The sequence below is a fragment of the Typopeltis vanoorti genome, chromosome 19 (assembly GCF_054136105.1).
Source record: "Typopeltis vanoorti isolate ZY-2024b chromosome 19, IOZ_Tvanoo_1.0, whole genome shotgun sequence".
In the NCBI taxonomy this organism is placed as follows: Eukaryota; Metazoa; Arthropoda; class Arachnida; order Uropygi; family Thelyphonidae; genus Typopeltis; species Typopeltis vanoorti.
Window position 1 is genome coordinate 93268675 of NC_143567.1, and position 538276 is coordinate 93806950.

At 36.1% G+C, this 538276-nt stretch overlaps 2 protein-coding genes and 1 pseudogene across 3 annotated transcripts; 2 read left to right on the top strand and 1 right to left on the bottom strand.

Annotated features, from left to right (window-relative positions):
- The first annotated feature begins 9525 nt into the window (after window positions 1-9525).
- Window positions 9526-38660, top strand: LOC150096356 (cytochrome P450 3A24 pseudogene; annotated as a pseudogene). Its single transcript, XR_016549988.1, has 3 exons — window positions 9526-9631; window positions 25874-26232; window positions 36970-38660. The product of XR_016549988.1 is annotated as a cytochrome P450 3A24 pseudogene (transcript).
- Window positions 38661-59627: 20967 nt separating this feature from the next.
- On the top strand, window positions 59628-61160 carry LOC150096357 (cytochrome P450 3A24-like). Its single transcript, XM_090409039.1, has one exon. It carries the CDS (start codon window positions 59628-59630, stop codon window positions 61158-61160), a length of 1533 nt encoding a protein of 510 aa, XP_090265165.1.
- Window positions 61161-75048: 13888 nt separating this feature from the next.
- Sec24CD (COPII coat complex component secretory 24CD) lies at window positions 75049-475849 on the bottom strand. The gene is made up of 22 exons (XM_090409481.1): window positions 475540-475849; window positions 441204-441338; window positions 417956-418161; window positions 389363-390121; window positions 379827-379935; window positions 366607-366734; window positions 346458-346596; window positions 303706-303821; window positions 278384-278508; window positions 259512-259587; window positions 230239-230351; window positions 223853-223946; window positions 199963-200079; window positions 191798-191968; window positions 181016-181112; window positions 164746-165030; window positions 158974-159168; window positions 145363-145466; window positions 134391-134478; window positions 117102-117205; window positions 97445-97534; window positions 75049-75819 (listed from the first exon to the last, which is right to left on the bottom strand). The coding sequence occupies exons 2-22, from the start codon at window positions 441328-441330 to the stop codon at window positions 75679-75681; spliced, it is 3384 nt and encodes a 1127-aa protein (XP_090265607.1). The 5' UTR covers window positions 441331-441338; window positions 475540-475849; the 3' UTR covers window positions 75049-75678.
- Window positions 475850-538276: the final 62427 nt, after the last annotated feature.

The following is a 538276-nucleotide window of genomic DNA, read 5'->3' on the forward strand; positions in this document are numbered from 1 at the left end:
TGCTACCTGTTGACATTTTTTTTTTTTTTGAGTTATCTGTAAACATTTCGTTCGCATACTCGAAAATCCTACCTGTTAGAATTTGGTGATTTTACAGAGAGAAAGCAGATAATTTTACCCAAAACATAACTTAAACTCTTAAAGTTTAGTATAGAAAAAAAGGTTTGTACTCTCCAGATAACACAAATACAAATTTTACCTTTCCCCACACAAAGTAAGATAAAAATTTGGTTATTTTACAGAGTGCAGATATTTTAATTCATCACGTTACCAAACTCTTAAAAAAGCTTGATGTAAAAAAGAAAAGAAGGTACATTTTTCTTTTCTTTTAAGATATTTGTACATGATAAAAGTTTAAAAACATATCACTGCCAGTCGAAACTTTTTTTTCTTTTTCTTTTTTTTTCAAAACTTGACAACACATATTTGTAGTTTGGTGAATAAAGTACAAATGAACTGAAAAGTGACAATTTTGTTACTACATCTGTAGATACCTTCACCAGACTAGAAAAACAATCGTACCAAATTCAAACAATACGACTGTTAGAATTTGGTTATTTACAGAGAGACAACTGATATTTTAGTCTATCACGTTACTTAAACTCTAAAAAGGTTTATTGTAGAAAATAAAAAAAGGTATCGTAGCATGCAGATAACAAGGAATCAGCATGAATGTATCAAAAAAAAAAAAAAAATTACAGCCATTGGAAGAGAAAAATCAATAACATTAACAAACGTTATACCCAGAAACGTTCTTCATTTAAATGATATCAAATGATGAAAACACTATGGGTAGGAATTTAAAAACTTTGAAAAGGTGATGAATTTCTTGTTTGCTGTGATTCCAAAATAGTTATTTGAAGGTAAACATTTTTTTTTTCTTTACAATTTTCTTTCTTTCTTTCTGAGCTAATATTCATTTGAAATAAGAATACATAATTATTTATTTGTGTTGGAAAGAATATCTAATATAATAATTGTGTTAAAATATATAAATATCCCTACTGTGAAAAAAAAAAAAAAAGAGTCGGGCTGAGAGGACAACAGTCAAAATACAAATTTAAGTAAGACCACAACATTTTTTTTTCTCCTTGTAAAATTTAATGCCACAAACTAACTAGATTTTTGTTATTTTATTTTATTTATTTTTTTTTTTTGACTCAGTGAGTTAAAAGTCTTATTTGATCATGCAAGCCCTCAAATATATCAAGAAACTGTCAACTCTTGGAAGCAAAAAAAAAAAAAAATCGAGTATTAAATTAATAACCAGAATTTTAGTGCAGAAGATTTCACCTGAAATTACAATACTGCTAGAATTTGGTTATTTTACAGAGCCATTAGATATTTTAAACCAACACGTTACTACACACACACACTATTTTTCACCTAGGTACAACAAGTTGGCGACCGGATAAGAGATACCTTAAAGGTAAGACTTAATGAGAAATATACAGTGTTGGAAAATAAATTCTCATATACTTTATATATTTATTAATTCTGCTGAATTATTCTGTTAGAATATTACCTGTAAAAGTAAATTACAGAAAATAGCCATTCAATTTGAAAAAAATAAATAAATAATTTCACTTGTCAGAATTCCATACCTTAACAGCACTCGGAATTCGAAACAGGAAATTACACTTACCCTAAACAAAAAGGCGCATAGACTTTCCCACCAAGCTTAGGAAACATAGCATGAGCAACTGTGGGAAGGAATTAAACAGAGAACGAACCAATCGGATAGTACTCTAAATTAAAATTAAATGTATAAGCATTAATTAACAACACCAATGAATTCCGACGGTAACGAAGAATTAATAATTTTAGGATATGTGTTATTCAAACATCTTGATACTAAGTCCTTAGTCATATGTAATTATTTGAGAAATATCCAAATTTGAGGAAATGCTACCTTTTGAACAATACCCCAATTTACGGATATGACTCATGTCATCCCTTTGAAGAAAACCGCTCGCTCGGGGGATATTGCAAATGACGAAACCCCAGCATCTACGGTCTGTAATCTAAACGACGAAGAAACTAGTTCAGGTTACAGTATTTACAGAAATTTCATTCTTTGTGGTTTTTGTGTTTGTGTTGTGTTGTGGATATAAAATTGAACTATTTTGAAATATTCGTATTTAGAAGAGTCATCTGGAAAGTTGTAAGTATTTCTTTAACTTAAACATAACTGATCGCATGTTGTTTGGTAAGCGTAATTCTAATACTGAATAGTTTTTTTTTCCATAAGAATAATCATAGGGTATATATTAGAGTATCAACATGGACACATTAGCGATTTTTTATGTCTAATGTGTATGTGTGTGTGTGTGTGTTTAAGGACAGGTACTTTAAGTATATAATTAATTATTCAGAAAAGCTCGAAACACGAGAGCCGTCACGAGTTTCTCTAAGAATTCCCACACTTTAATTCCCAACAGGAAAGAAATACCCAAAATGTATTGGAAAATTAGTACAACCATCTATAGAAGAAAAAAAACTGTATGTTTGTGTGACATAGAATATAGTTAAATTAAATTATCATTCCAAACTCAATAACAACAAACATTCACGTCACGAATCCTAATGTAATCTTGATCTTGTCAGAAGTGTCCCACCAATCACGACACGATTACTTAACCACTAAAATCATCCTTCCCATTCAAAACAATAACGTCACTTATTTACAACTAACAACAAACATTCGCGTCACGATTCCTTATCTTATCTTGATCTTGATCTTGTCAGAAGTGAGCACCAATCACGACACGATTTCTTATCCACTAATATCATCCTTTCCATTCAAAACAACAACGTCACTTATTTACAAATAACAAATGACGACATTTATTTACAAATAAAAAATGACGTCACTTATCTACATCTGAAAACAACACACACCCACGTCACCATTCCTTATCTTATCTTGATCTTGATCTTGATCTTGTCAGAAGTGCCCCACCAATCACAACACGAATCCTTATCTCAACCATCACCCATAATGCCATACGCGAACCAAAACACAAGAACTGAAGCCATTAACATATATGCCCACAGGGAAATTCCTAACATTCCAAACTCATGACGTCACTCACAATGACGTCAGGAAGCCACGCCCACCGGAAGCATTTGGTCAGAACCTCCACCCCTACTAGGAGCTGAAGCCATTGACACATATACCCTCAGGGAAAAGCCACGCCCACCGGAAGCATTTGGTCAGAAGAGGCTCCCCTACTACTTATAGCAAAAAAAAAAGGCGTACTGGTCTCACTCGATGTATAAGGAGCCTTCGATGCTGCGTGGTGGCCAGCCATAAAAAATCAATTAAGAGATTTAAAATGTCCAAAAAACATACTCGATCTTACAAAAAATTATTTTACAGACAGAAGAGCAACCATGACATTAAAAACCACAACTGTAACCAAAGAAGTCAAACGAGGCTGCCCACAAGATCCTGCTATTGAGCAGACTTCTGAAACATCCAGTACCATTCGCTATTAAGACTTCCTTTCACTAATGAAACAAAAGTCATAGCTTTTGCCAATGATAAGATGATAATGTTTCGGGGAAGCGACGGCTTACAACTTACTGGCTACCTTGTAACGGCTTACAACAGTTACAAGGTAGCAAGTAACGGCCAAGGAAGAACTCTTTAAAATTGCAGAGTTGGCCCGCGAGAAGAAAGTTACATTCAATAGCACCAAGTCTAAAGTGCTCCACATCTCACGTAAAAAATCAAAACAACCTGTAACGGTCTTCCTAAACGGAGAAGTTCTCGAGGTAGCCAGTGCCAAAATACCTAGGAGTAATAATAGATAAAAGATTTACCTTCAACAAGCACATCTCATATGTTGCCGGAAAAAAAAAAAAAGCTTACAAATTGTAATCTTTCTAGCAAAGTCGGCAAGGATTAAGTGGAGATTAGGCCAACGAGCGCTGAAAGCAATATATAAAATAGCTATACTGCCATTAATATCTTATGCTGCACCTGCCTGGAAACATTCACTAAAATCAGAGAAGAATCGACAAAAGCTAAACAGAGTTCAACGCCTTATAGCCATATGTATAATTAAAAGATACAGGACAATATCTTTCGAAGCAGCTTGCGTTATTGTAGCTCTAACACCGATCTGTCTGAAAATGCAGGGATTCTCGCTTATATATGAAGTCACTTCCAGAAGATATAACAAAACTCTAACATTGAACAAAATTGCTACGAACTTTCACTTCACTACAGTAGGTGGCCTCACCCAGCAAAGAAAACAAATATTAAGAGAAGGAAAGCTCTGAAGGTGACAAATTCCATATATACACTGACGGAAGCAAAACTGGAGGGAATGTCGGATGGTTTTTCGTCGCATATAACAGGCAGTTCAATATACAAGAACGCTGCTCTAGACTGCGTCCTCTCTGTTCCAACAACCAAGCAGAAGAACTTGCTATAGTTCATTCAATTATATATCTCTAGGAATTAGAAGTCAACACCTCTCATCAAAAGACAGCAACAAATTACGGTGACAGTAGAAGCACTATAGGCGGCATAAGAAACCAGAACAACCATACAGCGTTAATTAGAACAGATAGTAAATCTGGTTTAGAACCTCGCTCTATGCATTAATGCATTTAGCAGGAGAACTGTAGAAATATTGTTAGTTTTTAATTGTCTTAAAAATGGCTCCTAAAAATCTCAACACCAATGTAGTGTCTAAAGCACAAGTTAACGTAGTACTTCCTGTAAGGATAACCTTTGTCCGCTGAGCAGAAAGAAACGTTGTTACAGCATACATATATAGAGTGATACCATTTTATTATTTGAATATGAAAAATGTATGATTTGTGCATTAATTCAAGCTTATTAGCGTCTTTCTGGGGATGACTTTAACTCATTAGACCTCAACAGGGTAAAAGCAAACTTTGCTTACATTTCAGTGAGGAGAAAACAATAATATAATTTTTTGTCAATATGCTTTATAACCAATTGCAAAAAAATCTACAACTTTCTCTGATCTAGAGTATTTTAATAACATGGTGATACACTATTTTACTACTTGTATATGGAAAATATATGAATTCTGCATTAATTGAACTTTACTATCTGGTCTCATCTTGAACTGCTCGAGAAAGTATCTTGGGTAGATGATTCGATTAAAGAACTTATAGTGATCGACTCCCAACTGTCAACGGTACAAAACTAACGACACTCTAGACGAATGTGTTGGCCCATTTCCAATAATCGACTCAAAGGAAATAATCGGTGAGTCAGTTTTGAGCTTGGAGGATAATTTCATTAACAGGATAAGTGCATTAACAGCTGCCCGCAGATATGCCACTCGCAAACTCCGACCGACTTTCAGATGAAATTAAAAACCTCCAACAGAGCCAAGAGCCATACTACAAAATGGTCCCAGAACACCAAAACACGCTAAATAGGGCAAAGTTCGATATGCGCTTAAAAATTATCGAAATCGACAACGGAATAAAAAAACTCCATTCCTACTTGCAGTCCTGTCACTACTTTCCCTTAAACACAGAGGACCAAACACTCTGGAAAACAACTAAAGTTCTCTGGGGGGGGGGGGGGGACCGCAATGCAGATAAAGTTGGAGTTTTTGCCGACAGCCTAGAGAAGCAGTGTAGCCCAAAATACACTCACGCAGATATAGATTTCATTCAGTAAAGCACACATCCTGGAACGTTGTACGCACATCCCCTTTTAATTGTACGATAAAATGCACAGACTACAAAAATCCTGTCCAACCTGCTAAGGTACACGAAATCTTCACCAAACATAAGAATAGGAAAGCACTAGGCTCGGATTGGAATGTCTAAAAAATCATCACACGCTTGCCCCATAAAGCCGTAATGCACATTGCTGCTATTATTGATGCAATATTAAGATATCACTTAATGGAAAGTAGCAGACGTAATCTTAATCCCAAAATCAGAAAAAGAATCACAATTCTCCCAAACTATCGCCCATTTAGCCTACTCTCCTGCCTAGGAAAATAACCCAGAGGGTAATACACAAGATTCTGAAAGTCAGTAATTAAATCTCATCCCTGAGCACAAGGACAATCTTCCTGGACGTTGCCAAAGCCCACAAAATATAGCACAATGGGTTTCTTTTCAAACTCCTGGAAGTCATTTTAATGCTAATTTATTAAATGTAACCTACCATTCTTTAATTATAAGGAATTTGAATTCTGAACGACACAGCTGGAGATCGATTAACCAAGATTGAGTACATTGCAAAAAATAAATAAATAAAATAAATAAATAAAATAAAATAACGACACACATAAAAAAACTATACTACTGCATCATATTCTTAATATTTTATGCTAGCTTATTTCTGATCCTATATGCAAATTATTTCTATGATTTATTTTTATTAATGATTATCTGCTGACGCGCATCGGCAACATGCCTGCCTGCACAACATTAAAAGAGAATATATATATATATATATATATATATATATATATATATATATATATATATATATATATATATATATATATATATATATATATATATATGTGTGTGTGTGTGTGTGTGTGTGTGTAGAAAGTTTTTTTACCTTGGAGATATATTATGTTAAAGAAAACAAGCAATTTTATAAGCTAGGTTTTTTAATCCTTTCTCCCAAGTAAGCAAACAGACAAGTCAGTCAAGTTTGCGGCTGCAAGTGTTGCAACACTAGGCAACTCGTTGCAAAGGTGGAGTAAGCTCTGATCACTTTCCTTAGAATTTTCCCCTAATGCAAAGCACATTTCCTTGCGGAAATATATGATGCTATGCATTAAGGTAATGGTCACTACCCATACCGGTTTCGACCTTTATTGAGGTCTCGTCAGTGGGAGCCAGACCTAAAAAATGCTAAGGGTGAAGTAATACAGAACTTATGAATATTTTACCTAAAATATTTAAAGGATTAAAAAACCTAGCTTATAAAATTGTTTGGTATCTTTAACATAATATATCTCCAAGGTAAAAAACTTTCTACATATTACTTTCATCCTGAGAATTTTATTTAATGAGACCTCAATAAAGGTCGAAACCGGTATGGGTAGACCTTAATGCATAGCATCATACATTTCCGCAAGGAAATGTGCTTTGCATGCGGTGGTCTCCAAACTTTTCGCCGTGAGGGTCACATTGGTTACTTCAGCACTGTTCAGCGGGCCGTAGTAAAAAAAAAAAAAAACTCTCGAACTAGATATATGAGTTTTATTGAAAGCAGATAAAAACTGATTACAGAGTATGTGAGATTAATGACGTATATTAATGACAATGAACACTATCAGCAAATTCTCATATTTTTATCACAAATTATAATAAAATCATTAATGTGAATGATGTAACTGTGTTTGTGTTTTTAAAATCTTATTAAACTCAGGTTCAAATTTTGAAGTGCTAATTACAAGTAGCGATTTCAAATGTTCATCAGATAAATTTGCCCTGTATTTGATATATTTCATTCTGGAAAACGTTTGTTCGCAAAGATAAGTTGTCCCAAACATAGAGATAAATTTACAAGCAAATTTCTTCAAATTTGGGAACTGCACAGAGTTCAAAAATTTATAAAAATCGATCAAGTTTCCTTCCTTGTATTTATCTTTAATATGTTTATTTGCCTGAAGTTCAATAATTTCCATTTGAAGTTGACTTGGGACATCAGTAACAACACAGTCAAACGGATTTTGAAACAATCTTATTTCCCTAGCATTGGCGTCTTCTGAAATTGTTGTTTAAGATATGAAATAACTAATTCATTTTTTTTCATTCGGAAACAATTGGTTTAAATATGTGCTAGTCGTTAGTTTTTCAACCGAATATACACTGACAATTTATATGTAATTTTTTTTTAATTTCGTATAACTTCGAGTTTTTTGTCAATGAATATAGATCGGGAAATTTTGTTTTCATTTCGTTTTTTGCTCGTTAGTTCATTTTAATCTGTTTTTTTTACCGCTTTTTTAAGTGGTCTTATTTCGTGCGACATAATTTTTTTTTGTTGATAAAAAAGTTTATTCGGATGTAACTTTTTTGTTTCGTTTTGAATTCTTTTAATTTTTTTTTTCTTCGTTAGTCCATTTTAACCGACCTTTTACAGTCAGAAAGACCGGAACTTGGATTACGGCTACTTTTTGCTATTCGGGAATATATTTTGAACACAATTTTAATTAATACATTTGAAATCTATCAACACCCCGTGTTTTTTTTTTTTTTGTATTTTTTTGAGGATTCTTATTGAAAAATTAGTCCAATTGGCGGGCCGGATAAAACCATATCGCGGGCCGTAGTTTGGAGACCCCTGCATTAGGGGAAAATTCTAAGGAAAGTGATCAAAATCTTACTCCACCTTTGCAACGAGTTGCCTAGTGTTGCACTACATGCAGCCACAAACTTGACTTACTTGTTTGTTTGCTTACTTGTATATATATATATATATATATATATATATATATATAAAGAGAACAACATGTCACGACTAATAATAAAGCTTTCCTTTATTTCAATGAAATAAAATAAAGGCGCCAAGAAACCCACATTCTTATTTGTGCAGGCTGCATACAATCGCATGGTTAGGGTGAGCTTGCATAATTCTCCAGGTGAAGCTTCATAAAATGTTCATTTATCCATTCCGAACAGAAAGAAGTTTCCAGTTTTCTTATATAATTTATTCACATGGAAAACAAAACTGCTGAACTACTCGTAGTTTTCGTCGTAGACTAAAGAAAATAGATTCGAATGCCAGAGCGGTTAATCTGCTTCACTTCCCAAGCTCTGAGAAACAAGCATGATTTATTTCAGAGAGCTGTTTTCATAGCAATGTTCTGACCAGTGTATATTTCATTTCCTGTTTTATATACAACGAAATTACTATAGTAATTCACATCCCTTCTAACTAAATCAGGGGGTTGAAAACATGTAACGTTTGGAATAATGTTACGTTTTTTTTTTTTGCCACGGAAAAATAATAATAAAAAAAATAACGTACAAAAGGCTGTTCAAACGTTTATTATAAAATCTCAACTAGAGAGTGTCATATGATATACTTATATGAAACAGACCCAATCCCATCTTTACTATATAATAAAAAAATGCTTTTTTTTTATGTTGTTTAAATTAATCGAAATAACTGCAGCTCTCACACACATTTTCTCTGTTATGGTTCTTGATGCAGTAGACATACGTGACGCCTCGTCTAGAATATTTAATAAGAAAAAAGCTCGATTTATTTGGTTGAATGCTACAGGTTTTCAAGTTTTAACTAGTATTGATAAAAATAAATTAAAAAAAATCAGCAGCAGCTATCAGTTAAGGCAGCATAACTGAAATAATCGCTCTCTTTCTGGCCTAACAAAATTCACATCCTTATTATTCTCATACTGTTCAAATACACTCTCCAGCTGTTGTATCATGTGACTCATATTAACATTTTCACGAAGCATATACGTCTGCACCGGAAAGGCGTCATTATCATCCGGGATCCTTCATGGAGTACAAAGGGTGAGTAATAAGACTACCCAAGAGAAGAAACAGTATGACAAAATAGTTCTCATTTCTTTTAAAAATACAGCAAAGTCTTCAATAACAAAAACTGGCATCGAGAATTCCAGTGAAAGTAAGTAATATTCCAAATTTTTGCTCGGCTCAGAGAAGTTTTAAAATCACAAAAGTCTTCAGTGTCGCATCAAAAAATGTAAGTTTCTTAGTCATTAAGCACGTTTAGACAAAATGTCTCACCATCAGATAATGATTTGTTTGCTTTTGCTATTTCTGCGCTTACAACAAACAATGCCAAGGGTGAGCTTTTTTGTATTGATGTTGGTTTAGTAAAAATAGATTTCTGAGCACTAACCTTTCTCTTCAAATTACGTACAATTTTAGTACGGACTTGTCCAATATATTCTTGGTATTTAGCGGTATGGTGCTGTATGTAGGGGCGTTTGAGGTTATATTCCTTGTGCACAGACCGTACTTGCAAACACACAAGGCACTGTGGTTTGTTGTCGTTATTGTTTATAAACAGAAATTCATTTTCCCATTTCTCCTGAAATAACCTGTTTTCTTCACAGATCTTACGTTTTTTTACTCATAGTACGCCTTTGTGTACTATGAGTAAGAAACTAACTGACCAGGGGACACAAACTGCAACAATAACACTGTTAACTGTGAAACTGATCACTGTAACCAGAGCAGAGCAACAGCAGTCCCGCGGACCGCGGGACTGCTGTTGGCCACCTATGCTATAGATCATACAGTTCATAGATCTATGATCATAGATCGGGCTGCATGATCATAGATTACGGGCCCATAATCTATGATCATAGATCATGCAGCCCGTAACGTGATTTTGTGCGGCCCGCGGCAGGATAAAAACTATATTAAATTATATGTATTATCAATTTAGCTATTAGTTTCGACCGCAGATTTTCTGATTGGCATACTAGTTATATTCATTATTTCTGATGACGGAAACAACTTATAGTCTCAACACGGAATCCAAAATTGCTTTTAAAATATTACTCAATTTATAAAATCTACTGCTTCTCTGTGCGAGTTGCAGATTCCTATGTTCTCCAGAGTAACGCATCATTGAAAGTCACCTGCTCTGCTCTGGTTACAGTGACCAGTTTCAGAGACTCAGTTTCAAGTATTTTATATTGTTCTCCCAGTAGTAAAATTATTTAACAAATATAGTAATTCAATACATATAACTATGCCTTGAAAAAATGCAGAGTTTATTTTTATTTAAGTTCTGTCTAAAAGTGTGCGCCTGTGACGCTACCAATCATCATATATTGGCCCTCGTATAGAATGAAGTTGGCCACGCCTGCTATAGATGATCAACATTTTGTATGAGTGGGTTTATCATTAAAAAACACATGAACAGGTCACGTTATATGATAAGATGAGATAGCTTAAACTGCACAGTTTTGTGAAGTATCAAAAAGTACTTCGGAATATATAAAACTGGATGCCTACTTGGCACAGACATATTTCGCGTATTCTCATGTTAATAAAATTTTAAATCAATGCACCTCCGCTAAATAAAAAAAAAACAAAGCACTGTTAAAGTACCATAATTTTAAATTCGAATCCAGTTCTGCTTACTACTGCTTTCAGAAGCAACATCGCTTTTCTGGAATGTATTAGGATGATAATTATACTGCAGTGCATAAACATCATGTTATACATATATACTATAATTATTATCATGTAATACATAATATAAACTGTACATATGAACATCATATAATGAATTGATTTGCATATTCTGAAGTTAAAGGATGCAATTAAAGAATTAAGGATAGTAGTAGGGGTGACGGTAGTGACAAAATGCTTCCGGTGGGCGTGGCTTTTCCCTGAGGATATATGTGTCAATGGCTGCAGCTTCTAGTAGGGGTGACGGTAGTGACAAAATGCTTCCGGTGGGCGTGGCTTCATGAGTCATGAAATTCAGTGAGGGTATATGTGTGAATGGCTTCAGTTCTTGTGTTTTGGTTAGCGTATGGGATTATGGGTGATTTTTTTTGTTCGTGAATGGAATTGTGGGTGATTTTTTTTGTTCGCGTATGGAATTATGGGTGATGGTAGAGATAAGGATTCGTGTTGTGATTGGTGGGACAGTTTAAACCAAATGCTTCCGGTGTGCGTGGCTTCCTGAGTCAGGAATTTATCTGGGAGCATATGTGGTCAATGGTTTCAGTTCTTGTGTTTTGGTTTGTTTGTAAATAAATGTCGTAATTTGTAAATAAGTGACGTTGTTGTTTTGAATGGAAAGGATGATATTAGTGGATAAGAAATCGTGTCGTGATTGGTGGTCACTTCTGACCAGATCAAGATCAAGATAAGATAAGGAATCGTGACGCGAATGTTTGTTGTTATTGAGATTGGAATTTCGCTGGGGCCCTTGTCTGTCAGAAATATCACGTGGTGTGATGGGTGATATTTAGAGATAAGAATCGTGACGTTATGTCTTTGTGTGTTTTGGTTTGGCTATGGAATTGTGGGCTATGTTTTGAGATAAGATATCTTTGAATTTTCCCAGGGTGACACACATCCGTCATTGTCGTCTGTAGGAATTCTTAGAGTAAGTCGTGATGGCGGCAGTCTTTCGAGCTTTTCTGAATAATTAATTATATACTGATGTCACTCAAACACACATACTTTTTTTTTAATACCTCATCTGTATTTTCTTCTATATTCATATTCCAATCAATTTCATATTTTATTCATAATTCATCCGGATACTTTGATTTGTCTAAAAGTAAGATCTTAAAATTCAATAAATAAATAAATAAATAAACAAATCGTGTGTGTATTCACGGTTATTTCAAAAGTGTTCTTACTTAAACATACATAACACATCAATGACACTGTTTGTTCTTTTAAGTTTATATATTTATTTCACAGATATTATTTACATTGCAATATGCAAGAAATAGGAATTGAATTTACATATATCAACAATGCAAATGGTGTTTTTCTTGGCGTAACATTTCTTTGATAAGGCAAGTTTGGTTGCCTGATTTTGATACCACTTCCCAAATGATTATGGAAATTTCTCCGGTCATTAATATTAGCAGTACTGCTATAAAAGCAAGTAACTGCCACTTTTGCGATGTTTCTTGATTTTCACCTGCAAAGAAAAAAAAATCATTGATAGTAATGGAAAAGTTAGCAGATTACTATAATACTAATACAGTAGTTAGTTTTGGAAGTATCGAAGCTTTACAGAAACATACAAATTTGCCACATGAAACCGTGAAAAGTTGGTTAGCAACACAACCTACTTATGTGAGACATAAACCCATTAGAAGAAAGTTTAAACGCAATCAAATCAAAGTCCCGACACTTTTACACACTTTTCAATGTGATTTGGCAGATATGTCATCCAATGCAAAAGAGAATGGGGATGTGTGTTTCCTTCTTGTATGCATTGATTGTTTTTCCCGATTTGCGTGGGTTCGAACACTGAAGAAGAAATCAGCAGACGATGTTGTTAATGCTTTCGAGTCTATTTTTAAAGAGGAAGTGCCATGTTATATAAACACTGATCAAGGAAAAGAGTTTTGCAACAAGAAAGTTCGTGCATTGTTTAAAAACCATAATATTCATTTCTACACGACCAGGAGCGAAATGAAAGCACCCATTGCAGAAAGATTTATCAGAACATTGAAAACAAAGATCTACAAGTGGATGACGTATACTCAAAGTAAAAGTTATACAAATGTATTGCCTACCCTTGTACATAGTTATAACCTCACACCACACCGCACTATCGGTATGGCTCCTTCCTAAGTTAACCTTCACAACGAGGATCGTGTTTGGAAATATTTGTATGGAACCCAAGAGGAGACTACCAAACCAAAATTTCAAGTAGGTGATAGTGTGGTTTTAAGTGATGACACCCACTAATTTAGAAAAGGGTATTGGGGTAACTGGAGACGAGAATTGTTCACTATTGCTCAGGTTATTAATAGAAACCCTGTAGTATATAGAGTTCGCAGTCGGGACGGAGAGATAGTGGAGGGAACTTTCTATGAACCTCAACTGCAAAAGGCTAATATACCCAATGAACTTCCGGAAGACGTGTATCTAATCGAACAAGTACTTAAGCAGCGCAAACAGAAAGGAAAGCTTCAGTATTTTGTTAAGTGGCTCGGTTATCCCTCATCGTATAATTCTTGGGTTCGTAGCGAAGATGTTTTACTTTTTACTTAACCCTCCCCAGTAATGCCAGTATGAAAATGTTTCCTACAAACACGCAAACGAAATTTCAAGTGGAATTACTACACGAGATCAGACTTAAAGGTAAATGGGAAGTTGCTCTTGCCGAAATTCATCTTCCGGGAGAATTTAATAACATAGATTCCGGTTACGATGAGTTTCATATGATACATGCAATTGGTGGAGGAGTGAACAATACCGACAACATCACAGGAAATAAAGTTTTCGAAAAGTCTAAAGAAGGATTTTACAAAGTGTACAAGATTCCCCATGGCAGTTACAATTCACCCTCTCAACTTCTTCAAGCAATGTTTGATGTGAGTTCTGTGATTACTGGAAAAAAGAACCCAAACAACACTATTTCTCTGACAGTGCCGAAAGATTACAATCTTTTGTTTCCCAAGGAGGCCTCGGGTTTGGGGCTTCTACTGGGTTTTAATCAGATTGGTGTTAAACTGAAAGGTACAATCACAGGGAAATATCCAGTTGATATAAAGAGGGGTGTAGCCGCATATTTTGTTTATTCTGATTTAATACAAGAATAGATAGTTGGTGATACATGTGCACCATTGTTACGAGTTGTTCAGTGCAGCACTAAGTGCTCCTTCGTTTTTGCTCAACCTGATTATTATCCGTTACGAAAACAAACATTTCAGTCAATTAGCATTGAAATTCGTTCTGACAGCGGCGAATTGTACCACTTTCGTGGTGGCAAGACAATAGTTAAATTACAGTTCCGACAAGTGAAGGATGACTGATTATCTCAGATATTACACATTGCAGGCAGGTGGGGCACAAATGTTTACGGGCCCCCCAATACAACGTGGGTACGGATTAGGTGGCATTTTCAGAAGTGCCTTCTCCTTTCTAAGTCCACTTTTAAAACCTGCAGCTCAATTTGTCGGTCGTCAAGCCTTAAAAGCCGGTCAGCATATGATAGGAGATGTCTTGGAAGGGGTACCTGTACGTCGAGCCTTTATAAACAGAGCATCAGAAGCTGGGAAAACCATTACTGAAAAGGCTCAGAGTTGATTACTTCAGAGAGGTCAAGGAAGCAAGAAGAAAAAAACGAATACTAAAAAACGCAAGCGAGATGACATCTTTTGCTGAGGATATGATGTCAGAGTTAGATCTTTTTTCCCACCCTCGTGTCAACATGTGTGTGGAAAGAAGTTCTTATGTTACCTACCAACCAATATCCAGTACTGACAGTGGAGGTCCTGTGGAATTTTGCATACCAGGTACATCTGAAGAATACTTGGATTTGGGAAACTCATACCTACGTGTTCGTGTGCGCATCACCGACAATGATAATAAACCTATCGAAGATTCTTCAGTTGGTGTTGTGAATAATTTTTTCCATTCCCTGTTCAGTCAAATTGACGTTTTTCTCCAAGATAAACTAGTGAATGTGGCATCAGACACGTATCCTTATAGGGCTTATATTGAAAACCTACTAAATTAGGACAGAGATGCTAAAAACAGTCAACTCACAAATGAACTATTTGTTAAAGATGATGTGGCTAATGTTAGTGATATGTTTACCAAAAGTGAATGTGGGATGCGTAGACGACAAGCTCGAATTAACCAATCAAAAAGTGTCGAGATGCTTGGGCGAATACACGCTGACATCATGCATCAAGACAGGTACTTGATCAATAATGTTACTGTTCGTGTTCGTATGGTTCGCAGTTCTCCCGAATTTTGTTTACTGACTGCAAATGCTGATTCTAAGGCTAAAGTGCAAATTGAAGAGGCTACACTTTTTGTCCGCAAAGTCAAAATAAATTCAAAGATTCAACTGGCTCACCTGTCTGTGTTAGACAAGTCAAACATGATATACCCCATCAATCGTGTGCAAGTGTCTTATTTTTCAATTCCCAAGGGTATGTCAGATGCCACACGAGACAATCTGTATCTAGGTGAAATATCATCTAGATTAATTATTGGGCTGGTCGCTAGTGATGGATTTAATGGCACTTTCAACAGAAATCCATTTAATTTTCATCATTTCAATCTGAATTTTCTTGTAGTGACCGCTGACGGTATTCAGTATCCCTCACAACCTTTGACTCCGAACTTCAAAGAAAGGCATTACAGCAGATGTTACATGTCACTGTTCACATCACTAGGTAAATGGAACAGAGACTGTGGTAATGACATTTCTTATGAAGAATACGTAAAGGGAAACGTTCTCTATGGATTTGACTTATCGCCAGATCAAAATGCCGTTGCCCCCCATGTCACCCTGTTAAGAAGAGGAAGTGTGCGACTCGAAGTTAAATTTGCTCAACCTCTTCCTGAAAACATCACAGTGGTTCTTATGCAGAATTTGAGTGTACGTTATCCGTAACAAAGGATCGTTCTGTGTTACTGGACTATGAACACTGAACAATTAGTAAGCATACTAGAGTTAGAACCCACGACGAGAAAAGTGGGTTTAGGAGTTTGTGCTCTTGATGAATTGCCACAATATCCGATCAGAAAACAACAGTCGATGTTCGTCGTGAACACAGATCCGACCTGGTTGCCAGGACAACATTGGCAAGCTATCTATATTAAAGACAAACACGGGGATTTTTTCGATAGCTTCGGTCGTCCACCCGAAAACGATATTGTTAACTTTCTGAATATTAATACTAATAAATGGTATTATAATTCTGTAGCTGTACAAGCTAAGGAATCTGTCGCGTGTGGTTTGCATTGTGTGTATTTTTTAATATTGAGATGTCGTGGTCTTTCTATGCAAAATATTAGCAAATGTTATTCTAAGGATTTGTGGTTAAATGATATTGTAGTAACTAATGCTGTTACAGATCATTTACAGAAAATAAAAAAATAATTTAAAAAAAAAAAATTGTTTTTTTTCACTTACCATTTTTTCCAAACCAGTTTCTTATTCCCACGCAGCTTTCGGGGAGATAGAGAGATGAATTTGGTACTCCTTCTTCGAACTCTCTTGCGGGGAGGGATTGGAGTGGAAGCATTTTCTTCAGTGGGACTGGCTGACGTTGATGGTTGATGGGAATGGTTCTGGGTATTTGATTTGTTCAGTAAAGGTTCTGGACGTGGTATTCTATGTTCCTGTTGCTCTCCTTCTGTGAGAGCCAATTGGTTTTTCAACCCTAAATACTTTTGCAGAACATTTAAATATGCTTTTACTTTTTCATCTGCATGTTTATTTCTTATTTTTAAAATAGCATTCATTTCGTCATCAAGTGTATACAATTCACGCTCCTCTGGTGATTGCAGAAGCGTAAATTTTTTAAACATATTCATTTTCTAATAAATGAAGTCAATAAAGGAACGATGATACTGCCTAATAATGGGAACAGTGCTCCTCCGTGCTGTAAAACCAATTTTCTTCTGGTTATGAAGGGAAGCGATTTGTTACTTAGTGCTCTTATAATTTTTTTTTTCCTTCGTAGGCGTGACTTCTGATTATGTTTTAGTGGAATATTTCCACATAAAACATTTTTGCAGATTTAACAGAGTGTGGTGATTTGGCTGGAGGTGCAATGTTTTAAAGCATCATTTGCTTGTTTGGGAGAGGAATGAGATAAGTACTTGATGAGATATTCATAGCGTTTGAGTCTATCAGCCATTCAGGGATAAATACTGTATTGGGTTCTTCTCCTGGCAAAATCCGTGACCTCAAGCGTAAAATATCAGGTGTTTCCTGTCTAAAGTCTAAAACTAAATATGAGTGGGGTTCGCGTGTTGCATCTTTATAAATCTGAACTAACACATTCGTTTGTCCTGGAAATACTTGGGCAGCTAAATGAGAAAACTGCAAAGAGTCTCGGGGATTTTTAAAAGCAATAACATAATGACTATTGAGAGAAATTGTACGAAAATGTGTACCTTTACAGAATAAATTTTGTGTCAGTAGAATGACACTAAGGTTACGGTGATGTGAACCTTTTATGAATACATCAGCTATTTTCGTGCTGTCCTTAGCCTGGTGAACCAAATCATCGATTATGAGTAAATTTCTCACATTAGAATCAAATTCAGGTAACTTCAAACCATTCACGAATTCTATATTGGTAAATTTTTTAAGTTTATCTTGATTTTCACTGTAACAGTAAACGATTCGTTCCGGTGGTGGTTTGATTAGTTGATTACAATGTTCTATGAGAGACAACACGAATGTTGTTTTTCCTGACTGAGTAGCTCCCGAAATTATACATGTAAATGGATGTATGAACATATTGAAAATGATATAATAAGACTGCGATTGTTTTTATACAATCAGAGATCATGTAAAAACAATAGATACTTGTTTTAATATAAAAAAAAATCTCTTTGTCAACTTTTTTTTTTTTTTTTTTATCACAGTCACCATGTAATCATGCCAAGACGAATTTTCTTTTTTAATTCTAAGAAAAAAAAAAAAAAAAAAAAGCTATTGTGGAATAATAGTAACAATAACATTGATGTAAAAAATGTACAGAGAAGGGCGACACTGCAAATCATCGTGTTGGGAAACAACCATGGATTTTTACCTACCAGGTAGAATGTTGTTTAGTTTTCTGTCCCATAGATGGCAACTTTTGCTTATGGGGTATGTGAGTGTAAGGAATTATCCTTTAAAATACCCATAGGGAAAAGTGCATGTGTCTGTTGACACTATGCGCTTCGCAAAAGTGTATCCAAATCTTTTTGTTACGGAGGTTGTTTTGAGTTGACAGCTCCATTTGTCTCTGTGGACAGAAAATGGTACAGGAATTTGGATGTTTTGTGGCTCACCCCTTACTGCTGCAATCATAGATTCCAGATTAATCTCAGTGGCCGCGCGAGAATTTAAAGTAATGCCTTTGCATTTGGTCACAATCTTACCCCCCCGCGTTCTGTAGGAATAAGATTTGGGGCCTGTGGTAACAAACTCAACAATAAAGTCACCGTCGAGTTCGTCACCTAGCTCCCCATGGTAGTGACCAATGGACGGTGAGTAATCGCCCGGTTTTTCAATGAAAATGACAGAATCAGTATCTCTGTATAAAAGCCGTCTTTGTAAAGGTTCCATGACCTCGTATAACTTTATCCTACCGTAGGCAGCTACAAATGAGGAGATGACAGCATTCCCTTTCCTATTTTCAGGCTCAGTGCCTTCAATAGGTGAGTAGGCAACCATCATCTGCTCTTCTGAAACTAACCTTGCATCTTGGATAACTTTACTGTTATCTAAAAAAAGTTCTACGAGGTCTTCATAAGAGGAAATCACCTGGGTCTGAGTTCTTAACATTCTCATGCCAAGCCTTCCAAATAGAGAATTCAAACAAAGCTTAGCAAGTGAACGTTTACCAGGGTTTTTACTAATGTGCTCACTATTTAACATAACACCTTCCCTTAGCAAAAACTCGTCCAGATAAGCCTGTCGGTTTTGACTTTCAGGCCATCCAGATGCTTCCTGTTTCAGCTTCAGAAAGGTATCAATATAGTGAGCAAAGAAGTTTTCTTCCCTTTCAAATTTTTGAGAAAAATGCCACACCTCATAAAATTCAATAACTTTATAACCGCGAGAACGTGCTAAATCTAATTCTGGACTGCACCAATAACCTGTAAATGATCGATCCGTATGAGATCATAATGGGGCCATTTCGGAAGCACACTGTCCACACAGGGGGAAGATTAATTTTTCGTTAACTGTGATGGGCAAAACCGGTAAAAAGAGATCAGTAGGTGCTTCCACTTTTGCATGGCAAATACCAAAGTATACCCCAGGAGAATAGTCGAAATTATCGATAATAACTTTGGGATGTCCCATAGGAAATACCTGGTATTTCATTACCCATGGATAAAGGCTATTGAAGTCCAAATAGCGAATAACTTCCCCTTCTGACTGAATTTTGTGATACATTTTCTAGCAGTCGGTTCTGCCACCATGCAGAGCACTACGAGGTAATATGGGATCTGGAATATTAAGAGCAGCAATAAAGGTTTTCAAGGCTGTGTTTTCAGAAATTTCAGCATTAAACTGACATTCCCAAATTGAGATAACCTCGAATCCTTGGCTACGAAAGTAGTTTTCGCGATCCTTCGTTTGCTCAAAAAGGGAAATCATGGCAGTGTTTCTGTATGGTTGGAATGTATTTGGCTTGTAACAAAACTGACAACCGTGGAAGAAGCAACCGTAGAAATCATATAAAATGCTTCCACATTTCCCATCGACAAAATAAGGTCCGATGCGGACTCCCCCCCCCACAGAACGTGCATGTTGTATGGTGATGTTGTTCTTGCCATTTGAGCCAAGCCAAAGCCTTTCGACTTTGTACGTTTGCCCCTATGTAACCCCGAGCAGGAAGTATGGCCAATGTATTAGGTTTCAAAAAGTTTTGGAGAAATACTCTCAAACATACTCCTGCAATTGTAATGTCATGGAGAAAGGGATCAATCTGGGTGAGCTGTATGAAGAGAGTGCGAAAAGTATTGCAACTATCATGCAAAACACGCACGTCATCTTTCGTATAAGCTAAAAGTTCCGCTTTCAGACAGTATTCAGTGTCCAGCCGATTTTCGTACCAAGTCTCGAACTCTGTACGAGTTTCTTTATTCATAAATTCCGGCTGGAAATATGATTTTTCGGGGATGACTCCACGATAATCCAGAGAATTGGATGTGTGAAACTTATGAGGAAAGAAACCCTTACGAACTTCTGGGAGATCGAACATGGCTGGGAGTTTCCTAAGAGCAACACTAATGTAGGAAAAACTGTCAAGAAATATGATGTTTAAAGGGTCATAATAGACAGCAAGTATCTTCGATCCGTCAAACACTACACGGGGTTGGAAATTTTTTGAAAAAAGATATTCCAAAATAAAATACCCGTCAAAACCATGAAAATTGTGTGCAATTACACGAATATTTTCGTATTTTGGTTTGACAGTCCGAAGGATTTTACCATCTCGATCTCTTTTCATAATATTCTTCACAGAAAACAGCTCGTCTAGGAATTGACCCACACAGTTTTCACCCCAGAACTCGCGTTTAGTGACTACCGAAATCAGCTTTACATAATACTGGTACATGACAATGATTTTTAGCTATAGTTTCTGTGTCAAAAAAAACCATAGAAACTTGTTTATTTGAGACCTCCGATTTCTTCACAAAGCATTTCTGTTTTGGGTGAACTAATTTGCAGTGTGTGCAGAAATTTTCAGGTGGACAGACGTGGGTTTTATCTGTAGAGAAAGTAGCCAAACACTGTCCGCAACAATGGAGTTTTGAACAAATATTATTTTTTATGTGCAAATTCAGACATTCGTTGCCGTAGAAAAATCTATTGCACAACTTGCACAAAAGTAGGTCCCGCACACTATGACTGGCGTTTGTGCGGCAGCGGATGCATATATTTTTGCATCTATGCATTTGCAATTTGATAGAAGTGCTGTATGTCCGAAAGCAACTGGGGCAATAATATTTATTCCCAAACAGAGCAGGCACACTACGTACTAAATCATAATGAGAGTTGCGGTATAAAAGACAGATCTGTTTATTTGCATTTGGTCCCCGAAACACCACCGAAAAATCAGCATCTGCCGAAAAAATTACGATTTGGTATTCCGGAGTCAAATGCTTTTGAAAGAGATCTGCTTCTGGAATACCGCAAGAAATGAGCGGAATCCCAGCAATTTTGTGCAGAGTTAAAGCCCTCTTTGTAACTTTTTACAATCTAAACACACTTGTCTGTATGTTGCAACATCATCAGTGTGTGAAGAAACACCCAGAACAAGTGCTCGGGCCATGCAAAGATTGTCTTTGTTGTTAATTTCCACAATAGCTCTTTTGATTTTCACAAATTCATCCAGGCTAAGCAGCGTCCTTCTTTTAACATTGATTTTACTACCACCACCACTCCCATTGTTACTTATATTGATAAGAATGACGTCGATAATCAGATCATTTGCCAAAAGAAACTCACGTTTCCTTTGGGAGACAGCATAAAAAGCATCAACTATCCTATGGATAGTTAGTTCAGAAAGCAACATAAACGGTAAGTTTATGTTGCTTTCTAAACTGGATGCAGTAACACCCAACCGAACGTGAGAAAAAGTTCCAGAACCCGATAAACGCTGAATGATCTCATTAAGCATATCTCGAAAAATATCAAAAAAACACTCTGGTGAAAAGAGTTCCAGATCACGAAATCGAACTTGATACTCTAATTGTCGAGTTTGATACTTGATAGATTTACGTGATCGGAGCAGCGAAACAGTATAAAAGTCCCTGTAGAGTGAGGGTTCGATAGTTGTAGACGTAAAGAGTTTAGTTTCACATCCAGTAACTGAATGTGAATCATATAAATTTTGGGGAGGGTCGCGACTTCCTCCAGCCACACCAGCGATTGTTATATTAGAATTAATACCACGTCCTGTGATTTCCCCATTTTCTCCAGTCAAATCTACCTCTACAATGGTGGGTTGATGATTGGATATATTCCCATTACCATCAACAAACCGAATAACAGATGATCGCTATTAAAAATAAATAAAAATAAAAATTACTTTCTAGATTTCAGAAATATCGTTTAGAAATAAAAACTCAAGGTGATTTTAGCAATTTCAATACTACATAAGAGTTTCACTAACACACTTTTTACTAAACATCAACCCTCAAAAATTTTCCCCAAAAAATCCTAATAACCAAAAATAAATTAAATGTTACTCATCATAATTTATTAGCAATTTCGACACTATGCGATGGTTTCACTAACACAATATTACTAAATAACCACACTCAATATCTTTTCCCAATCAAAAAAAAAAAAAAAAAAATATATATATATATATATATATATATATATATATATATATATATATGACTTATGGGATTTTCACTTAACACAAAACAGATTGAATATCATGAACATGATTATTCGTTTTCCATTGCAAAAACCACCTTATAACTTTATAGACAAAATCGCTAATGTAGTCACTAAAATTCATATGACATTGCAATAAAATGACAAAATTAACTTACCTTTTCTCCAGGAAAACTCATTTTGAAACTATAATAATCTTCTGAATGCATACAACTGTTACAAATACTACTAGAAAGTAACTACTAGAAACTCAAATTGGAGCCAAAGAGCGACCCTTTAGTCTATTTATAAAAAAATTAGAACCAATGGAAAACCAAAAATTACATCATGTGACAATGAATAACTAGTTCTCATCGATCACACAAGGTCAAATTACGAACCTTTGCTACCCATCAGAAAGTTGACTAATACACATCCCTGAGAAAAATTTCACCTTTGAAGTAACCATTATCTATACGGGTAAGAAAAGAATGATGACCGACTGATCGGAAATGAGTCACTCAGTTATCTACAAACAAGGTTAATGAAAATAAACAGTGTGGGAAAATAATTCACAAATAAATTCTACTTACAGAAATAGGTTAAGAGCACAAGGAATCGAAGGTAAAATTAATAGTTATATTGGTAATTTCCCAATGGAAACCAAGAGTTCGAAACAAAACACACGATTTCTCACCTACGTATAACAAAAGGCGACCGGATAAGATAAGAGTTAATGAGAAATATACAGTGTTGGAAAATAAGTTCTCATATACTTTATATATTTATTAATTCTGCTCAGTTATTCTGTTAGAATATGACCTGTAAAAGTAAAATACAGAAAATAACCAATCAATTTGAAAAAAAAAAAATAAAATAAAAATTTCACTTGTCTGAATTCCATACTCTAACAGCAATCGGAATTCGAAAGCGGAAATAACACTTACCCTAAACAAAACAGCACATAGACCTTCCAACCAAGGATGGGCACCCGTGGGAAAGATTAATACAGAGAACCAACGGATGCTAAAGTAAATTAAGTAGTCCACTAGCTTTTCTGGTTATTTACAGAAATATCTATCAACTCCTATGTTTTGTGTGTTTTGTGGTGTGAATATATATTAGGCACAGCAACCTATAATGAAAACTCTTTTCAGATTGGTGTTTGTGTTCTGGGAATATATGTTAATCAACAATTTGGAATATTCAGTAAACCTAGATAGTACCACGATGCTCCCATTCTGGAAAGAAATGTAAGTTTTTTTTTTTTTCAAAGAAATGTTACGCCAAGAAAAACACCATTTGCATTGGTGATATATGTAAATTCAATTCCTATTTCTTGCATATTGCAATGTAAATAATATCTGTGAAATAAATATGTAAACTTAAAAGAACAAACAGTGTCATTGATGTGTTATGTATGTTTAAGTAAGAACACTTTTGAAATAACCGTGAATACACACACGATTTGTTTGTTTATTTATTTATTTATTTATTGAATTTTAAGATCTTACTTTTAGACAAATCAAAGTATCCGGATGAATTATGAATAAAATATGAAATTGATTAGAATATGAATATAGAAGAAAATACAGATGAGGTATGGAAAAAAAGTATGTGTGTTTGAGTGACATCAGTATATAATTAATTATTCAGAAAAGCTCGAAAGACTGCCGCCATCACGACTTACTCTAAGAATTCCAACAGACGACAATGACGGATGTGTGTCACCCTGGGAAAATTCAAAGATATCTTATCTCAAAACATAGCCCACAATTCCATAGCCAAACCAAAACACACAAAGACATAATGTCACGATTCTTATCTCTAAATATCACCCATCACACCACGTGATATTTCTGACAGACAAGGGCCCCAGCGAAATTCCAATCTCAATAACAACAAACATTTGCGTCACGATTCCTTATCTTATCTTGATCTTGATCTGGTCAGAAGTGACCACCAATCACGACACGATTTCTTATCCACTAATATCATCCTTTCCATTCAAAACAACAATGTCACTTATTTACAAATGACGACATTTATTTACAAACAAACCAAAACACAAGAACTGAAACCATTGACCACATATGCTCCCAGGGAAATTCCTGACTCAGGAAGCCACGCACACCGGAAGCATTTGGTTTAAACTGTCCCACCAATCACAACACAAATCCTTATCTCTACCATCACCCATAATTCCATACGCGAACAAAAAAAATCACCCACAATTCCATTCACGAACAAAAAAAATCACCCATAATCCCATATGCTAACCAAAACACAAGAACTGAAGCCATTCACACACATATACCCTCACTGAATTTCATGACTCATGAAGCCACGCCCACCAGAAGCATTTTGTCACTACCGTCACCCCTACTAGGAGCTGAAGCCATTGACACATATACCCTCAGGGAAAAGCCACGCCCACCGGATGCATTTTGTCACTACCGTCACCCCTACTAGGAGCTGAAGCCATTGACACATATACCCTCAGGGAAAAGCCACGCCCACCAGAAGCATTTTGTCACTACCGTAACCCCTACTACTAAGGATTATTGTTAAACATGTAATTATTACAGATTTTTGTGGTGTAAAAAACCAGAATGGTTGGTAGGGACTTAATATAGAAACGTAAGTGGACAAAATTGCAGGAAATTAAAGATGAAAACTTTTCGTTAGATACAGTATTTTTATTAAAATTTCTATCCCTGTATCAAAGGCATCTTCAAGAAGATGCCTTTGATACAGGGGTGAGAAAATGTTATAAAAATATCTTTATCTAATGCAAGGCTATCCATTCTTTAATATTCTACAAATATTGATAAGATTCGTGTGCTTTATTAAAAAGCCTTGGCGTTGTATACTTTCAACGAACGCAAGTTTAAACCTGAATTTAATAAGACGTGGTGCAATACAGAACCTTTTGGATCTCCTAGTTAGTTGATTGCCCATGGTGTTATATTAGTTTGTCTTAGCCGAGGATTTCAGCTTATTTTATTTCCAAAGCCGGAATTGGCAGGAAGTAAAGGATACGTAAGCATATAAAAAGCATTAAATTCTGAAATAATCATGAAATTATTAGATAATTTTTAATCAGGTAAAATATCACGATTTACGACGTACTGATATTATATTTCCAAAAGAAAAAAAAAGCCAGTCTGCAAATGATTTTATATAGCATGAATATTGCTATATCAGGCTATGACATAACTATTGCTATCTCAGAAAGACCAAAGGTTCGAGGCCTATTAAAAAGCATATCTAACCCTAAGCAAATTCTTGTAAAAATTGTTGCAATATACTTTTCTTTATTTTCAGATATCCCAGCAATGTTATCAGAGCAGTTTAGAAAGGCTGATAAGTTTGAAGTTGAGAGGGATCAACTGATTTCTCCTATCTCTATTACACGAATATCACTACAGCTATCATGAGTACTACATGTTTGGTGAATTTTAGTCATTTATACTCTTGTTAATCTCGTGATTTTTTCACCATGTTAAGAAGATAAGCCTGCGCCCTTTGCAGAGTTTGAAGGAATTTACTTGAAAACCGTGTTCCTTTCTTTATAACAGAAAGTCAACTTTTAGTATGTCAAAAGAAGTGCTGGTGATGGACAAGACAAAAAAAAAAAGTAGCACAGCGTTTCCGTGTAAAAATCATACAGATTGCTGCTTCAGGTTAGTTCTTATTTCAGTTTCAGTATTAGAAGAAAAATATTATTAATAATAATGAATGCATATTATTATTATTAATTTTTTTTATTTATTTATTTTTGAGCATTCCAATTTGAATTCTTCAAATTTCTTTCATGGACAAAAAAATAATGGAGAATATAAAAGACGATTACTTAAAAACTAGTTTTATTCAAGAATTCTGAGATAAACAAAACAGACAAATCACAATAAAGTAAAAACATACGAAAACTTTGTTAAATACAATAATATTACAATGACAGAAGTCTTACAAATTATGAGCGCCATTAATAGTGTTAATATACTGACTACACACACACACACACACACACTCGAATGTAAGAGACTTCTGAACTGCGCCAAGAAGTTAATTCCTTAAAACTTTAGTATGAACTTGACATCAGCAACAATATTAAAATTTTATCACAGGAGTTTTTGCTGAAACTTCACCTACGTAAATGAAAAAGACACAATTTAAATGCAATGCTAAATGGAAGCGTATGCAGTAAACTGACATTTACACTGTGAATCGGCTATTTCAAAAAACAAAAAAAAAGGACAACACTTGCCAAGGGTAAATATTGTTCCAAACGGGCCATAAGTTTGTCTTGCAAGCAGGGCCACAAGAGATAATCTCATTAAGCCTGCAAACTGAAAAAGTCAAACGCCAAGAGCCTGAATGTATCCCAAGATTCTTTATTTAGCAATACTTTTCCCTCTTCACTGTTGTAAATCACAAGAGAAAAGAACAGGGAGAGAGAGAGAGAGAGAGAGAGAGAGAGAGAGAGAGAGAGAGAGAGAGAGAGAGAGAGAGAGAGAAAGAAGCAACATGGATCTGTCTTTTTCCTTCCCTCTTGCAGCTATCCTAGTATCTTATTTTATGGACTGAGGACTTCATGAGGTTTAAAGACTCTTTGACGTTTATTCGATGGAGAATTTGATAAATATTTGATGGTTTGAAAATCTGAACATTTATTTTAAGAGAATGATATAATTTATTTATGATTAGCAGTGTTGCAGTCGTAAATTTTTTAATAGAGAATTTAAAGCCAATGAGAACTGCTTTAGAAAAGAATTTTCCTAGTTATAAATTATCGGTAAGATGTGCATAAATGAATCTGAATGAATAAAGTAGGAAAATGAAAAAGTTTACTTTAATTAATTAAGAGACTGATTTACTTTCTTCTGTCATTGAAGGAGCTATTCTTTAAATTACGCCATACTGCTTTTATTATTATTATTTCTATTTCGCCTTTCTATTGTAACTAATTGTCATATATGCTAGTCCAGGCCTAATGTCATGAAAGGCTCATTCTCCTGCTTTTTTATGTGGAAGAAAATGTGGTAGTTTCCCTGACCGTGCCATCCATTTTATATTCCTTCTCAGAAGGAACATAAAACGAATGGCAAAATTACTTGGTTTATTAACTTCATGGACTATGAAGTATATTATGATAATATTACATGATCAGGTCTTCATTATTACGTTATTAACAATACAAGGAAACGCTAGCAAAAACGTGTTTGACGGCAGTTAAAGAAAACTAAAGGACGACCCACGTCTACGTGAATTAATACATTTAGTGATGTTTTATAAAACTGAAATATTAGATATGACGATATTGAGGACCTGACAAATAACAGATTAATTTTGAAGAAAATTTTTGATGGAATAATTTGAGACTTAGACGACCAAAATGTTTTCTCTAGCGGCTTAAACAAGACACACACACATGATGGAATTGCATGCTAGTTGTGACATTGTTCGGTTAAGTAAGGTACACACCCCCACTGTTTTCGTGAGAGAAAGAGGATGGATATTGAAAATTAGTTTCTAGAACACATTCGTTGTCAGAAGAATTGAAGATATGCACCATCAACATAAGAAATATCAACGAAAAAGAAGTCAAACTGGCAGAAAAACTAGAATGTTAAGCATCACGTATGCCCACTATCACTTAGGCATACATGATTGGTGTTATTGAGACGAAGAAGACTAAACAGGTGAGATCCTGCTAAATAATAAATATAGGAGGTTATATCTGCGCGGTTAGCCCAGTGACTGTGCGCTTCGCAACCATGTGCCTGGGAAGGAGTGTCTTAGGTTTGATTCCCGTCGGTGACGTGAGGGGGCTGAAAGATCTTCCTCAGCCATAGCCAAGTTAGCCGGTCTTGGGCGTGGACAGTAAGATTTTCCCCCCAGTTTATCTTGGGTTTTTACATCCCGCAAAGCAGGCAAACCTGTCTTGAGAACTCAACACTACGGACATAGGATACCCTGGGGCTGACTACCTTATCCTGTGAACGGTTTGAGGTCCGATGATTAACCTCCCAACCGGCCGGTGTGGATGAAATATTCAACACTCCCTAGCTTATTTCATGGATCAAAACTTCGTCGGCATTCTACCTTTTATCATGCCATTACCTTCCTCCGCCGTTAATCTCGTTACGGCTATTCCATAGCTTAACATGGATTAACTGTTGCTGAGTGACCTTTGTGTCCCCCTGTCTTTACGTCTATTGTGTTGCTTAGAATTTCATTTACTGTCCTAAGTTATTTGACCTTTCTTGCCTCTAAAATGTATTTTAGATTTATTGTATCTCTTCCCAAAAATTGAAACGAATTTCACATATGTGAAAAAAATCAATCCTGAAATGACCACTGATCAGCTTTTGCAATGAATCTATTTAGTGATAGTAAATTTGGTGTATTTTATTCTACAAATCAGTGCACCGGAAGAGTTGCACTGATTATTCTTTCACTTTACGTATAATAATTGAATAATTTTTTTTCGAATTTTCGAATTTTCAAATGTTTGCTTTGAAAATATTATGTCAAATATTTATATTTTTAAATAATATTTATTGAAATAAATACGTCCTTTTTCTTTCGTTTCTAGCCAAATAGCATTATATGGATCATCACATTTCAGATTTAGATACGATTTTTTGTTATTCCTAAAGACAAAATAAAAAAAAATGTTAAAATGCTAAATTGCATTACTTGGTTTCCGATTCTGTCTTTTTGGTATCAAAAATTTATATCCAATGATATTTTAGCAGTGATTGTTCGCCTTCGTGATTTATTTATTTATTTGTATTATGCATATTACGATAATATCTAGTGCATAGCCTCGTAGATATGTTGAAAATATAATGTGAAAAATATCATATACGGAATGATTCAACATTTTTGCTCATTTTGAAGATTATCTAATGCTCCCCCCCCCTCCTTATTCTCTCCTGGAACTCAATTGCATAACTACCCTAAATTTCTATACAGGTTTGAAAGCTTTTCTAGACAGCATTCAAAATCAATTACTTCATTTTACCATTTTGACAATAGATATACGACAATCAGATTGTATCGTGAAGCTTCTAATTCTGTTCTATTTATTTGCAATCTAAATTGCAAATAAATAAAAGCTGTTCTACTGTCCGCTGAAATTATGTGAAATTTTAGAAATAATATGGTATATTTTCACCATGCAAAATTGTTTATATGCATACCACACAAAAGAAAGTTCAGTAGTATTATTTGTGTTTGTTTTTCTTTAAAAAAATCTAAATATTACTTCTTCTGCTGCTGGAAGCTATTTCTGAAATAATCTACGTCTTGTAAATACTTGGTAATATCCTCTTAGCTGGAGGAAAAGTTGAAGGCTTATTACTCTCAGTGCTATTGAGAAGAAAGGGGAGAACACTAAAGTGCCTCAGGCTGTAGTGCAGAATATGTCAAGAAGGTCTTGTTTCCTTTTCGATTGTTGATTACCCATATCCTAACAGAAATACTGATATTTCGTTTACATGCGTATACATTATTTATGCCAAAATAATTGCTTAATTTATAATGATCAGTTTCACTTTTATTATCAAAAATTAGAAATTAAATCATACAATTATCTTGATAAAGAGGATTTGAATTATTTTCAAAGAAAAGGTGCATATGCGTTTCATAATCTTCTTTTTTGGGGGGTATAGACCTAATCAATCTGCAGATATTTCAGATAATTTATTTCATAAATCGTTCGCAAGACAGCTGTTACAAACGTAAAACACTTGGGGAACATACACATTCATTTTAGTGTAAAATAGTAGCAAAGGTTCAGTTACTTTAGACATGTAATCTAGAAGAAAATATTATGTCTGCTGAGATTAGAATCTTACGTGAATAATTTTTCTGACATGATTTCTCTATTCGTTATAATGTAACCAATTTCCAGATTTTTTCCCTCCTGCAGATTCCATGTTATATGCAGTGATTTCTTCTTTGTACTACAAGAAAAAAAATCAGATAACAGGAGAAAAATATGTAGTATTTTCTTTTCAACTGGCTGAATTTACAATGCTCTTTCTTTGTGTTTTGAAGAGAAAGTGCAAATGACTTTTTTCTTACTATTTTTGCCATTATAACATCTCATATAATTATAAGAGTGACATTTTACCGTTTTTCTCCCACACGAGAAACAGAAATAAGGTAGTAATAACATTGTTGATTCTGCCAAACTTCATTGTAGCAGAAATTTTTATTACAAAACTTTGTAATATATATATATCTCCGAAACAAGAAATTTGGAACCCATATCACATCAATGTTGAGTGTTGGCAAGGTGAAAATGTTCCCGTTATTATTTATATATTTCATTTATTAACTAGGGGAGGCTATGCCCAACCCCCTCCCCCCGTGTTCCGGTATGGTAGGCCAGTTCTCCTTCAATTGTGATAACTCGAAAGGGGGTTCCGCCCTTGAATTCTGATGACTCGAATTTTGAAGACTCGACACTCAGGGTAGCCCCTGAGTTTCAAAACGTTTCGATAAACATGACATAAAAAGGCTTATGATTATATATATATATATATATATAGGGTAGATTTTTTCATTATTTTTTTATTGTTTTGCTGAAATACTTTACCTGGAATCCTCCTTCCAGTTTCTCTGTGTCATAAAAAGAACTTAAAAATTAGCCTTCAAGATGAAAAAGAAACAGTGCATTCGGGTATCCCTCTATCAACATTTGTAGTCCTGGAAAGGACTGTTTTGATGGTCTTGAAAACAAACATTTTTTATTTCATACTGTTCAGAATTTAAAATTCTTGAACAGCGTGGAACACCTTGAAGCAAGGATAAACTCACAAAGCAGTTTTACACTCAGGGCACCAGATTTTTGTTTCCTTCTGATATTTTTTTATTACATACATAATATTTGCGTGCAAGTTTTTTTTTTTTTTATTAGCCGTTGGTGGTAGATTTTCGGGATAATGGTTGGATTTAGCAGCGTTCAACCTCAGATGTCTGGCAGGATTTCCTGTTTTTCTGCTTGCTGAAGAAGGTGCATGTGCATGCAGCAATGCTTTCGCAATTTCTATTCTGTATTCTAGATATGTTATGGTAGACAAACATTTTTTCTTGTACAGGAGGAAACTGTTCCAAATAACAAAATCCAATACATGTCCAAACACTTTTTTGTAATATTTTTTATGCTGTTTCCTCATTACAGAGTAGAATAATAGCTGCTGATCGCACCTGTCGATACACCTGTGTGCATACAACGACCCATAGTGTCGTTGTATGCACACACAGCAATGGGTTTTTCTTTCTTCAAACCATGTTTCTCCACGGATTCCGTTGATGGATTGTGCAGGGAGGACAGCAGAAAAACATCTTTTTTGTCTTTCCAACGTAGTGCAAAGACTTTCCCTCGCTAATAAGTTCGGATTTCCCCCTTCGATAGCTTTCCTAAAGCCAGATCTGGAGGCATATCTCGCCTTTTTGCATTTACAGTACCATAACTAACTGTACGATGCTGTAAAAGCAAATCAGCGAGTTCAGGACACATATATAATAATTATCCATTATAATGCAGTAACCTTTCCCCAGTAAAGGGTCTAGTAACTGCATTACTGCACGCATCGACAAGGGGAGATCCGAATATTTATCATGCTCGATTACAGTTTGCTTTCCCGTATAAGGTTTGAAATCCCAAAGATATTCATTTTCCGATTCGCAAAGCATAAAAAATTTTACTCCATACTTCGCTTTCTTTTTGGGAATATACTACTTACATTTCAGTCTACCTTTGAATGGCATATGGGTTTCATCGATACTCAAGTCTCTCTCAGGAATGTAGAGTGATCTACATTTCTGATGGATTTTCATCAGAAAATCATAAATTTTGTTGAGGACTGGGCGTTGATCGTATTCCTCATTATTCTGAAAATGCAAATACTTCATGATGAGACTGAATTGTTTTTCAGTCATAACATCACGAAACATTGGCGTGTTCAGAATCCAGTCTGTAGACCAATACATTTCGAGAGCGGGCTTTAGAAATGTATTTCGAAACTTCGGGTTTTCCACTTTCTTTATTCTGATATTGCATTTGAAGAATGACAGTGATTTTAAATATTAATTTCACCTATATCCGAATATCACATAATTTCCTGATTTATAATAATCAGGAAATATGTATATTGTCTGATTTATAATTTGCTCATTTATAATAATCACCACATAGTTTCAGTATCGAAAAATTAAAGTTATGTGGAAAAATTACTAGAGAAAAATAACGAATTAAATAAAAACTGTACCTATGTTTCCTAACAGTTTTCGGGTGTGTGATAGTAATGCAACGGGGGGGGGGGGGGGTTAAACTATCAGAGGCGAAATAAAGTTCAATTCTATTGTAAAAATATGGAAATGAAATTTCACATTTGATATACATATTTTGAATGATAAAAATAAGCAAATGTATCGCTTACTTTAAAAATTGGAGAATAAAATATCTGAATTATGCAGAAAATATAAATTTAAATCATAACTGTTAATTTCATTTTGTAATGACCAATTATACAAGGAAACCAAGAAAGTGAAGGTACAGATTACTATACAACATGAAGAAAAAATTTAGTAATATGATTAAAGAATTTCATGTTATTCTCTATAAAGCAAAGTTGCTCAAGCGTGTCCTAAAGGAAATGTGGGAAGTATTATTCGATTACGATGGTTTTGTACAAAATTAAAAATAATATAATCTGAAACTTCGGCGGCCGGTTTTCTTTTCTTTTTTTAAAAGAATATTTCAAATAATTATCGTGAATTAATTTCTTCGAGAACAAAGAAAAATCTTTTGTCTAGTAAGCGATTAGAAAAAATTAGCGCAAAAAATAAATCATTAAATTGGTTCTCCAAGGTAAGGCAATATTTAAGTGAAGAAATTATGCAAGACCTTTATTTTGTCCAGAAATTAAAATTGTATTGTACAATAAAAAGAGAAAACAAAAATATAAATAATTTCTCTATTTTTAGTCTATCATATATAACTAAAATCCAGTTAACCAACATGGAACAAGAAAGTCCGTTTCTTGTTAGAGGCAACTAAGAGGCAGCTACGAACGGGAGATAATCCGATTAAGCGTTCTCTTCAGCGTGAGGGTTTATCACACCTTCTAATGGACATGACAGTCAAATTGCACTTCTTATCCAGGTTCTTTAAACAGGTGGGCTGAAACATATCCAGATTTACTCGGACGTCTATAGACGTCCTAGCCGGTAGGGAGGTTTCCTAATCTTGATGCAGGACCTTCTGTGGGACCATGACTATAGGCACAAATAACTTTCATTTTTCAATTCTCCATTTAAAAATATGCCTACATTGGTTTACTTTAAATTGCCTATCATTCAAGAAGTTTATGTTCGTGTTTGGTGTCAGATGCTATAGCCACTCCTTTTCCTTAATCACTCTTTCGTTTCCTTGATCGCTATAATATCTCATCTCATCTTCCGGTTTCCCTCTTTTACCTTGCGGTGTGGAGGATTTATTAAAGCGATCAAGGAAACGAAGGAGTGATTAAAGAAAAGGAGTGGCTATAGCATCTGACACCAAACACGAACATAAACTTCTTGAATGATAGGCAATTTAAAGTAAACCAATGTAGGCATATTTTTAAATGGAGAATTGAAAAATGAAAGTTATTTGTGCCTATAGTCATGGTCCCACAGAAGGTCCTGCATCAAGATTAGGAAAGGAATTAGTGAATAAAAGTGATGTAGAAATCCTTCAGCATGACTTGAATAAACTGATTTTTTGGGAAAAGGAAATGGATACTACTTCCGTGAAGACTTACATGCACTTTGTTAAAACGACTGCAGGCTGTGCATTGTATTGGTGAGATTGTGCTCCTATAAATTGATATCGCCAAGGATTTGGAATGTGACAGTGGGCAGGGAGTTGAGGTTCAAAGAACATTAAAAAAGTTATAATAGATGTTGAAAAGGATGCTGCAAAACACTGCTAGTAGAGGCATGGAAGTTATTATATATATATATATATATATATATATATATATATATATATATATATATATATATATATATATATATATATATATATATATATATATATATTTATTTATTTATTTATTTATTTATTTATTTATATATATATATATATTTATTTATTTATTTATTTATTGTGTGTGTGTGTATGTGTGTGTGCGTGCGCGCGAGCAGAGATTTGGTCGTCTGGGTTTCAGGGATGAAAAAGTGGAAAAGAGGACTCATAGACCAGTGATCGAGATGGCATCATTCCTATGGAATGATTCATATGAGGATATATTGAAAGTTTATGAGTTAAAGTGAATAGGTGAATTAGAGGGAATAAATTACTTATGGAGTTCTATAGAATAGATGGAAGGGAAGGGAAAATTTTCAAGACATTGTACGAGAGAAAAAAAAAAGTAGGTCACCCTTTGAAATCGAGTAAAAGTATGGTACGAAGGGATGTGAGGAAAGCCTTTTTGTTTGTGGAATAGATTACCGGAGGTGGTTGCAAGGGTATTATTAATTAATGAGTTTAAAGAATGGTTATGATAAGCATTGTGTGAATTAATGTAGACTGCCTACAGTAACTCGTAATTCAATGGAGACACGTGGTTAGACTACTAATAACAACACTACTACTATTAATAATAATTTGGTGTTTTACATGAATGGAACATCAATCATCAAGTTTAAAAATAACGTGCTTCGCATACAAGTTACTGAACAGGTTGTTGAACAATTGCGCGAATATCCGCACACTTTGCGTTTCCTAAAACGATTGTTTGGAGCATTCTCCAAACATTTCAAGCACTTCGAAGAGGCAGATTACGAACTGTGTTCGTAATCTGCCTCTGGTTAACCCTCAATTTATCTGGTCAGCTAAACTGAGGGTTAGACCTGGCAGATCTCACAACCATTGAGTTTCCAAGTGAATGAAGTTGCTACTGCCGTTGTGGAGTAGGCCATTAATAACAACGTTGTTCCTGCAGTGCACGTGCTGTATCGAGACACATCGATGTGCCTTATACAACTGTCTGGAAAATCCTAGGGAGGATTCTGCATTTCTACCCATTCCAAGATAACTCTGACACAGGAGTTGCCCCCCAGGACTACTTTGAAAGCCGACTGACATTCGCTTTATCATTCGTTGCCCTGAGTTGAGTTGGATATTGCGTGGCCGTGGATGATTTTGTGGTGAGATGAGGCTCACTTTCACCAGAAAGGAGCAAGGAATACCCGCAATTGCCGGGTTTGGGCTTATCAAAACCTGCACGCAGTCCAACAAATTCCTTTGCATTTACCCAAAGTTACTGTCTGGTGAGAGTTTCCAGCTTCGTTTATCATTGGACCATTCTTCTTTGATGACAGTCGCCAGTCGGCTCCTGTGGCCCGCTCAGTTACTGCCGAGAGGAATCCCGATATGATGAACAATTTTGTTGTGCTAGCTACAGCAGCGCCTGTGCATGGATTAAGTCATTTTCATGCAGGATGAGACCCCACCGCACTTCGGTCGATCCGTACAGGAAGTTCTTCGAGAACATTTCGCGGAAGCTAGAGTTGTCGTGAGTTTCCTATTGCATGGCCACCTCGTTCATCTGATCTGACTCCCTGTTCTCAAAGACAGGGTTTATCGGGATCATCCTAATAATTTGCGAGTGATGAAAGGCGGCATAATGCAGCGTATGCACAACGCTCTGCCGTTGAACACACTGTGCAAAGGATGAGTTTCTGGAATACTGGGAAGGGCAGTACATTGAACAGTACATCCCGCCATAATGGAAATAAATAAAAATGTGTTATGTCGCTTTTCTCCTTACACACACACACACATAAAAAATTACTACATCGCCATTCGGTGGTGAATTTTGGAAATACTTTTTTTTTCTCAGATTTCACATGACGCACAATGTATTTCGGTAAAGTTTCGTAGTGGAATCACTGGGTGGCGCTCCACAATTCCTTAAACAGGTATACTTTAATTTTCATCACTCTGTATATATAAAAAGTTGGTTAACATGAGAACTCACCGTATTATTTATACCTTCCGGTTTTGGCATTCGTTTTGTGAAAAATGAATGGGAGGAGATTAGAAGTTTAATATTCATATCAAATTATATAAATGATGATATACAGTATGCACATCATGGCGTGCCTTACGGAATTGAGTGGTTTAAATTAATTTAGTTAAAATTATTGTTTTATTTTAATTTAATTATTACTATTAAATTAATAGTAATAATACAGACTTAATCATGTGGTACTATCATAATATAAAGTAATTTATTTAAACGTTGCTGCTTTATTTTAATGGCCAATGTTGATTACAATGTATTTACTAAAAACAAAATTTTATGACCCTTCTGATACTTTTCTTTAATTTAATTTAATTTTATTTTATTTAGGACTGAGTGGGACAAATGACAGCTCTGATATATACTTCCCCGCCTTTCTGGATTCAACACTGGATATGGTGAAAGTTAATTATAGTTAGTAGAAACATAATAAAGGAAACATTTTACTGTTCATAGATTTCGCGTGACAAAATGTCATTTAATCAATTTGCTATTGTTGAAGATGTGACTGGATCTCTATCAGTTCTCTTCGTATCTCTGCTAGTTGCATACGCAGTACTTTGGATATACAGAAGATATCACTCTATGCAGATCTTTCAACGTTACGGAATTCCAGGTCCGAAGCCAAATATTTTTTCCGGTAACTTGTATCATTTACGTACCACTGCAGCTGAGACCCCCAACGATGTAATTAGTGAGTGGAAGAAGAAATATGGAAATGTGTTTGGTTATTTCATTGGGAATTCTCCACATTTATATATAAACGATTTAGATATTTTAAAGGCTGTTATGATCAAAGAATCGCAGTACTTCACCAATCGACCAGAAATGTTTATAGATATATCGCCCCTCAATCGTACCCTTGTATTTCTTCGTGATCAGAGATGGAAAGAAGTTCGAAAAATTTTAACTCCGTCCTTTAGTACCGCCAAGATTAAATATATGATGCAAATTATCGATAGAAAGGTAGATATCTTTGTTCGAGTAATTTCTGAAAATGCTTTAGAAAGTAAAGTATTTGATATAGTAGAAGAATTTCAAGCTTTAACATTAGATGTAATCAGTGAATGTGCCTTAGCCATGAAGATCAACTGTCAAGGAAATAAAAATGATAGCTTGCTAATTGCAGTGAAACAGTTTTTTAAATACGCGCACAATCCTATCGTGGAAGTTGCCATTATATTTCCTGTGTTGAAGAACATTATGGCATTCTTGGGAAAGTTCGTGACAGCCGGACAAATGACTTCAAGAATTGTGTCCAATTTGCAACAGGTTATTGAATTTCGAAGGCAAAATCCTGCCCAACGTGGCGTTGATTTTCTTCAACTAATGATTGATTCTGCCCAAGACAATGAAGCGTCTGACAAAAAAGAGAAAGCGATGCTTACCGATGAAGAAATCATCGCCAATGCTCACGTGTTCCTGTTAGCCGGATACGAGACAACGTCCACGGCTCTAGCCTTCACATCCTATCTTCTAGTAAAACATCCCAATATACAAGAAAAACTTTATGAAGAGGTGGCCAGTATTCCAGACCAACCCACACATGATGATATACAGAACCTTCATTATCTAGATCAAGTCTTTAATGAATCTCTCCGTTTATATCCTCCTGTAACGGGTTTCATTGAACGTTTTTGTACAAAAGATGTATATATCAATGGCTGGACAATTCCAAAAGGAGTAAATGTAATGGCACCAGTCTGGGATATTCATCATGATCCTGATTTGTGGCCTAATCCATGGACATTCAATCCGCAAAGATTTTCTTTAGAAAACAAGAGCAAAATCAATCCAATGTCATTCATGCCCTTTGGACTTGGCCCACGCAACTGTATAGGAATGAGATTTGCACAATTAGAAGCCAAATTAACTATTGCAAAATTGATAAAATATTTTAAACTTGTACCATGCGAAAAAACTGATGATCCTCTTCATTTGAGTTGCCCTACTGTTATAATTAATCCTGCCAAAGGAGTATGTATACAGGCTGTTACAAGAAAGTAGCTTTTTTATATACTTATTTTGGCACAGTATATTTTTTAAAGAATAATTTCTTCGTAAAACATTTTGGTCCCCCCCCCTCCTCTCTCTCTCTCTCTCTCTCTCTCTCTCTCTCTTTCTCTCTCTCTCTCTCTCTCTCTCTCTCTTCTCCCTCAGAAACACAGAAATCATCATTAATTGTCAAAGTTGCATATTAAATAATTTGATAAATTAATATGTAAATTATCACCCAAAAAGGTACTCGATGCAGAAGAATACTCTCTCAAAAAGGCGGAATTGGATCGAATAGGCCACTTGGCCTATAAGCCTGGAAAGGAAGAAGAAGAAGAATATGTGTAAATTATAATTTTGCTACTCGTATATTCTAGTGTTAGTATTTTATGTGTGAAACTTTGTTACAACTAAAACTTGCCTCGATAAAAAAATTTGCCATATTTTCATACTTCAAGATTTAGCTTGAAAATATGACAAAACCTTATCGATTTAGCAAACATTTGATAAACTAAATTTGTTTTACAAAACTCTGCTTATGAGAAACACTTCATAGGCTTCAAGCAAACCATGAACATGAAAGAGAGAGAGAGAGAGAGAGTGTGTGCGTGTGATCTGCAAGCGATGTACAGTATTGCTACTTCTCATTCCTTCAGCAAAATTTGTCATCAAGGTATTGGCGACAAATTTTGCAAATTGGTGACAAATTGGTGATGGTATAAGTATGCAGGAATCCATACTTCGAGAGCAATAGTGCAACATATAATCAAACATAAAATCGAAACCACAGCAGTATTCATCCTGTTTCCCCTGTCGAAACCATATGATTTTTAGCGGAAACGACAGATAAGAATTTCTTTTAGAGGTCTTTTCCGGTGTTCGGATGTTACAAGATATAGACTGATTTACTTTAGTAATTCAGAAACACTTTTCTACAGATGAAATTTGCTGTTATTACTCAGAAAAAAAAATATCCATATGGTCGTTGGTTATGTGAAGGAATGTGACCTGCAAGTAGGTAAAAATAAAATAAAACTAAAATCCTATTTACGATTATGTCTGCTATGATCCTGGTATTAAAATATTTCTCCTGTGTTTGAGAAAACTAAGAGAAATTTTTTCATTTCAGTGAACAAGAGGTCAAAAATCATATGGTTTCATAACAAGGGAAACAGGGTGAATATGCTGTGGTTTCGATTTTATCTGATTATATGTTGCACTATAGCTCTCGAAGTATGGATTCCTGCATACTCATACCAACCAATACCTTAGTGACAAATTTTGCTGAAGGAATGAGAAGTAACAATATTGTACATCGCTTGCAGATTACACTCTCTCTCTCTCTCTCTCTCTCTCTCTCTCTCTCTCTCTCTCTCTCTCATGTTCATGGTTTGCTTGAAACCTGTGAAGTGTTTCTCATAAGCCGAGTTTTGTAAAACAAATTCTAGCTACCGAACAGAGCAACTGTGCAACAGTTAATCACAAAGATTGATGTGTAGTTTATGCATACCAATACTGCTGATATTTACCCACGATAATGCACACTGATTATCGGCACTAGTGATATGCAATATTACCACACCTTTTCTTCAACCATCTTAATTTAATAATTAGCTACAATTTTTGTGAAATGCTACATTCTGTAAATGTCTTTTTCAAACGTCGATTAACTTGCAGAAACATATATGAAATCAACACCGGCATTTGATAAATACGAAACCTCACAAAATCGTTCCTATCACCGGCATTCTCTATTCAAGACTTCCAGATCTCAGATAAAATACAGTCGTGATTATAAAAATCTGGGTTTGAAATTAGATCTACGCTTGTGCTTCAATCCTTAAAACTCATTACAAAACTTGCGTTCTGGTTTAATGAATTATTATTATTATTATTACGTGGCGCCTCCAAGGACTTATCGCACGAGAGGACATTTCACTCCACCAAGTACACAAATGCCATCTACTGCTCATCACAATAGTACTTTTTGTGTAGTGTGTAGCTTTCGTGTGTTCTCCTAGCCGATTTGTATGTATGCAGAATAAAACACCCGAGTTTCCGGGAAAACAAAAAACGCCACTACCTCCATATGACATCGGATAATACACCTTCAATTGAAAAGCCATATAAAGATTCCTCTCGTCACGACGAGAATCGAACTGAGATCTTTTTTATAGAACGGAGCAATGTACCACTGCGTTAATGAGGCGCTAAAGCAGCTTAGACAATGAGTTATGTAGTATATATAGTAGCGAACAAATTAATCCTAACACTCACATTTTAAAGAAAGATTTTAATTTTGCAAGAAAATAAGTTCAAAAATTAAACTCCAACTTTAACCTCATAATTTATATGTACTCCTCTGTTCCTAATAAGTTCATTAATTCACTTACGGATGGACCCTACCAACGTAGAACACATTTCTTATTTCGGCATCTTGAAACCGTACTTTTATAATGGACTGCATTAAGTTATCCTTTGTATCACAATTTAATTTTCCAAGTCTCTCTTTCACCATAGCTCGCACATTTTCTATTGGATTAATATCATGACAGCTACCTGGCAACTGAAACAACTGGGTGTTGTGATTTTTGAGGAACTCTTTCACTTTTTTTGAAGTGTGGCATGGAGCGAGATCCAGTTGGAAGATGATTTCTTTCTTTCTGAATCTGTGGGACCCTCTTTTCTCCAATATGTTTATATTCGTCAGTTTTCATCACGCCGTCAACAAGTGTACACGTGATTCTGGACTGTCTTGTATAAAACAACCCCAATATATATTTTAGCTGAAGGTTCAGAAGTTTTTTGAAGGTGGGCGGAAAAGTCTTCTTAGCTGACTGGGGAACGTAGGGTACTCGCTCTCATTGAACAAATAAATGGCTCTCATCTCAGAATATGACCTTCTTTCACTACTCAGTAGTCCAATCTTCGTATACTTTTGCCCACTGGAGCCACTTTTTCTGCATAGCCTTCGTCAGTTGTTTCTTTCTTGGTCTGTGGGCAGTATTTCCTGCTTCGAACAATCTTCGATGGACTGTCAAGTGAGAAACATTATGCCCACTAGCTGCCAAGTCTCTATTTAAATCTACAGCAGACAATCTTGGATTCATTTTGCTTTTTCCTAACCAGTAAACGATCTGAACTGCACTACCAGACTGCTGAGCCGCGTCTGGCTCCCACTGATGACACCTCAAGTCAAAACCGGTCTGAGTTTTGACCTTTCCAATAATGCATATCATTATACATGTCGGTAAGGATATGTGCTTTGCATTATGGAATTCTAAGGCAAGTGATGTGAAGTCATTAGCTTCTATATACGAGTTACCCCAGTCCTGAAAATAGTTCAGGGGCAAACTTTGTTTGCTTACATTTACCATTAGAAATACAAGTATCTCTAATCTGGAATAGCCACATAAATCATCTATAAAACAAACTCCGGACAATAACTATCAAACTATACAGGTTAAAAGACATAGTTCCCACACGCATAAAAACACCAATATACACTATGCCAAAATATACTAAGATACATTGTAAAAACGTATGCGTTTTTTGCGCACTACAAAATCAATAGATTAATATAATTACAGTACAAAATGATAAATCTGATTTCTTGGGAACAAAGAGACGGTACCGGCTTTATACACACTGCAATGTCAGAACACAAAAGACTAACAGCAAAAACACTTATGTAACTATACAGCTTTGCTAAAATACTGTATTACTTTGATGCCAACTACAGGACAGCCAGAAATACATACAGTATAACAAGACCTCATACAACTAATGATATCACATATAAATATAATAATCACTATGGAAAGGCCACTCGAAGCTTCTATATCCCAGATATGCTAAATAAATTACCTTTTGAATAGAGGAACTTTACAAACTACAGGAGCCTGGAAAGTACATACTATGAACAAGAAATACTCATCCTACACACCTATCCACCCCCCCCCCCCACACACACACACACAATGAAACTCAGTCATATATTAGTTCAGGCTTTTCAGCTCATTGATGTGTCCTGGCAATCCAAATTATCATGTGTGGGTGGGTGGATGGGTGTGCGGGAATTTTTTATCCTACAACTGTAATAAATATAAGCAAGCATCAGTCTACTTCCAACACAGCAATCAAACCAATTAACAATAACAAACCGGTGTCATTCTCATATAAGCTTAATAAAATACTTCGAAGATTCAAACTGAGGCATCAAACCTCAACTGGGATCAACACAAGGGGGGAGGGAATCCATTCCTTAGAACTACAGCACTTAAATGCATGAAAGTAAACTCAATAAATATATATAATTTATTGTTATTATATATATACTGTAAAATGTAATCTTATTCAACTGCGACTTACCAATTACAGTTACTATCATTAATTTATCTATATATAAGTATGTAAACTTTGCTAGTTCATGAATATTTCATGAAAGTTTATAAGGCAGAGCACTGGAAGAAGTTGATAACATTTATTTACTTAGTAACACGATGTTTCATCCCAAATGTGACATTAGGAAGATATTATTATTATTATTATTATTATTATTATTATTATTATTATTATTATTATGTGACACCTCCAGGAGACTCATCGAGATAGGACACCTGCTCTACAGCTCTCAATCTCCACCACTCAAATTCACCAACTACAACGAACCGCAACTACACCAACGTCATTTACCGCCCACCACTAGTATTTTCACAGACAATCACAAACATCCAGCCCCCCCCCCCTCTCTCTTTCTCTCTCTCTCTCTATATATATATTAGTTATTCATTATTCAAAAATCTGTGTAATTCTCCATTGTTAATATTAGAACAATACGTGCTGTAAATGCATAATATACAGTATAAGCAAAAAAATATTACATTTTTTATTGAAATATTAAATTAAAAAATGAACCATATATGCAGCACCTAGTGCTTAGTGCTGAACTTTGTGAAATAACCTGTTGGAATGTCACTCAAGATTAGTGTTGTATACATGTAAATATTTTAGAGATCAATAAATTATTATTATTATTATTATTATTATTATTATTATTATTATTATTATTATTAAAGAAAACAAAACAGAAAATGTCGAAAATACCTGCATTCATCAAATCTCATGTGAATCCGAACTAATCAGTCTCCCAGTGTAGTTGCTTAACCCCCCCCCCCTCCCCCCATCGTATACTACATACTAATATAAGAAGTGTAAAGAAATACTGGCTAACACTGTCATCCCGCTCAATAACATCCTGAGAAATATTGATATTCTAATCTTGACCGAAGTTTCTATAAGTGACAAAGAAGCGTCTGTGTATAACATTAAGAATTTCCAGTATTACACATTGTGTAAACCATGAAAAAAGGGAGGCAGAATGTTCGCGTTCGGAAATTAAAAGCACAGTTTAACCGAAACCATAATCCATTTCGAACATGCAGAAACATTACTCTTGGAAATTACGAGTAACGATAGACACAACTACAAGTACATGATAAACACAATATATCCTCCAGATAGAAACCCACTCAACCCCCTTCAAAAATTAGAAACATGGCTAAACGACATCAAAAATCGCATAACAAATATACTTATCCTAATAGATGACATTAACATAAACACCCTTGACCGTAGCTCTCCGGCCACTAACACATATCTTCACATATTAAGCCAGCACAACATAAGCCCGACCATAAACTCTGCAACAAGAGAAGAAATACTTAACGATTCACTGACGCGATCGTACTTTGATCACATCAACATACACGTACGGGCTCCTCTTAAACAACACAATCATGTCATCAACAAGCATACAAAAATCGCTGACTACTTTATCGTAACTTCATTCCGCAATACTACCCTGCACCCCACATACTCTACTATTATAATAAAAAAAACATTGCTGATAATCTTATTTATACACAAACTGGAACTACTTAATACATTAACACTGCTCTCCCCAAAGCACATGATCTAAACAAAATAATTATCTATTTTTAGCACAATTCAATTACAATAAACAATACTAAAACTCAAATGTTAATAATAAAGAATGCAAAAAGACAGCTTAAGGATGATTCAAAAATCATCACCCCCACATCTCCAACAGAAATAATCAATATTATATCCCATCTGAAGAACAAAAAGGCTCCTGGCCCCGACGGAATTACCAATTGAATAATAAATCTACTCCCAAGGAAAGTCATAATTCATCTAGTTAATATCACCAATTCCATTTTAAGATTCCAGTACTTTGCCACAGATTGGAAAATCGCTGGCATTATACTTCTGAAAAAGCCTGGTAATAACCCATAACTTCCCCAAAGCTACAGGCCCATCAGTCTTCTTTCCTGCCTCAGCAAAGTAACAGAAAAGGTCAGGTCATCCTATCAAGACTACAATCAGCAGTGGACAAACAGAAAATAATTCCAAATGAGCAATTTGGGTTTGGCAAAGCTCACAACACAGTGCAACAAATTCACAGACTAACATAACATATCACCCATGGTTTTAACTAGCACCTTCACACTGCTGCTGTATTTTTAGATGTTGACAAGGCCTTTATAAAGTCTGGCATCAAGGCCTTATCTTCAAACTAATTGAAAACAATATCCCAATTAAACTAGTGAAACTTATATGCTCATACATTAGCGAAAGATACATGCAAGCAAAATTCAACGGAATTGTGTCATCAAGGCGCAAAATCCTGGCTGGAGTACCTCGGGGTTCTCTCCTGGCCCCAATACTTTTTCACAACTTACGTATCAGACATCCCTCTTAACTCAAGAATAACCATTACGGCCCTTTATGCCGACGACACCGCTATTCTAGCAAGGTCGCTCAGCCCTCGCCTAGCAATCAATAGACTCCAAGGAAGTATCAACGCGCTAGAAAACTGGTTCACTAACTGGAGAATTCAGGTAAACCCCCTCAAAAGCTCAGCTATGATGTTCTCAAGAAGAAAGGTCTGCATTAAAGAAGGCATCTTGCTCTCTGGTCAAAAGATTCCATGGCAATCAGAGACCAAATACCTTGGGGTATTGTTGGACAAGAAACTCCTTTTTAGCAAACACGTCAATCTCATTGGCTCCAAGATTTCCAAAGTCATTGCACAGCTCTACCCAATGATCAACCGCAAGAGCAAATTAAACTTACAAAATAAATTACTACTTTACCGTATGGTCATACGTCCAGTAATTACCTACGCCTCACCAGCATGGAGTCACACTTCACGATCAAACATTTCAAAACTACAAAGAATCTAAAATAAATGCCTGAGGATGATCCTGGACGCCCCATGGTTTATCAGAAATTCACAGATTCATCGAGAAACCGGCATGTCCTCCCTTCTCCGCGATCTCGCAGAAAAATTCTTCGTCAAGTCAAGTTTACATTCAAACCCGCTGATCGTACAAACTGTCAATTACAATGAAACAGATTACTACAAATATAAAAGACCGAAGGCTATTCTACTCCCAACTGATCATACCTAATACAACTGCCCCCAGAGGGCGAGCTTAATTGCTCACAAAACTCCCTTTCTCAAATAACTCTCATCAGAGACAAAGGGGAATATGTAAAGCACTCCTTCTTCACCCATCCTGACAATAGCGTTAATGGTTAAAAGAATCCAAGAATCATGCAGCATAACACCATTGACGATATTCAGTCAAATATCATTGCAACAACCACGCAGATGCCAAAATCACACACTTAACACACGTTAAATGTCACGGTCGGCACATAGACAGCCACCTTAAATGGACTAAACATATAGAATACGTTCACACCAAACTATGCACTGTTGCTGCAAAACCCTTCTAAACAAAATACGATGTCAACCTACGCAAAAAAAAAAACTCATACATCACGGAATTTGTGAAACAATACTAAAATACGGTATAAATATCAATGTAAACAACAAACAGTCACTTATCAAAATTAGAAAACTTTCACCGAATAAATGTCTCAACTCATACCAAATATCAACAAATATCTCATACCCACACTACTCAACAACCTGGCATACAATCTAAAACATGAAAACACAAACTGTGAAAATTGTACCACAAAGGTTTGCATTCATGTACACAAAACATTATAACCACAGCAATAGTCACGAACATAGAGAAAACGATAACAAAAAGTTGTTTCTCGTTAATTCTACTGCCTTCAGAAAAGTTAGCTCTAGCTTCTAAGTCAATGGGATAATCTTTTTGGATTATCTCATAAATCTACTGCGGTCGCTAGTAGATTTATCCAAATAATGAATGACTTCTGCACTGCATTATATGTTTTTACTAATCAGAAAATATAGCATGTTAACTGTATATATGTAAATACAACGATGCACATGCATGATAATATCTTTTCAACCATTGATTTTTTTTTTTTAAAAATTACTTTTAATAAATTAGTGAATGAAAAAATATTCACGTGTCTAGAGACATTTGAAATAATATCCAACACTCAATATGGATTTCGTAAAAATAATGGATCCAGTTTCTTATTGGAAGATATTTCTGATATTATCAACTCATCTCTCGACAAAAACCACGAAATGGTTTTTGTCCAGACACTTGCTTTTAACTTCTCTAAAGCTTGTGAAAATTTTTTTAATTTTTTTTTTTTAAATTTAAAAATCGAAGCAGCAGACATAAGAGGAAAACTCTACAAAACAGAACCAACATTACAAAAATAAATCGTACCCACAACAGAACTAATTGTGACATTCTGCAAAGGGAAATCCTATCGCTATGCATTTCCAATATTTTTGTAAACGATCTATCCACCCTACAACTATACCAGTCACATCTACAAGTATGCAGGTGACACTTTACTCATAGCCATACACAAAGACCCATCAATAGGGCTCACAATATTCACAAACAGACTTCAACTAATCACTGATTGGCTTATGCGTAATTCTATCGTAATAAATAGCAACAAATCTCAACTCATACTATTTATAATCTTGTGTCTACAGATCTCTCACACATATTGAAATTTCACACCATTGTCGAAAGAAAACAAAACCTGTCCTTGCAGTATAATCCAGGAAGTTATGAACCTCGCATACTTAGGCCTGCATCTTGACTACAATATGTGATGGAACACACATACGAGATGTGACAATTTAATTCCCGGAACGGACGGATAGTGTCGCCCGTTTCGGGAATTAAATTGTCATAGTATCGCCCATGATTTGTTGAAGTCACATGAGTAATCGTCTTTGGACACGTTTTAACTAATACTTGCATAAGCCTCAAGCCGACGGAGCCATTTGCAGTTAGCTATTGCAAAAACAATAGAGATCTAAAATTCGGCGTAAAACTGCGTGTATAGTAGAAATCTCTATATAGTTACAGCCGGAAACTCTAAAACAGACTTCTAGCCTTTGCTTGCACTGTGCAAAGGCTCATGGGTGAATTTTTCTGTATTAAATCTTCCATCCACATAAACAACAATTTCTCCATTTCTTGGATAGGGCTTTGTCGTTGTTTGGTTAAAATTGTAGATTTCATAGGTGCAGAACCTTTCATAGCTTCCCGAATTCTTTCTTTGTATTTAAGTATCGTCGATACCGTGGAATGTGATAACTTCAAGTTACGTGTTATCGTATTCACTTTCTTTCCGCCTTCACACTTCTGGATAACTTTCATTTTACACTCTAAATCAATAGTTTTCGTTGACTTCTTAGCTGGCGTATCTGTAGAGGAAGGCATTTTCCTTTTACTAGACATTTTATGGGTAGTATTTCAGTAGAATTTTAATTAATGCACCCCACGCAACAGATGCTTGAAAGCGACTGAGTGTATGTGAGAGATAGTTATCGTACGCGGGTTATCGTACGATAACTATCGTATTCCATAGTTATCATACGCGCAGCTGCCTGATTTATTATTCATTAATTAATTTATTTATTTTTTTTTTGTGGTCGTAAGTGCGGACGGTCGTAAGTCACATAGGTTGTAAATCGACGACCAGGTGTATTATGCAAAAGTACAAGAAACTAACTAAATCAAAATAGCAGTGCTGCCAAAAGACCATTTTCAGAAATTCGAGTACAGCCTTAGTAGAATTCAGTACTGTCCGATCGTTCTCCTGACTACACATGTTGTAGTCGGAAAACCTATAGCATACACGTGTAAGCTGCTGCAGAGCTAACTATACTCCCTGAATTTAAAAAAAAAAATCCTATTTTTTCAGGTGTTGATTTAACTTTTAACAATTTTCAGAAGTAGATGTGCAGGTGAACTCAATAAAGAGATAAAGTAACGTTTAATACTGAGTGATAAAATATCATAAAAGATTATTCAAATTAAGTGGATATTGAATCCAACATTATTTCAAAGACGAATAGAGAAACTACAAGAGATTCAGAGAAGCTGCAAGAGTTTCATGCCGAATATAGATAGAAACTATAAAAGTTCCAAGCGTAAGCAAATCTTTCATGACAGGGGCAACTCGTAGTAAAGGTGGGGTGAGCTCTGATCACTATCCTTAGTATTTCCCATAATGTAAAACAAATCTCCTAGGAGATGTATGATGCTATACATTATGGGGGGAGGTCACTATCCAGACCGGTTTCGACCTTTGTTGAGGTCTCATCAGTGAGTAGGCAGACCTAAATTGTAAATACTCAGGTTGTAGTGATGCAGAGGTTATACTTTACCATTCGAATTGCCAAGAGGTGTCACATCAAAAAAGGCACCAAGAATTACTGAAATAGAGAGCCAAAAAGCTTCGGCGCCTTTACTGCGAGTTGCCCCTGTGACGAAAGGTTTGCTTATGCTTGGATCCGCCGAAACTTTTATAGTTTCTTTCTACAGTATATTCGGCATGAAACTCTTGCAGTTTCTCTGAAACTCTTGTAGTTTCTCTATTCGGCACTGAAATAATTTTAGATTCAATATCCACTTAATTTAAATAATTTTGCATCGCCGAAGTGAAACCTTTTGGCTCTCTATTTCAGTAATAAAAGATTATATTAATAGTATGATAATATTGAAATAGTATGCTGATATTTAACCTGTTGTCAATCAGTTCAGCTACGTAGCTGCATATTATACTGTTCTCTTCCAGGCATATATATTTTGTCATTTACAGTGATGCTTCTTATAAATTATAGCAAATGCTCAGAATGTATTACCGGTAATATTTTGAATTTTTCAATAAAATAATAATCATCAAAGTAGCATATAATAATTGGTGTTAGCAACAATCTATCTGAAAATTTAATATTTGGAGAGAAAAGAAGTTTATCGATAACAATATTTATACCGGTAGTAACATCAGATTTTTACCAAAAGCAAATAAATAGAAAAATACTGCTATAATGTCGATCTACTTTTCACGAACAAACATCAATAAAAATTACCAGATTAAAGTAACATTGTATAAATTTAGTGAAGGATTACAAACAAATAAATTTAGTTTGCACTGCATGTAATTGCATACCTGCATATATTCTGCAAATGAATACAGTTATAAATTCTACCAAGCAAGTTTTATAGTGGACGTGCGATAACATTGAGAACAGCGATGTGATATACAGTATATATATATATATAAAATAATAACAACACATTGACACCAAATAGCCATAATTTTGAAGAAGGAAAGCTCAACTATCGTCTGCATGTTTACTCGAGCGTTCAGTTATTTAGTTAAGTCCTCTCGATGTCGCTAGATGCACAGTGCTTTATAGCACTTATTTACTGAAAATAATTAATTTTCGGAAATGAAACGAGAAAAAAAAATAACTTAAAATGTTAACAAAGCATTCTTTTTTTGCAAAGTAATGCTTTGTAAAGATTCTAAAATATCGTAAAACAGTATTATTGTGTATCTTTATACATAAACATAAATTTTACAATTCTTAAAATATGCATTTACGAAGTTTGATTATTTATTAGTTATTCATAAATATTAATTAATATGAATTTGTGTATTAAATAAAAATAAAAGAGCATTAAATACACTCTCTAAATAGAACAGGAGCGAAGGATTATGAAATAACTAATTTTCTCCAGTCAATTTCCGAAAATTTTAATTATAAAATACGAGGTTTTGCAGAATATTCTAATTAGAAAAACACAATTTTATTCAAAAAATAAAATAAAATAAAAGGCACTGAATCTTCTTTTCTTTGGCCTAAGGCGTTGAGAAGCTTAACGCCGACCCTGCTTCTACTTTTATCGTTTACAGCCATCGGTCCTGATAACAGAACCGGTTTTGAGCTTTACTTCAACCTGTAAGGAGTTTTAAACATCACTGTAAACTGTCCACCTTGGAACACAGACGTGGAAATGAATGGCTTACTTATTCCAAGAATTTTTTGAAAAGCAGGTAAATTTTAATAATGATATGTTGAAAATAATTGATACATTTAATGCATTTGTTTGAGAATTTAAAATTATGTTAACGACAATTATAGATGGTGAATTGTAAATCTTTTCAAAAATCTGTTATTTAAATCTTTCTTGCAAAAAAAAGTTGCGTATCTTATATAAAATTAATTTTGATTATAAAATTAGTTATGGTCGCATTTCATCATAAAATCATTAATTTGATCAGAAAAATAAATTAATCTTAATCACAGAATTAGTCTTGATCGTAATTGCTCTGAGAACGATTTGAGAATTCTCATTTAAAAAAAAAAAAATGGTGCTAAAAAGCTAATAATCATTGAGTTCCTCGATAAATCTGCTTCTGCAATCAGCGCTGAATTATTTAATCGCATGAAAGTTTTCTCGAATCTTTTCTCATAAACTGATATTTGAATATTACAGAACACGAATCTGTTATTCTTTACTACTGAAGTATTAATCGCTAACAGTGAGCCAATTTAAGCATACCATAAGAAGTATTTAACCAAATCATGAAAAGTGACAAATATTTGTTTCATTTAAACTGGATAAATTCGAAGACTTGAATATGATCATTTTAAATTATGATAATATATAATTATGCTAAAAGATAAAGCTTACTTAATGTTATATAACGTATAAATGACGTAGAACTATTATACGTGTAAATTTATAAAATAAATCCGCTGAAAACCTGCCTATTAATGTCTAATTTTTAAATTGGGCAAACCTGCCTATTAATGTCAAATTTTTAAATTGGGCTTGGACGACTGTATTGTTGACAATAGTTTGTTCTTCTGCACATCCTGAAATGTAGGACTCAGTTTTATTCTAGATCAAGATCTCTAAAGTCCCAATTTACTTTCAAATAGGGCTTGAAAACCTTGGGCCTGGGTCACTAAAAATTCTGAATCACACCACAAAATAAACATCTATGATGTTAAGTATACAGAATTATTATTACAATAAAAATAAAAGTTGGGACCATGGACATGGTGTTTCTTCCAAATCATGCTGTCTCCCTCTGTTTCAGGCTCTGTTTCCGGATAATTCAACTATTCTTTGAGTGCTTCTACCAACAGATATTTTTGTGGACCATAGTTTCATTGAATTGGCTTTTATTTCTTTCTATTTCTGACTTTTTCCTTTTTTGGTTTGTTGTTGCATACCCATCACCAGGAAAACCTCATGTACGCTTCCCTTGAAACCTCTTGTATGCCTCTGCAAGTGTTGCAGAATAGATAGATAGATATAGAGAAAGAGAGCCTCAGGATCATATGGGTTCCTTGGATTCAGTCCCAGTTTGAATTCTATCATAAAGAATTAATTTCCTGAATAATAACAATAATAACTAAAATGTAGTAACTAAAAACCCATTGATAAAATGGTACGGTTATTCGTGAAATACTAAAATGGTCCACGCTTGTTAATAAATGATTTTCTTAATTTGTGAACAGTAATCGCTTTGGTTAGCACTTTTTGTAACTTTGACAAATTTAAGCCTTATAGTTTTTTTTTTTTCATACTGATTCAAAATAGCATATTTTCTACTGGTTTTAACTAAAGAGATGAACGCAGAGGAAGATGAATATAAACATTTCAGAAACGCCCGAGATTTTGCAAAGAACAATGATTGGCTCAATCATTGTTCTTTGCATTTTCTTTTTTTTCTTTTCATTGTTCTTTGCATTTTCTTTTTTTTCTTTTCATTGTTCTTTGCATTGTCATTTGCATTTGAGCCAATCCAATGATTGGCTCAAATTATTTAATCTGAATTATTAATCTGAATTACTCCAAAATTTTTTTGAGCCAATCCAATGATTGGCTCAAAAAAATTTTTGAGCCATTCATTGGATTGGCTCAAAAATTTTGGAAAGTCTATAAATATATAACATAAAAATATATATTACATTTATATAACAATATAATATTAAATAATATTTATGTACTACACTTTTTTGGAAATCCCAAAGGTGGATTTCGAAAAAGGTTTCCAACAGTGAAAGAAATGATGCCCGGAACTGGGAACCGGAAGTGTATTATTTTGAATGAGACGACTCTCGGAATCATCCACTTATCATTTGTGTGCAAAAAATCAGATGTATTTAAATACTTTTTGAATCACCTTGTACATTAATGATCTTAGAATTTTCGAAGTAATTTACAAACTGTAACTTGAAAACATAGGTGTATTCTATATACGACTATCTTGTGTAGAATGTTGACATATTTGGTCTTATAGTTTTATCATACTAGTTACAAAATAGTCTGTTTTGTATTGGTTTCGACTAAAGAGATGAACGCGAAGGAAGATGAATATAAGCATAAGCAAGTGTGCGTGCGTGCGTGCGTATGTGTGTTCATAACATAAAATTCAATGATTTATTTGCATTTCATTTCGTTATAAGGTTTAACGAAATTGAGAAACTACCTGTATAACTTGGAATAAACAAATCTTACTGTATTCTGATATCCATTTATAATCTTCTATGTCGAAGTTAATAGCCAACATTATAACAGAAGTACTACAACAACTACGTATCAGAAGTCTTCTAAAGGGATCCAAATCTCCCTTTAGGTACAATTCTATTAAAAATAGAATTCACTATAACATGCCATCCACTATAAAAATTATTCCTACTATCCATTGGCGTTTCTTATAGTGAAAGATGACTGCATTATGATGTTGGCATTGCATTTAATATCTCTAATACCTTTTTTTCTTTCTTCGGTATAATGATGTTCAACGCTAACGCACTCCAGAAAGAAGTCTGACGTATTCTGAATATGAACTCATTAATGGCAGCATTCTGTAAGCTAACAACTAATAGGTCAGTCTTTGTCATTAGGCTAACTTTAGGAATTTTCTGGATAATATAAATATTAATTACTGCGCGAAAGACTCAGCAGAAGTAAGTTCATGAAATCTTTTACCTGATGGATTACAAACAAAAGGTGAATGAATGTTAAGTGGGCAGAACACTCACAGAAAAATTTTAAAAATAAATTATAAGTGAAGCACACATTTAATGATCAACAATTCCTTTCATAACAAGGGTACGTGGACATAATATAAAAAAATTCAAGTCCACGCATCAGTGATTGCTGGGATACATATACTACGCTCAGGAAGTTCACGACGTTGTTAGACAGTACAGTGGGTCAAAATGCACTGAATTCAACTACATAGTTACTGTCATAAAGTTGTTTGTGAAAAAAAAATAAAAGAAGAAGCAAACACCGCCATCTCTCACGGAGAACTTAACAGACCTGGATGACGCAGTTACTCACACCACCATACTGGTAGGTCAAAGCATCGATGTCAAACCCCTGCTCATCAAGTTTCTGTTGGCAAAAAAAATGTGGTAGCTTCTAATCAGTCAGCGAATGGAATTGCTGCGTTCAAATTGAAATGTGTCTAGTCTTGTCATGAATTCCGATTACATAAGAAGCTCGGAATCTCATGAAAACCGTTAAGTTAACTACATTATTTATTTAGCTAACGGTTATGTAATTATCCGGATGTAGTATATGATTAGTGATAGTCCTGGGTCAGCTATCTGTAATTGGCCTCCATGGAGATTAAACTTCTCCCTCAGTCTCCAAAAAGTTACATAGGACTAAAGCGACCTCACCTACTCCATGTAAAGGAATCAAATGGTTAACGGTTCCCCCACGCCAGAAACATCTTCTAGTGATTGATCGAACATGGCACTTTTTTCAAGCCGGTTCAGTAAGTGGAACGGTGGTCTCACTCTAGTCAATGAAATTCATTTATTATTATTATTATTACTACGGGCAACTCCAAGGAGTCCATAGACTCATCGAGGGAGGCCCTAACATCATGTCAAGCACAACTATTCGACAGCAGCTCATTCCACTCATTCACCACTCTACAAGGAAAAAACCTAGTTCTAACACCCTTACCCAGCTTCCATGAATGGCCCCCTAGTCCTCCCACCACCAGTACTGTTCTAAAAAATATCCTCTGAATTAACCTTATAGAAACCCTTCAGTAATTTGAATGTCTCAATCATATTACACCTTTTCCACCTATCAACCAATTTCTGCAACCCACAAATCTTCAACATGTCCTCATAAGGTTCATTCCATAGACCTGATATCATCTTGGTTACTAGCCTCTGGATCCTATCCACCTCCTCCCCATCAAGAAGAAACTCATGAGCCCAGATCTGGGCACAGTAGTCTAGATGGGGTCTTATCAAGGCTTGATACAGAGGAACAATAACCTGTTTGTGTCTGCTTGTTAAAGTATTTTTCAGCAACCAAGTGATTTGATGAGCTGATTTAGCCACTTTTGCGCTGGGCCCCCTAAACTCCCTAATCACGAGCACTCCTAAATACCTGGTCTTGTCAATCTCCTGGAGAACACTTCCACCATATGATATACTGCTGCTAATCTTTTCACCCCAAAATGTATAACCTTACATTTTGCCACATTAAATTGACATCCAATCTCCTTAGCCCAGTCCTCCAAACTATCCAAATCAAACTATCCTGTGCGTTCACTATTGCTCTACCCAACTTTGCATCATCAGCAAATAAATGAACAGTTCCTCTCAGATCCTTTCCTATATTGTTAATGAACAAATTGAACAGTAGTGGTCCAAGAACAGAACCCTGTGGCACACCACTAGTCACAGGCTGTCCTTTGGGCTCTACTCCTGGAATAAACCACTCTCTGATATCTCTCCATCAACCATTCTCCTATCCATCTCACCAACCCTATATCCATCTCCATATGCTGCAGTTTACTAATTAGAATTCCATGTTGTATCCTGTCAAAGGCCTTAGCAAGGTCCAGTAGAATCACTGATAACCCATTACCCTTATTCAGTTCAGCAGTCACATAAAACGTGAGCAAGTTACTGAGGCATGATCTACCTTCACAAAACCATGCTGACCCCCATACAGTATCCCATTTTCATCTATTCAATCCTGTATTTTTCTCTTGACTATTTTCTCCAAGAACTTGACAACGATTCCTGATATGCTGATCGGTCGGTAATTTACAACAGCAGCAGTCCTGGAGCCTCCTATATCCAGTGGAACTATTTTCCCCTCTTTCCACCCGCTCGGGACTAATCCAGACCCGAGACTCAAATTAAACAAAATGATCAAAGGCAGTGACAATTCTTTAGTCGCATCACGTACGACACGAGCTGGTATACCATCCAATCCCACAGATGTAATGACATTGAGGTTTTGTAATAGACCATTCACCTCCACTTCATTCACCACCATTCCCGTGTAAGCTGTTGGTACTTTCATTCCTGCAATCTCACCTCTTGCAAAGTTCTTGCTCAGTAATTCCACTATATCAACTGATTCAGTTAGCTGCCTACCATCGGAATTCTTTAAAATCATTCGGCCGTATACATTTTTCTTTTACTTGCAACATATCGAAAAAAAAAATGTTTGGGATTCTCTTTAGCCTGCATGGCTAATGTTCTTTTGCTTTTCTTACCACACTCGTTACCTTTCTGGCCTGCGCTTGATACCTTTGATGAGCCTGCCGGTCACTTTTCTGCTTAAATTCCCTCCACAGTTGTTTCTTTTTTTTGCAACTCAAGCTTAATAGTGTTATTCATCCATTTAACCCCTACTTGATTTATTATTCGAACTCTAGGTATACAGTCAGCCATTGCCTCCTGCAAACACTTCTTAACCATCTCCCATGCACTACCAACATCCAGCCCTTCAGTTTTACATGCCATGGCACTGAACTAATCAAACTCCTAAGCTTGTCATACTTACCAGCCCGATAATTCCACATGTACCCTGTCTTAATTGTAAATTCCACACCTTTAGCCACCACCCAAGTCAAGGCTCTATGATTACTCTCACGAATTGGTGGCAATGTGGTCATATTCGTTACAGCCAAATCCTCAGATGCAATTACTAGATCAAGCACTTTCTCACCGCTAGTATTTTCCATTACATGCTGTTGCAGATAGTTATCCCTTAATAACTGCAAAAAAACAATTCCTTTCCCCATGTGTCCTCTCCTCCTTCCAATCAATGTTACCATAGTTGAAATCTCCCATAATATTTACCCTCCTTCCACTCATTTCTTCTATTTGCTTATGCATACTATCTCCACCATCTATTCCATCACCTGGTCTATAGCAACACCCAATTGTATATTTTGTTCTGCTAGCCTCAACCTCAACCTCACACCAAATAGCCTCAAATGTGCTCTTTTCTCTATCCTGCAGTTCAACTTCTATTCTCCTTGGCTGCAACTCATCAGCTATAATGAATAACACTCCCCCATTTTATTCTCCCTGTCACTCCTGAACACTATACCCGTCACATTCAATCCCATTTCCTATAGCATCTTCTGTCAGCCATGTTTTACTAATGCCAATAACATGTGGCAAAATAACAGGTGTAATTAACTCTATATTTAAACCAAACCTCGTTTAAAAACAAACCAGACTAAAAGTATACAATACATTAGCCCTACCAGTCTTAATGTATGGAAGCGAAAGTTAAAACAAAGATTAACAACAGCAGAAATGAAGTTTATGAGAAAAACTGCAAAGTATACCCTATCTGGTCACAAAAGAAATGAAGAAATTATGAAAGAATTAAACCAAGAACCAGTAATAAAAAAAATTAAAAATATAAACACAAATGGATGGATCACGTTCAAAGAATGAAAACAGAAAGATTACCAAAACAAGCCTTAAAGTACAAGCCATTAGGAAAAAGAAAACCAGGAATCCCTCTTGATAACTCGTTTCCCTGATTCTGCACATCCACTCCCACTTCATTCAACAACACCTTTTCAAGTCTCCGTACACCAAATCCATTCAAATGCAAATCATCCATCTTATATAAATCCTTTCGCCTATCACAATCACTCCACATGTCCACAAATTCCACACCACTCCTCCTGCATAATCTGCGCATAAAGTCATTAGCAACTCACCATCCTAACTCTCTCAGTACCATCCTAACTCTCTCAGTACCATCATAACTCTCTCACTCTTCTCTTTTGCTACCTCAAGTAATTCCTTCAAGTCCTCTCTCATAGCCATTTTGTCTCCTTTCAAATCATTTGTTCCTGCTACTGCTATCAATTCTTTCACCCTCTGCTTTTGCATTCTAATAGACTCGCTTACATCCTTAATGTTCGTACCAGGTTGGTACGATTTTGTCAAACTCTCATCTATCACATCTCTTACTAAAGAATCTCCGTACAATACTCGCTCTTTCATTTTGTTTACACTCACGACCATACTGTTATTGCCCACCTAAAGATCCATTACTACAGCTTGATTTGAACTTGCAGTCTGTTATTTGGAGATCAAATATGGTAAGCACTCGGCCAATCTTGCCAACACAGTAATAAAAAAAATTAATGTAGTTTTACCCTCTGGATTAAATAAAAAAATCAGCTAACTTATTTTATCCACTGATATGGAGTAGGAGATGCCGTTTTAGTTCTAACTTTTAGAGAATGAGTAGGCAGTTCAGTCCTTTATTATTTTTTACACGATTTCAAGTTTAAAATCAATTTTATTCAGTTGTGAGATTAAAATCCCGAACTTCTGAGAGGAAAAAAAAACTGTGTTTCTTAGTGCTCAATTAACTTAGGAGCCAGTCAAAGAGAAGCAGAAAAGTCAGTGACTAGAGTCAACCTTATAATTGTGTGTCTTTGGGTAACCTAGTGTTATAAATGCAAATACCATTTCCACAGTGCAAAGCCTTTTTAAAATTCTTTAACGCCTTATGATCTTTAAAGGGAGTACGCGAAGCGATGTAGTCTTGACTTTTGCAACCAATTTCTATCTGTAGCCCATCACAAATAGCTGGCCAATGGCTATCGACAATTTAATAAGCATCTGAGGAGAAAAGAATGGAAGACAATTCGTTTCGTTAACCCAATACGATATATTATTATCTGAAACAAGTTCTATATTCGATTTTCTTGAGTTGCGGATTTATATGCAGATAAAAATCGAGTCATACCCATATATGTGTGAAGTAGTGTGAATTATATACTGTATATTTTTCTCCACAGAAGAATATTTCTGTAAGTCTCCTTATCTCTTCTTTAGGTCTCAAACAATAACCAGTTGTTTTTATGTTTTTATAAAAAAAATACATAAATAAATAAAAAACTTAGTTGTTTTTCTGATGACTTCAAGAAATTCTCTATTTATGGTATTCAAATAAAAGTAAAAATATCAAAATGTTCATCAAAGAATTGGCTAACTCGAGAACCAGCTGACAAAAGGGTCATCTAGAAAAAGATGTTCATTGACTAGTTTTGAACCTATAAATTTTTGCTACAGGCCAATCCAATTGGCTAGCTACACACAGAAACTTTAAATTACCATATTATTTCGGTTGTATATTGAAATGATTCATTGACAATTTCCATTGTTAGTATGATCAAACTTTTAAACCTTTGCATTATATTACTAATATAATAATTTATATTTATATTTAATAGAGAAAATAAATAAATAATTCGATAATTGATTGCAATTTTAAAATTCAGAAGAGAAAATGCTTTTCGTTAGCAATATTAATTTTATTTCATAATTTTCACTCTACAGGTCACAGCTGAAAATTCGTGCCAGAATGACTCCAGAAATATATACTGCTGGATGGTTATTATTTCTAACTCTCTTTATATTCTCTACTGTATTATGGCTCTACAGACGACATTGCAATCTTCAACTTTTCAAGAGATACGGAATACCCGGACCTGAACCAAATTTTTTTAGTGGTCACATGTACCATCTGAAATCAGCGGCAACTCCAAATGAAGTGATAACGAAATGGTTGAAAATATATGGCCCAATATTTGGATATTTCAAGGGCGATAAGCCTTATCTAGTAGTCAAGGATCTAAATATTCTTAAAGCATCAATGATTAAAGAAAGTTATTATTTCACTAATCGGCCAAAGCTTGTTCTAGAAATGCAACCATTTGTGCATAACATCATGTGCCTTCGCAATGAACGTTGGAAAAGTGTGCGCAAACTATTAACATCCACATTTAGTTCAGGAAAAATCAAACTAATGACAGGTATCATGAATACCAAAGTAGATACATTTCTTCATGTTATTGAAGAAAAAGCCAAGGAGAAGCAAATGTTTGATATATGGGAGATATTTCAAGCTCTCACTTTAGACGTTATAGGTGAATGTGCTCTGGCCATGAAAGTGAAATGCCAAGAGAATAAAAACGATCCCTTTTTCATTGCTGTAAAAGAGTTTTTTCGCAATTCAGATAACTATGCAGTAGAGATAGTTACTATGTTTCCCATATTTGCTAAAATCCTCACTTTTATCAGTAACTACATGACTTTAGGAAGAATGACTTCGATGATTGTTAATAATTTAAAGCAGGTTGTTGATATTCGAAAGAAAAGTGCTTCAAAAAGAAGTATAGATTTTCTCCAGTTACTTCTGGATGCTGCAGAAAATTGCGAATCTTCAGAAAATAGCGGAATAACCGAAAAAAGAAAAATTTGTCTTACTGATGATGAAATTATTGCGAATGCTCATGTTTTCATGCTCGCTGGATACGAAACAACTGCAACAGCCTTGGCATTTACTGCTTATTTGTTAGTGAAACATCCTGATATTCAAGAAAGAGTATACGAAGAAGCAAATTTGATTCTTAAAAATCAAAGCATACCATGCTATGACGATATTCAGAAACTTCAATACTTAGACCAAGTTTTTAATGAAGCATTGAGAATGTATCCTCCAGTTACTGGATTTGTTTCGCGTGAATGCAAAGAAAATATTCTTATCCATGGCCAGATCATTCCAAAAGGAGTTTCATTACTTGCACCAGTTTGGGATATTCATCACGACCCAGAACTGTGGACTGATCCTTGGAAATTTGATCCAGATAGATTTTCGCCTGACTGTAAAAGCTATATAAATCCAATAGCTTTTTTGCCTTTTGGAATAGGTCCACGAAGTTGCATTGGCATAAGATTTGCTCAAATAGAAGCAAAAATAGCCTTGGTTCGACTAATCCAAAAATTTCGTTTAATTCCTTGCACGAAAACTGATGATTTTCTTCAGTTAATTTGCCCAACTGTTATAATAAATCCAGCAAATGGTGTTTATGTTCAGGCAATTCTTAGAAAATAAATTTGCATATAATATAATAGGAAATTTTTATACATAAAAAAACATTGAGTGATTCTATATTTTTACTTGATGTCTTGTGGTCAAATGAACTGAAATAAACAGCAATTCAGTTTGTTTTTAATTAGAAATCTAATTGGAAATAAGGCAGCAGGTTAGGGGCACATTACATAAATTATCCTTTACAATATCACAGTTTGATAACCAGTTCACTCATATAAAAACGCCATGAAAAGATGCCTCAGTATACTAGAATGCAACTTCAATTATAATACTGTTATGTCATTATGGTAAAGGATACCTTGACATAAAGACAGATCCCAGCTCTGTGGTATCCACAGAGAGCAAATTTCGTTTATCTATTCCCCCTCCCCATTTTTTTCCCGAATGAACATTTCCCAAAAGCTTTTCAGTACATTTACAACTGCTGGTGTATTATAATTATTGCTGACTAAAGCAGTATGAACTGAAAAAAGATACAGCAACTTTTTTTCGCTTGGTTTAAAACTAAACTAAATCATACTTCACAAGAAATTATGTTATGGTTTTTATTTTTTATTTGCTGAGGCTTGGTGTAATATTCTAAAGTGCAATTTGACTTATATTTATAGAAATAATGAAAATTTCTAGTATAACCTCATAATTTTCGTCAGGATATATATATATATATATATATATATATATTTCAAAAAATAGATTTAATGACTCCAAGACCGAGATAACATATAAAGATTTTAATGATAAATACGACTAGTTTCGGCATATAGCAGCCTTCTTCAGGTATTTATAAAGCAAAGGAATACTAATAAACATTGAATTATTTAAACAAACTGGAAATTACAGGTAAAAATTGCCTCACATAATCGATACATAAAAACGTTGTATTTTTCAAGTTGTTCCAACTGGCGTGCCATTATTTGTTGCAATTGTGCGTGCAAGTTCACGTGAACGCCAATATTGAATAACTGCAGCATGGCTATCTGGGATGTTATAACTTAAATTATTATTTAAGTGGACCGGGTTCAGTAGGATTCCCTTGATTCTACGATTTTCCTTTCAAACGCATCTTCACAGCTAAAAATATTTTCTGATCTATTCCAGCATACAGAGTGGCTTTGTTGGTCATCATTAGGATTATTTGAAAAAAGAACATGACTGGATAACGCAGTTACATGAGATCTTTTGTATGAGATGTCTCTCTTATGCTCTTCTATGCGTTATTCAATAGATTTGTTAGTTTGCCCAAAGTATGGGATATTGCAATCACACCACAATTTATATACTCCAGGGTACTTAAGGTTGTGATGAGTAGATTTTGGATGGCTGATTAGAGAGCGGATTTTTGGAAGTGTGGTGAAGAAGGTCCTGATATTATATTTTTTAAGGACTTTAGCTATTTTCTTAGAGACTGTGCTAATGTATGGAATGGAGATGTTACCTTTAAAATTAATAGTCTCTGTTGTGCACTGCTTAGGAGGGTTCAGAAGAAGTTTCTTAATTGTTTTTTCAGAGTATCCATTTTGTTTAAAAATAACAGTAAGGTGATTCATTTCTTTTCGTAGTTCATCTTGTTCATTTAAGAGAGAACGTGCTCTGTGTCCTAAGGTAGATATAATTCCAAGTTTTTGTGGTGGAAAATGATGAGAAAGATTATGCAGATATCTATTGGTATGCGTAGGTTTTCTGTACATAGAGATTTTTAATCTTTCAGAGCATCGTGTAAGCATGCCATCCAGGAAAGGTAAGGAGTTATTATTTTCTAGATCAGCAGTAAATTTTATATTAGGATGTTGGATGTTTAGATGACGAAGAAAATCTGTGAGAGCTGTGTGCCCGTGATTCCAAATAATGAATATATCATCAACATATCTTTTCCAAACTTTTGGTTTAAATGAGAAGGAAGATATGGCTTTCTTTTCAAAGTCTTCAAGGAAGATGTTAGCTAGCACTGGGGACAAAGGGTTGCCCATTGCCAGGCCTTGTTTTTGTTGGTAAATGGAGTCCTTATATCTGAAGTAACCAGAATGAATGCAATGCTTTAATAAAGTGAACATTTTTTTGGATAATTTATCCTGTAGTAATGTAAGTACCTTGTTCAGCACTAAAAGATCTTTAACTCAAACACTTGAAGAAATTATGGATAATGTTAACTTACATGATTTTATCATTAACAGTGAAGCACAAGCCACACGAATACAAAACAAGAATAAATACACTCTTATCAAGAAATTTGATAATCTAATAAGGATACAAAACAGATCTGGTCATAGTGATGCCCGTATTAATCCTGAAAAGGTTGTAGTGAACAAATCTTCTCATATGTTAACGGATGCAGAAACGAATATTCTTAGCAAAGGTCTCAATTTTATTCCCTCACCAAAATTTATCCCTAAAGAATCTCTTCTTACAAAAATAGAAAAAGCAAGTTCACTCATTCCTAATCATTTGGCGAAACTTCTTCGTATTGAATCGATTTTTATTATAAATAATGCCAAACCTCCAACAGATAATATTTCAGTGGCTGAAAGAAAAGCCCTAAAAAATCTAAAACAGAACAGTAACATTATTATTTTACCTGCAGATAAAGGCAACTCTACGGTCATCCTCAACTCTGATGATTACCACAACAAAATGCTTCAATTACTTGAAGATTACCACAACAAAATGCTTCAATTACAAACAACTTGTTAAAGACTGCGAGTGAACTTCCTCATAATATTCGCCTCTCATTACGCTCTCTACATCCTCTTATCCCACGCATCTATGGAGTTCCAAAAATTCATAAAGAAAACATCCCTCTTCGCCCAATTGTGGAAGGAATTGATTCACCTACATACAGGGTGTTCGGGATAAATTTGACAGTTTCGTAAGGAAAAAGAAAATCTTACGCAAAAACTGTTTTAATTTTATCCATTAACTGCGCTTTTGTATTACTGGAAGTGCGATTGGTGTCTTTTTCAACTGCGCCCCATACAAAATAATCCATGGGGTTAAGGTCTGGGGAGTTTGGAGGCCAAACATTTGGACTGGTGAAGTCGTAGAAATTTTCAGACAACCATTTTTGACTTTTCCCAGAGGTGTGGCAAGGGGCCGAATCCTGCTGCCATACATACGGCCTACCATTGGCTACCCTTGTTATCCAGGGCTTGACTACAGTTAGCAACTCCACGAACAAAGCCCGAATTCCAATGCCAGGGTTCTTCAACACCTGTTCCTGCAGATTTGCGAGGAATTCTGCTGTACGAACGCAATCAGATCGTCTGCTAGGGATCTTTCTTCTTGCTACATCCTCGTAGTCACCATTGCAAGTCTCTAGTTCATGCCTGATTGTTTTTACTGTATTCAGGGAGCATTGGGCAGCAGTCGTAATATCCTTATTTTGATGGCGGGCACGAATCTTCATGATACAAGTTATTCTCTTCCATGATTCAGGTGGGTTCCAGCTATCCATCCTTTCTGACATCTTGTATATGAATGAAGAAGGGTCCAAACTTTTAAATGAAGAGAAGTGTATGTTAATACATGTAACCTACGGAAAAATATAATTAATTATAAATATGTCAAATTTATCCCGAACACCCTGTATATATATATATATATCAAGGGTGTATATTCCAGATATGGTAGGTGTGCGGTGCACACCCACGGAATATCGCCGATATTATATTTTTGTATTTATTCCTGTTAAAGACTGTTTCCTGATTAGCCTCATCCTCCTCTTCCAAATTGACTGAGCAAGCACAAAGATGCAAAAACTGAGTACATGAGGCACTTCTCTATTTCACAATACGTGTTTAACACATTGTCCCCCACTCTAAGCTTATTAATAAGGTGGTTACAATCAATTAATAAATTAAAGTATTCAAAGTTATCCTACAATTGATTGCATTGGACCAATTAAGATGCACTCTGATGCGCTATGCATTCTTAAAACTTTCAGACATCGATAAAAAATAAATCATGCTTTCAAATTGATGTGAATTTTAAAGCGCCGGTTGCATAAACCACACCACCAACCGAAATCGGCATACGACGCCACTGATATGATATATAGTGGTATCTCGCTAATCCGAACCTCTTTAGTCCGAATCATTCAGTAATCCGAACTGCGGTTTGAAAGGAAAAAAAAGTTTTATTTATTACGTAATATTATTTTGTGTACTATTATTTTTATTTAATAATGATTATTTTAACTATTATTATTTATTTTATTATTATTACAGTAGAGTATTTTTTCATACTGTCGATTGTACGGTTATACTGTAGGTCTATTTTGATTTATTGTGTATTCATGTTTGCCTGGGAAGCCGTCGAACCTAAAGCAATTCGAGCGTCATGGGAAAAAACTGTGGCCTTCTAGAATTTACCAAGATAACTAGGATGATACACAAAAAGAGGAGATTCAAAACGTGCATAACTTGGTTAAAAATATAACTCCAGATGTTGAAATTGTAATCCACTGTAATCCATTCCGTAACAGAAACAGATGTTACGGAATGGATTACAAGTAGAACCAAAAGTGAATTTTAAACCTAATCAGATGCTGAAATTATATGACACTACAGAATGAATTAGAAGACGATGATGATAAAGAACTCGAATTAAAAAAGTAAAACATGAAGAGGCAGTTGAGTTTTAATATGCGTGTAGAATGGGCTAAGCAGAATGACACGCTCTTCCACAAAATTTTATTGCTAATGCAGCTCCCAGAAGAAGCATTCGAAAAACGTTTAGCTTCCAAGAAGCAAAAGAAAATCAGAAAATGACTTTTAAAAAGAAATAAAAAAATGTGTGTTATTTTGTTCTTTTGTGTGTTGTGTACAAGAAAGTGATATTTTTAACGCAAATTAAGTTTTGTTCTGAACTATGAAGTTTTATTAACTCAGAATCCTCAACATACAAACTAAATTTTGCACTGAAATAAACTTGTATACTGTATTTTTAAGTTTTACATTACACTATTAGTAGCTTTTTTCTATCAGATACTTCATATATTTATATTTACAGAATTAAATTAATGTACCATTAGAATCTGATTATTTTTGTCTTAAACGCTAGTTATTGTAGTCTCTTGGGCGAAAATTCGCTAATCCGAATGAGCACGGTTTTTATTAGTTCGGATTAGCGAGATACCACTGTGTGTGTGTGTGTGTGTGTGTATATATATATATCAGATTATAAAATTATATAAAAAAAGTGGCGTTGACCCCACAACAGTTCAGGACCTAATTATATACCTACGGAAAGAATGGTCCAAAATTGCTATTGAAATACGCTTGCGGAAAGTATTCCACGTAGGACTGCTACGTGGAATACTTTCAATCACTGCAGCGAAAGGAGGTCCTACATCTTATTAAGGTGGGCGCCATGGCTGTTTATTCCTCACACTACGGTGTCCGTTAATTGCTTTTCCAGCAGAGTGTGTGTGTGCGCATATATATATATATATATATATATATATATATATTGATAGGCAGTTCGGAAGAGCGTTGTCCATAAAAAAAAAAAAAGGCAGAAATGCAAGTTTAAAAGATAGTGAGTAGCGTGAATGACTGTGTGAAAGAGAAAGAAAGGGAGTCATCAATTAATTGGACTGCCCTTTTCTGGATAGCATCAAGATTCTTAGGCAAATCATTTGAACATGTGAGCAGTTAAACAAGCAAAAAGTAGTGTCTCGAACAGAGGAGCACCTACAATTTTTGGAGACCAAAGTTATATTTGAGATGTATTTGTTACAATTTCTGGTAGAAGTATGTCAGCACAAGAAGGAAAATCTGATCACAGAAAAGTAATTCAAAGTAAATGGGAGCTTTCTCGAGCGAAAAAAAGACAGCACTGTGTTTAGAAATGAACTTCACAATGTTATACTTGTCTCACTAAAAATTGAGAAGGTATCATAGCCTAAGGCACTGGTTATGGAAGATATTAAACATTCAAACAAATGTGCACTCCATCGTTTTTCAAAGAGAATGGCGTGCGCTGGCATTAATAAAGCTAGAGATAAGACAGGAGGTCGCTGATTATCACCAGCTAATTACGATCCGGAGAATTCCGGGTAGTAATTAGCTGGTGAGCATGCAAGTGGTAATGAAGTTGGCTGTTGATAACGTCCTCCATCATTTTTGAACAAATTGAAAAGCAATTAGATGACAATTTGTTTTTGTATTATTGGAATGGACTGAATAAAAGCTTCTGTCTAAACCCTCTTTTCTGTTACTGAGATCTCTGAAAATTCTCAAAAATGAAAACTGTTAGATAGATATACCTTCTTGGTAGACATTCCACAACAACCTATAGGTTTCATAGAACTCCTTCCTCTCTTGATTGTTCCCTATTGGTATGAGGTGCATAAACTACCATGATTGATACATTGGTAGGATGAGCCTAATACAATTCTAAATACAAATTATCTCATCATTAATGAGATTATAATAAAGAAGAGCTCTTGCCTGAACTTTCCTCAGTACCACATCTATTCCTTGATGCTTTGAGTCTCCTCCTGAATCAACACCTAACTTACCATGCTGTCTTTTAAATCACCTCCATTCCATCTAGTCTCTAATTTCCAGGATGTCAATTTTAAACCTTTCCATCTCTTTAGACAATATCTAGAGTACACATCTGTAGATCCTTTACATTCCACCTGCATATGTAAAGTTCAACTCTACAGTTAATCCCATTCCTTCTGTATTCCTTGTTCACAGTAACACTGACTTGTGTTTGAGACTAATATACATCTCAAGCAGGACTCTCTACATAAGCAATGAACACAGCTCTGATTATTCTGTATGACAACTGCTGCAGCATGAAATGTATTATGAAGCACAACCACATTAGGATTTTGGAGTGAAGTCAGAAGAAAGTGAAAGGGTTGCAGGGCTATTTCCATATATCTGGGGAATGTTGGTCCCAGTTCATCCCACTGTTAGCAAGGTAGGGACCTCAGCCTACTAGGTGAGCAAATATCTGGGAGACATTTCACCTTATGCAGACTCCCATTGCATAAGGCGAAAAGAAACAATAAAACAGGAAGGATTCACATGTAGCACTTGAATACTATCATTGGGGGGTAGGGTAAGGAACAGAAGAAAAGAAAGAAGGGTAGGGACCAGTCTACAGATTGTGCATCCTGTTTCCCCTATGTAGGGTAGATTACATGTATATTGGATGGACCCTACATGGGGGAAACAGGATGCATAATCCTAATCAGAAAAGACGAACACAAATGACACATTAAATACCTCAATTATAGTAAAACAGGCCTATCAGACCACGCACTGCAAACACTCCACAGAATTGACTGAAAAGGCACCAAGATCCTACACTGCACTAAAACCAGGTTTTAGAGAAAATTCAAAGTCTGTGAGGTGCTAAAACCTGAACAAAAATGGATTAATCATTCCAAGAATGTGGAGGACCCATCTGCAACCCTTATAGCAACCAGAACAAGCCCAGGAGAAAATCTCAATACGAGAGAACTTTAGAAATGTTTAATGTAGTTCTGTTTTTAATCTATTTTTTTTAATATTTTTTTTTATTTAATTTAATTGTAATTTTCAATTTGTTTTTTATACTTATGTTTTTTAAAATATATATTTTTTTAAAATTTAATATTATTAATTTAGTTTTTTCACAAGAGGTCAGGCTAGGTACAAGATTAATAAGCAGTTAGAATCATTTTACCTTTGTAAAGTGCAACAGCATGTAGCTTGGATCTTATATTTTCCTGATGATGACCTCAATACAGAGGTCAAAATGTCCAATATTACTTGACTAATATTAAGTAAAGTAATCACAGTATTTTAACATGTGTTGTCTCTCCAGAAATTCTCAACTATGAATGCTGACTACTGTGTAACCTTAAAAGAAGGAACTAATGCATACAAAATCTTATACTCGTGCTTCCCACAGGAATATATGAAGAACATTAAAAAGAAATTTAGCACTTATAGAGGTCTTTAAGATCATTATGTAAGGGACTGAAAAAATTTTCTGCTAACAAAAGACTATCTGAAATCCTAGTAAAAAAAAATTTCAAGTACAGAAGCAAAACAATAACTGCCTACAGAGTAATATATAACCTCAAATTTTTTCTATTAATTCCCTGGATAATTTTTGATGTCATGACACACGCTCACCTTTCTGGTGGTCCAGCAAACTCTAGCACTATCACTATAAAAGAAGGGGAAGTATCACTACAACATTGAAGATTTGAGTTATCAATTTTGCCATAGTGTGAAGTATCAATGATTATCATACACAATGATTGATCATCATATCAATGATTATATAAGTAAACATCAACCCCGGTAGAATGGCAAATAGTGTATATATATATATATATACCCAAAATATAATAAAAAGGATCCAATTATGGCAAACAAAATCACTGTACATTTGTAATAACATTATTTTATCTATTCACTATTGCCTTCAATGATTTAAATATTTTTGTTCAGTCTTATTTTTGAGTAAATCACTTTTCTCTTTTTTGTGCACATTAATCAATTTTAAAATCATGAAATATAATTTGCTTTGGACCTGATATAACAGTGAGTGAGAAATGTAGTATTATCATGAAGATAAAAATTTACATTTTATTAACCAGCAAGATTACCTGGCACCATTACTGTAAAAAATTCTATTTGGGAGCCACTACTGATCAACTTATAATGCAAAGTTATTATGGGCTACTCCAAAGAGTACTCAGACTCATCAAGGGGGGCCCTAAACATCATGTCAAGAACTATTTAACATTTGTTACATTAATTCCTTGTTTATCCATCATAGTTTACTTTGAACTCATTCACAGTCATGGCACCCACAAAAGACCCTGGCAACCTATTCCACAAATGCACTATTCTCCAAACAAAAAACCTAGTTCTAATTCTCTTGCTAATTACCTTCTTACTCACTTTCCATGGATGGCACCTAGTTCTCCCACCAACACATCTGTTCTGAAAAATTTATTCGGAATCAATCTTGTAAAAATCCCTCAGTAATTTGTATGTCTCAATCATATCACCCCTTTTCCACCCATCAACCAGTTTCTCTACGCCAGAAATCTTCAACCTGTTCTCGTAAGGTTGATTCCATAAACCTGCTACCATCTTCACTCATCTCTGGATACTCTCCATCTCCTACTCATCACCAAGAAACCCTGTCACCCAGATTAGCATGCAGCAGTTGAACAGTCGAGATGAGGTCTTGTCAAGGCTCGATAAAGAGGAACAATAACCTGCTTGTCAAAGTATTCTTCAGTAACCAAGTGATCTGATGAGCTGCTTTAGCCACTTTTGTATTTGCCCTAAACTTCAACTCCCTATCCACCAACAGTCCCAAGTCTCTGGCTTCATCAATTTCCTAGAGTACGGTTCCACCAATGTGGTATATAGTGTAAGTTATATACACCAAAGTGTATATAACTTACACTTTGCTACATTAAACTGACATCCATTCTCCTTTGCCCAGTCTGCCAATCCATCCAAAACTTTGCATCGTTGGCAAATAACTGAACAGTTCCTCTCAGATCCTTTCCTATATCGTTAATGTACAAAATAAACAGCAGCAGTCCTAGAACAGAACCCTGCAGCACACTACCTCACAGGCCTACTATTGGATTACTCCTGAATAAACTACTCTCTGATCTCTCTCCTTCAACTACCCTCCTATCCATCTCACCAACCCTATCCCCATGTACTGCAGTTTACTGAATAGAATTCCATTGGTGTCTGTTGACTGTTGCAAAGTCCAACAGTATCACTGTAAACCCATTACTTTTATCCAACTCAGCTGTCACTGTATTATAGAATGTGAGCAAGTTACTGAGGCATGACCTACCCTTCACAAAACCATGCTGGTCCCCATACAGTATCCCACTTCCATTTATCCATTCCTGTATTTTGCTCTTGACCAAGTTCTCCAATACTTTGACAACAACTCCTGATATGTGGATCAGTCTGTAATTTGCTACATCAGCCTTGGAGCCTCCTTTATGCAATGGAACTATTTTCGCCTGTACTAACCCAGAGCAGAGACTTAGATTAAACAATATGGTCAAGGGCACTGACAATTCCCTTGCCACTTCATGGAGAACTTGAGCTGGGATACCATCCAATCCCACAGCTGTATTCACATTAAGGTTCTGTAATATGCTATGCAACTCCATTTCAATTAGCTCTGTTTCCATATAAGCCTTTGGCTCTCTCGTTCCTGCAATATCACCACCTGGATAATATACTGTTGTTCACTTGGTAATTTTAGCATTTCAAATGATTCAGTTACCTCTCTACCATCAGTATTCATTAAAATCAATTTGCCATATACATTCTTTTATTTCCAGCATATTAAAAGAATTGTTTGAGATTATCTTTAACCTGCATTGCTAACTTCCTTTCATACTCTGCTTTTGTCTTTCTTACCAAACTGATAACCCTTTTGGCCTGTGTCTTGTACTGTTCATGTGCCTGCTAGTCACCTTTCTCCTTAAATTCTCTCCACGATTGTTTCTTTTTTTTGCAGCTCTAGCTTAATGATGTGTTTAACTGCCACTTGATTTACTATGACTCTAGGTATACAGTCTGCCATTACCTCCCTCAAACACTCCTTTACCACTTCCCATGCACTATCAACACTCAAGCCATCAGAGTTTCACATGCTATGGCACTAATCAAAGCAATCTCCTAAGCAGCTTGTCATACTTATCAGCACTGTAATTCAACTGCAGAATTAGTTAGGAAAAGTTATGAGGAATGATGCTGTAGTGATGTCCTTCAGGAAGAGATAAATCAATTTTTATAAACAGATTGAGTGGGAGCTAATTTTTTAATATTAATAAGATTTTGTATTTCAGAGTGCAGAAATGCAAGGTGGCATAGTGTATTTGCAGAGCTGTGCTTCAAGCAGTGGAAGAGATTGAGAATCAAGGATAATGATCAACAGAGCCCTGAAGTTTGGAGGACACATTGCAAAAGTTGTGAAGAATACACAGCATACCACTGCTGATGTCCATTGACTCCATGTAGGTTTGTTAATAACTAATTGAATTAAAAAGGATAAAATATTTCACTGCATTCCTTCAAAATCAGTTCATGCTTAAATCAATTACATTTTCTGCTCATGATGTGCTTTTTTTTGTTTCCTTTGCCAGTTGTGAAAATGATCTTTGTTTGTGATATATATTGTAAATGTTACATTTTATTTTCATTTAGTATCAATATAGTACAGTCAGAAGAATGGCAAAATGCACATTTCATGGAAGAGCTGTCTGAATTTCATCATAAAATTAGGAACCTTTACAAAAGCATTTTGCAAATTAACATGAGTTAGCTGGTCTCATATAGCACTATTTTAACACCTAGAAATTCAGGTTTCACTACTAGCAAAATCTTATTCCCATGCCATTCGATTACGCATCTGCATTTGTGCAAACCATCAAAACACAGAGTATGAAAAATAAAAGTAATATCTATTTAAGATATGAATATCAATATTTAATTTTTAGTAAAAAATGCTGAGCTTTCAACTGCCTTTCTGCATACAATTAATAAACAGATTATATATTACAAGGAACAATAATCCCATTACTTCAGATTTGTACATGGTAAAAATTACTGGGATTAGACTGAAGTAATGTTTGTTGAGGATAATTATATAAATAGATTTTTATGGAAAGGAGGGATTCAAAGTAAAAAGTTACCTCATAAACAATAAATGGAATGTAAATTTTACTTTAGCTGCTAAAAAATCGAAAATTTTTGAGTTATGTTATTTTCAAGTGAACAGAATTTGGCAGATCATATACATTTATCTCTTACTACAGCCAACCATAACAAACTTGCTCACTATAACAAACTACCAAACAATTGTCTACTGTCTAGTATAATGGTTCCTAAGAGTTTATTATAGTTAGATTCAACTGTATACTCTTTCTTTTATTTATTTATTTTTTTTTTGCAGTGCAAGCAACCCAGAGACTGCTTATTTGGAAACACTAGTGTAAACAATATTTGGTATGATCAGACATATGCCTGAGGAATTATATATTCTTTAACATTCAATCGTTAAAGCTTGCATAAATATCTGTTGAGTGTTTTTCATATAAGAAATGCTACAAAGTAGTATCAAATGGAACTGGCACTAGAAAGATTTTTTGAATTTATTTTGTTACTTTAAAGATAGTGTTCAAAGTGCTCGCTTTGAGCATTAAAGTGAGCCCACTTTAAAGCAACTAAGGTACCCTGTAAGTACCCAAGTTAAGAACCCAGGCTTATACAGAAAAGTTGAAAGGGAAGGGGGGGGGGGGTGAACATTTGATTACATAAAATTTAAACAATATAAAGTCTAAAATGACCAACTGGTTCAGTGCTGAAGGGATGAGAAACTCATACCACAGCTGAATACCCAATAAACCTTTACATGGTCAACTCTTACTAGAACAAATATCATTATAAACAAACATACTTACTATGACAAACTACTGCAAAGACCTATAGCATAAATGCTATCTAAATGAAATTCAGTTCAAACAAGCATCTTGCTCAAATAACAAGCCATTCCACTAGCCTCAGTTTGTTTAGTGAAAATTGAGAGTATATAAAAACCAATTAGTGTTAAACCCAGATTCTCGAAATAAATTATGACACAAAATTGTTTAACCTTTATATCAATGATATTGTCAGTGGATTGCAAGGGGATATTCAGTTGTTTGCAGATGATGCGAAGCTGGAAAGGATTATTAGTAATAGTGCAGATTCAGCAGCCCTGCAAGAGGATTTGAATAAGTTAGATAAATGGGCAAATGAATGGGGGTCTCAGTTTAATGCAGCAAAATGTAAGGTCTTGATGGGAAACATCGATGGGACACTGAATACTCTATGGGAGGAGTTATACTGGGGGAAGTAGGGGAGACAAGAGATCTGGGGTTGATGATTGATAGAAACCTGAAATTTAGGGGACATATTGCAAAGGTGGTGAAGGTAACACAGAGGATTGCTGCAATGATGAGGACACTGACCTGCAGAGATAAACTAGTTATCATTCTGTTGTATAAGACACTGTTGATTTACTAAACACATGAAACCACAGATATAAAAATTTCTTCTTATATTAACAGCCATAATTTTCAAGTTAGTAAATTCCAGATTTCTTTATGTAAATGACATAAAAAGTCCACATATGAGGCACTACCTTCTCCTTGGACTATTGTTCTCAGATTTGGTCCCCAGAATTTGAAGGGGATAAATTAATTGTGGAAAGGGCACAAAGGCAGATAACAAAGATGGTTTCAGGACTGTACAATGATAGTTATGAGGATCGGCTGAGGGAATGTGGACTGCAGAGTTTGGTGGATAGAAGGAGAGGTGATATGATCGAGACTTTTAAACTATTGAGAGGTGGTTACAGGGTTGACACTGGGGAGTTCTTTCACTTGGTTGAACAGCAGGAAGGAGTGATGACAAGAGGACATCCCTGGAAGTTATGAAAGGAAACTGTGAACAAGAGGGTGAGGAGTGGTTTCTTTGCATGGAGGGTGGTTGAACCATGGAATGCATTGCATGATAGAGTGGTGAGAGCGAGACGGTCAATGAGTTCAAGGAGTGGTATGATAGACTTTGTGTTTCTTTGGGGGGGGATCTCCCCTCGATGAGTCTTGATAGACTTTGTGTTTCTTAGGAAGGCCCTCCCACGATGAGTCTTTTGACTCCATTGAGGCCTGAATAATAATAAAAAAAATTTTTTTTTAAATTATGTACAAATGTGTGTGTTAATAACTATACATAGAAGAGATTATAGTTTATTTATCTTTCAGTATAAGTCCTATTTTAGGTGTCAGTGTATGCTTATAATACATTCAGTGTATAACATACAATGTATGTTATAAAACTAGATATCTAGTTAATTGTATTTATTTCTTTTATACCTTTTGCATACAAAAATCATCAGTAATAGCCAGACGGATAAAATTATAATCTTTCAAGAACAAGAATCACCTCAAGTCAGCTCTCATTTTTACAAACTTGATAAAAAATATCTATTGCACAATCACTACCATTTCCTTTCTGATATTACATAATTCACCATGCTATATTTTCTCAAGTGCTCACACCAGATATAAACGTGAAACTTAATATTAGTGCACATAAGGATGTATCTTTTCAGATGTTTAAAATATTAATTAATATGCAAGTGTTTTATTAACTTTTTTTTATAAATCATATGATACATAATAAAGTTGGAAATTACATGATAAACAAATTTATGTTTACTGTACCAGAACCAAAATTTAACATCAGAAAACTTTGATCAATTCATTATTTCCTTATGCAGAACTTTGATTACAAGTAGCCTACTGAATAAAATTTCAGCAGAGAAAAATACACTTCAAGATGTTCTGAAGGTCATTGCTGGTTCCCAAAAGTTTCAATTTAAGTTCTCATTGTCCTGGCACAGCACTGTTGATTTACTAAACACATGAAACCACAGATATAAAAATTTCTTCTTATATTAACAGCCATAATTTTCAAGTTAGTAAATTGCGGATTTCTTTATGTAAATGACATAAAAAGTCCACGTATGAGGCACTACCTTCTCCTGTACGATCTTCAACCAAGAAATGTCGGAAAAAGAGGTCTGTTTTATCTCCTTGCCTAATAATCGTAAGCTAGGAATAAAATAAATAAATAATATAACTTCACATAAAAGAGAAAAAAAGAAGTGAGAATTCACACACTTTTACACGCACACACATAAAATCTCAAAAATTTTACTTACAATTTTTGGAAACTTAATGCTGACTGAGGAAATAAAATTTTATTAAATTCAGAGCTGTATAACTGAGAGGAGACCTCCACATAGCCTTTAAAGGAATGCAGAGAACCGACCAGGGCTTCTGACCTAATGTCCAATCCTCACCTTCTCGTGGTGCACCCTGTTGGATATCTACTTGGATACTGAACGAATGAGGATGGGCTGCCAATTTGGGATTTAGCCGAAAAAATTGTATTCTTATTGGCTTAAATCAAAATACAAAATGATGGTACAACATGACAAAATTTCATGCCGGCTGGGGCGTCACCCAGTTAAACAAGGTTCCCATTGTTTTCGGCAGAGAACTGGGACGACAGCTAAAAGTCAGCTACTGGAACAAATCTGAAAACACACCCCAACTCAACATCACCAGAGTTAAAGATCGGTACCATCAACATAAGAAGCCTGAATGACAAAGAAATGGAGCTAGCTGAGGAATTAGATAAGTACCAGATCGACATAATAGGGGTAACTGGAACAAAAAAGTCAAAAACTGGTGAGATCTTTCTGAGCAATAAATACAAAATGTTATATTTAGGAAATGACAATCAAGGACAAGAAGGAGTAGCCATAGTATTCAACACAAAATACGAGGCTCATCTTCTTGAATGGCAGGCAGTCTCAAGTAGAGTAATGTGGGCAAATATGAGAATGAGGAACTGGACAATGAGACTTATTTGTGCCTATGGTCCCACAGAAGGTTCTACTTAGATAGAAGTGGAGGAATTTTTTCAGGCTTTAGAAAAAGCAACTGACACAATGAAAAAGGAAAAGTTGGTCCTTGTTGGGGATCTAAATAGCAGAGTAGGAAATCATTGTGAGACATACAAAAATATTTTGGGAAAATTTGGATAAAAGATCAAAGTTAATAATAATGGCAAATATCTGTTGGATTTCTGCTCAGGAGATGGACTGGTTATTACTAACACCATGTTCCAACATAAAAATGTGCACAAATTCACATGGAAAGAAGGGGCAAGGAATAAGAAAAGTCTCATTGACTAAGTTATTGTTGATAGTGATGTTTTCTCTCTGGTGCAGGACACCAGAGTGTACAGAGGATTTGAAATTGGAAGTGATCACTATTTAGTCTTAAGTAGGATAAAACTGAATTTCATATTGCAAAGAATAACACGTAAGAAAGTTTTAAAGCGAATAAAAGTTGAGCAGCTCTCAGATGTGAACTGTAGACTAAAATACACAAAGATTATTGAAGAAAAAATGAAAGAGTTTGAGAACAGGAATCAAACCTTGAAGAAAGCCCTGAATGATTCAGCTAGAGAGGCATGTAGTGAAGTTGTCTGCAAGGATAGAAAAATTAGAACTCTATGGACAGGAAGTTAAAGAGACAGTGATGGAAAAGAAGAAAGCATATCAAAAGTTCCTGGCAAATAAGTCATCTTGTGCTCTTAGAGAATACAGAGACAAATGCAAGAATGCTAAACATTGTGTAAAACTATTTTAAACCTGGTTTTACTCCATTTCCCAAGTAAGCAAACAGACAAACAAGTCAAGTTTACGCCTGCAAGTGTTGCAAGTCTAGCTGACCCTGCACGTAGTGCAAAACCAAGGCAACTCATGGTTAAAGTAGAATAAGCTCTGATCACTAATCTTAATATTTACCCATAATGCAAAGCACATCTCCTGGAAGAGATGTATAATGCCTTGTATTAAAGGCAAGGGGCCACTACCTAGACCAGTTTCGACCTTTTTTCGACCTGCTCATCTGCTGCAACCCTCTTTTTAGAAGGTTGCAGCAGATGAGCAGTTCTTCTCCATTTCTCTCGGTCTGTTGCCTTTGTCATTCTTAAACCAGTCCATTCCACAATGTTATTAAACCACTCTTTGGTTGGCCTTCCATGTCTTCTCTTCCCTTCAACTTTTCCTTGTAATATAGTTCTTGTCAGATATCCTGAGGAACCTCTCAGAAGATGTCCTGCAAATCTGGTCTTTCTTTGCATAATAACTGGTAATTAGTTTATGGAATTAACAACGCATATAAAGTATATTAATTAAAGGTAACTTTAATAAATAACTTCTATATTTTGGCAACGTCACGTTACCATCTTCAGGAACATAAAGATATGGTATGTGCACGCAGTCACTAACAAAAGCAAATGAGGGAGAAAGCAAGAAACTAATATGGTTCCTAAAGTCCTAATGGTGCCCTTTGGTGGGCTAATTTGGTTGACTCGGCAGTTGGGCTGAAGTTCTCAAAATGTAAGTCTCCCAAATTTGGTGTAGTTTCATGCACACAAATTTGTTGTGGTTAGGAACGTTTTTTAGAGCTGCTGAAGATTCATTGAATAATCTTTCATATTTAAACTTGCTGCGGTGTATTATTTTTGTTTTCTTCCAACAAATTCTATGGTGGGTATCTAAGGCATGGTCTGCCAGCACAGAGCGGCTGTACTGGTGAAACCGGATGTAGTCTTTGTGTTCTGAAATCCTGATATTTGTTGTTCTGCCGGTTTGGCCAAAGTAGGACAATTTGCAGCTGCAAGGGACCTGGTATACACCAGATCCCTGGCAAGAAAAGAGTTCGATGACAAAGAATTCTACTTCCTTACCACAGCTGCCACTCAACACAATAGTCAACCGCTCGTCTGTAGTTTTAAAGCCTGAGGCACTCACCGCACTTGCACATGGTCACAATTTCACCCTAGCTCCTAAAAGAATACCTGCCGAAGAAATCATGATCCAAATAGAACGTGGGATTCGCAACCTGCCTAACCATATCACCAACAACGTCAGACTGGATGTAGTCGGTGTTCTCACTAAAGCCAAACCTCCAAAGACCAACTTATCCAAGGACGAATATGCAGCCCTACAAGAAATGAAGAATAACAAAAAAATAGTAATCACCAAAGCGGATAAGGGAAACGCCACTGTGGTGCTAAATCAAAAGGACTACAAAGGTAAGCTTAATGCTTTAGTACTAGACCGTACTACTTACCTCCCTATTGAATATAATCCTACCAGCTCTCAGATTAGAACTCTCCACAGGCTCCTTAAGAAAGTCACTTCTTGGCCTGTGGAAGTCACTAACAAACTAAAACCTTATAGCTCTAGACCCCCCCCCCCGATTATATGGACTCCCAAAAATACATAAACAAAATGTGCCATTATGTCCCATAGTGGATGGCATTGATTCCCCACATATAAATTAGCCAAACATTTAGCCAAAACGCTCACACACTATACTGGCAACACACCATCACATATAAAAAACTCAGCCCACTTTAAAGCCAGTGTAGAAACCCTCTCACTCCAACACACTGACATAATGGTCAGTTTTGATGTCTCCTCCCTATTCACTAATGTCCCACTCAAAGAAACCCTAGAGTTCATCCAAGCGAAGTTTCCTCCCGATATCTCAGCCCTATTTCAGTTCACAATGAACTCTGGCTATTTCGTTTGGCAAGGAAAGTTCTACAAACAGATAGAGGGGACAGCCATGGGTTCACCACTTCCACCACCCTTTGCCAATTTCTTTATGGAGACCTTTGAAGAGAAAGCCTTAAACGCCGCCCCACAAAAACCCACTATTTGGCTTTGTTACGTGGATGATGTGTTCGCTATTTGGCCACATGGCTCAGACTCACTCCACTCCTTCCTAACACACTTAAATAACCAACACCCCAGAGTACAGTTCACCTTAGAAAAAGAGGAAAACAACACCCTCCCCTTCCTAGACACTTTAATCACCCGCCAGCTTGATGGATCTTTGGTTTTCTCTGTTTACAGAAAACCCACCCATACTGGCATATGCATTCACCAGCAATCCCCCCCCCCACAACAATATGGGGTTATAAAAACACTATATAACAGGGCAAAATTAATCTGCTCAGATGACAAGGCCCTAACTACTGAACTAAATCACATCCACAACACTTTCTTAGCCAATGGCTATAACCCCAAAAAAATCCAAAAAATACTCAAACCAGTAAACCACAACCCCCCTCCCCCCTCCACAATAAAGATTACACCAAATCTATCACCATCCCCTATCCTCAGAAAATATGACCTGCTTCTTGTTACAGACCATATAAAAAGTTGGCATCCCTTATCAGCTCTACAAAAGACCAACCACTTCCCCTAGACCTACCTGGTGTATACCAGGTCCCTTGCAGCTGCAAATTGTCCTACTATGGCCAAACCGACAGAACAACAAATATCAGGATTTCAGAACACAAAGACTACATCCGGTTTTACCAGTACAGCCACTCTGGGCTGGCAGACCATGCCTTAGATACCCACCATAGAATTCGTTGGAAGAAAACAAAAATAATACACCGCAGCAAGTTTAAATACGAAAGATTATTCAAGGAATCTTCAGTAGCTCTAAAAAACGTTCCTAACCTCAGCAAATTAATGGTGCATGAAACTACCCCAAATTTGGGAGACTTACATTTTGAGAACTTCAGCCCAACTGCCAAGTCAACCAAATTAGCCCACCAGAGGGCACCATTAGGACTTTAGGAACAATATTAGTTTCTTGCTTTCTCCCTCATTTGCTTTTGTTAGTGCCTGAGTGCACATACCATATCTTTATGTTCCTGAAGATGGTAACGTGACGTTGCCGAAATATAGAAGTTATTAAAGTTATCTTTAATTAATATACTTTATATGCATTGTTAATTCCGTAAACTAATTACCAGTTATGTATGACCAACGTATAAGCCTTGCTACTAGAATTCTTTGCATAATGTTCTTAAGTGTTCTTTCCATCCCAACTCTTCTTAAAACTTCTTGATTTGATGTTCTCTCTGTAATCTTTTCCATCTTTCTATAACATCACATTTCCAATGAATTAATTCTTTCCATATCTCTCTTTCTGAGTGTCCATGACTCACTTCCATAACTTGCAATAATCCAGACTGTTGCTTCAATTATTGCAATTCTCACCTATTTTAATGTTCTTATTTATTAAAATTTTCTTCATTTCCATAAATGCCAATTTAGCTTTACCTATTCTATCATCATATATCTTCAGAAAAGGGCCTTGACAGAGAGAGAAACTGGCTATGAACATTTTATCATTGTGAAAACAAAGTGTTTAGTCTAGTCTTAAGTCATCATCATCATCAAATTCCTGCCATGTACCCTCAAGGGGTGTACAGGATATGACAGTACTACATGAAAAAATTACATCATTACTAACTTCCTATCTACAATTTTCCTCCAAATCAGTCTGTTACTTGTCAAGACTCCAACATTATCAGATCTTATATTTCTATCGTCTAAGGCACTTTGTACCGTATCAATCCACCTATATCTTGGTCTTCCTCTGGGTCGTTTTCCTGCCAACCTGGCAGAGAACACTTGTTTTGCTAATTTTTCCTCTCCCATTCTATTTAAGTGACCATACCATCTGAGATTAGCTCTGCTAACGCATTCCTGGATGCTGACAATGTCAAGTTCTTTCCTAATATCCTCATTTTTAATATGATATTGCCATTGATGCCATCTGTTCACGCCTCTAATCTTTCTCAGGACTCTCATATCTGCAGTCTCTAGTCTTTGGTCAAGTGTTTTACTTCTGACCCAGCTCTCAGATCCATAAGTTAAAATTGGTTTGAACACAGTTTTGTATACAGCTAATTTAGTGTTCCGACTAATTTCTTTCTTATTCCATATGAATTTATTCAATTGACTTCCCACGATACCAGCTTTGCTGATTCTGTTGTCTATTTCTATATTTAGTTTACCATCTTCAGTAAAAATTGTGCCCAAGTAGCTAAAATGTTTTACTTGTTCCACAGGTTCTCCATTCACAACACAGTTGACATTTTCAATGATTCTGCCTATTTTCATTGTCTTTGTCTTTTTATTGCTAACCTTCATACCATATCTATTACAACAGCTATTCAATTTAGTCAGAGAATCTTGCAGACTTGTAGCGGATTTATTTAGAAGTATAACATCATCCGCATAAAGCAAAGAGCTGACATTAACATCTCCAATTTTGATATCAGGTTTAATACCACATTCCTTCATAATGTGATCCATATAGATAATGAATAACAGAGGGGATAATGTACATCCTTGTCTCACACCAGATTTAACATTAAACCATCTTCCTGTACTTCCTTCAATTCTAACTGCTGACTCACAACTCAAATACAGACTAAGTATTGCTTGATATAATGCCCCATTGACACCATATAACTGCAGCGTATTGAATAGCTTCTCTCTTGGCACCTTGTCATATGCCTTTTCCAAATCAACAAAACTTAAATACAGATCTTTGTTATATTCCCATGCTTTCTCGACTATTTGTCGTAAAGTGAAGATCTGATCCTGACAGCCTCTATTTGGCCTGAATCCAGCTTGTTCTTCACCAAGCTTTTCTTCCACAATTCTTCTCAACCGTTTCTCAAGTATACTTGCATAGATCTTGCCAGGAACACTCAGTAGGGAAATACCTCTGTAATTCTCACATTCAGTTTTATTTCCCTTTTTATATATGGGTACTATGAGAGCTCTACTCCAATCATCAGGAATTCGTCCCTCTGTCCAGGCTTTCTGAACTATGCAGTGCAGCCACTGTAAGACTCTTATACCACCATACTTCAGCATTTCTGGTCGAATATCATCTACTCCTGCTGCCTTTCCACATTTCAAGCCTTTGATGGCTTTTTCTACTTCAAGTATGGATATGTATTCCTGACTGCATGCCTGGTCAGTGTTTTTTATCACTGTGCTGTCATCACTGCTTGTTTCATTTAGCAGTTTTTCAAAGTAATTACTCCATACTTCAAGGATATCTTTTTCTCCTGTTTTCATTTCACCTTTATCATCTCTAATTCCTTTTACAGCACTCTTTCCTCCATTCCTAAGCTTCTTCAACAACCTCCAGAATATTTTGCCACCTTCTTGATATTTATTTTCTATATTCTTGCCAAAGTCCTCCCATGACTTTTGTTTAGCTAGTTTTACACACTGTTTAGCTTTCTTACATTTGTCTCTGTATTCTGTAAGAGTAAAAGCTGACTTATTTGCCAGGAACTTTTGATATGCTTTCTTCTTTTCCTTCACTGCCTCTTTAACTTCCTGTGTCCACCAGGGAGTTCTGATTTTTTTATCTTTGCACACAACCTCACCACATGCCTCTCTGGCAGAATCAATCAATGTTTCCTTCAGAGTTTGCCACTGAATCTCCAAGGTTTGATTCCTGTTCTCAAACTCTTTCATTTTCTTTTCAATAATATTTCTGTATTTTAGTCTACAGTTTACATCTGAGAGCTGCTCAACTTTTATTCGCTTTAAAACTTTCTTACATGTTATTCTTTTCAATATGAAATTCAATTTTATCCTGCTCAAGACTAAATAGTGATCACTTCCAATTTCAAATCCTCTGTACACTCTGGTGTCCTGCACCAGGGAGAAAACATCACTATCAACAATAACATAGTCAATGAGACGTTTCTTATTCCTAGCCTCTTCTCTCCATGTGAATTTGTGCACATTTTTATGTTGGAACATGGTGTTAGTAATAACCAGTCCATGTCCTGAGCAGAAATCCAACAGATATTTGCCATTATTATTAGCTTTGCTCTTTTCTCCAAATTTTCCCAAAATATTTTTGTATGTCTCACAATCATTTCCTACTCTACTATTTAGATCCCCAACAAGGATCAACTTTTCCTTTTTCATTGTGTCAGTTGCTTTTTCTAAAGCCTCAAAAAATTCCTCCACTTCTACCTTAGTAGAGCCTTCTGTGGGACCATAGGCACAAATAAGTCTCATTGTCCAGTTCCCCATTCGGATATTTGCCCACATTACTCTACTTGACACTGACTGCCATTCAAGAATATTAGCCCCGTATTTTGTGTTGAATACTATGGCTACTCCTTCTTTTCCTTGATTGTTATTGCCTGAATATAACATTTTGTATTTATTGCTCAGAAAGATCTCACCAGTTTTGGTCTTTTTTGTTTCAGTCACCCCTATTATGTCGATCTGGTACTTATCTAATTCCTCAGCTAACTCCATTTCTTTGCCATTCAGGCTTCTTACGTTGATAGTACCGATCTTTAACTCTGGTGATGTTGAGTTGGGGTTTGTTTTCAGATTTGTTCCAGTAGCTGACTTTTCGCTGTTCGCCCTGGTTCCCTGGCAAAAACAACGGGGGCCTTGTTTAACCGGGCGACGCCCCAGCCGGCATGAAATTTTGTCATGTTGTACCATCATTTTTTATTTTGGTTTAACCAATAAGAATACAATTTGGTCGGCTAAATCCCAAATTGCCAGCCCATCCTCGTTCGTTCAGTATCAAAGTAGATACCCAACAGGGTGCACCACGAGAAGGTGAGGATTGGACATTAGGTCAGAAGCCCTGGTCGGTTCTCCGCATTCCTTTAAAGGCTATGTGGAGGTCTCCTCTGAGTTATACAGCTTTGACCCTTAAGCACCCCCTAGTCTTAAGTGTAAGTTTATTTTCAAAAGGCCTTGGATCCAATTAATTTGTAGTTAGTTATGTAATATTTGTTTGAAGTGTATACATATTGTTTTTGTTATATTAAATGTATTTATCTTGTATTCTGGTCTTGAGTCAGTGATTTATTTGGATTCTGAAAGCAATAGTAAAAAAGAGGTCATTGCCAATCGGAGTGAACTGAACCCTTGTGCATATATAGGTACACTCAGAAATAAAAAAAAATATTTGAAATTGTTAAAATTCTTGACCACAGAGATTAATAAATAACTAACTCTTATTTAGAAGTTTTGGTCAATTGTTAATAAACTATTTAATAACCAACTAGTTTCGCCGGCTATTGCTGTCAGCATCTTCAGGTTATAAATAAGGTAGGCAAAGTAAATTACAAGCTAGATGTTAACTGACAATTCTAATTTAATAACAAAATAGTACTGAGTGTGAAACAATACACGTGTTGCAGATACATGATTTACTTGTTGAGAAAAATTTTGTAGTTGGCGCTGAGATTCATTTGATGTGTGTTTAGTGATCTGATTAAGGGCTTCCATATATCAGGTAAGATTAAACCTTGATTCCTGTTGAGTTTTTTTCTGGAACAGGCAACTGTAGCTGCTTCTTTGAAGATTCTGGAACGGTAGTTTTCTTCTATATAAGGCATATAACTTTTATTCCATTAAATAATGTGGTGGTTGGTTGTAGAGCAGTGGGAAGAAAATCCAGATATATCTTGTCTGTTATTTCTTACATAACTGATGTGTCCCCTTTGTATCATTTTGAAGCTTCTAGATGTCTGACTTCTAGTCCCCTTCTCACCCTCTCGTGCTGACCTATTTATGGAAGATCTTGAAACTAAAATCTTATCTCAGATTAACCCAAAACCTACAGCATGGTTTAGATATGTAGATGACAACTTTATCATATGGGACCACAAAGAGGAAGAGCTATTGGATTACCTAAACAAAATCAATTCGTTCCACCATACTATCAAATTCACACTAGAATTTGAAAAGGACAAACAAATCATAAAAAAGACCTGGACATCATAATAAAGAAACAAGAAAATAACAGTGCCAACTTTTCTGTTTTCTATAAACAGATCTGATTAAAGATAATGTCCTACAAATACTGGACGTTATCTACACTTCAGCTCATCACACCACATCTCCCAAAAACTTAGCATTGTTCATATGCTAAAGAAAAGAGCTATAAGTTTACTGTATAGCTCTTTTCTTTAGTTTACTATGGACCAAAATGATCTACAAGAAGAATTGACTACAATATCCAACGACCTATCCTTAAATGGCTACCCTAGAAGTCTCGTCAACAAGATTCTCTTCTCTGACATACCACAAAGACAACGTGATGTATCCCAATATAACACCACTATAACTATTCCATAGGTTGGTACCATTTCCAAAAAAGTGGCTCCTAAAACCACACAATATTAGAGTGACCTTCAAGCCAGTTGAAACTATTCAGAAATTTCTAAGCTCACCAAAAGACTTCCATCCTTTCTACAAGTATGCTGGAGTTTACAACATCCCTTGTTCCTGTGGTCTTTGTTACATTGGTCAGACATCTAGAAGCTTCGAAATGAGACAAAGGGAACACATCGGTTATGTAAGAAATATCAGACAAGATACATCTGACCTTTCTTCCCACTTCACTACAACTAGTGGTGAGCTATAAGGGGTGTGCGAGCCCCTTGTTGTTCTTGTTTAATAATCTTGTAGAACTAGAAAATATCACCTCGGAATGTATACATGCTACTATAATTGCTACTTTAAATTCATATGGATTTTCTGATAACTATTTAAAAATTAATGTTAGGAAACAAATCAGGTGTTGCAATCAGACTTCTACAAAAATTTCCCAACATTGTGATTTGGCATTGCGTAGCTCATCGTTTACAATTAACATTAAACGATTCGATAAAAAAACATTAAAGAAATAAATCATTCTGATATATTTATGGATAAATTATATGGTTTTTATCATCAATCACCAAAAAATCAAGAATTAAAATTTGCAAAAGACCTTGCTATCGAAATTTTAAAGATCAGCCGTGTGTTTGGACCACGACGGGCAGCTTGCAGTTTACGAATGGCTCTTGCTTGGTGGATAAATTACCCAGCTTTATGCAAGCATTTTGCACTGAACGATAAATATAAGGGCTTTTTAAACCGACTTCTCAATTTGGAGTTTTTAAAAGATCTAGCATTAATGATTGATATCCTACAGGAATTATCATATATGTCAGAAGCTCTACAAAGTCGCAATATAAGTATTATAAGGGATAAGTTACCCCCCCTTTTTTTTTGGCTTGACTATGCGAGCCCTTTGTTAAAATTTCCATAGCTCAACACTGTCTACAACCAACCACATTATTCATTATTGAATGGAATAAAAGTTATATGCCTTATATAGAAGAAAACTACTGTTCCAGGATCTTCAAAGAAGCAGCTACAGTTGCCCGTTCCACAAAAAACCTCAACAGGAATCAAGGTTTAATCCTACCTGTAATCAGATCACTAAACACACATGAAATGAACTTCAGTGCCAACTACAAAATGTTTCTCAACAAGTAAATCATGTATCCATGACATGTATTGTTTCATGCTCAGTACTATTTTGTTATTGAATTAGAACTGTCAGTTAATCTAGCTTGTAATTTACTTTGCCTACCTTATTTATAACCTGAAGATGCCGACAGCAATAGCCGGCGAAACTAGTTGGTTATTAAATAGTTTATTAACACTTGATCAATACTTCTAAATAAGAGTTAATCATTCATTAAAAATAATAATTGTTGAACAGAGATCATCACTATATAAACATATCTCATAATATTAACAGTGGCCCTTCTCATAATGCATAGTATTATACACACCCAAACATGTGTACTTTGCATTATGGAACATTAAGACAATTAATATGAAGTCGTTAGCCTCTATATACAAGCTGCCAATCATGAATATACTTCACGTGCAAACTTTGTTTGCTTACACCTGGATAAAGGATTAAACAAGAACATAACTCCTTGGTATCTTTAATTTAACCCTGTATCTAAGCAATGTAGCATACATGGTAAGCTTTTAGTCAGGAAAGCTGAATGCATTAAAAAAAGTAATAATTTTCCATTGTCAACTTACTGAAGATGTCTCAGTTATGGCAGCAAAAATTCTATATTTAATTTATTTCATGTAAGTTTTAGTAAAAAATAAAAATAATAAGCTAATGCCTTTTAATCCTATCTAGCCAATCAGAGATAGCTGGCTCTCTGATTGGCTAGATAGGATTGACTATCACTAATTATATTCAGCAACTGATAAAGAGACTGGCAAACAAGTGCTGCCATCTCTTGGTACCCAACCCTAAAAGGATATGTTACTGTCTGAAATAATGTTGGTTCTACAGTCAATTTTCTTGAGTTCACAAGATAAAAAACCCACTTGCCCATCCCAGAGATCGACTAACTTAAGACCTGCTCAAAGAAATGCTTAGAAAAAGCTCCTCCAATCAATGACTAGACTTGACCTAAAAGTCTATCTTCAGTGGGCCTAGCACTGAGGATGCAAGCTTCCACTGAGCTACACAGGCCTTAGTTTCTGTCTTTAATGTCTTCAAACATAACAGCTCACATACCTATTTTGAAACAAGATTTTTTTTTATTTGCTACTTCAGAGGTCAGACCAGTATGGGTGGCTGTGCAGATTGTGATGTATGTTTTTTTTGTTGTGTGTGTGTAAACACACACACTCCAAATGAGATGATCTTAATGTATAGGCCAAAACATTGGATAATTATTTTAGTTCATATTGAAGTTATTACTCCAGTATGGTAACAGTCTTTTATTAATGTTATTAAATAACATAGTAAATTGTTATTTATTTCTTAAGTAGTGCTGTTGCTAATTCTACAAAAATCATAAAAATGTGAAACAAAGAAAATCTTCTTTGGATCTTTTTAACTATGTGGCTATAAAGTAATGATAACATACATTTAAACTGAATGTTTCCTTTACAACAGTTACCTAGAGAAGCATAACAACAGGATTATCGTACTGCCACTGTAATGCAGTACAAAGAAACTAAACAAACTTTGAAGACATTTGCAAAAGATTAGTAAAATTATTATTTTGAAAATGCCTTCAAAGTCTGCTTAGTTTCTTTTTGGATGTATTCTATGTTACAACTTTTTTTTTCAAGATATCTGGAAAAAGTCAGAGGTCAATTTCATGTCAACTCCATATGGTGAGTGATCAAGTTGGATGATACGGGTGGCTGTGCAGATTGTGATGTATGTTTTTTTTGTTGTGTGTGTGTAAACACACACACTCCAAATGAGATGATCTTAATGTATAGGCCAAAACATTGGATAATTATTTTAGTTCATATTGAAGTTATTACTCCAGTATGGTAACAGTCTTTTATTAATGTTATTAAATAACATAGTAAATTGTTATTTATTTCTTAAGTAGTGCTGTTGCTAATTCTACAAAAATCATAAAAATGTGAAACAAAGAAAATCTTCTTTGGATCTTTTTAACTATGTGGCTATAAAGTAATGATAACATACATTTAAACTGAATGTTTCCTTTACAACAGTTACCTAGAGAAGCATAACAACAGGATTATTGTACTGCCACTGTAATGCAGTACAAAGAAACTAAACAAACTTTGAAGACATTTGCAAAAGATTAGTAAAATTATTATTTTGAAAATGCCTTCAAAGTCTGCTTAGTTTCTTTTTGGATGTTACAACTTTTTTTTTCAAGATATCTGGAAAAAGTCAGAGGTCAATTTCATGTCAACTCCATATGGTGAGTGATCAAGTTGGATGATAATTTTCCTATGCCAAAAACTGTTTCAAATTCAAATTTTCTATCAAAATGAGCCATTCCTTTTTATCTAAACTTAAGCATTTAGTTTTAAACTTAATATCTGAATGAATGAAATTTCTTATTATGTTAGAGGTTTAATGGATTTTTTTACAACACTCAGAAAGAATTAAATTAGAATTTAATACTCCTATATTTCGTCCTAGTCACTAGGACATCTACGGGGATTACACAAACAATTAATGTAACATGCACACAAAAACTTGCAATACTAAGCCCAACCACGTGGGTGACACTAATGTCCTATCTAGGTGGAGCGCCCTCTAAGGGCAGTAGTAGGTGGCCTGGAATGTAAGGTGGGACCTCTGGTGATGAGTGTTTCCCAAATCTTTGGAAGCTTAATGCAACCGTATTTGTTAAGATTTGGTTGGTTTCTGAGAGCTGCTGCTGCTTCTAAGAAAAGTCTCTCTTTCTTGAATTTGCTGTGGTGGAGCATGGTGGTTTTCTTCCATGATACTCTGTGGGTGGTGTCCAAAACATGGTCAGCCAAGCCTGAATGGCCATAGTTGTGTTTAACGATGTACGACTTGTGTTCCTCCAGGCGGATGGATGCTGATCTGCCTGTCTGTCCAAAGTACGCAAGCTTACAGGAACAGGGTACTTTGTAAACTCCAGGCAGAGAGAGAGAGGGGGGGGAAGCTGATCTTTCGTAGAACGGATAAGGGTAGCAAGTTTGCGGAAGGGCTTATATGCTGTGTGTAGGTTATACTTTTTTAGTATCTTGGCTATTTTTTCCGAAGTGCCTCGGATGTAGGGTATGGTGATGGCATTTTTAAATTCTTGTTGACGAGAGGGACGGGTAATGGGGGAGGAATTGATTATTTTTTTGATACTGTGTTCACTGTAGCCATTGGAGAGGAAAGTTCTGTGTATGTGGTTAAGCTCAGTACTGAGGGCGGTTCCACTGGAACAAAGATTGTGGGCTCTCTTGGTAAGGGTTTTAATGATGCCATATTGTTGTGAGGGGTGGTGGTGGGAGAGTTTGTGAATATCTGCCTGTGTGTGTGGGTTTTCTGTATACAGTGAAGGCAAGTGTATCATTGGGCAGGCGCGTGACTAAGGTGTCTAGGAAGGGTAAACAATTGTTCTTTTTCCTTTTCCATAGTAAACTGGATTCTTGGATGTAGGCTATTGAGATGACCGAGGAAAGAATCTAATGTGTCTGGGCCATGAGGCCAAATGGAGAACACATCATCTACATATCTTAGCCAGACAGAAGGTTTGAGTGGGGCTGAGTCTATGGCTCGTTTTTCGAAATCTTCCATATAGAAATTGGCAAGGGGGGGGGGGTGAGAGGGGGGAACCCATGGCGGTTCCTTCTATCTGCTTGTAGATTTTGTTATTCCAAGAGAAATACCCAGAGTTGATGGCAAAGGAAAAGAGATCTAAGATGTCAGAGGGGAAAACGTTTTCTAAGAGAGATAAAGTGTCAGTTAACGGAATATTGGTAAACAAAGAGGAGATATCAAAGCTTACCAATATGTCTGTATTGTTCAAGGTTAAATTTTCTGTGAGGGCTTTAAAGTGGGTCGAGTTTTTTATATAGGAAGCTGAATTTCCGGTGAGGGGGGGACAGAGAGTTGGCCAGCTGTTTAGGCAGTCTGTAACAAGGTGCATTGGTGGCATCTACTATAGGTCTGAGTGGGGAATTGGGTTTGTGGATTTTTGGTAAACCGTATATTCAGGAGGGGACGGGAGCGGAAAGGTTTAAGTTTTTTCGTGACGTCAAGGGGCCAGGAGGTTACTTTTTTAAGTAAGATTTTTAATTTCTTAACTTATGTTTTTGTGGGGTCGTGTTCTAGCGGGATGTAGGTAGCGCGATCGCGGAGGATAGTGTTCATTTTATGATTGTATTCGCTGGTATTAAGAACAACTGTGGCATTACCCTTATCCGCTCTGGTGATGACGATACTTTTTTCTTTGCGTAGTTTCTGGAGAGCCATGCGTTGGGCATAAGATAAGTTACTTTTTGGAGGCGAAGAGTGAGCGAGGATGTTGGCTACGTCGAGTCTGATGTTGTTGGCTACCTCCGACGGTAAGCGACCGATCCTCCATTTGACGTTAACCATTACATCGAGCACCGGCACTTCTTTCGGAGCGACGGCAAAATTACGGCCGAGGCCAAGGGCGCTGACGGCATCCTCGTTGAGCCTTTTGGAAGAGAGGTTAATTACTGTCTGGAGCAGTTGAATTTGTGGTTGTGGTTTGTCTTTAACCAGGTTGCTGTATTTCTTGACGTGTTTGTTTTTTATTTTTTGAAATTCTCTCTGTGCGGAAGTTTCCGAAATGTCAGAGAGAATTGATCAAAGTTCAGGGTTAAGAACAGTGGAGAGCTCTGTATGTAGGGAGCCAATGGCGGCATTCGTCTCTGCGAGGGCGGCACGAGTAGAGTCGATTTGCTCGCGTAGTAATGCTTCTAATATAAATAAAAAAATCTACAAGCAGATAGAAGGAACCGCAAAGGGTTCCCCCCTCTCACCCCCCCTTGCCAATTTCTATATGGAAGATTTCGAAAAATGAGCCATAGACTCGGCCCCACTCAAACCTTCTGTCTGGCTAAGATATGTAGATGATGTGTTCTTCATTTGGCCTCATGGCCCAGGCACGTTAGACTCCTTCCTCGGTCATCTCAATAGCCTACATCCAAGAATCCAGTTTACTATGGAAAGGAAAAGAACAATTGTTTACCCTTCCTAGACACCTTAGTCACGCGCCTGCCCAATGATACACTTGCCTTCACTGTATACAGAAAACCCACACACACAGGCAGATACATTCACAAACTCTCCCACCACCACCCCTCACAACAATATGGCATCATTAAAACCCTTACCAAGAGAGCCCACAAGCTTTGTTCCAGTGGAACCGCCCTCAGTACTGAGCTTAACCACATACACAGAACTTTCCTCTCCAATGGCTACAGTGAACACAGTATCAAAAAAATAATCAATTCCTCCCCCATTACCCGTCCCTCTCGTCAACAAGAATTTAAAAATGCCATCACCATACCCTACATCTGAGGCACTTCGGAAAAAATAGCCAAGATACTAAAAAAGTATAACCTACACACAGCATATAAGCCCTACCGCAAACTTGCTACCCTTATCTGTTCTACGAAAGATCAGCTCCCTCCCCCATCTCTCTCTGCCTGGAGTTTACAAAGTACCCTGTTCCTGTAAGCTTGCGTACTTTGGACAGACAGGCAGATCAGCATCCATCCACCTGGAGGAACACAAGTCGTACATCATTAAACACAACTATGGCCATTCAGGCTTGGCTGACCATGTTTTGGACACCACCCACAGAGTATCATGGAAGAAAACCACCATGCTCCATCACAGCAAATTCAAGAAAGAGAGACTTTTCTTAGAAGCAGCAGCAGCTCTCAGAAACCAACCAAATCTTAACAAATACGGTTGCATTAAGCTTCCGAAGATTTGGGAAACACTCATCACCAGAGATCCCACTTTACATTCCAGGCCACCTACTACCGCCCTTAGAGGGCGCTCCACCTAGATAGGACATTAGTGTCACCCACGTGGTTGGGCTTAGTATTGTAAGTTTTTGTGTGCATGTTACATTAATTGTTTTTGTAATCCCCGTAGATGTCCTAGTAACTAGGACGAAATATAGGAGTATTAAATTCTAATTTAATTCTTTCTGAGTGTTGTAAAAAATCCATTAAACCTCCAACATAATGTCCTCACAGCACTTAAGCCTCTACACAAGAAATTTCTTATCTTTTCAACATATACAGTTGTTCTGTGAATTTTTGGAGAAGTGTTTTGTGAATCATCATCATTGACAACTTTCTGGCCTTATACTTTTTATACAAATCACAAAAGCTCTCTTGCTAAACCAAGAGTCCTGCTTGATTCATGAACTATTGCTCATGACATCACAATCATCAGTCCTGTTTTTTAACATTGGAATACGTCTCAAAATCAGTTACATTTTAATATTATTTCATTTAAAAAAAATAGTATGAACCCATCATATGATAAGTAATAAAGAATGAAGAAAAACTAGTGTACATGTATAATTAATGAATGTATAATATGATTCTGACATCGTCCTTGTACATTACTCCTACAGTCATCTCATTTTCAATCATTTCAAAATACCATATTCAGTTTGTTCCTTTTCAACCTTACTAATATTTTACATTTACTGGACTTCTGCTCAAACACAGACTATTCATTACTAACACCATGTTTCAACATAAAGATGTGCACAAGGAGAGAAAACACAAGAAATAAGAAACCTCATTGACCATGTCATTGTTAATACTGATATTGGTTCAGGTTGGTTCAGGTTACAAGAGTGCAGAGGATTTGAAATTGGAAATGACCATTACTTAGTATTAAGCAGGGTAAAAACAGATATCACATTGAGAAGAGCAGTATGTAAGAAAATTTTAAAAAGAATTAAAGTTGAACAGCTTTTACTGGTAAATTGTAGACTCGACTATACAAACATTATAGAAGAAAAAATTAAACCGAAAACAAGAACCAAACTTTGGAGTCTCTGTGGCAAACTCTGAAGAAGACATTGATTCAGCTAGGGAGAGATATGTGGTGAAGTTGTCTGCAAGGATATAAATAAAAATAAGAACAACACCATGGTGGACACAAGTTAAAGAAGCAGTCCTTGAAAGGAAGAAAGCATACCAAAAATTCCTAGCAAATAAGTCGGCAGATGCCTTAAAAGAACACAGAGAAAAATGTAAGAGAGCTAAGCTATGTGTAAAGGTGGCTAAACAAGAGTCATGGAAAGACTGGTAAGAATATGGAAAATAAATATCACGAAGGTGGCAAAATGTTCTGGAGGCTACTGAAAAAGCCTAGAAATAAAGGAAAGAGTACTATAAAAGGAATCAAAGATGATAAAGGTGACATGAAAACTGAAGATAAGAATATCCTAGATGTCTGGAGCAATTACTTTGAAAGACTTAAATGAACCAAGCAGTCACAGAACCATACTAGAAAATTTTCACAAGGAATGCAAAGAGGAGTACATATCAATACTTGAAGATTAAAAAGCTGCCTTTTCACATTTCAAAAACTCGAAATGTGGAAAGCAGCTGGAATAGATGATACTTGACCAGAAATGCTTAAGTATGGAGGTATAAAAGTTTTGCAATGGCTACACTGCATAATTCAGAGGGATTAGTCAGAAGGTAAAGTTCCTGATGATTGGAGCAGAGCTTTCATAGTACCCATCTACATAAAAAAAAAATAAAAAAAAAGAGGAATAAAGCTGAATGCAAGAATTACAGAGGAATTTCTCTACTAAGTGATCCAGGTAAGATTTATGCAAGCATACTTGAAGAGAGGCTAAGAAAGATTGTGGAAGAGAAACTTGGAGAAGACCAAGCTAGGTTCAGGCTAAAAAGAGGTTGCCAAGATCAGATTTTCATTTTATGACAAATAGTTGAGAAATCATGGGAATATGACAAAGATCTGTACTTAAGTTTGGTAGATCCAGAAAACACATAAGACAAGGTGCCCAGAGAAAAAAGGTTTTCAAAATATTTAAATTTTATCAGGGGAAGGGAACATTATACAGAGCAATACAGTCTATATTTAGAATGTCAGTCAGCAGTTAAAATTGAAGGAAATACAGGAAGATAGTTGATGTAAAAACTGGGGTAAGACAAGGATGCATATTATTTCCTCTCTTATTCATCTTCTATATGTGACATTAGGCATAATATAAGAATTGGAGATGTCAAACTTAGCTCTTTGCTTTATGCATATGCTAATGTACTCCTAAACACATCTAGTGCAAAGTCTCCAGGATTCTCTAACTAAATTGAATAACAGCTGTAACAAATATGGCATGAAAATCAGCAATAATAATGCCAAAACTATGAAAATAGGCAGGAGCAAAGAAAACTTCAGCTGCATTCTGAATGGAGATCGTATAGAACAAGTAAAATATTTCAGCTATTTAGGCACAGTTTTTATCTGGAAATAGACAACAGATAAGCAAAGCTGGTATGGTGGGTAGCCAGCTGAATAAATTTATATGAAATAGAGAGAAATTAGCCAAAACACCAAATTAGCAGTATACAAGACAGTGTTAAAACTAGTTTTAAGTTATGGATCTGAGAGTTGGGTTAAAAATAAAGTATTTGATCAAAGACTTGAGACCACAAATATGAGAGTTTTGAGAAGAATTAGGGGAGTGAACCGATGGTATCAATGTCAGAATCATTAAAATTAAAAATATTAGAAAGGAACTTGACATTATTAGCATTCAAGAACATGTCAGCATGGGTGAGGAAAGATTAGCAAAACAGGTGTTTGATGACCAGATGGCAGGAAAGAGACCCAGATGAAGACCAAGGTATAAGTGGATTGATTCAGTTAGAAGTGCCTTAGAAGCACAAAATGTTAGATATGACAATATTGGCGTTCTCATAAGTAATAGACTGGTTTGGAGGAAAACTGTTTTTAGGTGATTAATAATAATATAAAATGAATCATGTAGTGCTATTGGGTACATATCAGGAGACTGATGGTGGTGGTAGCTTGTATAAGTCAAATATCCCCCCTCCACATAATCGCATGATTAGGAGGTGTCAAGTAATAATAATATTGGCAATGCATCCAATATTAGAAATACAATAGCAGAAGAATTACAAAACAACTATTATAACTTTTAATGTGAAAAATGAAGGAGATATGAAGTTCTTGTGAAGAAAATATGCTAAGTTCAGATAGCTATGTTCTTTAAGACCGGATTTTTTCCTTTATAACAGCATGTGAATTTTCTCTCTCTTGATTTCAAAGTTAAGAAATCACAGTAATGCTGCTTGCATTGTTAAATTATATTGAAATGCCTTTTGTCATCCTTGTTCTTCTTTAAATTGGAAAGAGCTCTTTTTTCCCTGAGGAATTGATGTTTTTTGGAGGGTGAGAAGAATCACAGTCTTCAGTCTGATGTCATTTGCAGCAGGTAGTGGAAGAAAGTAAAGAGCCTTTTTTATGTTGCAATTAAAATCTATTTTAGGAAATAGATTTTAATTTAACACAATATCGAAAACAACATATTGTGTTCAGGTGGGATAGCAAAGCTGAAACCTTTCTTTAAAATGCTAGCTTCTGCTGTTGTGAAGTTATGATTTGAAATGTTTACTAACACTTTTTCATTGGCTAGAATAACTTTCGAAACAATTTTTTTTTTTTTAGAAAGTGTTACATTTTTTTAATTGTCTGTTATTGGAGGATAAAAAAGTGCTGTTGTAGAAGGAGCTGATGATCTTTACTTATAATTTGATTTTACTGGTCGCGAATTTACATATTCATCATGAACAGACTTGATGGGGAAAGTTACTCTAGCCAATGACAAAGTGTTAGTAAACATCTCAAATTATATCTTGACAACAGCAGAAGTTAACATTTTAAAGAAAGGGTTCAGCTTTGCTGTCATGTGTGAAAATATTCCTAAAGTGGATTTTATTTGCAATGTTGAAAAGGGTGATCTCTATTATAAGAACTAAAGACAAACTGAAGGAAGAATTACATTCTTTACTCCAACTATTTGGCAATCGATATTCTAAGAAAATGGTACAAAGAATGTTATTCTCTACTCTCCTGTTCCACGACAAAATCCTACTTTCTCTACAGAATGTTTGTTTTCCATCCCTTATATTGATAGACTTTCTCACAAGATTACCAATGTCCTCAAATCTCATGACATAAAAGTGGCTTTCAAGTCCATTTTTTGACCATACGAGGTTTATCACATTCACCTAAAGACCACAATCCCTTCAACAAACATCCTAGGGTTTATAATATTCCATGTTCTTGTGGCCTTTCTTAGATAGAGGAGACATCTGGAAGTAGGGAAATCAGACAAAAACAGCATATTGGAGATGTCAATAGCAACAGAGAAGACAGCCTAGCTTATCATTTCTCCCACATACATCATAACACTGAATGGGATAAGAAGTTCATGCCTTACATAGAGAACGACATCAACATCTATTATGCCATTCTATTATCAGAATGGCAAATTTCCTTACTGATGTGATCAAATAAAAAATGATAAATTATTGTATACCTTTTCAGTAAATAATGTGAAATACAGAAAAATTATTATGCACACAAATAGCCAGTAATTACTTACTCCCATATATCTCTGTCTTTCTTTTCGCACTTCATTTATAAGACTTCTTACTCGTTTTGATAATGGTGTATTCAATTCTAATAATGTACACTGAAATATAAATTAGAAAAAAAAAATCATTTTTTATCAGACATTAAAATCAAATAACATCAATAATGCTTTTTGCACTGCATGCAGCGTGGAAACATTTTACAAACTTACCCATAAGAGTGACTTATGATGCCATACAACTCTATTCTTTGAAATCTAAACATTCTCAGCATACATAGTTATTACATATAATTTAAGTGGTGAGCTAAACAGACATGATATAACTCTACATGTCAAGAAATGGAAAACGTAGCAGTTACGATTAGATGCAGTACTGCAATCAATGACAAATTTTTCAATACTAGGATTTCAAGATTGAAATGTTCTGGTGTTCCTAATTCCATTTTATGATAATGCATTAAAAAAAAAAAAAATCTATAGCATTCATGAGTCAACTAAAGTCATCAGCTACATCATGACAATTATGGAAACAACTACCGTGTTAGAGTAAAATTTTAGTTAGATATAAACCAAAATAAACACTCAACATTTTGACCTTCATATTAAGGTCATTATCTAGAGCAGGGGTGGCCAACCTATGGCACATGCACCAAAAGTGGCATTGCATGATTAGAAGTGGCGCACTGAACCCCAGAGAAAAATTTTAAAAAATGTTGTATACGATTTATATATATATAAAAACACACAATTAACCTACCACTGAATTCTAGAGTGCACACTTATACTTGTTTGATCTTGAAGCAACAGGCACCGGCAAATGCTGACATATGTCACCAGTTACTCAATCAGTTTACAGCTGACTCTCGTCATAACGTTTGATGAACTTCTGAGTCGATGTGAGTGAACAATTCTGTGTTTTCGAACTGTTTTTATTAACAGTTCTTTATGTTTAAGATACGATTTCTGTTTTCATGAAGGCTTAATATAGTTCTGTAAATTTAAAAATATTTTTTTTCATTTTGAACACTTATGTCAAGTTCTTGCCCGCTCCCTTAATTTGAGGACTGAAACCTGCAATTATTCAGTGTATTTGTATGTGTGTGTTTTTATGTTTTTTTTTTTTTAATACAATATCTTTCCTTTTTATTTACGTATAGTAGATTTATTCCTAAAATTTAACTGATCATCAGCAAAGCTTTCGTAATGAGGATGTTTGGGTTGTGTGTGTGATTGCCAGCTGATCGACTGTTTTATGGCAGGAAGCGATCTTGTATTTCATTGGACATAATATATTACAAGAGAGAGATGAAAACACTATGAAAAAATATATATATAATATTTTTAAACTTATAGAACTGCATTAGGCCTTCATGAAAACTGGAATCTTATCTTAAACTTGTAGAACTGTTTTTGAATGTTCATAATGTTTAAAACCATAAAAATAATTTAAATAAATTATTTAATAATAAGCTTGACTTTTTGAAATAATTTTTTTTACAGTCATTTACCCATTACTTTGCAAAAGAAAATGAGCAGAAGAAAAGCAGAAGGTGATAGCAAATGCCGGTTTAATGAACTGTGAGAAAATTAGTTCTTATTTAAGTACTCTCTCAGATAATAGAAGATATGATCTTAACAAGACACTATAGAAAACATCAAGCTGAATTAGAAAACTGAAGTTAGTTCCTAGGTCTGAGTTGCGGAAAGAATAGGTGGTTAAGAAAAAGGAAGAAATAAAAAAGAGACAAAATATATTTGTGAAATGAAGTTGTGAAAGTGTGGCAATGCTGGAGGCGTCTTATGAAATTGCCTTTGTGTTGGCTAAAAAACACAAGCCTTTCTCTGATGGAGAGGAAGTTGTTAAGCCCTGTCTTGAAAAATTTGCAAAACATCTTGGTGATAAGAATGTTGTAAGAAAAGTAAACCAAATTGCTCTGTCCAAGCAAACAATTACAAGACGCAACTAAGAACTTTCCCATGATGTTACTGAGCAATTAAAAGACCATGTTCATGCTTGTGCTTTCTTTTCTTTAGCCTTGGACAAATCCACTGACAATGTGATGTAGCCCAATTAAACATTTTTATAAGAGGAATTGATGGTAATTTTAACATCTTTGAAGAACTTATCGGTCTTGAGTCACTTAATGGAAAAACCAGAGGGTCAGACATATTTGACAAAGTAAAGTCATGTCTAGAAAATCAACAACTAGATTCTAGTAAGCTCATCAGTGTGTGCATTGATAGAGCACCATCAATGATAGGTAGAGTTTCTGGGACTGTAACTTTACTTGAAAGGTTTTTAGGTTGTTCTCTACTAAAGTATCACTGTATTATACATGAAGAATCTCTGTGTGGAAAAACTCTAAATTTGAGGCATGTTATGATACCAGTTGTAAAGTGTGTGAATAAAATTAGAGCAAGAGGGTTAAACAGATGAGAATTCAGAGAATATTGTGAACTGCTAGATATGGAATATGGTGATCTCATCCTTCATTGTGAGGTGCACTGGCTTCCTAAAGGACAAGTTCTCAGTAGATTTTGGAAGCTGAAAGAAAGTGTTTGTAATTTTCTGGAAGAGAAGGATGAGCTGCATGAGGAAAAAGCCCTGTTGTGTGATGAGAAATGGCTATTTGATTTAGCATTTTTAGTTGATGTTACCAGCCACCTCAATTATCTAAATTTGAAACTGCAGGGCAAGAACAGATTGCTTCTAGCTTAGTAAATGACATCAGTGCATTCAAAATGAAATTAAAACTGTTCATCTCCCAGTTAGAAAATGGAGATTTAAGTCAATTTCCACATTTAAAAGACCATAGTGAATCTGCTGAAAATAATGGCAACTTTACAGAATATACTGAGAAACCCAAGATTATTACAAGAGTCCTTTAACATTCATTTTAGCAACTTTGACAAAGAGGGAGACTGCATACTTGCATTTATAAATCCCTTTTTGATCTTATTGATCTCAGAACTTATTTTCAGAACTTTGGAACTTATTGATCTCAGAACCAATTCTTTATTGAAAATGAAATTTAATGAACTTCCATTATCACTCCCAGATGCTTCTGATATAATTAATTTCTGGCGATCGTTGCCCTGTGAACATTTTCAGGAACTGAGAAAATTTACTCAGAGTTATATCTGTCATTTTAGAACTACATACAGATACGAACAAGCATTTTCATAAATGAAAATGATTAAGAACAAACTACAGTCATGACTGACTGATTCAAATTTGAAAAACTATTTGATGCTTTCTGTAACTGATTTAACTCCAAACATTACAAGCTTAGCAAAAGCAAAGCAATTTCAAAAGTCCAAATAATTAATGTTTATCTTGTCTTTATATGAAATCCTTTAATTTAAAACTGCTAGAAGTGTCTATATTACCATATATATAATAAATCATTTTGTGCATAACTGTTAAATATATCCATATTACCTTATTTTAAAAGTGCTGAAAAGTGGTATAAGTTTGTATGGCGCATCTTAACTAAAAAATGAAAAAATTGATGCATGAACTATAAAAGGTTGGCCACCCCTGATCTAGAGTATACACATATATACAAAGAAACAATCTGCACTACAAGCTAGAGTCTTATTATTAGGTTACAAAATTAAATTAAGCCACAGAACAACATGATCATGGGCACTTCACATTATGGATGCTCATTTACCATTTAGTTATGTCTACCATACTTTAACAGTTTGGATTTTTGCTGAGAGTTCTGGATACATATTCTAAACCCCATCTCAGATTTTTATCTGAGGCTAATGTATACAGAGGCTAATGACTTGGCATCAACTGCCTTAGTATCTCATAATGCAAGGCACATATCCTTACAGACATGTACAATGCTATGCATTATGGGAAGGACCACTACCCAGACCAATTTTGACTTTTATTAAGATAATGTATATTTAATGCAGGAATACCTATCCAAAAACTCATGCAATACCTCAGATAACCCAACGAGTGACCCAAAGGATCATTTAACTCAGCAATAGTTCCACTCAGTGACAGGCTCATCCCACCACCAAAAAGAACTCTCAGCAGTGGCTCTGCTCAATGGAAGGCTTACCCCACCACTGAGCAGAGCTGCTCATATCAGGGAAAGCAACCACACACCCAGATATTATACCAAGGTTGAAGTAATGAAGTGATATTTCCATATACAAATGGTCAAAAGGTGTCACACCTTATACCTGGATTACATATAAATGTTGACAGTTTTTTTTTTTTTTATTACTTGGTTATACTATAAATTAAAGATACCAAGAGATACAAAGGCAATTGATATGAAGTCATTAGCCTCTATATACAAGTAGCCCAGTCGTGAAGAGACGTCATGGGCAAACTTCATTTGCTTACACTTCGATAAAGGATGAAATCAAGAATATATTCGCATCTTTAATTTATCTTAATCTGTACAGCTGTTTCTGAGCAAGTTACTGAAACTAATTCTGAAATGAATGTTTCAAGCTGATTTAACAACAGGTATACTAAGGCTCTCAAAAAAATTCTCATGATGCAAGTAGCTTAACACAAACTCCAGCCTCATTCTGAGCCTCCACCAGTAGCAGCATGTGAAGGCTTAAGTGGGGGTGCTGCCTATAAAAATAATTTTAAAAGTATTTTTTTCCTAATTATACCTCAAGGGCTCACTTTAGTGAGTACGGGCATGGCAAACCCAAGGTACCAGATGCTGGACCGTGTCTTACTTCATGTAATATACATCTGTTATATTATTCTGTAGACTGGTCCCTCCCCTTCTTTCTTTGCTTCTTTCTCCTCTCCTTGCTCACTCCCCCGATGCCATTAGAGTATTCAAGGGATAGGGGCGAATCTTTCCTATCTTGCTAAGTCATTTCGTCTTATGCAGCCACCGAAGGAGGCAAGCTAGTCTCAACAGGTGCCGGTTCCAAGCCCACATAAATGGCGAGGATTGATGTCAGGAAGGGCATCCGGTCGTAAAACTTCACTGCCAGCTCTAGCTATGACATGAGTCAAAGAGAAAATGATATAAGGGCTAGGGCATACCCCTTAAGCGATGCGCAGCCACATCGCCCTACAGCTGCAAGAAGTGGATGAGGGCTACCGCATCAAGGGCGGGTGCGGTTAAAGAAGCGAGTCCAGTAGGTGGAGAGGATGTTGCGAGTGGGAACACTGAATGTTGGAAGCATGACTGGAAGAGGAAGAGAGATGGCAGACATGATGAGGAAGAGGAAGTTGGACATTTTGTGTGTGCAGGAGACAAAGTGGAAGGGGGGAAAGGCAAAGGAACTAGCAGATGGATATAAATTGTTCTACTCTGAAGCGAATAACGAGGGAAGAAATGGTGTAGGAATTGTGGTGTGTGGCAGAATGGAGGGCGAAGTACTGGAAGTGGGTAGAAGGAATGGCAGTATCATGCGAATGACAGTGGGTCTTGGAGAAGAGCAGGTGGTCATATTATGTGTATATGCCCTGCAAGTTGGCTGTACAGCAGAGGAGAAAGATGAGTTCTGGAACGTGTTAGATGAAGAAATGAGGGAACTGGAAGAAAACGAGATGGTGATTGTCAGAGGAGACTTGAACAGACACATAGGGAGACAGAATAGAGACTGTGAAAGGGTGCATGGTGGCCATGGAGTGGGAATGATGAACCAGGAGGGAGAGAGGAGTGTGGACTTTGCAGTAGCGTTTGATCTGGCAATTGTGAACTCGTTTTTCTACAAGAGGGAAGAACATTTGATAACATTTAGGAGTGGTAACAACAGTTCACAAATTGACTACATTTTGACTAGAAGAAAACATCTTAAGGTTGTGACAAATTGTAAAGTAATTCCAACAGATCAAGTGGCACAGCAACACTGACTGCTGTGCTCAGACTCTTTAAAATAAGATCGAAGATAAGAACCTCTGGAAGCCATGGGATGAAGACAATTAAGTGGTTTCACTTAAAAGAAGAGAGTGTGAGGAATCATTTTAGGGAGAGGGTGTTAGAGAGGATTTCGGATGGACTGGAAAGTGTACAAGATTGGTGGAAACATAATTCAAAAGTAATCCTGAGCTGTGCAATCGAGGTGCTTGGTGAGACATCTGGAAAGATTAGAGAGCAGAAGGAATGTTGGTGGTGGAATAATAATGTACAAGTGGCAGTGGCAGCTAAGAGGAAGGCAAAGCAGAAGTGGGATGAGTCAAGAGTGGAAGAGGACAGAGAGGTGTACAGAGAGAGAAAGCAAGAAGCCAAGAGAGTTGTGGCACAGGCAAAGGCATATCAAGATCTGTATGATCAATTAGAAACAAAGGAAGGACAGAGAAAATTTACCAACTAGCAAAATGTAGAAATAAAGCAGCAAAGGACATCTTACATGTGAGGCACATCAAAGACGCTGAAGGAAGAGTATTATGGGGGGATGTGGACATAAGAAACAGATGGAGAATATACTTTGAGAGACTTTTGAATGAGGAAAATGCAAGGACTCACAGAGAAGATGGGCAGCCTTCTGAGGGGATGGTGCAGAACATCAGTAGAGTGGAGTGACGGAGGCCATGAAGAGGATGAGGAATGGAAAATCAGTGGGCCCTGACAGGATTCCAGTGGAGGCATGGAAGGCGCTGGGGGAAGAGGGAATTGACCTGCTGTGGGACCTATTCATGAAAGTTTGCCAACAGGAAAATATACCCAAGGAATGGAGGGAGCGTACTCTTGTCCCCATCTGCAAGGGTAAAGGGGATGCACAAGACTAAGTATTACAGAGGAATAAAGTTGATGTCCCACACAATGAAAATCCTAGAAAGGGTTCTTGATGGAAGATTGAGGAAGGAGGTGGAGACTGCAAAGGAACAATTTGGCTTCATGCCTGGTAGATCAACAACAGATGCTATCTTTGGGTTACGGCAGATGATGGAAAAGTTTGAGAGAAACAACGGGAGCTACATCTGGCTTTTATTGATCTGGGGAATGGAATGGAGCTGGAAGGAAGTCTGAAGGTGTCTGAGGGAGAAGAAGGTTCTGGAGAAAAATGTCAGGTTGGTGCGGGAGATGTACAGAAATGTGAAGACAAGTGTTCGGACCTGTCTGGGACAGACAGAAAGTTTTCAAGTAACAGTTGGCTTGCATCAAGGGTGCATTAAGTCCGTTTCTGTTTAACACTGTGACGGAGGTGGTGACCGAGGAGGTGAGAGAAGATGCGCCTTGGACAATGTTGTATGCAGATGACATCTTGCTGTGTGCAGAAGCAGGAACTAAACTGGAAAGATGGAGAAAAGTAATGGAAGAGAGAGGCATGAGACTGAGCAGAAGTAAGATAGAGTATGTGTGTTGCACAGTGGGCCAGGAGACAGATCTGGAGCTGGAAGGAAATGTCATCAGGAAGGTGAGGGACTTTAGATACTTAGGTTCAACAGTGGAAGAAGATGGAGGAGCTGAGATGGAAGTGGGATGCAGGATACAAGCAGGTTGGAGGAACTGGAGGGAGATGGCTGGAGTGTTATGTGATAAGAGGGTGCCTATCAATCTGAAAGGCAAAATCTATAGGACAGTAGTGAAGCCAGCTATGACGTATGCTATAGAAACTGTGGCCCTGAGGAAAAATAACATCAGCATGATGGAAGTAGCAGAGATGAGAATGCTTAGGTGGATGCGTGTGATGTGACCACAAAGGATCGTCTGAGAAATGACTATGTGAGGGGAACAGTGAAAGTTACGAACTTAGGAGCGAAGATACAGGAGGCAAGGTTGAGATGGTTTGGTCATGTGATGAGGAGGGAGGACGAATATGTGGGAAGAAGGGTCATGCAAATGGATGTGCAAGGAAGGAGGAAGCGTGGGTGGCCAAAGAAGAGATGGAGGAAGCTGGTAGAAGAGGACTTGAGGATGAAGAACTTGGATGTGGTGACAGCCCAAGACAGGAGGATGTGGAGGAGACTCATCATCAACAGTGACCCCACTTAAGTGGGAGAAGGTGCAGAAGAAGATTTTTTTCCTAATTAGTAACCAATTTATTAATAAATAAATCTGTAGATTTATTTATTAATAAATTGTTTATTGTTTATTTTTAAATTATTTTGTATAGGCAGCACCCCCACTTAAATAAATCTGTAGATTTATTATTAATAAATTGGTTACTAATTAGGAAAAAATAATTTTTTTAAAAATTATTTTGTATAGGTAGCACCCCCACTTAAGACTTCATTGGGCCACCACTGGCCTCCACTGAAGTATGCAACAAATGCAAAATAGTTATTATGCATTATGGGAAGGGCCACTACCCAGACTAGTTTCAACCTTTATTGAGGTTCATTAGTGGGAGCCAGACTTAGAAGAAATACCAAAGTTGTAGTAATGCAGAATTCATATATTTCCCCTATACAAGTAATCAAAAGGTGTCACTTTATTGCTAAAATACTCTGGATTAGAGCTAGTTTTTGCAAGTTTTTTTCACTTGGATGTACTATAAGTTAAAGGTTACAAGAAATTATATACTTGGTTTCATTCTTTATCCAAGTGTAAGCAAACAGAGTTTGCCTATAAATTAACTTCCCGATTGGGCAACTTCTATATAGAGGGGAATGACTTTGCATCAAATGCCATAGTACTTGTACATCGGAAATATATCCATTGGTTGAGCAGATATCCTAACAAGGATTAGGACATCTGCTCAACATATTGTGCAATTTTATCCCTTAGTTCATCAAGGTTTGAAGGTGGATCATGATGGAATATCCATTCCTTCGGCACACTTCAACAATATTCTTCCCCAGTTGGTGACAGTGATCATACAGTACTCACATGGCAAGTTGCTCAGTTTATGAATGTTCCATTCAGAAAAGGTTACATGCTGAACTACCAAGTAGGAATTCATGACCAACTGAGGAGTACAATGAGTTGAGGGGATGGTATTGGTTGCTGGATGGGAAGAATATCAGCAGTCCATGGGAATCGCTTAAAAAATACTTAAATGATGCAATATCAAAATGTGTCCCGAGAGTTTGAAAAATAAATAGCATAGAAGTCAAATGGATGTGTAATCTTATCAAGCAAGAGATTCATAAAAAAAGGGTCATGTGGAAAGAATACCGTGTGCATAAGGATGATGTCCATTATGAAAATTATAAGCAGCAGGCCAGAAGAATCACAATTGTTGTAAGGAAAACTAAATCTGAGTATGAAAAGAAACTGGTTCTCCAAGTTAAAGATAACCCCAAAGAATACTATCAATATGCTGAAAATAACAGAAGTTGAAAGTTTATTTTTCACTTTGGTCAGACTATAATAAATTTAGTTTAATCCTTTATCCAAGTGTGTGCAAACAAAGTTTGCGCCTGAAAGTATCTTCAGGAATGGGGTAAAGTGGTACAACACCGGGCAACTCCTTGCAAAGGTGGAGAAAGCTGCCAACACTCCCTCAGTATCTCCCATAATGCAAAACACATCTCCTTGCAGATATGTATAATGTTATGCATTAAGGGAAAGGCCACTACCCAGACTAGTTTCGACCTTTATTGTGGTTTCTTCAGTGGGAGCCAGGACCAAGTGGAGATACCAAGGAGAAAGCATTAGAAAGGTCATCTCCTCCTATAGAATGATATAGAATGATGGTACAACATGACAAAATTTCATGCCGGGTGGGGCGTTGCCCGGTTAAACAAGCCCCCGTTGTTTTCGCCAGGGAACCAGGGCGAACAGCGAAAAGTCAGCTACTGGAACAAATCTGAAAATAAACCCCAACTCAACATCACCAGAGTTAAAGATCGGTACTATCAACGTAAGAAGCCTGAATGGCAAAGAAATGGAGCTAGCTGAGGAATTAGATAAGTACCAGATCGACATAATAGGGTTGACTGAAACAAAAAAGACCAAACTGGTGAGATCTTTCTGAGCAATAAATACAAAATGTTATATTCAGGCAATGACAATAAAGGAAAAGAAGGAGTAGCCATATTATTCAACACAAAATACGAGGCTAATCTTCTTGAATGGCAGTCAGTCTCAATTAGAGTAATGTGGGCAAGTATGAGAATGGGGAACTGGACAAAGACTTATTTGTGCCTATGGTCCCACAGAAGGTTCTACTAAGGTAGAATTGGAGGAATTTTTTGAGGTTTTAGAAAAAGCAACTGACACAATGAAAAATGAAAAGTTGGTCCTTGTTGGGGATCTAAATAGCAGAGTAGGAAATGATTGTGAGACATACAAAAATATTTTGGGAAAATTTGGAGAAAAGAGCAAAGCTAATAATAATGGCAAATATCTGTTGGATTTCTGCTCAGGACATGGACTGGTTATTACTAACACCATGTTCCAACATAAAAATGTGCACAAATTCACATGGAGAGAAGAGGCAAGGAATAAGAAAAGTCTTATTGACTGTTATTGTTGAGAGTCTTGTTTTCTCCCTGGTGCAGGACACCAGAGTGTACAGAGGATTTGAATTTGATCACTATTTAGTCTTGAGCAGGATAAAATTGAACTTCATATTGAAAAGAATAACATGTAAGAAAGTTTTAAAGCGAACTTGAGCAACTCTCAGATGTGAACTGTAGACTAAAATACATAAAAATTATCAAAATAACTTAACAGTGACTGAGATGTTTTAAAATGGGGAGAAAGTGTAAATTATGTGTGTGTGGGGGGAGAGGGAAAGAATATATTTTGAATACGTTTAAAACGAGGCTGAAAATTCACTTGTCTCTGATAACTTATTTATGCTTATGGCTACATGAAACTGGTAAGTCAAAAGTACAATCATTGTTGGTGCTTCAGACAAAAGAAGCCCCAGAGATGAATCACAGGCAACATGAAGCTAATGTCTCAAACAAGGCATCCAAAGGTTTCCAAGCCTCCTGGACTGCTTACAATTATGATGAATACAAAACTTGCTTATGACCAGTGGGCAATTGAATTTCTGAAGCCCCAGTTATTAATTTGAATTTTATATATTAGGAAGAATATGAAGTTTGAGCATACCTGAGTTTTTGGAAGTAAAGCAGATCAACCTTCATTGCTCAGTCAGTTTCAATGAAGCTTTTTGGTTGCAAATACCTGTTTCAACCCTGCCTATGATATGAAGAACCTTTATCAGGGTTTCAATTAAATGTTGAGTTAGCCATTCTCATATGGAGGTAGAGTTTTCTCCTCTTCCTGGAAACAGTTTTTTTTTTTTTTTTTTTCATATCTCAAAACAAGTAAATAAACTGGCTACATGCACACACACATCCACAGGCATAAGATGCATATCTTTTAGCCCTCTAAAGGAGCAGCAGCAGAGGAATGGTAATCTTGCTGCATTTAATTGCCTAAAAGCTTTAATTAGGGGGACTCAGCCTAAGAATGGGCAGAATTGAATGGATGGAATGATGATGTTCCATTTGGTATTGATTTTGATAACAGTTCTGAAAACAGTATTAGATTTGAAATAATATGAAGATATGTAATCAATAATTACATATCTTCATATTATTTCAAATCTAATACTGTTTTCAGAACTGTTATCAAAATCAATACCAAATGGAACATCATCATTCCATCCATTCAATTCTGCCCATTCTTAACTTGGGGAACTGGACAATGAGACTTATTGGTGCCTATGGTCCCACAGAAGGTTCTACTAAGGTAGAAGTGGAGGAATTTTTTGAGGCTTTAGAAAAAGCAACTGACACAATGAAAAAGGAAAAGTTGGTCCTTGTTGGGGATCTAAATAGTAGAGTAGGAAATGATTGTGAGACATACAAAAATATTTTGGGAAAATTTGGAGAAAAGAGCAAAGCTAATAATAATGGCAAATATCTGTTGGATTTCTGCTCAGGACATGGACTGGTTATTACTAACACCATGTTCCAACATAAAAATGTGCACAAATTCACATGGAGAGAAGAGGCTAGGAATAAGAAAAGTCTCATTGACTATGTTATTGTTGATAGTGATGTTTTCTCCCTGGTGCAGAACACCAGAGTGTACAGAGGATTTGAATTTGATCACTATTTAGTCTTGAGCAGGATAAAATTGAATTTCATATTGAAAAGAAGAACACGTAAGAAATTTTTAAAGCGAATAAAAGTTGAGCAGTTCTCAGATGTGAGCTGTAGCCTAAAATACACAAAGATTATTGAAAAGAAAATGAAAGAGTTTGAGAACAGTAATCAAACCTTGGAGATTCAGTGGCAAACTCTGAAGAAAACATTGATTGATTCTGCCAGAGAGGAATGTGGTGAGGTTATCTGTAAGGATAAAAAAATCACAACTCCCTGGTGGACACAGGAAGTTAAAGAGGCAGTGAAGGAAAAGAAGAAAGCATACCAAAAGTTCCTGTCAAATAAGTCAGTTTGTGCTCTTAGAGAATATAGAGACAAATGCAGGAATGCTAAATACTGGGTAAAAATAGCTAAACAAAAGTCATGGGAGTACTTTGGCAAGAATATAGAAAATAAATATCAAGAAGGTGGCAAAATATTCTGGAGGTTGTTGAAGAAGCTTAAGAATGGAGGAAAGAGTGCTGCAAAAGGAATTAGAGATGATAAAGGTGACATGAAAACGGGAGAAAAAGATATCCTTGAAGTATGGAGTAATTACTTTGAAAAACTGCTAAATGAAACAAGCAGTGATGACAGCACAGTGATAAAAAACACTGACCAGGCATGCAGTCAGGAATACATATCCATACTTGAAGTAGAAAAAGCCATCAAAGGCTTGAAATGTGGAAAGGCAGCAGGAGTAGATGATATTCGACCAGAAATGCTGAAGTATGGTGGTATAAAAGTCTTACAGTGGCTGCACTGCATAGTTCAGAAAGCCTAGACAGAGGGACGAATTCCCGATGACTGGAGTAAAGCTCTCTTAGTACCTATATATAAAAAGGGAAATAAAACTGCATGTGAGAATTACAGAGGTATTTCCCTACTGAGTGTTCCTGGCAAGATCTATGCAAGTATACTTGAAAAACGGTTGAGAAGAATTGTGGAAGAAAAGCTTGGTGAAGAACAAGCTGGATTCAGGCCAAATAGAGGCTGTCAGGATCAGATCTTCACTTTATGACAAATAGTCGAGAAAGCATGGGAATATAACAAAGATCTGTATTTAAGTTTTGTCGATCTGGAAAAGGCATATGAGAAGGTGCCAAGAGAGAAGCTATTCAATACGCTGCAGTTATATGGTGTCAATGGGGCATTATATCAAGCAATACTTAGTCTTTATTTGAGTTGTGAGTCAGCAGTTAGAATTGAAGGAAGTACAGGAAGATGGTTTAATGTTAAATCTGGTGTGAGACAAGGATGTACATTATCCCCTCTGTTATTCATTATCTATATGGATCACATTATGAAGGAAAGTGGTATTAAACATGATATCAAAATTGGAGATGTTAATGTCAGCTCTTTGCTTTATGCAGATGATGTTATACTTCTAAATAAATCTGCTACAAGTCTGCAAGATTCTCTGACTAAATTGAATAGTGTTGTAATAGATATGGTATGAAGGTCAGCAATAAAAAGACAAAGACAATGAAAATAGGCAGAATCATTGAAAATGTCAACTGTGTTGTGAATGGAGAACATGTGGAACAAGTAAAACGTTTCAGCTATTTAGGCACGATTTTTACTGAAGATGGTAAATTAAATATAGAAATAGACAACAGAATAAGCAAAGCTGGTATGGTGGGAAGTCAATTGAATAAATTCATATGGAATAAGAAAGAAATTAGTCGGAACACTAAATTAGCTGTATACAAGACAGTGCTCAAACCAGTTTTAACTTGTGGATCTGAGAGCTGGGTCAGAAGTAAAACACTTGACCAAAGACTAGAGACCGCAGATATAAGAGTCCTGAGAAAGATTATAGCCATGAACAGATGGTATCAATGGCAATATCATATTAAAAACAAGAATATTAGGAAAGAACTTGACATTGTCAGCATCCAGGAATGTGTTAGCAGAGCTAATCTCAGGTGGTATGGTCACTTAAACAGAATGGGCGAGGAAAGATTAGCAAAACAAGTGTTCTCTGCCAGGTTGGCAGCAAAAACGACCTAGAGGAAGACCAAGATATAGATGGATTGATACTGTACAAAGTGCTTTAGACGATAGAAATATAAGATCTGATAATATTGGAGTCTTGACAAGTAACGGACTGATTTGGAGGAAAATTGTAGATAGGAAATTAATAATGATGTAATTTTTTCATGTAGTACTATCATATCCTGTACACCCCTTGAGGGTACATAACAGGAATTTGATGATGATGATGATCTCCTCCTATAGAAGCTGCCAAACGGTGTGCAACCTTTTTATTAAATTACTCTGGATTTAGAGATAGATGTTGAAAGTTTATTTTTCACTTGGTCAGACTACTATAAATTTAGTTTAATCCTTTATCCAAGTGTGTGCAAACAAAGTTTGCACCTGAAAGTATCTTCAGGACTGAGGTAAAGTGGTACAACACCAGGCAACTCCTTGCAAAGGTGGAGCAAGCTATCAACAATCCTATCTCAGTATCTCCCATAATGCAAAACACATCTCCTTGCAGATATATATATATAATGTTATGCATTAAGGGAAGGGCCACTACCCAGACTAGTTTCGACCTTTATTGAGGTCTCTTCATTGTTTTGCATTTTGGGAGATACTGAGACAGGAGCGTTGGTAGCTTGCTCCACCTTTGCAAGGAGTTGCCCAGTGTTGTACCACTTTACCCCAGTCCTGAAGATACTTTCAGGCACAAACTTTGTTTGCACACACTTGGATAAAGGATTAAACTAAATTTATTATAGTCTGACCAAGTGAAAAATAAACTTTCAACATCTTTCTCTAAATCCAGAGTAATTTAATAAAAAGGTGGCACACAGTTTGTCAGCTCCTATAGGAGGAGATGACCTTGCTAATGCTTCTGCCTTGGCATCTAAACTTGGGCCTGGTTCCCACTGAAGAGACTTCAATAAAGGTTGAAACTAGTCTGGGTAGTGGCTCTTCCCTTAATGCATAACATTATACATATCTGCAAGGAGATGTGTTTTGCATTATGGGAGATACTGAGATAGGAGTGTTGGTAACTTGCTCCACCTTTGCAAGGAGTCACCCAGTGTTGTACCACTTTATCCCATTCCTGAAGATACTTTCAGGTGCAAACTTTGTTTGCACACACTTGGATAAAGGATTAAACTAAATTTATGAAAGTAAAAGAGAGAATTAATATTAAAGAATAACTCTACTGAATGCATATGGTGTGACGGTGACAGATGCAGAAGAGGTTGTTCAACTAATGAGTGTCCATTTTGCTAAAAGCTATCAATCTGGTGTATGCAACACTGAGCTGACTGTTACTTCACTGGATGAAGACTCAGTGTATGAGGAAGAGGCATTAGAGCTGTTGCACAAACTGAATAAGAATTCAGCAATAGGGACTGGTGGGGACAGCACAGGTGCTGAAAGAATGTTCAGATGAACTGGCTATTCCTTTGACCAGGCTGTATAATTTCAGCCTCAGAACAGGCAAGATTCTGCAGGAATGGAAAAAATGTATGGTAATCCAATCGCATAAGGGTGGTGCAAAGACCAATGTACCCAACTATCAACCAATCAGTATCTCAGGAATGGTGGTGAAGATTTTGATGATCTGTGTGAGGGATTGTATTCAGAAATGGGTTGACAGAAAATCTCTACTTTGCAATGAAAAGCATGGGTTTATAAGGGAAGGTTATGTTTTAGCAACTAAGATAGGTAGGGTAATCATGAATGCTGCTGATATGCAGTACTTGCAGAATGATCTGAATAGGCTGATATTGTGAGTATGGGAAAACGGATGTCAGTTCAATAAATATAATGTTATGCATTCTGGCATGATCAGATATCCAATGTCGTATTATGTTAGTGGGATTACACTAGAAGAAACTAATCAGGCTAGAGATATTGGAGTGTTAATACCAAGTTGAAGTTCAGGGGAACATGTAGCAAAGATTGCAAATACAACTCAAAAGATAATTGCAATGCTGAAATGAACTTTGACGTATAAAGATAAGGCGGTCATTTTGCCTCTTTAAAAGGCCTTGATAAGACATTATTATTATTATCCTAAGACTCCCCCCCCATGGAATCAAAGACTCATTCTCGGGGGATCCTTTTGTTATATATACAGATCATCATACCATGCCTTAAACACACTCAAATTCTCACAGACACCATCCTCTCAGACATTGCAGTCATTCATAACTCTGCATGCAAAAAAACCTGCTTTCCATCCCTTGCTCACACTCCTCCTTATACAACTTCCAGGGATATCCTCTGCTTCTCCTACCGTTTTCTTTAAAAACTCTTCAACGTTGATCCTATAACAACCTCTTATAAACTTGTAGGTCTCTATCATATCACCCCTCTTCCTCCTATCCACTAGACTTGTAAATTGCATCTTCTCAACCTTACCTCATATTCGACATTCCAGAGGTCAGAAATTACCTTAGTCAGTCACCTCGGGACCCTTTCCAACATATCTTCATCCTTTTGAAAACCAGGTGGCCAAATCTGTGCACAGTAGTCCGTGTGTGGCTCAATCAGAGCATTATACAATGGAACAAGAATCTCCTTACTTCTACAAGTCAATGTCCTCTGCATCATTCCCAGAATTCTTTGCGCTGTCCACAATTTTGGCAACGTGTCCCCCAAATTTCAAATCTTTATCCACTATCACCCCAAGATCTCTTATTTCCTCCACCTCCAACAATATATCCCCCACCAAGCGTAAGTTCTACATCCCATCTTTGTTTCCCAAATTTTAAAACTTTACATTTTGCAATTGAACTTGCATCCCCATTCCTCTGGCCATTCACTCAATCTTCAATCAAATCTTCTTGTAAGGCCACAACATCTCTACTCTTCATAATCATCACAACTTTGCATCATCAGCAAACAACTGAATATCTCCATCCAAATCTTTGCCAATAACATACAGGTTAAACAGCAATGGCCCTAAAACAGATCCTTGAACACACCACTAGTGACTGTCCTCTTCTGGGATATTGCTCTCCCATACACAACTTGTTAATATCTATCAGATAACCAGTCTCCAATCCACTAATCTAATATCCAACCCCATCCACTCTAGTTTGACTATGAACTATGTGGTAATCTATCAAAAGCCTTTGCAAAATCTAAGTATACTACTGTGTGTCCCTCCCCTCAAGTCCAATGAAATTATTATTATATTACTATTATATTATTATTATATAAGTATATTACTAAAATATGATCTCCCTTTAGCAAATCCATGCTGTCCATTAAAGATAATATCATTGTTGTCACCCCAATTCTGGATCCTAGTTCTCACCAGCTTCTCCAAGAAGCTTAACCACAACACCTGACACAGAGAGAGGCCTATAATTTGATGCTTGAGTTCTGTCACCCCCCCCCTTATGAAGCAGCACAATCTTGTCTTCCTTCCACTCCTTTGAACTCGACCCAGTGAAAAAGACTCATTAAATAAATATGACAAGGCAGATGCCAACTCCCTGGCACATTCCTTCAGAATATGTTGTGATATATCATCAAGTCTCACAGCCTTATTAACATCACATCTGCTCAATTCCCCATATACCTCTTGCTCAATTAGTCAGTCTCTCTCCTTCCCATTATGTCACATTCACAAGAATGAAAGACCTTTACGAACTGCTCATTAAGTATCTCCACTATATCTTCTGCAGCAGCAGTTCTTATACCATTTTCTCCAATCAATGTCATCCTTCCATAATCTTTTTTTTTTTTTTTTGCTGGCTTCATATTATCAAAAGAACTCCCTAGGATTCTTTTTGGCTTCATCAGCTAACTGCTGCTCATACTTTACTTTTGATACCCTTATCAATCAACTCATCTTCCTTGCCTGTTCTTTGTAATCCTCATGGAATAAATTATTATTACTACTACTACTCTTATGCTGCCTCCATAATGCCTTTTTCCTCTGTATCACATGCTTAATCTCTTCATTCATCCATTCCACACCTACCTTATTTAACCTTCTGATCCTTGGAATATATTTAGACATTAATAAATTTAGTTTAATCCTTTATCCAAGTGTAAGCAAACAAAGTTTGCGCCTGAAAATATCTTCAGGACTGAAGTAAGGTGGTGCAACACCAGGCAACTCCAAGCAAAGGTGGACCAAGCTCTCATCACTCCTTGTCTCAGTATCTCCTATAATGCAAAGCACATCTCCTTGCAGACATGTATACTGCTATGCATTAAGGGAAGGGCCACTACCCAGACCGGTTTCGACCTTTATTGAGGTTTCAAGATTATTATAATCACATATTCAGTAGTCTGGATTTTTAGGAGGAGATGGAGATGAGGGGGAGCAGGGGCATATACAGGGTGTTCGGGATAAATTTGACAGTTTCGTAAGGAAAAAGAAAATCTTCTTTGTATCCATTAAATTTAATGAATTGACAAAAAAACATTACAGGCAGAGTTAATTACAATACTATCAACAAGATTTACTCAAAATAACCACCATTAGCATCGATCACAGCTTCAATTCTGCTTCGGAACCTCGAACAAGCTGATGCTACAGTCTCCCTGGGAAAGGCCGCAAAAACTGTTTTAATTTTATCCATTAACTGGGCTTTTGTATTACTGGAAGTGCGATTGGTGTCTTTTTCAACTGCGCCCCATACAAAATAATCCATGGGGTTAAGGTCTGGGGAGTTTGGAGGCCAAACATTTGGACTGGTGAAGTCGTAGAAATTTTCAGACAACCATTTTTGACTTTTCCCAGAGGTGTGGCAAGGGGCCGAATCCTGCTGCCATACATACGGCCTACCATTGGCTACCCTTGTTATCCAGGGCTTGACTACAGTTAGCAACTCCACGAACAAAGCCCGAATTCCAATGCCAGGGTTCTTCAACACCTGTTCCTGCAGATTTGCGAGGAATTCTGCTGTACGAACGCAATCAGATCGTCTGCTAGGGATCTTTCTTCTTGCTACATCCTCGTAGTCACCATTGCAAGTCTCTAGTTCATGCCTGATTGTTTTTACTGTATTCAGGGAGCATTGGGCAGCAGTCGTAATATCCTTATTTTGATGGCGGGCACGAATCATCATGATACAAGTTATTCTCTTCCATGATTCAGGTGGGTTCCAGCTATCCATCCTTTCTGACATCTTGTATATGAATGAAGAAGGGTCCAAACTTTTAAATGAAGAGAAGTGTGTGTTAATACATGTAACTTACGGAAAAATATAATTAATTATAAATATGTCAAATTTATCCCGAACACCCTGTAAATGGTGAATTTGTGGAATTCTCCTTCTGAGAACAGAATGATAGTTTGTGGATTGCAAAGTTTGACTGATAAGCAGAAAAGACAGGGTATGATAGAAAACATAAGTTACTCAAGGGATTTTTATATAAAACTGACACACAGGAAACTGTATAATAGTGTGGTTAGCAATGGTATTGGTTGATTTTTTGCTTGTTTAATGGTGACTGAATAGTCTTGAAATATTATTTGAGACTATTTAAAATTACATACTTGAGATATATTCTGCATATTCCAGCATATGTGATCAGATACGCAAGGGTGCATGACATATGCACTGCAGATTACTGGAAAAATTATATTCAAAAAGAAATAATTGCAGATATATTTAAAACAACGTCATATCATATATGATGCAATCTTAAATAAACCTGCAATATGTATACCTTATCTACATCAATCCGAACAGCTGACTGTACACCGAATACATCTTGTATCCACTCAGGACTTGCAGACATTCCAATCCAAATACACATGAATAAGCCATTCTCTAATATAAGGGGGAAAAAAATACATTAATTAAATATTTAGAAGAAATTGAACTTATATAACAAGAACAAAGAAATATATTCTGAATAATATTTTATTAAAAAAATAAAACAAATGCCTCACCTGGAACTTTATGGACAGAACTATGCATTTCTGATTTTTTTTAAAAAAAAAAAAAATTGTAATTATATATGAGGGAGCAGATGAAGATCTTTGACACTGTTATTGCAGATATACAAAAAATAATAATAATAAACCATAAACCTTCCCATGGCTCTAAAAAAACAGTTTCTAATTTCAGTACCCTTTTTCATCTTTTCCCACCCTACAAAAAAAGCACTCTGCCCACCCTTAAATATAATATATGTATATATTATATATAAAAAACCCAGTTTTTTCAAAATTTTTCAAATTAATTCTCCCACATTGCCCCTCCCCACTCCCCCTTTCAACACCATAACAGTATGAGTATGCACACTGCAGAAAGAAGACAGGCAACAACATCCAAGAAAAGGTATGTGCGAATTTACTTCTATTATGCTACATATATTTGTCTCTAAAAATACATGTGCAATGCCCTAAGAATTCTTGAGAAAAAAGCCAATGACATTAAAAAAGGGGCACTCCTAAACAGAAGCAGACAAAATAGCCGCAAAAATAAGTTTTTAAGAGGGGTAACATGGGAGTTTTCCCAGAAAAAATACCTTTATAAAAAATATTAATAAATTGAAATTTAAAAAATATATACTTGATAAAAAATATAAATATAAAAAAAATATACCAAGAAATTCTTGTTTAATCCTTCAAAGTTGTGAAGTATCTTCATAGGCTACTTGTATATAGAGGCTGATGACTTTACACCAACTGCCTTAATATCCCATAATTCAAAATACACTTTCTTTCAGATAATATAAGGCATTGAGGAGAGGTTTGTTATCTAGACCCTCGTACCTTCCTGGGTACGACTCCCACTGATGAGACTTCAATAAAGGTCAAAACCAAAACAGTCTGGGCGGTGACCCTCCATAATGACAGTATTATATACTTCTGAAAGGAAGTGGGCTTTGCATTATGGGATGCTAAGGCAACAGATGTGAAGTCATCAGTCTCTATATACAAGTAGCCTAGCCATGAAGATTCTTCATGGGCATACTTTGTTTGACCACGAAGTATCTTTGCACACTTGGAAAAAGGATTAAACAAAGATACAAATTCTTGACAAGGATATTATTATTATTATTAGCTACTCCATGGAGTCCTTAGACTCATCAAAGGAGGCCTGGACATCATGTCAAACACTATTCAATATTCATGCAGCATCTATCATACCTTGCTTTGAACCCATTCACAGTCATGGCACCCACAACGACTTTGGCAATTATTCCACTTATTCACCACTCTCTAAGCAAAAATCTAGTCCTGACACCCCTGCTAACTACACTCTTGTTCGGTTTCCAAGGTTGATCCTAAGTTCTCCCACTGCCAGACCTGTTCTGAAAAATTTCTCCTGTGTTAATATGTAAAAACCCTTCAATAATTTGGATGTATCAATCATATCATCCCTTATTTTGCCTGTCAACCCATTTCTGTTAGCCACAAATCTTCAATCTGCCATCATAAGGTTCATTCCATAAACCTGCTACCATCTTGATCACTTCCCTTGGGATCCTCTCCACCTCATCACCCATAAACCCTGGTGACAGATCTGCATATAGTAGTCAAGATGGGGTCTTACCAAAGCTCTATAAAGAGGTATAATAACCTGCTTGTCTCTGCTTGTCAAGGTAGTCTTCAATAACCAAGTAATCTGATGAGCTGATTTAGCACTTTTGCAATATGCTCTGTAAACTTTAACTCCTTATCTGCTAACACCCCCAAATCCCTGGCTTCAGCAATTTCCTAAAGTACAGTTCCATCAATGTGGTACACAGCTATCTTTTCACCCCAAAATGCATAACCTTACACTCTGCCACATTAAACTGACATCCATTTGTCTTTGCCCAGACTACCAGTCTATCCAAATCATCCTGCAAAATTTTAACCTATGTATTAACTATTGCTCTACCCAATTTTGCATCACTGGCAAACAACTAAATAGTTCCTATCAGATCCTTTCCTATATTGGTAATGAACAAATTAAATAGCAGTGGCTCAAGAACAGAACCTTGTGGCACACTATCAGTATAGGCCTTCTACTGGACTCTACTCCCAAATAAACTACTCTCTGATCTCTCTCTCCCCCATCAACCATCCTTTTATCCACTTCAACTTTATATCCATTCCCATGTACTGCAATTTACTGATTAGAATTTCATGCAGTATCACTGCACTGTAAACATTTATCTGACTCAGCTGTCACTATTATACGAGGGACGTCCAGAAAGTAAGTTCTGTTTTTAAATATTTTCACTGCAGCACTGTGATTGCAATGGTGTGCATGTGTGCTGAGTTTGTTGATTCCTTAGCAAGGCTCTGGTGCCATTTTCAGACATTCTCACAGTAAGTATGCTTCTTAGTGTGTGTTTATAATGTCTAAAAAAATCAAATCGCCCGTCGCATGTGATATTAGGTCAGTTATCCGTGTCTTGAATGCGAGGAATGTTAAAGCAGCTGAAATTCATCAAATTATTGAGGTTTATGGAGAACATGCAACGAATGATTCAATGGTACAAAGATGGGTAAGACTTTTTAATGAAGGAAGGACAGGTGTGCACAATGATGAAGGAGCTGTGGACCATCTTTAGTGACTGACGATTTGGTGCATTCAGTTGAAGAGAAGATTCGGCAGAATAGGGGATTCCCTAAGACATCACTCTTGCTGCAATTTTCAGAAGTTTCATGTTCGTGTCTTCATGAAATTGTGTCGGAGAAACTGAATTATCAGAAATTGTGTGCACGTTGATGCCGAAGTTGCATACAGAACAACACAAAATGAATCAGCTAGGCAGCGCGTTGGAATTCTTGACATGCTACCATGAGGATGGCGGTAGTTTCCTGAGCAGACTTGTCACTGGAGACGAGACTTGGGTGTCACACGCAACCCCTGAATCCAAACAACAATCCATGGAGTGGAGACGGCACACCTCATCACCAGTCAAGACGAAATTGAAGACAACGGTTTCCACTCAGAAAATCATGTGCACTGTTTTGGGACAATGCACAGGAATTTTGCTGGTAGACTTCTTGGGCCAAGGCTCCACAATCAACGTAAGCATGTACTGCCAAACCTTTAAGAAACTGTGTCATGCAATCCAGAATAAACAATGTGTAATGCTTACCAGGGGCATTGTTTTGATTCATGATATGTTCACCCACACACACAGCTGGCATAACACAACAACTTCTTGCCATCTTCAGCTGGGAACAATTCCATCAACCCCATATAGTCCTGACCTCGTGCCAAGCGACTTTTATCTGTTCAAACATCTGAAATCTTTCCTTGGCGGCTGGCAGTTTCAAGATGATGATGACAAGGTCAAAGTAGCAGTCAATATGTGGTTTGCATCACAGGCGGCAATCTTCTACAAAGAAGGGACAACTCTTGGTGCCCCATTATGATAAGTGCCTGAACAATGGTAGAAATTATGTAGAAAAGTAGTGAAATATGTCTACTTTAATTTCCAATAAAATTTTTTTGTAAGTATATTTTTGTTTCTCTGACAGCACATCAGAACTTACTTTCTGGATGTCCCTCATAAAACATGAGCAAGTTACTGATGCAAGACCTACCCTTCAAAAAACCATGTTGTCCCCTCCCATAAAGTATCCCATTTCTGTCTATCCATTCCTCTATTTTGCTCTTGACCAATTTCTCCAGTATCTTGACTATGACCTGATATGCTGATCGGTCGGTAATTTGCCTACATCAATCTTAATCACTTAACACCAACAGTAATAACTTGAATGAATTAAAAGTACAAATATTTTGTACTGAAAGTAACAGTACATCATCATCAGTGTAGAACAAACAGTTAAAGGAATGGAATACAAAGTACAGAACAGTCGGTGGATCACCAATTAAATTGTTGCCGCATGCCAGAAGATTAATTAAATAATACTTTAAAGATAATTATTTCATTGATGGTTGCATAAGATAAGTATCTCCCAAAGTTTTGGGAGAGAGAGACAGTCATTTCGATTCAAATTCAGTCGATGCAAAAGGGCTTTGCAACTTTCTTTAAAAAGGCGTTCATATTTAAACCTGCATCTGTGGAGCAGACAAGCTTTATCCTACTGGATATTATGATTAGTGTCAATGCTAAACAATCGTTAGCCCATTCCTATGAAAAACATTTGTGCAAACTTATGCAAAAATATGAATCGTTATACCATAAACAAAAGAAAAACGTTACCTCTGATAGCACTCCTACAAATAAATGGATTGTTAATATTTCTGGACACCCTTTATGCTGAAACTAGTGCATTAGCTAAAGGCCTTGATTTTGTCGTAATACCTAAACTCATTCCTTATCTTGATTTTTTGCATAATATCGAACATAATCTGTCAGGACTTTCTAGCGAAGATGCTAATAAACTACGATTTGAAGTTGCTGCTTCACTTTTCAAAAGCAAGTTACCACCATGTAATTTATCGAGTGCTGAAATCTATGCGCTAACTTCATTAAGAAAAAATAATAAAATATCTATTTCAAAATCTGATAAAGGAAAAGCTGTAGTGATCATGGATAAGACTGACTATGAGAGAAAAATAACCAGCCTTTTACAAGATACCTCCACCTATCAAGAAATCGATCATAATCCTAAAATTCGCAAATTAAAAAAATAAATAAGTTGCTTGATGAAATTATCTGTTGGGATCAAAATTCCGTGGATAAACTGCGGACTCATTTTGGAAGAACTCCTTGCTTATATGGCCTGGCCTCCCAGAAATCCATAAAGAAGGTTATCCAGTAAGACCCATCATGAATTGTATTAACTCTCACGCTTATCGAATTTCTAAATTTTTGTCACGTTCATTAACTACCCTTACTGGACATTCTAGATCATTCATCAAAAATTTGACACATTTTCTTGAAAAATTCAAAGATGTTCAAATCAAAGAGTGACTTGTTAGTTAGTTTTGATATTGTTTCCCTTTTTACCAATATTCCATTAGCTGACACTGTCAATTTATTATATGATGATTACTCTCCGGATATTGCAAAGATTTTTGAATTTGTCATACATTCAAGATATTTCAGCTGGAGAAACAAGATCTATAAACAAGTTGAAGGTACTGTCATGGGTATCCTTCTGTCTCCACCTTTGGCAAACTATTTTTTGAAACATCTGGAAGACAAATTGTTTTCATCCATTCATCCGTAACCCTCTCTTTGGTTTTGTTATGTCGATGATGTCTTTGCTATTTGGCCACATGCTGAAGAGGATCTTACCACATTTCTACAACAGTTAAATAGCCTTCTTCACCCACACATTCAGTTTACCATGGAAAAAGAAAATTCTGGTAGCTTACCATTCTTGGACATCCTGTTTACACGCACATCCTCTGGTACTTTGTCTATAAGTGTCTATCGAAAACCTACCTTTACTAGCAGATACATTCATCAAAAGTCTGCTCATCACACCTCTCAAAAAATCATCAGCATTATCAAATTATTATTATGGGCAACTCCAAGGAGTCCCTAGACTCATCGAGGGAGGCCCTAAACATCATGTCAAGGACAACTATTCAACATCCACAGAGTATCTATCATACTTTGCCTTGAACTCATTCGCAGTCATGGCACCCACAACAGACTCCGGCAGCTCATTCCACTCATTCACTACTCTCCAAGTAAAAAATCTAGTTCTAACACCCTTGCTAACCACACTCTTGCCCAGCTTCCATGGATGGCCCTCTAGTCCTCCCATCAGCAGGACTGGTGATGGGAGGACAATTCTCAAAAATATCCTCTGAATTATTTTTATAGAAACTTCAGTAATTTGAATGTCTCAATCATATCACCCCTTTTCCACCTATCAACCAATTTCTGCAACCCACAAATCTTCAACCTGTTCTCGTAAGGTTCATTCCATAGACCTGCTATCATCTTGGTCACTCGCCTCTGGATCCTATTCACCTCCTCCCCATCTAGAAGAAACCCAGGCGACCAAATCTGGGCACAGTAGTCAAGATGGAGTCTTATCATGGCTCGATAAAGAGGAACAATAACTTGCTTGTCTCTGCTTGTCAAAGTATTCTTCAGAAACCAAGTGATTTGATGAGCTGATTTATCTACTTTTGCAATGTGCCCCCCCTAAACTTCATCTCCCTATCCACCAACACTCCCAAATCCCTGGTCTCGTCAATCTCCTGGAGTACAGTTCCACCAATGTGGTATACTGCTGTTAATCTCCTTGGCCGAGTCCTCCAATCAATCCAAGTCATCCTGCAAAATTTTGACATCATGTGCATTCACTATCACTCTACCCAACTTTGCATCATCAGCAAACAAATGAACAGTTCCTCTCAGATCCTTTCCTATATCGTTAATGAACAAATTAAATAGTAGTGATCCAAGAACAGAACTCGTGCAGCACACCACTAGACACAGGCTGTTTTTTGGATTCTACTCCTAAATAAACTAATCTCTTATATCTCTCCAACCACCCTCCTATTCATCTCACCAGCCCTATATCCATCCCCATATGCCGCAGTTTACTGATTAGAATTCCATGTGGTATTTTATCTAAAGCCTTAGCAAGGTCCAGCAATATCACTGTAAAGCCATTACCCTTATCCAGTTCAGCCATCACTGTGTTATAAAATGTGAGCAAGTTACTGAGGCATGATTTACCGTCACAAAACCATGCTGTCCCCCCATACAGTATCCCATTTTCATCTATATATTCCTGTATTTTTCTCTTGACTACTTTCTCCAAAACCTTGACAATGACTCCTGATATGCTGATTGGACAGTAATTTGCAACAGCAGTCTTTGAACCTCCTTTATGCAGTGGAACTGTTTTCCCCTCTTTCCACCCCCTCGGGACTAACCCAGACCCAAGACCCAAATTAAACAAAATGGTCAAAGGCACTTGAGAATTCTTTAACCGCTTCAAGTAAGACCTGAGCTGGTATACCATCCAATTCGACAGATGTATTCACATTAAGATTTTGTAATATACTATTCACCTCCATTTTGTTCACCTCAATTCCCATATAAGCTATTGGTTCCTTCATTCCTACAATATCACCACCTGGATGATATGCTCTTGCACTTGCAAAGTGCACGCTCAGTAATTCCACTATATCAACTGATTTAGTTCCTCCTAGCCATCAGCATTCCTTAAAATCATTCTGCTGTATACATTTTTCTTTTACTTGCAGCATATTGAAAAAACGTTTGAGATTCTCTTTAGCTTGCATGGAAATTTCCTTTCATAATCCGCTTTTGCTTTTCTTACCACACTCGTTACCCTTCTGGCCTGTGCTTTATACTGTTCGTGTGCTTGCAGGTCACCTTTCTCCTTAAATTCCCTCCCCAATTGTTTTTTTTTTGCAGCTCAAGCTTAATGGTGTTATTCATCCATTTAATCCCTACTTAATTTACTGTCCAGGTTCTAGGTATACAGTCAGCCATTACCTCCTTCAAATGCTCCTTTACCCTTCCTATGCACTATCAACCTCCAGCCCTTGCAGTTTTACATGCCATGGCACTGAACCAAGCAATTTCCTAAGCTTGCCATACTTACCAGCTCGGTAATTCCACGTGTACCCTGTCTTAATTGAAAATTCCACGCATTTAGCCACCTCCCAGGTCAAGACCTTATGATCACTCTCACCAATCTGTGGCAACGTAGTCATATTCAATACAGTCAAACTCTCAGATGCAATTACAAGGTCAAGCACTGTTGAACCCTGAAGTATATTGGAATATGAAGTATATTCCATTACATGCTGTCTCAGGTAGTTATCCCTTAATGACTGCATAAAATCCAATTCCGTCCTGCCATGTGTCCTCTCCTCCTTCCAATCAATGTTACCATAGTTGAAATCCAACATAATAATTACCCTCCTTCCACTCATTGCGTCTATTTGCTTATGCATACTATCTCCACCATCTATTCCATGAAAGGTAGTGTCTCAAAGACATCGTCTAGATCAGGGGTCACCAAACTTCTTTGACCGTCAACCCCTTCAAGAGTTTCTTGACTTTTTATTGACCCCCTCTATTTTACTATTACGTAATTATAATAGGACAAGCAAAAAATACGTTTATATGAGTTTTTAGATTGTTTATTTTATAGTTATTACAGTGTTTATTGTATGTATAATATAGTATATATTATTATATTACTTTTACTACTACTATTACTATCACTAGTGATATCACTGGTAATACCACTGATATTACTAGTGATATCACTGGTATTACTGGTGATATTAATAAACTACTGGTATTGATATCACTGGTATTACTAGCAGTCGTGCTGAACTCTTCAACATAGAAAAGTTTAGTTCATGAGGGATAACGATTGGATTATAATATGTATGTTGATGAATTTTAGAACATTAACACTTACTTGTATGTCAATGCGCAAAAATGAGACTGGGATCAACACGTGAACGGTTCTTATTTACTCATACTTACACGTATTCAATCTAATTCCCGGTGCACCGGCCAGGTGGGAACCAGCAACCTCCGTTTATTGGTAAATACGTCATTCTAGCCCGCTTGATTGGCCTCCATAACTATTTTCATGACCTCGCTCCATCTTACAGGTCCTATTCATGTCACTGTTCCCACGATTCACTTTTAAATGCATTGTCATTCAGGATGGAGGCAATCAAAGTTAACCGAATTAAATATTACCCATACAATGATGTCTTATATTTTTTTTTTTATCGACCCCTGGGGGTCGATATCGACCACTTTGGCAACCACTGATCTAGATCATAGGTTCTCAAACTTTTTCGGGCCACCGCCCACTTTGCAAGACATACATTTTGTAATGCCCCCCCATTATAACAGTTTTCCATGTTAAAACCATTTGATATTTTTGATGTAAATAGCAACTAATGATACATTACTGCTTATGCCGTTAAATTTTTAAAAAGAAGTGGCCAATATGTGCTTCATCTTGAACACAGTTATTGCTATACCGATTCTGGTGAAACGTAGCCCACATGTAAAGATTGTAAAATGTATGCTCGAATAACATTATGTACAGTTTCATACAATGGTTTAAATATGAAAATGTGGAATACAATTAAGAGATTGCATTGCATTAATAAGAATCTTATTGTAATAATTAAAACACAATTAAATATATTACAAAATTGTTTATTTCTAACTTATAAAGTAAAAATATAAAGAAAAAATAAATTAATGTGAAGGATGAGCCTGGTGCATTTTTAAAAGTTTGTTAATATCGGGTTCAACTTTCGTTAAAAATAGTCGTAAATCGCCACGCTCAGTTATATGCAATCGGTTCCTTTTCTTAGATGGTAAATTCACTACAGCACTAAACCCACGCTCAGCCAAATAAGATGATGGAAATGCAATTAAAAATTTTTGCATTTCCAATAATCCAGGGTACAGTGTCGGTATTGATTTTTGATGCCAGAACTCTTGGTATCCAGTTTTGAATTTAATTTTAATTCTTCATTTGTTGTGAGTTCTATGAGTTCCACTTCTAAATTTGATGAGCCTGCTGTGCTTAGACGTAAGAAAGGATCTAGAACCCAATTTGGTATATTCATGTTTAAAATATCCTTGAATCGCTCATTGAAATCAGCATGGAGAACCTCCAAGTGTTGGCAGTATGTAAGTAAATCTTCCTTTTTGAGAGACACTGCTGATAAATTTGAAAAGTGGCTATATTCCACTCAGCCCATATTCTGCTTGAACAGAAGAAGTTTCCCTACAAAAGCAGCAATAACGTTTTTTGTTTTAATTCAATTCATCACCTTGTAGTTGTAGATTGACTTCATTAAATATTTTATAGAGGTCTGTCAAATAAGTGATGTCATTTTTGGATGTAATCAAGTTGGCCTGCAATCCGTTGTTTCTGTTTTCTACGAACTCTAGTACTGAATCAAACAAATTGTAAAATCGATTCAGACAAATACCTTTTGAAAGCCAGCGAACTTCTGTGTGAAGCAGCAAACGATTTGTTTAGCCAACTAAACAAATCTTCATTTATTTAGTTGGCTAAACAATCTGTCACTCAATGAATTGCTTCTAATCTTGTTGACTACTCTAATAACGTAATGGAGCGACGTGGACAGGCGTTCACTTAAATTTTTCGCAACCAAATGTTGACGATGAAAAACACAATGTACAGCGAGTACATTTGGTACTGCTTATTTCAAATGCGCTATGAAACCCTGGTGGCGCCCTGTCATTGCTGGAGCACCATCAGTAACAGCAGACAAAATATTGCGAATAGGAATGTCTTTCTCTTGAAAAAACTTATTCATGATATTAAACATACATTCTCCCTTTGTATCCGCTTCCAAGTTTTTAGCAAATAATAATTCTTGACAAACTTTTTCTTCTTTTATGAATCGTACATATGATAAGAGTAGTGGTTCATTATTTGGGTGAGTTGATTCATCGAGTTGAATGGAAAATTGGCATGTCTTCAAATAATCGCACAATGATTTTTCAACATCTTCAGCCATTTCATCAATTCTTCTTTGCACTGAATTATTGCTCAAAGGAATTTTCCTGATGATATCTGACACTGGCTTATGAAGCACAGTGTTTATTACTTCTTTTACTGCTGGCAAGATTAATTCCTCACCAATTGTGTGTGGTTTTCCCACTTTTGCGATTAATAATGAAATATTATAAGAAGATTGTAATCCGTCATTATCTTGTTTAGTGGACGATGTAAAAAGTTTTGATATAGTTCATCATCATCATCATAAAATTCCTGCCATGTACCCTCAAGGGGTGTACAGGATATGACAGTACTACATGAAAAAATTACATCATTATTAACTTCCTATCTACAATTTTCCTCCAAATAAGTCTGTTACTTGTCAAGACTCCAACATTATCAGATCTTATATTTCTATCGTCTAAGGCACTTTGTACCGTATCAATCCACCTACATCTTGGTCTTCCTCTGGGTCGTTTTCCTGCCAACCTGGCAGAGAACACTTGTTTTGCTAATCTTTCCTCTCCCATTCTATTTAAGTGACCATACCACCTGAGATTAGCTCTGTTAATGCATTCCTGGATGCTGACAATGTCAAGTTCTTTCCTAATATCCTCATTTTTAATATGATATTGTCATTGATGCCATCTGTTCATGCCTCTAATCTTTCTCAGGACTCTCATATCTGCGGTCTCTAGTCTTTGGTCAAGTGTTTTACTTCTGACCCAGCTCTCAGGTCCATAAGTTAAAACTGGTTTGAACACTGTCTTGTATACAGCTAATTTAGTGTTCCGACTAATTTCTCTCTTATTCCATATGAATTTATTCAATTGACTTCCCACCATACCAGCTTTGCTGATTCTGTTGTCTATTTCTATATTTAATTTACCATCTTCACTAAAAATTGTGCCTAAGTAGCTGAAATGTTTTACTTATTCCACAGGTTCTCCATTCGCAACACAGTTGACATTTTCAATGATTCTGCCTATTTTCATTGTCTTTGTCTTTTTATTGCTGACCTTCATACCATATCTATTACAACAGCTATTCAATTTAGTCAGAGAATCTTGCAGACTTGTAGCAGATTTATTTAGAAGTATAACATCATCCGCATAAAGCAAAGAGCTGACATTAACATCTCCAATTTTGATATCAGGTTTAATACCACTTTCCTTCATAACGTGATCCATAGAGATATAGTTAGACGTTTAAAATATTTTTCTTCTAGTACTTGAAAATAGGACAAATCTTTATCCTTTTTGTCAGCATGCATTTTAGTCTAATGCTCTTGTAGCCTAGAAGGATTCATTGCTTCATTTGAAAACACTTTTTGGCAAATCAAGCATATGGGTAATAATTTGTTTCATAGGAGACTGAATGAAACCATATTTCAAATACTCAATACTGTACTGTCGACATTTCTTCTTATATTCAGACATAATGAAGTAATAAAATTTGCAAAAATATTCACAAAATAAAAGATTTAATTTGCACTTTGTATGACTCCACTTACTTATCTATCACACTTTCGACTGATGATTGTTGGCAAAGCACACAAAAAATAATGAAAAACTTATTCCTAAACCACTGGTATTTATAGATTTGAAATCTAGTCTGAATTGGCTTGCATGCATTGACTTGTTTGCGATACCATCATACTCGTGTGTTGAACAAGTCACTGCAAGCACCCATATTCCTGTCAAAACATGTTGAATTGAGTGAATTACCTATGTAATAGTTGACTGACATACTACTAGTTAAGACTCGTCTGCTGCGTGGATAGACGAAAGCCTGTATGGCACGATCAATTTGTACAATAGCAAAAAATGAATACATTTTTTAAGTATATAAAAAATAGAAATTAAAATATCCTGTATGACACGTTCAATTTTTTATTTTGCACGCAAGCGCATTTTGTACGTCCGACCACAACATTGTCCAAATAATTATATATAATAATTAATAAATAAAATAATTACACAAGATATAAACAACAAACCTACAAAACATAACCACAGAAAACAGTATAATAAGTTTCGAATAATATTTGCTTTGTTTTTCCCTCTAGTTAGCAATATAAGTTATACTAGCTAGGCTAACTAAAATTTAAGATTTTATTTCTTTCTTGCCATTATTATTTTTACTCATAATATTAAATTATATAAAATTGGATTTATTTTTGTACAAATCAATTAGAAAAGTGGTTTTATATATTTTATATATATTTTGAAATGAAATATAACGAATATATTTGCTACTGTAAACATAACCTATTATACACACGCATATATACATGCTCTATTTTCTCATTGACATAGAAAATCTGACATGGTAAATTTTCAAATGATTAAATAATTGAAATAGAAAATTGATAAAAAAATTGATTGTGTAAGATGGGCATAAGATAAATTAAAATGCAATATTTAAATTTTAAATGATTATCTAATCGCAAAATCACGAAAATAATTAATTTTTTAATATAAATATATATTATTAATTTCTTCTATAAAGAGTCACCGACCCCTAGATCACCTGAACGCCACCAAATGCTTCTGATCCCACTATAGCCACCCCCCCACCCCCCCTAGAAGGCTTCAGCACCCACTGGGGGGTGGTACTGCCCACTTTGGGAACCTATGGTCTAGATGATTTCACCCAGGGAAGAATTATTGGAAAGCTTGAAAAAAGATACAGAATTACTGCTATTGCCAGAGAGTTTGGAATCTCACAAGCATTGTATCCAGGCTCTGGGCAGTGTTTCAAACAAATGAAATGTGTTCCAGACATGTGCTAAAAGGACAACCTTGCTCTTCAATGGAGCATGAAGACATATTTTTGGTTATAACAGCAAAATGTAATCGATGCACCGTGGCAGGACAGCTTGCAAGTCAGTTCCATTCAAGCACTGGTATGCAGATATCTTGACAAACTGTGGCAACATGTCTGCAACAAGTAGGTCTATATGCCCAAAGGTCTGTAGCACACATTTTTTTTATCCTGTTGAGTGCTACCACTTGACCCCCTATGATATAATTCAAAAATTTGAATGTGTACCCACTTTCTACACAAAATCATCAGTTATACAAATTGCCACTAGCTGGTTCATCTGAATTTGTGATTGTAATCTTCAGAAATAGTGTTTGTCCTTAGGTTTTGGACACCAGTGTAGTACTCAGCATATCATCTCTTCTTCCCAAACCTTACACTTAGCCACATTAAACTGGCAACCATTTACCTTTACTGCTAGTTTAAGTCTTACGAAGTTGTGCCCAAGGCCATTGGGCACAACTTCTGCACACTCTGGTTTCCACCACTCTCACATCTTGATGGTACTGTAGTCACCTCATCAAAAGACAAGGCCAACTTACTGGGATCATTCTTCTCTTCCTATTCTTGCATTGATGAACTGAACAAAGTTCCCTCCACTCCACAAAGAACGGCTCCCTTCATGTCTTCCTACAAAAAGAAGTCCAAAGAATTCTTAATAACCTGAACACAAACAAGGCATCTAGTCCTGATGGTATTCCACCTATCCTGTATCGCCTCTTCAATCTATCCTATTCAACTGGCACCTACCCTACAATATGGGAGCAGGTCCAAATCCAGCCCATCCCAAAGAAATGTGATAAAAGTCAACAAAAAAATTTTTGAGAGAGCAATTAAACGGTAGTTTAATTGCTCTCTCAAAAATTATGGTGAAGATCATCAACAACCAACTCCTGAACCACCTAGACACATATCAACTAATCAGTGACCAGCATGGATTCTGCCACTAATATCAACATATCAACTAATCTAATCAGTGACCAGCATGGATTCTGCCACTCACAATCTACAGTTGATCTTGCTTTCACCACTCACCTATGGACTCAGGCCATGGAGAAATTTGGAGAAACTCATGTGGTTGCCCTCAACATTTTAAAGGCATTTGATCAGATTTGGTACAGGGGACCCACTCACCAAACTGCCTTCCTCACTCTCCAACTGGATCAACTTTTTCACTGGCTGCTCACTGTGTCATGGTGGATGGTTCTCTCTCCTCTAACTTCCCCACCCATGCAGGAATACTCTAGGGTTCTGTTCTTTAACTCACTCTCTTCCTCTTGTATATAAATGACCTGGTCTCACAGACTTCCAATCCTATCTATAGCTTTGCTGACAACAGTACACTCCATTCCTCCTTTTCATTCAACAAATCTTGTAGTGCTGAAGTATTAGAATCCTCAAGATTTACCATGACCAGGGACCTGAACTCTAATTTCCTAACTATATCCCAGTGGGGAAATGACAACCTTGAAAACTTCAATGCCACTAAAACTCAGTTCTATCTGATCGCTCACATCCTTCCCCTTTACCATCAGTAATACTGAGATATCCAAACACAATCAGATTTCTCTTCTTGGACTGACCTGCACCTCTGATCTTTCCTGGGACAACCATATTTCAACTATAGCTTCTGCAGGCTGCCAAAACACTTTGTGTACTTCACAGCTGCTAACTCTATACAAAGTCCAAATCCACCAGCCAGGAAATATTCCTCTGGTAAGGGGTTATGCACTAAAATTCTCTCTAACATTGCTCGATTCTATCCAGAAGAGGGCAATCTGGCTAATTAATGATCCCCCTCTATCACAGATACTCAATTTCTGCTTTGTGCCTCTTCTACAGATACTTTCATGAACAGTGCTCTGCTGAATTGGCCATTATTATTCTTTCCACTCTCCTCCAAAATCATTAAAACAAGGACCATTAAGTCTATCTTGAAACTCATCAAACTAACTTCACTGACTCCTCTTTCATTCCATCTACTTCTGTCCTTTGAAACAATCTTCTCCACTCTGCCTTCCCCAAAGATTCAGCTGTTCAAGAAAATGTGAACAGACTCCTCTTTTCTATTTCTTTTGCCTACACACTGCACTAATTTGCTATAGGCCTTGTGTGTATGTGTATGTGTGTACTTGATACTTAATAGGCATTATCAAATTTCACTTTAAAATGAGGGAAGAAGGAAATAAAGTCACATGCCTCAAAATCACTATTAATTGGATTTGACAAGGATGTATTTTTGCATTCTGATAGAAAAATCACGGTAATATTGAAGTCTTGGTAAGAAGGTAACCACTGACATAGTTGTTAAATAAATTCAAGTTTTATTTAACCATATATATCTCTAAGCGAAACATTAAATAGAAGCAAAAAATGAAATTTTCTGACAAACGATTTACTGTTTACTTTTAAGGAAAGAAAAAAGTTATATTCAAGAATATCACAGTACTTGTTTACATGAAACTATACATTCTATATGAAACTGTAATATCAGCTAGAATTAAAGTTAAGGTTTTGTTTTGCCACTAGTCTCTTCCAATCATGGGAATAGATACAAATAAAAGTAAAACAGTTGAAAAACTGAAAATTTTTAAAGGAACAAAATTCTTAAGGGCAACAAGAAAATACAGATACTCTGCAGAGTGTAACAGAGCATGAAAAAGATTTTTGTTTTTAGGAGACAAAAGGCTTTTTTTAATGAGTTTTATACTAAAAAGTAAAAATGCTGTAAATACAAATCTAAATTAATTCTAACAAAAATTAGAAGAATTAAGCATTTAAACTGCAAAGTGAGGAAGACATTTTGTTTGTTGAACACTTTTGGTGTATTGTTGATGAAAACATATGAAAAAACATTCATGTTGTATAAACTTAGCTTTCTTAGCATCTTCTAGATGAAGATGTCTTTTTTTTTTCTTCTTAACATATTTTTAAGTCTTGCTATAAACAAAAACAATGTTGTAAGAGTTATATGAGTAAAAAGAAATAAATCAGATCAGTTATGTCATATGGATTTTCTCTACTGAATCACTAGGGCAGAAAGGGTTAATATCCAAGAAATACCAATAACTGATAATTTTCAAGAGCAGAAAATAAAAAAAGGAAGCCTTGCATTTAATATATGCATTTCTCTTCAGTAGAAGGGTAAAAGAAAGGAAATAGTTTTTGTTTTTCAGTTAATCCTGTGACATTTTCTTTCTTTCTCTTGAGACCTATACTTATTTATATTTGTATATGGAAGAGAAAAAGAAATGACTGCATCCTGTTAACTTCTTAAAGGGAAGAAGGAGCTAGACTATTTTGCAATTACAAATAATTCTTTAAATAAATCAACTTGTTTAGCTTTGGAAACTTTGTTTATCGTTTTGACTTGTAGAAGATGTTATTGTTGAAGATTAGATATTCCGTTCATTTAATTTCATTTAAAACATTGATGAGGAAAAAAAAAAGTAAGAGTGAGAAGAAGCATTAAAATTCTCTTACTCATGTATAAGGTGAAGAAAGTCAGTTTTTTTTTTTTAACCAATTTCTTTTTATACATCTAATAATCACATGGTACATTACAGACACTGCACACTATACTGGCCAATAAAGTATCAAAAGTGTAATAAAAGTAAATATACTAAACAACTTGATAAGAAATAAGAATGGAAGGGGAAAAAAAAAACAAATATATATATATTCTAATGGAATGTGAATAGCTTTCAGCCATCATATATCCAAAAATTCAAAAATTAAGGTAACTTTACCCAGCAAGTATATTCCATGATCCTCAATCTTCTCTATAGTACATCTTAATGCAACAGGCATCTCAGTAGAATTCACATCTATATCATGCTATAAAAAGGGGAGAATAATGAGTGATGGGTTGAGGCTAAGAAATAATTTAATTTTCAATGTTTATATAGAACATATATTACTTTATAGTTCGCCCACCATTTGTAGGTCCCTGCTTCGTGTCTTTCCAAGAATAGTCGATTCATGCTGAAGAGGAGAAAGAAATGAAGGACGTCCGAATTGGTCGCTAACACGCGAAATCACATGCTTTATAGGTAAAATTTTCCAATTATACAAGCAACATAGTTAACTACAATAATCATAAAAGAGAAGTTAATTTTCTGACCGGTAATAATAACTCACCCCACAATACGGAATGATTACCCTATTATCAGAATGGATTCTCCTTTTTCTGAGATGCGCAGAAGTCTTGAAGGATCTCTAATCGGTGGGCGAACTATACTATATGACAGCATGATATCATAACTGAAAATTGAAATTCATAATTCAGTGATATTCAGTGATACAGAATTATGTATGAAAATATATATTATGTATGCCAGCGAAGGTTGGTTGATTGGTAGAGCCTCTGCTACTAATGGCTCGCAAAACGTTAAGCAGGTTTGAGCATGGTTAGTAGTTAGAAGGGGACCAATCGTTTGATGGTGTTGGCACATTCTCCCTTGATGAGTTTTTGGACTCCCTGGAGGTGTCACATAATAATAATACATGGTATCTTATATTCATTATAGCTCAAACAAATAATGGTTACTGAAGAAATTCCTTAAAAATATTAAATTTCTAATTTGAAAGCTTGAAAAATGATTCCTTTCCAAAGTTTTCTTGGAAATTTAAAATACATGGCTGTGTACAAGAAATCAGTGTGAAGTTTTGTATGTGTGGAGTGAGTGAGTTTGATAGTAGAAATAGGCTTGTATAAGAGGGATAAACTGCAGCTGAATGGATCTGGGATCAATGAGCATTGAGAAATTATTTATTGGGATGAGACCAAATGCAGGACAATGTTGAAAATATGTTTGCAAGTGCAGCTAAGGTATACAGAAAAGTGATAACGATATAAATGTCACTGGGCATAGTTATGAATCTTGTGAAAGGGTGGACTGTATGTGTTGGCATCCAACTTACTGAGTGCGTATCAATGTCCTCCTCAACATGACAGCAATCTTCTGGGTAATCCCCACCCCCTTCTGTTGCAAAGTATTCCATTGTCTAAATGTTAATCCTTTATCAGTCATAATCCCACATCACAATCTCACTTCTTTAACCTTCTGGTGTGCTGTTCACACCATATTATTGGAGTGCTGTTCCAATAATATGGTGGAACAGCACACCAGAAGGTAAAGGTATTCTTGCTGTATTCTATCTCCTCTAGTCAAAATGTAAAACTTGAAACTTGCATTAACATATTCTAATCCTCCTAGGTAACATTACATAGGAATCTCTCTCTTGCTCTCTATTTTTTTTTTTTTAAATCTACAAACAACTAAATATCTCCCTTCAAACTCTGCATTATCAACATATGATTTAATCAATAGCAACTCCAGAACAGAATCCTGTAGCACACCATTTGTCATCCTTACCTTTCATACTCAGTTGTGATGACAATATGAAATTTTCAATTAGCCGGAAAGACCATGATTGAATTCTGTCTAGGATACAAGGAACCATTAGAATGGTTTCCAGATGAAGGTGAATTGGTTGGTCTTATACAGAAATAGCAGGGTTTTCCCTTCCCAAAACTCAGGGCTTTCATCCTGCAAACAGGCAAGCCAGTCAGAAAACATGATTAAAAGACAAACAGACACAGACAAACAGTGGCCTCATGGTCCTAGTTAATTTTTTTATATATCATTCTCATATCCTATGGCAAATAAATGCTACATGTGGGCTGGGATCAAGAGCAAAGTAATCAGTTGATATTCCTCTTAAAGAGTTCGAGGTGGTAGTCCTTATGAAAAACTACATGAGGAAGTCAATTCCACAGAATTAAGGCAGATGGGGGGATTGAGACAGCCTTCCCATGCCCCCCCCCCCCTGCCAGTAGTGTTGCCTTGTGGTACATCGTTTGTGCTTCAGACAAAAGAAGCCCCAGAGATGAATCACAGGAAACATAAAGCTAATTTCTCAAACAAGGCATCCAATGGTTTCCAAGCTTCCCGGACTACTTACAATTATGATGAATATAAAACATAAAAAGTTCCATGCCGGCTCGATCATCGCCCAGAATAACAAGGATCGCGTTGCTTGTTTAGGTGGAGGGGCAAGCTTCAAAAAATATGTTACAGTCCCCTAATCAACACTACCTCAAGATATGTTCCCTAAACATAGAAGGGATATCTAAATCCAAAGCCAACGGCAAAATAGCCAAAGATAAAGCAATTGACGTCTTGACTCTCCAGGAAACCCATGTGCCTGACACAGCCCTCAATAGACTAAAGATCACAGGACTCATTCTTGTGTCTTATAACTGCCACCTCAAGCATGGCCTAGCAACCTATATCCAGCCTGGTCTCAAAGATATAACCCAAAGTGTTCCTAATACAGAATACTCTATACATATTAAAATTCAAAATATCACCATCTACAATGTCTACAAACCTCCATCACAATCCTGGCCTGATCAGATAGACCAACCTCCTCCTCACCTTGCTATCTATGTTGGTGACTTCAATTCCCATCACACCATGTGGGACTATTCCTCTAACAACCGAGATGGTAATAATCTAGCTAACTTGTATAACATAACTTGTATTTGTATTATGATGCCAAGCAGGACGGCACTCTTTACTCAGCCAGATGGAACAAAACCTACACCCCAGATCTGTGCATAGTCACTAAAGACTCCGAAGACCACCCTCTTCCATCAACCAGAACCATTCTTAACAGATTCCCTAATAGTCAACATCGTCCTACATTAATAGAGATGGGAACATCAATCCCAGTCATCAGCGGAATACCAATCGTTAAATGGAATCTCTGCAGGTCCAACTTAGTTCAGAAACAAATCGAGCAAACCATTAGAGCAATTCCACCCACTCCTAATTGCTATCCTCGATTTGTTAAACTATTCAAATCTGCAGCAAAAGCCTCTATCCTTAGAGGCTATAGAAAACAATATATCCCATGCTGGAGTAGAGAAAGTGAGGAACTCCTAGCCAAATATGAGGAAACTGAAGATCCAACTATTACTAAGGAGCTCATATCAACCCTGGATAAAAACAGAAAGGAAAGATGGATCTCAACCATCAATGAACTCGATTTCGTCACATCTAGTCAGAGAAGCTGGTCACTTCTGAGAAAATTAGGTGGAGAAGAGCTAACGACACACAAAACAACAGAGATAACTCCTGATCAAATGGCTAACCGTTTATTGAAAACTCCAAGATTCATCCCAGCTATACCAGGAAAATTGTTGTACAAGCTTCCATCAGACAAATCCTGAAGACGGAACTCAAGCTTCCTGAACTCGTATCTAGGGAAGAGGTACAAATAGCTTTAAAACTTACCAAGGCAAAGCTGCAGGAGTGGATGGTATACTCCCTGAGTTCCTAAAACATCTTGGCAACATGGCCAAACATGGCTGGCTGCCCTTTTCTCAGAAATCATCATGACTGGTACACTACCAAAGCTGTGGCGGAAAGCCAAAATAATTGCCGTGCCCAAACCAGGGAAAGATCCAAATGATGTGAAAAACTTACGACCTATCTCCTTGCTTTGCACCACCTTTAAGCTCTTTGAAAGAATTCTCCTTAAAAGAATCTCACCACTCATCGAAAGAGCACTCCCGACTGAACAAGGTGGCTTCAGGCCAAAAAGAAGTTGCTGTGACCAAGTCCTGGCCCTGACAACTAAAATTGAAGCAGGCTTCCAGAAGAAACTTAAATTTGGAGCCACTTTCATTGACCTAACATCTGCTTATGACACTGTCTGGATCAGGGGCCTCCCCCTAAAACTAGGAAATATTATAAACTGTAAAAAAAACTTTACAACTTTTTGAATCTATTCTCTCCAACAGAAAGATCCAGGTCCATATTGGCAGAAAAAAGAGCAGGCCCAGATTCCTTCACAACGGTCTTCCTCAGGGCTCTGTGTTATCTCCTATACTTTTTAACATCTACGTGTATGATCTATTTCATACCAGATCAAGCAAGTATATGTATGCTGATGACTTAGCGATCTTACATCAATCTACCTTCTTTACCAACCTTGAATCAATCTTGAATACAGACCTGCACACCCTGGAAGAGTACTTCAAGCAGTGGTACTTGAAGCCAAATCCAACGAAAACAAGTGTCCTCAGTATTTCACCTGTACAATGCAGGGGCGAATCGACAACTCAACCTTTCTTTCTGTGGAAAAATGGTAGAACATGAGCCTCACCCAAAATACCTTGGAGTGAGCCTGGACAGAAGCCTAACCTATAAAAGGCACATCATCAACCTCTCCAATATAATTAAAACCAGAAATAATATCGTTTCAAGGCTTGCTGGAACAACCTGGAGTTGTAGTGCAGAAGTCCTAAGGTTGTCTGCACTAGCCCTCGCATTCTCTGCAGCAGAATATTGTGCCCCTGTCTGGGAAAGAAGTACACACACTGACATTATAGAAATCCAGCTAAACTCTACCATGCAATCTTCTCATTGTCCCACAATTAGTGGGACAGTCAGAAGCACCCCTCTCTCCTGGCTGCCTGTTCTATCTAACATTTCTCCACCACACATACGGAGAAGACAAGCTCGATTAAGGAGTTTAATAAAGCAATGAGCAACCCACTTCTGCCAATTCAAGGCCCCTACACCAGACTCTCATAAACCCACCTAGTCTTTGCCTCAAATCTAGAAAGCTTCTCTGGTCCATGGACGAACTCTCTTCAGCTGCGTTGCCATCAATATCTGACGTATGGAGAGAATACTGGTCCAACAATCTCCCAACAAATGACTTCCTAGTAAAAGATCCCTGTGCTCTGCAGTCTGGTTTTGATCTTCCTAGGGAATTTGGTAATCAGTAAACAGGATCAGAACTAGTCAGGGCAGATGTGGCTACCTTCTACATAAATGGGGGCTGTCAGATCACCCTTAGTGTGATTGTTCTCCCGTGGCTCAGACGATTACTCATATTGTGTACGACTACCCAAGGCACCAATTTCACGGTGGAGGCCTACAGGACATCCACAAGGTGACAGGTGAGGCCTTGAATTGGCTTTCCAGTCTGGATCTTGACCTGTAGTTGGTATGGTGGTGGCGGTGGTTATGGAGGAAACAGAAGATCACGGTTCCGTCTCACCACGAAGGCGTTATTCTCGTAGTCACTCTCATAGTCCTCGTCATAGTATCAGCAGAACTCCTCATGTTCGAAGATGATGATACAATGTGAAATGGGCCTCCACTAACGAATCAAGTTTTCTCACACAAGACACAACTGCTCTCGAATTAAACCTCAGATACAGCTACATTTATGTTGTGAAGTGTTGTGAGAACATGTAGCCTTGTCATATTTGTTGCACCAGGACAATAACTGTCCCAGGCTTGATTATGACAAGTTACTTTTGCTTTATTTTAAAAAAAGGAAAGACTTAGAAAGAAGGTTGTACCTTTTATGTAATGAACTTTTATATGTTAAGATTTTCATCATTTGTTTCTGGAAATTGTGATTGTACTTTTCACTTACCAGTTTCATGTAGCCATAAGCATAAATAAATAAAAAATAAATAAAAAAGTATCGCGACTACTAGCGTGAGCTAATGAAAGTAGTCCAAGCACATAGTACAAACTCGGGCAACTCGCAGCAAAGGTGGTAAGCTTCTGATCGCTATTCTTGGTATTTTCCATAATGTAAAAACACATTTCCAAGGAAATGTATGCTGTTATTACATTATTGTGGGAGGTCACTACCCAGACCGGTTTCAGCCTTCATTGAAGCTTCATCAGTGAGTAGCTCCCACCATAATGTAATAACAGCATACATTTCCTAGGAAATGTGTTTTTACATTATGGAAAATACCAAGAATAGCGATCAGAACTTTACCACCTTTGCTGCAAGTTGCCCGAGTTTGTACTACGTACTTGGACTACTTGCATTAGCTCATGCTAGTAGTCGTCGATACTTTTATAGTTTATTATACTATATTAGGCATGAAACTCTCTGATTCCAATCTTTGAGTTTCTTATTTGGTTTTAAAACAATGTGGGATTTAATATCCCCTTAATTTAAATAATCAATTTAATATACAATGGAAGCAAAAATATTTTTTTTAGTTTCAATAAGAGTCCTGTATTTTATATTCTTTTCATGATGTACAATATTTCACAAGAAGGCATTTCCTTGACATAATATTCACTCTGTCCTGCTTTCCCTTAAAGCACAAACAGCGCAATGTACAGTTCCTTTCTATACACACAACAACAATGCAATTATTTTATTATTGCATTATTTTTGGGTGTATAGAAAGGAACAATAATGGAATTACTTTTAAATTGCCATACATATTTCAAGAATAGGCCTTGTGCTGTATTACTCCTGAACTATACTTTATATATATAAATATACACACATGAAATAGGTAAGGAAACCTTCTTGTAACAATGAGGTAACAAAATTCATTTTAATCATTTTGGAAGATTTCACAAACAAGTGCCAATCTTTCATCTCACAAGCATCCTTTATTTCTCTAAAAATAAGTTCATATATATTATAGGCAAAAACAAAAGCTTTCTTTGGCTTAATGAAGCTAGGATTTTGTTTCTACTGCTGATAAACTTTAAGTTCTACTGCTGAAGACATTCAAAGCAACTCAACTTTGATAAACTGACATTTCTAACAAGATTATAATTTTGATAAAGAGCCAAGAGGCTATTTTTTCCAGCAGCATAAATTAAGTTAAGGGGATAATAAATCCCTCATTATTTTAGAGCTGGATATGAAACTCAGAGATCGAAATCTAAGGGTTTCATACCGATTAATTATCGGCGAGTCCAAGTGTAAGTCAACACCTGGGTAGTACAACAGTAGGGCAACTCGGAGCAAAGGTGGAGCAAGCTCCAACACTCCATCACAAGATTATAATTTCCTTCTATTCAATATGATGACATTTGTTAACAACTTCAGCCTTTATTTAATGATAACTGACTATCCACATTAGAAACAACAGATTCATTATCTGTAATAACTGCAATCTTTTACGATGCAGCAATGAAGGTCTATGAGGCAGTGTATTATGTCTATTAATTACTTATGTTTCAACTGATTTGCCTGCTTCGTGAGATGAAAAGCTCAAGTTTTAAAAGATAGAAATCCTTGACATCCCACTTTCAGCTGAGAAGCCATTATAGAGGATCTTCATATGCTAGATGAGATGTGAACCTAGATCTTTTCAACCAAAGGGCAAATACTGTAATGTTTTCATGAGTGGCATGGAGATCTGAGACTTGTAATAACCATGGCTGCAGCATTTATTATCATGTTATTATGACTTTGAAAAACGTGCAGTAGCACTAATATAAAGTATATAAATATTAAACACTAATGAAGATGTTGCAACAATTCCATGACTGGTCTGAATAATGCCACTAGAATATACTCCGGATGATGACCTTAATGTGAAGGTCGAAACATCAAGTAACTATTTTGGTTTATATTAAACTGAAGTTTTACTCTAACATAGCAGTTGTTTCCATAATTTTTATGATGAATTCTGATCGCCATGTAAGCATGAAGGAAATTTATATTTTTTAGTCACTGTTCAACAGAGCTAGCATCCATTATGATCTTCCCACAGTTGCAAGTTCCAATATTATTATTACAGGCAATTCCAGGGAGTCCTTAGACTCATCGAGGAAGGCCCTAAACATCATGTCCACACAACTATATGACATTCTCATAGTATCTGTCATACCTTGCCTTGAACTCACTCACTGTCATAGCACCCACAACACACTCTGGCAACTTATTCCACTCATTTACCACTCTAAAAATAAAGAACCCAGCTCTAACTCCCTTGCCCAGCTTCCATAAGTGTCCCCTAGTTCTCCCAGCACCAGTCCTGATATCCTCAAAAATATCCTCTGAATTAATCCTATAGAAAGTCTTTAGCAATTTGAATGTCTCAATCAAATCTCCCCTTTTCCGCTTATCAACTAATTTCTGCAACCCACAAATCTTCAACCTGTTCTCATATGGTTCATTCCATAAACCTGCTATCATCTTGGTCATTCGCCTCTGGATCCTCTCCACCTCCTCCCCATCATGAAGAGACCTAGATGACAAATCCGGACACAGTTGTCGAAATGAGGTCTTATCAAGGCTCGGTACAGAGGTACAATAACTTGCTTGTCTCTGCTCGTCAAAGTATTTTTCAACAACCAAGTGAGATGATGAGCTGAATTAGCCACTTTTGCAATGTGCCCCCTAAACTTCATCTCCCTATCCACCAACACTCCCAAGTCCCTGTCCTCATCAATCTCCTGGAGTACAGTTCCACCAATGTGGTATACTGCTGATGATCTTTTCACTCCAAAATGCATAACCTTACATTTTGTCACATTAAATTGACATCCATTCTCCTTAGTCAAGAACTCCAATCTATCCAAGTCGTCCTGTAAGATTTTCACATCTTCTGCATTCACTATTGTCCTACCCAATTTTGCATCATCAGTGAACAAATGAACCGTTCCTCTTAGATCTGTTCCTATATCATTAATGAACAAATTAAACAGCAGTGGTCCAAGAACAGAACCCTGCAGCACACCACTAGTCACAGGCCATCTTTTGGACTCTACTCCTGAATAAACTACTCTCTGATATCTCTCCATTAACCACCCATCTATCCATCTCACCAACCCTATATCCATTACCATATGGATTAGAATTCCATGTGGTATCCTGTCAAATGCCTTAGCCAGTTCCAGCAGTATCACTGTAAACCCATTATCCTTATCCATTTCAGCCGTCACTGTGTTATAAAACTTGAGCAAGTTACTGAGGCATGATTTACTCTTCACAAAGCCATGCTTTTCCCCCCCCCCCCCATACAGTATCTCATTTTCATCAATCCTGCCTGTATTTTTCCTTTGACTACTTTCTCCAAGACCTTGACAACGACTCCTGATATGCTGATCGGTCGGTAATTTGCAAGAGTAGTCTTGGATCCTCCTTTATGCAGTGGAACTATTTTCCCCTCTTTCCACACCTTCGGGACTAAACCAAACCCGAGACTCAGATTAAACAACATGGTCAAGGGCACTGATAATTCTTTAGCTGCTTCACATAAAATCCGTACCGGTATACCATCCAATCCAACAGATGTATTCACATTAAGGCTCTGTAATAGACTATTCACCTCCACTTCATTCATCACAATTCCCATATAAACTAATGGTTCCTTCATTTTTTCAATGTCACCAGGTGGTGACATTGAAAAATATACTCTTGCAAAGTGCTCGCTCAGTATTTCCACTATATCGACTGATTCAGTGACCTCCTTACCATCGTCATTCCTTAAAATCATTCTGCAGTGTAGTTTTTTTTTTTTTGCTTGCAGCATATTGAAAGAACTGTTTGGGATTCTCTTTAGCTTGCATAGCTAGTTTCCTTTCATAATCCTCTTTTGCTTTTTTTTTTACCACACTCGTTACCCTTCTGGCCTGCGCTTCATACCATTCGTGTGCCTGCAGGTCACCCTTCTCTTTAAATTCCCTCCACAGTTGTTTTTTTTTTTTTGCAGCTCAAGCTTCATGGTGAAAGTTTATTTTTCACTTGGTTAGACTATAATAAATTTAGTTTAATCCTTTATCCCAGTGGGAGCAAACAAAGTTTGTGCCTGAAAGTATCTTCCGGACTGGGGTAAGGTGGTACAACACCGGGCAACTCGTTGCAAAGGTGGAGCAAGCTAACATCGCTCCTATCTCAGTATCTCCCATAATGCAAAACACATCTCCTTGCGGATATGTATAATGTTATGCATTAATGGAAGGGCCAAATGCATAACATTATACATATCTGCAAGGAGATGTGTTTTGCATTATGGGAGATACTGAGATAGGTGCGATGTTAGCTTGCTCCACCTTTGCAACGAGTTTCCCGGTGTTGTACTACCTTACCCCAGTCCTGAAGATACCTTCAAGCACAAACTTTGTTTGCTCACACTTGGATAAAGGATTAAACTAAATTTATTACAAGCTTAATGGTGTTATTCATCCATTTAACCCCTACTTGTTTTACTATTCAGACCCTAGGTATACAATCAGCCATAACCACCTGTAAATGCTTCTTGACTACTTCCCATGCTCTATCGACATCTAGTACTTGCAGTTTTACATGCCATGGCACTGAACCAAGCAATCTCCTAAGCTTGTCATACTTGCCAGCACAGTAATTCCACATATACCCTGTCTTAATCGAAAATTCCACACCTTTAGCCACCCACCCCAGGTCACCTTGACCTTGGGGGCTAAAGTTTTATCAATGGTGAGAGTGATCACCTTATGATCACTCTCACCAATAGGTGGCAACATGGTCATATTCATTACAGTCAAATTCTCAGATGCTATTACCAGGTCAAGCACTCTTAAGCCCCTAGTATTTTCAATTACATGCTGTCTCAGATAGTTATCCCTTAATAACTGAATAATATCCAGTTTCTTCCTCACATGTGTCCTCTCCTCCTTCTAATCAATGTTACCATAGTCGAAATCCCCCATAATAATTACCCTCCTTCCACTCATTGTTTCTATTTGCTTATGCATACTATCTCCATTATCCAAGTGTTTTTTTCTGTCATTTCTTTCAAATTTATAGTAGCTAAATAGCTACTAATAGTGAGAGGAAAAGATACTCTTTAGTAACACTTGTTTAAACTGTGAATGATGTATATTTTTTAATAACAGCTATCTTTTTATTTGTAATTTGGAAAAAATAACATGTATTTACCAGAGGAAGAAGTCTTGGATAAAGATTGCATGCTGAAGAGGCAACATCCATACTATTCAATGCTAGCATTACAAAGCTACGGTCATCTGTGGTCATTTCTTGGCCTATTAAAATAAATAAAATTTGAAAATATCATCACCATTTCAGGATATTCTGGCAGATAATTAAATATATGATAACGCATGATATAATCGACTCAAGAAGGCTGAAATGTGAGCGTGCTTTAATGTTTAACAACTGTTTGTAATCTTCAACTTATTGTTAGAATTTCTTTCAAAGGAAGCTAAATTGTAATTAGATAAAAGGACTATATCATTTCCACTGAAGCAATAGACAGTTCCTTTTGATACATTATTACATTATACAAAAAATGTACTCTAGTTAAGCATCATAAACCTGTAAAATATGAATTTTTTTTTTTTTTTGTGTCCAAGGATAAGGAACTTTCTACAAGGAAAAAAGGAACTGATATTGCAGAAGATAAGAAAGAAGAAATACATTCTTTCTTAAGAAAAGCTGCACACAAATTATCTTTTTGCTCTGAAAGAAAAACAAGTATGAGTTAATTATATTTTAATAGACATTATTGAGAGCAGAAGAAACCGCACCATATAAGCTTGAGGTTTGTGTATTCTCATCAAATCCTGTGAACTTGAAGAGAAGAAATATTGTGTGATGTTTATGTTCTTTATGTTAGGTTTGTGGGCCCTTTTCTCTCTAGGAGATAAGTTTTTATTTATAACGGAAATTTGTATATAATACTTACAAAACATAGAGTGGAAGTGCTATATACTTGAAAATATTGTCAGAAAGTTCAATATTTTCTTTTCTCAAGGTTATGCTACAGAAATGATAAACTAAATTAGAATTCAATCCCTTTTACAAATAAATATCACAATCAAATGGTATTTGGCAGGCCATAACTATACAAAGATTTCTCTTAACTATAGAATCACATGTATACTACAGTAAAAATAAATTTATTATGTAAATATTTCCTCTTACATATCATAAGACATCATTAGTACAAACAATGAACAACAATTAGGAAATGAATAAAGTTCAGTGCACACATTAAATTGAAGCTCTATATATAGTCACATGTTCATGTATCAAAACTTCTCTTCAAGGATCAGGCACTTGCCTGTTCCGACTTCACTGGTCTTTCATCTTGTTGGGGGATTTTTCTCTCCCCCCCCAAAGTCTATATCTATCTTTTGGTAGCCGATATCTTTTCATCCTAAATAGGTGTTCTTTCCATTTTTCTCTATGTTCCTTGATCTTTTCATTTACATTTGTAAATATCTGATTCTTTTCTGATGTCTTCATTTCTTATATGGTCCAATTTTGTGCATCCTTTAATTGCTCTTAAAAATCTCATCTCTGCAGTTTGTATTTCACTTTTAACTTACTTTTTAACGATCCATGTTTCGGAACCATATAGCAGAGGCCATTACTTTATCAAATTTTAGCTGAGTTTCTCGCCTTGTTTTTTTTTTCATTCAGTGTCCTTTTAATTGTTCCACAGATTTTCTGAAATTTCTTTATTTTTCATCTATATCTTTAAGGTATGTTATTATGCAGCCTAAATAATTAAACTGTGTCACCTGTTCTATTATTTTATTTTCTGTAACTATTTTTGATCTAACATGATCCCAACCTTTAAATGCCATTACTTTTGTTTTCTTTTGCAGAATTTTTAAATTGTATTGTTGGCTTATTTTGTTTAATTTGGAAACTGTTTTTTTGAAGGTCATCTTATAATATAATCTGATCATCTACATACAGCATATTGATAACAGTTCTTCTAGTTAACTGGATACCTTGTTTTATTGTTGTTTTTCATATTTCAATAATCTGATCAATATACAGGGTGTTCGGGATAAATTTGACAGTTTCGTAAGGAAAAAGAAAATCTTCTTTGTATCTATTAAATTTAATGAATTGACAAAAAAACATTACAGGCAGAGTTAATTACAATACTATCAACAAGATTTACTCAAAATAACCACCATTAGCATCGATCACAGCTTCAATTCTGCTTCGGAACCTCGAACAAGCTGATGCTACAGTCTCCCTGGGAAGGGCTGCAAAAACTGTTTTAATTTTATCCATTAACTGGGCTTTTGTATTACTGGAAGTGCGATTGGTGTCTTTTTCAACTGCGCCCCATACAAAATAATCCATGGGGTTAAGGTCTGGGGAGTTTGGAGGCCAAACATTTGGACTGGTGAAGTCGTAGAAATTTTCAGACAACCATTTTTGACTTTTCCCAGAGGTGTGGCAAGGGGCCGAATCCTGCTGCCATACATACGGCCTACCATTGGCTACCCTTGTTATCCAGGGCTTGACTACAGTTAGCAACTCCACGAACAAAGCCCGAATTCCAATGCCAGGGTTCTTCAACACCTGTTCCTGCAGATTTGCGAGGAATTCTGCTGTACGAACGCAATCAGATCGTCTGCTAGGGATCTTTCTTCTTGCTACATCCTCGTAGTCACCATTGCAAGTCTCTAGTTCATGCCTGATTGTTTTTACTGTATTCAGGGAGCATTGGGCAGCAGTCGTAATATCCTTATTTTGATGGCGGGCACGAATCATCATGATACAAGTTATTCTCTTCCATGATTCAGGTGGGTTCCAGCTATCCATCCTTTCTGACATCTTGTATATGAATGAAGAAGGGTCCAAACTTTTAAATGAAGAGAAGTGTGTGTTAATACATGTAACTTACGGAAAAATATAATTAATTATAAATATGTCAAATTTATCCCGAACACCCTGTATATATATATATATATATATATTGAATAGAGTTGGAGATAAGCTACATCCCTGTTTGACACCCTGATTTATTTCAATCTTTTCTGTTAATTTATTACCTAATTGTAACTGTATTTTTGTTCTTTATATAAACTTTGTATAGCGTGTACCAGATGTAATGGATATCATTGTTTTTTTCATTATATTCCATAGTTTTTTTTTTTCTGTGTATTTTATCAAAAGCTTTCTTGTAATCTATAAAGACCATACGAGTCTCTAAATTAAATTATCGTCCTTTTTCAATCACTTGTTTTAGCATATAAATATTGTCTATATATGATCTTCCATGTCTGAAACCAGTTTGTTCTTCTGAGAGTAGATTGTTTGCAATATTTCTATGTCTTTTATTCAGGATTTTACTATAAATTTTGTAACTTTCAATCCGGTTGATTTTCTATTTTTTTTATACTTTTATTGCTTCTTTTAGTTCTTTGAATTTTATTGGTTCTATATCAGTGTTGATTTCTTCATTAATATTTTCTGTTATTAAATTCGAGTCATACCATAAATTCTTATAATGTTCTATCCATTGTTTCTCTTTTATTATGTTGATTTGTGCTATACCTCTTTCTTCGTTGTGTAATTTCCTTAATATTTTGTAGCCTATGTCTTCCACGTATGTCTCTTCTATTTTATTAATAAATTTGTCCCAAGAATCTGGGTGTGCTTCCTATACTATGGTTTTAGCTGTATTTCTTTGTTTTTGTATATTTCTTCTGTTTCCTTTGTATATTTTTGAAGAAGTGATTTGTATGCATTTTGTTTTTTCTTTTATTGCATTTCTACATCTGTATTAGAGATTTTTAATGCTTTTCTTTGTAATATTTTATTTTCTTTACTTTACAAGTATTGATTTAAGATAATCCATAAAAGCTGCTTTACTGATTATCTTAAAGATTTTTAATCCTTCTTTTATATCTTCACTGATTTGGGTTTCTTTCAGGTAATCTGTTAATCATGATTGATATAGCATTCTAATTTCTTCTTGTAATAATGCTTTGTATACTTTGGATTAAAACTACTGGACTGAAAATAATTGAAATTAGTATAAAATTAAAAATAAAATGCAAGAGATAAATTTATTTAATACAACTGAGGATAATTTCCCACACTTTTGGAATACTGAGGCAGTCATTATAGGTAAGGTTAGCACTTTCTTTGTAGTGTTTTCAATTCCATGTTATCCACTTAGACCTACTGTTGATTCTATATGCAGTCCTATGTATAAAATATCAAGATTTCTGTCTAACCTTCTCCACTCCCTGATTGGCCACTCAGCTTCTTCGATAAAAAAAAATTCCATAGAATTTCTTACAAGAATAAAAGACATATCAACTGGCTGATATAGACATGTTGGTAAGTTTTGACATTGTCTCTCTCTCTCCCTTCACAAATATCCCTCACAAAGAGACAGAATATCTAGCCCAAAAACTTCCATCAGACATAGTGGACTTATTCAAATTTGCAATATTACATCAGGTTACTTCATATGAAAAGATAAAATATATGAACAAGAGGCAGTAATTACAGTAGCTCACTCCTATCACCTAACCTAGTGAACTTTTATCTTGAACACCTAGAAGAATCTTTTCTCTCTCTCTCTTGACCCAAAACCAACAATTTGGCTGGGATGCATTCATGATGTCCTTGCAGTTTGGAGTCGCACAGAACCAGAACTCCACTCGTTTCTACAAAAAATCAAGCCTACATCCTCGTATTAAGTTCACACTATAAAAAGAATCATCAAAGGATATTTCCTTTATAGATGTATACATCCAACATAAGCAAGATGGATAAATTTCCACTTCTGTCTACCGAAAACCAACTTTTTTAGGTCGTTATATCCACAATACACCAGCACACCATCCATCTCAAAAATATGGCATCAAAATCTCTAGTATCAAGAGAGACACACACGAGTTTTTCTTATGAAGAATCTCTAAAACAAGAAATGGAAATTGTCAAAGAAACTGTCTTACTAAATGGATATAATCCAAGAATAACCCAAAAAATAATTAATGACTCTCCCATACAGCAACCCAGGCAAGAAGCCAATCATACATTAAATAAAATCATATTCACTCACTACAGAAAAACCATAACATAAGTAGATACCTCCATCAACAGGCACATTGTCAGCCCTGCTAATGTGTGGAATTATGAAAACTTTGGTTAACAAGACAAAATTAAATTTTCTCCTACAGTGTCCTTACTATTGAACTAAACCACCACATACACAACATCTTGTTAGTCAATTGCTACAATCCTCAACAGACAGAGAAAAATACTGCCATCTTATAATACCTCATCCCCAAACATGGACTGTAGTGAATCCATCAGCTCTTTTTATGTCCCTAACACCCACCTCTGAAAAGCTAGCAAAAATCCTGGAAAAAAAAAAAAAAAAAAAAAAAAAAAAAAAAAAAAAAAAAAAAAAACGCAATTTGGTGATCACTTTCATACCTCAAAAAATTATTCGGATCTTCTCTCCTAAAGACAATCTGCAATTATTAGTTTTTATGGTGCCAAGTGTCCTGCAACTATAATCTGTCTTAGCATGGCTAAACAGGAAGAACAATCAACATCAGTATCTCTAAACACATTACCTGTAGTATCATCATAATGTCCAATCAGGACTTGCAGAACATGCCTTTCAATACCAATCACAAAATCTACTGAAAAAACACCATGTTTCACAGAAGCAATACAAGTTTAAAAAAAACCCTCTTTCTTGAGAAACTAACTATAACCTCATTATGCCTCACATAGCAAACACTCATCCTCAGAAAATCAGTCCAATGGCCAAGACATTCTGTCGAATATATGAAGCGGTGCAGTTTAGGACTAAGCCTTGACTTGATTTGATTCAGTCTTATGTATGTAGGCCCTGCTTGCATGTATCTTGAGGAATATGTTGTTCCATGATGATGATGCCAATTTACAGGAGGTAGTAATTTAATTATTTCAGTTATCACCTACATTGTCATCTTCCAAAAAAATACCAGTGTGAGCAACAATTAACATATAAGCTTGAATACATAACAGGTGAAAGATGTTTGTGAATATCTGAAGTTTGTTTTCTTTATTAATGCCCATGTCTTTGCTCAACAAAGTAATATTACTTTCATAACTTGTATTGCACACCCTTAATTTTAATTAAGCTGTCCAAATTCCATATTTATGTTAACATATAAGCTAGAAACCTTCTCCAGTCATTAGGGGTTATGCCTAGTGTACACAATTATCCACAGCAGAGAACTATCATTGCCTTTCAAAAGATCGTTAGAACTTATGTTTCTGTATCAACAAAATACTGACACTCCTTATACTCCCATCTCCACACAGGTAACAGTAAACCCCTTTCCATCCTATATATCTATAGTATCTCTAAACAGTTGGAAAAATTGTGATAAAATGCAATCTGCTTTAGACTACACAAAAATACTGGCATCTGTTATCCCCTCTCCTAAAACCAAGATACAATATCTGGATTTATGTAGTCTCTATCAAGTTCCTACAGTTGTAATATGTCTTACTGTGGCCAAACAGGCAGAACAGCCCACATCAAAATCTCTGAGCATAAAGACTGCATCTAGTACCACCGCTATGACCACTCAGAACTTTCAGACTATGCCTCTGTTATCCATCACAGAATCTGACGAAAACAGGCCAATTTGCTTTAAAGGAAGCAAGTAGTACAAATGACTCTTGCTTAAATCTGCCTCTGCTTGAAAAATTATCCTAACTTCAAATCTAGATATATGAAACTATCTCACATTTGGGAAATTCTCAATCCTCACTCTATCAAAGCCCATCAAGTGGCACAATTTAGTACTTCAGGCCTTGTTCTGTTTCTTCATTTCAGTCTCACTTACTCATACAGGGTATGTGAGCATTTATCTTTTTATGTGTACTGTTTCCTGACTGTTGCCAATTTGACTTTTGCAAAATACAGGAAATAGTACACAAATTATTTTAGTTAAATCATCTATATTGTCATCTTTAAAAATATATATAAATATGAGAAACAAATTGCTTAATTAAAAAAGAAAAAAAAAATGGGTTGATCAAATACAATCAATCACAAATACCAAAATATAGAATTTAACAATTCAAAGGCTGATAAAACAAGAAATTATATCTAGAAAATGGAAATGGCTTGCACAAATTCTCAAGAGACCAGAGAAACATTTAATGAGGAAAACTCAGATGAAATTCCTCCCTCCAAGCAAAAAGGATAGACAAGAGATGATTTCGAAAAACGAAATCCTAAAGAGAAATAAAGAATTATAAAACAGGATCTGGTGGGTAGGTGGGAGTCCTATGCTGAGGAACTAAGAAGTATTATTTAAATTTAATATTCAATGCACATGACAAAGCTATTTAAAAAATAAGGCAAAATATGAAATGTGGAATGCAATCATTAACTAATAAATGCAATTCATATGTAGTAATTAACTGTATAAATATCACGATACTTACTAATTCACTGAAGAAAATTTTAGTGCTGGAGATTATAACATGTTATAAAAATTTTAAAAATACTGTATTTCAAAAGTAACCCCATTATCAAGCCTGGGTGGTTAAGTGGTTAGCATATCTGCTCTCCAATCAGTATGCTACAGGTCAAATCCTACCATAGACACGGATGTCTGTGATCGTATTGAAGGGGTAGATGAATCTTACTTAAGCACTGGGGCTGGGGTGCTTAATTAAGCATCAAGACAATAACTGAGAGGATACCTCCACATAGCCTTTAAAGGAATGCAGAGAACTGACCAGGGCTTCAGACCTAATGTACAATCCTCATCTTCTCGTGGTGCACCCTGTTAGGTATCTACCTGCATACTGAATGAACAAGGATGGACTAGCAAGTGGGATTTAGCCAATCAAATTGTATTCTTCTTGGCTTAAACCAAAATATAAAATTTAAACAAGGCTCCACTGTTTTTGCCAGGGAACTAGGGCGAACAGCAAAAAGTCAGCTAACAAATCCTAAAACACACCCCAACTCAACATCACCAGAGTTCAAGATCAGTACTGTCAACATAAGAAGCTTGAATGGCAAAGAAATGGAACTAGCTGAGGAATTGGATAAGTACCAGATCAACATAATAAGGGTGACTGAAACAAAAAAGACAAAAACTGGTGAGATCTTTCTGAGCAATAAATACAAAAATGTTATATTCAGGCAATGACAATCAAGGAAACAGAGTAGCCATAGTATTCAACACTAAATACAAGGCTAATCTTCTTGAATGGCATGCAGTCTCAAGTAGAGTGATGTGGGCAAATATGAGAATGGGGAACTGAACAATGAGACTACTTATAAAGCTATCGCCCCTCTGTACCAAAGAAATCTCCTCTTGTCGATCCGAATCAGATAGCTGCTCACATTGTTTTGCTTTCTAGAGCTCCGATAGATAAAGAACATACTAAAGAGGTAAAATGCAAACTAAAAGCTATATAGTCTGTAACTCAAAAGAATCAACAATTCTCTTTGCCTTTTTCCCATGAGGAAATATCCTCGGTGCTTCAAAATATCAAAATGGGGAAGGCATCTGGATTTGACAATGTTCATAATGAATTCCCGATGCACTGTAGACCTTATGCAGGATTCATGGCTGGCTAAGTTCTTTAACAATATACTTGAAAGTGGCTGAGTTCTTAAAGAATTTAAAAGGACAAAAATCATTGCTGTGTTAAAACCAGGTAAGCCAGCAGACAGAACTGAAAGCTATTGCCCGATAGCCCTTTTAAGTGCAACCTACAAATTGTTGGAGAGACTAATATTGAACAGGATCAGTGATAAAATTTTGGAATGTGTTCAAATAGAACAAGCAGGATTCAGAAGAGATCGCAGCTGCACAGATCAAGTTCTCAGCTTAACAACCTACATTGAAGCAGGATTTCAAAGATGCCTGAAGACTACTGCAGTCTTTATTGACTTAACAGTGGCTTATGATACTGTTTGGAGGGAGGGACTCATATATAAATTTCTTAAGGTCATCCCATGTAAAATATTGGGTGATCTCCTAAACAACTTACTGTGTGATTGATATTTCAGGTTAGTCACCGGAGGAAGCATCAGTAAACAGAGAGTGCTTAAGAATGGATTACCTCAGGGCTTGCACCACTGCTTTTTAGCCTTTACATCGCAGATATTCCTGAAACAGCCAGCAAGTTGCTTATGCAGATGATCTAGCTTTGGCAATCAGCGACGTCTATCAAAAGAACTGAAGAAATATTGACAAATGATCTGTCAGCTTTATGGCAGTTCTATAAAAAAATGGAGATCAACACCAAATTCTGGTAAAACTGAATGTTCTTGCTTTCACCTGAACAATAGCCTTGTAAATCAAAAACCAGAGATATATGCTGATGGAACATTAATTTCGTTTAATCCGACACCTAAATATCTGGGAATAACTCTGGATAGAACTGTGACATATAAACAGCATATGATTAATATCACTGCTAAAGTTCGCACCAGAAATAACACAGTTCAGAAGCTTTGTGGTACTATATGGGGCTCAAGTGTCACGACTCTGCGGTGCACTGCTATGGGTCTAGTTTACAGTACAGCAGAGTATGGTGCTCCTGTCTAGCTCAACAGTTACCATGTCAATAAACTAGATACTCAACTTAACTCCACTCTGCATTTAATAACAGGTTGCATAAGGAGTACATCCTTACAATGGCTCCCCACTTTGAGCCATATTGCTCCTCCAGAACTGCGAAGACAGGAAGCCTTACTTCGTGAATATAAAGGAATTTTAAATAACCAAAATCTCTCAATACATGAATTTATTCCAGATGCTTTATCCAATAGACTAAAATCCAGAAGACCTGCCATAAAAACTGGACGTAATCTTCTTAGCCAGAATGACAGTATGGTGAGTATGTACTGTGGTCCCAAGCAGTATTACCTGAAGTTCGCAATCACATAAACATCTTCCAAAAACCACCTGGATTTGACCTGCCCAGGAATATATGGACAATGGCTAACAGGAATCGTACAGACCATGGTGTATGTGGAGACATACTTTCAAAGTGGGGTAAGATACCAAATCCCCACTGTCCCTGTGGAGCCGAGACCCAAACCATTTACCATATAGTACAAGAATGCGAGCTGACAGCATATTCAGGTGACTTTAAGGATATCTTTGACCTATCCCCCAGAGGCGATCAACTGGATCAAAAACCTAAATGTTAAAATATATCTTCTATCTGATGCTTGTCATAAATTTCATATTTGTATTTGCCTGAATTGTAGACTTTTTTTTTTAATTCATATATTTGTGTCTTATCTATCCTCATGTGTATTATATCTTATTGTCTTTTAACCAGGTGTACAAGCCATACTGTTAGATACTGAATGGAGAACTTCTTGACAAGTTATTCATTCAGGATCTAACATGAAAGCTTTACAAAATAACAAAGAAATTTGCATAATACCTGCTTACCAGTAAAAGATGAGAAATACCTAAATTAGAGTATGTGAAAGTTTATATCAGAATGTGTAAAATATTGGAATTTATTTATTGTAAAACAGAAAGCTAAAAAAAAAATCAAGAATAATGTCAGATTAGCATGTAAAGGAATAATGGCTTAACTTATGTATTATCAAACTATCATAAAATCGTAAGTCATTAGGTAAGAAATGACTAATAGGATCAACGGTCACGTCTAAGCCACAAGTACCTGTCGTAACGACGAAGGCTGTAGTTTACGGGGAAGGCTGATGAAAGCGCTTTTCCTCGAAAACAACACCTAATAGCAAGGAGGGAAAGCATGGGGATCAACCTAAGGGCGATGTAAACTGTGGATCATGCGAAAAACAATACAAAAAAAGAGGGCACTGGGAAAAAGTATTTAAGGTAATACGTGCTTAGCTTAAGGCTTTTTTTTTTTTCGTTTTCTTTGGGATTCTGGAGATCAAGGACTCTCGACGAGTGATCAGAGATAGGACAAGCTGAGGGTGCTATGTCGACAACAGCCGGCCATATTCATGACCTGCGCTGAGAGGTATTCCGTGGAGATTCGTACGAGAATCAACAGCTTATGCACAATGGTGCCAAATGCTGAATGACCAACCCGAGCGAGTGGAGAAGGCTCGTAGCAAGAGCCATTTCTTGATTTGTGTCTGGTAAGCAGAGAACGGAACAACTCATTCACAAGACGAAAAATGACCCGAGCAACACATGGCAGCTAATAGAGACTTGGTAAAGTAAAGATTCTTTTGTTTTATATCTTGAGATTGTTTGAAGGTAGAATTTGTGTCTTGATAAAGCAAGACTGAGGACATTTTAGAGAACTTTGATAGGATAAAGTAATTAATACAGTCAATTCTATTAGACAAAGAATTGTATATCATAAATCTCTAACGTGCACGTGATTGAAACAGTGAAAACCCTTTGTTAATTGAGTAAACTTAACTAAGAGAGAAATGATTTGAGAAATATCTATTAAAGTAAATGTGAATGAAGAAACTTGACTTGAGTGTAACATTGTTTAAATTATCCATTGTATTACATGAATTTTGCTTGTCAGTTTATGTGAGAAAGTCAGTCTAGTATTGAACAGTTTGTATAGATAAGCATATGACATTAACTTGGTTAGAAATTCAGAAGTTTGATAACTTGATACAAGATTTAATGTACCTGTCTTTTAGTATTAATAAACATTGTTGTTTGAATCTGAGTCTTGCCTGAATTCGAGGGTCAACCTACCACTTATAAAATTCGAACCAAATAGCAGGAAAGAGTTTAGAAAATTATATAATAGAGATTAGATCTTAGGTCACGACTGCAAGGAACCGAGATCTATATACTCGCGTGTGAATTTAGATTAACATATATACCTAAAACCTAGGAATGTTTCCCTGAGCCTGAATTATATTCTTGTTATAGGAAGCAGGCTGGCGCAGTTAAAATATAAATTTGCCAGTTTCTGAAGAGGAAATATCCCTAGGGGTCAGCCCAGGTTATATATGGTAGTAGCCAAGATATTAAGATACAACACAGAGAGGTAGAGAACAATATATATAACAAAGAACGATAAGTAAAAATGTAACAATATGTTAAATAAATAAATAAATAAATAGATGATATTCGACCAGAATTGTTCAAGTATGGAGTATAAAAGTCTTACAGTGGCTGCACTGCATAGTTCAAAAGGCCTGGAGAGAGGGACAAGTTCTGGATGATTGAGGGAAATAAAATGTGAGAATTACAGACGTATTTCTCTACCGAGTGTTCCCGGTATGATTTATGCGAGCATACTTGAGGAGGAATGTGGAAGAGAAGCTTCGTAAAGAGCAAGCTGGATTCAGGCCAAATAGAGGTTGTCAGGATCAGATTTTCACTTCACAACAAATAGCTGAGAAATCATGGGAACATAACAAAGATCTGTATTTAAGTTTTATAGATTTGGAAAAGGCATATGACAAGGTGCAAAGAGAGAAGCTATTCAAAACGATACAGTCGTATGGTGTCAATGGAGCATTATATCAATAAATACTTATTCTTTATTTGAGTTGTCAGCAGTTAGAATTGAAGGAAGTACAGAAAGATGGTTTAATGTTAAATCTGGTGTGAGACAAGGATGTACATTATCCCCTCTGTTATTCATTATCTATATGGATCACATTATGAAGGAAAGCGATATTAAACCTGATATCAAAATTGCAGATGTTAATCTCAACTCTTTGCTTTATGTGGATGATGTTATACTTCTAAATAAATCTGCTAAAAATCTACAGAGTTACCTGACTAAATTGAATAACTGATGTAATAAATATAGTAGTGTGTAGGTCAGCAATAACATAAAGACAATGAAAATAGGCAGAAGAAGCACTGAAAATATCAACTGTATTATGAATGGAGAACCTATAGAACAAGTAAAACATTTCAGCTACTTAGGCACAATTTTTTAGTGAAGATGGTAAATTAAATATGGAAATAGCAACAGAATCAACAGAGCTGGTATGATAGCAAGTCAATTAAATAAATTTATATAGAATAAGAGAGAAATTAGTCAAAACACTAAATTGGCTGTATACAAGACAGTATTCAAACCAATTTTAACATATGGATCTGCAGACTGAGTCAGAAGTAAAATACTTGACCAAAGACTAGAGACCACAGATATGAGAGTCCTGAGAAAGATTAGGGGCATGAACAGATGGCATCAATAGCAATATCACATTAAAAATTGATCATGTTAGAAATTGATATTGTCAGCATCGGGGAATGCATTAGCAGAGTCAATCTCAAGTGGTATGGTCACTTAAACAGAATGGGAGAGGAAAGATTAGCAAAACAAGTGTTCTCTGCCAGGTTGATAGGAAAAAGACCCAGAGGAAGACCAAGATATAGATAGATTGATATGGTAAAAAGTGACTTAGAAGAAAGAAATATAAGATCTGATAATGTTGGAGTCTTGACAAGTAACAGACTGATTTGGAGGAAAATTGTAGATAGGAAATTAGTAATGATGGAAATTGTTTATGTAGTACTATCATATCCTGTACACCTCTTGAGGGTACATGGCAGGAATTTGATGATGAAGAATTTCACTGCTCAGTGTGAGACTTCCACCCTGCTCAATTAGAGGCCTGAAATGGCTTTTATATAGAAGAGAGGTTCCAAACTACGCAAAAAAATAAAACAAAATAAAATAAGTAAAATAACAAATGTGGGTGGGAGAGAGCCATAAAAAAATAAAACCGTACAATTTATAGTTACTGGCAATGCATTTGTTTCATAGCATAAATATAGTACTTACCTCCTGCTACAGCACCACTTTTAATAAGGCAATTCACATAAATAGGCAATAATTTCATACACTCTGGCAATATTAACTGTCCTGCAGAAGATGGATTGGCACAATGTTTTCGATAACAGGCCAGCATCTGAGCAGTACGAGTGACAAAGTAGTCCTTAACTTGTCTGGGTGTCTGCTCAACAATTAATCTTATTGCTATAAAAAATAAATAAACTTTTTATACTGAATGCTCAGTATTAGAATAGAAAATAATAATTACCTTCCTTAATTCTTCCTTTAATAAAATAAAACAAATTCCTGATATTTCATGAAAGGAAAGTGCAGCATGTATAAAATGTTTAAAAGAAAGAATTACTCTCCCTAAGCCTGCATAATAAGGAAGCTGACAATTGAGAAGTTAAAACAAAACCTAAAAATAACAAAATACCCTTTGATGGAAATGTATAAAAAAGGTGTGCAACTATATTTCATTTTTAGCTTGATATCCAAGTTAAAAAAGATAGGCAGATTATTCAATACATTTAAATGATAACTTTCAAGCTAATTTTATATGGTGACATAATGATTACATAATGCACTATTCATGGGATGTTAACTGAAGTGATAAAATAAACAGTATAAAAAGGCAACATACAAAAATAACAGTTTAAGATGAAAGTATTCAGTTATGAATTATATATGTTACAGCACATCCACTGGAAATCCCCTAGCATACAAAGGCAAGCAATGTAGTAACCATTAACTCAGGATACTCAACAGCAACTAAGGAAAGAATTAACTTAATTTTACAAGAAAAGTGACCAATGACTTCAATGAATGGAGGTGGTAATCTCAATGTAATAATGCTAATTTGCACTACTGTTGAATAAAATGTAATTACTGAAACTTTCTAAGTTAGTTCCTTGTACTTATATGATTAAAAAAAAAAATTACAATATGACACTTCTTTATCTGCAAACCATACCATGTCATTACATGTCAGAGATCTTTTTTAGCATGGCAAAACAAGAGAGAAAGAGAGAGAGAGAGTATGGGTGAGGAGAAAGATTATTTCCCACAAAAACTGACTCTGATTAAGACTTCTGACGATATATACATATTTTGATATCCACACCTCCATTGTTTCTGATTCCTGTCACAATCTCTCTTTAAGCATGCCATTAACATCTAGTTGCTAAAACAGGACAGCCACCGCGCTCTCCCAGAGAGTATTCTAAGAAGATATGACTTATGCATTAAAAAAAAAAAAAAAGAAAAAGAAAAGAAAAAAAAAAGTAGTAGAGAAAATGTTTTCTTAGATGGATACTATAATTTAATCAGTGAGCACATTGTTATTTGAGTTTGCTACCGTATGTTTCCGCAAGTATTCATCATGTCTCAATTATAAAAAGACAGTTTACTTATTAAACTACATTAGATTTATTACATTAATAATTTATCAGTAAAATATTTAAGAGATTGAAATTACTTCAGAATAGTGTTTCCCAAGCTTTCAGTACCCACATATCCCTTTTAATAGCACTGGCATAACTCCTCTCAGGAAAAGGGAGAAGATATATTTCATTTAACCACAAATAATTATAAAGGTATTTATTTTTAATATTTGCATATATAATAAATTACAAACACGTGAAACATTTTTTTTAAATGGTTAATCCAATACGCAGAAACAAAAATTGTGACATTTAAATTTTCAATAAAAAAAAAGTTTAACAAGATGAATGATATTGTTTTTCTTGGAAAAAAGTTACTGGAGAAATCCAGTTCTATAGTTATTTTAAAAAAAAAAACAATTTAGATATAGTTCAGACCACATAGTTTGAACTATTTGAAGTTAAATTTTTTATGAAAGCAGCTGAATAATGCAGTTGGAAAATGATTTTGGCATACTAAACAGTTCTAATGGGGGTCATTCAATGAATACCAAGAGATATAATTTGTTTAAAAATTCCTTTGGATTTTTTAGTTATTGAAAAATTATAAAACATTTCTGCACTTATCAGTATCAAAATATAAAAATTAAAAAAAAAAAAAAAAGTAATCATAATTTAAAAAAAAAAATGCCTTGTATCCAGAGGTGCTATGGCATTGGGGCTCTTGTCAAGGATACCGATGTCAGCATGGCATAATATTTTAACAGTTAACAAAATTGACAGAATGAAAGAGAGCATACAGCCAGGAATTTCCAAGGATGGCAGTAATTTCACTATGTTATGGCTTGTAACACCTAAGGGCCTTTCATGCACTCCTAGAGGTATACACACCACACTCTGGGTGTGTATACCTCTAGGGTATACATTATCTAGTGACAGCAACATAACATGTTGCTGTCACTAGATAATGCAGCTTCCCAATTGCAAAAAAAGCAATCAGAATATAAAAAAGTGCCTTGTACCAGAGGCAAAAAAGACAAAACTACTTCAATATACAAAAATGTACTGGCAACTTCAGTGTAGATAATAAACATGTTCATAAATGTACATATTACAGATAACGTTATCTGCTGTATATATATTTTAAGAACTGCAGATAATATATTATGTCTGTGAGTGTATCTGAAACTCAAATAGTTTCAAGCAAAATAATATTTTAAAAATTCAATCAAATAATGCATTATTTATTTTTGAATATATATTTATCCTGCACACCGAAAGTACAAGAACCTATAACACAGCAGTGCCATGTGTGAGGTGCAGATGAGGGTTGAGGGGAAAAAAAAATCTATTGACATTCTTCTTAAAGAGCTGTTGGTTGAAATTATTGGGAAACACATCATGAGGAAGGCTGTTCCAGAGGATAGAGGTAGAGGGAATAAATGAGAAAGAGGAGAAGTGGGTTCAATGATTTTGCAGTTGTATTGTAAAGGGATGATAACTTCTGCTCTTCTTTTAACAGGTCTAACAGTAAGTGAAGGAATGATGTCTGCCAATTCATTGGAACAGTGGCAATGGAAGTACCTGTAGAAAAGACAAAGAGCTGAAATACTGTGTTTTTGTGATAGAGATTTAAGTGAGCCTGTGAGGGAAGGATCATCTATGAGACAAATTGCACTCCTCTGGACAGCATGAAGAATTTTTAAAGAGCTTTTAGGTGCACCATCCCGTTGTGTACAGTATTCAAAGGATTGTCTGCTCTGCTTAACTAATGAAGACAGCATAGATTCTACTTTGGGATTTATATAGAGTTAGTAGCTAGGTGGGTATAAAATAGCTCCTTGAGTAGAAAAGAATATAGTTTTTAAGAAGTTGAGAAAGATATTGATTTGATATGTTTGTGTCAAGGTAAATGTCAGTCCAAGGAGAGAGAGTGTTCATCCTATCTAGTGAATTACCGAGGATGAGGAAAAGTAAGCCGAGATTCCTTTTTGCAAGAAAAAAGGCAGGACTACATTCTGGCAGCACTGAAGGTGACCAGGTTATTCTTGCCCTACTGAAGGATGGTATAGAGATCAGTATTTAAGTCATTGGTTGCAGATGATCTTGATGTAAGGGATGCCTGGGAACTACATAGTTTGTCAAAGGAGTATGGTTAAGCAGAGAGCACACTTGTAAGCAAAGCGATGGATAGGATTTGTAGTGATTGAGAGCGAGTCATTTATGTATAAAAGAAAGAGGGTAGGTGAGAGAACGGAGCTCTGAGATACTCCTGCATTGGCGGCAAAGCAGTGAACAACCAGAGAGAAAGCTGGCTATCCAGTTATAGAGGATGGCAGGTAGACCGAAGGAAGGCAGTTTGCAAAGCAGCCTTGATGCCAAACATATTTCCGAAATCCTTGGAAATATCAAGGGCAAAAGCACACCTTTCTCAAAACCAATTCTATGTCACATGTCCAGTGGTGAGTGATGCAGGATTAATTCTGGATTGGCAGAATCCATACTGGTGGTATGGATTTACTTACTAATAAATAATAAATATTTACGAAATTGCTACTAAAATTGTCTGCTCTGCTTAACTAACGAAGACAGCATAGTGTCTACTATACCCTGTTTAACAGGTAGTGCACTGATAACAAACTCTGTTCTGTGAAAAGCTATAATATTCTTACCGTCTAAGGGTACACACAATTGTGTTCTTAAATTTATGCCTCAAGTATTTGTTTTCTTCTAAGTTAATTATTTCAATAACAAAATTTAGATAAATGAATTCAAAATTAAACTTGTGCACAGAAGATAGGTATCAATTCTTACTACAATAAACTCACTATGACTACAAAAACCCTAGCCAAAGAAAACTCCAGGGCATGGATTCCATTTTAAATTCAATGAAGCATGATAATAAACCAATCCATTCTTTCAGATTGTATACATTCATAGTAAGTACAGCGACTGTAACATATCTTGATTTAAGGTTATCGATAAACTTGGAATTTTTTCCACTTGGTTATACTATAAATTAAAGATACTAAGAAATTATATACTTCGATATATAATCCAAGTATATAATTTCTTGGTATCTTTAATTTATAGTATAACCAAGTGGAAAAACTTTCAACAACTATCTCTAATCCAGAGTATTTTAATAATAAGGTACTGACACCTTTTGGCTCCTCGTATATGAAAATATGACTTCTGCATTACTTCAACTTTAATATCATCTGTGGGTATGGCTCCCACTGAAGAGACCTCAATAAAGGTTAAAACAAGTCTGGGTAGTGACCTTTCCTATAGTGCATAGTGTTATACATGTCTGCAAAGATGTGTGCTTTATATTATGGGATACTAAGGCAAGTGATGTGAAGTCATTAGCTTCTATATACAAGTTGCCCTAGTCCTGAAAATACTTCAGCCGCAAAATTTGTTTGCTTACACTTGGATAAAGGATTAATCCAAGTATATAATTTCTTGGTATATTTAATTTATCGATAAACTCCACAAGTATGCAAACTACATAATAAAGATAATGTGATTGTTATATCATAAAAGTTTTATTACAATATGGCATCTGATGGTCATGTGAATATTTTTAAGTGGTGATAAAGTGTTCAGCTTATGTTCAATTTGTAAAGTGGAAGAAACTATGCAAATTTTTGATAAGCCTTGTATATCATGCAATACTATGATATGACCTAAACAACAGGTAGTGGAAAGATAAGAACAAGCAGGATGGGTATGTGCAATGTAACAATGTAGGTGCATTCACAACATCGAGGTGTTACTTAATAAAAAGCAAGAGGATTAGTCAGTGCAAGAAGATAAGACTTCATTGGTCATGATTGACATCCTAAGAGAGTATTTAAAATCAATTTACTTAAGAGTATATCCTACTATGTGCATCACTTGTGTAGCGCAATTACTCATATCAGTAGGCAATAGTAAACAGAATTGAATAAAATTCAACAAAAGTTCCTCAGTCTTATATGAAAATTAAGTTTCATTGTTCTTATATTGTTTCATACAAATTGATTACACTCTCCCACCATCCTTGATGTTAAAATAAGTTATTCCTCACTTATTCCCCTTTTCACCATACCTCTAAACATGTAGGGATAGCCTGTCATTCTCTTTCTCTCTATTCTATATTAAAAGAAAGAAGGATTGCAATAAAATCTAGTCTGCATGACTCAAACGTTTTGAGATAAACTTCACAAACTCTTGAACAGGAAAATAATATCAAATAAATTTATGATTTACTGCTTACCACAGTGATTAACCTTTAATATTCTTCCTAATCTGAATAATATTAAAAGTTGAATTTTAAAGCAAAGTATAATTACATATAGTATAAAGATGTCATAAGAACACACACACAAAATAACAAAACATTAACACCTGCCTTCTTTGGAGAAGTAGTTCATTATAGTATCCAGTTCACAGCTGCGGAAAAGTTCTGCCATTTGAGAACATGTATTTAAGGCCAAATTATGAATACGAAGTCTTCTTTGTCCACTACAACTTGTGAATAATATTGCTGTCTGGATATAAGCTCCATCTTCTTCTACTAGCTTGTCATCATATTTTATTTCAGCAGACAAAGCTTTGTCACAGTCTACAGCTGCTAATTCAACATCTGTTGTATTAGACATATAATAATTGCCAAAAAAATCGGTAGGCCTAATACCTGCAAATAAAGGTAAATAAATAATAAATATGATAAATAAATAAATTTACTTTTTGGTAGCAAGAATATATATTTAATTTTTTTTTATGAATTGAAAGAAGGAATTGAAATTGCCGACCATTTCAACTACCTTGGGGTGATAATAATAAAAAAAGACGGATGTAAAAAAGAGGTAAGAAGAAGAATAGCATTAGCTAAGTAAGCGATGACTGGTTTAACTAAGATCCAGAAAGACAAGCACATCTCCAAAAAAAGACGAAAATTAAAATCGTAGAAATCTTAGTTTTCTCGATCTTTCTCTATACTTCTGAGTCTTGGACAATGAAAAAAGATGACGGAAGAAGAATTGACGAGTTCGAGCTCTGGTGCTGGAGATTGTTAAGAGTGTCTTGGACAGAAAAAGTGAACAAACAAAAGTATCCTAGAAGAACTGAATATCCACACAAGACTGATAAACATAAATGAAAAGAGAATACTGCAATCATTTTAAAAATTTTATGGAATTTATAACCGTGTTAAAAAACTTTTTTTATTATCCCGACGTTTCGATCTTCACATCAAGATCGTCATCTGGAGTGTACATAAATATACAGGACAAGCTGAGTTACATCATTAACTGTAAGCTAGAGAAACAATGATTTGATCACATGCTATTCTACTGGCATGACCTCTGGTGAAAAAAAAAAAAGATAAAATAAAACAAAAAATAAATTTTTACATCAAGCTAAATTCTATTTTACAATGACAGGAATAAACATTCTTTTAGATGGTTTTCTTTCAGAAACAATTGGTGTCCTATTTTTAGTATTACAATTCTTATTTTTGATTTACAATACTGGATTTTCTACAGTCCTGTTTATAGTTGTTCTTGGTGAGGAAGGTCAAATATATACCTTCCATATGTTTGGGATTTTTAGACCATCATTGTTGTTCAGATTGGGGTGGTTGATAATAATCTCACAGGCTTCCTTAAATTTCCATTTGTACAATGTTCTAGTGTGATGTAGACAGCTGGTGGTTTTCCAATCAATTCTCTGTAAGGTATTCAGGCATGATCAGAAAGGCCAGCATCACCATAATTATTATATTTAATCTGTCGTTTATGTTCTTTTTGTCTAATAGGAATAGTGCGTCCTGTTTCTCCTATATATGGTATGTTGCAAGTACAATAAATCCGGTATACTCCAGGGTGAGCTAGTGGAGGGAGTGGGTCTTTGGGTGAGTTGAGGAAGGCTTTTTTAATTTTGCAGGAGGTTTAAAGGTGGCTTTGAGGTTGTACTTTTGTAGTACTCTGTTAATTTTGTCTGATATTCCTTTAATGTAGGGAATGGTTATAGTTTTACGTAATCTGGTTTGTCTTTGTTTTTTATTGGTTTTGTAGAGAATTTTGTTATTAGTGTTTTGGCTGTATCCGTTTTTTTTGTAAGTTATTACTGATAATTTTAAATTGGTCTTTCAGTACCTGTTCACTGGAACAGATAGTCTGAGCTCTGTTTTTTTAGCGTGTTGATGACACCTAGTTTTTGTGTTGGGTGGTGGTAGGAGTTTATGTATATATATATATTGACCCGTATGTGTCGGTTTTCGGTAAACAGTGAAGGAAAGATTACCAGAGGGAAGACGTGTTACAAGTATATCTAGAAACGTAAGTGTGTTGTGTTTTTCAATTTCAATTGTGAACTGTATGCGTTTGTGTTGTTAGTTTAGGTGGCTAAGGAATGTGTCTAACGTCTGGCGGCCATGGGACCAGATCGCAAAAATATCGTCAACGTATCTAAGTCAGACTTTGGGTTTTAGAGGGGAGAAATCTAGGGCAAGTCGCTCAAAATGTTCCATGTAAAAGTTAGCAATAGGATGGGGGATAATGGCGAGCCCATGGCTGTGCCTTCTTTTTGTAAGTAGAAGGCATTTTGCCATACAAAATAATCTGATCATAATACATGTACAAAAAGCGCAGCTGGAGGAAATTTGTTCTGTAGGAGAGGATTATGTTATTGATTGGGACATTCGTAAAGAGGGCAGAGACGTCAAAACTGACTAATAAATCATCTTTTTCTAATGTAATGTCTTTGATGATGTTTATGAAGTGTTGTGTGTTTTTGATATAGGAGGGGGAATGACATATGAACTCCTTGAGTGTTGCTGCTAATTTTTTGGCTAAGTGATACGTCGGGCTAACAATTCCCTCAACGATAGGTCTTAGCAGGGTGTTTTCTTTGTGAATTTTTGGTAGCCTGTAAACTCTTGGGGAGCACGCGTAGTGAGGAAACAGTTTTTTGACTGTATCTTCGGGCCATGTGGTAATTGACTTAAGTAGTTTCTCTGTTTTGTTTTTTGTTCTTTAGTTGGGTTGTAGTTAACTAATTTGTATGTGTTATTGTCAGAGACCAGCAGATTCATTTTTTCTATATAAGTGGTACGGTTTAAAATGACAGTGGCATTTCCTTTATCAGCTCTGGTTATTACAATGTTAGGATTTGTTTTAAGTGATTTTATCGCTGTTAATTCGTGTTTAGTTATGTTGCTTGTTATTGTTTTGTTATGGTTTAAAATGTTCGCAGTTTCTATACTTATTTTGTCTGCTATGTTATTAGGTATGAATCTTAGGCCTCTTTCCATATTACAAATAACTTCAAGTTTGTCTATCATTTTCGGTGCTATAGCAAAATTTAAACTTTTGTTAAGTATAGAGATTTCGTCTTTGTTTAGAGCATGGTTAGATAGGTTGACTATGTTATTGATACCTGTGGGTGATTGGTGGCTCCTGTTGTTTCTTGCTTCTGGTTGGTTGTTGTTATTCACTGTGGCAAACTGTGAATATGGTGGCTGGTTTTGTCGTTCTTTTAGTCTTTGAAATTTGGAAATTGGGGTTTCTTTCTTCGTTTGTCGGATGTGGTTTGCTGTGTTGTCTGTAATCCTTTCTAGGATTATCCAGATATCTGCGTTTAAGTAGCTAGACAGCACCGTTTTTTCTTTTAGTAGCTGGTTTTGTGTAGCGGCTAGGTTCTTTCTGGTAGCTTGGATCTGCTCTCTCAGTAGTGCTTTCTCCATGCGGGGGTATATTCTTTGTGCCTTTGCTGAAGTGAATTTTCTCTTTAACCTGATGCAGTTAGGAGTGATATTGCTGTCCCTACACCATTTTAAAAACACCAGTTGATTGATCAAATACGGGACAATATATACACAATAAACTCCTACCACCACCCAACACAAAAACTAGGTGTCATCAACACGTTAAAAAACAGAGCTCAGACTATCTGTTCCAGTGAACAGGCACTGAAAGACGAATTTAAAAATTATCAGTAATAACTTACAAAAAAACAGATACAGCCAAAACACTATTAACAAAATTCTCTACAAAACCACAATAAAAAACAAAGACAAACTAGACTACAGTAAAACTATAACCATTCCCTAGATTAAAGGAATATCAGACAAAATAAACAGAGTACTACAAAAGTACAACCTCAAAGCCACCTTTAAACTTCCTGCAAAATTAAAGAGCTTACTCAACTCACCCAAAGACCCACTCCCTCCACTAGCTCACCCTGGAGTATACCGGATTTATTGTACTTGCAACATACCATATATAGGAGAAACAGGATGCACTATTCCTATTAGACAAAAAGAACATAAACGACAGATTAAATATAATAATTATGGTGATGCTGGCCTTTCTGATCATGCCCTGAATACCTTACACAGAATTGATTAGAAAACCACCAGCTGTCTACATCACACTAGAACATGGTACGAACGGAAATTCAAGGAGGCCTGTGAGATTATTATCAACCACCCCAATCTGAACAATAATGATGGTCTAAAAATCCCAAACATATGGAAGGTATATATTTGACCTTCCTCACCAAGAACAACTATAAACAGGACTGTAGAAAATCCAGTATTGTAAATCAAAAATAAGAATTGTAATACTAAAAATAGGACACCAATTGTTTCTGAAAGAAAACCATCTAAAAGAATGTTAATTCCTGTCATTGTAAAATAGAATTTAGCTTGATGTAAAAATTTATTTTTTATTTTATTTTATCTTTTTTTTTTCACCAGAGGTCATGCCAGTAGAATAGCATGTGATCAAATCATTGTTTCTATAGCTTACAGTTAATGATGTAACTCAGCTTGTCCTGTATATTTATGTATGCTCCAGATGATGATCTTGATGTGAAGATCGAAACGTCAGGATAATAAAAAAAGTTTTTTTTAACACGGTTGTAAATTCCATAAAATTTTTAAAATGAATGCTGATCACCGTGTAACCCTAAAAGAAAAGAATACTGCAATATTTTGGACACATATGTAGAAGGGAAGGCAACTGCCTGGAAAAAATAATCATCCAGGGTAAACCATGTTTCCCACACGGTTTACCCTGGATGATTATATTTGGTTAATCTCCAACAGGTGGATTGACGAAATATTAAGAATCACTGGACTTAAACTAGAACAAGCAATAAGAGAAGCACAGGGGAGAAAGAAATAGTGAAGCATCATCAGGAAGGTCACGAGTCCTCAGACATGAGGAGATCCGAGAGAGAGAACTGTTTCATGGCCAATGAAGCTTCTAAATGTCATGCTTTTAAATGAGTATCTTTGGAGTGAGGTCATATGTTTATATATCTTTATTTTGTTTCTAGATGTTTCCCCATACATATTAGCTCACTCCAAAGATAGTGCCAGCTTTAACAGCAATGAAAATTGTCAGTCACTTTCACTCTAGCCAATCAATAGGGAAATTAACTAGAACAATATTGAAAATGTTCATTTTTGGATTGGCAAAGCTTTAAAGAACAACTAGCAAAACTTATCTTTATTTTAGTAAGATTTCACTCAAGCAGCAAAACTGTATTATACCTTCTGTGTGTGGTTAAGGATTAAGTACTGGATGATATCATGTTGAAGGTTTAATGGAGTACCGACAACACTAAGAAAAGATTAAAACCTAATTTTAATATTTCATCTGTCACTGAGGTATCTTAAGGGAGTACAAATAACACTTATGACACACACACACACACACACAAAAGGCCAACACAATACTCAATGAAAAACATGGTGATGATGGCTAAAGTTCTACTTAGGCGGTGCACTTCTATGGGCATTTATAGGTAGCTCAGGATGTAAATTGGGACCTCTGTCCCAATTTACATTCTAATTACATCCTAATTGTATTTAAACAAATACACCCGTACTTGTTTAGATTTGGTTAATTTCATCATGCTGCTGCTTCAGATTCCAAAAAACAGTCTTAATTTTCTAAATTTACTGTGATGGAGCTTGGAGAGCTTGAAGATCCTGACTGGTATCCAATACATGGTCTGCAATATCGGAGTGACAGCATAGTTATGATTTCAGATGTAATTTTAGTGTTCACCTAAATGGATAGCAGCTGATCTACCCATCTGTCCAAAATACAGATTTAATGTACAACAAAGTGCAAATTTGTTACTTAGCTCCAGAAATAGCTAATAACAATGGAGTTGACATAGCCAATATCCTCCCCCAGTCTTTGCCTTTGGAAAGTTATTTATCTTTTGGACAACTTGCTGTTCTCAGAAAGTTATGGAAAAATAAAAACACTGTCATCACTAGAGCAGATTAGGGTAATAATGATGCAGTCATCCTTAATGCCACTGAATATAATCAAAAAATGGATATTATTCTCAGAGATCACTCTACTTATATCTCACTAGACTATGATCCCCACCAAAACGCAGGTTAAAATAAATTAAAAAGCCTACTTAAAAAAAAAAAAAGCATCTTGCTGGCCACCTGACATAACAAAACAAAAAATCTTCAGTCCCCCCCCCCCTTCATGATATATAGTTTACCAAAAATCCACACAAACCCAATGCCCCTCTAAGACCTATAGTAGATGCCACTGATGTTCCATATTGTCAAAACAGCTGGCAGTGGTCTTACCACATCCCATTTAAAAAAACTCTACCCATTTTAAAACCTTGAATGAAAATTTAACTTTACCGAATACAGATATACTGGTTGGTAAGTTCTGCCATCACCTCACTGTTCACCAATATTCCTTTGAATGATGCCTTAACACTTAAAAAACATTTTTCCTTCTGATATCTTATATCTCTTTTCCTTTGCATGAATTCTGGTTATTTTTCTTGGAGAAACAAAATTTACAAACAGAGGAAAGTACTAAGGGTTCCCCCACCTCACCCCCAATTGTCAATTTTGAAAACTTGGAAAAATGGGCCACAGATTCAGTCCCACTCCTAAAACCTTCTATCTGGCTAAGATATGTAGATGTATTCTCAAACAAGAAGAAAGGTTAAATGTGTTGGCAGTACACATTAGATTATTTAATGGTAGTGATTCACAACACAGAATGATAAGAAAATAATTAGTATTTATTTTATAACTTATAACTTGTATAACTTATTAGCTGATATTATATCCAATATCTTCAGAGCACAAGAACAGTTTGTCATAGTACATGAAACAACAATTTGGTATAACAGTGCGACTAGTTTAAAAAATTGTAACAAACAATACAAGGAACTAAAGTCCTAAACAAGTATTAATTAAATCTTAAAATGGCTGTCTCCTATTTTCAAAATTGATATGACATGTTGATGTTTGGAGAATGTTTTAAAGCTGTGCTGATTCCAAAATCAAATCTCTCTGACTTATGACTTCTGTGTAGCAGGTTTGTTTTCTTCCATTTGATCCTGTGTGAAGGGGTATCCAAGGCATGGTCTGATAGATCCAACCTGCTATGATGATAGTGCCAAATGTATTGTTTATTTTCCCCAAGGAGGATGCCAACAGTTCTTCCTGTTGTCCATAGTTGACCAGCAAAATTATTACCATTCCATGCAGTTGTATGGAATGGTAATAATTTTGCTGTAGTCTTGCTGTAGTTTTGCTGTTAATAAGCAATGGAGGAGGTTTTTGGAAGCATTTAGTATTTTTTCTATTCTATGGGGATAATAGCCATTGGTACATTTGTCTTATTTGCAGATTAAAGATTTTTATTTTGGTTTTGAGGTGTTTGAAAGCCCAATCTCTTAATAAGTTAAATGGCCATTAAAGTTAAGTTACTTTAAGTTATTTATGAGGTTATGTTACATATCAGATATCCTCGTATGCAAACCTGAGTGCAAGGTTAATCAGATATTTAGTTTCAATTGTTTTCTTTTTGTTTTGAAGTTCAGAGTTTAAAATACTCCAAGTGTGCAAGGAGTAAGTAAAAAAATATATACCCCCACCCCACACACACACACACACTGTACACCCACAGATACGAGACCCTTCAACACTTCTGCGCATCTCAGAAGGAGAATCCATTCCGATAATAGGGTAATTTAATCCATCTTGTGGGATGAGTTGTTTATTACTAACCATTGGAAATTTAGCTTTTCTTTTATGAATATTGTAGTTTTTAAAGTGGCAACTATTTTGCTTGTATAACAGTTGGAAAATTTTATATAAAGCACGTGATTTTCATGTTGGTGACCAATTCATACGTAAGCTTATTTCTTTTTCCCCTTTAACATGACTTGACTCATTTTAGCAAATTGCCAGACTAGGGTCTTAGATCTGTGATCGGACATTATGTACATTAAATGTCATCATCATCAAATTCCTGTCATGTAACCTCAAGGGGTGTAGGATATGATAGTACTACATGAAAAATTTCAATCATTACTAACTTCCCATCTACAATTTTTCCACAAATTAATCTGTTACCTGCCAAAAATCAAACATTATCAGATCTTATATCGCTATTGTCTAAGGCACATTGCACAGTATCGATACACCTATAATTTGGTCTTTCTCTGGATCGTTTTCCTGCCAACCTGGCAGAGGACACATGTTTCGCTAAACTTTCCTTACTCATTCTGTTTAAGTGACCATACCACCTGAGATAAGCTCTGCTAATGCATTCCTGGATGCTGACAATGTCAAGTTCTTTCCTAATATCCTCGTTTTTAATATGATATTGCCACCGATGACATCGGTTCACACCTCTAATCTTTCTCAGGACTCTCATAGTCTTTGGTCAAGTGGTTTACTCTGACCCAGCTCACAGATCCATAAGTTAAAACTGGTTTGAACACTGTCTTCTGAACAGCTAATTTAGTGTTCTGACTAATTTCTCTCTTATTCAATATGAATTTATTCAATTGACTTTCTAGCATACCAACTTTGCTGATTCTGTTGTCTATTTCTATATTTAATTTACCATCTTCACTAAAAATCATTCCTAAATAGCTGAAATGTTTTACTTGTTCCACAAGTTCTCCGTTCACAACATAGTTGACATTTTCAACGATTCTGCCTATTTTCATTGTCTTTGGCTTTTTATTGCTGACACTCATATCATATCTATTACAACAGTTATTAATTTTAGTCAGGGAATCTTGCAGAGTTATAGTGGATTTATTTAGAAGTATAATATTGTCTGCATAAAGCAAAGAGCAGACATTAACATCTCCAATTTTGATATCAAGTTTAATGATATCAAAATGAATAACAGAGGGGGATAATGTACATCCTTGTCTCACACCAGATTTAACATTAAACCATTTTCCTGTACTTCCTTCAATTCTAACTGCTGACTTACAACTCAAATAAAGACTAAGTATTGCTTGATATAATGCCCCATTGACACCATATAACTGTAGCGTATTGAATAGCTTCTCTCTTGGCACCTTGTCATATGCATTTTTCAGATCGACAAAACTTAAATACAGATCTTTGTTATATTCCCATGCTTTCTTGACTATTTATCGTAAATCGAAGATCTGATCCTGAAAGCCTCTATTCGGCCTGAATACAGCTTGTTCTTCCACAATTCTTCTCAACCAGTTTCTCAAGTATACTTGCATAGATCTTACCAGGAACACTCAGTAATGAAATGCCTTTGTAATCCTCACATTCAGTTTTATTTCTCTTTTTATATATGGGTACTATGAGATCTCTACTCCAATCATCGGGAATTCTTCCCTCTGTCCAGGCTTTCTGAACTATGCAGTGCAGCCGTAAGACTTTTATACCAACATACTTCAGCATTTCTGGTCAAATATCATCTACTCCTGCTGCCTTTCCACATTTAAACCTTTGATGGCTTTTTCTACTTCAAGTATGGATATGTATTCCTGACTGCATGCCTGTTGAGTGTTTTTTTACCACTGTGCTATCACTGCTTGTTTCATTTAGCAATTTTTAGAAGTAATTACTCCAAGGATATCTTTTTCTCCCGTTTTCATGTCACCTTTATCATCTCTAACTCGTTTTAGAACACTCTTTCCTCCATTTCTAAGCTTCTTCAAAAACCTCCAGAATATTTTGCCACCTTCTTGATATTTATTTTCTATATTCTTGCCAAAGTCCTCCCATGACTTTTGTTTAGCTAGTTTTGCACAGTGTTTAGCATTCTTGCATTTGTCTCTGTATTCTCTAAGAGTGCAAGTTGACTTATTTGCCAGGAATTTGATATGCTTTCTTCTTTTCCTTCACTGCCTCTAACTTCCTGTGTCCACCATGGAGTTCTGATTTTCTATCCTTGCAGACAACCTCACCACATGCCTCTCTGGCTGAATCAATCAGTGTTTTCTTCAAGGCTTGCCACTGAATCTCCAAGGTTTGGTTGCTGTTCTCAAACTCTTTCATTTTTTCTTAAATAATTTTTATGTATTTTAGTCTACAGTTCACATCTGAGAGTTGCTCAAGTTCGCTTTAAAACTTTCTTACATGTTATTCTTTTCAATATGAAGTTCAATTTTATCCTGCTCAAGACTAAATAGTGATCAAATTCAAATCCTCTGTACACTCTGGTGTCCTGCACCAGGGAGAAAACAAGACTCTCAACAATAACAGTCAATAAGACTTTTCTTATTCCTTGCCTCTTCTCTCCATGTGAATTTGTGCACATTTTTATGTTGGAACATGGTGTTAGTAATAACCAGTCCATGTCCTGAGCAGAAATCCAACAGATATTTGCCATTATTATTAGCTTTGCTCTTTTCTCCAAATTTTCCCAAAATATTTTTGTATATCTTACAATCATTTCCCACTTTGCTATTTAGATCCCCAACAAGGACCAACTTTTCCTTTTTCATGGTGTCAGTTGCTTTCTCTAAAGCATGAAAAAATTCCTCTATTTCAACCTTAGTAGAACCTTCTGTGGGACCAATAGGCACAAATAAGTCTAATTGTCAGGTTCCCAATTCTGATATTTGCCCACATCACTCTACTTGAGACTGCCTGCCATTCAAGAAGATTAGCCTCATATTTTGTGTTGAATACTATGGCTACTCCTTTTCCTTGATTGTCATTTCCTAAATATAACATTTTGTATTTATTGCTCAGAAAGATCTCACCAGTTTTTGATTTTTCTGTTTCAGTCACCCCTATTATGTCGATCTGGTACTTATGTAATTTCTCAGCTAGCTCCATTTCTTTGCTATTCAGGCTTCTTATGTTGATAGTACCGATCTTTAACTCTGGTGATGTTGAGTTGGGGTGTGTTTTCAGATTTGTTCCAGTAGCTGACTTTTAGCTGTCGTCCCGGTTCCCTAGCGAAAACAATGGGGGCCTTGTTTAACTGGGTGACGCCCCAGCCGGCATGAAATTTTGTCATGTTGTATTTTGGTTTAAGCCAATAAGAATACAATTTGTTCGGCTAAATCTCAAATTGGCAGCCCATCCTCATTCGTTCAGTATCCAAGTAGATACCCAACAGGGTGCACCACGAGTAGGTGATTGTACATTAGGTCAGAAGCCCTGGTCGGTTCTCCACATTCCTTTAAAGGCTATGTGGATTTCTCCTCTCAGTTATATAGCTTTGATCCTTAAGCGCCCCCAATACATTAAATGTGTATATATTAAAATTCAGACATCTGACAGCTATCTTCAATTACCCAAAATTTGGGATAGAGTAATTTTGAGAGTATATTCAAACCAGCAGTCAAAGCTATCCTCTATTTCTAGATGTGAAAGTGTACTGCTGAGATTATCGTTCCTCACCTTCCCTCAAGAGAGTTTCTTCATACTTGTCTTTGTTTTGTACCCTGAGGTCTTTGGCTTTTAACTGGTTGAATATAAGAAGACTGATAAATTATTATTATTACACTCTCCATGGAGTTGGCAGACTCATTTCATTGTGGGAGGTTATGACAATCTATCATAATGAATCTTAAAATCCTTAACATTCCTTGCATTAACAACATATTCCAGTAATGCATTCCATTCACTGACAATTCTCCATGTAAAAAATCTACTCCTCACACCCATCTTTGTTACACTCTTACAAAACTTTCAGGGATGGCTCCTGGTTCTTCTCCTCTTGCCTTCTACTCTTTCTTATAATTTCCTCTGGATTAATCTGATAAAATCCTGTCACTAACTTAAACATCTCCACCAAACTCTGCAATCCAAATTCCTTTAACCTTTCTCCGCAGCCAACATTCCAGTCCTGATATTGTCTTAGTCACTTGTCTTTGTATCCTCTTCCAATGTTTCCACATCACAATGAAAACCAGTTGACCAAATCTGAGCACAGTAGTCAAAGTGTGGTCTAACCAGTACTCTAACATAGCAGCACTGTGACATGCAGCCTTTGCAACACTTACATGTCCTCTAAATTTCAGTTTGCTGTCAATCACTCATAAATCTTGAATCTCGTCCACTTTCTGCAGTGCAGCACCATCAATATAAGTACACAGCCTTATATTTCTGCACTCCAAAATGCAATACCTTGCACTTATTAATATTAAACCTACCACCATCACTCTTTTGTCCAAGTCTCTATTCAAATCTTCCTGAAGGGAATTAATATCAGCGATGTTACTTATAATTCTCTCTCCGACTTTGTATCATTAGCAAACAACTGAAGATCCCCAGTCAGTCCATATGATACATCATTTACAAACAAATTAAACAGAAGGGGGGCCCAAGAACAGAACCCTGGGGCACACCACTGGTTACATTCCTTTTTTGAGACACTACTCTATCATAGACAACTTGCTGGTATTGTTCAGGGAGACAATCTCCGATCCATCTAACCAATATACTATCTATTCCCAGACAATGGAGATAGATAGTATTCCCAGATGGATCGGAGATAGATAGTATATCTGCAGGTTGTACACCAACTTATGTGGTAATCTATTAAATGTTTTTGCAAAGTCCAAGAATATCTAACACATTCATCACCTTGTCATAAAATGCAAGTAAACTGCTAAAACAAGACCTACCCTTTACAAATTATACACTTCAAGTATGTCAAATATTACTAAAGATTTGATCTGCATTACTTATCAATAGTTATGACTAATACTTGATAAAAGAGTAAAACTTTATTTAGTCTTTGCCATTAGTAGTTCCATCAAAAGGGAAGTAAAACATCAAGAGTATAATATTTCTAGCATTTGAAATGAAAATAACTATGAAGAATAATGTGCAAGTGTCTGTGTGTGTGGTTGAGAGAAAGAATCCATAAGTAAAGACTATTTTAATGACAAGGTGAGAATTATGGGATTATGAGAATTGAAGATAATGTGAAAATCATAGGAATATAATGAGGATTTGTATTTAAGTTTTGTAACTCTGGAAAAAAGCACATGACAAGGTGTGATTAGAAAAGCTGTTCAAAATGTACAGTTATATGAGAGTAAATGGAATATTATACAGAGCAATATGTAGTCTATATTTAAGATGTAATCAAATGAGAATTGAAGGTAGTACAGGAAGGTAGTGTGATGTAAAATCAGATGTGAGATAAGAGTGCACTAACTTCACTCTTATTCATCATCTATATGGACAGTATTATGAAAGAAAGTAGTATTAAATCTAATATACGAAACTTGGCTGTTTACTTTATGCAAATTAATTATGATACACTCAGTACATATAGATAAATTGATGCAGTCAGAAGTGCTTTAAGATAGAAATATAAGATCTGACAATATTGGAGTGCTAACTAGTAATAGATTAATTTGGAGGAACATTGCTGACAGGACAGTGGTAATAATGTGACCTTAAGTGTGTAATACTGTCACAGTATGCTCCCTTGAGAGTCATTTATGAAACATGGTGAGAATTCTTTAGGTGCACTGGAAAATGCAGTACTTGATCATATTCAGACAAGAAGCTGCTGAGCAATTATTGCTACTACTTTCTTCATATGAGTTCAGTTTAATGTTTGCATTTTATGCCAATTCATGAACCATAAGAGAACTATTAATGACTCCCTACTTCGCATGTTTTATTTAGCAACTATCTTGAATCATCAAACCACCTCTCCCTCCATTTCATGTGCTGCTATTTTCTAGAATAGCCTTCCTGGTATTTCTCATTTCTTTATTAGTTCCTTTTCTCTTCACAATCTGTCACCTATAGCATTTATGTGCTGTAGATAGGTTCTGCAATCCTTTGCAGAATTACTGCAGATTCAGTTGTAGTAACCTGATTAAAGTTAGACAAGTAGTTTAAAGATTATATCATTAAACTACTTGTTTATATGATTATATCTATATAATTTATGATCATTTCCTTACCTATATGATTATATCTATATAAGTAAGGAAATGATTATAGGTAATCATAAGAAAGATGTATTTCATCATTAAATTAACCAAAAAAAAAAAACACATACGGTTGACTTGAATAATAATTTTTTCAATAAATATATCAGAAAATTTGTTGGAGATTTGCGACAATATGAAAAAAAAAACTTGCAGACCAACCGTGTTGCTTATGGACATTGAAAAAAATTAAGAAAAAGTGTGTCACGAATGCATAAAATATATGTAGATACTAGTCTGTTTTATCATTTACTAGCATAAAATATATACAAATCTATTAAAATTACCAAAATTATTAAGTTAAAATTATCAAAACTTATGAACACAAACACTTACAGACCACACATGGTGGCATTCACAGTAGAGAGAAATGTAAACAAACATAAAGATGCAGTATTAAATCATAAGTGCATAAAATTAACTATTAATTAATTAGTTCAATTAATTTGCATAAAATATTTTTTTATAACGATTCATTCATTATTGTATAGGCTAGGCCTACCGTGAAGAAATTATATTCCTACTTCTTCATTATCCATATATAAATTGTTATACCTGTAAATAAATATGAATTTCTCTTTCACATTATCTTTTCATTTTTGATATCTAGTGTTAGCAATACGTACAAGATCTATGTTTTGTATCATATAAGACGATATTGATGTAGGCACTGACAGACAGATGATTCATCTTGTAAACAGACAACGGGTATCAATAAATACAGTACAGCACTGTAAATGTATTTTCTCTGCCTTATGATTTTCTTAATAACATATTCTTTTCTCTAACATACTTTATTGTAAGAATACAGCATATAATATATATAATATACAAAATATGTGTTACTCAACTGTCTATGTTACCAGTAAGGCTTCTGGTCAATAGTAGGCTATTAGTAGTTAAGTTTTTTGGAAAGTCAAAAGTTATATGCAGATTTTTGCAGCAATCGGAGCCCCTAACCCCTACAATGTTGAAGGGTCAATTGTACTGTAAACAATTTTGCTTTCCTTAATTCTGATATTAACATGCAGCTGAAAATTTGTTGTCACTATAAAAATTTGTGCATTCTTTTATTGCACAAATTTTTAGTGACAACAAATATCAGTTTCTTTAAACTGCAACGAAGTAATGAGTAACTGTTATCATTTAGCCAATGAAGACAATTATAATGTAAAATAACAGTAAGATGAATCAGTCCTAAACTTAAACATTGACTTAACCTCTTATGACTATTCACATGTCTAGTTTTATAGTGTTCAGCACCAGATTTTTTTTACTAATATTTCCACTGCTTTAGTTATTTATTTTTTATTGTTTTACAAGAAGTATCATCATGAAGAACATTAGCAATGGGTAGAACTTCTGTAAAAATCCAATGTGCATCCAAAATTATAGTGCACTTATTAAAATTCAACCTGTATTTGGCTTATACATTCCAAACATAAAATTTTGTGTTACCTAATTTTGCCACTACAAATGATCCAATTGTACCCAAAACTGAAATGACTTAACAAATTTGAAAAGAAACCTTAAGCAGCAAACATCAAATTATACAACCAATACAGAATTATATCAGTTTGCATCATTTTGCCAATAAAAAAAATGATTCAATTGAAGCCAAAATTAAAACCCATGGGCATGTTATGTGCATTGTAAATCTCATTCTATAAATGCTATCCAATCAGAGAAGAGACTGCAATGTGTACTGGTAAAATAGACAGTTGAGTAACATATATTTTGTATATTATATATATTATATACTGCATTCTTATAATAAAGTAAGTTAGAGAAAAGAAAATGTTATTAAGAAAATCATAAGGCAGAGAAAATACACTTACAGTGCTGTATTGTATTTATCGATACCTGTCATCTGTTTACAAAATGAATCATCTGTCTGTCAGTGCCTACATCAATATCGTCTTAGATGATACAAAACATAGATGTTGTACGTATTACTAACACTAGATATCAAAAATGAAAAGATAATGTGAAAGAGAAATTCATATTTATTTACAGGTATAACAATTCATATATGGATAATGAAGAAGTAGCAATATGATTTTAACACATTTATAACAGATTTTATCCTCTTGTGGTTGCTAAGTTATGAAGTAACTGAGAAAAATAAACTAATTTTTAAAAAACCAGAGTATTTTAAGAATATGGTGATATACCATTTTTGTCACTAATGTATGGAAAACAGGACTTCTGCACTGATTTAACTCTTATTATCTCCATGGATCTAGCTCCCACTGAACACCACATTATAAGCTAAAACCAGTGTGGGTAAGTTTATGGGAAAACATATGAATTCCAACTGATTCCACACACAAGTAGCCAAGTTGTGAAGAAACTTCATGCACAAACATCTGTCTCCTTAAGCTTCGATAAAGAATTAAAACAAGAATATGACATACCTGTACTAGTTCTGACTCTCATAATAGCATCAAATGCAATGGGTTTTTCAACATCTCTTTTTAAGTCTTCCAGGAATCTTGGACCAACAATATCAGCCTATTAATTAAAAATAAATAACATGAAATTAACAAAACACAAACAAGAAGTATACTTTATTATCATGAAATCTATTTCATTTTATTTAGTGTACTTAAATGTTTTGTTTGTAATTGTTTGTACTTTTTTTTCTATTTATTTAACGGAATTTATTAATTGAATAATTAACGATTATGGTACTCGGCAGTAAGGAATGATGATGGATTCAGCAGCAGTCGCAAGTGGCGTATCGCCAAGTCCTCCGCCATTTAAGAACTCAATTATTAGCAATATCATAAGGGACTTTGTGGCATGCAGTACTTGCGGCATGTATGCGTCTCAGGAATTAGATATGTGGCTTGTGAAAGAGAGCAGAGAGCGTATATGCGCAAAATGCAGGCAGCTGGAGGAAATAAGTGCATTAGAAATATCAATATCCGACTTTGTTGGTCCAGGAACGGGGAATGAATGTAGGAAGACAAGTAGTGTAATAGGAGAGAATGAAAAAAAGATATATATGAATGAGAAAATAATAATTGATAGTGTGGAAGGTGTGAGTGACTGTAAAAGTTTAGGAGATGGTTTTGTTTGGGACAGTGAATTTAGATTAAGAGTGACTGACCTGCAGAGGAAGATAGATGAGTTGAAAGAGGAGGTGGAATGTCTTGTGAATGAAAGTAGAAGCATGAAAGATAAGATTAGGAGAATGGAAGAGATAAATGCAAGGAGAATCAGAGTAGGAGAGAGAGAGAATTTAGGGAGTATGAGTGAGAGGTATAGGGGTGCTAGAAGAGGAGAGAATGGAAACAGTAGAAGAGAGGGAATGAGAGAGGTATGGGAATGCTAGCAGACGAGAGGATGGAAACGATAGGAGAGATGGAATGAGAGAGGTATGGGAATGCTAGAAGACGAGAGGATGGAAACAGTAGGAGAGACAGAATGAGAGAGGGATATGGAAGTGCTAGAAGAGGAGAGAATGGAAACAGTAGGAGAGAGAGGTATGGGAATGCTAGAAGAGAGAATAGCAGTAGAGGAGAGGGAATGAGAGAGACCTATGGGAATGAAAGAAGAGTAGAGAATGGAAACAATAGGAGAGAGGGAATGGTAAGAGGTATAATGTATGGCGACTCAATGATCCGTGGTGTTCAAGATAAGATGCTAGTAAGACAGGTAACACTGAGCCCAGTGGAGTCTAGAAGGGATAATACTGGATATAGAAACAATGGCATTTATATGCTTTATACTAATGCCAGGAGTATCCGGAATAAGGGAGAGGAATTGGTGGCGCAGATAGCATCAGCCTGGCCAAAAATTATTGGGATCACTGAGACATGGTTGACAGAAGGGGATATAATAACAGGAATAGAAGTCACTGGGTATAGCATTTTTCGTCAGGATAGGAGGGAAAAGCGTGGTGGTGGTGGGGTACTGCTTATGATAAGTGATGACCTATGTCCTCTAAGAGTGGAGGCTTTGGAAGGAAGTGAGACAAATGATTTTGAGAGCATATGGCGTGAGGTAGAGGTAGGCAAGACAGGATATTTAGTGGGGTGTTGCTACAGACCCAGGAGTATGGAGGATGGGGACCAGGAGATGTTTAGACAGCTAAGGTTGGCAAGTGCAAGAAGAATGATTGTTATGGGAGATTTTAACTACAGTAGTATAAATTGGAGAGAGGAAGATGCATGTAGCAATAGTGAAATGGAATTTCTAGAATTCTTGAGGGACAAATGTCTTAGGCAACATGTAACAGAGGGAACAAGAGGTTCAAGAGTTTTAGATTTGGTTATAGCATCAGAAGAGTTGATAATAACTGAGATGACATCTCTCCCACCAGTTGGAGAGAGTGACCATATGGTTTTGACTTGGAAAATGAATAGACAGGCAGGAGTATCAAAGAGACGGGAACTTATGTGGAATTATAATACAGGTGATTATAATAGTCTCAGACGTCAACTTCGGGAAGTTTCATGGAGGGAGGAATTGGAAGGCCAGGATATCGTTAGTGTGTGGGAAATTGTGAAAGAATATTAGTTAGCAGCAATATTAAACAGGAATTGCATGTAAAAAAGAGGCTATGGAAGAGATATAAGGAGACAGGTGAAGAGAGGATGCGTGAAGAATATAAGACACAGGCCAGAAGAGTGACTAGTGTGGTAAGGAAAGCGAAACTGGAATATGAGAGGAGATTGGCTCTAAGATCCAAAGAAAATCCTAGGGAATTTTTTAGCTATGTGGCCAGTAGGAGGAGAAATGACTGTGGAAGAATGACATTGTGGGATAAAAATGGGAATAGAGTGACTGATGCAGAGGACATAGTGGAATTGTTCAATGACCACTTTATTGGAGTATTTCATCCTGGAGGAGTCAGTTTTAATGCTAGAGGGATAGGGCAGGTTCAGGGTTTAGAGGTACAGGAGGAGAGTGTGTTTCAGATACTGAGAACTCTGGATGTCAATAAAGCTTTTGGACTGGATGGTATTTCACCACAAGTTTTGAGAGAATGTGCTAGGGAACTGACAGTGCCTTTAACCTGGCTTTTCAATGAAAGTCTGGCTTCGGCAAAGGTGGCCAGGGAATGGAAGGAAGGTAAGATAGTGCCATTGCATAAGGGTGGTAACAGACTGGAGGTGTCTAATTATAGATCAGTCTGTGTGTCATCAGTAGTTGTTAAGATTTTGGAGAAAGTAGTGAGGGACCGTATACAGCACTGGGCAGATAAGGGTAATGTTATCTGTGAGAGTCAACATGGATTTGTGAAAGGGTGCTCTTGTTTTAGCAATATGCTAGCCTTTTATAATAAAGTTACAAGAGCATTAGATGGGGGAAAGGCATATACTGCAATTTTCTTAGACTTAGCAAAGGCATTTGACAGGGTTCCACATGATAAGCTGATATTTAAGTTGCAACATATGGATCTGGATGTCAGATTGGTCAACTGGATTCAGGACTGGCTGTCTGATAGGTATCAGAGAGTTGTGTATGGTGGAACAGTTTCAAGGGAACAGAAGGTTACAAGTGGGGTCCCACAGGGCTCAGTACTAGGACCTATACTGTTTAACCTTTATATCAATGACATTGCCAGTGGATTGCAAGGGGATATTCAGTTGTTTGCAGATGGTGCGAAGCTGGGAAGGATTATTAGTAATAGTGCAGATGTGGTAGCCCTGCAAGAGGATTTGAATAAGCTAGATAAATGGGCAAATGAATGGGGGTATCAGTTTAATGCAGCAAAATGTAAGTCACCACAAATGCTAAAATTAATCTACTATATGGGATCAGAAACCTGGAAATTAACTAAGGAAAATACAAACAAACTACAGGTATAGATAAATCAATATCTAAGAAAAATATTGGGAATATACTGGCCAGATAAAATTTCAAATATGGCATAACGGGAAAGAACAAACCAAACCAGTATTGAAACAGAAATAAAAAGGAGGAAATGGAAATGGATTGGACATACTATCAGAAATCCTGATAAAGGCATAGCCATAAGACAGCCACAGAATGGAACCCACAGGGAAAAAGGGCCACCCCAAAATGACCTGGAGGAGACAGACTGAGATGGAGGTGCAGCAGATAGGGAGATCCTGAAGTGAACTCAAGAGGAAGGCAGCAAACAGAATCCGATGGAAAGCATTGATTGAGGCCCTATGCTCCGCAGGGAGTGAAGAGGCTAAGTAAGTAATTGTAGGGTCAACAATGTCATCTTTGATTTTGGCATGACTAAGCCTTGAAAATGTGTTCTCTTCAAATAAATTCACCACCCTTATTCAATGATTTAATAATTTTTTTTTTTGTGAATTGTAACTGATTTGAAAAAAAAAAAAAAAAAAAATTTGTTTGAATCAACTGTAATACTGATCCGAAAGCTGAGTTAGAACAGCTGGTCAGAGACCAGACACCACAGACAGGAAATTTCTGAAAAATTGGGATTAACATCAACCACAAAATTATATTAAAAATGAAGATATTAGAATAAACATATCCTTAGCAATGAACAATGCATGAATGAAGTTAATATAAAGTAGCATGATCACTTAAAACAAAATGGGAAGAGGAAATGTTAAACCAAGTGTTTGATGACAAAGAAGATCCAGAAGATCGAGGTGGATAGATGTAGTTAGAAGTGCCTAACAAAATGGAAATGCAGTATCTAACACTAAATATCTTATATATAACAGATTCATTTAGAATAAAACTGCTGATAAGATGCTAAGGATGTAGTATTATCAAAGTGTCTTGTATTCATCCTTAAGGGTTCACATTAGGAAATGATGAATGTAGATTTCCATTGCAGAAAAAAAACAGTGTTAATTCTAATGAAATAAGAAACTGACAGTTCAAAATTTTGACAGGATAGCGAAGATGGTGTTTTTTTTAGTATAAGCGTACAATGTAAATGAAGTTAACACTAAAAATTCTTATGATAGCTCTTCACATTTTTTGCTAAACTGCTGTTATTTATTATTATTAAGAGAGACCTCAAGGAATCGGGAACTCATTGAGGTAGGCCACACATAACTCACACCACCTGCTGTACTACCACTGAATTCATTCATACTATTTAAAGATTAGATTCACACTATTTACATTCACCACCTCCAAAAGCTATTCCAATCATGAACCACTATGAGAGAAAAATCTAGCTCTTGTTCCATTCCTGACTGCATTCATTGAAGTTGAGAATGAATGAAAAAAAAAAAAAAATCTATTGGTATCCTGTATGATCCTTTCAGAAGTTTGTAAGTCTCAATCATGTGACTCATTTTTCTCCTGTTTGCAGTCCACAAATTCTCAATCTGTATTATTCCGATTCCAATATCATCTTAAATACTCTCCTTTGCACTCTTTCTATTTTATTAGCATTACCATGGAAACCAGAAGACCAGACTAAGTGAGGTCATATCAAGGCCTTGTAATTGCAATTATCCTGTGAGTTGTATTTACAATCCTTGTAATATTGCTCTTCAACTTCCTATTAATTAACTTAAACTCCAAAATTCCAAACTGGATCAGTTTCTTCTACCATAATCCTACCAATATAATGTGACACTGGATATTTCATTACACCAAAGTGCATAACTTTTCATTTACTAACACTGAAATGACAACCATTTTCACATACCCACAATTTCACAGCCTATTCGAATCATTTTGCAAGTATTGCATATCAGTTGCATTCCTGATTATCATGCCTATCTTTGTATCTTCAGCAAACAGCTATATGTCATCTGTTAAATTCTTCCCAGCATCATTAACATGAAGATTGAATTAACAATGGACCAAGGACACCACCACTACTCACCTGAGATTATGCATACTCACCCTCCCCCCCCCTCTCTCTCTCTCTCTCTATATATATATATATTTTTTTTTTATTATTATTATTTTTATTTAACTTGTTCAAATATAAATTAGACGATAAGTAACAAGGACTATTTACATATTATAAGTATATATATTACAGAGAAAGAAACATTTTCCTTTAAGGCATACAATAGAGAATGCAATAAATAAATTCAAAATTACAGTTCAGTTTCAGTCTGAGTTATCTTTCAGATGAAGCGTATTGTCATCGTCAATTCAGAAGAGAGTACCAGTTGGATTCCACTACTCTATGAATTTCGCGACAGTTCCTGTTTCTTTGAAGTACTCAAGTTCCAGTGAAAGCCTGCTTTTTAGTTTTCGACGGAGGATATACATGAGGGTTTGTGCAGTTTCAGTGATGGATGGGTACTGGCTATTTCTTGTCTGTTTTTAGGTAGAAGCTGTAGATGACGGCCTTAGTGCAGATGAAGAAGAAATTGCATGTTCTGTGTCTGTTTTCTTCTGTGTGGACTAAATTCCAGTAATCTTCTTGGCTGTGTGCATAGTTACAGGTACTAGAGACAGTATTCAGGACATAGGTGATCACTTTGTTTGTGGGACAGGTTAGATATGTGTGTTCCAAGGTACCTGAAACGTCACAGAATAGAAGCAGATCTGTTTCTCTTAGCTGAAATTTGTAGAGCTTAGAAGGAGTTGGCACGACATTATGCCATAGTCTCCACTGTATGTTGGAATCTGGTTTGGCACACTTCGATTTATATGGAAGATCACACTGAAAACTGAGTGGCATATGCAGCCTTGTAGATGAGAAGGTTAAAGATGAATATAAGAAGGGTGAGGTTGGAGACACTGACATGAGGAAGTGGCTCATGTCAGTAAGCCATGTCTTGTAGTTGGAGGGAAGGATTGGAAGTGAGGCTTAAGATTGTACAAGATGAAATATCAGCCCCGAGCAGTTTCTAGAAGGAATATGGATTTCCAGAGGTGTAGCGATATCTGGATAGGCTTTTATAATGGAGGCTTGCAGCTGTTGATATTGCTTTTCAGTGTTTGGTTTCTTCATTGGTAGGCTTGTGAATGTTTTCCACTTTAGGGTCTGGGTTAGGAGGTCCCCTATGACTCTTATTCCTGCCCAGTTCCATGTAGGGAAAAGAAAGGGCTGGCCAGTTGTGAGACTTGTTATGTTTCTGTTCGAAAATAGTGGTTCTATAAGTACAGCTGACTATGTTGATCCTGTCAGTGTGTGATGTTCTGTGTTTTTCCACCGTTGTAGAACATCTCTGTAAAAATGAGGTAGTTTAGGAGGAGATGGTGCAGGACTGGTCATTCGGAGGATTGTGGAAAGTGTAAGTCCTCTGGTGGATGATTTCATGATGTAATCGAAGGTGGTTACATTAGTGTGATTGCATTGAAGTGTCTTTAGGAGGAGGATTATCCTGAAAAATCTAATCTTGTTTTCAAGGGAAATCAGGCCTTGACCTCCCTTGCTTGCAGAGTTGAGGATACATTGTCCAGTGAGTTTTGTTCCAGAGGAAACGTTTGATTTCCTTTTGAATGTGGTGAAGAAATTCTTCAGGAAGTGTGAGAACTTTGAGGGTATGCCATAAGACACTCACAGCCATCTGGTTAACTATTAGTACTCTTCCTCTAAGTGAAGACATGGAACGAACGCTGTTCCATTTACCTAGCACTTGTTTAAAACGGTTGTGCAGCTGTGTTCAGTTCAGTGTGTTATATATTTTGGTGTTGCCAAGGTGCACACCTAAGTATCTTTGTCCTTTGCTTGACCAGGTACATTCGAGCAGAGAATCATTTCTAGCCTTCCATCTGCCTGACCACAAGCCCGTGGTTTTTGCAGAATTTAACATAGTATGTGTGCTTCCTCGGTTACTGTCATTCTTCTTCAATTTCAGACTGTTACAATGACATCATCGGCATATGCTGATAGGGTAATTTTTTGATGTGGCTCTAGTATGCTGGTTCGTTTTGAGATGGTGTTGTGTACTCTTTTTAAGAAGGGTTTTATGGCCAGTGTGTATAATTGTCTGGAGAGGGGACATCCTTGCTCGATCCCTCGAGAGTATGACAAGGTGCGAGTGAGCCTGTTGTTAATTTTTAAACAGAAGTGTGCATCTCTGTAAAGCAATTGCACTGTTTCAATGATGAGAGGACCATAGCCAAATGCCTTTAGGACTTCATAAAGGTACTCGTGCTCTACCCTGTCAAAAGCCTTCTACTGATCAAGGCTGACGAGTGCTAGGTTTTCATGTTGGCTGTTTGCGAGGTGAATGAGATCTCTTATTAAATGGAGGTTATCATGTATTGATCTTCCCGGGACAGAATACGTTTGATGTTGGCCAATAACTTCAGGCAGTGTTGGCTTTATTCGGTTTGCTATAACTTTAGAAATGATTTTGGTATTAATTAGGGAGATTGGACACCAGTTTCGGATATCCGTGTGGCCTCCTTTCTTTGGTATCAATCATGCTACTGAGGTCGTGCCAGATTGTGGGAGCCTATATATAGATAGATAGACAGATCACTTTTTGATATGTTAGCCTGCCATCTTCTTATCCACACCAATACTTTAATTTATAATCCAATCCCATATTCTCCAACTTATGCAACAGTGTTTCATGCTGCATTCTGTCAAAAACCTTAGCCAAGTCTAAAAGTATGATATATCTATTCTCCTTGATTAATTAAATGGCAATATTATTATAAAATGTGAACAAGCTGCTCAAACATGAGCTTCCTTTAGCTGATTATGCTGCTCAATGCAAAGTAGTGATTCTCTGTCAACCCATTTCGGTATGTAAGCTCTTACTAACTTTTCAAAAATCTTCACCACCATTCCAGAGATACTGACAGGCTGATAGTAGACATATGCACCACCTTTGTGAAATGGGATTATCATACATTCTATCCACTCCTGTGAAAGCTTCCATGACTTAAGCTTCACTGTTCAAACTAAACACTCTTATCACTTGTGCTGATATCCCATCAGTCCCTATTGCCAAATTCTCATTCAATTCATGAACAGCTCTAGTATCTCCTCCTCATACACCAGAGTTTCTTCATCCAGGGACCAATGTGCTCAACGTTTCATACACCTGATTGATAGCTTTCAAGCAAAATGATCACTCATCAGCTAAACAATTTCTTCTTCTTCTTCAATTAGTAGTTATTTCCACAAATTGTTCCTTTTACACTCATTCTTTCTTTTACTTGCAGCATAATGTTAGAATTCTTTTGGGTAGCTTGCAAAAGCAGTTTCTTTTCATCCTTTGACTTAGTTTTCCATATAAACATGTAACTTCTGGCCTGCTACTTATAATTTTTATAACCAACATCATCCTTATGCAGTGCTCCTTCCTCATCTCTCTTTAAAGAATTTATTGCTTAATAAGACTGCACATCCATTTCACTACTACTACTACCCTATTTATTCTTAGAAATCCTGGGGCATATTTTGATATTACATAATTTAAATATTTTTAAACGTTCCCCATGCACCAAAACTGTCATTCCCATCTAGCAACTGAGAAAAGCATAGCATGCTCCTCACCTGGTCATAATTTCTTGCTTTGTTGTTCAGCATGTAACCTTTTTTGAATGGAATATCCATACACTTAGGCACTTTCCAGGTTGCTATAACACAATCACTGTCATCAGAGGCAAAACAGTTGTGTCTTTAACTGAAACCCACTCAGAAACCACAATCAGGTCTAGTACTTGAATATCAAGTTTGTTCAATCACATGTTGCTTGAGAAAGTTGTCTTGCAACACCTCAAGAAATCGGATTTCTTTTTTCTCATGAGATTTCACTGCTACCCAATCAAAGTTTAGATAATTAATATATTATTAATGGGGTGCTTAAGGGTCAAAGCTGTATAACTGAGAGGAGACCTAAACATAGCCTTTAAATGAATGAGGAGAACCGAACAGGGCTTCTGACCTAATGTCCAATCCTCACCTTCTCGTGGTGCACCCTGTTGGGTATCTACTTGGATACTGAACGAACGAGGATGGGCTGGCAATTTGGGATTTAGCCGACCAAATTGGATTCTTATTGGTTAAACCAAAATAAAAATGATGGTACAACATGACAAAATTTAATGCGGGTGGGGCGTAGCCCGGTTAAACAAGGCCCCCCGTTGTTTTCGCCAGGGAATCAGGGTGAACAGCAAAAAGTCAGCTACTGGAACAAATCTGAAAACAAACCCCAACTCAACATCACCCGAGTTAAAGATCAGTACTATCAATGTAAGAAGCCTGAATGGCAAAGAAATGGAGCTAGCTGAGGAATTAGATAAGTACCAGATCGACATAATAGGGGTGACTGAAACAAAAAAAGACCAAAACTGGTGAGATCTTTCTCAGCAATAAATACAAAATGTTATATTCAGGCAATGACAATCAAGGAAAAGAAGAAGAAGCCATAGTATTCAACACAAAATACGAGGCTAATCTTCTTGAATGGCAGTCAGTCTCAAGTAGAGTAATGTGGGCAAATATGAGAATGGGGAACTGGACAATGAAACTTATTTGTATCTATGGTCCCACAGAAGGTTCTACTAAGGTAAAAGTGGAGGAATTTTCTGATGCTTTAGAAAAAGCAACTGACACAATGAAAAAGGAAAAGTTGGTCCTTGTTGGGGATCTAAATAGCAGAGTAGGAAATGATTGTGAGACGTACAAAAATATTTTGGGAAAATTTGGAGAAAAGAGCAAAGCTAATAATAATGGCAAATATCTGTTGGATTTCTGCTCAGGACATGGACTGGTTATTACTAACACCATGTTCCAACATAAAAATGTGCACTAATTCACATGGAGAGAAGAGGCAAGGAATAAGAAAAGTCTCATTGACTATGTTATTGTTGATAGTGATGTTTTCTTCCTGGTGCAGGACACCAGAGTCTGCTGTGACAATGGCAAGTGATCCACTATGCCTGTAACAACATCCCACCACTAGCTGACCTTGTTCGACTCCACCTCTTTGATGGCTTCAAACTCCCAGCCACATGCAAAACTGTTACCAGTATTGCAGTCATAGCTTTCTCTCCTATCCATCATTCTATAATAAAAAGTGTAGCAAAAAAATCAGTACCAGTGATTACTGAATGCATGTTCTTTGAGAGCATATTTTATTCCCCTCACCTTGACTAAATACTTTCTTCCAAAATCCTTTTCAATATCATTTTTTTAATAATGATTTATAATCAAAACAAAAGAATGAATAGCAGTACAATTAATACATATAATTTAAAAACAAATCCAAATAAAAACTTTCATATAAAACTTAATGACTTAAAAACAATAGTGAAATGCCTTGACCATATAATGAAAAAACAAATTCTAATCGTACCTGAAAATAGTTATATTTATATAACTGACCACCAGTGAGACGGCACACCTGTCCTAAAGTGGCAACATCAACATAAGCATTAGGAAAAAGAAAAAGATCAACACAGCAGCCTGCAGCTACACATTCTTGGCCAAGGTTGTTATAAAATGTAGTTTGAGGTGTTAAGATGGTCTGAAAGAAAAAAAAAAAAACTTCAAATAATATACATTTTTAATCAATGAAATCTGTTTTTTTCTTTTGTTTTCTTTCTAAGAATACCTTTCTCTTCACAAACATTTCTAAATCTATAGTATATCAGAATCATGGGCCAGATAAGTACTGTTGATACAATTTTTATTTACTTTTTAAAATTATTTTTCACATAATCTGGAAATCCTGCTTGACGGCAAACAGGGAACTTTTTCAAGCCTCATTATGCCTACAGTAAGAGGGGTAGTGGTCTCAACAGAGCAATGAAATTCATATCCCACCTAAAGACAATCACAAACATCCATGCCCATGGCGGGATTGGAACCTGCAGTCTGTTGGTTGAAGAGCAGATATATTAATCTGCTCAAGCAATCAAGCCTGAACACAAAAGGGCTTAGTAATTATGTTTCAAAACATGAAGGTTCCAAGGAAATACATCACCAAATAAGAAGAAAAATAACCTTATGGTGTGCGTGTTGTGTTAGATCTGATCTGATTTTCCCTTTCAGTCATTTCCGACTGTAGGTGACTTTGTAGGCATTGCCCAGAAGGTATTCCTGGTGAGATTTTTACAGGGTAGTTCACCATTGCTTTCCCCTACCCCCAATTTTATCCGGGCTCAGGACTGGCATATAGCTGGGACGCATTCATGACTGTAACCTTGTGTTCACGGGACCAGTTTGCCTGTTCTGGGGTAAGAAAAACCCGAGTTTCCAGGTGGGAAAAACCCCCTACCACCGTATGAGACCAGCTAACTCACCTTTTGTCAAAAGAGACCAGATAAATATTCCTCACATCACTGACAGGAATTGAACCCAGGAGTTTCAAACCAAAGGGCTTCGTCTATACTCACTGAGCTACGGAGGCTCAAGTGTAAAGTTAATTAAACTCAAAAGTACAGCCACATATAATTGTGTTAGATAAAAATATTAAATACAATTCTTCTTACTAGACAATTTATTTTACAAAGGCCACTTACATGGGATTACTTTCTAAATGACGATACCGATCATCACTATTTCCCAAACTAGGTATAATTAATACATTAGTGCAGAGAGCTAGGGATATTTGCTATGCAAAAAGAAGTACTCTAGTATGAAATCCAGTCCTTCCAGTTAAATTCTCAAAATATGGCAACAATGTAAAACAAATTAAATTCACATTAAAATCCAAAGTACATCCAAAAACTGACAGTGATCACTTTCACAGAGTCAAAAACATTTCAGAATCCAGAAAACGTAACAGAAAAACATCAGATACAATTAAAAAAATTCAATACACACACACAACGTTTAAACTACCCATCAAAATTATTAATTTACCAAGGTCATTTACATACACACAGCTCATCATCAAATTCCTGGCATGTACCCTCAAGGGATGTACAGGATATGATAGTACTACATGAAAAAAGTACATCATTACTAACTTCCTATCTATAATTTTCCTCCAAATCAGTCTGTTACTTGTCAAGACTCCAACATTATCAGATCTTATATTTCTATCGTCTAAGGCACTTTGTACCATATCAATCCACCTATATTTTGGTCTTCTCTAGGTCGTTTTGCTGCCATCCTGGCAGAGAACACTTGTTTTCCTAATCTTTCCTCGCCCATTCTGTTTAAGTGACCATACTACCTGAGATTCGCTGTGCTAACGCATTCCTGGATGCTGACAATGTCAAGTTCTTTCCTAATATTCTTGTTTTTAATATGATATTGCCATTGATACCATCTGTTCACGGCTATAATCTTTCTCAGGACTCTTATATCTGCGGTCTCTAGTCTTTGGTCAAGTGTTTTACTTCTGACCCAGCTCTCAGATCCACAAGTTAAAACTGGTTTGAGCACTGTCTTGTATACAGCTAATTTAGTGATCTGACTAATTTCTCTCTTATTCCATATAAATTTATTCAATTGACTTCCTACCATACCAGCTTTGCTGATTCCGTTGTCTATTTCTATATTTAATTTACCATCTTCACTAAAAATCAAGCCTAAGTAGCTGAAATGTTTTATTTGTTCCACAGGTTTTCCATTCACAACACAGTTCATATTTTCAATGATTTTGCCTATTTTCATTGTCTTTGTCTTTTTATTGCTGACCTTCATACCATATCTATTACAACAGTTATTCAATTTAGTCAGAGAATCTTGTAGACATGTAGCAGATTTATTTAGAAGTATAACATCATCCGCATAAAGCAAAGAGCTGACATTAACATCTCCAATTTTGATATCATGTTTAATAGCACTTTTCTTAATAAATGTGATCCATATAGATAATGAATAACAGAGGGGATAATGTACATCCTTGTCTCACACCAGATTTAACATTAAACTATCTTCCTGTACTTCCTTCAATTCTAACTGCTGACTTAGAACTCAAATAAAGACAAAGTATTGCTTGATATAATGCCCCATTGACACCATATAACTGCAGCGTATTGAATAGCTTCTCTCTTGGCACCTTGTCATATGCCTTTTCCAAATCGACAAAACTTAAATACATCTCTTTGTTATATTCCCATACTTTCTCGACTATTTGTCGTAAATCGAAGATCTGATCCTGACAGCCTCTATTTGGCATGAATCCAGCTTGTTCTTCACCAAGCTTTTCTTCCACAATTCTTCTCAACCATTTCTCAAGTATACTTGCATAGATCTTGCCAGGAACACTCAGTAGGGAAATACCTCTGTAATTCTCACATTCAATTTTATTTCTCTTTTTATATATGGGTACTATTGAGATCTCTACTCTAATAATTCGGAATTCGTCCCTCTGTACAGGCTTTCTGAACTATGCACTGCAGCCACTGTAAGACTCTTATACCACCATACTTCAGCATTTCTGGTCGAATATCATCTACTCCTGCTGCCTTTCCACATTTCAAGCCTTTGATGGCTTTTTCTACTTAAAGTATAGACATGTATTCTGACTGCATGTCTGGTCAGTGTTTTTCACCACAGTGCTGTCATCACTGCTTGCTTCATTTAGCACTTTTTCAAAGTAATTACTCCATACTTCAAGGATATCTTTTTCTCCTGTTTTCGTGTTACTTTTATCATTTCTAACTCCCTTTACATCACTCTTTCCTCCATTCCTAAGCTGCTTCAACAACCTCCAGAATATTTTGCCACCTTCTTCATATTTATTTTCTATATTCTTGCAAAAGTCCTCCCATGACTTTTGTTTAGGTAGTTTTGCAGAGTGTTTAGCATTCTTGCATTTGTCTCTGTATTCTCTATGAGCGCAAGTTGACTTATTTGCCAGAAACTTCTGATATGCTTTCTTCTTTTCCTTCACTGCCTCTTTAACTTCTTGTGTCCACCATGGAGTTCTAATTTTTCTATCCTTGCAGACAACTCCATCACATGCCTCTCTAGCTGAATCAATCAGGGATTTCTTCCAGGCTTGCCACTGATTCTCCAAGGTTTGGTTCCTGTTCTCAAACTCTTTCATTTTTTCTTCAATAATCTTTGTGTATGTTAGTCTGGAGTTCACATCTGCGAGCTGCTCAACTTTTATTCGCTTTAAAACTTTCTTACATGTTATTCTTTTCAATATGAAATTCAATTTTATCCTGCTCAAGACTAAATAGTGAATCACTTCCAATTTCAAATCCTCTGTAAACTCTGGTGTCCTGCAGCAGGGAGAAAACATCACTATCAACAATAACATAGTCAATGAGACTTTTCTTATTCCTAGCCTCTTCTCTCCATGTGAATTTGTGCACATTTTTATGTTGGAACATGGTGTTAGTAATAACCAGTCCATGTCCTGTGCAGAAATTCAACAGATATTTACCATTATTATTAGCTTTGCTCTTTTCTCCAAATTTTCCCAAAATATTTTTCTATGTCTCAGAATCATTTCCTACTTTGCTATTTAGATCCCCAACAAGGACCAACTTTTCCTTTTTCATTATGTCAGTTGCTTTGTCTAAAGCCTCAAAAATTTCTTCCACTTCTACCATAGTAGAACCTTCTGTGGGACCATAGGCACAAATAAGTCTCATTGTCCAGTTACCTATTCTCATATTTGCCCACATTACTCTACTTGAGACTGACTGCCATTCCAGAAGATTAGCCTCTTATTTTGTGTTGAATACTATGGCTACTCCTTCTTTTCCTTGATTGTCATTGCCTGAAAATAACATTTTGTATTTACTCATCAGAAAGATCTCATCAGTTTTTGTATTGTTTGTTTCCGTCGCCCCTATTATGTCAATCTGGTACTTATCTAATTCTTCAGCTAGCTCCATTTCTTTGCCATTCAGGCTTCTTATGTTGATAGTACCGATCTTTAACTCTGGTGATGTTCAGTTGGGGTATGTTTTCGGATTTGTTCCAGTAGCTGACTTTTTGCTGTTCGCCCTGGTTCCCTGATGAAAACAACGGGGGCCATGTTTAACCGGGAGATGCACCAGCCGGCATGAAATTTTGTCATGTACCATCATTTTTTATTTTGGTTTAACCAATAAGAATACAATTTGGTCGGCTAAATCCCAAATTGCCAGCCCATCCTCGTTCGTACAGTATCCAAGTAGATACCCAACAGGGTGCACCACGAGAAAGTGAGGATTAGACATTAGGTCAGAAGTCCTGGTCGGTTCTCTGCATTCCTTTAAAGGCTATGTGGAGATCTCCTCTCAGTTATACAGCTTTGACCCTATCCCATAATAACAGGATATGATTCTCTCATTTGGAATGGAGAATCATTCCTAAGAGTTCCCTAAAAATTCAGAAGAGAATAAAATTAGATTGATCAATATCACCACTCATCTTTCAATTCACTTATGCTCTTTCACACATGGATTCAATATCTTACATTTTTTTTATAGATACTTCTAGTAACTGTTCAGGAATTTCTACAACCTCTTCCAAATCTATCCAAACTTGTGGAGTAACTCAATGTATACTGAAAGATGAGCCAACTTCTTGACATTTCAGCTTCAAACTTTTGAATATTCTTTTACCTTTTTCAGCATTCTTTACCTTTGCAGCAGAAATGGTAAGAGTACATTAGTACTTATAGTACTTCATCATCGTCATCAAATTCCTGCCATGTACCCTCAAGGGGGTGAACAGGATATGACAGTACTACATGAAAAAATTACATCATTAGTAACTTCCTATCTACAATTTTCCTCCAAATCAGTGTGTTACTTGTCAAGACTCCAACATTATCAGATCTTATATTTCTATCGTCTAAGGCACTATGTACCATATCAATCCACCTATTTGGTCTTCTTCTGGGTCGTTTTCCTGCAAACCTGGCAGAGAACACTTGTTTTGCTAATCTTTCCTCTTCCATTCTATTTAAGTGACCATACCACCTGAGATTAGCTCTGCTAACGCATTCCTGGATGCTGACAATGTCAAGTTCTTTCCTAATATTCTCACTTTTAATACGATATTGCCATTGATGCCATCTGTTCATGCCTCTAATCTTTCTCAGGACTCTCATATCTGCGGTCTCTAGTCTTTGGTCAAGTGTTTTACTTCTGACCCAGCTCTCAGATCCATAAGTTAAAACTGGTTTGAACACTGACTTGTATACAGCTAATTTAGTGTTCCGACTAATTTCTTTCTTATTCCATATGAATTTATTCAATTGACTTCCCACCATACCAGCTTTGCTGATTCCGTTGTCTATTTCTATATTTAATTTACCATCTTCACTAAAAATCGTGCCTAAGTAGCTGAAATGTTTCATGTTCCACAGGTTCTCCATTCACAACACAGTTGACATTTTCAATAATGATTCTGCCTATTTTCGTTGTCTTTGTCTTTATAATGCTGACCTTCATACCATATCTATTACAACAGCTATTCAATTTAGTCAGAGAATCTTGTAGACATGTAGCAGATTTATTTAGAAGTATAATATCATCCGCATAAAGCAAAGAGCTGACATTAGCATCTCCAATTTTGATATCAGCTTTAATACCACATTCTTTCATAATGTGATCCATATAGATAATGAATAACAGAGGGGATAATGTATGTCCTTGTCTCACACCAGATTTAACATTAAACCATCTTCCTGTACTTCCTTCAATTCTAACTGTTGACTTACAACTCAAATAAAGACTAAGTATTGCTTGGTATAATGCGTCCCTCTGTCCAGGCTTTCTGAACTATGCAGTGCAGCCACTGTAAGACTTTTCTACCACCATACTTCAGCATTTCTGGTCGAATATCATCTACTCCTGCTGCCTTTCCACATTTCAAGCCTTTGATGGCTTTTTCTACTTCAAATATGGATATGTATTCCTGACTGCATGCCTGGTCAGTGTTTTTTTATCACTGTGCTGTCATCACTGCTTGTTTCATTTAGCAGTTTTTCAAAGTAATTACTCCATACTTCAAGGATATCTTTTTCTCCTGTTTTCATGTCACCTTTATCATCTCTAACTCCTTTTACAGCACTCTTTCCTCCATTCCTAAGCTTCTTCAACCCATAATATTTTGCCACCTTCTTGATATTTATTTTGTATATTCTTGCCAAAGTCCTCCCATGACTTTTGTTTAGCTAGTTTTACACACTGTTTAGCTTTCTTACAGTTGTCTCTGTATTCTGTAAGAGTAAAAGCTGACTTATTTGCCAGGAACTTTTGATATGCTTTCTTCTTTTCCTTCACTGCCTCTTTAACTTCCTGTTTCCACCAGGGAGTTCTGATTTTTTTATCCTCTGGTGATGTTTAGTTGGGGTTTGTTTTCAGATTTGTTCCAGTAGCTGACTTTTCGCTGATCGCTCTGGTTCCCTGGCAAAAACAACGGGGGGGGGCCTTGTTTAACCGGGCGACGCACCAGCCGGCATGAAATTTTGTCACGTTGTACCATCATTTTTTATTTTGGTTTAACCAATAAGAATACAATTTGGTCAGCTAAATCCCAAATTTCCAGCCCATCCTTGTTCGTTCAGTATCAAAGTAGATACCCAACAGTATCAAAGCAGATACCCAACAGGGTGCACCACGAGAAGGTGAGGATTGGACATTAGGTCAGAAGTCCTGGTCGGTTCTCCGCATTCCTTTAAAGTCTATGTGGAGGTCTCCTCTCAGTTATACAGCTTTGACCCTTAAGCACCCCACTTATAGTACTTTAGTACTATACTTATAGTACTTTAGTACTATAAATTGAACTATCCTTGTTATATGTAAATACCTTACAAGGAAAAAAAAAAAGTGTGCATTTTGTAAATGTAAATAACTGCTGTGAGAGTGGTGAAATCATGATGCGTAACTTATATACGAGGGAGGAGGGGGGGGCTGAGAAGTTCCGATAAACGACCTAGAACAAAAATGATATTTTCGGATGAGAATTTTTTTTTCCTCAGAGGATTGCAAATGATGCAGCAGCATTGTAACAAGTGTATATATGTATATATCTATTTGCAAGTTCAATATTAAAATTTTACTGTGTGGAAATTTAAGTTCTACTCAGTTAAGTATCACTGATCATTCTGAAGTGCAGTAAAATGCAATATATTCCAAAAACTGTTTGAAAGTGCTTCAATCCTTAATGCTACATACTCAGAACAAACATGAATTCATGACAAAAGCTAGCTAAAGGTGAATTTTATATGAACAGTTTCCACTCAAGCAAAACATACGAAAACTCTGTCCATAATGCTGGAATGTGCACCTTCAAATCTTCCCAACTAAAGATGGGCTAACAATCTAGGCTTGAAATCCCTATTCTTGACATGTACTGATCTTACACCTATATTAAGTGAAACTTACACCTCTCATATTTTTCAGCATATTCTCAATAATAATGATTACTCGAATTACAAAGTACAAACTGAGCAGTTAGCCATTAAATATGGTTGTAATACAACATGGCTGAAATGACCAACTGAGACCATAAGATATTTTGTTTGTTTTTATTTTTCTTTGCTAAAGACAAAAATATCTCAACATAAAAATTCCCCATTTCATTGTAAAAAAAAAAAAGTTAAAAAAGTACCTTTTCCTTTTCAGTTCCAAGCAGCTTTCGATCATCTCTGTTTTTCAATTTACCTGGAGCTTCGGCAATTGGGAGAGAATTGTGGAAAATAAAGAGTTTTCCTGAACAATCAGCAGCCTAAAGAAATTCATAAAAAACCATTCCATTAAGTTTTCTTACAGCCAGTGAGTAACCAAAACATTAATACATCAATTATATAAATATTCTTATTTTCACAACTAAAAATAAACCAATCTACCAAAACATTAAGCTTTTAATTACAAGAGCAAAACAGTTTTAATAATAACATTTTAACATTTCACGGCAATCAGTTTTAATATTAACTACAGATTTTCAATAACATCATTATACTAAAAATCATCAGTGAGAGAGGAGGAAAAATACTCAACAGAATTTATAAAGCACATTCACTTTATATTATAAAATAAGGAATGATACCTGAAAATTTCCTAAATCATATAAATATCCAACATTGGAAATTTTGGGCTTATGTTTATATTTAGATGATAGATAATTTTTACTGTAACACCATCAGTTTTTTTTTTTTTTAAATATATTGATCCCCACATATAAACAAGGCAGAAAAAAATCTACAGCACATCAGTGCCATGTGTGGGCAAGAGGAATGAGGAAAGAAATAATCTGTTGATGTGTTTCTTGAACAGATAAAAATATGTACAGATGACACAAATCCAGACACACAACATATAGGAGTAGAGCATGAATCTGTATGTGTGAGTGGAGAAGGGGGGAGAGTATCAATTAGTCAGTTTGTCCTATTCTGGAAAACGGTTATTTGTGGGAATTATCTGTACAACTGCTATAGTTAGCAGTTTTACAGATAAAATGAAGATCTTAAGCAGAAAAGTATATCAAATTTATTGGAAGTTTAAGAAACTTTGGTTAACAAGGCTAGAGGTCAGTCCAAGAAGTAAAACCTAACCTTGTCTGGGATCTTGCTTGTTAGAAATAAAACAGGACTGCATTTGGGTAGCACTGAAGTTCACAAAGTTGCCAACTATACCAAAGGATAGCATAGTCAGCTACTAGGTTTTATCAAATGAAGAATCAATGGAGTGTAAAGTTATTAGCAAAGCTATGGCTAGGTGACACAGAAATGTCATAAAACATTACTTTATGATGGTTTAGTCCAGTAAACTAAATCTGCATACTAACAATTTTAAACCAGTAGCACCCTAAAACAAATGCCTCAATCACTCATGCTATATGCTAGAAGAAATGGGTAAAAAAGACTCAAACATTAATTTAGAGTCCACACATTCATAATTGAAACCAAAAAAAAAAAAAAATGACAAAAACAAAGTGGTACTGGAAGGTAATGAATGCTGGCTACTACCTAGTTGTTTTCAAGATTACACAGTGGTTAGCATTCATTGTGTAGAATATATGGAGACAAAAAAATGCACATGTTAAAGTAATTACTTTACTTATAATTAGAAAAATACCACTCACGTTTTAGTCTCCATATCATTGATACAACCATAACCATAAATATGGGTGCATAAAACTCCCCAAAATTTGGGAAAAAATGATTCTCAGAGGTCCCACTTTAGGTCACCTACAAATATCCATAGAGGGTACCTAGACAGGACTTTAGAGTTACCCACAAGTTTCATTTAGTATTGTGTTACAAAAGTTATTTGTAACTGAGACGAAATATTGGAAGCATTAAAATTAGTTTTAATCCTTTCCCAGTGCTGTGAATATTCCATCAAACCTCCAACATAATACATGAAATGCATCTTTAGTCAGTCCCTGTTATCTTAAGGTTTTCTTTTGTTGGGGTTCTGTCATCATGTTCTGGATCCTGTATGGTTGCAGATGGATATTCCATATTCTTGGCATTAGTAATCCATTATTCTTGTTGAGATTAGAATGATGAATCAGCACCTCACAAGCTTCCTTGAATTTTCTTTCAAACCAGGTTTTGATGCTGTTTAGGGACTTGGTGCATTTCCAGTTAATTCCATGACATATTTAGAGTAAAACAGACATGGTCTGACAAGTCTGTTTTACCATAATAAAGGAATTTAATGTGGCATTTGTATTTCCCTTTTCTTGTTGGAATTGTGTGTCCTGTTTTCCCAATGTAAGGTAAGTTGCAGATGCATACTGGATTTTGTAAGCCCCCCCAAGTGGAAAAGGGAAGGAAGGGGATCTTTGGATGAGTTAAGTATACTTTTTAATTTTGCAAGAGGTTTGAAAGTCGATTTAATATTGCATTTCTGTAGGGTTCTATTTTTTCTGATATACCCCTAATGCACGTATGGCTATAGCATTCATGCATTATTGTGGAGGATCATATGAATTGTTTTTTTGTTGTCACCAAAATAGTAAATGTTTGGATAACGATTTCATATTTCTTCTTTAGCACCTACTCAGAGCAAATTGTTAAACACATCAAAAAGAAAACAATTAATCAAGTCAGTCATTACTTGGCCAGAGGAAACAATTAAAAAGCTGTTACCACATTATGCCTGCACTCTCAGAATTTATGGCCTGCCAAAAATACAACAGCCCCAATTATTGTAATCCCCCTGCAAGGGGGGGCTTACAATAATTGGGGGCATTATATCCTTTTATGGATATAATGTTGCTATTGATGTAAAACTACATCAATAGCAGCATTATATCCATAAAAGTACATCATTAAGTATTTAACAAAAAATACACAGACACACACAGCAATCCCTCGATTAATACACCTAATGTGTTCTTTAAAACAGGTGCATTAATCGAAAATGCACTAATCAAATATAATAACCTATGGAAAAAAAGTAAAATTCATTCCTCAAATTTCTTTTTTGACCCTTAATTTTTTTTTTTATAAAAGAATTAGGATATATCTCAGGGCCTAGTTAAAGGAAAACTATGAAGCTGAAAGACAATAAAACATTCAGAATAAAAATTTATTATTCTCCTTCTTGACAAAGAATTGAGCTAACATAATTTGGCAGGCATTCTGTTTCTATTTTTTTTTTTTTTATATACAACTGATAGTATAGCCCTATTGCCTCTTGTACTACTCATGCAAATTTTACTGCTTCTCTCTCTTCATCAGGGTCAGCCTCTAAGCATTGCTGCTTAAAAACTTTGATTGCAAGAAAAATATTTTCAAATTGTTTCTGTGAAATTTCTTTGGGCTTGTCAGTGATTAAATTTTCTTCATATTCTTCAGGATCTTCCTGCTGTGCATCTAAATTTAGCAAGTTGGAATCACTCAATTTCTCAGAATGAGATTTAATTAACTTAGATTCATTTGAAAAACCTCTAAAGTCATCTGCACAATGTGAAAGAATGTGCTTCCAAATGGCTCACATATTGCTAGCAGTAATTTCATTTGACTTTGTGACTTTATAACTAAGCTGAAATTTTTTCTCTGATTTGGCCAGAAAAATCTTGGAAGGCATTTGCTTCCACAAAAGGCAGTTTCATCAAATATTTGTTGGTCACAATAGGCCCCTTCTTCCACAATTTCTTCAAAATCTCTGAATAATTTACAGCCACCTCCTTATTTGCACTTGCAGCTTTGCCTGTGATTAGAACATTATGTAGGCTATTTCTCTTTTTTGAAATGCTCAAACCACCCAGCACTAGTGTGGAATTGTGATTTTCATCATTGATAGCCTTTTCTTCCAAGGTTGGAAAGAGACTTAATGTTTTGATTTAATAAGGTCAGTGCTTAGCAGGATCCATTTTTGGTTACAATCTTTGATCCCTGTAGAAATGTCTCTCTAATTCAATCATTATAATACTCTGATTTCGAGTGCATACACGATGAACTTCAAGCAGCCTTACCTATCTCTTTGTATTCAGCAGCTTTTCTTAAAATTGCTCGTATAGTTGATTCCCCATTTTTGTGTTCTTGTCCTATATTTGTTCTGTACTCGTGTTATTCATTTTTTTTTTTTTATTATTTAAAATTTTTTTCCAATGAGATTAATTTTCGAATCATTTTAACACTTCCACTTTTTTCCTCAATAATTCTTTTACTCACGATGAAAGGGGTTGGGAAAATACTTTAAAACAAAAGAAGTAAGGAAAACAATTGCAGAGCAGGCACGAGATATGATAATCAAAATGCTATATAATTAGAAGACAGCATAAATTTTGGCAGTAAATTTGGAACATAGTGTAGTATGCCATTAAAAAACAACTTTGTAAAATGTTTTAAATCGGTAACTAAATTATTTCATCCTGGTGAGTGATATTTAAAATAGCTAGCCATAAAAAATGTATAGATAGAAAATTTTTTAAATCTGTAACATTTATTTTTAAGAAGTATATAGGTGCACTAATTGAATTTCAGAGGCGCACTAATCGAATTTGGGTATAGAAAAAAAATGACACACTAATTGGAGATGTACTAATCGAGGGATTGCTGTATATATAAGCCTATGTAGCTCAGCAGAAGTAGTGTTTGCACTCCTTAGCACTAAACCACTTGAAGAAAGAGTAGTTTAGTTCGTCAGTTCGATTCTAGTTGCTGACTAGAGGAACATTTTCTAAGACTTTTTTTCAATCAGTTCCTAAGTTAGTCAATCTCTGGCATGGGCAAGCGGGTTTCTTCTCCTGGAAACTCAGGTTTTTCATCCATTAAATTCAAGAAAATTGACCGTAGAACCCACACTATTTCAGACATTAACTTCACTGAGTGCCACTTAGATTAGTGATAGCCTTAGGCCAGCTATCTCTGACTGGCTACCAGTGAAGATTGAACTGCCTACTTTTATATATCATCACCATATCTGAGCAGTCAGATTCACAGTCACCAAACTTGAAACAAATAACAGAAATGCTGGTTTAAACTGTTAGAACATGCTGAGTGGCCACTACACGTGTATGGATGGGTCTGTGTGTGAGAGAGGGAGGGAAGGAATTATTGATGCCAATTCTGATGAACAGTGGTCATAAAAGTACAAGCAATGTACTTCTTGTCTAACTCTTCAATTATCAAAACAGGAAGTTCTCACATAACTGAAATGCAATTACATTGTGCTCTATAGTTAATTGAAATGACTGTTTTGAAAGTTGGATAAACAGCAGATTACTGCATATATAAAAGAAGCAAATAGTAGCAAATGAATGCCAATGTGAAATAATTTAGTGGAGTATACTACTAATGAATGAGAGAAGAGTCATTAATCAGTCTTTTTTTTTTTTTTTTTAGGGAGCTCTTAGGAGCATCATCCCAATGTGAAAGCAATATTCAGTGGTCAGATGGATTTGCAATTTGTATAGGTTTAGGAGCCAGTTGGAATTAAATATTTTGAGCAAAAGAGAAAACCTAATTTTTTGAATGCAGGGGAGGCAATATTTTTAATATTTTGTGCCAAGAAAGATTTGTGTTGATAAAGGTAATATTGGAAAAAGGGTTCTTTTTTTTTTTGAAAGAAATAAAGCAGAGCTGTGTTTTACTAGCACTGAAGTTGAGAAGCTTATGAATGTTATGAATAACAGAGATTAATGTAGTATGGGTTAAGGTTCTGCAGTTTGTGGTGATTTGTGCATTGCAAGGATTGTCAAATGAAAAGGAGAATGTTGGATTGTGATAGAGTGGAATTTTATGAACTCCTATCTTATCATAATCTAACATGCTTTTCCAAACAAAAAAAAGGAGATAAATACAGTAAATTGACTCTAAGTGTAAAATAAGTAATATGTATATCAAGTGTGTTCTGTTATGAAAAGGTTAAATAAGTATATAGGGGGGGGGGGGTCACATCCAAAGGTTACAGAGCCATACACGAGGGAGCGGCTCGGACCAAGCAAATAACGTGACGTCAGCGTACGTGCGATAGCGGGGGAGAGGATGGACACTGTGACGTGAGAGTTCGCTGGACATCGAATAGGGCGAGAAACGCTGAGAAGAAAAGAGGGAAATATAAGGGTCATGTGACCCTGAAAAATGGGCTTTTTTTTCCCTGGATCTCCTGTATGTTCCCCTCTTGTGGTGGCGAAGGGTACCAGTACCCCCGTACTGGAGGGATTCCGATTAAGGCAGTCGCGGGTCTCGGTGGCAGTATCTCTGCAGAAAAAGGCAAGTCTGGCAGTCCACAGAAGGCCAGTTTCCTGTGAACCTATGATGTAATAAAGAACCATAGGGGAAGATAAGTAGACTTTGTTTGTGTTTCACTGAATATGAATGAAAGATTTGTGCCACGTTAATATGTTATAAAAGGGAACATTAATGATATAGGATAAAGTTGTATTGTTATCACTTTAGAAGGATATTGAATTTATTCTTATTGTCTGTCGATGTGTTAAAGTTCACTTTTATATTGAATGAAATTAAGGATATGTTTAGAGTAGAGAATTGACAAATTATAAAGAGATTGTGAAAGATATGAATGTTATCTTGAGTAGTCTGACAGATCTATGGAGTTTTGGAATAACTGTGATAATAATACATAAATAATGCATTAGAGAGTGTTAATATAGTTCTTACTTTAGATAGCCGCTACATAATATGTTATAGGTATAATAGTAGTGTTTGAATGTTTTATGCTTTGTATGGATCTCCCTTAAGATGGAATTTGAATTAATGTTATTAAGTGTATCTACTTTTGAGAATTAATAAACCTTGCTTTTGATTCTAATAAAGACTTTCTGTGATTTCTGGAATCCGATGCACCTCTTATAAAATATTAATGCGAACCTATGCAGGATATTAGAAAGGGTATATTTTGGCCACGTCTGCAGAGTTGATAGGTATCATTAAGTACTGTCCTGAGATTACCTCTTGGTTGTTAATATTAATAATCTAATAGCGCTAAGTGGCGCAGTGAAACAAATAAATTTCTTGGTGTTTTACGAGGGGTAAATCTCGGACGCTCTGATACTGCATCGATCTCGAGGAAATTCCATTGTCCCTCAGAGGTACCATGTGTTACCCAATACAGTATATTACGGAGATATAGCACAAAGGTTGAAAATAGTTGTAAATGTAAGAAAGTGACACAACAAGGAGTGTGCAATGTGCTGTAATCAGCAAACCTGTGTACTGGATTGGCTGTCAGATGGAGTAGTTTGTTTATATAGAAGGAAGAGAGTGGGCAAAGGAAGAGAGCCTTGTGGGACCCCAGTTATAGCTGAAAGATAAGGAGCAATCCACTATCCTCGGAGAAAGCATCCAGTCGGAAAGCTCGCAACAATTGCAGAAGTTTAGGGACAGACAGGAGATTATTATTATTATTATTTGACACCTCCAGGGAGTCTAAGGACTCATCGAGGGAGGACACTTGCTCTACAACTCTGTCTCCACCATTCAATCACCAACTTAACGCAACTACACCAATTATTATTATGCAGGTATTCCTGGAGTCAGAAGACTCATCATGGAAGATCCATTATTTGACAGTACCTACCTCTCATTAAACTCATTCACTGACAAAGCCCTCACACAACTGCTGTTGGAAACTTATTCTATTCCATCCATTCACCATTGTGCTAACCACACTTTTACATAATTTCCATGGATGATCCCCCCACCCCCCCGCCTGCCATTCTCTCCCTTCCTGCCATGTACTGAAAAAGTCTTCAGTGTTAATCCTATAAAACCCCTTCAATAACTTATATGCTTCTATGTCTCCACTTTTTTGCCTATCAGCCAATTTTTGAAGCCCACTGACTTTCAATCTAGAATTCTAGATTGAAGGTCAGTGGGCAATCCTCAAGAATGCCTCTGAATTCTCTCCACCACTACTTCATTCCCACAAAATTCAGGTGACCAGATCTGCATGCAGTGGTACAAATGTGTCCTTATTAAAGCTTTATAAAGGGGAACAATAACTTCACTATTGCTCTTCCCAGTTTTGCATCATCAGCAAACAACTGAATATTTCCCATAATATATCCTATATCACTGATGTATGAATTAAACAACAGAGGACCAAGTATTGAGCCCTGCATTACACCAACAGTTGCTTGCTCCTGGACTCAATTCCTTCATACACTACTTTTTGATATTTGGCCATCCTCTAATCCAAATCACTAAATTCATATCCATCTCCATTTACTCCAATTTATGTGGGAGTTTACTTAAGTCTTTTGTGCCACATCCAGTCAAAAGCTTTTGAGATATCAAGGGCAACCAATTGAGATTCAACTAACTTTTCCATGGTGTTTGTCCTGAGATTTGTGACATAGGTAAGTAGATCTCATTGTTGATCAGCAGTGATGACAGAATTCATAATGGCAGTTATTTATCAGCAAGAACTTTCAAATTAGTGTAGGAGTTGGGTGTTGATAGTTCTTTCCATTACTTTAGAAAGACTTAATAATGAAGGAAATTGGACAGTAGTTAGAAGGTAAAGATTTGTCACTCTTCTTACAAATAGGGTTTATGTGGGCTAATTAAAGAACTGCAGTATAGATACTAGTATAATTAGGGTGTAAAAAGCAACGAAGTGAGAGTTAACTTTGGAGCAGAGACCTCTGAACTATAAGGGGAATGTCATCAGGGCCATAAGACTTCTTAGTATTCAATTTGGACAAGACTTTTCTGATCCCTTTCTGGTGGAAGCTCAAACGAGGCATTGAGTGTTCGATGTCTAGAATGGTTGGAAGACCTTTACCATGATCAGTCATGCAAGAAGAAAGACAAAGAGTTGGTTTTTTCTGTAGGTGATGGCGCAATAATACCATCTAGATGTTATAATAGTGGTGGTAGTAGTGTTGGGTATAAGCTATGACCAACAGTTTTGGCTAGAAAGCAAGGCATTGCTGCCATTTCTGAAGGATGCAAGTTTCCTGCTTTTAGCTCTCTCAAAGTTAATTTTAGGAGTGTTGATAATTTTTTTCCACCTAATCTAGGGTTTGGTATAAGCAATATAAGACCAGTTAGAGTAGGCTCAACTCTTCTCACGTACTGCCTTAGCAACCAGGGCTTATTTTGAACCAGGTCAAAATGTCGAGCTGTATTTTCTTGATTTTAAAGTAACTGTTCCAACACGTGTGCTTTTGTCTCCATAAATTCTACACAACGAATCCTTCTCCTGCAGAATCTTACAGCAATGCTTCAAGCTACCTCATAAGCTTGACATAATCACCTGTCCTGTAAGTCAAGATATACTTCTTATTTGAAAGCTGCATGTTTGACAACCTTCCAAATAGGGTTATATAAAGACCACGTGATCACTCTCCCTAAATAGAGGCAATGTGGTTACCTGGTTACGGACATAAGTTCAGATCCTATGCCTATATCCAGTGCTCTCAAATCCTGAGTTTCAAGTTATTATCTCTCAGAATGCGAATAAATCCCATTTCCTTCCCACCACATGGTCTTTCCTCCTTCCAGTATTTTTCTCCAGTATTGGTCTTTCCTCCGTCCAGTAACCGAAGTCCCCAATAATAATTACTCAATTTGAAATTGTACTAATTTGCAGATTCATGTTTTCTACATCATCCCATACCCCCCCCCATCATGGCAGCAACCAACTGTATATTTTCTCCCACTTGTCATCTCACAATGCAACTGAAAATATCAACTGCATTGTGAATGGAGAATCTATAGAAGAAACAAAACATTTCAGCTACTTAGGCATGATTTTTAGTGAAGATGATAAATTAAATATGGAAATAGACAACAGAATCAACAAAGCTGGTATGGTAGGAAGTCAACTGAATAAATTAATATGGAATAAGAATGAAATAAACACTAAATTAGTTAACCTCAAAGTCAACTAATAGTGAGATTTTGCTGACTTCAAAGTCAGCAAAGTCTCACTAATGTATATTAGTGAGAATCCACTGACAGCAACTTCTGGAAAGGATGCACTGACCAATGCCCAAAAAAAAAAAAAAAAAAAAACTTATTCCTGATATTTCTAGCACTGTAGAAAGCTTTTTTCACTTGGCTATAAATTAAACTAAACTTGCCAAGAAATTACCATATTTGCCGATGTATAAGATGCGCCCCCCCCCCCCCTTTTTTTGTACACATTTTTTAGGATAAAAACTTTATTACTGAATATTAAAATGAATTTACAGTATTTGAAATATAAAGTAATAAGTAGTTCTACTTTCAACAAATACCTAATATGCAATTACACGTAGCTTGTATGCAATATTGTAGCAATGCCGACGTTTTTCAGCCATAATTTGCCAAGAAATTTAGAGAAAATTTAACAGCAGAAATTTATCACCGTTCAAAACAACTGCGACAACAATTAGAAAGTTTAAATGAACAGGAACACAGTTGTGATTGTCGATGACAACGCATGCGCATCCACTGAACTCTACGTAATTAGAATGCTCTCACACACCGCAAGGAAGCAAGAAAGAAATCACGTAACTCGGAACAGAGAAAATTTCCAGAAATTAAAGTAATAAAAAACTGAGTATCAGCATATAAGATGCACCCTGTTTTTCAGACCTATTTTCAAAGAAAAAAGTGCATCTTATACGTTGGCAAATAAGGTATATTCTAAGCATAAGCAACCAAACTTATTCAAGTGCACATGAAGTATCTTCATGACTAAGCTACTTGTATGTAGAGGCTAATGACTTCATATTAATTGTCTTAGTATCCCATAATACAAATTGGATACTACAGCAATTAATGTGAAGTTTTGCTTTTGTATAAAGGATTAAACAAGGATTTCATCATCTAGTGTTATACTTCCACACCCAGCTTATTGGAAGCCTGAAGTAGCTTAAAGTTCCATGACAAAAAATTTATATATATATAAAAAAAATGAAAAAATAAAAAATAAAAAAATATATATATATAAAATTGATTTTAAAAAAATGAGAAAAATAAATCCTTAGCCCACCCACATTGCAAATGGTTTATTAGTATAATTTATTTACTAATATAGGTTTATTAATAACCTTTCATGGATGGGAACAACATAAATAAAATAACAATAAAAATCCTATAACACCATTTCTTTTCTGAAAGGGAGAGCAGAGCTTCTTCAGCCCTAACTTATTGACACCAGTGCCTACCTATCCTTCACACCTTTACTGACACAGTGAATACAAGTTATCAAAGAATAAAGGCTTTTCAGAAGGAGTACAGTAGACAACTGCCACATTATGTGGCCGTATACCTTAATATTCTTATAATGCTTTGTGACAGTGCAAGTTTTACAGTCAATTTTTGAGATACAGGAATTAAAAACCCGAGTTTCCAGAGTAAAAACCTACTTGTCCATGCATACCAAGATAATTATGCCAAATAATTGGCAGATTAACTAATCATTTTTATCAGATGAGATAATGTATTAAGCTTCAGAAATCTGCTCAAACAGGTACAAAGTCCTACACAAAAATGTTCAGGGAATTTTGACCATAAAAAAAAATTTTTTTTTTTAAATACTTACTCTAACTTCTAGTTTCCACTGTCTCCTTCTAGTAATCCCTTTGAGTATATATACAGTGATTACAGCCATTTATCCATGAATCCCTGAAAGTCCTCAAGTGTGACAGAGTTCCTCCTGCGATTCTGGCTGGACCTCCTCAATCATGCCTAAACAACAACCTTTCTACTAGGATTTCATCTTCTTCGAGTGCCATCTCCTATCGGATGGTCGGTGACCGCCTTGGCAAATTTTGAGCGATCCTCAGCCACTCTGAATGGTCCCCTCAAAACTCATGCCAGTCCACTGTATGATGTCTGCCAGCCAAGATTTCCTTCATCTTCCTTGTCCTCTTTTTCCATTGATCTTATCTTTTATAATCAACTGAAGTATGTTATGATTTTCATTATGAAGTAGGTGATCAAGATATACAGTTTTCATTATTTTCATGGTATCTAAAAGTTCACGTGATTTCCCCATTTGTTCCAGTACCTCCTGATTGGACGTTTTGCTGTCCATGGGATTTTTAACATCCGTCTGTATAACCACATCTCAAAGGCTTCAAGTTTTTTTTTATTGATGTTGTCTTCAACATCCAAGTTTCTGCACCGTACAGCAGTACAGACCATACATAGCATTTAACCATGCATACTCTACTCTAAGCTCTATATTTAAATTGCAGTTACACAGTATTGATTTCATCAGGAGAAAATTTTTTTCTTGCCATTTCACTTCTAATTTTTATTTCCATTTCTGGATTGCATTCTTCATTTAATTAACATCTGAGATATTTAAACTTTGCCACTCTTTCTATTTGTTTCCCATTTAAAGAAAGTGTTGAATAAAGAATTGGGTTCTTGCTTATGACCATGAATTTAGTTTTGGTGATATTTATTTTTAATCCCATTTTTTCACTCTCTTTGTTCACTAGTTTCAAAAGATTTTGAAGATCCTGATGTCAGCCAGGAGAGCTGTGTCATCAGCATATTGGATGTTATTTATGATTTCACCATTTATATTAATCCCTTCCTTTCGAGATTTTTTTGAAATATGGTTTCTGAGTATATGTTAAAATGAAGAGGTGATAGCCTTACTCCTTGTTTGATGTTAATGGAGTCTGTAATAATGTCATCAACTTGAACAGATGCCTTTTGGTTCCAATATAAGTTTTTAATGATCCTGATGTCTTTACCATCTAATCCAATTATTTTTAATAGTGCAATCATTTTGTCAAATGCTTTCTCGAAGTCGATGAAGCAAATGAATACTTCCTTGTTTTGATCACTACATTTTTAGAATAAGATTTAAGAACAGAAAAGAGCCTCTCTCATTCTCAAACCATTTCTAAAGCTGAACTGGGTATGAATGATGGTGTCTTCACATTTTCTGAATATTCTTTTTTGAATTATTGTCAGAAACATTTTGAGAACATGACTCATTAGGCTGATCATTTTACAGTCATTACAAGTTTTCGTATTTGCTTTTTTAGGCAGCATGATGAAGATTGATTGTAACCAGTCTTGAGGGATTATGCCTGCATTGTAGATCTTTATTAAATAGCTTTACTAATATAATAATGTTGTCACCTTCTAATAATTTTACTATTTCTGCTGGTATTCTATCAGGGCCTAAGGCTTTACCATTTTTAGCTGAGTTCGGCACACATTTTACCTCTGATCTTAGAATGCATGGACCTTCCATCTGTTCATAAGTATTTTCTGGGTTCTGTCTTTTATCAGTAAAATGTTCTCCAACATATTTCACCCATTATTGTATTTTGTCATCCCTTTCAGATATTATTTCTCTCTTTTTGTTTCGAAGGATATATAGTTGTTTTTTCTTAAATATACCTGAGATCTCTTTCAGCTTTTTGTGTAGATTAAAACTTTCATGCTTTTCCTACAGAATTTCTATTTCATCTTGCAGAACAGAAAAAAGTTGCGGGGGTCAATTGAATTTCTATATTCTTGCCAAAGTCCTCCCATGACTTTTGTTTACCTAGTTTTACACAGTCTTTAGCATTCTTGCATTTGTCTCTATATTCTCTAAGAGCACAAGCTGACTTATCTGACAGGAACTTTTGGTATGCTTTCTTCTTTTCCTTCACTGCCTCTTTAACTTCCTGTGTCCACCAGGGATGTCTGATTTTTTTATCCTTACAGACACCCTCACCACATGCCTCTCTGGCAGAATCAATCAATGTTTTCTTCAGAGTTTGCCATTGAATCTCCAAGGTTTGATTACTGTTCTCAAACTCTTCCATTTTTTCTTCAATAATCTTTGTGTATTTTAGTCTACAGCTCACATCTGAGAGCTACTCAATCTTTATTCGCTTTAAAACTTTCTAACATGTTATTCTTTTCAATATGAAATTCAATTTTATCCTGCTCAAGACTAAATAGTGATCGCTTCCAATTTCGAATCCTCTGTACACTCTGGTGTCCTGCACCAGGGAGAAAACATCACTATCAACAATAACATAGTCAATGAGACTTTTCTTATTCCTAGCCTCTTCTCTCCATGTGAATTTGTGCACATTTTTATGTTGGAACATGGTGTTAGTAATAACCAGTCCATGTCCTGAGCAGAAATCCAACAGATATTTACCATTATTATTAGCTTTCCTCTTTTCTCCAAATTTTTCCAAAATATTTTTCTATGTCTCACAATCATTTCCTACTCTGCTATTTAGATCCTCAACAAGGACCAACTTTTCCTTTTTCATTGTGTCAGTTGCTTTTTCTAAAGCCTCAAAAAATTACTCCACTCCTACCTTAGTAGAACCTTCTGTGGGACAATAGGCACAAATAAGTCTCATTGTCCAGTTCCCCATTCTCATATTTGCCCACATTACTCTACTTGAGACTGACTGCCATTCAAGAAGATTAGCCTCGTATTTTGTGTTGAATACTATGGCTACTCCTTCTTTTGTTGACTGTCATTGCCTGAATATAACATTTTGTATTTATTGCTCAGAAAGATCTCACCAGTTTTGGTCTTTTTTGTTTCAGTCACCCCTATTATGTCGATCTTGTACTTATCTAATTCCTCAGCTATTCCATTTCTTTGCCATTCAGGCTTCTTACGTTGATAGTAACGATCTTTAACTCTGGTGATGTTGAGTTGGGGTTTGTTTTCAGATTTGTTCCAGTAGCTGACTTTTCGCTGTTCACCCTGGTTCCCTGGCGAAAACAACGGGGGATTGTTTAACCGGGCGACGCCCCAGCCGGCATGAAATTTTGTAATGTTGTACCGTGATTTTGTATTTTGGTTTAAGGCAATAAGAATACAATTTGGTCGGCTAAATCCCAAATTGCCAGCTCATCCTCGTCCGTTCAGTATCCAAGTAGATACCCAACAAGGTGCACCACGAGAAGGTGAGGATTGGACATTAGGTCAGAAGCCCTGGTCGGTTCTCCGCATTCCTTTGAAGGCTATGTGGAGGTTTCCTCTCAGTTAGATTCTTTGCTCCTTAAAATTCACCATTTCAGATGAAGAAGAAAATCGTTGAACCATTAAAACACAATGGCATGTAACCCAAGAATGAAGTATCTTAGCTTGCTGGCTGTTGACATACTGATTCACAAGGGGTACTGCCCACCTCTTATAGTAACATAAACTATTCAAATTCCCCAAACGTTTTGGACAGCACCTTATATATGCCTAAAATTGCTTTTCTAAATTAGGATTCTGAATATGAAAATGAATGAGTCAGTCTGAGGTTGAGAGGTTTGATGCTTCAAATTTAGTCCTGATGTTCAATCTTCTTCTCTACTGAATGGTCAGTGTGTCCAAAATAAAGATTGCATTTTCATGGGACTTGTTTGTTCATGCAAAAAATGAACTAGACAGTCTATTTTAATTTTGATTATAACAGAAAACTGACATGTGCTCAACATCCTACCTATTTATTCTGAAATAACATTATTATAAAGAAATGAAATTCTTGTTTAAATAGTAACAGTGGACAGCTTAGTGATCTTTGACTGATTGGATAACTTTCAGACTATACCTATTTCACTGCATTACTATTACTATTATTACGGGCAACTCCAGGGAGTCATTGGACTCATCGAGGGAGGCCCCAAATCATATTCATCACAACTATTTGACATTCATACAGTATCTATCATACCTCGCCTTAAACTCATTCACTGTCACAGCATCCACCACAGACTCAGGGAGCGCATTCCACTCATTCACTACTCTAAAAGTAAAGAACCCAGATCTAACACCTTTACTAACCACACTTTTGCCCAGTTTCCATGGATGTCCCCTAGTCCTCCCACAACCAGCCCTGTTCTCAAAAATATCTTCTGAATTAATTTTATAGAAACCCTTCGTAATTTGAATGTCTCAATCATATCTCCCCTCCTCTGCCTATCAACCAATTTTTGCAACCCACAAATCCTCAACCTGTTCTCATACGGTTCATTCCACAGACCTGCTATCATCTTGGTCACTCGCCTCTGGATCCTCTCCACCTCCTCCCCATCAAGAAGAAACCTAGGTGACCAAATCTGAGCACAGTAGTCTAGATGGGATCTTATCAAAGCTCGATACAGAGGAACAATAACCTGCTTGTCTCTGCTTGTCATCGTATTCTTCAGCAACCAAGTGATTTGATGAGCTGTTTTGGTCACTTTTGCAATATGTCCCCTAAATTTCAATTCTTTATCTACCAACACTCCTAAATATCGTGCCTCATCAATTTCCTGGAGCACGGTTCCACCAATGCAGTAAACTGCCGCCAATCTTTTCACCCCAAAATGCATAACCTTACATTTTGCCACATTAAACTGACATCCATTCTCCTTAGCCCAGACTTCCAATCTATCCAAATCATCCTGCAAAATTTTGACGTCATCTGCATTTACTATTGCCCTACCCAACTTTGCATCATCCGCAAACAAATGAATTGTTCCTCTCAGATCATTTCCTATATCATTTATGAACAAATTAAACAGCAGTGGTCCAAGAACAGATCCTTGTGGCACACCACTAGTCACAGGCCGTCTTGTGGACTCTACTCCCGAGTAAACCACTCTCTGATATCTCTCCGTCAACCACCCTCCTATCCATCTCACCAACCCTATGTCCATTCCCATATGCTGCAATTTACTGATTAGAATACCATGTGGAATCCTGTCAAAGGCCTTGGCAAGGTCCAGTAGAATCACCGTAAACCCATTACCCTTATCCAGTTCAGCCGTCACTGTGTTATAATACGTGAGCAAGTTACTGAGGCATGACCTACCCTTCACAAAACCATGCTGTCCCCGATACAGTATCCCATTTTCTTCTATCCAATCTTGTATTTTCCTCTTGACTATTTTTTCTAAGACCTTGACAATGATTCATGATATGCTAATCGGTCGGTAATTTACTACAGCAGTCTTGGAACCACCTTTATGCAGTGGAACTATTTTCCCCTCTTTCCACCCGCTCGGGACTAACCCAGACCCGAGACTCAAATTAAACAAAATGGTCAAGGGTACTGACAATTCTTTAGCTGCTTCTCGTACAACACGAGCTGGTATACCATCCAATCCCACAGATGTATTGACATTGAGGTTATGCAATAGACTACTCACCTCCACTTCATTAACCACAATTCCCGTATAATCTACTGGTTTATTCGTTTCTGCAATGTCACCACCTGGATGATATACTTTTGCAAAGTGCTCACTCAGTAACTCAACTATCTCAACTGATTCAGTTACCTCCCTACCATCGGCATTCTTTAAAATCAATCTGCCATGTACATTTTTCCTTTTACTTGCTACATATCTAAAAAACTGTTTAGGATTCTCTTTAGCCTGCATGGCCAATGTTCTTTCGTAATCCTTTTTTGCTTTTCTTACCACACTCATCACCCTTCTGGCCTGTGCTTTATACCGTTCAGGTGCCTGCCGGTCACCCTTCTCCTTAAATTCCCTCCATAGTTGTTTCTTTTTTTGCAGCTCAAGCTTAATGGTGTTATTCATCCATTTAACCCCTACTTGATTTATTATTCGGACTCTAGGTATACAGTCAGCCATTGCTTCATGCAAGCACTTCTTAACTACCTCCCATGCACTATCAACTTCTAGTCCTTGCAGTTGTACATGCCATGGCACTGAACCAATCAAACTCCTAAGCTTGTCATACTTTCCAGCCCGATAATTCCACATGTACCCTGTCTTAATTGAAAATTCTACACCTTTAGCCACCTCCCAAGTCAAGACCCTATGATCACTCTCACCGATTGGTGGCAATGTGGTCATATTTGTTACAGCCAAATCCTCAGATGTAATTACTAGGTCAAGCACTCTCTGACCCTAGTATTTTCCATTACATGCTGTTGCAGATAGTTATCCCTTAATAACTGCATGAAATCCAGTTCCTTCCTCCCGTGTGTCCTCTCCTCACTCCAATCAATGCGACCATAGTTGAAATCTCCCATAATAATCACCCTCCTTCCACCCATTTCTTCTATTTGCTTGTGCATACTGTCACCACCATCTTTTCCATCACCTGGTCTATAGCAGCACCCAATTGTATATTTAGTTCTGCTAGCCACAATTTCACACCAAATGGCCTCAAATGTGCTCTTTTCTCTATCCTGCAATTCAACTTCTATTCTCCTTGGCTGGAGCTCATCAGCTATCATCAACAATACTCCTCCCCCCATTTTATTCTCTCTGTCATTCCTGAACACACTATACCCATCACATTCAATCCCACTAGTTATATCATCTACAGTCAGCCATGTTTTACTAATACCTATAACCTGTGGTCTGGAAGTGCCAACCATGGCCAAAAACTCTTCCTTCTTGTTCCTAATACTCCTAGTATTAGTGTACATGAATTTAAGACCCCCATTAGCCCCAACCATACCTTGACGCCTTATATTAACTATCCCACTCAGATTTGTTGTCCTTATTTGCTCTGGCATATTATATTCATTCTTACATTCAACTGCCTCTATAAGGTCTGTATCTCTACTCCCCCCCCCCCCCCCCTAACAAATCTAGTTTCCCTGAATTTGCACATCCACTACATTCAGCAACACTTTCTCAAGTCTTCTTACACCGTAACCATTCAAATGCAAGCCATCCATCTTATATAGATCCTTTCGCCCATCAAACTCACTCCACACATCCACAAATTCCACACCACTCGTCATACATAACCCACGCATAAAGTCATTTGCAATTATAGCCCTCCTTTTAAACATTTCACTGTCATACCGTGGCAAAAGACTAATCATTCTAACTCTTTCACTCTTTTCTTTTGCTACCTCAAACAATTCATTCAGGTCTTCTATCATTTCCATTTTATCTCCTTTCAAATCATTCGTACCTGCCACAACAATCATTTCTTTCACCCTTTCCTTTTGCTCTCTAATAGATGCAGTTACGTCCTTAATGGTCGCACCAGGTTGGTACGATTTTGTCAAATTCTCTACTAACACACCTCGTAATAACGAGTCTCCATACAGCACTCTATCCTTCATTCTGTTCATGTTCACATTCATACGTCTATTTTTCCTGTCATACCTTTTATTATTGGTTGGTTCATTCAGTCTACTTTTGTTCATGCACTCTAGCTGCTGTTTTGCTCTTTCCATCGCACTATTCAACAACGCGATCTCACTCAATGCATCTATCTCATCGTTTTTGTTCTCTGAGAAACCATTTATACTATCATTCACACTTTCTACATTCACACTCTCACAATTTTCATGTACAACCTTGCCGTTTCCTGTCATATCCCTGTTTCCTTCATTCTGAAGGTTGACAAAAATATCACACTCACGATCCGAAATACACTTCAATTCCGCATTCTCCCTACATTTTCTACACACATTCAATCGTTTATTATCATCTAACCACACTCCGACCGCACTCCGCAAAGCGTACATTTCACAGCTAGTACACTGACTCATTTCTTTTATGCTACCGTTCTTTGATAACGATGGCGAACCTACATTACTGGCCGCTATTTTCCTTCGCACAGGTGCCATTATTATCTGTGACGTGTTTTGTCAAATTATACCCTAATCTTTAATAATTATTCAATTAATAAATAAGAGGAAAAAAACTACAAACATCAGAACATTTAAGTACTAAATATAATTAAATAAAATGAAATATAACTAAATACAGTAACTTAGCTTCGTTTTGTCTTCCACCGTTACGCGTTCGATTCCGACGGTACCAAAATATATTATATCGCGACAGCAACTAACTTCCAAAAAACAACCACTGAAGTACACTCGTATCATGATCCTTCAAAATTCTTACTTGAAGAATGGAACAAATGGTACAACTCTGCATTACATTTTCAAGATGTCATGTTTATGTGATGAATGATGTTCCAAATTCTATTTGAAATATTTGATTGTGAAAATAGACTTGCAGTATAGAGAAGGCCAGGGTGTCAACCAGCCTTAATATGACTTCCCCATCTCCCAACATCTTGACTCTCTAATCATGCTATAAAGAATTCTGAATGTCCCCTCCACAATATCATCCAAAGTTTTCCGTATGGTGTAGGTGGGCAATATTTTTATCATATGGCATGGTTTATTGATGGAAATTCAAAAGTTTGTACACAAAGTTAATTCCAGTGATTCAGAGATACATCCTTGAAACTGAAAACTATTTTCTTTTTAGGCTTTCTTGTTCTTCAACCAAAGAAAAACAGGTCTTGGATTCTCAGTTTTCCAGAAATAACACACACACACACACACACACACACACACACACACACACACACACACACACACACACACACACACACAGAACATTACATGTTTTATATCATTATCAGTGTCAAAATCTAACACTATAAGGACTCTTTTCCCCCATTCTCATGTTCTTTGTTGAATGAATTAAGCAAGAAACAGAAAAATCTACTTTCTGTTCTTATCAGCTTTAGTGATAGGCTCATTAAGAATGTCGAGTGGTCATCTCAAGTCCAAGGAATCTCTGAATATATAGCTAGAATTCTTAAAACACAATCTACTGACTGGAGAAGGAATATGCTAACCACTCAACCAACCAGGCCAGCAATCTCTTTGACAAATCAAGGAGATCTACAAAAGATTGTACATAAAAAAATATAAGAAATATATAAGTATCGCTATGTATAACTTTGAACAGATCTGATAAACTTATCCTCAAATATGGGAAATAGTATTACTCAGTACTCAATGTTACAGCAGTGGCAATTTAAGACATTTATTTTTTAATATATCAGCTCAACACAAAACCCATAACACAATAGCATCATGTGTGTTGGCAAGTGGTTAAGTAGAAAGAAGGAATATATTAATAAGTTTCTTGTAAAGGTGAGAGTTGTATTTGTTGGGGGAAAAAAGTATGGTAAAAGGCTATTCCAAAAGTCAGGGGTAGATAAAATGATAAGAAATTGGTTTAATATGTTCAGAGTTGAACTATATGGATGAAAAAACTAGCAGCCACTTGTGTTTTCATGTGATTAGATGAAAAGCAAAGGACCACTGTGACCTGTGATGATTCATCTGCACTGCCAATCAGTATCATTTACACTAGCCACTGTACAAAATAAGCTCTCAAAACAATGCACAAAAATTATGAAATATATATTTTTTGTCTTTTATGTAAGTAAGTAATTATCTTATTGAACAAAATATCACTGGTTATTACTAATACCATGTTCCAACATAAAAATGTGCACAAATTCACATGGAGAGAAGAGGCTAGGAATAAGAAAAGTCTCATTGACTATGTTATTGTTGATAGTGATGTTTTCTCCCTGGTGCAGGACACCAGAGTGTACAGAGGATTTGAAATTGGAAGTGATCACTATTTAGTCTTGAGCAGGATAAAATTGAATTTCATATTGAAAAGAATAACATGTAAGAAAGTTTTAAAGCGAATAAAAGTTGAGCAGCTCTCAGATGTGAACTGTAGACTAAAATACAGAAATATTATTGAAAAGATAATGAAAGAGTTTGAGAACAGGAATCAAACCTTGGAGATTCAGTGGCAAACTCTGAAGGAAACATTGATTGATTCTGCCAGAGAGGCATGTGGTGAGGTTGTGTGCAAGGATAAAAAAATCAGAACTCCCTGGTGGACACACAAAGTTAAAGAGGCAGTGAAGGAAAAGAAGAAAGCATATCAAAAGTTCCTGGCAAATAAGTCAGCTTTTACTCTTACAGAATACAGAGACAAATGTAAGAAAGCTAAACAGTGTGTAAAACTAGCTAAACAAAAGTCATGGGAGGACTTTGGCAAGAATATAGAAAATAAATATCAAGAAGGTGGCAAAATATTCTGGAGGTTGTTGAAGAAGCTTAGGAATGGAGGAAAGAGTGCTGTAAAAGGAATTAGAGATGATAATGGTGAAATGAAAACAGGAGAAAAAGATATCCTTGAAGTATGGAGTAATTACTTTGAAAAACTGCTAAATGAAACAAGCGGTGATGACAGCACAGTGATAAAAAACACTGACCAGGCATGCAGTCAGGAATACATATCCATACTTGAAGTAGAAAAAGCCATCAAAGGCTTGAAATGTGGAAAGGCAGCAGGAGTAGATGATATTCGACCAGAAATGCTGAAGTATGGTGGTATAAGAGTCTTATAGTGGCTGCACTGCATAGTTCAGAAAGCCTGGACAGAGGGACGAATTCCCGATGATTGGAGTAGAGCTCTCATAGTACTCATATATAAAAAGGGAAATAAAACTGAATGTGAGAATTACAGAGGTATTTCCCTACTGAGTGTTCCTGGCAAGATCTATGCAAGTATACTTGAGAAACGGTCGAGAAGAATTGTGGAAGAAAAGCTTGGTGAAGAACAAGCTGGATTCAGGCCAAATAGAGGCTGTCAGGATCAGATCTTCACTTTATGACAAATAGTTGAGAAAGCATGGGAATATAACAAAGATCTGTATTTAAGTTTTGTCGATTTGGAAAAGGCATATGACAAGGTGCCAAGAGAGAAGCTATTCAATACGCTGCAGTTATATGGTGTCAATGGGGCATTATATCAAGCAATACTTAGTCTTTATTTGAGTTGTGAGTCAGCAGTTAGAATTGAAGGAAGTACAGGAAGATGGTTTAATGTTAAATCTGGTGTGAGACAAGGATGTACATTATCCCCTCTGTTATTCATTATCTATATGGATCACATTATGAAGGAATGTGGTATTAAACCTGATATCAAAATTGGAGATGTTAATGTTAGCTCTTTGCTTTATGCGGATGATGTTATACTTCTAAATAAATCTGCTACAAGTCTGCAAGATTCTCTGACTAAATTGAATAGCTGTTGTAATAGATATGGTATGAAGGTCAGCAATAAAAAGACAAAGACAATGAAAATAGGCAGAATCATTGAAAATGTCAACTGTGTTGTGAATGGAGAACCTGTGGAACAAGTAAAACATTTCAGCTACTTAGGCACAATTTTTACTGAAGATGGTAAACTAAATATAGAAATAGACAACAGAATCAGCAAAGTTGGTATCGTGGGAAGTCAATTGAATAAATTCATATGGAATAAGAAAGAAATTAGTCGGAACACTAAATTAGCTGTATACAAGACTGTGTTCAAACCAATTTTAACTTATGGATCTGAAAGCTGGGTCAGAAGTAAAACACTTGACCAAAGACTAGAGACCGCAGATATGAGAGTCCTGAGAAAGATTAGAGGCGTGAACAGATGGCATCAATAGCAATATCATATTAAAAATGAGGATATTAGGAAAGAACTTGACATTGTCAGCATCCAGGAATGCGTTAGCAGAGCTAATCTCAGATGGTATGGTCATTTAAATAGAATGGGAGAGGAAAGATTAGCAAAACAAGTGTTCTCTGCCAGGTTGGTAGGAAAACGACCCAGAGGAAGACCAAGATATAGGTGGATTGATATGGTACAAAGTGCCTTAGACGATAGAAATATAAGATCTGATAATGTTGGAGTCCTGACAAATAACAGACTGATTTGGAGGAAAATTGTAGATAGGAAGTTAGTAATGATGTAATTTTTTCATGTAGTACTGTCATATCCTGTACACCCCTTGAGGGTACATGGCAGGAATTTGATGATGATGATGATGATGACAAAATATCAAGATACATGCAGTGGTGACATTTGATAAAAACTGTTGTTTCATGAATTAATATGTTTGTTGACAAGGAGGCAATGTTAAAATCCATTCTTGTCATATCACCGTCGAAAAACAAATAACAATTAGCAAAATTTTTTACTTGTACAGAAATTCATTGAATGAGCAATAACAGAAAAATATTTTAACTGCCTTTAGACACAAATTTGTTGTGGATGCAGTACATAATGTTTATTTTACATTAAAAAAAAAAAAAAAATCCAGTCAAAATTCTTACCTTTAATAACATAAATTTGGAATATTCTCTCTCAAAAAAATAAGTTTTTCTAAAAGTTTATGAAGGATAAGCAAGTTATAATTATTCTGACTACTATATATAAATTTTATATGTTATTACTACTACTCCTTTCTTCTGCAATATAATATTAATTCCTAAATTCGAATGAGTAGAAATAACTTACTTTAAGTGCCTCAAGACCAGCCTGTATGACAGGCCCAAGTACTGTTTCCGTTTCTCTGGTATCAGCAAATATTATAGGTATTTGTTCCAATAAGCTAAAAGAAAAGTTAATTCTGTTATGAAAATAGAAGATATATATATATATATATATTTCATTATAGTTAAATAAATTCAACTGAAACTTGGTTTCAAAACTGATTAAAGAGTTTTTGAGAAGAAACATCATGCTATGAATGTTGTCTTGGTTTGTACTAATTAAAAGAAACTCTGACCAGAAATGAGCTATGAATTATGTGCTATAATAAATATTATAGCACATAATCTGCTATGGTGAATTTCATTTAGCATAGCTATGTGCCTATGAGTCTTCACGTGGGACTTTACAGTAGTTTGTTATAATGAAGGTTAATTGCCTGCCCCCCCAACACACACACACACACCCCTTATGATAAAGACAATTCATAAAATACAAACCATTTAAAATAAGTAACTGTCCTTTCTCCAGACCAAGTAGAAATAAGTCTGCTCAAATCACCTGGGGTTCTAAAAACTTGCAAAAACTTGCCCTGCCAGGCAACAAAGTTCAGCAAAGTGCATAAATCCCTATTATGTACATCAGAGACCAAGCAGAAATTAGTTTGTCAAATCACCCAAGTTCGAGAAACTTGCATCATCAAATTCCTGCCATGTATCCACAAGGGGTGTACAGGATATGACAGTACTACATGAAAAAATTACATCATTACTAATTTCCTATCTACAATTTTCCTCCAAATCAGTCTGTTACTTGTCAAGACTCCAACATTATCAGATCTTATATTTCTATTGTCTAAGGCACTTTGTACCATATCAATCCACCTATATCTTGGTCTTCCTCTGGGTCGTTTTCCTGCCAACCTGGCAGAGAACACTTGTTTTGCTAATCTTTCCTCTCCCATTCTATTTAAGTGACCATACCATCTGAGATTACTCTGCTAACGCATTCCTGGATGCTGACAATGTCAAGTTCTTTCCTAATATCCTCATTTTTAATATGATATTCCCATTGATGCCATCTGTTCACGCCTCTAATCTTTCTCAGGACTCTCATATCTGCGGTCTCTAGTCTTTGGTCAAGTGTTTTACTTCTGACGCAGCTCTCAGATCTATAAGTTAAAATTGGTTTGAACACAGTCTTGTATACAGCTAATTTAGTGTTCCGACTAATTTCTTTCTTATTCCATATGAATTTATTCAATTGACATCCCACGATACCAGCTTTGCTGATTCTGTTGTCTATTTCTATATTTAGCTTACCATCTTCAGTAAAAATTGTGCCTAAGTAGCTGAAATGTTTTACTTGTTCCACAGGTTCTCCATTCACAACACAGTTGACATTTTCAATGATTCTGCCTATTTTCATTGTCTTTGTCTTTTTATTGCTGACCTTCATACCATATCTATTACAACAGCTATTCAATTTAGTCAGAGAATCTTGCAGACTTGTAGCGGATTTATTTAGAAGTATAACATCATCCGCATAAAGCAAAGAGCTAACATTAACATCTCCAATTTTGATATCAGGTTTAATACCACATTCCTTCATAATGTGATCCATATAGATAATGAATAACAGAGGGGATAATGTACATCCTTGTCTCACACCAGATTTAACATTAAACCATCTTCCTGTACTTCCTTCAATTCTAACTGCTGACTCACAACTCAAATAAAGACTAAGTATTGCTTGATATAATGTCCCACTGACACCATATAATTGCAGCGTATTGAATAGCTTCTCTCTTGGCACCTTGTCATATGCCTTTTCCAAATCGACAAAACTTAAATACAGATCTTTGTTATATTCCCATGCTTTCTCTCTGATCCTGACAGCCTCTATTTGGCCTGAATCCAGCTTGTTCTTCACCAAGCTTTTCTTCCACAATTCTTCTCAACCGTTTCTCAAGTATACTTGCATAGATCTTGCCAGGAACACTCAGTAGGGAAATACCTCTGTAATTCTCACATTCAGTTTTATTTCCCTTTTTATATATGGGTACTATGAGAGCTCTACTCCAATCATCGGGAATTCGTCCCTCTGTCCAGGCTTTCTGAACTATGCAGTGCAGCCACTGTAAGACTCTTATACCACCATACTTCAGCATTTCTGGTCGAATATCATCTACTCCTGCTACCTTTCCACATTTCAAGCCTTTGATGGCTTTTTCTACTTCAAGTATGGATATGTATTCCTGACTGCATGCCTGGTCAGTGTTTTTTACCACTGTGCTGCCATCACTGCTTGTTTCATTTAGCAGTTTTTCAAAGTAATTACTCCATACTTCAAGGATATCTTTTTCTCCTGTTTTCATTTCACCATTATCATCTCTAATTCCTTTTACAGCACTCTTTCCTCCATTCCTAAGCTTCTTCAACAACCTCCAGAATATTTTGCCACCTTCTTGATATTTATTTTCTATATTCTTGCCAAAGTCCTCCCGTGACTTTTGTTTAGCTAATTTTACACACTGTTTAGCTTTCTTACATTTGTCTCTGTATTCTGTAAGAGTAAAAGCTGACTTATTTGCCAGGAACTTTTGATATGCTTTCTTCTTTTCCTTCACTGCCTCTTTAACTTCCTGTGTCCACCAGGGAGTTCTGATTTTTTTTATTCTTGCACACAACCTCACCACATGCCTCTCTGGCAGAATCAATCAATGTTTCCTTCAGAGTTTGCCACTGAATCTCCAAGGTTTGATTCCTGTTCTCAAACTCTTTCATTTTCTTTTTAATAATATTTCTGTATTTTAGTCTACAGTTCACATCTGAGAGCTGCTCAACTTTTATTCGCTTTAAAACTTTTTTACATATTATTCTTTTCAATATGAAATTCAATTTTATCCTGCTCAAGACTAAATAGTGATCACTTCCAATTTCAAATCCTCTGTACACTCTGGTGTCCTGCACCAGGGAGAAAATATCACTATCAACAGTAACATAGTCAATGAGACTTTTCTTATTCCTAGCCTCTTCTCTCCATGTATATTTGTGCACATTTTTATGTTGGAACATGGTGTTAGTAATAACCAGTCCATGTCCTGAGCAGAAATCCAACAGATATTTGCCATTATTATTAGCTTTGCTCTTTTCTCCAAATTTTCCCAAAATATTTTTGTATGTCTCACAATCATTTCCTACTCTACTATTTAGATCCCCAACAAGGACCAACTTTTCCTTTTTCATTGTGTCAGTTGCTTTTTCTAAAGCCTCACAAAATTCCTCCACTTCTACCTTAGTAGAACCTTCTGTGGGACCATAGGCACAAATAAGTCTCATTGTCCAGTTCCCCAAGTTAAGAATGGGCAGAATTGAATGGATGGAATGATGATGTTCCATTTGGTATTGATTTTGATAACAGTTCTGAAAACAGTATTAGATTTGAAATAATATGAAGATATGTAATTATTGATTACATATCTTCATATTATTTCAAATCTAATACTGTTTTCAGAACTGTTATCAAAATCAATACCAAATGGAACATCATCATACCATCCATTCAATTGTGCCCATTCTTATGCTGAGTCCCCCTAATTAAAGGTTTTAGGCAATTAAATGCAGCAAGATTACCATTCCTCTGCTTCTGCTCCTTTAGAGGGCTAAAAGATATGCATCTTATGCCTGTGGATGTGTGTGTGCATGTAGCCAGTTTATTTACTTGTTTTGAGATATGAAAAAAAAAAAAAAAAAAAAACTGTTTCTAGGAAGAGGAGAAAACTCTACCTCCATATGAGAATGGCTAACTCAACATTTAATTGAAACCCTGATAAAGGTTCTTCATATCATAGGCAGGATTGAAACAGGTATTTGCAACCAAAAAGCTTCATTGAAACTGACTGAGCAATGAAGATTGATCTGCTTTACTTCCAAAAACTCAAGTATGCTCAAACTTCATATTCTTCCTAATATATAAAATTCAAATTAATAACTGGGGCTTCAGAAATTCAATTGCCCACTGGTCATAAGCAAGTTTTGTATTCATCATAATTGTAAGCAGTCCAGGAGGCTTGGAAACCTTTGGATGCCTTGTTTGAGACATTAGCTTCATGTTGCCTGTGATTCATCTCTGGGGCTTCTTTTGTCTGAAGCACCAACAATGATTGTACTTTTGACTTACCAGTTTCATGTAGCCATAAGCATAAATAAGTTATCAGAGACAAGTGAATTTTCAGCCTCGTTTTAAACGTATTCAAAATATATTCTTTCCCTCTCCCCCCCACACACATAATTTACACTTTCTCCCCATTTTAAAACATCTCAATCACTGTTAAGTTATTTTGATCATGATTATCGTGATGGCTGTTAACTAGTTTATTAAAGAAGTTTTATTTCCAACTAGAGGATAGTATTTTAAGTAATTTCTTTAAAAAATTAGTTCTTTCATATACTGTATGCAAGAAGATACTCTCAACAATATATCTCACTGCTGGTTTGATATGTGAAGTAATTCCAGTCTAAAACAGATGACACTAGTTATATCTCATCTCACTCTGTTATGTACTAAAGCCTACCAAGCTCTTGCAAGTTAATTATGAAATAGTCAAGAATTCTCAAACAACATTTTGCATTGCTTGCAAGCTATCATGATTCTTTGTACAAAAATCAGATATACCATTCAACAAATTTTTAAAAAAAATTTAAGAATCAATTTTCATTTATTTCCCTGCCAACAGTAATGGACACATTTATATTCTTCTGTAAAATATATTTATATTCTTGTATAAAATATAATAAATTTAGTTTAATCCTTTATCCAAGTGTGAGCAAACAAAGTTTGTGCCTGAAAGTATCTTCAGGACTGGGGTAAGGTAGTACAACACCAAGCAACTCGTTGCAAAGGTGGAGAAAGCACTCATCACTCCTATCTCAGTATCTCCCATAATGCAAAGCACATCTCCATGCAGATATGTGTAATGCTATGCATTAAGACAAGGGCTACTACCCATACTGGTTTCAACCTTTATTGAGGTCTTGTCAGTGGGAGCCAGGCTCCCACTGACAAGAAAAATAAACTCTCAACATCTTTCTCTGAATCCGGAGTAATTTAATAATAAGGTTGTACACCCTTTGGCAACTCCTATAGGTTGGGATGACCTCTCATTGCTTCTGCCTTGGTGTCTCCACTACTGGGCCTGGCTTCCACTGACGAGACCTCAATAAAGGTTGAAACCGGTATGGGTAGTGGCCCTTGCCTTAATGCATAGCATTACACATATCTGCAAGGAGATGTGCTTTGCATTATGGAAGATACTGAGATAGGAGTGATGAGTGCTTTCTCCACCTTTGCAACGAGTTGCTTGGTGTTGTACTACCTTACCCCAGTCCTGAAGATACTTTCAGGTGCAAACTTTGTTTGCTCACACTTGGATAAAGGATTAAACTAAACTTATTATGATGATGAAATAATGTATTTGATAAAAAGATTTAGTGATAATTATTCAGCTGGCCTGAAGATCTGGAAGACTTGGGAAAAGAAGAAATTAAGATTTTGGATAAAAATTTCAGCTTTGATGATAATGAAGAAAGCTTCATTACACTAGTGAAAGAGTAAGTGCGAGTTCAAAGGTGTGGGGAAGCATTTAAACACACAACATGTTTCCATTTCTCTCAAAGCAGTTTTATGAGAAATGGAAAAGTGCAGCCATTATATCAGCAAGTATATTGTTATATGAATGAGGTTTAAATCAAATTTAATAAAAGGAAAGTTAAGGTCAGTAATAAATCCCTCCACCCTGAATGATTTATTGATTCCATAAATCATTCAGGATGGAGAAGTTTCGCAAAGAAAGGCCATATAATGGCCCTTCTCTGCAAGTCTATTCCAGATAAATCAGTTGACAAGTGGTATTTTACAAAAAAAAAAAAAAAAAAAAAAAAAAAATACACTAAAGGACACGTGAAACCATTATGAATTGTGTCAGTGATCAGTGGCACCCATTTTAAACCCACATGAAAGAAAAGGATATTTCTGTATAATTGTGTGCAATGTCTAGTAAGAATTAAAGAATGTATATTACTTTTTGTCACCATAACATTTACTTTTTAAAAAAAAAAAAAAATATCACCTATAACAATATTTTTTTATAAAGGAGACGGTTATCTCAGTTGAGTAAGATGTTTTTGTGGCTAGTAGATTTAAGTTACATTTCTGAAGCCTGGTTAATTATCTCATTTAGGTAATTTATCAACAAGCAGTTTAAGCATAACCTACTATTTGATATATGAAAGTAGTGCCTTTCTGGTTAAATAAGCTTTGCTATTTTTTTTTTTAAGTTCAAACTTTTGGAGCAAACATGAAATGTTTTATTCAGATTTTACACTGTATATCGCAAAATAGTTTTTAATTACCTATCTATGACAGTTTCGGCTTCTTGCAGCTTTACTAAGAATCCATCCAGAAGGGGCATAAACATATCTTGTACATCTGATACTACTAACATTTGTGGTTGAGCAAGACTGCCCTTAAAAAAGAAAATGCAAAAACTGAATTCTTAATTTATACTACAAAGAAATATGGCATTCTTTTAAATGAAAATTGCTATATATTACTGTTAAGTCTAAAAGAAATAATCTCACTGAAATTAAAAAGATTTTCTAACTAACAATTGAAGAATTCCACAGTACAAATGTGTAAAATATTTGGATACTAATTACTTGCTCTTTTTGGAATTTTTAACATAATTACAACCACCAGTAGAAAATTATTCTAGCACTACCTACATACACAAGACAGAATGAAATACATCATAGTTTGCCATAGTTTTTTAGTTATTATTATGGCTAAAACAAATAACACAATGAAGCTAATTTTTCATGTATATTCCTCTTGACAGGTTTGCAGGAAATAGTTTCTGGAGAAAATTTCTACTGGCTTATTGAATACCTCATATGGTGAATGCCACGTTTGGTCTCCAAGAGTAGAGATATTGGTTTCTCCTGCCCCCCCCCCCCCCCAACGCAGCATGAGTGATATACTTCAAGGGCATGCCAAACATACTTAAGGACCCCAAAATCTCCTCTATTTCAAGGTACATCAGTAAAAACTGCAGTGCCACAGACAGGCTGCAAATAGTACAGACCCAAACCTGTCCTATCATAATGAGTTACACGGCTTTTCAACTGGCACATAATCCCACTGCCGTATACTCTGTAGATCATGCCTGGAGAGGGAGTCCAAGTAGTGGTATATGGGGGGGGGGGGGTAAAGCACTGTTGAGGCGACAACTTGGAGACTGGTCACTCTATGTATGAGTATCATGTCCTAAAGTATCTCATCTCACTCCAACGTCCCCACTGTGTCCTTCCATCTAACCATAAATGAACCAATAACAAAACATATGAACATTGACAGTGGCACTGCTACTGAAACCAATCCCAGAAAAAGAAAAAAATTATGCCAGAATCTCCATGAAAAAAAAACTCGCTTCACTTTCACATCCAATTTACCAACATCTGTGACACAAACACCAACATAAATGATATTCATGATCACTTACCACCTACTCTTATAGAAACCCAAATTGCAACTGCATTCACTACTGTCCAATTTCAGTGTCCAAATTACACCTCACAATTCCTTTTGCTACAAGGATGGAATCCATGCCTTTGTGAGATATGAGACTGCTTGAAAGAAAATAGCTAATACATCTCCTACTTTTCACCTCCTCTGGTTCAAGGTTTCCTTGCCCCATTTAATAAAACTGAACTCTGCAAATCACTCCAACCTTTTTGCCTTCCTCTCCGTGAAGCTTGGCCATATCTGCAATCCAGCTATCCAAATAGTAAGGTCCACAACTCCAGCTGGCTCACTTCTTCCAATGCTACTTAGCAAGCTGGGTCAGATGCAGAATTCCTCTTCTCTCTCCTGATGCTCTTCTCTTTTTTTCCAGATACACTGAAGAGGTCCCTCTTCTCTCAGTATCTCAGATCTTGTTTAAGTTTCCTCTCACACAGATGCTGTTTGTTCAATCACTCCCTACTTGTCCTTTGACACAATAAAAGGTACATAGTGAGTCAACTTCCGGAAGTTCTAATCTTCCTTTTATTGGTCTCAATAAAAGGAAGATTAGAACTGCTTCACTTTTCTGACAATGCTCTAAGTGAGTCACAGAAATTATCCTTACTAGCAGTGAAGGCCTTTGCTCCCCATTCAACACAAAGTTACTACTGTCGTGACGTGTTCTCTTGACGTTCGAATCCGCCATCTTGCTAAAAGTCACTTCCATCAAATAAGGAAAACTAATTGCAAATTAATCACTGATCTAAGGGTAGAGAAATTTCTATTATACTGCGCCACTCCATCCTTAGATAAGTCTATATGAATTAGTAGGATTAATTCAAAATTAGTTAGCAGTCTTTTCACTCATTCAGGCCGATGGTATTTATTTTCTTTCTTTCTGGGATTCCCGCTAGATTCGAGTTTTTGTGAACGGTGCAGTAAAAAAGAAATTCAGGCAAACACAATATTTAAATTAACAAACAAAATATTTAATATATGGTTATTTGACAAATACATAAATTCCGCTTCTTAATATGACAAACCAGTCAAGTTAGCACAGCAAGTCAAGTCATTCACAATAAATCAATCTTCCAAACTTTCACATACAAATACACAGTTTCAGAATCACAAAGTTTCTTTACTGAATTTACTACAATAGAATTTCTTATTTAATCAGTTTCCATGTATCTCTCAGCTACACTCTACGATTAACTCATAACAGGCACTAACCACGGTAGATATCACTTCAATGTCTATATTTTCAACTCTCAGCCTCGATGGTAAGCTACAGTTAATGTTAGAAACAGCGCAACGGAACTAATACTTAAATCTTCATACACTGAAATAAACTAATGACTGTCCTTACCAGAAATAATCTTCAGTACTTCCAATATTTTGTGAGCACACTTTCAAATTGTATTTATCACTCTTGCGAAACACTAAATAACTAAAACATTACTAATTGCGCTTCAAAAATCCAGATAACAACTATAAGGTACATTAATTATTCTTATTTATCATTCATCAACTAGTTTAACTCCGTGCAATTCCCTTTCATGGTAGTACAGAAATAAGTCGTAATTGTGGACTGACTGGATTTATTCAGTATTCTTCTTTGAATGTCCAGTTCTCTAATTATCCGATTACGGCAATAATTTCTTTTTATTACCATGGCTGACTTTGCTTTCAGCCAACTATAAGATTCACTTATATAAAAAAATATCTACTCAACTCCTATCCTTAGGAATCTTTTAATTACTTCTACTTCTTTAGTTTACTTCCTTGCTACCTTATAGTTCCAAAGTTCCGTTCCGACTCCCTACTTACTACTACATATCTATTTTTTCATCTCCTCCACAAACGCTCCCTTCACACGCGCTCGTTTATTTCCACGCGTCTCTATGACAACCGATAGACGTAAACATTCTCGCGAATGTTACATTAGGTTACATAACTACATTCAGTTATTACATAACGTTAACTTTCATGAAAAGAATAAATAGAATATTTGCATTCTAATAAATGCGTAGTTAAATTACAAATATAAGTTCTTACTATATTGACAAAATAATAAATAAAACAGTTTAATAATATTTAATACAGAATCTATTTACCATTAAAACATTTCTTTGATTAAGCAATTAAATATTTGACATAATTAAGGTAGTTATATGATATCAATTATAATTTATGTTATTTACATCAAATAATATTTACAAATATAGTTCTTGTGACGGAAAGTCATGTTGGATTCTGAATCAAACAACATTTATTCTATTTTCTACATAATTAGAATCCAACACTACCTACTTTCCAAATCCTGTTGAAACTTTCATATAAAAAGTTCATTCATTCTAAAGTGATGATAAGGTTGCTATAGTTTCTAGTTTACTTAATGGAGCTTGCTGCTACTTTCATATAGAAACTGAAGTTACTGCAGTGGCTTGGATGGAGACAAGATATGTTTTCTTTAGTGTTCTGTGATTTAAGATGCAAGAAGAATTTGACGGTCTATTGTTGCTGTATATAGAGGGCAATTTTTATGTTAGTCTTTCTCCTGTGCGAATTCAAATAATAAAAATTCTGTAGGAGGCAAGAAACTAAGGTTCCAGGAGTTTTGTCCATATAGGATAAAAACTGTTTACATGATTGTAGGGAATTTGTCAGCATTAAAGTGTTTCATGATGTAATGTGAAGAATACATTTATGCTTACAAAGTTAAGTGGTGGATTTCATGTTACACACACACACACACACACACAGGTATCTCTTGCTTATCGCGGGATTTGATTAAAGCAGCAAAATTAATTGCGGCAATTCCTTGATATACGTGGCAAGAGTTTTGATTAACGCGCTTTTAACCCTGCGGAGCTTGCAGCTGATCTGACAGATACATGCAAAATGTTTAATATAAATATTTTCCCATTTCTCTAGTTAATCCTTGATAATCTAGTTTCTTTCCTTGACTCTCTGCATTAGGTCTCATCCCAATAAGTAATTTTTCCAGGCTCCTGATGCCATAAGAATTCAAGTGCAGGCTGTCTCTCTTATACAAGTTTTTTCTGCCATCAAACACATTCTTCACATCGAAAAGCTGAGATCCATTTCTTCTATACAGCCTGTATATGAAATCATTTGCCATCATTGCCCTCCTTATCTCGATACTCTTGTATCTGGGTAGCAAACCTACAATTTTTACTCTCACATTTCTTTCTCACTTCTTCCAACAGACCTTTCACATCGTCACTCATAAAATATTTGTTGCTACTTAAATATTAGTTCATATAAGAACTATTTATTTTACTTTTCCTTTCTGTTTTTTGATTATGTTATCATATCTTTAATTTTCACCACTGTGAAACTAGAAGTAGTGACTACCTTGGCAAGCGCAAATTTTATGATTGAATCTCCATATCCTATCACCTCTTTTTTCTTAGGTTTTAATTTACTTACAGTACTGTTATTATGATTACCAAGTTCAGTACTTTCCTGGCTGATCTTATTCTGATCCCTTTTCTTATCCTAAGTTTCGTTAAATGTTTTTCCACTTTTTCTAATTCTCTGGTCAATTTCCTAATAATTTCTTTTAATCGGGATATTTCCAATCAGATTATTTTCAGATATTATCATCACTGCAGCAACGCTTCTGCTTATTGGGACAAAGGTTCTCCTCAGTAGTAACAACTTTAACTTGTGCTTTAGACATTGCCCTGTTATGACAAGATTTTAGCACCATTCTTAAGAGTACTAAAAACTAAAAATAATTCTACAATTATGTTATTAAATGCTATGGTACAATAAATATACTAAAAAAAATACAATAATATACTAAAAACACACCAATAAATCTAAGAAAACACTCAATAAATCAACAAAAATCACTGATTTTGTTGATTTCAGAGCTTCCTAACAGTACATCTTTTGTTCATACTATAATATAATTTATACAGAGAAGGGAGAAGCTTTAATGTTGGCCTGAACAACACAAAAAGATTTCACTACAGTTATTATGGCAAGTCTATACAAGGCAAATCAGCTTTTGAATACTACATACACAATTTGGTTGAAAAACTATTCTAAACAAAGCCAATATAATTTGAGATTTTTCCACTCCCAAGCATAGCTGCATTATGTTTCCTGATAAACCTGTTGTTGGAAACTTGATTTTTTCAAATACAGAGATATGTTGTAAATACTCTGCAAAGGATCACTGAAATATTGAACTTGTGTTAAATGTGTCATTATATGAGAAACACCTATTGTAAAACCTTCAGTCCAGAGCTTGAATCATAGGTATTCCTCTAGGTTAACTAATGATTCAAGCTGTGCTAGTTAGGACTTTAGTTCTTGTTTAGTTTCAGTTATAGTTTTGAAGTTCCACGACTTATTTTAATTTGCACCTCTGTAACATATATCTTAAGACTGATGTTGACATTTGCCTTTCATTTGGAAAAAGTTGTTTGAATCCTATTTAAGATGTAAGGAGTTACTCTCATAATGAGGTGTTTTTTTTAATTTTTTTTTAATATATTGATATCATTCATGAGATGTCAAAGGAACTATGAGCACATCAGGTGAGGATTGAAAAAGAAGTTTATTCACTTATTTATTGAAAAGTTACAGGTTGCTTTGGGAATACTTCATGAGGATGGCTGTTCTGAGGACAGAGGTAGATGGAATTTAAGAGGAGAATCAAGTTCATTATATTTGCAGTCACACTGAAAAGAGATTCTCCGTACCTGATGCTCTTGTTTTAACAGGCCCAACAGAAAGTGGAGGAATGTGGGTGTCAATGGGTTTGTAAGCAAGGATTATTTTAGCTAGATTGCTCTCTTCTGGACAGCTTCAAGAATTTTTAGGGAAGTTTTACATGCACCACTCTAAACATGTGAACAGTTGTATATGTGTGTGTGTGGGGGGGGGATTTTTTTACTTTCTCCATAACTTGAATATTTTAAGCTCTTAAATTCAAAATAAAAAGAACACTGAAACTTATCTCCCAATTAACCTTACTCTTTCCTTAGGTTACATATGAGATATCCCAGGATATCTCATATGTAACCTAACTTCTAAATTACCCTTTTTTTAAACTCATTTAACCCATTAAGAGATTGAGTCTTCAAACACTTTTTTAGCAAAAATAAAAATCTTTAATTTATGTAAAAAAAAAAGCACACACACACACATCCCTCGATTAACGCGGTTAATTAACCCCTCGATGTTACTGTGTATATCAAAATTCACTTTATATGGTACTCTTTTAGGAAAGATAAAAAATGAATGCAAAGTAAATGTTTAATAAATACTTGTACCTACATTATTTCCTGCAATTTTTTTATCAAAAGAAGTTATCAAGAGTCGTTTAAACAGTTTAAATAGTTTTTTCTTATCGGCATAAATTCTACGATAACAGGCAAAATGACTCCCCAGACCTAGGAAAACAAGCAATAAAACATAAAGAAAAAACACTGCAAATATAATGCATGATGGTACATATAAAGTGGATATTGAATCCAACATTATTTCATAGCCAAATATAGCAACTACAGAGTTTCATGCCGAATATATAGAAACTAAAAGTTTCGGCGGATGCAAGCATAAGCAACCTTATGGGCAAATTGTAGTAAAGGTGGAGTAAGCTCCAGATCATTTCCTTAGTATTTTCCATAATGTAAAGCACATCTCCTAGAGGACTTGTATGATAATAAGCCTTTGGCTCTCTATTTCAGTAATACATGATGGATTATTTATTTTCAGTTACAATCTAGAAATTATTAAGAAATCTAAGAAATTATGAACAAAGAATAAAAAAACAAACAACTAAACCATACTATACTGACATCGGAGGTTGCGGTATCTCTCAGATACAATTTACTGTCAAATATCACAAACCTTCAGAACGTGTTAAACCAACCAGACGGCAAAAAAACAGTGTGGAATATCACTCCTAACGTATGAATGCACAGCTACTCATGACCTCCAAGCTATACACTGAATTGTGTAAGAATATTTACATTAAACGTTTTCCATGTATCTGTCAGATCAGCTGCAAGCGCCGCCGGTTTAAAGGCACTTTAATCAAAACTCTTGCCGCGTATATCAAGGGATTGCCGCAATTAATTTCGCTGCGCTAATCAAATCTGACGTTAAGCAAGGGATACCTGTGTGTGTGTGTGTGTGTGTGTGTGTGTGTGTGTGTGTGTGTGTGTGTGTGTGTGTGTGTGTGTGTGTGTGTGTAACATGAAATCCATCACTTAACTTTGCAAGCATAAACAAGTTGCCACAAGGTTGTGGTAACTTGTTTAGGTAAAATTCATAAGCTCTGCATTACTTCGAACTTAGCATTGTCAGGTCTGGTTCCCACTGACGAGACCTCAATAAAGGTCAAAACCGGTATAGGTAGTGACCATTGCCTTTAATGCATAGCATCATACATCTCCACAAGGGGATTTGCTTCACATTAAGGGAAAAATACTAAGGAAAGTGATCAGAGCTTAATCCACCTTTAATACGAGTTGCACTACCATGAGTTGTTTCAGACTTGCACTACATGCAGGTGCTGAAATGTTGGATTCTGTTAAAGCATTTGATAGAATACAACACACACACACATAGTTATGCATAAACGGGAGAATATGGCATTGGAATATAAACTCGACTTGAATCAGTAGATGGTTGAAAAACATATCAATAAGTGGTATACAGTGGGTGCGATTCTCCAGATTTAAGGTAACCAGTAGTATACCTCAGAGTTAAGTCCTTGGGCAATTATTGTTCAATCTATACATTAATGACATTAGATACGATCTAACAGGATACGTGCAACTGTTTGCCAATTATGCAAAGATAGGCAGGGCAATCAGGTATCCTACTGATATCCAGCACTTACAAAAAGATTTGTATAGACTTGAAATTTGGGCAAACAGAAATATCTCTCAGTTTAATATTGGTAAAGTTATGCACTTTGATGAGAAGATGAGATTTCCAGTGGCATATTATATTAATGGGGTTATATTAAAAAAGCGGTGCTTCAGGATCAAAGCTGTATAAATGAGAGGAGATTTCCACATAGCATTTAAAGGAATGCAGAGAACCGAATAGGGTGTCTGACCTAATGTCCAATTCTCACCTTCTCGTGGTATATCCTGTTGGGTATCTACCTGGATACTGAATGAACGAGAATGGGTTGGCAATTTGGGATTTAGACGACCAAATTGTATTCTTATTGCCTTAAACCAAAATACAAAATCACGGTACAACATTACAAACTTTCATGCCGGCTAGGGTGTCACCTGATTAAACAAGGCCCCCGTTGTTTTCACCAGAGAACCAGGGCAAAAAGCGAAAAGTCAGCAACTGGAACAAATCTGAAAACACACGCCAACTCAACGTCACCAGAATTAAAAATCGGTACTATCAACATAAGAAGCCTGAATCGCAAAGAAATGGAGCTAGCTGAGGAATTAGATAAGCACCAGATCGACATAATAGGGGTGACTGAAGTTTTAAAAGAGGTAAACCGTGAGTAGACATATCGATACAAAATAAATAATGGAAAAAACTCACGTAGAAAGATTATTTAAATGATCTTTCTATGTGAGTTTTTTCCGTTATTTATTTTGTAGGGGTGACTGAAACAAAAATAACAAAACCTGCTGAGATATTTCTGAGCAATAAATACAAAATGTTATATTCAGGCAATGACAATCAAGGAAAAGAAGGAGTAGCCATAGTATTCAACACAAAATACAAGCCTAATCTTCTGGAATGGCAAAGAGTGATGTGGGCAAATATCAAAATGGGGAATTGGACAATGAGACTTATTTGTGCTTATAGTCCCACAGAAGGTTCTACTAAGGTAGAAGTGGAGGAAATTTTTTGATGCTTTAGAAAAAGCAACTGAAACAATGAAAAAGGAAAAGTTGGTCCTTGTTGGGAACTAAATAGCAGAGTAAGAGTAATTGTCAGACATACAAAAATGCTTTGGGAAAATTTGGAGAAAAGAGCAAAGCTAATAATGATGGCAAATATCTGTTGGATTTCTGCTCAGGACATGGACTGGTTATTATTAACACCATGTTCCAACATAAAAATGTGCACAAATTCACATGGAGAGAAGAGGCAAGGAATAAGAAAAGTCTCATTGGCTATGTTATTGTTAATAGTGATGTTTTCTTCCTGGTGCAGGACACCAGAGTGTACAGAGGATTTGAAATTGGAAGTGATCACTATTTAGTCTTGAGCAGAATAAAATTGAATAATTTCATATTGAAAAGAATGACATATAAGAAAGTTTTAAAGCGAATAAAAGTTGAGCAGTTCTCGGATGTGAACTGCAGGCTAACATACACAAAGATTATTGAAGAAAAAATGAAAGAGTTTGAGAACAGGAACCAAACCTTGGAGATTCAGTGGCAAACCTTGAAGAAAACCCTGACTGATTCAGTCAGAGGGGCATGTGATGATATTGTCTGCAAGGATAGAAAAATCAGGACTCCATGGTGGACACTGGAAGTTAAACAGGCAGTGAAGGAAAAGAAGAAAGCATATCAAAAGTTCCTGGCAAATAAGTCAGCTTTTACTCTTACAGAATACAGAGACAAATGTAAGAAAGCTAAACAGTGTGTAAAACTAGCTAAACAAAAGTCATGGGAGGACTTTGGCAAGAATATAGAAAATAAATATCAAGAAGGTGGCAAAATATTCTGGAGGTTGTTAAAGAAGCTTAGAAATGGAGTAAAGAGTGCTGTAAGCAGTTAGAGATGATAGAAGTGATATGAAAATGAGAGAAAAAGATATTCTTGGAGTAATTACTTCGAAAAATTGCTAAATGAAACAAGCAGTGATAGCACAATGATAAAAAAACACTCAACAGGCATACAGTCAGGAATACATATCGATACTTGAAGTAGAGAAAGCCAAAGGCTTGAATTGTGAAAATGCAGCAGGAGTAGATGATATTCGACCAGAAATGCTGAAGTATGATGGTATAAGAGTCTTACAGTAGCTGCACTGCATAGTTCAGAAGGCCTGGACAGAGGGACGAATTCCTGATGATTGAAATAGAGCTCTCATAGTACCCATATATAAAAAGGGAAATAAAACTGAATGTGAGAATTACAGAGGTATTTCCCTACTAAGTGTTCCAGAGAAGATTTATACCAGTATACTTGAGAAAAGGTTGAGAATAATTGGGAAGAAAAGCTTGGTGAAGAACAAGCTGGATTCAGGCCAAATGGAGGCTGTCAGGATCAGATCTTCACTTTACGACAAATAGTCGAGAAAGCATGGGAATATAACAAAGATCTGTATTTAAGTTTTGTCGATTTGGAAAAGGAATATGACAAGGTGCCAAGACAGAAGCTATTCAATACGCTGCAGTTATATGGTGTCAATGGGGCATTATATCAAGCAATACTAAGTCTTTATTTGAGTTGTAAGTCAGCAGTTAGAATTGAAAGATGTACAGGAAGATGGTTTAATGTTAAATCTGGTGCGAGACAAGGATGTACATTATACCCTCTGTTATTCATTATCTATATGGATCACATTATGAAGGTAAGTGTTATTAAACATGATATCAGAATTGGAGATGTTAATGTCAGCTCTTTGCTTTATGCGGACGATGTTATACTTCTGAAGAAATCTGCTACAACGCGTGGATAAGCTTATGTGTTTGTCAGACATTTTTGTAATAGATTTCACGGTTTGATATGAACACAGATTAGCCCCACTGTTACACCGGATTGTGGTTGTTTTGCATTTGTAACAAACTTTGTGTTGTGTGCTCTGAAGATGCTGGATATAATACTAGCGAATTATTAGCTTTTAAGTTAATAAATAGTTATTTTCTTAATCATCTGTGTTCGTATCAAACCGTGAAATCTCTTCTTCTTCCTATCATGGAATATAGGCCATGTGGCCTGTTTCGGTCACATGCCATCTCTTTCTTGGTCTTCCGATTCTTCTTTTTCCACTTATTTTGTATCTGTATAATATTTTTGGTAGTCTGCTGTTGTCCATTCGATTTAAATGTTCTAGCCATTTTTGTTTATACTGTCTTATGTAGTAATTAATTGGTTTGATTTTTAGGGATTGTAAGATTTCTTCATTTGTTTTGTGGTCCCACTTGGTATATCCAGCTGTTTTTCTGAGGAACTTCATTTCTGCTGTTTGAATTCGTTTTTCATCTTTCCTTTTCATGGTCCATGTTTCGCTTCCGTATAGTAGAGTTGGTTTTGACAAGACATTATATAGTCTGATTCTAGTGTGTTTTTGTACCAGTGATGGCTTAAATATACTATTTATTATGCCATTTACTTTGACAAAGTTTGATATTTTAGTGTCTATGTCTTTTTCTTCTTCGTATGATAGATCACATCCCAAGTATCTGAAAGTGTTTACTTGTTCTATGGTTTTGACAAGACATTATATAGTCTGATTCTAGTGTGTTTTTGTACCAGGGATGGCTTAAATATACTATTTATTATGCCATTTACTTTGACAAAGTTTGATATTTTAGTGTCTATGTCTTTTTCTTCTTCGTATGATAGATCACATCCCAAGTATCTGAAAGTGTTTACTTGTTCTAGTATTGTATTATCTATCACTATTTTACTTCTTATTGGGTTTTCTCCTTTGAATGCCATTATTTTTGTTTTTTCTTTGGATATTGTCATATTATATTGCTTTGAGATATCATTTAATGATTTTAATGATCTTTGTAAGTCATCTTCTGATGAAGCTAATACTATTTGATCATCTGCAAATAGTAGTGTATCTATCTTCATTTGTGCGGTCATTTGTATACCAAATGGGTTATGCTGTTTCCAGATTGTTAATATTTCATTTATATATATACATATTGAAAAGCAGAGGTGAGAGGGTACATCCTTGTCGTACTCCTCTTGATATATCTTTCCATTCTGAGGTGTGTTCTAATTTAACTGCTATTTTATTTCCTGTATATATTTCTTGAATAGATTGTAAAAGTTGGTTTGGTATGTTTAAATTGGTTAATATTTTAAACAATTTTTGTTGACTAATTTTGTCAAATGCTTTTTCATAATCAATAAACGCCACATGTATTTCTTTTTGAAATTCTCTTCTCTTTTCTATTAATAATTTTAAAGTAAAAATTGGATCTATGCAAGATCGGCCTTTTCGAAAGCCATTTTGTTCTTCTAGTAATTTGTTTTCTACAATGCTGCTTAGTTTCTCTTTTAATATTCCTGCATATATTTTATATCCTGTATTCAGCAGGCTAATTCCCCTATAATTATTGCAATTGTCTTTATTTCCTTTTTTATAGATTGGGATGACCAGTACTTTTTTCCAAGAGTTAGGGGTTTTTCCGGACATTGAAACTATATTAAAAATTTCAAAAGTCTTTCATTAAATTTTTCACCTGCATTTTTGTATAGTTCTATATTTATATTGTCTTCTCCTGGCGTTTTCCTATTTTTCATCTTCTTTATTATATTTTTCAGTTCTAACATTGTGATATTTTCTATTAGGTCATTCTTTGTCTTATAAAATTTTAATTCATTGTTCTCATCTGTCCAGAGATTTTGGAAATAGGTCACCCATTTTTCTAAATCTATTGTGTGTATTTTTATCTTTTCTTTTATTTCTTTATTCATGTATTTTATTACTTTATAGGTTTTGGGTTGTGGCTTAAATAAATCCTTTTCTAGTTCTGTTATGAAATTGTTCCATCTTTCTCTATGTTTTTTTTTTTTTACTTCTCGTTTTGCAATTGCACTATTTCTTTTATACTCTATTTCTGCTTCTATTGTTTTGGAATTTAGCCATTTCTGGTAACTGTCCTTTTTGGTTTTTATTATATTTTCTATTTCTTTGTTCCAGTCTCGTAGTCCTCTTTTTCTAATCCATTTGTGCTTTATTCCTAAGGTTTCTGTTGCTGCTTTTGTGAGAATTTGTTTCAAATTTACCGTGAAATCTATTACAAAAAAATCTACTACAAGTTTGCAAGATTCCCTGATTAAATTGAATAACTGTTGTAATAGATATGGTATGAAGGTCAGCAATAAAAAGACAGACAATGAAAATAGGTAGAATCGTTGAAAATGTCAACTGTGTTTTGAATGGGTAACCTGTGGAATAAGTAAAACATTTCAGCTACTTAGGCAGGATTTTTAGTGAAGATGGTAAATTAAATAAGGAAATAGACAACTGAATCAACAAAGCTGGTATGGTAGGAAGTCAATTGAATAAATTCATATGGAATAAGAGAGAAATTAGTCGGAACACTAAATTAGCTGTATACAAGACAGTGTTGAAACCAGTTTTAACTTATGGATCTGAGAGCTGGGTCAGAAGTAAACACTTGACCAAAGACTAGAGACCACAGATATGAGAGTCCTGAGAAAGATTATAGGCATGAACAGATAGCATCAATGGCAGTATCATATTAAAAACGAGGATATTAGGAAAGAACTTGACATTGTTAGCATCCAGGAATGCATTAGCAGAACTAATCTCAGGTGGTATGGTCACTTAAACAGAATGGGCGAGGAAAGATTAGCAAAACAAGTGTTCTCTGCCAGGATGGCAGCAAAACAACCCAGAGGAAGACCAAAATATAGGTGGATTGATACGGTACAAAGTGCCTTAGATGATAGAAATATAAGATCTGATAATGTTGGAGTCTTGACAAGTAACAGACTGATTTGAAGGAAAATTGTAGATAGGAAACTAGCAATGATGTAAGTTTTTCATGTAGTACTATCATATCCTGTATACCCCTTGAGGATACATGTCAGAAATTTGATGAAGATGATGATGACAACTTTTTCTACCTCATATATTGATATGTACTCCTGCTTGCATTGCACTGTCCTGTCACTTCTTGATTGATTTAGCAATCTTTAAAACAACTACTCCAGAAATATAGAATATCTTTGTCTTTAATTTTCATGTTGCTTTATCAGATGATTTATTTTACCATACTCTTTCTTCTGTTTCTAAGATTTTCAATAGCCTCCAAAACACTTTTTTTTTTTTAGCTGCTCTTGCATATAGCCCTGCTTTCAAACATTATTCTCTGTATTCTCTCAAAACATATGCTGCCTTGGTGACTAGGTTTGAGAAACATGCTTTTTTCTTGGCTGTCCTAACTTTCTGAGTGTCCACCATGGAATTCAGGGTCTACCAGTGAATCTCCAAGGTTTGAAGGCTGATTAGTTCTTGTGTTTTTAAACTCTTGAATATTTGTGTATTGGAGTCTACAGTTCACCTGTGAAAACTGCTCGACTTTGATTCTTTTTTAAACTTTCTTACTTTTGAAACATTGAAAAGAAAACTTACTTTTCTTTTTGATGTGGTATTAAACTTTATCCTGTCAAAACTAAATGGTGACCACTTTCTATTTCAGATCTCCTGGATATTCATATCTTGAACCAGCATGAAAACACTGCTATCAGCCATAAAAAAGTCAATTAGATTTTTCTTATTTCTTTTATCTTCTCTCCATGTGAATTTGTGTACATCTTTATGTTGGTATATGGTGTAAGTAATGATAGGTCATTTCCTTTGGCTTTTTTTTTTTTTATCACTTCTTGATTGGTTTAGCAATTAGATTTGTTCTTTTCTCCAAATTTTTGCAAAACATTTCTATATATCTGATAATTATTTCCTAGTTTGCTGTTTAGATCTCCAAGGTTCAACATACATTTTCATTGTATCAGGTGCCTTTTCTAATGCCTTGAAAAATTCTTCCATTTTTTCCTTAGTATTTCCTGCAGGACAATAAACACGCAAAAGTCTCATTGTCCAATTCCCATTCTGATGGCTGACTGCATCAATCTACTTGATATTGCCTGCCATTCATGAATCAATCTACTTGATATTGCCTGCCATTCATGAAAATCTTTGCATTTTGTGATGAGTACTATACAATATAGTCCTTCCTTTCCATCATTACTGCCTGAATATAACATCTTGTATGTATTTAGAAGACTCTCACCTCTTTGTTTAGATAACATCTATTATGGTGATCTGGGTACTTCTTCAATTCTGAATTAATGTTACAACTTTCTCAAAGTAGTAAGAAAAAGCAATGTGAGCAATATATGTCCACACTAATAGTAATCATAGACTACTAATGTGAAAATTTTAACACCAACATACACCGGTGTCCAAAATCTAAGGGCAAATATTATTTCCGAAGATTAAAACTGCAAATTCAGATTAATCAGCTTGTGGCAATTTGTATAACTGAGGATTTTGAGCAAAAAGCAGGTGCACATTCAAATTTTCGAATCACACACAAAGGGGTCCAGTGGTAGTACTCCACAGTCTAAAAGGCTGAACTAAGCAAATTGTGCTTGAAGGAAACTCTTTTTGTGAAGGAATAAAGTTGCAAACTTGGATGTCTTGTAATGTCTCAAAGACATCATCTAGATGATTTCATGTGAGGAAAGAACTATTGGAAAGCTTGAAGAAGGCCACAGAATTACTGATATTGCCAGAGAGTTTGGAATCGCATATAGCATAGTATCCAGACTCTGGACAGCATTTCAAATCAATGGAATATTTCCCAGGCATTTGGTAAGAGGTCACCCTCACTCTACCACAGAGCACGAAGACAGATTTTTGGTTATAACTGCAAAACATAATCAATGCACCATGATCAGCTTGCAAGTCAGCTCCATACAAGCACCAATATTCAGGTATCTTGACAAATTGTTGCAAGATGTCTGTGACAAGTAGGACTATATGCCTGAAGGTCTGTAGTCTGCATCCTTTTATCCACTGCTCATCATAGAGCACATTTTCAGTGGTGTTGTATTCATAAAAATTGGACAACACACCAATGGGTTAATGTACTCTTTAAAGATGAGTCATTTCAGTCTTTCCTCCAATTTTAGATGACACTTGATCTGGCATGAAACTGGTACTACTTACCATCGAAAGAATGTTCTCGGAAGAGACACATACAGCAGCGCTGGGGTCATAGTGTGTAGTGTGGCATTATGCTTAACGGAAGCACCAATGCTTTTAGTACTAGAAAAAGGGCCTGGTGAACAATATTGTAACGCAATTCTTCAATGTCATGTTCAATTATTCCGTGATGCTGTAGGTGAAGAATTAATTTTTATGGATGACAATGCCACACCACATCTTATATGGGTAGTGCAGATACATCTAGAAACCAAGGATATTAATGAAATTGAGTGGCCAGCACGCTCCCTAGATCTCAACCATTCTTGAAATTCCCCTCCAGAAAAAAAACAAGGCCTAATCCTTATGTTGAAGGAGTGGGCTAGTTTGCATCAAGCTGACCCACTCCTGAATCACTTGGTGCTAAGAATGGTATGTTGTGAGGCACGATAAGCACTATGAATACTCTACTATTGGCGCAAACTGCATATAAACAACAGTGGAACTGCACGACAGAGAGTGCGCATTACACTAATAGCTCGCATCTCACTATGATGTGCATATGCTTGCGTGCATAGCAATATGACACTGTCTTTACCACAGTGCCCTCCTAAATGCTATAAGATGGATTTTTATTATTTTTTATACAAATAAGAGAATTCTATAGGATTGCTGATGATAAAAATAAATATTACAAGCAAATATAAATAAATTAATAAATATATTTATATATCGAGAAAAACTGGGAGTGCTGCAGTTCCACGGTGCCTATGCACGAGCCGCCCCTAAATAAAAAAATTAAAGCACTCAAGAAAACAGCATAAAAACAGCATATGCAGATAGTTCAGCATTTTGCTAATTTCTCTTTTAATTCGTATATTTGATTTCATTATTTTCATATTCAATTTTCCACAGTCCCTAAAAATTGTGCATAATTTCTCTTTTCATCCAGATATATTTATTCTACCAGTTTCCACCACTAGCTTGGCTACTCTATTATCTATTTTCATATTTAATTTTCAGTCACTGCTAAAAATGTGAATAAACAGCTTAAATATTTCACTGGTTCTTTTGAGAATGAAATTGGTATTTTCAATGTTCCTGCTTATATTCGGTTTTTGTTTCTTTATTGCTGATTTCCATACCAAATCTGTCAATTCAATCTAGTCGACTAAGTCTGAAGACTTGTGCTCAATTTACTTAGAAAGTGTAACATTAAATGCATAAAGAAAACAGATGAGATTAATATCTCCCATTTTGATATCAGGTTTAATGCCCCTTTTCTTCATGATGTGATCAAAATAGACAATGAACAACATCTGATCTGATGAAATAGCAAGTATCCTTGTCTTGCACCCGATTCTCATCAAACCATCTTTGCATACATTCCTTTTATTGTAAATGCTGTTTTTCCTTTTGTCATATATGCTTGTACCAGATTCACAAAACTAACAAAACTGTGTTATATTTCCGTGACATTTGGAAGTCTCATATGCCTATGGAACATATCGGATCGCCATTATGCTAATAACTATCTAAAAGCTATTTGCAATGAGAAACAGCTTATGTCTAATATGTCAGATGATACCAATGGCTAACTGCATATTTATTTTATTTTTTTTTTTTTATTTTTTGGTACAAAATAACTGTTCTTCAGTGTTCCTACAGCTTCTACTTTAATTGTACATTTCTAGTCATGTTAACTTTCTAAATATGCTGTTAGTTATAATACAGCAGGACATGTAGAAGTTTATTATTCAAATAAAATATATGAGTGAAATCCCATAATTTAAAATTATTATTACAGATTCCATTTGAAAAACAAAATATTAATTAAGGAAATAAAAATGAATAAATTAACATACCCACGCACTTTGTACCTGGTCAGAGTTGTATAACTGAGAGGAGACCTCCAGATAGCCTTTAAAGGAATGCGGAGAACCGACCAGGGCTTCTGACCAAATGTCCAATCCTCACCTTCTCTTGGTACACCCTGTTGGGTATCTACCTGGATACTGAATAAACAAGGATGGGCTGCCAATTTGGGATTTAGACGACCAAATTGTATTCTTATTGGTTAAACCAAAATAAAAAATGATGGTACAACATGCCAAACTTTCATGCCGGCTGAGGCGTCATCGCCTGGTTAAACAACGCCCCCATTGTTTTCGCCAGGGAAAACCAGGGCGAACAGCGAAAAGTCGGCAACTGGAACAAATCTGAAAGCACACCCCAACTCAGCATCACCAGAGTTAAAGATTGTCAATGTAAGAAGCCTGAATGGCAAAGAAATGGAATAGCTGAGGAATTAGATAAGTACCAGATCGACATAATAGGGGTGACTGAAACAAAAAAGACAAAAACTGGTGAGATCTTTTTCAGCAATAAAAACAAAATGTTATATTCAGGCAATGACAATCAAGGAAAAGAAGGAGTAGCCATAGTATTCAACACAAAATACGAGGTTAATCTTCTGGAATGGCAGGCAGTCTCAAGTAGAGTGATGTGGGCAAATATCAAAATGGGGAATTGGACAATAAGACTTATTTGTGCTTATAGTCCCACAGAAGGTTCTACTACGGTAGAAGTGGAGGAATTTTTTGATGCTTTAGAAAAAGCAACTGAAACAATGAAAAAGGAAAAGTTGGTCCTTGTTGGGGATCTAAATAGCAGAATAGGAAATGATTGTCAGACATACAAAAATATTTTGGGAAATGGAGAAAAGAGCAAAGCTAATAATAATGGCAAATACCTGTTGGATTTCTGCTCAGGACATGGACTGGTTATTACTAATACCATGTTCCAATATAACAATGTGCACAAATTCACATGGAGAGAAGAGGCAAGGAATAAGAAAAGGCTCATTGACTTTGTTATTGCTGATAGTGATGTTTTCTTCCTGGTGCAGGACACCAGAGTGTACAGAGGATTTGAAATTGGAAGCGATCACTATTTAGTCTTGAGCAGGATAAAATTGAATTTCATATTGAAAAGAATAACATGTAAGAAAGTTTTAAAGCGAATAAAAGTTGAGCAGCTCTCAGATGTTAACTGCAGACTAACATACACAAAGATTATTGAAGAAAAAATGAAAGAGTTTGAGAACAGGAACCAAACCTTGGAGATTCAGAGGCAAACCTTGAAGAAAACCGTGACTATAACCGTGATTCAGTCAGACAGGCATATGGTGAAGGTTGTCTGCAAGGATAGAAAAATCAGGACTCCATGGTGGACACAGGAAGTTAAAGAGGCAATGAAGGAAAAGAAGAAAGCATATCAAAAGTTCCTGAAAAATAAGTCAGCTTTTGCTCTTAGAGAATACAGAGACAAATGTAAGAAAGCGAAACATTGTGTAAAACTAGCTAAACAAAAGTCATGGGAGGACTTTGACAAGAACATAGAAAATAAATATCAAGAAGGTGGTAAGATATTCTGGAAGCTGTTGAAGAAGCTTAGAAATGGAGGAAAGAGTGCTGTAAAAGGAGTTAGAGATGATAAAGGTAACATGAAAACAGGAGAAAAAGATATCCTTGAAGTATGGAGTAATTACTACAAAAAATTGCTAAATGAAACAAGCAGTGATAGCACAGTGGTAAAAAACACTACAGGCATACAGTCAGGAGTACATATCCATACTTGAAGTAGAAAAAGCCATCAAAGGCTTGAAATGTGGAAAGGCAGCAGGGGTAGATGATATTTGACCAGAAATGCTGAAGTATGGTGGTATAAAAATCTTACAGTGGCTGCACTGCGTAGTTCAGAAAGCCTGGACAGAAGGGCGAATTCCTGATGATTGGAATAGAGCTCTAATAGTGCCCATATATAAAAAAGGGAAATAAAACTGAATGTGAGAATTACAGAGGCATTTCCCTACTGAGTGTTCCTGGCAAAATCTATGCAAGTATACTTGAGAAACGGTTGAGAAGAATTGTGGAAGAAAAGCTTGGTGAAGAACAAGCTGGATTCAGGCCAAATAGAGGCTGTCAGGATCAGATCTTCACTTTACGACAAATAGTCGAGAAAGCATGGGAATATAACAAAGATCTGTGTTTAGGTTTTGTCGATCTGAAAAAGGCATATGACAAGGTGCCAAGAGAGAAGTTATTCAATACACTACAGTTATATGGTGTCAATCGGGCATTATATCAAGCAATACTTAGTCTTTATTTGAGTTGTAAGTCAACAGTTAGAATTGAAGGATGTACAGGAAGATGGTTTAATGTTAAATCTGGTGTGAGACAAGGATGTACATTATCTATATGGATCACATTATGAAGGTAAGTGGTATTAAACATGATATCATTATTGGAGATGTTAATGTCAGCTCTTTGCTTTATGCGGACGCTGTTATACTTCTGAAGAAATCAGCTACAATTTTGCAAGATACCCCGACTAAATTGAATAACTGTTGTAATAGATATGGTATGAAGGGCAGCGTTAAAAAGACAAAGACAATGAAAATAGGCAGAATTGTTGAAAATGTCAACTGTGTTGTAAACGGGGAAACTGTGGAACAAGTAAAACATTTCAGCTACTTAGGCACGATTTTTAGTGAAGAATCAACAAAGCTGGTATGGTAGGAAATCAATTGAATAAATTCATATGGAATAAGAGAGAAATTAGTCAGAACACTAAATTAGCTGTATACAAGACAGTGTTGAAACCAGTTTTAACTTATGCATCTGAGAGCTGGGTCAGAAGTAAAACACTTGACCAAAGACTGCAGATATGAGAGTCCTGAGCAAGATTAGAGGCATGAACAGATGGCATCAATGGCAATACCATATTAAAAATGAGGATATTAGGAAAAAACTTGACATTGTCGGCATCCAGTAATGCATTGGCAGAGCTAATCTCAGGTGGTATGGTCACTTAAAACAGAATGGGCAATGAAAGATTAGCAAAACAAGTGTTCTCTCCCAGGTTGGCAGGAAAACGACCAAGAGGAAGTCTTAGATATAGGTGAATTGATATGTTACAATGTGCCTTAGACGATAGAAATATAAGATCTATTAATATTGAAGTCTTGACTAGCAATAGACTGATTTGGAGGAACACTGTAGATAGGAAGTTAGTAATGATGTAAATTTTTCATGTAGTACTATCATATCCTGTACACCCCTTGAGAGTACATGTCAGGAATTTGATGATGAACTTTTTTAGCATGTATGATCAGAGCTCAAGAAATGTGTTCACCCATGGTAAGTAGATTTTGCTAGTTGGTGAGTAGCTACACACACACACACACACACACACACACACACACACACACACACACACACACACACACACACACACACACAAAAAAAAAAGTTTTTTCTATTAAATGAAAAATGATTTCTAACCAGTACAGCATTATTAATCATTTGTAGAACTCCAAATGACTCAATAAGACATTAGAAAAATGGGGGGGGGGGGGGGCTTTCAGCCAATGAATTTTTTTGCTTGGCAAACTTGGTTTAGCATAATTTGTCATCTTGTGCATGGCATTAACTGGATCCTTCTAATCAGAGTAAGAATTTTATTTTATTTTTTTAACATGATAAAGATTTTGTTAAAGCTTAATTTTTGTACAGCTAATACTAGTGAGAAGAGTGGCTAAGCTATAAAATGTATTAGTTCCCATCTCATATTATTATTATTATTACCTGACACCTTCAGGGAGTCCAAAGACTCATCTAGGAAGGGAATCTATTCTACAACTCTGTCTCCACCACTCAATCCGCCAACTAGAATGAACTGCAACTACACTGATACCACTAGCATTTTCAGAGACAATCACAAGCATCCATGCCCACAGTGAGATTCAAACCTGCAGCCTTTTGACTGGAGAGCAGATACACTAACCACTCAGCTAACCTACCGGCTCATATAACTATGGAAGTTTTCTAGTATATTTATTATTCAAAATTCAAATCTGCTTTTCAGAGTGTAATCTGTTCCCATAACCCTAAGTTTGTTATGTTTTTGATTAACCCCCAGACCCAAGATTCTCATATGACAATGGAGGCACAGTGTTTTTCTACTAACAAACTCTTAGTTTGAATCCCGCTGTTAAAATAATTTTCGTGATAATTAAGTATGCTTCTTTTACATGAATCTTATTATTAAAATGTTGTGATTAAGGACAAAATTATATATTTAACTAACTTGTAAAAGAATACGCAACTTTCTTAAAATTACTATCCTTGTATAAATAAATGTCACATTTTGTTAGTTATTAAAATAGCTAAGGCGATGAGGGAAGATTCCACCTGTCAGCTCTACATGTTCCTTTTCCTTTCCTTTAGTGTTAAACAGTGATCAGCATTCATTTTACACAAATTATGGACTCTACAACTGCGTTATAAATAATTATTTTAATTTCATGACTTTTCGACCTTCATATTAAGGTCTTCATCTGAAGTATGCATGCATGCACGCACGCACACACACACACACACACACACGCACACAGAGAGAGAGAGACAAGCTAAATTACATTTCACACAGTATGCTGAAGAGAATGATTTGATCAACGGTTATTCTACTGGAGTGACCTTTAATGAAAATAAAATAAAATAAAATTACAATAAATAAATGAAATAAAATAAATTAACTACATCAAATCTATATTCTATTTAAGACATCAGAGAAACATCTTTCATATAGATAGTTTTGTTACAGTAAAAATGAAGTCCTAATTTAACATGACAATTTTTATATTAGATTTAAGATTCTGGATTACCTATGGTCGTATTTATAATTAACTCTTAGGGAGAAAGGTTAAGTGGGTAGAATATGTGCCTTCCATATTCTTGGGATTTTTAGACCATCATTATTATTAAGATTAGGGTGATTGATAAGAATCTCACAGGCCTCTTTAAATTTATGTTCATACCATGTTTTGGTGTGATGTAAACAACAGGTGCTTTTCCAGTCAATTCTATGTAAAGTGTTCAGGGCATTATCAGAAAGACCAGCTTGACCATAGTTCAGCTTGACCATAGACAATATTTAATGTGTCATTTATGTTCCTTTTTTTCTGATAGGAATTGTGCATCCTGTTTCCCCTGTATAGGGTAAATTACAGGCGAAATGAATACGGTATTGTTACACCTGATATCTCGAGAATATAGAATTCTCAGCTATCATGGTGTAACATGAAGAATAAATAAAATAAAATAAAAACCTGCATAAAAGATAATAGTTGAATTAAATAAAAGAAAAATAAAGATTCTTGCATCCAATAAAATATATAAAATATAAAGGTTTGTTAAACTAACTAACAAAAGAAAGAGTATATTAATATTTTGATATGATTTAAATAAGAAGAGTTAAATAAATAAGACAGAAAAGGATTAGTCATAAAAGATGGTATGTGAGAGGTTAGAGATTAAGTTATTAAGTAAATTCATAGAAAAATTTTGGAAGGGATTAAGTTAGAGGCTAGCACAAGAAAAACAACAGACTATCGCTTAGGGTCAATTCCCAGATTGAGACATCGTCACGGGCTCGCCGATCAAATGACGTTTGGCAGAAAAACGCCACCGTAATTGGTCGGTGAAGTAAAAACAAGTAGGGGAAGAGAAAAGAAGTTAAGAAAAGTGCCGTTAGGAGGGCAGGTATAAAAGGGTTGAACCCCCCCCCCCCCACACACACACACAAGGCTTTTTTGGTTTTGGTTTTGATTCTGTTCCAAAGGAGTCCTTCGTGAGCTCTTTCGTAAGGATTTCACGGTGATTTCCTGAATGGCGATACAGGGGTTATATCTCCGGCATCACAACACGGAAACAAAAGTGAGCAGAATTTCGGTTCCGTATTTCCTATGTGAGAAGTGAAGAATGCCATATAGTTGAGGAAAAGAAAGCATATTCTTTGTGTTTCGACTTCAGTGACAACTACGAGAAGGGGAAAGAAGTAAAGAAATCGATGTCCACGTGCCGAATTGCACAGCCGATATATAGATGATTCAAAGTGTATTCGGAGTTACTAAAAGTTAAGCCAGTGTAAGCCTAATTCAATTCCAAACGGAACGTAGGAGAATCAGATTATCGGTGAGGTTATATCAAGATAGTTTCAATCAGAAGAAGGTAAAAGTCCATATGAAAAACCCAAGAAAGAAAGGTACTGTAAAATATATCTAATGTTAACTAAAATTTGTCTGTGATAAGTATCATTATTCTAATACGGAACTGTTGAAGTGACCAAGGAAAATTTATGCTAGGACTTTAGTATCTGGCAGAATATAATGAAAGTAAGCTTGCTTATGAATATTATATAAGTAATTGTGTGTCCTGAGAATTTTGCATGTCTATTGTAATGTATTGGAAAGTTAAAAATGTCATAGTTGTGTGTTAGTGCAGAAAAGGGTTTAGTTAATCTACTTAAGTTTGAATAGTTAAATAGTGTGAATTAATCTTATTTGTCCATGTCAAGTGATTTTATGTGTTGAATTGTTATGGCGGCATGATCGTAATACTATTTGTGTGTTAGTGCAGAAAAGGGTTTAGTTAATCTACTTAAGTTTGAATAGTTAAATAGTGTGAATTAATCTTATTTGTCCATGTCAAGTGATTTTATGTGTTGAGTTGTTATGGCAGCATGATCGTAATACTCATTATAGGATCATAGCCTAATTACTTGTAATAAGCTAATGTTAGTTTGTAAGTATTTTGTTTAGCATTAAATTGAGTAATCACAAATAATTGAATTGTACCATGTTAAGGAATTTAATAAACCTTTGTTCAATGATAAAAGAGTTGTCTAAAATTGCTGTCCAATGCACCACTTGAAAAATTACGCAGGAAATTAATGTTAAGAAACAAGATAAAGTGTCACAACTGCAACATGGTTACACTTTCAGATATATTTGAGTTCTTTCTCCTTGTTTTTGTATATATTATCTAAAACTAAATATCTCAAAAGGCGCAGTATAAATACAAATATTAGGGGTACTAAGGGGAGAAATAACTTAGATATTAGTAAAAATTTTGGTGATATCTCGTGCGTAGATAATAGAAGAACATAGATAAGAGGAAATTGTTAGGTAGAATAAAGAAAAGTAAAATGGGACACGACATAAATGGCGCAGCCGGTAGGATATAAAGTATAAGAAAGTTAATAGAATAGAATAAGAAGAATAGGTCACAACAGTATACTCCAGGGTGGGCCAGCAGGAGTGGATCCTTGGATGAGTTGAGTAAGTTCTTTAATTTTGCAGGCAGTTTAAGGTTGTATTTTTCTAGTATTCTGTTTATTTTGTCAGATTTGTAGTCTAGTTTATTTTTATGTGAGATCTTGGACAGAATTTTGTTTTGATAGTATTTTGGCTGTAACCATTTTTTAGGAAGGTATATGAGATGGGAACTAATACATTTTATAGCTTAGCCACTCTACTCATTGGCATTGGCTGTACAAAAATTAAGCTTTAACAAAATCTTTATCAGGTTCAAAAAAAAAAATAATAATAATAATAATAATAAATAAAATAAAATTCTAACTATGATTAGAAGGATCCATGCATACTGCTCAAAACAATTAGGGGATATTTTGGTTTTCTTGCAAATTATAAAAATAATTTACAAATTACTAAATCACTCAAGGAATTGACACCGTAGATAAGAATATAAATTACACTTTAATAAATATTTCATATTTCCGATATTTCGGCAATGTCATGTTGCCATCTTCAAAAAGAACTTACAAAACAGGCAGGTGCATAGGCACTACAACACAGTAATTGAGAATGAAGTGATGAAGCTATTGTTCTCCTAAAAGTCCTGAAAGTCCAAATTTGGGGCAGTCTCATACATCCAAATTTGTTGAGGTTGGAGAGTTTCTTAGGGCTGAGGCTGATTCCATGAATAGGCTTTCGAATTTGTATTTACCACAGTGTATTATTGTAGCTTTCTTCCACCGTATTCTGCGGCGTGTATCCAGAGCATGGTCTGCAAGACCAGAGTGGCTGTACTTGTGAAACCGAATGTAGTCCTTGTGTTCCGAAATTCTGATATTCGTTGTATTGCCTGTTTGGCCAAGTAAGACAGTTTACAGCTGCAAGAGACCTGGTATACACCAGGTAGGTCTAGGGGAAGTGGTTGGTCTTTAGTGGAGTGGATAAGGGATGCCAAATTTCTGTATGGTTTGTAACAGGAGGTCAAGTCATGTTTTTTTAAGATTTTGGTAATTTTTTCCGAGGTGCCTCAGATGTAGGGAATGGTGATGGATTTAGAGTAATCCTTGTCGTGAAGGGGGGAGGGTCTTGGTTTGTTGGTTTCAATATTTTTTGGATTTTTTTTTTTTTTGGGGGGGGGGGGAGCCATTGGCTGAGAAAGTGTTGAGGATGTGATTTAGTTCAGTGTTTAGGGCCTTGTCGTTAGAACAGATTAGTTTAGCCCTGTTGTATAGTGTTTTCACCACGCCATATTGTTGTGAGGGGGGGGGGGGGAATTGTTGGTGAATGTACCTGCCTGTATGGGTGGGTTTTCTATAAACTGAGAAAACCAAGGTTCCATCAGGCTGGCAGGTGACTAGTCTGTCTAGGAAAGGGAGGCTGTTGTTTTCCTCTTTTTCCAGGGTGTACTTGATTTTGGGGTGTTGGTTGTTTACGTGTGTTAAGAAGGAGAGGAGTGTATCAGAGCCATGTGGCCAAATAGCAAACAAATCATCAACGTACCGAAGCCATATGTTTGGTTTTTGTGGGGAAGAGGCTAAGGCTTCACAGGTCTCCATAAAGAAATTGGCCAAGGGTGGGGAGAGTGTTGAACCCATGGCTGTCTCCTGTATTTGTTTGTAGAATTTTCTCTGCCTAATGAAATAGCCTGAGTTCATTGTTGAAATAGGGCTGAGATATCAGGAGAAAATTTAGCTTGGATTAGCTCTAAAGTTTCCTTGAGTGGGACATTTGTGAATAAGGAGGAGACATCAAAGCTGACCATTATGTCAGTATGTTGGAGTGTAAGATTTTCTATACTGGCTTTGAAGTTGGCTGAGTATTTTATGTGTGATGATGTGTTGCCAGATATAGTGAGATGGTATGTTGCCAGATATAGTGAGCGAGCTTTGGCCAAATGTTTAGCTAATTTGTATGTGGGGGAATCAATGCCATCCACTATGGGACGTAATGGCACATTTTCTTTATGTATTTTTGGTAGTCTATAAATACAGGTGAGTATAGAGTTAAACAGTTTTAATCTGTTAGTAACTTCTACAGGCCAAGAAGTGACTTTCTTAAGGAGCCTGTGAAGTTTTCCGATTTGTGAGTTGGTGGGATTCAATAGGGAGGTAAGTAGCCTGATCTAATAGAAGAGCATTAGGCTTACCTGTGCAGTCCTTTTGGTTAAGTATTACCGTTACATTTCCCTTATCTGCTTTGATGATAATTATTTCTTTATTATTCCTCATTTCCTGCAGAGCTGTATATTCCTTGTTGGATATGTTGGTTTTTGGTGGACTTGCTTTGGAGAGGACACAAGCTACATCCAGTCTTATGCTGTTGGCAATTTGATTCGGAAGGTGGCGGATTCCATGTTCGATCTACATTGTCAATTCCTTAAGTAATTTAGTAATGCATAACCAACGTATAAGCCTGTCTACGTTAATTTACAAATGTAATAAAATTTGTAATAAATATCAATTATTTAAACAATATCTCATCAATTTCACCCTATCCATAAGTAAGAAATATTTATTCACGTATAAAGTACCCAATTGTTATAATTATTTGCAGAAATTTATAATTATCCAACAGAAACTAAAATATCCCCTAATTGTTTTGAGCAGTGTAAAATAATTATTTATAACACAATTGTAGAGTCTGTCTAGAATTATAGGAAAAAAGCAACTAACCCAACAAGGTCAGCATATATTATATTTGTTAATTTTTTTTTTATGTTGAACAAGAAGTTGGCTGATCACCCTATAGTGCATTAGTACAGTATATGGGTAATTATGGGTTTCTTCTTTTGCTTGAAGAAAGAGAGGGAAACCTGAACTTCACTGAGAACTAACCTTCAGTTGAAAAGCAAGAAAAAACAATGGTGGTGGTAAGGGACCTCCATCTCAGACTGGCTAATTTAAGTTTCAGTTTAAATGAAGCCTAAAACCTGCTGCTTGTGACCAGAGGAAATTACAGGTATCCCTTGCTTAACACGGGATTTGATTAATACACCGAAATTAATTGCGGCAATCCCTTGATATACGCAGCAAGAGTTTTGATTAACACGCATTTAACCATGAGGAGCTCGCAGCTGATGTGACAGATACATGCAAAATGTTTAATATAAACAATTCAGTGTATAGCTTGGAGGTCACGAGCAGCTGTGCATTCATGCGTTATGAGTGATATTCCACACTGAGATGTGCTTTACATTATGGAAAATACTAAGGAAAGTGATCTGGAGCTTACTCTACCATTACTACGAGTTGCCTATAAGGTTGCTTATGCTTGCATCCGCTGAAACTTTTAGTTTTTATATATTCGGCATGAAACTCTTGTAGATTCTATATTCGGCTATGAAATAATGTTGGATTCAATATCCACTTAATTTGTGCCATCATGTATTATATTTGTAGTGTTTTTTCTTTATGTTTTATTGATTGTTTGCCGAGGTCTGGAGAATCATTTTGCTTGTTATCATAGAATTTATACCGATAAGAAAAAAACTAAAACTGTTCAAACGACTCTTGATAACTTCTTTTGATAAAAAAATTGCAGTAAATAATGTAGGTACAAGTATTTATTAAACATTTACTATGCATTAATTTTTTATCTTTCCTAAAAGAGTACCATATAAAATGAATTATTAATACAGTAATCGACCATGGACGAATCGCAATTTTTACTACTGATTATTAGACTTGATCAACGCGATTTTGATATACATAGTAACATCGAGGGATTAATTAACTGCATTAATCAAGGGATACCTATATAGACTTGTCTCTCAAATGAGTGTACGTATTTCTTCTGCCACTGGAACATTGAAGTATGGAAATGTAGCAAAAACTTTCCCTCTCGTCTGAAAATTTATCTAGTGTGGAAAATAATATTTTCCATAATGTGCATCTATACTGCTATTTACATGATTTTTTTTTTTTTGTTTGTTCTTTTATTGTTGCTGGAAAAAAAAAAAAAAAATTGTATTTCCAAACAGAATTAAAATGATAAAAAATTGCACTATTTTCAAAATTAAGCTTAATTTTGTTATAATACTGGAGAAAAATTACTTCTACTTACCTTTACATTGTAAAAATGGACAACATTACTGTAGGTTACAAAACCCACTCTAATCTGAGAGGGCTCTTCATTTTCACTATAAAGAAAAGCAAGTTCCCAATCTGTAAATATTCTGAATTTCGTTTACTATTTAAAAAATGATGTAGAAAAAAAAGAGCTTTCTGAAATTTACATTTTTCCATTCTTAGTGCACAATATGAGATAATCTGAGATATCACATACCACTGCATAAGAAAATTTGTTATTCTATTTATTCAGTATTTTAAATATTGCTTATTCGTAATAAAAATTTGAGAAATATAAATACAACCCTTGTATAACACAGTACTTATACAATGCAGTCTACAAATTGTGGTATCCCTTGTTCAATGTGGTTTCGATATAATGCGATCTACTATTTCTAATAACCCTTATTTTTAATTTTTTTCACATTTTTCACCGCGGGACTTAAAAATCAAATTTTATCTTCGTTAAATTTGTGTCTGCCCGTATCGCACAAGTAGTTTATAAGTATCGAATTTTGTTTTATTGTATCACTGAATAAAATACTGTACAGAGGGGTTTTGCAGTCTGTGTCATTCTCAACAAATAGTGCAATTAGAGACAGATGGAATAAAAACAGCGCTAACTAAAAAATCACATGTTCCCTCTCACAGAAACTACGCTGTATAGACTTTAGCAATTCTCGTGGAAAGGCTTAGACATTGGTTATGCATTTTTACTAAATAATTTAAGGAAATTACAATGTAAACTAGGATATACGTTAAAATAAATTTTAATATACTTCCAATATTTCGGCAACGTCACGTTGCCATTTTCATAGGAACTTAAGAACAAGACACGTGCATGCAGGCACAACAAACAGTAAATGAGGAAGAAGCAGGAAGCTATTCTTTTTCCTCAAGTCCTAGTGGGCAATGTTGGTCTTCTTGGGCGATTGGGCTGAAGGTCTTCTGATGTAGGTTTCCCAAATTTGAGGCAGTCTCATGCAGCCAAATTTGTTGAGGTTTGGATTGTTTCTTAGGGCTGAAGCTGATTCCATGAAGAGCCTTTCATATTTGTATCATGGAATCAGCCTCAGCCCTAAGAAACAATCCAAACCTCACCAAATTTGGCTACATGAGACTACCTCAAATTTGGGAAACCTACATCAGAAGACCTTCAGCCCAATCGCCCAAGAAGACCAACATTGCCTGCTAGGGGGCACCATCAGGACTTTAGGAGAAAGAATAGCTTCCTGATTCTTCCTCATTTACTGTTTGTTGTGCCTGCGTGCACGTGTCTTGTTCTTAACTTCCTATGAAAATGGCAACGTGACGTTGCCGAAATATTGGAACTATATTAAAATTTATTTTAATGTATATCCTAGTTTACATTGTAATTTCCTTAAATTATTTAGTAAAAATAGACTTAAGCAAAACCATATGTTGCACCGAAACACAGTATCTAACTAAAAACTATTGTCCAATTTTTCAATTATGAAATAAGTTTTTTTATTGCATTTAAAATTCTCAATGTCACAAAGGCTAACTTAAAATAAAAGACTACCAAGAATTGAAACATGCCATATAATAAATGTGCGAGAGTTCTCTGGCTCAACTCACACAAACAAGAAGCCATAAAATTCAACCAAGGGTTGAAACGTTTGTGTGAGTTGAGCCAGTCAGTAAAGAGAAGTTCCATCGGAACGATAAATGACACCCTGTTGTGAATGTGTTAAAACTAATAGTAAATGTTGTTATGACAGTTTCAGATGTTATGGAATTCGATTGAAGAGAATTAGCATTTCAACTCAACACTTGTCGGTTGCTTTTGTCTTTGGGTCGCGCGTCTTTTGTTAATACCGCACCAGTCATATGCACATCTTTATAGCTGCTGTCTTGTGTAAAACAAAATTCAGCTTGTACGTATTGTAACAATTAAAAAAAAAACTTGAATAATTTATAAGCATATAAAAGGATATCACCTGTAAATCGTTGACATGCCAGCAAAATACTCAGATGGTTCGCAATCTAGGGATTACCGTATAAAGTGTTTATTGCTGAAAATTGTCTTTGTTTTCTGCCAGGAAAGCACATTTAAAATCATAAGTGTGTTATTCTCAAGCAGAGCAGTTTATTTTCTGGTGAGTTACATACATATGTAATGGTTTTTTTTTTAATGTAAAAGTTTATTTTTATTGTAATGGCCACTAAAACTGCAATGAAAGGGAAAAAACAAACAATGAAGAGGAAATTAATTTCTCTTGAAGAAAAAAATTAAAATCTTGGATCGGCTGAAAATTGGAGAAAAACCAGGAGTTGTTGCAAGGATTCTGAATTTAAATGATTCAAGAATTCAAACAATCAAACAAAATGAACATAAAATCCAAGAAAGTGTTATTGCTGGGTCAACAGTAAGTGCAAAGTACGTTACTCGTGTTCGCGATATTCTAATAGAAAAAAATGGAGACATCTCTAATGATTTGGATAGAGGATTGCACTCAAAAGAAAATTCTCTCGGATGGACACCTTAATAAGCCAGAATGATGTGCCCATATATTATATAATAACTAAGATGAAAAGCCAAACGGCTATTTTTTCTGGCGAAGTTAAGGGGATAAAAATCCCTTAATATTTTACAGCCAGTATGCGAAACTCTAAGATCGAAAACTATAATCTAAGAGTTTCATGCTGAAGAACTATCGGCAAATCCAAGCGTAAGTGACCACCTGGTAGTACAACACCCAGGCAACTCGAAGCAAAGGTGGAGCAAGCTACCTCACTATCCTTGATATTTTCTGATTTGAGATTTCTTTTCCTTCACTACAGAAATCACTGTGAGTCAGACCTAGTAATTTGAAATACAGTTTCTAAAGTTCTATATTTCCTGAGAAATTCAGACTGATGAGTCTAATAAGAAGAATTGGGGTTTGCAGGGAGGAAGGACTGCTTCCTCTGCAGAATCAGTTGAGCTGCATTGCTCAAATGATTTCAACAAATTTGAAATATAGATATTCCTTTTTGTTTATTCTCGTATGAGAATTTCTACTTAATTGGACACAAAATAAAAAGGTTATAAGATATAGGGCTACATCCTTCACAAATTATAGCATTCAACTGATTTCAACTACACTTTAAATTTAACTGTTTCTAGCATCTCAAGTCCTCTGAAAAATTATTCTAAGTTGAACTAAAATGAAAGGAGGAACAGGAATTATTTCTACATACATTTCTATAAGTTAAATCTGTACAGTTTCCTTACATTGCTTAGAGTCATGAAAAGGAAATTATTACCGTCCCCCACTTCCATTTTGGGCCCAATGGAGGGGGGGAATACCTCCTCATAAAACTACATAGACAATGTTTCAGTTCACCTGACAATTTTCACACAAATGGACCAAAATGGAGGATGAAATAGAAAGGAGGAAGAAGAAAAAAATGCTGCAGCTACATATACTGTAAAACCAATTTTGATCAGTTATGTATTTCATCTGGGGAAAAAAAAAAAGATATTTCGAAAATAAAGTACAGGAAGGAGAAGTAAAGCTTAATTCAGAAGCAGTTATTGGCTAACCTTGTTTCAATTGTTGAATGCAAATTCCCTTTTGAAATTCAAGTGGTACCATAACCACAAAAACAACTATATATTGAAAACAATACTGGTAAAGTAGCCAATCTCCTAATCCAGAGTAATTTAATAATAAGGTGTGACACCTTTTGGCAATTCTTATAGGAAAATATGGTATTACTTCTGGGTCTGACTCCCACTGATGAGCCCTCAAAATAAAAATAAAAAAAAAAAAAAAAGGTCAAAACCAGTCTGGGTAGTGACCCTTCCCATAATGCATAGCATGATACATGTCCATAAGGATATGTGATTTGCATTATGGGATGCATACTAAGGCAAGTGATGTGAAGTCATTAGCCTCTAAATACGAGTTGCCCTGTCCTGAAAATACTTCAGGCATACTTGTTTGCTTACATTTGATAAAGGAATAAACCAAGAATATAATTTCTTGGCATCTTTAATTTATAGTATAACCAGGTGAAAAAAAAAGGCCTTCGCAGCCAAGTAGGTATATAGCCTCAAGTTTGCTGTCGAATATACATCAGAATCCCACGGTAACAGATTTTTATAAAAATTCTTTAAGTTATAGATTGTGCACATCATCAATCATGATACCTTGTTTATTGAAATCTTGCAGCATCATAAGAAAGACCATTTTTGATTTGATTCAGGATGACAAAGGATAAAATCATGTCGGGGAGTTTGCGCCTTTACTTCAGTTCAAATATCAAAAAAAATTCTTTATATCTAGTAATAATGCTACATATCAAATGTAAAACTTCTTGTTCTTTAGACAAATTTGAACCAAAGCATTGCACAACAAATATAAAACTGTCATTTCAGCACAATGTGGTGATCTTTAATTCAGTGCACTCAATTCAAACTATCTGTAGTGGAAATATTAGGAAAAACAACATTATATGTCAGGATTGGCATTTCATAAACCAAACCAGTCAATACATTTTGGTGAATACCATAAATCTGTCACAGGTATCATGATAATTCTCTTGAAAATGACAGCAATATTAACAATTAAAAATTTACATAGCAGTCCGCGCAGTTAGCCGAGTGGCTATGCGCTTCGCAACCATATGCCTAGGAAAGGAGTGTCCTGGGTTCGATTCCTGTCGCTGACATGAGGAGCTTAAGGATCTTTCTCAGCCATAGTCAAGTCAGCCGGTCTTGGGCATGGACAGTAGGGTGTTTCACTCCAGTTTATCTGGGGTTTTTCATCCCGTAAAGCAGGCAAACCAGCCTTGAGAACTCAACGCCACTACGGACTAACCACCTTAAACGGTTGAGGTCCGATGATCAATAAACCTTCAACACCACAAGGTAAAAGAGGGGAAAAGGAAAATGAGATGATAAATTTTACATAGCCTGTAATATATACATAATCCAGTCATAAATATTATGACTATCCCAATTATAGCATATGTAATCATTCCATTCTACCCTGTAGGATTCACATCACAGTGAAAGAGTGTACATAATACTAGAGGTCAGCAACGTACTGTTCACTTTATGGGATTCATATTACAGTGAATGTCAATGTACATTATACTGGAGATCTGCAACAAACTGTTCATCTGATGTCGCTGATCAACATGGACAAGTGACATCCAACAGGCTTCGAAAAAGGCATGAGTGGCAGCCAGGTAACTACCAATATTCCAGGCTGCTTGCAGTGTGCTATAGTGAAGGTGTTCCAAGAGTGGAAAGATTCTTGGGAGAACAGAAATTGCTGAGTAATGGTGAGCACCCACACCTCACTGATGCTCATGGTGAATGCAGGTCGTACTGCTTTGTGCAAGCAGATAGATCAAAAACTGTGGAATGGCTGACCATAGAATTTAACCAAGGAATGAAATGCAGTTTCTTTGACAAAATCCAATACATGCATGCACGCACGCACACACACGCACACACCTCTGTATAGATCTTCAAAGTAGATGCCCAGTCAAGGTATCATATCCATGTTTATGCCTATTCAACGATGTCTACAATTTGCATTTGAGAAAAGTCAATGGACCATGCAAGACTAGAAAAAGTTGCCTTTTTGGGTGAATCTTATTTCCAGTAGGTTATCTCAAGATTCATTAGCAGATGAATCTCATTCCAGTGGGCAGTAAATTCCCCACCTACTGCCCACTGGAAATGACAAAAACCTGCAAGGCAGGAATCATCTTGTCCAGCAGAAACAGGAAGTAGGGTGATATTTACCTGGCAATCTCTTTCAGCCTCAATACTTGTAGAATATACTCTGAATACTACAAAGTAACTAACCATTGTACTTGATGATACACTCTTTCATGGTGAATGTCTTCTCAGATGACACAGGTGTGTTTCAGCAGAATAATGCAATAGCACCATACCTGTATGGTTCAAGAGTGGTTCACTCATTGCATCAGTGACTTGCAAGTATTATCACAGTCACCAAATCTACTGGATTGCAATCTTATAGAACATCTCTGGAATTACAGAGATCAACAGATTGGGTGTTTGGCTGTAAAACCATTAACATTGTTGGAAGTATACTGTACTGCTCTACATGGGTTTATTCCTGCATGTATGCAAGTATTTGGTGTGGAGTGTTGTACAGCATACCTCCAACAATGTTAAAGGTTTTCAGAATCCATTCAACACTGCATAGTAGCAGCTCTGGCATTGCAGGGGGGGGAAGCAGAAAAAACTATTAGGATGGTGGTCATAATATTTTAACTAGATTGTGTATAAACAGTTATAAGAACCAATTAATCCAATGTATATCTGATCATATGTTTTAGAATAATATTTAGTCTTGGGTTCAAAATCGAATAATTAATGTTTTAAATAATAATTTTTTGACGTGCTTAAGATTCAAAGCTGCATAAATGGAAGGAGACCTCCATGCAGCCTTTTTAAGGATTGCTGAGAACTGACTAGAGCTTCTGACTTAAATGACTTTAATGTCCAAACTCATCTTCTTATGCTGAACCCTGTTAGGTATCTACCAGGAAACTCAATGAATGAGAATGAGCTGGCAATTTGGAATTTAGCAAAAACCAAGTTGTATTCTTATTGGCTAAACCTACAATGTAAAATGATGGTACAATATTACAGAATTTCATGCTGGCTGGGTCTTCGCAATGTTAAACAAAGCCCCCCCCCCCCCCCTTTGTTATCAACAGGGAATCAGAGTGAACAGTGCAAAATCAGCTACTGGAACAAATCCTGGAACACAACCAAACTCAACATCAGCAGAGTTCAAGATTGTTACTATCAATGTAAGAAGCATCAATGGAAAAGAGATGGAAATAGCAGAAGAATTGGATAAGTACCAGATTGACATAATAGGAATAAATAAAACAAAAAGACAAAAATAGGTAAGAGCTTTCTAAGCAACAAATACAAAATATTATATTCAGGCAATAACAATCATAGAAAAGGACTAGCTATAGTATTCGACACTAAACACGAACATAATCTTCTTGAATGGCAGCCAATACCAAGTAAAGTGATGCGAGTGAATATCGGAATGGGGAACTGTACAATGAGACTTATTTGTGCCCCTACAGTTCCACAGAAAGTTTTACAAAAAAAAAAAAAAAATTAAGGAATTTTTTTGAGGCATTAGAGAAGGCTGCAAGCACAGTGAAAAAGGAAAGTTGATCCTTGTTTGAGATCTAAACAGCAGAGTAGAAAATGATTACCTGACATACAGAAATGTTATGGGAGAAAGTCGGAGAAAAGCACAAAGCTAATAATATAAATAATAATAAATATCTGCTGGATTTCTGTTCAGGACATAGATTAGTTATTAGTAACACCACATTCAAAAATAAAAATGTGCACAAATTCACATGGAGAAGAGATGCAAGAAATAAGAAAAATCTCATCGACTATGTCATAGTTGATAGCATTGTTTTCCACTTGGTTCAGGACAAAAGAATATACAGAGGATTTGAAATAGGAAGTGATCATATTTAGTTTCAAGTAGAATAAAACTGAATTTTATATTGAAAAGAAGAGTATGTAAGAAAGTTTTAAAATGAATCAAGGTTGAACAGCTTTCAGAGGTGAACTGTAGACTAAGATACACAAACATCATTGAAGAAAAAATGAAAGAGTTTGAAAACAAGAACCAAACCTTGAAGATCCAGTGGAAAACCTTGAAGAAAACATTGATTAAGCTGGAGAGGCATGTGGTGTGGTTGTCTGTAAGGATAGAAAAATCATAACTCCATGGTGCAATCAGAAAGTTAAAGAGGTAGTGAAGGAAAAGATAAAAGCATATTGAAAGTTACTGGCAACAAAGTCAGCTTGTATTCTTAGAGAATACAGAGAAAAATGGAATAATGCAAAGCATTGGGTAAAACAAGCTAAACAAATATCATGGAAAGACTTTAGTATAAGCATCATCATTTGTTTATTGGACACCCACAGATGATGTATGGTCACTCCGATGCTCGGTGATATGCCACACCAGTCCTTGCCATGTAGTCCTGTTGTATGCTTTCATGGAGGCTTCAAATGTCTGAAGATCAATCATTTCACACACACCATCCATCTGTCTCATTGACAGTCTACTCCTTCCTCTTTTTCCAGGAACTTTACCATCTATTACTGTTCTGAGAAGTCCTCCTTCCATCCTTTCAAATGTGTCCAAAATATTTCAACTTTGGACAAAAGTAGTATGAAAACAGAAAATAAATGTCAGGAAGGTGGCCAAATATTCTGAAGACTATTGAATAAGCTTAGAAATAGAGGAAAAGTATTGTAAAAGAAATCAGAGATAATAAAGTTAACATGAAAACTGAAGACAAAGATCCTTTGCTTCATGTTACACGGTGATCAGCATTCATTATTAAAAATATCATGGAAACAATTATCATGTTATAGTAAAACTTCAATTTAATATAAACCAAAATAATCACTCGACATTTCAATCTTCATGTTAAGGTCATCATATACAAAGAAACAAGCTACATTACAGTCTACATGGTATGCTAAAGTTACATTAATTTGATCAACCTTGGCATACCATGCAGACTAGAGTCAAAGTCAGAGTCCTATTGTTATTATTATCTATTTGGTTGACAAATCATTAAGAGATATATTAAGTTAGAGAGCAACAAGCTCTCACATAATTACTCAAATAAGTACTCATATAATTAGAACAAAACAGTATGGATGGTGACAGTATGTGAGAATTGTTGCTCTCTAGCTTAATATATCTATTAATGATTTGTTAAACAAAATAGATAAAGTCCTGTTATTATTAAGTTTGATGTAGTCAGGTGTTTTTTTTTTTTCACTAGAGATCCTGAGCTGTGCAATCGAGGTGCTTGGTGAGACATCTGGAAAGATTAGAGAGCAGAAGGAGGGTTGGTGGTGGAATAATGATGTACAAGTGGCAGTGACAGCTAAGAGGAAGGCAAAGCAGAAGTGGGATGAGTCAAGAGTGGAAGAGGACAGAGAGGTGTACAAACAGAGAAAGCAAGAAGCCAAGAGAGTTGTGGCACAGGCGAAGACCATGGCATATCAAGATCTGTATGATCAATTAGAAACAAAGGAAGGACAGAGAAAAATTTACCAACTAGCGAAATGTAGAAATAAAGCAGCTAAGGACATCTTACATGTGAGGCAGATCAAAGATGCTGAAGGAAGAGTATTATGGAGGGATGTGGACATAAGAAACAGATGGAAAATATACTTTGAGGGACTTCTGAATGAGGAAAATGCAAGGACTCACAGAGGAGATGGGCAGCCTTCTGAGGGGATGGTGCAGAACATCAGTAGAATGGAAGTGACGGAGGCCATGAAGAGGATGAGGAATGGAAAAGTGGTGGGCCCCGACAGAATTCCAGTGGAGGCATGGAAGGCACTGGGGGAAGAGGGAATTGACCTGCTGTGGGACCTGTTCATGAAAGTTTGCCAACAGGAAAATATATCCGAGGAATGGAGGGAGAGTACTCTTGTTCCCATCTACAAGGGTAAAGGGGATGCACAAGACTGTAAAAATTACAGAGGAATAAAGTTGATGTCCCACACAATGAAGATCCTAGAAAGGGTTCTTGATGGTAGATTGAGGGAGGAGGTGGAGATTGCAAAGGAACAATTTGGCTTCATGCCTGGTAGATCAACAACAGATGCTATCTTTGGGTTATGACAGATGATGGAAAAATATCGAGAGAAACAAAGGGAGCTACATCTGGTATTTATTGATCTGGAGAAAGCATACGATAGAGTGCCAAGGCAAGAAGTCTGGAGGTGTCTGAGGGAGAAGAAGGTGCCGGAGAAATATGTCAGGTTGGTGCAGGAAATGTACAGAAATGTGAAGACAAGTGTTCGGACCTGTTTGGGACAGACAGAAAGTTTTCAACTAACAGTTGGCTTGCATCAAGGGTCAGCATTAAGTCCGTTTCTGTTTAATATTGTGATGGAGGTGGTAACAGAGGAGGTGAGAGAAGATGCACCTTGGACAATGTTGTATGCAGATGACATCTTGCTGTGTGTAGATTCAAGAGAAGAAGCGGAAACTAAACTGGAAAGATGGAGAAAAGTACTGGAAGAGAGAGGTATGAGACTGAGCAGAAGTAAGACAGAGTATATGTGTTGCGCAGTGGGCGGTGGCCAGGAGACAGACCTGGAGCTGGAAGGAAATGTCATCAGGAAGGTGAGACTTTAGATACTTAGGTTCGACAGTAGAAGAAGATGGAGGAGGTGAGAAGGAAGTGGGATGCAGGATACAAGCAGGTTGGAGGAACTGGAGGGAGATGGCTGGAGTGTTATGTGATAAGAGGGTGCCGATCAATCTGAAAGGCAAAATTTATAGGACAGTAGTGAGGCCAGCTATGACATATGCTATAGAAACTGTGGCCCTGAGGAAAAATAACATTAGCAGGATGGAAGTAGCAGAGATGAGAATGCTTAGGTGGATGTGCGGTGTGACCAGAAAGGATAATCTGAGAAATGACTATGTCAGGGGAACAGTGAAAGTTACGAACTTAAGAGCGAAAATACAGGAGGCAAGGTTGAGATGGTTTGGTCATGTGATGAGGAGGGAGGACGAATATGTGGGAAGAAGGGTCATGCAGATGGATGTGCAAGGAAGGCGGAAGCGTGGGCGGCCAAAGAAGAGATGGAGGGAGCTGGTAGAAGAGGACTTGAAGATGAAGAACTTGGATGTGGTGACAGCCCAAGACAGGAAGGTGTGGAGGAGACTCATAAGAAACAGTGACCCCACTTAAGTGGGAGAAGCTGCAGAAGAAGAAGAAGAAGATCAGGCCAGTAGTTCTAACGGTTGACCTGACTGTAATGTAGCTTGTTTCTTTGTATACATGTATATACTCCAGATGATGACCTTAATGTGAATGTCGAATTGAATGATCATTTTGGTTTACATTAAAATGAAGTTTTGCTATAATAGTTGTTTCCATAATTTTTTAATAATGAATGAAGATAAAAATATTCTAGATGTCTAGAGAAATTACTTTGAAAGATAGTCAAAGCAGTTTCAACAACAGTGACACTGCTTTGATCAATGTGATCAATGATTGAAAAACATGAAACATGAAAAGCAGCTGAAGTAGATGAAATTCAACCAGAAATGCTCAGAAATGGACGTAAAAAAAAGTCTTACAGTGGCTGCACTGTATAATTCAAAAAGCCTGGTAGGAGGTAAAAGTCTCAATGATTCAAGAGAAACTGTCGTAGTGCTCATCTATAAAAAGAAAAATACAAATTAAATGTGAGAATTACAAAGGTATTTTCCCTAGTGAGTGTGACAGGTAAGTTACAGATTTATGAAAGTATATTTGAGAAATGGCAAAGAAAAATTGCCTTTAGTTTGGCAATGCAAAATTACATAATAGTTGTTAATGGATATTAACATATGATCTAATATAATAGATATTAGATCTAGCATTATTTCAAAGCTGAATGAAGAAACTATAAAAGTTTCGTAATGTAAATTTAACAGAGTTCGAAACAGTAACTCACTAGGATGATATACCATTCAAAGGGTCACTCAGTACTCAACAGAACTAAGCAGAACTAAGAAGAACCACTTCTGTCTCCCCGTGACTATCATCACTCATTAAGGTTAATCTTCCACAGTCATTCTTCCTCTTACTTACACATAACGAAAGAACTCTGGAGTTTCATTGGCCCAACTTGGCAAGATTCTTCTCATAATATGATTTTGCCTGGATCACAATATGAAGGAAAGTGGTATTAAATCTGATATCTAAATTGGCTACGTTAATCTTAGCTCTTTACTTTATGCACATGATACTATACTTCTGAATATATCCAGTACATGTCTGCAAGATTCCTTGACTAAGCTGAATCACTGTTGTAATAAATTTGGTATGAAAATCAGCAATAAAAACACAAAGGCAATGAAAATAATCAGAAACATTGGAAACATCAGCTGTATACTGAATGGTGAAACTATAGAACAAGTAAAACACTTCAGCTATTTATTCTCAATTTTTAGTAAAGATGGTAAATTAAATATGGAAATAGACAATAAAATTAGTAATGCTGGTATAGTAGAAAGTCAACTGATTAAATTTATATGGAATAAGAAAGAAATAAGTCAAAACACTAAATTTAGTAAATATACAAAGCAAGTGTTCAAACCAATTTTAACTTATGGATTATATATAAAAAATAGTGGATATGAAAGATACAATATTATTTCAAAGCAGAACATAATTTTGACCAGAGAGCTTATGAGAATACAATTTTCAGCATTAGAGTTGCCTTAGCTTGCGCTAATTAAAAGAACGCCTTTACCCAAGTGTCGACATCTTCACCTTTTATTAGTGCATATGATAAAGGTTTGACTGGCCTGACAGCTGTTTTGAACTGGTTGGTGTCTGCTAGGCCTCTTCAGAGATTTAGCAGAAGACTTATGACAGCAAAATCTCTCATTCAGCATTAAAGAAATCAAATGTTAGTTATATTTTTCATAAGGTACTACTCCCAGTCAGTGCAATAAAGTAATTAATAAAGAAAGAGCCATACAGCTTCATTTTGGCAACATAAATTATGTAGAAATAGTGGATATTAATAATCCAACATTATTTCAAAGCCAAATGTATTTAGAATCTGGAAGGATGGTAATTTTGCCTGGAGAGCTTATGAGAATATGAAAAATACAACTCTCTGACAATTGACTGTTTTAGCATTGAATGAGGGTTTTTGCTCTCTTAAGGTTTCTGAAGAGAACCAAACATTTTGAAACAGCTGTCAGACCAGTGAAACCTTTAAGGCAAATACATGGACACTTGGGAAATGGTCATGTTCTTTAAGTAGTGCAAGCGAAGGCAAGTCCGATGATGAAGATTGCATTCTCATAAGCTCTGTGGTCAAAATTACAAAACTTTCATAGTTTCTATATACCATCAACTTTAAAATAATGTTGGAGCTTTAATATCCACCATTTCTATATACGAAAAAGAGTTAACCAAAAATAACCGGAATTATTTTTTTTTAAATTTTATTAGAGTTTATAATATTCTAGTCTCCTTCAAATGTAAGTCAATGAACTTGTCCCAACGTCTTTTGCACTGCTGGAAACAGTTCTGGAACTGTTCAACTAGAATACTGATTATGGCCTCCAGTGACTTTTCTTCCACTTCATCTGCATCAATGAATCACTGCCCTTTCATGGTTTTCTTTATCCATGGAAATAGAAAAAAGTCACATGGAGAGAGATCGGGTGAGCAAAGAAGGTGGAGAACAACTGCCATGTTGTCTTTCATCAAGAACTGTCAGACAGACAAGGCCATGTGTGGGCTGGGGCATTGTCGTGGTGCAGCAACCAATCTCTGCTACTCTACATTTCTGGCCTTTTTCATCGCACACTATCATGCAGTCTTCTCAAAACATTGAAATAAAAATGTTGGTTCACTGTCTGTCCAGGAGAAACAAATTCATCTGCAAATTTGTTAAAATTTGCGGACATGAACTTCATGACAAATTAGTCTCTTCAGAAACTTGCTCAATGGTCTTTCGATGATCTTCATTGATTGCCTGGCAAACCAGGCAATCAATGTAGTTTCAGCTGAAACTACTACGTTTCAGCTGCAGTTTTACCCAAAAGAAAACAAAATTTCATGCACACACTCTGTTCCTTGTGGTCAGCCATCACAAATTCACTAAATTTGCTTGTAACCACTAACAAAAAACCAGCCAGAACAACAAAACAGTTCACACAGGATGATGCCACTTGCCAGAATGGAGCAGGAAAACTGCACAGTCACGATGCCTAGCGGCGCATCCTCCGTAACTAGAAATTGTGAGCATATTAAATTAAAATTTTGGTTATTTTTAGGATACCCCCTTGTAATTTATCTTGCCAAAATGAAGCAATATTGACCTTTCTTTATCAATTAACTTAAGGATGTGAGAATTCTGAGAAAGAATAGTGAAGTGAACAGATGACATCAATGGCAGTATCATATTAAAAGTGAAGATATTAGGAAAAAATGTCATTGTTAGCATTTAGGAATATGTTAGCAAAGCTAATCTCAGATGGTATGATCACTTAAACAGAATGGGAGAGGAAAGATTAGCTAAACAAGTGTTCTTTTCTAGGATGGCAGGAAATCCCAGAGGAAGACCAACATATAGGTGGAATGATATAGTAAGAATTGCTTTAAACAATAAAAATCTCATCATCATCATTAATGTCCTGATATGTACCCCTAAGAGGTGTTCAGTTTACTATGACAGCACTATATGATTAAGTTTACATTATTATTAATCTCTTTTCAATAATTTTCCTCCAAATCAATCTATTACTTGTGAGTACTCCAATATTGTCATATCTAACATTTTGTGCTTCTGACCAAATCAATCCATTTGTCCTTTATCTTCCTCTGGGTCTCTTTCCTGTCATCTTGGCATCAAATCATATTTTACCTGTTTTGCTAACCTTTCTTTACCCATTCTATTTAAATGGCCATACCACCTTAGATTGGCTATGCTGACATAGTCTTGAATGTTACTAATGTCAAGTCCCTTTTTTTAGCATTTTCCTTTTTTAATATAATTCTGCCATTGATGTCATCAGTTCACTCCTTTAATTTTTCTCTGAACCCTCATATCTGTGGTCTTTGATCAAATGCTTTATTTCTAATCCAACTCTCAGATCCATAACTTAAAACTGGTTTGAACACTTTCTTGTATACAGCAAGTTTGGTGTTTTGGCTAATTTCTCTCTTATTCCAAATAAAATTATTTAGCTGACTACCCATCATACCAGCTTTGCTTATTTTGTCTATTTCTACATTTAACCTGCCATCTTCACTAAAAACTGTGGTTAATTAGCTGAAATATTTTACCTTAGCATCTCCATTCAGAATGCAATTTCATGGCTGATTTTCATGATAAATTTGTTACAGCTGTTATTGAATTTAGTTAGAAAATCCTGGAGACCTGCACTAGATGTGTTTAGGAGTACATCATCACCTGCAAAAAGCAAAGAGCTAATTTTGACATCTCCAATTCTAATATCAAGCTCGATGCTACTTTCTTACATAACGTGATCCAAATAGATCAGGCGTAGGCAACTTCATTCCATACGAGGGCCAATATATGATGAGTGGTAGCGTCACGGGCCACACACTTTTAGACAGAACACAAATAAAAATAAACTCTGCATTTTTTAAAGGCAATAGTTATATGTATTGAATTACTATATTTGTTAAATCATTTTACTACTGGGAGAACAATATAAAATACCTGACTGATTTAAATATAAGTTGTTAATTAAATTTAATTACATATTTCTGGACTTTTTTTTTATTATTTTTTTTAATATGTAACACAACTTAATGAGAACACTGTGTCAAAGTCAATTTTAAACGATGATGATGATGATATTCGCAACAAATCCTGAAGGTTGTTATCAGTCAGTCGGTTTCTTTGTGACGATTTAACTGCCCTCATAGTTGAGAAAGTGCATTCGCATATGTATGTGAATACACTTTATTGTATGTGTTTCTAAACATAGATGCAATTCTCAAGCTGAAATCACTTAATGCAGGATATTTTTCCCTTGGTACCAGTTTCCAAAAGTCAGTGACTATCTCCACCCCTGACTGGAAAAAGGGGTCACTTTGAAGGTCACACAACTCCAATTGAATAGTGTCATGCTGCTCTGAAATGTCACATTTCATTTGCTAAATAACGTCAGTTGTGGCTGCATGTCACTGAAGTCAGAAAATCACTTACTGAATTGCTCCAAAAGTTGGTCTAATATTGGCACAGAAAACTTGAAGTCAATGCCATGGCTCTCCCCCATCAACTGCAGGAAGGGAAATGTACCAAGATTCCTCTGACTAGGGTGAATTTAAAAACCTTCAGTCGACTTATGAACCCATCTAGGTGTCCAACTAAATCTGGGATTGTTTGGTTATGTCCCTGTGACTTCCAGTTGAGTTCATTCATAAGGTGTGTGATGTCTGTTAGAAAGGCGAGTAAGCTGTTAAAATGAGGATCACATAGTTTTGTGTTTAGTTCTTTGTTTGTCTTCTCGTGTTCCTCTAAAAACTGTTTTATTTCCTTTCTCAAAGCAAAAAACCATTTCAAACAGTTCCCTCTGCTTAGCCAACATACTTCTGTGTACAACACTAAATCGTCATATTCTGCTCCATTTCTGTTAAAAAAGAAAGAAACTTGCAGTATATCAAGGCCCAATTTTTGCCCTTAATTAGATTCACACACTTCATTACAGTTTTCATGACATCCTCTATCTCCAGAATTTTAGCACACAGAGTCTCCTGATGTATAATGCAGTGCAATACAGGACAATTGATTCCTGCCTTCTTTAGTTAGCCAACGAAGCCTGTTTGAGTACCACGTATTGATTTGCCGCCATCTGTTACAAGAGCTATGAGATTGTTGATGTCACAGTATCATTTACAACCTTCATAACTGCATCATAAATGTCTTGACCTTTGGCTGTGTTATGCAATGACTTTAATGCTAGTAGCTCTTAATTAATAACAAAGTCTTTGGAAACAGTTCCAATGAAAATTAGATGTTGAGCTATATCTCTTATGTCAGTTGATTCATCCAGAGCCGATGAGAAGTAAGCTGAATGAGAACAGTGTTCTCATTAAGTTGTGTTACATGTATAACTCTATTTAAATCAATCAAGTATTTTATATTATTCTCCCAGTAGTAAAATGATTTAACAAATACAGTATAGTAATTCAATATCTTAAAAAAATGCACAGTTTTTTTTTTAAGTTCTGTCTAAAAGTGTGTGGCCCATGACGCTACCACTCATCATATATTAGCCCTCGTAGAGAATGAAGTTGGCTACGCCTGATATAGATGAATAGGAGTGGAGATAATATGCATCCTTGTCTTATCCCTGATTTTACACCAAACCATCTTCCTGTATTTTCTTCAATTCTAACTACTGACTGACAACTGAAATATGGACTATTCATTGTCCTGTATAATGTTTCATTCACTCCATATAATTATAGTGTTTTGAAAACATTTTCACTGGGCACCTTCTCATATGCCTTTTCCAGATTTACAAAAAATAAGTACAGATGCTTAAGTAAAGACTGCTTCTTTAACTTCTTGTGTCCACCCTGGTATTCTTATTTTTATATCCTTGAAGACAACTTCACCATATACTTCTTCCTAGCTGAATGAATCAATGTCTTCTTCAGAGTTTGCCACTGAGACTCCAAGTTTGGTTCTTGTTTTCAATTTGTTTCATTTTTTACTTCAATAAGTGTGTATAGTTGAGTATACAATTTACTTGTAAAAGTTTCTCACAATTTTAATTATTTTTAAAACTTTCTTACATACTGTTCTTTTCAATGTGATTTTGCTTAGTACTGAGTAATAGTCACTTCCAATTTCAAATCCTCTGTCCACTCTTGTATCCTGAACAAGCATGAAGATATCGTTATCAATAATGACAAGGTGAATGAGGCTTTTCATGCACATCTTTATGTTGAAGCATGGTGTTAGTAATGATTAGTCTGAGCAGGTCCAGTAAATACTTACCATTATTATTAGCTCTGCTCTTTTCTTAATGTTCTTATATGCTTCGTGGGATTTATTTCCTACTCTGCTGTTCAGATCTCCAACAAGGGCCACTTTTTACATTTTCTTTATGTCAGTTGCCTGTTATAATAACTCAAAAAAATTCCTCCACTTCTTCCTAAGAAGAACCTTCTATGAAACCATAGAAAGTTCTTCTGTGGCAAATTGCCAGCCCATCCTCATTTGTTCAGTACCTAGTATATACCTACTAACAGCGCACACCATGTGAAAATGAGGATTGGACATTAGGTCAGAAGCCTCCAGTCAGTTCTCTGCATTCCTGAAAGGCGATGTGGAGTTCTCCTCCCAGTTATTTGGCTTTGGTCCCTAAGTGACCACAGATAGAAATATAATGTTGGAGTCTTGACAAATAAGATTAATTTGAAGGAAAATTGTTGATCAGAAGTTAGTAATGGTGTAACTTTTTCATGTAGTACTAACATAATATCATGTACATCCCCTGAGGGTACATATCAGAAATGATGATATTTATACCTGAAAGCAACATGCTTAATTTGCAAAATGATATGAATAATAATTGCTTTCTGGCTTGATGTCTTAAAATTGGTAGTTTAATTTGCATCTTAATCAGAGCATTTTAGTGGTAAAAACAAGAAACAAAATTATGTCTGCAGTATACAATTTAATACAGAGTTAATTTGTGGCATATGCAAAAATAATTTTAGGTCCAACTGATAATGAATGCTGTTGCTAAATAACAGTCCTGTTACAAAACCTCTATAATGATTGTCAGTGATCATTTCCTTAATGCTTTGCTTTAGTTTTGTTGTCAAAACAGGTATCCTTTAGTACATGTATTGGCAAGACAAAATCCTTTGGAATTTATTCCTCAAATAAATAAATGATTGGCTGATTTTAGTTAGAAAATTAGTTCTTCACCAGTTTAATGAGAAGCAGGAGTGATGAAACTTTTTTTCTTTCTTTCTTTCTTTTTTTTTTTTTTGGACATGTTAGAAATCATTCATCATTTTCCTGTCCTGGAAACAAAATTGTGCAACAAACCAATCTTTACTAATATAACAGCCGTCTATGCACTAAACTTGTTAATATGATTTTAGTAGAACATTAATGATGTTCTATAATAACAGAGAAAAAAGTAATTATGTATTTATAATTAGCATGCCAAAATACACAAAAATCGTTATAATTCATGCACAGGACAAAACATGTTGTATAGCGTAATGGTAATAATCACCTTAAAAAGGAAGTGGATGATCTCAAAAATAGTTTACCTTGGTAATGAAGAAAGGATGGATTTCATATTTGTACTCAACAAATTCACCACTCCATTTTTTATGCTATTATAAGAAACATCAATCATAAAGATAAAAGCAGGAGCATTTGGGAACTGGTTATTCTGCAAGACAAATTGTAACTCTCACACTGTAGAATATATATATATATATATATATTACAATATTAATTTTACCCTTAATGGAGTACAAGTTATAAAAACATGAAAAAAATGCATCTAGAATCAGAAGCAAGAATAGGATACAGGATAATTTTCAGAAAGTATTAATAAACAGCTTATAAGATATAATTATCAAGGGTTATCCATGGGTGGAGATATGTTGATGACATATTTATAACATGGAAGCACAGTGTGGAAGAGCTACATGATTTTCTAATGTCCATAAACTTGTTTCAATATAATTATCAATTTAATAGCATGTTAGAATTTTGCTGAGGTTGACACAGATGTGTGGATATGAGCATATATGCACTCTATAGGTACATAAAATTGGTCTCAAGAAAAAATAAATGAAGCCTATGGTTCTAAATCGCAACCACTACATGGACAAAGGCATTCTTAACCACTGGGATAAAGGTAAAAGGAGTTCTCACACGTGGCAATTCTAAACAGTGAAATGTGTTGAGACTGGGATAGTTCTTCTAGGCAGAAGCATAGTGATACAAAAGAATAGCACATTTATACTTTCTGTCTGTGAAATAGGATGGTTTTTCTCTCCAACAGACTATGATATTCATCCATGGCATGATTAGCAAGATGTGAGAAGCAGTGGTAGTGGCACTAGATATAATCTTATGTTCTGAACTCTTCATGCTGAATAGCCTGCCAGCTGGTCATGACAAGCAAGTTGTAACTTTGGGACACCTCTGAGAAATTGAAGCTGATCTTTCAATGAGAACAGATGTTTTTTTTTTCCTTCTTTTTCTTTTTTTTCTTTTTTTTTTTTTTTTAAATCTGGACTGAAATTGGAAACAATGATGTTTACTTTAGAACTTCAACTTTTTACCAAGACCTAGATGTTTATCATTCATGTCACTCTTTAATGATGCAATAAATCACATGGTATCCAGCCACTCAAGCAATTTACTATTCAGTTTGTTATATCACTTTGCAACTGATAAAGATAATGAAATAGCAATTAAGTCATCATCTGATGCCATGTGATTTAGTATACAGTAGTCCCTCTTATCAGTGGGGGATATGTTCCAAGACTTCCCATGGATACCTGAAACTGTGGATAGTACTGAATCCTATCTATGTGTGTGTGTGTGTGTATATATATATATATATATATATATATATATATACACACTATTTTTTTTCCTATACATACATACATACCTATGATAAAGTTTAATTTATAAATTAGGCACAGTAAGATGTTAACAACAATAACTGTTAATAAAATAGAACAATTATAACAACATACTGTAATAAAAGTTATCTGAATGTGAATGGAATCTTAGCAATCTCAGCATCCATTTTTTATTATTATTATTTAATGACATCGAGAATTTGCAGCTTTTTCACTTAAAAGAAAGCACTTTATGGCTTCTCTTTGGCATAATCGAATTACCAACATCACTGCTCTTGCGCTTTGGGACCATTATTAAGTAAAATAAGGGTTACTTCAACATAAGCACTGTGATATGTGACAGTCGATCTGATAACTATGCAGAACAGCATGCAATTTAAAACTTATGAATTGTCTATTACTAAAAGAAAGAGCCATATGACTTCATTTAGGCTATATAAAATTAAATAGGCAAAGTGGATATTAGATCCAACATTATTTCAAAGCCGAATATTTGTAGAAAGTATGAAAGTTGACCTGATAGTTCATGAATATACAAGGGTGGTCTGAAAAGTTCTCAGCCTAACAATGTAAAAGCGAATTTATAATTTCAAAATTATTTTTATTTTTCAACATAATCTCCCTTAAGACTAATACATTTATTCCAGCGATGCACCAGCATCATTATCCCGTCCCCGTAGTGGTTCTCAGTAAGATCTGAGAAATACCCCTCTACAGCTATAATCACTTCTTGATTCGAAGAAAAATGTTGACCAGCGAGGAAGAGTTTTAGCTTTGGGAAGAGATAATAGTCAGAGAGAGCCAAATCTGGAGAACAGGGTGGATGTTCCAACAATTCATAGTGCAGATCCCTTAATTTTCCCATTGCCAAAACACCTTTGTGGGCAGGTGCATTGTCCTGATGAAAGATGATTTTTCTTCTGCAAACTGGATCTTTTCTCATGAATTTTTTTGTCTAGTCTGGTTAAAAGATCGGAATGATATTCCCCAGTTATTGTTTTACCCTTTTCAACATAATTAATAAACAAAATGTCTTTAGCATCCCAAAACACCGATGCCATGACCTTTCCTGCTGATGGAACCGACTTTGTCTTCTTTGGCGCTGAAAAACCAGCTTCTGTCCACTGTTTTGACTGCTGTTTGGATTCTGGTGTGTAATGGTAAATCCAAGTCTCATCCATAGTAATAAATTGACCCACAAATTTAGTTTTATTCTTGCTAAAATGTTCCAAGCTCTGTTCAGAGATTTTCATGCAAGTGTGTTTTTGATCTGCTGTGAGAAAGTGTGGCATCCATCTTGCGCAAAGCTTTTTCATTTGCAATTCTTCGTGCAAAATATATCCTATGCATTCCTTTGAAATGCCTATAGTCTCAGCAATTTCATGCGCTTTGACTCGCCAGTCATCAAATACAATACATGCACTTGATCAATGATTTCTGGTGTTGTTACACTCTTTGGACGTCCTTCACATGGATCATCTTCAAGGCTGGCTGATACGGCCAGTTTAAACTCGGCAGCCCATTTCTTAATTGTCAAAAACAAAGGAGAAGAGTGCCCACAAACTTTTATGAACTTGGAATGAATTTCTTTTGGTGTTAAACTTTGTTTTACAGAGAATTTTATAACCGTACGATACTCAATTTTATCCATTTCAAGGGATACACACAACACTTTTGCTTCAGACAGCTGTATAAAAAAAACTACTTGATAGAATGACTTGTAATTTCACATGGATGCTTATGACAGATCGACCAACTTAGGGGAACAAAAAATCTTGCCAGTAGTGTTGCCATCTATGGACGAGGCCGAGAACATTTCAGACCACCCTCGTACAATCCTTGGCATCCTGAGTTGCCTTAGCTATTTAAGCAGTACAAGCTAAGGCAACTTGGGGATGCCAAGGATTGTATTCATGTCTTGTAAGCTCTCAGGGCAACTCACAAGACTTTCCTATTTTCTACATACATTCAGCTTTGAAATGTTGGATCTAATATCCACTTTGCCAATGTAATTATAAATTGTTTATTTCTGGAATTTTCCATTTAATATTTTTAGACTGGATAGCTGAAACTGCAGATAGCGAACCCACAGATAAGGGGGCACTATGGTATAAACTCTCATTTACTGTTTATTTTTTTTAATATCACTTTCTTTCCACACACACAATACCACAAGGAGTGGGGCTGGGATCAAGAGCAAAGCAGGGCTATTGATATTCTCCATGAACTAGAGGTTAAATTCCCTGGAGAATACTTAATGAGAAAAGCTGTTCTACAGAACTGAGGTAAATGTAAGAAAGGACAAGTGAGATTAGTAGGTTTGCAAGTCAATAGTTCAGTTATAAAAGGATGATGGGCAGCTGTTACATGCATTTCAGTAGATTTGGTAGAAATGGGGAAGGGGCATAATGGATGATATGTTAGCAGCCATGGAAATATCAGCAGAAGAGACAATACAGAAACCAACTGTTTATGAGACAGTGGCTCAAAAGAGTCTGCAAGATAGGGGAGGTCAGTCAACTGAACTGTTTTCTTTTGAAAAGCATAAAGAATTCTTACAAAAGTCTCAGGCACACCACCACTAAATGTGAGAGCAGTATTTTAAGGTTAGGCAGAATTGCAATTTGTACACAGTAACTAAACAGATGAAAAGCAGCATCTCGAGCAAAAGATGTATGCTACAGTATATTTTATTGGTATAAATTTTTGTCCTAGTATAAAGGGCATCTTCAATACAACTCAAATTAAACAAGATGAACAGATACTGGTAGATTCAACAATGAAATGTATTAATTACACATACATGATATAGAGTGTTATGGTCTAATTACATTAACGTTCTAGTAAAAATAACTTTAACAAGAGATTTAAAAAGTAATTAATTAAAATAACTTAAAAATTAAATTAAATTAATTTTGGAACTTGTGAAAAAGAACTATTTCCCACAAGACGGATAAGTTTAGTCCTTTGTTTCTATTTAGTTTCAGTCAATGTAACAAGGTCTCAACTTTCTTTGTCTAAACATTTTAAGAGATTATTACTTTCATGTAGAACCTTAATTTTCTTCCAAAGGATACAGTGTCTGGGGGTAATAGTGTGTTCTGCAGGTCCCAACTGTTCTAACTCATGGAACATAATGTTTTAAATTATCATCATGATGCACAGTTATCTAATCTACCTGTTTGGCCAAAATATGATAATCCACTCAGCAAAGAATTGGACACACTCCAGGGTGGGCTAAAGGCAAAAGTTTACTTTAACTAAAAATAAAATAAGTCAGCTAATGACTTTTATTAAGTGATTATTATGGGGCTATTTTAGTCCTATTACCCATACACAGTACTAATGTACTATAGGTTGATCAACCAACCTCTCGTGTATGGGTTCAACATAAAAAAAAAATAAAATAAAAAAATAAAAGTATTTTTGGGACCTAGTGCAAAGGATATAAATGCCACTTCGAATGAGCTACACGGGTCTTAACTTCTTAACTTTAGCCAAATTCAGAACTCTACATTTCTAAACATATCTTATTGACAGAGCAGCAGAAAGACACCCTGAAGCCCAACAAAGTAGTTTGGCTACACCTTCAGTATAGGAAATGGCGACACGACAGAGTGCATTTGAATCGTTATCACAATAAGAGGCCGATGACAGGGGAAACTCTATAATTATTAATTATCTTGATATATGATTTGGTAAGAAAGGTGGATGGACTTGATGCTTGATGTAAAAGAGTGTGTGCGCTTGATGTACAAGAGTACAAGTGTGTGTGTGTACTTGATGTACAAGAGTCTTAATGGTGCCAGATTTTTGAAAAGTTAAAAAATGAAAAATGAAGGCTACTATCCAGTTGATGAAGTAACAGGAGATCCGAAAAGGCAATCTGAGTTTTCTCTTCTAACTCAAGAGTGAACTGGATATGATGGTGAAAAGTGTTAATCTTACTGATTAACTCTTGCAGATCTGTACAGGACCCATTCCAAACTGCAAAAACATCATTAACATGCACATCATTAACATAGATTCATTCGAGGTTATGTTGTAAGTGGTCGTGTAATTTAGTGCTCATGTAAAATTAATGATTCTTTTTTTATCTGTTTTATTGCAGTGTTTCCTTAGAAAATTAGTGTACATTTTCAGATTTTTAGAGCATTTAGTATCTTTATAACATTTTTATTGTGGTATTGTCAGCATGGCACCAACGTGATGAACAATGGTGGCACAGACCATGCAGTCTGGTGATTTCAATTTACGGAATTTTATTCAGTGTAGTATGTGTGAAATGTATTCGTGAAGGAAATTAAACAATATGTGTAAGGAAACTGAAACTGGAAAGAAAGTATGTATTAAGCATTTCAAAAGCGAGTGTCTGTTAGGTGACGAGAATGCAACAAATACTGACAGTAAGATGGAAAATGATGTTATTAATGCCGAAGGTGTGGCTGTTGAAATAGAGGAGTACAAAATGGATATTAATAAAGAAATAGCATGCTTAAATGTTATTGCAGAAGCAGCAAGAGTTAAGCAGGGCTGATAAAAAAATCCGAAGGAATAATAAAGACCAACTAAACAAACAAAAACAAATTAAGGAGAAAATTATGTATGGAGACTCAATGATCATGGGAGTACTTAACTAAAGTGTGAAAAAATCATGTTTCCAAGGTACAAAAATTCACAATATTAGCCACAGCATCCATATGCAAAAAGGCAAGTCAAAAGAAATGATTGTCTAGGTTGGCACAGATGGTTTGAGAGGTGAGAAGTATTCTATGAGGGAGGATGTAAAGGAGTTATTAGAAGAGGCCAAACTGAAGAGCAAGAAGGTAAATATTGTAAGTCTCCTACCATGATATGATAGAGGCAAACTGTGGAGGACATTGATAGTCAGCAAGTCTATACATGGACTATGCAAAAGGAATGATGTAGAATTTATGGATCTGTGGTCTCTGACAGTCCATCACATCATATGATGAAGAGAAAGATTTGTACAATGCTGGTGGACAGCATCTAAATGCTTTGGTGTTAGGTGTCTGGAGAAAGAGCTTTGTTCACAGAACATGCTGAAGTGCAAATTCAGGGAAACTTAAGCAATTGGGGTGGAAGCAAGTGAGTTTGTATGGAGGCACCCACAAAAAGAGTGACTGTGAGAATGACCAAGTTAGAAATCTAGTTTGCCAAGCAAAAATACTGAATAGGGTAGTCAGCTCAGAAAGTAAAGGTGGGTGGGGGACTAAAGGGAAGCTGCAGTTTCTATGTACTGATGCCAGAACAAGATGGAGAGGTTTTTGGCATAGTTAACCTTGCCAAAAGGTATAGGCATTAGTGAGACTATGCTAAGAGCAGATGATGTAGTTACAGGGATTGAATGTGAAGAGTTTAGTATTTTCAGGGAAGATAGGATGGGGAGAGGACTACTGCTGATAATAGCAGATGAATTGCAGCCAAAATGAATATGAGAAAGGAAGGATTGACTGTTCATTTGAAGCAATCTGGTGCGAGATTAAGGCCAGTAAAACAAAATATACAGTTCGAGTTCCATAGATGATCTGGAAGACATGCACTGCCAAATTACCACAATGAGTACAGGTCGAGTGATTATTATAGGGAACTTCAATTATGGAGATATAAACTGGAAGAAAGAACGATCACATGGCAGGAAGGAAATAGAATTCATACACATGCTAAGAGATAATTACTTAAGGCCACATGTGATGGATGGGACTAGGGGCGGGAGAGTACTGGACCTGGTCATAGGATCAGAAGAGCTATTTATAACCAAGATGACAATATTACCTCCAATTGTTGAAAGTGACAATGCGGTCTTGACATAGGAGACTGTTAAACATCAGAAATATTCTATCAAGAAGGGGTATTTGTGGACCTACAAGGCATATGATTATGCATTCTTAGGAAGAATGCTTATATCTGTACCATAGCATAAAACACAGCAGGGTAAGAATGTTAGTTGTGCATGGGATATAGTTAAGTGTCATCTTGAGCATAGGTGGCCAACGGCAGGCACATGGGCTGCATGCAGTCCGTAAGGTGATTTTGTGCGGCCCATGGCAGGATAAAATGTATATTAAATTATATATATTATCAATTTATCTATTAGTTTCGACTGCAGATTTTCTGATTGATATACTAGTTACATTCATTATTTCTGATGATGGAAACAATTTATATTCTCAACACCAAATCAAAATTCTTAAAAAGATTACTCAATTTATACTACTGCTTCTCTGCATAAGTTGTAGTAGTGGGAGTGGTAGATTTCTATGCACTCCAGAGTAACGCATCATTAAAAGTCACTTGCTCTGCTATGGTTACAGTGATCAGTTTCAGAGACTCAGTTCCACGGTTAAGTGTTATTGTTGCAGTTTGTGTCCCCTGGTCAGTTACATCAGCCTTTGTGTACTACGAGTAAAAAACGTAAGATCTGTGAAGAAAACAGGTCATTTCTGCTGTTTTTTTTTCTGTTTATAAACAGAAATTAAAAACAATAACAACAAACCACAGTTCCTTGTGTGTTTGCAAGTATTGTCTGGGCACAAGGAATATAACCTCAAACGCCACTACATACAATGCTATGCCACTAAATACCAAGAATACGTTGGACAAGTACATACTAATATTGTACGTAATTTGAAGAGAAAGGTTAGTGCTCAGAAATCTATTTTTACTAAATCAACATCAATACAAAAAGCTCACTCTTGACATCGTTTGCTGTAAGCGCAGAGATAGCAAAAAAAAAAAAAAAAATCATTATCTGATGGTGAATTTGTAAAACACTGTTCTGTGAAAATGACTCATGCATTTGGTGAAGATAAAATCGAAACTGTGTTCGAAAGCGTCCCACTATCAAAACAAACTGTAACAAAAAGAGTCGAGGAAATAGGTTCTCACATAATAAATAAACTAAAAAGTGTTATTACCGATTCAGCTTACTTCTCATTGGCTCTGGATGAATCAACTGACATAAGAGATATAGCTCAACATCTAATTTTCATCGGAATTGTTTCCAAAGACTTTGTTATTAATGAAGAGCTACTAGTATTAAAGTTTCCATAACACAGCCAAAGGTCAAGACATTTATGATGCAGTTATGAAGGTTGTAAATGGTACTGTGACATCAACAATCTCATAGCTCTTGTGAAAGATGGCGGCAAATCAATACGTGGTACTCAAACAGGCTTTGTTGGCTTACTAAGGAAGGCAGGAATCAATTGCCCTGTATTGCACTGCATTATACATCAGGAGACTCTGTGTGCTAAAATTCTGGAGATAGAGGATGTTATGAAAACTGTAAAGAAGTGTGTGAATCTAATTAAAGGCGGAAATCGGGCCTTAACGCACCACAAGTTTCTTTCTTTTCTAACAGAAATGGAGGCAGAATATGAGGATTTAGTGTTGTACATAGAAGTACATTGACTAAGCAGAGGGAACTGTTTGAAATGGTTTTTTGCTTTGAGAAAGGAAATAAAACAGTTTTTAGAGGAACACGAGAAGACAAAGAACTAAACACAAAACTATGTGATCCTCATTTTAACAGCTTGCTCGCCTTTCTAACAGACATCACACACCTTATGAATGAACTGAACTGGAAGTTACAGGGACATAACCAAACAATCTCAGATTTAGTTGGACACCTAGATGGGTTCATAAGTTGAGTGAAGGTTTTTAAATTCACCCTAGTGAGAGGAAATTTGGTACATTTCCCCTCCTGCAGGGAGTTGATGGAGGAGAGCTATGACATTGACTTCAAGTTTTCTGTGCTAATGTTAGACCAACTTTTGGAGCAATTCAGTAAATGATTTTCTGAGTTCAGTGACATGTGGCCACAACTGGCATTATTTAACAACCCAATGAAATGTGACATTTCAGAGCAGCATGACACTATTCAATTAGAGTTGTGTGACCTTCAAAGTGACCCTTTTTCCAGTCAAGGGTGGAGATAGGCATTGACTTTTGGAAACTGGTACCAAGGGAAAAATATTCTGCATTGAGTGATTTCAAGGTGAGAATTGCATCTATGTTTGGAAGCACATACACGTGAACAACCCAATGAAACGCGACATTTCAGAGCAGCATGACACTATTCAATTGGAGTTGTATGACCTTCAAAGTGACCCTTTTTCCAGTCAAGGATGGAGATAGGCATTGACTGTCTCCACCTTTAGTGATTTCTACTTGAGAATTGCATCTATGTTTGGAAACAAACACATATCTAAATGCACTTTCTCAACTATGAGGGCGGTTAAACGTCACAAAGAAGTCGACTAACTGATGACCACCTTCAGGATTTGTTATGAATGTCGTCGTCGTCATCGTTGAAAATCGAATTTGTTGAACTTTTTGCCACACATGAATGCCCACAGTGTTCTCATTAAGTTGTGTTAATGAGAAAAAAACCAGAAACATGTAATTAAATTAAATTTAACAACATTTAAATCAATCAAGTATTTTATATTGTTCTCCCAGTAGTAAAATGATTTAACAAATATAGTAATTCAATACATATAACTATTGCCTTGAAAAAAATGCAGAGTTTATTTAAATAAGCTAATAAGCTTCATTTCAGCGATATAAACATTATTTAAATTAAGGGGATATTAAATCCCACATTGTTTTAAAACCGAATAAGAAACTCAAAGATTGGAAATCAGACATTCCGTGTATAGAGGCTTTAGTGCTGTGAAGACATAATGTTGGAGGTTTAATGGATTTTTTACAACACTCAGAAAGGATTAAAAAGAATTTAATACTTCCTATATTTCGTCCTGGTCACTAGGACATCTACGGGGATTACAAAAATAACTAATGTAACATAACACAAATATCATACAATACTAAGACTAACCACATGGGTGACACTAAAGTCCTATCTAGGTGGAGCGCCCTCTAAGGGCAGTTGTAGATGGCCTGGAATATAAAGTAGGATCTTTGGTGATGAGTGTTTCCCAAATTTTTGGAAGCTTAATGCAACTGTATTTATTAAGATTTGGTTGATTTCTAAGAGCTGCTGCTGCTTCTAAGAATAGTCTCTCTTTCTTGAATTTGCTGTGATGGAGCATGGTGGTTTTCTTCCATGATACTCTGTGGGTGGTGTCCAAGACATGGTCAGCCAAGCCTGAATGACCATAGTTGTGTTTACAGATGTAAGACTTGTGTTCCTCTAGGCAGATGGATGCTGATCTGCCTGTCTGTCCAAAAATCCACAAACCCAATTCCCCACTCAGACCTATAGTAGATGCCACCAATGCACCTTGCTACAGACTGTCTAAACAGCTGGCCAACTCTCTGACCCCCCTCACTGGAAGGTCCACTTCCTATATAAAAAACTCGACCCACTTTAAGCCCTCATAGAAAATTTAACCTTGAATAAAGCAGACCTATTGGTAAGCTTTGATATCTCCTCTTTGTTTACTAATATTCCCTTAACTGACACCTTATCTCTCTTACAAAAAGTTTTCCCTTCTGACATCTTAGATCTCTTTTCCTTTGCCATTAACTCTGGGTATTTTTCTTGGAAGAACAAAATCTACAAGCAGATAGAGGGAACTGCCATGGATTCCCCCCTCTCTCCCCCTTGCTAATTTCTATATGGAAGATTTTGAAAAACGAGCCATAGACTCAACCCCACTCAAACCTTCTATCTGGCTAAGATATGTAGATGATGAGTTCTCTATTTGGCCTCATGGCCCAGACACATTAGACTCCTTCCTCAGTCATCTCAATAGCCTACATCCAAGAATCCGGTTTACTATGGAAAAGGAAAAGAACAATTGTTTACCCTTCCTAGACACCTTAGTCACATGCCTGCCTAATGATACACTTGCCTTCACTGTATACAGAAAACCCACACACACACAGGCTGATACATTCACAAACTCTCACACCACCACCCCTCTCAACAACATGGCATTATTAAAACTCTTACCAAGAGAGGCCCACAATCTTTGTTCCGGTGAAACCGCCCTCACTACTGAGCTTAACTACATACACAACACTTTCCTCTCCAATGGCTACAGCGATCACAGTATCAGAAAAATAATTAGTTCCTCTCCCATTCCTGGTCCTTCTCGTCAACAAAAATTTAAAAATGCCATCACCATACCCTGCATCCGTGGCACATCCGAAAAAATAGCCAAGATTCTAAAAAAGTACAACCTACACACAGCATATAAACCCCACCACAAACTTGCTACCCTTATGCATTCTACAAAAGATCAGCTCCCTCCTCTCTCTCTGCCTGGAGTTTACAAAGTACCCTGTTCCTGTAAGCTGGCGTACTTTGGATAGACAGGCAGATCAGCATCCATCCGCCTAGAGGAACACAAGTCTTACATCTGTAAACACAACTATGGTCATTCAAGCTTGGCTGACCATGTCTTGGACACCACCCACAGAGTATCATGGAAGAAAGCCACCATGCTCCATCACAGCAAATTCAAGAAAGAGAGACTATTCTTAGAAGCAGCAGCAGCTCTCAGAAATCAACCAAATCTTAATAAATACGGTTGCATTAAGCTAAATTTGGGAAACACTCATCACCAGAGATCCTACTTTATATTCCAGGCCACTTACAACCGCCCTTAGACGGCACTCCACCTAGATAGGACTTTAGTGTTACCCACATGGTTGGGCTTAGTATTGTATGATATTTGTGTTATGTTACATTAGTTATTTTTGTAATCCCCGTAGATGTCCTAGTGACTAGGACGAAATATAGGAAGTATTAAATTCTTTTTAATCCTTTCTGAGTGTTGTAAAAAATCCATTAAACCTCCAACATTATGGAAATCAGAGTTTCTTGCCGAATATAGTAAACTACAAAGTATCGGCGACCACTAGTGTGAGCTAATGCAGGTGACCCTAGTACATAGTACAATACCGGACAACTCGTAGCAAAGGTGGTGAAGTTCTGATCGCTATTCTTAGGTATTTCCCATAATGTAAAAACACATTTCCTAGGAAATGTATGCTGTTATTACATTATGGTGGAAGGTCACTACCCAGACCGGTTTCAGCCTTTTTTGAGGCTTCATCAGTGAATAGCTAGACCAATTTATACCAAAGTGTATAGCGAAAAGAACTTATATACTCTGCTATACGAGTTTCCAAACAGGTGCAACCATTAAGTTACCTAAATATAAAGAGCTAATAAGCTTCATTTCAGCGATATAAACATTATTTAAATTAAGGGGATATTAAATCCCACATTGTTTTAAAACCGAATAAGAAACTCAAAGATTGGAAATCAGAGAGTTTCTTGCCGAATATAATAAACTATAAAGTATCGGCGCCACTAGCGTGAGCTAATGCAAGTGACCCTAGTACGTAGTACAATACTGGACAACTCGTAGTAAAGGTGGTGAAGTTCTGAACTTCACCACCTTTGCTACGAGAAAGGCAAAATCAGATAAAAATTAAAAGCATAATCCAAAGGAAATCCCAAAAAATTCTTTTGTTATGTGGCAAGTAAGAGGAAGAATGACTATGGAAGATTAACCTTAATGAGTGATGATGGCCACAAGGAGACAGAAGCGGATAAAATAGTTGAGTTACTGAGTGACTTTCCAAAAGTATATCATCCTAGTAAGGTTGCTGCTTTAACTCATGTTATCATTATCACGAACTATGAGCTCGCTGCCTGTTAGTATCCGATGTCTCCTTGACTATCTTCTTCTACCTTTCTTTGTCCTTTGCTTTAAGCTATGTGACAGACACTAACGAGGGAACAGAGAGAGATGAATTGGAAGTTCTTAGAATATTGCAGAATCTCAATGTAAACACAGTGTGGAATTAGATGGGATATCAGCTAGGGTTTGGGGAGAATGTGCAAGGGAATTGGCAATACATTTGACTAGGCTCTTTAATTTATCTCAGATTTAATTTATGCAAAATAATTCCTTTGCATAAGGGAGATTCTAAGACTGCAGTAGCAAATTATAGACCAATCAGTATCTCAGGCATAGTGGTAAAAGTATTAGCAAAATTGGTAAAAAAAGAGAATTCAAGAATGGGTAGATAAAAATATGATACCATATGAGGGTCAACATGGCTTTGTAAAGAGTTGGTCATGCCTTAGTAATTTACTAACTTTTTATAATTGTGTAACAGCAGAGTTGGATAAAGGAAATGGCTACAAGATGACTTTGCAAAGGTATTTGACACAATACCAGATGGAACTCTGTTATGCAATTAAAACAAATGGGGATGGATATGACACTGCTTAAGTGGATAACAGGGTGGCTGCTGGACAGATATCGAAAAGTGGTATGTGGAGGGGCAGAATCAAGGCGAAAACAGGTGACTACTGGTGTGCCACAAGGTTCAGTGCTGGGACCATTGCTCTTTAATTTGTACATAAACGATATACAGGAAATAACCTGAAAGGAAATATTCAGTTGTTTGCTGATGATGCGAAATTAGGTTGATATTAGTTAATTAAAGCAATGTAGAGAGCTTGCAGGACGATTTAAACAGGCTGTCAGTATGGACAAAAGTTAATGGGTGTCAGTTTAATGTTGAGAAATGTAAAGTTATGTAATTTGGGATAAATAGATCACAAGCCATGTATCACATTGATGGCATTATACTCCAGGAAATAGATATAGCTAGAGATTTAGGGGGTGATGGTAGACAGAGTTAAAGTTTAGAGGATGTATTGATAAGGTTGCTAAGGCGACCCGTAAGATTACTTGACTATTGAAGAACACATTAACAAGTAGAGATAAGGAAGTTGTTATTCCTCTTTTATGGTCTTGATATGCCCACATCTGGATTACTGTGCTCAAGTCTGGTTCTCTGGGTTTCATGGGGATGAAGAGGATTCAGAGGCAAGTGACCAAGATGGTGAGTGGCCTGTGGAATGTTCTCTGTGAGGATAGATTGATGGTGCATGGATTGAAGAAGTTGGTTGATAGGAGAAAAAGAGGTGATATGATAAACATTTAAGTTCTTAAAGGGTTTTATAGGATAGATGCAGGTGAAATATTTTGGCACTTGGCTAGAGGGACCAGAAAAAGGAGTCATTCCTGGAAGTTGAATAAAGGTGTGGATAGTAGAGGTGTGAGGACTAGATTTTTTGCTTGAAGAGTTGTGAATGAGTGGAATGGGTTGCTCAAGTCAGTTGTGAGTGCTTTGTCTGTTAATGGGTTCAAGGAGAGGTATGATAGATTGTCCGGATAGATTGGGTCGGCTGCAATGAGTCTTTCGACTCCATAGAGGTGCCCATATAATAATAATACACGTACTTTAAGGATGCTATCCATTGTTCAAATTGTTCAAACTACCCACTGATGTACCCTTGATCTACTGATAACATTTGTATTGGCATGTGTTGAGTAGCCAGAGTGAATGACAAAGTCAAATAATCTGACAATATTTCATGGAAAATCTTGCTTGAGCTTCGAAGTTAAGTGTTTCCCTAAAGGATCTAGGCTTTAACCTGGACAAAGACTCATATCTTTTCTATGAATGAGAACTATTTTTGATAAATGAAGAGCACTTTCCTATGAACAACCAAAGAATTTAGAAAGGTATTTAGCAATTTTGTAACATGGAGATTTTTCTAGGTATTTTAATTATTCACCTTGCTGCTTCTAGATAAATGACACAAAATAATATATAAGGAGTAGTCTTATTATTGTTATATGCTCTCTCTTCAAAATCATGATTTTGAGGAGATTGTGCTCCTCTTTATATGAAACTTTTACAAAATCAATGAGCAAGACTTCTATAACCATAAATGCCAATCACTGAATTATTCTTTAATGAAGTTCTAATAATATTGTATGCTACAGCTTTAATGTTGATTGCATCAAACTGACATTAAAGTCAATTTAGTGGTTAATATATATATATAATTAGCTTAATTATATATATATATATATAATTAATATATATATATATATATATATATATAGCTAAATGCTAGCAGGCAAAGACAGAAGAGGAGATTGGCACAATTTACTGCCCATTAGACATGCCTGGCGAAGGACTTAACACAGTACACCATGCCGGCTCGAACGTCGCCCAGTTTAACAAGGTCTGCATTGCTATTTGGTAGCAGCTCCAGGGGTGGCAATGAGAAGTTAGCGACTCGCGCTATAATCACCACTATTACTAACAAAAAAAATAATGGAAAAACTGGATCCAGATTCAGACTCCGCAATCATTTAATGACCGGAACTTGGAATATTAGGACTCTACTGCAATCAGACCAACTCAAATTACTACAGCATGAACTAAAAAGATATGAATGGACTGCTATGGGACTTTGTGAAATTCAATGGCCCAAAACAGGAGAGCTAACAACAGATGAAGGACACTTGCTACTTTACTCTGGATGTTACTGCAGCGGTAAAGAAGGTGTTGGGTTTTTGATACACAAATCATCACAAAATTCTGTCATGGGATTCGATCCTATTAATAGCAGAATTGCTCTAGTCTACATAAGAGGAAAAGCACTCAATATCACCATCATACAGGTCTATGCCCCCCAACCACAGGCCATGAGGACTCCGAAGTAGAAGAGTTTTATGGTCAACTTAATGCAACAATCACCGGAGTGAATAGAAGACTTTTTGATTGTAGAGGGCGATTGGAATACCAAAATTGGAACAGACATCGGCAAGGATTATCTTCCATTTGTCAGGCCGTATGGCTATGGGGAGACAAACGATTGAGGTTTTGAACTGATCGATTTTGCCTCACAAAATTGATCCGTTCTCACCATTACTAACACTCTATTTCCCCATAAACCTTCCAGAAGATAGACATGGACTTCCCCTGATGAAACACACAACCAAATTGACTTTATCCTTGTAAGCACAAGATTTAAAAACTCCATCAACCTCACAAGAACCAGATCATTTCCTGGAGTAGACACTGGCAGCGACCACAACTGTGAATATGAAAATGAGAGAAATATTACCTACAAAATCAACTCGTAAAAGATATAATATAGAAAAATTAAGGGATCCCCAAATAAATATACTATATAAATACAAATTAAAACAAATTTTTGACACAAGCTTCACAAAATATAATAATATCAAATCTAAAACCAAATACAGTAAAACCCTTTTTTTTTTACACTTTTCAGGGTACTGATGGAAAAAAGTGTAAATAGCAAGCAATGCAAAAAAACATTTAAATAAGGCTAAAAGATGACTTACTGCTAGTATGTGAGTCTACATACCAGATTACAAAATTTAATGACTGAAAAAAAAAAAATTACAATTACTTACATTTATCTATTTAAAAAAATCTTTATTTGTTGATTGTTTTTGCTTTTCGTTTTTTTTTTTTTTTTTTTTTTGACATTGCGCCAGATTGCTTTGAATTGAGTTCAGTGCTTGACCTGTTTTTTTTTTTACTATCGTGTTCAAAGTGGACATGGAGAGTACAAGATCTTTTGCTAAATGCACACGTGTTCTGGCAAGCCAATCTACACATCGCAGAATTGCCATCTTTTCTTGTACTGAAATACATTTTCTGTCTTTTTTCTCCATGTTACTAACATGGATAATCCACCACCGCAACTTGAAAGCAACTTTCACATGCTAAATGAAGTAGCAGAAATTCTGCAATATTAATTCATACTGTGAGTGAAAAATCACGGTATCGCTGATCACTACATTATTGCTGCAAGCATGCAAGTCACCATGATGGCAGAAACAAAACTACAGCCGAAAGCAATGCCATCTGGGAACAGAAATGCGCAGATTTCTGTGCTATCTGTACCATTTTCTAAAGGAACTTACAAAAAAAAGGGCACGTGCACGTAGGCACTACAACACGGTAGTGCCTACACAGCAGCATAGAAGATGGCAACGTGACGTTGCTGAAATATCGGAAAGTATTTATTAAAGTATAATTTAATTTATATCCTTAACTACGTTGTTCAATTCCTTGAGTGTTTTAATAATGCATAACCAACGTATAAGCCTGTCTACTAGAATCAACATCATCCACGGAGATACAATCGCACAGAAGGCCCGCCAATACGGTAAATTGAAGTTGAAGCTGTCTAAGAACAATTAAATCGTCTAACTTTCCTGAAATGCTGCCGGGATAATAAGGTAATCCCGAACTGTGTAAAATTCAAGCACCGTTTTGTTTCACAAAAAGCTCTCCGAGTCCTCTCCAAATTTGTTCGCATAGAAGAATGCTCTTCTACGCGAACAAATCACCGCCACGTGGTTTCTCTTAGCAGACATTAACGAAGCTATTCGTGCCGTCGAAGATGAGCTTTCGTGCACTTTAAATCACGAACTTATGGTCGATTTTACATGACGTCTCGTGTACCGCTGCAGACAAAGAATTTAAAAAAATACGAGGCTGACAGATGAAAAAATTCGAAAAATTAAAAAAGAACTCTACTGTCTTTCCAAAACTTGCTACCAACACCGTGATCAACCTTTCTTCAGTCACCCTGAAGCACTCAACGTGCTATCACGTGACCACAACTTTGCCATTGCTCCCAATAAAATACTTAGTGAGGATATTATGATCTAGATCGAAAGCGGAATCCGCCACCTTCCACATCAAGTCGCCAACAGTGTAAGACTGGACGTAGCATGTGTCCTCTCCAAAGCAAGACCAAAAACCAACATATCCAACAAGGAATATAAAGCTCTACAGGAAATGAGGAATAATAAAGAATTAGTTATCACCAAAGCAGATAAGGGAAATGCAACTGTAGTACTTAACCAAAAGGACTACACAGGTAAACTGAATGCTCTTCTATTAGATCGGGCTACTTACCTCCCTATCGAATACAATCCCACCAACTCTCAAAGTAAAAAAAATTCACAGGCTCCTTAAGAAAGTCACTTCTTGGCCTGTAGAAGTTCCCAACAGATTAAAGCCATTTAACTCGATATCCCCACACCCCGTATTTACGAACTCCCAAAAATACATAAAGAAAATGTGCCATTACGTCCCATAGTGGATGGCATTGATTCCCTCACATACAAATTAGCTAAACATTTGGCCAAAGAGCTCTCACACTATACTGGCAACACACCATGACACATAAAACACTCAGCCCATTTCAAAGCCAGCATAGAAAACCTTACACTGTAACGTACTGACATAATGGTTAGCTTTGACGTCTCCTCTTTATTCACAAATGTCCCACTCAAGGAAACTTTAGAGCTAATCCAAGCTAAATTTTCTTCCAATATCTCATCTTTATTTCAGTTCACAATGTACTCAGGCTATTTCGTTTGGCAGGGAAAATTCTACAAACAAATAGAGGGGACAGCCATTTCACAACTCTCCCAACCCTTGACCAATTTCTTTATGGAGACCTTTGAAGAAAAAGTCTTAGCCTCTGCCTCCAAAAAACCAACCATATGGCTTCGGTAGGCTGATGATGTGTTCGCTATTTGGCCACATGGCTCTGAAACACTTCTCTCCTTCTTAACACACTTAAACAACCAACACCCCAGAATCAAGTTCACCCTGGAAAAAGGGGAAAACAACAGCCTCCCTTTCCTGGACATACTAGTCACCTGGCAGCCTAATGGAACCTTGGTTTTCTCAGTTTACAGAAAACCCACTCATACAGGCAGATACATTCACCAACAATCCCCCCCCCACCCCTCACAACAATATGGAGTGGTGAAAACACTATACAACAGGGCTAAACTAATCTGTTCAAACGACTTAGCCCTAAACACTGAACTAAATCACATCCTCCACACTTTCTCAGCCAATGGCTACCCCCCCCCCAAAAAATACAAAAAATATTAGAACCTACAAACCACAGATCCCCCCCTCCTCCACAACAAGAATTACTCTAAATCCATCACCATTCCCTACATCAGAGGAACCTCGGAAAAGATTACCAAAATCTTAAGAAAACATGACCTGACCTCTTGTTACAGACCTTACAGAAAATTAGCATCCCTTATCCGCTCCACTAAAGACCAACCACTTCCCCTAGACCTACCTGGTGTATACCAGGTCTCTTGCAGTTGTATTGGCCAAAACAGGCAGGACAGCGAATATCAGAATTTCTGAACACAAGGACTACATCCGTTTTCACAAGTACAGCCGTTCCAGTCTTGCAGACCATGCTCTGGATACATGCCACAGAATACGGTGGAAAAAAGCTACAGTAATACACCATAGCAAATACAAATTCGAAAGACTATTTATGGAATCAGCCTCAGCGAATATCAGAATATCCCCAAATTTGGGAGTCTTACATCAGCAGACCTTCAGCCCAACGGCCAAGAACACCTACTTAGCCCGCTAGAGGGCACCATCAAGACTTTTAGGAGAACAATAGCTTCATCTCTTCATTCCCAGTTACTGTGTTGTAGTGCCTATGTGCAAGTGCCTTTTTTTGTAAGTTCCTTTAGAAGATGGCAACGTGACATTGCCGAAATATTGGAAAGTATTTATTAAAGTATAATTTAATTTATATCCTTAACTACATTGTTCAATTCCTTAAGTGTTTTAACAATGCATAACCAACGTATAAGCCTGTCTACTAGAATCAATATCAATAAGTTAACCGAACCTTTTACTGCAATTAATTGGAACATAGAAGATGAAGATGGAACTCCTATCAGATAACCAGAAAATAGTTGATAGATGGAAATGTTAGCAACCAAGCTTTTTCATAACGACCCTCAACTGACTGACGATATTTTGGACAGAATTTTGCCAGGAGGTTTGGAGGAAGGAGATTACCTGATATTATGATATTAAAAGAAGAAGTCATTGCAGCAGTTAGCTCCTCAAAAATAGGAAAATCACTGGGAATTGATGGTGTTACAATGGAACTGATATGCAAAGGAGGTGACATCATCATAGACACCTTGCTAAATTTATTCCAGGATGCATTCTCTTACCCAAATGTAAGAAAATGAAGAGAACGTTGGCATTTCCATTTTGATTCTAAATACTTATGTGAATCAGCCTTTTCATAACTGAAACAAAGATGAACCATCATTTTCTATTCCTACAGATTTTCACACAATAGATTCTTTAAGATCTGCTTTATCACAGTACTCTTGAATTTAAATATAAATAATAATTTTAATTCCACTTAATTTAAAACATTTTTCATTATGTGTTAATTACTTTTTAATCATGTGAACAGCTGACATGGTAATCAGGCTTGTTTTAAAGTTTAAAGAAAAAGAAGTAGATCCTAAATAGGCCACTAATTAGCAGGTGAAGAGCAATACACACGCACACAGTGGTACCCCGAGTTACGAACCGCTCAACATACGAACTTTTCAAGAATACAAACTTTTTCACTTTATAAGTGACGTGTTTTATTGTAGCTTCATTTATTTTCTGAATAATCTACCAGATAAGCATCATTTCACTGATCAGCATATTATTTTCAACATGGGGCCAAAGATAAACTAAGAAAGAAGAGAAGAAAAAAATCACAATAGAAATTAAGAAAGGGATTGTGGGAAAATATGAGAAAGGAGTCAGGGAAAGTGATCTATGCAAGCAGTATGACTTGTCCAAATCCACCATAGCTACAATTGTCAAGAAAGCAGATTTTTATAAGGAACTGGATGTGGCCATCTATCGTGTCATCTCGAAGAAATTGAAACTTTACTCTTTACTACTCGTCTGGATTAATGACATGCAACTGAAAGGAGATAGTGTATCTCAAAACATGATCTGTTTACAAGCTCAAACTATTTACAAAGATCTTTTACAGAATTTGCCATCCACTAGCAGTAGCAAAGACAGAACCGGTATCCATAGTGTTGTTAGACATGGAGAGGAGATGGTGCTAGCGCTGACAAAGAAGCCGCTGAAAGATTCATGAAGGAATTTCAGAAACTGATGGTGTCAGAAGGTTACAGACCAGAACAAGTTCTCAACTGCAATGAAACTGAGCTTTTCTGGAAGAAAATGTCTAAGAGAATGTTCATAGCTAAGGAGAAAATGACATTGCCAGCACACAAGCCAATGAAAGACAGACCAACTTTGCTTTTTTGAGCCAATGCCAGTGGTGACCTGAAGATAAAACCTCTGCTGGTTTACTACTCTGAAAATCCTAGTCCTTACAAAGCAAAAAGTTAACAGGCACAAATTCAGCATTATGTAGAGAGGTAATAGCAGAGTCTGGGTAACCAGGTACTTCTTCTGTGAGTGGATGACAGAGGTCTTTGCTCCCACAGTGAAATGGTATCCACAAGAAAAGGGTCTACCTGAAAAAGTTCTTATAATGGACAATGCTCCAGCACATCCACCACAGTTGAAAAATTTGAATGAAGAGTTTAATTTCATCAAAATTAAGTTTTTGCCTTCTAATACCATACCGCTCCTACAACCAATGGATCAATATGTTATTTCCAACTTTAAAAAGCTTTATATCAAAGCTCTTTTCCAAAGATGTTTCGAAGTTATCACCGACACAGAATTAACCCTTGAAGAATTCTGAAAGGATCATTTCAATATTCTTCATTGTTTGCATCTTATTAGTCAGGCATGGGAAGATGTTTCTGTGAGAACTCTAAAATCAGCCTGGAAAAAGGTTATGGCCTGCATCTGAAAAAAAGGTTATGACTGCATCTGAGGAACTGCATTGGAAGGACCTGAAAATGAAATTGCCATTGTAGATACAGTTGTCTCCCTGAGCAAGACCATAAATGTTGAGCGAACCACTGAAGAGCTACAGGAATTAAGAAGAGAGCAGGAAAAAGAATGGGATGAGGAGGAAAAGCAAATGTCTTCAGTGGATGAAGACAGCAACAAAAAAGGGAGCAATTCCAACAAGTGACATAAAAAAAAATCTTGTAGCACTGGGGCAAATTGCAAGAATTGGTTAACAAGTGGCATCAAATTGGGTTAATCTAGGCTTGAGAGGCCTTGATGCTAGACACAAACACTCTCTCTCTCTGGAAATGTTGAGTGATAATATTTCTTCAAACTGTACTTTGCATGTGCCCAGTGTTGGGTTAATCTAGGCTTGAGAGGCTAGATTAACCCAACACTGGACACACATGCAAAGTACAGTTTGAAGAAACATTATCGCCCAACATTTCCAGAGAGCATTTGTGTCTAGCATCGAGCCCTACTCAGTAAACCATCATCCTTTGGTATAAATGCCACTCTGCAATTGGGTAGAAAACTTTCTCTCTAGTTGTTCATTTCATGTCAAATGGCTAGCTCACATCAAGCTTGCACCAGTTCAGGAGTGCTTCAGGGCTCTATTATATTCTAGTGTACAGTCATCATCACAGCAAAGCTGTGATGATGATTGTACAATCCATTCATCCTACCTACTCATTCACAGTAGGGTGAATGAACTACTCACACATCCTGAACTTAAAGATCTGCAACCTCATATGTTGATCTCCATACCATCCTTCAAAGGGGCGAGGATAACCTGATCACCTTCAATCCCATCAAATAAGTCTTGCCATTTCTCTCACCAAAAAGGATCTCAGTTCACCTTCCCTTATACTAGTAATGCACACATTACCACACAGGATTCCCCCCCCTCTCTCTCTCAGACTGAGACATATCTCCATACCTCTTTCGGCAAAAACACACATCAGCATTTGCCTCAACCTCTAAAAAACTAGAGGTTTGTTTCCAATCTAGATGTTATTTTTACACACATCCAGCTACTAACTATATAAATCCCAAATCTGGCCATCCTTACAATACTGTCACATGTTTTTGAATGATGCACCTAAAACTGCTCTAAAAAATTCTTAATATTGTCAAGAGGAGAGTGATACAGCTGATAGATGATTATGACTTCACTAACTCATTTAAACTTGATCTTAGAGATGCATTATTTTGGTTGTGTCTTTTCTACCGATACTTCTGCTAGGCCTGTTAAAACCAGCGTAACTAGGCAATTAGAATAGCAGCTGCCTAACATCCTTTTACAATACAACTGCAAATACAGTGAACCTGCTTCTCCGCTTCCTCTTTTATTCTGTCTACATCAAGAACAGCATTTTTTTTATCACAATATACAACCTCCAACTCTTTAAGAAAAAAATATGTCAATACATTTTTTCTTTCTAAATCCTTTCTCTCTTTCTCACACACACACCACCAATGTGCTATTAATTGTTCTATAGATTTTGCATGGAATCAATATTAAAAAACAGGATAAAATAAGTAGGTCTCACCCTGATCTGGACAAAAGATTTTTCTTCAGATAGCTTTAATCTCATGTTTAATCTCATTTTCCTAGCATAAACGTATCACTACTATTACAGCCTCGACATTCAAATAATTTTTTTGGTCTGTTTTCTTCAAGGCAAATTATGTTGCTCCTTAGCAATGACACAAATCTAATGACTAAATACTGATCTCTGAAGTAGGTATCTTAAGAGAGAAAGTAGACAACAGGAAAGAGCAATTAGGTTGATCAGCATCCTGTCTCACTGATTCAGTCTGCTATCTTTCACAAAGACATTCAAGTTACTATTATATATATTTTCTACAAATGTATCCATGTTCCCAACTCCGACCTATCCATCTGATCTGTTAAGATACAGGTAACAGCTTGTTATTACACACACACCTGTCAGTTTTACTCTAAACTCACTGAATAAAATTTTCTGCCAACTTTATTAAATTCCTCTATTATTTTTTGCAACAATCAACTATTCATATTTATTTCCTGAAAAGTAATTTGAAAATGTTTAACTCGCATTAATAAATTTCTTCTCATTAAATAATTTTTCTATCTCCTCCACACTTTACTAATGTGCTATAGGCTGCTTCCAACTGCATCCTTTGAAACTGGGATTAACTGCTTCAAACTTTTACACAAAAGTCATTTCAAACCCACTGCATACCATAAATAGTAGGAGATGAAATAGTTTTCACCTTCAGAGCATCTATAAATCAAACAAAATTAAAGTGTCATTTACTTTTTTTCTGTTTCTGATGTTCTTTCTTGTTCCATAAAATTACTTCAAAGTGTAGGAAAAAGCTGATTCAGATTAAATACACACATAATGAACAGATTACATGTTTCAAATGAAGTACTTGATCTTATGGAAAAATATGAATGGCAAGTACTTCCCCACTCTCCCATACAGTACTGAAATGAGCCATCTGGGTTGATTTGCTTCCTAAGTAGAAGCAACACCACAAGAAACACTTCACTACCATTAACAATATTTCTTATCACATGACTTAGCTAATCAAACACATCAACAACAACAAAAAAAAAGGGCTTGCTGACTGGAATGCAAGACTGATTTAAATGATGGACAGCAATGATTAGGCAGAATAGAAATTATAGTGAAGGCCTTAATGTATTTTGGTAAAATAAATGTTTGGTTCAAAAACAGGAATACAGTGAGTAGAACATTTGAAAACTCATGACTATCAATTTCATACATGGCCAAAGATTTTAAAATAGTAAACTGTCCTCTGAAGAGAGAGAGAGGCAGTAGGAATTTTTGTTCATGCTCTGGCTCCTTGACACTTACTGCATGGAGGCAATAATTTTGCAACTCCACACAGTGAAACACAAACATTGTGTGTTTATAAATGAGAAGCACATCTGCCATCCTGGCTGGCCGAATGGTTAGAGCATCTGCTCTCCAACCAACAGGTTGCAGGTCTGCATCCTGCTGTGGGCATGGATGTTTGTGACTGTATTTAGGTGGGAAAGACCACTATCCCACTTAGAGGCTTGAAAAAGTTCAATGATGGGTCTCTAGAACAGCATTTCAGGACTTTGTAAAAAAAAAAACAAGTAAAAAAATATATGAACTCAATAAAAATAAAATAAAAAAATTCTTAGCCCACCCATAGTATTTATGGACTATAGGTTTGCAAGTAAACTTTTCATGGACAGGACCAACATAATAAACAAACAGTACTGCTGCTTCTCAAGCGACCCTTTTTTCAGCCCCTTTTTTTTTCCTCCAAAATTTGTTGCTGCAAGCAATGACATGTAAACTGCTAGTACACACATGGATAGAAATTTCTGAAATACTTACTTTACAATATTCTTTTGTGGCTATAAATTCATATGAACCTAAACAAAGTTCTGGACGCTGATATTTGTCTATTCTTTGCCCCATGTGATCCAAGTGGGTAAAATACTCTGCAGGAACTAAATAAAATAATTAAAAAAGGATTATCAGAAACAAAAATGGTCTTCTCCTGAAATTATTTTACACCAGTATATTGTGATCATCACAGGAAAGAAAAGCATGCAAACTTCCAAAAAAAGTGTTTATAATGATTTGAAACTAAAATGTAATGCAGATAAAATGTATTTGAAAAAATTCTATATTTCTTTCTACATGTAAGCTTATAAATATCTATAAATATGTAATATGGATCCAGCCTTTTTATAGCCAAAATATAAAAAGAAACTCAGACACTCAAAGTTTTGTAAACTCAAGTCTTTCAGCTCTATATTTTAGCAAGTTATTTGTTTTCAATAGTGGCATAAAGCAATACCAAAATATAAAAGGAGAATCAAAATTATATCAAAATTATTTAATTCATAATTATTCTTTTTTAAATAACTTAGGGAATTAAAACAACGTAGATCCGAATATAAATTAAATAATACTTTAATAGATATTTCCGATATTTCGGCAATGTCTCATTGCCATTTTCTAAAGGAACTTAACAAAAGGCAGGAGCACAAACAACTAGAATGTTTAGGGTGGATGTAAGTGAGCATGGTTAGTAAGTGGAAAGGTGATTACATGATGCAAAATGTAGCACCCCAGGTTAAATTTAGTCAGCAAATAACACAAAGTGTAAGGGAGGTTGTGGGGTGAAAAGGGTATTACAGTTCATGTATACTAATACTAGAAGTATTCAAAATAAGGTCGAGGAGTTTTGGCCATTGGTCGGTACAACTTGGCCATGGTTGCCTGAGGATGATATGGTCACAGAAAAAGAATGTAAGGTATATAGTGTTTTCAGAGAAAAACAGAAGGGAAAGGACCAGGGAGGGGTTTTGCTAATGATACAGGAATTCAAGCCCAAAAAGAGTAGAAGTGCATCAGAGGTACAAGAATTCAGACAGCAGTTCATTTGCAGCTATCTGGTGCGAAATAGAAGCCAGCAGGACTAAATATATAATTGGCTTCTGCTATAATCCCAAGGGTATAATAGGGAGAATATAGATGACATGCACTCACAAATTAGCATGAGAGTACAGGTGGAGTAATTATTATGGGGGATTTCAACTATGGGAACATAAATTGGAAAGAATGGTCACAGAGACAGGGAAGGAAATGGAATTTTTATGGCTGCTGAGAGATAATTACCTAATGTAACAAGTAATGGAGTGGGACTTGAGATTCAAGAGTGCTGGATCTGATTATAGCATTAGAGAACTTAGCACTAACCAATCTAGGTACACAGCTTCTTCCTGGAGAAAGTGATCATATAGTCTTGACCTGGGAGATTGCCAGATGTGCAGAATTTTCTATTAAGAAAGTATATATGCAGAATTACAAAACAGGTGATTTTGGCAACCTGAAGAGACAGCTTGCAACAGAGCAATGGCATAAGAATTTGGAGGAGAGCTATATGGTGCACGGGAGGTGGTCAAGGGAGTGTTTGAAGAAAGCAGTATCTGAATGTATACTTACAGTCAGAAGGATAAATCAGGTAGGAGTTAGATTGATGAACAGCTTCAATAAGGAGTGCATACAAAGAAAAGGTTATGGAGGGATTATAAAGAAACAGGTGATCACCATGTGCATAATCAGTATAAAGTGCAGGCAAGAAGAGTGACTGGTATGGCAAGGAAGGCCAAAGCTAATTATGAAAGAAATCTAACTGATGAGGCCAGAAGATACCCGAAGGAGTTCTTTCACTATGTGGCAAATAAAAGGAGGAATGATTTTAAAAAGTGCTGATGGTGGGAAGATAACTTTGCAAACATGTACATCCAAGTGGTGACATTTCAATGCCAGATGTGACATTGATTGATAGGAGAATACAGGTTGAAGACACAAAGGTGCTTAAAATATTGCAGAATCTTAATATGAATGCAGCAATGGCATTACATGGCATATCAGCGCATATATTATGAGAATGTGCAACTGTATTAGCTCCTCTGACCAAGCTGTTTAATTTAAGCCTCAGTAGTGGGAAGTGGAAAGAGGGCAGAACATAGCATAAAGGAAATAGCAAATTCAAGAAATCCAAGAACGTAGTAGTAAATTCATCAATTTGCCAATCAGCATCTCAGGAGTGATGATTGAGGTACTGGAGAATTGGTAAAAGACAAAATTCAGAACTGGATGGATAGGAATATGATACTCTATAAGGGACAACATGGTTTGTGAAGGGCAAGTCTTGTTTTATAATTTGCTTATTTTTTTTTATAAAAGAGTGACAATGGGAAATAGCTACTCAGTGATATTACTAGACTTTCCAAAAACTCTTGAGAAGATTCCACATAGAATTATTATTACTGCATAAATATATCAGGGAGTTGAAGTTTAGAGGGCAATATTGCAAGGTGACCAAAATAGAACATCAGTTTATGTGGTTGTTGAACACACTAACAAGCAGGGATAGAGGTTATTGTTCCCCTATATAAGGCTTTAATAAGGCCACCTCTGGATTACTGCAAACTGATCTGGACTCCCTCATCGAGCAAGGGCACCTGATTATTACCTAACACCTCCCTGGAAGTGTTAAGTAATAATAATAAGAAGAATTGTTTAATTTGTATATCAATGATATTGGAAATGATTTGATACAAAATATTCAGCTGTTTGCTGACTATGCTAAACTGGGAAGAGCAACGGTAAAATGAAAGTGATACAGAGATCCTGCAGGAAGACTTAAGTAGATTAGCAGTATGGCAAACATAAATGGTTTCCGGTTCAATGTAGTCAAGTGTAAGACAATGCACTTTGGGAAAAGATCAAAAGTTGTGTACTATATTGATGGAGCTGAACTGAAGGAAACTGATGAGACCAAGGACTTGGGTGTGATTGTGGACAGGGAGTTGAAGTTTAGAGGGAATATTGCAAAGGTGACCAAAATAGCACCTCAGTTTATGTGGTTGTTGAACACACTAACAAGCAGGGATAGAGGTTATTGTTCCACTATATAAGGCTTTAATAAGGCCACCTCCGGATTACTGCAAACTGATCTGGACTTCCAGATTCTGTAGTGATGACGTTGTGAAGAGGATCCAGAGGTGAGTAACAAAGATTGTGGCAGGTCTGTGAAATACTCTCTATAACAATAGACTGATGGTCTCATAGACAAAAAAGGAGAGACATGATAGATTTGAGTTATTAATGAGGTTTTATAGGATTAACACAGAAGACTTTTTTTCAGTATACGGCAAGAGGAGAGAGAAACAAGGGATCACCAGTGGAAGTTGTGTAAAAGTAGTTAGCAAGATTGTTAGGACTAGGTTTTTTTGATTGGAGTGTAGTGAATGGGTTGTCAGAGGTGGTTGTGGGTGTTTCATCACTGAATGAATTTAAGGAGAGAAGTAAGATAGGTATTGTCCCCAATATAGTGACTGGGGTTAAAGAATAGTCCCAATGTAGCCCATGCATGTTGTAAGAGGTGACTAAAATGGGTACCCAGTGTCTGGGGATATAGCTGGGCCACCCTACCTCCAGGGTACAAAAATTTAGAGTCCCGATCCTCCAGGGGGGGGGGGGGTGGTAATGGGTTAACAACCCACTCCTGTAAAAAAAAAAAATCTCTTGTTAAGAAAGCTAAACAAATGAAAGCCAGACTGACTTCAAGGAAACGACACATAAAAAGTAAAAGGTTAATAAATTTTGGAACATGGAATGTTAAAACAATGTTAGAGTATAGTAACATTGTTTACAACACTGTACAGCAGAAGAGTTAAAGAAATATAAATTGGATGTTACAGCATTACAGGAGATAAGATGGAGAGGAAAAGAAAAAAAAAAGATATTATGTATTATAGTGGTATGAACAAGGAAATTATGGAGAAGGATTTATTATTAGAAATAAGACAATAAATTCAATTTTAGGATTTATGCCAATAAATTAAAGAATTTGCAAGTTATGAATTAAAGGGAAATTCCATAATATCACTTTTATTAACGTATATGCCCCGACTGAAAATGCTGACGAGATTGTGATAAATCAGTTTTACGAGGATTTACAAGAAACATGAAAAAAATAAATAAAAATGATGCCATGATAATATTAGGGGATCTTTAATGAAGACATATTTAATGAAATAATTGGAAAGTACAGTTTACACGAAGAAACCAGTGAAAATGGAAATAAACTTATACAATTAGCAATATCAAACAAACTTAAAATAATGAGCACATAATTTAAGTTAAGGGATATTACATCCCATATTGTTTCTTAGCCAAATAAGAAACTCAAAGAGTTTCATGCCGAATATAGAAACTATATAAAGTTCAGTGATTCCAAGCATAAGCAAATACCTGGATAGTGCAACACTTGACCCATTTGGTAGTGCAAACTGAGGCAACTCATAGTAAGGGTGGAGCAAGCTCTGATCACTATTCTTGGTATTTACCCATAATGTGAACTTATCTCCAGGAGCTGTATTACTGTTCTACATTATGAGAAAAGGTCACTACCCAGACTGGTTTCAACCTTTATTGAGGTCTCATCAGTGGGTAGGTAGACCTAGTTAATACCAAGTTTGTAGCAAACAGAACTTACATCCCTTCTACGAGAATTTCCAAGAAGGTGTCCTAATAAATTACTAATTATATGAAGAGCCAAAGGCTTCAATTCGGCGACATGAACTATTTAAGTTAAGGGATACTATCCCTTAACTTAAATAAGTTCATGTTGTCGAATTGAAGCCTTTGGCTTCATATAATTAGTAATGAGCACATCTTTTCGACATAAGATACATTTGGGGAATTGGATTATTCTAACCACCAAAGAATGTAATCAAATAGATCATGTCCTGATTTCAAAAAGATGGGCAAGTTCACTTAATGATGTAAGAGAATATAGAGGAGCAAATTGTGAATCTGATCACATGTTAGTTAAAATTAAATTTATATACAGAATATCAAATGTAGACCAAAAGAAAATTTTAAGGTAAAGAAATGGAACACTAAAGCATTCCAAAATAGAGAAATAATTGATAAATATCAGAAGAAAATAAAAGATAACATTAAAACAATATAAAAAAGTAATAATATAGAAGTAAAATGGGACTCAATCCAACAATCATAAATGCAGCTGAAGATGAAATTGGATGGTATAGGAAAAATAGAAATGAATGGTTTAATGAAGAATGTAAAGAAATAATTGAATTGAAAAACAAAGCAAGGGAAAAAGATTTACAAAGGAACACAAGAAATAATAGAGAATATGAAGAGAAAAGAAAGCAGGCAAATAAAATTTGTAAAAAGAAAAATAAAGAAATTATGGAGAAGAAAGTGGAACAAATGGAGCAATATAATGAGAAAAGAGAAACTAGAAAATTCTATAAAGAATTAAAACAGTTAATACATAATTTTGATGCACAAATGATAGGATGTAAGGATAAAGAAGGAAAAGTATTAACAGAGAAAGAATTAGTTAAAGAAAGATGGAAGGAATATTTTAAGGAATTATTCATGATGACAGCAGAAGAAAATAAGGAATATGAAGATCAAAATAATTGTAGAAATACAGAAGAAAGAATTCAAGAACCAACTTACAAAGAAGTTGTGGAAATAATAAAACAAATTTAAAGTTTTAAAGCACCAGGAGTAGATGGGATAACAGGACCACTTATAAAAAATGCAAGTGAAATCTTATGGAAAGAAATTTATTATTTGATATTAGATATGGAAAGAAGAAAAAATGCCAAATAATTGAAAAATTGGAATAATCCAACCAATATATAAAAAAGGAGATAGGAAGAATTGTCAGAACTATAGAGGAATTTGAATGATTAATTGAATGAATGTGATATAAAAAATCTTATCAAGTGTGATATATAAAAGATTAGAACCATATGTAGAAACAATAATAGGAGAGTACCAGTGTGTGGTTTCAGAAATAAAAAATCCACAATAATATATTTATGCTGTGAAATATAGATGGAAAATGCTTAGAATATGATATAGAACTTCATAATTTATATCGATTTCCAACAAGCATTTTGATAAATTAAATAGACAAGAAATGATACAAAGCTTGAAAACACTGAGAATACTAGGAAAACTAATTAGATTAATTAAAATCACATTAGAAGAATCCAAAGCAGTAGTTAAAATACATGGGGAATTAATGGACTTTGAAATTGCAGTTTATTTCAAATTACTTTGAAATAAACTGTGGAATAAGACAAAGAGATGGATGTATTTTCAGCAAGTTTAGCACAACTGCCACACTAGAAAAAAACAATTTTTCCTTGGGGCCACAGCGTTTTATTATGAAAATAGAATAAAAACTTCGAAAACAAAACCATTCTTTCTAATAAAGAAAATGTACTGTGTGCTATGAAAAAACACAATCTGAGAAAGGACGTGAATATGCCATGACAGCACAGAAATGCAGAAAATGGAATGTGTACTTTTGTGTAGAATGCTTTTCCCTAAAACATACATCAATATAAAAAAGTAATATAAAAACTTGAAAATTACTAATGTAAAAAGTAATGTGAAAACTTGAAAAATAGTTCATAAGGGTAGAGTGTTTTTCTTGACTTGTCAGGCTTAAGTGTAAAATTTAGGTAAAAATAAATAGAAAAGTGAAATTTATTGACTTCTATTCATTTGATCCACATTTTTAGAATTAAATTGTCAATATTAATTGTAACAATAAGAACATCGACAAGCAAGACTTTCGTGAACCAACTGCAGGGGACCCAGGGGACCACCATCACGTAACATGTACAGAAACAAAGTACATGTTTTCCGAAAGTACGGAAACAAAGAAAGATGAATGAGAGTGAAAGTGAGAAGAATGATAGCAAAAGTTGGATGCGTGTTAGACCGAAAGTACAGAAACAAAGAAAGATGAATGAGAGTGAAAGTGAGAAGAATGATAGCGAAATTTGGACATATGTTGGACCGAAAATACGGAAACAAAGAAGGATGAATGAGAGTGAAAGTGAGAAGAGGGAGTCGAGAGTTAGAAAGTTAGAAAGATTGAATGATAGAGAGAATGTGTTGCGAGATTTGGAAGTTGGATTGGATTGGATGAAGAAAGAAATGAAATGGATGCGGAATGCAATTAAGAGAATTCAGGTCAAAACTATTAAAATAAATCATGATGGCATGAAAGAGTTAACGAAAGATAAGTGAGTGGCGTTGTATGGTGACTCCATTATTAAAGGTGTGCTAGAGGATAGAATGCACAAGGTATGTTTACAGGCGGTAAAATGAGTACAGTAATTGAGGAATTGGATATGAGCGAGCAAAAGAGTTAATTGGTACGAATGATTTGAGAGGACAAAGAGCATGTCAGAATGGATATCAGGAGGCCTGCTTGGAAGGATAAAAGAGAATAGTGTGACAGAAAGGGTAGTCTGTGTGTTGCCAAGATATGACTGTGGTGAAATGAGGCAGAGAGCAAGTATTATGAATGATATGCTGGCTGAAATGTGTGAGGAGATAGGAGTACAGTTTGTTAATGTGTGGAATGAGTTTGAGGGACGAAGTGAGCTGTATGGGAGCAATGGACTACATTTGAGTGGTTATAGTGCGAGTCGCTAGGAGAGACTGCTGCTGGAAGGTAGAGAAGTGAATAGAGAGAATGAATCAGATCGAGAGGGGAGTGATGTGGAAGAGCAGGAGAGTAAGACAGGAGAGATTGAAGAGGTGGATATCAATGGCGAAGTGAGTGGTATGAGTATAGAAAATGAGAGAATGGGTGTGCAAGAGGAGCAAGGAAACGGGGAGGCTCGGGGTGAACAGGGGTACACAGCGTGAGAAAGGTGGATGCTCCAAGAGGAGGTGAGAGCATGTATAGGCAGGAAAGGATTAGGATGACCAGGGATCAAGAGGAAACAGTTGGAATTGAAAAGGGTTCTAAAATGAAGAAGCAGAAAGGGAAATGGCCCCAGTCGAGAATGGAGAGATCACATCGAGTGAGTGGTATCAGTGGAACTAGCTGTAGATCCAGAAATGAGCCTCTGTGTTTGTATACAAATGCTAGAAGTATAAGAAACAAGGCAGATGAAATGGTTGCACTAATTGCGTCTGTTCACCCAAAGATTGTCAGAATAAGTCAGACATGGTTAGAAGAGGATGACATCCTGACAGGAACAGAGATAGAGGGTATGATGTGTTTCGTGAGGATAGAAGGGATAAAAAGGTAGGAGGAGTACTATTGATGATAGAGAAAGAGTATGTCCATACAAAGTAGAGATGCAAGACGGAAATAATGCCAGTGGTTTTGAGGCAGTATGGTGTGAGATAGAGGTGAATGGAATCAAATACTTGATGGGATGTTGTTATAGACCAGGTAATGTGGATGGTGATGATAGTGAAATGTATAGTCAAATAAGCCAAGAAAAGAAAAGGGTGATCATTATGGGTGATTTTAATTATGGCAATATAGACTGGAATGATGAGACAGCAAATGGAAGTAAAGAAAATGAGTTTCTTGAGTTTTTAAGGGATAACTATCTCAGACAGTATGTAACAGAGAGCACACGAGGATTAAGGATCTTGGATTTGGTCATCTCCTCAGAGAATGTAATTATAAATGAGGTGTCAAATCATCCACCAATTGGTAAGAGTGACCATGAGGTGATACCTGGGTGGTTGCCAGCAGTGTGAGGACCCCTGTGAGAAAAGGGTATATGGGGAACTACAGGGAGGGGGGTGATTACGAAGAGCTCAGGAGACAGCTTGCAGGTGTAGCGTGGAATGAAGAGTTAGCTGGAAAAGAGATTAATGCAGCTTGGGGGATTTTCAAAAACTATCTAGTAGATGCAATGTCTAAATGCATTCCAAGGGTGAGAAGGTTAAATAAGGTAGGTGTGAGATGGATGAATAAAGAGATTAAGCATGCAATACAGAGAAAAAGAACATTGTGCATGCAGCATAAGAGAAGCGGAAATAACCAATTTCATGAAGTCTACAAAGACCAGGCAAGGAGGGTGACTTCGTTGGTGAAAGTAGCTAAAGAGAGGTATGAACAGCAGTTAGCTAATGAAGCCAAAAAGAATTCCTAGGGAGTTCTTTCGATATGTAGCCAACAAAAGAAAGAATGATTATGGAAAGATGATATCAATTGCAGAAATGGTATAAAGACAGCTATTGCAGAATGTGTGGTGGAGATACTTAATGAGCAGTTCATAAAGGTCTTTCAATCTTGTGAATGTGACTTCATGGAGAGATTGAAAGCAGTTGATGATGGGGAGGAGAGACTGACTATAAGTGAGAAAGAGATGTATGGGGAGTTGAGCAAACTAGATGTTAATAAGGCTGTGATAACACTTGATAATATATCACCACATATTCTGAAGGAATGTGCCAGGGAGTTGACACCTGCCTTGACATATTTTTTTAATAGGAGTCTTGCACTTGGTCAAGCTCCTAAGGAGTGGAAGGAGGGCAAGATTGTGTCACTTCATAAAGGAGGTAAGCAAACTCAAGCATCAAACTATAGGCCTATCTTTGTATCAGGTGTTGTGGTTAAGTTGTTGGAGAAATTTGTGAGAACTAGGATCCAGAGTTGGATTGACAACAATGGTATCATCTTTGATGGACAGCATGGATTTGCTAAATGGAGGTCATGTTTTAGTAATCTACTTACTTAATACAATAAAGTGACTGCTTCCTTGGACAGAGGAGAAGAATACACAGTAATATACTTGGATTTCGCAAAGGCTTTTGATAGAGTACCTCATGATAAGTTGACAGTCAAACTAGAGCAGATGGGGGTTGGATATTAGATTACTGCATTGGATTGGAGACTGGCTATCTGATAGGTATCAACAAGTTGTGTATGGGGGTGCGATATCCAGAAAAAGGAAAGTTACTAGTGGAGTGCCTCAGGGGTCTGTTTTAGGGCCATTACTGTTTAACTTGTATATTAATGATATTGGTGAAGATTTGGACCGAGATATTCAGTTGTTTGCAGATGATGCAAAGTTGGGACGAACCATAAAGAGTAGTGAAGATGTTATGGCCTTACAAGAAGAATTGTATAAATTGAGTGATTGGGCATAGAAATGGGGATATGAGTTCAATGTTGCAAAATGTACATACATACATCTTCAAGGCCCACCTTTCCTAATTGGGTTGTGGGGGGAAACAGTTGCAAGAGGAACTTCCAATGGTCACGGTCCTCTGCCACCAAGCTCAGGTGTTCTGGTGGGATTCCCAAATGTGTCCACCCAAGGTTTTGGATATAATCTATCCAGCGAGTTCTTGGCCTTCCACGTGGCCTCCTACCTTCTGGCTTGGCAGAGGGCCTGCTGAGGGAGCCTCTCTTGTGGCATTCTGACCAGGTGCCCGTACCAGCGTAACTGTGATCTCTCAACATGGAGAAGCAGCAGTTGAGTATTGAGGGTTTCCCAAATTGCAGAGCTTCTGACTCTGTCGAGTTTTGTCAGCCCCGCAACCCCTCGAAGGAACCTCATTTCAGCCGCTTGGATTCGTGTCCGCATTCTTTCGGTCATTATCCAACTCTCATGACCACAGGTGAGGATGGGGACATAGACTGTATTGAAGACAGCCAGCTTTGCCTTCTGGCTTAACTCCTGCTTCAATACTACCGAATGGCCAAGCTCCTGTAATATTGAGCTTGCTAAGCCAATTCGAGTATCTAGCTCTACATCCCATTTTCCATCATTCGTGAATATGAACCCAAAGTATTTAAACTTCTCCACCTGTCTCATTGGGACTCCACTTACATTTAGAGTGCACTGGGATGGTTGTCTTGAGACCACAAATGTTTCAGTTTTGGCCACACTGATCTTCATTCCGGCGTCTGCACAAACAGCTACAAACCTATCGAGGGGTCTGCTGGAGATCATCTGTGGAAGAGCTAAGCAGAACTAGGTCATCTGCAAAAAGCAGACGTCCAATGCTACATCTTCCAATTCTGACGTACTCACTGTTTCGGCTGTGCCTATCAATCCAGTCCATAAATATTATGAAAAGGAGGGCTGACAGAACACATCCTTGGCAGAGGCCAACGGAGACTGTGAAAGGTTCAGACTTTGTGCTGTTTACCCTGACACAAAACTCTGGGCATTCATACGGGGACTTGATGGCAGCTAATAGTTGACCATCCACTCCATACTCCTGTACTACTTGCCAAAGCTTATCCCGAGGAACCCGGTCATATGCCTTCTCCAAGTCCACAAAACATGTGTAGACATTTTTGGCATATTCCCAAGATTTCTCAAAGACTAGCATTAAAGTGAAGATTTGGTCAGTTGTGCTTCTACCAGGACGAAAGCCACATTGTTCTTCCTGGAACTTTGACTCAACTATGCTCCTGCACCGTCTTTCCAAGCACTTAGCATACACTTTCCCAGGCAGGCTGAGCAGAGAGATGCCACGACAGTTACTGCAATCCTTCTGGTCTTCCTTCTTAAAGACTGGTATTATTATGACTGTCTGCCATTGCTTTGGTGCTCGCCCAGATATCCAAGCAGCCTGACACACCCGAGTCAGCCAGAGAACACTGTCTCGATTTAAGGCTTTTAGCATTTCGGGCCGAATTTCATCATCACCATCAGCCTTGCCCGATTTTAGCGATTTCATTGCTAAATGGACCTCTTCTGCTGTGAGACTAGTCATTTCCCCGATCTGCACCTCTTGGATGTCCACAACTGCTGGGCCACCCAAGTTAAGAAGGCTCTCAAAGTGTTCCCTCCATCTGTGGAGGATATCCTTCTCAGTTGTTAAAAGTGCACCATCAGAGGCCTTAATTGCCCTTGCTGTGCATGATTTCTTCCGTTGAACGCAGCGGATGGGCTGCCAGAATACTTTGTTTGCATTTGCATAGGATGAGTCTAATCTTTCTCCAAAGGATTCCCAAGCCTTCTGCTTTGCTGTCTTTACTGCCTTAGCAGCAGCTTTTTCGTGCCTCAGCATACCGCAAACGCATCTCAGGTGACCTGACTCTAAGCCATGTTAGGTAGGACTCCTTTTTTGCTCAGACAGTTTTTCGGACACCTTGGTTCCACCAAGGTGTCCTTTTCTCACTGCCCATTGCCACGCCGAGCCACTTTCTGCCGCACCATGAGAGTGCAGAGGCAGTGACAGCTGTTTTGAACAGCTTCCATTCCTCCTCAACATCTGCAGTATGCTTGGGAATCTCTTTGAACCCGGAGGAAATGTCATCTGCAAAATTCTTCCTCACAGCCTCATTTTCCAATGTCTCCATTTCATTTCATGCAGGATAGCTGCTTAGGCCTACCACCGTTGATGGTAGCATCTGGTTTCTGAAGCCGTAGAGTGCACACAACAAGGTGGTGGTCAGTTGACAATTCTGCCCCTCTTCTCACACGAACATCCAACACTGAGGAAAATAAGGTTTTAAAATTTGGAAAACAAAGATGGGATGCAGAATTTATGCTTGGTGAGAATATATTGTTGGAGATAGATGAAATAAGAGATCTGGGGGTGATAGTGGATAAGGATCTAAAATTTAGGGGACACATCGCCAAAATTGTGAAGACAATACAAAGGCTTCTGGCAATGATGCGGAGGACACTGACGTGTAGAAGTAGGGAGATTCTTGTTCCGTTGTATAAGGCTTTCATTAGGCCACACATGGACTATTGTGCCCAGATTTGGTCACCTGGTTTTCAGAAGGATGAAGAAATGTTGGAAAGGGTCCAAAGGCGACTGACTACGGTAGTTTCTGACCTCTGGAATGTGGAGTATGAGGAAAGATTGAGAAGGTGTAATTTGCAGAGTGGTGGACAGGAGGAAGAGGGGAGATATGATAGACCTACAAGTTGGTGAGGGGTTGTTAAAGGATTAATGGTGGAGAAGTTCTGCAAAGAATAGTGGGAGATCAGGGGAGAACCAGAGGTCATTCCTGGAAACTGTATAAAGAGGGTGTGAGTAGGGGAGTGAGAGGCAGGTTTTTTAAGTGCAGAGTTGTGAATGATTGGAATGCCTTGCCTGAGAGCGTGGTGTCTGCAAGGAGTTTGAGTGTGTTTAAGAAACGGTATGATGAGATGTGTGTGATAAAAGGACCTCCCAGTTGACTCAACGAGGTCTTGGGGTAATAATAATAATGTATGTTACAGCATGGCAGAGTGAGTTGCCTGTGCACCACGCAGCTACCAAGGTAAAGAGACATGCGAATTATATACTTCACAAGGTCCAGGGCTCAAAACTAGCATGCGTTAAATACAACTCGCATGACAGTTAATGTGTTATTTAATTTGGTACCTGAAGCAATAATAAGAAAGTTAAATATGAGAGGATTTATTAATAATAAATTAATACAAATATGTGCATATGCAGATAATATAGCAATAATAATTCGCAGGAGAAAAGATTTAGAAGAGAAATTTGAAGAACTTAATAAAACGCTAAACAAGTTGGATTACAAATTAATGAACAGAAGACTAAATATATATACAATGTGGAAAGACAATAAATAAAAACACAAGATATAATATAGGCAAATACAATTTTGAAGTTGTAGATAGTTTTAAATATTTAATAGTAGAATCATGGCTGGAAATAAATGTTATTATATTTATAAAAAGTCAATAAGTAATAAGATTCTTAATTGTAATTGTAAATTAGAACTTTATAAAACAATTATAAGACCTGTAACAACATATGGATGTGAAACGTGGTCATTAACACAAGATAGATAAAGAAAGGAAAATATTAAGGAAGATATATGGACCAATAAGAGAAGAAAATGGGATATGGAGAATTAGAACAAATAATGAACTTGAACAACTAACTAATGGTGAAGATATAGTAAGATATATAAATTCACAAAGAATAGTGTGGTTTGGGCATATAGAAAGAATGGAAAAAGCTAGAGAAGTTAAAAAAAGATTTGAATAGAAATCATTAGGACAAAGGAAGAAAGGTAGACCAAGAAAAAGATGGACTGATGATGTACAATAGTGCTTCCCAAACTGTGGGCCACAGTCCCCAAGGGGGCCATGAAATAATGAAAACAAATTTAAAATGTTTTAAGACTAAGTGTGCCATGTCAAATGTGTATGTAAAATGCTAAAAATATAATATTTTCATTTGATTTTTGCAATTCACTGTGTATGTTTTATATTGAATATAAAGACAATAAATATAATAATATATGTCTGTATTATGATTTTTTTTTCCGATGGGGGACGTGAAATATTTTAATTTCTCCAAAAGGGCCTTTACCTCCATAAGTTTGAGAAGCACTGATGTACAAAAAAGATCTTACAATTCTCAAAGTTAAGAATTGGAAGAATATTGCACAGAAAGGAAAATAATGGCCAAAAATTGTTTTGTAAGCTAAAACTCAGAGTTGTAAAGCTAGAAGATGATGTATTGTGTGAATGATGGCTAGTGTGTGAATAAATGGACCTCCCATGACGAGTCTTCTGACTACATGAAGATACTGTATAATAATATTACCATACACTCTAAGATACAAAAGTAGGTCATGTGAAGATTTTATGTGACACCCCCCCCCCCAACAAACACATAAAAGAGTACTGTTGCCAGAATGTAATGCAATTATTCAGTCACTTAATATTTTCATTATAGCCATTTACAGTTTAAAAGCTACGTTTCTAGATGCTGCAGCTCTGAGTATCTTACCATGATTCTGAGTATACAATTGTTGTTTAAGAGACACTTGTACCATAGTAGGATTTTTTTAAATAAACATGAGAAACACAAGGAATAAGTAATACTATTTAATGAAGGCCATATATTTCAGCCTGAATATTACGCCATCATCAGTGGCAACAATAGTTAATTACAAAGTAGAAAGTGATACAGACTCAAATCAAACAATGGATTGATTTGAAAAAGTAATAACCATGTGATGGTATACATAAAACCATGCAATGGCATAACTGAGGAAATATTGCAATATCAATTATTCATTAGTTATTTTAAAATTAAAAAAAATAATTATTGATGTGTGATTAGGATAAGACTCTCTAAGACCCATATCTTAGAGAGAGGCAGTCATTCCAATTTAAGTTAAGACGATGAAGTAAGCCCTCAGTGCTTTCTTTAACCCTTTGACCATTATGTCCCAGTTTCAGGTACTTCAATCCCAAGGGTTTTTTTTTGCCCTCAAATTTCAAGATTATAGTATTTATTTGCAATTTTTATAAAAAAAAACTGTCAATGATTTACTAAAAAAAAAAAAAATATTCAGCTAATAAATGATTTTTATACATGAAACAATAACTATAATAAGCTACACACAGTTGCATTTCTTAAGAATTTTCGATGAGTATGGTAGATTTTGAAGCATGGTGAAGTACACCCTATCTGCAATCAGGGCACAACACACATTTCTTTGCGAATCTTCTTTCTTAAAGCTGATCTTTTGCAACAAATGGCACATTTTCTTCTTGGCTCTGCTTGCTTTGCAGTAGAAAGTATATATTCTGGAAAGTGTCTTCTGTTGGTCTCATTGGGTTCCCTATTTTAGCTGGTCTTCCACCTTTCTTATTAGCCATCGGGGTGTGGTAGGTCTCAATGATCTTGTCTACAAGATCCAGCCTAAAAGCTATGTGATCAAGCATACCACCTAACTTTTTGGGTGGTACAAAAGCATTGTACACAGAGATATGTAAAAGGTGTCTGAATATTTTTACATAGTATCTCTGTTTGTTCCAGGTAGCAGGGTAATATGAAAACATTTAGTCTAAATCATGGGTGTCAAACTTGCGGACCACGATGAATATTTTTGCGGCCCAGCCAAACGTTTGCCAATGAAAGTGATTACTATATAGTCGTGTTGCATGCATTTCCTTTACACGCAGGCAAACCATTTCCCCACTATTTCTACCAGCCGATTATATACCTACTATCACGCGCCAGTGCCACACCCATGTCTAGTCGTCAGTCTTGTTTGGTGTGTGTGTAACAGGAAATTTTTCGCTTTCAGTGAACAAGAAAAATAAGTTTACCTACGTTACGCTTATTAATTAGTGCAGTTATTTAGTGTCTGGTAAGTTGATGTTCAAGAAAAATATCAATTTTTATCAAAATATTCAGCATGTCTCTATCGAAACCAAGTGATAGTAATAAATGAAAAATTGCTGACGAACATCAAAATTTCCAAGAAAAGTGGGAATTGGAGTATTTTTGCTGTGAAGTAAAAAATAAAATAATCTGCTAAATATGTAATAATGTTATCAGTGTACCAAAGTTATACAACATTAATCGTCACTATGATAAATCAAAATATAATTACGAGGGATTAACGAGACAAGAAAAGTTGAAAGAGCTGAAGTCGGGACTGAAAAAAACAACAGTTCATGTTTACTAAAGTATCACCAGAAAGTGAAGTGGCGGTGCATGCAAGCTACGTCTTGTCGAAGTTGATAGCTAAACACTCAAAACCTTCTACTGAAGGCAATTTCATTAAGGAATGTCTAATTAAAGATTCAGAAATTATTTGTCCTGAAAATATGAAGGCTTTTCAAACAATCTCTTTGTCTCGAAATACAGTAACGGAAAGAATTACTGATTTGGCCGACAATTTAAGTGTTCAGATCAAGGCAATTTGGGATTTAGCCGACCAAATTGTATTCTTATTGGTTAAACCAAAATAAAAAATGATGGTACAACATGACAAAATTTCATGCAGGCTGGGGCGTCGCCCGGTTAAACAAGGCCCCCGTTGTTTTCGCCAGGGAACCAGGGCGAACAGCGAAAAGTCAGCTACTGGAACAAATCTAAAAACAAACCCCAACTCAACATCACCAGAGTTAAAGATCGGTACTATCAACGTAAGAAGCCTGAATGGCAAAGAAATGGAGCTAGCTGAGGAATTAGATAAGTACCAGATCGACATAATAGGGGTGACTGAAACAAAAAAGACCAAAACTGGTGAGATCTTTCTGAGCAATAAATACAAAATGTTATATTCAGGCAATGACAATCAAGGAAAAGGAGTAGCCATAGTATTCAACACAAAATACGAGGCTAATCTTCTTGAATGGCAGTCAGTCTCAAGTAGAGTAATGTGGGCAAATATGAGAATGGGGAACTGGACAATGAGACTTATTTGTGCCTATGGTCCCACAGAAGGTTCTACTAAGGTAGAAATGGAGGAATTTTTTGAGGCTTTAGAAAAAGCAACTGACACCATGAAAAAGGAAAAGTTGGTCCTTGTTGGGGATCTAAATAGCAAAGTGGGAAATGATTGTGAGACATACAAAAATATTTTGGGAAAATTTGGAGAAAAGAGCAAAGCTAATAATAATGGCAAATATCTGTTGGATTTCTGCTCAGGACATGGACTGGTTATTACTAACACCATGTTCCAACATAAAAATGTGCACAAATTCACATGGAGAGAAGAGGCTAGGAATAAGAACAGTCTCATTGACTATGTTATTGTTGATAGTGATGTTTTCTCCCTGGTGCAGGACACCAGAGTGTACAGAGGATTTGAAATTAGAAGTGATCACTATTTAGTCTTGAGCAGGATAAAATTGAATTTCATATTGAAAAGAATAACATGTAAGAAAGTTTTAAAGCGAATAACAGTTGAGCAGCTCTCAGATGTAAACTGTAGACTAAAATGCAGAAATATTATTGAAAAGAAAATGAAAGAGTTTGAGAACAGGAATCAAACCTTGGAGATTCAGTGGCAAACTCTGAAGGAAACATTGATTGATTCTGCCAGAGAGGCATGTGGTGAGGTTGTGTGCAAGGATAAAAAAAAATCAGAACTCCCTGGTGGACACAGGAAGTTAAAGAGGCAGTGAAGGAAAAGAAGAAAGCATATCAAAAGTTCCTGGCAAATAAGTCAGCTTTTACTCTTACAGAATACAGAGACAAATGTAAGAAAGCTAAACAGTGTGTAAAACTAGCTAAACAAAAGTCATGGGAGGACTTTGGCAAGAATATAGAAAATAAATATCAAGAAGGTGGCAAAATATTCTGGAGGTTGTTGAAGAAGCTTAGGAATGGAGGAAAGAGTGCTGTAAAAGGAATTAGAGATGATAAAGGTGAAATGAAAACAGGAGAAAAAGATATCCTTGAAGTATGGAGTAATTACTTTGAAAAACTGCTAAATGAAACAAGCAGTGATGACAGCACAGTGATAAAAAACACTGACCAGGCATGCAGTCAGGAATACATATCCATACTTGAAGTAGAAAAAGCCATCTAAGGCTTGAAATGTGGAAAGGCAGCAGGAGTAGATGATATTCGACCAGAAATGCTGAAGTATGGTGGTATAAGAGTCTTACAGTGGCTGCACTGCATAGTTCAGAAAGCCTGGACAGAGGGACGAATTCCTGATGATTGAAATAGAGCTCTCATAGTACCCATATATAAAAAGGGAAATAAAACTGAATGTGAGAATTACAGAGGTATTTCCCTACTGAGTGTTCCTGGCAAGATCTATGCAAGTATACTTGAGAAACGGTTGAGAAGAATTGTGGAAGAAAAGCTTGGTGAAGAACAAGCTGGATTCAGGCCAAATAGAGGCTGTCAGGATCAGATCTTCACTTTACGACAAATAGTCGAGAAAGCATGGGAATATAACAAAGATCTGTATTTAAGTTTTGTCGATTTGGAAAAAGAATATGACAAGGTGCCAAGAGAGAAGCTATTCAATATGCTGCAGTTATATGGTGTCAATGGGACATTATATCAAGCAATACTTAGTCTTTATTTGAGTTGTGAGTCAGCAGTTAGAATTGTAGGAAGTACAGGAAGATGGTTTAATGTTAAATCTGGTGTGAGACCAGGATGTACATTATCCCCTCTGTTATTCATTATCTATATGGATCACATTACGAAGGAATGTGGTATTAAACCTGATATCAAAATTGGAGATGTTAATGTCAGCTCTTTGCTTTATGCGGATGATGTTATACTTCTAAATAAATCCGCTACAAGTCTGCAAGATTCTCTGACTAAATTGAATAGCTGTTGTAATAGATATGGTATGAAGGTCAGCAGTAAAAAGACAAAGACAATGAAAATAGGCAGAATCATTGAAAATGTCAACTGTGTTGTGAATGGAGAACCTGTGGAACAAGTAAAACATTTCAGCTACTTAGGCACAATTTTTACTGAAGATGGTAAACTAAATATAGAAATAAACAACAGAATCAGCAAAGCTGGTATCGTGGGAAGTCAATTGAATAAATTCATATGGAATAAGAAAGAAATTAGCCAGAACACTAAATTAGCTGTATATACAAGACTGTGTTCAAACCAATTTTAACTTATGGATCTGAGAGCTGGGTCAGAAGTAAAACACTTGACCAAAGACTAGAGACCGCAGATATGAGAGTCCTGAGAAAGATTAGAGGCGTGAACAGATGGCATCAATGGCAATATCATATTAAAAATGAGGATATTAGGAAAGAACTTGACATTGTCAGCATCCAGGAATGCGTTAGCAGAACTAATCTCAGATGGTATGGTCACTTAAATAGAATGGGAGAGGAAAGATTAGCAAAACAAGTGTTCTCTGCCAGGTTGGCAGGAAAACGACCCAGAGGAAGACCAAGATATAGGTGGATTGATATGGTACAAAGTGCCTTAGACGATAGAAATATAAGATCTGATAATGTTGGAGTCTTGACAAGTAACAGACTGATTTGGAGGAAAATTGTAGATAGGAAGTTAGTAATGATGTAATTTTTTCATGTAGTACTGTCATATCCTGTACACCCCTTGAGGGAGCATGATAGGAATTTGATGATGATGATGATAAGATCAAAGCAAAATCACGTAGTTTCGAAGCTTTTTCCATTGCCTGTGACGAGAGTACAAAAATTGGGCGAATAGCTCAATTAGCTGTGTTTCTTAGTGCTTGCAACATGGATTTCAACATTTTTGAGGAATTATTGGCACTAGTACCAATGCATAACACTAGTACAGGACAAGATATATTTGTGTTTTTGAACTTCTGCAAAAATACAATCTACCTCTGTCAAAATTAACTTCTGTAGCTACAGATGGAGCTCCTTCTATGACCAGAAAAAACCATGGTTTCATTACATACTGAAAAAAAAAAACAAAGTGAAATTTATGATGGATCCAAGATTCATCATACGCATTGCATTATACATCAAGAAGTATTATGCGCGAAAGTAATAAACATGGAAAATGTGTTGCCATCTATCAAATAAATTATTAATTTCATAAAATCTCAAGGCTTAAATCGGCGACGGTTCTCTGCTTTCTTAAGTGAATTAGACAGCGAATATTCCGGTTTATCCTACTATACCAAGGTACGTTGGCTATCCTGCTCCAAGATTCTTAAACAATTCTGGGACTTGAAAGAAGAAATATGTCAGTTCTTAATAACTAAAAATAAAGACACAAGCCTGTTTTTTGACACAGCGTGGTTGCAAGATTTATCCTTCACAGTTAATATGCAGCAGCACAAATTTAAAAATGCAAAGATAAAATGCGGCAGCACAAATTTAACGTTGATTATTCGCTGGCGCCACCTATACTTACCTTGTTAAACAAGGCCCCCCCCCTGTTGTTTTCACCAGGGAACAAAGGCAAACAGCGAAAATTCAGCTACTGGAACAAATCCTAAAACCCACACCAACTCAACATCACCAGAATTCAAGATCAGTACTATCAACATAAGAAGCCTGAATCACAAAATGGAGCTAGATGAGGAATTGGATAAGTACCAGATCGCCAAAATAGGGGTGATTGAAACAAAAAAGGCAAAAACTGGTGACATCTTTCTGAGCAATAAATACAAAATGTTATTTTCAGGCAATGGCAATCAAGGAAAAGGTGTAGCCATAGTATTCAAAACTAAATACGAGGCTAATCTTCTTGAATGACAGGCAGTCTCAAGTAGAGTGATGTGGGCAAATATCAGAATGGGGAATTCGACAATGATACTTATTTGTGCCTATGGTCCCACAGAATATTATACTAAGGTAGAAGTTGAGGAATTTTTTTTTGAGGATTTAGAGAAAGCAATTGACACAATGAAAGAGGAAAAGTTGGTCCTTATTGAGAATCTAAATAGCAGAGTAGAAAATTATTGTCAGACATACAAAAATACATTGGAAAAATTTGGAGAAAATAGCAAAGATAATAATAATGACAAATAACTGTTGGATTTCTGCTCAGGATATGGACTGGTTATTACTAACACCATGTTCCAACATAAAAATGTGCACAAATTCACGTGGAGAGAAGAGGCTAGGAATAAGAAAAGTCTCATTGATTATGTTATTGTTGATAGTGACGTTTTCTCCCAGGTGCAGGAAACCAGAGTGTACAGAGGATTTGAAATTGGAAGTGATCACTATTTAGTCTTGAGCAGGATAAAATTGAATTTCATATTGAAAAGAATAACATGTAAGAAAGTTTTAAAGCGAATAAAGGTTGAGCAGCTCTCAGATGTGAGCTGTAGACTAAAATACACAAACATTATTCAAGAAAAAATGAAAGAGTCTGAGAACAGGAACCAAATCTTGGAGATTCGGTGGCAAGTCGTGAAGAAAACCCTGATTGATTCAGCTAGAGAGGTATGTGATGAAGTTGTCTGCAAGGATAGAAAAATTAGAATTCCATGGTGGGCACAGGAAGTTCAAGAGGCAGTGAAGGAAAAGAAGAAAGCATATCAAAAGTTCCCAGCAAATAAGTCAGCTTGTTCTCTTAGAGAATACAGAGACAAAAATGTAAGAAAGCTAAACACTATGTAAAACTAGCTAAACATAAGTCATGGGAGAACTATGGTAAGAAAATATAAAATAAATATCAAGAAGGTGGCAAAATATTCTGGAGGTTGATGAAGAATCTCAGAAATGGGGGAAAGAGTGCTGAAAAATTAATTAGAGATGATAAAAATCACATGAAAACAAGAGAAAAAGACATACTTGAAGTATGGAGTAATTACTTAGAAAAACTGCTGAATGAAACAAGCAGTGATGACAGCACAGTGGTAAAAACATTGACCAGGCATTCAGTCAGGAATACATATCCATACTTGAATATGTATTGGCTAGGTGTCACACTGATATGATTGTCGGCTTGTCGAGAGCTCCTAAAATGATTAGTAGTATTTTGTGTTATCATTGGCAATTTTACTAGAATTTTACGTAGTATTGTTTGCTTTTTGTTTCTTGGGGTGTCTGTGCAATTTTTGTGTGCTTTCTGTGTTATTTTAATTATTATTTTTAAGATAAGATAGCGTACATATGGCACCGATAAAAAAAAAAAAATGGCGGCCAGGTCACCATGTTTGTTTAAGAGTTTTGATGTAAACGAATTTATGCAATGTGCTGTCTATGAGATGTATGCTTTGCGAAGAGCGGTAGGGGTCTAGTTAGATGGTGATAGTGCAGTTAATATGTACAGAAAGTGCAAGGAGAATGAATATCTCAAGTGTGTTTCGGGTGGCGAGAGTGATATAGTTAACGATAGTCAGAATGTAGAAAATGGCGGTGTGATAGAGAATTGTGAGGTAGTGCCAGATAGGTGTGAGCGCGTCGTTGAAAGTGTAAATGAAGGTAGAAATACAGAACGAATAGATGTTTTGATTGATAATGAAAATGGTGAGATAAATGCGAGTAGTGAAATCGCATGTTTGAGCAGAGCGATACACAGAGCAAAAAGGCAACTGGAGCGTATGGAAAAATGTGTGCTGAACGTGCCGACTAATAAACGGCGAAAGTCTTACAAAAAATAACAGAACGTTCGTAAACATCAATAAAATGAAGGAGCGAGTGCTGTATGGGGATTCGCTATTAAGAGGTGTGATAGTTGAGTTTGACGAAATCGTACCACCCAGGTGCGAACATAAAGGTCAGCAAAACTATCAGAGTGCAAAAACAGAGGGTAAAAGAGATGATAATCGTGGCAGGAACAAATGATTTGAAAGAAGACAAAATGGAAATGAAAGAGGATGTGAGGGAATTACTTGAGGTAGCAAAAGAGAAGAGTGAGAGAGTTAGGATGGTGAGTATTTTACTGCGGTATGACAGTGAAGTGTTTAGAAGGAGTGCCATAATTGCCAATGACTTTATGAGTGGGTTATGCATTGAGAGTGGTGTGGAATTTGTGGATGTGTAGTGAGTTCGATGGGCGAAAGGATTTATATAAGATGGGCGAGTTACATTTAAATGGAGTTGGTATACAGAGGCATGAAAAAGTGTTGATGAATGATGTGGAAGTGGATGTACAGACTCAGGGAAACTAGATTTATTAAGGGGGGGGGAGTAGATATGCAGACTTTAGGGAGGCAGTTGAGTGTATGAATGAGTATAATATGCCCGAGCGAATAAGGACAATAAATCAGAGTGGGATAGTTAATATAAGGCATCAAGGTAGGGTTGGGGCTAATGGGGGTCTTAAATTCATGTACACTAATGCTAGGAGTATTAGGAACAAGAAGGAAGAGTTTTTGGCCTTGGTTGGCACTTCTAGGCCAGGTTGTTGGTATTAGTGAAACATGGCCGACAGAAGATGATAAAGCTAGTGGGATTGAATGCGACGTGTATAGCGTGTTCAGGAGTGACAGGGAGAATAAAAAGTGGGGAGGAGTATTAATGATGATAGCTGAGGAGTTGCAGCCAAGGAGTATAGAAGTTGAACTGCAGGATAGGGAAAAGAGCACATTTGAGGCTGTTTGGTGTGAGATAGATTCTAGCAGAATAAAATATACAATTGGGTGCTGCTATAGACCAGGTGATGGAATAGATGGTGGGGATAGTATGCATAGGCAAATAGAAGAAATTAGTGGAAAGAGGGAAATTATTATGGGTGATTTCAATTATGGTAACATTGACTGGAAAGAGGAGAGGGCACATGGGAGGAAGGAATTGGATTTTATGCGGTTATAAAGGGACAACTATCTGCGACAGCATGTAGTGGAAAATACCAGGGGGCAGAGAGTGCTTGACCTAGTAATTGCAACTGAGAACGTGGCCGTAACAAACATGACCATTGCCACCAATTGGTGAGAGTGACCATAAGGTTATGACTTCGGAGGTGGTTAAAGGAGTGGAATTTACAATTAAGACATGGCACATGTGGAATTATCAGGCAGGTAAGTATGACAAGCTTAGGAGTGTGCTTGGCTCGGTGCCATGGCATGTAAAATTGCAAGGGCTGGATGCTGATAGTGCATGCGAGGTGGTTAAGGAGTGTTTGCAGGAAGCAATGGTTTATGTATACCAAGAGTCCGAATAATAAATCAAGTAGGGATTAAATGGATGAATAACACTATTATGCTTCAGCTGCAAAAAAAGATACAACTGTGGAGGGAATTTAAGGAGAAAGGTGACCAACAAGCGCAGGAACAGTATAAAGCTCAGGCCAGGATGATAACAAGGGTGGTAAGAAAAGCAAAAGTGGATTACGAAAGAAAATTGGCCATGCAGGCTAAAGAGAATCCCAAACAGTTTTTTCAATATGTTGCAAATAAAAGGAAAAATGTTCATGGCAGAATGATTTTAAAAAATGCTGAGGGTAGGGAGGTAACTGAATCAGTTGATATAGTGGAATTACTGAACAAGCATTTTGCAAGAGTATATCATCCAGGTTGTGACATTGCAGGAATGGAAGAACCAACACCTTATACTGGAATTGTGATGAATGAAGTAGAGGTAACTAGTGTATTACAGAACCTCAATGTCAATACATCTGTAGGATTGGATGGTATACCAGCTCGTGTCATAAGTGAAGCGGCTAAAGAATTGTCAGTACCCTTGGCCATTTTGTTTAATTTGAGCCTCGTATCTGGGTCATTCCCAAGGGGGTGAAAAGAGGGGAAAATAGTTCCGCTGCATAAAGGTGGTTCCAAGGCTGCTGTTGAAAATTACCAGCTAATCAGCATAACAGGAATCATTATCAAAGTCTTGGAGAAAATAGTCAAGAGGAAAATACAAGATTGGATAGAAGAAAATGGGATACTGTATCGGGGACAGCATAGTTTTGTGAAGGGTAGGTCATGCCTCAGTAACTTGCTCACGTATTATAACACAGTGACGGCTGAACTGGATAAGGGTAATGGGTTTACAGTGATTGTACTGGACCTTGCTAAGGCATTTGACAGGATACCACATGGAATTCTAATCAGTAAAATGCAGCATATGGGGATGGATATAGGAAAGGATCTGAGAGGAACAGTTCATTTGTTTGCGGATGATGCAAAGTTGGGTAGGACAATAGTGAATGCAGATGATGTCAAAATTTGCAAGATGATTTGGATAGATTGGAGGTCTGGGCTAAGGAGAATGGATGTTAATTTAATATGGCAAAATGTAAGGTTATACATTTTGGGGTGAAAAGATTAGCAGCAGTTTACTACATTGGTGGAACTGTCATCATCATCATACGTATCAAGGATTTAGGCCTAGTATGGCCTGTTCCAGCCTTAGAAGTCATCGTTGAATCGTTTAAGAGGACGTCCTGGTTTTCTTTTTCCTAATGGCTTGTACTTTAAGGCTTGTTTTGGTAATCTTTCTGTTTTCATTCTTTGAACGTGTTCCATCCATCTATGTTTATATTTTTTAATTTTTTCAATTACTGGTTCTTGGTTTAATTCTTTCATAATATCTTCGTTTCTTTTGTGATCAAATAGGGTATACTTTGCAGTTTTTCTCATAAACTTCATTTGTGCTGTTGTTAATCTTTGTTTGTCTTTTTGTTTTATTGTCCAGATTTTGCTTCCATACATTAAGAACAGTAGGGCTAATGTATTGTATACTTTTAGCCTGGTTTGTTTTTGAACTAGGTTTGGTTTAAATATAGAGTTAATTACTCCTGTTATTTTTAAATATTTTGCAATTTTTATGTTTATATCTTTTTCATTTTCATAAGTGATCATACATCCTAGGTGGTTAAATGAATTCACCTGTTCTAAGATCTTGTTATCTAATACTATTTTAGCTCTTGCCGGATCTTGTCCTTTAAAGGCCATAGTTTTTGATTTTTCCGTTGATGTTATCATACCATAATCTTTGGATATCTCATTTAGATTTAAAATAGCTTTCTGTAAGTTATCTTCAGAATTTGTAATTATTATTTGGTCGTCTGCAAAGAGGAGAGTGTTTAAGTTAACTGTAGGTGAAAGTTTAATTCCTTGATGTAAATTTTTACTCCATTTTATTATTATTTCATTTAAGTAGATATTAAAAAGAGTTGCTGAGAGGGGACATCCCTGTCAGACCCCTTGGTTTATCTCTCTTGTATATGATAGATCATGATTTAATCTTATTTGTATTTGATTATTTTCATATATACTTGTGACAGCTTTTAGGATATTATTTGGTATTTGTCTTTCTTTTAATATGTTAAATAATATGTTTCTTTTAACTTTGTCAAATGCTTTTTCAAAGTCAATAAATGCAATATGTGTTTCTAAATTATATTCTCTTCTTTTCTCTATTATTAATTTTAGGCAGAAGGCTGGGTCAACATGATCGTCCTTTTCTAAATCCATTTTGTACCTCTAGAATAAAGTTTTCGGAATATTTCATTAGTTTGTTATTTAAGATTCTGCTGTATATTTTGTAACATGAATTTAGTATACTGATACCTCTATAGTTTTTAGGGTCATCTCTATTACCTTTCTTAAAGATAGGAATCACAATTGCTTTTTTCCATTCTATTGGGGGGATACCAGTTAAGTAAATTTTATTTAAAAATAATATAATAAGAGTCTTCCTTTGAATCTTGTTCCTGCGTATTTATATAGTTCTGAACCTAGCTTATCTTCTCCAGGTGATTTTCCTTTCCTTTTCAGTTATTTCCTTTTCATTTTCGTTAATTGTTTGCCAGTTGTCTTTTTTAAAATATTTGTCTGTCCACAGTTCTGTGTGGAACTGTGGTGGAACTGTAGTCCAGGAAATTGATGAGGCATGAGATTTAGGAGTGTTGCTGGATAAGGAATTGAAGTTTAGGGGGCACATTGCAAAAGTGGCCAAATCAGCTCATCAAATCACTTGGTTACTGAAGAATACATTGACAAACAGGTTATTGTTCCTCTATATCGAGCCTTGATAAGACTACGTCTCGACTACTGTGCCCATATTTAGTCACCTAGGTTTCTTCTTGATTGAGGATTTGTGGGTTGCAAAAATTGGTTAATAGGCGGAGGAGGGGAGATATGATTGACATTCAAATTACTGAAGGGTTTCTATAAAATTAATTCAGAAGATATTTTTGAGAACAGGGCTGGTTGTGGGAGGACTAGGGGGACATCCATGGAAACTGGGCAAAACTGTGGTTAGTAAAGATGTTAGAGATGGGTTCTTTACTTTTAGAGTGGTGAATGAGTGGAATGAGTTGCTAGAGTCTGTGGTGGATGCTGTGACAGAGAATGAGTTTAAGGCGAGGTATGATAGATACTGTATGAATGTCGAATAGTTGTGACGAATATGATTTGGGGCCTCCCTCGATGAGTCTAATGACTCCCGGGAGTTGCTCGTAACAATAATAATAATAATGTATGGATATGTATTTTTCTTGAAGTAGAAAAAGCCATCAAAAGGCTGAAATGTGGAAAGGCGGCAGGAGTAGATGATATTTGACCAGAAATACTCAAGTATGAAGTCTTACAGTGGCTGCACTGCATAGTTCAGAAGGTCTCAACAGAGGGACAAACTCCAGATGACTGGAGTAGAGCTCTCATAATACCCATATATAAAAATGGAAATAAAACTGAATGTGAGAATTACAGAGGTATTTCTCTACTGAGTGTTCCCGGTATGATTTATGGAAGTATACTTGAGAATTTGAGGAGGATTGTGGAAGAGAAGATTCGTAAAGAACAAGCTGGATTCAGGCCAAATAAACACTGTCAGGATCAGATCTTCACTTTACAACAGATATTTGAGGAATCATGGGAATATAACAAAGATCTGGAAAAGGCATATGACAAGGTGCCAAAAAAAGAACAGTTATATGGTATCAATGGGTATTTTTTATGGGTATTTATTGAATAAATACCATTCAATAAATACTCATTGAATGTATTTCTTCAATTCAGTTAGAATTGAAGAAAGTACAGGAAGATGGTTTAATGTTAAATCTGGTATCAGGCAAGGATATACATTATCTATATGGATAACATTATGAAGGAAAGTGATATTAAACCTGATATCATTTCATCATCATCAAATTCCTGACATGTACCCTCAAGAGGTGTACAGGATATGATAGTACTACATGAAAAATTTACATCATTAATAACTTCCTACCTACAATTTTCCTCCAAATCAGTCTGTTATTTGTCAAGACTCCAACATTCTCAGATCTTATATTTTTATCGTCTAAAGCACTTTGTACCGTATCAATCCACCTATAACTTGGTCTTCCTCTGGGTCCTTTTCAACCTGACAGAGAACACTTCTTTTGCTAATCTGTCCTCGCCCATTCTATTTAAGTGACCATTCCACCTGAGATTAGCTTTGCTAACGCATTCCTGGATGCTGACAATGTCAAGTTCTTTCCTGATATCCTCATTTTTAATAAGATATTGCCATTGATGCCATCTGTTCACACCTCTAATCTTTCCCAGGACGCTCATTTATGGGGTCTCTAGTCTTTGATCAAGTGTTTTATTTCTGACCCAGCTCTCAGGTTCATAAGTTAAAACTGGTTTGAACACTGTCTTGTATACAGCTAATTTAGTGTTCCAACCAATTTCTCTCTTATTTCATTTGAATTTATTCAATTGCCTTCCTACCATACCAGCTTTGTAGATTCTGTTGTCTATTTCCATATTCAATTTAACGTCTTCACTAAATATCGTGCCTGAAATGAAAGTAGTAAAATATTTTACATGTTCTATAAGTTCTGCATTCGCAATGCAGTTGATATTTTCAATGTTTCTGCAATTTTCCTTGTCATTTTAATGCTGACCTTCATACCATATCTATTACAACAGTTATTCAATTTAGTCAGGGAATCTTGCCAACTTGTAGCGGATTTATTTAGAAGTATAACATCATCTGCATAAAGCCAGGAGCTGACATTAACATCTCCAATTCTTGCAGGCGTAAACTTCTGTAGCTAATTGGTTCAAAAGACATATGACGGTGATTACACCACATTTTATTATTATTCAGTTATATAAAAACACTGAAATAATAGTTCCCGACAAGTTTCATAAATCGTAGGATTTACATCTTAAGGGGTAAATAGTATAACGTAAAGTTTAAACAAGAGAATTAATAAATACAAATCATAACCGTCTGGCTATTCATTAAACTCAAATAACAGAATGCAGATATATAACGTTACTGACGTTGAACAATACTGGACGATGTCACGTGTGCTTGTTCTCGTTCATACAGTCCAAGCTCCTATTGAGGTAGATTTTTTATTAGAGCTGACCACACTTGGAGAATTAAGCCTTGATTTTTAATGCATTGGGTTGGGTTTTTTAGCATATTAGCAGCTTCTTTAAATTTTCTTATATAACTGTTGTTTTCTATGTATGAAATCCTCCAACAGAATGGATATGAAACAAAAATCATCAAGAGAATCCTTAAAATGCCTCCAGCTAACAACACAATAAAACGGGATTACAAAAACGCAATCTCGCTTCCTTATATCAAAAAGTTTACAGACAAGCTAGCCAAATTAATGAACAAGCACAACATAAAAGTAGCCTTCCTTCCTATGGAAAAAATCTCAAGATTCCTACATCCACCAAAACCACCTCATCATACTCTTAAAAAAACCAGGAGTCTACAAAATCCATTGCTCTTGCAGGATTTGCTACGTAGAACAGACAAGAAGATCTCGAGAAATATGCATGGCTGAACCCCAAAAAGACGTACAATACAAAAGAGAACAAAAAACGGGTTTTGCTTTCCATAGCACTTCCACTGGACACGATGTACTATGGCAAAAAACGACAATATCATACATAGAAATCAACAGTTATATATGAAAATTTAAAGCAGCGGCTAATATGCTAAAAAACCCAACCCAATGCAATAAAAATCAAGGCATAATTCTCCATAAAGTGTGTGGTCAGCTCTAATAAAAAATCTACCTCAATCTGAGATCGGACTGTATGAACGAGAACAAGCACATGTGACATCGTCCAGTATTGTTCAACGTCAGTAACGTTATATATCTGCATTCTGTTATTTGAGTTTTATGAATAGCCAGACGGTTATGATTTGTATTTATTAATTCTCTTGTTTAAACTTTAAGTTATACTACTTACCCCTGAAGATATAAGTCCTATGATTTACGAAACTTGTCGGGAACTATTATTTCGGTGTTTTCTATAACTGAATAATAAAAAATGTGGTGTAATCACCGAAATATGTCTTTTATCTCCAATTCTGATATGTTTAATACCACTTTCCTTCATAATGTGATCCATATACATAATGAATAACAGAGGGGATAATGTACATCCTTGTTTCACACCAGATTTAACATTAAACCATCTCCCTGTACTTCCTACAATTCTAAATGCTGACTTACAACTCAAATAAAGACTAAGTATCGGTTGATATAATTTCACACTGACACCCTATAACTGTAGCGTATTGAATAGCTTCTCTCTTGGCACCTTATCATATGCCTTTTCCAGATCGACAAAACTTAAATACAGATCTTTGTTATATTCCCATGCTTTCTCAACTATTTGCCTTAAAGTGAATATCTAATACTGATAGCCTCTATTTGGCCTGAATCCAGCTTGTTCTTCACCAAGCTTTTCTTCCATAATTCTTCTCAACCGTTTCTCAAGTGTACTTGCATAAATCTTACCAGGAACACTCACTAGGGAAATACCTCAGCAATTCTCACATTCAGTTTTATTTCCCTTTTTATATATGGGCACTATTAGAGCTCTACTCCAATCATCAGGAATTCGTCCCTCTGTCTTGGCTTTCTGAACTATGCAGTGCAGCCACTGTAAGACTTTTATACCTTCATATTTGAGCATTTCTGGTTGAATAACATCTACTCCTGATATCTTTCCACATTTCAAGCCTTTGATGGCTTTTTCTACTTCAAGTATGGATATGTATTCCTGACTGCATGCCTGGTCAGTGTTTTTTACCATTGTGCTGTCATCACTGCTTGTTTCATTTCGCAGTTTTCAAAGTAATTACTCCATACTTCAAGGATATCTTTTTCTCCCATTTTCATGTCACTTTTATCATCTCTAACTCCTTTCACAGACTCTTTTCTCCATTTCTAAGCTTCTTCAACAACCTCCAGAATATTTTGCCACCTTCTTGATATTTATTTTCTATGTTCTTGCCAAAGTTACCATGACTTTTGTTTAGCTAGTATTACACAGTGTTTAGCTTTCTTACATTTGTCTCTGTATTCTCTAAGAGCAAAAGCTGACTTATTTGCCAGGTACATTTGATATGCTTTCTTCTTTTACTTCGTTGCCTGTTTAACTTCCTGTGTCTATCATGGAGTTCTGATTTTTCTATCCTTGCAGACAACCTCACCACATGCCTCAATGGCTAAATCAATCAGTGTTTTCTTCAAGCTTTGTCACTGAATCTCCAAGGTTTAGTTACTGTTCTGAAACTCTTTCTTTTTTTTCATATATAAAGATTCTATAATCTTTATATATTTTAGTCTACACTTCACATCTGAGAGCTGCTCAACTTTTAATCTCTTTAAAACTTTCTTAAATGTTGTTCTTTTTAATATGAAATTCAATTTTATCTTGTTAAGACTAAATGGTGATCACTTTAAATTTCAAATCCTCTGTACACTTTGGTGCCCTGCACTATTGGGAAAACATCACTATCAACAATAACAGTCAATTAGACTTTTCTTATTCCTTGTCTCTTCTCTCCATGTGAATTTGTGCCCATTTTTATGTTGGAACACTGTGTTAGTAATATCCAGTCCATGTATTGAGCAGAAATTCAACAGGTATCTGCCATTATTATTGGCTTTGCTCTTTTCTCCAAATTTCCCAAAATAATTTTGTATGTCTGACAATCATTTCCTACTCTGCTGTTTAGATCCTCAACAAGTACCAATTTTTCCTTTTTCATTGTGTTAGTTGCTTTTTCTAAAACATCAAACAATTCCTCCACTTCTACCTTAGTAGAACCTTCTGTAGCCCCATAGGCACAAATAAGACACATTGTCCAATTTCCCATTCTGATATTTGAACACATCACTCTACTTGAGACTGCCTGCCATTCAAGAAGATTAGCCTCATATTTTGTGTTGAATACTATGGCTATGGGGTGCTTAAGGGTCAAAGCTGTATAACTGAGAGGAGACCTCCACATAACCTTTAAAGGAATGCGGAGAACTGACCAGGGCTTCTGCCCTAAAGTCCAATCCTCACCTTTTCGTGGTGCATCCGATTGGGTATCTACCTGGATACTGAACGCACGAGGATGGGCTGGCAATTTTGGGATTTAGCCGACCAAATTGTATTCCTATTGGTTAAACCGAAAGAGAAAATAATGGTACAACATTACAAAATTTCATGCCAGCTGGGGTTTCGCCGGTTAAACAAGGCCCCCGTTGTTTTCGCCAGGGAACCAGGACGAACAGCGAAAAGTCAGCTACTGGAATAAATCTGAAAACACACCCCAACTCAACATCACTAGAGTAAAAGATCGGTACTATCAACATAAGAAGCCTGAATGGCAAAGAAATGGAGCTAGCGGAGGAATTAGATAAGTACCAGATCGACATAATAGGGGTGACTGAAACGAAAAGACAACAAATGGTGAGATCTTTCTGAGCAATAAATACAAAATGTTATATTCAGGAAATGACAATCAAGGAAAAGAAGGGGTAGCCATAGTATTCAACACTAAATATGAGGCTCATCAAATACGAGGCAGTGTCAAGTAGAGTGATTTGGGCAAATATCAAAATGGGGAACTGGACAATGAGACTTATTTGTGCCTATGGTGCCACAGAATGTTCTAATAAGGGAGAAGTGGAGGAATTTTTTGAGGCTCTAGAGAAAGCTACTGACACAATGAAAAAGGAAAAGATGGTCCTTGTTGGGATTTAAATAGAGTAGGAAGTGACTGTCAACATACAAAAATGTTTGGGGAAAATTTGGAGAAAAGAGCAAAGCTAATAATAACAGCAAATACCTGTTGGTTTTCTGCTCAGGACATGCACTGGTTTTTACTAACGTCATGTTCCAACATAAAAATATGCAAAAATTCACATGGAGAGAAAAGGCAAGGAATAAGAACACTCTCATTGACTATGTTATTGTTGATAGTAATGTTTTCTGCCTGGTGTAGGACATCAGAGTGTACAGAGGATTTGAAATGATCACTATTTAGTCTTGAGCAGGATAAAATTGAATTTCATATTGAAAAGAATGACATGTAAGAAAGTTTTAAAGCGAATAAAAGTTGAGCAGCTCTCAGATGTGAACTCTAAACTAAAATACACAAAGATTATTGAAGGAAAAATGAAAGAGTTTGAGAACAGGAACAAATCTTAGAGATTCAGTGGCAAGCCTTGAAGAAAGCCCTGAATGATTCAGCTAGAGAGGCATGTGGTGAAGTTGTCTGCAAGGATAGAAAAATTAGAACTCCATAGTGGACACAGGAAGTTAAAGAGGCAGTGAAGGAAAAGAAGAAAGCATATCAAAAGTTCCCGGCAAATAAGTCAGCTTGTGCTCTTAGAGAATACAGAGACAAATGTAAGAAAGCTAAACAGCATGTAAAACTAGCTAAACAAAAGTCATGGGAGGACTTTGGCAAGAACATAGAAAATAAATATCAAGAAGGTGGCAAAATATTCTGGAGATTGTTGAAGAAGCTTAGGAATGGAGGAGGGAGTAAAAGTAAAAGGAGTTTGTTGAAGTAGAAAAAGCCATCAAAGGCTTGAAATATGGAAAGGCAGCAGGAGTAGATGATATTCGTTGAAGTATGGTGGTATAAAAGTCTTAGAGTGGCTGCACTGCATAGTTCAGAATGCCTGGAGAGAGGAACGAATTCCCAATGATTGGAGTAGAACTCTCATAGTACCCATATATAAAAAGGGAAATAAAACTGAATGTGAGAATTACAGAGGTATATTCCTAATGAGTGTTCCTGGTAAAATATATGCAAGTATACTTGAGAAACAGCTAAGAAGAATTGTGGAAGAAAAGCTAGGTGAAGAACAAGCTGTATTCAAGTCAAATAGAGGCTGTCAGGATCAGATCTTCACTTTACGACAAATAATGGAGAAATCATGGGAATGTAACAAAGATCTGTATTTAAGTTTTGTCTATTTGGAAAAGGCATATGACAAGGTGCAAAGAGAGAAGCTATTCAATATGCTACAGTTATATGGTGTCAATGGCGCATTATATCAAGCAATATTTAGTCTTTATTTGAGTTGTAAGTCAGCAGTTACAATTGAAAGAAGTACAGGGAGATGGTTTAATGTTAAATCTGGTGTGAGACATGGACATACATTATCCCCTCTGATATTCATTATCTATATGGATCACATTATGAAGGAAAGTGGTATTAAACATGATATCAAAATTGGAGATGTTAATGTCAGCTCTTTGCTTTATGCAGAACAATGTTATACTTTTAAATAAATCTGCTACAACTCTGCAAGATTCTCTGACTAAATTGAATAGCTGTTGTAATAGATATGGTATGAAGGTCAGCAATAAAAAGACAAAGACAATGAAAATAGGTAGAATCATTGAAAATGTCAACTGTGTTGTGAATGGAGAACCTGTGGAACAAGTAAAACATTTCAGCTACTTAGGCACAATTTTTAGTGAAGATGTTAAATTAAATATGGAAATAGACAACAGAATCAGCAAAGCTGGTATAGTGGGAAGTCAATTGAATAAATTCATATGGATTAAGAGAGAAATTAGTCAGAACACTAAATTAGCTGTATACAAGACAGTGTTCAAACCAGTTTTAACTTATGGATCTCAGAGCTGGGTCAGAAGTAAAACACTTGACTAAAGACTAGAGACTACAGATATGACAGTCCTCAGAAAGATGAGAGGCGTGAACAGATGGCATCAATGGCAATATCATATTAAAAACGAGAATATTAGGAAAGAACTTGACATTGCCAGCATTCAGGAATGCATTATCAGAGCTAATCTCAAGTAGTATGGTCACTTAAACAGAATGAGCGAGGAAAGATTAGCAAAACAAGTGTTCTCTGCCAAGTTGGCAGGAAAACGACCCAGAGGAAGAACAAGATATAGGTGGATTGATACATTACAAAGTGCCTTAGACGATAGAAATATAAGATCTGCTAATGTTGGAGTCTTGATAAGTAACAGACTGATTTGGAGGAAATTGTCGATAGGAAGTTAGTAATGATGTAAATTTACCATGTAGTACTATCATATCCTGTACACCCCTTGGGGTATATGGCAGGAATTTGATGATGATGATACTATGGCTACTCCTTCTTTTCCTTGATTGTCATTGCCCGAATATAACATTTTGTATTTATTGCTCAGAAAGATCTCATCAGTTTTTGTCTTTTTTGTTTCAGTTGCCCCTATTATATCGATCTGGTTATCTAATTCCTCAGCTAGCTGCATTTCTTTGCCATTCAGGCTTCTTATGTTGACAGTACTGATCTTTAACTCTGGTGATGTTGAGTTGGGGTGTGCTTTCAGGTTTCATTTAGAGATGCTAATCTCAGCTCTTTGCTTTATGCGGATGATGTTAAACTTCTAAATAAATCCACTACAAGTGTGCAAGATTCCCTGACTAAATTGAATAACTATGATGGTCAGCAATAACAAGACAAAGACAATGAAAATAGGCAGAAACATTGAAAATATCAACTGCATTGTGAATGGAGAACCTATAGAACAAGTAAAATATTTCAACTACTTAGGCACAATTTTTAGTGAAGATGGTAAATTAAACTTGGAAATAGACAACAGAATTAACAAAGCTGGTATGGTAGGAAGTCAACTGAATAAATTCATATAGAATAAGAGAGAAATTAGCCAAAACACTAAATTAGCTGTATACAAGCAAATTTTAACTTATGGATCTGAGAGCTGGGTCAGAAGTAAAACACTTGACCAAAGACTAGAGACCGCAGATATGAGAGTCCTGAGAAAGATTAGAGGCGTGAACAGATGGCATCAATGGCAATATCATATTAAAAACGAGAATATTAATAAAGAACTTGACATTGTCAGCATCCAGGAATGTGTTAACAGAGCTAATCTCAAGTGGTATGGTCACTTAAACAGAATGGGAGAGGAAAAATTAACAAAACAAGTGTTCTATGCCAGCTTGTAAGAAAATGATCCAGAGGAAGACCAAGATATAAGTGGAGTGATATGGTAAAAAGTGCCTTAGAAAATAGAAATATAAGATCTGATAATGTTGGGGTCTTGACAGGTAACAGACTGATTTGGAGGAAAATTGTAGATAGGAAGTTAGTAATGATGTAATTTTTCATCTAGTGCTATCATATCCTGTACACCCCTTGGGGGTATATATCAGGAATTTGATGATGATATCACAGATTTCAATATTGCTAACAACCATCTCTAGTCTTTACCTGATGACAGCTAACATATTCCGCTGTTCTTCTTTAGGATGAATTTTTCTAGTTTGTAATGATTTTTCAATGTTTCAAAAAAATACACATTAAAAATTCATATTAGAAATTCATATTAAATTTAAACTACTGTTGATGCTTACATAAAATAAGAATCTCTCAAACTTTGGGGAGGGGTATTCTGATACATATTAGGCCAGTGTTAAAGGACTTTACAATTTTCTTTGAAGAAGCATTCATATTTAAAAACTACTTCTATGGAGAAAACAAGCTTCATTCCACTGTGCTTAGTGTCAATGCTATGCTGTTCCAGACCAGACTTTTGAGGTTTCACATTATAAGTCTGATCTGGAACAATTATTTAATATAGCATTGATGTTCATTAATTCTTTTTTCTACAAAACAGCCTGTCTGCCCAAAGTATGTCAGTATGTCAAATTACATTCACAAGGGATTTGGTAAAGACCAGCTAAAGAAAGATGTGACAATTTGTGATTTGTAGATGGTAACATATGAGAAATTTTGTTGATAGGAAAATGTGGGATTAAGGTGATGCTTAAAATTTTTACCAGTACACTCAGAAATACCAGAAATATAAAGGATTTGAATTCTATGATCTGTCAGAGAATTGTTAGACGTTGGAACATGGGAGTCAATTATCTGTTGAACTGAATGAGATATAGTCATTAATTCCATTAGTTTTGATAAAAGTTCAGGTGTAAACTTAAGGGAAGAGCGCACATTACATGCTCTATTAATTAATAACTTGAGTCATCAATGGCTAAGAAACATTCTCCTACTCTTAGCAAATATGGCTGCATTCATTTGCCAAAAATTTGACAGACTGTTATCCTAAGATCAACTCTAACACAACCGTAATACTTTTTTTTTTACATTAGAGGGTGCCAAATTAGGACTTCAGATCTTTTGTCCATTACAATTTGAATTGTTTCACTCACTTATTGTTGCATGTAAGCTGTAACTTCAGCAAAATATAAGTCAGCTAATAAACATCTTTTTTTTTTTATATAATCTAGTTTGTTTGGTGTTGTAATACCATCAAAATAAGTTATAACATCCAAAACTTAAGCCTGCCTATCAGATATTCTGGTAATGTATTCCATTTACCCACAATTTCTCCATGTGAGAAATCTTCTCCTCACACCATTATTTCACTGCACCTTTGCCTAACTTACAGGGATGGCCAGTGGTTCTTCCCATCGTCTCCTACTCTTTCTATAATCTTTATACTGATCCAATAAAATCCCCTTGCTAACAAATGTCTATCATATCATCTCTTTCCCTATTATCAATTGTGTAATTTATATTCCTTTAGCTTCTCATCATAACCAACATTCCTGAGTCCTGATATTGCCTTTGCCACTCATCAACGTACCTTCTCTAACGTTTCCACATCACAAGGAAATTAGGTGGCCAAATCTGATCGGTAACAGTCCAAGTGTGGTCCAGTGCTTTATAGAAGTATCAAAAATGGTATATCACCATATTACTGAAATATGCTGGATGAAAGAATAGAAAGTTTTTTTTGCTAAGTCAGGAAGTAATTTATACTTGACAAGAAAATATATTCCTGCTTTTAGCCTACACCCAAGCATGTGAAAACAAACTTGCATGTGAAATATCTCATGACAAGGCTGCTTGTATAGAGATGCAGTTCATGAAAAATTTCCTAAGTATCACATAACACACAGCACAGTTCTGAGGTAGTTGTGATTGCTTTGTCAGTGACAGGCTTTTGGGAGATATGATAGGCATGCTACTTGATGAAAATGCTGCTGTAATAATAACAAATACAATCAATTGTTAAGTATCAATATGTTAAGTTCTTGCTTATATATTCATGTCATTTGTGAATCCCAAAAATCTTTTTCGTAACATACTGTTGTAGTGTTTGTAGAGAGCTCCTGAACAGATAAGTATTATTTTAAGTAATAACTGGTAAATTTACTTGAATCTTACGTAGTATTATTTACTTTTCGTATCTTAGCATGTCAGTGTGATTTTTGTGTGTTTTCTGAGTTATTTCAATTAGTAATTTGACAGATATGATTATTAGCATGCATATGGTGCAATAAGAAGGAATACAATGCCGTCCAGATCGCCATCTTTGTCCAAAAATTTTCATATAAAGGATTTTATTCAGTGTACTGTTTGTGAAACGTATGCTTTGAGGAGGGCGGTTGGAGTCTGGTTAGACAATGATAGTGGAATTAATGTGTGCAGACAGTGTAAGGAATGTGAGGATTTGAAGTGTTTCAGGTCGTGAGAGTGATATCGTTGAAAGTGAGAATGTAGAAAATAGTGATATGCACGGTATGAATAGTGATATTTGCGAGGTAGTACCAGATAGATGTGAGAGTGGCGTTGAAAGTGAGAATGAAGGTAAAAATACAGACCTAATGTATGAATTAACGGATAATAAAAATGATGAGACAGATGCAATGAGCGAGATCGCATGGTTATGCAGAGTGATACATACGGCAAATCGACAGCTGGAGGGTTGGCAAAAATGTTTACCGAGCATACCAACTAATAAACGGCAAAAGTATGATAAGAAAATAAGAGTATGATAATGAGTGTAAACAAAATGAAAGAGCAAGTGTTGCATGGAGATTTTTTAGTAAAAGGTGTGATAGATAAGTTTGACAAAATCGTACCAACCTGGTGTGAATGTTAACGATGTAAGCAAGTCAATTAGAATGCAAAAGCAGAGTGGGAAAGAACTGATAACAGTAGCAGGAATGAATTATTTGAAAGGAGACAAATGGCTATGAGAGAGGATTTGAAGGAATTACTTCATGTAGCAAAAGAGAAGAGTGAGAGAGTTAGGATGGCGAGTCTGTTGCATGGTATGACAGTGAAGAGTATAGGAGGGCCAAAATTGCTAATGACTTTATGTGTGGATTATGCAGGAGGAGTGGTGTGGAATTTGTGGATGTGTGGAGTGAGTTTGATGGGCAAAAGGATTTATATAAGATGGATAGTTTACATTTGAATGGATTTGGTGTACAGAGACTTGAAAAGGTGTTGTTGAATGAAGTGGAAGTGGATGTGCAGAATCAGGGAAACTAGACTTATTGGGGGGGGAGTAGATATGCAGACTTAGGGAGGCAGTTGAGGGTATGAATGTGTAATATGCCCGAGCGAGTACGAATTACAACAAATCAGAATGGGATAGTTAGTACAAGGCATCAAAATAGGGATGGGACAAATGGGCTTCTGCAATTCATGCATACTAATGTCAGAAGTATTAGGAACAATAAGGAAGAATTTTTGGCCTTCGTTGGCACTTCCAGGACACAGGTTATTGGCATTAGTGAAACATGGCTGACAGAAGATGATATAGCTAGTGGGATCAAATGTGAGGGGTATGGTGTGTTCAGTAGTAACAGGGAGAAAAAAATGGGAGAAGGAGTGTTACTGATGATAGCTGATGAGCCACAGCCAAGGAGAATAGAAGTGGAACTGCAGGATAGAGAAAACAGCATATTTGAAGCTATTTGGTGTGAGATTGAGGCTAGCAGAATAAAATATACAATTGGGTGCTGCTATAGACCAAATGATGGAATAGATGGAGGAGATAGTATGCATAAGCAAATAGAAGAAATGAGTGGAAGGAGGGTAATTATTATGGGATATTTCAACTATGGTAACATTGATTGGAAGGAGGAGAGAACACATGGCAGGAAGGAATTGGATTGTATGCGGTTATTAAGGGATAACTATCTGTGACAGCATGAATGGAAAATACTAGGGGTCAGAGAGTGCTTGACCTAGTAATTGCATCTGAGAATTTGGCTGTAACGAATATGATCACATTGCCACCAATTGGTGAGAGTGATCATAGGATCTTTACTTGCGAGGTGGTTAAAGGTGTGGAATTTACAATTAAGACATGGCACATGTGGAATTATCGGGCAGGTAAGTATGACAAGCTCAGGAATTTGATTAGTTCAGTGCCATGGCATGTAAAACTGCAAGGGCTGGATGTTGATAGTGCATGGGAGGAGGTTAAGAAGTGTTTGCAGGAGGCAATGGCTGACTGTATACCTAGAGTCCGAATAATAAATCAAGTACGGCTTAAATGGATGAATAACACCATTAAGCTTGAGCTGCAAAAAAAGAAACAACTATGGAGGGAATTTAAGGAGAAAGGTGACCGGCAGGCAAATGAACGGTGTAAAGTGCAGGCCAGAAAGGTAACAAGTGTGGTAAGAAAAGCAAAAGTGGATTATGAAAGAACATTAGCCATGCAGGCTAAAGAGAATCCCAAACAGTTTTTTTGATACGTTGCAAGTAAAAGAAAACAGTATATGGCAGAATGATTTTAAAGAATGCCAATGGTAGGAAGTAACCGAATCAGGTGATATAGTGGAATTATTGAGCGAGCACTTTGCATGAGTATATTATCAGGTGGTGACACTGCAGGAATGAATGAACCAATAGCTTATATGGGAATTATGATGAATGAAGTGCCAGCTAATGTCGTAATTTACTTACGACACTAGCTGGTATTGAGGTATACCAGCTAGTGTCGTAAGTAAAGCAGCTAAAGAATTGTCAGTGTCCTTGACCATTTTGTTTAATTTGAGTCTCAGGTCTGGGTTAGTCCCGAGGGGGTGGAAAGATGGGAAAATAGTTCCACTTCATAAAGGAGGTTCCAAGACTGCTGTTGTAAATTACCGACTGATCAGCATATCAGGAATCGTTGTCAAGGTCTTGAAGAAATTAGTCAAGAGAAAAATACAGGATTAGATAGATGAAAATGGGATACCGTATGGGGGACAGCATGGTTTTGTGAAGGCAGATCATGCCTCAATAACTTACTCACGTTTTATAACACAGTGATGGCTGATGGATTATAACACAGTGATGGATAAGGGTAATATGTTTACAGTGATTCTACTGGACCTTGATAAGGCCTTTCACAGGATACCACATGGAATTCTAATCAGTAAATTGCAGCATATGGGGATGGATATAGGGTTCGTGAGATGTACAGGAGAGTGGTTGATGGAGAAATATCAGAGAGTGGTTTATTCAGAACTACAGTCCAAAATACGGCCTGTGACTAGTGGTATGCCGCAGGGTTCTGTTCTTGGACCACTACTGTTCAATTTGTTCATTAACAATATAGTAAACGTTCTGAGAGGAAGTGTTCATTTGTTTGCAGATGATGCAAACTTGGGTAGAGCAATAGTGAGTGCACAGGATGTCAAAATTTTGCAGGGTGATTTGGATAGTTTGGAGAACTGCGCTAAGGAGAATGGATGTCAATTTAATGTGTCAAAGTGTAAGGTTATGCATTTTCGTGTGAAAAGATTAGCAGCAGTATATCACATTGGTGGAACCGTACTCCAGGAGATTGATGATGCCAGGGATTTGGGAGTGTTGGTGGACAGGGAGTAGAAGTTTAGGGGGAACATCACAAAAGTGGCTAAATCAGCTCATCAAATCACTTGGTTGCTGAAAAATACTTCAACAAGCAGAGACAAACAGGTTATTGTTCCTCTGTATCGAGCCTTGATAAGACCCCATCTAGACTACTGTGCCCAGATATGGGCACCAGGGTTTCTTCTTGATGTGGAGGAGGTGGAGAGGACGAATGACCAACATGATAGCAGGTCTATGGAATGAACCTTATGAGAACAGGTTGAAGATTTGTGGGTTGCAGAAATTGGTTGATAGGCAAAAATGTGGTGATATGATTGAGACATTCAAATTACTGAAAGATTTCTATAAGATTAATTCAGGAGATATTTTTTAGAATAGGATTGGTGGTGGGAGGACTAGGGGCCATACATGAAAGCTGGGCAAGAGCGTGGTTAGCAAGAGTGTCAGAGCTAGTTTTTTACTTGGAGAGTGGTGAATGAGTGGAATAAGCTGCCAGAGTCTGTTATGGGTGCCATGACTATGAATGAGTTCAAGGTGAGGTATGATAGATACTGTGTGAATGTCGAATAGGTGTTCATGACATGATGTTAGGGCCTCCCTCCCTCGATGAGTCTATCGACTCTTTGGAGTTGCCTGTAATAATAATAACATTAAGCAGGGTTTTTTCCCTTAAAAGTCATTTGCATCAGAATTGATGAAATCTTAAATGTGTATCAGTAACCTTACTAGTTAGTCAATTTACTTACCTTCCGTCATTCCTTTGCAAAAAACACATTGAAATCTTCGTCCACCATCGATAAACTGCATAAATGGACACATATAAGCTTTGCACCTATTACATCTAACAGGACCAGAATCAGCAAGGTTGGAAATAGGAGGTTCCAGCTGAAATGAATGCTGCATTTTAAAGGATATCATCAATTACCTTAATTACATAAATTAAGATTTATTATCTACATATATGGTAACTCTCACTATGACAAATTTGTAAGTCTCACTATACCAAGCTCGTTACAATGGGAGAATAACATGCTAACTACACTAAACTACTAATAACATACTGTACTAATTATATTAACTATATAGCAAACATATAGGAACAACAGTGTGTGCGTGAGTATTAGTGTAAAAAAAATTCGATATAGTGAATTTCTTTTAGCATACTATTGTACACTATGAGGCTGTGGTCAAAATTTTTCAGTAGTCTTGCTACAGTGAGCAAGTTATTTATAACTTGACGAATAGGAACGCAAATATATATGTAAACTGAATCCATCTTATGTTAATTAATTAACATGTAGTTATGGTGTTTGCTATAGCAAAAGTTTACTGTATGTGTAAAAATCAAATTCCTGCCATATACCCTCAAAGGGTGTACAGGATTTGATAGTACTACATGAAAAATTTACATCATTACTAACTTGCTATCTACAATTTTCCTCCAAATCAGTCTGTTACCTGTCAAGACCCCAATATTACCAGATCTTATATTTCTATCGTCTAAGGCACTTTGCTGTAACAATCCACCTATATCTTGGTCTTCCTCTGGGTCATTTTCCTGCCAACTTGGCAGAGAAAACTTGTTTTGCTAATCTTTCCTCGTCCATTCTGTTTAAGTGATCATGCCACCTGACATTAGCTCTACTAACACATTCCTGGATACTGACAATGTCAAGTTCTTTATTAATATTCTCGTTTTTAATATGATATTGCCATTCATGCCATCTGTTCACGCTTCTAATCTTTCTCAGGACTCTCATATCTGCGGTCTCTAGTCTTTGGTCAAGTGTTTTACTTCTGACCCAGCTCTCAGATCCATAAGTTAAAACTGGTTTGAACACTGTCTTGTATACAGCTAATTTAGTGTTCTGACTAATTTCTCTCTTATTCCATATGAATTTATTCAATTGACTTCCTACCATACCAGCTTTGTTGATTCTGTTGTCTATTTCCATATTTAATTTACCATCTTCACTAAAAATCGTGCCTAAGTAGCTGAAATGTTTTACTTGTTCCACAGGTTCTCCATTCACAACACAGTTGACATTTTCAATGATTCTGTCTAGTTTCATTGTCTTTGTCTTTTTATTGCTGACCTTCATACCATATCTATTACAACAGTTATTCAATTTAGTCAGAGAATCTTGCAGACTTGTAGCGGATTTATTTAAAAGTATAACATCGTCCGCATAAAGCAAAGAGCTGACATTAACATCTCCAATTTTGATATTATGTTTAATACCACTTTCCTTCATAATGTGATCCATATAGATAATGAATAACAGAGGGGATAATGTATGTCCTTGTCTCACACCAGATTTAACATTAAACCATCTCCCTGTACTTCCTTCAATTCTAACTGCTGACTTAGAACTCAAATAAAGACTAAATATTGCTTGATATAATGCCCAATTGACTCCATATAACTGTAGCGTATTGAATAGCTTCTCTCTTGGCACCTTGTCATATGCCTTTTCCAAATTGACAAAACTTAGGAGGAAAATTGTAGATAGGAAATTAGTAATGATGTAAATTTTTCATGGGGTACTATCATACCCTGTACACCCCTTGAGGGTATATGGCAGGAATTTGATGATGTATACTATACTTAGGGATGATTAGTATAGAGACAAAATGGAACGAAAATGACCCAACATATTGAAAAGAATCCCCCCTCTCATATATACCATACACAGGAAAGCAAAAGTTTTTTGTAGCACCAAGCAACCAACTATATACAAATGTAATTTTCAAAAACAAATAAAGATGTACACTGTTTGGAAAGAAGATAACGGACACTCCCCCCCCCCCATCATGGGCAAGGTGCATCATGCCATGTGATGAGTCACATATTTGCAGTTGATATAAACTGGAGGAATATGATGCTCTCAAGTCAGTGCAATTGTGTCCGGGTGAAATGACTGTGAGCAGGGAACTGACAGTTCAAAAGAGGCATTGTGAATGGATGGTATGTTGTAAGCACATTTGTTCAGCAAATTGCTGACAAAGTGGGCAAACCTATGTCAATAATCAGCAATACAATACTGAGATGGGAGCACAGGGAGTCAAATGTAAGTGCTACTTGCATTTGATTGGAAAACCCAACACTCACCAAACATGACCATAAGTTGCTACGAAGAATATGTAAAAACTGCCATTTGTTGGCTGACATCTTGAATGGGGAGTTCCAGGCATCGACTGGAACACGAAGGTACAAAAATATTCAGAACTGAGGCTCACAACATGAGTTTCTATTGTAAGACATATTCTTCGGTATACAAATCCCACAAGTAGAAATGTCTTCAGTGGGAAGGGATTGGAAAGCTGCGTTACAAATGACGAATCACGCTACACCTTCTTCTGAGCAAATGGACAGATGTGGGTGTGGCAAATGCCTGGTGAACATTACCAGAGTGCAAAACACCAACTATGAAATTCGGAGGTGGCAATGCGATTGTATGGTCCTATTTTTCCTGGTTTGGCCTCAGATCTCTGTTTTCAGTGTGCTGACATTCACATCCACACTGTTAGCGTTTGTGCATTCATTCATTTTAGCAAAATGATGCACATGGTGCATCATTTTGCTAAATTAATGCACTACCATGCTCCACCATAGTAAATTCGAAAAAGAAAGACTATTCTTTGAATCTGCATCTGCACTTAGGAATCAACCTAATTTAAACAAATACGGTTGCATTAAACTAACCAAAATTTGGGCAACTTTAATTATCAGAGATTCCTCTTCACATCCCAGGCAACCTGCAAATGCCCAGAGGGCGCATCACCTAGATAGGACTTTAGTTTCACTTTGTATTGTATTTGTGTGTGTGTTGTTACAAAAAGTTTTTGTAATCCCTGAAGATGTCTCTGTGATGGAGACGAAATATTGGAAGTATTAAAATTAGTTTTAATCCTTTCTCAGTGCTGTTAATAGTCCATTAAACCTCTAACATGGGTCTTGTTTATCACTGTGAAGTGCAGTGGCTGAGTCGCAGGAAGGTGCTCATGAGATTTTACGAACTGCAGGATGAAGTCAAGCAGTTCATGGATATGAAGGGAAAACCTGTCAGGGAACTCAATGATAGCAAGTATCTGTGTGATCTAGCGTTCATGGTTGACATTACCAAGTACCTCTCAGAGCTGAACTTCAAGCTGCAGGGCCCCAACCAGCTTTTCAGCTCCCTGCTTTCAAACGTGAAATCATTTGAAGCTAAATTAAGGCTGTGGAAAGTGCAACTTGAAAGGAATAACACAGTGCATTTCCCCACTTTGCAAGGACAAAAGCCATCTACGACACTTGAATATACTGGTGAATGTGCGAAACTAATTGAGGCATTTGAAAGATTCAAGGATGTGAAAAGTAAACAAATGGAATTGAGCATCTTTGCTACACTGTTCAATGTGGAACCAACTGATGTGCCTGATAATCTACAACACAAAATCATTCAGCTGTAAAGCAATGATGAGGCTGAAAGCTAGGTACAACAACACCCCGCTGCTTGAGTTCTATAAACGTTACATAAGCAATGTTGAATTTCCCACTTTGAGGAGACATGCATTGAAATATGCATCTGTATTCAGAACAACTTACTGCTACAAGCAGTTCTTTTCAAAACTTACCATCGCAAAGAGTCGACTGCGCTCCAGACTGACCGATGCAAACCTGGAAAAGCAGTTGCGAGTAGCAACATCATCAATACCAGCTAACATCACATGCCTCACCAAAGAGAAGCAGTTCCAGCCATCACATTAGAGGTGAGTTAATTAAATGTTTGACCAAATATAGCAGGCTAATTTTTAAGTTGATAATTTTGTATGGCCTGCGAATGATGTTATAAAAATCCAAATGGCCCTTGGCAGAAAAAAAAGGTCCCTACCCCTGGATTAAACCAAATATATAATTCGTAGCATAACCAATTGGAGAACAACTTCCATCAAGAAGGGGGGGGGGGGGCTGACCTGTATGGTAAGAAAAGCCAAATTAACTGTGAGAGAAAGTTAACTAATGAGGCTAAAAGAAATTCCAGGTTCTTTCACTATGTGGCAAGTAAAAGGAGGAATGACAATGGAAGAATGACTATAAAAAAAAGTGTGAATGGTGGGGAAGGTAACAGAAGCAAATCAAATAGTTCACTTACTGAGTGCATTTTGCAAGGATATACCATCTAAGTGGTGATGATGTTGCAATGCCAGATTTTTATTGAGGAGAACAGAGGTTCAGTCTCAGAGGCTCACATTAGTGAGTACTGTATTCAGAACAACTTACTGCTACAAGCAGTTCTTTTCAAAACTTACCATCGCAAAGAGTCGACTGTGCTCCAGACTGAATGGTGGGATACCTGAGCTAGACCCGATCTTACTTCCTAAAATATACACTTGGTATATAATATCTGTAGACTGGTCTAGTCTTCTACTCTTCTTTCCTCTACTCTATTAATTCTTATTCCTTCCCCCTCCCCCTACCCAGTGCTATTAGAGCAATTTGAGAGCGAGGAGGTGACACTTTCATCTCAAACTGTAGTTCCCACTATCTACTAAAAAAAAGGCAAGCATAGATGCCTTAAAGTGGCAGCCCCACCAATAGAATACCTATTATCATGCTAGTAATTTGACATAAGGAAACACATTACTTTCAAGTCTCAATGAAATCCAAATCAGACAGAAAACATGGGAAAAGACCAAAAATGAGAAATGGTTAAGAAACTTTGGAAAATGAAAAACGTGGTGAAATATGCTACACGGAACATTAGAAGCATAGCACATAAAGAAGAAGAAATACATAAAATTTTAAATAAAGAAAATATAGAAATTGCAGTTATTACAGGTCAAAGTTGTATAACTGAGAAGAGAATTCCACATAGCATTTAAAGGAATGTGGAGAACTGACCAGTAATTCTGACCTAATGTCCAATCCTCACCTTCTTGTGGTGTACCCAGTTAGGTACTACTTGGATACTGAGCAAATGAGGATGGACTGGCAATTTGGGATTTAACTGATCAAATTTTATTCTTATTGGCTTAAACCACAAATAAAATAATGGCACAAGATGTCTAAATTTCATTCCAGAAGGGACATCGCCTGGTTAAACAAGGCTACCGTTGTTTTTACCAGGGGAACTAGGTCAAACAGTAAAAAGTCAGCTACTGGAACAAATCCTAAAACACACCTAACTCAATATCACCAGAGTTCAAGATCAGTACTACCAACATAAGAAGCCTGAATGGCAAAGAAATGGAGCTAGTTGAGGAAGTGGATAAGTACTGCATCAACATAATAGGGATGACTGAAACAAAAAGGACAAAAACTGGTGAGAGAGCTTTCTGAGCAATAAATACAAAATGTTATATTCAGACAATGACAATCAACAAAAAGAAGGAGTAGCCATAGTATTCAACAATAAATATGAGGCTAATCTTCTTGAAAGGGAAGCAAATTCAAGTACAGTGATGTGGGCAAATATCAGAATGTGAAACTGGATAACAAGACTAAATGTGCCTATGGTCCCACACAAGGTTCAACCAAGGTAGAAGAGGGGGAATGTTTTGAGGCCTTAGAGGGGGAAACTGACACAATGAAAAATTCATCCTTGTTGGGGATCTAAATAGCAGAGGTGGAAATGATTGTCAAACATACAAAAATATTTTGGGAAAATTTGGAGAAAAGAGCAAAGCAGAAATCCAACAGGAACTTGCCATTATTAAATGGCAAATACCTCTTGGATTTCTGCTCAGGACACAGACTGGTTATTACTGACACCATGTTCCAGCATAAAAATGTCACAAATACAAATGGAGAGAAGAGACAAGGAATAAGAAAAGTTTCATTGATTATGAGACTTTTTTTCTTATTGTTGATAGTGATGTTTTCTCCCTAGTGCAGGACACTAGAGTGTACAGAGGATTTGAAATTGGAAGTGATTACCACTTAGTCTTGAGCAGGATAAAACTGAATTTCATATTGAAAAGAAAAAACATTTAAGAAAATTTTAAAGCAAATAAAAGTTCAGCAGCTCTCAGATGTGAACTGCAGACTAACATCCACAAACATTATTCAAGAAAAAATGAAAGAGTTTGAGAACAGGAACCAAACCTTGGAGATTCAGTGGCAAGCCCTGAAGAAAACATTGATCGATTCAGCCAGAGAGGCATGTGGTGGGATTCTCTATAAGAATGGAAAAATCAGAACTCCATTGTGAACACAGGAAGTTAGAGGCATTGAAAGAAAAGAAGAAAGAATATCAAACGTTCCTGGCAAATAAGTCAGCTTGTACTCTTAAAGAATACAGAGACAAATGTAAGAAAGCTAAACATTGTGTAAAACTAGCTAAACAAAAGTCATAGGAGGACTTTTGAAGAACATAGAAAATAAACATCAAGAAGAAGATATTCTGGAGGTATGGAGTAATTTGAAAAACTGCTAAATGAAACAAGCAGTGATGAGAGCACAGTGGCAAAAAACACTGACCAGGTATGCAATCAGGAATATATATCAATACTTGAGGTAGAAAAAGCTATCAAAAGCCTGAAATGTGGAAAGGCAGCTGGAGTAGATGATATTCGGTCAGAAATGCTAAAGTATGGAGGTTTAAAAGTTTAACAGTGGCTGCGATGCATAGTTGAGAAGAATTCGACAGAAGGACGAATTCCAGATGATTGAAGTAGAGTTCTCATAGTACTCATATATAAAAAGGGAAATGAAACTGAAGGCGAGAATTACAGAGGTATTTCTCTACTGAGTGTTCCTGGTATATGCAAGTATACTTGAGAAACATTTGAGGAGGATTGTGGAAGAGAAGCTTCGTGGAGAATAAGCTGGATTGAGGCCAAATAGAGGCTGTCAAGATCAGATTTTCACTTTACGACAAATAGTGGAGAAATCATGGGAATATAACAAAGATCTGTATTTAAGTTTTGTAGATCTGGAAAAGGCATATGACAAGGTGTCCAGAAAGAAGCTATTCAATATGCTACAGTTATATGGTGTCAATGGGAAATGATATCAAGCAATACTTAGTCTTCATTTGAGTTGTAAGTCAGCAGTTAGAATTGAAGTACAGGAAGACGGTTTAATGTTAAATCTAGTGTCAGATAAGGATGTACATTATCCTCCTCTGTTATTCATTATCTAATCACATTATGAAAACCTGGTATCAAAATTGGAGATGTTAATCTCAGCTCTTCACTTTATGCAGATGTTATACTTTTAAATAAATCCAGTACAAGTCTGCAAGATTCCCTTACTCAATTGAATAACTGTTGTAATAGATATGGTATGAAGGTCAGCAATAAAAAGACAAAGACAATGAAAATAGGTAGAATCGTTGAAAATGTCAACTGTGTTGTGAACGGAGAACCTGTGGAACAAGTAAAACATTTCAGCTACTTGGGCATGATTTTTTGTGAAGATTGTAAATTAAATATGGAAATGGACAACAGAATCAACAAAGCTGGTATGGTAGGAAGTCAACTGAAGAAATTTATATGGAGTAAGAGAGAAATTAGTCACAACACTAAATTAGCTTTATACAAGACAGTGTTCAAACTAATTTTAATTTAGGGATCTGACAGTCGGGTTAGAAGTAAAACACTTGACCAAAGACTAGAGACCGCATATATGAGAATCCTGAGAAAGATTAGGGGCATGAACAGGTGACATAAATGGCAATATCATATTAAAAACAAGGATATTAGGAAAGAGCTTAACATTGTTAGCATTGAGGAATATATCAGCAGAGCTAATCTCAGGTGATATGGTCACTTAAACAGAATAGGAGAGGAAAGATTGACAAAACAGATCTTCTCTGCCAGGTTGGAAGGAAAAGGATGTAGAGGAAGACATTTTGGTTGGTGATTGTTGATTTTATTTTGTTGAAGGCAGCTCTTTTTCTCCTTGCTATTTTATATCCCGTTATTCATTTTTATGAACTCTTTGAGGTAGATGTAATCTTCAACTTTTTCGATGTATTTGTTTTTCATCCATCTTGTTTTGTCCGGATGTATTTCGAATCCAAATTTTTTGCAGTTTTGGCTTATGTCATTCAGCAATGGTTCTAATGGTTCAGGGGAGTGAGATATTAATACCACATCGTTGGTAAATAATAGGATATTTAAAATTTCATGTCAGTTTTTGAAATGATGCTGTCCAGAATAGATGTGAAGAGATTAGGTGATAAGAAATCGCCCTGACGTACTCCTCTACTTAAGTTAATTTTAATCGGGTGATTGAAAAGAGTGATTTGTTGTGCCTTCTTTGTAGCTATCTTTTATGAGCTGGATATATGCTGTTTCTACTCCTTGTTCTGTTAAAGAATACTATTTTCAAATCACCCGATTAAAATTAACTTAAGTATCGGAGTACGTCAGGGTGATTTCTTATCACCTAATCTCTTCACATCTATTCTGGACAGCATGTGTCTATTTATCTTAAATTATTAAATAATTCAAATTATTAAATGTGTCTATTGTCTAAAAGCCTTTTTTGAAACCAGCCTGTTCTCTGCGGGTGTTTTCCTTGATCGAGGTTTATATTCGTTTAGGATGATTCTGAAGAATATTTTATTTGTGTGATAATAGACAGATGTCTTCTTTATTACCTTTTTTATGCACAATTATGATCTTTGATGTTTTCCATTCAATAGGTGCTTTCCTTAATTGTATATATCACATAAATCTTTCTGCTAGAGCTTTAAAGAGTACTTGTCCAGCCATTTTTAATTCATTAGATTTTATACCGTCAATTCCTGGTGATCGGTCATTTTTCATATGGTAGATAGCCATTTTTACTTCTTCGGGTAGGATAGATGGTATTTCCAAATTTTCATCTGGTACAGGAGCTGTGACTACCTGTTTAGATGAGTAAAGGTTTTCGTAAAACAATTTTATTATTAAATCGTTTTACGATTTATTAATAAAATTATTATTAAAGTGATTATTAAAGTTAGTTAAATTTTTGTCAATGTCATTTTTTTTTCAATTTCCAGTTGGTTTCTTCCATATGTTTTCTAAATTCTTCTGGATTTATCAGTTTTGAGCATTTTAAATGGCTGAACTGTGCTTGTATGCGTTCCTCATTCTTTTTATGTATTTTGAAAGTGGCTCTTATTGGGTGGTGGTCTGAATGAATATCATTGAGGAATTGCCAAGTCCATCTTTTTCCAGTTTTCTTTTTAAAGAAACTATTCATGATGTAAAGCCTTTTTGCTTCAACAAATTCTGTAAGGAGTTCGCCTTGTTCATTTCTTTCCCCTTTCCCCCCACGGTCACAATGATATTATTTAAAACTAAATTTTGGATTAAAGATTTGAGCTGAGCAGAATGTTTAATGTAAGATGAAGTATTACCAGTAAGTGGGATTAAAGATTTGGCTAACTTAAGAGGAAGAATCGGTGCAGTAGCATCCACTACGGGACAGAGAGAGTTATCAGGTTTTACGAATTTGAGGCAATCAATATATTGGGAAGAGGGAAGGGGACTAAATGGCCTGAGTTTCAACTATTTTAGAAAGTCAAGAAGTGACATTTTTTAAAAGCTTTTTTTTAATGTTTTCTTTTTTTTTCCCCTGAGAATTGGCTGATCATAATATCAAGGTTTATAAGTAGTGCAGTCTCTGAGCAACACATTCATTTTTTGATTATAAGCACTAATACTGATGACTACAGTAGTGTTACCCTTGTAGGCTCTAGTGATTATGTTTTTGTCTTCACATAATTTATGGAAAATATGCAACTGGCAGTCAGAGATTTCTTTTAGGCACTAACGGTTATGCAAGTATGTTAGCTACATCGAGCCTGATGTTACTGGCAACAGTATGAGGTAAGAGGCAGATGCCGTGTTCTATGTGCAGCATGATGTCTAAGAATAGGACTTAACAAGTCACTACTACAAAGTTGTGGCTGAGGCTAAGGATGCTAATGGCTGCTTTGTCAAGTCTTTCTGATGAAAGGTTAACAAAAAGTTGAAGAGCAACTATGTGGCTGAGAACAGACCTACTAAGATTGTCATACTTTTTGATACGTTTATCCTTAATTTTTTGGAATTCCTTATAGGCAGATTTTTCAGAAATATCCCACAGAGAAAACTAAGGCTGTGTTAATAATATACAGAGAGCTTTAGATGAACGAAATTTCATCTTAAACATAACACAGGAGGATACAATTCAATCCTGTGGCATTTTAAGAAGGCTAGCCAATTAGGTTTCCCTTGATACAGAGTTTCTCCTTACCGTATTGTTTAGCAATGCATGCTATGTCCTTCCCCCCCATAAAGAATTAACAATCTAGTATTTAGACTTATGTGCTGGTTTAAACTCATTATTAGGTTTCATGGAATGAATACAACAGAGAGAAACAATAAAACACAATTTTATTGGATACTATATTTCATCTCTATCACTCATCAAGGATACAATCTTAAAACTGTAAAAGCACATACAAAAACACTAAAAACCTAAACTATTAAACCTAATAATGACACAAACACTTCGGCTTCAACACTGGCAGTTACATAGGAATTTGTAAGATTACAGAGGATTTATAAGATTTTTGCTGCTGTGACTAAGTTCAGGAACGTGGTACTTATTGTTATATACAGACAGGAAAATCAGCAGTAGAGCACACGCCAATTAACAGAAAAAAATGTTATCATCATCATCAAATACCTGACATGTATCCTCAAGGGGTGTACAGGATATGATAGTACTACATGAAAAATTTACATCATTACTAACTTCCAATCTACAATTTTTCTCCAAATCGGTCTGTTACTTGTCAAGACTTCAACATTATCAGATCATATATTTCTATCGTCTAAGACACTTTGTACCTTATCAATCCACCTATATCTTGGTCTTCCTCTGGGTCGTTTTCCTGCCAACCTGGCAGAGAACACTTGTTTTGCTAATCTTTCCTTGCCCATTCTGTTTAAGTGACCATACCACCTCAGATTAGCTCTGCTAATGCATTCCTGGATGCTGACAATGTCAAGTACTTTCCTAATATCCTCATTTTTAATATGATATTGCCATTGATGCCATCTATTCATGCCTCTAATCTTTCTCAGGACTCTCATATCTGCGGTCTCTAGTCTTTGGTCAATTGTCTTACTTCTGATCTAGCTCTCAGATCCATAAGTTAAAACTGGTTTGAACACTATCTTGTATACAGCTAATTTAGTGTTCCGACTAATTTCTCTCTTATTCCATATGAATTTATTCAATCGACTTCCTACCATACCAGCTTTGTTGATTCTGTTGTCTATTTCTATATTTAATTTACCATCTTCACAAAAAATCGTGCTTAAGTAGCTGAAATGTTTTACTTCTTCCACAGGTTCCCTGTTCACAACACAGTTGACATTTTCAACAATTCTACCTAGTTTCATTGTCTTTGTCTTTTTAACGCTGACCATCATACCATATCTATTACAACAGTTCAATTTCGTCATAGAATCTTGCAAACTTGTAGTGGATTTATTTAGAAGTATAACATCATCCGCATAAAGAAAAGGACTGACATTAACATCTCCAATTTTGATATCATGTTTAATATCACTTTCCTTCATAATGTGATCTATATGGATGATGAATAATAGAGGGGATAATGTACATCACTGTCTCACAACAGATTTAACATTAAACCATCTTCCTGTACTTTCTTCAATTCTAACTGCTGACTTACAACTCAAATAAAACTAAGTATTGCTTGATATAATGCCCCATTCACACCATATAACTGTAGCATATTGAATAGCTTCTCTCTCTCGGCACCTTGTCATATGCCTTTTCCTGGTCAACAAAATTTAAATACAGAACTTTTTTATATTCCCATGCTTTCTCAACTATTTGCCTTAAATTGAAGATCTGATCCTGACAGCCTCTATTTACCCTGAATCCAGCTTGTTCTTCACCAAGCTTTTCTTCCACAATTCTTCTCAACCGTTTATCAAGTATGCTTGCGTAAATCTTGCCAGGAACACTCAGTAGAGAACTACCTCTGTAATTCTCACATTCAGTTTTATTTCCCTTTTTATATATGGGTGCTACAAAAACTCTACTCCAATCATCGGGAATTCGTACCTCTCTCCAGGCTTTCTGAACTATGCAGTGCAGCCACTGTAAGACTTTTATACCACCATACTTCAACATTTCTGGTCGAATATCATCAACTCCTGCTGCCTTTCCACATTTCAAGCCTTTGATGGCTTTTTCTACTTCAAGTATGGATATGTATTTATTCCTGACTGTATGCCTGTTCAGTATTTTTTACCACTGTGCTATCACTGCTTGTTTCATTTAGCAATTTTTCGAAGTAATTACTCCATACTTCACCCATTTTCATGTCACCTTTATCATCTCTAATTCCTTTAACAGCACTCTTTACTCCATTTCTAAGCTTCTTCAACAATCTCCAGAATATTTTGCACCTTCTTGATATTTATTTTCCATGTTCTTGTCAAAGTTCTCCTATGACTTTTGCTTAGCTAGTTTTACACAGTGTTTAGCTTTCTTCCATTTGTTTCTGTATTCTTTAAGAGCACAAGCTGACTTATTTGCCAGGAACTTTTGATATGATTTCTTTTTTTCCTTCCCTGCCTCTTTAACTTCATGTGTCCACCATGAAGGTCTGATTATTTTTCTATCCTTGCAGACAACCTCAGCAATTGTCTCTCTAGCTGAGTCAATCAGGGTTTTCTTCAAGACTTGCCAATCTCCATGGTTTGGTTCCTGTTCTCAAACTCTTTAATTTTTTCTTCAATAATCTTCAAGGAATACGAAACGTCTCTTTGTAACTTTGTTACATGTTATTCTTTTCAATATGAAATTCAATTTTATCCTGCTCAAGACTAAATAGTGATCACTTCCAATTTCAAATCATCTGTACACTCTGGTGTCCTGCACTAGGGAGAAAACATCACTATCAACAATAACATAGTCAATGAGACGTTTTGTATTTCTTGCCTCTTCTCTCGATGTGAATTTATTCACATTTTTATGTTGGAACATGGTGGTGGTAGTAATAACTAGTCCATGTCCTGAGCAGAAATCCAACAGGTATTTGCCATTATTATTAGCTTTGCTCTTTTCTCCAAATTTTCCCAAAATATTTTTGTATGGATGACAATCATTTCCTACTCTGCTATTTAGATCCCCAACAAGGAACAACTTTTCGTTTTTAATTGTGTCAGTTGCTTTCTCTAAAGCATGAAAAAATTCATCCACTGCTACCTTAGTAGAATCTTCTGTGGGACCATAGGCACAAATAAGTCTCATTGTCCAATTCCCAATTCTGATATTTGCCCACATCACTCTACTTGAGACTGCTTTGCATTCAAGAAGATTAGCTTCGTATTTTGTGTTGAATACTATGGCTACTCATTATTTTCCTTGTCATTTCCTGAATATAACATTTTGTATTTATTGCTCAGAAAGATCTCCCCAGTTTTTGTCTTTGTTTCAGTCACCCCTATTATGTTCAATCTGGTACTTATCCAATTCCTCAACTGGCTACATTTCTTTGCCATTCAGGCTTCTTACGTTGATAGTACCGATCTTTAACTCTGGTGATGTTGAGTTGGGGCATGCTTTCAGATTTGTTCCAGTAGTTGACTTTTTGCTGTTCACCCTGGTTCTCTGGCAAAAACAACGGGGGCCTTGTTTAACTGGGCCATGCCCCAGCCGGCATGAAATTTTGTCCCAAAATTTAATGCAATTTGGGATTTTGTCCTAAATCCCAAATTGCCAGCCTATCCTCGTTCGTTCAGTATCCAGGTAGATACCAACATGGTGCACCACGAGAAGGTGAGGATTAGGTCAGAAGGCCTGGTCAGTTCTCTGCATTCCTTTAAAGGCTATGTAGAGGTCTCCTCTCAGTTATACAGCTTTGACCCTTAAGCACCCCAGGGGAAGAAAAAAAAAAAAAGTGTTATTATTACTATTTTTATTATTACAGGCAATTGGTTGTGTGGTGCAGAGTCCTTGGACTCAATGGAGATGTTACCTAATACTAATATCAGGTGGCCATAGCACTCCATTCAGGCTGACAGCTAACTAGTGAACCAGCACAAAATTTTCAAGTCCTGTATAGAAGATCAGCATGCACTTCACAGTGCACTGACTCTTAATAACAAGCTGCAGAACAGTTAAAAGTTGAAGTCCATAGTGGTATTTCACACTAACTACAAAAAAAATTCCTTACAAAGATTATATACTGTTCTTAAATGTATAATCTGCTTGTCAAATTGATCACAGTATTTAAGAATTCTTTACCATCAAATTCCTGATATGAATCTCATGAGGGTTTATCGTATATTATGATAGTGTTGAAATTATTATTGACTTCCTATTGACAATTTTACTGCAAATAAATATTTTGTCTGTAAGGACTGCAATATTGTATCCTATATTTCAGGCACTTCTGAAGCACTTCTTATTGTATCAATCTACCTAGATCTTGGCTTCCTCTGGTCTTTTTTTCCCCCATATTTTTTTTTTTTTTTACAGTATTATATATACTGAATTAAAAGTTTCATATAGAAGTTTTAAATTTCATTATATAATAAAATCATCTAAAATATATAAATATATTTGTTTTCAATTATTAATTGCAAATTGAGCTTTATGTAGTTCAGTGGACGTGGCACGTGCAACCAAGATGCTAGCCCATCCAAAGGGAAAAAATGTGCTAAGTTCATTTCTAGTTGCCTCCTAGAGGAACTTTTTCTAAGCCTTTTTTAGACTGGTTCCTGAGTTAGTTGATCTTTGGTACAGGCAAGCAGGTTTTTTTTTTTTTTTCTTCCAGAAACTTGGGTTTTTCATCCTATTAACTCAAGAAAATCAAGCACAGAAAACCCACACTATTTCAAACAGTAAACGCAGTGTTAGGATTAGAGACCGCAATATGGAAGCACTTGTCAGCTGCCTCTCTTCACCAGACGGCATGTAAAATTAGTGATAGTACTGGCCAGCTATCTCTGATTGGCTATAGATTGAACTTTTCCCTCAGTCTCCAAAAGTTAGATAGGTGTAAACAACCTCGCCAGCTCACTATAGGGAATAATAAAAAAATATTTTTAAAAAGGGCATTAGCAGATAATGTTTTAAAAAACAGGGGTGCTTAAGGGTCAAAGCTGTATAACTGAGAGGAGACCTCCACATAGCCTTTAAAGGAATGCGGAGAACCGACCAGGGCTTCTGACCTAATGTCCAATCCTCACCTTCTCGTGGTGCACCCTGTTGGGTATCTACTTGGATACTGAACGGACGAGGATGGGCTGGCAATTTGGGATTTAGCCGACCAAATTGTATTCTTATTGGTTAAACCAAAATATAGAATGATGGTACAACATGACAAAATTTCATGCCGGCTGGGGCGTCGCCCGGTTAAACAAGGCCCCCGTTGTTTTCGCCAGGGAACCAGGGTGAACAGCGAAAAGTCAGCTACTAGAACAAATCTGAAAATAAACCCCAACCCAACATCACCGCCGTTAAAGATCGGTACTATCAACGTAAGAAGCCTGAATGGCAAAGAAATGGAGCTAGCTGAGGAATTAGATAAGTACCAGCTCGACATAATAGGGGTGACTGAAACAAAAAAGACCAAAACTGGTGAGCTCTTTCTGAGCAATAAATACAAAATGTTATATTCAGGCAATGACAATCAAGGAAAAGAAGGAGTAGCAATAGTATTCAACACAAAATATGAGGCCAATCTTCTTGAATGGCAGGCAGTCTCAAGTAGAGTAACGTGGGCAAATATGAGAATAGGTAACTGGACAATGAGACTTATTTGTGCCTATGGTCCCACAGAAGGTTCTACTAAGGTAGAAGTGGAGGAATTTTTTGAAGCTTTAGAAAAAGCAACTGACACAATGAAAAATGAAAAGTTGGTCCTTGTTGGGGATCTAAATAGCAGAGTAGGAAATGATTGTCAGACATACAAAAATATTTTGGGAAAATTTGGAGAAAAGAGCAAAGCTAATAATAATGGCAAATATCTGTTGGATTTCTGCTCAGGACATGGACTGGTCATTACTAACACCATGTTCCAACATAAAAATTTGCACAAATTCACATGGAGAGAAGAGGCTAGGAATAAGAAAAGTCTCATTGACTATGTTATTGTTGATAGTGATGTTTTCTCCCTGGTGCAGGACACCAGAGTGTACAGAGGATTTGAAATTGGAAGTGATCACTATCTAGTCTTGAGCAGGATAAAATTGAATTTCATATTGAAAAAAATAACATGTAAGAAAGTTTTAAAGCGAATAAAAGTTGAGCAGCTGTCAGATGTGAACTGTAGACTAAAATACACAAAGATTATTGAAGAAAAAATGAAAGAGTTTGAGAACAGGAATCAAACCTTGGAGATTCAGTGGCAAACTCTGAAGAAAACATTGATTGATTCTGCCAGAGAGGCATGTGGTGAGGTTTGTAAGGATAAAAAAATCAGAACTCCCTGGTGGACACAGGAAGTTAAAGAGGCAGTGAAGGAAAAGAAGAAAGCATACCAAAAGTTCCTGGCAAATAAGTCAGCTTTTGCTCTTGGAGAATATAGAGACAAATGCAAGAATGCTAAACACTGTGTAAAACTAGCTAAACAAAAGTCATGGGAGGACTTTGGCAAGAATATAGAAAATAAATATCAAGAAGGTGGCAAAATATTCTGGAGGTTGTTGAAGAAACTTAAGAATGGAGGAAAGAGTGCTGTAAAAGGAATTAGAGATGATAAAGGTGACATGAAAACGGGAGAAAAAGATATCCTTGAAGTATGGAGTAATTACTTTGAAAAACTGCTAAATGAAACAAGCAGTGATGACAGCACAGTGGTAAAAAACACTGACCAGGCATGCAGTCAGGAATACATATCCATACTTGAAGTAGAAAAAGCCATCAAAGGCTTGAAATGTGGAAAGGCAGCAGGAGTAGATGATATTCGACCAGAAATGCTGAAGTATGGTGGTATAAGAGTATTACAGTGGCTGCACTGCATAGTTCAGAAAGCCTGGACAGAGGGACGAATTCCCGATGATTGGAGTAGAGCTCTCATAGTACCCATATATAAAAAGGGAAATAAAACTGAATGTGAGAATTACAGAGGTATTTCTCTACTGAGTGTTCCTGGCAAGATCTATGCAAGTATTCTTGAGAAACGGTTGAGAAGAATTGTGGAAGAAAAGCTTGGTGAAGAACAAGCTGGATTCAGGCCAAATAGAGGCTGTCAGGATCAGATCTTCACTTTACGACAAATAGTCGAGAAAGCATGGGAATATAACAAAGATCTGTATTTAAGTTTTGTTGATCTGGAAAAGGCATATGACAAGGTGCCAAGAGAGAAGCTATTCAATACGCTGCAGTTATATGGTGTGAATGGGGCATTATACCAAGCAATACTTAGTCTTTATTTGAGTTGTAAGTCAGCAGTCAGAATTGAAGGAAGTACAGGAAGATGGTTTAATGTTAAATCTGGTGCGAGACAAGGATGTACATTATCCCCTCTGTTATTCATTATCTATATGGATCACATTATGAAGGAAAGTGGTATTAAACATGATATCAAAATTGGAGATGTTAATGTCAGCTCTTTGCTTTATGCGGATGATGTTATACTTCTAAATAAATCTGCTACAAGTCTGCAAGATTCTCTGACTAAATTGAATAGCTGTTGTAATAGATATGGTATGAAGGTCAGCAATAAAAAGACAAAGACAATGAAAATAGGCAGAATCATTGAAAATATCAACTGTGTTGTGAATGGAGAACCTGTGGAACAAGTAAAACATTTCAGCTATTTAGGCACGATTTTTACTGAAGATGGTAAATTCAGTATAGAAATAGACAACAGAATCAGTAAAGCTGGTATGGTGGGAAGTCAATTGAATAAATTCATATGGAATAAGAGAGAAATTAGTCGCAACACTAAATTAGCTGTATACAAGACAGTGTTCAAACCAGTTTTAACTTATGGATCTGAGAGCTGGGTCAGAAATAAACCACTTGACCAAAGACTAGAGACCATAGATATGAGAGTCCTGAGAAAGATGATAGGCATGAACAGATGGCATCAATGGCAATATCATATTAAAAACGAGGATATTAGGAAAGAACTTGACATTGTCAGCATTCAGGAATGCGTTAGCAGAGCTAATCTCAGGTGGTATGGTCACTTAAATAGAATGGGCGAGGAAAGATTAGCAAAACAAGTGTTCTCTGCCAGGGTGGCAGCAAAACGACCCAGAGGAAGGCCAAGATATAGGTGGATTGATACGATACAAAGTGCTTTAGACGATAGAAATATAAGATCTGATAATGTTGGAGTCTTGACAAGTAACAGACTGATTTGGAGGAAAACTGTAGATAGGAAATTAATAATGATGTAATTTTTTTCATGTAGTACTATCATATCCTGTACACCCCTTGAGGGTACATGGCAGGAATTTGATGATGATGATGATGATGTTTTAAAAAAATGGTGTTATATTTTTTTTTTAATTAATTAATGCAACTGTATGCTTTAGGTGGTATTACTGGAACCGCCATATGATTACGTGGCACCAAAGTAAAGGGAACTGAAATATATTTTAAATAGTAAACTTGCAGGCAGTAATACTGTAATCCTTATGAAGGAATTACACAGAAATAAGATGTGTATTATTTTATGTCTGTTTATAACAGTATTCCTATGCAATACCTTAATAATGTAGTTATTAATGGCAGCCATTTTGTCACTTGACTTTTGCTGTGCATCTGGATAATGGGCATGTGAGTTAGTTGGGAGTTTTGAACAGTTATCTCCAGGTGATGAGGATGCTAACAAGAAGCCAACAAGTAAGAGAAGATAGGAAGAAGGGATGAAAAGAAAAGAAAAAAACTACCTGGGTTAAAATTCAGTGATCTTGGAAAAGTTTTTGTATGCATCTTTATATACTCTCTAAGGAGGACAGTAAAATGTATCAAGCCTTCTCACTGATACATGAAAGCCTGATACAGTACAAAATGTACCAAGCCTTTGTATATAATCAAATGTCATGTGCTCCATTAGAAAGTGGCATATGTTCCATAAAGCTAGAATCTGCAATAAAATTCTTTTTCTTGGAACTGCTAAATTAAATGTATTCCTATTCCAGAGCAATATTTTTCATGCCTAATTCAGCAAATAAAGGAAAGATGCTTTTTTTTTTTATTCGACTTATTAGAAGACACAAACAAGTATAATAGTCAAGTGATATCTTTGATTGTATTGTAAGGAATTTGAGAAATATGACTGAATGAATGAACGAATATATAAAGGAAATTTTAAAAAAATGAAGATAATGAAGACAGTGATGGTCAAGTGAAACTACAGAACTTTTAGCTCAATATTCAATCACAAGTTCAGTAGAATAATTTTAAGGAAAGATGCCATGGCCAAACAATACAGTTTTACATAAAGGCTGAATATTGCCTTTGTGCAAAACTGTATTACGCATGAACAATGTGAGAAGGCCCACAATGACCTAATGTTGCTCTACAAGAATATCTGCAAATAACTACATTCAAAGCAGAAAGAGCAATGCTTGGACCTGTACATTTTTGTAGTTTATTTAAAGATCTTTCCCCAATGTTTGATAAGGCATATGTTAGTTTACTGGTGAATATGACCAAGTGAAGTAGAAGAGCACTGATGCATTTTTTGGGATCCATGCATCACTGATCTTATAGTACAATTTGACTTTGGCTTTTATTCTTGATCATCTGACCAATCATCCCAATGATCAGCTGACTGGTTTAAGTTTACTGTACACAGTGAGCGATTTATTTAAGTATTAATCAATTATCGTGGCTATTAAATTAGATCAAAAAGAAAATTTATGTCTTGAGTTCAGAGAACAATGAAATCACCATGATACAATTTTGATACTTACTTCTTCTGCTTGTACACGAGCAAAAGGACAAATAGTAATTGCAAAAGGAACAGCTGTTTGTTTCAACATATCTGATGTACAAGGAACATTATAGATGGTTGATCTAATAAAACATGGGCTACAGATACCTGGAAATAAAGAAATACTTTTAAGCATCTTATACAATTAAGTCAAGAACAGCTTGAATACACACACACACACACACACACACATTCATAAAATTTTAAGAACAATGCTATAAACATTTTCAATAAATATATATTTGAATACATTATGGAAGAGTGTATGGTTAAATATCTATAGTAGTCACGTAAATATCTATAGTAATCACGACAACAAAAAATAAGATTGTCCTAAACCTTCATTCAAAACGAATTTTTTTAATCCTTTCACGGGGCTAACAATAAAAACCATATATATATATATATATATATATATATATATATCCATATCCATCCATCCTTTGGGCATGAATTGCCATGGTATTGCATTACTTAAAATACAATATCCAAAGTTGTTCATGTTGTTGTTCATTGTTCATGTTGTCTCTTTTTGGAGTATTTCATCTTTGGTTTCCAGAGCAGTGTTCCTTCTTAATTAACTCTTAACTCACTCACAGGGCTAAATTATCATTGGCTTGCTATTAAACTGTTCCATTTCAAGCAGAATTGGAATAGCATGGTGAAATGGTGTCTTTGGGATAATACACGCTAAAAGACATCGTCAAAGCAGAGTCACAAAGATGTGGCATTCTTTCAGTTGGGCAGACCTGAATTCAAATCCTTTCTAAGATACAAGGAGCTTTCAAAAGAGTTTTTCATCTAAAAGTAAGTTGGCTAATTTCATATTAAAGGTGCTTAGGATTTTCTCCATAAGAAACTTGTTTTACATTCTACAAAACAGTAAGCCAACCAGAGAATATGTGCAATTAAAGTTCACTGGCAGGTGCAATGAATTTGACTGCATTTGCAAAACCTTCTTAGACAATGACTACAACCCTCCCCATGTCCAAAAAATATTAAAAACCCCAAACCACACAACCCCTCTCCTCCACAACAAAGACACCAAAACTATCACTATTTCATATATCTAGGTTACATCTGAAAAAAAACACCTAACAAAAATCTTTCTAAAAAAATTCACCTTTAAAACCACTTGCAGACACATAAATTGGCATCCCTTATTTGCTCTGCCACAGTCCCTAGACCTGTCGGGTGTTTACCAGGACCCTTGCAAGTTGTAAACTATCCTAATATGGCCAAACAGACAGCACAGCCAGCATCAGAATTGCCAAACACAAAGACTACATCTATTTCCACTACTATAGCCATTCATATGCTGACCATGCTTTGGACACCTACCACAAGATACGTTGGAAAAGGTCGTTACACCACCATAGCAACAAGAATTACAAAGGACTATTCTTGGAATCTGCCTCAACCTAAGTAACTACAAAAATCCATAGCCAAATCTTAGTAAATTTGATTACATAAAAACAGTCCGAAATATGGAAAGCATTCATTCTCCATTCTTAAGATACTTTTAATGCAGTGGGGAAGAGCACTATTTAGGCTTACTTTTGGTTGCCATGCTTCAACCTCTTCCCTGTGTAGTCCTCTGTTCGTGTGTACCATTGGGGGTGTATAGAATAATTACGATAGTACTACATGAAAAAGTTACACCATTATTAACTTTCAATCAGCAATTTATCTCCAAATTAATCTGATATCTGTCAAGATACCAATATTATTATATTTTATATTTCTGTCTATTAAGGTATATTTAATACTGTATCAATCCATCTACATCTTGGTCTTCATCCACGTCTTTTTTCTTGTTTTGCTAAGCATTTCTCTTCCATTCTGTTTAAGTGACCATACCACCTGAAATTAGCTCTATTAACACAATCCTGCATGTTAACAATGGCAAGTTCTTTCCTAATAATCCTCATTTTTAATGTGATACTGCCACTGATACCATCCATTCAATCTACTAATCTTTCTCAGAACTCTCATATCAGATGTCTTCAAGTCTTTCATTTCTAACCACGCTCTCAGACCCATAAGTTAAAATTGGCTTCAACACAGTCTTGTATTTAGCTAATGTCCGTGCAGTTAGCCTAGTGGCCGTGCGCTTCGCAACCATATGACTGGGGAAGGAGTATCCCAGGTTCGATTCCCTTCAAAGACGTGAAGAATTTGAGGATCTTCCTCAGCCATAGCCAAGTTAGCCGGTCTCGGGCATGGGCAGAAGAGTTTTTCCGCCAGTTTATCTGGCGTTTTTCATCCCGCAAGCAGGCAAACTGGCTCCGTGAACACACATGGATCTACAGCCATAAATACTTACCCCCCCATGAGGGGCTCAACTCGCCCCAATAGAGACGGGAGAGAAAAAAGGAGGAAACTCCATACGAATAAATAAATAAATTTAGCCAATTTATTATTCTGACTAATTTTTTTTCTTATTCCACATAAATTTATTCAGCTGACTTCCAACCATACCAGTTTTACTAATTCTGTTGTCTATTTCCATATTTAATTTATCATCTTCATTAAAATTCGTGCCTAAGTACCTGAAATGTTTTACTTATTCTATAGGTTCTCCATTCGCAATGCAGTCGATGTTTTCAATGCTTCTGCCTATTTTCATTGTCTTTGTCTTGTTATTGCTAATTTTCATACCCAATTTATTAGAACAGTTATTCAATTTAGTCAGGGAATCTTGCAGACTTGTACTGGATTTTGTGGAATATTTTTGGTATTGAGACCACATCATGAAATTCCTGATATGTAGTATTCTCAAGGGGTTTAGGATATAATAGTGCTACGTGAAAACTTACATCATTACAGATGGGTTTTATCGAGTATTATAGCATTTCAACTGATGAAAAATTTCGTTATATGGAAGGTAGGGAGAGAACACGGGAGCACCCATGGAAGTTAAGTTTGTTCACAGTCAAGAAAAGGGTAAGAAATCCGTTTTTCTCACAGAGCAGTGAGTGAGTGGAATAATTTTTCCTTAGGGGTAGCAAGTGCATCTAGTGTAAATGAATTTAAGGAAAGGTATAATAGCTGGTATGGATGATTTATAGCCTCCGTCGATGAGTCTCTGACTCCCTGGATGTCTCAGATAATAATAATAATCACTAACTACCTATCTACAATTATCCTCCGAATCAATCTGTTACCTGTGAAGACTCAAACATTATCAGATCTTATATTTCTATCTTCTAAGGCATTTTGTACTGTATCAATCCACCTATATCTTGGTCTTACTCTACATCTTTTTCCTTCCAACCAGGCAAAGAGCACTTGTTTTGTTCATCTTTCATCTCCCATTCTGTTTAAATGACCATACTACCAGAGATTAGCTCTTCTAATGCACTCCTGGATCCTAACAATGTCAAGTTCTTTCCTAATATTTTCAATGTTTAATATGATATTGCATACATGTCATCTGTTCACATCCCTAATCTTTCTCAGGACTCTCATATCTGTGGTCTCTGGTCAAATGTTACATTTCTTACCCAGCTCTCAGATCCATAAGTTAAAATACAGCTAATTGAGTGTTTTGACTAATTTCTCTCTTATTCCATATAAACTTATTTAGTTGACTTCCTGGCATACTAGTTTTGTTGATTCTGTTGTCTATTACCATCTTCATTAAAATTTGGGCCTAAGTAGCTGAAATGTTTTGCTTATTCTATGGGTTCTCCATTAAAAATGCAGTTGATATTTTCAATGCTTCTGCCTATTTTCATTGTGTTTGTCTTGTTATTGCTGACCTTCATACCATATTTATTGCAATAGTTATTCAATTTAGTCAAGAAATCTTGCAGACTTGTACCGGATTTATTTAGAAGTATAACATCTACATAAAGTAAAGAGCTGAGATTAACATCTCCAATTTTGATACCAGGTTTAATACTACTTTTCTTCATAATATGATCCATATAGATAATGAATAACAGAGAGGAAAATGCACATCTTCATCTGACACATTAAACAATCTCCCTGTACTTCCCTCAATTCTGACTTACAACCCAAATAAGGACTAAGTATTGCTTGATATAATGCCCCACTGACACCATATAACTGTAGAGTTTTGAATAGCTTTTCTCTTTGAACCCTGTCATATGCCTTTTGCAGAACTACAGAACTTAAATACAGATCTCTGTTATATTCCCACGATTTCTCAACTATTTGTCGTAAAGTGAAAATCTGATCCTGTCAGCTGTTTCTCAAGTATACTTGCATAAATCTTATCAGGAATCTTCAGTAGGGATATACCTCTGTAATTCTCAAATTGTTTTATTTCCTCTTTTGTATATGGGTACTATGAGAGCTGTACTCCAATCAATCATCTGGAATTCATTCCTTTGTCCAGGCCTTCTGAAGTATGAGTGCAGAAACTGCAAGACTTTTATTACCTCCATACTTGAGTATTTATGGTTGAATACCATCTACTGTGGCTGCTTTTCTGCATTTCAAGCTTTTTCTACTTCAAGTATGGATTTGTATTCCTGTCTGCATGCCTGGTCAGTGTTTTTTTACCACTGTGCTGTCACTGCTTGTTTCATTTAGCAATTTGTTTGAAGTAATTACTCCATACATCAAGGATGTCTTTTTTTCCAGTTTTCATGTCACCTTTGTCATCTCTAATTCCTTTTACAGCACTCTTTCCTCCATTTCTGAGCTTCTTCAATAGCCTCCAGAATATCTTGCCACTGTAAAATAATTTAATATTTTTTTACAGTGGCAAATTTTTACATTAATTATTTTATCAATTAAATCTCACAATTCTTGTTCGGCTTCATGTTTGAAAAATTTGCTAATTTTGTTATTTACTTATATGTTATGTTTTCCCCCTTGTCTAATCTTAATCCTTGGTAGTACTCCAAACTTATGGCTGCTACTAACATATTGCTAGAGTGTGCGAAACTCGAATAACAAAGAAAGTGCCTCGGGCTAAAGCTAAATTCTTTGTTAGATTACTAGTGCTCAATCTGATTGAAAATTTTGGAAATTTATTTGTTTAAGCTGTGCCACCAAAATTTACAGGATAAGAGAATTTTCTTTATCCAAGATTAAAACACTCAGTATGGTACACAATCCTTAATTCTCTATCTTATTCCCATACTATAATCATGTATGTTTCTCACTTTGCAATTGTGACTATATCAAAATACATATGCATAGGTTCTGTTTATGAGCAGTGCATTGAATTTAATGATCAGTTATTTGTTTGACAAGAAAATAATTTATTCATTACTAAGAAAAAGAGATATACAATTGTCATTCAATAAATTCAACTGAGTCTAGCATATAGGGTCTATAAAGCAACTCTATATAATATATATACTCCTGTCCCTTAACTAATCTTGAGCCTTTCAGGGACCACATGCCTAGAAACTTACCCCTTAAAACTTTAGCTTATTTTAGATCATCATCACATAAAACTCAGGTTCAGGAATTATCTATTAACATCAGATTCTAGTATTACACTCTGTAATTTAGCTATGATCTCTAGCACAGAGTAATCGATCTCATCTAATTGTATAGTTCCTAAAGTCCTGCATTACTACATAAAGTACAATTCCAGTTAATTTTCATTCACCGTCACAAAATTTACTAATTTTCTTCCTACTAGACAAATGGAAAGTTCTTACTTGGTAATGAAGTCAGGATCTCTCTGGCTTTTACTTGCGAACATCCTTTGAATTCCTGTGGCTCGTAATTTCACATCAATTTTTTCCTAGACAAGTTTCATTTTGCTGCTACGTTCCTCTGGCCTTTGTTTCTCAGGTCTGGGAATACGGTCATGATTCATTGCTTATGATCCTTGCAAAGCTCAGCTGCCGTTGTACGACCTTGTGTTTTCCACATAATCCTTCGGGTTACGTTGACTTCATTGCTGTACGGAGTCCTAAATCTCACGTCGGAATTCTACTTGACCACATAACTGCACTTGGACACTCCACTCCTGACCATACTGGAACATCGACTCTCCAGAAACAACAGGAAAAAAGTCCCTTTTCAGCGTCATAAACCTCTATATATCCGGCTCCGATGATCTTCCTGCACTTACATCATCGTCCACTCGGCACCTCGATACTCTGCACCCAATACTGTTGCTTGTCATTGCATTTCCACAGGAAACCCCTACGCAACGTTGACCTTTGCGTTCATGTTAGCCTCCGGTCACTAATTAATCCTCTTATTTTGTCTGGAACTTAAGCTTGACCTTGGTATACTTATGCATAATTCACCACATGTACAATTTCTATTTTTCTCATACAAAACACTAGATAATACAATATTCAAAATTTAAAGGAAAAGACATTAATGTTATTTCATTTACACTCAATTTCTCTTATTAACAGACAAGTATTTTAGCGGGATTTTTGATACTTGTTAAATCTGAATGATAGGTATTATATTACTATAATTCCTTCTATTCAAGATTCATCGGAAGACTTTGGTAAGGATATTTATTTTCTATGTTCTTACCAAAGTCGGAAGACTTTGGTAAGAACATAGAAAATAAATATCCTTACCAAAGTCTTCCGATGACTTGTTTAGCTAGTTTTACAGTGTTTAGCTTTTTTACATTTGTTTCTATATTCTCTGAGAGCACAAGCTGACTGATTGGCCAGGAACGCTCGATATGCTTTTTCTTTTCCTTCACTAACTCTTCAACTTCCTGTGTTATAGACCAGTACTTCCCAAACTGTGGGCAGCTGCCCCCTTGGGGGCCATAGGTTTTGTTGAGGAGGGGCCATGAAATAATGAAAACAAATTTAAAATCTTTTAAGACTAAGTAGATTTTTCTATCTTAAAAGAAACGTATTTAATTTTTATTATTTATTATTTCTTTTTTTATTATTTTTTATATTTTAATGGGGAAAAAATCACACATTGGTGCTGCTTCACAAATTTTGCTTCCTGTGTATTTCGCACTTAATGAATATTAGTAAATATATTCATATAAGTTTCATTTCAAAGCAGAAATCTAAGAATTGCAGTTTCAAATATTTCACCTGATACTGTTGTAACAGTGTTGAAACACATCTATCACATTAAATTGTTACTAAACTTTTTTTGTTTTTAATTCTTTTCTTATTACTAATCGTTTTATGTTCTTGTACTGCAAATGTACGATAAAAATATATCTATCTATATAAAAATATGAGATAATGTGCCATGTCAAATATGTATATAAGATGCTAAAAATGTAATATTTGCATTTGATTTTTGCAATATTCGCTGTGTATGTTTTGTATTGAATATAAATACAATAAATATTACGATTTTTTTTCGAGAGGGAACATGAAATATTTTAATTTTTCCAAAGGGGGTCCTGACATCCAGAAGTTTGGGAAGCACTGTTATAGGCAACCTCACCACATGCCTCTCTGGCTGAATCAATCTTTTTTTCAGGACTTGCCAATGAACCTCCAAGGTTTGGTTCCTGTTCTCAAACTCTTTCATTTTTTCTTAATGTTTGTGTATTTTAGTCTACAGTTCACATCTGAGAACTGCTTAACTTTTATTCGCTTTAAAACTTTCTTACATGTTCTTCTTTTCCATATGAAATTCAATTTTATCCTCCTCAAGGCTAAATGGTGATCCCAATTTCAAATCCTCTGTACACTCTACTGTCCTACACCAAGGAGAAAACATCACTATCAAAAATAACATAGTCAGTGAGACTTTTCTTATTCCTTGCCTCTTCTCTCCATGTGACTTTGTGCACATTTTTATGTTGGAATTGTATTAGTAATAACCAGTCTATGCCTTGAGTAGAAATCCAACAGGTATTTTCTATTATTATAGCTTAGCTCTTTTCTCCAAATTTTCCCAAAATATTTTTGTATGTTTGACAATCATTTCCTACTCTGCCATTTAGATCCCCAACAAGGACCAACTTTTCATTTTTCATTGTGTCAGTTGCTTTCTCTAAAGCATCAAAATATTCCTCCACTTCTACCTTAGTAGAACCTTCTGTGAGACCACAGGCACAAATAAGTCTCATTGTTCAGTTCCCCGTTCTGATATTTGCCCACATCATTACTTGATACTGTTTACCATTCAAGAAGATTAGCCTCGTATTTTGTGTTGAATACTATGGCTACTCCTTCTTTTCCTTGATTGTCATTGCCTGAAAATAACATTTTGTATTTATTGCTCAGAAAGAGTGACACCACATTATGATGTAAATAAAGTTTTTAAAAAAATAAGCAATTAAAAATGATATTAAGATTGTGGAATACTGATTATGAAGACAGACTGAGATTTGTAGACTGCACGCACTAGCAAACAGGAGAAAGAGGGGTGATATGACTGAGACTTACAAACTTCTGAAAGGATTATACAGGATTTCAATTGATGGAATTTTTCAATTTATGGAGGGTGCTGAAAGGACAAGAATTCATCCTTGGAAGCTGAGAATGAAGGCTTCCAAGAAGTGTGTTAAGGCTAGATTTTTCTCTTTGAGGGTGGTACGTGATTGGAATTGATTGCCTTTGGATGTTGTGATTGCAAGCAGTGTGAATGAATTCAAGAATAAGTATGATAGCTGGTGCGTGTAGTATGTGGCCTCTCTCGATGAGTCTCTGACTCCCTGGAGGTCTCTCTTAATAATAATAATAAAACTTGACAAGTTTAGTAAGTTGTGACACATCCTCAGGAGTACTGGTATAGACTTCTGTTGTGTAAAATAGAAATGTTTTACACAACAAAAGTCTATTAACAATTAATTGCATATATTAAAATGTTTTGATAACTTCATAACTTATTGAGTTGAAGTTATTAAAACATCTAATATGTGTAATCAGGAAAATCAGAACTGTATGGCAGACTCAGGAAGTTAGAGGCAGTCAAGGAAAAGAAGAAAGCGTATCGAAAGTTCTTGGCAAGTAAATCAGCTTATGCTCTTATAATAGAGAGAAAAATATAAGAAAGTGAGCATTGTGTAAAATTAGTTAAACAAAAGTCATGGAAAGACTTTGGTAAGAACATGGAAAATAAATACCAGGAAGGTGGCAAAATATTCTGGAGGCTATTGAAAAAGCTTAGAAATTGAAGAGAGAATACCGTAAAAGGAATTAATAATGATCAAGGCGACATGAAAACTGAAGATGGACATTCTAGATGCCCAGAGTAATTACTTTGAAAGACTGCTAAAAGAAACAAGAAGTGTCAAAGCAGTGGTAGAGCTGTCCCAGCAGGAATTCATATCCATACTTGAAGTAGAAAAAGTCATCAAAATCTGAAATGTGGAAAGGTAGAATTGTACAAGTATACAAGATTGGTACAAGTATACTTGAGAAACAGCTAACAAAAAATTGTGGAAGGGAAGCATGGTAAAGAACAAGCTGGATTCAAGAAAAATAGAGGTTGTCAGGATCTCATTTTCATTTTAAGATAAATAGTTGAGAAATCCTGAAAAATAACAAGGATTTGTATTAAAGTTTCACAGATCTAGAAAAGGCACATGACAGGGTGCCAAGAGCAAAGCTTTTCAAAACTCTACAATTATATGGTGTAAATGGGACATTATATCAAGCAGTGCATAGTCTCCATTTAAGCCGTATGTCAGCAGTTAGAACTGGAGGAGATACAAGAAGATGGCTTAGGTCAAATCAGGTGTGCAACAAGAGTGCACATTATCTCAACTGTTATTCATTCATTATGAAGGAAAGCAATATTAAATCTGATATCAAAATTGGTGATGTTAATTTTCGCTCTTCACTTTATGCAGATGATTTTATACTTCTGCATAAATCCAGTGCAAGATTCTCTGAGTAAATTGAATAACTGTTGTAATAAATTTAGTATGAAAATCGGCAATAAAAAGACAAAGACAATGAAAATAGGCAGAAATATTGAAAACATCAACTGTATCCTGAAGTGAACCTATAGAACAAGTCAAACATTTCAGCTATTCAGGCACAATTTTTAGTGAAGATAGACAACAGAATTAGTAAAGCTGGTATGGAAGGTATTCAAACCAATTTTAACTTATGGCTCTGAGAGCTGGGTTAGAAATAAAACACTTGATCAAAGACTGAAGACCTCTGATTTGAGAGTTCTGAGAAGGATTAGTGGAGCAAACAGATGGCATCCATGGTAGTATCATATTAAAAAATGAGGATATCAGAAAAGAACTTGCCATTGTCAGCATTCAGGAATGTGTCAGTAGAGCTAATCTCAATCACTTAAATAGAATGGAAGAGGAAAGATTAGAAAACACTTGGCAAAACAAGTGTTCTTTGTCAGGTTGACAAGATAAAGACCAAGATGCAGATGGATTGATACAGTAAAAAGTGCCTTAAAAGACAGAAATATAAAATCTGATAAAGAACTGGAATCTTGACAGATAACAAATTTATTTGGAGGAAAATTGTTGATCGGAAGTTGGTAATGGAAGTTGGTAAATTTTTCATATAGTACTATCATAATTATCCTGTACACCCTATTAGGGTACATATCAAGAATTTGATGATGATGACTTACAAACTACAAATAAATTTGTAGCTTGTAAGTCCAGCTTTTTGGATAGTAATCCTCTTAGTCACCAAATATGAAATTTTGTGAAGAGAAAAAGAAAGAAACATAGATACAGAAGCCACAAACTGCATGCCTGGCCATCGACAGTAACAAAACAAATTATGCATTTGTTCTTCTATTGCCATCTTCAGGAAAACTTAGAAAGTGCATAATTTGTAATCTTCAGGATGTAAAGTTATATTAAATGCTAACACAATGGCAAAAATAACTTTATACCTTGAAGATGCTATACCTGGAAAATGTTCTCTCACACCATACTGCTTTCATAAAATGGCATGTTTAACACTACAAGGCCTATAATATTGAAGGTGTAAGTGGAGCATCCTGAACTTTACTTAGCTAAAATCAGCAACACAAAGACAATGTTTGAATTCACTATATACATGCTTCTCTAGACCAAAAGGAGGAAACAATTTTTTTAAAAAAAAGAAAAAGTTGAGATAGTGTTGATGACCAGAATTACATGTCAAAAACCTTTATTTTAGTGTTACACGGTGATCAGCATTCATTTTTGAAATTATGGATTCTACAACCGTGTTAAAATAACTCTTTTTATTATCCCAATGTTTTGATCTTCATATCAAGATCATCATCTGGAGCATACATAAATATACAAGACAAGCTGCATTACATTTCAAACTGTAAGCTAGAGAAACAATGATTTGATCACATGTTACTCGCTGGCATGACCTCTAGTGAAAAAAATAAAAATAAATTACATCAAGCTAGATTTAATTTATGATTACATGAATAAACATTCTTGCTTACAGTTGGTTTTCCTTCCACCAACAGTGATGTCCTATTTCTATTATTACAACATGAATAAACATTCTTTCTTATAGATTTTTTCTTTAACAGTGATGTCCTATTTTTTAGTATTAAAGCTGTTATTTTAGATTTAGGATCCTGGATTTTCTACAGTCCTGTTTATAGTTGTTCTTAGAGAGGAAGGATTCGTGGGACGAATATATGCCTTCCATATGCATGGGATTTTTACACCATCATTATTGTTTAGATTGGGGTGGTTGATAACGATCTCACAAGCTTCCTTAAATTTGCGTTCATAGCATGTTTTGGTGTGATGTAGACAACTAGTGCTTTTCCAGTTAATTCTATGTAAGGTGTTCAAGGGCATGATCAGAAAGGCCAGCTTCACCATAATTATTATATTTGATGTGTCGTTTACGTTCTTTTTGTCTGATTGGAATTGTGCATCCTGTTTCTCCTATGTATGGTATGTTGCAGGTGCAGTAAAAGCAGTATACTCCAGGGTGGGCCAGCGGAGGGAATGGGTCTTTGAATGAGTTGAGTAAGCTTTTTAATTTTGCAGGCGGTTTAAAGGTGGCTTTGAGGTTGTATTTTTGTAGTACTCTGTTTATTTTGTCTGATGTCCCTTTAATGGATACAGCCAAAACACTATTAACAAAATTCTCTACAAGATCTCAATAAAAACAAAGACAAACCAGACTACAGTAAAACTATAACCATTCCCTACATTTAAAGGGACATCAGACAAAATAAACAGATATACAATTATACAATCTCAAAGCCACCTTTAAACTTCCTGCAAAATTAAAAAGCTTACTCAACTCATTCAAAGACCCATTCCCTCTGCTGGCCCACCCTGGAGTATACCACTTTTACTGCACCCGCAACATACCATACATAGGAGAAACAGGACGCACAATTCTAATCAGACAAAAAGAACATAAACAACACATCAAATATAATAATTATGGTGAAGCTGGCCTTTCTGATCATGCCCTTGAACACCTTACATAGAATTAACTGGAAAAGTACTAGTTGTCTACAAAACATGCTATGAACGCAAATTTAAGGAAGCTTGTGAGATCGTTATCAACCACCCCAATCTAAACAATAATGATGGTGTAAAAATCCCATACATATGGAAGGCATATATTCGTCCCACGAATCCTTCCTCTCTAAGAACTATAAACAGGACTGTAGAAAATCCAGGATCCTAAATCTAAAATAACAGCTTTAATACTAAAAAATAGGACATCACTGTTAAAGAAAAAAATCTAAGAAAGAATGTTTATTCATGTTGTAATTTATAATTTTTTTTTAATCAAAAATAACAATTGTAATAATAGAAATAGGACATCACTGTTAGTGGAAAGAAAACCATCTGTAAGCAAGAATGTTTATTCATGTAATCATAAATTAAATCTAGCTTGATATAATTTATTTTTATTCACTAGGGGTCATGCCAGTGAGTAGCATGTGATCAAATCATTGTTTCTCTAGCTTACAGTTTGAAATGTAACACAGCTTGTCTTGTATATTTATGTATGCTCCAAACGATGATCTTGATATGAAGATTGAAACGTTAGGATAATAAAAAGAATTATTTTAACACAGTTGTAGAATCCATAATTTCAAAAATGAATACATGTCAAAAACATTATGCCTCACACATATATTCATTCAAGTGCAGCCATTCAATGCTGAATCATTCCAAAGAGAATGTACATTCATGACATATGCACTGTAACTTAAATGATAAAAAAAAATTCTCAATGCTCTTATACTAGATGTGTACAGAAATTTATTAAAAAAAAAAAAAAGTACAATAATAGGAAAACAACACAGATTCAAACAAGAGAAACAATCAACAAAGATGTGTACCTTTATCTTGAACAATAAACTTTGTTGTCACTAATGGTGGTACCTGTCCTCTTGTGTTGGTGTGAAATTCACCGGTATGAAGTTTCTTATCATCCTCAATCACTTGAATCTAACAAAACAGAAAATTCAAAATGTAGAAACATTATGAATATTAAAAAATAACTTTAAGTAATATAAGGGAATTAAAAATTCATAAAAATTAACTTGGGGAGCAGTCATGGTAGCTTCCTGGTCTTATGTGTTAACAATCATAGTTTATACTTGCATATTGCTAAATATGACCTAGAAAAAGTCGCGTTATTTCAAAGAGTGTTGATAAGACACTGCAAATACACTCAGGACTATTAAAGGTAAATGACAAATTTTAGAAACAGATGGTGCTAAGAAAACAGCTAAAAAGGAATGGTGTAAGATGATTTTTTTTTTTTTTTTTTTTTGAAACATGACCAACTAAGACTATGATGGGCCATGTCAACAGTTAAATAAAACAATGACATTAAGCTAAAAGTGTATTCATGAAAAAATACAAATAGTGTAAAATGTTTATGAATTAATAATAATAATAAAACTTAATTATTTGTATTAAAAATCTTCCTAAGTACAAATTGTTAAAGGCACTAAAATAATGAGCGTTCTCCTGGAAAAAATGAAGGCAATCAGTGATAATGTGTGATAGTTAAAGCAGAACCACAATAATACCCACTCTATGGGATGGAGTATGTAAGATGACTATAATCTATTGCAGAGCTGAGCTGAGTGAGAATGACTTCCTCTATACAAATGCTTAACATACTTGACTAACAGTTTAACTTCAGGTTTAATCTGGTACAGCTTAGTTATTCTCTCTATTCACAATGTTAGCCACCTATAGCAGCACATTAGTACTGAGAATGAGCTAAGGTCTTTCTATTTTTTTTTTTTTTTTTTTATTAAATTTATATATATTTTTATATAATCCAAAAACCTGTGACCAAACAAATGTAAAGGGATAATATCACTCTTTTGTATTCTTGTTTTTCTTTGTTCATTTAGTGATCCTTGGAAGCTGTTTTGTTTTGTTTTTTTTATCAACAGTTTTCTTTTTTTGTTTTTTTTTTGTTATATCCACCATTTGGCAGGATGAAAATGAGGTATTCTAATTTTCAATTTCTTTTTTCCACACTGCTAGATATCTTGTATACCCTGTCTTGGAGGTTCGTACAATGCCAATTTTTCATGATGAATGGTGATGGGACTTTGTAATTCATCTGAACAACATTTATCCATGAATTAACTACACAATGGAATTAGAAACTAACTGGTCTCTATTCTTCTTATACAACTGAAGTTTTCCATGTAAAAAGAGTGGAGATCATGCAGAAGTGATCAATTTCCCATAAGTTATTATCATTTTCCCACTTATAATAGTGGGAAGAGAAAGAGAAAATGATTGTTATCTCAAGCCAAACTTAGCAAATTTAGTTTATAAGGCTTCATGTTGGAGGTTTAATGGAATATTATAGACAATGAGAAAGGATTAAAACAAATTTTAATGCCTCCAATATTTCATCTATTATCAGAGATCCCTCTTTACATCCTAGGCCACCTGCAACTGCCCATAGAGGGTGCACCACCTAGATAGTACTTTAGTTTCACTCACTGTTGTATTGTATTTGTGTATGTTGTTACAAAAAGAATTTTGTTGCCACAAGGTGCTTTGACCTTATTAAATAAAATCTCAGGATGAGAGATAGATGTAGAAAGTTTTTTTTTAACTTGGGTATATTATGTATTCAAAGGATTAAAAACCAAGTTTCTATAAAATTACTTGGTATCTTGAATACATAATATATACAAGTTAAAAAATTTTCTTCATCTATCTCTCATCCTGAGATTTTATTTAATAAGGTTAAAGCATCTTGTGGCAACTTGTTTAGGTAAAATTATAAGCTCTGCATTACTTCAACCTTAGCATTGTCAGGTCAAGCTCCCGATGACAAGACCTCAATAAAGGTCAAAACCGGTTGGAAGCCTGGGTGATGAATGGTAATGCTGTAGCCCGTGAAGTTTTAACTGAGGCTCGGCTGTTGCTGTCACCCAGGGATCGCGTGGTGGGGTATGAATGGCAATGCTGTAGCCTGTGAAATTAACTGAAGCACGGCTGTTGCTGTTACCCTTCCAGATGAGCAAATGAGCGTTTCTGAGTTTCTCTCATTATTCGGTGATCCAGGGGATTTTACGAGTTTTTGGAAAGGTATCCCCACACTTAAAGGGAAACCAGTATGGGTAGTGACCATTGCCTTTAATGCATAGCATCATACGTCTCCGCAAGGGGATGTGCTTTACATTAAGGGGAAACTAAGGAAAGTGATCAGAACTTAATCCACCTTTACCACAAGTTGCCTCAGACTTGCACTACATGCAGGCGCAAACTTGACTTATCTGTTTGCTCACTTGGAAAATAGGATTAAAAACCAAGTTTATATAAAATTACTTGGTATCTTAAATACATAATACAAGGTGTCCCAAAATTCATGCAAGATTTAAATTTAGCGCCATTTGTGCAGTAAAGTGTTGCCAACGAGGAAAAAAAGATAGCGTGACAGCTGACACTTCAGGGTTATTACAAATGGAGTGCTACAGGAAAGAACAATGCATTTTCATTGTTGAGCAAAATTTTAAAAATAATGAAGGTTTGGCAGCTACAGTTCGCAATTTTCGTATAAAATATGGTCGGAATAGTGATTTATCTTCATCAACTGTGAAAAGATTAATTAAAAAATTCAAGGAAACTGGATCAATTAGTGATCTTATACACTCTGGCCGTCCTTCAATAAGTCGTTCAACAGAAAACATCGAAGCAGTTCGTGAGAGCGTTGCTGAGAGTCCAGGAACATCAATTCGGCACCGTGGTCTTGAATTGGGCATTTCGAGAAGCTCTCTACAGCGTATTCTCACAAAAGATTTGCATCTTTATGCTTACAAAGTTCAATTGACTCAAGAACTGAAGCCTACTTGAGCACACACACAGCGAAGAGAGTTTGTTGAATGGATTATGGAACAACAACAAGTGGATGCTTATTTTTTGAACAAAATCATTTTCAGCGATGAGGCTCATTTTCATCTTGATGGCTACGTTAATTGACAAAATTGTTGCATTTGGGGTTCAGAAAACCAACGAGTGATTGTTGAGAAACAAATGCATCCACAATGTGTCACTGTTTGGTGCGGATTTTGGGCTGGAGGCATCATTGGTCCATTCTTCTTCGAAAATGCGACTGGTAAGGCAATAACAGTTAATGGTGCTCACTATCGCGACATGATAATCCAGTTTTTTGTGCCTAAATTGCAAGATATGGATGTGGACGACATGTGGTTTCAACAAGACTGTGCCACATGTCATACACCCCGAGAAACAATATAATTACTGCATGAGTCATTTCCTGGTTGTGTAATTTCCTGTTTGGGTGATCAGAATTGGCTGCCAAGATCATGTGACTTAACGTCGTTGGACTTTTATCTTTGGGGTTTTTTGAAGTCTAAGGTTTATGCCAACAAGCCCACGACCACCCACGCCTTGAAGGAGGAAATTGGGCATTGTATCAACGAAATTCAGCCACATTTATGTAAAAACGGTCATGGAAAATTTCGACAAAAGAGTGCGTATGTGCCAGCAAAGCCGTGGAGGCCATTTACCCGATATGCTATTCCATGCATAAACCTATACTGTATACTTTATGAATCAATAAGAAATTACAATTTTTAATTAAAAACCTGTGTTTTCTATCAAAATTACTTCTTGCATGAATTTTGGGACATCATGTATATCATCATCAAATTCCTGACATGTTCCCTCAAGGGGTGTACAGGATATGATAGTACTACATGAAAAATTTACATCATTCCTAACTTCCTATCTATAATTTTCCTCCAAATCAGTTTGTTACTTGTCAAGATTCCAACATTACCAGATCTTATATTTCTATCATCTAAGGCACTTTGTACTGTATCAATCTGCCCATATCTTGTTCTTCCTCTAGGTCGTTTTCCTGCCAACCTGGCAGAGAACACTTGTTTTCCTAATCTTTCCTCGCTCATTCTGTTTAAGTGACCATACCACCTGAGATTAGCTCTGCTAATGCATTCCTGGATACTGACAATGCCAATTACTTTCCTAATATCCTCGTTTTTAATATGATATTGCCATTGATGCCATCTGTTCACGCCTCTAATCTTTCTCAGGACTCTCATATCTGCGGTCTCTAGTCTTTGGTCAAGTGTTTTACTTCTGATCTAGCTCTCAGATCCATAAGTTAAAACTGGTTTGAACACTGTCTTGTATACAGCTAATTTAGTGTTCTGACTAATTTTTCTCTTATTCCATATGAATTTATTCAATTGACTTCCTACCATACCAGCTTTGTTGATTCTGTTGTCTATTTCCATATTTAATTTACCAGACTAAAAATCGTGCCTAATAGCTGAAATGTTTTACTTCTTCCACAGGTTCCCCATTCACAACACAGTTGACATTTTCAACAATTCTACCTATTTTCGTTGTCTTTGTCTTTTTATTGCTGACCTTCATACCATATCTATAACAACGGTTATTCAATTCCGACAGGGAATCTTGCAAACTTGTAGCAGATTTATTTAAAAGTATAACATCGTCCGCATAAAGCAAAGAGCTGACATTAACATCTCCAATTCTGATATCATGTTTAATACCACTTTCCTTCATAATGTGATTTATACAGATAATGAATAACAGAGGGGATAATGTACATCCTTGTCTCACACCAGATTTAACATTAAACCATCTTCCTGTACTTCTTTCAATTATAACTGCTGACTTACAACTCAAATAAAGACTAAATATTGCTTGATATAATGCCCCATTGACACCATATAACTGTAGCGTATTGAATAGCTTCTCTCGTGGCACCTTGTCATATGCCTTTTCCAGATCGACAAAACTTAAATACAGATCTTTGTTATATTCCCATGCTTTCTCAACTATTTGTCGTAAAGTGAAGATCTCATCCTGACAGCCTCTATTTGGCCTGAATCCAGCTTATTCTTCACCAAGCTTTTCTTCCACAATTCTTGTCAACCGTTTCTCAAGTATACTTGCATAGATCTTGCCAGGAACACTCAGTAGTGAAATACCTCTGCAATTCTTACATTCAGTTTTATTCCCCTTTTTATATATGGGTGCTATGAGAGTTCTAGTCCAATCATTGGGAATTCGTCCCTCTGTCCAGGCATTCTGAACTATGCAGTGCAGCCACTGTCGGAATTTTATACCACCATACTGCAGCATTTCTGGTCGAATATCATCTACTTCTGCTGCCTTTCCACATTTCAAGCCTTTGATGGTTTTTCTACTTCAAGTATGGATATGTATTCCTAATTATATGCCTGTTGAGTGTTTTTTTTTTTACAACTGTGCTATCACTGCTTGCTTCATTTAGCAATTTTTTGAAGTAATTACTCCATACTTCAAGGATATCTTTTTCTTCCATTTTCATGTCACCTTTATCATCTCTAACTCCTTTTACAGCACTCTTCCTCCATTCCTAAGCTTCTTCAACAACCTCCAGAATATTTTGCCACCTTCTTGATATTTGTTTTCTATGTTCTTGCCAAAGTTACCATGACTTTTGTTTAGCTAATATTACACAGTGTTTAGCTTTCTTACATTTGTCTCTGTATTCTCTAAGAGCACAAGCTGACTTATTTGCCAGGAACTTTTGATATGCTTTCTTCTTTTCCTTCACTGCCTCTAACTTCCTATCTCTATGTCCACCATAGAGTTCTGATTTTTCTATCCTTGCAGACAACCTCACCACATGCCTCTCTGGCTGAATCAATCATGGCTTTCTTCAAGGCTTGCCACTGAATCTCCAAGGTTTGGTTCCTGTTCTCAAACTCTTTCATTTTTTCTTCAATAATCTTTGTGTATTTTAGTCTACAGTTCACATTTGAGAGCTGCTCAACTTTTATTTGCTTTAAAACTTTCTTACATGTTCTTCTTTTCCATATGAAATTATAATTTTATCCTGCTCAAAACTAACTAGTGACCGCTTCCAATTTCAAATCCTCTGAACACTCTGGTGTCCTGCACCAGGGAGAAAACAACACTATCACCAATAACATAGTCAATGAGACTTTTCTTTTTCCTTGTCTCTTCTCTCCATATGAATTTGTGCACATTTTTATGTTGGAACATGGTGTTAATAATAACCAGTCCATGTCCTGAGCAGAAATCCAACAGGTATTTGCCATTATTATTAGCTTTGCTCTTTTCTCCAAATATTCGCAAAATATTTTTGTATGTCTGACGATCATTTCCTACTCTGCTATTTAGATCCCCAACAAGGAACAACTTTTCGTTTTTCATTGTGTCAGTTGCTTTCTCTAAAGCTTCAAAAAATTCATCCACTTCTACCTTAGTAGAACCTTCTGTGGGACCATAGGCACAAATAAGTCTCATTGTCCAATTCCCCATTCTGATATTTGCCCACATCACTCTACTTGAGACTGCTTGCCATTCAAGAAGATTAGCCTCGTATTTTGTGTTGAATACTATGGCTACTCCTTCTTTTCCTTGATTGTCATTGCCTGAATATAACATTTTGTATTTATTGCTCAGAAAGATCTCACCAGTTTTTGTCTTTTTTGTTTCAGTCACCCCTATTATGTCGATCTGGATCTTGTTCCAGTAGCTGACTTTTTGCTGTTTGCCCTGGTTTTCCCTGGCAAAAACAATGGCCTTGTTTAAACAGGTGAAGCCCCAGCTGGCATAAAATTCTGTCATGTTGCACCATCATTTGAAATATTGGTTTAAGCCAATAAGAATACAACTTGGTTGGCTAAATCCAAAATTGCCAGCCCATCCTCGTTCGTTCAGTATCCAAGTAGATACCCAACAGGGTGCACCATGAGAAGGTGAGGATTGGACATTAGATCAGAAGCCCTGGTCAGTTCTCTACATTCCTGTAAAGGCTATGTGGAGGTCTCCTCTCAGTTATACAGCTTTGACCCTTAAACACCCCATAGCTTCTGAGCAAGTTACTGAAACTAATTCTGGAATTAAGGCCATCATTTGTGTCCACTATTCAAGCTATGATTTAACAACTGATATGGCAAGGTTCTCAGAGAAAAATTCTCATGATTAAATAGCTTAACACAAACTCAAGCTTCACTCTGAGCCTCCACTGAAGCATGTAACAAATGCAAAACAGTCATCGATAATTTCAAATCCATCTCTGAAAGGATGGATTTGAAAGGATGGGCAGCAACTTTTGCAAAAAGCTGCTGCCCTTCTACAAATGGTGACAGCATCGTCTAATGCCTTACTAAGGCAACTTGGAATAACTTCTGCTCATGCATTTCTACCTTTCTTCTATAGATGGCATTATTGCAACATATAACATTAATCTTCTGTCATAATTTTCCTAAATTCAGCCAACACCAAACAAAGGAGATAGTCTGTCATCCAACTAAAGATTTACTGCTTTTACCTCAAGTGCTCTCTAAAACAATGAGTCATCAACAATGAATTTCTTCACTACCTAGATCCACAAGTAAATTAATGACTGCTAGTATGGATTCCACCACTAAATCCAAAATGTATCCCCTAACCCACATCACCTGCCTCTAAACAAATGCCATGGAAAAGTTTGGCAGCATCACTGCTGTTGACATTTCTAGAGCATCTGACTGGTTCTGACATGGGTCTCTGCTCAAGCAAGCTGCCATTCTTTAGTCTACCTACCACACTCTATAAATAGATGTGGAGTTTTAGTTGATCACTATACATCAGAGAAAAGCTTTCTCTCTTTGGACTTCCCCACCAATGCAGGAGTACCTAAGGGCTCTGCTTTTCAACTGCTTTGTTTCTCTTACTGACTGTGTTTGTAGTTTTGCTGATAACAGTATACTTCATTCTCATAATTATTTGTGAAACCTTGCAGCACCCAAACATTCTCTTTCCCACTAAAAGGATCTCAATTCACATTCCTTCCTTCCTTTATCCTTGATATACACTGCAAATCATAAGGATCAGATTTTTCTTGAACTATCTCATTTACCTCTAGTCTTTTTTTTTTTTTTTTTGAACACAAACATTCCACTAATCATTTGCTCAGCTTTTAAAAACATGGCTTGCTTTCCTGCTCAAGATGCTAGTTGTCACTCATCCAACTAATAAATCTGTATAAGTCTCACATTCACTCAAAGTTTGGTACACCATTTACAGTGGTGTACCAAAGATATCTCTCTCTCTCTCTAAAACTTCTTAAGTGTGCTACAGAGTGATCTAACTTGATAAGATATCCATCTTTCAATAACTTGCTTCAAATAGTGTCACAGGTGGCTGTTTCAGTCTTGCAGTTTTCTTCTACATATATTTAGATGGGCAGTGATCTAATGAACTGACATCCATCCATTAATTCACTTTTCACTACAACTTTCCAAAATCATTTTATAGCACAACTTCAAACACACTGAACCTACTTCTCTTCCATTCCATTCACTTTATTCTCAGGAAAAGCCTTCCTCACAGGTGCTCCTGAGCAACTAGCTAAAAGTTTTTAAATTTCTTCATTCCACTGTCCAGTGCAAAACAAGTTGATCATTGACATCTCTCACTGTTTCATACACTCCATATCACATGAATGTTCGGTTTCTGTGGCAGTGAGCTCTGTCATTTCTACAATTATTTCTGTAACTACCACTGATCAACTAAATTGGTATCCCTGGACTCTTCCTTTTATCCAAACTTAAAGCATAAGCAACAATTAACATCCATATTACAGCTCTATTTGAAACTTAGCAATCAGCTTTTCCTTCTCTCTTTTCTTTCTACATTTATTTAGTTATGTTCCATTTCTCAATGGAACATAACTAGATAAATGTCAATAAATTCCTACCTTCCTTCCTCTCTCTCTCACCCCCCCATCCTTCCTCCCAGCCTCTTATGCAACTAAAGTACTACAAACACAGTATTATAAATTTACTACTATATATATACATGGTTGCTATTTTAGAAAACAGAGTTGGTAACTTTCACTTCAAAAATTATGGAAATATATTCAGTCAACAATATATTAACAAACCAATTTCTTCCATTTCATACAATCCCATTACCTGCTGTTCCTCCTCCTTTCCTTCAACTATGCAATTTCTAAAAATGACAACTTACAGATGTTTAAACATTCATTTCTTTTCTCTACAACTTATTACATAATGCCAGTGCAGAAAAGATTGAATCCTGAATATAGGATTTTCTTGGATTTTGGTATAGTGGTTTAATATGGGTGAATAACAACGAAGCAGCTAAAACCCATAAGGAGCTGTTCTGCACTATTCAAAGAAATTGAATTTATCTTCAACTATGAAAGTTCATTAGAAATGAATTTGCATATTAAACTAATATGTAATATGCAATCTAACATGTTTAACATACAAAATACTGTAACTAACTGATTCAATTAAAAGTATTTTGTGTTAAAGAATTAAATATTTAAAAGAAAGAAAAAAATAAGACTCACAGGACTAGGCATCTGATCTGGGTCTAGCCTTCTTGGTTGAGGTGGTACAGGGCCTAATGGAGCTCCCATTCTATTCTGTGGAGGAAGTGCTGTTGGTGAATACTGTGCTTGATAAGGAGGATGCTGGCTTAAACTTTGCTGTTGTTGTGGAGGACCTGATTGAGGAACTCCTGGATAACGAGCAAGCATGGATGTTGGTGGCTGAAATTGTCCTCCAGGAGCAGAAGCTGGACCATTTGCTTGAGAAACAGGCATTCCAGCAGTAACAGGTTGAGATAAGCTTGAACCACCTTGTCCTATTACAGGAGGGCCAGTATATAAATTTTGGGTCACTGGAATTTGTGAGCCATACATGTTTGTATTTGCTGCTTGCTGTGACAAACCTTGGACTGGTACATATTGTCCCTGAGGGATATATAAACTGTTGGGTGGGATTACAGAAGTGGGAGGCACATTTGGAGAAGGATAATGAGCAGAACTTGCAGAAAAATTCCCAGGAAGAGAAGTAGCTACTGAATGAGGACCATAAAGTCCACTATTAGTAGATGGAACATAACCAGCTTGACCTGATGTTCCAGAAACAGATTGCAGAGGAGGTCCAAACTGTCCAGGCTGAGATGATGGCACATGATGTTCATATGGTTTGCCACTGAGCGAAACTGCAGATGGTGTTTGTGGATTCAATGGGGCAGAAGAGACAGCTGAGCTGCCTACTATTTCAGGTTGGGATACAGTCATAGTTCTAAGTTGTTGAGTCAGCTAGAAAAAAAAAGAAAAGAAAAAAGAAACATAATATAATACCACTATATGCTAATAACATTTTAAAGAGAAGGTTGGATAACTTTCTGTATAACTGTTATTAAGATAAATACCTTAAATACCTTTTTTTCTAATTTTTCTTAAATTAGAAAAAAAAATGTATATAATAAAAATTTCATTATAAGTTGGCCACTAGCATGTGTCTGTGGCAAAGAGAGCTGTGTTCGTTGAGAGCTACAAAAAGATAAGTTAAAATTTTAAAATTATATGTGGTAATATTGATTTGTGATTTAAATATCGTTGCATGATAGCTGCAATCAGTAGGTGCCATTTGGTTTAGTTAAAGTTCTGTATTAATTAAATTTCTTTGTGTTTCTCGTGTGTACAGTTTTAAGTATGAGCAAAATGGTGATGAGACACAGATTGGTGAAAGATGCATGCAAGTGCCATAGATTTTTCAAAAATGGTGAGGTGCCATGAACATAATATGCTTGCGGAGAGATTGAATATATTGTTAAATTGTGAACGAATACAATTCACTAAGGAATGTTTCATTCATAATTTGACAAGTTAAAACCCTTGAAAAGGATATGCTTGTATTTTAGTATAAGTTGTACATAGCCTGACAAATATTAGATACCGTAATTAGTGTAAAACTTGTGAATATTCCTGTGTAAAATACCTACTAAATTGTATGTTAGACAATGAATTTGTTATATACATATTTTTTGTTAGAAATGATATAAAAGAATTACTGTGTAAATTGCATATAACCAACTGAGATTATAAGGTCGAAGTATGAGGGCAAGACACCAGATTAGTAAGTTACCTCAAGTGATCACGCGCATACAGCACGCGGCGACCTAGGTTTTCGGGGAAGACTCTACGAAAAGGCAAGACCCACAAGTGCAAAGGAATAACATGTTGGGTGAAAATTTAGGGTTACAAGGAGTCCCGGTAGAGGTTGATATAAAAGGGTTGGAAAACCCCCCAAGGGACATTTTTCTGGAGTCTCTGTTCTCTCTCAGTAGCAGAAGTTGGAAGTGTCAGGTAGTGATTAGAGGGATTGTGGATTCCAAGCCCTACGATGAACGAATAGAGGATTCTCGAAGCAACCTCCTGGAAAAGACAGTCGCCAGGTAGTGTGCCTTATGGATGCAAAATTGCCTCGCACTAAGAATAATCTAGGCATAGATGATCAGTATGCAGATTCCATGAGGACCAACCTAAGCTGACAGGAATTTTAGCCTTAACATAGAGAAAAAAAATGTTTGGAAGGAAAGGAATCCAAGAATCAAAAGGACAAGCATGAAGAATCCTCGAGTTTGGTATAGTAAACCTTCAATCAAGTAATGTGTGAGAGGAAGGTAATTATAACTAAGAATCATAGACCTTCATAAAGTTTTGAGAATCTATCTAAAATTAAGACAGAACTGTGATATTTTAATCGTAGTCGGTGAGCAATATGTGTTATGTATTATAATTGTACTTGTGTTGATTGCTAGCTATGTTTAAGAGCTGTAGAGATGTCTAATCCAGACAGCTTGATTAACACCTAAAAGTCATTATTGGTTTTATAATCTAAGAATGCGAGCTTTGAATCTTTGAATATAATGTTTTTGTAGTATTAATTACTGTGTGATGTATATTGATTAATTTTACTTTGTAATCTAGTAGTACAGATTGAAAGTTCTTTATTCTGTATGATGATCATTATGTTAAATAAACCTTTTGCTCTTATTAAGTTGGTTGCCTGTGTCTAAGAATCCGATGCACCACTCATAAATTATTCGGATCTAAGTGGGAAATAATTGATAATTAAGACCACGACTGCAAACATGGTTGATTATAGACGGTCTTGATAACTGATAACTTAGTATAGAAATATATTAGATTAACCACATGCATATCTGCAGGGTCACTTCTTGACCGAGAAGTTCTTCCAATCTAAGGGTTCTGGGTGGCGCAGCTGAACAAACAAATTTTCCCAGAACCTTAAAAGAAGTTAACTTCAGAAGCTTTGTTACCAAGGAGTTGGCTTAACCTTGAGATGGCTTAACACTTTGTAGATCAGACTCGCGCACGTGATAATCTAAGGGGCTGAGGTATATAATAATAAGACAAAGACAGACACATTATGGGCGCTGCTGAGATAGGACAAATTATTCAAAATATAGTTAAGTAAAGGAGTTAAGTCATATTAAGTAAATATTACCTATTACTACGACATTATAACAATATTTATGTGGAAAGGTTTAATAGGAGAGATGAGAGAGAGTTCAGGTGTACAAGAGGTGTAACATGCTTATGGATGATGAGATGTCACTAAATATGAGATAGTGTGGATAAAAGATCATGGATGTAACTATGGAAATAAGCAGAATTAACATTACAGTCGAGTGCATGAAAGTTGATGAGGTTGACGATAACAGTAAGAGAGTGGACATAACTGGTGGCGAGTTAGTGGCAATGAGCAGTAAGACATACAAAGTAGTGAAAATGCGATTGGTATAAATGGCAGTGAGAAAGTATGTGAAGAGAGGAAAGCAAAGGCAGTAAAAATGAGGCAAGAGATTAAACGTATGAAAAATGAACTAAGGAGAATTACAGATTTGAATGAAGTGTAAGGAAGAATGGGACAAAGGATGGCCTTTTGAAAGAGATATCAAATGATATGAGGATAGCCTGATATTGGGATTCGATGATTAGAGGTGTGATGAGTGAAAAGGTACAAAATGTTTGTTTTCTGGGAGGTAGAACGAGCAGGGTGATTAAAGCATTAGATAAGAGGAGTAAGTAGTGATAGCTGACACAAACAAGGAGAATGTAAGGATAAATGTCAGGGGGCTGTTAAGGAGAATGAAAGATAAGTATGGCAGGTAAGGTTGTTAATGTGTTGTCCAGGTATGATAATGATGCGTTGAGAAGGAGAGTGAAGATTATGAATGGTACAGCAGCAGAGTTGCGTGAGGAGAAAAGAGTTCATTTTGCCAATATGTGGGATGATTTTGAGAGATGGATAAAAGACATGAGCTACATTTAAATGGATTTGGTGCAAGTCAGCTGGAGAAACTGCTGCTGCAAGAGAAAGTAATGAATGAAGTGGATGGAAGACCTGAGGAAGCAAGAGGTGTTGTGAAAGAGTAAGGTAGAATAGTTTGCGAATGGAGAGGTGAGTTGCATGAGTGAAAAGAATGAGAGAGAGAGATAGAAGGAACTCAAGATAGATAAGGAAACAGGGAAGGGAGGGTCAGGATGGATAGGAAGACGTGTGATAAATGTAGATGATGGTTTCAGGTGTGGCAGATTAAGAGAGTCAACAATATAAGGGTAGCATTTAGGTCTGGGAAGAGGTATAAACTGATATTATTATCAGTAATAATATCTACATAGTCTCCTTCTGACTTATAACAACTTCTATTTCTGAAGTCTGCAGAATTCAATGAAACTCTTCCAAAAATTTGGGAAACAGTCATTTTAAAACCAATTCCAAATCAACAACTGCAAACTTTTTATCTAATATTAGAGGACACTAAATTAGGATTTTTATTATTATTATTATTGTTCCAGGCTCCTCCAAGGAGTCGACAGACTCATCGAGGGAGGCCCTAACATCATATCAAGAACAACTATTCGACATTGACACAGTATCTATCATACCTTGCCTTGAACTCATTCACGGTTATAGCACCCAGAGACTCTGGAAGCTTATTCCACTCATTCACCACTCTCCAAGTAAAAAACCTAGCTCTAACTCCCTTGTCAACCATTCTTGCCCAGCTTCCATGCATGGCCCCTAGTCGTCCCACCACCGGTCATATTTTCAAAAATATCTTCTGGATCAATCTTATAGAAACCCTTCAGTAATTTGAATGTCTCAATCATATCACCCCTCCTTCGCCTATCATCCAATCTCTGCAACCCACAAATCTTCAATCTATTCTCATAAGGTTCATTCCACAGACCTATTATCTTGGTCACTCGTCTCTGGATCCTCTCCACTTCCTCCCGATCACGAAGAAACCCTGGTGCCCATAACTGGGCACAGTAGTCCAGATGGGGTCTTATCAAGGCTCGATACAGAAGAACAACAACTTGTTTGTCTCTGCATGTTAAAGTATTTTTTAGAAGCCAAGTGATTTGATGAGCTGATTTAGTCACTTTTGCAATGTGTCCCCTAAACTTCAATTCCCTATCCACCAACACTCCCAAATCCCTGGCCTCATCAATCTCCTGGAGTACGGTTCCACCAATGCGATATACTGCTGCTATTCTTTACACCCCAAAGTGCATAACCCTACACTTTGCCACATTAAATTGACATCCATTTTTCCTAGCCCAGTCCTCCAAACTATCCAAATCATCCTGTAAAATTTTGACATCCTGTGCACTCACAATTGCTCTACCCAACTTTGCATCATCAGCAAACAAGTGAACACTTCCTCTCAAATCCTTTCCTATATCATTGATGAACAAACTGAAAAGCAGTGGTCCAAGAACAGAGCCCTGTGGCACACCACTAGTCACAAGCCGTCTTTTAGACTCCACTCCTGCATAAACCACTCTCTGGTATCTCTCCTTCAACCACCCTCTTATCCATCCTACCAACCCTATATCTATACTCATCTGCTCCAGTTTACTGATTAGGGTTCTATGTGGTATCCTATCAAAAGCCTTTGCAAGGTCCAGTAGTATTACTATAAACCCATTACCCCTATCCAGTTCAGCCATCACTGTGTTATAAAACGTGAGCAAGTTACTGAGGCATGACCTACCCTTCACAAAACCATGTTGTCCCCCATACAATATCCCATTTTCATCTATCCAATCCTGTATTCTTTTCTTGACTAATTTCTCTAAGACCTTGACAATGATTCCTGATATGCTAATCGGTCGGTAATTTACAACAGCAATCTTGGAACCACCTTTATGCAGTGGAACTATTTTCCCCTCTTTCCACCCTATCAGGACGACTAACCCAGACCCGAGACTCAAATTAAACAAAATGGTCAAGGGTACTGACAATTCTTTAGCTGCTTCTCGTACAACACGAGCTGGTATACCATCCAATCCCACAGATGTATTGACATTGAGGTTATGCAATAGACTACTCACCTCCACTTCATTCACCACAATTCCCGTATAATCTATTGGTACATTCGTTTCTGCAATGACACCACCTGGATGATATATTCTTGCAAAGTACTCACTCAGTAACTCAACTATATCAACTGATTCAGTTACCTCCCTACCATCGGCATTCTTTAAAATCATTCTGCCATGTACATTTTTCCTTTTACTTGCTACATATCTAAAAAACTGTTTAGGATTCTCTTTAGCCTGCATGGCCAATGTTCTTTCGTAATCCTTTTTTGCTTTTCTTACCACACTTGTTACCCTTATGGCCTGCGCTTTATACCGTTCATGTGCCTGCCGGTCACCTTTCTCCTTAAATTCCCTTCATAGTTGTTTATTTTTTTGCAGCTCAAGCTTAATGGTGTTATTCATCCATTTAACCCCTACTTGATTTATTATTCGGACTCTAGGTATACAGTCAGCCATTGCTTCATGCAAACACTTCTCAACTACCTCCCATGCACTATCGACTTCTAGTCCTTGCAGTTGTACATGCCATGGAACTGAACCAATCAAACTCCTAAGCTTGTCATACTTTCCAGCCCGATAATTCCACATGTACCCTGTCTTAATTGAAAATTCTACACCTTTAGCCACCTCCCAAGTCAAGACTCTATGATCACTCTCACCGATTGGTGGCAATGTGGTCATATTTGTTACAGCCAAATCCTCAGATGTAATTATTAGGTCAAGCACTCTCTGACCCTTAGTATTTTCCATTACATGCTGTCGCAGATAGTTATTCCTTAATAACCGCATAAAATCCAATTCCTTCCTCCCGTGTGTCCTCTCCTCACTCCAATCAATGCGACCATAGTTGAAATTTCCCATAATAATTACCCTCCTTCCACTCATTTCTTCTATTTGCTTGTGCATACTGTCACCACCATCTTTTCCATCACCTGGTCTATAGCAGCACCCAATTGTATACTTAGATCTGCTAGCTACAATCTCACACCAAATGGCCTCAAATGTGCTCTTTTCTCTATCCTGCAATTCAACTTCTATTCTCCTTGGCTGTAGCTTATCAGCTATCATCAACAATATTCCTCCCCCCATTTTATTCTCCCTGTCATTCCTGAACACACTATACCCATCACATTCAATCCCACTAGCTATATCATCTACAGTCAGCCATGATTCACTAATACCAATAACCTGTGGTCTGGAAGTGCCAACCATGGCCAAAAACTCTTCCTTCTTGTTCCTAATACTCTTAAGACATACAAACGTATTTTATCCCTTAGGGAGGCAGTTGAATGTATGAATGAATATAATATGCCCGAGCGAATAAGGACAACAAATCAGAGTGGGATAGTTAATAAGGCATCAAGGCATGAATTTAAGACCCCCATTAGCCCCAACCCTGCCTTGATGCCTTATATTAACTATCCCACTCTGATTTGTTGTTCTTATTCGCTCGGGCATATTATATTCATTGATACATTCAACTGCCTCCCTAAGGGCTGTATATCTATACCAACCCCCCCCTTAATAAATCTAGTTTACCTGAATTTGCACATCCATTACATTCAGCAACACTTTCTCAAGTCTCCTTACACCGTAACTATTCAAATGCAAGCCATCCATCTTATATAGATCCTTATGCCCATCGAACTCACTCCACACATCCACAAATTCCACACCACTCGTAATACATAACCCTCACATAAAGTTATTCGCAATTATGGCCCTCCTTTTAAGCATTTCACTGTCATACCATGGCAAAAGACTAATCATCTAACGCTCTCACTCTTTTCTTTTGCTACCTCAAACAATTCATTCAGGTCTTCTATCATTTCCATTTTATCTCCTTTCAAATCATTTGTACCTGCCACAACAATCATTTCTTTCACCCTTTCCTTTTGCTCTCTAATAGACTCAGTTACATCCTTTATGGTCGCACCAGGTTGGTATGATTTTGTCAAATCCTCTACTAACACACCTCATACGAGTCTCCATACAGCACTCTATCCTTCATTTTGTTCATGTTCACACTCATACGCCTATTTTTCCTGTCATACTTTTTATTATTGGTTGGTTCATTCAGTCAACTTTTGCTCATACGCTCTAGCCGCTGTTTTGCCCTTTATATCACACCATTCAACAACACGATCTCACTCATTGCATCTATCTCATATTTTTTATTCTATGTAAAACCATTAATACTATCATTCACACTTTCACAATTCTCTGGTACAACCTCGCCGTTTCTTGTCATATCCCTATTTTCTTCATTCTGAAGTTTCACAAAAATATCACACTCATGATCCGAAATACACTTCAATTTCTTATTCTCCCTACATTTTCTATACACATTCACTCCTTTATTAACATCTAACCACACTCTGACCACACTCCACAAAGCATAAATTTCGCAGATAGTACACTAAATCATCTCCTTTACATTACCGTTCTTGAAAGAAGATGGCGAACCATGTTTACTGGCCGCCATTTTCCTTCTTACGGGAGCCATTACTAGTAACGTATTTTATCAAATTATAAATTATAAACACCAAAAGCACACAAACAGACGCACTAAGATATGCAAGGCAAACAAAACTACACAATATTAAAGTAAATTTATCAATGATAACTAAAAATAACGCTTATCTTATCTGGAGCTTTCACGAACACTACACATTATGAATCCCTCTAGCGGCGACTTCCCCCATTTTAGTTCTATTATCCATTGAGAGCCCATGTAGCTCAGTGGATGTGCTGTTTGCACACCAAGGCACTTGGCCGCACGAAGGAAGACTTGGTTTCGAGTCTAGTCGGCGACTAGAGGAAATTTTTCTAAGCCTTTTTTCGACCGGTTCCCAAGTTAGTCGATCTCTGGCATGGGCAAGCGGGTTTTTCCTCCTGGAAACTCGGGTTTTTCGTCCCGTAAACTCAAGAAAATCTACCGTAGAACCCACATTATTTCAGACATTAAATATATTGTGTTAGGGACCATGAGATGGCGGCACATTTGAGTCGTCTTTCTTCACTGTGTACCGCTTAATTAGTGATAGCCTTGGGCCATCTATCTCTGATTGGTACCAGTGGAGATGGAACTGTCCACTCAGTCTCCAAAAGTTAGATAGCGCTAAATGGCCTCGCCTACTCCCCGTACATGGGAATAAAAAGGCATTAGCTGATATCCATTGAAATCGGAATGTAATGTTTTCCAACACTAATTGTTTGCACCTGTATATTGTGATATGTATGATAGGCATAGAAAAAATGCTGAAGACATTCTCCTCGTGATAGTCAGGATGGACTGCAATGCAGCACCCAGAACTAAACCAAAGAAGTTTCGAAAGCTGATGTTCTAGCTATCATGATGTATAGTAAGGTTGTTGAGACTGAGACTTTCTTCAGTAAGGTCCAGTTATGTCCGCACTGACTACATGTTCATGCTGCTTTATCTGTTAGCAACCTTGAATATATCAATCAACTGGCATTAGAACTGAATGTAAAAATAAGAGTGAACACAGACAAGGATCAAGGTGCAACACCCTCAACCATTAGACAAAGGGCCAAACCACCATATTACTAGGTGGTAAATGAGATTCATTGCTAACATAGCAACTACTGCTTACTGGAAGCTTGAAGTGGCCAAAACCCAAGTTTAGATTCCCCCCCCCAAAAAAAATCTCCTGCCTTTATGAAGACAGCTTTAAAATGGTTGTGTGGAAGTTATCTACTTAACTCAGGAGATTTTTTTCCCTTTAAGTACACTTAACAAAGAAGGGCACATGTGCTGACATGGAACAAGTGTCATATGAAAAGTCATGTGTGACTGAGCTCTTGACTTCTCAAGCAAAGATTACTTTTTTTTTTCTTGCTACAGGTAAATCTCGTCCAGTAAACATACCCTGCCTCCTCTTTTCCCATTTTTTTTTAGTGTGAATATTTTCATTTCATCTACTGTATACTTAAATTTGAATATTTTTTTTGCTCACCTGAATATTTACAAATAACAAAATTTCTGTATATAAAATTCCTGCATAATATTTCTGCACATATAGCAATTTTATTACTTGTAAATGATCCTTCTGGATCAAATAGCCAGAACTTTAAGTAATGGACCTTCTCTGTTGTCTAAAATCATGAGCTATACGAAACTTGTTTTTCTGAAATATTCGAAACACTCTCCCAACCTTTTATTTTTAAATCATACTTTCAGTTGAATGTTCATTTATCGACTAAAACATTTACCTACTATTAATAAAAATAATTTTTTTTATTATACTTAAAATTAAAACCTTCATTATCATATTCCTGATATGTACCTCTGGGAGGAGGGGTTAGTCAGAATATTATTATTATTACATCACACCTCCAGGGAGTCCAAAGACTCATCAAGGGAGGGTATCTACTCTACAACTCCTCGTCTCACTACTCCACCAATCTTCATCATCTAACACCAACGCCATGTACTGCAGACTGCCACCACTAGTACTTTCATAGACAATCACAAACATCCATGCCCACGGCGGGATTCGAACTCGCAGCCTTTTGGCTGGAGAGAGGATATGCTAACCACTTGGCCAACCAGGCCGGCTTATGAGAGAACTACATATAATATATAAGAGATCTATATAAGAGAGAACTACATGAAAAATTTACATCATTACATTTCGACTCCAATATTGAGATCTTATATTTGAGTCTTACTGTATCAATCCACCTGGATCTTGGTCTTTTACCTGTCATACTGACAAAAGAATTTGTTTTTGCTAACCTTTCTACTTCCATTCTATTTAAGGATCATACAACCTGACGTTAGCTCTGCTCGCACACTCCTCAGTGCTAACATCAAGTTCCTTCCTAGTATAATTTTTAATATGAAATTGACTTTGATGCTATCTGCTCACTCTCCATAAGTTCAAATTTAAGTTTTCTTACCCTTCAATATCTGTGGTCCCTAATCTCTGAGCAAGTTTTATTTTTAATCCCACTCTGACATCCATAAATTTAAGTTGGTTTGACTGTTTTGTATATAACTAGTTTAGTGTTTTGACTAATTTTTCTCTTATTCCACATAAATTTATTTACTTCTTTTATCAATTCTGTTGTCTATTTTCATATTTAAGTTGCCATCTTCAGTAAAAAATTGTGCCTAAATAACTGAAATATTTTACTTGTTCTATAGGTTCTCCACTCAGGATGCAGTACAGTGCCACCAAAACTCAGTCTTGCCTCTTCTCACACAAAAGAAATCTCAACTCACATTCCCTTATCCTCAGAGATACACAAATTACTGGACAATATTAGATCTCTCTGCCAATCTCTCCTGGCACAAGCACATCACATCAATAGCTTCTTCAGCATCCAAAAAATTAGGCATTTTCTTTTGTTCAAGATGTTATTTTACACTCAACCAGCTCTTAACTCTATACAAATTCCAATTCAAGTATAATACCAAATCCATGTGTTTAGAATTCTGCTAACATGTTTGGGGATGGAGCATCTAAAACTTCTCTAAAAATTCTTGAGCAAGAATTTTTAAAGCAGAGTAAGTCAAACAAATTTTCAAACAATTAAGTCAAACAATTTTGGCAAATGCAAGAAGAATGATCGTTATGGGAGATTTTAACTTCAGTAGTATAAATTGGAGAGAGGAAGATGCATGTAGCAATAGGGGAATGGAATTTCTAGAATTCTTGAGGGACAAATGTCTTAGGCAACATGTAACAGAGGGAAAAAGTTCAAAAGTTTTGGATTTGGTTCAGAAGAGTTGATAATAACTGAGTTGACGTCTCTCCCACCAGTTGGAGAGAGTGACCATATGGTGCTGACTTGGAAAATGAATAGACATGCAGACATATCAAAGAGATGGGAACTTATGTGGAATTATAAGGCAGGTGATTATAATAGTCTTAGACATCAACTTCGGGAAGTTTCATGGAGGGAGGAATTGGAAGGCCGGGATATCACTAGTGCATGGGAAATTGTGAAAGAATATTTGTTATCAGCAATGGTAAGTTGTATACCACGAGTGAAGAAGAGGACGCAATTTGGAGTAAAGTGGATAACAAACAATATTAAACAGGAATTGCATGCGAAAAAGAGGCTATGGAAGAGATATAAGGAGACAGGTGAAGAGATGCATGAGGAATATAAGACACAGGCCAGAAGAGTAACTAGTGTGGTAAGGAAAGCGAAACTGGAATATGAGAGATGATTGGCCCTAAGATCCAAAGAAAATCCTAGGGAATTTTTTAGCTATGTGGCCAGTAGGAGAAGAAATTACTGTGGAATTGTGGGATAAAAATGGGAATAGAGTGACTGATGCAGAGGACATAGTGGAATTGTTCAATGAACACTTTATTGGAGTATTTCATCCCAGAGGAGTCAGTTTTAATGCTAGAGGGATAGGACTGGTTCGAGGTCTGGAGGTACAGGAGGAGAGTGTGTTTCAGATACTGAGCACTCTGGATGTCAGTAAATCTGTGGGACTGGATGGTATTTCACCATGAGTTTTGAGAGAATGCGCTAGGGAATTGACAGTGCCTTTAACGTGGCTTTTCAATGAAAGTCTGGCTTTGGCAAAGGTGCCCAGGGAATGGAAGGAAGGTAAGATAGTGCCATTGCATAAGGGTGGTAACAGACTGGAAGTGTCTAATTATAGGCCCGTCTGTGTGTCATCAGTAGTTGTTAAGATCTTGGAGAAAGTAGTGAGGGACCGTATACAGCATTGGGCAGATGAAGGTACTGTTATCTGTGAGAATCAACATGGATTTGTGAAAGGACACTCTTGTTTTAGCAATATGCTAGCCTTTTATAATAGAGTTACAAGAACGTTAGATGAGGGAAAGGCATATATTGCAATTTTCTTAGACTTGGCGAAGGCATTTGACAGGGTGCCACAGGATAAGCTGATATTTAAGTTGCAGCACATGGGTCTGGATGTCAGATTGGTCAACTGGATTCAGGATTGGCTGTTTGATAGGTATCAGAGAGTTGTGTATGATGGAGCAGTTTCCAGGAGGCAAAGGCTTACAAGTGAGGTCCCACAGGGCTCAGTACTAGGACCTATATTGTTTAACCTTTATATCAATGACATAGTCAGTGAATTGCAGGGGGATATTCAGTTGTTTGCGGATGATGCGAAGCTGGGAAGGATTATTAGTAATAGTGCAGATTTGGTAGCCCTGCAAGAGGATTTAAATAAGCTAGATAGATGGGCAAATGAATGGGAGTATCAGTTTAATGCAGCAAATGTAAGGTCTTGAGGTTTGGGAAACATCGATGAGATGCTGCATACTCTATGGAAGGAGTTATACTGGAGGAAGTAGGGGAGACAAGAGATCTGGGGTTGATGATTGATAGAAACCTTAAGTTTAGGGGACATATTGCAAAGGTGGTGAAGGTAACGCAGAGGATTGCTGCTATTATGAGAAGGATACCGATCTGCAGAGATAAGAGGGTTATCATTCCGTTGTATAAGTCTCTGATCAGACCACACTTGGACTATTGTTCTGAGATTCATCCCCAGGATTTGAAGGGGATAAATTAACTGTGGAAAGGATATAAAGACGGATGACAAAGATGGTTTCAGGACTGTACAAGGATAGTTATGAGGGTCGGCTGAGAGAATGTGGACTGCAGAGTTTGGTGGATAGAAGGAGAGGTGATATGATTGAGACTTTTAAACTGTTGAGGTGGTTACAGGGTTGACACTGGGGAGTTCTTTTGCTTGGTTGAACAGCGGGAAGGAGTGATGACAAGAGGCCATCCCTGAAAGTTACGAAAGGAAACTGTGAGCAAGAGGGTAAGGAGTGGTTTCTTTGTGTGGAGGGTGGTTGAGCCGTGGAATGCATTGCCTGATGGAGTGGTGGGAGCGAGAACGGTCAGTGAATTTAAAGAGTGGTATGATAGACTTTGTGTTTCTCGGGGGGGGGGGACCTCCCCTCGATGAGTCTTTTGACTCCTTGGAGGCCTGAATAATAATAATAAATAGATAATCTCTTTCTTACATATTCTCTTCAACTCTATCTCACAGTGTTTCAGCTCTATGTCTATTCTACAGAGATTTCACTGGTCAATCATTGCTGCAGTGAACTTGCAACCATCATTCCTCCACTTTCTGTTTCAACTGTTAATACAAGAGCACAATGAACTTATTTCTCCTCTTCTTTATTCCATCTACCTCTGGAACAGCCTACAAGAGGCATTTCTAACCAACCACAACTCTTCATAAAAGTCAATGAAGTTCTGAATCTACACCACCACCACAGACACAGCAAATCCATGTGCTTAGAATACTGCTAACATGATAATCTCGTTCTATAACCTCTCGTGGGTTAAAGGTTCTTTAACCTCTCATGTATGGGATCAACTTAAAAAAAAAGTTGATGTTTTCAATGTTTCTGCATATTTTCCATGTCTGTCTTTTTATTATTAATTTTTACACAAAATTTATTACAGCAGTTTGAATCTTACAGACTTGATGGATTTATTTAGAAGTATAACATCATCTACATAAAGTAAAGAGCTAAGATTAATATTGCCAATTTTGATATTAGATTTAATATCACTTTCCTTCATAATGTGATCCATATAAATAACAGTGGAGATAATGTGCACATTATCTCCACTGTTATTTCTTGCACCTTATCTCTTTTCTCTTGCACTTATCACATGCTTCTTCCAGACTTGCAAAAAATTTCAATACAGATTGATTCTGTTATATTCGTATGATTTCTCAACTATTTCTGTCAAAGCAAAAATCCAGCTTGTTCTTCAAGTTTCCTCCTTCACAATTTTTCTTAGCCACAAGCGTGCGTGCATAAATCTGACCTGAAGCACCCAGCAAGGAAATCTGCCTAATTCTCACATTCAATTTTATTTCCCTTTTTTACAGATAGGTACTATGAGAGCTCAACTATAATCATCTGACCAGGATTTCTGTATTATGCAGTACAGCAACTGCAAAACTTTTATACCTCCATATTTGAGCATTCTCATTGAATAACATCAAATTCAGTTGTTTATCCTCAAGTATTGATATATATTCCTTATTGCCAGCCTAGTTGTAGATTCGAATCCAGATGTGGGCATGGATATTTGTAATTGTCTATGAAAATACTAGTAGCGGTGGTAGGCAGTAGATTGCATTGGTGTAGATCATGGGTGTCAAACTCGCGGCCCGTGACAAATATTTTTGTGGCCCCAGCCAAATGTTCGCCAATGAAAGTGATTACTACATATAGCTGCATTGCATGGATTTCCTTTACACGCAGGCGAACCATTTCCCCCACTATTTCTACCAGCCGATTATATACCTACTATCACATGGCAGTGCCATGCCCACGTCTAGTCGTCGGTCTTGTTTGATATGTGTAACTGGAAATATTTCGCTTTCAGTGAACAAGAAAAATAAGTTTATTTACGTTACGCTTATTAATTTGTGCAGTTATTTAGTGTCTGGTAAGATGATGCTCGAGAAAAAATATCAGTTTTTATTAAAATATTCTATTATTTTATGTTAACGATTAATAATTTTTATCAGTCCTTTGTATTCAGCATGTCTCGAAACCAAGTGATAGTAATAAATAAACAAAAAATTGCTGACAAACATCAAAATTTCCAAGCAAAGTAGGAATTGGAGTATTTTTGCTGTGAAGTAAAAAATAAAATAATCTGCTTAATATATAATAATGTTATCTGTGTTCCAAAGTTATACAACATTAATCATCACTATGAACAACATAAATCAAAATATGATAATTACGAGGGATTAACGAGACAAGAAAAGTTGAAAGAGCTGAAGTCGGGACTGAAAAAACAACAGTTCATGTTTAAAGTATCACCAGAAATTGAAGCAGCAGTGCATGCAAGCTACGTCTTGTCGGAGTTGATAGCTAAACACTCTAAACCTTTTACTGAAGGTGATTTCATTAAGGAATGTCTAATTAAAGCTGCAGAAATTATTTGTCCTGAAAATATGAAGGCTTTTCAAACAATCTCTTTGTCTCGAAATACAGTAGCGGAAAGAATTACTGATTTGGCCGACAATTTGAGTGTTCAGATGAAAGCAAAATCATCTAGTTTCGAAGCTTTTTCCATTGCCTGTGATGAGAGTACGGACATGGGGGGGGGGGGGGGGGCGTAGCTCAATTAGCTGTTTCTTCGTGCTTGCAACACGGATTTCAACATTTTTGAGGAATTATTGGAGATGGAGCTCCTTCTATGACCAGAAAAAACAATGATTTCGTGGCATTACTGAAAAAAAAAAACAAAGTGAAATTTATGACTGATCCAAGATTCATCATACGTATTGCATTATACATCAAGAAGTATTATGTGCGAAAGTAATAAACATGGAAAATGTGTTGACATCTATCAAAAAAATCATTAATTTCATAAAATCTTGAGGCTTAAATCAGTAACAGTTCTCTACTTTCTTAAGTGAATTAGACAGCGAATATTCTGGTTTGTCCTACTATACCAAGGTACGTTGGCTATCCAGCTCCAAGATTCTTAAACAATTCTGGGACTTGAAAGAAGAAATATGTCAGTTCTTAATAACTAAAAATAAAGACACAAGCCTGCTTTTTGACACAGTGTGGTTGCAAGATTTATCCTTCACAGTTGATATAACAGAACACTTATATGATTTAAATTTAAAACTGCAAGGAAAAGATCAAATCATTACAAACATGTGTGACCAAGTTAAGGCATTCAAATGACAACTAGTTCTTTGGGAAAAGCAGTTGAAAAATGAAGATTTAACGCACTTTCCAACATGCAACACGAACAAATCAAGTTTAAGTGAAACTGCATCATATCAAAAATATGCAGAAAAAACTGTAAACCTTAGAATTGAATTTGAAACAAGGTTTGCAGATTTTGACATGCTTGATGTAGACGATGCAGACTACAGTTGGTGGATGAGTGGTGGAGACAGAGAATTGTAGAGTAGGTGCCCTCCCTTGATGAGTCTTTGGACTCCTGGGAGGTGTCACGTAATAATCATTTCTCTTAAATATCTTCTGTCACTGTTGTTTTATTTTGCAATCTTCCAAAGAAATTATTCCAGACATCTAGAATTTCTTCATCTTCAGTTTTCTTGTCATCTTTATCATCTGTTTCCTTTTACAGCACTCTTTCCTGAATTTCTAAGCTTTTCAACAGTTTCCAAATATTGTGAAACCTTCCTGATATTTATTTCCTATGTTCTTATTCCGCGCGGTTAGCCTAGTGGCTTAGCGCTTCGCAACCATATGCCTGGGGAAGGAGTGTCCTAGTTTCGATTCCCGTCGGAGACGTGAGGAGCTCAAGGATCTTCCTCAGCCATAACCAAGTTAGCCGGTCTTGGGCGTGGACAGTAGGGTTTTTTTCCGCCAGTTTATCTGGGGTTTTTCATCCCGCAAGCAGGCAAATTGGCCCAGTGAACACACGGGTTACAGTCAAAAAATACTTACGGCAAGGAAGGCAACGGGAAACCACCTTGCTCATAATCATCTCCCTAGTATAGTAACATATATAGCTACCCTCCCCTGGCCATATGGCAGAAGGGAACAGATAGATAGATGTTCTTATTATAGTCTTGACTTTTGTTTAGCTAGTTTTAAACAGTACTTTGCTTTCTTATATTTATCTCTGTATACTTTCAGAGCTCATACTGACTTTTTTTGCCAGGAACTTATTTGATGCGCCTTATTTTCTTTGAATGCCTTTAACTTCCTGAGTCCACCATAGGGTTCTGATTTTCCTATCCTTACAGTCAATTTCACCACATGCCTCTCTAGCTGAATCAATCAATGTTTGCTTCAGGGTCTGCAATGAATCTTACAATGTTTCATTTTTAAACTCATTTCAAAAACAGAAAAGAAAAGTAAACGAGATCGTAATTGTAGTATGTACTAATGACTTAGCTAGTGATAAGCTCAGTATGAGAGAGGATGTGAAAGGGTTGTTGGAAGAGGTGAGAGGAAGAGTGAGAAAGTGAAAATAGTAAGTATATTACCTCGATGTAAAAATGAATTAAGAAGAAGAGCTATGATGACAAACGATTCAATGTGTAAGCTGTGTAGAAGGAAAAGATGCAAATTATTGGATTTGTGGAGTGAGTTTGAGGGAAGAATGGATTTGTATAAGAGGGACGGCCTACACCTGAATGCATTTGGTATCAAGAGTCTAGAAAAACTTATAACTGGTATGAGATCTAACACAGAGAGTAAAGAAAACTAAAACTAAATTATGATGGGGGGGGGATGATGGTAAGAATATGAGTATAAGAGTGACAATGTTATATAATTCTGCTAATGATGGGAATGGGTATTATCATGGAAATGATTACAAGGAGAGAATGATTTCAACTTTGTGTTCATCCAGTTTGGAACCATCAAACATGTGCAAAGATGTTTACATGTATAAGGCACTAGAGAAGAGTGGAGATCTGCAAGTTGTCCAACTGTGTCATGCAGAATGTAGGCAACAGTATATAAAAGAACACGAAGGTAGCTTATTATGTCTATATATGAATGCTAGGAGTATCAGAAACTAAGAGGTAGAGTTTGTTGCCTTGGTCAATATGTTTGGGGGAGGGCCCTCAGATTGTTGGCATTAGTGAGAGCTAGCTATAAGAATCAGACATACTAACTGGTATCAAGTATAAAGGGTATTTTTAGGATGGATAGACAGGACAGGAGAGGAGGGGGCATGCTGCTAATGATATCAGATGATTGTAGTACTAGTAACAGAATTTCATGTGGCAGTGAGTTTAAGCCATCTGGTGTGAGGTGGAATCTAACAAGATCAATTACATAATAGAATGGTTGCTAGTGATGACAAAATGCACAACCAATAGAGACAATGGGCATGAAAAGAGTAATCATAATGGGAGACTTTAATTATCAAAATATTGATTGGATAGCAGTAAAACCTCATGAGAAGAATGAAACCGAATTTACTGAGCTGTTGCAGGACAACTTACTCAAGCAGCATGTGACAGAAGGAACTCAAGACAAAAGAATGTTAGATTTGATTATAGTGTCAGAGTGTTTAAGTTAAATATGTAACTTCAGAAGTGAATACGCTTATGAATGCTGCATTCAGAAAAGATAACATGCTAAACTACAAAGCAGGAAATTATGACCATCTGAGTTCGGCAGAATAGTATCGGTTGCTAGATGGGAAAAATATCGACAGTGAATAGGAAGCATTTAAAAATACTTAAATAATGCAATATCAGAACTGTTTTTCAATAGTTTGAAGAATAAATAGAGTGGGAGTCAAATGGGCATGTAATCTTATTAATCAAGAGATTCATAAGCATTTTATGGAGGTTGTGAAAAGGATAAGAGAGCATCCTTGGAAGCTGAGAATGAATTCTGCGATGAGGGCTAGATTTTTCTCTCATAGGATGGTGCATGATTGGAACTGATTGCCATTGGATGTGATATGTGCAAGCAGTGTGAATGAATTCGAGAATAAGTATGATAGCTGGTGCGTGTAGTATATGGCCTCCATTGATGAGTCTCTGACTCCTTGGAAGTCTCTCTTAATAATAATTTTCTGTTCAATAACATTTGCTTATTTGCATACGGTTTGCCTCTGAAAGATGCTCAACTGATTCCTTCTAAAACTTTAAAACTATCAGTAACAAAGAATTAATAATGAAGTAAGAGAACACACAGAACATCTTTGAAAGCAATGACTTTTTGATGAAGGCAATACCAACAAACCACACAAACAAGCAATGTTTAATGCCAAGATATGCAAATACATATCCAAATTGTAATTTTGCTTCAGTGTTAGACTCAATAGCCTATCACAGCAAAGTGAGCTGGCTTCTTTTAAACGGAATTAATGCTCTGACAGCACAGTTAATTCTATCTGCACAGTCTTGTACACTTGTCAAATTAGTGTTCTTCTGGCTGGTTTGCTTGTGTTTATGTTAAAAAGACCGAGTTTCTAGGGGTAAAAAAATCGCCGCCACCTCCATATGAGATCAGCTAACTTACCTTCAATTGAAAGACAATAATATTTCTTCATGTCCCAGAGAAGATTCACATGCAGGTCTTTCACAAGCCAAAGAGCATCAGCAAAACTGACTTGGGTACAGTAGCTATCATCTAGCACATGATCCATTTTCTGCTGATACAAAAATATCTTAAGTAAGTAAAATGGAAGAGCAGGGCTTTGAGGATTCTTTGTTTTTTTTTTTTTTTTCACCAAATGAAAGAAACTTCCCTAAAGTGAACAATCAAAAAAAACTTTCCACAGGAAACTGTTGACTAACGAAGGATTCTGTAAGAGTGTGCAGTGCTTCCCAAACTTCTGGATGTCAGGGCCCCCTTTGCAAAAATTAAAATATTTCACGGCCCCACTCGAAAAAAAATCGTAATAGAGATATATTATTATAATATTTATTGTATTTGTATTCAATAAAAAACATACAGAGTGAATATTGCAAAAATCAATTGCAAATATTACATTTTTTGCCTCTTACCGTTTGGTTTTGAAGACGATACGGTCTGTTCTGGTAAAATATGAAATACTGTCCTTTTTTTTTTTTTTTTAGTCTGTTTCTGCTTCTTCTGATTGTTCGCGGGATTTTTTTTATTTTTATCAACCACTTATCCATCTCAGGGTTAAATTTTTTAACGTAGAATAGATCAAATAATATCACTACTTACCAATACTGGCACACCACAGACTGATAACATGAAATTAGTGAATATTACCTGAATAAGGGAATCCCCGGACCAGGAACATTTTTCACTTTTGTGACTTTTCTTCTTTTATGGTAATTAAGCCTAAAGCGAAACAGACAGCAAAGGCAGTCTGTTTATTAAAACGTGCATATGTTTGGTGCAGTATTAACAAAAGATCGCGCAACCGAAAGATAAAAGCATAGCTGACAATTGAGTTGAAATTCTAACTCTCTTCAACCGAATTCCATATGTGAAACTGCCATAACATTCATTATATATATATATTACTTAGTTTTAACACTTTTACGAATTTTAACACGTTCAGTTGAATTTTATTGCTGCCTTGGGAAATCGAACTCACATACATCTAATTAATAACAATAGTTTTTAGTTAGATACTGTGTTTGCCCATGCAACATATGGTTTTGTTTCAGTCTATACAGCATAGTTTCTGTATGAGGGGACATGTGATTCATTAATTAGTGTGATTTTATCCCAGTTGTCTCTAATTGCACTATTTGTTGAGAAATATATTACACAGACTCCTCATACCTTATTCACTGGCATAATAAAAGTACTTATTTTTATTGCCTCTGCAGTATAGTGGCTCTTAGGGAGGGCGTGTTGTTTACCACTGCAAGCGAGTTACTATATCCCCACATGAACTTGTTTAAGCTTTTTTTTCATGTGTGAAGTATATGCGAAACTTTTATTGGTAACAGAAAACTAGCTCAGATGACAGTGATAATATAAAATGAGTTTTGATATGTATATAAAGTCAATATCAACAGTCCCTGATTATGAACGCATTATGAAAGGGACAGAAAGATTTGGAACTTCCCTGGAGAACATTCGAAGTAAATACAATTAACCACTGCTTTGAAATGAAACATATGAATAAGCAATATTTACTAATATTCATTAAGCGCCGAAATATGCAGGAAGCAAAGTTTGTGAACCAACACCAATGTGTGAATTTTTCCATTAAAATATAAAAAATAACAAAAAAGAAATAATAAAAGTTAAATACGTTTGTTTTAAAATAAAAAAATCTACTTAGTCTTAAAACATTTTAAATTTGTTTTCATTATTTCACGGCCCCCAAGGGGGCCGCCACCCACAGTTTGGGAAGTGCTGATCTAGCACATGATCTTTTCTGCTGATACAAAAATATCTCAAGTAAAATGGAAGAGCTGGGCTTTGAGGATTCTTTGTTTTTTTTTTTTTTTTCACCAAATGAAAGAAACTTCCCTAAAGTGAACAAACAAAAAAAACTTTCCACAGGAAACTGTTGACTAACGAACTAACGAAGGATTCTGTAAGAGTGTTGTGGCTGTTGGATTAGTGAGGGAACAACTGGCCTTTGCCTGATTTAAAAAAAAAAAAAAAATATTGTTCACAAGTAAGTTCTCTCTGCGGATAGAAACTGAAATCTCTAGGAAAGAAAGTTCTGCCATTCTGAGGCTTTAGCTTAGAAGGAAAAAACTTCTGTTTCCTTCTTGGGATTTGAATCTAGACATTTATTGGGTTCAAACAAATATGCACATGTAAACAAATAAAGTTGTATTCAAGAAATTCAACAATTTTTGAGGCTTAAAAACTGCTGACTTCATCTTCATTTTTGACATGCAAGGAAAACTAAAAACACTGCAAAAAAGATAATAAACCAATCTTAATCAGATTTCACGAATTAAAGTGGAAACTCATCACTTGCTATTATTCTCTTCTACTTTTTGTACCAATGATGAAAAAACATTTCCTCCTACACAAATCTCTGGCATGCATTGCCACTTTGAATCTTTTTATGGCAAGAGAACTAATCAACCTAAAAAATCTAATTTTTTTTTTCTTTTTTAAATCAAACACAAAATGATGCAAAACTTATTGCACATCAGTATCATATGCGAGCAAGTGGTCAAGAAGAAGAAAGGATCGGTTTTTTGAACAATTGTAAGTTGTAGTCATAAGAGGAAAAAAGAGGACAAGAAGTTTGTTTGATACATTTGGAGCTGTATGCAGTGAATGGATGCTGAAAGGATTTCAGAGAAATTGGAGGAACTGTGTCAGCTAGTTAGGAGGATATAGCATCCACAAATAGATCTATAGGAAAGGCACAAATTGCATATAGTATGTCAGTTAACTGTCCCCATACTCATTATCTAACCAATTATGTTAAGTCATGGAGAGCAAGTTAACTATATTTTCATGTAATTGTTTATTGAAGATCTGACAATATCAGAATGTTGATGAGTATTAATTTGGAGGAAAATTGTTGGCAAATTAGTAATAACTAAGTAGTAGTAAAGTCCTTAAGAATTTAAGGATGTACATCTCCCACTTCTCTCCCCCCCAAAAAAAATCATCATAAAATTTCTGACATGTACCCTCAGGGAGTGCATAGGATAAAAAAATATTATATCTCTAACAAGTAGTAGTAGTTAAGTCCTTAAGAATTTAAGGATGTGCATCTCCCACTCCCTCCCCCCAAAAAAAGATAAAATTTTTGATATGTACCCTCAGGGAGTGCATAGGATAAAAAAATCTCTCTCTAACACTCAATATTTTCTCAAAATTAATTTTGTTCCTGATAACTAATATTTAAGGAATTGATAGCGTATACTAGAAATATAGATTAAATAAACTTTAATTTATACTTTCCGATATTTCGGCGAACGTCACGTTGCCATCTTCTTGGGAACTTACTACTAAGACACGTGCCCTATCATATACCAGTATGAAAGACTATTCATGGAATCAGCCTCAGCCCTTAGGAACATGCCAAACCTCAACAAATTTGGATGCATGAGACTGCCCCAAATTTGGGAAACGTTTATCAGAAGAACTTCAGCCCAAAGGCCAAGAACTACCAATATAGCCCGCCAGGGGGAACCATCAGGACTTTAGAAAAACGCTAGCTTTCTAGCTTTAGTCTCATTTGCTGTTATTAGTACTTGTGTGCACGTGTCTTAGTAGTAAGTTCCCAAGAAGGTGGCAACGTGACGTTCGCCGAAATATCGGAAAGTATAAATTAAAGTTTATTTAATCTATATTTCTAGTATACGCTGTCAATTCCTTAAATATTAGTTATCATGTTTAACCAGCGTATAAGCCTCTCAACAAGAATAATTTTGTTCCTATAAGATGATAACAGTCAATATATAAAAGAAGGAACACAGCATTCTAATTTCATTTTGACTACGTGGCCAATAGAAATTTTTTACAACTGTAATTTAACTCACCATCGTTTTAATATTTCTACTCATTCATTTCAGTCTGCCTTACCTCTCAAAATTCCTTAGATCAGAATAATCTAAGAAGATGGAGATCTCATTTTTATTATGTTTGCATGTATATATCTTCTTGCAAGTTTGAGCAGAAACATCTTTCTTCAAATTAGTGAAGTGGGCAAGAAGATATCAGCTCTGACAACAAAGTACATTTTATTCAGTGGTTCCAAAGGTAATTCCACAGAAATGAATTTCACTGTATATCTGTCTTGCATTGTGGAGTCTTTATGCTTCCAATTACCTGAGAATATAAAACTTTCACTGATATATGAAGGTTTGACACACTGCATATTATTTAATATTAATTTCACTCATTCCGTGCAGAATAGATAAAGAGAGATCCACATGAAAATTTTCCAAGTTCATACAATGCAGTCAGCAGTTTACTTTCTTTATTGCTTCTCTAACACTTGCTAGCATTATTATTTCCAAGTGATAACTGTTCCAAAACTCAACTACCATGAATGCCTGTTATTAAGATTCAAAGCAAAAGTAAAGTGAAAACGTGGCTACCATGAGAGTAGTGATTACATGTCACAATGAGTAAGGAAAAATGATTATAATAAAATATACCATCAACATCGTCAAATTCCCGCATTGTACCAGCAACAGGTACAAAGGATATTATGATGGTACTACATGAAGAACAACAATTACTATCATTACTATCAATGATAGTAATGATAGATTTCTATCATTACTAACTCCCTATCAACAATGTTCCTCCAAATTTGACAAGACTTCAACATTATCAGATCTTATATTTCTGTCTTCTAAGGAACCTTTTACTGTATCAATCCACCTATTTCTCGTCTTCCTCTACATCATCTTCCTACCAACCTGGCAGAGAGAACTTGTTTTGATAATCTTTCCTCTCCATTCTGTTTAAGTGACCATACCACTAGAGATTAGTTCTGCTAACACATTCCTGGATGCTAACAATATTAATTTTTTTCTTACTATCCTCATGTATAATACAATATTGCCATTAATGGCGTCTGTTCACACCCCTAATATTTCTCAGGACTCTGATATCTGTGGTCTATAATCGTTGGTCAAGTATTTTATTTCTAACACAGCTTTCAGATCCATAAGTTAAAACTGGTTTGAACACTGCCTTGTATACAGCTAATTTAGTGTTCTGACTAATTTCTCTCTTATTCCATATAGATTTATTCTGTTGACTTCTATCATACCAGCTTTGTTGATTCTGTTGTCTATTTCCATATTTAATTTACCATTTTCACAAAAAATTGTGCCAACGTGGCTGAAATGTTTTCTTGCTCCATAGGTTCTCCATTCATGATGAAGTTGATATTTTCAACGTTTCTGCCTATTTTCATTGTCTTTGTATTATTATTGCTGGAAAAAAAAAAAAAAAAAAAAAAAAAAAAAAAAAAAAATCAGCTAACGACTTTTTATTCCTGTATACGGGGAGTAGGCGAGGCCATTTAGCCCTATCTAACTTTTGGAGACTGAGTGGGCAGTCAATCTCCACTGGTACCCAATCAGAGATAGATGGCCCAAGGCTATCAGTAATTAAGCGGTACACAGTGAAGAGAGATGGCTCAAATGTGCCGCCATCTCGTGGTCCCTAACACAATATATTTAATGTCTGAAATAATGTGGGTTCTACAGTCGATTTTCTTGAGTTTATGGGACAAAAAACCCGCTTGCCCATGCCAGAGATCGACTAACTCGGGAACTGGTCGAAAAACGGCTTAGAAAAATTTCCTCTAGTCGCCGACTAGACTCAAAACCAAGTCTTCCTTCGTGCGGCCAAGCACCGTGGTATGCAAACGCCACATCCACTGAGCTACACAGGCTATTATTATTGCTGATTCATACCAAATTTATTACAACAGTCATTTAATTTAGTCAAGAAATCTTGCAGACTTGTACTGGATTTATATAAAGTATAACATCAGCATAAAGTTAAGAGATGAGATTAAATTCTCCAATTTTGATACCAGGTTTAATACCACTTTCCTTCATAATGTGATCCATATAGATAATGCATAACAGAGATGATAATGTGTATCCTTGTCTGACACCAGATTTAACATCAAAATATCTTCCTGTACTTCCTTTAATTCTAACTGCAGGCTTACAAGTCAAATAAAAGACTAAGTATTGATTTCATTTCACACAAATTATGAACTCTACAACAGTGTTATAAATAATTATTTTAATATCCTGATATTTTGACCTTCATATTAAGGTCATCATCTGGAGTATACACATATATATACAGAGACAGGCTAAATTACATTTCACATAGTATGCTGAAGAGACAATGATTTGATCATTGGTTGTATTATTGTATTGATTTAAGGTTGTATTATTGTATTGATTTAAGGTTGTATTTTTTGTAGTATTCTGTTTATTTTGTCTGATATCTCTTTAATATATGGAATGGTTATAATTTTATTGTAGGCTTATTTATTTTTGTTTTTAAGTGAGGTCTTGTACAGAATTTCATTGATGGCATTTTGGCTGTAACCATTTTTTAGGAAGGTATTGCTGATAACTTTTACTTCATCTTTAAGTGCTTGGTCATTGGAGCAAATCTTCAAAGCCCTGTTTTTTAGTGCATTAATAATCCTGGGGTGCTTAAAGATCAAAGCTGTATAACTGAGAGGAGACCTCTACATAGCCTTTAAAGGAATACAAAGAACCGACCAAGGCTTCTGGCCTAATGTTCAATCCTCACCTTCTTGTGGTGCACCCTGTTGGGTATCTACCTGGATACTGAACGAACAAGGATGGGCTGGCAATTTGGGATTTAGTCGACCAAATTGTATTCTTATTGGCTTAAACCAATATACAAAACGATGGTACAACATGACAAAATTTCATGCCGGTTGGGGCGTCGCTCAGTTAAACAAGGCCCCCATTGTTTTCGCCAGAGAAGCAGGGCGAACAGCAAAATGTCAGCTAATGGAACAAATTTGAAAACACACCCCAACTCAACATCACCAGAGTTAAAGATCGGTACTATCAACATAAGAAGCCTCAATAGAAAAGAAATGGAGCTAGCTGAGGAATTAGATAAGTACCAGATCGACATAATAGGGGTAACTGAAACAAAAAAGATAAAAACTGATGAGAACTTTCTGAGCAATAAATACAAAATTTTATATTTAGGCAATGACAATCAAGGAAAAGAAGGAGTAGCCATAATATTCAACACAAAATACAATGCTAATCTTCTTGAATGACAGGCAGTCTCAAGTAGAGTGATGTGGGCAAATATCAGAATGGGGAATTGGACAATGAGATTTATTTGTGCCTATGGTCCCACAGAAGGAATTTTTTTGATGCTTCAGAGAAAGCAACTGACACAATGAAAAAAGGAAAAGTTGGTCCTTGTTGGGGATCTAAATAGTAGAGTAGGAAATGATTGTCAGACATACAAAAATATTTTGGGAAAATTTGGAGAAAAGAGCAAAGCTAATAATAATGGTAAATACCTGTTGGATTTCTGCTCAGGACATGGACTGGTTATTACTAACACCATGTTCCAACATAAAAATGTGCACAAATTCACATGGAGAGAAGAGGCTAGGAATAAGAAAAGTCTCACTGACTTTGTTATTGATGATGGGGTGTTTTCTCCCTGGTGCAGGACACCAGAGTGTACAGAGGATTTGAAATTGGAAGTGATCACTATTTAGTCTTGAGCAGGATGAAAATTGAATTTCATGTCAAAAAGAATAACATGTAAGAAAGTTTTAAAGCGAATAAAAGTTGAGCAGCTCTCAGATGTGAACTGTAGACAAAAATACACAAAGATTATTGAAGAAAAAATGAAAGAGTTTGAGAACAGGAACCAAACCTTGGAGATTCAGTGGCAAGCCTTGAAGAAAACCCTGATTGATTCAGCCAGAGAGGCATGTGATGAGTTTGTGCGCAAGGATAGAAAAATCAGAACTCCATGGTTAAAGAGGCAAAGATGCATATCAAAAATTCCTGTCAAATAAGTCAGTTTGTGCTCTTAGAGAATACAGAGACAAATGTAAGAAAGCTAAACAGTGTGTAAAACTAGCTAAACAAAACTCATGGGAGGACTTTGGCAAGAACATAGAAAATAAATATCAAGAAGGCGTAAAATATTCTCTACGCCATTCTCTGTGTGTGACAAGTGAATGAAACACTATCATTATTGTCTTGTAAATCAATTCAAGGTAAAATAATAGGTTCTTAGGTATGAGTGACTAAAAAAGGGTCCTCCTCTCAAATATTCATAAGGAGTAAAAAAGATTCAAAGAGACTTCCCTCCCTGGAGGAGCTTGTACAATAATAATTCACCAGCAAAGGAGAGAAGAACATAGTCAAGAAAACTTCATTTCCACTAAAAATTATCTAGTCCTGTCCATTTCTCAAAAAAATAATAATAATGAAGAGATATAATTAATAATTAACTTAATTTCACTTTTGATAATACCCAAGTATTCAAACAAAGAAGAGATTTCCCTTCTTGGGCCATTAATAAATGAAAACTTTTGTTATAAAGCGATCATATTCAGTTTCCTCATCAACCAAACAAGCTGGGCACACTTACAAAGCAAATATTTCATTCATTCATTACCACTATTACTAGTTCTTTTGGTAAAATCATCTAGAACAATATGCAGATTTCCGAATACAACACTAACAAGTTGCTTTTGAAAATCTGCAAACCTACCTATCTACTATATATAACTATAGGCTGAACAGCCTCTTGAATTAGAAATGACTATGAAAAAACTTACTTGTTCTGGAGGTGGTAGGGATGATGGCAGTGTAGGTGCTGCTACGTCTTGAATTACATTAGGGGATACTTTTTGCTGATACTGCAAAGGTGCAACACTTGCTGAAGGCAACTGGACAGGTGGTCTACTTACTGGACCATTTTGATTACTAGGTGGTGGAAGAGGTCCATATGGAATGTGCATTGTTTTGCTTTGAGGTATAAAACCTTAAAAATTAAATTACATATAAGACTAATAAAATATTATGAAATTCAAATAACATCAGAAATTGGGGGGGGGGGAAATTTATCCCCTATAATAACAGTGGTTAGCATCATTTTTTAGGTATTGGGGAATCATTTACAAATGCAAATTGAATGGGAATGGATGATAAAGGTATGCATGGTGATGGTGGGGGAGGAGGGAGATTAATTTTCATTTTTAAAAAAAAAATAAATAAATAAAAAAATAAAAAAAATTAAAAATAATAATAAATAAATAAATAAATAAATAAATACTGCATTCCTGAATTCAACTAAAAGAAATTGTGTGAATTAAAACATATAACTTCAGAATATTAAGACAAATAAAGCAAAAATGTAGCAAGTCAAAAAATGTTCAACTATCTCTTGTCTTCAATTTTTAATGTTTAACTAAGTTAAACATTAAAACATTCAGAGTGGTTACATTTTTTGAAAATGTTCACTTAAGAAATGTTGAAATGTCATGGAAACTGAAGGTAGCTAAAAAAGGAGTACACTATTGTTAAAATGTTAAATAAAAACTTGTTTTCAAAGATGTTTACTGAAAAACATCATGCAAGTTATAGGTGTTCTTGAAAAAAATCTACATAAAGTGAAATTTACCAAAATGATAATGATAAACCATAATTTTGATGAATGGATGCTTTGAACAATGCTTAAACCTTTTCATGAAAAATAAGTAGGTCAAAAACCCTCAAACTGATCTGCATTTGCCACATGTAAAAAACTAAATTTGTTTGTTTGTTTAGGTGTAAAATTTCCTCTTGGAACATGTGCACACCTTATTTAAAGTTATTAAAATTACTGACAAAATAACAGACATGCTTAGAAGTTAATCCAAGCTTGATGCGTGAATGCTATCGTAGAATCTCGAAATCCTTTATGCATAGGAAATCTTAATAGATTTGATTTTTTTTAATATCAACTTGCATACAAGAAGGCTCCAAAAACTATAGCACATTAAGTGCTGTGGGGAAATGCTAAAAAATCTGCACAATAGATAACAGCAAATATGCTATACACAACAGCTTCTTTCTTCATGAGCTAGCTGAGATAGACTAGTAGATGTCACTAGGCTAAATCCTGGCAGCCCAAAATGCTGATGAAACAGGTTCGATGACATGTAGTTGGTCTATGGCAACTAAATTTTCTGTTTACCCCTTTAAGTTGGTTGGCCGGTTAGTAGCATGGGATGTTATCCAGAGGAAAATGCATTAACACATCATGCAAGGGGAACTATCCAGGAGTGAACCAATGCTGTATGAGTTCAGTTCTTAAAAAGAAAACCCACACTGGACAATACATTCATGCTCTTTCACACCATCATACTTTTCAAAAATCTGGCATCTTTAAGACTAGTACATTGAGCTCTCTCTCTGCTCTAGTAAAATTTCTCTAAGGAAAAAGTCAGCCTTCCTTGCTAATGGCTTCACCAAATTTTATGTCAACAAAATCATCAATGGAGTGTCCTTCTCATATGTGATAGTGATATACAGATGGACTATCTCTGTATCACCATCATCACCACGCCTTTCATTGAGATGGTGATACATAGGTGGCCCACTGTGTTACCATCTTTATGTTGAAACTGTTTCTGAAGGTATAGCCAAACTACTTAGATCTATTGGTCTATAAGCACCCTTTTACTCTATCAACAAGATATCTATAAATATAAACTTCTGCTTTTGGCCCATCCTGGAGTGTATCAAATTCCTTGATGGTGCGATTTATCATATTTTGGACAAAAGCTTCACCAAATATTATGTCATCAGTGGCACGTGTCGTAATGAACATCTCGACTACATTAAATTCCATGAGCCTGAACAATCAGAACTTGCAGAACATGCTATCTCCACCAAAATTTGAATCCTCTGGAAGAAGATTAAGGTTCTCTGGAAAATTAATTATCTCATGGATTGCTTACATGAAGAAAGTTACATCCATCCCAGGTGTTGGAAAGGATGTAGTTAGTCACACCAAATCTGTTGAAATTAGGACTTAAGGTCCACCAAAAAAATAAAAAGACAACCTCATGACTTAAATAACATACCACTAAAGAATTGTTAAAAACAAATACTACTGCTTCTTTTTCCAAACTTCCTGCTGATTCTATTGATCCTGATGCCATTTACCAAGTTTTCATAGACCATCAAAGCAGGTAAAAATATTCTAGAAAGAGGATGCTATATCATTTAACCTTGGATACAAGAACTATATGATCAGTGAAAATCTAAAGACCAATTCGGAACAACAATCGTCTGAGCTCTGTTTTTTAGCGTGTTGATGACACCTAGTTTTTGTGTTGGGTGGTGGTAGGAGTTTATGTGTATATATTGTCCCGTATGTGTCAGTTTTCGGTAAACAGTGAAGGAAAGATTGCCCGAGGGAAGACGTGTGACAAGTGTATCTAGAAATGGAAGTGTGTTGTGTTTTTCAATTTCATTTGTGAACTGTATGCGTTTGTGCTGTTTGTTTAGGTGGCTAAGGAATGTGTCTAATGTCTGACAGCCATGGGACCAGATCGCGAAAACATCGTCAACGTATCTAAGCCAGACTTTGGGTTTTAGAGGGGAGGAATCTAGGGGAGGAATTCTCCTACAAAACAAATTCCCTCCAGATATCACAGCGCTTTTTGCGCATGTATTACGGTCGGGTTATTTTGTATGGCAAAACACCTTCTACTTACAAAAAGAAGGCACAGCCATGGGCTCGCCATTATCCCCCCCCCCCCTATTGCTAACTTTTACATGGAACATTTTGAGCAACTTGCCCTCTAAAACCCAAAGTCTGGCTTAGATACGTTGATGATGTTTTCGCAATCTGGTCCCATGGCCGCCAGACATTAGACACATTCCTTAGCCAAAATGGAAGCGTGTTGAAAAACACAACACACTTCCATTTCTAGATACACTTGTCACACGTCTTCCCTCGGGCAATCTTTCCTTCACTGTTTACCGAAAACCGACACATACGGGACAATATATACACATAAACTCCTACCACCACCCAACACAAAAACTAGATGTCATCAACATGCTAAAAAACAGAGCTCAGACGATTTGTTCCAGTGAACAGGCGCTGAAAGACGAGTTTAAAATTATCAGTAATAACCTACAAAAAAATGGATACAGCCAAAATACTATAAACAAAATTCTCTACAAAACCACAATAAAAAACAAAGACAAACCAGACTACAGTAAAACCATAACCATTCCCTACATTAAAGGAATATCAGACAAAATAAACAGAGTACTACAAAAGTACAACCTCAAAGCCACCTTTAAACCTCCTGCAAAATTAAAAAACTTACTCAACTCATCCAAAGACCCACTCCCTCCACCAGCTAACCCTGGAGTATACCAGATTTACTGTACTTGCAACATACCATATATAGGAGAAACAGGACGCACTATTCCTATTAGACAAAAAGAACATAAACGACACATTAAATATAATAATTATGGTGAAGCTGGCCTTTCTGATCATGCCCTGAATACCTTACACAGAATTGACTGGAAAACCACCAGCTGTCTACATCACACTAGAACATGGTATGAACGGAAATTCAAGGAAGCTTGTGAGATTATCAGCAACCACCCCAATCTGAACAACGATGGTTTAAAAATCCCAAACATATGGAAGGCATATATTCTACCTTCCTCACCAAAAACAACCATTAGCAGGACTGTAGAAAATCCAGTATTGTAAATCAAATATAGGAATTGTAATACTAAAAATAGGATACCAATTGTTTCTGAAAGAAACCATCTAAAAGAATGTTCATTCTTGTCATTGTAAAAATAGAATTTAGCTTGATGTGAAAAAAAAAAAATAAAATAAAATATATATATATATTTATTTATTTTTATTTTTTTTATTCACCAGAGGTCACGCCAGTAGAATAACATGATCAAATCATTGTTTCTCTAGCTTACAGTTAATGATGTAACTCAGCTTGTTCTGTATACTTATGTACGCTCCAGATGATGATCTCGATGTGAAGATCGAAACGTCGGGATAATAAAAAAAAGTTTTTTTAACACGGTTGTAAATTCCATAAAAATTTTTAAAATGAATGCTGATCACCATGTAACCCTAAAAGAAAGGATTCCTGCTTTTTTGCCCATTCAAATTCTGTTTTGGAAGCATTGATAATTTTCTTGCATCTGTTTCGGGCTTCAGTATAGGCACTGAAGGTGGATGGAGTTCGTGATTTGAGCCAGTTGTGGTAAGCCTGATTTTTCATTTGTACAGCCTTGGCACATCTTTTGAAGAACCAGGATTTAGATAGGGGAAGGCAGTTCAGAGAAGTGTGGGAATGTATGTTTTCATGCCAGTGAGGATTACTTTGGTAATACGTTCGGTGCATATGTTTGGATTGGAAGACTGGAAAAAATGGTTCAACCATGAGAATGAAACATAGTAGTCTTGGAGGCTGTCCCATTTGGCACTGTTATAATGCCAAACTACTATTGTGTGGCATGACTGTGTAAGCGTTGTTGCATGGGGGAGAATTTGAGCACTAGGTTACAGTCAGAATTACCCCAGAGACTCACTACATTCACTGCATATTTGCAAGGGTCATTAGTAAGGAAGAGATCTAGGGTATTTGGGGAGTTATTCTGGTTATCTGGTATTCTGGTTGGATTGTGAACAATTTGTGTAAGGTCGTTAGGATGGCAAATGTTTCAGCATCTCTGACTGCAGGATCCGTACAACTGGAAGAGGAAAGTCAGTTGGTGTTATGGACATTAATATCACCTAGGAGGATGATTTGACTGTTAGGAGAGTGAGACTAGAGAAAATCAACTTTTAAGGAGAGGAAATTAAAGAGCACGGAGTGGTTGGTGGTATTAACAGAGCGATAGAGACAGCAGATGAATTTGACTGAGTAGAGGAGGGATATTTTCAACCAATGAAGGTCAAAATTGGGAGATTCTAGAGGTCTCTGGAGGGGTATGTCAGAGTGGATATATGCGTAAATGCCACCCTTGGGTCAAAAGGAGTTAAATAGTATATAGTTTGGAAGGCTGAGATGGATAGTGCTGGGGGACGGTGAGATTTGTGTTTCTGTTAAAAAGAGTAGGTGGGGTTTGGTGGACTGCAGATGATAGTGGACACTATTAAGGTTGGAGTTGAGACCACAGATGTTGATAAAGTGGGTATGCAAGGTTGTGTGAGGAATAGCTTTGAACGCAAGGTTGTGTGAGGCATGGTTTTGAACACAAGAGTCTTGAATGTTTCCTATGCAGTGCCTGCATACTGGTCTCCTTAGTGGCTAGTGGTGTCACTTAATTTTTGCACTAGTTTGGTTTGTTTGTAGTCTATAGTCCAACTGTTGTCTCCATTTTGGTGTTTTTCTTCAAGCCGACTTCGGAGTTGGAGTCTTTGTTCCCTCTGTGCAAAAGTTAAAATCAGGTCGGGTACGTATGTGTGATTGGGGAAAACTGTCCTTTAGCTTGCTATTTATTGCCATTATTAATTTGGATGTGTTCGTCAGTGAGTCACAAGTCACTTTCATGAGGCATGGAAAGTTCATTCTGTCCTTTCTTTTGTTCATATGTCTGAAACTATGGCATTTGACAATATTTCTGGGATTGAAGTTGCATTCGCCTGCTAGTTTGCTGACGTCTTCATTAATGATTTACCGTTTTCCGCCAGAACATTCAGAATAATGCCACTGTGTCTCTTGTTTTTAGCTTTGAGGATTAGGTAGCAGAGTTCATTAGCGAGCACAGGTGCACATGCAATTGGCCGCTGGTCGTCGAGTATCTCGAGCTTAGTTTCCAACTTTTGGATTTTGGAAGAGAAAGTATCGATCACAGTATTAAGGTCTTGTTCGAGGTTTTCAACTTGTATGCCAAAGTTCAATAGCTGTTTAATGGAAAGAAGGCACATCGAACAGAAGAAAGGCTGGGTGAGATCGATAAAAAGCTTGTGCACCGATTCATCTATTTTCGTGCAGGAAGTATGGAGCCAGTGGCAAAAGAAATTGCACAATATACTCTTTTTCTTTCAGTAACTTTGGATTCGCAGCTGCAGCACTTTGTATTGTCGTTTGGTTTGTTGGTGATCAAACGCGCTACGCTGATGGGGCTCTAAGTAATCTTTCATTGCTGACCTTTGTTGCCGCCATCTTTACTTCGCACGGTAGGCATAACAGCCGCTTTCCAATGGCTATTTTTTAATTGTAAAAATAACTGATATGAAGGACTATGGGTACTGACAAGTTGTGTGGAATTAATTGGCTCCTTAGTTGATTTTCCGTTTACTGATTATTTTGCACAAACAAAAACACTTGCAATTACGATAAAATGCGGAAGCACAAGTTCTGACAACATTCCCTCATAAATGAGGGGGAAAGAGAAAAAGAGAAACATTAATGTAATTACACTTCACAAAAAAATTGGTCAGAAGGTGTGGAACACAAATCGGGTCAAAAGATTGACACAGAGTTATTTCTAATTCTAGTAGCAAGGCTTATACGTTGGTCATACATAACTGGTATTTAGTTTACGGAATTAACAACGCATATAAAGTATATTAATTAAAGGCAACTTTAATGAATAACTTCTATATTTCGGCAACGTCACGTTGTCATCTTCAGGAACATAAATATATGGTATCTGCACGCAGGCACTAACAAAAGCAAACGAGGAAGAAAGCAAGAAACTAATATTGTTCCTAAAGTCCTAATGGTGCCACTCTGGCAGGCTAATTTGGTTGTCTTGGCCGTTGGGCTGAAGTTCTCATAATGTAAGTCTCCCAAATTTGGGGTAGTTTCATGCACCCAAATTTGTTGAGGCTTGGAACGTTTTTTTGGGCTGCTGATGATTCCTTGAATAATCTTTCGTACTTAAACTTGATGCGGTGTATTATTTTAGTTTTCTTCCAACGAATTCTATGGTGGGTATCTAAGGCATGGTCTGCCAGCCCAGAGCAGCTGTACTGGTGAAACCGGATGTAGTCTTTGTGTTCTGAAATCCTGATATTTGCTGTCCTGCCTGTTTGGCCAAAGTAGGACAATTTGCAGCTGCAAGGGACCTGGTATACACCAGGTAGGTCTAGAGGAAGTGGTTGGTCATTGGTAGAGCAGATAAGGGATATCAACTTTTTATATGGTCTGTAACAAGAAGTAAGGTCGTATTTTTTGAGGATATTGGTTATTTTCTCAGAGGTGCCCTGAATGTAGAGGATGGTGATAGATTTGGTGTAATCTTTATTGTGGAGGGGGGTTGTGGTTTACTGGTTTTAGTATTTTTTGGATTTTTTGGGGGTTATAGCGATTGGCTAAGTGTTGAGGATGTGGTTTGGTTCAGTAGTTAGGGACTTGTCATCTGAACAGATTAATTTTGCCCTGTTATATAGTGTTTTTATAATCCCATATCATTGTGGGGTGGGGGGGTATTGCTGGTGAATGTATCTGCCAGTATGGGTGGGTTTTCTGTAAACAGAGAAAACCAAAGATCCATCAAGCTGGCGAGTGATTAAAGTGTCACGGAAGGGGAGGGTGTTGTTTTCCTCTTTTTCTAAGGTTAACTGGACTCTGGGGTGTTGGTTGTTTAAGTGTGTTAGGAAGGAGTGGAGTGTGTGTGTGTCTGAGCCATGTGGCCAAATAGCCAACACATCATCCACATAACGAAGCCAAATAGTGGGTTTTTGTGAGGAAAAGTTTAAGGCTTTCTCTTCAAAGGTCTCCATAAAGAAATTGGCCAAGGGTGGGAAAAGTGGCGAACCCATGGATGTCCCCTCTATCTGTTTGTAGAATTTTCCTTGCCAAATGAAATAGCCTGAGTTTATTGTGAACTGAAATAGGGCTGAGATATTGGGAGGAAACTTGGCTTGGATGAGCTGTAGGGTTTCTTTGAGTGGGACATTAGTGAATAGGGAGATGTCAAAACTGACCATTATGTTAGTGTGTTGGAGTGAGGGGTTTTCTATACTGGCTTTAAAGTGGGCTGAGTTTTCTTATGTGTGATGGTGTGTTGCCAGTATAGTGCGAGTGTTTGGGCTAATTTATATGCGGGGGAATCAATGCTATCCACTATGGGACGTAATGGCACATTTTGTTTATGTATTTTTGGGAGTCCATATAATCGGGGGGGGGGGGGGGTTATAGGGTTTTAGTTTGTTAGTGACTTCCACAGGCCAAGAAGTGACTTTCTTAAGGAGTTTATGGAGAGTTCTAATTTCTGAGCTGGTAGGATTATATTCAATAGGGAGGTAAGTAGTACGGTCTACTACTAAAGCATTAAGCTTACCTTTGTAGTCCTTTTGACTGAGCACTACAGTGGCGTTTCCTTTATCCGCTTTGATGATTACTATTTTTTTTTTGTTTTTCTTCATTTCTATTAGGGCTGCATATTATACAAACAAATTAGTCTGCCAGAGGGCACCACTAGGACTTTAGGAACAATATTAGTTTCTTGCTTTCTTCCTCATTTGCTTTCGTTAGTGCCTGCGTGCACATACCATATCTTTATGTTCCTGAAGATGGCAACGTGATGTTGCCGAAATATAGAAGTTATTCATTAAAGTTGCCTTTCATTAATATACTTTATATGCATTGTTAATTCCGTAAACTAATTACCAGTTATGTATGACCAACGTATAAGCCTTGCTACTAGAATTACGATCATCCACGGAAATTCCATCGCACGAAAGGCCAGTCAATATGGCAAAATGAGGTTGAAGATATTGAGACAACTAAATCGTTTGACGTTCCTAAAACGCTGCCGGAATAACAAGGTAATCCCTAATTATGTTAAATTGAAGCACCGTTTTACTTCACAGAAAGCTCTGCATATTTATAATCGCACTAACTTCGCCCTAATAAGAGAACAAATTACCGCTACACATGTTCTCCTTGCCGACAAAAACAAAACCTTACGGGCGCTAGAGGAAGCTCTTTCAAATACGGCTCGGCCATGATCTTTGGACGATTCTTAATGACATCTAATGCACTTCGGCAAGAAAAGAATTCGAAAAAATACGACGTCGGCACTTGAAAAAGTACGAAAACCTGATCAAGAATTCTACTTCCTTTCCACAGCCACCACTCAACACAGTAGTCAACCTCTCGTCAGTAGTTTTATAGCCTGACGCACTCACTGCACTTGGCCACAATTTCGCCCTAGCTCCTAAAAGAATACCTGACGAGGAAATCATGATCCAAATAGAACGTGGGATTCACAACCTTCCTAACCATATCGCCAACAAAGTCAGACTGGATGTAGCCAGTGTTCTCACTAAAGCCAAACCTCCAAAAACCAACTTATCCAAAGACGAATATGCAGCCCTACTAGAAATGAAGAAAAACAAAAAAATAGTAATCACCAAAGCGGATAAGCGACACGCCACTGTAGTGCTCAATCAAAAGGACTACAAAGGTAAGTTTAATGCTTTAGTACTAGACCGTACTACTTACCTCCCCATTGAATATAATCCGACCAGCTCTCAGATTAGAACTCTCCACAGACTCCTTAAGAATCTTATAACTCTAGCCCCCCCCCGATTATATGGACTCCTAAAAATACATAAACAAAATGTGCCATTACGTCCCATAGTCGATGGCATTGATTCCCCCACATATAAATTAGCCAAACATTTAGCCAAAATGCTCACACACTATACTGGCAACACATCATCACACATAAAAAACTCAGCCCACTTTAAAGCCAGTATAGAAAACCTCTCACTCCAACACACTGACATAATGGTCAGTTTTGACGTCTCCTTCCTATTCACTAATATATCCCACTCAAAGAAACCCTAGAGCTCATCCAAGCCAAGTTTCCTCCCGATATCTCAGCCCTATTTCAGTTCACAATAAACTCAGGTTATTTCGTTTGACAAGGAAAATTCTACAAACAGATAGAGGGGGACATCCATGGGTTCACCACGTTTCCCACCCTTGGCCAATTTCTTTATGGAGACCTTTGAAGAGAAAGCTTTAAACTCCGCCCCCAAAAAAAACCCACTATTTGGCTTCGTTACGTGGATGATGTGTTCGCTATTTGGCCACATGGCTCAGACACACTCCTAACACACTTAAACAACCAACACCCCAGAGTCCAGTTCACCTTAGAAAAAGAGGAAAACAACACCTATAGCCTTTTTTTTGGTTTTCTCTGTAAACAGAAAACCAAATCTATCACCTATACTGGCAGATACATTCACCAGCAATCCCCCCCACCCCACAATAATATGGGATTATAAAAACACTATATAACGGGGCAAAATTAATCTGTTCAGATGACAAGTCCCTAACTACTGAACCAAAGCACATCCTCAACACTTTCTTAGCCAATGGCTATAACCCCCAAAAAATCCAAAAAATACTAAAACCAGTAAACCACAACCCCCCTCCACAATAAAGATTACACCAAATCTATCACCATCCTCTACATTCAGAGCACCTCTGAGAAAATAACCAATATCCTCAAAAAATACGACCTTACTTCTTGTTACAGACCATATAAAAAGTTGGCATCCCTTATCCGCTCTACCAAAGACCAACCACTTCCTCTAGACCTACCTGGTGTATACCAGGTCCCATGCAACTGCAAATTGTCCTACTTTGGCCAAACAGGCAGGACAGCAAATATCAGGATTTCAGAACACAAAGACTACATCCGGTTTCACCAGTACAGCTGCTCTGGGCTGGCAGACCGTGCCTTAGATACCCACCATAGAATTCGTTGGAAGAAAACTAAAATAATACACTGCAGCAAGTTTAAGTACGAAAGATTATTCAAGGAATCATCAGCAGCCCAAAAAAATGTTCCAAACCTCAACAAATTTGGGTGCATGAAACTACCCCAAATTTGGGAGACTTACATTATGAGAACTTCAGCCCAACGGCCAAGACAACCAAATTAGCCTGCCAGAGTGGCACCATTAGGACTTTAGGAACAATATTAGTTTCTTGCTTTCTTCCTCGTTTGCTTTTGTTAGTGCCTATGTGCACATACCATATCTTTATGTTCCTGAAGATGACAATGTGATGTTGCCGAAATATAGAAGTTATTCATTAAAGTTGTCTTTAATTAATATACTTTATATGAGTTGTTAATTCCATAAACTAATTACCAGAGTTATTTCTATTTAAAAAAAAAAGGAGGGAAATAGTGAAAAGTGCAATGATTTTAGAATATTTAGCCTTATCCTCTATCCAAGTAAAACATTTTATATATTTTGCTTAGATGAAATCTATCGATGCACTGCAAGTATGAAAAAATAATTGCCAGATTGATATAATAGGGTCAACTGAAACAAAAAAGACAAAATTCAAAGCAATAAATACAAAATATTACATTCAGCCAATAACAATCAGGAAAGGAAGGAATATCTATAGTATTCAACAATAAATACAAGGCTAATCTTGAATTGCAGGCAATATCAAGTAGTGTAATATGGGCAAATATCAAAAGAGGGAACTGGATAATGAGACTTATTTGTGCCTATGGTCCCAATCATGATTCTACTAAGGTAGAAGTGGAGAAATATTTTTTGGCTTTAGAGAAAGCAACTGACACAATGAAAAAGAAAAAGTTGGTCCTTGTTGGAGATCTAAATAGCAAAGTAGGATATGATTGTCAGACAGAAATATTTTGGGAAAATTTTGAGAAAAGAGCAAAGCTAATAATAATGTCAAATACCTGTTGGATTTCTGCTGAAGACGTGGACTGGTTATTACTAATACAATGTTCCAACATAAAAATGTGCACAAATTTATGTGCAGAGAAGAGGCAAAGAATAAGAAAACACTCATTGACTATGTTATTGTTCATAGTGTTGTTTTCTAACTGATGCAGAACACTAGAGTGTACAGAGGACATAAAATTGGAATTTAGTTTTGAGTAGGATAAAATTGAATTTCATATAGGAAAAAACATGCAAGAAAGTTTTAAAGTGAATAAAAGTTGAGCATCTCTCAGATATCAACTGTAGACTAAAATACACAAACATCATTCAAGAAAAAATAAAAGAGTTTGAGATCAGAAACTAAACCATGGAGATTCAGTGGTAAGCCATGAAGAAAATATTAAATGATTCACCTAGAGAGGCATGTGGTGGACACAGGAAGTTAAAGAGACAGTGAAGGAAAAGGAGCATATTGAAAGTACCTGCTGAATAAGTCAACTTGTGCTCTTAGAGAATACAGAAACAAATGTAAAAAAGCTGAACACTGTGTAAAACTAGCTAAACAAAAGTCATTTGTTTAGAAGATAAATATCAAGAAGATGGCAAGATATTCTGGATGCTGTTGAAAAAGCTCAGAAATGGAGGAAAGAGTGATGTAAAAGGAATTAGAGATGATAAAGGTTGAAATGAAAACTGGAGAAAAATATATCCTTGATGTATGGAGCAATTACTTCAAAAACTTGCTAAATGAAACAAGCAGTGACAGCACAGTGATAAAATAAAAAAAATAAAAAAAACCACTCAACAGGCATGCAATCGGGAATATATATATCCATACCTGAAGTAGAAAAGCCTGAAATGTGGAAAAGCAGCTGGAAAAGATGGCATTCAACCATAAAAGTCTTGCGGTTGCTGCACTCCATACTTCAAAAGGCCTAGGCAGAGGAATGAATTCCAGATGATTGGCATACAGCTCTCATAGTACCCATATACAAAAAAGGAAATAAAACAATGCGAGAATTACAGAAGTATTTCCCTACTGAGGATTCCTGATAAGATTTGGGTAAGTATACTTGAGAAACAGCTGTCAGGATCAGATTTTCATTTTACGACAAATAGTTGAGAAATCATGGGAATATAACAAAGATCTGTATTTACGTTTTGTAGTCCTGCAAAAGGACTATGACAAGGTGCCAAGAGGAAAGCTATTCAAAACACTATAGTTGTATGGTGTCAGTGGGGCATTATATTAAGCAATACTTAGTCTTTATTTAAGTTGTAAGTCAGTAGTTAGAATTTGAAGGAAGTACAGGAAAATGGTTTAATGTTAAATCTAGTGTCAGACAAGGATGTAAATTATCCAATCTGTTATTCATTATCTATATGGATCACATTATGAAGGAAAGTGGTAATAAACCTGATATCAAAATTGGAGATGTTGATCTTAGCTCTTTGCTTTATACAGATGATGTTTATACTTTAAATAGATCCGCTTTGCAAGATTGCAAAGTTTGCAAGATTCCCTGACTAAATTGAATAACTGTTGTAAAGATATGGTATGAAGGTCAGCAAAAGACAAAGACAATGAAAATAGGCAGCAGCACTGAAAATATCAACTGCATTGTGAATGGAGAACCTATTGAACAAGTAAAACATTTCAGTTACTTAGGCACAATTTTTTGTGAAGATGGTAAATTAATTATGGAAATAGACAACAGAATCAACAAAGCTGGTATGGTAGGAAGTCAACTGAATAAATTTATATGGAATAAGATAGAAATTAGTCAAAATACTAAATTAATTCTATACGGGACAGTGTTCAAACCAATTTTAACTTATGGATCTGAGAGCTATGTTAGAAATAAAATACTTGACCGAAGACTAGAGATCCCAGATATGCGAGTCCTGAGAAAGATTAGGGGGTGTGAACTGGTGGTGTCAATAGCAATATCATATTAAAAATGAGGATATTATGAATGAACTTGACATTGTTAGCAGAGCTAATCTCAGATTATATGGTCACTTAAATAGAATGGGATAGAAAAAATTGGCAAATCATGTGCTCTCTGCCAGGTTGGAAGGAAAAAGACCTAGAGGAAGATCAAAATAGGTCAATCGAAACAGCGTAAAGTGCTTTAGAAGATAGAAATATAAGATTTGATAATGTTGGAGTCTTGACAGATAACAGATTGGTTTGGAGGAAAATTATTGATGGGAAGTTAGTAATGATGCAAGTTTTTCATGTAATACTATCATAATATCCTTTATACTACCACCTTGAGGGCACATGTCAAGATATTTGATGAACTACTGAATGCCGATTGTCTGAGGATGACAGATACAGAATAGTTTGTTCAACTAATGAGTGCCCATTTTGCTAACAGCTATTAACTTGTTGTATGCAACATTGAATTCACTGCTACCTCTTCACTGGATGAAGAAACTCAGGTGTATAAGGAAGAGACATTAGAGCTGCTTCACAAACTGAATAAGAATTCAGCAATATCACATAGCAAAAGTTGCAAATACAACTCAGAGGATAATTGCTATGTTGAAGCGAACTTGACATGTAAGGATAAGGAAGAAATTTTGCTTCTTTATAAGGCTTTGATAAGACCACACCTGGATTACTGTGCGCAGATTTGATCTCCCGGGTTCCAAGGGGATAAAGAAGCTGTGGAGAGAGTACAAAGAAGGGTTACAAAGATTATATCTGGATTCTGGGATTTAGATTATGAGGACAGATTGCGAGTATGCGGATTGCATACTCTGGTTAACAGGAGAAAGAGGGGTGATATGATAGAGGTCTATAAACTTTTGAATGGGTATTAGGGCATTTCAAATGATGAAATTTTTCATCATATGGAAGGCGGGGAGAGAACACGGGGCATCCATGGAAGTTAAGGTTGTTCTCAGTCAAGAAAGGGGTAAGAGCTAGGTTTTTCTCCCAGAGAACAGTGAGTGAGTGGAATAATTTGTCCTTAGGGGTAGTGAGTGCATCTAGCATAAATTAATTTAAGGGAAGTTATGATAGCTGGGTTGGATAATTTACAACCTCTTTTGATGAGTCCTTGGCTCCCTGGAGGTCTCAGATAATAATAGGTACTGATGGGATATCAGCACATGTGCCTAAAAGCGTGTCCAGCTGAACTGGCTATTCCTTTAACCAGGCTATATAATTTGAGTCTCAGAACAAGGAAGATTCCACAGGAGTGGAAAGAATGCATGGTAATCCCATTGCATGCGAGTGGTGCAAACACCAACTGTTGACCGATTAGTATCTCAGTAGTGGTGGTGAAGATTTCAAAAAAGTTTATTTAAGCTCACATTCAGAAATGGGGTGACAGAGAATCTCTACTTTGCAAAGAACAACATGGGTTTACTAAGGGAAGGTCATGTTTTAGCAACTTGCTCACATTCTATAAAAATGTTACCATTGAGCAAGACAAGGGGAATGGTTACAACATCATACTTTTAGATTTTGCTATGGCTTTTGACAGAAAACAGCATGGACTGTTACGTAAATTGGAGAGGATGGGTTTGGATTATAAAATAGTAGTATGGATAAGAGTATTGCTGACTGGTAGATATCAAAAAGTGGCTTACGGGGGATATAAGTCTGCAAGATTTAAAAAACAGCAGAAATTGACAATATTGTGTACCATAAGAATCGGTCCTTGGTCCACTGTTATTAAATCTGTACATTAGTGACACTGGGAAGGATTTGACAGGCAACATACAGATATTTACTAATGATGAAAGATAGGTAGGGCAATTAGGAATATGGCTGATATGCAGTACTTGAAAAATGATTTGAATAGGATAGAATTGTGGGCATGGGAAAATGGATGTCAGTTCAATGTCAGTAAATGTGAAGTCATGCATTTTGGCATGATTAGATATCCAATGTCATATTATACTGGTGGGATTATACTAGAAGAAACTGATCGGGCCAAGGATCTTGAAGTGGTAGTAGATCAGAAGTTGAAATTCAGGGGCCATGTAGCAAAGACTGCAAATGGAACTCAAAAAAATAACTACAACGCTGAAAAGAACTTTGACACATAAAATAAGGATGTGATTGTGCCTTTTTAGTAGGTCTTGATAAGACCTCACTTGGACCATTGTGTGCAGCTCTAGTTTCCATTGTGATTCTGATACAGTGGAGAGAGTGCAAAGAGTGTTGAAAATTATATCAGGATTAGAATACTGATTATGAAAACACACAGAGAATTTGTAGACTGCAGACACTAGCAAACAGGAGAAAGAGGAGTGATATGATTGAAAATTACCGACTTCTGAAAGGGTCATATGAGATTTCACTTGATGGAATTTATTTTATGAAAGGTGGGGAAAATCAGAGCCTGTGTAGCTCAGTGGATGTGGCGTTTGCACACCATGGCGCTTGACCACACGAAGGAAGACTTTGTTTCGAATCTAATTGTTGACTAGAGGAAATTTTTCTAAGCCTTTTTTTTTGACTGGTTCCCGAGTTAGTCGATCTCTGGCATGGGTGTTTTCTCCCGGAAACTCGGGTTTTTCGTCCTGTAAACTCAAGAAAATCAACCATAGAAGCCACATTATTTCAGACGTTAAACATATTATATTAGGGTTAGGGACCAAGAGGTGGCGGCACTTGTTGAGCCGTCTCTCTTCACTGCATGCTGCTTAATTAGTGATAGCCTTGGGCCAGCTATCTCTGATCGGCTGCCAGTGGAGATTGAACTGCCCACTCAGTCTCCAAAAGTTAGATAGGGCTAAACGGCCTCACCTACTCCCTATACGGGAATAAAAGGGCGTCAGCTGTTTTTTTTTGCGGGGGGGGGGGGGGGGGAATACAAGAGGATATTCTTGAGTTGAGAATGAATGCTGCTAAGAAAGGGATGAGATCTAGATTTTTCTCTCAGAGTGTTGCGTGATTGGAATAGATTGCCTTTGGATTTTGTGTGTGCAGCAGTGTGAATGAATTCAAGAACAAGTATGACAGCTGGCGTGTGTGTGTGGTATGTGGCCTCCCTTGAGTCCCTGAAGGTCTCTCTTAATAATAAGATCTTACTCTCACAAATTGAAGCAAAAATGGGATCCAAATTCTCAGACTTAGATGGATTTAAGATGAATAGGAAGGATTATACCATGTATTTACAAACCATATAAATACCTGAAACATAATGTGCCTTAATTTTTATTGACCTACAAAAAGCCTTTGATTCTACATAGTTTCTAAATTTAATAACAAAGAGAAAAATAGCAATAACTTAGGAGAAAAGGAAAAAACATATGAAAGTCAGGTATATATAAAAAGTGACACTGAGTCTGGTTATTATATACAAATAATGGCACTGTCAGTGGTATAAGCAAATGAGTAATAGCTTAAAAGTGAGCATTTTGGAGTAAGAACAAGATATTTTGATAGAGCAAAATTCTTGGATATGGTTGCAAGCAATATTCTCTTTAATTTTTAAGCAACGTATATACGGGTATCCCTTGATTAACACGGTTAATTAATCCCTCAACGCTACTGTATGTATCAAAATTGCGTTAATCAAATATAATAATCAATGGTAAATGCAATTCATCCATGATCGATTGCTGTATTAATAGTTCGTTTTATATGGTACTCTTTTAGGAAAGATAAAAAATGAATGCAAAGAATGCTTAATAAATACTTGCACCTACATTAGTTACTGCAATTTTTTTTTTTTATAAAAAGACGTTATCAAGAGTCGTTTGAACAGTTTTATTTTTTTTCTTATCAGCATAAATTCTACAATAACAAGCAAAATGACTCTCCAGACCACGGCAACCAAGCATTCTTCGATTAACATTTAGATCCATATCCATTACTTGCTGCTTAAAGCGATTCTAAACTGCAAAATATTAGTCCAGTTCTTTGATTGTTATCTCCTTTGGAACCTCATCTTCACATTCCATGTGTTTGTTGTCTTCATATGTGTGTTATTGTTCAATTTCAAGAAGATCGTTGTCACTGAAATCTTTTGAATTTGAATCCAATAATTCTTTAACATCTCCAGCATCCACAACATCAAAACCAAGGTATTCACCAATTGCAACGAGTTCTTCAATCATGTTGTTCACAGGATTTTGAAAACAACCTAAGTTATTGGCACATTCTGGCAAATGGTTTTTCCAAACAGCTTTCATGCAGCCAGAAAACACTTGCACCCACGAGTCATGAATGTTTTCAATTGTGTGTTTAATGTTAATTTTTTTTTCCAAAATTCTTGGAGTGTAATCGCATTTTCTCCCATTGTTGTTTCTACTGCCTTTGAGAATGTCTTTTTTAAGAAAACAGGCTTTGAAAGTTGCAATGATGCCCATGTCCGTAGGTTGTAGCAATGATGTCGTATTTGGTGGGAAAAATAAAACTTTCACATTCTCACACAGATGATTAAGAGAATTTGGACGACCAGGTGCATTATCTAAAAGAAAAAGAGCTTTGAAAGCTAAGTTATTTCTCTTGCAATAAGCTTCAACTGCCAGATAAAAATATGACTTAAACCAGTCTTTGAATAGGTTTTGGTAACCCAAGCCTTCTGATTCGCCCACCAAATTACAGGTAAAGAGTTCTTGATACATCCTTTTAAAGCCCTTGGGTTTCGAGTTCGATAGACAAGCAGCGGCTTCAATTTAAAATCTCCATTAGCATTCCCTCCAAGCATAACAGTTAAGCGATCTTTTGATACTTTATAGCCAGGCTGCACTGCTTCTTTTTTTGATATAAAAGTTCTAGATGGCATTTTTTTCCAATAGAGGCCAATTTCATCTACGTTGAAAATTTGGCAGTAATCATAATCGTTTTCTTCAATAATTTTCTGCAGCTCAGCAGGAAAGGAAATGTAGATGTAGCATCTTCATCAGCACTTGCAGCTTCACCTGTTATTTTTCACATTCTTTAGTCCAGCCCTAGATTTAAAATTTCCAAGCCAGCCTTTGCTAGCTGTGAATTGTCTTCTTTACATTTAGTCTCTTTAAGTCTTGAAAAGCTGCTAAGAGCTTTGGCTGTGATATTATAGGCACTAATTGGAATTCTCTTTTGATTGCAGTCTTCCAGCCAAATAACACCAACAGATCTTCCATTTCAACCATTATAGCACTCCGGTTACATGTGCATTGCATACTTGCAGATGTAGATGCAACTTTACCTTGCTTGCAATACTCGTCAGCTTTGGATAAAATAGTCCGTATTGTAGACTCGTTAAAACCAAATTCACTTCCGATCTTACTTTTACTTTCACCATGTCTAAATCTTTTAATTATATCAAGTTTTGTATCTAAAGTAATTACTTTCCTCTTCTTTTTTTCACTTAATGACCCAGTTGTGGGATTGCTCTTATTCTTCGACATGATTAATTGAATGTAAAATTTACGAAGAATGTAATTTGTAAATACGTAGAGCAAAACAACTGGAGCTTGTAATACACTCACTCTTAATGCTGGCAGCGAAGTAACTGGCTAGCACTCAGGCTCTGGGAGCACAGCTGCATGGGAGGAATGACGTCATCATGCTCACGCCATGAGGCTTGCATGTTTTTGCATGGTAAATTTAAAGGCACATTAATCAAAACTCTTCCCACGTATATCAAGGGATTGTTGCAATTAATTTCATCACATTAACCAAATCCCGCGTTAAGAAAAACCATGTCAAGCAAGGGATACCTGTATGTGCAATTTATAAACAACTTATGTTTGACAAAGAACTTACAAAAGTATTTCTGTGAGAAGTTTTTTTGAAATCTGCCCAACAAACCTATTATGGACTATGAAAGGAAGAAGATGAATTGTGCCACCTCTATGCCCTGATCTGTTTAGCATAGAATAATATTTAACATTATTTTAACTCTAAATGGTCAAAAATAAATTAGTTTATATTGACTTTCTGAATATGGATATTTTCTAATTGGGGAAGATATGCCACTCCTTTACAGATGCCAAAGTTCTAATGTTCATCTTTCTTCTTTTTGGTACTTCTTACCCTTTTATTTGGAAATTCTGCTCCCTTTCAATCAATTTGTGATCTACATGATCCTGAGGTTTCTCTTCACATCACATGGCTGTCTTTTAATGACATTAGCCATGTGATGGCTAATGTCATTAAAAGACATGTCATGAAAACACTGACTAACTTGTTAATCAGTGTTAACTTGTTAATCACTGACTAACAAGGGAGCATCTAATAATACTTCACTGTGAATGCATTTAACTCTAAAACACACACTCATTTTCAATGAACATGACTGCAGCCAATCAACTAATCATACACACCTTTGCCTTTTTGCCTTCTACACTCTGTAGTTCGTTGTAGTTATTGTCACTCACCTGCCCCTGCTCTCTCTCTCTCTCTCTCTCTCTTACCCACACACACACACACAAAATCAGGTGAAAATACATGAATTCAAATCAAAATAAGGTAGATGAGAATTTTTTCCCTCTAAACAAAAACAGTCTTATATTAACAATAATAGACAATACACAACTTCCTCCAATCTGTCTCGGTCATCATGGGAATGTTTAAAAATTATCCTATTACTTGTCAAATATGTCAGTTTTGTCAAGTTGTGGGTTGAACATTACAAGTTGTGTTCAATCCATTATATGTCTCTGCCTTATTATAGTGAAATTGAACAAATAGCAAATATACAAGGTCTGTTTCAAGAAAGTATCCATATTGGATGTATATTTTGATATCAACTATATACTCATTATTTGACTGAGTAAATAAAATAAAACTGAACATGTGTTCTATATCAATTCTTGTCTGAAAAGTGCAGAGCAACATGTAATACAAATGGATGGAACACGTTCAAAGAATGAAAACAGAAGGATTACTAAAACAAGCCTTAAAGTACAAGCCATTAGGAAAAAGAAAACCAGGATGTCCTCTTAAACAATTCAACGATGACTTCTAAGGCTGGAACAGGCCATGCTAGGCCTAAATCCTTGATACACATGATGATGAATATGTATGTATTAAATTTTGCTTTCGAATTGGCAAAATGTGTAGTGAAAACACAATATCTTTGCCCATTGTCACAATTTTCTTGAAAATATTATGCATGCCAGTTTGAGATATGCAAATCTAGGCACGATCCCTTCAATTTAAAAAAACCCAGCTATAAACACTGGATGACCATCAATGTCAAAGCATGCAATTTAGAAATGAGTGAAGTGTCAAGCATGCAATTTAGAAATGAGTCTAAGAAAACACTTCCGACTGCTGATTGTTGTTGTTGCTTTTGTTTAGCAATTAATTACATATGAATACTTTCTAAACATAGCTCATAGACAGATAGCATAAATTTATAAGAAGTATGTTCAAAAACGTATCTAGACTGATGTGATTGCATAAATCTATATATAAATACAGGTAGTCCTCAACTTATGATGGGGTTCTGTTCCAACGTCTCTGTCGTAAGTCATTCTGAAGTAAGTCGAGGACTTTTTTTAATTCTTGATTTATTATAATATTTTCATAAATTAGGTTTCTATTTAACTTACAACAGTTAAAAATGTATAAACTTACATAAACATTTATAAATTATTTATTAGCACAATACAAAATTAAGAAAGAAATACATAAACACATATCAAAAATGGTGCACTTACTTTAATTTGAAATTCCTTTAAATATTAGTTAACATAAACAAAAACTTATTAACGGTGTCTTTAATTAAACAAGGTAACTGTCACTCATGGACAATGTGGTTATTTCTCGCGATTGGGAGTACCTTTTTTGATCAGAAAATTGGTTAATGTTGTCTGTTGGGTTTTTTCTTTTTTTTTTTTTTTTTATATTTTGCGATAACATCTGACTGCTTCTTGAATTTGCTTTTCGACTTTGGTGAAGCAATCAGTGTCTTGATCCATATTTTCGAGTACCTGAAATCCTTGATTTAGTTTAGAAAATACTTCAGCTAATCCTTTTACAGTAAATTTTTTTTAACGATTTCTCTTCTTCATCTTCCTCATTATTCCTTTCTTCTTCTACAACTCTTTCGTTTTGGAAAACAGAGTCTTGATCAGTTAGTTCACCTTTTTCATGATCTGCTAATTCTTCTATATCGGTAATATTGATTTCTAGAGTTTTCTTGCAATTTCAATGATTTCTTCACCAATTTGTTCTAACATACTATGCTCATCGTACTCTTCAAGTGTTTCTTGCAGTAGTAACTTCTTCCAAATTCCTCGCATACATTGTTCCAACACTTCCTTCCATGAAGTTCCAATGTTATGAATACATCGGCTAATATTGTAATTTTTCCAAAAATCGTGTAATGTTATAGCATCGTTATCATTATTGCTGTTACTGCTTGAGAAAATGTAGTTTTCAGATAATATGTCTTCAATGTAGCAATCCTTAAGTTGTCAAATAGGCTGTGTGCTTTTTTTTTGAATCGTAAACAAACTGAGAGGAAAATATTCTTGTTGATTTGATCATCTATCAAATATCATTAAAAGCTTCTCCGTTTCATGAATTGGCCCTTCTTTTTCTTTCGTTAAAATTGTACATTTCATATTAACTTCCCCATTAGCTGCCCCCATGATTCTTGATTTATCTTTTATAATTGTTGAAACAGTTGAATGTGGCAGTTTTTTCCCTTATGCTATTTCACCGACTTTCTTTCCTTTGTCATATGCTTTACTGACCTTCATTTTAACATCTAAACTTAAAGCTTTCCTTGCCTTCTTTTTTTATGTTGGAATTTTCATCAGTAGTGTTACTTCTCTTACTGGACATGATAGGGTTACGACGAGATACAAAAATTGCAATGAGAGAAACGAACATTTCGACTGCTGATTAGCAACTAATGTGCCAAAGGCTGTGATAAGTTAAAAGTGGGTGATAGCAGCGGCTATTGCATATTAGTGATAGGCTTTGCTTGTTGACTAATGACGACACTGCAATGAGTATACAAAAGCAATGTGATATATGTATGTATATGCTGGCGTCAAAGTTAAATTAGAGAAATTTTAATAAATGGCCATTGTAAGTCAAGGACTACCTGTATTTACAAATTCATGCATGTAAATATGCTAATGAAAGGTAAAAATTTTCATTTGTAAATCTGTAAAAGGGAAATATCTATAAAATTAGATACAGATTTTATTGTATCTGATTTTATAGATATTTTCTGAATTATTTCTAAATTTAAAGTGTGAAATCCTTCAGCAATAAGGACGAAATTTTTGAAAAATTATATTGGATTATGAAAAAATTTACAAAAAAAGATTTACATAAGAAAAAGTGGTACGTAATAGTCACATTAGTGTATACTTTGTACATCAAGTGTATGAGAGACATCAGTTTATATTATTCTAGTAACTTGGAGATTATTTTTTACCTGATGAAGTAGGGGTACTATATCCATTAACAGTGCTGTGAGGGGGAAGAGGACCACTAGGAACACTTGTAGGCATAGGACCCCTGATATTATATGGATGTGGTGCTCCATAGGATTGAGGATTCATGATTCACACTTTAAATAAATAAATATATTACATAAAGATGAGTAAAATGTAGATAAAAGTTCAATAAATAATAATAATAAAGTAACTTTTTCTTTATCAAAGGATGCTTGTTGCACTTTAAACTTTTAAGAGTTGTTTGACTCTCAGAAATCATCCTAATATATAAGTCATTCATTTAAATAATTTTTTTCTGAAAACAAACATCAACATTTATTTAACTAAATTTTTATAAACTGCCAACAACAGAACCAGGGCTTAAACTGTAGTGAGAACTTATCCACACTCTACTTACTGCAGATGGCACTAATAGTAAACAAGTAATTAATGAATATGTATCTATTAATTCACATCGATGATTAAAATAAAACCTGAAACTGTCAGCTAGTAGCAACTTGTAATCCAAAAAAGAAGTGGGAAACATTTATCAAAGGTTAATGGGTTTGTTGATGCAAATATGTCCGGAGAATCAATGGGTGAAAAAAACTAAGATGCATGATAGGTTTCCTATCAGGCTAAAGAGCTTTGTAATTTTTTTTTTATTTAATCTGAAATCCTGCTGAATATTTTCAAACCACCACCACTTCAAGATTCCAAAAAAGCAAGGGAAAGGACACAGTATTGCACCAGACTATAAAATTCATCTCTCACCTATAGACGGTCACAAAAAAAATCCATGTTAGTGGGAATTCAAACCTGCAGTCTGTTGGAGACGAAGCATTCCGGTCACTTGACCAATCAGGCATGTGCAAGATTTACTTAATATATTATAATATAGCAGAAAGAAACTATTGAATATCTTAAATGATCAGGCAAGAGATAACATATATCCTTTAGTAGTAAGCAGTGAGTCAGGGTAAATCAATTCACCTTTGCTCATCTATGAATAGCTGAGATCAGGAACAATACTTTCTGTTTATTATTATTATTATTATTCAGGCCTCCATGGAGTCAAAAGACTCATCGTGGGAGGTCCTTTCTAAGAACATAAAGTCTGTCAAGACTCATCGAGGGGAGGTTCCCCCTAAGAAACACAAAGTCTATCATACCACTCCTTAAACTCATTGACCATTCTCGCCCTCACCACTCTATCAGGCAATGCATTCCACGGCTCAACCACCCTCCATACAATGAAACCACTCCTCACCCTCTTGCTCACAGTTTCCTTTCATAACTTCCAGGGATGGCCTCTTGTCATCACTCCTTCCCACTGTTCAACCAAGTGAAAGAACTCCCCAGTGTCAACCCTGTAACCACCTCTCAACAGTTTAAAAGTCTCAATCATATCACCTCTCCTTCTTCTATCCATCAAACTCTGCAGTCCATATTCCCTCAGCCGATTTTCATAACTATCCTTGTACAGTCCTGAGACCATCTTTGTCATCCGTCTTTATATCCTTTCCACAGTTAATTTATCCCCTTCAAATCCTGGGGACCAAATCTGAGAACAATAATCCAAGTGTGGTCTGACCAGACTCACAGAACGGAATGATAACCCTCTTATCTCTGCAGGTCAGTATCCTTCTCATAATTGCAGCAATCCTCTGCGTTACCTTCACCACCTTTGCAATATGTCCCCTAAACTTCAGATTTCTATCAATCATCAACCCCAGATCTATTGTCTCCCCAACTTCCTCCAGTATAACTCCTCCCATAGAGTATACAGCATCCCATCGATGTTTCCCAAACCTCAAGACCTTACATTTTGCTGCATTAAACTGACACCTCTATTCATTTACCCATCTATCTAGCTTATTCAAATCCTCTGCAGTGCTACCACATCTGCACTATTACTAATAATCCTTCCCAGCTACATATCATCTGCAAACAACTGAATATCCCCTTGCAATCCACTGGCAATGTCATTGATATAAAGGTTAAACAATATAGGTCCTAGTACTGAGCCCTGTGGGACCCCACTTGTAACCTTCTGTTCCCTTGAAACTGTTCCACCATACACAACTCTCTGATACCTATCAGACAGCCAGTCCTGAATCCAGTTGACCAATCTGACATCCAGATCCATATGTTGCAACTTAAATATCAGCTTATCATGTGGAACCCTGTCAAATGCCTTTGCTAAGTCTAAGAAAATTGCAGTATATGCCTTTCCCCCATCTAATGCTCTTGTAACTTTATTATAAAAGGCTAGCATATTGCTAAAACAAGAGCACCCTTTCACAAATCCATGTTGACTCTCACAGATAACATTACCCTTATCTGCCCAGTGCTGTATACGGTCCCTCACTACTTTCTCCAAAATCTTAACAACTACTGATGACACAAAAACTGGCCTATAATTAGACACTTCCAGTCTGTTACCACCCTTATGCAATGGCACTATCTTACCTTCCTTCCATTCCCTGGGCACCTTTGCCGAAACCAGACTTTCACTGAAAAGCCAGGTTAAAGGCACTGTCAGTTCCCTAGCACATTCTCTCAAAACTCGTGGTGAAATACCATCCAGTCCAAAAGCTTTATTGACATCCAGAGTTCTCAGTATCTGAAACACACTCTCCTCCTGTACCTCTAAACCTTGAACCTGCCCTATCCCTCTAGCATTAAAACTGACTCCTCCAGGATGAAATACTCCAATAAAGTGGTCATTGAACAATTCCACTATGTCCTCTGCATCAGTCACTGTATTCCCATTTTTATCCCACAATGTCATTCTTCCACAGTCATTTCTCCTCCTACTGGCCACATAGCTAAAAAATTCCCTAGGATTTTCTTTGGATCTTAGGGCCAATCTCCTCTCATATTCCAGCTTCGCTTTCCTTACCACACTAGTCACTCTTCTGGCCTGTGTCTTATATTCTTCACGCATCCTCTCTTAACCTGTCTCCTTATATCTCTTCCATATCCTCTTTTTCGCATGCAATTCCTGTTTAATATTGTTTGTCATCCACTTTACTCCAAATTGTGTCCTCTTCTTCACTCGTGGTATACAACTTACCATTGCTGCTAACAAATATTCTTTCACAATTTCCCATGCACTAACGTTATCTCGGCCTTCCAATTCCTCCCTCCATGAAACTTCCCGAAGTTGATGTCTAAGACTATTATAATCACCTGCATTATAATTCCACATAAGTTCCCGTTTCTTTGATATTCCTGCATGTCTATTCATTTTCCAAGTCAAAACCATATGGTCACTCTCTCCAACTGGTGGGAGAGATGTCATCTCAGTTATTATCAACTCTTCTGATGCTATAACCAAATCTAAAACTCTTGAACCTCTTGTTCCCTCTGTTTGGAAATTTGAAAGACAATGCTTTTAAATTCTAAAGAATTATGTTGTTCCTATATCTGAAATTATACAGAGAAAGGAAAAGCTATTATTGGTAATAGTGTCCCTTTTATCAAGAATTATCCAAAAAGTTTATAGAGATACTAAATAATGCTATTTTATGGGATTATATTAAATAAGGATTATTAATTTGACATATACCTGTGTGCATTTTTTGAAGGTAAGGATGATAGAGTACTTTGGACCAGGACTTGATTAGAATGAGTTGGTATGTAATTAGGAGTTATTGAAGATGATCCGATTAGTCTGAACTTAGATGTACTTATCATACAGTATATACCAATACTATCAGATACCAATAACGAAGAAATGAACTAAGCAAACTAAGAATTTTAAAGAGCTGAAAATAAAGAATTAAAAGGAAAATAAAACCTGTTATGTATACAACAAGCTAGTAACATAATGGGTGCTGGCTGTTTCCTTTTAAAAATCATCAGATGTGGAACAGACATAACTGTAAGCTTGCTGCATAGTTTAATGAAACTATGCATTAAGAGGAATTAAGTTTGAATTGAGAGAATCTGAGAGTTTAACTGGTTTGAGAGTGTGTGAGCATTTGGTTCATTTGAGAGTCATGGGAAGTAATTTATTTTATTTAACTGCCATGAGGTTTAAAGTATATATAGTCTTTTTGTGTTTTAGCATAATGGGTGGGTCTTAATGCTAGTGATTTAGAGCAGAAACCGATAATAGTGACCTTCTCAATTTCAGGAGTGTGCTTGAATTGCATTTTATATAAAAAGATCTCGGTAGTGGGATTTTTTGTTGTTGCTACTGTTTTCAGTGGTGATAAGTGTGATATTGGAATATTACAATCTCAATAATGTTCAATTAGGCCAGATTATAGAATGAATGGTAAATCCAATATAACAGTTATGACATCCTGATTGGCAGTTAAACTTATAAACATGCCATAACAACATGTCGGTTTGGGCTATTATGTTTTTATGTTTTAGTAAATTTTGTAGTTTGTTACTGGTCATGAAGAAAACTTTATGATCTGAATATTTGAAAATGTGTTTTATTTATATACATTTTGGATATATGGAAATTTAATTTTAAGACCATATCGGATCTCAGTGTGATTTCTTGGTTTAAATCAACGACAGAAAATCGGTAATTGTAGGTGTTAATGAATTGTGTCAACAGAACAGATTTTTTGATATAATAAGAGTAATAATAGGTGAAATGTAAATAATTCCTGGTGTTAGTAGGTTTGTGGTATATTTCAGTACTGACATGATGATTGCATCTAATGAGGGTCAGGTTTAAGAGGTCTATGGATTTTCTATTATCTTCGAATTCAAAGAAGAATTTTAATCTGTGGCTAAATGTGTTGAAAGACAGAAATAGCTGTCGTGCTATGCATTGAGAATGCAAATGCTATACATCATCCGTGTATGTGCTGTAATAAGAGATGCCAGCAAGTTGAGATAGAGATAGGAATCGAGTTTCCATATGGGCAGGAAAAAGTTCAGTCAGTACACCACTTATGTTTTGGATAATAATGGAAAGATCAAAAGTTTTTCACCAAAATTGCCACTGAATTTAAAGAAATTTACAGAGATTATTATTTGTATTAGCAATAGGATATCTGATGGATATAATTTTGTATGTTTCAGTAGATTCTGGTCTTTTATAAGCGATATGTGAATGATGTTCAAGGTTTGGGGTAAATTAACATTGATATATAGAGGATACATCTAAAGAAGAAAGAATATAAATAGGCAAAATGGTGGTTTGCATAATGTGTTGAAATTGATCACTATTTTTAATCAAAGTTTGAATAGTTCAGTGAAGGTTTAAACAAATGTGCTTTAGATTTTGATAAGATGGCTCTTGTGGTTCATTTGTATGATTATAGAGTGTAAAGCAGTGCTTCCCAAACTGTGGGCTGCGGCCCCCTTGGGGCCGTAGGTTTTGTTCAGGGGGGGGGGGGCGTGAAATAATGAAAACAAATTTAAAATGTTTTAAGACTAAGTAGATTTTTTTATTTTAAAAGAAACGTATTTAACTTTTATTATTTATTATTTCTTTTTTGTTATTTTTTATATTTTAATGGAAAAATTCACACATTGGTGTTGGTTTACAAACTTTGCTTCCTGCGTATTTCGGTGCTTAATGAATATTAGTAAATATTGCTTATTCATATGTTTCATTTCAAAGCAGTGGTTAATTGTATTTACTTCGAATGCTCTCCAGGGAAGCTCCAAATCTTCCTGTCCCTTTCATTACCCGTTTGTAATCAGGGACTGTTGATATTGACTTTATATACATATCAAAACTCGTTTTATATGATCACTGTCATCCGAGCTAGTTTTCTGTTACCAATAAAAGTTTCGCATATACTTCACACGTGAAAAAAAGCTTAAACAAGTTCATGTGGGGAGATAGTAACTCGCTTGCAGTGGTAAACAACTGAGATAAAAACACACTAATTAATGAATCACATGCCCCCTCATACAGAAACTATGTTGTATAGACTGAAACAAAACCATATGTTGCATGGGCAAATACAGTATCTAACTAAAAACTATTGTTATTAATTAGATGTGTGTGAGTTCGATTTCCCAAGGCAGCAATAAAATTCAACTGAACATGTTAAAATTCGTAAAAGTGTTAAAACTAAATTGTCAGCTATGCTTTTATTGCTTTTATCTTTCGGATGCACGATCTTTTGTTAATAACACACCAATCATATGCATCTGCCTCTGTTTCGCATTAGGCTTAATTACCTTAAAGGGAGAAAAGTCACAAAAGAGAAAAATGTTCCTGGTCCGGGGATTCCCTTATTCAGGTAATATTCACTAATTTCATGTTATCAGTCTGTGGTGTGCCAGTATCGGTAAGTGGTGATATTATTTGATCTATTCTACATTAAAAAATTTAACCCTGAGATGGATAAGTGGCTGATAAAAAATTAAAAAAAATTCCCACAAAGAATCAGAAACAGACTCAAAAAAAAAAAGGACAGTATTTCATATTTTGCCAGAACAGCCCGCATAGTCTTCAGAACCAAATGGTAAGAGGTAAAAAATGTAATATATGCATTTGATTTTTGCAATATTCGCTGTGTATGTTTTGTATTGAATATAAATACAATAAATATTATAATAATATATCTCTCTATTACGATTTTTTTTCAAGGGGGCCGTGAAATATTTTAATTTTTGCAAAGGGGGCCTTGACATCCAGAAGTTTGGGAAGCACTGGTGTAGAGGATAGCTCAGTTTATATATTTTAACTTGTCTGAAAATAGTGGGAGAATGGTTTGTAGGGGATGGGACTTTTTTTTAGCAGATCGTCTGTCTTTTGAGTTGATGTGCACATTTTTTAATTTGCTTTATCACATTTGGAGTAGGATCTTCACTGATTTCTTTGTCAGTATGACTATTATTAACAAATTTTTTCTATGGATCGGATCTGTTTTTTTTTTTTAATTATTACAGTAATATCCCCTTTGGCAGCTTCATCAATAATAGTATTAGGGTTATTTTTTAAATGTTTTATGGTATGTGAAATGTGTGGGGGGGGGGGGAGATCTGGTTTTGAATCTATTTTACTATTAATGATATTATTTATCTATTGAAAAAAATATATCTTTGTTGGGATCATCTTCAAGTTTGATTTCGTGCTTTAATGAGGTATTCTTTCAAGGGAAAAAACTTTAAGAAGAATATTAAAATTTAGATCTGAGATGGTGTATACTGATAAATTTTAATCAACCTAAAAGCATTATGTTTATTTTGGGCAAGGCATAAGTGGAGATGGGGAAAGAAGGTACAATGTGCCTGTTGGTGTAACTAAATTTGTTAGATCATTCCATTTTTTGTTGAAAGTTTTTTTACCTTGGTTCTACAATACATTAAAGATACCAAGAAATTATATACTTGGTTTTAATCCTTTATCCAAGGAAGCAAAACAATGTTTTGTGTGTGAAATATATTTATGTCTGAGCTACATGTATATAGAGGCTAATAACTCTTCACATTACTTGTCTTAGTATGTATTCCATAATGCAAAGCACCCCCCTTTTCAGACATATAAATTGCTATACATAATAGCAAGGGCCATTACCCAGACCGGTTTTGACATTTAAGTTTTTTACCTTGGTTCTACTATAATCTCATCCAGAGATTTTTATTAATAAAGTCTAGCACCTTTTGGCTATTCATATATGAGATACATATGATTTCTGCATTACTTCAACCATGTTATCTCTCCTGAGTCTGGCTCCTGCTGATGAGACCTCAATAAAGTTCTAAACCGGTCTGGGTAGTGGCCCTTCCTATTATGCATAGAAATTTACATGTCCAAAAGGGTGTGTGCTCTGCATTATGGGACACGTACTAAGACAATTGATGCGAAATTATTAGCCTCGATATACAAGCTCAGATGTGATTATATTTCATATGCAAAACATTGCTTTGCTTCCTTGGATAAAGGATTAAAACCAAGTACAGTAAAACCCCTTTTTTACACTTTTCAGGGGACTAATGGAAAAAAGTGTAAATAGCAGGAAATGTAAAAAAATTAAAAAAAGGCTAAAAGATGACTTACTGTTAGTATGAGTCGACATACTCAATTACAAAATTTAATAACTGAAAATAAATGAATTGACAATTACTTACATTTATCTATTAAAAATAATCTTTAATTGTTGATTGTTTTTGCATTTCGTTTTTTTTTTCTTTGACACAGTGCCAGATTGCTTTGCATTGAGTTCAATGTTCGACCTGTTTTTTACTATCGTGTTCAAAGTGGACACCGAGAGGCCAAGATCTTTTGCTAAATGCACATGTGTTCCAGCATGCCAATCTACAGGTCGCAGAATTGCCATCTTTTCTTCTACTGAAATACATTTTCCGTCTTTTTTCTCCATGTTACTAACATGGATAATCCACCACTGCAACTTGAAGGCAACTTTCACACACTAAGTTACATAGCAGAAATTCTGCAATATCATGGTATCGCTCATCACTACATTACTGCTGCAAGCATACAGATCACCGTGATGGCGAAAACGAAACTACCGCCAAAAGCAACGTCATCTGGGAACAGAAATGTGCAATTTTCACAGAAATCGATTCGAAAATCAGTATTGCCACCCAAGAAAAAAACGTAAATCACGGGACATAATGTCCACATCAAGTTGTTAATGGCGGGAAAACAATATATCGTAAGAATAGGCCTTAGGAAGGGACCAACAGAAAATGACGTAAATGGCAGGAAAACGTAAATTGCGGGAACATAAAAACTGTATATAATTTCTGGTATCTTTAATGCATTCCATTTTTTATTATAACACTTTTATTATGTAGGAATTACTGTTAATAATTGTTCTTGGTTGGAAAATTTTTACCATTCTCTGGGACCTAAGAGACATTTCAGCCAATTTTTAGAGTTATATGTTATATTCATAGCTTAACACGTTCGCTGCCAACTACGAGTATACTCGTAGTTCGTATATGAGCTTCACAAGCCAACTACGAGTATACTCGTATGTCGATTTACCGACCTCCTATGCCAAACACGAGTTATCCCTTTGTATAATTACCTTAATTTGGACCCTTGGATTCTGAATAATGCGGAGAGCATGTCTGGGGGCTTGGTAGAAGAGAAATAATTTCGACTAAAATATAGTATATTGTGTATGTGCCTCAGATGCCAACTACGAGTATACTCGTAGTTCGTATATGAGCTTCACAAGCCAACTACGAGTATACTCGTATGTTGATTACCAACCTCGTATGCCAAGCGTGAGTTAATCCGTCGTATAACACGTAATGTGTATATCAATTTAAACTAGTAAAATCAATAAAAATAAAAACCAATCAATGAAATAAAAAAGCACTCAGTAAAATAAAAAAAAAACAATTTATTCAAATTAAGAATGGTACATTTTAAAACACTTTTCCTCGAGATTACTCGTAGTGACCTTGAAGATGGGAGTGATACGAGATTACTCGTAGTTGGCGTATGAAACAAAATTCTGTCTGATAAGCCGGCTACGAGATTACTCGTAGTGACCTTGAAGACGCGAAAAGCGCTTGGCGTGCGGGAACAAACTATGACTGAGTAGCGTGGCAGCGAACGTGTTAATACTTGTTTTATGAGGGACTTTGAAGCATGATAACAATTTTATTATTATTACAGAAATGGATTATTTCCTTGCACTTGAACAAATTTTAGTATAATACTATGTGCAAGGCATCTCTTTAAAATTTATACGTAGTTGCTACTTATAGTATTTTAAAATCATATTGGTGTATATAAGAAGTGTGACTGGAGAGAGATTGACAAAATCATGCTTTCCAGAAGTAAAAATTAATTATGTTAGTGAGGCTATTAGAGCACAAAAAGTTAAGTGAAAGAGTTGATCATTTTGGCTAGAATGAATGATATGAAAGGGAAAAGGTATGGCAAGAGAGAGAGAGAGGACGTGAAAGAATTACTGGAAGTAGCTAAAGAAAAGAGAGTTAAGATAGCAAGTCCTTTGCTGCATTATGACAGAGTAGAGCTGAGAAGGAGGGCCATAATAGCAAATGACTATGAGCAGGTTATGCAGGAGGAGTAGTGTGGAGTTTGTGGATGTGTGGAATGAGTTTGATGGACGAAAGGACTTATACAAGAAGGATGGTTTGCATCTGAATGGATTTGGTATTCAGAGTCTGGAAAAATTGTTGAATAAAGTGAAAGTGGGTATGCAAAATAAGGGAAACTAGAGCTTTGGGGGAAAGGGAACTGTTGAGGTGATATGCAGACATCAGTGAGGCAGTTGAGTATAAGAATGCGTATAAAATGCCTAAGTTATTACCACCAATAACAAGCCAGAATGGGATAGTCAGTATAAAGCATCAGGATAATGAACTTAAGGGGCTTTTGTATTTTATGTATACTAATTCCAGGAGCATTCAGAACAAGGGGGAAGAATTTTTGGTGTCGGTTAGTTCAGCAGTTCCTAACTTATTTTAATCGTGGAATCCTTTTTCACCTTCATAAAAAATTTTGATTAGCAATTTTTACTGATTATAAATAAAACAACAAATCAAAAAAATCAAAATTCATTTATTGAAAATACAAAAAACAGACTAATAATGGAAAAGTAAATATTAATTCAAACTGGAAATTAATGTGAAGGATTAAACTTGTTCTTTCCTTTCAATATTCTTTCAAAATTTGGTTTAATTGTGGACAGCTAAATTCTAATATCAGGAGTGGCATCCAACTTACTTCAATATTTTGTTTTTGTAGCAGTGTAGAGCGAAAATCTGCTTTCACACAAATGTGTACTACTAAATGGCAACAAAGAACAAATTGCCGTTTTGAATAAATTTGGATATTTTTCTTTTAATTCACACCAACACTTATTTAATGAAACTTCATTAAATAACTTTTATTTGGCAATTTGATGTCAGGTCAATGAGATTTTCATATTCTGAAGTAGATGGTTCCTAAGGTTTTTCTTTAATATTTGAAAGGATTGATAACCCAATAGTTATTTTCATCTTTTAGTAGGGGGAAGTATTCATTTAATACTTTTATTGATTTTAGATGACTTAATTTCTTTTGGAGAAGGCATATGACTGGGATACAGAGCACTAAAAAATAAAGTTGACAACCTATGCCAAAAAGCCAAAGAAAAATGGTTAGAAGAAAAAGCTAAGAAATGCCAAGAAGCATACCAACAAAACAACCTAAACGTCTTCCATGATACTGTAAGAGAAATTGCAAAGGAATTCTCAGCAAAAACAGTAACAATGATAAACAACAAGATGACTGAAACCGGGAATATTGAACATAAGAAAAATCTGGTCAAACCATTTTAAGACTATCTTCCACCAAGGAAACAAAACTACAATGCCAACAATAGAAGAAAATAATGGTCACCCAAAAATTTTACAAGAAGAAGTTAGATACGCAATAAAACAGATGAAAAACAATAAAGCACCAGGCACTGATACTATCCCTACTGAACTGTGGTCATATGGAAGCAGTATATTAATAGAATATTTAACAACCCTATTCAATAAAATACTACAAACAGGAGAGATCCCAGATGACTGGAGAACTGGAAAGATCATCCCAATATACAAGAAAGGAGACAAAAGAGACTGCAGAAATTACAGACCAATCAATTTACTCTCTCACACCTATAAAATATTCATAAGAATTATACAAAATAGATTAAAAAACACCTACAAAGAAATGATAGGCATAGAACAAGCTGGTTTCCGAGGAAACTATTCAACAATAGACCAAATTTTCACACTGCACCAACTATCAGAGCTCAGCTGGGAAGACCATAAAGAACTATATTGTTGTTTTGTGGACTTTCAACAAGCTTTCGATAACATCAACAGAGAAATCCTTCTTAAAATTCTACTAGAAAAAGCAATAGAGAAATATATAATACAGTTTCTGATAAAATATTACTCTAAGACAAATGAAATAATTAAAAAGGACACACTCACAACAGAACCCATAGAGATCCAAAAAGGAGTAATGCAAGGATGCCCATTATCCCCAGCCTATTCAAAATATATCTAGAAGAAGTTGTAAAGAAAGCAATAGACAATGAGCCTGGAATCAATGTCAATGGTTTAAACATAAATAATATCAAATATGCAGATGATCTCGTCCTTCTTGCAAGAACCCCAAATGAATTACAAAAGCTGATCAACAAGCTAAACGAAACCTGTAAAACATATGACATGACAATAAATATACAAAAGACAAAAGTGATGAAAATAGGGAGGAACAAAACTACTATTTCAGCCACCCTAAACAGAGAACAAATAGAACAAGTAGACAACTTCATATACCTTGGATCAAAACTAACAGAAACAACAGATGAACTCAAAACAATCAAGCACAGAATAGCGATAGGATGGACCACCATGGGAAAATTACAGAAAATCTGGAAAACAAACAAGATATCTAAACAAGCCAAAATCAAATTATATGAAGCAATAATTATACCAACAGTCATCTATGGAGCAGAAGCGTGGACAGTTAAAAAAAGAGAGGAGAAAAAACTGCTGGCATTTGAAATGAAATGCTTAAGAAAAATAAATAGAACAAGTTGGATAGAAAAGAAAACAAACATCACAGTCAGACAAGAACTATTGTATAAAAAGACAATAATAGAAAAAATTAGAAAACAACAACTGAGATGGTTTGGACACACTGTACGCATGGATGCAGACAGACTTCCTAACGTCCTAATCAATACTTTTCCAACTGAAAAAAGAAGACCTGGAAGACCAAGAATTACCTGGCTGAAATTAATAAAGAACATCTCAGGATGCAGAACATATAAGGAACTTTTTTGAAGAGCAAGGAATAGAGAAGACTGGAAGATCCTGCCCAAGAGACGACACAACCCATCTTAGACGGAAGAGAAGAAGAAGACGATATGACTGGGTTCCTCAGGATAGGCATTGGCAAGTAGCACAGGAGTATGGAGTGGATGGCCAACTATTAGCTGCCATCAAGTCCCTGTATGAATTTTGTGTTTTGTGCCAGGGTAAACAGCACAAAGTCTGAACCTTTCACAGTCTCTGCGAAGGGCGAGTTCTGTCATCCCTCCTTTTCATAATATTTATGGACTGGATTGATAGGCACAGCCGAAGCAGTGAGTGTGTCAGAAGTGGAAGATGTAGCATTGGATGTCTGCTTTTTGCAGATGATCTAGTTCTGCTTAGCTCTTCCACAGATGACCTGCAGCGGACCCTGGATAGGTTTATAGCTGTTTGTGCAAAAGCCAGGATAAAGATCAGTGTGACAAAAATGGAAACATTTGTGGTTTCAAAGTAACCATCCCAGTACATTCTACATGTGAGTGGCGTCCCACTGAGGCAGGTGGAGAAGTTTAAATACCTCGGGTCCATATTCACGAGTGATGGAAAGTGGAACATATAGCTAGATAATCAAATCGGCTCAGCAAACGCAATATTGTGGGAGCTTGGCCCTTCGGTAGTATTGAAGCAGGAGTTAAGCCAGAAGGCAAAGCTGGCTGTCTTCAATACAGTATATGTCCCCATCCTCACCTATGGTCACGAGAGCTGGGTAATGACTGAAAGAATGCGGACACGAATCCAAGCGGCAGAAATGAGGTTCCTTCGAGGGGGTTGAGGGGCTGACAAGACTTGACAGTCAGAAGCTCTGCAATTCAGGAAACCCTAAATACTCAACCACTGCTTCTCCATGTTGAGAGATCACAGTTACGATGGTACGAGTACCCCTGGTCAGAATGCCACAAGAAAGGCTCCCCCAGTAGGCCCTCTTTGCCAAGTCAGAGGGTGGGAGGCCACATGGAAGGCCAAGAACTTGCTGGATATATTATAATAAATTTAGTTTAATCCTTTATCCAAGTGTGTGCAAACAAAGTTTGCACCTGAAAGTATCTTCAGGACTGGGGTAAAGTGGTACAACACCGGGCAACTCCTTGCAAAGGTGGAGCAAGCTACCAACACTCCTATCTCAGTATCTCCCATAATGCAAAACACATCTCCTTGCGGATATGTATAATGTTATGCATTAAGGGAAGGGCCACTACCCAGACTAGTTTCGACCTTTATTAAGGTCTCTTCAGTGGGAGCCAGGCCCAAGTGGAGATACCAAGGCAGAAGCATTAGCAGAAGCATTTTAATTTATTTTATTGTAATTATTTTTGGATATTTATTAATGCAGACAGAGCTATTCTCCTGTAGTGCAGGAGAATAGCATTCATTTGCACCGATGTTCATTTTTGTGATTGTTTTCTTATAATTGTATCGAAAATGGCTATGAAACATAGCCAAAAAATTCTACAAATAAAAAGATTAAATCAATGTAAGTGATTCTTTTATTAATTAGTTATACTGAATATATACTTTACGTAAAAGTATATGCATTTGGGAACTAGTATACAAAAGTAAGGAAGTAGGACGGAATATGAACTTGGAGAATACATAATGTACAACAACTTCACAGAAAAATCAGATATATATATATATATATACAGGGTGTTCGGGATAAATTTGACATATTTATAATTAATTATATTTTTCCGTAAGTTACATGTATTAACACACACTTCTCTTCATTTAAAAGTTTGGACCCTTCTTCATTCATATACAAGATGTCAGAAAGGATGGATAGCTGGAACCCACCTGAATCATGGAAGAGAATAACTTGTATCATGATGATTCGTGCCCGCCATCAAAATAAGGATATTACGACTGCTGCCCAATGCTCCCTGAATACAGTAAAAACAATCAGGCATGAACTAGAGACTTGCAATGGTGACTACGAGGATGTAGCAAGAAGAAAGATCCCTAGCAGACGATCTGATTGCGTTCGTACAGCAGAATTCCTCGCAAATCTGCAGGAACAGGTGTTGAAGAACCCTGGCATTGGAATTCGGGCTTTGTTCGTGGAGTTGCTAACTGTAGTCAAGCCCTGGATAACAAGGGTAGCCAATGGTAGACCGTATGTATGGCAGCAGGATTCGGCCCCTTGCCACACCTCTGGGAAAAGTCAAAAATGGTTGTCTGAAAATTTCTACGACTTCACCAGTCCAAATGTTTGGCCTCCAAACTCCCCAGACCTTAACCCCATGGATTATTTTGTATGGGGCGCAGTTGAAAAAGACACCAATCGCACTTCCAGTAATACAAAAGCCCAGTTAATGGATAAAATTAAAACAGTTTTTGCGGCCCTTCCCAGGGAGACTGTAGCATCAGCTTGTTCGAGGTTCCGAAGCAGAATTGAAGCTGTGATCGATGCTAATGGTGGTTATTTTGAGTAAATCTTGTTGATAGTATTGTAATTAACTCTGCCTGTAATGTTTTTTTGTCAATTCATTAAATTTAATAGATACAAAGAAGATTTTCTTTTTCCTTACGAAACTGTCAAATTTATCCCGAACACCCTGTATATATATATATCATGCTGGAAAATGTGAATAACTACATCTCTGGGTAAGAGTACAAGTCCCCAATCCATAGATAAGAATTAGCAAGATGCACTGGTTAAACACCTTTATCTTTAGACATAAGAGTAGAGATATTAGTAAGGTTTTTACTAAATGCACTGCATACCTTGGATTCTGACACCACTTGTAATCTCTTGGCCCAAGTAGATGTAGTTATTCGCATTTTCCAGCATGACATCGACTCTAGTGGTGGTGGGTAGATGGCGATGGTGTAGCTGTGGTATATAGTCACTGATAAATTAAGTGGTGGAGACAGTTGTAAAGTGCCCTCTCTTGATGAGTCTTTGGACTCCCTGGAGGTTACACATAATAATAAATAAATATCTGATTTATCTGTGAAGTTGTTGTACATTATGTCTTCTCCAAGTTCATCTTCAGTCCCACTTCCTTACTTTTGTAGACTAGTTCCCAAATACATATATTTTTACATAAAGTGCATATTCAGTATAACTAACTAATAACGGAATCACTTACGTTAATTTAAATCTATTTATTTGTAGAATATTTTGGCTATGTTTCACAGCCATTTTCAATACAATTATAAGAAAACAATCAAAAAAGAACATCAGTGCAAATGAATGCTATTCTCCTGCACTACTGGCTACAGGAGAATAGCTCTGTGCATTAATAAATATCCAAAAATAATTACAATAAAATAAATTAATATTTTTACATATAAACAATTAATTACAATTTATGGAACACATAAATGGTGAGTATTAGTCAATATAATTTCCCAAATTTAAGAAAGTTTAAGGCAAATCATTCTGGTTAAGGCTTGGACTGTGAATGTGTGCTCACAAATTTCTTTGTACAGTTTTTCTAAAAGAAAATAACCTATATATAACACCTTGGTTTTGTTCCACTAAATCCTATTTTGTAGATAATGTGTGGTTTGCTAAACCAGATTATTGGGTTTTTAGGTAAAATATATTCTTGATGTTCTTCAAGGTGAACGTATGCAGAACAAGCAGTCGATCCATAATAACACAAGCAGCAAGAGCAGGGATTATAGAATTCCCTGGTCTTGTGGATTACAGAATAGTGTATATAATATCACATGCTTTCAATTGAATTGATGTTCTCTTTTTGGTGATTGTTATCCTATAATTGTATTGAAAATGGCTATGAAACATAGCCCAAATTTCTACAAATAAAAAGATTTAAATTATCGTAAGTGATTCTGTTATTAATTAGTTATAATTAATCCTTCACTTATATCTCAATTTTTAGATCAAAACAAAAAATATATGTACAATTAAATACTTTTAATTGTACACATTAGGATACTGAATAAACTTTAATTTTCTTGAAGTTTTCTTTGCACAAACTCAACTTGTTGTAGCTTCAATTATCCTTTGAAACAGACACACATCCCAAAAATGCATCATATTTAAGTACCATTCGACTTACGTGGGTTTTCAATTTGCATGGAAACCTTCAGAAAAAATTAACCACATGCATTGAACACTCTGTGTTTGAAAGAGCAAACCCAAAAAATAAGTTTACTGAATGAGATTAGATAAGGAATAGGGGAAATCAATTCTTAGGACATATGCTAAAAAAGCTGACTAATGTGTGATCATCACAGGACGATAGCAAAGAAAAGATGGGATTTTAAAAGATAGCGTCCACTTTATGGTCCCAGCCTAATATATTCAGATATATAACTCATGATATTACAGCAAAATATTAACATTTTAAATGAAAACTATGAAACAAAGGTTGAATGTTTCCATAAATTCTCATTTATATAGACCAGATTTGGCAATTTTAAAATTTCATATATTTCTTCCAGAATGAAATAATATATAAAATGTAATAACATATAGTATCACTAATTACTTACCTAATTATTATATATTTGATAAATAGTACTTGGTAAATATTTATTTGTTGATAAAAATACACACTGAGAAACACTCATACAAATATCAAAGGGTTCAAATGTAAAGTCACAGTTTTAACAGTCTTTCACAAAAAATATTTTTGTCTTAGAGTCGAGTAATCATCAAAACAGAGAACAGTTTCTTTCCCATAATGAATTTTTTACTACCCTCATTCATAATGAAGATCACTGTTTAATACCTTCACCATGAGATACATGTGTTAGATTTATTAGAAAAATTTTATTCTTCATGAGCCCCTACTATTTAACTTATTTGTTAATGATATTTCAAGTGGATTGATTGAGTATCTTCAAATGTTTGCCAATGATGCAAAATGCAATACAGAAAGATTTGAATAGACTTTTAGCTTGGACAAATGAGTAGGGGTTTTAATATTAATAAATGCAAGGTTTTACACTTTGGGATGCAGATATATAAGGCTATGTACTCTATTGGTGGAGCTGTACTTCAGGAAGTGGTTCAGATTTTGGATCTTGGGGTGATTGTAGACAGTACATTGAAGTTCCAAGGGCACATCACAAGTGTTGCATATCATCCTGCTGCTATCATATATATATATAAGGCATTGGTCAGACTACATATGGTACTGTGCTCAGATTTGGTCACCTTAGTTTTCACTGTGATGTGGGACCACTACAGATGATCCAAAGACGAATAACCAAAGTGATATCAGGACTCTGGAGGGTTGGTTATGAAGAGTATTTGAGAGAATGTGGATTACAGAGGTTAGCAGATAGGAGGAAAAGAGAAGATATGATAGAGACCCTCAAGACAGTTAAGGGATTTTATCTGATTAATACAGAATTACTTTAAAAAAGAGTAGATATTAAGATGGGAAGAATGAGAAGCCATCCTTGGAAGTTGTATAAAGATGTGGTAAAGAAGTGTAGGAGTAGATTTTTTATGTGGAGAGCTGTTAGTAAGTGGAATGCATTGCCTTAGTGCATTATGAATGAGGGTAGGATAAATAACTTCCAAGTTCATTACAGACATGTTGCTGGTTGAGTAGGCCTCCCATGATGAGCCTGTTCACTTCATGGAGATCACCAAAATAATCATAATAAAGTCCCACACAGTGATAACAGATGAAGTCACCATAATGCCATAAGGTTGAGCAATTACGTGGTTTGACACATGAGGTAGCTAGGCAGGTGCAAATTTCATGAGGAAAAAAGGTATAGGATTACATAATAAGAAGGAAGCCATGAGAAATTGAAGAGAAGGGAAATCAGCAGGTATCTTGGAGTGGTTCATGATCAGTTGTTGCTGACGGCAAAGGTTTTTTCATTAATACTCAAGAAGCTATATAAGCTGGTCCAAAGCAGGCTTCTTACAAACTTATGTCTTATATGGAATTTGAACTCAGAAATTTAGGCTATTCTAATGGAAAGCCAAATGTTGCATCATGCTACAAAAGACAGAAAATCCATTATTCGTTTTTGTATGTCCTATACAGGTCGAGTCCTCTAATTAGGATTTTAGGGCAATTTTAATACAGTCAGCTCTATTCCTCTACTACATCCCTCTAAGGGTAAATATTTTATGTCTGTAGATGTGTTCATGAGGCCTGATTTACAGGATCAGGAGAAAAAAATCCCTGTTACTTCCATATGATTGGTTAGCTCATCTTCAGATGAAAAGCCCTGATAAGGGTTTTAGTGTCTGAGATGGGATTTGAACTGGGTCTTTCTAACCAAAGGGCTGCATCTGTACTGACTGAGCTACAGAGCCTCCACAGCCAGAGTAAGGAAATTATATAAACTCAGATTAGACCACTCTGTAAAAAAAGAGATTTTCTGACCTCAATAGCCAAGTGGTTAACATATCAGCTCTCCAACCAACAGGCCATGGATCGGATAACAATATAGTCATAGATGTTATATATGTAATTAGGTGGTGGATGAATTTTATCATCCAGTGTAAAATCACCACCGTTTATTGAAAGTCTGAAATGGCTTGAAAAAGTTTTTTTTTTCTTTTATGCAAAAAGAAAAAAAACTCACACTTCCAACTCACACAAAAAGTTGGAAGTTTTTTTTCCCACTTGGTTAGACTTTAATAAATTTTGTTTAATCCTCTATCCAAGTGTAAGCAAACAAAGTTTGCACCTGAAGTATCTTCAGGACTGAGTCAACTCATGGTAAAGGTGGACCAAGCTCTCATAACGCCTTGTCTCGGTATCTCCAATCATGCAAAGCACATCTCCTTGCAGACATGTATAATGCTATGCATTAAGGAAAGGGCCAGTACCCAAACCGGTTTCGACCTTTATTGAGTTCAAGAACAGGTCAAACTCCAAAAACTAAGTGTTGTTCCCCTCAGTAACAGGCTCATCCTGCTACTGAGAACTCTCAGAACCAGTTGGCTTTACAGCATGGCAGGCTCACCCCCAACCACCGAGCAGAGCCGATCATTTGCTCATATTTCATCCAAGGGGGTAACAGCAACAGCCGTGCCTCAGTTAACTTCACAGGCTACAGCATTACCATTCATTAGCCCCCCACACACAAACCCAGGACCTGGGTGACAGCAACAGCTAAGACTCAGTTAAAACTTCATGGGCTACAGTATTGCCATTTACGGCAAAAGCTTCCAACCAGTTTCGACCTTTTTTGAGGTCTCATCAGTGGAAGCCAGACCCAGAAGTGGTGATACTAAGGCAGAAGCAATGGAGAAATCATATTTACCTATACAAGTTGCCAAAAGGTGTCTCACCTTATTATTAAATTACTCTGGATTTAGAGAAAGATGTTGGAAGTTTTCCCCCCCCCACTTGGTTAGACATTAATAAATTTAGTTTAATCTTTTATCCAAGTCTAAGCAAACAAAGGTTGCGCCTGAAGTACCTTCAGGACTGAGGCAACTCATGGTAAAGGTGGACCAAGCTCTCATCACTCCTTGTCTCAGTATCTCCCATAATGCAACGCACATCTCCTTGCAGAGATGTATAATGCTATCCATTAAGGGAAAGGCCACTAAGTGGGGGGGGGGGGACTTCCAACATCTTTCTCTAAATCCAGAGTAATTTAATAACAAGTGGTGCGACCTTTTGGCAACTCGTATAGGTAAATATGACTTCTCCATTGCGCCTTAGTATCACCACTTCTGGGTCTGACTCCCACTGGCAAGACCTCAATAAAGGTCGAAACCAGTTGGAAGCTTGGGTGATGAATGATAATGCTGTAGCCCACGAAGTTTTAACTGAGGCTCAGCTATTGCTGTCACCCAGGTCCTGGGTGAGTGGGGGTTATGAATGGCAATGCTGTAGCCCATGAAGTTAACTGAGGCACAGCTGTTGCTGTTACCCCTCAGATGAGATATGAGCAAATGAGTGGCTCTGCTCGGTGGTGGGGTGAGCCTGCCATGGTGCAGAGCCAACCGATTCTGAGAGTTCTTCTCAGTGGCAGAGTGAGCCTGTTACTGAGGGGAACAATGCTGAGTTTTTGGAGTTTGACCTGTACTTGAACATTCAATAAAGGTCATAACCGGATAGTGGCCCTTCCCTTAATGCATACCGTTATACATGTCAGCAAGGAGATGTGCTTTGCATTATGTGAGATACTGAGACAAGGAGTGATGAGAGCTTGGTCAACCTTTACCATGAGTTGCCTCAGTCCTGAAGATACTTCATGTGCAAACTTTGTTTGCTTACACTTGGATAAAGGATTAAACTAAATTTATTAAAAACATACAAAAAGTTGTAAATTTATTATTTTTATGACTATTTAGTCTATTTTTGTTTAGGAGTACCCCTTTTTTTTTTATAATGTCATTGGCTTTTTACTCAAATTCTAGGGCATTACTGATGTTTTATATGGAGAGATATATGAAGGATATGTAGGAGGAAAAAAATAGTAAGAAAAATATATATATATGAAGAATAAAAACTGGACATACCTTTGTGGGATGTTGCTGGCTATTTTCTTTTTCAGTGGCATCCTGGCATATGGCGATATACATTAATTGCATAAGGAAGGAAGGAAGGAAGAATGAAGGGAAGGGGGGGAGGTCAGAAAAGTGGGGTTTGAGAAATGTGGAAGAATTATTGATGAGGTAAGCGGTATGAGAACTTTTTTGAAAAACTCAGATTTTTTTATATTTTTTAAATTATTAAAGGTGGGCAGAGAATACTTTAGGATAGGGTGAATATAGAAATATTGAGAAGGATATTATGGGATAAGATCAGGGGTGGGAGAATGCGGTGCAAGCCGTTTCGACAGTGCGTCATCTTTGGAGCTCGTTGGGGAAGTGGAGGCTATGTCATGCTGGCTTGGTGTATCTGTGTTGTATTCAAACTCCGGCCAAATAGGATACACCAAGTCGGCATGACATAGCCTCCACTTCATCCACGAGCTCCGAAGATGAAGCACTGCCAAATAATGGCTCACATCCCGTTCTCCCATCCCTGATCTTATCCCATAATATCCTTCTCCTTCCCCAAATTTCCATGTTCACCCCCATCCCAAAGTATTCTCTGCCTATCTTTAATAATTTAAAAAATATAAAAAAAAACTGGGTTTTTCAGAAAAGTTCAAAAAGTTTGCATTCCTCTTGCCCCACCAATAATTCTCCCACATCTCTCAAACCTCCCCCTTCCGTTCAGTCATACTTCCTTCCTTCTACAATGAATGTATATCACCACACACCAAGATGCCACTGAAAAAGAAGACAGCAGCAACATACCACAAAAGGTATGTCCAGTTTTTATTCTTTCTATTTTTTCCTCCTACATATTCTTCATATATCTCTCCATATAAAAATCAGTAATGCCCTAGAATTCGATTAAAAAGCCAATGACATTATAAAAAAAAAAAGGGGGTACTCCTAAACAAAAACAGGCTAAATAGCCATAAAAATAATACTTATTTGGAGGAGTAACATGGGAATTTTCCCAGAAATAATACCTGTTGTAAACTTATATTACAATTAGTGGCTAAGGATCACTAATTTTTTTTTTTTTTTTTTTTTTTTTTACATAATCTGGAAATCCTGCTTTAGAGACCAAACATGAAACTTTTCAAGCTACTTCAAGTTTCCAATAAGTGGGATGTTAATTTCATACCAGGCAATGAAATTGAGCTCCACCTAAAGACAATTGCAAACATCCACACCCATGGAAAGATTCAAACACTAACAGCCTGTTGAAGAGTACGTTAATTACTCAGAGCCAAACAGGCCAGCAATGCTTGGTACCTAGAATAGCATTTCTGGATTATTTAACCCTTAGCCGACACAAGGATTTGTTACTCATGTTTTATAACCTAAACTGCCTTTTGTGGATAAGATTCACATAAAAAAGACCAGGCCGAATATGAGTGGGTGTGTAGATCCAGTCACTATATCTGGGATTAAGAAAATAGCAGGTCTAAAGGTGAGTGAAAAAGGTGGATTGAGCAAGGCAGATAGGAAAATAAAAAAGTTTTGAATTATGGCCAAAGCAACTAAGGTTAAGAAGCCAGTCTGTTAACTGGATTGATTTATTCTTCTGCACAGTTTACATGTTTTGTAGGCTGTAAAACCTTGGTTTCCAGGAAGAAAAACTGCCACTTCTATATCAGATAGATATAAGGAAATATTCTACAGGATAATAGATGGTGAGAAAACAAAAAATCATGCCTAGAGGTTGAATGAGGATATTTTGAGCAAAACAGAGAAAAATAATTTTTGTTGAAAGCAGTGGGTGAGTGCAATAGCATTTCTGGATTTTTTTTTAACTCTTAGCGATCCATGGTGCTGATACTTATGTTCTACATACATAAAAGGTCATTGCACTGCCATGAATGAATGAATTCAGTGCAGGGTGTGATATATACTATAGTGTGTACAAAGTAAGGGAACAGCTCCTACAAATGAGTAGTAACTCAATGGAGGCCTGGAATAATACCGTACTGATACTAACTATATCTTCCTAGACTACGTTTTTTTTTTCTTTTTATGATAATTCAATACCAGTTAGGATGGACAACCTAACTAGTATTGGATTAATACCATGGATGGGCAAATAAACTTGATGCCTGAACTGCTGTCGAGTTGTATTCCTTGAGAAACAATTAAGATGGGAGACCGTTCCAGAGGACAGCTGTAGAAATCATAAACGAGAAGGAGAAATTTAAATTCCATGGATTTGAACTGTTAAGAAGTGATGTCAGAAGGTGGAGGAATTATTGATGCTCGTTCAGATGAACACTGTCTATGAAGATATATACAACATGCAAACAGCAGAAACCGAATGCTTGCATAAGAATGGGTAAAGTGAATTCGTGAGAGATGGGTCACTAATCAACCTAATGGTGCTCTTCTGTACTGAATCAAGTATTTTTAGGAAGCTCATAGGGACACCAAAGATTTGAATATAGTATTCAATGATTGAGTGGATTTATGATTCCTATATGAATCAGTCACTTAAGAAAATTCCTTAAACATCTTAATAAAAATATCTTAAGTAAGGCATGGAAGCAGACAGCCAATCCATATTATGATGCTCAAAGAAAATGAATGTAGTGAGACTTTTTCTCTTTACTTTTATATTCAGCATCACATAGTGGTTCTTTCTTTTATTTTTTTCTTCTTCTTTTCTTAAGGATTTCAAAACTTCTAGTCTAACAAACCCTGCCACACGAACATGGACTATTATGCAACCTGAAATATATAAATAAAACTGATATTAAAAAAAAAAGTTTCACTGATAACAGTATACTTTGTTTTGTTCCTCTTAATATGACAAAACTTGCAGCGCTCAAATGATGCAAGTTTCAAGGCACTTCCATTAACATTATCACAGTGACCTGCTTCCCAGGATAACTTGGAACCTGCAAACACATTTATGTACCATAAAATTTCACTCCCTTTTACTCTTGATAATATTCACATCTCCATTCCAAATGAAAACATTTCGCTTCTCATTTGTACTACTGACAGCATTACAAATCCACACCCCTTTAGATAATGTCTTCACATTTGGGATGCCATTCAAAAACCTCCATAAAAATGCTTGATGCTATTCGGGAGGCAATCCAATTAACAGATGATACAAAAATCGATCAAGTGCTCAACAAGTTTCTGCATTGTCTTTTCTATGGCTATTTCATCGAAGTACTCCAAACTGACCATCATCACTCCTCCATTTTCACCTTAACATGTAAATACAAGCAACTACCAGTTAACATCCAGACAGGCATTTTTTTTGTTTTTTTTTTTTCTCCCAACTTGAACTCTTTAATTTCATTCTTTCAACTTGTTTTTATTAGACCAGTCTTTCCCAAACTGTTTTTATTAGACCAGTCTTTCCCAAACTGTTTTTGATAGACACTGACCTCACCTGTTCAAAGATATCCTCTTTCTCACTAATCACACCCTAACACATTGCACTGCATCATTATAGGTTATGCAACTTGTAGAACTGATATATATGTTACTAAAATATTTGTCCAAACACTGTAAACCTTTCCTACAGAGACATAGCATATGTGAAATTGCATCATCATACATGCTAAGAAGGCAAAAGGTTTGGATTCCAGGTAGTACTCAAGGGCTTATTACCATATACTTATTTTAGCTGTATTTAATACTAAGCCATAATTCTGACTCTTTTTGAATAGCATTTCGGCCATATTTTATAACTCTGCTTTTGATTTCGCTATGAACATCAAATTATCAGCAAATCTAATATTGTTAATTCTATTGCCATTTATTTTTATTCTAATTTCAGTTTCTTCGTATTCTTTCTTTTTCATTTCACTGTATATATTGAAAAGTATAGGGGGATATTACATTACACATCCTTGTCTCACTCCTTTTTTGATGTTAGTGTTTCATTATTAATTTTGTTTATAATTTGTGTTTTCCAATTCCAATATAATTCTATTATTATTATTCTGAGGTCTTTTGTATCAATTTGAATGTCTTAATATTTCTATTAAGTTTTCATGACATGCTGTCAAATGTTTTTTGAAAGTCTATAAAGCATAGATATATGTTATTATTTATTTCAATTGATATTTCAATAACAGTTTAATTCATGAACTACATTATTTGTATTATTATTCATGACACCTCCAAGGAGTCCGAAGACTCATCGCAGGAGGACACCTATTGTACAACTCTCCATCTACACCTCTACTACCAATCATCTGCTGACCACCACCACAGCTAGTATTTTTTTTTGTCTGTAAATTGCGTATGTTCTGAAGGGCCGATTTGTCTGTATGCAAGATGAAAAACCCGAATTTCCGGGAGAAAAAACCCCTGCTACTTCTGTATGAGATCGGCTAGCTCATCTTCGATTGAAAAAGTCCATATAAAGATTCCTCCTATCATGATGAGACTCGAGCTTAGGCCTTTTCCAACTGAAGGGCGCAACGTACCGTCATTCTTCTAATTGCGCTACGGAGGTATCCTACCCTAAAGGTATCCTGGCCATCTCGCTTACAGTGCCATATTTCCCTCACTGGCCAATTTTTGAAATATTTTTATTATTATTATTATTATTATTATCATCACAATCTCTTCCTCATGATCTGGTTAAGGTACCCACCAAATCTGAGGCTATTTCATCTACTGGTTCTCTCTATACTGCTCTGAATGGGGGTACTTTAATTTGAAACGCCCTGTATATAAATCGTATCATGAAAGGGAAAAAAATTATGCAAATTTAAGATCTTTTCCTTCTGCTTGATTTTCAGCAATAGTTAATAGCAAATTATTTCAGGACCTGTATCCACCTTTGGACACAAGGGGGGAAAAAACTTAGAGCCAGACTACACAAATTCTGTTATTGCCTACAATGTGATGATATCAAATTGCATACATGATTAATCTCTATAACAAAATGCCATTAGCTGAACTTTGTACTGTTTAGATTTTCTTCCCCTATTTGATACAAATTTGATGTTTAAATTTATTAATAAGTCTTGATGCTGAAAAAAAAAAAAATGCGTTTCTACAGTTCAATGCAGCATATGTTCATTGGCTTAGATTAAAAACTCCAGCATAAACAACATCTCAGAACAATCAAAAAAAGATCACTCAAAAGTAGACTTCATATGAATGAAATGCAATAAACTTTCTTCTGCTGCACTGGCAGTCTGGCCCTTTCTAAGACTGTTTGGCATAATTTTTGTCCTTCTCTGTTCCCACCTCTCTTTCATTTTGATGGTACCATGGTAACCTCCTCTAAGGAAAAGGCAGACCTCTTGACATCAATTTTCTCCTCCAACTCTTGCTTTGGACAACCAAGGCAAATCACCTCCCACACTGCCCACTACTTACCTTCTCTGCACTTTTGTCAGAAAGACATCAGGAAAACCCTGATTTATCTCTATATTAATAAGGCTCCTGGTCCAAATGATATTCCTCCAACTGTACTCAAACTTGTGCCCAAAATTAACATAAGCTATCATCTTCCACTAGCATCTTCCAACAGTATGGAAGAAGGCTTGCATCTAGCCTGTACCCGAAAAGGGTGACAAATGTCAACCATCTAACATCCCATTACTCTCACATCAGTACTTTCAAAAGTGATGAATAGGTTATAAACAACAAGCTTCTTCACTGCCTGGAGACTTATTAATTAATCAGCAATTACCAATGTGGATTCCACCATACTCATTCTATAGTTAACCTCCTTGCTAATCGCACTCACCTTTGGACACAGGCCATGGAAAGATTTGGAAAAACTCATGTTATCACCCTCAATATTTCAAAGGCATTTGAAAGCATCTAGCACTGCAGTCTCCTGAAGAAGTTACCATCTTATAGTCTCTCTCCTACACTCTGTGATTGAATTGCCAGTTTCTTCACTGGTTATTCATTGTGTGAATGTGTGTGTCATAGCAGATGACTTCTTCTCAGACCTCTATCAATGCAGGAGAATCCCAAGGTTCTACACTCTCACTCACCTCTTCCCCCTTTACATCAATGACATTCTCTCTCTCCATTGCCAAAACACTTTTATGCACAGATGGATTGTCCTGATGAAAGATGATTTTTTCCTTCTGCAAACCGGGTCTTTTCTGACGAAATTTTTTTTGTCTGGTCTTTAAGAGATCGGAATAATATTCCCCAGTTATTGTTTTACCCTTTTCAAGATAATTAATAAACAAAATGCCTTTAGCATCCCAAAATGCAGATGCCATGACTTTGTCTTGGCGCTGAACAACCACCTTCTGTCCACTGTTTTAACAACTATTTGGATTCTGGTGAGTAGTGGTGAATCCAAGTCTCATTCATAGTAATAAATTGACACACAAAATCAGTTTTATTATTCTTGTTAAAACATTCCAAATGCTGTTCAGAGATTTTCATGGGAGTGCGGCACCCATCTTGTGCAAAGCTTTTTCATTTGCAATTCTTCATGCAAAACATATCCTATACGTACTTTTGAAATGCTAGTCTCAACAATTTCATGCACTTTGACTCGCCGGTTATCCAATACCATATCGTGCACTTTATCAATGATTTCTGTTGACATGGATCATCTTTAAAGCTGGTACAGTCATGTTTAAACTCGGCAGCTCATTTCTTAATTGTCAAACATGAAGGAGAAGAGTGCCAATAAACTTTTATGAACTTCGAATGAATTTCTTTTGGCATTAAACCTTCTTTTACAAAGAATTGTATCTATTTCAAGGGATACACACAACACTTTGGCTTTCAACAGCTGTATAAAAAAACAACTTGATAAAATGACTTGCAATTTCACATAGATGCTTATGACAGATGTACTAACTAAGAAAAAACAAATCTTGCCGATAGTTTTGCCATTTATGGTCAAGGCTGAGAACTTTTCAGACCACCCACATAAATCTGCTCACTGATTGGCTCACACTCTATACACCTAAATTCTGATAAGACAAAATTACACAATAATTACATAATATCCATCCATCATAATGCAAGCATCACCCAAACAAATATGCAGCATGACATAAATCTGTTCATTGAATGGCTCACCAAAAACTCCATACATCTAAACTCTGACAAGACAAAATTAATGATATTCAGAAATCCACTGATTGAACCAGTTTCGATAATATTTATATATAACCATCTAACATCCACTTTCCAACATAAAAAAACACACACACACAACAGTAAAACCACTACCGCTCAGGTTGAAACAATGTCGTGACATTCCAAATTATCATGTGTGCGTGTGCACGTATCCCTGCATGTGAATGAATTTGTCGTCCTATGGCAATAGTGACTATCAGACCTAACAAACATTAGCCTATGTCCATCACAGCAATCAAACCTGTAAACAAATAACTCGTGTTATCCTCAGATAGTTTATTAAAAAGCTTCAAGGATGGAAGCTGAGACGTTACATCTCAACCGAGATCAACACAAAGAAAAAAAAAATCCAATTATTACATTTAAGTGTTGTAGTTACAGTGCTTAAATACAAAGAATTGTAAATATATATAATTTATTGTTATTGTATAAATACTATAAAAATTATTCTCATTCATCTGGAAAATTTGTATGAATTTCATTTGTTAAAAAAACAAGCTTTTGTAAACGCATAATATAATAATAAATAATCATAAATTTAATAATTTTTTTTTTTTTTTTTTTTTTTAATCTGATGTGAAAAGAGGCCTGTGTAGCTCAGTGGAAGTGGCACTTGCATCCTTTGCGCTTGGCCTCATGAGGATAGATAGTTTGATTCTAGTTGCCGACTGATGGAGGAACTTTTTCTAAGTCGTTCTTAAACTGGTTCCCGAGTTAGTCTATCTCTGGCATGGACAAGCAGGTTTTTTCTCCCAGCAACTCTGGTTTTTCATCCCATAAGCTCAAGAAAATCGACTGTAGAACCCACATTATTTCAGACAGTAACCTATCCTGTTAGGTTAGGTACCAAGAGATGGCAGCACTTGTTTGCTCGTCTCTTTATTGGTGCACCTATAATTAGTGATAGACATAGGCCAGCTCTCTCTGATTGGCTACTGGTGGAGATTAAATTGCCCACTAAGAATAATTAACACTAAGAAGTGAAATATTTCAGTACGCAGATGACACCTCACTGCTAGGAATCCACAGAGACATCAACATGGCTCTCTCCAAAGCACAACAAGACCTGAATGAAATTACAACATACTTCTACCAAAATGCAATTGTAATCAACCACACCAAAACACAAATGTTGATAATACACAACCCAAGAATCATGCGCCCTGCACCACTATCGATACATTGTCACACACTGATACATTAACAACAAAAAACCTGCCAATGTCCCGAAATCAAACCTGTAATACATGCAAAATACCTTAGTCTCTACATAGATTGTAGAGACCAAGGTATCTTGGACAAAGATACCTTAAATGGACAAAACACATAGAATACCTACATACTACACATAGAATACATACGGAGCAAAACTCTTCCAAAAGACATTATTCCATCTAACATAAAAAAAACTCCTATATCACTGTATCTGTGAATCTCTACTCAGATACGGTATAACAGTCTATGCAAACATAAACAGCCATCTAACAAAATTAGAAATATTACATAGGAAAATTGTATCAACAGTGATTTGAACACCTTATACGCAACAACCAATATCCGACCAGCACATAGCGACAGAACATCCTGAGCATTAAAAATCTGAAACACTACAGAGACACATATCGTATAACACGACCTACAACATCTCTACGTCCCTACACCAACTCATAAGGTTCTTTTGTGAGATCATATCAGATACCCACGCTACTCAGCAACCTATCAAGAAATTTAAAACGCATAGGTAACTAAAGAACATTAAAGCATGAACTCTGGAAATTATTAACCAACAAAGTTAATATACCATTAACACTAATATACACATTACAAATCACCAGCATCCAATGCCTACATCCCATTCATAAACAGTAGCAACAACATAAATAGTGAAGGTTAATCCCACTCTCTTCATAAAAGCTAACCCAAGCTTCGAAGTACATGGGAGAAAATCGTCTCACTAATCTACACATAAATATTATAATCAATTTAATAAAAAATGAATCATTGTAAATTGAATCACTGTAAATATGAATGTAAAAAAAAAAGTAAAACAAATTGTTAATATCATTATTTATACAATTTAAATAAGATATTTTCCTAACATTCTGTACTAAAAAAAAAATTATACAGATAGATAATTGTGTAATCTATCCTGTGTAACTGAACTATAACTGATTATAAACTATTACTAAAATCGTTATTACTACTAATAACACACGAATTGTTGAACTTTGTGACTTGTGCACTGTACAAAGTATGCGATAAATTGGAATCTGAATTGAACCACAAGTGAATGTCATTGTGGGCAAAAGATAATGGCTATCAGTTTAATGTACAGAAATGTCAAGTTAGGCATTTTGGAATAAGAATACAATCTGTGTACCTCAGTGATGGAATTTCTACACCAGGAAATCAGTCTATTTACATCATCCTGCAGGATATTCACATTGCCTTGATTTACTATTACTATGCCTAATTTTCCTTCATGAGCAAATAACTGAATATTTCCTTTCAAATTGTTTCTCATATCATTTATGTAACTTATGTCTTCATGTTATATTTCCACCATTTAAATATTTTGCATCCTGTCTTCACTTCCACAATTCTAAAACATTACACTTTGCAACATTGAGCCAGTGACCTTACTCTTGTGTCTACTCACCCAGTCTATTAAAGTCCTTTAACAAAGCCAAACTATCTGCACAACTTGGTACAGTAATTTACAACTTTGCAATATTCATATAGCACCATTCGAACCTTTCCCGCATCATTATCACAAGTTAAAACTGCAAAGTATTTAAAATGCCACTTTCGAATTTCTTCTGCCAGAATATTGCTCCCTAATATTAACCAGTCATACAGCAATCTGAAATCCAGAACACTGATGTAAATTTAACTAACAGCTTGTCATGTTGCACTCTATCAAAGACCTTTTGCCAAATCAAAATATACCACTCAGTATTCATCCTCCTTCTCTGATGCATTTGTCACTTAGGTATCACTGCATTCATGTAAATAAAGTACTTACTTTTGCTTAAAGTAAATTGCTAAAACATGATGTTCCTTTAATAAACTCGTACTGTCAAACAAATAAAATGCTGCTCTTGTTAACCCAAATCTGAGATTTGTCCTCATTATTCATCTCTCTAAAACACTTTAACCACAACTCTATGAGGGTGGTCTGAAACATTCTCAGCCTAACAATGAAAAAACGAATTTATAAAATTCTTTTTATTTTTTAACACAATCTCCCTTAGGAAGATGATGCAAAATATGCTATGTATTGGGAGACGCATGTCCAAAAAAAGAAAAATGTTTCATTAACCATTACTGAAGCCACTATTAATAATGACTATGTCCTTTAGGTGGAAAAATTTAGTGTCTGAATCACATCTCAGATATGAAGAACTATTCTGAGAGCTTTTCAACTGAAGTTGAGTTAGGTGGTCTTGTATGAAGACAACAGGATTTTTCCTCCAAGAAACTCTGGTTTTTCATGCTGCCAGGAAAACAATTAACAGACATAAGCCTTTAGGTGCATTGCTGATAATTCCAAACAACCCATCCTGACTCGGTCATTGTTCCATCATATGTGGGAGATGGCTACAGCATCATTAGAATTAATAATGTATAGAAAGAAATTTTGCAATAATTTTCTATCAGCCACAATCAGTCAACATAATGCCCTGTCAGCAAAAGAAAAAGCTGTACAGTATTTTCTTTTTCAATTAAAGATAATTTTTTCCCTTCTATGTTTTACTACCTCTAGATGAAGATTACCCTCTAGATGAAGAACATCATAAATTTCCTCATATGTACCTTCAAGGTGCATATAAGATATGGCAATACTACATGATTACATTTACCTTATTCTTAATGCCCTGTCAACAATTTTCCTCCAAATTAGTCTATTATTTATCAGCACTCCAACTGCTATATTTATTTACTATTGTTAAATTCTTCTTACTGTTAGACATTTTAAGTGTTAATGGTCACAAGGAAACTTAAGATTATTTGTAAAAATAGCACTGGTAACAGCTATAATGAATCACAACTTTGGTTACGGGCAACAGATAGGTATCTCAGTTCCTTTATACTAAATATTTTGTAAATCTCATGTTTGATTCTTGTCATGATGAGAAGAATATTTACATGGGCTTTTTCAACTGAAGGTGAGTTAGCTGATCTCATATGGAGAAGCAGGGATTTTTTTTTTACTCCCATAAACTCAGTTTTTTCATCCCACATACAGGCAAATCAGCAAGGAAAACATATGCAATTTACAAATAAAAAGTACTATTGGCAGTGGACAGTAGATAGTCCACAGTTATTAGTGAAGACTGCAAGTTGTATGCTGAAGGGTACAATACCCTCCCACAACAAGTCCTTAAATTCCTCAGAGTTGTGAAAAAATAGTAACAGTAATATAATACTACTATTTCTGTACATTTTTCTAACTTTTAGATTTATTTATTTTATTCATTTATTTTTGTTGCTGTTGTCAATTATAACCATAACACCTGTATATATCAGTGTTATAACCATAACACTAATATAGGATGGCTGAACAACAATCCAGCTGACTTAATTTTTTTGTGCCTTGCCCACATCACTTGTATAAATTGTCATGCTCTACTATCAAGTTTCTGCCTGGACTGATATTTTACCTTTTTAGTTTCCAAGCATAAACATTATATCAATAGTTTCCTCACACTCTAAAAAAAAAAAAAAAAAAAACAGGTCATTCATTTCTGCTCAACAATGTGATTTTACAACCACCCAGCTACTAACTATATAAATCTAAAATCTGCCTATCCTTGGAATACTGTTCACACATTTGGGATGGCACTACTAAAACCTCCATAAAAATGCTTGATACTGTCCAGAGGTTAATTCTGCCCACAGATGACCTTTCTCTCACACTTATTTCAATCTCTTCACACAATTCAGTTCTATGTCTCTTCTACAATCAATGCTCTGGTGAACTGACAAATTCGTCATTCCTCCCCTTATTGCTGGAACTGCTGAAACAAGAAAAGTTATGGATTTGGGAGGGAGAGAAACCAAGAAGGTGGGAAGTGAAACTGCATTGAGAAAACAACTGGATCTATCCTAAAAATAAGATGGCAAAGGATAACACAGAGATGTATTATCAAACTGTTTTCTTTCTCTCTCATGTCTCATCTGATCATTTCTTCTGGATAATTATCTTTGGCAGATTTGTTGGCAATAACAATTAATAATGCATTCATCTAATACAACAACACAGTCATAGGGACCAACCTTATATATGACAACACACACACGTTAAATAACTGACAAACACACTCTCCAATAAGTGTTTATCATATGGTATATGATACTCTTCTGTATTACTTCATTAAAACGAACATCTAAAATTCCTGGATAAGTCTTCACTCCAGAATCTTGTCAATAATAATAAAGTAAGGATCCCTAAACACATCGATCCTATCAGAATTCCTGAAGAAACTTTTAAACTCTAAGCTTACATATCTTTTTAGCATGTTTACGTTTCAAGAAACTACATGACGAATGCTTAAAAGTTGTCAGGTTCTGAGCCGAAACTATTCCTTATGGTTCAAGTTATTCGTTACGTGTAGCGAAACGTGGATGTGTAAACATAATTCCGGTACGAAAAATAGCGTAAAGATGCAAAATACATTACTAGTTTTTCATGTAATTCAACAGTTTAACAATATGATTTCACTAAACATAGGGGAAAATTCAATGCCATACCGGAAAATGTATATATTTTAGTACAATAATGAAAACAAACGAGCATAAACCACACGGTAAAGCATCAGGCTTATGATTGTGGTGTAATAAATAGGAATCGGAATACATAAAGTTGTCTATATTTTCATATTCCTCTCTGATTAAGTATTCTGGTATGAAAAGGCCTTATTTTGTGTTAACAGCAGTGTATCATCACTCTGGGAAAAAAATAAACAAGCGAATCTTTAAAGCTGGACATGCACTCTTACCTGGTACTAAACACGTTCAGAATGGTCCTTATTCACGATACCAATATTCCAATGGATGTGTTTTGGAATTTTCAAGCGTTCTTACAAGCTCGACAAAAAACAATATTCCTCAATAACGTAAACCACCCTCACAAAACGTAATTCTTTAGCCATACCATTTAATGATAGTGTCATGCCACGTAAGGCCGACAAGTTGCGCATGCGTAACACAATTCTTTAACAAGAATTAAGATCATCTGTTATACATCAAAATCGTTGGGATTTCTTAGTAAAATAAAAAATGAAACTTGCAACGACTTAGAATATAGGTGGGGTTTCTGTTTATCTATGATTATCATACAGATCACCAAATAATAGTCAAACACAAGAAAGTGTCTCCACGTTTTAAACTACAATTTCCATTTCCTTCTGAGGTTGATCTGAACATTTAATGAAACTAGATCTGATATGCGTTTTGGCCACTAATAGAAATAAACTACGCGAAATCACTCAATAGGTAGCTGAACTTAAAATGATAAGCATTTAACGATTATAGTTATAGTTTAAAAAATAAAATAAATAAAAAAATTGACTTGTAATCCTTCTGAAGTTGGCCTGAACATTTAATGAAACCAGAAATTAACTCATTCTACTTTTCACGGGTATATGTGTGTATGTGTGTGTGTGTCTAGACACACACACGCACACACACACACACGGCTTGGAAAGAGGTCAACGCACACGCCCATGGGCAAGGTGCATCGCGCCATGTAACAAGTCAAGTTTTTATTTTAGTTTTGTAGACAGCATAAATTGGAGGAATATGATGCTCCCAAATAAGGGCAACTGTGTCCAAGTGAAATGTCTGCAAGAAAGGAACTGACAGACTTTAAAAGAAGCGTTGAGATATGATGACATGTAGGATTATCTATTCGGCAAATTGTTTACAAATTAAGCCATCTCATGTCAACAAACAGGGCTACCAGACTGAGATGGAGGTGCAGAGAAGCAAGTGTTCCCAAAAGAGGACGAATCACCACACTCAGCAAACATGGTCGTATGGTGCTACAAAGGGTACTATTAAAAAAAAAAAAAAAAAAAAAACATTCGTTGACCGACACGTTGAATGCGGACTTCCTGGCATCGGGTAGAACACTGTTTTGCACAAAAATATTCTGAACCAAGGCCCATAACATGAGTTTCCATGGTAGTATCGCAATATGCAAGCCGCATATTATCGAACCAATATACAGCGTCGTCTTCAATGGTGCAAAGAGCGTGTGTACAGTGGGACTTCGAAGATTGGAAAGTTGCGTTATGAAGCGACGAATCACGATACACTTTCTAGCGAGCAGATGAACGGGCGTAGAGATTCTGGGTGAGCATCTCTTACCAGAGTGTACAACCTCAAGTATGAAATTCGGAGGTCGGGATGTAATGGTATTCTCTTGTTCTTCCTGCTTTGGCTTGGACCATTATTCTTGGTGCCAGAAACACTGGAATGAGAAACGTAACTAAACATTCTGGACAATGCAATGCATCCTACATTTTGGTGTTTCTACGAAACTGGCCATTTTCTCCTTCAGTAAGACAATGACCAGCAGCAGCATGATATACCGCAGATGAACTGACATTTCAGTTCATCTGTGGAATAAACTGGAGCGTTGGGTGAGATAAAAGGACATCCACCATACAACAGTCCAGGACCTCATTACAAGCTTACCGAAATAATTTCGCATTGATCGCTATTGCATATTTGCGAAAAGTATGTCCCGTAGGACTGCTGCACTCCTCGCAGTGAGAGGTCTTACATATTATTAAAGTGGGCAACATGGCTATTTGTTCCTCATACTATGGTGTCTGTTCATTCCAAGCAGTGTGTGTATACACATAAATACACACATACACAAAAACACACACACTGCTTGCCCAAAACCAAATGACGAACACTTTTTCTGAAGATTGCAACCCTAAAGTCAGACAAATCAACTTCTGGCTATTTGTATCATTGAAAATTTCGACTAGAAAGGCAGTACACATTCAAATTTTCGATTATTCACAAAGAGATCAATTGGAAGCACTCAATAGGGTTAAAAGCAAAAGGCTGCGCTAAGCGAATTGTGTTTGACGGAAGCTCTTTACATGAAAGAATAAAGTTGCAAAGTTGGTTGTATTGTAATTGCTGAAAGACATCATCTAAATGATCTCACGAGAGAAAGAATTATTGGAAAGCTGAAGAAGGCCATAGATTTATTGATTGGAATCTCACAGTTTTATACTGAGGCTCAGGGCAGCGTTTCAAACTAATGGAATGAGTTCCAGACTTTTGATGAGAAGTCGCTCCCTCATTCCACCATGGAGGATAAAGATAGATTATCGCTTATTACATCAAAGCGTAATCGACATATAAGCTTTCAATTCAGTTCCATTCACGCACATGTGTGCGGTTAGCTTGATATATTGTGGCAAGACGTCTGCAACAAGTAGGGCTATACTGTCGAAGGGTAGCAGTTTGAGTTTCTTTATCCACTGATCATAATAGATCACGTTTTCATGGTGTCGTATCATAAAAATTGGACAAGACACCAATGGGCTAATACACCCTTTACAGATAAGTATCGTTTTAGCCTTTCCTCCGATTCTAGATGACACTTGATCTGGAAGCGGTACTGCTTACCATCATGGGAATGTACGTGAAAGGGATAGATAAAGTGGTACTGGGGTCATGGTTTGGGGAGGTATTATGCTTAATGAGGGCACCGTGCTACAAGTGCTGGAAAACGGGACTATAACTGGTGAACGTTATTGCAATTCGTTGCAATATCTTGCAATATTAATTATAGCTCCTGTTTAATTGGTTGATTAAAACCAAATTTTATAATATGGACAAAGATGGACTTTGTTTATCTTAACATAGATTCTTCGGAGTGTCTCACTGCTAGGCAATCTGAATTAAAGAAAAAATACTCGCCCTAATTTAATAGAATAATAAGAAAGTTCTGTGTTGAACATAATACGACACCTAAATAACGTTCTATGATGGGTCCTCAAAATTATAAATTACATAAGGAAATATATACATGCCCAGTAGAAAAACGTAAAAAAAACCTATTTACTTATGCCAGGAGTAAATTAAATCGGATCAAGCTGAAAAAAAGCGGGAAAAGAGAGATTTCCTCTAGTCAGCGAATAAAATCGGACCTGTGACAGTTTTTCTGAGCCTAGAAGCCTAGCATTATGGTAAAAATGAACCAAAAACCTAAACAGACACTAAGAAAAATTAAATATGTTATGTATTATTTTTATCTAGGTATATGTGTAACTTGTCAAATCGTTTCTAATTCAACGTAGCCCACATCGTTGGGTAAGATACACAGACTTTGCATTATGATCTAAACAGGCTGAAATATGGGCAAAACATAATGGATGCCACTTTAATGTGGAAAAGTGTAAAGTTATGCATTTTGGGTCACAAAGATTCCAAGCTATGTTCCACTTTAAATGAGTAATCATTCCTCTTTATAAATTAATACCGCCCGCATCTGGATTACTGTGCTCAGGTCTGATTACCTGGGTTTCTTGGCGATGAGGAAATGGTGGAGAGGATCCAGAGGCAAGTGACCAAGATGGTGAGTGGGCCGAGAAATGCTCCATATGAGGAAAGAATTGAGAGTATAGACTGAAAAATTTGGTTGATGGGTGAAAAAGTGTAGATATGATTTAAAGCATCATTAAGTTACTTAAGAAACATTTAAGTGACTTACAGGATTTTATAGGATTGACGTTCTAGCAATTGTTTCACCACTTGACTATTGGGCACAAGACAAGAGGTCATCGTAGGAAGATGGGTAACGGTGTGGTTAACAAGGTTGTTAGGACTAGATTTTTTTGCATGAAGAGTGATAAATTAATAGCATGGGTTGCTTGAGTCAGTTGTGAGTGCTTTGCTTTTAATGGTTTCAAGGCGAGGTACATCAGAAATTGTGTTGTTAGTTTGAGTCTCCCACCATGAGTCTTAGGACTATTGAGGTACTATTGCAATGTTAATGATAAGGACACTAACTCCTGACACTAACTGAACATAAAAGGGTGCAATGTCTTTCATGGAAATAGATAGAAGTTATACCCATTCAAGCTGGAGATATAAGCAGTAAATAGTAAGTGGTTTTTGACGCAGTATAATGTGAGATAAACGTGAAGAAGAAATAGGTCAACGTTGCTGTCCTGTCGACATGGTATTCTAGAGGGCAGAACGAAGGAAATATATTGCAAATTAGCCTAGCAATAAGAAAAGAGTAATATTATCGGTAATTTTAATTATGGAATGGCATATGAATGAGCAAAATGAATGAATTTCCAAAATTGCTGAGAGGCAACCTTAAGTATTAATACAGAGTATATGAGAATCAAGAATCTTAGATTGGATCATCTCATCAGAGGATGTTATTATGAATCGTTTGACAAATCATCTCCAAACGATGCGAGTGACCATGAACTGACCACCATGGGGAGTAGTCAGCCAAGAGAAAAGGATCTGCACAACTATAAGGCAAGTGATTACGAAGAGCTAAAAATATAGCTTACAGTTTGATGGGAATGAGGAATTGGGCAGAAATAAAATCAGTGCTGCTGCTTGGCTTTATTCGAGGGAAAAGAGTCTGGCATAATTAATCTCTGAAAGTAGTCGAATAGTCGGGAGGTTAAATAAGGTACGCGCGAAAGGAATTGCTGAAGAAATTAGGCATGCAATCTGGTCAAAGGAGCCCTTATGAATGTAGCACAAAGAGAAAGCAGGGCAAGTGACAAGCTTGGAAGATTTAGGACAGTAGTTTCAGAAGCAATTATCAAAAAGAAGGGATATAAAATGAAGCCACATAAACTAATGAATGTTTCGAATTGCGGCCGCAGAAGAAACTATCATAATGGAAAGATGGTATTGGTCGATGAAATTGATCAAAGAATAACGAAGGACATTGAAATTTTAAATAAGCAATACATAAAGGTATTTCATCCTTATGGATGTAACATCTTGCAGAGCGCAGTAAAAAAAAAAGGGGGGGGGGGAAGAGAATCTGCGAGTAAGTAGAAGGTATATGAGAATTCGATAAACTTGATGTTAATAAGGCAGTGGTACTTGATAATGTATCACAGTAACATTTCAGGGAGTGAACAACAGCTCTGATGAATGGTTGAGACAAATTCCAAGGAAGAAGAAATAGGGTAAAGTTGTTCCACTTCTTCAGGAAGATGATAAGATGAATGTTTCAAATTATAGGCCAGCGTGAGTTTATATGTACGAGGGTGGTCTGAAAAGTTCTCGGCCTCGACCATAGGTGGGAACACTCTCGGCAAGATTTTCTTTTTTTATGTTGATAAATCTGTTGTAAGCTTCCATGTGAAATTGCAAGTCATTCTATCAAGTAATTTGTTTTACACAGCTGTCTGAAGCAAAAGTGTTGTCTGTATCCCTGGAAATGGATAAAATTGAGTATCGTGCGGTTATAAAATTCTTTGTAAAAGAAGGTTTAACGCCAAAAGAAATTCATTCGAAGTTTATAAACGTTTTGGGCACTCTTCTCCTTCGTTTTAGAAAACTAAGAAATGGGCTGCTGAGTTTAAACGTGGCCTTACCAGCCTTGAAGATGATCCACGTGAAGGACGTTCAAAAAGTGTAACAACAACAGAAATCATTGATCAAGAGCATGGTATGGTATTGGATAATCGACTAGTCAAAGTGCGTGAAATTTCTGAGACTATAGGCATTTCAAAAGAACGTGTAAAATATATTTTGCATGAAGAATTGCAAATAAAAAAGCTTTGTACAAGATGGGTGCCACGCAGTGGCGAACAGTGAAAATTTTAAATGGGGGTACTTCATATACATAATTCTTTTTTCCTAATCAGTAACCAATTTATTAATAAATAAATTTACATATTAAAAAAGTGCTTTATTAAAAATATTTCACCCTCACCACGAACACACACCAATAATAAAAGTTCCGTATCTCACAGAAATAACGCGCACATGCATACAATTTATCAGTAGCGACATTGCTCAAACGAGTAGTGTCGGATTCACTTGTTATGTGCAATGACAAGTGCAAACGAATATCGGCAAGTCTACCAGGAATTCGCCGAAAGCGATAATTCCGACACTGTGTTAGATCGCAGTGCATTTGTTTCGTGTAACGATAAATGAAAAAATATAATTCTTTTCATATTTTCAACAGTGACACTCGTCATAATTCAGCGTAGTATCTATAATAATTAAATAATTATATGTTATATTAACAGAATAAAATAAGATTTACAAAAAAAAAAGTTCACCCTCATCACCAATATGCAACAATAATAAGAGTTTCGTATCTCACAGAAATAACGTGCGCAAGCATACAATTTATCTGAAGCAACACTGCTCGGATTCACTTGTTACGTGCAATGACAAGCGCAAACGAATATCGGCGATTCTAGCTGCAATTAGCCGACCGTGATAATTCTGATACTGCGTTAGATCGCAGAGCATTTGTTTCATAATCTAAAGCGTTAATCGAATATTCCAATTATTAACTATTCAATCAATGTTGAAACATAAGCTGTAAACTTTAACATGTATTGAATTTTTATAATGTTGTAAGCATTGTTATTATTTATAAACACAAAAGAAAAAGACCTGTGCAGCTCAACGGAAGTGACGTTTTCATCCGCTGCGCTTGGTCGCTCGAATTCAGACTTCAGTTCATATCTAGTCGCCGACTGGAGGAACTTTTTCTAAGCTTTTCTTCCACCGATACCCAAGTTAGTCGATCTCTGGCACAGGCAAGCGGGTTTTTCCTACCGGAAACTCTGGTTTTTTATCCTGTAAACGCAAGAAAATAGACCGTAGTACCTACATTATTTCAGAGAGTAACATATCTTGTTAAGGTTAGGTACCAAGAGATGGCAGCACTTGTTTGGCAGCCTCTTCATCGGTGGCTGCTATAATTAGTGATAGACATGGGCCAACTATCTCTGATTGGCTACCAGTGGAGAATGAACTGCCCACTTAGTCTCAACAAGCTAGATAGTTTATAAAGGTCTTCCATACTCCATATAAGACCGCAGGGGCGTAGTCTTAAAAGAAGTAGTGCCAGGGCTCTACCTTGGAAACAAAAATCCAGAGCACGAAGTGCGGCATTATTATTATTATTATTATTATTATTATTATTATTATTATTATTATTATTATTGTGATGGCAATATGACAGAGAGGTTGCCTTGTTTTCTGAAATGAAAATGACAAGAGCGGCAAGCTGCAATTTTTTGACCGAAAAATGGAAATGCATTATAAGTCTCATTAGTGTAATTCTTATAATTTATTATAATGAATTTAAAAATATTGATAATTTTAAAAAAGTACCAGGGTGTCGCCCTGGCCCGACTTCACCCCTGTATAAGGGAATAAAGAACGTTAGCTGATTTATTATTATTTTGTTTCATTTTTTTCCTTGGGGGTGCTGCAGTGTTGCAGTGCTTATGTACAAGCAGCCACTGGTGCCACACTTGCTCACAGAAGATAAAATATGCACTCGCATGAAAAGCTCTGAACAGTGCTGGGAGCGGTTTAACAAGAATAAAACTGATTTTGTACGTCAATTTGTTACTATGGATGCGATTTGGATTCATCATTACACACCAGAATCCAAACAGTAGTTAACAGTGGACAGAAGCCCGTTGTTTAGCGCAAAAAGAAGACAATCTCGGTTCCATCAACAGGAAAGGTCATGGCATCAAAGTTTTGGTATGCTAAAGGCATTTTGTTTATTAGTTATCTTGAAAAGGGTAAAACAGTAACCAGAAAATATTATTCTGATATTTTGACCAGACTAGACGAAAACATTTGTGAGAAAAGACCCGGTTTGAAGAAGAAAAATTCATCTTTCATCGGGACAATACGCCTGCCCACAAAGGTGTTTTGGCAATGGGAAAATTAAGGGATCTGCAATGTGAATTGTTGGAACATCAACCCTATTGCCCAGATTTGGTTCCCTGTGACTTCTATCTCTTCCCAAAACTAAAACTCATTCTCGCTGATCAGCATCTTTCTTCGAATCAAGAGGTGATTGCAGCTGTACAGTGGTATTTTGCAGATCTTACTGAGAACCACTATAGGGATGCGATAATGGCGCTGGAGGATCGCTGGAATAAATGTATTAGTCTTAAGGGAGATTATGTTGATAAATAAGATTAATTTTAAAATTGTAAATTTGTTTATTCATTGTTCGGCAGAGAATTTTTCAGACTACCTTCGTATGTCATGTTGCATATTTGTTTGGATTATGAATGGATGTTATTGTTGTGTGGTCTACATAGTGGAAGATCTTGCTTTTGAGAAATAGCTGGCTAACATTATGCATATAAATGTTGAATAGAGTTGGGGAGAGAACAGCTCCCTGTGGAACTTCACAGGTTACGGGTAGCTCTTTACTGCAGTTTGACCTAATACATGTTATCTGTTTTCTATTTTGAAGGTAGATTCTAAACCATGGTTTTTGAAGGTAGATTCTAAACATAACATTTCATGTGCAAAGGCCCATCTATGTCAACATGTCTTAGATTTTCTAATAAAGTTTGATGTGTGAGTATGTCAAATGCTTCAGACAAACCGATAAAGACTACCGTGACAATTTTGTTTTTATCGAATTCAGGATGAAAATGCGTCCCTAAAATCTGCCAAGTGAGATGTTGTTCCCTTATTTTTCTGAAGACCGTACTGTGCTTTGGGGATAATATGAAAGTTCTCTCTATATGTTGCAGGTTTCCTTAGTATGATCTGCTCCATAAGATGATTGATAGTTGGTAGGTATTGCTATGGGTATGTAATTATTGACTAAATTTCTTTTTCAATGTTTGTATATGGTGTAATTATGGCAGTCTTCAACATACTTGGTCTTTGCCCGGTTTTAAATATTTTATTTATTAATATTAGTACGATAGTGCCTAGACTAGTTGCGTGTTAGTTGATATCCTTAAGTCTTATTCTATCGATTCCTGGGCCCTTGTTTGGTTTGATTTTTTGTATTACAGAGAGAAATTCTGATTATTTTATATTTGGGAATCTTAATGTCTGTTTAACTGGTGGTCCAAGTCAAGATCACATTTTGTGACTGAAGGGATATTTTTCTGTAGTTCTTGGATGGAGTCTACAAAGTATTGGTTAAACCTCTTTCATGAAGTTGTGTTTTATGGTTTAAGGGGTGGTGGTTGAGAGCACAATCTAGCATTTCAATGACCAGATGCCAGGTTTGTTTCATGTTGTTTTGTGCTGAAGTTAATTTATCTCTGTAGTAGTTTCTTTTTGCCTAGTAAAGCGATTCCTTGTTATTTTATATTTGGTTTTTGCGTTATTTGGATATTCGAATTCAGTATGTAGACATAGAATGTCCTTTATTGTCCATAGATTGTCTGTAAATCTAGGATTATGTTTTGCGTTATCCAAGGATTTGGCATATTTTTGAACGAATTGCGACTTTCTTTATTATTCTTTATTTTCTTTCTTCTATATATTTCCTCCAGTGGGAGCTTAATGTTTTGTATAAGGTATCTGTTGAATCTGGTGATGCCATGTATTTCCAGTAGATTTTTCTTATTTGGTGGTTGACTATTTCTTCGTCTGTTATTGTTTTATTTTGCTTTTTATATGTGGAGCATTGTATGGATGTTGTCTTTGTGTGCAGGTTCAGAGCCATGAAGTAATGGTCTGCAACTTTGCACTTTATGACTGCAGTGTAACTATTTGTTGGTGTCTAAATGTTTATACGATCTAGGTGGGAAGCAGTGAAATTATCTCCGACTGTTTCTTCTCTAGAGTGTGATTATGATTGGTATTGATTATGGTTGATTGATATTGATCAAGGTTATTATTGGTATATTAGGTTATACATGGATAGCATATCTAGGTATTGTACAGCAGATTGTGGTGGAATGGTGTTAAATACTCAGATAGTAAGATTGGTGTATTGCCCTTCGTTGGAGCCCTTGGCAACTGCTTTTCTTTTCAGTCTGCTGGCTTTTATGAGATTGTCTCTCGTGGGTTTGCTTGTAAGAAGAACTCTGACTGGTGTGAGTTGTGGCAAGCCTTGATTTTTGCTCTTCCTGTGAATTAGATGTACAGTCAGAATGTCGTTGTTCTGAGGGGGGGGGTGTCATTGCATGGCCTAACTTTAAAACTCTGTCTCTAAGGTTTTTGTACGTTGTTTCAGGTAGACAATTTACGAGAAGATCTTTATATTGTTGCTGTTTTAAAAGGTCGTAGCTTTAGGGAATTTAGTTTTTGGCGGAGTTCAGAGGTCTATTTATTATTATAATTATTATAACGGTGTCTGTATGAAGTCAAAAGACCAATCATGGGAAACCCTGCATTCACATCCTAACCATTATTCACACAATACCTGTCATACTTCTCCTCAAATTCATTCACAGACGAAGCATTCACAACTACTTCTGGCAATGCATTCCATCCATTATCAACCTTCCATGCAAAAAATCTAGTCCTAACACCCGTGTCTTACATAATCTCCAGGGATGGTGCCTTGTTCTCTTCCTTCCTGCACTGGTCTTAAAAAAATCATCAGTATCTATAATATAAATAATATAAAACCATTTTAATAATTTATATGCCTCTATCATATCTCCTCTCTTATTTATGTCAGCTAGTTTTTGGAGCCCACATATCTTCAATCTATCCTCGTAGGAAACATCCCACAGTCCTGCAACGATCTTTGTAACTCGCCTATGAATCATCTCCACCATTTCTTAATCACCAAGAAATCCAGGTAATCATGTCTGCGTGCAAAAGTCCAAATGCGGTCTTATTAATGGCTTATAAAGTGGAACAATAACTTCCCTGTCCCTGCTTGTCAGTGTGTTCTTCAACAACCATGTAATTTGATGTGATATTTTGGCAACCTTTACAATATACCCTCTAAACTTAAATTCTCTATCCACATAAACTCCCAAGTCCCTTGCCCTGTCAACTTCTTGCAATTCAGTTCCATTAACATAGTAAACAGCATGTGATCTTATCCTCCTGAAGGGCATCAACTCACACTTAGCCACATTAAACTTTCAGTCATTTACCTCAGACAAGTGAGCCTTAACCTTTTTAGTGATCGGCACTCCTTGAATCTAAAAATAAGTTGTTTCTTTTGCGAGCTGTGGATAAGGTATACACAAGGTTTTAACTGTGTACACCAGAATTGTTCTAAGTGCAGTTTTTCAAATTCCATTTGAATACGTGCATTGGCTCGTATTTCAATAAGATCGCCTTTTATTAAATAGCTGTCGTCCATCGAATCTGGGTCAAATAGAAATGCATGCATTATCCATCTCTGAACTTTGCTAATATTTCCTGTGGTAAAATATCCATGAAATGATTCACTCAATTGTTCGAGGTGTACTGCAATTTCATGTATAATTATTATTTTCTCATTTTCCAGAACGATTAAATCAAGCAAAGAAAAGTTTGAAAAATTCCCATTTTCAACTTGACGTTTCCAAATTTTTAGTTTTTCAATAAATGAAGATAATTTTTCACTAGCTGTTATTATGTTCTTACCAAATCCTCGCATTGATGTGTTTTATTCATTAAGGTGGCTAAATATATCTGCTACGTTGGCTAGTCGAAGTTTTGCTTCTCTTTTTTCAAAAGTTTTAACTAAATCACAATTTTGGTCAGTAAGAAACTGTATAATTTCCTCTCGCAATTCAAAAACACTGCTAAGAATGCAGGCCCTTGGAGAGCCATCGTACTTCAGTGTGATAAAGAAGCACAGTATGAACAGCACCTATTTCTTCACACAAAGCACGAAAGATGCACTCGTCCTCGGATATACTTTACTACATTTACTGCAGTAGTTTAGTGTTGTTTTAAATTCTCTGGCAGTTTTCGATGCAAGTGAATGACGGCGCAACATGCAAAGCATTATTGTAACTTGCGGTATTTCTGTCTTGATGTATGAAAAATCCAGAATTTTTGCCCAACATTGCAGGGGCACCATCAGTGCAAATTGTGCCTATCACATTCATGGGTATTTGATGTTTCAAAAAAAAAGTTATGATATGATTGAAAACATCAATTCCTTTTGTCGTCAATTCCAATGGCTCTCAAAATAAAAATTCTTCCAACATTAATTTTTCCGAGGCCAATCGCCGTGGCGTTTGCACACCACGGCGATTGGCCGCACGAGGAAGACTTCGTTTCGAGTCTAGTCGGCGACTAGAGGAAATTTTTCTAAGCCTTTTTTCGACTGGTTCCCGAGTTAGTCGATCTCTGGCATGGGCAAGCCGGTTTTTCGTCCAGTAAACTCAAGAAAATCGACCGTAGAACCCACATTATTTCTGATATTAAATATATTGTGTTAGTAGGGTTAGGGTCCACGAGATGGTGGCACATTTGAGCCGTCTCTCTTCACTGTGTACCGCTTAATTAGTGATAGCCTTGGGCCATCTATCTCTAATTGGTACCAGTGGAGATTGAACCGCCCAGTCCCACTCAGTCTCCAAAAGTTAGATAGGGCTAAATGGCCTCGCCTACTCCTGTATACGGGAATAAAAAGGCGTTAGCTGATTTTTTTTTTTTTTTTTTACCAACAACTGACTGCAATTATCAACATCAGTTGACTCGTCCAGTTGAATTCTCACTTTTAGAGGACTGGCTTTGATATCTTATGCAAAGGAAAATTCAGCACATCGTTCGATAACGGAATCTGCTGAATTTTCCTTTGTGCTTCAGAACGCAATTCAATTTTTGCTATGTCAAGCGCACATGGTTTTACCAATTCCTCAGCTATTCTATGACCATTTCTTTTCTTAGCACACAGATATGCCACTTAATAAGAAGCTTCTAACAAGGGCTTTTGAACTACCACAACGTCAAATTTTGTGATAGTACCAAATTTTATTTCAAGATGTTAAGAGTAGGTTCTGCAGATTCATCACCATGCTGATTGTTGAAATGCTCTAACAACTTTTGATGGTTTAAAATTGGAGTTTGAAAATATTTTGCAACATAAAATGCATTGTGGTCCATCTTTTTCTATTGTACAAGTGAATCCATAAGCAACATAATCGTCTTTCCTTTGGCGTTTTTTTCGACATAACGAGGGTTACTACAATCAATAAAATAATAATTATAATTTTCAAAATTTGCAGAAAACCTTTATGTAATCAATTGATTGTATCCGGTATGGGCTTTAGTCACTGATTAATGTTGGTAAATTAAAGAAAACGAGTATTCGTTTCTGCGTAGAACCACCTCGTTAACGTTCGTATTCAGAGTATGCGAACACGTGCGGGCATCAACCAGTTTCTTGTACTGCATGTGCTGGTAAGTGTGATGCGCTGGGGAAAAGGTTGAGAGAGTAGGGGTCACAAAAGTCGACGTAGCATTCACCAGTTTCTCACTGGCGGTAGTTTCCATCGAAAATTTAGAAACTTTTCTCGCACTCCCAGGAGTACACACATGCCAGATTAAGAATCACTGCCTTAGACCATATCGTCAGCATATTTAAGTCATCCTGCAAGATATCTACATCATCTGAATTGAATATCGCTCTTCCTAATTTTGCATCATCAGCAAACAAGTGGATATTTTCTTTCAAATTATTTCCAATATCATTAATGTACAAATTAATCAAAAGAGGACAAAGCAATGAGTCCTGAGGTGCACTGCTAGTCACATGCCTTCAGATATCATAAACCACTTTTTGATATCTTTTCACCAGCCACCCTTTAATCCAAATCACGAGCTTCCGATCCATATCAATTCGCACCAATTTATGCAACAGAGTTCCATGTGGAATTCTGTCAAATGCCTTTCCAAAATCCAGCAGTATCACTGAGTAAGGATCGTCTTTATCCAACTCCACTGTTACTTTATTATAGAAAGTAAGCAAGTTACTAAGGTAAGACCTACCCTTCACAAAACCATGTTGCCCCTTATACAGTATCATATTGCTGTCCACCCAGTTCTGAATTCTAATTTTTATCAATTTCTCCAAAACCTTAACCACCACTCCAGATATACTAATTGGTCTATAATTTTCTATCTGTCTTGGAGACTCCCTTATGCAGTGGAATTATTTTCCCCTTTTTCCATTCTATTGGAACTTTACCAGAATTGAAGCTTAAATTGAACAGCCTCGTTTGAGGAGGTGTTATTTCTATTGCACATTACATGGACTGATATATGCCATCTAATCCAATAGCAGTGTTAGCATTAAGGTTCTATAATATGCTAAGCAACACTATTTCATCTCTCTACACTCTCATCAGTCAATGACACGTTTGGCACTGCAATATCACAAACTTTTGAAGAATGATCACTAAGTAACTCAATGATTTGATTTGCTTCTGTAATTTCCCTACTATCAACACTTTTTTAAAGTCATCCTTCCATGTTTATTCTTCCTTTTACTTGCCACAGAGTGAAAGAACTCCTTAGGATTTCTTTTAGACTAATCAGCTAGCATTCTCTCATAATCAACTTTGGCCTTCCTTACCATACAGTTTACTCTCTTTGCCTGTACCTTGTACTGCTCATGGGAACGTTAACTACCTTTTTCTTTATACTTCCACCACCACCTTTTCTTTATCATCATCTCCTGCTTACTAATATTATTCATCCATCTTACTCCTACTCGATTTCTCCTCCTGACTCTGGGAATACGGTCTGATACAGCTTTCCTTAAATACTCCTTGACAATCTCCCATGCACCATCATTTCTCCCCTTCAAATTCTCATGCTATAGCACTGCTGAAAGCTGACTTCCCAGCTTGTCATAATCACTAGCCTTGTAATTCCACACATACCCCGTTCTTAACAGAACATTCAGCACATCTTACAATCTCCCAGGTCAAGACCACATGACCGCTTTCCCCAAGTGGAGACAGTGTAACTAAAGTACTTATTGATTTGTTCTCTGATGCTATGACCAGATCTAACACTCTTGTATCTCTTGTCCTTTCCATTGCATGCTGTCTCAGGTAGTTATCTCTTAACTGTATAAACTCCATTTCCTTGTGACCACAAATTAAATAAGGTAGGTGTGAAAAGAATGAAGAGATCAAGCATACAATACAGAAAAAAAGGCATTAAGAAGCAACATAAGAGGAGTGGTAATACCCAATGGCATGAGGAATACGCAAGGAGGGTGACTCAGTTGGTAAGAGTAGCAAAAGTTCAGTATGAACAGCAGTTAGCTAAAGAAGCAAAAAAAATTCTAGAGCATTCTTTCAATAAGTAACCAGCAAAAAGAAAAAAAAAGAATGATTATAATGATTATGGTAGGATGGCATGGCACTAACTGGGGAAAATGGTATAAGGACATCTGCAGCAGAGGATATAGTTGAGAGATTTAATGAGCAGTTCATAAGTCTTTCATCCCTGTGAAAGTGACACCATGGAGAGCTTGGGAGAAGAGACTGACTGTGAGTGAGGAAGAAGTATATGGGGAATTAAGCAAACTTGATATTAATAAGGTTATGGAGCTTGATGATATATCACCTCATGCATGATGATATATCACCTCATATTTTGAAGGAATGTGCCAGGGAGTTGATATCTGCCTTGACATATTTATTTAATGAGTCTTACATTGGGTCAAATTCTAAAGGAGTGGAAGGAAGGGAAGATTGTACCATTTCATAAAGGAGGTGACAGAATTCAGGAATCAAATTATAGGCCAATTGGTGTGTCAGGTGTTGTTATTAAAGTATTGGAAAGGCTGGTGAGAACTGGGATCCAGAATTGGGTTGACAAGAATGGTATCTTTGATGCACAGCATAAATTTGCGAAAGAGAGAGATCATATTGTAGTAATCTACTAACTTATTACAATAAGGTAACAGAAGCACTGGACATGGGAGATGGATACACAGTGGTATACTTGGACTTTGCAACAGCTTTTGCTAGATTACCACATGATAAGCTGATATGTCAAACTAGAGCGGATGAGATTGGATATTAGACTAGTGCATTGGATTGGAGACTGGCTCTGTGAAAAGTATCAACAAGTTTTGTACATGGGAGCAATATCCTAGAAGAGGAAAGTCACTAGTGATGTGCCTCAGGGGTCTGTTTTAGGGCCATTGCTGTTTAATGATATTGAGGAAGATTTTAATGGAGATATACAGCTGCTTGCAGATGATGCAAAGTTGGGATGAACTATGAGGAGTAGAGAAGATGTTGTGGCATTACAAGAATACTTGAACATATTGAATGATTGGGCACAGGAGTGGGGATGCCACATCAATATTGTGAAATGTAAGTCTTTAAAATTTAGAAAACAAAAATGGGATGTAAAATTTATGCTTGATGGGATATTGTTGAAGGTGAAAACAATAAGAGAGCTTGGGATGATGGTGGATAAAGATCTGAAATTTAGAGCACATAATGACAAAATTGTGAAGACAACACAATGAATTTTGGGAATGATGTGGAGACACTGATTTGTAGAAGGAGATTCTGATGCCGTTGTATGAGACTGATTAGCCCACATATGGCCTATTGTGCACAGATTTGGTCACCTAGTTTACAAAAGGATGAAGAAATGTTTGAGAGGATACAGAGGTGATTGACCAAAATAGTTTCTGATCTCCGGAATGTTGAATATGAAGAAAGGTTGAGCCGATGAAATTTGCAATCTAGTGGATAGGAGAAAAAGGGGTGATATGATATAGATGTACAAGTTAGTAAGGGATGTTATAGGATTAAGATTGAAGAGGTTTTCACAAAACGGGAGTGACGAGTGGGTTTTTGCATGGAGAATTGTGAATAGGGCCAGCATTACCATTTAGGCAAACTAGACAACCGCCTAGGGTGCAAGCCATGAAGGGGATGCAAAACTTTAAGCTATACTTTATTCATACTTTACTAAAATATCAAAATTAAATAGTGATATATGATTTAGCTATCAATTCTTTTTCCTTATCCCTCACACATCACACTATTTGACTCTTGGTTCTTTTTTGTTCCTTACCGAAACGATTTGAACTTACAGCTATTTAAAATTCAGTTAAGATAAATATTTTAAAACGTTAACATTTTAAAATATTAAATTTCAGTATTTTATAACTTTTTTTTTGTAAATGAATTATAACAGAGAATTTTCAAATTAATAAAAAAAGAAAATAAAAAGCCCTACTAATTTTTATTATATTATATTATTATTCAGGCCTCCATGGAGTCAAAAGACTCATCGTGGGAGATCCTTCCTAAGAACATAAAGTCTGTCAAGACTCATCGAGGGGAGGTCCCCCCCCCCCTAAGAAACACAAAGTCTATCATACCACGCCTTAAACTCATTGACCATTCTCACTCTCACCACTCCATCAGGAAATGCATTCCACAGTTCAACCACCCTCCATGCAAAGAAACCACTCCTCATCCTCTTGCTCACAGTTTCCTTTCGTAACTTCCAGGGATGGCCTCTTACCATCACTTCTTCCTGCTGTTCAACCAAGCGAAAGAACTCCCCAGTGTCAACCCTGTAACCACCTCTCAACAGTTTAAAAGTCTCAATCATATCACCTCTCCTTCTTCTATCCGCCAAACTCTGCAGTCCACATTCCCTCAGCTGATCCTCATAACCAAAATTGTACAGTCCTGAAACCATCTTTGTACCCTTTCCACAGTTAATTTATCCCCTTCAAATGCTGGGGACCAAATCTGAGAACAATAGTCTAAGTGTGGTCTGATCAGAGACTTATAACGGAATGATAACCCCTTTTATCTCTGCAGATCAGTGTCCTCATAATTGCAGCAATCCTGTAGGGAAAAGTTACTTGCAAATTAAAACAATACTGCATCCATATGTCATCTGTCACCATTAATAAAGGTGCGAGTATGGTGTGCCATTGTGTACCGTTCTAAAAAAGCATGTCAAAAGTAATAAGAGAAAGAAGTAGGAAATACAAAATGATGACCATGTTTCTTAGGTATGATAATGGGGAGTAGAGAAAGTAAATAATGATTACTTTCCTCCTATTACCTCCTCTTCCATCCAATACAAATTAGATGGAAGAGGAGGAAACTGAATGAATAAAGGAAAACTGCATATGAGGGAAAGTGTCACTGCATAGTCATGCCTTCTGTTTGAAAAGGTCTGGGTTTTAAATCATGTTTAGGATGCATAAAACCTTTAACAAAGTGCTTCAACTGAAGGGGAATTAGCCATTCTCATGGCAAGACTTCTATGAACTCAGCTTTTTACTCCTGCAGTACAGACAGTCCAACAAGAGAAAATAACCAATTGAAGTGATATAGTTACCCCAAAGCCTTAATCGCTTTAGTGATATAAACAGCAATTCTTATAGGACTGTGTTATTATGGCTACATCTAAAGATATTGGCAGCCTAGTTTTTTCTGAGTTGGTTAGGCAAAGTTAATGGCAACTTACTTTCACTTTCTTGGCAGTGTTGGTGCACTTTTGTATGAAGTCACTCTTGACGTTTCACATTCTTTATATGATGAGGTGTAGGGGGGGGTGATAAAGAATTATCTATAATTCCAGAAAGCTTGCACTATATAGAAGTCAGATTGTATACAGCTAGTATAGATCAAAAGTATGTGGAACTGATAGGTAGCTTTTAAGTAGAGCTACAGGGACTGAAGTTTAGGCTTAATTGTAATGCATATAAAGTTACAGCAACATTTAAGGAAAGACATTACAAAAAACCTGCAGTCTCAGTATATATGTCCTGTCTCTGATAATAATAAAATGAAGTTGTGGTGAAGGTACTGGAGAGATTGGTGAGAAGTAGGACACAGCAATGAATTGATAACAACAATATTCTCTGAGGTTATCAGCATGGGTTATCAGTTAAAGAGAGATCATGTTTTGCTAACTTACTTATGTACTATAACCAGGTGACAAATACCTTGGACAGGGGAGATGCATATACAGTGATGTACTTGGATTTTGCAAAAGCTTCTGATAGACTGCCCCATGACAAACTATTAAATAAATTGAAACAGATGGGATTGGATAACAGACTTCTGAGTTCGATCAGTGACTGGCTGTCAGATGGGTATCAAAAAGTTGTATATGGGGTGCAGTATCCTAAACAAGGAAGGTCAGTTTTGTGACCATTGTTGTTCAATTTGTATGTTAATATTGGGATGGATTTAACTAGTAATATGCACCTGTTTGCAGATGTTATGGCCTTACAAGAGGACTTGAATAGATTGCATGAATGGGCAGGTAAGTGGAACTATCAATTTAATGTTGCAGTTATCAATTTGATAAGCAACAATGGGATGCAAAGTATACACGTGTGTACTTTGCATCCCATTGTATGGAAACTTTAAAAGGAGGAGATGAGAGAGAGCTAAGAGTGATGGGGGACAAGGACCTGAAATTCAGGGGCCACACCGCACAAGTTGTGAAGATATCACATCAGATAATGGCAATGATGTGGAGGACACTAACATGAAGAAATAGAGAGGCTATGATTTGAGAAAATGTAAGTTGCAAAGCCTCTTGAATAGGAAGAAGAGGAGAATATGATTGTGACATATAAGCTAGTCGGAGATTGTTATCAGATTGACATGGAAGAGATTTTTCGTAGAATGGGAGAGGAAGGGGTAGAACAAGAGGCCATTGCTGGAAACTGTATAAAGTGGGTGTGAGCAGAAGAGTGAGGAACAGATTCTTTGCATGGAAACTGGAATGCACTGCCTGAGCGTGTTGTGAATGTAGACACACTGAATCATTGACAAAACATATTGCAAATAAGAATGGCGGCCAGTAATGAAGGTTCGCCATCGTTATCAAAGAACGGTAGCATAAAAGAAATGAGTCAGTGTAATAGCTGTGAAATGTACGCTTTGAGGAGTGCGGTCGGAGTGTGGTTAGATGATAATAAAGGATTGAATGTATGTAGAAAATGTAGGGAGAATAAGGAATTGAAGTGTATTTCGGATCGTGAGTGTGATATTTTTGTCAACCTTCAGAACGAAGGAAATAGGGATATGACAAGAAACGGCAAGGTTGTACATTAAAATTGTGAGAGTGTGAATGTAGAAAGTGTGAATGATAGTATAAATGGTTTCTCAGAGAACAAAAAAGATGAGATAGATGCATTGAGTGAGATCGCAATGTTGAATGGTGTGATATAAAGGGCAAAACAGCGGCTAGAGCGTATGAGCAAAAGTAGACTGAATGAACCAACCAATAATAAAAGGTATGACAGGAAAAATAGACGTATGAATGTGAACATGAACAAAATGAAGGATAGAGTGCTGTATGGAGACTCGTTAGTACGAGGTGTGTTAGTAGAGGATTTGACAAAATCGTACCAACCTGATGCGACCATAAAGGACGTAACTGCATCTATTAGAGAGCAAAAGGAAAGGGCGAAAGAAATGATTGTTGTGGCAGGTACGAATGATTTGAAAGGAGATAAAATGGAAATGATAGAAGACCTGAATGAATTGTTTGAGGTAGCAAAAGAAAAGAGTGAGAGAGTTAGAATGATTAGTCTTTTGCCACGGTATGACAGTGAAATGTTTAAAAGGAGGCTATAATTGCGAATGACTTTATGCGTGGGTTATCTATGACGAGTGGTGTGGAATTTGTGGATGTGTGGAGCGAGTTTGATGGGCGAAAGGATCTATATAAGATGGATGGCTTGCATTTGAATGGTTACGGTGTAAGAAGACCTGAGAAAGTGTTGCTGAATGTAGTGGATGTGCAAATTCAGGGAAACTAGATTTGTTAGGGGGGGGGGAGAGTAGAGATACAGTCCTTATGGAGGCAGTTGAATGTAAGAATGAATATAATATGCCAGAGCAAATAAGGACAACAAATCTGAGTGGGATAGTTAATATAAGGCATCAAGGTAGGGTTGGGGCTAATGGGGGTCTTAAATTCATGTACACTAATACTAGGAGTATTAGGAACAAGAAGGAAGAGTTTTTGGCCATGGTTGGCACTTCCAGACCACAGGTTATAGGTATTAGTGAAACATTGCTAACTGTAGATGATATAACTAGTGGGATTGAATGTGATGGGTATAGTGTGTTCAGGAATGACAGAGAGAATAAAATGGGGGGAGGAGTATTGTTGATGATAGCTGATGAGCTACAGCCACGGAGAATAGAAGTTGAATTGCAGGATAGAGAAAAGAGCACATTTGAGGCCATTTGGTGTGAGATTGTGGCTAGCAGAACTAAATATACAACTGGGTGCTGCTACAGACCAGGTGATGGAAAAGATGGTGGTGACAGTATGCACAAGCAAATAGAAGAAATGGGTGGAAGGAGGGTGATTATTATGGGAGATTTCAACTATGGTCGCATTGATTGGAGTGAGGAGAGGACACACGGGAAGAAGGAATTGGATTTTATGCGGTTATTAAGGGATAACTATCTGCGACAGCATGTAATGGAAAATACTAGGAGTCAGAGAGTGCTTGATCTAGTAATTACATCTGAGGATTTGGCTGTAACAAATATGACCACATTGCCACCAATCGGTGAGAGTGATCATAGGGTCTTAACTTGGGAGGTGGCTAAAGGTGTAGAATTTTCAATTAAGACAGGGTACATGTGGAATTATCGGGCTAGAAAGTATGACAAGCTTAGGAGTTTGATTGGTTCAGTACCATGGCATGTACAACTGCAAGGACTAGAAGTTGATAGTGCATGGGAGGTAGTTAAGAAGTGCTTGCATGAAGCAATGGCTGACTGTATACCTAGAGTCCGAATAATAAATCAAGTAGGGGTTAAATGGATGAATAACACCAAAAAGAAACAACTATGGAGGGAATTTAAGGAGAAGGGTGACCGGCAGGCACATGAACGGTATAAAGCACAGGCCAGAATGGTGACGAGTGTGGTAAGAAAAGCAAAAAAGGATTACGAAAGAACATTGGCCATGCAGGCTAAAGAGAATCCTAAACAGTTTTTTAGATATGTAGCAAGTAAAAGGAAAAATGTACATGGCAGTTTGATTTTAAAGAATGCCGATGGTAGGGAGGTAACTGAATCAGTTGAGATAGTTGAGTTACTGAGTGAGCACTTTGCAAAAGTATATCATCCAGGTGGTGACATTGCAGAAACGAATAAACCAGTAGATTATACGGGAATTGTGGTTAATGAAGTGGAGGTGAGTAGTCTATTGTATAACCTCAATGTCAATACATCTGTGGGATTGGATGGTATACCAGCTCGTGTTGTACGAGAAGCAGCTAAAGAATTATCAGTACCCTTGACCATTTTGTTTAATTTGAGTCTCGGGTCTGGATTAGTCCCAAGCGGGTGGAAAGAGGGGAAAATAGTTCCACTGCATAAAGGTGGTTCCAAGACTGCTGTTGTAAATTACCGACCGATTAGCATATCAGGAATCATTGTCAAGGTCTTAGAGAAATTAGTCAAGAAAAGAATACAGGATTGGATAGATGAAAATGGGATATTGTATGGGGGACAACATGGTTTTGTGAAGGGTAGATCATGCCTCAGTAACTTGCTCACGTTTTATAACACAGTGATGGCTGAACTGGATAGGGGTAATGGGTTTACAGTGATACTACTGGACCTTGCCAAGGCCTTTGACAGGTTATACATGGAACCCTAATCAGTAAACTGGAGCAGATGAGTATAGATATAGGGTTGGTGAGATGGATAAGAGGGTGGTTGAAGGAGAGATATCAAAGAGTGGTTTATTCAGGAGTGGAGTCTAAAAGACATCTTGTGACTAGTGGAGTGCCACAGGGCTCTGTTCTTCGACCACTACTTTTCAATTTGTTCATCAATGATATTGGAAAGGATCTGAGAGGAAGTGTTCACTTGTTTGCTGATGATGCAAAGTTGGGTAGAGCAATTGTGAGTGCACAAGATGTCAAAATTTTACAGGATGATTTGGATAGTTTGGAGGACTGGGCTAGGAAAAATGGATGTCAATTTAATGTGGCAAAGTGTAAGGTTATGCTTACACTTTGTAAGGTTAAAGTGTAAGGTTATGCACTTTGGGGTGAAAAGAATAGCAGCAGTATATCGCATTGGTGGAATCATACTCCAGGAGATTGATGAGGCCAGGGATTTGGGAGTGTTGGTGGATAGGGAGTTGAAGTTTAGGGGGCACATTGCAAAAGTAACTAAAACAGCTCACCAAATCACTTGGCTTCTGAAAAATACTTTAACATGCAGAGACGAATAAGTTGTTGTTCCTCTGTATCGAGCCTTGATAAGACCCCATCTGGACTTCTGTGCCCAGCTATGGGCACCAGGGTTTTTTCGTGATGGGGAGGAAGTGGAGAGGGTCCAGAGACGAGTGACCAAGATGATAGCATTTTTTCATTTCATTCTGTGGAATGAACGTTATGAGAATAGGTTGAAGATTTGTGGGTTGCAGAAATTGGACGATAGGCGAAGGAGGGGTGATATGATTGAGACATTCAAATTACTGAAGGGTTTTTATAAGATTGATCCAGAAGATATTTTTGAAAATATGACTGGTGGTGGGAGGACTAGGGGCCATGCATGGAAGCTGGGCAAGAGCGTGGTTGACAAGGGTGTTAGAGCTAGGTTCTTTACTTGGAGAGTGGTAAATGAGTGGAATAAGCTTCCAGAGTCTGTTGTGGGTGCTACGACCGTGAATGAGTTCAAGGCAAGGTATGATAGATACTGTGTGAATGTTGAATAGTTGTTCTTGACATGATGTTAGGGCCTCCCTCGATGAGTCTGTCGACTCCTTGGAGTTTCCCGGAACAATAATAAATAATAATAATTATTCGTGACACCTCCAAGGAGTTCGAAGGACTCATCACGAGAGGACACCGATTGTGCAACTCACCGTCTCCACCACTACACCGATCCTCTACTACCAATCACCAACATCAGCGCTATATACTGCCTACCATCACAGCTGGTATTTTTTGTCTGTAAATTGCATGTGTTCTTAAGGGCCGATTTGTCTGTATGCAGGATGAAAAACCTGAGTTTCCGGGAAAACAAACTCTGCTACCTCTGTATGAGATCGGCTAACTCACCTTCGATTGAAAAAGTCCATATAAAGATTCCTCCCATCATGACGAGAATCGAACTTAGGCCTTTTCCAATCGAATGGCACAATGTACCGTTGTTCTTCCAATTGCGCTACGGAGGCAACCCAAAAGACGCGCATAAGTTACGTTGCCGTTATTCTTAGCCCGGCCACCACACGGGATATAGTTTCCTTTTTTTTTTTTCTTCTATTTCTGTATGATGCCACTGTATAAGGCCTTGATCAGGCCACATATGGATTACTGGGCACAGAGTTTTCAAGGTGACAAGGATTTTGTTGGAAAGGGTTCAGAGAAGATTCACAAAGGTAGTCAGTGGTCTCTGGAATGTAGAGTACAAGGACAGATTGAGAGAATGTAAGTTGCAAAGCCTCTTGAATAGGAAGAAGAGGGGAATATGATTGTGACATATAAGCTAGTCGGAGATTGTTATCAGATTGACATGGAAGAGATTTTTCGTAGAATGGGAGAAGAAGGGGTAGAACAAGAGGCCATTGCTGGAAACTGTATAAAGTGTGTGTGCGCAGAAGAGTGAGGAACAGATTCTTTGCATGGAAAGTGGAATGCACTGCCTGAGCGTGTTGTGAATGTAGACACACTGAATCAGTTTAAGGCATGGTTGGATGAGCATTGTGTGCAATAGTGTGTGCTTCCCATGATGAGACTAACTCCATGGAGGTAGGATGATGATAATAATAATAAATAACACTGTACAATACTTGCGGGAAGTTATTGAAACCACATTATAATGAAAATAAAGAGTTTAATAAAAAATAAACAATTATGATCCTACAAGTTTCATAAGTCATCACACTTACATCATCAGGAGTACTGGTACAAAAAATGTTTTACACAACAAAAGACTATACACAATTAATTACACATAATAGATGTTATCATAACTTCACAACTGGTACATACAAATAAGAAACCAGTATAAAAAAAAAGTTAAATTAATTACCATATATATGTTGGAACACTGCTAGTTGCATGTTTCCTTAAACTTTCTTGAACAATTATGATCAATATAAGGCATTTCTGTTTGTTGCCAAACTACCTGAAGGCCTGTGGTAGTTGTGTGGAATGCCACCATTTGTGGTGTCTTCTTTTTTCGATGTCTTACAAGTTTAGTGAAGCCTCACAAATGCTTAGGATCTACACAAAATACAATAAAAATCAAGGCTTAATCTTACACCAATTATGGTCTGCTTTCATTAAAAATCTAACTGCCATTGACCTAGGATATGGCACATGTGATGTCACAAAACATAACAACTAGCAGTGTCCCAACATAGATAAAGTAATGAATTTAATTTTTTTTATTATTATTCTAGTTTTTTATTTGTATGCAGCAATTGTGAAGTTATAACACCTTATCCTTGTCAGATGTCATCTCCTTCCAGGAGGTTGACTACCATGAGCTTCCACCATGTAGTTTTGTGCTTCTCTTTTACATTCTTCATAAGACAAAAAGGTCCAGTCCTTAATATTTCTCATCCAATCTGTTCTTTGTCTTCCTCTTCTCCTTTTTCCTTGTGTCATTCCGTCTAGAAATGTTTATTTTATAAGGATTCATGCCTTAGTAGGTGACCAAGGTAGGTAGTTTTCCTTTTCTTAATGGTTTTCAACAGAGTCCTATCTTCTCCAGTCATCTCTAATATTTTTAAATTAGTCTTTTTGGCAGTCCATGGGACTCTACGGATTCTTTTGAGGATCTACATCTCAAAGGCTTTTAGTTTATTTTCACAATATTTTGATACTGTTCAGGTTTCTGCTCCATATAGCAATGTTGACCATACGTAGCATTTGGACAGCTTAATGCTACGTATTAGGCTGTCTTGTTCCTTGAGATCAGAATGTTTTTCATGCTAATGAAGGTTTGTTCTAGCAATTTCTATTCTTTTTATTTCCTTATCACACTTTCCATTCTCTGTAATTAGTTGACCCAAATATATATAACTCTCTACTTGATCTAAAGTATTTCCTCTGATCTTAATGTTTATATCGGGTATTTTCAATTTTTCTCTTGTTACCAGCATGGTTTTGGTTTTTTTGAAGTTGAAATTAAGTCCATATTTTGAATTTAGTTTCAGTGTCTTTTCTAGTAGGTTTTGAAGATCTTTTTATTTTCAGCCAGCAGTACTGTATCATCTGCATATCTTAACTTGTTTATTTCTGCCTCCTATGCTGACGCCTTTAAATTCTTCTAATTGCTGGAAGATATTTTCAGTATAGAGGTTAAACAATATAGGAGAAAGAACACAGCCTTGTCTGACACCCTTCTTTACTGGGAATTCCTCCAAAGTTTCTCCTGATATTTTTATTGAGGAAGTTTGCTCCCAATATAGATTTATCAGTAATCTGGTATCTTTACCATCTACTCCTAATTTTTTGATTAATTTTATTAGTTCTTCATGTTGTATATTGTCAAAGGCCTCTGTGTAGTAAATAAAACATGAACAACTAAGGTTGGATGATATATAATATAACTTTTGCTATCTGACTGAGACTGATTGTTCTATACACTTCACATTTGATTGTCTTAGATTTTTTTAGGTATTAGTAAAAATGTCGAGTGCTTAAAATCTTTTGGCAGATGTCCAGTTTCGTATAATTTTTACATGTCACTCAGTGATCTTATAGCCTTATCATTTAAAGCCTTTAAATATTCTGTCATAATTCCATCCATTCCTGGAGCTTTTCCTAGTTTCAATTTCTTAATGGCATTTGTTACTTACAATAGTAGGCCCATCCAAATTTTCTTGCAATGGCTTATCTATTCTATCATGACTGTAGAGTTCCTTTGAATACTCTATCCATATATCCCTTATTTTGTGTTTCTCCATTATGATGTTTCCACTGGTATCTTCAAAATGCAATGAGAGCCTACCCTTTTGCAAGATTTGCTAGTTAGCTCCCTAACTTTTTCATGAAGTTCTTTGGTTTTGTGCTTTTTGTCCAAAACTTCAATTTCCTTGCATTTGTTGTTGAGCAATAGTTCGCTTTTTGCAATCCTACATTCTTTCCCGATCTCCTTGTTTAAGTTCTTGTATTCAGGACGATTTTTGTGTTTCTTTCTTTCCTCCATTATTTTCATCATCCAGAGTTTACTCATCTTCTTCTCAAATTTAGGAATCATTTGTTTTACTGCCCTCTTTAAATTTCTGCCATCTATCCTCAATCTCATCTTTTGGGTAAGGATACATGGTGGAATCAGGAACATTAATAGCAGTGGATTGTGCCATTTCCTTTAAAAATTTATCTTGTATTTCTTGATTTTTAAGGGAGCCGAGATCATATTTTTCTATGTTTATAGGTTTCATTGTTTTCTTTAATTTTATTGCTGCTTTAATGACCACAGGGTTGTGGTCTGATCTAATGTCAGCCCCTGGGTATGTTTTGGCTTCTAAGATGTTATTCCGGAATCTTTTTTTTTAATCATTATATAGTCAATCTGGTTACTACAGCTATCTCCGAGACTTTTCCATGTGTAAAGCCTTCTATGAGGCTGGCTAAATAAAGCATTTATTACCAGATTGTTTTCTTCACAGAACTGTATCAATCTTTCTCCACTTGGATTTCTGTGACCCAGGCCTTGGTTTCCCATGCAGGAAGGGATCTTTTCCGAGCCTACTTTAGCATTTAGATTTTCCATAACAATAGTTATGTCATCTGATTTAGCGTTAAGTGCATTTTTAGTGCCTTCGTAGAAACATTCTACATCTTCATCTGGGTAATCAGAAGTAGGCACATATATTTGGACAATAAAAATATTAAAAGGTTGAGCTTCAATTTTTAAAGCAATTGCTCTGTCACTTATGGGCCAAAATCCAAGTATGGATTGGACAATCTTATTTTTTAGCACAAATGCTATTCCATTCCTACAAATGTCTCCACATGAGTATATAACTGAATGATCTTTCTGTTTATTTTTTCCACTATTAGTACATTTGACTCCACTGCTACCAACAATGTCAATTTTCATTGCTTCAAGTTCTTGTATAAGGTTATCTAACTTCCCAGCTTCGTATAAGGTCCATGCTGCAAGCCTTAAGAGAAGATTCTTGGTTTTTCAGACAAGAAGGATCAGGAAATACACCTCTCTGGAGGGTTTAGGGTGGATTCTTCATATGCTATCTTCATAGTATCTGTCTTACATTCCCTAGTTTCTTCTCTTCTTCCCTGTAATGCTTATAAGAGAAAAATTCGCAGAGGGTCCACCTTGTCTCTATTGCTTAAATTCAACATGGTTCTCTGTTTCATGGTTTACTATGGAAGATTACGTGGTGAGATTCCTGTCTCTTCCGGTGGCTGGCCACATCTCTGTTTTGTCTTGGAGTGTGCCCGGAGTATGTCACATCGTTTGCTGTCATGCCTTCCTTACCATTATCAAATTAAATTTTGGTCATCTGTTAACTCTGCCATTCCAGTCTTCAAGTGCAAAAAGGAGGAGACTCTACTTCACTACTGCATAAAATGCTGATACCCTCACTTAGTTTTGCATGCCAGTCGAGGCACAGTCCTAGGGTGTGACTGCTGGTGCACTCTACCAGCTACTTGGAGCTATAAGTGAGAGTTGCATGAGCAGTGGGGACCAATTCCACACAGCCACCAAAATAACATCTACTATGTGTAATTAATTGTTTATAGTCTTTTGTTGTGTAAAACTTTTTTGTACCAATACCCCTGATGATGTAAATGCAATGACTTACATAACCTGTAGGATTATAATTGCTTATTTTTATTAAACTCTTTATTTACGTGATAATGCAATCCCAATACTGAAAACCTCCCACAAAATTGCTAAACCACAGAAACCTACATTTTAAATTAATACTAAAATTTGTCTTCTGGGAAAAGTTGATAATATTAACAAAAAAAAAAAAAAAATTAAAAAAAGTGCACACACTAGATACAAAAATTACTTCCATAATTTTTGGTATGTCTTTTATTTGTCAGAGTTAGCATCACTGTCAGTTCAAGGTTGATACATCCCAAGAAATTAATGTTTGGAGGGATTATGACATCACATCATATCATCCGCCTTATGCCAAAAGTGACTGCTACTTCCGTTTAGCAAACATCTCCTTTCTTGCACAGCTAAAATAATACCATAAAATTATATATCAGTGGAAAGATAATTTAATCAAGAATGTAATGCAATAACTTTTATGAAGGATTTTTTATTAGAACAGCAGTTATAAAGAAGAAAAGTGAAACAGATAGAAAAAATGAGATATACAAAAATTCTCACACTGTGAGTTAATACTTAGTTGGGTAACCTTTAGCATTAGTTATGGCATTACAAAGCCTTCCCATGGAGTGAATCAAGTTTTTTAGTTCTGCAGCTGTTATAATGTGAAACCAAAATTGAATTATTGCTTCTATTAATTGGGTTTTATTGGTGGGCTGCTTCTGACTAACATGTTTCTTAAGTCGGCTCCATAGATTCTCGATTGGGTTAATCCCAGGCCATTCCAGCAGTGGAACATGATTATCGTGAAACCACTTTTTGCACACAGCAGCAACATGACATGGAGCTGAATCCTGTTGAAATATATGAATGCTTCATTATCTTGGAAAAGATCACATGCGGAAGGCTTCGGTTTGGGCTCAAGTATTTCATTTATGTATTTTGGAGCATTTATATTCCCATTAATCATGCAAATTCTGCCCACATCTTTTGATGTCATACAACCTCAGATCATAACACTAAGTGGGTGTTTCACGGTAGGTGTAATGCAATCAGGATGCAAATCTTCTCCGATTCTTCTCCTTACGTATTTTATGCCATCACTACCAAACAGGGAGATTTTGATCTCATCACTCCAAATAACACTGTCCCTTGTTCTGCTATCCTAAAAAACTGGATTAAACTGGACTAAAACCCAGTTAACATGGGTTTTAGTCCAGTTTAATCTTTTCAACCTTTGTTTGAGAGATAAAAATGGCTTTTTTTGTGGAATTCTAGCATTTAGACCAAATTCCTGCAGTCTGCGTCTGTGACTGTGTCTCTTATACCTCTTCAAAAATTCAGAAATGCCACCTTTGGTTAAGTTTCCACCAATTTTTCCTCTAATTTCTTCATAACTGCAGCCTTGTTCACTTAATAGTACTATTTTACATCGCTTTCTGGGTGACCAGTCAACTCTTTGCAGCATTTCTTTAATTTCACTACGTTTCACAAGCTCACTAAATGAAAGAACACACAAAAAAAATAAACCAACCAACTTGATAGCAATCACATAACACACTGACAAATGTCCTCCTCTCAGTTCCAATGCATGGCATCAACAGCTAAATCCTACTGTGACCTTACTGGCTCATTGCCAAAACAAGATGACACCTGGTTGGCTCTCTAAACACTCATGCTCATTGGCTACATTCATATGAAGGTTGATATGAAAGCTACTTCATATCAACCTAAACAAGTTGTGCTTCTTTTTTGTGGTTATTTGGCTATAACATTTCATAGAATATAGATAACTGAACAAACTTTGTTGCATTACACTTTTGATAAAATTATCTTTCCACTGATATATAATTTTATGGTATTACACACAAAAAAAAAGTGGTGTTATGAGCCATCAAACTTCAAAAATACACTTTTTCCAAAAGGTTTCCACAATTTTGGCCACTAGTGTATTTTTTTTTTGCCTATTCAGTTCATCGTCTGATTTTGCCTCCGGTATAATTTGTTGTACCGTAGGTGGTGGCAACGTTTCTTTGTTCTCCCTTAAGTATAGGCACTTCCATTCCTCGCGTTTTGCATTGGATTTACGTTGCCAGGTTGTTTCTGAAAGAACAGAACATATAAATTGAAGATTCCTAAGGCATTTCCTACAGGTTATATGATTTCCGTCAGACAACTGAGCCTTCGGGGACTTGTTGCACTTCATGACTCACCTTTCTTCTCTTGAACGACTGTAGGCTTGTATTTACTTTGTATCCAAACACAAGTAAGTGACTGTAAAGATGGCGACGTCCTTTGATCTTCGCTCGTTGGTGAATGATCAATGCTGTGATCATTTTATCATTTTAGAGCACTCAAAATTTGGATTCTACTTGGTTGATTTCGATGAATTATATATCACTGTCTTCGGCGAGATGACAAATAAAACTACTTTGCAACACTTTTCAATTAAAAACAGGAGTTAGAACCACTTTAAAACTATAAAAATGGGACCAGGGAAACCATCTTCTATCCATTCGTATGCCGAGCACACGCCCTCTAATAATAATGTTTTTTTTAAAAAATATTTTTTTAAAATTAATTAAATTAAGGGGATATTAGATCCCACATCGTTTTAAAACCGAATAAGAAACTCAAAGATTGGAATTAGAGAGTTTCATGCCGAATATAGTATAAAAAACTATAAAAGTATCGGCGAATACTAGCGTGAGCTAAATGTAAGTAGTCCTAGAACGTAGTACAAACACGGGCAACTCGTTGTAAAGGTGGGGAAAGTTCTAATCACTATTATTGGTATTTTCCATAATGTAAAAACACATTTCCTAGGAAATGTATGCTGTTATTACATTATGGAGGGAGGTCACTACCCAGACCGGTTTCAGCCTTTATTGAGGCTTCATCAGTGAGTAGCTAGACCAATTAATACCAAAGGGTATAGCTAAAAGAACTTATATACTCTGCTATACGAGTTGTCCAAAAGGTGCACCCATTAAGTTACTTAAATATAAAGAGCCAACAGGCTTCATTTCGGCGTCATTTTTTTTTTAAAGTTCATGATCATCTTCGCATGTGCAGAATATTTACAAATATACAATTGAAGTATGACATTATTATTATTATTATTATTATTATTATTATTATTATTATTATTATTATTATTATTATTATGTGACACCTCTAGGGAGTCCAAAGACTCATCGGGTAGAGTGTGCCAACAGCATCTGTATTACTATTACATTTTTGTTTACTACAAATAATCAGTACATATTAAGTGAATATTTTATTTAAATGTGTCTAAATAATTACTAAAATAAAGATCCAAAAGGCTTCAGTTCGGCGATGCAAAATTAAATAAATCAAGTGGATATTAAATCAAGTATTATTTCAAAGCCGAAGTCGAAAGTGTGCAAGTTTCGTAAAAAGGTTGACCAGAGAGAGAGAGAGAGAGCTTATGGGAATACGCTTTACGGCATTTACGATTTACCTTAGCACGGACCATATAGAAGACATGATCGCTTGTCCAACCGTCCATATATTCGCCTTTTAGTGGTCCATTTTGATAAGGTTTCACTGGCCTGACGTTTTGAACTGATTGGCTCTCTCAGAAACACTGTATAAGTAAAGGTCTCTCTAAAAATTATGCGATCCCCCAGACGACTCCCTACGAGAGAGCGAAGGATCGTCCAACTCAGCAGTGGTTCCACTCGGCAGTGCCATAACAAGGGCGTGGCGAAAGAGACGCCCGCCACGGGTGCAACTAGGTTTGGGGCAAAACGTAAAAAAATATAAAAATAAAAATAAATAAATAGATATAAAAGTCCTCTATTTTATACTTTCTTTTCAAATATCTGCAATACGCCAATTTAAACACTCAAATTCTGCCTTTGTCTATCACTAATAACACACCGCAATTCATTTTGATAGCGTTAAGAGTAACTAATTAACATATTGCATTTAGTAAAATTTAACTTGTTATATTTACATTTTTCAATTTTTTTTTCCATTTTTGGGTTGGGGTGCAAGTTAGACACTTGCCACAGGTGCTTCATACCCTCATTACTGTACTGCCACAGTGAGAGACTTACCCTACTGCTGAGCCGAACCGCTCACATTCCAGGGAAGAGCACCCACCGACATGGCCCAGCCAGAAAATATCAATCCTCAGAGACTCAAATGCTCTCTCAAGGCAAAACTACCAACTCACTCCCACGAAATCTTAAGTCCTCCCCCCCCCCTCAGCGGGAACCAGACCTGGAAGAAATAAGAGAGAAACCTTAAGAGAGCAAAAGCTCTCGTTCAGTACTAAGGAACTCGAACTGCTGGAGAGGTGTATTTTTCTTCGGTGCATAAAGTATTTACTAAATTAAAGAGTCAAAAAACTTCAGTTCGGCGAAGCAAAATTATATACATCTAGTGAATATTAAATTCAGCATTATTTTAAAGCCGAATGTAGAAACTATGAAAGCTTCATAAAAAAAAAAGTTGGCCAGAGAGCTTGCAGGAATACACTCGCCAGCATTTACGAGTTGCCCTAGCGCGGACCATATAGAAGACATGATCGCTTGCCCAAGCGTCCATATATTTGTCTTTTTATTGGTCCATTTTGATAAGGTTTCACTAGCCTGACAGCTGTTTCGAACTTGAATATGAAAACACTTGGGCAAGCAATCATGTCTTCTATATGGTCCATGCCAGGGCAACTCATCAATGCCAGAGAGTGCACTCCAGTAAGCTCTTTGATCAACTTGTTTATGAAACATTCATGATTTTTTTTTTGGCTTTAAAATAATGTTGGATTTAATATCCACTTGATTCATATAAATAGTGTATAAATAATAATAGTAACAATGTATTTTACATTTTTTCCCATTATATATATTTACAATGTTCATTGAATGTGTTAAGAGAGAGAGAGAGAGAGAGAGAGAGAGAGATTTCATATTAACCATATTGGATATGGAATTATTGTATACGTTTATTGGGTAAATTCCTCACTGCAATATGGTATCACCTGTTGGAAGGGAGATTACTACAGTATTTTGCTTCCATTGATACGAATACAAAACAGAATAATTAGAGCTATAGCCATTACTCATCTCACACGTTCAACCAACGATCTATTTGCCATTCATAATATATACACAATGGCAGCTTGGTTGCCAGAGTGATTAGCGTATCCACTCTCCAGCGAAAAGGCTGCGGGTTCGCATCCTGCCGTGGGCACGGATGTTTGTGATTGTCTGTGAAAACACTAGTGATGGTGATGGACAGTAGATAGTGTTGACGTAGATGATGCGGTTGGTGGATGAGGTTGAGTGGTGGAGACGGCGAGTGGTAGAGTAGGTGCCCTCCCACAATGTGTCTTTGCACTTCCTGGAGGTAAAATAAATCAGCTAATGCCTTTTATTCCCTTATAGAGAGTAGGCGAGGCCTTTATACCCTATCTAGCTTTTGAAGAATGAGTGCGCAGTTAAATCTCCACCGGTAGCCAATCAAAGATAACTAGCCCATGTCTATCACTAATTACAGCAGACACCGACAAAGAGACCAGCAAACAAGTGCTGCCATCTCTTGGTGCCTAACCCTAACAAGATAGGTTACTGTCTGAAATAATGTGAGTACTACGGTCTATTTTCTTGAGTTTACAGGACCAAAAACCCGAGTTTTCAGGAGGAAAAAATCGCTTGCCTGTGCCAAAGATCAAGTAACTCGGGAACCGGTCGAAGAAAGACGTCAAAAAAGTTCCTCTACTCGGCGACTAGAATTGAACTTTAGTCTAACTTCGAGCAACTAAGCACAGAGGGTACAAGCGCCACTTACACTGAGTTTATTTGTATCAACAACAGTAACTGTGTACATTTAAAAATAAATATATATACAGCTATTTACAATTTGTACATAGGCTGCCAATTCTATTAGGCATTTTCATTTACTCGTTACAATATACTTATGACACCTGTTTTACAATCACTGTTTAAATAAGATACAACATGTCACATGCTCAATTTCTATTTTCCTTATTGTCCTATGAATTGTTTGAGCTGTTATTTTTGTTGGTATATATTACATAGTGATTTCAGTCTATTTATAAGTTCCATTATCAGATCAGTCTATTCTCGTTTATATATATATATATATATATATATATATATATATATATATATATATATATATATATATATATATATATATATATATATATATATATATATATATATATATATATATATATATATATATATATATATATATATATATATATATATATATATATATATATATATATATATATATATATATATATATATATATATATATATACATACATATACATATATATACAGAGCGCCTCCGTAGCGCAATTGGAAGAACGACGGTACATTGCGCCCTTCGATTGGAATAGGCCTAAGTTCGATTCTCGTCGCGACGGGAGGAATCTTTATCTGGTCGATTTCAATCGATGGTGAGTTAGCCGATCTCATACGGAGGTAGCAGGGTTTTTTCTCCCGGAAACTCGGGTTTTTCATCCCGCATACATACAAATCGGCCCTTCAGAACACACGCAATTTACAGACAAAAATTACTAGTTGTGGTGGTGTTGGAGGTGGGCGGTAGATGGCGTTGATTCGTAGTAGAGGTAAGGTGTAGAGACAGTTGAAGATGTCCTCCCGCGATGAGTCTTCGGACTCCTTGGAGGTATCAGGAATAATAATAATAATAATAATAATAATAATACATCCACATACATATATACATATATATATGCATACATATACATACATATATATGTTAGTATTGACATTTTCCATAGGCAAATGTCAAAAAACGAATTGTACCTTTTCCATAGGTACAATTCGTTTTTTACATATATCTTCATTCTATATCTTTGTTCACATATTTTGGATGATTATTTTATTAACTTAATTTAAATGCACATCTTATTCTTAAAATACATACATTGCTTATGTTTTTATTTACATTTATATATGCATATATTTAGGTAGTTTCTCTATATCTCATGCAGATTTTATTTTTTTGTAGGCACTCTTATTTTTACAAAATGAATTCCATCTTGCTTTAACATTATATTGTTTGCTTAACTTAAGAGGTAAATCTGTAATTCTTATATACAAAGCTTTCTGAATTGCAGAATTAGTTACAGGTCTATAAATGGATAATATATCCTATTAACATTTTGGGTTATTATCATGTTATGAACTTATGTTATCTGCGTTTTTCTTACAAGTGACATTTCTACCGTCCTTGTGTCTGTATATACAATAACATATACATATGTCTGGTAGTATATCTTAATCTACATATTTATTACTAGAATAGTATTGACTTATCTTAAGGAGTAATTTGCTATTTACATTTACATTTTATTTATTTTTTTTATTTTTATTTATTTTTCCCCCTTACACAATTAGATATACATATATATAACATTCTTATCCCTTATATATAGGCATACCTATATATTATTATTAATATTATTATTATTTTTTTAAACTTTTATTTATTTATTTATTTCAATTATTATATATATATATATATATATAGATTTTTTTAAAATTTTTTTATTATTTTTTTATTTTTTATTAGATTTGATATCTTGTTGTCATTATTCCTCTCATTGTCACGAATGGGCCTACGTTAACAACATCTTTGTCTGGGATTATGCTTTTTGCACTTACACTGAGCTACCTGGAATTGTCAAATAATAATAATAATAATAATAATAAATAAATACACATATACAAATAATTCTTATCAACATTTCATCATTTACATTTATATTTCAATCTGCAGTTCTTTTTAATTCACAAATTATATATGCAGTTTATATTTTTTTATCAGCAGGGAATGCTGAATGGATTTCATTTCAATTTTTAAGATTGCTATTTTTTTTTTAATCAATGATAATAATTTTGCATGTTTGAGTGGCATTTCTGCTTTCTTCCTCGAAGTTTCTGCAGTGCTTATCTGTGGAAGATAATAGATGACGGTGGTTTTATGGTTTTGTTTCGATATCCATGAAGTCAGGTATTGATTTACCTGTTATTATGTATGTGTTTGGAATCCTATGTGAAAAAAATCAGCTAACGCCTTTTATTCCCGTATAGGGTGTAGGAGAGGCTGTTTTAGCCCTATCTAACTTTTGGAGACTGAGTGGGGCAGTTCAATCTCCACTGGTAGCCAATCAGAGATAGCTGGCCCAAGGCTATGACTAATTAAGTGGCACGCAGCAAAGAGAGGCGGCTCAACAAGTCCGCCATCTCGTGTTCCCTAACTCGAACACAATATATGTAATGTCTGAAATAATGTGGGTTCTACGGTCGATTTTCTTGCGTTTAGGGGACGAGTTTTCAGGAGAAAACATTCGCTTGCCTGTGCCAGAGATCGACTAACTCAGAAACCGGTCGAAAAAAGGCTTGGGAAAATTTCCTCTTGTGGTGGAAACATCCACTGAGCTACAGAGGCATGGTTGGTATCTTTAATGTTCAGTGTGAGAAAGATTGATGCTCCAAGAATATATGAATGCATGTGTAGACAAAAAGGGAAGGGGATGACCTGGGATCAAGGGAAAACAGTTGGATTTGAAGAATGTTCTAAGATGAATAAGGAGAAAAAGAAATGGCTCAAGTTAAGCATGGAGAAGTCAAATGAATAAAGTGGTATCTGTGGAACTCGCTAGAGATCCAAGAATAAGATGCTGTGTTTGCATACAAATGCTAGAAGTGTAAGAAACAAGGCAAATGAAATGGTTGCATTAATTGGGTCTGTTCACCTAAGAAGTGTTGGAATGAGTGAGACATGGCTCAATGAGGATGACATTCTGACAGGAATACAGATGGAAGGGTATGATGTGTTCATGAAAATAGAAAGGGTAATAAATAAAAAGGGAAGGGGAGTGCTATTGATGGCAGAGAAGGAGTTATGTCCATACAAAATAGAGATGCATGAGGGAAAGAGTGCCAGCAGTTTTGAGGCAGTATGGTGTGAGACAAAGGTTAATAGAATGAAACACTTAGTCAAATGTTGTTATAGACTTGGTAATGTGGATGGTAGTGACCATGAAATGTGTAATCGAATTAACAAAGCAACTAAGAAAAGAGTGATTTTAATTATGGTAATATAGACTGGAATGATGAGATAGCAACTGGAATCCTATATATATATATATATATATATATATATATATATATATATATATATATATATATATATACACAGGGTGTTCGGGATAAATTTGACATATTTATAATTAATTATATTTTTCCGTAAGTTACATGTATTAACACACACTTCTCTTCATTTAAAAGTTTGGACCCTTCTTCATTCATATACAAGATGTCAGAAAGGATGGATAGCTGGAACCCACCTGAATCATGGAAGAGAATAACTTGTATCATGATGATTCGTGCCCGCCATCAAAATAAGGATATTACGACTGCTGCCCAATGCTCCCTGAATACAGTAAAAACAATCAGGCATGAACTAGAGACTTTCAATGGTGACTACGAGGATGTAGCAAGAAGAAAGATCCCTAGCAGACGATCTGATTGCGTTCGTACAGCAGAATTCCTCGCAAATCTGCAGGAACAGGTGTTGAAGAACCCTGGCATTGGAATTCGGGCTTTGTTCGTGGAGTTGCTAACTGTAGTCAAGCCCTGGATAACAAGGGTAGCCAATGGTAAGCCGTATGTATGGCAGCAGGATTCGGCCCCTTGCCACACCTCTGGGAAAAGTCAAAAATGGTTGTCTGAAAATTTCTACGACTTCACCAGTCCAAATGTTTGGCCTCCAAACTCCCCAGACCTTAACCCCATGGATTATTTTGTATGGGGCGCAGTTGAAAAAGACACCAATCGCACTTCCAGTAATACAAAAGCCCAGTTAATGGATAAAATTAAAACAGTTTTTGCGGCCCTTCCCAGGGAGACTATAGCATCAGCTTGTTCGAGGTTCCGAAGCAGAATTGAAGCTGTGATCGATGCTAATGGTGGTTATTTTGAGTAAATCTTGTTGATAGTATTGTAATTAACTCTGCCTGTAATGTTTTTTTGTCAATTCATTAAATTTAATAGATACAAAGAAGATTTTCTTTTTCCTTACGAAACTGTCAAATTTATCCCGAACACCCTGTATATATATATATATATATATATATATATATATATATATATATATATATATATATATATATATATATATATATATATATATATATATATATATATATATATATATATATATATATGCTTTCTTTTCGGATTAACTTGTAGAAGCGAGTGTACGCACCCACAGATTAACACTTCCTGAACAGAGGTGTTAACTTCTTTGCAAGGGGAATTGGATTGGATTTGGCTTGTTTATGTCTTTGTAATGGTGTTTGTGAGATTGCGAATAGGATTCTAATAAGTTATACGAATATGTAAAAATGAATTAGGTATTTCGATTTGAATATAAGAACAACAATAATATTCGAAAAATTTCCTGAATAGGAATTGCGTTTCTTAACAAGAAAAGAAGAAAAATTCTCAATTAAAAGCTTTTTCTTTTATTAATCACTTAATTCTTATATTACTATTATTATTATTATTATTATTATTATTATTATTATTATTATTATTATTATTATTATTATTATTATTATTAATAATAAGCTTCGAGGATGAAAGCTGAGAAAATACATCTCATCTCATCCAAGATAAAAATAAAATAAATAAAAAATTAATAAATAAAAATAAATGTATCATATGTTATGAAATACATATAATGTACGTATTCCATGTAAACAAATGTATGTAATGTTGTTTCATATAATTATTATTATTATTATTATTATTTATTTTAACGGTGTCTCCATGGAGTCAAAAGATTCATCGCGGGAGACCCGAGATTGACACACTAACCATTATTTACACAATACCTGTCATACCTCTCCTTAAATTCATTCACAGTTGAAGCATTCACAACCACCTCTGGCAAAGCATTCCACCCATTCACAACCCTCCAAGTAAAAAATCTTTTATGTAATGTATGTATCATATGTTATAAATTATTATTATTATTATTATTATTATTATTAAAAAATATTATTATTTATAGGGCTAAATGGCCTCGCCTACTCCCCGTGTGGGAATAAAAAAGGCGTTAGCTGATGATTTTTTTGATTATTATTACTGGAGACCTCCACGGAGTCCGAGTCTCATTATAGTTATATAATTTTGTATACGAAGAACACAGAGAAATAGTTGTGTATGTGTTTTGTGATTGGTGGCATACATGACCATCCCTTTTCCAGTTACTTTAGAAATCCAGAAACAAGAAGACAGTTAGAGGATGAAGAGGAAGAAGATTTCGATGATATTGATCTAACTATGTTGTGAGTATCCAATTATTATTTTTATTATTAGGATAATTATTTGACACCTACATGGAATCAAGTCCTCATCAACAATGGCTATCCATCAGTCTTGATGAAAATCAGGAGAAGTGAATTAGACTTTGTGACTTACTTCGAGCGTTATTCCAAACAATCATCTGATATCATCAGTTGGACAGTTTATTAAAGTTAAATAGTCAAGGCATTTTTAAATAAGTTTTAAGAAGGGGGCTGCACTTTGTCATCTCAAACAGATAGATGAGTCAACAGGAAAAAATAAAAATTAGGGAGACGAATTCTTTAAGCATTCAATCCACTCGTAAGGAGCTGGATTATTCCGTAAAACCGAGCTTAGACTGCTTAAAACGTTATTCTAATAAATTATTTATTTACAACAGTGAATTCATCAGCTGATTTGTTTTAGGAATTGAAAAAATCTGGTTACTGGAGGACCAAGAGGGGATATTCAGTAGAAGGATAGACTCTTTGAAAATGACGAAAAATTCAAATACATTGAACATGTCAGAATGGTATAAAAAAGACAAAAATAATAAGACCTTTAATCAAAAATACGAAGGGTAGTTCTGTATTTTCTCAGGTTGAATACTCTGAAGTACAAAGAGGTGAAAGATTTCTAGAAAAACAAAATTTTTCTGGATATAATTTTTAGGTTGTTTTGAGAGAATTTTTAAAATCCATTCTAAAATGCCCTTCGATTGGAAAGACGCGAATAATGTTTACAAGGGATTCAAAAGTGAAGATGCGTTATCCAGTCTCATACGAAATAGAAGGATTTTTTTTCCTCCAGAAAACTGGGATTTCTCATCTTGCAAAATAGTCAAACCAGCCTTAACATATGCAGTTCTGATACTCTGGCCTCAAGGCAAGAATTGCTTCTACCAAATATCCAAAATTACCAAATGACAACGATTTTATATAAAAAAAAAATGAAATGCGCATATTCACTCGCATATTCATTCTATTCATTCATTTACGAGAGCTGCGCAGTGAGCTCTTATGATTGCCAATAAAATTGTAAGTGGCATCAAGTTATTGCAAGAGATGCGACCATCAGAAAGAGAGACCGTTCCACCGTTGTCATATCTTTGTGCCTTTGTGAACAAGAACGTAATGCATATAATGAAATGGTGACTTCAGTAGTCAGGAAGAAACATCTAATTTGGTTTCACTCCAAAGAAGGTTTGACTAAACACTTGAGTCTCTTTTAATATTATAGCAACAGCTGAAGGTCCTCACTTGAAACGTCATTTTAAATGTGCATCGAGGCCCAGAAGAATTTGAATTCATTATTCTTATGCCTGATTGCGAAGTTATTCCTAAAACCGGTTCATAGTCATCTTTAGTCTCAAGAATCTCAACTTTTGGTAAAAAAAAAAAAAAGTAAAAAAATAATAATAATACAAAAATAAAATAAATTTGTCTCTCAATTCTGATATTCTACAATGAATACTTTAAACGAAATTTTATACATAACATCTTCGTTTTCCCAAAAAATAATTCCTAGTTGTCTTTAAGTTCAATTTTATAAATAAATGCTGATAACATATTTGTGTATATTTTCGTCTAGCAAATTGATGGTACAAATGCGCGGAATCAATATCAAGCATGAAAAGATATATCGATCAGAAGAAGTAAATGACAAGATGTATTTCGAAAACAAAACCAAAGCCTGTACAGAATTCACCAAAGACAGAAAAAACGTGATTAAGCGAACTGGAATCCTGAAGTAAGTGACGATTATTTTATCATACACTTTATCTTATTTTTTCATTGATGCATTCAGTAGAAAAAATTTATTTGATTTAAGAACACAAGCAGATATGTGTCTTACACAGTATATTTCCTCCTCGGTTTTCAAATAAGAGGCATTTACTCCATTATGAGTTTTATGTAGGTTTCGTTCCTGGATTTGTTCATGTTGTAGTGTCCAATAAATTTGTAAAAAATCCCGATCCACAGCAAAATGCAAAGGACACCAACAGGATTGTAGAAGCTGTTCACAAATCATAAAGAAGCGATCATCTTATTGGTATGCAAATAACACTTAGGCTTCTATTCAAATATTGCAGAGAACAATTCAAATTTGTTGAGAACAAATTTATTGGACAAAATGATAGACAAAAATGTAAACTGCTCGAGACATGATAGAACAAGTTACATTGAACCACATTTTTTTTACTGTCTTGAGCTTTATTGAAACATGAGTACGCAAAAATATGTTTAAGATACTTAAAAACATATAAACAGAAATATTTATAATCAAAACAAAAATTGCAATATACGAGTTTCTGAAAAATAATGCTAGTATTCTGAATTTTTTTTCTGAATTTAATGGATGGAAATAATATGCAACCATAAAAGAAAAACAAATAATTAACTAAAATGCACTGTTGTGATTGACAGTTTGCTTTCCACTTGGAGATTATTAGTATTCAGGCTGATTGAGTCAATTTTAAGCTTGGTACATTGCTCGTTCATTGCTACAGCCATAGATGTAGCAATGAAGTCACTTTAGAACCAACCCTCATCCGTCGGATTAATCTGGAATAGTTTTTATTTCCTAAATTCGAAATTCGTTGACTCCAATTTTGCACACTGATAACTTTAAAAATAGTTCCACTTCCAGTTGAACTGTTGCCATTCTGATCCACAGCAGAATGCAAAGGACACCAACTGGATTGTAGAAGCTGTTCACACATCATAAAGAAGCGATCATCTTATTGATATGCAAATAACTCTTAGGCGTCTATTCAAATATTGTAGAATGCTTGGTGGCAGGGGATCTCCAGAGCACAGGCGGTGGTTCATCTTTTTTTTTTTGTTTGAGTGGCTGTTTTCCTGCATTTTCTTGCTCTTGTTCGTTATTTTACTCGTGTGGGTTGTTTGTTCCCTGCTTCCTTTTCGTGAGGGGTTGCTTGCTGATTATGCAGGCAGCGATTCTTCCAAAGTCACATTTTCTTTAACTGTATTTGATGTTGATTCCTTGGTATTTGAAGGAATGTTCTGTTTATGAGGTGTTGGTTCTTTCCTGGGAATTGTTTGATGTTTCTTGTTTTCTAATGTGCTAAATCTTGTGGTCTTGTCACCTGATGCCTCATTCTTAAGTATATATGGGCATGCTTTTCCTACATTGCCTTCTTCATGGCAATAAATACATTGCGCATCTATAATGATGTAGAAGGTGTAAGCTACTTTGTCAATGGCTATATGTATTATTTTCTACAGGGCCGATTGCATTGTCACCAAAGTGAATTAAAGTCTGTCTTCTTAAACAATGAACTCATGCTTAGTGATAGGGGCTTACAGTGTTTGGATTTTGATCATACCCTTACTTTCGTTGGAGCAAGCGCGATAGGTTATTCACTTATCTGCCATGCACCAACTAAACAGTACTTCTATATAGTGTTTTCGATTGCAAAATGAACTATTTCGTTGTAACCGGATGTGCATTTGGTTTGTTGTCCATTGGTATATGCATTAGCCGTTCCTGTATTAGAAATGTGGGTGAGTGAGCCTATTTCCTAAAATATTGGCATAAAAATACAGAAAGTACTGACTTTTGTCTGTTGTTTTTGGCAGGACTGCGTTTGGCGTCTTTTCCGAGATACGGATACGGATTGCATACGCTACAACAGCATACCCAAACGAAATGGGCATGCGACGTCACTGATATATATATATATATATATATATATATATATAAAACGGTAAGGGTAATATCAAAATCCAAACACTGTGAGCACCTATCATTCAGCCTGAGTTTGCCACCATCAATGTTTAAGAAGACAGGCTTTCATTCACTTTGGTGACAGTGCAATCGGTCCTGTAGAAAATAAAACATACAGCCATAGACAAAGTAGCTTACACCTTCTACGTCATTATATATGCGCAATGCTTTTATTGCCACGAAGAAGGCAATGTAGAAAAAGCATGCCAATATATATATATATATATATATATATATATATACTCTATAATATAAAATGATAAGCTTTCTTTGTAACGTTTTTGTGTCACGTTTTTTGTCAAGTTATTTGAAATGTTTTTGAAACTCAGGGGCTAGCCTGAGTGTCGAGTCTTCAAAATTCGAGTCATCAGAATTCAAGGAGAACCAGACTACCAGTCCGAACTCGGGGGGGGGGGGGGTAGGCGCCGTAGGTGCCAGCGGGACGCCCCCCTCCCCTTTCAAGTTTTCAAAATTCGAGTCATCGGAATTCAAGGAGAACCAGCCTACCAATCCGGAACTCGGGGGGGGGGTGGAATTCCCCTAGTATATATATATATATATGTGTTAATGAAAACCAAGCTATTTTAAATATAAACCTGGTTTTAATCCATTTCCCAAGTAAGCCAACAGACAAGTAAGTCAAGTTTGCACCTACAAGTAGTGCAAGTCTGGGTGACCTACACGTAGTGCAAGGCTTAGGCAACTCCTGGTAAAGATGGAATAAGTTCTGATCACCATTCTATTTAGTATTTACCCTTAATGCAAAGCACATCTCCTTGTGGAGATGTATGATGCGGGCAGCCGGCCAGTCCAACAGTTCTACTGTCAAGTATGGTGGAGGCACGGTCATTCAGTTGGATAGAGCTTGGTCCACAGGTGGATGTGCCCAAAACGATGACGTCTGAGTCCTGTATATAGCTAGACATGTAGAAAACTTCATGGTTTCAATGCTGTGAAAGTACTTCAGCAGTGACAATTGAATGTTTCAGCATGGCAATGCTTCATGCCATACTGCATTTCGTGTCCGAGACTAATTTCCATAACATAATGTAGAATTGTTGAACTCGTTGGCTCTGAGATCAGACCTCAATCCCATCGAACAACTTGGTAAGGAATTAGAACGCCAAATTCGTTTCAGACCACAGCGGCAGTCACCAACTTCAGCAATGGGTGGAGTGCAGTTTTTCGCAAGAAAAGAGAAGATTCTTCCTGTTACAATGTATCAGAAATTAGTTGAATGAATTCCCTAAATGTTGGTTGCTGCAATTTTGGCCAAAGTTGGCACTAATCGGAAATAGAAATGTGGTGAAAATTGCGTTTTAATTACAACTAGGTGTCCAAATAGTTTTGTCAACACGCTACACATATTTGGCCACGTAAAATACATAAACACAAGTTGAAGCTATATACTTCTTTACATCAGATTTGGAAGGGTATCTGAAGTGGAATATTTTGGAGATCATATAAATCTAATTCAAGTGCAAAGTTTACGCAACAATCAAATTGTTAAGGAATGGATGAAAAGCAATAATTCCTGTTTAAACTAAATATATTTGGCCGTTTAATAATTAAAATACAAACTTATTTAATACTGACCATTTACAAACAAACTTACATTATTGCCTACCAGTTTCGCAAGCAATCTGTCTGGCTTTTTCAAGGCGTTTATGGAAAGACATAAAAACTAGTAAATGCAAATTGAAAGGAACATAAAAAACGTTGTAAACCAACTAGTAGCTAAGGTTACACGTTCGCGTGACAGTGAGAACTTATTGTTCTTATTCATTTTCACGCATACGTGTTTGTTGTAAACGTGTAATGTGAGTACTGGCTAGCTGTAGTTCAGATTGATGTAGAGAGAGAGAGAATCAGGTTTTTCCACGAACTGTTTAGGATTGCACCCAGATTTCTGTTAAGGTTTCCGCCGGTTATTAACACTATTGTGGCTTCCTTGAATAAACGATGTCTGTAGTCATCATCCAGATATGGCATGGAGCTGTTTTGCCACTCTATCGTGTGGTTAGATGTACAGAAATGATGTACATAATATTATGTACATCATTTCTGTACATATGTCAGTATTAAAAACCGGAAGAGATACTTCTGTTGTGGTTTACATCACCAGCACGTTCTTTTTGTCTGATTTCTAAACTCCGTGAAGTTTGTCCGATGTAGACAAGACCAGAGGAGAAAGGACTGTAATATACTCTTGGATATTTGTAGAATGGCGCCTTATCCTTTGGGGATCCTAAAACTTGTCTGATGCTGGTGGTTGGTTTAAATACCACTCTGATGTTGTAGGCTCTTACTATTCTGGCTATTTGATAAGAAATTGACTTGATGAAAGGGATCACTACAGTAGAAATGTGCTGGGAGAGTATTTTTCTTGTCTGGGGTTGTCACCATATAGATATTTTTTGATGATGTTTGGAGGATATCCATTTTGGATAATCACAGACAGAATCCTCCTCTTCTGATATAAACTTTCTGGCCCTATATTTCAACATGTGGATAATGCTCAGTTTATGTGTGTTGTGATGGATTGAAGTATAATGAAGATATCGTCCATTATCTGTGGGCTTTCTGTAAATAGATAATTTGACACTATTTGATTGTTTCTTTATCAAGATGTCTAAAAAATGTAGTTGGCTGTTGTTTTCCACTTCTAGAGTGAATTTTATCTTATTATGTATTGAGTTGATTTTATCTACAAACGATTTTGGTTTTCTAAGCTGCCTTGCCATATAATGAAGATATCGTCAACATATCTCCACCATATAGATGGTGTAGGGGAGATTGTGGAGAGAATTTCTTTTTCAAGTTTTTCCATGAAAAGGTCTGCACTGCCTTCAACCTAATTTCTTCAAGGTTAACAACACCATATACCAACAATTAGAAGGCCTATCCATAGGAAGCCCATCAAAATCACAAAATCAAAACAAAACAAAGCGCTAGCAGCGGTCACCAAAACTACAATTACCTACACGACCAGCCAATTTCCATAGGACATCATGGATTTAATTAGAACAAAAAAAAATAAAGACACAAAACAAATAAATTGTAAACAACATGAATATTCAAGTCAGAGAAGCACTTCAAAGCCAAATGAGAAAACAAGCTAACAGCATTCAACCCAGAGGATCATATAATCTGAAAATTCCCGAGAACCCTTCGTATACCAAACGTAAGTCACTCCCACCGATGCAGGCCATACACGGTATTGCACACACTGATATAGAAAGAGCTGAAGTTTTTGTGGACAATCTGTAAAAACAATGTAGACCATCATATGAAAACATAAACATTAACCTCATCTACAAAGTTCATCAACAGGTTAAACGCATCTTAAGGCTGTCCAAGGACAACTCAGAACTCATTACCCCTCCTACTCCAGCAGAAATAAAGAACATCGTAAAGCATCTCAACAATAAAAAAGCATCACCAACAAAATTATAAAACTGTTTCCACGAATGGCTATAGTGCACTTAGTGAACATAACAAACGCAAAATTAAGAATGCAGCACTTTCACACTGCATGGAAAATCGGCGACATCATAATCATAAAGAATCCAGGCAGTGATTTCCCCCAAAGTTACCGACCCATTAGTGTACTATCCAAATTAGGAAAAGTCACAGAAAGAGAAAACCTCTCAAGATTACAACAGATAAACTAAAAATCACAACAAATGAACAATTTGGCTTCCGAAGAGAAAACAGCACAGCTTAGTAATTCCACCAAATAATAGAATACATCAGAAGAGGATGGATAGTAAAATGTGTCATAACCGGCGCACAATTAACCGGCAATACCAAAACAATGGGACTTTAGGTCTAAATTTAAATCTATGAGATAAGAAAAATATGCATCTTTGATTTAGTAATACATTCAGAGAAGGTTAGTGTTAATAAAGAGGAAGTGCAAGCTTGGGTGGATGTAGACAATTCCGTTCCGTCACTCTCTCTCTCTCTCTCTCGATGAAAACGAAATAATCGAACATGTACTGAGAAAGGAGAAAGATGACGAGGAGGAGGTCAGCAAGCAGACCAAGAAAGTTACGTTAAAGGAACTGATGATGGATTGCAAACTTTCATAAGATTTGCCAAGCAATGTTCATCTATGTCAGCACATGATGTTATGAAACTTCATTGCATACACAATGAATTTTTAAAGCTCCGCCGACAATCTTGTAAGGAGGCAGACATTCAAAATTATCCTAAGTGCTCACACAAAAAATTCACAACTTTCATGTGATAATGCATACTGTAATTTTTAAATGCTGTTTAAATTTGATTTTGTGAAATATAACATTATGTGTATGTTTTATATTTTTCAAAATCCGCACGATGTTTGATGTTATTTATTTAATGATGGCCGGCAGATCGAAAAACACGACCAACGAACTTCGCATACTGCAATTTCTACACATGGCACCGGAAAATATGAACAGGTAAGCTCTCGAAATATATATTCAGCAAATTCTATCCGTAATCGGCGAAATCCCGTTGTTGCCGCATAAGAGAAATTCTAATGTAATTGGAATTTGCATACCGGCGCGTTATTCTTAGTCGTCGCTAAGGCCTTTGACAAGATAAGGCACCAGGGCCTTCTCTATAAACTCATAAAAGCAAGTATGTAAATATATCTAATAAGATTAATAAAAGCATACCTCTGCGAAAGAACCATGCAGGTAAAAATCAACAGAGCAATCTCAACTAGGCGTAAAATCCTAGCAGGATTTCCACAGGGCTCCTTGCTGCCCCACTACCATTTACGTTCTACATCGCGGACATCCCACAAAACCGAGGACAACCATCACAGCCTATACACAGATGACACGGCAATTCTAGCAAGATCTCTCCGCCCACACCTGGCAATCCGACGCCTCCAGGACAGTATCAGTACACTGGAGAAATGGTTGTCCGACTGGAGGATCCGATTAAACCCCCACAAAAGCCATACTATTCTCCAGAGGGAAAGCCTCCATCAATGATGACATCCAGCTCTTCTGAGAAAAGATTCCACGGCAGACAGAAACCAAATATCTCGAAGTACAACTCGACAAAAAACTCCGAGTTAACAGTCACATCAAACTCATAGCTGTTAAAACATCGAAAACCATTGTTCATCTCCATCTCATGATCAACAGCCGCAGCAAACTGGATACACGAAACAAACTACTATTATACCAGGTGGTGACATGCCCTGTAATCACATACTCCTCCTCAGCGTGGAGCCATACCCCGAAATCAAGCATTCTAAAATCATGACTAAGCTGAAAGGTTCTTCTCAAAGGCAAGCATGCACCCAAATCCACTAGTCAGACAAGCTGCCGACTACAATGAATCTGAACACTGCAAACACAAAAGACCCGAAACAATGCTTCTCCCAGTTGAAGATAGCTAACTCCACATCCCCCAAAGAGCGAGCGTAATTTCACCCCCTTCCTTCAAGTTTCCTTACACAGATAAATGGGAATATGAAAAGCATAATTGCTTCACCCATCTTGTCATTGATATTGTTGTTGTTGTTGTTAATGTATGAGAAAAAAAAAGAAAGAACACCGAATTATGTTTAATATTCCGAACAATTTTTGTTATCTACTCAATGACACTTGTATGAAAACAATCCATTAGAGTACTACTACAAGGAGTTGGCAATAATAGCATATGGAAGGTTTTGGCCACATGATTTAAAGGAATCGAATTACGAAAATTAAGCCGGCCAGTAAACACAGTCCATTTCCTCAGTGAACCTTAGAGATCGTTATTAGATGAGAGAAAGTTATAAATTAAGAGTTTGTCGTGAAAATTAAGGGGTTGTGGAGTATTTCAGTTTTCATAAGAGTTTGCAATACACTATTGGAAAGTAAACCTATACGTAATCCGTAAAGGCTCGAATTTTGAGAATATAAAATAACATAACAATCGCATAAGAATACACTTGAGAAAGGATAAGTAAATTTGTGAAAACCATGTATAAATGAATTATTTAAATAGTTGTAGAACGACAAGATTAAGACATTTTTAGAATCCTATTTTAAGAGTTTAGCCCCGAAATGCAAGATTTGTGATTACATATTCCTGTTTCGATCAAGTCTAGTCGCCGATTGGAAGAACTTTTTCTAAGCATATCTTAGACAAGTTCCGGAGTTCGGCGATTTCTGTCAAGGGCAAGCGTGTATTTTCTCCCGGAAACTTTTGTTTTTCGTCTCGTAAACTCAGGAAAATAGACCGTAGAAGTCACATTATTTCATACAGTAACATTCTGGTACCTAACCTAACAAGAGATGGCAGTACTTTCTTGCCGCGTCTTCATCGGTGGCCGCTTATGCTTAGTGATAGTCATGGGCTAGCCATCTCTTATTGGCTACCAGTGAAGACTGAACTGCGCACTCAGTCTTCAAAAGCTCGATAGGGTTAATAGTCCTTGCCTTCTCCCTATAAGGAAATAAAAGGCGTTAGATTATAATAATCATCATTATAATAAAACATCACCATAAAATGTTCCGAATGTAAGGAAAGAAAATGAAGAACTAAAGTGCAGCAGAAAAAGATTAATTGCAGTGGTTTTGGTTAAATTACTTGCCCTATACTCGTGCTCGATTGCTTCAACAATTTACAACCTATTGTAAACACACTCAGCTGAAGTGTGAGTGATAATTGGAAGGTCAAATCTGATTTTAAAAAACAAAAAAACATGAGCTGTTCTGATTATTTACTGCCTAACTTGCATGCCAACAACAGTTAAGTTATCAACTATACCTTTAGCAGCTTCGCTTGGTTAACATTTATCACGATACTAACTTCTGTCTATAGAAAAAAAGGAGTGTTGCAAAAACTCTAGTCAATATGTGAGTGGAGTTTCTGGTACAAAACAAAAGTTGATATTTAACAAAATGATTTTGAAAAATCGGAAAAGAAGAAAATCCAGCTTATATATAACATTGATTTATTACCAGAAAGTATTCGATTCTTTCCCGAATATTTGAATTAGAAAATATCCAGAAATATTTGGAGCAAGTAAAAATATGAGAAAATTATTTCAAACTATAATGATCGTGTGGAAAACTCAGCTAATGGTCAACGGAGCAGTCTGGGTAACAGTGAATATCAAGATAGCTTATTTTCCAAGGTATCTCGCTAAAACCTTTTGGAAAATACTTCATCCTAGCGCTGACTCCTCAAACATTAATTTTAAAGAACATGTGCTTCGGATATCAAACATAAAAGCAAGCAGGAAATACACCGTGTCTGTTATACATTGGATGACTCAAAATAGTGATTCAGAGAAATTGAGTCACTGTTCAATACAGTCTGAACTACAGTGAAGACATTTGAATGGTATTGAGACTTGACATATGCTCATCACTCTCAATCGCCAGGGAAAATGACCAGAAAAAGAATCACATTAACAGATGGAAATAAAATGAAACATTTTTCTCAGAATGAATGTACAAATACCGACATATACCAAATACTGAATTAAACCTTTATGCAAATGTATAAACATTGCTCATGCAGCCTTTGTGCAAAATAATTGGTCACGAGCGTCACCCAGTGTTCTCTGCTACTATTACACAATTACACAATTACACAATGAAGCTGCTCATTATTCGAAAATAGTGTTAATCACAATGAGAAAAACAAGACGACCGTTTGAAGTTCAATAAAGGGCTTACCGTGGGTATCAATATGGCTGGAGCCACGATTTTGAAAACAGCACAGCTGACTGATTTCTGAACAGGTTAGATATCATGGGTGTTTAATCCGCAGAAAAAGAACCAATATTGATTGTCTAAAAGGTGTAAGTACAGTACTAAATTAGTCTGTCAGGAACGAGATCAAAGTCGTCCGAGATACTTCTATGGGCAAACATAACTTCCTGTGTGCAGCAGTTGACTGATGTGTTTAATGAAGGCTGTTCCTTACCCATAACTCACCAAAGGATGCACATGAAATTCAAGAGGATCGATATTTATAGTCGGGAGCCTATTCAGAAATCACTAATTTCTGCGAAGACGAACCGGAAAGTTCGTCTACATTGGTGTTAGGAACTCTGTGGCTGAACACTGGAAAAGATAATGTGATCCGACGAGTAACGGTAATCCTTGTTCTGTACAGATTGTAGTCAGAGGGTTTGGTGGGAAATATTTTCTCTGTCTTCATCTTCTTCCAAAGGGCAGAGTTCCACCTTACATCTCATCATCATTATCATCATCAAATTCTTGCCATGTACCCTCAAGGGGTGTACAGGATATGATAGTACTACATCAAAAAATTACATCATTACTAACTTCCTATCTACAATTTTTCTCCAAATCAGTCTGTTACCTGTCAAGGTAACAGACCGATTGTCTTCCTCTGGGTTGCTTTACTACCAACCTGGCAGAGAACACTTGTTTTGCTAATCTTTCTTCGCCCATTCTGTTTAAGTGACCATACCAACTGAGATTAGCTCTACTAACGCGTTCCTGAATGTTGACATTGCCAAGTTCTTTCCTAATATCCTCGTTTTTAATACGATATTGCCATTGATGTCATCTGTTCACGCCTCTAATGTTTCTCAGGACTCTCATATCTGTGGTCTCTAGTCTTTGGTCAAGTGTTTTACTTTCTCTCTTATTCCATATGAATTTATTCAATTCACTGCCTACCATACCAGCTTTTCTATATTTAATTTCCCATCTTCAGTAAAAATCGTGCCAAAGTAGCTGAAATGTTTTACTTGTTCCACAGGTTCTCAATTCACAACACAGTTGACATTTCAATAATTCTGCCTATTTTCATTGTCTTTGTCTTTTTAATGCTGACCTTCATACCATATCTATTACAACAGTTATTCGATTTAGTAAGAGAATCTTGCAGATTTGTAACGGATTTATTTAGAATTATAACATCATCCGCATGAAGCAAAAAGGTGACATTAACATCTACAATTTTGATATCATGTTTAATACCACTATCCTTCATAATGTGATCCATATAGATAATGTACATCCTTGTCTCACACCAGATTTAACATTAAACCATGTTCTTTCTTCAATTCTAACTGCTGACTTACAACTCACATAAAGACTAAGTATTGCTTGATATAATGCCCCATTGACACCATATAACTGCAGCATATTGAATAGCTTCTCTCTTGGCACCTTGTCATATGCCGTTTCCAAATCGACAAAATTTAAATACAGATCTTTGTTATATTCCCATGCTTTCTCGACTATTTGTCGTATAGTGAAGATCTGATCCTGACAGCCTCTATTTGGCCTGAATCCAGTTTGTTCTTCACCAAGCTTTTCTTCCAGAATTCTTCTCAACCGTTTCTCAAGCTTGCATAGATCTTGCCTTGTACACTCAGTAGGGAAATTCCTCTGTAATTCTCACATTCAGTTTTATTTCCCTTTTTATATACGGGTACTATGAAAGCTCGACACCTGTCATCGGGAATTCGTCCCTCTGTCCAGGCTTTCTGAACTATGCAGTGCAGCCACTATAAGACTTTTATACCACCATACTTCAGCATTTCTGTTCGAATATCATCTACTCCTGCTGCTGCCATTCCACATTTTAAGCCTTTAATGGCTTTTTCTACTTCAAGTATGGATATGTATTCGTGACTGCATGCCTGGTCAGTGTTTTTTACCGCTGTGGTATCATCAATGCTTGTTTCATTTAGCAGTTTTCAAAGTAATTACTCCTTACTTCAAGGATATCTTTTTCTTCCGTTTTACAGCACTCTTTCCTCCATTCCTAAGCTTCTTTAACAACCTCCAGAATATTTTGCCACTTTCTTGATATTTATTTTCTATATTCTTGCCAAAGTCTTCCCATGCCTTTTGTTTAGCTAGTTTTACACACTGTTTAGCTTTCTTACATTTGTCTCTGTATTCTCTAAGAGCACAAGCTGACTTATTTGCCAGGAACTTTTGATATGCTTTCTTCTTTTCCTTCACTGCCTCTTTAACTTCCTGTGTCCACCAGGGAGTTCTGATTGATTTTTTTATCCTTGCAGACAACCTCACCACATGCCTCTCTGGCAGAATCAATCAATGTTTTCTTCAGAGTTTGCGACTGAATCTCCAAGGTTTGGTTCCTGTTCTCAAACGCTTTTATTTTTTCTTCAATAATCTTTGTGTATTTTAGTCTACAGTTCACATCTGAGAGCTGCTCAACTTTTTTTCGCTTTAAAACTTTCTTACATGTTATTCTTTTCAATATGAAATTCAATTTTATGCTGCTCAAAACTAAATAGTGATCACTTCCAATTTCAAATCCTCTGTACACTCTAGTGTATTGCACCAGGGAGAAAACATTACTTTCAACAATAAGATAGTCAATGAGACTTTTCTTATTCCTTGCCTCTTATCTTCATGTGAATTTGTGCACACTTTTATTTTGGAACATGGTGTTAGTAATAACCAGTGCATGTCCTGAGCAGATATCCAACAGATATTTGCCACTATTATTAGCTTTGCTCTTTTCTCCAACTTTTCTCAAAATATTTTTGTATGTCTCACATTCGTTTCCTACTCTGCTATTTAGATCCCCAACAAGGACCAACGCATCTTGAAAGAAATATTATTATTCGCAGTAGTACTCCACTGAGTTAAAAGACTTATGGCAGGAGACGAACATCATTCATTAACACAATACATATAATACATTTCATCTCCTTTCGATGCTGGAATGCTGACAACTACATCTTGCAATCCATTTCACTAATTCACCACTCTGCAAGTAAAGATCTAGTCCGCACACTCTTTGAAAACTTCCTAGTGTGACCTCCCTACTCCCAGTGTATTGAAATATTTTTGTGTCATTCTTATAAACTCTTTTGTAACTTATTAGTTTCTATAATAAGTCTCTCAGCTAAATTCTGCAACCAACACATCTTCAATCTACCCTCATATGGAAAATTCCACAAGCTTGATCACTTGTCTCTGAATCCTCTCTGCTTCCTCCAAATCCCAAAGAAATGAATGTGACCAAATCTGTGCAGAGCAACATACGGGACGAATTATTGCCTTATAAAGAGGGAATAATGACTTCTCTATCTTTGCTTGACAATGTGTTCTTCAACATTCATGCAATAATCTAGCTATTTTGTCAACTCTTGCAATATGCGCTCTGAATTTCAAATATCTATCCACCATCACTCCCAGATCCCTAGCCTCATCAATTTCCTGTAATCTAGTACAATCAATATAATAACTGCATGTCAAAATGGTATACATAGTTATGATAATTAAATTGGTTGTACTTTACCTAACTTAGCATATTCTAATTTAGCCAATAGAGTATATTTTCATTTGTGGTTAGAATCAGCAGCATCCATTATTACAAAATCTCAGATTTCTTCTACTTTTTTTTACAATAAAGCACATCAGAGATATTCAGACTTTACGACAAATAGAAAAACTCTATATATGTATAAATGGATTAAATTGAAAAAACTCTCTGATATTGGTATATATGAGGACGAGGGCTTTCGGAGTTCGCTATTGACCTTTGATATGATCGGAAGTTGAAATTTAAATAAGGTTTTTCGGGAAACTCACATTGCACTGGTATTAACACAGTTTGAAACCTACTATCTCCCCCTCTGCATGAAATATGCACGAGGTCTGATGGTCTTGTAGGCCCCACCCGCTGGATGTATGGTATTTTAGGGAGGTAGGTTTTCACTCTGTGGCCAAGTGAGTTCTTGACAATCCTTTTCCCATTTTACTAGGGTAATATAAAACTAAAATTTCTGTTACTTCTGCCAACGCTTGATTTTGCAGGCAGTCTTTTGTGGCTGCAGGATTCTCTTTGCGGGTAGACCACTGAATGAGTCTACAGGACATCTATGTGGACTCAAGGACTCACATTCATAAAAAGCGATTTTGCACCTCGTTCTCTCGATATGAGTGTGATTGACGCAAACGCCCTGGTAGAGTCAATGGACAGAGCACTAACTATAAATATACTGAAAAAGATTCTCAAAAAATTTGAACTTAATTTTTACCCTATGTCGGGAAATGACGACGACAATGCTCCAGGAGATGAGAGGCGGGGCTTAGTAAACTCCGCCCCACATACTTCACGGAGGTACGCACGTACGCATTGCCTCTGAACCACCAAAAGAGGATGGAATGGAAGAAGACGGTTCCATTTGGGACTCTTCTCTCTCCACTAGAGAAAAGATACCTCCGATTATACTGTGCGAAAAACAAAGATGAATGTCTCTAAGGGCTACCATGTCCAATCTACAGATCTCTTATAACTACACAAAAAATGTCACTGACGGCATCAAGAATAGCCGTATCACACCTTTCCAATTGGTTCAGAGAAAAACCTGAAGGTAGTGCTCAGAGGAGTGTCTCAAAACATATCCACAGAAGAAGTGGCTTCTGATCTACACCAGCAGGACCTACCATCCATCAAGGTCAGCAGAATGTTCAAATAAAGGCAAGCGTCAGATGCCACTGGTTTCAGTTGAGATCAGTCAAGCTTACAAAGATATATATATGACCGACGTCCATCCGTGGACTGAAAATCAGCCAAGAACCATCAAGGAAAAGCGCTTCAACAGGTCAGTGCCACAGATGTCAAAAATTTGGCCATGCCCAGAAAAAGTGTATGGCTGAGTTTAAATGTCTAAAGTGTGTGGAGCCACCCAACCAATACCTGCAGAAAGTCGAAAACCACCCCTGCTAAATGTGCTAACTGTGGTGGACCAAACACAGCGAACTACAGGGGATGCATCCAAAACCCAAAAAACAGAAGATCGGAGACAGTCAGACACTCTTCCTCACCAGTAGATTCACATCAGAGGCCTCAGCTTCACAGCATCTCAAAGACCAGCAAAATTTGTCAGAAGCCTATCTGCCATAGCCAGAGGCCCTTAAAAGAACAACGACAGACAAGGACATATGCGGTCCGTTCTAAACAAATAACTCACGAACAGGATCAGCTAGTACCACATACAAACCTGACAGCTATTATCACCTCTTCTCTTGCAAATATGCTACTAGACTTCAGCAGATCTATCCCTACACCATCCTCTACTAATATTGAAAGTTTATTTTTCACTAGGTTAGACTATAATAAATTTAGTTTAATCCTTTAACCCAGTGAGAGCAAACAAAGTTTGCGCCTGAGACTGAATATAGTGTTGTACTATCTTACCTGGGTAAGTAGTGCAACACTAAGGCAACTCGTAGCAAAGGTGGAGCAAGCTGCCTGGCTCCCACTGAAGAGATCTCAATAAAGGTCGAAACTAGTCTGGGTAGTGGCCAATCCCTTAATGCATAACAGTATACATATCCACAAGGAGATGTGTTTTGCATTATGGGAGACACTGGGATAGGAACGTTGGTAGCTTGCTCCACCTTTGCTACGAGTTGCCTTGGTGTTGCACTACTAATCCAGGTAAGATAGTACAACACTATATTCAGTCCTGAAGATATTTTCAGGCGCAAACTTTGTTTGCTCTCACTGGGATAAAGGATTAAACTAAATTTATTATTCTCTACTAATAGATTCCTAAAGGATACACAAACCATCCTCACAGCGCCCACTCACGAACAGGAATAAACTAAACCCACACTCACTGCAGATTATCGCGTGGAATGAGAATGGTCTCACAAATAAGGTCTTGGAGCTCCAAGAGTTCACCCGAAGACATCAACCCGATGTAGTTTGATAAATGAAACGCATATGAGATCATCGGACAACCCCCAAATCAGAGGATATCATCTGTACAGAACTGACAGGCTGACCCACAGAGGTAGGCGCACTGTCATTTTAATCAAAAATTGCATTAGTCATCACTCTGTAAATATCCTACCTGCTACTTATCTAGAGGTTACAGGTGTAGAGGTTCTCATGAGCTCGGGTGGTAGACTAAAAATCTATGCAACATACAATCCTGCACTAAAACCATTACTGTTCCCGGATTTGGACGCCATCTTGGGCATCAGAGAGCCTGCCACCGTTGCTGGTGACTAAAACGCCAAGCATCCTGCCTGGAACAGTCAAACTATCCATAAAAACGGACACCTACTGCAGAATGTGAGACTTCAGTACAGTTTAATGACAATTAATGATCTTTAATCTGATCACAATCCAATACTGCTACAGTTGGAAACCAAGGAAAACTGTCTTCCCCCCCCCCCACACACATACTCATTCATGCTATGGAAAAGGTTGACCAAAGTACTCCCAAAATGTATTGATCCTGCTCGGCTTATAAAATCCAAAGAACAAATTGAAACAGCTCTTAAAGACCTGTGGCCAGTGGCATCTGACCCAACAAATTAACACAGCCTTTACGGCAGTCACTACTTCCACAACTATGCTCAAGCCCAAACACCTGCCAGAAGATATAATGAATCTGATCAAGGAGAAAATAAGGGTAGAAAAAGGTTTCACAATACCCGCACACCACAAGACAAACGAATCCTGAATAGACTAAATTCTGCAGTGAGAGATGCCCTTAAAGCACATAGAAGTCAGGGAAGAAAGATTGACTACTATCTCTTCTACACAACCACTCTATTTGGAATCTAATCAGAAAATTTAAAACAAAAACAAATCCGTTCCCCCCCTCTCCAAACAGTCTGGGCCTCATCCATACTGATGCAGAGAAAGCCGAAGCAATAGCAGAAAATTTAGACAAGCAAGATAAACTCTCATATTAACATCTAGACTTCAATCACATCTACAATCTTCCATCACCATGTCAGATGTTCTTTAAAATTATCTGTAACCTCCTCCAGTGAAATTGCACCAACATCACCACCAAAAATACATGATATAATCAAGAAATTAAAAAACAAAAAGGCTCCTGGACCCCTGATGGCATTACCAACAAGGTGATCAAGCTACTGTCTCGTATAGCTATTGCACATCTGACCAACTTAATAAATTCCATCCTCCGCTTCATACATTTCCCTTCCTGCTGGAAGGTGGCGGATATAATCCGAATCCATAGGACTGGAAAAGACCCGCACTTGTCTCAAAGTTATAGGCCAATCTGCCTCATCTCAAATCTGGGTAAAATTGCAGAGAAAGTTATTTTTACCAGATTCCAAGCCTCTGTACACAAGTTAAACATTTTTCCTAAAGAGCATTTGGTTCCATCAGTTCCATAGTACCACACAACAGATACATAGGCTAGTCGAATACATCTCCATGGGATACAATTGGCATCAATGCACTGGGGCTGTTTTCCTTGACATAGCCAGTGCATTTCATAAAATCTGGCATGTCGGATTACTGCATAAACTGATCTCAACTGGAATACCATTGGAAATGGTTCACCTAATTAAATGATACCTTTTTCACAGGCGTATGCAAATCAAGATCAACGGTGCGATATCAGCACAGAAACGTATCTCATCTCGGCTAGAGTCCCACAAGGATCCTTACTGGGACCGATTCTGTTTTCCATATCAAAAAAAAAAATCAGCTAACGCCTTTTTATTCCCGTACACGGGGAGTAGGCGAGGCCATTTAGCCCTATCTAACTTTTGGAGACTGAGTGGGCAGTTCAATCTCCACTGGTACCAATCAGAGATAGATGGCACAAGGCTATCACTAATTAAGCGGTACTCAATGAAGAGAGACGGCTCAAATGTGCCGCCATCTCGTGGTCCCTAACCCTAACACAATATATTTCATGTCTGAAATAATGTGGGTTCTACGGTCGATTTTCTTGAGTTTACAGGACGAAAAACCCGAGTTTCCGGGAGGAAAAACCTGCTTGCCCGTGCCAGAGATCGACTAACTCGGGAACCGGTCGAAAAAAGGCTTAGAAAAATTTCCTCTAGTCGCTGACTAGACTCGAAACCAAGTCTTCCTTCGTGCGGCCAAGCGCCGTGGTTGGCAAACGCCACATCCACTGAGCTACACAGGCTCCTAAAAAAAAGCTTATAAAAGTTTTCTCTAGTCGCCGATTAGATTCGAAACACCAAGCCTTCCTTCATGCGGTTAAGCGCCCGGGTATGCAAATGCCACATCCACTGAGCTATATAAGCTCATTTGTTTTCCATATACGTGTGTGATATCCCACACAATCCATTGTCATCTATCATGGCCTTTATGCGGATGATACAGCGATATCAGTTAGATCTCTACAGCCGCATTTCGCCATCAAGAAACTGCAAGAAAACGTACTACTGACTAAATAATGATTCGTCAAATGGAGACTGCAAGTGAATCCCCAGAAGAGCTTAGCCATGCTTTTGACTAGAAGACCAATGCTTCCTAAAGTGGACATCTTCCTGTTTAACACCAAATTCCTTGGCAAATGGAGGTCAAATACCTTGATGTACTGCTGGAGAGAAGGCTGACTTTCAGCTGCCATATCAAGGCTCTCTGTGTAAAGACTTCAAAGCCATTGCTCAGCTCTATCCTCTAATCAACAGGAACAGTAAGCTGAACACCAGAATCAAATTACTTATCAGCAAACTGATGGTTTGTCCTATACTCACGCTTCTCCGGCTTGGAGCCATATTGCTGAAACCAACATTCTCAAGTTACAACGCATGAAGTAAATTTCTGCGAATGATTCTAAATGTCCCATGGTTCGTAAGAAATGTGAAACTCCATCGGGACAGAAATGTCCCCTATATTTACACTTTCCTGTAGACTATAGCAAAAAAAGTTCTTTTCAAAAGCATCTGTACATCCCAACAAATTGGCTCAACTAGCTGCAAACTACGACTCAATACATTGCTTCAAACATAAAAGATCAAAGCCATCTTAAACCCGAATTCTGATGTCTAATCTTCAAGCCCCGCTCAGGGTGAGCAACTGGCTTATAAATTTTTCCACTCACTGTTTCCTTATCAGATAGCAGGAGTATGACAAGCATTTTGCTTCACCCTTTATGTCAGAAATGTTAATCGTTAATCTTATGGATATATATTAAAACTGTGGAGAACTCTTTCATCCTATGAAAATGACGTTTGCATCGATAACATTAGGATGACTGCAGAAAGAGCCTGCTCTATGTTCAGTTCTAGTAGGCAACTAGAAGGACGTTTTCTAAGCTTCGTTCGACCAGTTCGCGAATTAATCTTTGGCACGGGAAAGTAGGGATTTTACCTCGAAAATAACTGGTTTTAAATTCTACAATTCAAGAAAATCTACCACAAACCTCATCCTATTTCAGACAATAATATACTGTATAAGGTCTAGGGACCATTAAGTGGTGACAATTGCCTACCGTACAGTATTCTCCAAATCGGTAATATCGATTTGGAGAATACTGTACGGTAGGCAATTGTTTGGAGAATACTGTACGGTAGGCAGGCCTGCCATATCTCCAAAAAAGTTAGGCATAGAACCCCGTCAGTTGCTCCCTTTGGAGAATTAAAGGCTTTAAAGGATTTTAGTTTATGATAACCAATAACTGCGTCTGTTGTTATTATTGAAGTATCACATTATTTTAAATTATTATTCCTGAAAACATTCAAAAAACATTTGACCACAATGCTCATGAATGACTTTAGGTCAAAAATGAATTTAGCTGTAGTGTGAGATTTCCACTCTGCTCAGTAGAGTGAAGGCTAGCAAAGGTTCAAGCTTGGTCTTTATATCAGGAAATTGACTTTTATGATCGTTACTTTACCAACTGTGCTAAATACTTATATGCTGCCCAACCAGAGATGTTAAACCCCTCAACACTTCTGTGCATGGCAGAAGAAGACAGATCCATTCAAATACTAGGGTAGTCAGTTCTCAGCTAAACAAAATAGGCTAACGCCTTTTTATTACCGTATAGGGAGAAGGCGAGGCCGTTTAGCCCCATCTAACTTTTGGAGACTGAGTGGGCATTTCAATCTCCACTGGCAGCCTATCAGATATAGCTGGCCCAAGGCTATCACTAATTAAGTGGCATGCAGTGAAGAGAGATGACTCAACAAGTGTCGCCATATTGTGGTCCCTAACCCTAACACAATATATTTAATGTCTGAAATAAAGTGGGTTCTACGGTCGATTTTCTTGAGTTTATGGGACGAAAAACCCGAGTTTCCGGGAGAAAAAACCCGCTTGCCGTGCCAGTTATCGACTAACTCGGGAACCGGTCGCAAAAAGGCTTACAAAAATATCCTCTAGTCGATGACTCAATTCGAAACAAAGTCTTCCTTCATGCAGTCAAGAGCCGTGGTTTACAAACGCCAAATCCACTGAGCTACCTACCTAGGCTCTAAATTTCACATTTGACGTCCGTAGACGCCGTATATTCACTGCCGTACGTCACATGGTTTTGGCAATGATGACTCCTTCTGCTAGAATAAGTGGTAGGGTCGCAGATTCCCTTTCCACACAAAGTTTGTAGGACAATCAGAAACATCCATGCCCACGGCAGGATTCAAACCCGCAGTCTCTTGGCCAGAGAGAGGACACATTAACCACTTGGCCAACCAGGCCGACGTTATGAGTGTTTATTATTATAAATAGGAAAATTACCTTTTCTTTTATGATAATTTTAGTTTTTAAAGTGGTAACTATTTTGCTTGTTCAATGTTAGGAAATCTTAAGTATAAAGTACGTAATTTGCGAATATGGCGATTCGTACATCGCTTTATTCCTTTCTTCCATTCAACCCGAATTGACTCTTCTTGGAACTGTGCTATCCTGGGTTCTCTCATGTGTGGTCGGACAAAAAAAAAAAAAAGAGTATGTATAAATCTCGAGCTGCTTTTATTTCCAAAAGGAACAGACGACACTGAAATTAGCTTTATTTTTTTTTGGAAACGTATAAAGAGAAGGTCCTCGTCTGTCGCCGTCGCCGGGATTGAGAGGATTGCTATACTGTTCTAGATAAAAGGTGATGTTCCTTATCCTAACTGGTAATCTTGTATCGATTTTGCGGAGCATCAGGATTGAAAGTC

Coding starts and splice junctions, on each gene's coding strand:
- LOC150096357 (XM_090409039.1), top strand. CDS start 59,628: ATGACTCCAGAAATATATACTGCTGGATGGTTATTATTTCTAACTCTC.
- Sec24CD (XM_090409481.1), bottom strand. CDS start 441,330: ATGAATCCTCAATCCTATGGAGCACCACATCCATATAATATCAGGGGT. Junction 230,352..259,511: donor TCCATTTTTACAATGTAAAG/GTAAGTAGAAGT, acceptor TTCTTTTTTAAG/GGCAGTCTTGCTCAACCACA. Junction 223,947..230,238: donor GCCGAAACTGTCATAGATAG/GTAATTAAAAAC, acceptor CTTTTCTTTTAG/CTTATTGGAACAAATACCTA.